Here is a 576,716-nt window from a genome sequence, read left to right on the forward strand (position 1 = left end):
TATAGAACCAACCATTAATCGTAATTTTGAAGACATTCCCGATGTTTCCTGGACCCAGGGACGTCAACCCGCGCACACATTCGTCCTCCATCAAAATTGCTTAAAATGTATCAATCGGCCTAAACAGGGGGCAGTTAAGTAAGTTGAGGTCTTTTGGAATAAACTGGGCTCTTTTGACCTCGTACTAGCGTAGCACAAGTAACAGGTAACAGGTCGTAATGCCTGGTCAGAAGTTGAGGGGGACCCCGGAGGAGCGAATTAATTTGACAATATTTGATTCTTTAGACATTCTGGCTTGTGAAGTTGTGAGTATATCGTCTAATACATGATGAAAGCCTTCGTCTGCTGGCAAACATCTACTAGAGGTGTGCGCCGATAAAAATATCAGGGAGGGCTGGCGTTATAAGTTTGATTTACGGACTAAGAATTTTTGTTTAGGTGGCAAGTTAAGCTCCGCGCCCCAATAATAATGTGCAATGACGAACGTTATAGTTTATTTCGCAGTCCGCATAAACGTGAACCATACCTACCCTTACGGAAAATGGTTAAAAATTAATATATATAAAAGCCCAGCGTCCCTCCGTTATGCACATAGACAATTGAAACAGACGCAGAAGTTAGGCCAAAGATCATAGATAACCGACCATAAAATAGTTTATATTTGAAGAAGCTAATTTCAAATAACAGACGCGTACATTAGGGTGCTTCATTCTGAAAAAAGTGATGAATTTCTGATGGGCCACCCTCCAGTTCGATTCATAGCCCCAAAATATGAACCTGTGCAAAAATTGGTAAAGATTGATGAAGGTTTAGAGGTCGCGCCAATGATTTGAAATTTGTATGGGAATTACTATGGAAGAATTTAAAAAATCGCTTATATCGCTATAACTTTGCTTCTACTTGTCCAAATGTCGAAAAAATTTAGTATGTTATTGCTATGGCAATAAACAAAAAGCCTACAGTTGCTACGCTCAGTTTTGCAGCGTATCAAGAATTATAAAAATGTGAAAAAATGGCAAAATAGGGTAAATTGACAGATGAATATGTACAAGGCAACAACGCCAATTTCATCGCAACAACAACAGGCTTGTTGATCATTGTCATGACAACCACATATTTTTTTTTTTCAACGTTTGGACAACTACAACCAAAGTTAGAGCAATGTAAACGAAAATCAATAATTTCCCATACTAATTCACCAAAATCTCCATACAAAATCCAAATCATTGGCGCGACCTCTAAACCTTCATCAATCTTTACCATTTTTTGCACAGGTTCATATTTTGGGGCTATGAATCGAACTGGAGGGTGGCCTATCAAAAATTCATCACTTTTTTCAAAATGAAACACCCTAGCGTACATCGTACGGGTTAGGCAAAAATGTGCGTCTATCTTTAAAAACTGCCGCATTAATGGCCCTTCGCTCATTTTCAACTTCTATTCAATTTTCATACTGCCGTACTCTAACGGAACTATCCACCTACTCTCTTCTAAAGATCATTCTCTAGCTAATAAATTATCACACTAAAGCTTCATGTTAGCATTTCCAACCAACTCAGACTAAAGTGGTAATTTTTATACGATAGATAGAGGAGATGAAAGTCTAGAGTTGATAGTTCCGTTAGAGTACGGCAGTGTGAAAATTGCATATAGAAAGTAGGATAGCGAGCTAGGACAACTTTTAAGGAAGGTACAAATCGGTTTTTTCATCTCTCTTTACCAAACTCTTCCTTTGGAGAGGGATGGTGAGGGGTGGGTGGGCTACTTTGGAGTAAAAATCTTAAAAATTCCTTTTCCTGGCCGTAGGAACGTTTTTTGTTTTTGATGCGAAGTATCATAGGCTTCATTCACAAATTAAATTACGTAACGCTTAAATTGGTTATTTTTATCTTCCGCCCCCCCCCCCCCCCTCTTCGAAACAATTTTTTTATTGGAAGTCTAAATTTTTTTTATGGATCACAACACTCGATGAACATTTCAAATGGTCCTATCTGCGTTGATCGATTCCCTTCATCGACTTTCTCTTTTGATAACCACTGCTATGCAGATAGATTTCGCGCTAATTTTACCGCATAGTTTGAAATAGAAGATTTTTATTTAGCGTCCAAAACATCAAATACAACAGGGAAAGGTTTTGAAGCTGCGTTATTAACGAAAGAGGAAGTTGATGAAGAGAATCGATCAACGCAGATAGGACCTTTTGAAATGTTTATCTAAAATGCGTGTTTCATGAACAGTAGACTGATGCAAAATTTGACTTTTTCGCTCCACAGTGCTTAAATGGTTTCAAATCGGATCCTGATTAGCCTCCCAAAGTTACAACTCATTTGGTTAGAAACAGACTTCGCACAAGCCATTTGAAGTTTACATGTAAAATTACTATGGGAAATCTCAACTTTTTGTTCATTGCCTTCTAGTCTTTTTCCATATTGAGCTGCGAAACAGTTGGATAGCCATTCTTATAGAAAATTTTCTCAGCTACAACTTTGCTGAGTTTCTATGTAAAACGAGACTGGAAAAAGTTATTAATTATTAAAGAGATTGGTAAACTTATGACATGATCAAGCAGCTGCTCTGTAGGCAACACTGTATTTTGCAGTGTGAGATAGTAGCCATGATTTTTGTGTCCTATTCAACGCCCCAGAAACACCAATGTTGCCTGCTGAGCCGTTGATTGAGCATGATCATAAGACATCAGCGTATTGAACCATCGATAACTTTCGATCCTTGCATTTAATCAAAAAGTAGTCTTCAGCAAAGTTGTAGCTACAAGTACAATTGAAAGTTTTTGAAGCAGACCGATATTGTGAATTATTAGATAGACATGAACAAAAATCTTGGTTTTATCATAGTAATTCCCATACAAACTTCAAATGGTTTGTGCCATCTCAGTTTCTCACCAAATGGGGTCAAATTTTGAGAGGTTAGTCAGGATCCGATTTGAAATCGTTTAAGTATTGTGGAGCGAAAATTTCAAATTTTGCATCACTCTAATGAACAGCTTGCGAGAGTTATGTCTGTTTGTCTGTGCCTGTACCATTTTTGCATTAGTATAATTGTATGGCAAGTACACACAGAGTATAGATTACCGAAGTCGGTAAAATTTTACTGGGTTTTTAAACAGCTGAGTTTTCAGCAATCAACTCAGCAGTTTTTGGTTTAACTGAAAACTCGGTAAATTGAAAAATCCCTGAAATGTCAAAATTTAGGTTCAGTTTTGGCCGATCTGGGTGGATTCTACCTAAATTTGGGTAGTTTTGAAATAGCGTGTTGACCGGACCGGGACTCGAATCCAGCCACCTCCAGCACGGACTTGCTTTGCAGCTGTACCTTTATCGACTGGGCTAAGCATTCTAATACTACCGTCAGACAGAGGCAATTTTCCCCTTCCCGATAGTTGTGCCAAATTGACGATCAAATGCATTGTTTACAAAAGCAGATACGTCCCTTCGAATACACGGTGAATGAGAACAACCCAAATTTGAGTTTAGTTCAGTCATAATCGCCAAAAGTGCAGGAACTCAGCGATGAGTAAAATTTGTCTCATGTTTTCCCAGGTTTTTCCAAGATATTCCCGGGAAAAATTTCCGAATTTAAGAAAAAAAAAGATTGGATTCACTCAGTCTACTGGTACTACTCCGAGTCTGAATAAAACTTTCGTCAATTCCCTCATTTTCCGGCAGTTTTTTTTTTAGGTTTTCCACAGGAAACCATGAGACAACTCATCGCTGAGTTCCTGCACTTTTGGCGATTATGAGTGAACTAAACTCAAATTTGGGTTGTTCTCATTCGCCGTGTAAGTAATCCAGATATTCTGATCAATTATTTTAACTATCACAATAACACCGAAAGTTATCGAACCCTGCATTTGGAAATGAAAAGTACGGTCTGATTATGTTGCAATTGATGAATCTACGCGAAACTGCAACAGTGCATGCGACACCTTGGTTTGAAATCCAAAACCACAAAAGTGATGATGTACTAAAAAATATTCCATACGATTTGACAGCTAGCAAAACGTCATTATCATTTTCACATCATTTCCATCTGCTGGCCGACCGTAACGTAGATTCATCAATCGATCAAGCGGGATACAGACGATGCACCTTGTTTCAGCCACAATTTGCAGCTGCAATAGTTTTAAGAATTTTCAATATAGAACTCCACCCTATTGTGCGTCAGGTGAGGTGACAATAGTTACCTCATGTGAGGTGGATCTTCGTACAAATCAAATGGAGAGTCACCTCACCTCACTCGTAGCACAGAATAGGCCTCACAATGTGTAAGTGATAACATGGGAAAATTTGGGGTCAGCCACATTAGATCCGTTTGTGTTACGTTGGCGTAAATATGACAGTTAGACAATTGAGTTAGCTGTCACATTGCCACAACGCAACAGTTCCATGCTGAAAATTCACGATAACAGTTGCATAGAAAATTGTCTCTGAAGCAAATCGGTTCGTCTGTCTTCCACTGCAATGTTAGAAACATAATACACTTTCAATCAAGGTGACTACATATAGGTGTTCCAATGTGTCAAATTCATGATTCAGCCATGTTGGATTTTTGTATGGGACAGCGACCGAGATTGTTTACAAATTTACTCTAAAACCGCACTTTTCTCCCCCGCGATCTCTTCGCCCGTATAATGACAAAGCTGTAACACCATGCTATACCCACCATGCTTTCAATATAGTTAGTTCAGACACTAACCTTGTCTAGATAAATTGCGGAAGGGGAAGATATTGCTTTAACTTTTTCAAATACAGATGGCAGTTCCTTACCAAATTTCAGCGATAAACACGCTATTACAAACGAACCAAATTTGGGTAGCATCTAGCCAGATCGGTCAGAACTGAACCTTTCCAAAAATGGGTAAACTATGTTGGTAGTGACAGGATGGCAAATGGACAACATTGACATGAATCCGATCGACGTTGCTCGTTTGTCAAGTTGTCATTCCCAACATAGTTTACCCATTTTTTGGGTAGGTTCAGTTTTGACCGATCTGGATGGATGCCACCCAAATTTGGGTAGTTTTGAAATATCGTGTATTTATACATGTTAGTTGATTAAACCAAATTTTCAGTTACAGAAGTCGCAAGTTTAAAAAAAATACTGCATTTTATTGAAGAACCAAAGTGACGATTGACTTACAGATGGCGAGTGGATGAAAATGGTAATGATGCTATAATATCTGTCAAATTGCATGACTTTTTTTTAGTACATCATCATTTTTGTAATTGCGAATATTAAAACTAGGTGTTGCATGACCAATTTTGGCTTTGCTTTGATTCGCCAATTGTTTATGCAGTAAACCAGAAAATCTTGATATTTACAAATTTAGAGTGTTTTGGTACATATTGCTACATAATGCGTCTTCCAAATATTTTGATTTTTTTTGCATCCCAAATCGTTATTTAAAAAAAAATAAGTTGAGATGTTAATATATTTTATCCATAGGAAAGTGGCGTCATGTTGACAGTAGTTGTTGGCGCAAAACTGACACGGTAATCCATACATATGCTTAGAATTCCTAGGGGAAATGACGACTTCGGCAGACAGTGACTCTTATCGGCAGCCAAAATTGAAACGCTAATCTGGCTAGATTTTCGCACCACAACATTCTACTGATTCCTTAGTCGTTCAGCTTCTATGGAATAAGATTTTTTTCGGCAGAGCAAACGCATTTTACCAGATTTTTCTACATATGCACTAAATAATGCTGTTGATTTTGAATTGCCTGTAATAGGTCTAACACGCAGTTTAAAATTAAACAGGTTGCAGGCAATAAGCAGGAGTTTGAAACTGTATAAAGCACCCCAAAATAGTTATGGACCATTCTATCGATTGGAATGAATGCAGATAAATGTAATCAAACAAACATTGCACTGCCTAAAATTGCATATCAGTCCCATGTGGAAAAAGAAGGCAGTGAGAAAATGGCAGTCGTAGTTGCGAAGTGCAATTCCCATATATATATTTGAAAAATAATTCACGCAACGAAAACTAATTGTTTTATGATTTTTTGCCAGAAAATCAATTCAATACCTTCAATTGGAGAACCTACATACATCCTATATGAACACACCAACGTCTGTTTTATCATTTACCATCAAAAGCAAGGAGTAGCGCTTAAACCCAGCGTTGATGAATTGCGTTAGTTTTGAAAATCTTCATTGTTACGTACGAGCGAAATGTACAAATGAATTCAATATTCATCAACGAATACGCGTTTGTTGATATTTGCCAGTGGATTATCCAAGCCAAAATTGTCAAAATTAGGATCGCAGCAAAAATCAAATTCATTTTGAGCAAAATGATTTTTTTTGTATACTGTCGATCCCAGTGCCTAAAACCTAGATACCTATTATCATCATTTCAGCATGAGGCAATAATTTGCAATCGGTCTGTGTGTAAAGATCAACACAACACGTTCTTCAGAGCTATAGGGGGAATGGATGTAATGTCGACCTAAATGCCCCTAATTTGGGCCCATACATAAATTCAGCAACCGACTAAATTTTCAATAGCGACCAAAAATATCCATTAGTAGCGTCCCAATGACGCGTTCAACTAGATAAAATTGATAAATAGCACATTTTTAGCGATGGGCCCAATAGTAGATCCATAGGCCGAGGGGCACGCAATAGCCTTCTTGACTGCGTTGGATTTAAAGTACAAGGTGTTTAACTATGTAATTAAGTAATTAAAAATGAAAATTAAGTATTTCATGTAATTAAATTTAATTTCGCGTAATCAAAGCAGTGCCAGTGTAATTACTGTAATTAAAACACGTACTTCAATTTGATTACGTAATTAATGTAATTAAAATTAATTTTCTGTAATTAATGTAATTAAAGTTACACAAATGTAATTAAAAATTTACCAAAATCCTTATTCTTGAAGTATTTAAAAAAAAAATTAAGAAAACCATACTCGAATGAATTTATCTCTTAACTCTTCTTACACCCTGAAATACGCATATTAATGTTTTACTAGACTGCAAATATGACCAATTCTGCGAATACTTATACTAAATTTCTTGGAGCACCATGCTAGAGTTAGAAACTGAAATAATCCACTCGCGACAATCGATTTCACTTTCGTTTTGTACGTTCAACATAATGTCGTATCTTGAGCACTGTATTCGTTGAATAATGCGCTTTAATGCAGAACTAGAATAAAATCGATTGTCACGAGTGGGTTATATCGGTTTACAACTCTAGCGACAATATATAGTGAAAAGGAAGTGATACTCATAATGAGGGCCGTGATTGCCATACAAATGAAATGGGAATCTCTTAGTTGTGACGACAAGTCTTCAAATTTTACATTTCCTTAAATTCAAGCAATTCCTCGAGCAAATTTCCTCCCGATCAAAAAATGTGCGAATTTTAAGCCATGCTCGCAGCACAGTTCGACAGATGATGATATTAGCTTGTGCCTGAATTAACAGATTCAATGGAAGATGTATATGCATTTGCATTAATTTTCTGATGTTACGCGTGAATTCTTCGATTATTTCAATATTTCTTTCAAACTTAATATTATTATACTAATAATAATTAACAGATTTAAGGCAGAGTTCATTAACAAAAAAAAATTATAATCAGGTTTTGGTTGCAGACACTAAGATGATTCAAACCAATTGTGTGCTTTTATTTGTATTATCGCCATCATATGATCACATCCGTATTCAGAATTGACGCGATAGCATTTATGAAATTCGCCTCCCCATTGTTCGTCTTTCCATGGGTCAACTAAACAATACTATGGGCAGAACTCCAAACCGATAGGAAACGATGAGTCCAATGTGCACAGGACACGAAATGATCGTTACCGATCAACTTGACACACTCAAGTTATCCGTGCTAGGAAGACAATTGCATACCAGCTGCGATTTTTTCCCGGAAGTAGCTCAGCGTGTGAATGTCCAAAGTATTCACCAGCTCCAGTGTCCGTTCAACTGGGATAGCAAATTTGAACTCTTAATATGGTCATTACCGACGGAGTTTCGTAAAATAATGAAGTTTGATATGTCACACGAGGGGTTCCGGTTCTTATTGGGAGTTGGATATTTTACCGGGGGGGGGGGGGGGGTAGGGGGACAGTTAAATGGGACTGTGGACTGTCTAAGACCATTATTAGCCGTGCAGAATCATGAAGTTTGATATGTCGCACGAAGGATTTTGGTTCTTGTCGATAATTGAAAATATACCCGGGAACACCGGAACATGCCAGGGAGGGCCAATGGGATCGTGGGCTCTCAAAAAGACCATTACTGGCCGAGTTCAGCAGAATCATAAAGTTTGATATGTCGCATGACGTGTTTTGGTTCTTGTGGAGAATCGGTCACTTGCCCGGGGACACAGGAACATGCCCGAGAGGGCTAGTGTGACCGTCGAGTCTCATTAAGGCCATTACCAGCCAAACTTTGGAAAATCATGAATTTTGATATGTCGCACGATGGGTTTCGTTCTTGTTGAGAATTGACCACTTCCCCGGGGGCACCGGAACATTCCCGGAAGGGCTAGTGTGACCATGGACTTTCAATAAGGCCATTACTGGCCAAGATTTGTAAAATCATGTTGTTTGATATGCCACATGATGGGTTTTGGTTCTTGTTGAGAATTGGCCACTTCCCCGGGGGCACCGGAACATGTCTGGGAGGGCTAGTGTGACCATGAACTCTCAATAAGGCCATTACTGGCCAAGATTTGTAAAATCATGAAGTTTGATATATCGCATGATGGGTTTTGGTTCTTGTTGAGAATTGGTCACTTCCCCGGGGCACCGGAACATTTTCGGGATGCCCAATGTGATTGTGAACCATCGAAATAGCTGCCACTGGTCCAATTACATCGTTTGAGAGAAAAAAACATGATGTTCATCGTGTGTATACTTATTACAGAACAATAAAGCCGAATGCCGACCAAAAGCGACCCCAACGGGAACCGAAATAACTCCTGAACCATGAATTGATCAAAATATTTTCAGATGTATTCAGAAACTTCAATAAATTCAAGACAAAATTCAATTTGTTGTAAAGACAAATATTGAGAAATTATGTTTTTATAGCTAATTTAATTTTGAAATCTATGCTAATTTAGACGTTAGGCACGCAAAGGTTAACATAATTTTCTATTGTAATTCTGTTTTCGTTCGCATCCTCCAAATTAAATTCGTTATTTCTTAGGTTGAACCAGGTAGCACAAACAAACATTCCTTTCATTGTCGCATTCTCCGGTGCTTTTACAGGGGCGTGATCCAGGATATAGTTCATTGCCCTGCCAACACCTCGGCAGTATTGAAATCCGACTACATTTCCAACCACGAACCGATCGTTGTATGTGAATTGGCACCAATCACCAACTGAAATTATCCTTAACGTAGCAAAAGGGCCTGTGAAATTTTTGTTTCACGGGCCAATAACGAAAGGGTCTAACGGTACGCTGGGGGAAATTTAAGTACATTTCTCGTTGTACATTAATGGAGTTAATGTACTTAATTTATGCGACTTGTAATTAAAGCTGAAATTTGTACTTAAAAGTAATTAAATCAAAAAATTTCCGACACTCGTAATTAAAGTAATTAATCATGTAGTTAACTGTAATTATTGTACTTAAAAAAGGCTTGCGTAGGAGTTAAAGGTTATTGCGTGCCCCTCGCCATAGGCCAACATTAGAGCTATTTCCCCTATTTGTGTAAAATGAAAATAATCATTTTTCTATTGATCTTCAACAGTGTTCACTCGGCTGTCGACATAAACAGACCACTCTCGATGTGTGTTTTCGGTCGCTGCGTCGTCAACTTTGGAAAGCAACCGTTTCGTGATGAGTGTGTGAGTGCTGATCACGTTTTGCGTCAATTTCTGCAGTGGATGCGCTTTGCCCCCCGTTGGTGATACTGCCATACAATGAAACCACTCGAAGCGACTCCCGTTGTGATGGAGAAGGCTTATTGAATGGCGGAAGATAAAATGTTTATTGTGTTGTGCCGTTTAACTATATTTTTAAGATTTTATGTTCGAGTTAATTCGACTAATTTCTCGCTAAGCTCGCAGCACAGTTTGACATAAGATGATGTTAGCTTGCGCCTGAATCAACACACTGAATGGGAAATTCATGTGCAGTCGGGTTATTCGCGAAAGAGAAAATCGAGGAAGCGAATCGATCAACAAAGGCCCTTTTCTCGTGTTACGCGAGAAATGTTGACTTCGATACTCAGAGGTAGAAATACTCAGAGGGAGAGATAGGCGGAGAGAATGTTTTGAGCCAAACGAGCTGTCAAAATCTGAGCCAATCGAACATTCATATTAGAATTTTTCCGATGATTTATTATTCTTACTAGATTAATATTGAGAGTATTGCAATGGAACAGAAATTCAATCACTTTTATGTTTCGTGTGCTTCTGAAATTCAACTAGTTTTTTTTTAATCAAAAACAATATTCTAACTCTATTGATTAATTGATCTTAGTTGGTTAACTAATAGCACCAAAGATGTGCAAAATATTGTGATGCACTCAATTATTATTTTGCACGTAAATCAAATCAAAAGTAATAGTCATGTAAAATGCTAGCTTCTAGCAAGGGTTGCAAGATAATTTAGATACAAATCCCTGCTGCCGAATTGTATTTTGTTTTTTCCACCTATCTCTCCCTCTGAGTATTTCTACTAAGAGGTTACCTACACGGAGATGAAAAACTACCCAAAATTAAGTACTTTTCCCTCAATTCTGGGGTTCAGCCCAATAACCCAAATTTGAGTAAATCGCATATAGTAGTTTCCATTTAACACCAGCAAAAAAATTACCTACTCCTAAGTATAGTCTACCCAAAATTAAGATTAATTCACGTAAATTTGAGAATATGCAATTTACTCAAAAGTAACTTATTGGGCTGAACTATATCGTTGGGTCGAATCTCTCGTTCCTTTTTTGACAACAATAACGAGTGCAAGTGAGAGGCTGAAGTCAATATTAAGTAAAATGAACTCAAATTTTGGGTAGTATTTTTTCTCCATGTAGATCAAGAGAATGCTGTTATGTCAAAATTCAAATTAATGGAGGTAGTTGGTCTATCTGTTAAGGTTGTCTTCATTTTCAGCTAAGTTAGTGACCAAAAGAAAGTGTTAGAATTCTTATAGGTCTTATCGCAACCGGTGGAAACTAACGATTTTAAATTGGCTCACTATTTGACTATCCAACAAACAATTGCCTATTGAAGAAACGATTTTTTGACGATTTTATTCCACTTCATGCTTAATTATACTTGTACTATTTTTAAAAATAACTTCTGTTCAGGCTTTGTTCACACAAATCTGGAGAATTTATTCAACCACAACATCGAAATATTTGGTGTTGAATTAGGAAGGTATGTCGAGAAGCTTTTATTCGACTTACAAAAGTTGTAACAGAGCTTATTCGATCAAATTTTTGTATATAGATGCTTAATTCTCATGTGAAATAATGTGTAATTAGATACTATTATACATTTATTAAACGATTATTCAACTACGGGATAATTAATCCGAAAATAAGAACGGGACAGAGCATGGTTGTTCTCGTCAGTGATTGTTGTGTCATTTTATTTCTGTCGAAGCACGCACCCTCCACACATAGATCATAGAAAATCTATTATATACATACATACATCATAAACACACACATGTCGTTAGATGAGATTCGAACCATGACCTTCCGATCACCAAACCAACCGCTTGCCTTGCCATATGAGCTATCTTAGAATACATGGCCTGGGATTGACTCTCAACCCCAAAATATGAGTCTCTGCCAAAAATGGCACAGATTGATGGTCAACAAGCCTGTTGTTGTTACAGTCAGTTTGGAAGCAATTCAAGAAAGATAAAAATGTAAATATGGCTAAAAATTTTAAATTGATATTTGAATATGTGCCAGACAACAACACTAATTTCATCAGAACACCAACAGGCTTGCAATTCATTGTCATGGCACCATATTATGTTTTTTCAACGTTTGAAAACTAGTACCAAACTTTGAGCGATGTAAGTGAAATTCAATAATTTCCCATATTACCGCTATTCGCGTAACAGTCCCATGTCCTGATTGTTTTGCGGAAAACGACAGCATAGTAATTCGCCAAAATTTTATCATGAACTTCAAACCATTTGCACCTTCATCAATCTTTACCATTTTTTGCACAGACTCATATTTTGGGGTTATGAATCAAACTGAAGGGTGGCCTATAATAAATGTAACGCTTTCTTCAAAATGAAATACCACTGACCATTAGACTGATGTAAATTTTGACATTTTCGCTCCACAGTGCTCAAACCGTTCCAAATTGGGTCCTGATTAGTCTCCCAACATTTGTACTCCTTTGATAAGAAACTGACTTGGCACAAACCATTTGAAGTTTATATGGAAATTACTATGGCAAATCCAAACTTTTTGTTCATTGCCTTCTTACTTTTTTCCACATTGCACTGTTCCAAAATTCAGAAGCTATACTTATGGAAAATTTTCTCAGCTACAACTTAGCAGAATATAGTTGTTAGGGCAAACGTCCAATAAAATAGTTAATAATTGTTTAAGAGATTGATAATCTTATGGCATGATCAAGCAGCTGTGTGAGCAACACTGTATCTTGCAGTGTGACATGGTAGCCATGATTTTTGTACTCTATTCTATATATAAGCACTAGAAACACTAATGTTGCCTGCTGAACAGATGATTGAGCATAATCGTAAGACATTATTGGCTTGAATTATTGATAACTTTTGATGCTTACATTATATTGAAAAGTGGCTACATGGACAAAGTTGTAGCTGAGAAAATTTGCTACGAGCTCAGTTATCTTTTTTTAAAGCAGAGCGATATGGTAAATTGTTAGATGGATATAAACAAAACATTTGGTTTTCCTATAGTAATTTCCATATAAACTTCAAATGGTTTGTGCCAAGTCAGTGAGTTTAAATTTCGGGAGGCTAGTCAGGACCCGATTTTGAACCGTATGCGCACTGTGGAGCGAAAATGTCAAAATTTGCATCAGTCTACTGACCATTAATACAGTTCATTTGACACACTCTACATTAACTTTCTTGCATGGCTTTTGCTTATTAGTTGACTTGTGAATATTATTAATAATCAACAATAGAAATTTTCCAAAGAGTATAAGGGAATTTCTATCCTTGTAGTAAATTTATTGATAAGTTTTTCAAGTTAAAATTCGTTTCAATGAAGCTTGCATGTTTTGCTAAATATGACAAATAAAAAAAAAAGCATTAACTTGAGCTCTGAACGATTGAATTTTAGGATGGGACTGATATGCAACTACCGTGTACTGCCCGATCCTCGATCGACATCCATTCACCGCTAATTTTATCAAAATTTCCCAAAATCAGTTCTAAGCATGTGTTTATCCGACTAATTCACTCGTTCAAGATGCCTGCTGATTAGGGTGTCCCAAAATTGCACTATGTCTGGAAATCTGGGGGCTCACCCTCCAAATGATAGCTAAGGGTGTTACAAACAAAGTTTTGTATGACGGCAACTCTGGGAAATGTTGTTTAGAGGTCGCCCGACGATATTTTTGAAAAAAGTTCATTTTTCATGGCTATTATCCAATAAATATTTTTAGTTCTTTAAATTTCACTGAAATCTCACCCTTTTATATTTTTCGCAGATTACCAAGCGTCAAAACTATAAGAGAAAAAATGCTACGGCATGTTCTGTGTCCAATTTGTTAGTTACAATTTTTCAAATTCTCTAAAATGATGTTTTGTGTTGTACATCACTGCATTCAATCATCAAAAGTGGGTATCAAACATAGCGTTATTATCAATCAAATGCAGTAGAAATATGGGAAATTTTATTAGCAAAAACTTTGCCGAAAACACTTTAACCTCATTTTTAACCGTTAAAAAGTTATTCGTATTTTACTGTGGAAAGAAAAGTTCAGAATTTCAATACTTGCAGTATGTCCTCCACCAGCAAATCAAACTATCATTGAAATCGATAAATACAAATCACCTACTTTGTTGCAAATCACTTGGGCCCTTATTACCGATGTCACTTCACGGTGAAGTGACAACTTGTCACTCACGGTGAAGTGATTCCCATTTGATTTACACGGCAATCACTTCACCGTGAGTGACAACTGGTCACTTCACTTCGTTTTCACTCAGGGTTATTCTGCGTGGCGTATGAGGTGAGACGACAATTGTCACCTCGCAGTCACATGACTCTTCTCACTCTATTCCGACAGTCGACTCGGGTGAGGTGAGAGGTTCATTCTTGGGTGAGTTGCAAAGTGACTCGGTGTTCATTCGCCGAAATGTCAGTTTGCTTTGTTTTCCGAAGAAGGCCCATGCAGTTTTTGAAGGTTCATTTGTCAGTTTAATCGCAGGTTTTTATTTTTTACTATGAACATGCGTTTCGAGTCGTATTTCATGTCAAACAAGGTAGATTAAATATTTTATTATTTTCTTAAACATAATCCGCATTCACATGTTCGAAATCATGCATAAAAACATCATTTAAATGGATTGAAAATGTTCGGCCTGTGCTAGACCCTTTCAGTTTTGGCTGTTTGTTGTTTTCGGTTGCGGACGAAGATTTTTTTTTTCAATCGTGGTTTTTTTTTAATTACGTTCCTTGTTCCAGTGTATTCCTCCATTTACGAACCACACCGGCGGTTCGTTAATCGAAATAGACGTAAAAAACATTATTTGCGATTTATTTCCTAAAAAGTTTTTGGAAAATTTTGTCGAATACCGCACAAAATGGGTATTTTTTGGTATCTGGGTGACGTACGGGGACCGGAAATCAACGCCTGACGTTATGTTTTATTTCAATATGGCGGCTTCCGGTTAGAGAAAAGCTGGGAAGTACTGCAAAATAACCAACAACATGGGTATTTTTGGAATCCTGGTGACGTGTAGGGACTGGAAAACCATGGCTGACGTCCTTCTGAAACTCAATATGGCGGCTTCCGGTTAGTGAAAAACTGGGAAATACTGCCAAATTACCCACAATTTTGTTATTTTTGGAATCTTGGTGAAATGTTGTACCGGATATCAAACACCCCACAATATTGGTATTTTTGGAGGGACCGGACAGCGATGTACGAGGCCGTTTTGAAATTGAAGATGGTGGCTTCCGGTTAGAGAAAAACTTGGAAATACTGCCAAATTACCCACAATTTTGTTATTTTTTGAATCTTGGTGAAATGTTGTACCGGATATCGATGTCTGACGGCATTTTGACATTCAAGATGGCGGCTTCTGCTTGTTAAAAAAACTTGGAAATTCTGTCAAACACCCCACAATATTGGTATTTTTGCAGGGACCGGACATCGATGTACGAGGCCGTTTTGAAATTGAAGATGGTGGCCTCCGGTTAGATAAAAACTTGGAAAAAAATACCTCACCATATAGGTATTTTTGGAGACGGGGTGCTGTATACGGCTCCTAAATCGATGTCTGAGGCCATTTTGAAATTCAATATGGCGGCTTCCGGTGCGAGAAAAACTTGGAAATTCTGTGAAATACCTCTCAATATGAGTATTTTTGGAGTCTTGATGACGTGTAGGGACCGGAAATCGATGTCTAAAGCTTTTTTGAAATCCAATATGGCGGCTTCCGGTTAGAGAAAAACTGGGCAATACTGCCAAATTACCCACAATATGGGTATTTTGGAATCGGGGTGACGTGTAGGGATCGGAAATCGAAGTCTAAAGCTTTTTTGAAATCCAATATGGCGGCTTCCGGTTAGAGAAAAACTGGGCAATACTGCGAAATTACCCACAATATGGGTATTTTTGGAATCGGGGCGACGTGTAGGGACCGGAAATCGATGTCTAACGCTTTTTTGAAATCCAATATGGCAGCTTCCGGTCAGAGAAAAACTGGGCAATACTGCAAAATTACCCACAATATTGGGTATTTTTGAAATCTTGGTGATGTGTAGGGACCAAAAAACCATGTCTGACGCCTTTTTGAAATTCAAGATGGTGGCTTCCGGTTAGAGAAAAACTTGGAAAAACTACCAAATTACCCACAATATGGGTATTTTTGAAATCGGGGTGACGTGTAGGGACCGAAAATCGATGTCTAACGCTTTTTTGAAATCCAATATGGCGGCTTCCGGTTAGAGAAAAACTGGGCAATACTGCGAAATTACCCACAATATGGGTATTTTTGGTAACGGGGTGACGTGTAGGGACCGGAAATCGATGTCTAACGCTTTTTTGAAATCCAATATGGCGGCTTCCGGTTAGAGAAAAACTGGGCAATACTGCAAAATTACCCACAATATTGGGTATTTTTGAAATCTTGGTGATGTGTAGGGACCAAAAAACCATGTCTGACGCCTTTTTGAAATTCAAGATGGTGGCTTCCGGTTAGAGAAAAACTTGGAAATACTACCAAATTACCCACAATATGGGTATTTTTGGAATCTGAAAGACGTGTAGGGACCGGAAATCGATGTCTTAAGCCATTTTGAATTCAAGATGATTGCTTCCGGTTAGAGAAAAACTTAGAAATTTTCTCAAATATCGCACCATATGGGTATTTTTGGAGTTGGGGTTACGTGTAAGGGCCGGAAATCGATGTCTGCGGCCATTGTGAAATTAAACATAGCGGATTCCGGCTGGAGAAAAACTTGAAAATTAAGTCAAATTCCTCTCAATGTGTGTATTTTTGGAATCTTAGTGAAGTGTAAGGACTGGAAACCCATGTCTGATACCATTTTGAATTCCATATGCCAGCTTTCGGTTGGAGAAAAGCTGGGAACTACTGCCAAATAATCCACATTATGGGTATTTTTGGAGTCTTGATGACGTGTAGGGACCGAACATCGATGTCTGGCGTTTTGAAATTCAAGATGGCTGCTTACGGCAAGAGAAAAACTTGTAAATTCTTTCAAATACCTCACAATATTTGTATTTTTAGAGTCGGATTGACGTGTAAGGACCTAAAATCGATGTCTGCGGCCGTTTTAAAATTAAAGATGGCGGCTTCCAGTTAGAGAAAAAATTGGAAATTTTGTCAAATACCCCTTATCTAGGGGTATTTTTGGAATCGGGGTGACGACCAGAAATCCATGCCTGGCGCCATTTTGATATCCAAGATAACGGCTTCCGTTTAAATTAAACTGGGATATTGTCAAATACACCACATTATGAGTATTTTAGGAATCTTGGTGACGTGTAGGAACCGTAAACTAATGCCTTTTTACCCTTCTTACAAAGAAGGGTATAGATATCACTTGAAAAACCGACTATCGATCCGAGGCCCGGAGGGCCGAGTGTCATATACCATTCGACTCAGCTCGACGAGATCGGAACATGTGTGTGTGTGTGTGTGTGTGTGTGTGTGTGTGTGTGTGTGTGTGTGTGTGTGTGTGTGTGTGTGTGTGTGTGTGTGTGTGTGTGTGTGTGTGTGTGTGTGTGTGTGTGTGTGTGTGTGTGTGTGTGTGTGTGTGTGTGTGTGTGTGTGTGTGTGTGTGTGTGTGTGTGTGTGTGTGTGTGTGTGTGTGTATGTGTGTATGTGTGTGTGTATGTAACGAAATGAATGCGCTCACGTTTCTCAGCAACCGCTCAACCGATTTGGACAAACTCGGCGCCAAATGATAGGTCTTGGGGTCCCATTGAACGCTATTGAACGGTTTTGGAATCGATGAACCGGTTCCGGAGATATGGCCGGAATAAGATCCGGTGAATATGGGCCTTCACGCTGGATTTAACGGAAAACGTATTAAAACCATCATGCGACACATCAAATTACTACAGAATTCAAAAATAAGATCAATGCAAGTCGTGTTAAGTGTTCCAGACCACATTGGACACACTTGGACATGTTCCGGGTACCCCGGGGAAGTTGCTTGAATATGAATTGAATTAAAACCCATTAAATCACATTAAAATACGATGATAAGGTGATTGGTAGCCTCACCAAATAGACTACACCCGGATATATTCCGGGTACCCCCAGGCAGTGGCATAGCGGATGACACGGGGGTGGGGGGCTTGGTCACTGATAATGACAATAAAATAAATAAACTTGAATAAGTAAGAAGGGTCTGATCACACCATAGGTGGATAAATTCGGGTTTTTATATTCAAGATGGTGGCTTCCAGTTACAGGCAAATTGAAATGCATGGCTGACGACATTTTGAATTCAATATGGTGGCTTTCTGTTAGCAAAAAACTTTAAAATTCTGTCCAATATAGGTATTTTTGGGATTGGAGTGACGTGTATGGACGGAAAACCCGCCTGTATTTTTCTATTTTTCTGTAACCGGAAGCCACCATATTGAATTTCAAAATAGCATCAGACATGGATTTCTGGACCCTACATGTCACCCGATTCCAAAAATGTTCATATTGTGGTGTATTTGACAATGTTTCCAAGTTTGTCTTCTATCGGAAGCCACCAGATTGAATTCAAAATGGCCTCAGACATCGATTTCCGGTCGCTACACATCACCCCAATTCTTAAAATACCCATATTGAGGGGTATTTGACAGAATTGTCAAGTTTTTCTCCAACTGGAAACCACCATCTTGAATTTCAAAATGGTCCCAGCCATCTTTTTCCGAACCCTACAAGTCACCAAGATTCCAAAAATACCATAATGTGTGAATTGAAGATGTCCTCAGACATCGATTTCTGGTCCCTACACGTCACCTCAATTCTAAAAATACCCATATTGAGGGGTATTTGACAAAATTTCCAAGTTTTTTCTCTAACCGGAAGCCGCCATATCGAATTTAAAAATGGCCTCAGACATCGATTTCCTGTCCCTACACGTCATCCCGACTGCAAAAATACCAGTTTTGTGGGGTATTGGCAGAATTTCCCAATTTTGACGTAGGACTACGTCTTTGATTTCTATATGGGGGTACACTTTATGAAAACCGAAAATGGAACATGTAACAAATTAAGAAAGATTTTGAACGTTAATAACTCAGCTGCCCCTGGTCCAATTTCAATAATTTTATCACCAATCGATTAGAAATATGGCTACGCATCGATCACAATGCTTCCGAATGTTGATTTTTAACAAGAAACTATCGAAAAACTGGTAAATGTCCAGAATTGTCCAAAGGCGTCGAATTAAGTAACAAATCCACCAATTACCTACATGCACATACTGCTTCCCCAGCACGGTCGTCAGAGAGTAGTAAGTAGACGAAACAAGTCAAAGTGGCATTCGCCTACGATCCTCGGACGCGTGCGAATAGGGAGGATGGAATTGCGTAATATTTTGCACACTCATCGCCATATTCAGTACCATCCGTCGTCTGGCTCGCCGTTTCTAGAGATGAACTAGCCTAAGGCTAAAAATCTCTTTAATAAAGAATTAAAAAAAAAGTCTGGCTCGCCGTGGCGGTGTCTGACGTATCTCCGGTCTGATTTACGAGGTGTGCTGAAGGTGTTCCAGAAAAATGAGATCCGTGATGCTGTCACATATACTAAACACGCCAAGCGTAAGCGGCCATGGATGTCATCTACGTTTTTGAAGTGACAGAGACGCACTCTGTTTGGTTTCGGAGGTTAAATCATCACTAACATTGGAAACAAAACGGCTCTTTTCAGGGCCACCAAGCTTATTACAGAAAATAGTAGGAATAGAATTCATCTGCCTGCTTGTCCATATTCAGAACCACCGACCACACAAAATGCTCATGTAATCAAACTGGAAGCAGGGATACAAATTATTTTGATCAACCTTGATCAACTTTGAATAGCCACGGCCGGATATTTTCGATGGAAGAAGCAACAATCTAGCATCTAATTCGACGAAGACGTCAGGAAACATTTCTGGATCAACAATAGAATAGGGCCCATCAGCATTTGTAAATAAACCATTCCAAAGCCTAACAAATCGAAGGCCGCTCACACAAACCAACACCAACATCTTGTAGGTAGAAATTTCCCCTATCCGATGATGGTGTTGGTTTGTGTGGGTGGCCTTTGCTTTGTGAGTAAAGGGCTTTGGAACGGTTTGTTTACAAATGTTGATGGGCTCTTTTCTATTGTTGATCCAGATTTGTGAAGCCGAGTTATTTACGAAAGAGAGTGTCGATGAAGAGAATCGATCAATGTAGATAGGACCTATTGATAAGTGACGCGATATTTGTTTTCCGTACTGAGATCCAATGCTACTGACGCCAGGGAGGCAGCTCCCAGAGATGTTATGCCTTAGAACAAGCCGGTGGCGCCGACTGAGATTGGACCCAGGCCTGCTGGGGTGAGAGGTAATCACGCTAACCACAGGCGCCGATATCTATCACGGCGAATGAGAACGACCCAAATTTGAGTTTAGTTATCTCAGAAATAAGAAATAAAGTGCAGGAACTCAGCGATGAGTAAATTTGCCTCATGTTTTCCCAGATTTTTCCAGGGAAAAATTCCCGAATTTGAGAAAAGTAAAGATTGGATTCACTCAGTCTATTGGTACTACTCCGAGACTGAATAAAATGTTCGTCAATTTCCTCATTTTTTGGCAGATTTTTTAGGTTTTCCACACGAAATCATGAGACAAATTTAATCATCGCTGAGTTGCTACACTTTTGGCGATTATGAGTGAAATAAACTCAAATTTGGGTCGTTCTCATTCGCCGTGTACTCAAAAAGAAAATAGCCAGTGTCGCTACTTGATAGCAAACTACTCATAATGGGAGGAGTCTTCGTAGCTTTTATACCACTTGGTTGCACATCATTCTGCTTTAACCTAAAAAAAATATAAAGCAGCGCTGCTGTCTGGTATCAGCTCAGATCATTAGCTGCTTGAACGTCAAGCAGTAGAGTTCGGTCTTTGCTCGCTCTGTCGAGTTGTTCGATTAACCTATAGTTTGTTACAAACGTTCGCAGATATACTGCACGTCGCGTCGTCAGTAGTGTCGGTCGCATAGCGTGATGGGAAGACAGCGCTCTCGGAGCAGACTTCGTGACCAAGCGGAGAAGAAGAACAGTGGTGAGGGTAGCTCGGTACCTACCTCAAATAGGTACGCTACCCTGCCCACCGATGTTGGAAATACCAACCCAGTCCCGGTGAAGCGGACGAAAAAGAGGAAGAAGAACCAAGGACAGTCCGATGGTACGAGCGGACGCGACGATGTTACCGCGACGAACGCCAGCGACATCGGTGATTTCGGCGACGCCGTCGAAACCGAGAATTCTGCCGGCCCGAGTGCGGTGAAAATCAAGCTTCCTCCACTGGTGGTGAAGCAAGTACCACTCAACACGCTGATTGGCGATCTCTCATCGCTGGGCGTTGCCGCTGAGTTTAAGCTCGGCAGGATCGGCACCAAGGTGATGCTGCGAACAAAAGCGGAGTACGAAGTGGCCGTGAAATATCTGAAGGATTCCAAGGCGGAATTCTTCACGCACGACATCCCCGGTGAGAAGCCCTTCAAGGTAGTCATCAGGGGTCTACCAAATTTCGACCCCAAGATGGTCGAAGCTGAAATCAACCGGTACAAGCTAGCCCCAATCGCTGTATTCCGAATGACAAGGAGAGACGAAAACGTGAAGACGTACCCGGATTGCCTCTTCCTGGTGCACTTCCAGAAAGGGACGGTGACTCTCAATGCGCTGCAAGCCATCCGATCGATCTACTCCATCATCGTACGATGGGAGCCATACCGTGGCGGCCATCGTGACGTAACGCAGTGCCAGCGGTGCCTCAATTTTGGTCACGGTACCCGCAACTGCAACATCAAGCCCCGCTGCAGCAACTGCGCTCAAGAACACGCCACTTCCAACTGCCCTGCGGATGGAGCCGCGGCGTTAAAATGCGCCAACTGTGGTGGTGCACATCAAGGTTCCGACAGACAGTGCTCCAAACGCGAGGACTTCAAACGCATCCGAAAGCAGGCGTCAAGCAACAATCAACCAGGACGCAAGAAGGACAAAACCCCAGCATTCAGGACGGAGGATTTTCCGCCTCTTCGTGCTCCCCAGCAAAGGCAAGCGAATTCGCGGGTGCAACCCGCCCCTCCTCAAGAAGCTTCCGGTGATTCTGCTGGCCAAAGCTCTCCATCCCCCCCTGGATTCTGGAGACAACCAACAACGCAAAACAACAACCCCGATCTGTTCTCAGCGGATGAACTGATGGAAATTTTCGTCAACATGTCCGGTGCTCTTCGTAAGTGCCGCAATAAGCCCGAACAGATCCAAGTGCTCGGTAAGTTCATCATCCAGTATGGCGTCTAAACCGCTAACTATCGTCACCTGGAACGCTTGCTCCGTAAGAGCAAAAAGGATTGAGCTTGCCGACTTCCTCCGCAAGCACAGCATCGACGTGGGCCTTCTAACCGAGACCCATCTAAAGTCCGGTGACAGCTTCTGGTTGCCTGACCACAACATTATCCGGCTTGATCGCACCAGCTCCAGGGGGGGTGGTGTTGCGGTCGTCGTCAAGAAAGGAATAAAATACCACACTCTGTCCCATATCCGCACCACTATCATCGAGGCCCTTGGTGTGGAGGTGGAGTCGTCGACTGGATACGTCCAGTTCATCGCCGTCTACTGCCCTCGACAGTGTGCCGCCAGCAGTGGACTAGCGGCTAAATTTAAGAAGGACCTGTCCACCATCACCCGTACCGGTTCCCGCTTCGTAGTTGGAGGAGATCTGAATGCTCGCCATGAGGCCTGGCGGAACTACCAGCAGAACCAGAACGGTCGTCTCCTGTTCGACCACTCACAGCATGGGCTGTATTCCGTTTGGTTTTCGGATGAACCAACATTCATCTCACCGGCGGGTAACCCATCGACGCTAGACCTGTTCCTGACAAATATCGGCTTGTCCAAGCCGGTAGCCTTGAACGAACTCAGCTCCGACCACCAACCGGTGGTGTCTGAGCTGGGCTGCAACGTGGCTCCTGCTTCAAGCCTGCGCAAGAACTATCATCACGTAAACTGGGCCCAGTTTGGACGCGTGGTAGACAGGCACATCATCGACAACCCGCCGCTTGACACCGTGGAGGACATCGACCGAGCGTTGGAGGGACTCCACCAAGCCATAACCGTGGCTGACGAGACGTGCGTCCGACGAGTTCCTGTGAGGGGTAAGTTTATTGCTATTGATTCCCACACCCAACTCTTAATTCGCCTGAGAAATGTTCGTAGACGCCAGTTTCAGAGGACTGGAGATCAAGCGAGGAAACGTGAAATGGCCGATCTGAACAAGGAGATTGCTTCCAAAATGGTCTCACTCCGGAACGAAAGTTTCGGGCGGCTTGTCCAGAATCTGGACGACCGCTCCAGACCATTCTGGAAAATTGCCAAGGTCTTAAAGACGCACCCTAAACCCATTCCGCCACTAAAAGATGAAAATGATGACGATCGGCTCATAATCACCCCTCAGGAGAAAGCAAATGCGATTGGTGAGCATATTGCCAAATCGCACATGCTTGGCTCCAACATCCAAAGTCCGCTTGAAGTTCAGGTTGAGCAATGCGTACTCAACCTTGATTCCTCCCCTTGTGCCATCCCTCCGGAGGATAGAATCACAGTGGAACAGATTTGCTCAGCGCTGAAATGCACCAAAAACATGAAGGCCCCCGGGTTTGACGGAATATTCAACCTAGTGTTGAAAAATCTCAGCATGAAGGTTCACTCTCTGCTGGCTGCTGTCTTCAACAGATGCTTGGAACTGCACTACTTTCCAAGTATCTGGAAGACAGCGAAAATCATACCTATCCGCAAACCCGGGAAGGACCCAACGCTAGCTTCAAGCTACAGACCAATCAGCCTCCTTTCAGCGCTGAGCAAATTGTTCGAGAAACTCATTCTCAATCGTTTGCTCAAGTTTGTCGAGGAAAATAACATTCTCCTTCCGGAACAGTTTGGGTTCAGAAAGGGGCACTCCACCAATCACCAGCTAGTGCGGGTGATGAATAACATCCGAAGTAACAAAGCTGTATCCAAGTCCACAGCCATGGCCTTGTTAGACGTTGAGAAAGCGTTTGATAATGTCTGGCACAATGGGCTTGTATACAAGCTTTGTAACTTCAACTTTCCATTACATCTGGTTAAAATCACCCGTAGCTACCTCCAGCAAAGGTCGTTTAAGGTATCGTTGAATGGTTGTTTTTCAGACACGTTTTCCATCCCAGCAGGAGTCCCGCAAGGCAGTCTGCTGGGCCCCTTGCTTTACAGCATTTACACTTCCGACATTCCTCCTCTTGGAGACGGTTGCGTGTTTTTCCTGTTCGCAGATGATACCGCAATAGCCGTCAAAGGAAGGATGCCTCGCGAAATAACGAACAAACTTCAACGATGCCTTAACGCCTTTGCTGATTATGCCACCACGTGGAAAATTAAAATAAATCCCTCCAAAACACAAGCGATCATGTTCCTCCATCGACAATCACCCAAACTAAAACCGGCTCCCTCTTGTACTGTAATCATGGATGGCACAAGGGTTGAGTGGTCCACCGAAGTAACCTATCTCGGGATGTTGTTTGACGAAAAGCTCCTATTCCGCTCGCATGTGGAGAAAACCGTAGTCAAGTGTTCCGCCTTGGTTAGGTGTCTGTATCCGCTGATTTGCCGCAGATCCCGCCTCTCAAGGGTGAACAAACTGGCCGTCTACAAACAAATCATAGCACCTGCGATCCTCTACGCAGCTCCGGTGTGGGAATCATGTGCAAAGACTCACAGGAACAAAATTCAGGTAGCTCAGAATAGAGTGCTGAGGATGGTTCTTGATCGTCCTTTCGACACTAGAATAACAAATTTACATGAAGAGGCAGGCATTGCCAAAATAGATTCCAAAATTAACGAAATTAAGACTAAATTTGCACAAAAATGTAATTTATCAGAACATGCTTTGATAAGCAATTTGTATATAGTAGGTTAGGTGTATATAGTAGTTGTAGGTTAGTTGTAGTTGTAAATAGTAGTTATAAGTAGTCTCCTTTTTCCAATTCAAATTAAACCAATCCCACCAAGGTGGTCATACTTTAAAATAGGCCTGATAGGACTAGGAACTGTAAATAATAATTAAAATCTCAAATGTACTAAAGTTGAAAAGACGCATCTGTGTCACTTGAAAATTCATACATGTAAACCACACAATCACAAGAAATAAAGATCATTTAAATGGTAAAAATGGTATCAGCTCATTTTCGCTTCGGACGGCGTGGTCAGCAATAACAGCAGTAGGTCGTGGCTGGTCGTAGCAAAGGAGGTGCCAATCGTCATCGCAAATTCTTCGAGATAACCACCATCCGTCGTCTGGCTTGCCGTGGCAGTGTCTGACGTATCTCCGGTCTGATCTACGAGGTGTGCTGAAGATGTTCGTGGAAAATGAGGTCCGTGATGCTGTCACCTACTCTAAACACGCCAAGCGTAAGTGGCCATGGATGTCCTCTTCAATAAAACGGCCCTTTTCAGGGCCATCAAGCTTACATCAGTAAAGAGTTGGAATAGAATTTATCTGTGCTTGTTTGTCCATATTCAGAACCACAAGCCCCCAACGACCACACAAACTTGGAAGCAGGGGTGCAAGTGATTTTGATTGATTCTCGTAATCAACTTTCTTTTTGAAAAAGATTACTACAAATTTGGATCGCCTACAATTCAAAAACGGAAAGAGTTGAGATAATAGATATTTCAGGCATAACATTTGATAACGGCACAAAAGCATTTGTAAGCAACCCTTCTAAGGCCCTTTACACGCAAACCAAAGTACGCCCACGCAAACCAACAACATCTTCGCATAGGGGCAACTATCACCATTCCGTAAGTGGTATTGGTTTGCGTGGGCGTACTTTAGTTCGCGTGTAAAGGGCCTTAGAATGTTTGTTTACAAATGCTTTTGTGCCGTTATCAAATGTTATGCCTGATTTGATCAATTAAAAGAACTTAATGCTCTTCACATTTATTCCGTCCACTAGCGGTCCTACGTCAAGCTTCCGTTCGTGCACCTAGGCACAGACCCTTCTACTTTTTCTCCAACCGGAAGCCGCCATATTGAATTTCAAAATATCTTCAGACATCGATTTCCGGACCCTGCAGGTCACCAAGATTCCAAAAATGCTGATACAGGTCGGACTCGATTATCCGGAGACTTGATTATCCGGAGTCTCGATTATCCGGGGTTCGATTATCCGGAATTTTAGACTCGATTATCCGGAGTATTTTTTTTTGCGTTTTTTTTTAGGTTTTATCAGACATTTGAAATAATTTAGTATCATAATATACAAAACAGGTTGAACTTGATTATCTGGGACTCGATTATGCGGAGACTCAATTATCCGGGATTCGATAATCCGGAATTTTAGACTCGATGATCCGGAGTATTTTTTTTAGTTAAAATCTAATAAAATAATAATAATAATATAATAAAATGCAGACATTTGAAATAATTTTGATTATTTTAACAATCGTTAAGAGGAGGGGCAGATTTTTATTTTTTTTTTTCTTGTGATTCGATTATCCGGAGGATTTGATTATCCGGAGGATTTGATTATCCGGAGTGAAAAAAAAATCGATACTCCGGATAATCGAGTCTGACCTGTACTGTGGGTAATTTGGCAGTAATTTCCAGTTTTTCTCGCACCGAAAGCCACCATATTGAATTCAAAATGGCGTCAGACATCGATTTCTGGTCCCTACACGTCACCCCAATTCTAAAAATACCCATACCGAGGGGTATTTGACAGAATTTACAAATTTTTTTTCAAACCGGAAGCCGCCATCTTGAATTTCAAAATGGCCTCAGACATCTATTTCAGGACCCTACACGTCACCAAGATTCCAAAAATACTCATACTTTGGGTAATTTGGTAGTAATTCCCAGTTTTTCTCGCACCGGAAGCCGCCATATTGAATTCAAAATGGCGTCAGACATCGATTTCAGGTCCCTACACGTCACCCCAATTTTGAAAGTACCCATATTGAGAGATATTTGACAGAATTTCCAAGTTTTTTTCGAACCGGAAGCCACCAGCTTGAATTTCAAAATGGCCTCAGACATCGATTCTAGACCCTACACGTCACCAAGATTCCAAAAATACTCACACTTTGGGTAATTTGGCAGTAATTACCAGTTTTTCTCGCACCGGAAGCCGCCATATTGAATTCAAAATGGCGTCAGACATCGATTTCCGGTCCATACACGTCACCCCAATTCCAAAAATACCCATATTAAGGGATATTTGACAGAATTTTCAAGTTTTTCTCCAACCGGAAGCCACCATCTTGAATTTCAAAACGGCCTCAGGCATCGATTTCTGGACCCTACACGTTACCAAGACTCCAAAAATACTCATACTGTGCGTAATTTGGCGGTAATTCCCAATTTTACTACAACCGGAAGCAGCCATATTGAAGTCAAAATAGCGTCAGACATCGATTTCCAGTCCCTACACGTCACCAAGATTCCAAAAATACTCATACTGTGGGTAATTTGGCAATAATTCTCAGTTTTTCTCCCACCGGAAGCCACCATCTTGAAATTCCGAATGGCCTCAATATCGATTTCTTGTCCCTACACGTCACCCCGACTCCAAAAATACCAGTTTTGTGGGGTATTTGGTGAAATTTCTAAGTTTTTCACTAGCCGGAAGCCACCATCTTGAATTCAAAATAGCGTCAGACATGGGTTTCCGGTCACTACACGTCACCCGAATTCCAAAAATACCCATATTGAGGGATATTTGACAGAATTTTCAAGTTTTTCTCCAACCGGAAGCCACCATCTTGAATTTCAAAATGGCCTCAGACATCGATTTCCGAACCCCACACGTCACCAAGATTCCAAAAATACTCATACTGTGGGTAATTTGGCAATAATTCCCAGTTTTTCTCCCACCGGAAGCCGCCATCTTGAATTCAAAATGGCGTCAGACATCTATTTCCGGACCCTACACGTCACCCCAATTCTAAAAATACCCATATTGAGGGGTATTAGACATAATTTTCAAGTTTTTCTCCAACCGGAAGCCACCATCTTGAATTTCAAAACGGCCTCAGACATCGATTTCTGGACCCTACACGTTACCAAGACTCCAAAAATACTCATACTGTGGGTAATTTGGCAATAATTCCCAGTTTTTCTCCCACCGGAAGCCGCCATCTTGAATTCAAAATGGCCTCAGACATCGATTTTCGAACCCTACACGTCACCAAGATTCCAAAAATACTCCTACTGTGGGTAATTTGGCAATAATTCCCAGTTTTTCTCCGACCGGAAGCCGCAATCTTGAATTCAAAATGGCGTCAGACATCTATTTCCGGACCCTATACGTCACCCCAATTCTAAAAATACCCATATTGAGGGGTATTAGACATAATTTTCAAGTTTTTCTCCAACCGGAAGCCACCATCTTGAATTTCAAAACGGCCTCAGACATCGATTTCTGGACCCTACACGTTACCAAGACTCCAAAAATACTCATACTGTGGGTAATTTGGCAATAATTCCCAATTTTTCTCCCACCGGAAGCCGCCATCTTGAATTTCAAAATGGCCTCAGACATCGATTTCCGAACCCTACACGTCACCAAGATTCCAAAAATACTCCTACTGTGGGTAATTTGGCAATAATTCCCAGTTTTTCTCGCACCGGAAGCCGCCATCTTGAATTTCAAAATGGCCTCAGACATCGATTTCCGAACCCTACACGTCACCAAGATTCCAAAAATACTTCTACTGTGGGTAATTTGGCAATAATTCCCAGTTTTTCTCGCACCGGAAGCCGCCATCTTGAATTCAAAATGGCGCCAGACATCTATTTCCGGACCCTATTCGTCACCCCAATTCTAAAAATACCCATATTGAGGGGTATTAGACATAATTTACAAGTTTTTCTCCCACCGGAAGCCGCCATCTTGAATTTCAAAATAGCCTCAGACATCGATTTCCGAACCCTACACGTCACCAAGACTCCAAAAATGCTCCTACTGTGGGTAATTTGGCAATAATTCCCAGTTTTTCTCCCACCGGAAGCCGCCATCTTGAATTCAAAATGGCGTCAGACATCTATTTCCGGACCCTATACGTCACCCCAATTCTAAAAATACCCATATTGAGGGGTATTAGACATAATTTTCAAGTTTTTCTCCAACCGGAAGCCACCATCTTGAATTTCAAAACGGCCTCAGACATCGATTTCTGGACCCTACACGTTACCAAGACTCCAAAAATACTCATACTGTGGGTAATTTGGCAATAATTCCCAATTTTTCTCCCACCGGAAGCCGCCATCTTGAATTTCAAAATGGCCTCAGACATCGATTTCCGAACCCTACACGTCACCAAGATTCCAAAAATACTCCTACTGTGGGTAATTTGGCAATAATTCCCAGTTTTTCTCGCACCGGAAGCCGCCATCTTGAATTTCAAAATGGCCTCAGACATCGATTTCCGAACCCTACACGTCACCAAGATTCCAAAAATACTTCTACTGTGGGTAATTTGGCAATAATTCCCAGTTTTTCTCGCACCGGAAGCCGCCATCTTGAATTCAAAATGGCGCCAGACATCTATTTCCGGACCCTATTCGTCACCCCAATTCTAAAAATACCCATATTGAGGGGTATTAGACATAATTTACAAGTTTTTCTCCCACCGGAAGCCGCCATCTTGAATTTCAAAATAGCCTCAGACATCGATTTCCGAACCCTACACGTCACCAAGACTCCAAAAATGCTCCTACTGTGGGTAATTTGGCAATAATTCCCAGTTTTTCTCCCACCGGAAGCCGCCATCTTGAATTCAAAATGGCCTCAGACATCGATTTCCGAACCCTACACGTACCAAGATTCCAAAAATACTCCTACTGTGGGTAATTTGGCAATAATTCCCAGTTTTTCTCCAACCGGAAGCCGCCATCTTGAATTCAAAATGGCCTCAGACATCGATTTCCGAACCCTACACGTCACCAAGATTCCAAAAATACTCCTACTGTGGGTAATTTGGCAATAATTCCCAGTTTTTCTCCGACCGGAAGCCGCCATCTTGAATTCAAAATGGCGTCAGACATCTATTTCCGGACCCTATACGTCACCCCAATTCTAAAAATACCCATATTGAGGGGTATTAGACATAATTTTCAAGTTTTTCTCCAACCGGAAGCCGCCATCTTGAATTCAAAATGGCCTCAGACATCGATTTCCGAACCCTACACGTCACCAAGATTCCAAAAATACTCCTACTGTGGGTAATTTGGCAATAATTCCCAGTGTTTCTCCCACCGGAAGCCGCCATCTTGAATTCAAAATGGCGTCAGACATCTATTTCCGGACCCTATACGTCACCCCAATTCTAAAAATACCCATATTGAGGGGTATTTGACAGAATTTTCAAGTTTTTCTCCAACCGGAAGCCGCCATCTTGAATTCAAAATGGCCTCAGACATCGATTTCCGAACCCTACACGTCACCAAGATTCCAAAAATACTCATACTGTGGGTAATTTGGCAATAATTCCCAGTTTTTCTCCCACCGGAAGCAGCCATCTTGAATTCAAAATGGCGTCAGACATCGATTAAGGGTTCTTACACAGCACCCCGTCTACAAAAATACCAATATTGTGGGTAATTTGGCATTAATTCCCAGTTTTTCACTAACCGGAAGCCGCCATATTGAGTTTCAGAAGGACGTCAGACATGGTTTTCCGGTCTCTACACGTCACCCGGATTCCAAAAATACCCATATTGAGGGGTATTTGACAGAAATTACAATTATTTCTCGCACCGGAAGCAGCCATATTGAATTTCAAAAAGGCTTCAGACATCGATTTCCAGTCCCTACACGTCACCAAGATTCCAAAAATACCCATGTTGTTGGTTATTTTGCAGTACTTCCCAGCTTTTCTCTAACCGGAAGCCGCCATATTGAAATAAAACATAACGTCAGGCGTTGATTTCCGGTCCCCGTACGTCACCCAGATACCAAAAAATACCCATTTTGTGCGGTATTCGACAAAATTTTCCAAAAACTTTTTAGGAAATAAATCGCAAATAATGTTTTTTACGTCTATTTCGATTAACGAACCGCCGGTGTGGTTCGTAAATGGAGGAATACACTGGAACAAGGAACGTAATTAAAAAAAAACCACGATTGAAAAAAAAAATCTTCGTCCGCAACCGAAAACAACAAACAGCCAAAACTGAAAGGGTCTAGCACAGGCCGAACATTTTCAATCCATTTAAATGATGTTTTTATGCATGATTTCGAACATGTGAACGCGGATTATGTTTAAGAAAATAATAAAATATTTAATCTATCTTGTTTGACATGAAATACGACTCGAACGCATGTTCATAGTAAAAAATAAAAACCTGCGATTAAACTGACAAATGAACCTACAAAAACTGCATGGGCCTTCTTCGGAAAACAAAGCAAACTGACATTTCGGCAAATGAACACCGAGTCACTTTGCAACTCACCTAAGAATGAACCTCTCACCTCACCCGAGTCGACTGTCGGAATAGAGTGAGAAGAGTCATGTGACTGCGAGGTGACAATTGTCGTCTCACCTCATACGCCACGCAGAATAACCCTGCATGTCATTGAAAACCAAGCTCAAGTCGGATCTCATAACCGGGATTGCGAGGAAGCATTTGCCCAGAAACCGTTTGTCGTCGGAGTTGGACATCATCAGGTACTTTTGAATCAAGCATGAAACCCAACAACTTTCAATCGGACAAAGCATTCAAGTTGTGGCTAACGAAGCTGTTTGCATAGCAATAGTACACTGCTTGAGAAGCTTTTCGGAAACTCAACTTTTGCCAGTGGTGGGGGGGGGGGGAGGCGGGGATAACCCTCACCATCCCTCTCCAAAGGGGGAGTTTGGTAAAGAGAGATGAAAAAACCGATTTGTACCTTCTTTAAAAGTTGTCCTAGCTCGCTATTCTAATATCTATATGCAATCTTCACACTGCCGTACTCTAACGGAACTATCAACTCTATGCTTTCATCTACTCCATCTACGAATCGAAATTAATTTAAGAGCATTGTTTTTGATGTTTTATATTTTATCCACAATCTTATGATTCTGACCTCCAAGCTGTGCAAAAATATGCTCAATAAGTTTTGGAAAAGTAATTTTACTAACGATCTGAACTTGCTTTTGCTCAAAAGTGAGCGGGGAACGGGTACCACACGGTACTTTGCTTAATAGAACAAACTGTCATGATGTTATTTTTTCATTATCACACATTGAGATACTAATTGAGAGTGGATAGCGTTGTTATCTCAAACCTGACGAAAATCCATAGGTAGTGCATATGTGTTTGTTACGCCGTAAAAAAAAGCCAAAAGCGGACGCTGCATAGATTGACGAGAATATGTAAATTCCCGTAGATTGTACAACACCTCCTACATTTTTATTGGAAATCGAGCTTAACTTTATAGGAAAGCGCGATGCATTGTGAATGATAAATAAAGACTACTAGGAGATTCGGCACACACACACTTTCAACAAATAGATATACATTAAAATTATTTTTGGTTTATATTTAAATGTTACTGTTTTAAAACATGTCAACAATTACATAGCTACGATTATCAATATTATATGTATAGTCGGAAAAACTAATAAAAAAAAAAATAATAATAAGCCAAATGTCCTAAGAAGGAAATGCTTCGATGCGCACATTAATGGTTCAGTAAGTGGTTAAGTTTCTGATTGAATAATGTTTTTGCTAGATATGGTTCAAGCATTGAATTGAAGTTTTTTTTTCCCGTCCGACTAGTCAGGTATTACTAACAAAGGTTAATTATAATAACAATTAAAAACCTAGACCATGGTTTGAATCAACCCAAGTAAGGCAATTAATTTCATATTCGAATGTTTACACTTATAACGAGTACCTTCTGGCTGTGAATGTTTTAAACATACGCAAAACGGTGCTCTATGAGGAAAAATAAAAATTTTATCACGGTCGTGACGGTGGCGGGTAAAGGCGCTGACTATAACTACTTTCCATCCAATTAAATGACCGATTATTGACAAATCACATTCTGTCACTCTAATGAATGTGACATAATAGTGCTACAAACATTCGTTATTTTATGCTTTCGTTTTGCCTAAGCCATTTACTGAATAATGTAGCTATATAGATGTGGCAGAGATTCAACCAGTAGTGTGGAATTCGACCATCCGTCGTTTATCGCCGATGCCGTCCGAGATAGGCCTTGCAGTGCGGGCAGGTATGATGTACGTCCATACATTCGTCGATGCAGCACGGAATCAGACAGCAACCAAGCCAGCAGCTGAAAAAGGTAGATAAGTCAGCGGTGTAATTCTTAAGCATCGCGTGATGAAGTTCTAAATCAACTTACCCGAAGAGTGCGATAAGAAAACCGGAAACGTATGCAATCAGACCCGGCGAGGTTGTGGTCTGGGAATTGATTTCGGCATGGCAGCTGGGACAGATCATGTGTGTGGATGCCGGTCCGACCGGGACGACGGTGGTAATAATTGTTGGCCCATTCTGCTGTGGAGCGTTCGGTATGAAGGGACTGGCAGGTGGAACGCCTCCCACGGCTTGTGCGTAGCTGGGTGGAGCCGATGGTGGTGGCACCACAAAACCGTAGGATGGCGGTGGAGCTTGTTGCTTGCTCATTCTGGAAGAGAAGTGGGAAAAAAGGTATATTACGTTTATCATCGCCAATTTTGATGTACTAAAGGCCGAACACGAAAAAAAATCCGGACGAGAAAATCTTGTTGAGGTTTGAATATGCGTTTTATTTTACATATGTATTTGTAGGACCATTGTCGCAGTCTTCCTTCTTACCATAGACAATTGATGTTACTGCTGGAACCATGAACCAGCAAATCTATCAGGAGGAGTGGCTACGGAAGAGACTACTGTCTTTTCTGGTGCAACATGAGGTGGATTGCCTATTCTGGCCTGACTTGACAAGCTACCACTATTTACTCAAATTCCACCAAACAGTGATACAGCAAAAATGGCGTCACAGTCACAGGTTCCCAAACAGATGAATCCGGCCAATACCCGGGAACTAAGGCCAATTGATGAATACTGGTCAATTGTGAAGCACATACTGAAGAAAAAGGTTAGAACTGCAATTGACCTGTAGGATTTCAAGTAGAATTGGAATTTGGCAGCCAAACAAATGGGAAAACCATCCAGATTGGATAACAGCGTGGATATATTCGTACTTGTGCGATCGTACCGCATAAGCTACGGTCAACGAGACTCGATCCCGCACTATCAACATCACGTATGGTGTACCCCAAGGAAACGTTCTGGGACAACACATATTCAACATTCTGTGTTTGCTACTTTCCTCGTTCAGACCATCATTCGCAGATGACCTCAAAATCTATTGTGTCAAATCTTCTCTACTGGAATGTACTGCCCATGGTGGGTATATAAATGGTGATACAGCTTTGCCACTATATAGGCGAGGAGGTCGCGGGGGGGAAAAGTGCGGTTTTAGTGCAAATTGTAAACAAACTCGGTCGCTGTCCCATACAAAAACCCAACATGGCTGAATCATGAATTGGACACATTAGAACACCTATATGTAGTCACCTTGGTACTGCCCTACAAGAAGATATTGATACTATGCTTCTTGGTCGCACTGCACTCTAAAAAAAAAACTGAAAATTACACGAACTTGAATTGACGTCATGTAATTCGATAAACGACTTAATTTTATGTGCACATAGACGCACTTCAAAAAAAATAAAGGTCGAAATTTAGTAAAAAACACATCTAGATGTGAAATAGCATCTTATGACTGAATATCACATCAACTTCTGAAAAATATGTCATGCTTTTAAAATTAGGTGTCAAAAAACCTAAAATTACATGACCGAAAACTGAAAAGAAAATTCGTGACAGATTTTTATGTCCGAATAGGTGTAAAATTACAACCTCGGTGACAACGCACCTGAAAGCAGTAAGTAAAGCTTCGATCTCAAATTCAGGAGTTTTTCCCTGGAAAATCCTGGGAAAACATGAGGCAAATTTACTCATCGCTGAGTTCCTGCACTTTTGGCGATTATGAGTGAACTAAACTCAAATTTGGGTTGTTCTCATTCGCCGTGTAATTATCTTAAAAATGTCATGGATACCTACACTGAAAAAAGTTTTCACTTAGTTTCTATTAGGAACGCACATAGTATTTTTCCAAAAACAAAAACGATGATTTTTACCTGAATATCACATAGCATTAAAAATTCTATATGAGAAATCATATAGATTTCATTTGACACATAACGTTCATGTGATTTAGTGGTGCAATTTCCAATTATGGGATCACATGAAAGTTATGTGAAATTCACATGGATATTTTCCACTGGTTATGTGATTTATTTTATAAGTGTACGTCCTTCATCAATTCGATTGAAATAATGATTTCAGGCTATTTTTCATTACACCGAAAATAGTTTTCATGTAGCTTCCCAGGTAGCTTCCATTGAAAACGCAAATGATTTTCATCCATAAACAAAATTAATGGAATTCATCTGAATTTCACATAACATTTATGCGACCACGTTATTTTATATGATTTTTCATATGAATTTCATCGGCCTCATAATATTCATGTGATTTTGTGGTGGGATTTTTAGCTATGTGATTACATGAAAGCCATGTGAAATTCACATGGTTTTCATCCATTAGATAGGGGAAATGCAGGTAATGTCGGCCTAAGTGTCCCTAATTTGGGCCCATACATAAATTCAGCAATCAACTAAATTTTCAATAGCAACCAAAAATATCCATTAGTAACGTCCCAATAACGCGTTCATCTAGATAAAATTGATAAATAGCAGACTTTTAGCGATGGGCCCAAATTAGGGACATGTAGGCCGACATTACCTACATTTCCCCTATGTGATAATTTGCTTGAGTGTACCAGGTAATGGAAATTTGCACCTACCTGGTGGTAATGGTAGTTCTCCAAAACTTGCTCACTTTATGTTCCGCTGGTCTTTCAACCCTAAACCACAGACGTAAACTATTCTTAGTTCGACTTTAATCGAATTTCCACTGAATCTACGGAATCTACTGATGCTGAATAAGAATATTATTATTCAGCGGGACAATAATAATATTATTCAGCACGGCAGTAAAATTTAAAAACTTATTATTCGGCTACTTTCTACTATTTCAACAACGTCAAAATTCCTCTTGCGATGCTACAAAAACAACTTTAGACGATCTCCGGCGCGACTTCTAATAATCGATATTTCGAGAAGAACATTTCAAAAAGTCCTATCTGCTTTGATTGATTCTCTACATCGACTTTCTCTTTTAATAAATCTCTTTGTGTCACATAGTTTGATAAACGAGGTGCTTATCTCGCATCCAATGCGTCAAACACAACAGAAAAGTTTTTTCAGCTATTTAAGAAACGAAACGATTTAAACGAAAGAGAAAGTCGATGTGGAGTATCAATCAAAGCAGACAGGAAATTTTGAAATGTTCAGCTGTAAAACCTTTCCCTGCACGCTATTTTAAACTAATTTAATTAATTTAGCTTTATTTAGGAGGCTTTCAGCCTTAGGCTGGTTCGCCTCCGAAAATTTAAAAAAAAAAAAAAAAAAAAAAAAAAAAAAAACTACCCAAATTTGGGTAGAATCCACCCAGATCTGTCAAAACTGAACCTACACAAAAATGGGTAAACTGTGTTGAGAGTGACAAGTTGACAAATGAACAACATTGATATGAATCCGATCGACGTTGTTCATTTGTCAACTTGTCAATCCCAACACAGTTTTCCCATTTTTGGGATAGGTTCAGTTTTGACGGATCTGGGTGGATTCTACCCAAATTTGGGTAGTTTTAAATAGCGTGTACCAAACAAGCAAAGTAAATCAAGAGCAAATTTTCATTATGTCGAATGTAACAAAGGTAAACAAAGTCGAGCTATCAGTGTCAATCGATTCTCCTGCTATTACACTATATACTGTCCGAATATAGGATCAAATCCCATTTTTAAATTTATTTACTAGTCAAATTGCTTTTTGACGTAATCACCTTCCGATCAAAATAGTTTTCGATGTTACTTAAGTCACCCGATTTCTATGGAGATGCCGTTTTCCTTAAGTAACAGCACTGAGAAACCCGTGAAAAGTGTACGTTCGTCGTTTCGCTTTCTCATTATTAAAGTGAATAAATCAAACTGTTTGTTGCTAAGATGATTTCGGTGGTCCTAAAATGATGAATGGGCTGCACGTTAGGAGACGTAATTGATAATTCTCCCGAATATCCTGGTAAATACACTTTGACTTAAGTAACAATAGGGGCCACCAAACGACGTATAATAACTTTTGACTCAAAAACCTGTATTTTTTAGCATGAAAGCTAGCGATTTGCATTTGTATGATTAAAACCCTGCTAAATATGTTAAACATTGCTATCACTATGAGATTATATGTGTTTACTTGGAAATAGGAATAACTTTTCGGTCATCAAAACAAAACTTTATTTTTCTCGGATTGGTGCGAATGTTACTTACGACATAATGAAAATTTGCTCTTGTAAATAAACATTATTGCGAGCATTATTGTTCCTAAATAACAAATTTAAGAAAACAAAACTGTATTCTAATAGGTATGTACTAGTCTACGTTGGTTGACGAAATAAATTAATAAATAAATAAATAAATAAAAAAGCCAGTGAACTACAGTATTGCATTCATTACTGACAAGTAAGTAATTTTAGATGAAAAACATTTCTTCGCTTTACTTACTACACGGTAAGAAAAAAGTACCCAACGGAAATTTCTCATTTACCTACTTTTGACTAGCTTGTCTCCTTTTCTCCTTCTAATGTTGTCAAAAACGGAGAAGCAAAACCACCCAACAGGCAAATTTACTCATCGCTGAGTTCCTGCACTTTTGGCGATTATGAGTGAACTAAACTCAAATTTGGGTTGTTCTCATTCGCCGTGAACACTGCCTTCAGGTGCATCTTCAGCAGATCATGCTCAATGATATCTAGCATGGCCATTAGCAAGAATGCAGATCGCCTGTATGATTTTGAGACCCATATCATCCCACAGGGAAAGTTGGTGATAAATGCACATTGATGTTCACCGGTATTTAAAAGTTCGGTATCGTCCTGGGTAATTGCAATTTATTGATGTGAAGATTTGATGGGTGTGAAGAGATGCTCGAGGAAATCCTTGTGCTTGAGTTTGCGATCCTTGAGAGCTGAATTAGCGTGGCAACAACAGGTCGATACGATTCACTGATACTGAGTCGATCGACGTAAACTTGGTCTACTTTGATTCTCCGTCATCTGCTGCCACAGGACTCGGCAGAGGATCGTTGAATTACAAGCAGATTTTGATATTGGCATGCGTGGCACGAAACCGCTGGGTACGGGCATGTTTGCCGAGGGGGGCGACACATCTAAATCTCAAGTTTAGATGCTCAACAAATCTCACACAAGCGAATCAATCTTCGAAAAATCTTCTTTCATTTGTCGCATCTACTTGCACCACTCATCATCTTTTTGCAGGAAATCTTCAGAATCGTCATCAATCTTCTTTCTATCTACTCAGCGTGCGCGCAGCTAGCCACAGCAAAACACAATCTTTTTTGCATCGTAGATAGAGTCGTCCCCCTCGATGTTTGCGACTAGTTTCTTTGTTTTCGTTGTGGATATCTTGGGCCGTTGGAGCATCCGAGATAACTGATGCTGGCCTGCCGGGGCCTCGAAAAGCATTAGGCGTGATCAGCGATGAACATCCCGGCAAAAGCGACAATTCGACAGTGAGCATACATAAGGGCCTATACGCGATGATCGATTCTCTTCATCGATTTTCTCTTTGCATTGCTACAGCTAAGCGAAACAATTTTGTAGAATTAATTCAATGTAGAGTTGTAACAGGTTGCATTGGCTATCAAAAGCAACAGCAAACGCACCGACAAACGTTAAATCTAGCGAGTTATTAACAAAAGAGAAAATCGATTAAGAGAATCGATCATCGCGTATACGCCCTTATGAATGCTCACTGTCGAATTGGTTGCTCAGTCTCGGATAATGCTTAGCTGAATCTCAGCAAACAAATGAAATGTTTGCTGAGATCTCAGTATAACTTTTTTTGCCCAGATTTGCACAGCCGAGCTCGGTTGGAAAAAAAAGATTAAGATTTTCCACATAACTGAACTGATGTGCACTAGAGTCGGTGTATAATGAGTCATGCCAAGAGAAAAACAGTTGAACTCGTATCACGGTTTTCGAAAGATTCCCTTTTTTCACTTGGCAACAGACGACTTCTACACTCAAAAGATTTTCAAATCTAAATAGATTAAAAGTTACGCTAAATCGCAACTCTCCTGACCGACGCATAGGTCGGTATAAAGAGAGAGAATACAAGCTTAGTATAAAATTGGTTTATTCAATGTATAGTGTAAAGTAACAGTATCCATAAAATGTATACAGTCCACTAATTCGTCAGAATGTGTTTTTAATTGCTGAGATATGACGTATTTAGAAAAAAGTAAACAAAAGATTCGGGAATAATATCGGAAATAATGGAATTATGATTTTATTGAGTTGAACGTTTAACCGACATCAGGTACCAATTGCATTGCCTTCCAGTAGAGTTCAGAATCTTGCAAATATAAAGCTCGTGTCTGATGTTCGATCGAAAATTTCTCCTTATAACTGACAACCAGAGCCACTACCACCGGGGACATCCTTGATCTGTTCTTGCTGCTTGCTTACAAAACTTTTCCTCCTGTCCGAGTGACTTGAAGAAAAACAAACACATACCTGTGAAGTGTGCACTGGACTTATCGAATCTCACCAAATACGTTCTCGAACTGTAAACTTTCTGAAAGATATCGTCCGCATTGCTTACTATCGGATAGGGAGTCTTCCTAGCTGGGGGATTAACTACTGTGTCGCGGTGCCTTAGTAGGATCGAAGACCATATTTGGTACCGTGCGTTGTAGGTAAACTTCATGTTCTACCTGCTTGAATATTTCTTCCTGATGTAAAGAAAGATCCAATCAAGGCTATTTGCATTATTTGTGGAATATTTTATTAAGTCGAAGATCGTTTAAGGTTAGGTTATATTTTCTTTAATGAGGCTTTCAACCTGGGGCTTGTTTGCCTCCAGCTGATCGTTTTAATTAATTTACAATAATTTAATGACCTTATCGAATGGAACAATTGCTACCACTTTCAAAAAACTAATCCAGAATGATGAAGCGCGTGCCAATATTTATATACTATTGAGGAATTTTCGTTTCAAATTCAATGTTATGATTAATTTGAAATCTAAGATAGATTTATTTTTATACTAAGCGATGTTTACATCGCATTTATCGAAAAAAATAATACTTTTTAATCTAACAATGTTTTGAATTATTTTTGAGTGTACATCAACTTCAAATGACTTCTACACTGAAACAAATCGACATGTACCGTTTACTGGATCCATCTTATAACATAGCAATGTCAGCAGATTTATTCATTCTATGTGATGATTGATAGATTCCAATGTATTATCACTTTAAAACTATGACTGCGATATGGAATGATTTCTATCGTAATTTCACATACTTTGTACTTGATAATACTTTGCTTCGAACGTGGTTAGCGATAGGTAAAAAGTATATGAATATTGTCTGATTATATTTCATGGTGAAAAATTGTTGATATGTCATATTGATATATGTGGGAACAGACATCTAGAAAGTAATGGAAAATCATATAAGTTTGCATTATTAGATAATTCAGTACAATATACCTGTTTTCATGATGAATATTGCTCACTAAAAGATATATCTTATAAGATAAATCATGTATATTTTATTGAAGTTGCTTTTAACGATTTTTGACGTTTGTTGATATGTCGCGTGTAAACAGACATGTAGAAACTATTGGACTGTCATTTAACTTTGCAGTAAAGGGTGATACGGTCAAAATTTGGTCAATATCAACTTGACGTATTTCTTTCAATTTTGCATTAAAAAAACCTGAACACCCCTCATTTTGAAGGTGTGTGTGTGTAGAATGTTGCTCCTATTTTGATTTTGGAATTCACTCTTCAGTTGTCAAAATGCCGTCCAAGCAAGAAGAGCAGCGTATCAAAATTTTGCTCGCGCATCGCGAAAATCCGAGCTACTCGCACGCAAAGTTGGCAAAATCGCTAAAAGTTGCCAAATCAACCGTTACAAATGTAATTAAAGTGTTTGGGGAACGTTTGTCGACAGCCAGGAAGTCTGGATCGGGGGGAAATCAAAAACCGGAAGCCGCTGAGACGACAAAGAGAGTTGCCGGTAGTTTCAAGCGAAACCCTAACCTCTCTCTCCGAGATGCCGCAAATAAGCTGGGTGTATCGTCTACAACCGTGCATCGAGCCAAAAAACGAGCCGGACTATCGACTTACAAGAAGGTAGTGACTCCAAATCGCGATGATAAACAAAATACGACGGCCAAAGCGCGATCCCGGAGGCTGTACACGACGATGCTGAAGAAGTTTGACTGCGTGGTAATGGACGACGAAACCTACGTCAAAGCCGACTACAAGCAGCTTCCGGGACAGGAGTTTTATACGGCAAAAGGAAGGGGAAAGGTAGCAGATGTTTTCAAGCACATGAAACTGTCAAAGTTCGCAAAGAAATATCTGGTTTGGCAAGCCATCTGTACCTGTGGCTTGAAAATCAGCATTTTCATAGCTTCCGGGACTGTCAACCAAGAAATTTACGTGAAAGAGTGTTTGAATAAACGTCTGCTGCCTTTCCTGAAGAAACACGGTTGTTCCGTACTGTTTTGGCCGGATTTGGCATCTTGCCATTACGGTAAAAAGGCCATGGAGTGGTACGCCGCCAACAACGTGCAGGTGGTTCCCAAGGACAAGAACCCTCCCAACACGCCAGAGCTCCGCCCAATTGAGAAATACTGGGCTATTGTCAAGCGGAACCTAAAGAAGACCAAAAAAACTGCTAAGGGCGAGCGGCAGTTCAAGGCAAACTGGCTTTCTGCGGCGAAGAAGGTGGACAAGGTGGCTGTACAAAATCTGATGGCAGGGGTCAAGCGTAAGGCCCAGCAATTCGGATTTGGAAAAGCGGAAGCCTAACTGAATATTTTTCCTGAATTTTATACTAATTGAACTTGAAAAAGAAATTTCATTTGATTTTTTAAATAAACGATTTCACCGATTTACACGCGTTTTCCCTTGACCAAATTTTGACCGTATCACCCTTTATAGGAAAACATGTATATCTCATATCTCATTGGAATAGCTTGCTTTGATTTTTGAGGTTTAAAGATTGTAAACAGATTTATCCCAATCTTTATATAGTCATATAGATTTGCCTTTTAAGAAATCCAACAGCAAACATTTGTTTTGGCATGTTTTTCTGGGATGAATATCGCTCAAAATAAAATACATCTTACATGATTGCTCTTCATAAATTATTGAAACAATTTTCAACGATGTTATCGTACACTCATTAAAATGATTAGTTGATATTGTTGATATTGTAAATATTGCTAACAACAATGATACTGTATTGAATAATCTTTGTTTGTTATTGTTTCATAAGATAAGGGGTTCCGGAAAAGAATGTATTGAGATTGAAAAAAAAAAGAATCTACTGCAATATTTACTTTGCTGTGATTCTAATTGTAAGCCTTCTACACAGCTAATTCAGATTCCAGCCCTAGTACTCGAACTTCATGAACCAGTTCCATCAACTCATATAATTTAGTCGTTGTTTTATTGCACACAGGCGCATTAAGAAAGATTTGAACAAACGACACCACCGAAACGGAACATAAACATGTCAGTGCTATTTGTCTTCACTCTAGCAAAACGAGCATAAAGTTGCACTACATTCCATGTCGGGAGAGCTGTTCTTACTTCATGCTAATTGAACGAGCTCAATCTTGAAGTCAGCCGTGGCCCAGTGGAATCGAGCGCAGAAACCGAAAGCATCACACCTCAACAGTTCTGGATCGAATCCCAAATCAGCTACAATAAAAAAAAAGACACAACTGTGAAAGCTCTCTGCCTGATGTTTATTTTTCGATTTATTTTTAGAAATCGATTAAATATATGTGTCAAAAGAAGAAGTAAATTTCATGTGATTTTCACATAAACTTTACTTCGATTGATTTATGACACATATATTATATTGTGGTGAAACGTAAAGCTTATGCTTATGGGTTTCAAATCCATTTCAGTTAATTATTATAATTTGACTGATTTTCATTTATCATATGACGATCACATAAAAGTTACCAAATTATCAGCATTGTAAATGTATCAGATATTCATATAGAATTTACCTGACACATTTTCAATCATATCATTTTCATTGGATTATCTTATAGCGCAAATTTATTTGACTTCCACATAACAGGAATATGTCAAATTGGTTCAGTGTAGCGAGAAAAAAAAATAGCGACTGTAGTAAATCATTTTATTAGTGATTTTGTCAAATTACCTTAACAAAAAATGGTAGAAATTTTCATTACTGATCATTACAAAACGTATCCCATGTCAATTTAGTGCTCACTGCGTGTTTATGATCATTTCTTCGATTATATTTTATAAATATATATTTTTTATGCTATACCATCGCAACGTTTGTTTACTTTGCACGATAGGTAGCCGGTTTGACAGTTCAATAGGTAGAGTTGGCTTCACTCTTGGCGTAACTCATTATACGCCGACTCTAATGTGCACCTACAATATTTACAGGCAAAAATCCGGAAGATCATAACCACTAAGGTACTATTCTAATTTTCGATTTTTCTCAAAAAAAATATTCGTGAACACCAGCAGGATCCTTGCAAAAACGATACAGAATTAAATTTTACAACTGTACATAAAGTTTTGGAGCATCTAAGATTAATCAATTTATCAGGAAAAGGTAAAAAGTGTTCCATTTCCTATGTATCACGGCAAAAATTACTGCTCAAAACATTCTTTTTGATGTTCTCTTATTTACCACCAGAGGTTGAATCGATCGTTTAATTTCTATTCAAAAGGCGTATAAACTCTACCTGTAGGAAAAAAAAATTAATAAAATATTAATCCCTTCGACTCATTCTCTCGGATAATAACAGACTATCACAAACTACGAACAATGCATGTAAATGATCATGAAAACACTTCATTACAGCTAACAGGTGCATCTAATTGATAGGTTCAAGACGTTCAAGACACAAACCTACGCGAAGTATGATTTCTTATAAAATTCTTCATCAACTGCTTCAATCAATAACATACCAATAACCTGCCTTTTGACCGATTTTACTTTTCCTCACAGCAACCGAACTACAACGGTACAGACCTGTTGATTGACGCAATGTTGTCCAATAAACTGAGCAAGCACGTATCTAAATTGCAACACACAATTATTGCCGGAGTGAGTAAGCAGCTATCGATTTTCCCATAGTCAATTCACTCTGTTTTCCCACTTTCTCGACGATTAGCTGACTGAATATGAGTGACCTTCGCATGGAGCAGCACCACAACACATGTGTCCAACGACACTTGACCAACCACACTATTTTCCGAGCATGGCGGGCGTCCCCTGGGCTAGATCACATAATGCGAGGGCGAGCCATGGAAAATGGAGTGAGGTGGCATTTCCATGTCACATTATAAGCTCTAGTCGCTCACAACCTTCAATCTTTGGATAGATATAATAATCATTCATTATTGTACAAAAGGAAGATACCGCCGCTTATTGAGATACTATTAATAGACATTCGTATTCGGTTTCCGAATCAAGCCTTGAAGTGAAATTTCAAGATCGTTCAAGTTGGAAAATTCAGTCAGCTTCACCGTGCCTTTGAGCTTCTTACACTGAACCACAGAAGGGTTGTTTTATCGGCTCATTGAAAGAAATAAATATTCACGCGCCAGACAAAAACCTGAGCGGGAAATCTCCGGCAGAGGCAGGAATGCAGTAAGACATACATATTTAGCAAGCATTGACCGGCACACAGAGGACTAACTAAGACAAAAACCTGGCCAAAATTATTTAATACTGTGTTGAGTGATATTAGACATTGAAGCAATGTAAAAAGTATTAATAACTGATATTGAGTTAAATTATATTTGTTTGATAAATATTTGCCTAAAATTGTAGAAAACAAGAAAGTTTTCAAAAGGCTTGCAAATGCCGATCCGGCGAGTCCGGATGAGTTTCCTAATAAACAAATACCATAAACGAACTGTATCCCGGATGGCGAAACTATCCCACAAATGGTTTGGATGATACCCCGAACACGTCGTTAAGCTCTCTTTTATGGTTATTTCTTGAAAGCACACGTGTTTCAGTGGTGGAAGTTTAGTCTCTATACGTGCAGTATTAAAACAGTTGTAGCATAGAGGTAACTCTAAGACTAGAAGGTCCCGAAATAACGTGCTCAACTTTTTGGCTCAGCTCTGGTACTCTCTTCGGTCTCAAGCTAATCGATTCACCCCTCGAAACATAGGAAAAACCAATAACCCCTCATTTTAGCTGTCAAACTTTCATAGCGAATCAAAACAAACATTGCGTAGTACTAGAATTTCGACTGGAATGGGGTACGTTAATCGTTTGCTTGGGACCAATAGGCTAGTCAAGTAGTGAGCCAATTTAAAATCGTTAGTTTCGTATTGATTGTTGGTTGTAGGGTAATGCATTTTTGATGGACTTATAGGCGAATCCAATAGAAACTAAGCGATTTTTTCAACCCCTGACGGTGAATAGGGGAACCCAAAAAAGAGTGATGAGGGTGGAATTTTTCACCGTGAAGCATAGGAAGTGGAAAATATCTTCACTAGAGTCGGTGTATCATGAGTCACGCCAAGAGAAAAACAGTTAAACTCACATCACGGTTTTCGAAAGATTCCCTTTTTTCACTTGGCAACAGGGGACTTCTACATCAACTTCAAATGACTTCTAGCGAGAAAAAAATAGCGACTGCAGTAAATCATTATATCAGTGATTTTGTCAAATAACCTTAACAAAAAATGGTAGAAATTCTCATTACTGATCATTACAAAACGTATCCCATGACAATTTAGTGCTCACTGCGTGTTTATGATCATTTCTTCGATTATATTTTATAAATATATATTTTTTATGCTATACCATCGTAATGTTTGTTTACTTTGCACGATAGGTAGTCGGTTTGACAGTTCAATAGGTAGAGTTGACTTCATTCTTGGCGTTACTCATTATACACCGACTCTATTTTCACCTTTCTTGATTAATTTATCCACCGCATGTGCTTGAAATCATAATCCACGTGGAATATTTTATTTTCTGTATCAGGCAAGGGGCAAGACCGCTCCTAATCATGAGCAATTTCAGAGTTGCTTTTGAGGCACCTCGAGTAACTCACATTGCTTAGTGAGCAAGATCGCTGTCATTTGATTTCTTACTTTTCGCATCACAGCAACATTTGAAGGTGCACCTTCATGTGAAGCCAAAAAGCTGCTGTCAAATAAAACAACAATAAAAGCGGAACTCGGAGACACTTAAATCATCTCAGTTTAAAAACCTTCGTTCGAGCCTTACCAACCGTGAACGTGAAAGAAACCTGTTGCAACCTTACACTTACGACGGTCGAATGCTTATCTGGTTGATGTGGTAGAAAAACCCGAACTGCCTGACCAAATACTCAAAATCGATACTCGTCGAAGTAATCCCGTGCTATCGCTTAACAAACTGCCGTTGGATGGAACTGCGAACCGAGCTTTGAATTACCACGGCGCCGTTCTGCTGACGGGGGACATCCATCCTCGCTTTTGGTGCTTTTGCTGAGCCTTCCGGATGGCCGTGATTCGGTCCCGTACACCACCGAGATTTTACTGCGGCCGTCGACCGAAGTCTCCAAGAAAAAGTCGACGAAGAGAATCTGTCAGCTTGATTTGTGTTTCGTCTTCCTGACGGGTTTTCACTTCGGTTTCGTCCGGTAGATCGTTAATGGAGGGGCCATAGTTGAAATATTACTCAGTACTCTATGTTTGCCATGGTGCCAACGGGAATGTTAGTCGAAAAGGGATCGGAGTTAGTTATTATCACATTGACTGGTAATGCCTTTTCCAATAGGGCTGCTGTTACGACTGGGAAAATCTAAGATGATTCGATCACTGCATTATAGGTGGAATTTCAGATGTTTAGAAGAATATTTGAGAGCGTTTTTGATCAGAAATGATCCTTTCGGAGTGACGACTGGGACTGGTTGCTGAGGAGGAAGCACAACCCTTGACGCTGGTTGGAAGTGTAGGTTGTTATTGGTAGTAAGCAGGCACCGGCACAGGTTCTTCCAAAATATTCCAGTTATTCGAAAGGCTCAGAATACACTTGGGATTACTTTATTTACTAACAAAACTGACGTCTAATATGAGACGTGTATGCTTAAAAAGAGTAAACGGAGTAGGCAGAGAAAATATTAAGGTACATTGAGTTACTCGCTGCAAAAAAGCAACTAAGAGTAAACCTGTCTCACCCCTTGGTATCAGGTTTGCAGATCCGGCTGGTGCTTCCATATATTTTTTTTATGAGAAAAATTAAGATATATAAAATTGTCCCAGTGGATATGATCTTCCAGATTTTTAATGTGTGGTTATTTCAGCTGTAAATCAGTTCAGATCTGTAGATAATCGAAAAATAAGACCACTCCCGATGGAAGTTTGCAAGTTGTGCAATAAAATAAACATTATTTTGAGTTTTGAAAATCGTCATTATGATGTAAACAAATGGATTGGATGACATTTCCTCGCAAAGTTGGCTAGCGCACTCTACATTGATGGTGCATGAAAGGAGCCTATCCAAAAATGAATCATGGTTCGACCTATTTTTACAAGCACTAATTTGGTCCATATTTTCTAAGAAACTTGAGCTTTTTTAATGCATTCAAAGTGTTTTTATGTTACTTCATTCGTGTAGCAATTTTCAGAGTTGGTTGGTCCCTTTTTAATTGATTAACATATATTTTATAAGAATTTTTCAAATAATTTCGGTGCAATACTAATAAAAGTTGTAAACTTCATGTTAGCAGACTATAAGTAGTATGGTATCATCACAGAGGTAACTCTAAGACCAGAAGGTCCCGAAAAAACGGGCTCAACTTTTTGGGTCAGCTCTGGTACTATCTTCGGTCCCAAGCAAATCGATGCACCCCTCGAAACAAAGGAAAATCCACGAACCCCTTTTTTTTATCTGTTAAACTTTCATAGCGAATCAAAACAAACTTAGTGTAGTTCTAGAATTTCGACTAAAATGGGGTATTAATCGATTTGCTTGGGACCAATAGGCTAGTCAAGTAGCGAGCAAATTTAAAATCGTTAGTTTCGTATTGATTTTTGGTAAGACCAAGTTGTTGCGTGATTTCCTACGCGCAAAGCAGATTTCAGTTGGTGTTATCTCGTCGCGTTAGCCGTTAGCTCAGAACAAAACTACAAAATTAAAAAAAAAAAACATTATTTTCTGTTTACTCTCCTAGCCATAACTTTCTTAACTTAGGGCATAGAAAAAATAGATTATGTTTCATGTGATTTGAGGCATCGCATGATGGATTTTTATCCAAGTCTGAAAGTAACCACTTTGATCCCGGATATTGACTGGATGTGGCCAGCGTGATCCTATTCCTATTAACTTCCACCTGTTGAATTTTATTGTGATTAAAGGTATCACATGATGGTTTTTGATCATAGTCAGACACTGGTTACTTCTCCGGGTGGTATCGAAGCATGGCCAGGTGTGGACAATGTGGCCCTGGACTTCTAAATGCCACTGAATTAGTTTATGAATTCTAATGTGATTTGAGGTGTCACATGATGAGTTTTATTGTCCATCCATATGTTATATCCATTGAAAAGACACGGCAGTGTGGAAATGACATATATAGGCCCAAACGATTTAACTATTTCTATACAGAGCTGGAAAAAGGGCCTATCTGCTTTGATCGATTCTCTTCATCGACTTTCTCTTTCGTTAATAGCTCACTTGCTATCAAAAGAGAAAGTCGATGAAGAGAATCGATCAAAGCAGATAGGCCCTTTTTCCAGCTCTGAATAGATTTCGACAGTGAGCATGCATAAGGGCGTAAACGCGATAATCGATTCTCTTCATCGATTTTCTCTTTTGTTAATAACTCGCTAGAATTAACGTTTCTCGGTGCGTTTGCTGTTGCTTTTGATAGCCAAATTAACCTGTTACAACTCTGCATTGAATAAATTCTAGAAAATTGTTTCGCTTAGTTGTAGCAATGCAAAGACAAAACCGATGAAGAATCGATCATCACGTTAACGCCCTTATGCATGCTCACTGTCGATTTATATTTATGCGATGAAGCAAGTGACAGCTTTGCGCTGCACACTAAAAATGATATCAGTATAAACTGGCATAATTTCGACATATCCAAGATTATCGATTAAAAGTGAATGAAATTGGATGTTATTTGCTAGCGCCTGTTATTGTTCATTATCGTGTTTATCCGTCATTTATCTTACTTAAGAGACAAATTTAACGAAATAAATGAAATGAAATGTAAGATGGATTAGTTTCGTTACCGGCGCATAGAAATCCTACAAACAAGTATTTTCTTATTTTGGTCAGGTTTTTGATCCAGTTACTCCTGTGTGCGGCGGCTGGAGAGGATTGGAAAACAAACAAACACTTCCATTGGAGAAAGAAATTGCATCAACGTCAACAGGCCCGACTCCGACTGGCTGCCGTCATATTGAAACAGCAAACGCGAACAAATTTGCCGTAATTAGATAATTGAAAACAAGCCATACGTGTTGGTACAAGATGAGCGGCGACGGCTGGGACTGAATCGTTGCATGATTTTAAACAAACCCGAGCACGGCAACAACAAACCCTAATAAAAATTGTATGGTTAATTTCAAAACAGTCCTCAGAAGATGCATGCATCTTAGGAACCGTCGGTTGCATTACAATGTGATTTGTTTTGTAGAAATGTAATCAACTAATCTATAACAATCGATTGGGAAAATCTGTACTTTATGTTTGCGATTAGCCACTTCATAGTGCAAATGACGTATTCGACACCCAGTGAATGTTTTCAGCAACCAAAATTTAAACATTAATTTCACTGTATTTTTTCACCAAAACATTTCGTTGAACGGTCATGCTGCACTCAAAAAATTGCACACGTCATCATCATGTGTCTCACACTTAATTTTGCGCTTATTGTGGAACACATCCATTTTATGTGTGAATCTTATGCTATGAACCATGCCTGAACACTATGGATTTGAATTGTGACACACTCGGATTCTATGTGCCTCATATGGTGATATCAATAGCTTTGCACATCATAGTTCAATATTCTACAATATTCTACTTTATCGACTTCTACTTTACCGACTCTAAAAATGAATCGACAAATATATAAACAAATTTCAGAGGCCAGAGCTTTCACATATCTTTTTAATGGGTCTGTTTGGGATTCGATCATGGACTGTTGGGGTGTGCTGCTGTCGGAGTCTTCGTTCGATCTCACTGTGCCACGGTTGTTGTTCTCATATATGAGGCGGGTTGATAGGATAAAGTCACCACGATGTTTACCTTTTTGAGCAAGCAATTCACATCGTATTGAAATGCAAAACACTTTAAATCCATCTGTTTTGAACAGTAGTGTGATTCAATGTGCAATACACTTGAATAGATAGTGAAAGATTTTCAACTTTTCAAAGTTTGAAACACTAGAAATGAACGTGTATAACACATTGAACTAAGGTGTACGATTAACGTACCCTATTCTATTGATTGTTGGTAATACCAACAATCAATACGAAACTAACGATTTTAAATTGGCTCACCACTTTAGTAGCCTATTGGTCCCAAGCAAACGATTAACGTACCCTATTCTAGTTGAAATTCTATTACTACACTATGTTTGTTTTGATTCGCTATGAAAGTTTGACAGATAACATCAGGGGTGTGTGGATTCATGCAGAACATGCAGGGGTGAGTGAAATAGCTTGGGACTGCTTGGGACCGTTGTTTTGGTACTGAGTGAGCCAAAAATAATAATGATTTTCTTCGGGACCCAGTGGTCTTAGAGTTACCACAGACAAACAGACATAACACATTGAATATTTCTCACTGTAAAACATCGTCGCTAAAACATTACCGCCATCTGTTGAGTACACTGTGGTGGGTAGTACGCTGAACAGATGGCGGTAGTGTGTAAACGTCAAACGCAAGGGAATTGAATATGCGCGCTACAGGTGGCGGTACTACCAACTACGATACTTTTAAATTGACCGTTAAATGCTTGTTCGATGAACAACTTGCGAGAGTTATGTCTGTTTGTCTGTGGAGTTACCTCTATGCTTCAATCATGTCGAAAATATCATGTAATTTTCTATGGCCAAAAAATAAGCAAATGCAGTAAAACCAGCGTAATGTAAGTTCATGCACTGTATTAATGGTAATTTTGTAATTTTTGGCAAGTAATGTTACACCACATTTTCAACACGATTGAAGTGCATCCACTTTGATGTGATGTTAAAATTTATTTTTATGCTGTGTACGTTCAGGAAACATGTGTCGAAAGTTTTGATGTTTGAGCTATTTTCGGCATGCAGTAGAAACGGAATCGGTTGCTTGGTTCTATCTCTTCTGGTAATAGGTAGGATTGAAACATCCGATCCAGTATCGATCTTGAAACGAACGTTTTTAGTTCTGCCGGAAACGGATAAGCGGCGGCTTTTCTTATTCGTGCCCACCCCCGCCGTGAAAGATGGACTGCTGTCTAGTCTTTTGGCGATTTTTTAAGACACATGGCTCACGACACTGGCGAGCATTACACCGTACTTTTTGTGATACCCGCAAATTGGGTCATTGGTACTCTGTCGTACGCGAGACGACGGTCGGATTCTTTCGTTCTTGTCTCTTCCAGATGCCTTGAATTTCTGGATTTTCACCGTGAGATAGACGATTTGGCGATAGGCGATAGGCGAACTTGGCCAGTGTGCCGTCTTGGATCGTCAACACCGCCACTGCACAAACAACATTTCCATTAGTCAATCATCAACATTGAGCCCAGCCGCCAGATCCTCTATCCGGGCTAATAGGTGCGTCGGCTTCATGTCACCAAGATCGCAGGAGTTTAACAATTTCTCCATTTTTGCTTGTGCTGATCGGTACTTGTCGTTTTCCGGTGGATTAGCAACCAAATCCAATTTGTGGCACAACACGCTCTGGTCCATTTTGGCGATTATGTAGTAAAATTTGGGTTTCAGCTAGAGCGAACCACAAACACGGATAGAAATCTCCTTCTACCTTTTGGCAAATTTATATTGCTGATTATTCATAAAATGTATAAGTCAACTAATAAGCAGACGCCTTGCAAAAAGTTAATGAAGATCATGTGTCCAATGAAATGTATAAGCGGTCACACATACTCTTTATGCATTCTTATATGACTTATGTGGTTTGTCTTATGGAATGTATAAGGCTGATTTTTTGGCAAAAATGCATAAGTGAAACACATGAATAAAATAATTGATTTTCGTTTCGTGTAGCCAGATTGCTCTTATTTCAGGGTGGCTCTTTACTGCCTATATTACTCTCTCATAAACGTATTTGAGGCACCAAGCTCTAGACCCCTTCAAACGATATATCCACCTTATGATGTGGTTCTCAAAACACTGTTATTTTCTGTTAAACGGCGTGAAGGCTGAGCAATTGCGAAGTCACACTAATTCAATGTTAGTGGGTTATCTAATTTTCTCTCGCAGATTGGGCCTGTGACTGATCATCTATCATCTCTTATCATTATTGCTTATGAATTCATATTTTTGCAGCCATCGGTATTCTCTATGGATGGGTTTTAAACCTGTACATCGTTTGTTATCAATGTATTTTTTTGACCAACTCATTAAGTTTTTTTTATATGATTTTGTCTATGTCTCCCAGTATCAAAAATTTGGAATGGAAGCAAGTATTGTAATCAGATTTGAGCAAAACTCACACCTATACCTTTGTCGGAAACAGGAAAAATGGTTGGTAAATCCATACCTAAAGATTGCACAGTTCTAAACACATATAGCTGAAAATTGAAAATAAGTTTAACTCAAAAGAACCATAATCTGGATCAATTAAACAATAACATAAATTATGAAACCATTTAATAAAGCACTACAGGTCGGACTTGATTATCCGCCGTTTCTTTCTTCACTTCCATGGGTTATTTATCGCAAATAATAGCTCAATCATTTGAATCAACATTACCAAAATATTGGGAATTGTCTTATTTGTCAGATGGTGCTGTTACTCTGTGTGAATCAATAGACGTTTGCCAGAAATCGCCGATCGAAGTGAAAAAGTGCCGGCAATAGAGTCCAAATCTGACAAACAGAGTTGATGGTCACCTTTTTTGAAGCAGATGTACTGTTGACAAATTAATCTTACTGTGATGAGATATCCCATTTACATACAAACAGCAGCAATGTCACGGACACTTCTCTAAATTACCAATGCATATTTTCAAATATTTTAGTCACTTGATAAATAGGAGTTTCACCCGATAAGAATCCGTATTATCGTCACCTTTTCAACAGTGGAATGAAAAATTTTGTGGGAAATTTATGGATTCCGGTTATTCTGAGGCTGTGTAGCTGGGCTGGTTTCACGCCGATTCAGTTTATTTTGATTCTCATTTTTCATCAGTTTCACTAACAACACTTACAATCTGCTCCATACTCGTAACTAGACACCTCTAAAAAAGCAATTGCCAAGCAAAGAGTAATGAGCACCAACCCAAACATTGTACAGCGACCAGATGTTTCATGGCTATTCTTGCGATTTAAGCCAAACGATGCTGCTAGTGTATTTATTCGCAATCATCCTCACCCACTCGCATAAACATCGCTCGCACATCAAACAGAAACGTAGAAGAGGCAACTGAAAATTTGCACATAGATGCGATTGACGTAATTTTTTCCGATTCGAAACGCAGGCAAGGAATTTTAAACGGGTCATCCCTCTACTTTACGGTCACTCCGTATTGATTAGCCTTTTGTCATCCTAATTACAGTCATGATCCATCTTCATCCACCATTTCACAACAAATGGAAAAGTTACACTACTCACATAAAATTTGTCCCCTCTCTACGTTGGCGTCGAACGAATCAGGCTCTTTTCCAATGGCGAATTATCCTACCCGGATGTGCACTACACGATGATGGCAAAATCTCTATCAGAAAGTTTCTTCACGTCCAAACTCTGCAAACGGGGATTCCCACGAATCGCTGTGCGAAAAACTTTGCCACTCCAAAACACCACACTCAACAGCAAAAGTTCATATGAATATTTTTTTTTTTGCTCACAATTTGAACTTGGCGTTCTTCTGATTTCTCCTGTACGCGTTTGTGTATGACTTCATCTGATTATATTTTTAGCTTGCCTGTCTCACGACCACAGCAACTCTAGCGCCGTCAGTGATATTGTTCTATCGCTTTGGTAGAATCCTTCCTTGTCGTTTGTGGTTGATTCGTCTACCCACTCTGTCACTCGATTTGAATTACTGAGTGTCAGCTGTCAGTAGAAGATGACGTTTTGCAAAATGCGGGTGTATTGGCGTCTTGCCGTGAAACTTTAGCGAGCTTTCGCCACCTACATTTCGAAGTGAGAACTATTAGACGGACGAGGGATGCCAAATTATCCAAGTAAAACAGGCGAATTTCGGGGAAAATCTCTCCATAATGAAAACATGAACGAAAAATAGTTTTTTTTATTTAGGTCTATGTCTGGTTTTTGCGCTCAGGTCAGTATAGCATAGCATAGAGTTGTAGCATATGCGCTAATGGAATTACGTCCACCTTTATAATTTTTTTTAACCTGAATTTGAATGCGTTGCGAGGTGGAAGTTTGTAACGTAAATTAGGAGAGAGTGAAGTTGATAAATGCAGGAAGGAATCTTGTTGTTAAATGTTGTCTCATTCTCACCTACACTTTAAATGAGGAAATTTTACTACTTAAGGATCATTTTTACACTCAAAACATTCCACACGTCATCATCATGTGTCTCACACTTAGTTTTGCGCTTATTGTGAAACACATTCATTTCATGTGTGAATCTTATGCTATGAATCGTGCCTGAACACTATGGATTTGAATTGTTGGTGTTGGTGTATTGCCAAAATTTCAATCGCATGAAAAGCCCAGCTAAAATGAAAGAAATCCATCAGAACATTCTATCTTCTTCTTTTCAAATAATTCTTGGAACTGAAACAAGCTGGGACGAAAGACGCTTTCTGACGCAGAAGCGAAGAAATTTTTGGAAACAATTTTAATGTATTCCGGCACGACAGGAATTTTCAACTCTGTAATAAAAAGTCTGGTGGTGGAGTGCTCATTGCCATCAATGCTGACTTTACTTCTGAAGAAATCATAACAAATAAGCACAAGGAATTCGAAAATGTCTGGGTCAAAGCACTTATTGCCGGTGAAATACACATTTTTTCTTCTGTGTATTTTCCACCTAAACATGCCCACAAGCAGTCTTTTGAACTATTTTTTCAAATTGTTGAAACTATAATGTCAAATATGGAACCAGAAGTAAAACTGCATATTTATGGCGACTTCAATCAACGAAACGCAGACTTTATTACAGACATTGAAAATGAATCATTTTTACTCCCGGTCGTAGGTGAAGACGAAGCATTACAATCATTATTCGACAAAATATCTTATTTTGGTCTTAATCAAATACACCATGTAAAAATCAACAAAACTCATATTTAGACCTTTTATTTACAAATTGTACTGAAGACTTCTGTGTGGATACATCATTAGCACCTTTATGGAAAAATGAAGTGTTTCACACAGCAATTGAATACTCAATCTTCGTACAAAATTCTTCCTCCACCAGCGACTGGGAATACGAGGAAGTGCCGGAATACCACAAAGCAAATTACGAAGAAGCCAAACGTAGACTATGTACAATAAATTGGCAAAATTTAATAAGTATTGAAGGAAATGTCGATACTGAAGTAGAAAAATTTCACTTAATTCTACAAAACCTAATCTTAGAAACTGTACCATCAAAAAAAAAGAAGACGAACACAAAACAATAAACTACCCGCATGGTTCAATCCACAACTGAAAAATTTGAAGAATAAAAAACAGAAAGCTCATAAACTATACTAAAAAGAAAAAACTGAAACCAATTTGCGAAACTATCACAACTTATGCAACCAATTACATACAGCCACCAACTCTGCATATGAGGACTATAACCGCAAAGTCGAAAATGAAGTCAAATCATGTCCTAAGAACTTTTTTAATTATGTAAACACGAAATTAAAAAGCAGCAATTTTCCTTCGCGAATGAATTTGGATGCAAATGTAGGGGAGAATTCTTCTGAAATTTGCAGTCTCTTTGCAAATTTCTTCCAAGAAGTATACACCACATTTTCCGAAGAAGATCGTGACCGCGATTTCTTTGCATTCATTCCTGAAATTTCTAAAAACATCTCTGTCAACCAACTTTCTCAACATGAAGACCTCAATGCACTAAAAAACTTAAACGCGTCGAAAGGGTCTGGACCTGACGGCATCGCACCCATATTTTTGAAAAACCTTTCTGAAGAACTCGCATTTCCTCTAGAGCGTCTTTTCGACATGTCTCTGAAAAATGGAAAATTCCCTGAAATTTGGAAATCATCTTATTTGGTACCTATTTTCAAATCAGGTGCAAAATCAGACATTCGAAATTATCGTGGAATTGCTATTATTTCTTGCATTCCAAAACTTTTTGAATCAATCGTAAACGGCAATATTTTTCAGCAGGTGAAAAATCTAATTACAAGTTGTAACAATTGGGGTACTCCCTGCCCAGCATCAATGAGACCCCCCTCTACACTGCCTCAGGGTCGGCATACACGTGTGACTATCGCGGCCAAGGAAACACTCAAATACTCTTTACACACCCCGATGAACTCTCACACACAGGTCTCGTTTATTTCCCTACTTTCCCACTTTCTTATCGGTTATCTCCTACCTTAACCTTCGGTAGTTCTTCCTTCGTCTTCCGTTGTCGATGGGGGCCCCCTTCTCCTCCGTTCCGCTACACCTTCACCTTCACTTTCTCCTTTCCTTTGCTTCTGTTCTTCGTCCCTCGGTTTCGACTGTGGGTTGCCCAGTCGATTCACCTCTTAACCCTTCACTCTCCTCTTCTCCTACGGGTGCTCCCACGGTACCGTTTGCCGAGCCGTTCGCGAACTGTATAACGTGTCCACGACGCTCAAGGCCGATCCACAATGGCGATGAACACGGACTAGTAAACGCGGCTGGTTCGCGCCGTAGATAATGATAACGGTAAACGGTAAACTACGGGGTCCTGTGGGCACAATAGGATACCATGATGGCGGTTAATGATGAGGGCAATTCGGGTTTTGGCTTGAAGGGGTTTTTACCTGGATATTTCAGTAGGTTGGCTCCTCCTCCACTACTGATCGAGTTTCGCGCCTCAAGACTCGTGCAGGCTACTAACTTTAACTCGAATAACAATCATTCACTTTGATGTATATCACATTCGATTTGGATTTGTCTAGCTTGGTTTTCGACTACCACTTTTAACTTTTGCCAGGCAATTAGCTAGCAACGATGGCGGGTGATTTCCTTGCGCTCTCGATCGTTAATCCATTTTTCTTCAGCCCAATTTCGCCCCATCATGGCCCCTTTTACACCACCTCCCGATGGCCTCCCAATCCTGCTGTCAGCGGCATCTGGCTGTGAGTAGCGGAACTTCGTGGAGTGGTTGCGTGCTGTCCAGTGGGTGGTGGGCGGTGTTGGCACTAATATTTGAATCCTTTCCTGGCATTCATAACATTTAAATCGAAACACAATCGAATCGCGACAATCTCAACAATCTTAGACAGATAGACACACCACTGGTTACAAAGTAAACAGCACGGCTTTTTTAAAGGTCGTTCAACTACCTCTAATCTTCTAGAATATGTATCTTTCATTATTAAAGCGTTGGACAGTGGCAAGCACGTTGAAGCGCTATACACCGACTTCAGTAAAGCATTTGACCGCATCGACATACAATTATTAATCCTCAAATTGCAGAAAATAGGAATGGAGCCTGGACTTTTGAATTGGCTTCAATCATACCTAACACATCGTAAACAAATAGTTCGCTTTCAAAATAAACTTTCAGAACCAATTTCAGTCACCTCTGGGGTACCCCAGGGTTCTCATTTAGGCCCACTTCTTTTTATTTTGTACATAAACGACATTTCCTACATACTTAAAAAAATAAAATTGCTTGTATATGCAGACGACATGAAGCTCTTTATGGAAATAAGTAATTCTAGCGATGCAGAAGAATTCCAGAATGAAATCAATATATTCCACACCTGGTGTAGTAAAAGTCTACTTAAACTGAACGTAAAAAAATGTACTGCAATAGCATTTAGCAGAAAAATTGAAACACCGCGTATTGAAATATCATTAGGCAACCAAATAGTAGAAAAAAGCAAAATTGTAAGAGATCTAGGAGTAATCCTAGACTCCAAACTAACTTTTATAGAACATTATAATACTATCATTAGTAAAGCAAACAGAATGCTAGGCTTCATCAAAAGGTTCAGTCATAATTTCGAAGACCCATACACTATTAAGCTATTATATACCACATATGTAAGGCCAATTCTGGAATACTGCCACCTAGTATGGAATCCATACATTTCCATACACGAAGAACGCATAGAATCTGTCCAAAAACAATTCCTTTTATATGCTTTACGTAAATTGAATTGGACTGCATTTCCATTACCATCTTATGAAGCGCGCTGCATGCTCATCAATATACAAACACTTAAGGAGCGCCGCCAATTTGCAATGCTTTTCTTCATCAACGACATTATTTCAATGCGCATAGATTCGGCAGAAATTCTCGCACAATTAAATTTTTACACACCTTGTCGATATCTTAGAACACGGAATTTATTTTCAGAAACATCGTACAGAACAAACTATGCAAAAAATAGCCCAATCAATCGAATGATGCACCTATATAATTTGCATTGCGGAACTATTGACATCACTATGTCCAAGCAGCAAATACAAACTAAGCTAAAACAGAATAGAATTAATGCATAGTATGTAAGTAAACATTGCAATAATCATTGTATGTAGTTTACACTGGCTTGACGAAATGGAAATAAATAATTGTTACACACTTGGATTCTATGTGCCTCATTTGGTGATATCAATAGCTTTGCACATCATAGTTCAATATTCTACAATATTATAGTTTATCGACTTCTATTTGCCGACTCTAAAAATGAATCAACAAATATATGAACAAAACTGCCAGAGGCCAGAGCTTTCACATATCTTTTTAATGGGTCTGATTTGGGATTCGATCATGGACTGTTGGGGTGTGTTGCTGCCGGAGTCTTCGTTCGATCTCACTGTGCCACGGTTGTTGTTCTCACACACTAAGATTTTGTTTCTGTGTTCGGTAAAAATACCGAAATCAGAACAGCTAAACGTTCGGTAAAACTTTGACCTTCATTTTAAAGGCTATTGAATTTGAAAATATTATCAAAACATGTTCAACCTTGTTTAAATGATCACATCTTGTCATTTTAGTGGATATTTAGTTTCAAAGTAGCTGAAAAGCAATTGAATTGAATTGCATAAATTTAACCGAAAAGTTCAGCTGTTCAGATTTCGGTAAAAATTACCGAAGTCGGCGATAATTTCTAAGTGTGCATATATGAGGCGGGTTGATAGGATATTGTAACAAGTCTTGTTTTCGTCAGAAGGGTAAATTCTGAGCAAGCAATAATTCATATCGCATTGAAATGCAAAACACTTTAAATCCATCTGTTTTGAACAGTAGTGTGATTCAATGTGCAATACACTTGAATAGATAATGAAAGATTTTCAACATTTCAAAATATGAAACACTATAAATTAACGTGTATAACACATTGAACCAAGGTGAAATACACTTAGAGTAAATTTGATTGTGCATTTAAAAAAAAATCAAGTGTTCAAACACTTCGATCAAACGTGTAGAATTTTTTTAATTGTAGTATAGAATTTCGCTATATAAGGAAAATGTATTGTAGAATAAAATTATTTGCAGGAGGCCCACTACAACATCCTGTGTCCAGACACTCCCACCCGGTTGAGTCGATCCGGAGCTCATGCCACCATCGACATCTTCATCAGCAACATTGGCGATAACATCTCTCAACCTAACGCCTATCATGATCTGAGCTCGGACCACTACTCGATGGTGGCTGAAGTAGGTTCCTCGGCCAATAGGTTTCAAGTTTCCCGGCGAAATTACCATCGGCAGCAGTACCAGCACTGTGTGGACACAGCAATCGACTACGACGTCCTACCGGAGTCGTTCGAAGAAGTCTGCAAACCATCGAAGAGGCGATATCCCGTACCAGGGAGCAACACATACCAGTATCCAGACAGATGAGTCATACTCAGAACCTTGACAGCCCAACCAAAGACCTTATCAGGCTCCGTAGCACCATTCTGTGAGTGTCAGCCACCTCAGTCAGGAGCACTTCCGAGACTCCCTGCCCTGACTCCAATGGTCTCAGCGTCGGCACGCTTACCAATTGCAATTACGCGGGGCAGGGAAACATCGCACGTGACACACAGAAAAAACTCCACAAGCACTTCACTACTCAAGATTAAAGATTTATTTTACTTTCCTGACAACTTTTATTCTCCCTCTTTACTACCTTATTCTCCCACTTTCTTACAATATATCTGACCTGTTTTCTTCGTCGGGGCCCCTCGTAACACCTCCACCACGTGTCTTCGATCGTCGACCGCTTGTCTTCGGTCGACGTCCGCTTCCTCTCCACTTCCTCGTCGTGTACCACCTTCGCGCGCTTGATGTACGGGGTGGCAATGACGAGCACCAGGTTACACTTCCTGGGCCTATGAGTTGGTGACGAACTCGGGCCAGCAGGCAATGACGGTGTAACCTTCCGGTACGTCTACCGGAACTTCACTGCGTACAGGTGATCTGTACTAAATACTGCGGGGTCCTAATGGTCAAATACATTTGGCATTAGGACCATTTTAACCAAAATGGTAATTATTGCGGTTTATCTGCTGTCCTTGACTCTCTCCTCACACTTTTTCACTGTTTCCACTCTTACTTGCGTAAATTTAGCTGGCTTGCTTTCTTGATGAACCGTTTTCGCTGGTGGTCTTACGATCATTGCTTATGGATTTCAAAGTTGAGTGAGTCATTGGGTCACTGCTCCAGGCTGTCGGCCAGTGACCCGGGCCATTCGTCGTTCATCGCCAGTTTGTCGTGCCCGTTATCCTCCATTCAAAATGGCCATCTCTATCGCCACCCCCCATGGCCTCCCAACAGGCAGTTGTTTGTCCATCTGGTGGCGGGTTTTTGCAATTTTCGGTGAGGTGGATTGTTGCGTTCTACAGTAAGCTGTCCTACCTCTGCCTACTAGGGAGTTTGACAACGGAGAAAACTGCACAACACTCACGAACATTACCTGCCATTATTTTTTACACTTTAACGCAACTAAACAAAAAACGATAATCTAAAACATACTCGAAACAAAGAAACTAGCACTTACAATTCGTTGGTAGTTCCAGCGTTCTGAGCTGCCGCACTTGAAGACCAATGTCAATAGGCTAACGAAAATTATCCATGCCAGGATGGTGGAACTCAGAAATAACGATTTTGCCAACATTATTCGCTCTCTCCCAGATTGTGCAAAACCATTTTGGAAGTTGACCAAAATTTTGAAAAATAAATCGAGACCGATCTCTCCGCTTTCCTCTGTTGACCAGAACTTGGACCCATCATAACCCCAGTTGAAAAAGACAATGCTCTTGGCCAACATTTTGTGATTTCACATAATCTTGGCCAAACTATGGTGAGCCCCCATGGGCCTGTCGTACTGGAGGCAATGTCTAGAGTCGCTGACACCCCCGTAAAGTTCTGTCCAGTTAGAATCCGGAATCACTTATTGTGTTGCAGCGGCACCGCTGCAAGAATTATTTTACAGCGGTTTGTTTACCTAGGCACCCACTTTCTGTGGTATACATTTCACGGTGTTTCGTGCAGTGAGTCAAAAATTATTCCAGATGGAAGCCAAGAGGAGAGAAAAAAATCTGCACACCCACGTTGATAATACAACGTGGTCCGCAATAAAAATCGCAAAAACGTTGAAAATCGCCAAATCAACCGTGTATGATGTGCTCAAACGTTTCAGGGAGCGAAAGAGCGTGGATCGAGTGCCTCAAGGTAAGCGTCGTAGTGGAACATATGACCGCAAGCTGAACCAGAAGGTGTTGAGAACCGTCAGAGCAAACCCTGGACTGTCAGATAATGAAATCGCACAAAAATACGCTGCTGCTCGCAATACCGTTCGAAGACTTCGTTTCCGAGCAGGATATCGTTCTTATCGAGCCAGCAAGCAGAACGTTGTGTAGCCAGCCCGGGCGATCCGTCTCTAAAAACGTGTGGCTTAAGCGCCACTCCACAAGGGAGACCACACGCCCAATGTAAATTTGTCCGGTTGAGACTCTCCTAAGGGCGAGTCCATTAAATTTCCTAGAAAGGATTTACGGATCAGGCAAGCCGGCTTTCAACTAAACGTCCAAAACGGGAAAACCCTATTATCTCCATGAAACCACAAACACGATAGTCACTCAGAGAGTCGGTGAGAGCTCACCCCGATGTGCGGTATAAGAGGTGAGGAGAAAGGAAACTAGTGGACTCTTTCATTCTGACGGTGTTCTTATGCAACAGCAGACGTGACGTCACGTCTGTTGCTGCATAAGAAGACGCGAGAACGAAAGAGTCCACTAGTTTCCTTTCTCCTCACCTCTTTTACCGCACATCGAGCTCACCCATACCTAAAAACCTCTACAAAAGAGAATTTATCTTCATCGGCAGTCTCGTCACTTGCCACTAGACGTCGCCCTGATCTGGAAGTGGATTACTCTCCCGAACATTCAAACTCTCAACATGAGGACGGGACACGAAAACTACAACGGAGAACGCGAAGTGATGTCGAATACATTCAATTAATTAAAGCTAGGGAGATGGTCATTTTACGAAAACATTTATTATTACGGAACTATTCAGGCGGTATATTTAGTGCATAACGGGTGTTCCAATATTAATTATCCTACCTATATTTATTTACATGTTCCAATTCATTTCGGCTTACTTGTGTGTGTTCGCTCCTATCTCCTATGTGTGTGCGATTTCTCTCTCCCTAACTAACGTGCTCATGTGCTCTACTGGTGTGACGTCACTTTATCGGCAACTCAGCTCCAAACGAGTCTGCGCTCCTGGTGACAACGACGTTGGCGTTGGAAAACGTTACTTTTTAAAGGCGGGAATGCCACATCACGAGTTCCGGAAAAGCGTGTCACGGAAACTCGGCGCTACTCGCTCATCAGTCTTAGACTGGCAAAAAATCACTCCGTGGCACCCTCGCCGGACGCCACACTCCAAAAATAGAAAAGGCTTGGCTCACCAGATGATGTTGATTTACGTGATGGTCACAGTCGATGACCTATCAACGGGTTCGACGCACTCCTTAGTGATCGTCGATGGTGATCCGATGAATGGAGGTGCTTCGCTGATAATGGCGTTTCACACGCCGATGCGATGGCGGTTACTCTGCCGTGCCGGTAGGTTGACAAACCGGCGGGTGGACCGTATCCACGTGGAGATCCCCTGAGTCTCCTCGGACCGATTACGTAACGGATCCGTCCGCTTTCGGCCGGTTGGCGATTGCCGGGAAATTCCGTCCGTTGGGGAGAAGTTGCTGCGTTTGGGCACGGTGAATTGCTGCGAACGATTTAACAACACGACTACACCAGAACAATGAGCACAAGCACGAGCACGGACATAGACAGCACATATGGAGCACATAAAAAATTACCTGTATTTCTCTAGCCTTTCTCCTGATCGCACACAATTTTCTACACGCACACTTATTCTACTAGCTAAAGGAACGATCAAAAATCTTTAATTAATTTTAAACACTAGACATCACTTTAAATTACATACTTTAACTAGGAAAAACGACCACGAACAAACGCGCACACTTCAAGAACGTTGGGAAGTCACGGACGAAATGATCGAGACCGTGAATCCTCAGATAAAAGAAAGTAAAACTCGGACGAACCGGAAGTCCATCATTTCCCGAAACCCTTCGTGTCCTATCGTGAATCTAAAGACACGAAAGATAACTTGACTCGTTTAATTGTGCGACTGTCCCTTTCCTACCTTATCCATAAATTAAATGGACCCGTCTTAGGAAAGATTTCAGCAAAAATGCTTGTGTCTTCCTACTGCCTACCCTAAGGAATTTAATTCAAACAATTTAACCTTATCAAAATTTATACAAATTTATACTAAATTCCTGATCGTTACAGTTGAAGCAAAGTTTCGTCGCCAAAACTCGAGCTCGGAAATTTTACCAGCAGGTTTTGACGAAGTACCAAGGATGCCTGCTCATCGATGATGAAACCTACGTCAAAATGGATTTCGGACAGCTTCCTGGTCAAAAATTCTACATGGCGACGGCACAAGGAGATGTTCCTGCGAAGTTTAAGTTTGCTTTTATGGACAAATTTGCCAAAAAAAAACTGATGATTTGGCAAGGGACATGCAGCTGCGAAGCAAAGACCAAAGTGTTCGTGACGAATAAGACGATGGACTCGAAGCTGTACAAGGAAGAATGACTCAAAAACCGCGTATTACCTTTCATCAAAGCCAATAAAGGTCCCGTGAAGTTTTTAGCCAGATTAGACGAGTTGCCATTACAGCCGGGAAGTCATCCAGTGGTACCGTGATAATAACGTAGATTTCATCGATAAAAACATAAATCCACCCAACTGCCCACAGTTCCGGCCCATCGAGAGATTTTGGGTAAGAAAAGTGAAAAAACGCCTCGGGACGCGATTCAGATGACCAAAATGTGGAACAAATGTGCCAAGGAAGTTGACTCCGGAGGTGTGCAGCGTTTGATGGGAGGAATAAAAAAGAAAGTGCGAATTTTCATTAGAAACGAAGAGAAATGATCTGTATTGATATTTTTTCCTAAAAGTACAATGAATTACATTTGTTTTGATGTATTAATCTTATTTGTACGTCAATCCGTTACCGAGATACAGATGATTTTATTATTCCGGATTCTAAATGGACATAGCTTTAGTAGTGCATGATGATAGTAGAATATCGGCTGATGAGGTGATAGCAGCTATTTGAAGCACTAGAAACATGAAGGCTGCGGGTATGGATGGTGTAGTCAACCTCGAGTTGAAAAACTTGAGTATTGACTTCTTCAACCATCTTACCCTTATCTTCAACAAATGTTTGGAGCTTGGCTACTTCCGAGGCTACTTTCCTGCATGCTGGAAGTTAGCCAAAGTGATTCCAATGCACAAGCCTGGCAAAGATCCTACCAGTGCCAAAAGCTATCGCCCCATCAGCCTCTTGTCCTCCATCTCAAAGCTATTCGAAAAGTTGAAACTCAGCCGTCTGCTGGTGTTTTCAAATGATAATAGCATCTTTTTCAAAGAGCAATTCGGGTTTAGGAAAGGCTACTCTACCATCCACCAACTCGCACGGGTTACTAACATCATCAAGCGGAATAAGTCCGTTTCCAATACATCTGCCATGGCATTGTTGGACGTCGAGAAGGCGTTCGACAATGTCTGGCATGATGGTCTAGTGTACAAGCTGCATCGATACAACTTTCCGATCTACCTCGTGAAGATCATCAAAAACTACTTGTCGGGCAGATCATTCCAGGTCTTCTTGAACAATGTCCCCTCTGATACGTTCAACGTTGATGCAGGGGTCCCTCAGGGTAGCCTGCTTGGGCCTATCCTATTCAACATTTTCACGTCAGACGTTCCTCCCCTGCCGGGTGGTTGTATCCTGTCACTGTTCGCAGATGACACCTCGATCATCTATAAGGGTCGAGTGATCCGTGCTCTGGTGAGTAAACTACAATCAGGCATGGATGTTCTCTGTCCGACTATTTCAAGAGCTGGAAGATTTGTATCAATGCAGCTAAAACACAAACCATTCTGTTTCCACAGTCGAATTCACCTTGGCTTGTTCCGCCTGCTAACGTTAAGATCCATCTTGATAGCACTCCCATTGAATGGTCGAGTGAAGTAGTCCCCAACAAACAATTGCCTATTGAAGAAACGACTTCTTGACGATTTTATTCCACTTCATGCTTAATAATACTTGTACTATTTTTAATATTAACTTCTATTCAGGCTTTGTTCACACAAATCTGGAGAATTTATTCAACCACAACATCGAAATATTTGGTGTTGAATAAGGTATGTCGAGAAGCTTTTAAACGACTTACAAAAGTTGTAACAGAGCTTCGATCAAATTTTTGATTATTCAGCGTTTATTAGACATAATTACTTCCTTAAACAGCGATGGTATAAAGGTGTATATATATAGACGCTTGATTTTCATGTGAAATAATGTTTAATTAGACACTATTATACATTTATCAAACGATTATTCAACTACTGGATAATTAATCCGAAAATAAGAACGGGACAGAGCAGGGTTATTCTCGTTAGTGATTGTTGTGTTATTACTTCTGTCGTAGCACGCACACACCACGCACCTATAGAACATTTATACACATATCCCAAGTAACAATTTTGGTTTTATGAGGGTTCTGTAGACCATGATTTAGGCTTGTAGAATGCTTTAAAAAACCTTAATAAAACTTGCAATGTTACTTGGGATCGTTGGATAGGATTCGAACCATGACCTCTTGATCACCAGGCGCTTGCCTTGCCATCTGAGCTATCATAGAATACATCATATGAGCAGCTAAATAAGCAATAAAAACTTGAATCTGAAAAAGTATCAGCACTCCTAGCCGTAACTCTAGCTAATTCAAGGAGATGTGAGAATGATTAATTCATTCATAGTTGTTTAACATGAGACCAATGTTACCTCGCCATCTCTTTTATTTCGATGGAAAGGATGCTATTCTTTTCAATAGATCTATGAATTGGTTGTCGTGAGTGATACGATCTATGATTATGATTTAAATTAATTAGCCGTAGAAAATAAATAAAAAAAGGGTTGCGGTTGAGATTGAACTTCCGACCTTCTACTTGGAAAGCGGAAACGGTAACCAGTATGCTACCAATTTCGATTTGTTGTTAGCTTGAAGCAGTGTTGTGGAATAATGAATGAATACGCCGTTTGTAAAGCATTTACAAAGCATGATATTAAAACATGGACGCATAGTGGTATAAGAGCTATTTTGCTGACTGTATTCACCTTTAGCAATACAATGGACTCTAATAAAGGAGCTAGAAAACATTTATAAGACGTCTAATAAAGCATTTTATTAAATCAATTGAATTAAAGCTACAATGTATGTGCAAATTACACTTATTCAGTTTGTTACTAAATCAAACTTCTGGTTCTGAATCAGGAAGACAGTCAACGTTTATGCAGCTTTTAATAAGTAAATTAATCATATCAGAGCAAGCAGCTTTTTTCAGCACATAATTCGACATCCTGTTTTATTCAGCATTGTACACTGTAATACAGCATTTATTCATTGTGTATGCTTATTTGTGACTTTGCATTGTTTGTTGGGTCTACCTTGGTCTCACCCTCGATAACAAATTGCTATTCCGATCCCATGTGGACAAGACATCCACCAAGTGTAACATCTTGATCAGGTCGCTCTACCCTCTGATACACAGGAAGAACACCCTGTCCCTCAAAAACAAGCTTGCTGTCCACAAGCAGACCATTCTCCCGGCTATTGAGTATGGTATGCCAATCTGGGAGAGTTGCGCTAAGTGCCACCACCTAAAGCTTCAGAGGATCCAAAACAAGATCCTCAGAATGATCCTTAATAGTCCACCGCGAACTCGTAATTCTGAGATTCACCAGCTGGCCGATTTTCAAACACTCGAGAAGCGAAAGACGTCCACGCTGGAAAGGTTCAGAGTCGCCTGTCTGCCATCGAACCACCAGATCATTCGTGATTCATCCGACAAATAAAATAATTGTTAACAAGCTATTGGCGTTGACGACACCGTCGATAAATCGTCTCTTCCTGCAAATATAGACAGATTTTAATGGGAATTTTCGGTGCAGTGAAAGGATAGTACGAAGTCCGTCATGTTTCACACACAGTCTGACGTTTGCTTATGGATTTTCTCATAGGAGTAAAGAGCAACAGAGTCGCTGTCAACGCCAATAACGTTCCTTCGCACGTGTAAATCGATTGCGTCGTTAACAAATGTGTACTCACAGGGAGAGGTTAGAGTCGGTGTATAATGAGTCACGCCAAGAGAAAAACAGTTAAACTCGCATCACGGTTTTCGGAAGATTCCCATTCTTTTCACTTGGCAACAGAGGAATTCTACAACAACTTCAAATGACTTCTAGCAAGAGAAAAAAATATTGCGGTTGTAGTAAATCATTATATCAGTGATTTTGTCAAATTATCTTAACAAAAAATAGTAGAAATTCTCATTACTAATCATTACCGAGCGTATCCCATGACAATTTAACGCTCACTGCGTGTTTATGCTCATTTCTTCGATTATATTTTATATTTTATTGCAATACCTTTCGTGGACCTTTCATAGCATCGTAATGTTTATTTATTTTGCACGATAGGTAGCCGGTTTGACAGTTCAATAGGTAGACTTGGCTTCACTCTTGGCGTGACTCATTATACACCGACTCTAGGAGAGGTTACTTCCTGTGCAGCTGCATTTTTGTGGTCATGTTTAAAGTGTCAAAAGAATAACAAACTGTTAGTACGAATGAATAATCGAAATTCAGCTGCTCCGAAATTAACTATAGTTTTAGTTAAAAATTTGAAAGAAACAAAAATCTGTGTATAATAGACAAATCAAATGAGCAGTTGATGAGTGCCTTGGAATGCAATGATATAATATTGATTACGTTAAGGTGGCATACACATAATTCAATTGATTCTTCCAGCTCCTTTATCGGTAAGCCACCATTATCAATCAGGAGTGAAAAGTCGGAAAAGAAATCAAAATTACAATATGAAGATCTTGATTGCTGATACATCAAAAACCCATAATACACAATGAAAGTCAGATTTTTGATTTACTATCGAGGATTCACAATACTTCATCCATAGACAAACAGAAATAACACATTGAATATTAATCACCGTAAAACATTACTGCCATCTGTTGAGTACACTGTGGTGTATAGTACGCTAAACAGATGGCGGTAGTGTTTAAACGTCAAATGCAAGGAAATTAACTTTGTGCGCCACATTCGATACTTTTAAATTGACCGTTAAATGCTTGTTCCATGAACAGCTTGTGAGTATTATGTCTGTTTGTCTGTGCTTCATCCATTAGTTCCAAAGTATATCATACAATTTGTACTACATATCGTGTAGGTATTAAGTCATGGTTCACTCAGTAAATGCTTTTAGTTGCAGAACGGCTTGAACGGAGAAAAATGGGATTGTGCTTCTTATTTTAGCCTTTATAAGCTGATCTGCAGCTTAAATTTTTCGTTGGATAGTAATAAAGTTTATTATTTGTATTATAACGGGTGTTCAATAAAAAAATGAGAATGATTTCAGTGCCGTCCAGCGCTCTTGTGAGAGCATCGCGACTAAGTTGCGTCGTATGGCTGACCAGGGCCCCTTCTCCAATATTCAATGACGTTTTTTTGAAGAATAAACATTATGTTTTTAATAAAAAATACTTAATTCGTTGAAAACAATTTTTTATACTAGCTATATGACTGAAAAAATTCTCATTTTTTATTGAACACCCGTTTATCAAGAACCCGATAATTTATCACAACTTGTTGTTATTTTCCACTGAAATCTTTAAAGATCCTGACGATTATTTTAAGACCACTTAGACCAACTTTGAGTAATATTGAGTATGTCTATATTACTCGGAGTAAATATATTTTCTCTGAGCACAGCCTGTTTTCCCCTGCCTAGGAAAACTTTTAACATGCTGGTGATTATGGGGAAATGGTTGTATATTCAATAAATGTTCATTTTGACCTTTTTTTCCCTTGATTTGTTTTCCGTGCTGAGCACCAATGCTACCGACGCCAGAGAGGCAGCTTCCACACCTATCGACTCATCAACTCATGAACCGGGGACTAACGGCTTTACTTCCCTTCCGAAGGAAGGCGTGATCAGAGATGTGATGCCTCAGAACATCCTGGCGGTGCCGACTGGGATTGAATCCAGGCCTGCTGGGGTGAGAAGTTATCACGCTTACCGCGTGTTTTCCTCGACCGAACCGGGAATCGAACCCACTGGCTTGGTAATTCCGGACCATTACTGATTAGTGCACCGAACAGTACAATGATAACTGATATTCGGCCATTTCCCATCTAAGAAGTGGCTGACAAGATAGTTGAGCGAAATTTTGTGTTTGAAATGCTTGATATTTGAGACCCGCGAAACTAGTCTCACTGGGGTTTATTTATTGTCATCATCAAATAACTTGTATCCCGTAGCTCTGTTTAATCGTTTGACTTTATTGATTCATTGCATATTTACATTATCAATATATTATTAGCCTATTCAACCAGTTTAGATCCAACCAATTATTCGGTAGAAGTGACTTGCCACTCGATGAATTGTCCAATAAGAACAGGATCAGTTCCTGTCGCAAATTGATCCAAAACGCATCTGAAAGTTTGTTTAGGCGAGACTGATTTCGCAAACAAACTGTCAAATCTGGCTGAACTTTAACAACTGGTGCTCATTCTATCGATGGATGCGTTTTGCTACACTGCTCTATATTCGTTTCAAACAGCTAACATTAAAGTCGAGTTAGATTTTTTTTTACAATATTTTAAAGAAAAAAAAAAACAAATATCATCTATAAATCAGTCCTATTCAACCCTAACACGAACTTAGGGAATGTATTTAAGTACGTACTTACAAACTGCACTAAGGAGTGTACTGTATGGTCACCAACAAAGATCTTATATATTGTATGTATTCAATAGGAAGAGAGAGTTGAAGTACCTTTAAAAAATACGTTGATACTAGATTCGCTTTTAGGTTCCAGTTTGATTTTAATAAATAAGTTTGGCCTTTCCCGCAACTACCACGGTCCTATATGATACATATGTTCACTAATTTTCCTATAACTGCATAGAGGCATAGCAGGATGAAATTCTAAGCTCGTCGCTTTTTAAACTAATATTTACAAAAAAAAAAAAAATCAACAAATTGCTTTTTCTCAAATTAAGACCCGAAGAGAAAAGTCTAGCTAAAAATTCGGTTCACTGTGTTTAAAGCTCTGTAGAATATTCTTCGGAGTTGACAGAAAATTTGCGCCAACAGATATGATCCGGTTGACCATTGCTGATGTAGATATCACGGTTGTATCCCTCCTCCGGGTAGGGGTTCTTTGAATGGCCATTTTGGTTCAGGTTCTGTGGCTTCGTTGCCTGTTGGTTCGTCTTAGGGACGATGTGATGCACCGGCACCGGTGGAGCCAGGTGGTTATGGTTGTTTTTGAAATTTTGAGCTGCATCCGCCTTGGCCAGTGGATTGCGTACGATTGCACCTCGGTAGGCATGGTCATCGGCCATAATTTCGATTCGAGACGTGAAGCTATTGTCGGAGGTTTTCCTGGAGCTGATCAGCCCAGCTTGGCTTCGTTCGCTTGGTGTTCGTTTGTCAGTAGTGTGGGAAGATTTCCGCGAACTGGAGGAAGTGTGCGGCGACTTGTCATTGTTGGAATCGACGCTGTATACCGAGTGTTGTTGCTTGTACTGTGGGAATTTGTCTACACTGATGTCCTCTTCGATGGCAGAGTCCCCGAAGACGGACCCACTGTAGTTGGGTGAGTTGCTACCGGCGGTTGAAAGATTCTTATTGGATGATCCATACTTGTTAGAGTGAGAATACTGGCCCTTTTTTATGGAGTTGGTGTAGTCCTTGGTACCGCGCCGCCTCAGTGTGAAGTCTCGTTCTCCGGTATCTTCACAGACCGACTTCCATTGTTTCCAAGCATGCCGAACCAACGGATCAGCAGGTCCCCAATCTTTCGAGGGCTTTGTAGCCCCATGGATCATGCTGAGTATGTTGTAATCTACCTGTTTGCTGATCTCCACGCATGCCAGGAGCATAATGACACCCAAACTGAATACCACCGGCAACCACTTGGGGAAGTAATCGATCAACAGGTCGTTATCGAAGTATGTAATGGTCCACCAGGACAGGATCGCTATCAATAGCACCGGAATGATCCCCCAGATAAACAGCCATGCTTTTAGCACGGGTCGCCCAAGCGAGAACTCCAGATCCGTGTACAAATTTTTCGATCCATACACCCATATTATCAGAATGATTTCGAAAATCATCGCACAAACGATCAACGATCCAATGATTCGTGTGTCGAGTATCCGCGGGAAGATGTAGTTCGGGCACAATAGTCCAGCTATTGCGACAACTAGGCCAGCTAGACACACGGTATAGTTTGGATGTTTCCGAATCATGCGAGTCGAGGTGTAGATGTAGATCGTTACGGACACGATCGAGGAGATGAACAGTAGCCCATAAGCTAGGGCGGGGATCACTCGCTGAATGAGCTGATCCAGTTCGTGAACCGTTACGGCCCTGTCGTAAATGGCTGTCAGCGGTGTCAGCTCCGGATACAGCAGATGGGGGTCATTCGCAGTGTTGTGGAATTGAAATACGTAGAAGACCACGGCGATCGTAGTGATGAGGATGTTGAAGAATATGTAGACGAAAGATGTTCTGAAAATGAATGGAGCATATTTGTTAGGTAGATTCTTAAAAAGACTAGAGATCAATTACTTTATGGCATCTCCTTTGTACAGAAACTTCCCGGTAATGACCGGTATGGCTCCGATGCCAATGTTTAGCGAGTAGATGACTTGCACTAGTGCGTTGAACCACAGTGTGCTATCAGCGAATGATTCCGGATAAAATGGCCACAGCCCAGGTAGGTACTCGTCGTTGATGGCTTTCGTTACTTCCCAGCCCGTTTCAAAGATCAGCAATATCAACGCCAAAAATCCAAATAGATATATTGATCGTCGGTTGATTTTCGCACTGTGTGTGCTGAAATGACATTTGATTGAAAATTCAAACTAGCAGGAGAAAGTGATTCCACACTTACCACACCATCGAAATGACCCATAAAAGAATCAAACTCAACGCTAGCAGTCCGAAGTAGAGGGAACTTCGCCACACTGGACGTAGAAATGTTAGTCTGCAAGAAAGGAAATATTTTCGAAATCATGCATACGTACTGGCATCGAATATTAATTACACACTTACTTCAAACACTCCTGTCCGCTATTGGGTTCCACATCGTAGCCGTCCTGCGGGGCAAAAACCACGAAGAAAAAAAAAACGTAAATAAATGACAAATCGGACATGGGAGATAAAAAACTGAAATTCATGAGCCAACAAAACAAAGACTCAAACTTCGAATGACTCACATGAATGGACTGCTGGTTGATCGTTACGGCCTTATTACACTCTCTAAATGGCACAGATTTGAATGACAACATTCCGACGTACAGTAGCGCAATCACCGAATGCATCGAGGTCCAGATCGCCGCCAGCCAAGAGGCGATTCGTCCGACCAAGCTGGCACCTGTGGGAGGAGAAGAATGAGGGAGGAATATTTTAGAGCAGCGTTTATCAATCTATGGGTCATTCGTGACCCACTGCACAGTGGTTCAGAATGCAGATTTAGGTGGAATGATATGTTTTGAGCCTGAAATTGAAACTTTAGACTTAAAGTCTCTTTTACAAAATTGTTCCTTATAATTAGGCCCTCATTTTTATGACAATGAATTCTAGGGTTATCATTAAAATCAGAAGTCTAACTTTTTGTTTGAATAAATTTTGGTATATATTCTTCGGCAAAGTTATAGCTGAGCTAATTTTAAGCAATTTGTTGCAAATAACTTTTTTGTATCTCATAAATTGGCCGATTTAGAGCTATTTTCTGGAATTGAGTTAGGGTGGCTCTTAAAAAACTAGTTGTTTTGCTCTAGTTTTCTTATTTAGAATTTCTCAGCAACAGGGTTACTTCCACTCACTTGCTATAAAAAAATGTTTTTCAGAATTATGAAATCATGAGATGGTATAGTGATAATTAGTACTTGTAAGTTACAAGATGAGGACGTGAAGTATGTGTTTGACACATAAAATTTGTCAATGCTGCTTTCAATGCGTCATAATCAGCGATTTTACGACTCGTGAGTGCTCACTCTGAGTGAACGCTCACGAATCATAAGATCGCTTATTGTGACGCTCTGAAAGCGAAATTGACAGGTTTTATGAGTCAAACACATACTTTACACCCTCTTCTCGTTACTTACTAGTACAACATATCATTATATCATCTAATGTTTGCATAATTCCGAAAAATATGTTTTTATAGCAAGTGAGTAGAAGCAACCCTGCTCAGCAAAGGTGTCTTCAAATTACTTTTAGATCTTAAAAAGGCGCAAATTTTTGCTGCACAAAGCTTGTCAATATCATTCGCCGATCAAGAGTTATTGACGTTTTTATACTAAAAATATGCACTTTTCAAATGTTAATATCTCTGGTTAGGACAAACAAAAAAAAAAAGTTATTTTACGGCGTATGTTATTCTCAATAATCAGGGTTACTTCCACTCACTTGCTATAAAAAAAAATGTTTATCCAAATTATGAAAACAGTAGATGTTCTAATGATAATTAGTACTTGTAAGTTACAAGAAAAGGTCGTGTAGTATGTATTTGACGCATAAAACCTGTCAATATTGCTTTCAGTGCGTCACAAGCAGCGATTTAACGATTTGTGAGCGCTCACTCTGAGTGAACGCTCGCGAATCATAAGAACGCTGATTGTGACGCTCTGAAAGCGAAATTAACAGGTTTTATGAGTCAAACACATACTTTACACCCTCTTCTTGTTACTTACGAGTACAACATATCATTATATCATCTGATGATTTCATAATTCCGATAAAAATTGTTTTATAGCAAGTGAGTGGAAGCAACCCTGTACAATAATTTGAAAAAAAATTGAGGTATATTATTTTTTTTTTTAACTCGTATAAAATCAATTTAAAATTATTCAAATTTCTAATCAAAGTCATCTTCTAGAGACTTTTAAAACTCTTTAAGATGAATGTTTTATAGCTGAATTTGTTGCCTGTATCTCTTCTAATAAAAAAGATATGGCCAAATATAGTAAAAATATTAATAAATTCAAATTGATTTAATACGAGTTTAAAAAATAACATACCTCCAATTTTTTCATATTATTGAGAATAATATACGCTCTTTCAAATGCCGTAAAAAAAATTTTTTTTTGTTTCCCCCAACCAGAGATATTAACATTTGAAAAGTGCATATTATTAGTATAAAAACGTCAATAACTCTTCATCGGCGAAAGATATTGACAAGCTTTGTGCAGCAAAAATTTGCGCCTTTTTAAGATCTAAAAGTAATTTAAAGACACCTTTGCTGAGAAATGCGAAATAAGAAAACTAAAGCAAAACAACTGTTTTTTTTAAGAGCCACCCTAACTCAATTCAAGAACATAGCTCTAAATTGGCCAATTTAAGGGATACAAAAAAATTATTTCCAACAAAGTTGTTTGAAATTAGCTCAGCTATAACTTTTCCCAAGAATGTATACCTTAATTTATTCAAACAAAAAAGTTAGATTTTTGATTTTAATGATAATAGGAACCAACCACCCTAGAATTCATTGTCATAAAAATGAGGGCCTAACTATAAGGAACAACTTTGTACAAGAGACTTTTAGTCTTAAGTTTCAATTTTAGGCTCAAAACATATCATTCCACCTAAATCTGCATTCTGGACCACTGTGCACTGGTAGTCGCAGGTATGCAGACAACTTAACCATATTCTCGATTACTTTTTCGAATGGGCGTATCAGCTTTTGTAAACAATGCATTTGATCGTCGGTTTGGCGTAACTGGTATGTAGCTCGTCCACGCATACCACGCACCACTATCAGATAGGGGAACATTTCCGTTATCTGATGGAAGTGTTAGCATGTGTAGGGGAGCTACCAGTTACGTCAAATCGACGATCAAATACATGTTTACAAAATCTGATACGTCCCTGCGAAAAAATAATCAAAATATGCATTTTTTTTATAAAATTTATGCAACATTAAATCTTCTCGGAATAATGAAAATTTAGCTTGATTTGAGTTACTGTTTTAATTTGCTTCTAAATTAAATATTATTAAATCGTTTATAAATTTTTATGAAATTGAAAGAAAGCATTTTAATGCTTTTATATTACCATTGGCGGGGGAGGACACACCCCTCACCATGCCTCTCTAAAGGGGGAGTTTGGTAAAGAGAGATGAAAAAACCGATTTGTACCTTCCTTTAAATTTGTCCTAGCTCGCTATCTACTATCTATATGCAATTTTCACACTGCCGTACTATAACGGAACTATCAAATCTAGACTTTCATCTCCTCCATCTATCGTATAAAAATCACTTTAGCCTGTTATTTGAAATTAGCATCTTCAACTATGTAAATCGTTGACTTCACGCAGAAGTAATACTAATCATATAGTCAAAGTGGCATATACTGTCAAATATACTTCAATATGAGTATTTTTGGAATTGGGATGACCGGAAATCAATGTCTGACGCCATTCTGAAATCCAAGATGGTGGCTTTCGGTTGTAGGAAAACTGGGAAATACTATCAAACAGGCGATCAAGACTAACCGACGTCAACCTGGTTAACGTGTTGTTTGTAAAATTGAATGCTTATCTTTTCAACTAGAGTAATGAGATAAGATCGATGACAACGGATATTTGACCACTAATATTTGATATATAATAAAGACGACAATTAACAATACATCCACAAATAGAGAACTTTCAGTCAATATGACACTCCAATTCCGAAAATACCCATGTCAAAGGATGTTGCACAGTATTTCTTTATATTTCCGGTCTCTACGTCGTTCCGATTCCAAAAATACATCTTTCTATATATCCGGTCTCTACGTCGTTCAGATTCTATAAATACCCATACTGAAGGGCATTTGACAGAATTTCCTAGTTTTTTTGCAACCGGAAGCCGCCACATTGGATTTCAAGATGGCATCTGACATTGATTTCCGGTCTCTAGACGTCATCCCGATTCCAAAAATACCATCATTGAAGGGTATTTGACAGTATTTCCCAGTTTTTTTTTAATCCTGAAACCGCCATATTGGATTTCAAGATGTCGTCTGCCAATGATATCAGGTCTGTATAAGTCTTCCAGATTCCGAAAATACCCATGTTGAAGGGTATTTACTAGTATTTCCCAGTTTTTTTTTAATAACCGGAAGCCGCCATCTTGGATTTCAATATGGCGTCAGAAATTGATATCCGGTATATATACGTCATCCTGATTCCAAATATTCCCATATTGAAGGATATTTGATAGTATTTCCCAGTTTTCCAAATGGAGTCAGAAATTGACTTTATCCTGATTCCGAAAATACCCATATTGAAAGGTATTTGACAGTGTTTCAATTTTTTCTATAACCGGAAGCCGCCATCTTGGATTTCAAGATGGCGTTGGTTGACGATTTCCGGTCTCCACGTCACCCCGATTCTGGAAATACCCACATTGCGTAATACATTTGAATTCACAGTTTTTCTGTATTCAAAAATCGCTATTTAGACTTGACACCACCGACAAACCGACATGAAACTGAAACTTAACTCTTGATCGAGAATCCACAGCGGCCAATTCAAATGTACAGCGATCCCATCTGTCAAAACCATAGAAATGTTTTATCTAGATAAAAATAATTTGTCCAAAAATAGATTAGACACGAACCAACTCGTAAATTTTGTAGGCGTGTTCGTGGCTAGGATAAATAATTTCCGCGAATACTGCGGCAGATGTCAGTTTTGAGCTTTGATCAGAAATTTCTTTGTAATTTGTATGATCATTCATGTCGGTTTGTCGGTGTTGACACTGTATAATGTTATTCATAAAATACAAATTCTGTTAAGCTATCTGCCATCACTGGCAAATCTGAATAATGCGCACCACGCACATAAACATACAACAGTACCGGATCGGTTCTTGAATTCAAAACATCATCCTGGTGAACACGAATACCGGTACTGGAAAATCAGAACCACACCGTGTGCAGCGAACTGGTGAACACGGTGCGGTGTTGCTTGCAACTACCAAACCGAACCGACAGCAGCACTAAACACTCGGTACAACGGATCAGCACATTGGTTATGATTTAGAAATCCGTACCGGTGTTTTTCCCATCACTGAAGTTTAGTAACTGACAACATTTGGTTGTCCAACTAATCATGGCACTCACTTTGTTTGTGAGAAATTTTAAATAGATATTGTTTAGTAAAATTATTATTATTATTATTTATCTTTATTAGGGAGGCTTTCAGCCTTGGGCTGGTTCGCCTCCATTGTTTAGTAAAACTACTATGGCATGAATAATTATATTCTCGTGCAACATGCCTTCGATCCGTCATAAAGAAGTTTTGTAAGCAACAATGCGTACATTTAATTATCAGAGTGTTATTTAAAAGTATTTCAACTAGTTATAAGACATCCTGCACCTTTTCAGTTGCATTAATTTGTGAGATGTCATAACAAAGTGTTTTCAACTTTCTTTATAACAAACCTTCGAAAACCTCATAAGAAACTGTCAATCAGTGCATGAAGAGACAGTCCGGTTCAATATGGCGCCGTGAATGTCCACGTTAATCTGGAAAGTACAGAATCTCTTCAAAAGCATTATAATTTCAACTAAGATTGATTTTGCATACGACAAGTTTTACAGTGGTATTAAAGCAGTAAGATGCACGTTTAAATAACATTAAAAGATAAAAGCAGAAGAAAACTATTTTGGAACATGTTGAACTCTAGGAAGTATGAAGATAACATCTATAAACCTCAAATAAAGCATGGGGTGTTTTCTGCATCACTTATAATACATTTATACAACATGTCACTCTAATTCTTTTTCAGAAAGATGTTTTGTGTGTTACTTGGGTATAGTAATTAACTCACTGCAAACGGTATCAATTTTTGTGTGCTACACTGTATCTTCGATTCGAGACTTTCTCTTTACTTGTGTGAGTTAGAGTCGATGTATAGAGATTGCTAAAGTATGATTGTGTCAGTGATTTGTTTTCATCGGGAAAATTTTCTGCTATGAAGTTTTTTTTTCCCGATGAAAACATTTTGCGTATACGTATACGTGACGTAGTGTGCGTACGATAAACGTCAGCAATCTCTATAATGAGTCACGCCAAGAGTGAAGCCTAGTCTACCTATTGAGCTGTCAAACCGGCTACCTATCGTGCAAAGTAAACAAACATTACGATGCTATGAAAGGTCCACGTAAAATAGTAAAATATAAAATATAATCGAAGAAATCAGGCATAACATTTGATAACGGCACAAAAGCATTTGTAAACAAACTTTCTAAGGTCTTTTACACGTGAACCAAAGCACGCCGACGCAAACCAACAACATCATCGGATAGGGACAACTATGACCTTTCCGAAAGTGGTATTGGTTGGCGTGGGCGTACTTTGGTTCACGTGTAGAGGGCCTTAGAATGTTTGTTTACAAATGCTTTTGTGCTGTTATCAAATGTTATGCCTGAAATGATCATAAACACGCAGTGAGCAATAAATTGTCATGGGATACGTTTGGCAACGATCACTTATGAGAATTTCTACTATTTTTGATTGAGATAATTTGACTAAATCACAAATGATTGATGATTTACTACAGCCGCTATTTTTTCTCGCTAGAAGTCATTTGAAGTTGATGTAGAAGTTCTCTGTTGCCAAGTGAAAAGAAAGGGAATCTTTCGAAAACCGTGATTCGAGTTCAACTGTTTTTCTCTTGGCGTGACTCATTATACACCGACTCTAGTGTGAGTATGTTCCATTGCATGTGTGTTAGTGTGATGTTTTTTTACAGTTTTTTTTCTCTGAAAATTTCCGTTTCCTACACTCGAAAAATTCAACACATTTTTATTGATGAGTTTCCATGTGAAATTCCACATGATTTTCATGTGACCACACATAAACAGAATCCACTCAAAAGTACACATGAAATTTATGCGTCAAATCAATAGTATGTGTGGTCACACAGTATTAAGTATGTGTCCGACACATAGATATTATTTATTGATCACAATGCAAAAAATCGTGTGTGGGACACATAAAAACAATCTTTGAAATTTTCTTAGTGTACAACTAAGTTCCACACAACATTTAGATTAGATGAGCCTTCGTGCTATAAAACCTAAGCGGGAGTCCAAATGGCCCAATTTCGGCACAAACACTAGCGAACAATTGTGCGAAGTTTGATGGAATTCTGAGATGTAGAATTTGAAATTCGTTTTTTTCCGCTATTTGGCGTGGATTAGCTTATTACAGAAAGTTGTCGCAACATACAGCAAAAGCAAAAATGCAAGTAGCTCAAAATAAATTATTTTCATACTCGATCTTATCCGATTTGCATGAAACTTTGCAATATTGTGTATTATGGTCAATCATTCACATTTGAGCTGAAACTCGGCCATTTTGAATATCGTATGGCGTATTCGATATATTCTAACAAATCATTACTCAAACACATCACTTCCAATCGATATGATGTCCTAGACAAAGTTATAAGAAAACTTAATAAATTTCTGAAAAAATATACGCATATTTTATTTTAGTAATCTTGCGTCAAAAATACAAAAAGTGTTTGAAACTTAAATAAACTTTTATTTATACCAAACTCAGGCCAAATATATAGCATATTCGATAGTTTTCAATAGACCATAGCACAAAAACGGCTTATGTTATCGAAATGACGCCTAAGAGTTATAGGAAACTGGATTGCATTAAAAAAAAAAAAAGCATTATGAAAAATTCACAACTTTTTGTCAAACAATGAAGAAAATGGGTCAAAACTTCAATAGCAATTAAGTAAATTTATTTATCTTATGCGCAAGCTTTCAAAAATGCTAAATTTTCTATAATGGACACAATGGACTCTTCAAAATATACCTTAAATATACAACATAAACTTTTAGTAAAAATTTGAACTGTTTTTACGCAATAATCATCATATTCTGGACAAAAAATTAAAATTATTTGTGAAAAACCGTTTGTCCGTTGTGTCCATTTTTGATAAGCTTCCCAAAAACATAAAATAAAAATCTTAAAAATGTACCTTTTTTGTGATTGATTTGTATTATTTTTTATGTTTTTATTTTTTATGCGATATTTTTTTCAGTGTGTATTTTGTTTTCTGAAAAGGTAATCCAGTTTCCTTCCAAGCATCAGAGTTGATAATAGAAGAGTAACGCAGAGTAAAACTGGCAACACTGATGCTGATCAATGAGCAGTTTTTTTTTGTTTTGGCAACCTTTGTTTTTGTTAACATTTCCGATGACTTCACTTGGGTTGTGGAAAATCCTCTAGTTTCGATAACAATACTTCCCACGCAACAGGTTTGACAGTTCGATAGGTAGATTTTGGTTTTCGTCTGCGTAACTCTTCTATAGACCTTTTTGACGTTTGATAGTCTTTCTCTATCCAGCACACATGAATGAATGAACGGTTTGTTTCACCACTAATCTGTTTCCCTCTTGCTTGCACTCGTTCGATTTAAATGGTGCAGTAGTGTGCGCTGGCCGATTAAATAAGCTCTATTATCAACTCTACTAAGCATGGCGTTTCATTTTGCATTTACTACTCACTCACACGCAAACAACATCAGAAACGAGCATTAGCTTGTGCTAGCCGCACTGATTTGGTTCTTATTCTCATTGCTTCTATTTTCTTCCATGAACGTTGAATTGAGTAAAACAGACAGCTGAGCGTTGTAGTAGATAGGGTTAGTGTGGAATAAAGAATGAGTAGAATCTAGTGAGCGTGAAGCGTGATAGACTGTATGGAAATGGCGCAAGCAACACAGAAAACATTGTAAATTTCTTGGGTTTTTATTTAAGTTGCCCAGAATTCTTTTAAATGGTACGAGAAATACATCTTGATACTAAACTGTTTCAAGTTTGTTGCTTGATTTACTTCAGGTCTCAATAATGAAACTCAATTGTTTCAACATACTGCTCGGATCTTGGATGACCTCTCAAATCATGCATCAAATGGGAGGTGCAAACATGTTACACTCAAATTGGTGTGAAGTTATATGCTACGTGATATTGTAAATATGAAACACTTGAGCAACAAATCTAGCTTGTGTTGTATTTGTTGAATGAGAGTTCCGTAAAACATTATGTTTCTTGAAACTTGGTTACAACAGAGTGTGAATGATATGTTTTTGTAGCTGTTGAGCAACTGTTTCGAGATGTTACTAATAAGTCGACAAACCAATATGTGATGAAGAACCTATTTGCAAAATTTGTATGAATCTAAAAGTTTCCGAACTTCGTTTTGCAACCAACTGGATCAAGTTGTTACTGTAAATGTTTGTTGCGAACATCTAGTATCTCTTATGGCTCAAATGTGTCATGTCACTGTGATGTTGCAAAACACCTTTGGACTACATTGACAAGAGCTGATAAATCGTAATGCATGTGCCAACATCTGTGTAGGAAAAGGAACTAACAAATAACCATGGTGAGGAAGACCACGTCGAGGACAATAGGAATACGAACGGCGTAAAATGATGGTGATTTCCGAAAATGCGGACTAAGTCAAAAACGATAGCCACAGAAGCAAAAAAAAAATTTATTTGAGCCCCGAAAATCCAAATTTTTTTCAATCGTCTCAGAAAAAAGTTTGTTTATACAAATAATACAATTGGAAAATACACCGCGGGCCATCCGGGATTGCCCGAGGGATACATTTCACCACCTCCAGTTCCTAAGTCAAATATCAGCGGCCCGTTGGGAATTGCAAAGGGATCCTCGACTGCAGCTATTATGTATGTAGGTCTCCCACTAGCAGCATTCCAACCAACGGAAAAGTTGAACGCCGGTGGAGGTGACGTTGCAACAGCTCCGAAAATTCTTCGACCAACAGCGGCTGGCGTGACCGTAGTGAGAAGCCTGAGATGACGTTGGATCGATTGTTGCTGGAGCTGGGGGCACCAATATGTTGTCAGTTTCTGAAGCTGATGTTGAATGTTGTTAAAGCAGATTTTTCAATGTTTATTGTGTTGTACCTTTTGATCCTCGTTTTACAATATTTTGTATAGTGAACAAAAATCCTCGGCTTTGTAAAGTTAATTCCATTGAGCATTATCAAATAAATCAATATAAAAAATTAGTGCTTTGGGATAAGCGTGCAGCAGAAGTCAACAGAAGCTACCGTGGAAACCAAAACGACTGCTGGAAGAAGCTTTCGATGAAATCAGCTGATGAATTTGCTTCTGGGTAAAAAAAACGAAAAATCCAGAAAATGTCAAAAGAAAAATTAGGAGCAGCTCACAATTTGTTTTCCAATGGTGGTAAAAATATTAAAATTAAGTGGTTACGCTATTCTCTACTTTAGAAATCGTTCTACAGAAATTAAAAAAATATTCATGAAACCAACCTTTATGGACTTTTAACAAATATATTTCCTGAAACAAAAGCCAAGCTCGTGTAAGAGCGTCAATGCGAGGAAGTGGAGATGGGTCTCTTTAAAAAAGACAACCAACCAACAAAAAGTTGAAAAGAATGGAAATATTGAGTGTGTGAGGTATGCTATGCCATGAATCATTTGAAACAACTCCACTTTTTCAATCATCAAGTGTCGCTGTAAAGACCTCAAACCTTTTGTATCGAAACTCGATGTTAATTCCAATATTGTAAACACAAAAGATTAAGCTTAAACTGGTTCCGGTACTTACCCTTAAGAAAGGGCGCCGCACGCCACATATGCGCCGACCCCTGGCCGAGGAACTGCCCCAGCGAGATCTCCAGCAGGACGACCGGCAGCCCAACCAGGAGCAGTAGTATGACGTAGGGCACGAGGAAGGCCGACCCATGATGTTGCAGTTCGCGAGGGAAGCGGGCCACATTGGCGTAGGTCAGGTTCAGACAGAGACATAGTATAACGCCGCGGAATATTGATGATCTTGACTGGAAAGAAACAAAAAACAAAGGTAGGAACATTAAATTGCTGCTATTAATAATAGGATCATCATCATCGTTATGATACCATGGAGAGGAAAAAGTGATGCATTTTTCTGCTCATTGGAAGGCAAGCAGCTTTTTCTTCATTATGTAATTACTGGTAGCGAAGCTTATGCTGCAATCCAGAACTCAGGTGCACTGGACCGGTATGAAAAGTAGGTCTGGCGATTGCACACCAGAGTCCAGTGATGCTGAGCTTGGTGTGCCCGGACCAGCCAGGGAACAGAAGGGAAGCCTGGTAGAATGAATGTTTTCGTGTATTGGGCTGGTCTTTCTCCCCCTGGAGGATGAACGCGAAATGTAGATTTATTAAGTACCGCGAGTAGCGTGCAGCATTATTTACTGTTAACCGTTCAGGAACTGGTCATAGGTACATGACCAGAATTACCTATCCTGCTGGCCTACTGACTCACTCCGGGCAAATCCGTGTGATGTTGATAACCTAGTTTTTCTTAATTTTATGAACCTTGAATTTCAACGATCGCTGCTTGATAGCAACTCTGCAATTACCCTTCTGAGGAATGGTTTGACCTTAAGATTGGCAACAATTCTCTTGACTGGTTACTCGATGGCGAGACACGACGGTAATTGAGAAAGTAGGTCAAACCTATCGAAAAGCAAAACTTGGTATTAGGTTACATTACAAAGGTACGTCACACGCCAGTTGAAATTTGACTCCAGGAAGAAACTCGTTGTCGTTGCATATCTGGATTCATGAGCAAGTGCTCATAGGCTTTATTTTCAAGCGATGCATCGTCTTCTTCTTGTCTGTTAAATCTGCATAAATGGCACTATTTGCATGCGTGCTCAAAACGTGAGAGTGTGCATCGCCGGCCCAGTACCAACTGACTCGGCATTTCCTTGTCCCCTGTTGCGAGTCTGCATAGATGTAATATTTTCTTTCTTGACACAAGTTTTCCTTCGTTGGCTCTAATGGCTGGAGTGGTGCGCTAAAATAAATGACGTGAAACGGTTTGACGGCAGCTAGACGGCATTATGAATGGGGTGTTAACAATGAAGTTATCATAATTGTAGCCTTCGCAACACCAGATTGTGGTGCAACTTGTCGGTTTCAACATATGGAATGATGAAGAGGAATAAATTAGAGAAAATTGAGCCATTAGAATATCTTAAAACGGCATGGAGTGACTCGATCAGCTATTGGAATGAATTTGTTTAATTGGTTGTTTGAGCAATAATTATCACTAGCTGAACAAATGCTGATAATTTAGTTTCAAAACCATTCAAAAGGAGGCCTCAGATAGCCTAGCCATTAGGAATTAACAAAAGCCTAGAAGAAGAAGACCACATTGGCCGCATCCGATCATGTTCCAAGGACCCCAGGAAAGTGACCAGTTTCTGACTTTTTGGACCAAAACCCATCAACAGGTCGAAGAAACAAAAAGGCGAAGACACAAAAAGTCGAAGAGACAAAAGGTTGAATTAATTCTGGTGGGACAAAAGTTTGAAGGCGAAAAAGGTTGAAGGATCAAAAAATCGAAGGAACAAAAGGTTGAAAAATCAAAAAGTCGAAGGGGCTAAAGGTCAAAATAGCAATATGATGAGTAAAATATTTAGATCAAACTAAGACGCAATTTGAGTACTCAAACTGGAATGATCAAAAGTAATATCTTTTTCTTGGTGTTGACTTCTTCTTTATAACGAGAGCAGTGAATTCAAAGACATAAAGCAATAAACGAAAAAGCCAAAACGCTTGCTACTACTATCACGATAAACTATATCTGTAATATAGCTTGATATGAGATAGAAGGACAAGGATACATTGCTTGTCTACTTTGTAACAATATACAGATTGAGGACATAGCTTGATTGGAATCGAGAAAAGACATAACAAAAAAATCCCATTAACACACGTGTATCATCTTCGGCGTTCCTTCGTGAAGCAGCTTGCCAACAATTTGGTTGTTTCCTCCAACCGACCAGAGCGAGCTATATTAGCGAAGTCCGTTTGTCATGAAAAAAGAAAGAAAATTATATCTTTATTGCTCGCCATTGCTGACATATCGTTATCATTCGGCTCGTTGATCGCATGTCATTTTGTCATTATGAGATATATTTTTTTCGTCGCCACTTTGAAAACTTTTGCGCACCTCATGAAATCAGCTCATATAGTGTGAACAATACACATTAAAGTATGTCTACGAAAAATTTCAATTAATTTTACCTAACGTTTCAAAAATTTGAGCTATTTGAGTGTGTGTTGATTTTTAACGGTACACCCTTTAGTTTTGGTTTTCGCAAGTTCCTACCTCACCTACCTTTCCGAGTCAAATCATAACAAAAGGCTACCAGTTGAGACATATACAAAGCTAGGTGGCGTAGCCTGGGCAATGTTGTCAGTCCGGCAATAGCAAAGTGATAAGGTGCGACGCGAACACTGGGGCGGTAAACATAGTACGGTGATAGAGGAAATGCTCCACCAAACCCGAGCGCCGAGCTCACCATTGAGGTGCGGAGATAAACTAGCCTACGGCTAAAAATCTCCTAAATAAAGCAAAAAAAATATGGAGGTGCGACTCAAAACGGCGTCTTTTCTCCATGTTAGGAGCGGCTGATCACCGTCCTAGTGCCCGCGTGGGATATAAACAGAGATATACATACCGAAGAAAGAAATACGGAACGGAACAATCGGTACAGACCTATGCGACGAAATAAGGAGTACGATTTGAAACTCGGAACATGGGACTGAAAATCGCTTCACGGGTTGCGATATGTTAATCTAGGTGACCAGTGGCCCCTTTGCATACTACGAGCTTGAAAACGTGTGGCCATGGATCGATTAGAGTGGAGACGACTTCTTCGGTCACATGCAAATTTATTCTTTGAATGAGAATTTATAAAGATTTTCCGAATACTAATCCTAGGTATACCATATGATTACTACTGAACTTTTTTTTATCTTAATTTTCTGCCGTAGTACTACGTCTGCGATTTCTATATGGGGGTACACTTTGTGAAAACCGGAAATGGAACATGTAACAAAATTATGAAAGATTTTGAACATTAATAACTCAGCTGCCCCTGGACCAATTTTAATAATTTTATCACCAATTGATCAGAAATATTTCTATGCATCCATAGCAATACTGCCGACTAAAGACACAAGAAACGATTGAAAAAGTGGTATTATCAAGCATTGTTCAATGTACCGTATGCGTGATAATGTTTGCACCATTGAGCAAAGTCAAAACTAAAAAAAAATTCTCAAAAATTTCGTTTTCGACTTTTTTTTATTTATTCAAAGGGGGGATGTTTCTCAGAGTCTCAAACTTTGTTAATTATTGATCGAGTTACCATTTGCTGCAATTATGGCCTCCACACGCTTCCGGAATGCACGGCAGGTTCTAATAATGTAGTCTGGATCCATTTCTCTCCAGGTACGGGTCAATGTTTGTCTGAGGCTTGCTGTACTCGGGTGGCGTTTAGAACAGGCCTTGGCTTTCATGACGCGCCATATTGAGTAATCCAGCGGATTAAGATCGGGCTGCATGGCGGCCACATATCCTTTGCCAGAACGGAAGATGTTCCTGCAACCACTTCTGAGTGCGGTTTGAGGTTTGGCACAGAGCCCCATCTTGTTGAAATACAACATTTGGCTTCGGACCGTACTGTTATTTGAGCCACGGAAGAACATAGTTACTTAAAATCCTGATGTAGACCTCCGTGTTGACCTAGTCGCCTTCTGGAATGAACACCAGGTCCATTTTTTGCCATCGGAAGCCACCAATTCAAACACCATAACGCTAGCAGGATGTTTGGTGAGATACACGTTCTTGTGCTCGTCGGCCACGTCTTTTACCGGAAGAGAACTAATATACCGGTCGGTTCTGGAATTTGATATGCCTTTGACTTCGCCTCGCAATCTTCCTTTACGTACTTCCGTGCCGTAAAGTCACTGATCCCGTGTTCTTTTGCCATTTTTCTTATTGAACGCACTAGATTCACCCGAATCTTCCTTTTGATAGAAACGATAACCCTCGCTCGACCTGTGGCCACCTTCGCGGATAGTTGTCCTTTCTTTTCTCGGTCTAAAACCCTTTAACAAATAAAAAGTGATAATTTTATCACTGTTTTCATGAAATAAACGTTCTTCCCAAACCCAGTCGTCATAATAGAGTACCACTTGGTTGCACATCATTCTGCTCAACTCATTTTCGACGGCGTGGTGAGCAGGCAGCAGAAGGTAATCTATTCTTCTACCCAACAGGCAACAATGAATGGTCGTGGCAAATGAGAGAAAAGTCTTGGTAAAGGAGGCGCCAAGCTTCATCGCAAGGTTCTTCGTGATAACCGCGATACGTCGCCTGGCTCTCCGTGGCGGTGTCAAACGTTTCTCCGGTCTGATCTACAAGAAAACACGAGGTTTGCTGAAGGTATTCCTGGAAAATGTGATCCGTGATACTGTCACCTACTCTGAACACGACAAGCGTTAGCGGCTATGGATGCCGCCTACGTTTTGAAGCGACAGACGCACTCTGTACGGTTACGGAGGTTAAATCATCACAAACTTTGACAACAAATCGGCCTTTTTCAGGGCCAACAGGCTTATTACAGTAAAGAGTTGGAATATAATTTATCTGTGCCTACGCGTCATTGGGACGGTACTAATGGATATTTTTGGTCACTATTGAAAATTTGGTCGATTGCTGAATTTATGTATAGGCCCAAATTAGAAGCATTTAGGCCGACATTACATCCATTTCCCCTATATAAAAATTAATTTCTGTCTGTCTGGCTGTCTGTCTGTCTAACCCTTATAGACTCGCAAACTACAGAACCGATCGGCGTGAAAATGTGTATGCAGAGGTTTTTGGTGCCGGGAAAGGTTCTTATGATGGTTCGAGACTACTCCCCCTCTGTAAGGGGGCTTCCATACAAAAAACAGAAATGTCTGCATTACTCGAGAACTAATCAAGCAAATGGAACCAAATTTGACATGTGGAGGTATAAGGAGATGGTCGTAGAGGGTAACCCCTTAGATAAGAGTTGAGGAGGGGCTACGTACAATATAACATGCTTCTTTTTTTAATCGGTGCATAAACTCAAGCTAATATTGAATCCCGAGCAAGGCCGGGCACACTCAGCTAGTATAATATAAAACGGCATAACTGTTTAGTGTTGATGTTTAGCCAATCGTTGCTTTCACCAAAAGTCACCCACTGGAGGCTTTATTCCAGAAAATGCTTCTTAGTTTTGGACAAAATATTACATATATACTGTCGTGGGTAACTGATCTCGTAGCGTACCTTACACTGAAAATGTATTTTCGTTATTTCTGTGAAAACCGTTTCGTAAAAATTAATAACATAAAATAATAGAGAGCTAATTTGATTAGGGGCTGTTCATAAACTACGTAGACAGGGGGGGGGGGGGCTGCCAATTATCCACGGCCTATACAAATTTTAAAATTTTTGTATGGACAATTGTCTACACTGAATATAAAATTTCGTTTATACAACTAAATCGCTCGTTTGTTCTACGAAGTTATTCGTTGTTATCTGCAACGAAATTGATTTGTACATTGTATGAAGCTAGTTTTCGTTAGAACTTTCACACTCGCTATCGCTACACCCAACTAGCGGGCAACAAGTGTTGATTGTGGAAACCGAAAAATGTGGTGTGTGTTAGTGAGGATGGGTAAAAATAACTTCATCATTAGAAGGAATGAACATGACAAAAAGATAAAAGTAGGCTTCAGACCGGACTCGAATTATGAACCTTGCGATCGTCAGATCTGTGCTTTTTCCATCGCTCTATCTGTGCTACGAGAATTGTTGAAGCTAATGGCAAATTAGAAGCACTCATGGAACGGTAATTCGATTTCGTTTACTTTTTCTGCTGCTTGTATGTATTTTTTTTTTCTCTGACATAAAACCAGCGCGACCAGTAATTTCATTTATTGTGGTAGCTTACATGTATTGGTGAAACCGACAATATTAAAAAAAAGAAGTATACCATCTCCAACACACAATCAGCACTTTAGGAGACAATAAGCGCAGTTGTTGGTTTGATTGTACGAAGATTAATTTGTATATTATACGAATAAGGCGTAATATTGGCATTGCGCCAGATGACAGGAAAAGCGAATGTTTCGTACCATTTATGAAAGATATTAATTTTTACGAAACGGTTTTCACAGAAATAACGAAAATACATTTTCAGTGTACGCAAGGGGGGGGGGGTCAAGGATCCCAAAAAAACTGTCTACGTAGTTTATGAACAACCCCTTATATCTTCCACACAGAGTCCATGTCTAGACAGTTTTGAATAGGGATTGTGTGGTAGCAAGGTTTGAATAGGTTATGTTGTTAATTACTGTTTATTAGAAATCAGAATTCATCAGTGCTCTGTCGTCTCTGGCTCGCTAACCTTATACACGCCTGTAGGTATGCGCATAGAACTTGATTCATAATTATTCTACTTAATTGGTTAGTTAAATTTTTGCACAGTAGTTGAATTGATTTGCATTGTTCAAAACAGTTACTCTGCATGAGTAGCCCAATCTTAATCTCAAACATATCCGATATTGAGAAGAATGTGAATTTGTGACAAGCAAATTTATATTTTGATTCCATTTCCCTTTATGTTCACAGACTCTCTTAAAAATCCTGGTGCAATTTCAGATCACATCTAGATTCCTAGAATATTTGAGAGCTGCCCTTATACCCAGCACTCCAAATAGGGTGACGGTCTTACTTCAATAGAGCCATTTTTTCAAAATCGTAATTAACAACATATTATTGATCAGTATTCACTCGGCTGTCGACAGAAGCAGACCACTCTCAATCAAGGTTGCAAATACTCATTTCAGCTAAAACAATGTGTTTTTTTTTTAAATTATCAACTGGTGGTACATATATGGCAGCGCACGCTCTTGCCAGCGGAAAGCTGGAAACCAACAGAGTCAGCCCATCTGACCACCGAGGAGACTGCCGCTTGCGCTCTCAGGTTCGTCCTCTGCAGGGTGGGACCCACCGTTACAATGAGGACGTCATCCGCGTAGACGAAGATGTAAACGTTTTTGGGTAGTTGGTCAAAGACCCCATTTATGGCCACCAGGAAGAGGGTGACCGCGATCACCGAACCCTGTGGCACTCCGGTTTCCTCACTGAAACTTCCGGATTGCACGTTTCCAACCGAAACCCGAAAAGATCGGTCGGTCAGAAAGTTCCGGACGAAGTGAAGGATATGTCCTTTCAGGCCCCAATCAGCAAGCTTCTTCAATAAAGCCGGTGTCCATGTTCGGTTGAACGCCTTGGAGATGTCCAGCGAGACGCGCCTCTTTCAGGACTTCCCCAAGAGTGGCGAAGTAGGTGGAGGTGCCATACCCTTGCCTGAAGGCGTGCTGCCGATGGTCAAGCAGCCCCTTGGCCTCAAGATATTGCTTCAACCTCCTGTTGACTATCCGTTCCAGGACTTTCGCCATGCAGCAGGTCAGTGCAATGGGACGGAACCCAGTGATGTCTTTGGTCCCGAAATTGGTTTTCGGGAACGGTTATTACGAGGCTTTCTCTCCAGTTTCCCGGGTATCCTTCAGCGGTCCAGAGTTGGTTGTAGAGGTCGAGAAGTTTCGTTTTGCCTTCGGGTGGAAGGTGCTTTAGCACCGGGTAGCCGATTTCGTCCAGTACAGCCGAGTTCCCGTTGCTCCGACTGAGAGAGAACACGAGTTCTTCCCAGGAGAGTGGGCTGTTGATCGGTAGGTCGTCGTTGTCTGGAGGAATTCCGAAGGTAGACACAGAGGAGAGAGAGGGGCGGACTCGCTGTCGGAAGCTTTCGCTGTACTCTGAGATGCCGGATAGTTTGGCGAAGTATTTGCCCAGTTCGTCTGCTACGACAGTTGGATAAGTGATGGTGACGGTGTCTGATCGAATCTGAAGCGGAGATGATCGCCGCTTACGGCTAAGGGTGTTGATGCGACTCCATAACTCCGCTGACGTTTGCTCGGCGTTGATACTCTCCAGAAAGTCCGACCAGCAATTTTGTTTCGCCGTCCGGATCTCCTGTCGGCATTTGTTATGCTGCTGGCGATAGTTCAAGAGGACCTCTTCTCTTGCTGGATCGTTTGAGCTTCCGGAGTGCTTTTCGCCTGGCTTTTACTGCCCTTTTGGTTTCGTCGTTCCACCAGCCTTCCGCCCGGGGACACAGCCAGTTTTTGGTATACTGGTGCTAGCGGCTTTATAGATGATTTCCGGGATGGTCGTGGGTTCCTGGTTCTGTGCGAGGGCTCGGTACGTGTGCTGAAAACCCTCCCAATCAGCTTGCCCGTAGCGCCACCGCGGTCTTCGGGTGTTTTCTGGGGGCGATGCGGCGGATAATCGAATCTGTACTGGATAGTGGTCGCTACCGCACAGATCCGGGTTAATCGACCAGGGCACTTTGCCCGCCAGAGAACGACCGTTGAAAAACGTTGGGCCACCATCATTTAAAATGACCAGATCTTCCTGCTTGAAAATATCGCAGAGGGTGACGCCTCTAGGGTCCGCTCGTGGGCAACCCCAGGCCGGGTGGTGGCCGTTCAGGTCCCCTATAAACACCTTGGGTTCCGGTAGCTGATCAAGTATTCTGCGAACCTGGTTGTCCAGGCTGGGCAGCCTTTTGCAGGGCAGATAGGCACAGGCGATGGAGATGCTAATTGGATTCTGGATCTGAATGCCGACGATTGGGAGGTCGGTATCCAGATCAACGATTCGGTGAGGGATTTCCTTACGAACTTCTATAGCAACGGATTTTTGGAGGTTGGACCCTTTTTTGATGGACCAGGTATATTGGCCGTCTAGTGTTCTGTTCATCTGGTCCACCGTCACGTTGTTGACCTCTTGCAGGGCAAGCACCGAAGGGGACGCGCCGCTGCAGAGGAGTACCAACTCAGCCAGGTGGAGAAAGAAACCGCTAATGTTCAAAATGATTGATTAAATCGGTGAATCGATTATTTTAAAAAAAATGAATCGATTCACTAAGATCGATTTTTGCCTCAAGATCGCCCAATGCTAGATAAGACACATATTGATCGCTAATTTAAAATCGCATCCGGTATGTAGCGTACCAAGTTGTTAAAAGACAGATTCTCTTTAAAGTAGGGGAAATGCAGGTATTGTCGGCCTAAGTGTCCCTAATTTGGGCCCATACATAAATTCAGCAATCGATTAAATGTTCAATAGCAACCAAAAATATCCATTATTAACGACCCAATGACGCGTTCATCTAGATAAAATTGATAAATAGCAGATTTTTAGCGATGAGCCCATCTTAGATCCATAGGCCAACATTAGAGACATTTCCCCTACATACTCTAATTTCCCAAAGTGTTGATCCAAAGGCGGCAAAATCATTCCTCATCTCATCAAAATCGTGCAATTTGTACACCATGATTTAGCTCTAACTGTTTGGCATTATTACGTAGCACAACTTTTGCTTCTATTGTCTAGAACTCCTTGCATAAACGATAAATGTAGACCAAAAACAACACCAGGAAGGGTTTTTGTTTTGCTGCTCACAGAACCAAAACATCCGTTACACAGTGCTGAGCTTTACAGCAGCAGACAGTCTCTGTTCAGCGCGATTTACCGTAGTGAGTGAGTGGTACGAACTAGAACTTACCTTCTTATAAAAACGAAACTGCTCATCGTCTCGGGTGTAGTAAAGGTAGTCCAAGAGGTATTTGGCATTGGTGGCATCAATTTTCCTCATCGTGTCCGGGAAGGGTGACGGGAGGAAAAATTGAAGTTTTGCGCCGGTCGAGCTTCGGGCACTTTCGCTCTGCTCCCGCAATTTGAAGCAAACGTGAAATTTACCGGCTGATTTCACTGAACCTATCTCTTCTCTTATCTGCTATTACTCATGGTTCACGTTGGCGGTGGGACCAACTGGGAAATTACTAGTTCCAAGCTTTCGGTTCACTTTCCCAGGAGACCTCGGCGGTAGTTTATTACAGTTCAGGTTTTATGGCTTTCCGTTCGATCCGTTGCACATTGTCACATGGTTAGTCACACTTTCGGAAGCCGGTACATTCTTCCCTGCGGTAGGTGGCTTATCCAAACTCGTAAATTTCGTCATGGCCAAGTCGGGGCCCACAGTCCGTCACAGTCGTCCACTGAGATGTGGCTTTGTTGAACCAGATCCCCAGAGCCCAAGCTCCGCCGCTTCGTTTCACTGTTCTTTCACCACTGATACCACTATTTCTGCTACTGCTGCTGTGGCCAATAATTGTGCAACCGGGAAGGCAATGCATAATTATCGATTTTAATGCATAATGACAGACCTTAGATGCCGTCCATTCCGCATCATCTTCAGATTTTTCTATGCACTTCACCTCAAAGGTTTCTTGCCAGCTTCCCTGCCAGCTAATCACTTATTCACACACTGTTGATAATCTTCAATCCTCTATGGTTGCACCAACAAACCTTCAACATTGAAATGGGTTTCGGTTTGAATTTTCACTTTTTCTCAACTGGGTGGCGGTAACCGGCAACCAGCAGGCGGAGGAAAGATGGCAAAGATAAGTTGTTTCGTACTATTCGTTCAAAGGGCTTTTCCTTTTTAGCATTCAGAGGTCTGCGGGATTCGATGAAGCGTGCAATGCGCGCAGAATTCGTTAGCAAAAAATTGCGCAACATAATTAGAAGCGCTTCGGAGAGCCACATAGTGCGAGAAAGAGTGAGAGAGAGGAGTGTCGATGAACGGGTAAGTGAAAAATTATGAGCAAACCGAAAAAAAAGCAAACACTGCATTTGTGCAAGGGTGACGAAGGAGGTTTTTTGAGGCAAAGAAAGTGGAATTCGACGGTTTGCAGCAAGGTGTTGAGCTACCGGGTCACGCAATGGCGAATGAAAGGGAAATCTGGAGAAGTTTGTTCATGTTTGTTCACCGCGTAAGGTGATAATTTATTGCATGCGACGATTATTGTGATTATGAAAGTTTGATTAAATTCCGAACGGCTTCAAGCAGACACCAGTGCGCATAGGTTGAAAGGGAACGTCGGCCCGCCTAACTACCGAGTGTATTAGTACAGTGGCTACGAACAGATGACCTGGCGATTTAATTTTAGGATAAATTATCAAATTGGGTCACAAACGGCAATTCATCAAAATTGATAAAAAAAAAAGAGAGAAGTCATTTCAGACCACGACGAACAGATTAGGTAACTGGTAGGTGGTGTTATTTTAGTAGTTGTTTTCAGTTGTTGTTTTAGTTGAACTGATGACTTGATTATTGAACCTTCAAACTCCTAGCCGCTTGGAACAGCCACATACTGCCAGATGGAGCAATCACCCACATGAATTGATACACACAAATATCCAGCTGATAGAATATTTAAATAGTAACTGTTTGTTGATACCGGAACAATCGGGATACCGGGAAGGTCATTCTTGTGAAATTGCGTTAAACTTAGTGTTAGCTAAATGGAAAGAAAATTTGGAGCATAAGATACGATTATTGCTGTGTTTTTGGATCTAAAACGCATTTTTGAGACAATTTCTAGGCCCTTATTGTTGAGAACAATCAAGCGCTTTGGAATTTCGGGTTCTGCATACAAATGGTTTGAAAGCTATTTATCTGACAGAACACAAAGGACTGTTTTTAATGATTTTGTATCTTGTCCCGTTGACAATGATCTTGAAGTGCCTCAGGGAAGTGTAGTTAAATTTTTATGAATGGATAAATCATGTATCTTGACAAAGTTATCTCTAACGGATTATTTTGTATGGAGACTGTCATAAAGACATGCTAGTAATTTGTGTAGCATATACAAAAAACTACATTGTTTGCCTCGATGGTGATGATGGATTTTTAGTTTTTTGATTTTGTAGTAGTTATAGTAAAAATAGCTTTGAATACAGGTATAAATGACTAAAACGTGGAAATTGTGGCAAAAGCCTTGAATTAGTAAAGGGTTCGCTGGAAGTCGTTTCCTTGGATATAGTCCTGGCACTGCGGAAGCTTAAACGTGTAAATCCAAGGTCACGTATAAATGGAAGTATTGTCGAGGACTATACTTGGACTTTTGATAACTAGTTACACCTTTGAAAGTTTTTGGTTGATGAAGATAGCATATTTAACAGGACATTTATTTATGTGATTGTAACCAGCTCGATTTTGTTTGCAAACCCTATTAAAATATTTATATTTAATTATCTTAAAGATAACTCGTCCAGCTCAAACCTTTGTAGGGGTAAGAGGTGGGACCATCATCATCATCACTTCATTAAAAAAAATAGATTTGTGTGATTGGCTAAGCTAATGCTCAAACCCCATTTGGCATTGCAAGCTTTATCGTGATTTAAAAGCATTTCTCAAGTCTACATATTGGTCTAGAAGACCATGATACATTTAAATTGTTACGTTTCAAAACTTACACTCTAATAGGTAAATGCTCTTTCTCGCCTTAAGAGATTCTCACAACCGGTTGTATTGGTGCGCTGTGTGACATAACAAACTGCAGTCAATCTAATTTTGACAGATCGAATTCCATAAATTTTGAGGATAGTACCCGACTAAAACCCAAAAATAATTTTACACAGCGATACACTTGTAAATGTGTCAGTGCGTTCACGCGAGCAGGAACGAATATCTCGATACCTTAAATTGGTATAGATGAGCATAACATAAAAGGTAAAACACCAAAGAATCCCACAATATCATAAGCAACCAAATTAAGCAAATACATACATTACAAAAATGATACTACAATACTAAAGCTCAGGTACCCGAGCAGAGAATGAAAGCAAAATGAAAACAAAATTGATATTTTGATACAAGCGTTCTTGATAATATGCTTTGTCAACAGTGTGGTCGAGTTAAAAGTAATGATAACAAAAATGGGATCTAAATGGTATATGAATGATATTACAGAGATAACAAATCTAGCTTTCATGATAGAAAATCTAGCTTTATTGATAACAAATCAATGTATACGTTTTGATATTGGTATTCTCATTAATTTTTAATAAACAAAATAATAATCAATATTGTTTTATTACTATGGCAAAAATACAAAAAAAAATATGTTATTATTTTAAAATTTCTATATTAAATATTAAAATATGTACAAAATTCAATTCTAAAATATTTTAACAGGCATTAATGATGATATTTGGCGCAGCTGAATCACAGACGAACCGACTTGACAGCTCATACAAGCTCCATTCAAATTCTTGCCCAAGACGCCATATTTAAAATACGCAGAATTTATACTGCCTTGGTTTGTGTCTCACCTTGTTTGAAAGTTCTGATCACCCGTTTGACAGTTCGAATCGCTAGTTTGATAAATCGAATTGTGGTTAAACTGAACGCTCCTGTGGCATGTTGGTTCGTAGATGGTTGAGTCGTAATTTACACAGTACATTTTAAACGATTTTTCGATAACGATAACGATACAACTTGATATGATTTACACTATCCATTTCAGGCCATTAGGTAATCAAAAGGCATATTAAAAAAAAACGATTTTGGTGAAAATAAAAACATTTCTAAAACATTACTCATCCCGAAAAAAAAATAACAACAAAAATACAATAAAAAACAATGTAACAATAAGACGAAAATTATTGTCTTAACAATGATTTATATTGTTACGTCTACAATAAATTTACCTTGATTTATGTTGTACAAAACAGCAAATTTCATGGTAAATGGAAAATTTACAATAAAAAAATGGGGTTGTTAAGTATCTTAACAATGAAATTTTCGTGATTTCCCCATATACTTTTTTTTTCAATAACATTATATATTATTGTTATTTTACTGTTGGTTGACGAATTTATTGATTTAAAAAAATAACAGCGTACTTTAGAGTGTATGTGTTGGCTTGACAGATCTACTTTATCGACTTTAAAAATAAATCGAAAAAATAAAACATCGCCCCGGGAAGGGAAGGGGGGGGGGGGGGGTATGTCTGTTACGGGTGAGTCCTTTTTTTACTGGTTATGGATTGAGATTCGATCCGGAACTTGTGAGAAATGGAGGCCAACTCCCCTGCACTCGATATCCCTAGGTCACGTCTCCTTGGTGGTTGAGCGTCGTTGATAAGTTAATGAATTCGACTGGAGAGAATCGCCCATGAAATATGCTTCCACCTGAGAGTTCCTTCCTGACATCTTCAAGTGGTGGAATTTTTTTATTATTATTGACTGCACGGAAAAGGTCTGCATTAAGCGGGATTTAGGATAAGAGATGAGCGGACGCGGACTGGCTGGTTTTGAGCCAAACGAATTGTCAAAGCAAGAGCCATACGAGCAGCGCCTATCTTGATTACATTGGCAGTGTTGCTGACCCTCTCATAGTCTGCATGCTTCAATCAGATTTACTTTTATTGTTCGTGAAGTAACCCACAATGAAAACACACCAATATTTAATGTAACAACAATTTTTATTGTAATAGAGTTGTTCATTATTGTTCATGATCGAATCATGTTAACAATAAAATAAATGAAAAATAAGATAAAAATCATTGTAACAATATTTTATTATGTACATTCATTGTACAGCTAGGTAGCAGTTTTGCCGTTTTCGGAAGGGTACAACATTATAACAATAATTTTTATTGTCGACAATAAATATTAATGTTAGAGCATTGTTTCCACTGAAAATTTCACTGTAATTTTTTTTTTCGGGATATTACTTTAAACAATCGTCACGTCGGTCATAGCTTGTTATAATTGCCTGAACAATGCGTAAAGAGCAAATCGAAAGATTTAACGTCACGTGATAGTGGAATTTAATCAAGGCCTAAATACTTTTTCGTAGCCTTTTGTTTTTGGATTTGAAAGATCGTCGGTTGCAGTGGCTTGCTTACTGAGCAAAAAGACGCGGTCCCAGGTCCTTTCATATTTAAAATGTATGGTAAGATCGCTTGTTTATCGAGTATTTTGCTAAACCTTTCGTTGTCGTCAGTGCCGGGTTTGAGAATGAGGGGCTCGGTGGCCTTAAAGCAACCGTTTTTGCTTACTGAGCAGAACATCCTGAGTCTAATCTCAAGCCCATCCACATCAAGATTCGTCAATCGTTTTATTTGTTAATATGACTACATGGTAATAACAGCAAATTGATGATTAAAAAGGAGCTCGTTTGCCTAGTAGCAAACGTTTTCGCTTACTGAGCAGAAGACCGTGGGTTCAATCCCAAGCTCCTTCGCGTTATATGATCGTTAGGACATCAATTCAGCTTACCGTTTACCAAAACGAACCCTGCTGCAAACCCAACCCTCTTACCCAACATCCCTTTGATTCCTCGTGGAAGTGCAGAGGACTCTCGACAAAATAATTAATGATATACATAAGCACTGAAATCGTTTATGTCCAATGTGAGAATTAACCTCAGGATATTTGATTCAATGATGACCACCAACTTCTCAGGATACAGTCAGTTTCAAAATTAAAATCAGTGTTGAATTATTTGAGGTATACTATAAATCAGAGTTAAGTTATTATTTATCACGAAATATTGATGTAAAATCGTAACAAATACCCAAGCATGATATTTGGTCAAACCGTTAAGTAGAGCTGGAGTTATGTAGAAGCGATGACATGATATTATGTCATGACAGATAACCAGAATCCGTTTAAAAAAAAACAACCAAGATTTTGATTTTTCACATGCCAAAATATGTTTAAAGAAATTGCCTTTGATGCCATTCGTAATTATAACTGCTATGGCCCATATAGATATGTTTTATAAATGTTTTTATTTTGAGCATGAGCATGATTGACCGCCCACGGTTGCTACTATGTTATTGCCAGATCAGCTGTAATTACACAGAGAACCAATTGACGATGCATGGGACTAGCAATCATCCTCAATGTGTAAAAACTGGTGATCTCGAATTAGGCAATACCAGCGCCAGCCGCGCCTGAACGCAGGTCAAGAAAGGATTGTGTTGACATGACACTCGCTTTGATGAAAGCCGAGAACACCTCTTCACTTCCACGAGGAATCACTGGGATGTTGGATAAGAGGGTTGGGTTTGCAGCAGGGTTCGTTTTGGTAAACGATAAGCTGAATTGATGTCCTAATGATCATATAACGTGAAGGAGCTTGGGACTAAACGCACGGTCTTCTGCTCAGTAAGCAAAAACGTTTGCCACTAGGCAGACGAGCACCTTTTTAATCACCAAGTTGCTGTTATTACCATGTAGTCATATTAACAAATAAAACTATTGACGAATCTTGAATGTGGATGGGCCTGAGATTAGACTCATGATGTTCTGCTCAGTAAGCAAAAACGGTTGCTCTAAGGCCACCGAGCCCCTCATATCACATAATACCGTTGCTCAAATTTGTGTATCCATTCAAACCCGGAACCAACGACAACAACGAGTTTCGCAAAATACACGATACACAAGCGATTTTACCATCAATTTCTTTGATATGTAAGGACCTGGGACTGCGTTTTTCTGCTCAGTAAGCAGGCCACTGTAACCGACGATCTTTCAAATCCGAAAACTAAAAACTACGAAAAAGTACTTAGGCCTTCATTAAGTTCCACTTTCACGCGACGTTCAATGACAAGGTCCTATCCAGGATTACATCTGAAAAATCCAAATCTGGCCAACGCCCACCTAAACCTGTTCTAATCCACCTGAAATGACTAACGAATAGAAGACTTTGACTACCCAGCCATGCAATAGTCTCATTCCGTGCCTTATGGCAACTTGATGATTCTATTGCGCTCATCTTTTGGCACCACCCAGGGGAGACTTGGTCCTGTACCCAATGCTTAACTTATCTCCATTCCACTCAGCTACTCGCAATTTCTTGTGATATAGTGGGCGGAATATTATTATATGAGACAATTCAATGCAGACGTCTTTCCAAATTTGGCAGATCGACAGGTAATCGGTGAGTTACCACGATAGTTGCTATTCAACAACTCGACAACGTCCCATCGTCAACGCCTGCTATGAGAATTTCCCATTGCAGACGTCAACGAAATGACGTCATCGAGCTATCGATCAACTACCCTGGTTATCGCCTGATACCTTATAGCACGATGCTAGGAGGCGAACCGGAAGAATCGATGAGCTACCTCTCCCCCCGATCTGATCATGTTATAAAGAAGGCGTTAACTCAAAGAGAGAGAAGTAACTTTCATGTATTGTCATTAGAGTTAGTGCTGCATTACACAGCAAAATATAAATTTTAATATTGCATCCAAGAGGATGCACTTCACTCATGTCGAAAACTTCATGTAATTTTTATGGCCCCAAAAATAAACAAATGCAGTAAAAGCAGCGTAATGTCAGCTCATGCTCATTAATGATAATTTTGTTCTTTTTGGCAAGTAATATTACACCATATTTTTGATATGATTGAAGTGCATCCACTTTGATGTGATATCAAAATAATTTTTGCTGTGTATAGACCACACACAGTGATATTGACAAATCAGCTTTCGTCACTCACTTGAGCGGAAGATCATCTTCAAGGGAACTAATTTTATTTATCAGTGACAATGTAGTCAGAGACGAACCTGTGTTGTTCTCATCTTAATTTGTAACGAAATTAAATTAATTAAGCAAAATAAATTCATGGAGCCGTCAAAGTGAACTAATGTCTACGTTTGTAACTGCTTAGATATCAATAATGTGAAAGAGATTGCATGAAATAACAATTTTTGTTACCAGGTGAATCGTTGTCATTGACAAAAAAATCGAGTTTTATGCTTTATGTAAGAGTTAGTTCTTCCAGTGATTATGTCGAGTAACCTTTGTTATGTTAATCAGCTAAAACAGATTGGTTCTTAACGGCTATGCGACCCTCTCTTGAATTTAAACTGAACGTCTGAAAAAAATTGCATTGCATTCCAAAGCCAAAATCCTTATCCACTGAAAGCTTCTCTCAGCTCAACGCATTAGTATAAAACACATAAAATAAATTGCAATACAACTCTACTTGCACCGGCATCCGAAAGGATGTACCGTAAAGCGGGGATGAATTGATGATTTACTGTCGTTACTTCAATCGATATGAGTTCATCATTTTCGCTTGGAGTGAAATTTACTATTGTGTGTGACAGGATAATTTCTCAAAATGGGATTATAGCATCTATTTTCTGTTTATGGCCGTACGACTGCGCCCATTGATTTAACACACAGCTGCTCTTTAGCCATGATTTGCTCCTCAAGCCTCTGCCATAAAATACTATCTATCCCAAGTAACACACAAAACATCTTTTTGAAAAATAATGAGAACGGCTTGTTATATAAATGTATTAGAAGTGATGCAGAAAACATCCCACGTTATAAATGAGGTTTATAGATATTTTTTTTTCATACTTCCTAGATTCAAAATTTTCCAAAATAGTTTTCTTTTGCTTTTATCTTTATATGTTATTTAAACGTGTATCTTACTGTTTTAATACCACTATAAAACTTGTCGTATACAAAATCAATCTTAGTTGAATTTATACAATTCTTGAAGAGATTCTGAACTTTCATGATTGACGTAAACATTGACGGCGCCATTGAGCCGGACTGTCTCTTCACGCACCTCTGTATAATCCTTATAGGCGGGGTTGCAGCGCGCTTATGAGCGGCGTGCTTCGACCGGCACCAAATGAGAATTTAACATAAGCGCGACAATATGGTCCCTAAGCCCTCATTTTGGTGTGGTGCTTATTATCATTGAAATTAATAATTTTGCTTTCATATTTGCATAAATAAAGGTAACTCTTGAATTGATCGATTTAGAGCAATTTTTCTCATTAGACTTAGGGTGTTTCTAAAAAATAATGCAGTTTTTTTTGCTCTCAGCACAGTATACTTCAGTTTACTTTTAGAAATTTCGAGGACGTAATTTTTGCTATGCACAACATTTCAATACCTTTTTCAATCGAGAATTATTTATATGTTTATTATAAAAATAAAGTGGCGCCGGTGGTGTAGGGGTAAACGCGATTACATCTCACTCCAGCAGGCCTGGGTTCAATCCCAGTCGGCACCACCGGGATGTTCTGAGGCATAATATCTCTGATCACGCCTTCCTTCGGAAGGGAAGTAAACCTGTTGGTCCCCGGTTCATGAGTTGATGGGTCGATATGTAGGGTCCAGGTACAGGAACTGCCTCCCTGGCGTCGGTAGCATTGGTGCTCAGTATGGAAAACAAGATTGAACGAAAACAAATCAAGGAAAAAAATATTTTACACGCTATACCGTCCGCTTATCAAGGATTTCCAACACTGACCTACTGCAATCGAAGATGCTCTATCAATAAAATTCAAGGCATTGTCCTAGCCTTGAAACGGTTAGTAGCAACCATCCCACTCCTTTTGTTCGGTTTTTTTTCCTTTGGTTTGTTTTTTTGCGTCGATCTTGTTTTCCGTGCTGAGCACCAATGCTACCGACGTGCCAGGAAGGCAGCTCCCACACTTGGACCCTACCTATTGACCCATCAACTCATGAACCGGGGACCAACGGCTTTACTTCCCATCCGAAGGAAGGCGTGATCAGAGATGTTATGCCTCAGAACATCCCGGCGGCGCCGACTGGGATTGAACCCAGGCCTGCTGGGGTGAGAAGTAATCACGCTTACCACTACACCACCGGCGCCGTTCTTTTGTTCGGTTCTACCGGGTCCTTTTTGTGTGTATTCCATCTAGAACCGCCATTTTACTACATCGTTTTCCAACCGCACCGCCATGAACGAACAACGGATGTTGCAGCTTGTTTTCGGTTTATTAAATTTTTGATTTGGCTGTTGAATCAAACTGGATGCTTTAAGTTGCCCTGACGCCTTCTTCTCTTCAATGATTTTATGGTTTTGCAACAAGTGTGTTGCTAGGATAGTGTAGTACTAGAATTTCGACTAGAATGAGGTACGTTTATCGATGTACTTGGGACCGATAGGCTAGTCCAGTGTGAGCCAATTTAAAATCGATAGCTTCCATCGGTTGGTGGTAAGCCGTCAACACAGTGCAGGTGGTACCCAAGGACAAGAATTCTCCCAACATGCCAGAGCTCCACCCAATCGAAAAATATTGGGCCATCGTCAAGCGGAACCTGAAGAAGACCCAAAAATAAAAAGCTGTTGGAAGCGATAAGCACCACCATCGACATCTTCGTCAGTAACATGGGAGACAACATCTCGCAACCTGTGACCCACCAGGAGCTGAGTTCGGACCACTATCCGGTGGTGGCCGATGTGGGCTCATCCGTCAACCGATTCCAAGCTTCCCGATGCAACTACCATCGCGTCAGCTGGGATCAGTTGCAGCACTGTGTCGACTCCATTGTCGACTACGGTGTCCTTCCGGAGACGTCCAAAGACGTTGACCGGTGTCTGCATTCCATCGAGGAGGCGACATCCCGGGCCAGGGAACAACACGTGCAGACAGGTGAGCAATACTCTGAACCTTGACAGATCTACCAAAGACCTTATAAGATTCCGTAACACCATCCGAAAGGCAGTACCAACGAGTGTACCCCATTAGGCATAAGTACGTTAGGCATACTGACGTTAGGCATACGGACGTTAGGCATAATGGACGTTAGGCATAAAGTCATTAGGCATAATGGACGCTAGGCATAATATACGTTAGGCATAATGGATGTTAGGCATAAACGTAGCTACATATTTACTTAGATCCAAGATTAGTAGCGATAGTGGTTAAGTAATCTGGCAATGAATATTCAGCATAATTTTAAACTATATCTAGAAATCAATCGCATCTAGAAATAAAAAAAATCACACCTTTGTTCTAATATATTCTTACACACATATTGCAACTGTCAAAGAAGAAAAGATTTTCCTCAAAGAACAGCTCATGAAATAAAGAATGGTGAATTCTGTGATTTTTCATTCAATAACAAAAAAACAGCTAAGGTTGAATAAAATATGATGCCAAAGAACAGCTCATGAAATGTAGAATGGTGAATTCTGTGGTTTTTCATTCAATACCAAAAAAAAACATACCTGCTGCTTCCAGGATTTCCTGCTATACTTTTTGATACAACGATTCTGTTTTTGTTGTCATCAGAATGAAAACTAGTGGAACCGTCTGCTGATATGAGGGAGCGATACTTCCATGAACAGTGACGAGTTGCCGAAAGAAACAAGGTACAGTGGCAAACGTACCATCTGTAACCCAATACTTTGGCTGTCCAAGACGTCACAAGTTTTCATGAGTCCCAAAAATTAAGGCTCTTTCATTAATGCCACCGAAGTCAGCAATCAATAGAAGGTCCCAATTATCATCGTTATGGAGTTCATCGGGTAGATTATGCCAAACATCCATTATGCCTAACGTCATTTATGCCAAACGTCCATTATGCCTATCTTACATTATGCCTAACGTCCGTATGCCTAACGACCATATGCCTAAAGTCCGTATGCCTAACGTCCGTATGCCTAACGTCGTGTACCCAGTACCAACGCTCTTATCTGCCTGTCCTTAAGACCCACTGTAATCGCCTAACAAAAACCATCAGAAATCAGGACTTTGCTAACAGGATCCGCTCTCCCCCAGATTGTGCAAAGCTCTTTTAGAAACTTACCAAAATTCTTAAAAATAAGCCAAGACCCATTCCACTACTGACCCCACTGGATAGTCCCGGCGACCCAGTGGTTCATCTGATAACTCCTGAAGAGAAGGCTACCGCGATAGGTCAACACTTCGTCAGCTCTCATAATCTCGGACAAAATATCGTCAGCCCTCACGAAGCTGAGGTTGCTGAAAACGCAACCAACCGCCAACAGATTCGCAATATTTTTCCAAGGAATCCGATATTACGGCTGACGAACTGTTGGTCTATATCAAATCATCTAAAAACATGAAAGCCCCCGGTTTCGACAGCATGTTGAATCTGGAACTCAAACACTTGAGTTCAAGATTCTACAACCATCTAGCACTGATTATTAATCTGTGTTGGAAATCATCTAAAGTTATACCAATCCGGAAACCTGGGAAGGATCCGTCCTCTCCTTCAAGTTATCGACCAATCAGCCTTCTCTCAGGGTTTTAAAAACTGCAGTCTACCACGGACTCCTAACATCTGCCGAAGAAAACAACTTGTTACTCGAGGAACAGTTTGGTTTTCGGAAACGTCGTTCGACCGTCCACCAGCTGACTCGTGTAAAAAATATTCTCAGACGGAACAAGTCTGTGTCGAAAACATCTGCCATGGCGTTATTGGACGTTGCAAAAGCGTTCGACAATGTCTGGCATGATGGCTTGGTGTTCAAATTGCAGCACTACGGTCTTCCAATCTTCCTAGTGAAGATAATTAACAGCTACCTATCGAACAGGACGTTCCGAGTCTCTCTGAGTGGCATCACTTCGGATGCTTTCAACATCGGTGCCGGAGTTCCACAAGGAAGCATCCTTGACCCCATTTTATTTAACCTGTTCACCTCCGATACACCGGCTCTCCATCAGGGGGATCGTTGTCTTTGTTCACAGATGACACATCCATCGTCTACAAGGGTAGGATCATCGGAGCTCTGACTGCCAAACTTCATTGAGGCCTGGACGTCCTGTCTGAATATTTCAACAGCTGGAAAGACCCAGGTCATCGTCTTTCCACACTCTAAATCTCCCAGACTTGTTCCGTCGGAGAATAATAAGATCTGCCTGAACGGTACAGTGGTGGAATGGTCGAAAGAGGTAGTCTACCTCGGCTTAAGGTTCAAACTTTTTTTTTTAAATTCAAAAGCTGTTTTTTTCAACGCATTATTTTAGATTGCAAAAAGTTCACGTCATTTTGTGTAAAATATCAAAAGGAATCGAATAGTGCGAACTTTTTGCAATCTAAAATAATGCGTCGGAAAAAAACTGCTTTTGAAATTTTCCAAAAAGCATCAAAGTAAATTGAACCTTAACACTGATTTTCAGGGAGCACGTTGACAAAACCAAACCCAAGTCTAACATCTTGATAAGATCACTGTATCCACTCATCAACAGGAGGTCTACTCTATCAATGAAAAATAAGCTTGCTGTCTAAAAACAAATCTTCCTTCCCGTTGTATACTACGGGATGCCAATCTGGGAGAGTTGCGCCAAATGCCATCACCTTAAACTCCAAAGGATCCAGAACAAGATCCTTAGGATGGTCCTAAACAATCCTCCGTGGACTAGAAATTCTGAGGTCCACCTCCTGGTTGGAATTCAGACTTTAGAAGAACGGAGAGTATTCATCCTGGAAAGGTTCAGAGACACCTGTCTAAGATCAAATCATCAGATCATTCGTGATCTAGCACGTTAGGTTAAGTTATACTCGTAGTTAGGTAGGTTATCACTTTTTTCAAATCAAACAAAACACACCCCCAAAGCGGTATTCTTTAAACTTGTCGAAAAACGCAAATATTAAATAAGAGTATCAAATTAAACAAAGATGAAGAGCCAGGTAGGCTAATCAATTAAAATGTTAAATCAATGTACTATCATAATCAATAGAAATAAACATAATTTTACAACTACTAAGAAGCAGTTTAAGGCAAACAGGCATTCTGTGGCAAACAACGCGGACGAGGTGGCTGTACATAATCTGATGGAAGGAGTTAAACGGATGGCCCGGCAATACGGATTCGGTCAACCGGAAGCTTAGTATTGATTTTTTAATAAAAAATTAATCAATTTACACGCATTCTTGTTTGACAAAATTTTGATCGTAGCACTAATGTTTAAATGTCAGGCTCTAAATGCATCTGTCCTTCCCATTCTGAACCACTGTACATTTGATGGTACATTACGTCTTTACAACCAAAACCAGTTATATAAAGGTTATATAAACTGTAATAGAACTTGTGTGTTGCTTGTCGATTGCTCACGAATCACAACACGCCCACGCAAACTAACTACACCATCTGAAGAGCAGACTTCCTCTACCAGATGGTGGAGAAATCGACGATCAAAGTCCATGTTGGAATTTGGCACAAATGCCGTTTTCACATGTTGCTCTAGAACTTGCTCCGAGTTCAGGAAAGTTTAGAATTTTTTCAAACTGAAAAGAGTGAACTGAGAGAGTTGAAAACAAATCCATCGCCTCTAGATTGGTGTGCTTCATGATCACTATACTTTAGTGGCTAAACGACAAGAAATGACTTATTTCTTGGATTCCAAGCTACCTCTAGTACACGGTACCACTACAAGATTGCAATCCGGTATGCGTTACAGCTTACATACTTCACCTGATGGAGATCATAGCCATCGAAGCAAGAAAAATGTTACATGTGGCTGCTGCTGCTGTGGTACTAATGCCACCAATCGGCATTCTTCGCAGCTGGCGCAACCATATAGGTAAGGTACCAACATCGCTCGAGCAGAAAAATGTAAAATTGTAAGCCATGCAACAGATTTATCTCCCTGCATACCACCCACCATGAAGGTACCAAAAAAAAAATGCATCCCACTAACAAACTTTGCTCCAGATTAATATCAATTTGCCAGAACACGGGGGAACACTCAGACGTGTGTGCCAAAGCTTTCGATCAATTTCAGATGGAATTCCAGAAAAAAAAACTGTTTGTATACCGGCGATAAAGTAGCGCTCTTTGTTACAGCTGCAGCATCACAGAGATCTAAAAAATTTGGCTGACGGTGCAAACATTGTAAGCTGACAGAATCGATTCCAGATGGAAGCTGTGTGAATTCAATCTATCGATGCATATGCATGCATGCATTCGTGGGAGGATTTGTTTTGATGAATAATCGCATTGCATTCTTGGAAGGACGTTTTATGTAAAAAGAAAGTTTCTGTCGGATTTCTATGGCTTGCAACGGCAACACGCTTTTTATTTGTAAATCGGAACAATTTGGGCGATCGAATTCAGGGAAATGCAAAGGAGAAATTCTGGTTTAATTAATCTGAATTAATTTCCCACTAACCTAAACAAAAAAAGCCAACATTGTAATCGAAGGTTTTTAAACGACAGGTACACCATGGTTTTGCGGAAAATGGGGCGCAATAATGCTCTGTTCCCGAAAAATAAAACCAGCTCCAATGGGTAGTGCTTGGTTCCGATAATAGCCGTAATAAACCATTTTCGCAATGACGACATTACAAGCTTACCGAAAATTAATTTCATATCCCAACCTGCAACCGAACAATGGAGGGATTCCCACATTGGATCCAAAAGGCAGGAGGAAACAGGGCCGCAACAGTCGAACAATTTTCCACACAATTACCCACACCAACAACATCAGCAACAACTCCACGGCTGTACCAGACGTCTATGGCGATAATTAAATTTAATAAATTTATTTTGAGAAACGGTATGGCCTCACGACCACGCTGCACTTGGCTGTTTTCAGTTCCAGCTGTGTGAATGGGATGCCAGTCAGATAAAGGCGGGCAATCACGGTCGGGTCTGCCAATTTTACTGCGTGCTGTTAAGTTATTGTTTCCGACGCGTCCAAGGTGAAATGCAACCCCACGTCTATTTATAGTCCACGGAGTTGGTGACAACCTGCTTCTCCATGTTTCAAAATTAGGCACTATTACATATTGAATAGTGATGCTGGCAAATGTTTACCAATCCGGGGTGCTAGGTTCAATTATCGAACAAATCTTACTTTCAACTGCCATAACTACACGGAACTGACCACTCATAAGAAGAAGAATCTACCAGCCATCCAAAGCAGAGAAAAGGTGCGAACTTCCCACGGTTTCATCACCCGAAGAAGGCGCCAAACGCGTTCTGCACAATTTCTGTTTGCCGTTGTAGCATTTGCTCTGAACAATCCACAACTCTCCGGTCTACGGGAGGCAATGATTTACCACATTCGGAAAGCAATCGTAAAATTCGACATAGGTAGCGTCTCAGTTTTTTTTTACACGGTAGGCAGAGTGAAATAGGAAATGTTGCCCAAAATTGGGTTGTTCGTTGTTGGTTAGTATGGCAGGTTTCGTGGCCTTGGAAGAAAACAAAAAAAGTTTCACGCCACCAAATTGACAATCGATTCCGCGACCGAACGCCTATTTCGCACGCACTGAGACACGGTCGATACCACTACGGTTGGGACCTACTACCCATCAATGAGTTGTTAAATTCAACTTCAGGTCGAATAGGATTTCACGCAGCCAAGCGACGGGCGGAAAATGTTCAAAGTGGATAAAAGTGAGAGTGTATGCTGATGATGACCTTAATGGCGGATGCTTAGGAATTATCACTGGCACTGAAATCGATACCGGCGGGGTTACTAGGGGTCGATGGTTGGTTGATCAATTACGCAGGGGAAATTTAAAGAGCCATAAGCGCTGTTGATTACAGCTCAGCGTAGACTTTGTCGATTTGCTTCAATTAATTTTCAATTAAAATTTGGTTTGTTATGTGTGAAGCAATATCACGACTGTTTTAAAAGAAATTTAATCAAATGGACGAAAAATGATACTCTCTGGTGGTTATACAGATTTATGGAACGGGGTGCATGGTTTAGCCCTGTTTGAATTTTAGATGAGGTACACCCAGTCCAGTGACAGGCGCGTAGGCTACATGTTATACCGTGATAGCGGGCCCAGCACAGCAAAATAAACGATTTGAGTATAGGCTGACCTGGGTACACCGGTGGAAGTTGAAACGCGCGGGGAAGTATAAACGGTAAGTGTAATTTCTTAGCGGAAGTGAATATTCACTGTAATTATTTTTGAAAGGCCGCAAACTAATAGATTATAAATAATCTCAGTGATCATTCACTCCCACTAAGAGATACACCAACCGTTTAAACTTTTCCACGTATTTCAACTTGCCCCGGTGTATACGAATTCAAAAATAAGGTACTGACTTGCAACGCCTTCAAAAGACAATTTTGGTGTTCAAAAATAATTAATTAAGATGGGACGTTTAGATCCTAAATTAATTTATCTTTGGTATATTTCATAAAGATTTAAATAAATATATTGGTCAACATCTTCAGCTATGCTGTACACACTGACAGAAAAACTGAACTTAATTATAAAAAATCCGTTTAAAACGAATTTTTGGTAACAGTATAGCCAACAATCAACACGAACTAACGATTTCAAATTGGCTCACTACTTGACTAGCCTATTGGTCCCAAGCAAACGATTAACGTACCCCATTCTAATCGAAATTCTACTACTACACAATGTTTGTTTTGATTCGCTATGAAAGTTTGACAGATAAAATGAGGGGTTAGTGGATTTTCCTATGTTTCGAGGGGTGAATCGATTAGCTTGGGACCGAAGAGAGTACCAGAGGTGAGCCAAAAAGTTGAGCACGTTATTTCGGGACCTTCTAGCATTAGAGTTACCTCTATGGTATAGTCATACATTGGCGTAAATATGGCGATCTATATATAGATCTGTCGTCAGTATGAATTAGTGATGGAGGCCCTGCGGGATCCCCTAGAAAATTCCGAACATCCGTAAAAATAGTAAATTCATAAAATTAGGTTCAGCACTTCTAAGAAGCTTCTGTTACCGGCATTATAAGTAAGATGATCAAGGCATTCCAAATGGTGATGGTGCACAAGTAAATTAGGAATTCCCTCACTACACGGCGCTAGTGTACATGTAAACTTTTTGTATCTAGGTATAAGCTAGATCTTGAAATCTTCACCATCTAAGAAATTAGGACATCTACGTGAAGTCCACACGTAGACTAATGCCACGTAGTGATAGAATTCTGAACTAACTAACCCACAAATTTGAAGACATTGATCACCTGAACAACTTTCTCGAAGACGGAAACGCAGAGGCGTTCTCGTGCCTCATTTTTTTTACCTGTGCACCAAACTGTATTTGTTACAATTTACTATTACATTTTAGTTTTTGTTTAATTGTTCAATGCTCTATGAATTCGAGGCATGTGTTCTCAATTCGGGATTATATTGTGATTAGGGTGAAACTAGCAAAATTTAAACAAATGGAGAAAAACCGAGCAACTTTGAACGTAATTAATTAACTTTTAGATAGAGGTTTAGTAATATTTTTACCAATTGAATTAAACTTATCATCGTAAAGTTGATCCATCTTCATTTGTGTTGAGTATAAAATCCCCTTTTTATTCATTTTCTCTTGAAAACTTGTCATTTTTATAGTTTCGCCCGTAAATGTGGAACGTTAAATATACGCCCGCATCAAATCGCCTTAAACATGTATGACTACATAAATTCGCCCAATACTATGCGCCTTGTTTTGATTTACGTTTCAGTTACGTGTTTACGTTTCAGTTAAAGAGCCTTTATTTACTATTTTCGCTTTTGTTGATTTCGCCCGTTCATTGAAATGATTCAAAATTGCGCCCTGTATTATCATAAACAAAAAAAGCGCAATCAATTTTTAAGTTTGTTTAGAAATACTTTCTTTTACTTTGCACAGATTGCTTTTTGTTTAGAATAAATAATTTGTTTATTATGTTACAACATCATAAATTATACCGGCGCCGGTGGTGTAGTGGTAAGCGTGACTGCTTGCTCACCCCCATGGGTCTAGATTCAATCCCAACCGAGGTCGGTAGGATTCCCAAGTAACCAAAAGTTCCGCATTCAACGATAAAACTAACTTCCAAGTTCCATATAGTTCACATAAAGTTCTAACGGCGCCGGTGGTGTAGTGGTAAGCGTGATTACTTCTCACCCCAGCAGGCCTGGGTTCAATCCCAGTCGGCGCCGCCGGGATGTTCTGAGGCATAACATCTCTGATCACGCCTTCCTTCGGATGGGAAGTAAAGCCGTTGGTCCCCGGTTCATGAGTTGATGGGTCGATAGGTAGGGTCCAGGTGTGGGAGCTGCCTTCCTGGCACGTCGGTAGCATTGGTGCTCAGCACGGAAAACAAGATCGACGGAAAAAACAAACCAAAGGAAAAAAAAAAAAAAAAATAAAGTTCCAACAGAATCATCAAGTTCCATAAAGTTCAAATACAGTTCCAATAGAACTTTAAAGTTCCATAAAGTTCAAATAAAGTTCCGAAAGAACTTTAAAGTTCCATAAAGATCAAATAAAGTTCCGACAGAACTTTCTTCCCAAGCAACAAAAGTTCCGCATTCAACGATAAAACACACTTTCCAAAAAGTGCATATCAAGTTCCAACACAACATTCTACTACATACATTCTACTACTAATGGCTACTTTAGAAGCTATAGAAATCATACGAAGAACTTCTGGCTCCAAAAAGATCCGATGCGTACGCCTAGCAACTTGAAGTTCAAACAAAGTTCCAAAAAGCATCCTTAAGCCCTTCTTAGGAACTTCAGGCAAGGCTGAAAACATGGCCACAACAAAGTACTGAACAAAATCCCAGCAGAACTTCTTAACAGCTTTAAAGTATCTTAAAAGTTCCCTGCGGAACTTCTTAGGAACTTGAAAGTTTCTAAAAAGGTCCATCGTAGCCGAAGGGGACAACTTTAGCTACGATGCAGGAAATATTGTGTTTTGCTGTGGCTAGCTGCACGTATGCTGAGTATATAGAAATAAGATTTATCACGATTCTGAAGATTTCCTGCAAAAAGATGATGCGCGATGCAAGTAGATGCGAGAAATGAAAGAAGATTTTTGAAGATTTATTCGCTAGTGTGAGCATCTAGAATTGAGATTTAGATGTGTCGCCCCCCTCGATCATAACCCACATGAAGCAATCTGCACAAGTCTTTATTATTAAAATAATGAATGTACGTAAATATTTAATAACTCAAATAAATCGTAATTCTATTATCTTTGCAATGCATCACTATTCTATCAAAATATAAAAAAATAGAGCAATTTCCTGGATTCGAACCTGCATATTCGGCATGTGATCTACGAATGCTAACCACTGCGTCACAAGTGTGTTGGAATACCATGCGGGCAAGTACCAATTTAAAATTCATCAATGCTTCAATACTACTGCTAATACTGATAAACCAATACACGTTCATACCTGCCTTTCGAAATAACTTTCATAAGTGTATGAACTAAATATAGAATTAGTGTAGAGTACATAAACCTTTTTTAATTTATTTTCTAAAAGTGCCGTCCAAGGTCCGCCAGAAGCTGCTTAGAATGCTCTACAATTATGGTACCGGAACTTTCATGTTCTTATATCGACTTAGAATTCTATAGACCACCTTCAACCAAGCTGCTTAAGCCACAAATAGCCTTTTATCAGAACTTTTGGTTATTTGGCTTTTTCTGAGGCATACAAATCTCTGGTCACGTCTTCCTTCGGAAGGGAAGTAGAATCGTTGGTCCCGGCCCATGTGTATTTGAATGGGTGCGATATCCTACGCAGGTGTGGAAGCTGCCTTCCTGCACATTTGATTGCCGTCAATGGATGGAAATCGATGTCCGTCGGTGATTGGCACTAGATTGCGGAACAGAGACCGACGTTAAATAAAGGAAAGAAGAAGAAGAAGAAGAAGAAATCTAGAGAAAATTCATGAAGTCCCCTGGGTAGCAAACTCGAATTAATCAGCACTTCATTGATCAGAACAACACTATTTGAATGAAGTTCAGAAAGCTCCGACGGTAATTAATCCTGTTTTGTTGTTTTTGACATCATCCACATCCAGAGGGCCAGTCAAGTGCACAGCGAGAAGTGCACGCATTAGAAACCCATACATTACCAATGTTCTTCTAATTTAAACTCACACATTCAAGCCGGTCTGCTAGTATGATACACGTCCAAAGTGAACACGGAGATGAAAAACTACCAAAAATTAAGTACTTTTCCTTCAATTCCCGGGTTCAGCCCAATAACCCAAATTTGAGTAAATGGCATATAGTAGTTTCCATTTAACACCAGCAAAAATAAACTTACTCTTAAGTTTATTCTACCCAAAATTAGATTTAATTCACGTAAATTTGAGAATATGCAATAGAGTGATGCAAAATTTAAAATTTTCGCTCCACAGTACTTAAACGATTCCAAATCGGATTCTGACTAACCTCTCAAAATTTGAACCCATTTGGTGAGAAACTGAGATGGCACAAACCATTTGAAGTTTGTATGGGAATTACTATGGTAAAACCAAGATTTTTGTTTATGTGTATCTAATAATTCACCTTATCGATCTGCTTCAAAAACTGATAACAGTACTTGTAGGAAATTTTCCAGCTACAACTTTGCTGAAGACCACTTTCTGATTAAATGCATGGATCGAAAGTTATCAATGGTTCAATGCGCTGATGTCTTATGATCATGCTCAATCAACTGCTCAGCAGGCAACATTGGTGTTTCTGGGGCATTGAATAGGACACACACATCATGGCTACTATGTCACACTGCAAAATACAGTGTTGCCTACAGAGCAGCTGCTTGATCATGTCATAAGTTTACCAATCGCTTAAATAATTAATAACTTTTGCATGTCTCGTTTTACATAGAAACAATCTTCGGCAAAGTTGTAGCCGAGAAAATTTTCTATAAGAATGGCTATCGAACTGTTTCGCAGCTTAATATGGAAAAATACTAGAAGGCAATGAACTAAAAGTTGAGATTTCCCATAAACTTCAAATGGCTTGTGCGAAGTCTGTTTCCAACCAAACGAGTTGTAACTTTGGGAGGCTAATCAGGACCCGATTTGAAACCATTTAAGCACTGTGGAGCGAAAAAGTCAAATTTTGCATCAGTCTAATATGCAATTTACTCAAACGTAACTTATTGGGCTACACTATACCATTAGGTCGAATCTCTAGTTCCTTTTTGACAACAATAACGAGTGCAAGTGAGACGTACAACTCAAAATTAAATAAAAAGAACTCAAATGTTGGGTAGTATTTTTTCTCCGTGTACCAGACTGCTATTTCCGTGTTGCTCCCGTTTAGGTGGTGTGTACATCTGTACTAGTTTACTAGAACTGTACTAAAAAGAAGCCAGCATAATGTAAACAGGGCGTCAGCATCTACCAGCAAGAGATTTAAGGAACAACTGAAATTCACGCTAGTGGGTTGAGCTGGTTGAAATAGCATAAGTGTAAACACACACTTAGAAAAAGTCTTGTAAATTTAGGTGCTCTGAGAGTGACATATACGAGCGTCGATTGCTGAATTTATGTATGGGTCCAAATTAGGGGCACTTACGCCGACATTACATCCATTTTCCGTATTGCGGTCAGCGGTGCCGGTTGTGTAGTGGTAACCGTGACTACCTCTCAGTCCAAAGGGCCTGAGTTCAATCCCAGTCGGCACCGTTGGCATTTTCGGAGGAACACAATCTCTGATCTCTGGAAGTGAAGCCGTTGGTCCTCGGTCTGAATTATGAAATAATTAGATGCTATGATCATATTTGGTATTGACAAGATACAAGAAGAGGTTGCAAAGAATGTGTTTGACATATTAAATCGGTTTATTTCACTTCATGAGAGTCACAATCAGCGATTTTTCACTCACTCACTCAATCACTCAGCATTTAGCAAATCGCTGATTGTGACTCATAGAAAGCAAAATTTACAGGTTTTATGTGTCAAACACATACTTTGTAAACTCTTCTTGTAACTTACTAGTGAAACAAGTGATCACATCATCTTTTAGCATTATCATTCCGAAAAAAAAAATTGCAAATTTTTCGGCTGAAATGAGTATTTGCAACTTTGGATAAAAGTCTACTAGGGGGAAAAAAGTGACCACCCAACTAAAAATTTGGGTTTTATGTGGCTTCTGAAGACCATAATTGACCATGACTTTTAGAATGCTTTAAAGCCTCGATAAAACTTGTAATGGTGGTGAACCGGGAAATCTGGAAAAACCTAGAATTCCATGCCACCAGGAAAAAAACGGGGAAACACTTCTGGATAAGCCAAAGTTTATGCAAAGCGTCTAGTGCATGTTCAACTACCCTATTATTTGTAGTAACGTTTGTAGCCACGCACAGGTGTCGTTAGTGGTATTTGTGTCTTGCTCTGTATACAAAATACTGTTTTGTATTGTAATGAATGATGAACGACAATAAATAAATGATATAGGTCGTATGCCTTCGCCATGGCAGGACGGCTAGACAATCGTTCGTATTTTATTTCTTTGATTGTAAAGGTAGGAAAAGGTCCTGCCCGTGTGCGATCAGCCAATCATGACTTAAAAGGAGTTAAAGTGAACCAAAATAAGAATCCCGAGATTAAAAAGTTTATTTTTTGCGATTCGGGAATTACGTAAAATGTCAAAATTCTGCAATTTATCATTCCGGGACATGCCGGGATTGAATTTTTAAGTTTAACCACTTTCAAGTCATCATATTTTAACTTTGACTTCGCCAATTCGATTACTTTACTATACTAATAAGATGATTGCTACGACTTTCTTCTTCTTTTTCGCATTTCAAGCTTATTTATTATCGCATATTAGCTTATTGCGTGCTCTCAACTTAGAGTTCTATAGATGCTCTTCCACAGTTACTAATTGAGAGCTTTCGATGCCTATTTCATTTTTGCATTGAATAGTATAATTGTGTGGCAAGCACAATCATACTCTATGCCCTGGAAAGTCGGACAAATTTCACACCCGAAAAATTCCGAGACCGGACCGGAAATCGAAGGCCCCTCCAGCACGGTCTTGCTTTGTAGCTGCGCCTTTACCAACTAAGCTTATAGAGGCCCCATGAATGCTACGACAGTTAACCTGAAAGATGACAAATTGAATTATGTTGATCAGGTTTACAGATCTGATTTACAAAGAAAGTGTTACAAATTTCCATGTCCCGCCATCCCATAATGCTAATAACAGCTCCTAATGAATTCACCCGCTAATTGGCAGTAATCGCATAATCAAGAGGGCGTATTACATATTTCTCACGTTCCGCTCAGGTAAAGTCTAACAGGTTTACCTCGATTTGCATATCCAAACTCTGACGCAACTATTTACTGGCAAAAACGGAATGGTTGATTGGCAACGAACGAAACCCGCACTACACGGACTGCTCTCATTACCATATCACTCCGGACACGATTGCCGTATGCATCGAACATCCCAGTCCCGCATAAACCGGCTTCTCCTTCCCCGCGCGAAGGAGACAAATATCGAAATCTAAGCCCGTTTCTTTTCCATTCGTGTTATCTGTGGCTTTCGTAAAAAAAAAATATCACCTATAAAGATCGCGTGAAATCTCATGTGCCTATAGTGTCTAGTATATTGACTTTTGTGTGTTTGCAGTCACCAGCTAGAAAGTTAAAATGCCACCCCCTCAACAGCAACAGCAGCCATAGCCATATCCATTCTCATTTTCTGCTGCTGGCTGCTATGTTGGCTTCCGTATCACTGATAAGTAGGTACAGCTTCAGAGCGGGATAATTATAGCAGCACGCTCACTTTTCACATAAATGTACAGATTCGGCGAAATTTCCCACATGAAACCGTAGAGCAGCTCAACGATGGTACAGTGCTGCGTGGCTGTTCTGGTGGTTTTTCGATAATTACCGAATTTTCTACCCATTACACCCGCACATAGAGATTCCTGCTCTCGCTCAGGCTTACTTTTTCAGGCACGTTTCGCTATTGATTTTAGCGTAAACTTTTGATTATTCGATTGCAGGATAAAAGTTTTTTCGGCGCTTCGAAAATTGTTGAGAAAAGCATCGATATTCGCCTTTTAAAGTTTCTTTTTCCGAAGCCAATTTGATAACATTTATATTAGGATTGGTTTTATTCTGGTTGGATTTCCGAACGGGTTTCGAGCTCAAAATTCTGTATCGAAGTATTTCAAAATAGGGGCTGTCCATTAATTACGTAGACATTCTAGGGAGGTTCTACTTCTTTTTCTTCTTTCACATTTCAAGCTTATTGCTTATCGCATATTAGCTATTGCGTGCTCTGAAGTTAGTGTTCTAGATGCACTTCCACAGATATTACTTGAGAGCTTTCGATGCCTGTGCCATTTTTGCATTAGTATAATTGTGTGGCAAGTACCATTCCCATGGAAGTCGAGAGGTTTTCCAACCTGGAAAATTCCTACACCGGACCGGAAATCAAACCCAGCCACCTCCAGCATGATTTTGATTACCGACTGAGCTAAGAGAGGTTATTGAGTGTATATTATGCTATTTATCAGAAAAACACAGTAAAATGACTCTGAGAGAACGAATCTTCATATTTTTTTTTCCTAAAAAGTCTGAACTTCTGGGCTCTCCAAGCCGTCCTGATGTTTTGACTATGTGATTTACTCTATCCAACTAACAATTTTAGCTGTAGATTAGCTTATGCAGCCAAAAATTTGCTTATACAGCTAATATTTGGCTGCGTAAGCTAGTCTGCAGCAGTGCTGTATTAACTCTCCGAACACGATGCCTTCGGTAAAATGTGTAACGGCAAACATTGCAAATGTTTAAAAAATCATTGCTCAGCCATTTATTAAAGAATTTCATATCTATTGCCACCACTTAAAACTACAGTCTTTAGCAATTTATTTGGTATCAATTTAAAATTAATCGATAAATTTTTGAGCAACGACTTACACGTTACACATTTTACCGGAGGCATCGTTTGAATTTGGAGAGGCCCCCGGCTCAGAGACATCAATTATATCCTTCTCAATAATATGTTTCAAGAAATTAATCGTTGGCTGGTTTTGTATTTGTGGAAATAAAATGAAAATAAAAACAAAAACTCTCACATAAACTGTCAGATTATAGAACAACAATAAGGCCAGTTAGGCCAGAAGTGCAACCAAAATTTGTAGAGCCGTGGACATATTTTCTACGGCTCTCCGGTCTTCAACATAGTTGCTTGGTTTACAAAACACCAATTTTTTAAGGTTTCTATTTATTTCTTGTTCCCACCGCCTAGAACAGTGGTGTTCATCCAATGGCCCGCGGGACAAATGCAGCCCACCGAGTGAATTTGGGCGGCCCGCAGAATGCTTTCAGTCGGTGGAATGTTTGAAACTTTTATTAAATTAAGATTTCATAGGATTTCATATCAAAGTTCTTTTGTAACTGTTTTTGAAACTATTCTCTGAATCGTTTTCAAAATTCCGTCTTAATTTTTTTAAATTTATCTTGAATTTTCCATAAAATGTCGTTTTAATTTGCCTCCGTTGGAATTTTCCCAAAACTTTGTTATATATATTTTTAAATTCTGTTGGACTCTTCTCAATACTCCCATGACACCATCCTCAGATGTTATGCGTTTGAACTTCCAAGAAATGTATCTCAAAACTTCTGCTAAATAACCTCTCCTTAACGCTGTCTAAAATATTAAAATCCATAAGATTCGATTTGAATTTAATCATCTTCAGATTCAGATTCCTTTCGAAGTCTTATTACGTTTCTTTGGAAATTTATGTCAGAACTCCCAAGAAGTTCTTATCAGTATTACTTCAGTACTCTTGTCAGAATTTATTTGAAGTTGTGAAGTTTGGATATTTTTTGGAATTATACTCTGAATGAATTTGAGTTGAGTTCTTCTCAGAGATTCTCTGAAATTCTTCTGGGCATTTCCTCAGAATTGCCGTGTAATTCGACCTTTAAATTGCTCAAGTATTTTCCTGATGCTTTCCTCACAAACGCTTTCAAACTCTTTTCAGAATTACTTTATAGTCTCGTCGGAATTCCTTAAGAATTCATCCCAGGTTTCTCTGGAAGTGCTCTTCGGAATAACCTCTAATTTTTTTTTCTATAAATTTATTCAAGCTTAAGGTTTCTAAAAGAATGTCTTACTACAATTTTTCACTTTCCAAAATTCAACCGTGACGATCAGCATAGAAACCTTCGGAAAATATAGCTCGGAAAACATCTTAAGTCTTAATAAGGCCTTGGAAATCTTTCGAGATATCCAACTTCAAAATATTAACTTAAGCTCTAAAACTCATTAAATCTGTTACAGTTTCATAGAAACAATATTTAATGATTCGTGATTTAAATTTGTTACTGATTCAATGAATTATGAGGATAGTCGCTACATAAACAATCTTTTAATTGCCCCTTTAGATTGTCTCCTTTGGTCGTTTTCATCATCTCCTTACTATGGTGCTGCATGTGGCCCGTTTTTTACGTAGACACTTGCATTATGGCCCACCATATGCCTTCAGTTGAGCGCCACTGGCCTAGAATGCCCTCGATTTTATCTTTTAAATAAAGCGTTCAAACTTTGCTTGGGTAAAGTTGTGCATTTCATAATATTGAGAAATGCTGCCCAAAACGCCAAAGACCTATGATTTACAAAAAGCAGGCCTGCATAAAAAAAATTCCGCATGAAAGGCGTTTCCACAATTTTTTACAAGATGAGAGTCTAAGGATTGCGATACTTTAGGGTTGGGATAAGATGGAGCAACCTAGTGGATGAAAAACTACCGAGCATTTCGCAATAATATATTGGTAATCAGTTTCTTGTAGCTCTTGAATCACGAACCACTCCCGTTGGAGAGGATTGTGGTATGCATTGAATTGTTTTCGATAATGTTTACGTTCGGTGAATTTTCAAACAAAGTGTGTGTTTTTTTTTTTCAATGTAGTATGACTAGTATGTAGAGCTGGTAAATATTACGGGCGTCATGTGACAATGAGAAAACAGGTCCTCTCACTATCACGAGACGATACTAGCTATCATTGGATTTTTTGTCACTTTACAATGTTCAAACACTCATGAGAATAATTCTTATGCGGTTTTGACATCAAAATTTCAAACTGATTTAGATGAATTTAAGCAAGCAACCGTATGTAATCGGTAGAGTGAATGTATTATTAAGATTTCTTCGGTACTAGTAATATTAAAAGCATAGCTAGTAATTTCGATGATCACATTACAGTCATGTTCTGTCATGACATTAAATTCGATGAAATTTTGAAGAAAATCTCTGTCCTCGTTTTCTAATCCGATTATAGTGTCAGTGCGATCTTTCATTTGTCAGCCCTGCTAATAAGTCAACTCGTTTGTTTTTAGTAAGCCGGAACTGGAAATCAGAAGAAGATGAGATGTACAATATAATTATTGACATATAAACTTAACCCAATTGCCAGTTTTATCGAGGTTTTTAAGCATTCATTGTCCAAATCATGGGCAAAAAGGGTATAATAAAACCAAAATTGCTACTTGAGAAAAAGGTTTCCCAAATATAGAAATAATCCTCAGGATATTTATTTCAATGATTAATACCAACTGCTTAAAATAGATTAAAATGAGTGAAAAACAAATTGAGGGATGCTATAAACCAGACTTAATTAGTTACTGATAGTGCGTGCGACATATTGATGAAAATTGAAATCAACACTTCTGTTATCTGATCAAATTCGTTATCAAATTCGCAAGTAATGGAGTTATGAACAGATTTAGTTTGTTCAGTAAAAAATTGTGTTAAAATAGAAGCAGGTTACGAAAAAGGATTGTCGCAAGTACCTATTTCTATTTCATGTGAACTAGAATTTGAAAATTGATATCAAATCATAGAGGGTCCCTTAATAAAAAATAGACCAGGGGCTCCAAAGCTGGGTTTAGACTAGGTAAGTCAAATGATCAACTCATTTGAATTCAATTGGCTTGAAAAGTTGAACCTTGTTCAACTTTTCTCAATTCAAGTGAGTTGATCAAGTCAGTTGAATGACAGGGTTTACACGTTCAATTTTCGCTACTACAACGGCACCGGTGGTGTAGTGGTAAGCGTGATTGCCTCTCACCCCAGCAGGTCTGGGTTCAATCCCAGTCGGCGCCGCCGGGATGTTCTGAGGCATAACATCTCTGATCACGCCTTCCTTCGGATGGGAAGTAAAGCCGTTGGTCCCCGGTTCATGAGTTGATGGGTCGATAGGTAGGGTCCAGGTGTGGGAGCTGCCTTCCTGGCACGTCGGTAGCATTGGTGCTCAGCACGGAAAACAAAATCGACGGAAAAAAACAAACCAAATGAAAAAAAAAAAAAAAAAAAATTTGCGCTACTAAACTAAGCGTAACAAATATAGTCTTTTTGATCATTGCCGTAGCAACCACAATAGTGATTGGTCAACTAGAACTAAATTTAAAACGATGTTTGTAAAATTTAAACTGCTTCCATAGTAATCCCCATACAAACTTCAAACTATTTGCACGATCTTTAAACCTTAATAAAGCTTTACCATTTGTTGCACAGACTCATATTGTTGGGTTATGAATCAAACTGGAGGGTGGTCTTAATGATTGTAACTACTTTTTTACGGAATGAAGAGCCCTAGGGCACATGCACGGTCGTTCAATCTCACTCAGAGAGAGTAACTTCTACTGAAAAGAAAGAGAAATTTCTCAGTGCTGAGTGACCATCGTATTTAGAAATTTCTTTTTCGTCTAAGTAGAAGTTAATCTCCCGCTGTCTGAGTGAGATTGAACGACCGTGTGTGCTCTATCTAAAGGTTGTTTTGATGTACCTTCAACTATAGCTATAAACTATAACTATAATGTTTATTTTATTGCATATCTTGCATATTTCTTTTTATGATTATCTAGATATCTCAACTGATTTACAGCCCAAATTACCACACATTAATAATCCAGAAGATCAAAACCGCTGGGACAGTTTTATAAATCTTCATTTTTATCAACAAAAATATGTGAAATCACCAGTCGGATCATTGCAAAATCGATACAGAAAACGCGGATTACGGTTAATCAGGAAAGGTGAAAATATGATCGGCGTCCTATGCTTTACGGCGAATATCTCCGCCCTCATCATTATTTTGAGGGTTTCCATATTCGCCACCAAAGGCTGAATCGATCGCTTAGTTTCTATTGGGTTCGCCTATTGTGATCAGTCATGATGCTATTTACAAGATTGACAAACATTCAAGGGCGTAGCCAGGTTTCGAAACCCTCCCCCTGATCATGGAGAATTAGACCAAATGTGAATAGGCTGCCGAATGTGATAAGGTCAAAGAGGTCACTTGGTCAAATTAGTCACTTTATCGAAGCTGAAACTTCTGTCGAATTGCATAAGTAGGGGAAATGGCTCTAATGTTGGCCTATGGATCTAAGATTGGGCCCATCGCTAAAAATCTGCTATTTATCAATTTTATCTGCAGTGATTCGTTGCATTCTTCAGTACTGCGTTTGAAAAAATTCAACCCCTGTCCAGCAGCAGACGGGCCGAGACTCTTGCGAGTTAACAAATACAATTTATTAAGTAAGACCACGTAGTCCTACGTCACCATTGCGAAGAACCCCATAGGGCCGTCCCTTGTAGTAAATTATATATGTTGAAGATAAAGGGTGATACGGTCAAAATTTGGTCAATATCAACTTGACGTATTTCTTTCAATTTTGCATTTAAAAAACCTGAACACCCCTCATTTTGAAGGTGTGTGTGTGTGTAGAATGTTGCTCCTATTTTGATTTTGGAATTCACTCTTCAGTTGTCAAAATGCCGTCCAAGCAAGAATAGCAGCGTATCAAAATTTTGCTCGCGCATCGCGAAAATCCGAGCTACTCGCACGCAAAGTTGGCAAAATCGCTAAAAGTTGCCAAATCAACCGTTACAAATGTAATTAAAGTGTTTGGGGAACGTTTGTCGACAGCCAGGAAGTCTGGATCGGGGGGAAATCGAAAACCGGAAGCCGCTGAGACGACAAAGAGAGTTGCCGGTAGTTTCAAGCGAAACCCTAACCTCTCTCTCCGAGATGCCGCAAATAAGCTGGGTGTATCGTCTACAACCGTGCATCGAGCCAAAAAACGAGCCGGACTATCGACTTACAAGAAGGTAGTGACTCCAAATCGCGATGATAAACAAAATACGACGGCCAAAGCGCGATCCCGGAGGCTGTACACGACGATGCTGACGAAGTTTGACTGCGTGGTAATGGACGACGAAACCTACGTCAAAGCCGACTACAAGCAGCTTCCGGGACAGGAGTTTTATACGGCAAAAGGAAGGGGAAAGGTAGCAGATGTTTTCAAGCACATGAAACTGTCAAAATTCGCAAAGAAATATCTGGTTTGGCAAGCCATCTGTACCTGTGGCTTGAAAAGCAGCATTTTCATAGCTTCCGGGACTGTCAACCAAGAAATTTACGTGAAAGAGTGTTTGAATAAACGTCTGCTGCCTTTCCTGAAGAAACACGGTTGTTCCGTACTGTTTTGGCCGGATTTGGCATCTTGCCATTACGGTAAAAAGGCCATGGAGTGGTACGCCGCCAACAACGTGCAGGTGGTTCCCAAGGACAAGAACCCTCCCAACACGCCAGAGCTCCGCCCAATTGAGAAATACTGGGCTATTGTCAAGCGGAACCTAAAGAAGACCAAAAAAAAAATTGCTAAGGGCGAGCAGCAGTTCAAGGCAAACTGGCTTTCTGCGGCGAAGAAGGTGGACAAGGTGGCTGTACAAAATCTGATGGCAGGGGTCAAGCGTAAGGCCCGGCAATTCGGATTTGGAAAAGCGGAAGCCTAACTGAATATTTTTCCTGAATTTTATACTAATTGAACTTGAAAAAGAAATTTAATTTGATTTTTTAAATAAACGATTTCACCGATTTACACGCATTTTCCCTTGACCAAATTTTGACAGTATCACCCTTTATACTTTTAGAGGTATTTCAGTTTTAATTTTTTTTTTCTCCAATTTACTTTAAATAAAAATGAATATTTTCCCAGAAATTCAATTATTTTCTTGACAACTTTGTCTCAGACGTCATTTTGATCAGAAGTGGCATTTTCGTTATACAATTTATTTAAAAATGACAGAGACGCCATTTAAATAAAAAATCGAGGTTCAAAATGATTGGATTTTGGAAAAAAAAGTGAATGATTGCCCATAACACATAATTATGCAAAGTTTTATGCAAATTGGAAAAGTTCGAGTCAATATTTTTATCGTATCTGGCCTGAACTGGTCAAACACTAGTCGAAAGAATATCAAGCTTAAGAAATGTTTAAAGATGAATATTTTTTTTTGTAATTTTTTTTTCATCAAATTTGACAAATTGAAGCTGAAATTATCATACAATCCTTTTCTCACAATGTAAAAGGTACTGTCAACTTTATTAAGCAAAACATTGATACACAGCAAAAACTTTTTAATTTGACTAGTGATGTAAATTTTGATGCGTGTAAATTTATAAATCATTTCACGCAAACCAACAAATGTTGCTTACAGAGATGGAAAGTTGCAAACAATATTTGCAACATTTCATGAAATGTATCAGAATTTTTGCAACTTGTATGATATGTGACGCTCCATTTATATGCATCATATCTTACAAAAATTTTAAACTACTTTTTCGAGCTGTGTAATTCTTTCCTCGCCAACCGAACGCAAATTAACAGCATAATCGGATAAGGAAAACATTCTCCAACCCAATTATGGCGTTGGTTCGGTAGGCGAGTTTTGAGTCACGATAAAAGGGTTTCAGAAGTTTTATACGCCAAAGCTGTCGTGCTATTTTCTGTTCTTGGCCATGATATGTTCGATTGGTTCCCGAGATTCTGTCCATCAGACTATAAATAGAACAAACACAAACTTTGTAACTTCTTCTTCTTCTTACTCACAAATACAAAATATCATCATAATCAACCCTATTAGGTATTCTATTAAATACGGATTTCCCATACATATAAAAAATATGGAAAATCCGTTTTGAACGGAACCCATGATTCCATTATCCCATAACATACTTGTTTATGCGACCAGACTAGCCAAAGCAGCGTTACGATAAGATGCATGACCGCAAAGATTGCACCACAAAGTTAGACTGAGTGTTTAGTTGGTTCTTTTTTTTTTAACGTAGGCTTAATTTGGTTCAGCTTAATCAGCTGGCTTTTGACATTGGTGAGAACATACCCGAGGCATGCATCTCATTGCTATATGGGTCATACCAGCTCAAGTGGGTACACTACCTGTGGTGAATGTTACCGATTTGAGGCAAACTTGGCCAAAACGCTTATTTTAGCATTCTGAACAAATGCCTTTTTTAATTGTGCTCTAAAGTGAAGGAATTCAAGAAAAAAATATAAACAATATTAATTAGTATTGGTTTTTCCACCAGAAAAGCTCAAAACTACCACTCACTCATTTGGTCATATCTCAAAAACTGTTGGTTCAATTCATTCGCCCTTGGAAACACATCAAGTAGAAGAGTTTTCCAAAGTGTGGTGAAAATTTGAGCCCAAAATATTAAGAAATAAAAAATTCCACCCATGGTGAAAATAGATACCTGCCGGTAATCAGCCTGTTTACTGTAGTTACTACAACAAAAACAAAATGTAGGTAATTCTATTAGAAACAACATTAAAAACCTTCAAATTGACGTTCTAACATCACGAATAGCTTATTTGGTTGTGGAGTAATCTCTTCTGAAAGATGAAATTTAAAAAAAAACACCGAAAATCCAGGTTTGTAGCTGAGAGGGACCTAGGCACTTCAGAGCAAAATCAAAAAAGGCGATTGTTCAGAATGCCATAATAAGCGTTATGGCCAAGTTTGGCTCAAATAGGTGACATCGACCACAGGTGGTGTGCTCACTTAAGCTGGAATGACCCATATGGAATTTTAATCTTACCTTTAAACAAAGGCAACACATCCCATCGGGGGAAGTGGCCAATTTCGAACATGACCGAAGCCATTTTAAAGTGGATGTCGAATTTCAAGGTTTCACAAGTCATCACCAACGGCAGTTAAATCAGGCAAACAACTTGTCATGGTTATCCTAGAACAGGTACTGGATGCCCCGAGGGAAGTGACCAATTTGAGACACATCCGGAAGCATATCAATATGTATGTCAAACTTCATCTTTTAAATTTTACAAGTCATCATACGGGGCATTCAGAATCTTTGGCTTTAAATAAAGTTTAAATTTGATGGCATGAAGAATTTAATTTACACAATAAGTTTTTTCTACCGAGCTTGGTTGTGCAAATCTCGGCAAATAGTTTTAATGAGATCTCAGCAAAAATTTAATTTGTTTGTTGAGATTCAGCTAAACATTATGCAATACCCAGCAATCAAATGCCACTTTTGCTGAGATCTCAGTGAAACTTATTTTTGCCGAGATTTGCACAGCCGAGCTCGGTTGAAAAAACTAAGTATGTTCTATTGGTTGCAACTTTAATGTTACTTTACCATATATCAAGTTTAAGTGAAGCACTACGAAAAACTAACGGGTGTTCAATAAAAAATGAGAATTTTTTCGGTCATATAGCTAATAAAAAAAAATTTCAACTTATTCAGTATTTTTTTTATTAAAAACATAATGTTTATTCTTAAAAAAAAAACATCAATGAATATTGGAGAAGGGGCCCTGATCAGCCGTACGACGCAACTTAGTCGCGATGCTCTCAGAAGAGCGCTGGACTTCACTGAAATCATTCTCATTTTTTATTGAACACATATTATTAGAAGCTTGTCGGAGCACTGTCTCTTGGAATTAATTTCAATGTTGATATTCTTATTAAATTTCACAAAAAAAATCAAAGAAGTAGGGCCAAGTGGTCCGCCAATTGGTCCTACCTTAAATATCACATTTTCCATTTTTTACAAAATCAATTTAGATGCTAATATAGGCCATAACATACCCTATGCCTGGATAATTTTGATTTCTCAATAAAATACTCAAAGGATATTCCTAAGAATTCTCTTGGTACACTCTTCAGAATATCCTTGAAACATTTTTTAGAAATTCACTTCCAAATTGCGTTTGCAGATTGCACTGAATTTCTGAACTTTCTTCAAATTTTCCAAAAAAAATTCTAACATTCTCCAAAGCTTTCTGAGCATTGTTCCAATTTAATTTGAAATTCTTTTCAGATATCCCTTTGACCTAATCTCAGCAATTTCTGGAAATTTTGCTCAGAATTTCTATGAGTTTGTAACTCACTTTTAAAACTGTTTTCTAAATACTTCTTTAATCCTTCTCAAACTCTCTAGCAATGCTCCCAGACATTTTCATCAATTGTTTACCAGAAATTCTTTCAAACATTCCATGCTATAGTGAAATTTCGATTGTATCACGGTTCGTTTTTTTCACAATCCAAGCAGTGTCTGTCTCAAAACTGTATCTCTTATGCATGACAAACTAGAGCGGGCAGAATTTGTTAATGTTTTTCAGTGAATATAATTTACGTTTACTGAAAAACAATGGTGTGTTCTGTTCTCACTGGTTCATCATGCATAAAAGATACAGATTTGAGTTTTTGACAAAAGTTGTAGTTAATATCAAAACCGACAAAAGCTTCATACATCATTTTAAGGAATTTTGTTAGTAAAAAAGGTAGACACAAATGAATGTAAATGATTGATCGAATCTAATGTTAATGATTATCCATGCCTGGCGATGTATTTTTGCCAATGATACCGTATAGTTGATAGCTAATCATTCAGAAGATGTAACTTTGTGTAATGTTAAATGTCCCTCAATACAGTAATAAGGATTTTGATTTGATTATATGTGATTGGTGGGAATGCTTACAAATATATGTGGTTGACACCGAAGGCCTTTTCACACTTATCTGTGAAGTAATTGATTAATTACAACGGTATTCATATTTGTATCAGCTCGTCTTTTTGTAAATCTGGTTCATATTGTGTATTTAATTATCTGATAGATATAACATCAAACTCAACTTTATGTAGGTGTAAGCGACGGAACCATTATCATCGACACATTTTGAATTTCATACTACCACAGGCATTTTAGCCTGTTTATTGTTTCTAATATTGGTGCTTCACCCTTACATTTCTAATTGCACTGCTTTTGAATGTTGTCTACTAAAGATAAAGCGGATAGTGTATCTGAGTAATTGTAAAAAATCATTTTATTTAGACTGAACCAAGGAAAAATGGAAAGCACGATGTGTGTATGTATAAATTTACATATGGAATTTTAATCTTACCTTTAAACGTATACAACACATCAAGAAGACTGGCAGCTCTTAAGGTGAAATTAGGATTGCATCCAAAATTCAATAACAGTTTTTTTTCTTCCGATCATTTTTGATTGCATAAAGCTGTCGTCATGTTATTCCTCTTGCCACTTTACATTAGATGAATACTTCTTTTTGCAATCTAAAATGATTCGAAGGCAAAAAAACTGGGGTTGTTTTTTTAGAAAACGCATCAATGCAAATTGCATCGCTTTCTTCCCTGATCCCCACTGCTTTTTCAAATTGTATTGAGGTCCCCAAAAATTGTGTCAAATGTGATCGGATTTGGTTCCAATCTGGATTCGCGGAACTACTTAAAAGTTTGTATGGGAAATGTATGGCATACGGATCGAAATTATTCAGTTGCCTGCCAAAAATTCCTAAAATGTTATATTTTGAGATCCTATAACGGATGTCCACATCCACTCCTATCGCTCTGACATAAGCTCAACAGTCAGCTAAGGCCTGTCCCCAAGGCTGAAAATCTCTCTAATAAAGCAAAAAAAAAAGTCAGCTAAGGCACGGTATTACCAAGCCGGAGGCGGTAGACTGGGTTCCCGGACCGGTATAGAAAATCTTTCGGGTGGAAAATTCTCTCAACTTTCCTGGACATAGGGTATAATTGTGCTTGTAACACAATATACAACTTCTTGCAATGGTTGGCACTTAAACCTCTCATTTAAAAATCGCAGAAATGCTGTAAAAAAAATTAACTAGAGAGCAAGAATAAGCTCGTGTTAAAGCGCCAAAGCCAGGAAGAACATTATTTAAGATTAATGCCAGTTTTCAGATCATTCTGCGTTTTTTCAAACGTCCAGCAATTTTTCCGCCGTTCTTCTTTACTGTCAATGCAATCATCATTTACATGCTTGTTCAATGTTCTTCCAAGCAATATTTCCCGGTGTGCAACGCTTCAGTTCCCAGCCGTGAAAGCTTACTCGCCGATAAATTATTCAATTTTAATTCAACAATTCTCCTCAAAACTTAAAACAGACAAGGCTGAGCCAAACCGGCATGAGCATTTGCTTAATTAGCATGTTTCAATTGTACTGCTACTGTTTTTCGTATATTCTTCGCCTTCCTCCATGCACTTCGGTTGCTTTCCTCCACCTTCTCGGCATGTTTGTCCAGTCGGGGAAATAAAACTCAAACAGAAATTAACCATTAATTTGCCAAAATAGCCATCATTATGCACGCCAGCACAAATATACACTCACACAGCGGAACGCACTTTTGCACTTATTATTTCTGGCTCCGTTCGATCTGATGCCGAAAGCTTCCTTCTTCCGAGTCGCTTGGATCTCGATGCTAACGTTTCGCAATTTCATTCTAGTTACATCCCCGATTTAGTTTTCCGCTTCAAAAAGCTCACCATTAACCGTATTCGGCTCATAGAGCTCATTTCCTTGAACCACTCTCACTTTTCAAAGCTGTTCCGCCAGCCACCCCAAAGCACACCTCGCTCGATCGGTTGGCCTTTTGGCAGTCCTTACACAATCTGAACACACGCATTTCTGCTGCAAATTTTCTCTTTTTTCGACATTGTGACACAAAACTTCATGGTAGATTTCGATTGATCACCGTAGTCACTGAGCTGGAATGATGCTTGCTCGTATTCAGCTCTCAACCACTCCGAATCGAAATTAATCCGTCCTGGTGATGACAACCCATCAAACCGACGAAACCGATCACCGATCAAAACAAACGTCGAGCGTGATCGCGAAAGTACAAAAAAAAAAACGGTTACTCCGAGTACGCTCACGACGGCGACGTCGACACCACTTCTTGATACCGCAAGTTTCAACTCAAGACTGAATCGGCTGTGGTAGCGGAAAGAAACAAGTTGAGCGCGCGGACCGACCGGTTGCTTTTGGTTGTTGATGCATTTCGACGAGAGCTTAAGCGCCGGTGTGTGCCGCTCAGCTCAAGATTACAGACGGTGACTGTGATGGCAGAGCTACCAGATTGGTGAGGAATTTAGTTGAGCAAGGTTGAGTCATTCGAATGATGCGGAAAGCAATTTAAAAATTTCTTGCATCTGATGTGATTGGGTACCTGTTTGTCAGGTGTGTTGACTCAGATGATAATTCTTTGGATGTAATTGAGATCATAGTTATAGTTGATCGTATCTAACTCCGTCCAGGGAAAAGTAAGAAATTGCATTTTTGCGAAACAAACATTTGTCTGATTTACAAATGTAGTTGGTAGATGAGATTTTCATCCATTTGGGTAATTCTAAAACGATTTTTGTAAAGTATAAGTCAACAAACATAACGTAACAAAAATGTATTGAACTGTTAGGACTCTTGGAAGGGTAGTAAGTCATTCAGCCACTGGAACAGCGAACCCGGTAGCGTTACCAAAACATCTTGCGCTGTGGGTTTTCTTCTTCTATGCTTTTTACGCTTCTGTAGCGAGAATTTGGCCAGCTCTCAACGTAGTGTTCTAGATGCACTTTCACAGTTATTAATTGAGAGCTTTCTATGCCAAACATATGCATGAATTTGCATATTGTGTGGCATGTCCAGGGAAGTTGAGAAAATTTCCTCGACCGGACCGGGACTAGAACCGACCGCCTCTAGTTTGGTAATACCGAGCTTTTACTGAGTAGGCTATCTGAGGTCACTGTATTTAAAGTATGCTTCCTACTGAACTGAACTAGCAATGTCATGGTAAATGTAGAGCTGATTACTAACATTTTTTTCATATATGCGTCCCAACCCATCCCAAATCTGTGCACCCCTTTAAGGAGCGCCCAGAGCCTACGATGTATTATGACCAAATTTTGGTAATTGGACTTAACTTTCTTCATAGTAAAGTTGTACCTTCAATCGTTCAGTACAAAAAGCGGGATCGAAACGTTGGCGATGATAAAACTATAATCTCCACCTTTTTTTTTACGTAGGATGACGTTTTTCAGCAACATATTTGGGGTGCAATTTCAAAAAAACAAAATCGATCGCGTTACGAAAAGTAGTCTGATTTTGACCACTTGTAACTCTGTCAATAGCGGATGGTTTTTGATTCTAAACAAGCCAATTTATTGGAAATATTTCAACGAATCTGTGAAAATGAACACTATCGATTTTCAAAAGGTCACTTTTGAAAATTACACATATGTCCAACTGTTGCAATGGTGATCATCATCACCAATTGCCTGAAAAAAAAAACGCTTTCCCTAAAACAGATTTCAAAATCGAATTCCATCCGTTCTCGCCGAATGGTGTCCGGTCGCTCGTCATAAGCAGCAGCTGCAGTGCGTTCGGCGCGTGAAAGAAGCCACGCCGCTACTGATCGGGTTCAGCAGCTCTTCGTGAGTCGCTGTGGGCCATCCATGCCAAGCGCGTCACCTTCGTTCCAAACAACATACTGCTCGTTAGCCTGTTCTGTGTTGAACACCCTATTTAATAGTTCAGAATTACTCCACCATCACGACAAATTAGTCCTTTTCAGGACCACCATAAATTGTTGTTGTTTTAGAGTTAATTCCCATTGAACTTTCGCTCGCCTTGCTGCCAGCTACATCACCCCCAAAGCTCTTTGAGAATGTAGCCAGCAACAAACCGTTTGTGATCAAATGCGTAACAGTATTTAAGTGATACATACAAATTCTCGCAATGACCGAAAACCACATGACCTTGTCAATTAACCAGAAATACTTCGAATTAAGGTAAGGTTTTCTCCAGGACGCAAAAAAAGGCAAATCAAAAATCGAATTTATATGACTGATTGTGAATATTTCGCGGTGCAGAGACGAACCAACCCACGGCTGAAAGTCTCTCTAATAATGAAAAAAAAAAAAGAATATCTCGCGAATAGAAAATTTAAAAAGAATTCCTCCAATACAATTTTCGATTTTTTTTTACTATCTATTGAATAAACCAAAAATTCCGTGCATTGTGTGCACAAAAATGCGCAATTTTGACATCAGAAAACGAGGCGTTTCCGTGATGGGAAAAAGTAGAGCACAGTCGTCGAATATTGATACTGAACACGTAATCCTACGTCAAATCTACGGTCGTGTCTTGGATTCAACCTCTTACTTTTTTAAGACGATACAAAATTCTTCTTTTACGGTACCATGGAGTCAGTAAAAGTGATAGAAGAGCTACAAAATGCAGCACATGCGATAAGGCAATGTCTATTTTCCGCACTGGTGTTACGGTTGTATAAGACACAATTAGGAACTCAAGATCATCATACTGGACATAATGGATGTCAAAATGTCGTAGAACACATCTTAAATAGCATGGGAGACTTTCGAGAGACTAGTATCGACTAGCAGTGATGCAGAGAAGGACAACGAGTTCGCAAAAATTGGACAGAAGGGTGAAAAAAAAACGACAGTTGATGAGATCGTTATTAATTTAATAAATTTATTATTGCTTATATTTAAATAAAAAACAATTCTGGGATTGGGAGGGACCATCAGGGCACCCAACTAAAGCGATTTGGACGGGGAGAGTGGGAATGCCAACTTCCTCTTGATAACATTTCGTGGATAAAGGGTGGGTTCTTCTCCCCACTAATTGGGGCATCTTCCTGTTTGGGGGTTCATGTTGCTGGTAGGAGATTCTTTACTGTCTCGTAGATAGGTGACATTGCCTATCGATCCACCCGATCCGTTTTTGGCTAGCCATACAGCGACGTGTTGAGGACAATCAGACGTTATTAAGCTTGATCAAGACAAACAGAGAAGAGAGCCCACTGCTGTCGGATTTGCTACAATGGGTTGTAGAAAACAATCATGCATCATAGTACAAAATTCTTCATGGATGAAGCTAATTCTTCAAGATCCCCGAAAGCAAAGACTTTTCTGAAGTTTTCAGAGCTTCCCTGAATTTATTCGAACTGCCCTAAAGATCTCTGAACTTTATTAAACATCTCTGGACTTCCTTGAACTTCTCAGAGCTTTTTAAAAATTCTTCCAATTTTCTTAAAGTTAGATGAACTGAAATAACTTCAACTTTGATCTGCCCTGAAGTTCCCGTTATTTCCCTTAAGTTTTTGAAACAATATTTTTATTTAGTTTTATTCTTTATTTGAGAGATTCTTAGCCATCTGCTAGTGTACATCCCCTTGAAGCTCATACAAGTTCTCTTAAAATCTCTAAACTTTTTAGAACTTCACTGTGCGTACCTAAAGTTGTCGTTCCTCTATGAAGTTCCCTAAATATTCAAGCAATTCCGTGAGAACCTGGACATTTTCCTAAAATTTTTGGAACATTCTTTAAATTCCTGAAATATTCCATGATTCCTCTGAGGCTCCAAGTCGGAGCTTCTTGAAAGATCCTGCAATTATTTAATGGAACTACTCTGAAGTTCTTTGATCTTGCTCGAAGTACTTTTAACATTCCCGAAAAATGAACTGAATGCAACTGCCTAGTAACACCTAAATTTATTTGAAGTTATTTGGACTTCCCTGAAGATTTTGGGATCTCCTTGAGATTCCCGGAACTTCTTTAAAGTTAGTGCATTTGACCTGAGGTTCTTTGGTCATCTCTGATGTTCTTGAAGCTACCCTTAAGTTTTCGCAACTCTCCCTGCTGTAAAATTTCTAAAATATTTTTGGAACTTTTCAGCAGTTCTCTTGTCTGAAATTCCCGGAACATTCTTTCATCTTTCGAACGATTCTCGAAACTTTCCTGAAGTTTATGAAGCTGACTTAAATTTATCGAAACTAACCTTTACAGACCATTAAACTTCCCAGAAATTCTGGACTTCTCAGAATTAATTGAGATTCACAAGACCAGAATTTCTCTGAAATTTTCTCGACTTCCTAGAGCCTCGTAAAAAATTCTGCAGTTTTCCTGAAGCTTATGAACCCGCCTCTATGCTTCCATGAATTGCTCGACATTTTGCAGAATTTCTCAATTCATGTCAATGTCAATTCATGAAACTTCCACTAAACCCTTTTCATTTCCTCACACTCATCAGAACTTTTTGTTAAAGTTCCTACATTTTTGTGGACCACCCTGAAGTTCTCACTACTCTTCTGATTATGTGCCTTGAAATGCCCTGGACGGTGATAGTTGTTAAGTAATATCCATAGACTCAATTGATCAGCTTGCACTTGTTTCGTTGCTAAGGGACATGAAGCCAATCCTGCTTGATCTAAAAGATCGTTTGATCTGAACTCTAAGACAATTTGGAGGGCCTAGAACCTCTAATGTACATTGTGAATGATGCGCATAAGCTTTATAAATCTGCTTGATAATTTTTCTTTGCTAAGGGTATTGTATCAGGCATGGCTGATCCTGTAGATAATTTTATATGTTGTGGTGAAGGAAACGTGTCCCAAATTATGAATGTTGGCTTAATGAACACGGCAGTACACACGTTACTAAAGATAGTTTCTCATTCCAAGTTAAAGTCCTTGATCTGTAAAGCCTTCATAAGGCTTGAGAGTCCTTGTCAGGCATACCAAAAGTACCGCATCATGACAGTATTCCAACGGTGTCGCTTTCTTTTTCCTACGACAGTCTTGAGATTGAGCTATAAACGACAGTCCACAGTGAGGCTGTCATACGATATGAAACGTTGCCGTCTTGTGCAGTACACGACAGCTCGTTCTTATTCATGTATTTTGTTCGTTCGGCTAAGACAGTCTCGGATGGTCATTCGTAACGTTCCTCGTACATACAACAAGCAGTCCGTCAAACTGCCGATTCGTTGTTGCTGTCTTTGAAATTGTGTTCGTATGTCGTGAGACTGCAACTGAACCGCCACTGTGACGTTTTCGGTTGCTATGACGTTCGTGCTGCCCATTGCAAAATTTTCATCCGATATTTTTTTTTTAAACGCCCGGTCTTGAGCAGATCAGACACTCCGGCATTCCGGCGAAAAATATAAGCCTACGCGACACCAACCTGACTTCTACCAAACCCCGACCCGATGTAGGCTCGATATAGACCCGGCATAATCACAGAATTTACCCGACATTAGGCGGACTTCGATCATAAATTGACCTTACATTGATCCGACATCGGGTCGACATGTCTGTTCGGGATCATTTTTCTGGGTTTCTTCCGTACACCACTGATGTATATCAATTGTATATAATGTCTGCACGAAACGAAAATCAACTATTTTATTTATGTGTTTCACTTATACATTTTTGCCAAAACATCAGCCTTATACATTCCATAAGACAAACCACATAGGTCCTATAACCCAGACAACCAGAATGCACGTATATTCAAAGTTGTTTTCGTGATATACAAACATATATACAAACAAACAAGTCTTATAGAATGCAAAGAAATGGCTTATATGTACAAAAGTGGAGGCCATATACGTGCATATTTTCGTTTAATTTTAAACGAGTTGATTTAACATCATATGCGATTTGATCTGTAATAACAAATCCATTTTGAAAAGTCTTAAGATGTAATCCGATTAAATTTGTGATACAGTACGACGGAAAAATGAGTCATCGCATATAAGTCGGAAATTTGCATTCTATACGATTTAACTTAAACATAATGCGAGGTATGCCATTCTAATATGCGATTTTGACTTAAACTGTAGCAATTTACGATACTGTCTGTACATTGTTATACGACTTCTGGTTGTCTGGGAAGAATGCATAAAAGGTATATGTGACCGCTTATACATTTCATTTGGCACATGATCTTCATTAGCTTTTTGCAAGGCGTCTGCTTATTAGTTGACTTATACATTTTATGAATAATCAGCAATAGAAATTTGCCAAAAGGTATAAGGAGATTTCTATCCGTGTGGTGACAGCCACTTGGGTACACGGATAGAAATCCTTTTATACCTTTTGACAAATTTCTATTGCTGGTTATTAATAAAAAGTATATGTCAACTAATAACCAGACGCCTTGCAAAAAGTTAATGAAGATCATGTTTATGCATTCTTATTTTTGGCAAAAATGTATAAGTGAAACACATGAATAAAATAATTAATTTTGGTTTCGTGTAAGCTGAGGGATGTCTTCGGTTTGTGAAAGCTGTCATGACGACAGAAACATTGAAAACCTGGTCATAAAACAATGTATAAATAGAGCCCATTCGGTTCACTCCGTTTCTTAGCAGCTATTAGAAGTACTAAAAACATGAAGGCTGCGGGTATGGATGGTGTAGTCAACCTCGAGTTGAAAAACTTGAGTATTGACTTCTTCAACCATCTTACCGTTATCTTCAACAAATGTTTAGAGCTTGGCTACTTCCCTGCATGCTGAAAGTTAGCTAGCCAAAGTGATTCCAATACACAAGCCTGGCAAAGATCCTACCAGTGCCAAAAGCTATCGTCCCATCAGCCTCTTGTCCTCCATCTCGAAGCTATTCGAAAAATTGATACTCAGCCGTCTGCTGGTGTATTCAAATGATAATAACATCTTTCTCAAAGAGCAATTCGGGTTTAGGAAGGCCGCTCTACTATCCACCAACTCGCACGGGTTACTAACATCATCAAGCGGAACAAGTCCGTTTCCAGCACATCTGCCATGGCATTGTTGGACGTCGAGAAGGCGTTCGACAATGTCTGGCATGATGGTCTAGTGTACAAGCTGCATCGATACAACTTTCCGATCTACCTCGTGAAGATCATCAAAAACTACTTGTCGGGCAGATCATTCCAGGTCTACTTGAACAATGTCCCCTCTGATACGTTCAACGTTGATGCAGGGGCCCCTCAGGGTAGCCTGCTCGGGCCTATCCTATTCAACATTTTCACGTCAGACGTTCCTCTCCTGCCGGGTGGTGGTATCCTGTCTATGTTCGCAGATGACACCTCCATAAGGGTCGAGTGATCCGTGCTCTGGCGAGTAAACTACAATCAGGTCTGAATGTTTTGTCCAACTATTTTAAGAGCTGGAAGATTTGTATCACTGCAGCTAAAACACAAACCATTCTGTTTCCACACTCGTATTCACCTCGGCTTGTTCGAAGAGATGAACTAGCCTTAGGCTAAAAATCTCTCTAATAAAGGAAAAAAAAAAAAAAAAACCTCGGCTTGTTCCGCCTTCTAACGTCAAGATCCATCTTGATAGCACTCCCATTGAATGGTCGAGTGAAGTAGTCTACCTTTGTCTCACCCTCGATAGCAAATTGCTATTCCGATCCCATGTGGACAAGACATCCACCAAGTGTAACATCTTGATCAGGTCGCTCTACCCTCTGATAAACAGGAAGTCCACCCTGTCCCTCAAAAACAAGCTTGCTGTCCACAAGCAAATCGACGGCCTATGCCCAATACCAACTATCGTAACCAACTGTTTCTGGTCCACTTCATGAAGGGCTCCACCACCCTTGCTGCGCTGAAGTGCAACATACGTGACCTGTTTCAGGTCATTATCGACTGGGAATACTACAAGCCGCAACACCGTGATGTGACCCAAGGCACAAGCTGCCTCTCCTTCGACCATGGCACGAAAAACTGTCATATGAAACCACGCTGCGACAAGTGTGCTATGGCCCACTCGACAGTGACCTGTGTTCAAGCTGATGACACCGAGCCTAAGTGCGTGAATTGCGGCGGTACTCACCATGCCACTTCTCGGGACTGCCCCAAGCGAACGGAATTCATCAACATCAGGAAGAAGGTGGCAACTAGCAACCAGCCAGGCCGACATCGAAACAAACACACACCACCAGCCATCACGGATGAACAATACCCGGCAATCCAGCCTCGTAGCCTGGTCCCAAATCTCCCACCGCTACCCATCAACAATCAACGAGCCGCTCCCTCAGCTCAGCATCGCCTCACTGCCGCAGCGGCCCTGCCAGATCATGTTTCTGCCTCGGCGCCTGGACTATCGTATGCCCGTGTTGCCTCAAGCGATTCAGTTGACGAATCTCCTTTCACATCGGAAGAACTAGTAACGCTGGTTGCAGAGGTGATCGTCATCCTGTGAACCTGCAAGACTCGAGCTGAACAGATACATGCTGCCTTTTCACTCGTCACCAAGTATGGACCGTGAAGCTATAACAATTGCAAATTGGAACGCTTGCTCGCTGACGAACAAGCATAGAGAGTTACTCGATTTTCTCAACACCAAGGAGGTCGACATTGCTATTATCACCGAGACGCACTTGAAGCCCGAACTGAACGTATTCCTTCCCGACTTCCGGTTTGTGGCCATCGCTGCAAGGCGGAACATCAGTTGTCGGCTACCAGGGATGGAAAATCATTTACATTCATTTCGTGCATTCATTTACATTCATTTTCCTCTAACTTTTTCATCAACAAAATTCCGTAAAATAATGTTTGAAGCTTTTGTAGGCTTTTATGTTAGCTACATCTTTTGTAAACAACTCCAATCTGTATCTCTTATGCATGATGAATCAGAGTGATTAGAACCCACCATTGTTTTTCAGTGAATGTAAATTGCATTCACTGAAAAACAATAACATGTTCTGCCAGCTCTATTTCATCATGCATAGGTGATGCATATTTTAGTTATTAACAAAAGTTGTAGTTAATATCAAAATCTACAAAAGCTTCATACATCATTTAACGGTATTCTGTTGATGAAAAAAGTTAGAGGCAAATGAATGTAAATGAATGCACGAAATGAATGTAAATGATTTTCCATCCCTGTCGGCTACTGCCAAGCTTCCAGCTCAAAACAATTGAAGCCATCGGAGTGGAGGTGAGCACATCACTTGACCCAATCACCATCATCGCGGCCTACTGCCACCAAGCAAACCAACATCAGGGACGGTCATGGCCCTCCGGAAAGACATAATCAAACTCACCCGGAGGAGCGGGAACGCTGGCGATCTGAACGCAAAAGATCAAGCTTGGGGCAACGGTCGGAGCAATCGAAACGACACCATCCTGAATGAATACCTGTAAGAGAGCCACTATACCATCTTGGTCCCGGACACTCCCACCCGGTTGAGTCGGTCTGGTGCTCATGTGATCAAGGACATCTTCGTAAGCAACATGGGACATAACATCTCGCATTCCAGGAGTTGAGCTTGGATCACTACCCGGTGGTGGCCGAGAAGGCTTCTTGGCTAATAGATTTCAAGCATCCCGTCGAAACTACCATCGTGTTGAATGGGATCGGTTCCAGCACTGTGTCTACACCGCCGTCGACTACGAAGTACATCCGGACGCCCCCGAAGATATAGACCGATGCCTGCGTTCCTTGGAGGAGGTGATATCCCGAGCCAGGGAACAACACATGCCAGTATCCAGACAGGTGAGCAAAACTCTGAACCTTGATAGTCCCACTAAAAACCTTATCAGACACCGTAACACCATGTACCAACGCACTGGACTGCCTGCCTTAAAGACTAATTGCAACCGTCTAATAAAAATTATCCAAGCCAGGATGGTGGACCTCAGAAATGAGGACTTCAGTAACAAGATGAGCTCTCTCCCAGATTGTGCTAAGCCCTTCTGGAAGCTAACCTAAATCCTCAAAAATAGGCCAAGACCCATTCAACCACATGTGCCGTTGAATCAATCCAATGATTCAGTCGCCCATCTGATAATCCCTGAAGAGAAAGCTGATGCTGTAGGTCAACATTTCGTCAACTCGCATAATCTCGGCCTGAACATGCCTAGTCCATACGATACTACTGTTGCGGTAAATGCTACCAACCTCCATCGAATTCCTAACAACTTTCCTGTAGAATGCGAGACAAGGCTGACGAACTATTGGCCTACTATTGGTATATCAAATCATCTAAAAATATGAAGGCCCCAGGTTTCGAGCAAATCCTAAATCTGGAACTCAAACACCTGAGTTCCAGATTCTTCAACCATCTACTCAGACTTGGCTACTTCCCCTCGTGCTGGAAGTCAGCTCAAGTCATACCCATCCGGAAACCTGGGAAAGATCCATCCTCTCCTTCAAGTTACCGACCCATCAGCTTTCTCTCGGGGTTATCCAAGCTGTTCGAAAGAACAGTCTACCATCGACTTCTGGCATCTGCCGAGGAAAACAACATATTGCTCGAGGAGCAGTTTGGCTTCCGTAAAGGACGCTCGACTGTTCACCAGCTCACTCGAGTAACAAACATTCTCAGACGGAACAAGTCTGTATCTAAAACATCTGCCATGGCATTGTTGGACGTTGAAAAAGCGTTCGACAATGTTTGGCATGATGGCCTGGTGTATAAATTGCAGCAGTACGGTCTTCCAATCTTCCTAGTGAAGATCATAAACAACTTTCTATCAGACAGGACGTTCAGAGTCTCTCTGAATGGCATCTCACCGGATGCTTTCAACATCGGTGCCGGGGTTCCACAAGGAAGCAATTTTAGCCCCATCCTATTCAACCTGTTCACCTCCGATATGCCGGCTCTCCCTGATGGTGGATCGTTGTCTCTGTTCGCAGATGACACATCCATCGTCTACAAGGGTAGGGTCATCGGAGCTCTGACTGCCAAACTTCAGAGAGGCCTGGACGTTCTGTCTGAATATTTCAACAGCTGGAAGATCCGTATCAACGCGGCAAAGACCCAGGTCATTATCTTTCCACACTCTAAATCTCCTAGACTTGTTCCGTCGGAGAATAACAAGATCTGCCTGAACGGCACAGTGGTGGAATGGTCCAAAGAGGTCGTGTACCTCGGGCTAACACTAGACAGCAAGCTTCTTTTCAGGGAGCACGTTGACAAAACAAAAACCAAGTGCAACATCTTGATAACATATCCACTTATCAACAGGAAGTCAACCCTGTCCCTGAAAAATAAGCTTGCTGTCTACAAACAAATCATCCTTCCTGTAATCGAGTACGGTATGCCAATCTGGGAGAGTTGCGCAAAATGCCATCACCTTAAACTCCAAAGGATCCAGAAAAAGATCCTTAGGATGGTCCTAAACAGTCCCCCGCGGACTAGAAATTCTGAGATCCACTTCCTGGCTGGAATTCAAACATTAGAAGAACGGAGAGTATTCATCCTGGAAAGGTTCAGAGACACCTGTCTGAGATCAAATCATCAGATCATACGTGATCTAGCACGTTAGGTTTAGTTATACTCGTAGTCAGGGTGCCTTCCATTCATTTTGACTAAAAAAATGTTTTAGAATATTATGGAATAATAAGATATAATGGAGGTTTTTTGTATGTGTAAGGAACAAGAAAAGATTTTAAAGTTTATGTTTGACACATAAAACCTGCAAATTTAGCTTTGACAGAGCCACAATGAGCGATTTTCTGATCGCCTCTTCGCGAAGAGTGAAGAGCGAAGAGTGGGTGAGATAAATGACAAAATCGCTTATTGCCACTCTCATGCAGCAACATTGGCTGGTATTATGTGTCAAACACAAACTCCACAATCTTTTCTTGTTGCTTACACATACAAAATATTATAATAATATCTTATTATTCCATAATTTCATAAAACATTTTTATAGCCAAAATGAATGGAAGGAACCCTGCTCGTAGTTAGGTAGGTTATCACTTTTTTTCAATTCAAATAAAACACATCCCCAAAGGGATATTCTGTAAACTAGTTGAAAAACGCAAATATTAAATTAGAATATCAAATTAAACAAAGATGAAGAGCCAAGTAGGCTTATCAATTAAAATGATAAATCAATGTACTACCATAATCAACAGAAATAAACATAATTTTACTACTACTACGGACTCATTGTCATTTGTAATCGTACCATCAAAGTGAATACATTGAAGAGGAACAGAAGATAAAGTGTTTTTTTTTATTTCCCGAACCCGAAGACGATCCCGCTGGTGTTTCCTGAGGAGTCTGCTGCTGTGACGCTTTCGCCCGCCATCTTCGCAATTCGCTCGGCACGCTCGGCGCAGGCTAATTCCTGCTAGTGACTATTTGTTTCTCTCGACATTGCAACCCGCTTGCTTCCGGAAAGAGTTATAGAATTTTCTTCAAAAGAGTTAATCAATGCAAGTCGGGTGCAGGTTGAGAGGGCAAACAGCGATCGTAGGTAGCCTTTGGCTGCACATCGTCCTCCGTATGTGGCATGGCTGGATCCGCCATTTTGCTGCGGCACAGTTCAGAGTCAAGGTTTAAGAAGTTGATGCTGCTGGCGCTCATCTTTCCAACCCATGCGGTTGATAGGTTGGCTGCTGCCAACAACAAGTTTTTGAGAATGATCCTCAACAGTCCTCCACGAATGAAGAACTTTGAGGTCCATCGCCTGGCTGGTCTTCAGACGCTGGAGCTACGGAGAAGGTTTAAAAATTTCTGTAGGCAATCCGATCAGCTGATCATTAGGAAACTGGCACGTTAGGTTAAGCTGTAGATTAAGTAGGTAGCTATCAAATTTTTAAATTCAATCAAAACACACCCCCAAGGGGTATTGTGTAAACTAGTTCAAAACGCAAATATTAAATTAGAACAGCACATGAAACAAAGATGAAAATGTTAAATCAATGTACTATCATAATCAACAGAAATAAACCTAATTTTACTACTACTACTCACTCCGTTTCAAGCACGATGATTTTAGCAAAGCGAGTATAGATGCGACTATTCTAATACAACTTTCATTCGTTCGTGCGTGCGCTGTTTGCCAATACACTTCGAATTCAGATCTGAACGTACGGTAGCAAGCGGTAGTAAAGCACACAAAGCAACAGTCAATTCAGGTATAAACCAACTGTCGCGAGAAGGCTGTACTATTTGGAAGCCTGGTCCTTGTCCATCCTAAGGTAAATGTCAAACCTAGATCATTTTTAAGGGCCACCTACATTAGATCCGTTTTCGTTGCGTAGACATGAATTTGTCAGTTAGACAATAGATTTAGCTGTCACTTTTCCGCAACGCGTTTGGTCCCAAGTACATCTTTAAGCGTACCCCATTCTAGTCGAAATTATAGCACTACAGTATGTTTGTTTTGATTCGCTGTAAAAGTTTGACAGATAAAATGAGGGTTCGTGGATTTTCCTATGTGTCGAGGGGTGCAACGATTAGCTTGGGACCGAAGATAGTACCAGAGCTGCCAAAAAATTGAGCACGTCCCTTCTGGTCTTAGAGTACATGAGTACATGCATATGCAATTATGATGTTATACATTTTTCGTATGCTGCAGTAAGCCTAGGATCTATATAGGGTATACGTCCCTAACCTCGGTCTAATATGCAGCCATCGATTACGTTTTTAATCATAACTCATCAATGAATTTACCTGCAAACGATATTCTACTGCTAAATGGTATGCTTAGATATGCTTATCATGTCGTTTGCTATCAGAAACCACGAAAAGTTGAAAAACTTACTTTTTTTAAGACAATAACTCACGAGGGAAATGTATGTAATATGGGTCTATTGTCCCCAAATTGGGTCTATTTATGGATGCAACTTCGTCCTATCTTGTTTGATCCTCAAAAAAACGCTCTTGGTAACGTTTTCTGATGTATTTTTTTTTATCACTATCACTGTTAACTTAATGCTCTTCATTCCTCAAAACATTTCTTAGAGAAAATTTTACGAAAACTACATTAAATCACTCAATTTAAAAATTAAAAATTAAAAATTTCGCTTATCGTCTTTTGACCGCAGAATATCTAAATCAGAACATTGTGATGTTCATTATACAGGTTTGGCAGAAAAAATCTCCCTTCCTGTTCGTTCCTTATCATCCAAATGCAAAACAACATTGTTGACGTTACTCTTATTGCTATATGCTGTCAAATGAATTTCATGGGCCATAGTTAGGAACATAGAAAAGAAATGTGTCCCTAAAGTTGGGTCCATGTTTTACTTGTGAAAACGTTGTTAAACAATTAAAATAAACATAAAATATTCAAACAGCAACTGTAAGTTTTACGTCTAGTGTGTATTATCAGGTAATTCCAATCAATAAATGCCATAATCAGGCCATTTGATGATCGTCAGTCAACCTTCCCATCTTAACCTTATAAGTCATGGCGGCTAAAAACTCCGAACATTGTGATATTCTCAACCAGTTTTATTACTTACGAGAGCTGAAAATGTATTGAAATGTTGTGATATAAATTGATTTGTGTGTGGTACACATTTATCAACCATCAGTGATCAATATTTTCCTTATTTTTTGTGTAATATTCCTTAATTAATTATTTATTTGCGTGATAGGCCGAATGAAAGGACTAGACCCACATTACATACCGTAACCCTAGGAAATCAATGATTTTCATAACTTCACACATTACTTTTGTTAAATATATTTCATTGCTTTCACGCTACGATTAAATAAAAATAAAAAGAAGTAGGGGAAATGACGGCTTCGGCATGACAGACTATTTTCGGCATCCCAAATTGAAACACTACTTTCACTGGACTTTCTTACGAAAACACTTCACTGAATGCATGCAAACGATTCTTTATGCTTTCAGCTTCAATTTGACTATATTTTTACCACTGAGAAAAAGCAATCTAGCAAGGTTTTCTTGAAATGCAACACACGCACTACAAATTGTAGCTGATTTCGAGTTGCCGATAATAGAACAGCAGATTTACATGCAGTTCAAATGGAACGGTTGCCGAAGAAAAACTGGTTGCCGACAATACTCGCTCTCACTAGAGAAGATTGGAGCTTTGTGAAAGCGTTTCAAAACAGTTTTTGACAATTCTTTCGACTGAAATTGTTAGAGCAGCTGGCAGCAAAAGATTGTAAACAATCCAATACTGCATATGTGTGCGTTCCATAGAGAAAAAGGCTATAGAAAGAAGGTCGCTGCTTAGGTTGCCGAGAATACGTAAATTCCCCTATTTGATTTGTTTTATTTAGAGCATTTTTTAAAAATGTAACTTTTAGAACGTTTAGTCACGAGATTCCTCTGTTCAAATTACCTTTCAAATTTCCTCTGAATATTTATTAGAAATAGATCTGCAATACTCTACACAATCTTCATGGAATTTTCCACAGAACTATCTTAAACACCTACCCAGGACTCACATACTTGATTTGGAGTTTTTCGTTGAAATACCTTGTTGTTATTCCTCGAATTTATTCTGAAATCTCCTCAAAATTCCTTTGGGAATTTCATAAAAATTCACTTAATAGTTATTCAAAGTGACCTATCCTGAAAATCTCAACCAGCCCAACGGTATCGACCCTTTTCAAAAGTCCTGAATATTATTTTTCCGAACAGAGGACGAGGCATACTTTTCCCGATTTGTCATCAAAATTCACGGGCTTTGGGCTTTTCCCGGTGACTTCAACTTCCTAGCATTTTCTCGGTGTTCCTGATTTCCAAATTCACTGATCACCTTGTTATCAACTTACGATCACTGAGAAGAAACCATTAGAGCTTACCTGTAATGAGAAAAAAAAAAGAAAATATTTACATTTAATATAAAAAAAGATCTTACGGGGTTCAATAATAATATGTTCAGCATCAATATTTAAAACGCTTTATTTGGCATCCCTTCTCAGTATGCAGGGAAACATGCTGCTGCTCTCGCTTGCGTGCCAGCAGTTGTGGTCTCAAGTCACTGCGCGGCACGCTCTCTCACCTGGAGCGCGAGTCGAAGCGAGCTTGAGTTTAGTGCAGCTTGTTTTGGTTTTCATATTCCCAGGTATACCTACAGCTTTCATTCAGAATGCATGGCACTTCAAGCATGCAGAGTAGCACATTTGTGGAATGCATCCAGTTAAGGTACACCCAGGGTGATTTTGAGCACACAATGCCAAGCTTGATGAAGGAACAATCAAGACAAAGTCGCTACTGCTGTATTCGCAAAGTATGGTGATTTTGGGAAACTACGCGAATTTCGGTAGCTGTGCGTGTTTGAATTCAATGTAAATTTGAGCGAGTTCTTGACTAAGCTAATCGAAAAATCCTTACCGAAGGTTAATTGCAAAAAATGCATTCGATGCGTGTTTGGATAACATTGGTTTACAGAACCCTCATAAAACCGAAATTGTTACTTGAATGTTGCAATTCTAAATACAACACATCTTCGAGTACCACATTCAGATGATCCTACGGCAAGATCCAATCAACCGTATTAGTTACGCTGATATTTGTAACACTACTCGCCTTACACAATTATTTATTTTCTCAATCCTGCTTTCGTCTGACGTAGGTCAGTTAGAATCGAATCGGATCGTGTTTCGTCTTATCTTACTGCTTCCACACACACAGACCGTATAAACTAACAAACCATATCTTATGATCGATATTGCTTCTCTTTCGACGGTTTCGTGATTTCCCGCTTCCCCAAGTGTAATTTACAACTGCCCACTTGCACCTACTGGGTGGGTGTACCCAAGATCGGTAAAACTTAAGGTTAATCAAACTGTACGATCCAGTCAAGCGGAACTACCAAGGAACTAGTCGAGTTGTGTCTCTTTAGATTGGCTTCCACGAGATTTTCTGCCTTCCTCCACCCCGCGCTGCTTTGCCCACACACTGACGATTCTGGTTAACCTTCTAACTGGCATAATCTTGGGTTTACCTATGGGAAGGCACGGTGGGCGGTTGCGTTGGGTGGGCGAATGGAAAGAAACCCAAACAAATCTTGCCGCATATGCAAATGATTTCTGACTGGTGAGCTCCATGCCTACCAACTCTTGCATGGTTGGTTGAACTTCGTACTTCAACACTTCTTGGCTGGCAAGTTTCGTTGCGGAATGCGGAGGAATGGATGCTCGTGAGATATATGCATGTACGCTAACAGTGGAGCAGTTTGTAGTGAGATTTTTTCTTTGCCTAAACAACTATCTTTCACGCTTTTTTCTGTGGTCGGATGGTGTGTTGGGACTCGTATTGAAATTAATTAATGTTTCATTTTGCTTTTTTAAATCGTTAATAAATTAGGTATAAATTGAGAGTGTGATAACGGTACAATGTGTGAACGGTAATAATTGAATGATGCACTGTGAGAAAAGACTGTACCACCTAACTGTTGAATTATTAATATCGTGATCTAGGGGCGGTTTTTCAACACCAGCTTAAGAATCCCTGAAAAACTACGCCAAGAACTACAAAACCTTTAATAAGGTAAACAAAAGATATCTTTTTTTCAGCACTCTGAACCACACCAATCATGAAGGTCTGAGCTCACGCGTCCTACTTGTTTGATGGGTTCCTTCTGACAATCGTCAACCCACGTAGACTAGACTATTATACTAAAGTATATGCTGAAATATTCTCAAAATTCACAGAACTTTACAAATTTGAAAAAAAAAGTACTTTCTTACCAGTTTTACAAAAATATTTTAATGACTTTCTACCTTTCTCTCAATGTTTTTGATGTCCAGCGAAAGAAGGTATAAAATTCCTTCAGACAAGGGTTTAATATTTTCCGAAGGATACTATTAAAAATGTGTGTTTGCTTTAGTTTTTGAGTAAATGTCACCTGAGGCTGAAAAATGTTTCTTCTAAGCTACATAACTCGCGGTAAGCTCCATCGAGGATAATACGTGGCAATCCAAACTTTAATACCCCATTTGGTGAGCAAAAAGTTACACTCATAAATCACATAACCAGTGGAAAATATCCATGTGAATTTCACATAACTTTCATGTGATCCCATTATTGGAAATTGCACCACTAAAACACATGAACGTTATGTGTCCAATGAAATCTATATGATTTCTCATATAGAATTTCTAATGCTATGTGATATTCAGGTAAAAAGCATTGTTTTTGTTTTTGGAAAAATACTATGTGCGTTCCTAATAGAAACTAAGTGAAAACTTTTTTCAGTGTAGGATACAGATTTGAAAGTACGCAGTCATCCTCTCTCGCATAGTAGAGGATGTCAAAGTGTGAGTGAATTCAGTTACGCAGGCGGATGAAGAATATTATCTTCTGCTCATTGCTGCTTTAGGATCTGCTGTCAAGGTTGGAAGCCATCTTCGAATACGTACTTCTATTTTGTTCAACGAATCCAGTTAAATTAAAAAAAAAACATACACAATGCATTCCAGTACGATAAATCTATCAAGGAAACATAAAAATCTGGAGTGATTGGTGACGGTCCGGCAGGCGTGATTAACTTTGACAATGCCGATATATTTTAGGTTGCTGAGTGAAGTATGCGACAAGACATTTTTTAAGGATATTGTAACGTCGTTTAAGAAGATTATTTCAATGATGCAGTACTACGGATTAATCAAGAATCACGCTTCTCATCATTTGGATAATCCGATGAATCGTGAATATAATTGAGGGTGAGTATTGTGGACTGGTCGGCAAATCGCTGGGTCTCGTGGAGGAGTAAAAAACACATTTGACACCGTCTTCCACCAGAGGATACACAGACTGAAAACTTAACACTGGACAAGGAACAACGCACAAAACCCAGTTGACCAGTAAGAAAATCTTCGGGTTGCGAAAAGTTCCACCGGCTGCAGCGCGAATCGAACCCTCACTTCGTGGGACTCACTATACGGCTGAACGACGGATGATGCCGCTAACCACACAACTACGAAGCCCACCCTTGCACCCTGTTTCTGACTGGTTTTACAAGCTTTTGAGTACTCTTACCAATTTCCTGTAAACTTCAGAGAGGCAATGCATAGTGTCTGGCCTATTCTGCGTGGTGTGAGATGTGAGGTCATCTCAACCTTAGACATGATTTTGACGTAGACTACGTCTTACGGGAAGATACTAGGGGTAAATCGAAAATCTAAAATTGTGACCGTCACGAAAAGGTGTAAGATTTTGAACGTTTATAACTTTGTCATTTATAGATGAAATTAAAATCCGAATACACCAATCGATAGGAAATAACTCTCGTAAGCAGCTACAATAAACGCCTTTTGAATTTTTCATAAAAACTGTTTTAAAAATGTGCAAATAAAAAGTGATATTTTAATCACTGTTTTCATGAAATAAACGATCTCCCCAAACCCAGTCGTGATAATCGAGTACCATTTGGTTGCACATCGTGCTGCTTGAATCAGAAAAGTTATCAAACAGCGCTGCTAATGTGCCTCAACTCATTTTCGCTTCGGACTGCGGGTAAGCAGGTAGCAGCAGCAACAGCAGCAGCAGCAGCAGCAGCAGTAGGAAGGCGGTTCCTGTCAAGCGCGCAGCGTTCGAGTTTTGCACCTCGAACTTTGCGCATCGTTCCCGTCGAGATCACTGGCTGCTGGTATCGGCGTCGCCTCGATGGCGCAAGCACTCCTTGCCTGAATGATAACTACAAATCTCTTCGAAAGGACATATCAGTTTTTGCAAACAACGCATTTTATCGTCGGTTTGGCATAACTGGTAGGTCGCCTCACATACTAACATCACTATGTCAGGTAGGGGAAAATTTCCTCTATCTGATGGTAGTGTTAGCATGCGTGGATGAGCTACCAGTTATGCCAAATCGACGATCAAATGCGTTGTTTACAAAAGCTGATACGTCTCTTCGAAAAAGTAATCGAGCAATATTTCTAGGGTTGTGGCTTTGTTATTCTAGTGTCGAAAGGACGATCAAAGCACTCTATTCTGAGCGACCTGAATTTTGTTCCTGTGAGTCTGTGCACATGATTCCCACACCAAAGCTGCGTAGAGGATCGCAGGTGCTATGATTTGTTTGTAGACAGCCAGTTTGTTCACCCTCGAGAGGCGGGATCTGCGGCAAATCAGCGGATACAGACACCTAACCAAGGCAGAACACTTAACTACAGTTTTCTCTACATGCGAACGGAAGAGGAGCTTTTCAACCCTTGTGCCATCCATGATTACAGTACAAGATGGAGCCGGTTTCAGTTTGGGCGATTGCCGATGTAGGAACATGATCGCTTGTGTTTTGGAGGGATTGATTTTAATTTTCCACGTGGTGGCATAATCAGCAAAGGCGTTAAGGCATCGTTGAATTTTGTTCGTTATTTCGCGAGGCATCCTTCCTTTGATGGCTATTGCGGTATCATCTGCGAACAGGAAAAACACGCAACCGTCTCCGAGGCAGTGTTGGAAAAGTTCGCGATATTTGACGAAGTTCTCCAAGGGAAAAGTTCGCGAGTCATAGTGATTTTTTGCGAACTTTTCCATCAATGCTCCGAGGGGAGGAAGTGTAAATGCTGTAAAGCAAGGGGCCCAGCAGACTGCCTTGCGGGACTCCTGCTGAGATGGAAAACGTGTCTGAAAGACAACCATTCAACGATACATTAAATGACCTTTGCTGGAGGTAGTTACGGGTGATTTTAACCAGATGTAAAGGAAAGTTGAAGTTACAAAGCTTGTACACAAGTCCGTCATGCCAAACATTGTCAAACGCCTTTTGAACATCTAACAAGGCCATGGCTGTGGACTTGGATACAGCTTTGTTACTGCGGATGTTATTCATCACCCGTACTAGCTGGTGATTGGTGGAGTGCCCCTTTCTGAATTCAAACTGTTCCGGAAGGAGAACGTTATTTTCCTCGACAAACTTGAGCAAATGATTGAGAATGAGTTTCTCGAACAATTTGCTCAGCGCTGAAAGGAGGCTGATTGGTCTGTAGCTTGAAGGCAATGTTGGATCCTTACCGGGCTTGCGGATTGGTATGATTTTTGCTACTTTCTAGATGTTTGGAATGTAGTGCAGTTCCAAGCATCTGTTGACTTTCATGCTGAGTCTCTTCAAGATCAAGTTGAATATTCCGTCAAACCCGGGAGCCTTCATGTTCTTGGTACATTTCAGCGCTGAGCAAATCTGTTGTACTGTAATCATATCCGCCGGAGGCAAGACACAAAGGGAGGCATCTAGGTTTTGAACGCATTGCGCAACCTGATCTTCGAGCGGACTTTGGATATTCGAACCGGTCGCATTTGCTTTCTCCTGTGGGGTGATTAAAAGCCGATCGTCATCTTTTTCGACTCTGAGAGGTGAAACGGGTTTGGGATGAGTTTTCAAGACCTTGGCTACCTTCCAGAATGGTCTGGAGCGGTCGTCCAGATTCTGGACAACACGCCCGAAACGTTCATTTCGGAGTGAGTCCATTCTGGAAGCAATCTGCCTGTTCAGATCGTCCATTTCACATTTTTTGGCCAGATCTCCAGTCCTCTGAAACTGGCGTCTACGAACATTTCTCAGGCGAATCAAGAGTTGGGTGTGGGAATCAATATCAATAAACTTACCCCTCACAGGAACTCGTCAGACGCACGCCTCGTCAGCCACGGTTATGGCTTGGTGGAGTCCCTCCAACGCTCGGTCGATGTCATCCACGGTGTCAAGCGGCGGGTTGTCGATGATGTGGCTGTCTACCACGCGTCCAAACTCGGCCCAGTTTACGCAGTGGTAGCCCTTGTGCAGACTTGGAGCAGGGGCCACGTTGTAGCCCAGTTCAGCCACCACCGGTTGGTGGTCGGAGCTGAGTTCGTTTAAGGCTACCGGCTTGGACAAGCTGGTATTTGTCAGGAACAGGTCTAGCGTCGATGGGTTGCCCGCCGGTGAGATGAATGTTGGCTTATTCGAAAACCAAACGGAGTACAGCCCATGCTGTGAGTGGTTGAACAGCAGACGACCGTTCTGGTTATGCTGGTAGTTCCGGCAGGCCTCATGGCGAGTATTTAGATCTCCTCCAACTGCGAAGCGGGAACCGGTACGGGTGTTGGTGGACAGGTCTTTCTTGAATTTAGCCGCTAGTCCACTGCTGGCGGCACACTGTCGAGGGCAGTAGACGGCGATGAACTGGACGTATCCAGTCGACGACTCCACCTCCACCACCAAGGGCCTCGATGATAGAGGTACGGATATGGGACAGAGTGTGGTATTTTATTCCTTTCTTGACGACGACCGCAACACCACCCCCCCTGGAGCTGGTGCGATCAAGCCGGATAATGTTGTGGTCAGGCAACCAGAAGCTGTCGCCGGACTTTAGATGAGTCTCGGTTAGAAGGCCCACGTCGATGCTGTGCTTGCGGAGGAAGTCGGCAAGCTCAATCTGTTTAGCTCTTACAGAGCAAGCATTCCAGGTGATGGTAGTTAGCGGTTTAGACGCCATACTGGATGATGAATTTACCGAGGACTTGAATCTGCTCGGACTTATTGCGGCACTGACGAAGAGCACCGGTCATGTTGACGAAAATTTCAATCAGTTCATCCGCTGAGAACAGATCCGGGTTGTTGTTTTGCACTGTTGGTTGTCTCCAGAATCTAGGGGGGATGGAGAGCTTTGGCCAGCAGAATCACCAGAAGTTGCTTGAGCGGAATGCACCTGCGAATTCACTTGCCTCTGCTGAGGAGCACGAAGAGGCGGGAAATCCTCCGTCCGAAATGCCGGGAATTTGTCCTTCTTGCGTCCTAGTTGGTTGTTAGTTGTCGACTGCGTTTGAAGTCCTCGCGTTTGGAGCACTGTCTGTCCAAACCTTGATGAGCACCACCACAGTTGGGCCATTTTAACGCCATGGCTCCATCCACATGGCAGTTGGAAGTGGCGTGTTCTTGAGCGCAGTTGCTACAGCGTGGCTTAATATTGCAATTGCGAGTGCCGTGTCCAAAGTTCAGACATCGTTGGCACTGGGTCACATCGTGATTGCCTCCACGGTAGGGCTCCCATCGTATGATTATGGAGTAGATTGAGCGGATAGCCTGCAGCGCATTCAGCGTCACCGTTCCCTTCTGAGAACCAGGCAAAGACAATCCGGGTACGACTGTACCAAGCACAAAAAATATCAGACGGTACCTCTATTTATGCTTTTAGATTAGCTATGAAAGTCCATCCTACTTGGAAAATTATGCCATAGAACGGTTTATAAAATCCTAGATTTTTTGCTGATGGGGGCGAGGCATAGCAAGCCGTTCGATTGCATAATTTTCCAAGTAGGAGGGACTTACAATGCTTATCTCTTAGCAGTACCGTTGAGTTTTGTTTTTCGGTGCTAGGTACTGACATTCCACAGTGAGCGTTCAAAAGGGCCGACTTGTAGTGGTCGATTCTCTTCATCGATTTTCTCTTTACATTGCTACAGCTAAGTGAAGCAATTCAAGCTGAATATTGCATTAGGTCCTAAGTAACATTGACAAGATTCTTTTCGTCGACTTTCTCCTTGAATCCACTCGGCCCAGGTATTTTCAGCACACATATCAATAAAAGAAGTTTTTATCTAGCATCTAATACGACAAATACAAGAAACGGTTATGTGCTCAAGTTATTAACGGAAGATAAAGTCGACGAAGAGATTCGATCAATTCGATCAGCTTGAATATTATCTGAAATTTGTTCATTGTAGTGCTGTTACAGATTATCAAAAGCAATAGCAAACGCACCGAGAAATGTTAATCCAAGCGAATTATTAACAAAAGAGAAAATCGATCGCGGTTACGTCCTTATGTATGCTCACTGTCAAATTTGTAATCTGTGATAGATATGAAAGTCACTTTTTTTCCACCACAGAAACGCCCCGTGTTCTTATGACAAATAATACATGTGCGTCTACAAAACGCGAACGAAATCTTTGAAGAACAGCAATATTTAGTAATTTTTTTTTGCTCAATCGGTATATAAAAGATGTACCGTAAAACGGAGTATCTTTGATAATGCGGGTAACTTTGATAGTATAATATAAAGAATAAATTTACTCGCTGTGCTCTTTCCAAATAAGAAACATTGGTTCCATATTGTAGCTTAGGGTATTTCCGTTGATATCGTATGTAGTTTTTTTATAGTATGTGCTACATATTTTACAAAAATATTAAAAACCATTTTCGTGTTTTTCGCCTTTTTGTAAAAGCACTCAAACCATCACTTATGAAATGTATTTCCGATACAGCCATCACAAATTGAATGTTGTATTCTTATTGCAAATGAAGTCTTCTGATTATATACCCATTCATAGTTTCATATTTAATGAACTAAATTTTTTGAGTTTCACTCATTTTTTTCTACATTCATCGAGCATTATCAAAGTAACCCCAAATCAAAATACTGAAGTTCGGCCACAAAACTAAAAAAATAGTGCAAATAATTTTCGTTCAACATATTACTAACGAATTAACTCTTGGATCCTCAGTACTTGTTTTAAAAATATAAATTTTAAAAACATTAATTGCTGCAAAAAATATTTAGAATATACTTTAAAAAACTATCAATGTTACCCCCTTTTACGGTACCGAGAACTTATTGGAGGGATTTATGCCTAATCACACAGAAAAAAATCTGAATTTTAACTATCGTTTAAAATCTCCCTTCGTTTAATTTTGAGCTACACTTGGCATAAACAGTGAAATCGTTTACAAGCTTGCATACAATATTGCTAATTTATGCGATATTGCGCTTAAATTTACACGAAATATCGCGTAAATTTATATCAAATCTAGCGTTAATTTTATGTGCGCTATATTTCGCAGAAATTTGCATGAATTTTTCAAACGGTGCAAGATCATCCCTATCAACAACTACGAAATGTTGCATAACATTGGTGCAAAATTGTGCACTCCGTTTTGTGTGTGCATTCTTTTTTTTAGCGTTTAAAAGTTGAATCGCTGAGGAAACCTTATTTCTGATCAATCTCAGTACCACATAAACATTTCAAGAGCACAAATATAAGCTCTCACGAAACTTATAACAAAGAAACTGAAACTTCACGTTTGCTGCAGTGTAGTACACAAGGAGTTTCAATTTCATGAGTGTAGTCACAACCGTCCAAGATTTATGCCCTAGATATCTTGAAGTGATAGGGAATATCAGCCACCATGACGATCATTTTTGGACGCTTCAATGAGTCACCTAAAGTAAGCCTTAGGTGGCGGCCAGGGTAGACGCGACAAGGGACGCGATGCGACTCACGCAATAAATAATAATAAATAATAAGATTCCTTTGAATTGGTTGCGTCGCATCACGGATCTCGTCTACCGAAATCAAAGGTTAATTCTACTGTATTTTAAATCAATACCTAAAAAAAAGTAAACGAGAATTTCACAACACAGCTTAACGTAGTCTACGTCAACCATGCGGTCGTGTCTTGAACACAACCCCACCAATTTTTTTTCCATGATTTTCCGTCGATCTTGTTTTCCGTGCTGAGCACCAATGCTACCGACGCCAGGGAGGCAGCTCCCACACCTGGACCCTACCTATCGACCCATCTGCTCATGAACCGGGCACCAACGGCTTTACTTCCCTTCCGAAGTAAGGCGTGATCAGAGATGTTATGCCTCAAAACATCCCGGCCGCGCCGACTGGGATTGAACCCAGGCCTGCTGGGGTGAGAGGTAAACACGCCTACTATTACACCACCGGCGCCGCTCGAGACATGATATTTGAATATCACTAGATTAAACTTGAAATTCGGAAAAGTTCTCAGAAATTTTTGACATTCGAATAAAGTTTCTAAAGTTCACAAAACAACTCTAAAGTGCGCTAAACTTCCTCCGAAGGAGCTTTGAAGAGTTTCTATGAAACTTAAAGCGAAGTTCTCTGAAGCTCAGGTGAAATTTATTGAACTTCTGGCGAAATCCTCTGAACTCCAGGCGACATTCTCTGAACAGCAGGAAATAATTTTGGCCAGATTTTTGCCCAAGTTAGTCCTCTGTGCGTTGTCGAAAATATTAGATTCTCCCTAAGATTCCTTTGCAATCAAATCAACATCAGATTCAAATTTCATACGAATTCTTATCACAATTCTCTTGAGATTTATGTCATAATTCAGAGTTAGAGGGTCCCTCTAGAGGGGTTGCAGGATAGGATCAGGGGAGGAGCTTGGGGTGGGGTTTCGTTGTCTGAAGTAGGGCAGGGTAGGTTGATAATTCTGTTAGAGTACGGCATTATGAAAATGAAATATAAGTTGAAATTGACCGAAGGGCCATAAATGCGACAGTACTAGTCAAACGCAGTTGTCCAATGATCAAAACGCAGAAAATTCGCGGAATGATTTGCCTTTGAGCTACATTCCGCTTCGCCATTTCCTCCACAACCATTCAAACTGGACGGCATAGCACTATAAAATCAACAAACAACGACCATTCGCTACACTGTTGAAAAACGATAAAGAATTGAAAATATGAATGGGACCAGTATAAAGAACGGAACTGAAATGAAACCAAAAACATAAGAAAAAACGTGGTCAACAAGCAAGAAGAACCACACGGCAAAGAAACAATAACAAACGTTGAAAAGTGCCAACTGTTGCAAAAATCCCTGTTAGAATGAAAACAAATTGCGACTAGTCAGATGCAATGTGCAAGTGAGTGCAGTAAGTGACCCAAACGAAATTACTTGTGTCGTTGTAAGTTCGTTCGTTCTTTTCGGGTGCATATGTGTCCGGAGAGTCCAAGTCAGAATATCAATAAGCCAGCTGATTGGGGTTTGTCCGGATCGGGGTTGGTGTCTTCAAGGTGGATCTGGGTCACACCGTTCGTTGTTGGCTGTACGTTCCTACCAGAAGAATTTACAGCTGTAGAATGTAGTTAGCAAGGGAAGTTGCCAAGGGAATACTGATGAGATGATTGGTAGTCGTTGCTTGTTGCTTGCCTTCGGGATGGTGTCATATACTTCTTTTGGTTCTTTTTTTTATTTCGTGATATATGCAGATTTATGTTTTCTTGATTGGAAAGTTGAAGAATGGCATTAATACGCATCAACCAACATTGATTTTTGTTCGTTAATGACATCATCTTTCATTGGGAAGGTAAGATTGTCACTACCGGTTGTGATTAAGCATTTCGACGACTAGTGATGCTGCAGTCCTCTTGGTGGTGAATCAACAGGTTATTTTTAAATGTATTAGCGTTTTTGTTAGCAGCCCTGAAATATGCATCCCACCATAATAAAAGTAGACATTTTTCATATCCGTATGACATAACATCGCATTAGCATAAATTACCTCATAATCTTACTCGCCTACAAGTGGGAAGTCAATGACCTAAGCATTCCAAACACAAATTTTGAGCGCGTCGTTAGTCGTAAATTACAGCCACCAAGGGAAAACGATGCAATCCAAGCTCATCCGTAGCTTGAACTGCCTAAGAGACTCTTCCAAGATCTCTTATCAATCAATGAAGCAGTGATCCTCTGCGCCATCACTGTTGAAGTCAGCTATAACGGCAGAGTCGGAATTGGTCATCAAATTTCCTCTGCACCGATTGCTTTTCCGTGCAGTGGGGTTTCCGTGCAGTGCCATCCACGAGGCTCGGCCCCTAATTTGAATAATCATCACACACATACACACACACTCTCACAAACCATCAGCCATTGCAACGCCCAAAGTTCGAATCCGAAGATGGTCAGTCAGCTGTCTGCTGGCCGGGGTCGACATTATTGGCCAGCTAAAGTGGGAAGAACGATGATCATGCGAGCCCATACAAATGATATTACAAAAGAGCGTGTATTGAGGAAATAACCTTCGAACGCTATGACGGTTTCCATGCCTATTTTTCCATTAAAGCATTGAGTCAAACAGGTGAGAATTCCGGAGCGGATGATTTGTTTGCATAATAAATATCGGAGATTGAGTATTTGGTTGAATTGATGGTCAATTTTTCTTTCCGTTGAATGGCGCTCGGTCTCACCGAGGAAATGTATATCGTCAGTAATATTGTGCTCGTGATGGTCGTTTGATTTGATTGCTATGCCGATTATGCCAAAATTCCAATCATCGATAAGGCTATTTAATCGATCTTACTTCTCAAGCGCTACAGTATATCAATGCTAAAGTGAATTGAAGAAAGTTTCTAGCAAACATGTTTAAATTAGGGTTATAATCTGGTACAGATTTTTTTACATACACACTACCAAAAAGTCATGTAAATTTCCGTGCCCTAAGACCGAAACATACAAGCGGCCTAAACGACATAAGAATCAGTTGAAAGAAACGAGAAAATAAATTCAATCAATCGTACTTTTCGTCGAGTTGCGTATGTTTCGGTTTGGGAACACTTAATTTTACATGACATGTTTGTTTACGTTCCATAATTTACGTCAAAGATGAGTTACGTCTCATGTAAAAATAGTTATTTTTAAGTGTGTATTGTAACTTGATCGAACCAACTTTTAACCGGTTCGGACCATCATAAAATTAAAGTTTTAGAAATCGTTATGAGCTTCTTTTTATAATATTCTAATGGTATTTTCAGACAAGCTTTATAGAAAATATCAACAGATGGTAGATGCACCAGTCAATTTCCCGGGAAACAAATTTAGAAGAAGTGTTGGGCTAAAGCTACAAGAAATTTCTCAGAGGAGCCGAAATAAGCTTGGATTAACTTCCAGAGAAAGTTGAAGATCATCTATGGTAAATCACAACAATGTTCCACAGAAGTCGGAAGAATTTTCCAGGTTAAGCCTAGAAATTTTTTCGATGAAATCAGGAGCAGTGCTGCAAAATCTCGACAATACACGGCGATATTCAAAATTCTGCTTTGGTCACTCATTTGAGCTAACAGTCATCGTCAAGGCAAACCATGTCAATTGTCAGTGACAATGCTATCAGTGACGAACATGTGCAGATGTTTTAATTAGTTAAATTTGAAACTGCTTGGATAACAATGATGTGACTCAGAATGCATGAAATTACACTTTTTTTGTTACCAGGTCAATCTTTGTCAATAACGAAAAAATGAATAAGATTTTGACAAAGGTTTTTTTGAGGATCTAGTCTATCAGTGACAATGTGAAATACAATTTTGTCAATATCACGCAAAAGTCTGTCAATCACAATGACAAATCTGAGCACTGATCAGGAGTCATTTCCATGTGAAGCCAAAAAGACTAACTGAAGAAGTTGGAAGAAACTGCCGGGTATGATGAAAAAATTCTGGGATAGTTTAAAACGATTGAATAGCAACTTATGATGAAAGTTTTAAGAAACTTTCTGAAGAAGTTCTTTGAAGGTATCGTAGAAGCTTTCGATGAACTCAGATTCATATTTCAAGGAAAGCTAGAAAATACTTATGGGAGAATTCAGATGTACCTTCTGGGTCAAAAGACATTCCCGAGGGCAGTCGTAACTAAAAATTACGGAAGCAGTCAGAAGAAAAATTAAAGGCAACTCGGAAATGGTTTCCAATGGAAGCAAATAGGGAAAATGGATGTAATGTTGGCCTAAATGCCCCTAATTTGGACCCATACTGAAATGCAGTAAACGACTTAATTTTCAATAGCGACCAAAAATATTCATTGGTACCGTCTCAATGACGCGTTCATCTAGATAAAATTGATAAATAGCAGATTTTTGGCGATGGGCCCAATCTTAGATCCATAGGCAAACACTAGAGCCATGTCCCCTTTATTAAAATTATGTTGTTAAACTATTCCACGCGTCATAAATCGTTCTACAGAAGTGAAAAGACATAAATTATTATGAGTAACTGCCACTGAACTAAAATACTTCCTGATTCCCGGAAATTTCCGGGAGGAGCCATCATCTGTTTCCCGTTTCCGGGAAATGGAAACACTAACCAGAATCAATCCATCTCGCCTGGCGGATAAGTTCGTTAGACGGAATCAAGTTCCGTGTGGTTATTTTAAAGTTACATCCCTGAATTTCTATAAGTTTCTTTGAAGTTCTCTTAAGCTCCATAATTTTCCAATGAGGTTCTCATGAGTTTCTCATTGAAATTATCATAAAAATCTTGAAAACCAATAGGAATTCAGTGAACTTTTCGGACATATCGTAAACTTGTCCAAAATTTATTAAATTTTTCGAAAATGTCTTGAATTTCACGGAACTTTGGAAGAACTTTCGAAAATTTATCCAAAATTGTATTAAAGTTCCTGACATAATTTCAGGGGAGTACCGATGAAGTTTCAGAGAAGTTTCGAACTCGCCTCGGAACTTGTCTAAAGTGAAATCGGAACTTCTCTGAAGAACCCTGAAAACTTGCTTGAAGTTTTTTCCTGAAAATCCGTTGAAAAATTCTTTAAATATGTACCCTTGCAACTCCTCTAAAGTTCTTTTGGGTGGTCTGTGGAGTTTTCTAAGAACTTTCACAAAACTATCGGGAAATACTTGACATTCACCTCAGCATTTTTCGGAAGTACCCTGTAAAGTATCTATAATCGGACATCAGTCCCATAGGGAGCATGCATTCAGTATGTTACGCGAAATTTTGAGAAAACCAACCCACCCTCCACGATTCGTCACTTTATCATTTACACATTTGTAAACTCACTCCCACCCTTAGAGCTTGACGTAATTAATGGGTGCCTCCCTATGTATTTTCACCAATTTTGAGATAGTAACACTATCCACATCAATTGGCACCTACTTTCACATTCATTAATACAACTACGGGCTTTGAACATGACAAATGTGAAAACAACATTTAGTCAAGCAAAGTAAAGGGTGTCCACGATGAAATTGCCACACACAAAATTGATTCGCAAAATTCGAGTTTTCATCCGATTGCCATCAAATTTTCAGGGATTGAGAAATAACTATTAAACTTCATTTTACCATTTACTCGTATTTTATTTACAGTCCATACGCAAATGCCCGCACCTTGGCCTTAACCCCGGCCATAAGATTCTGCACAACCTGTCAATCCACTGTTTTTTGCATGTAAACCCATACTTTCTTCAGTTCCTCGACTGTCTTCACTACCTTAGGTCGTTTAAGAAGGTGCTGCTTCATAATCGCCCAGTACTTCTCGATGGGGCGGAGCTCCGGAGTTTTGGGAGAGTTGAAAATTTTCGGCACGAAATTTACCTTATTGTCCGCATACCACTTCTGCACGTCCTTGGAGTAGTGGCATGAGGCCAAATCCGGCCAGAAGATTCTTGTGACGTTGTGGGCCTTCAGGAGAGGAAGCAGCCGCTTCTGGAGGCACTCTTTTATGTACACCTGTCCGTTCATCGTGTCCTGGGTCACGAAAGGTGCACTCCGCTTCCCGCACGTGCAGATGGCTTGCCAAACCAGGAATTTCTTCGCAAATTTGGACATCTTCTGAGTGCGGACATGCTCTGGAACGCTTGGCCGTGAAAAACAGGTTGCCGGGGATCTGTTTGAAGTCGGCCTTCACATATGTTTCGTCGTCCATGATGCAGCATTCAACTTTCGTCAGCATGTTGAGGTACAACTTCCTGGCACGGGTTTTGGCGGACTTGTTCTGCTTCTCGTCGCGATTAGGGGCCTTTTGTACCTTGAACGTTCGAAGCCCAGCCTTAGTTTTGGCCTTCTGGACAAAACTTCGGCTTAGGTGCAGCTTCTTAGCCACATCCCTAACGGAGGCGTTCGGATTTCGGTTGAAGGCCCCAACTACGCGGTTGTGATTTTTGGTGTTGTACGGAATACTTTTTCCTTCACTTCTGGGCTTCCGATCGGTGGTCAACCGTTCCTCGAACCGCTTAATCACTCGCGACACCGTGGAATTCGCGATTCCCAACGTTTTAGCGATGGAACGATGCGAGAGATCCTTGTTCTCGTGATGAATGCGCAAGATTTTATCACGCATGAGCTGTTCTTTCGACTCCATTTCCGCGAGTTTTGATCACAGGACTTTAAAACTTGCAGGATGTAAATAATGCACTATGAACTAAATCCACCCAAATTTTCATTAAATTCTACCCAACGGTTAAAAAGTTAGAGCAATTTCATAGTGTGGCAATTTCATCGTGGACACCCTTTAATCGCATTTCAGAGAGTGACGTTTATTGGACGTTTACTGAGGCCTCCCTTAGCTCAGTCGGTAAAGGCGCAGCTACAAAGCAAGACCATGCTGGAGGTGGCTGAATTCAATTCCCAGTCCGGTCTAGGAATTTTTCGGGTTGGAAAATTTCTCGACTTCCCTGGGCATAGAAGTATGATTGGACTTGCCACGCAATTATCCAATGCAAAAATGGTACTGGCATCGAAAGCTCTCAATTAATAACTGTGGAAGTGCATCTAGAATACTAAGTTGAGAGCACGCTATAAGCTAATATGCGATATGCAATAAGCTTGAAATGCGAAGAAGAAGAAGAAGACGTTTATTGGATCCGTTTCTTTGCACGGGTGTGTCTTTTGTAACCAGCGATGTATAAGTGTGCTTGTGATTTTCATTACCTACCGGGAGGCCGGTTCACGGTGTTCGGATGTTACGCTTTCGGCGTATAGTTCTATCGAGAGTCTCGTCACCGTGTGTAAGTTTGAACACGGTCCGGTTGGTGAATTAGCTGGGGAAAGTGCTGATAATGTGTCCGCTGCGAGTTTTGGTGATGATTCGGTGGCCGACGTTGCCGTGAATCAGCGAGTTTACGGTTTGCAAAAGTGCTCGTCTGCTGATCTCTCACCAGTGTCGGAGATTTTGAGAAAGCTGAAGGATGCCTCGCTGGATACGCCCAAGACTGGACGGGCGGCAGCTGGTGGCCGTGGACGGTTCCTGGGGAAAGCACTAGACGTGAACCTCCTCCCAGATGACCATGGCAATGCAGGAAGTATTACAACAATGGTAATTGCTATTAGATATTTTTGCAAACAGTGACAGATAGCAGACATGAAGCTCAAGTGGAGGTGCCGGGCAAAGGTGTTATATCCTAGACAAATGGTAAGTTACAAATTCCCTGCTGTCTTTGTCGTAGGCGCCGTCGTATTCGCTGTCGTAATCACCGTCGTAGTCGCCGTAGGCAGTACCGTTAGTATATTTAAAATTAACCAGCAACCGCTGAAACTATATGAATTATAGCGTATTTCTGCTGTTCATTACATACCAAGTGAAATTCAAGACCGTAATTTCATTTGAATAAATTGTTTAACCAGGGTTTGAACAATCGTCACGTCGGTCATAGCTTGTTATGATTGCCTGAACCATGCGTAAAGAGCAAATCGAAACATTGCACGTCGCGTGAAAGTGGAACTTAATGAAGGCCTAAGTACACTTTAGTAGCTTTTAGTTTTAGGATTTGAAAGATCGTCGGTTGCAGTGGATTGTTTACTGAGCAGAAAAACCGCAGTCCCAGGTCCTTTCATATTAAAAATGTATGGTTAGATCGCTTGTTTATCGTGTATTTTGTAAAACTTTTCGTTGTCGTCGATGCCGGGTTTGAATAGTTATAACAACTTGAGTAACGGTAAAATGTAACATGAGGGGCTCGGTGGCCTTAAAGCAACCGTTTTTGCTTACTGAGCAGAACATCATGAGTCTAATCTCAAGCCCATCCACATTAAAGATTCGTCAATCGTTTTATTTGTTAACAAGTCTACTTGATAATAACAGCAACTCGATGATTAAAAAGGAGCTTGTCTGCCTAGTGGCAAACGTTTTTGCTTACTGAGCAGAAAACCGTGGGTTTAATCCCAAGCTCCTTCGCGTTATCGTTAACCAAAACGAACCCTGCTGCAATCCCAACTCTTTTAGCATATATCCCAGTGATTCCTCGTGGAAGTGCAGATGTGTTCTCGGCTTCCATCAAAGCGAGTGTCACGTCAACACATTCCTACCCCTTCTTTTCTTGACCTGTGTTCGGGCGCTAGTTTGAAATCACCAGTGTTTACACATTGAGGATGATTGCTAGTCCCAAGCATCGTCTATTGGTTCTCTGTATAATTACCCAGGGGGGCGACTCTATCAACGATGCAGGAAAAATGGTGTTTTGCTGTGGTTTGCTGCGCGCACGCTGAGCAGATAGATTGAAGATTGTTCACGATTCTGAAAATTTCCTGTAAAAAGATGATGCGCGATGCAAGTAGATGCGAGAAATTAAAGAAGATTGTTCGAAGATTGATTCGCTAGTGTGAGATTTGTTGAGCATCTAGAATTTAGATGTAGATGTGTCGCTCCCCTCGGTATTTACAGCTGATCTGGCAATAACAGAGTAGCAACCGTGGGCGGTCAATAATGCTCATGCTCATGCTCAAGCAAAGTAATAGCATTTCATACCCATCCTTAAATCTAATCGTACGGAGCTCAAGTTACATTTCTTCTTTTTGAATTTACATATTTTTCGTTGATATAACAAAACATTCAAGTTTAATTGCAACTGGTTTAAACTTGAAAAAGTTTTCAATAACTATGATTTTTCATATGTAAACATGGGAATTGCACTTCGTAACTTCGACTGTCATTATTTTCACTTTTTCCATATGGGACTGATATGTAGTTCGCTCGGAATATCCCTAAGTTCTTTTCATTGAGCATCCCTGAAGTTCCCTCCGAACACCCCGGAAGATAACTCGGAACATATAAAATGTTCCCTCGGATCTATTCTGACTATCCCTTGGAACTTCCTTCAATTTCCCTCGATTCTTTTCCTATTTTCCCTTGTCTGAAATTCGAGAAATTCTTAAGCTCCCTGAGAACTTTTCTAAACTTCCAACATGTTACCTTGGAACTACCAACAAGTTCATTTGGAATTTCTGACAACAAGTTTCCCTAGGATCTTCTGACAAGTTCCCTAGGAACTTCCAACAAGTTCCCTAGGAACTTCCGACAAGTTCCCTAGGAATTTCCAACAAGTTCCCTAAGAACATCTAACGAGTTCCCTAGGAAGTTCCGACAAATTCCCTAGATACTTCCGACTAGTTCCCTAGGAGTTTCCTACAAGTTCCATTGGAACTTCCGACTAGTTCCGTTGGAGCTTCTGACAAGTTCCCTAGAAATCTTCAACAAGTTCCCTAAGAACAACCGATAATTTCCATAGCAACTTCTGACAAGCTCCCTAGGAACTTCTGACAAGCTCCCTAGGAACTTCTGACAAGTTCCCTAGGAACTTCTGACAAGTGCCCTAGGAACTTCTGACAAGTTCCCTAGGAACTTCTGACAAGTTTCCTAGGAACTTCTGACAAGTTCCCTAAGAACTTCTGACAAGTTCCCTAGGAACTTCTGACAAGTTCCCTAGAAATTTCCAACAAGTTCCCTAAGGACAACCGATAATTTCCATAGCAACTTCCGACAAGTTCCCTAGGAACTTCTGACAAGTTCCCTAGGAACTTCTGACAAGTTCCCTAGGAACTTCTGACAAGTTCCCTAGGAACTTCTGACAAGTTCCCTAGGAACTTCTGACAAGTTCCCTAGGAACTTCTGACAAGTTCCCTAGGAACTTCTGACAAGTTTCCTAGAAACTTCTGACAAGTTTCCTAGGAACTTTTGACAAGTTCCCAAGGAACTTCCGACAAGTTCCCAAGGAACTTCCGACAAGTTCCCAAGGAACTTCCGACAAGTTTCCTAGGAACTTCCGAAAAGTTCCCTAGGAACTTCCAGCAAGTTTCCTAGGAGCTTCCTATAATTTCCTTAGGAGCTTTTGACAAGTTCCCTAGGAACTTCCGACAAGTTCCCTAGGAACTTCCAACAAGTTCCTTAGGAACTTCCGACAAGTTCCCTAGGAACTTCTGACAAGTTCCTTAGGAATTTCCGGCAAGTTCCCTACAAACTTCCGACAAGTTTCCTAGAAACTTTCGACATGTTCCCTTGGAACTTCCGAAAAGTTCCCTAGGATCTACTGACAATTTTCCCTAGGAACTTCCGACAAGTTCCCAAGGAACTTCCAACAAGTTCTCTAGGAACTTCCAACAAGTTCCCTAAGAACATTTGACAATTTGACTAGGAACTTCCAACAACTTCCCTAGGAACTTCTGACAAGTTCCCTAGGAGCTTCCGACAAGTTTTCTATAAACTTCTGACAAGTTCCCTAGATACTTCCTACTAGTGCCCTAGGAACTTCCGACAAGTTCCCTAGAAGCTTCCGACAAGTTTAGTTTGAACTTCCGACAATTTCCGTTGGAACTTCCGACAAGTTCCGTTGGAACTTCCAAAAAGTTCCGTTTTAACTTCAGACAAGTTCCCTAGAAATTTCCAACCAGTTCTGTAGGAACCTCTAACAAGTTCCCTAGGAACTTCCGACAAATTCCCTAGGAACTTCTGACAAGTTCCCTAAGAAAAACCGACGATTTCCATATCAACTTCTGACAAATTCCCTAGGAACTTCTGAAAAGTTCCCTAGGAACTTCTGATAAGTTCCCTAGGAACTTCTGATAAGTTCCCTAGGAACTTCTGACAAGTTCCCTAGGAACTTATGACAAATTCCCTAGGAACTTCTGACAATGACTTCAAACGCCGGTCTCACAAACGAATTATACCAACCGATAGAAGAATCATTCCCCTGCCTGATTGTGTGTGATTGAAGTCATTGTTTATAAAAGCTGATGCACCCTAGTCTTGGATAAGCTTGCATTTCTTCATTTTAAGGTACACACTACTAAAAAGTCATGTAAATTACGGTTCCCTGAGACCGACACATGTAAGCGGGCCTTTTGACATAAGAATCAATTGAAAGAAACGTGAAAATCAGTTCAATCAAAAGTTCTCTTCGTCGACTAGCTGGTGTTTCGGCTTGAGAACACTTAATTTTACATGAAATGTTTGTTTACGTTCTATGATTTGCGTCCAATATGGATTGCGTCTCGTGTAAGTGTGTATACTGAAAAAAAAGTTTTCAACTAGTTTCTTTTAGGAGCACACATAATATTTTTCCAATAACAAAAATAAAGATTTTTATCTGAATATCACATAACACTAGAAATTCTACATGAGAAATCATATAGATTTCATTGAACACATAACGTTCATGTGATTTAGTGGTGCAATATCCAATTATTGGATCACATGAAAGTTTTGTGAAATTCAATTGGATATTTTCCTCTGGTTATGTGATTTGTTTTATGAGTGTAGGTTATTACGTTTTCAACACCGTATGGAAAAATAATGTAGATTTATGCGATATTTGACGCAATTTTACACGATACATTACGTAAATATTTATAAGCGCAATGTCGCATAAATATCCAATGTTGCATACAAGATTGGAAGTTATTTCGATGTTTACACACTTAGAAAAATTTATGTAAATTTAGGAGCTCTGAGACTGACATATATGAGTGTCAATTTTGACATAAAATTAAGTCATAATAGACGCGAACTTCAGCTCAATCAAACGTACTTTTCGTCGAGTACCAAACTTTTCAGTCTCGGACCACTTAATTTTACATAACATGTTTGTTTACGTCTCGTCCTTCATATCAAAAATGAATTCCGTCACGTGTAATATGAGGAATTGCTAAGTCTGCATGCCAACTGTAGCTCAAAATTAAACGAATAAATAAATAAATAGACTGTATTGGGAATTTAAGACATTTTGCACTCTGAAAAATACCACTGATATCGGTGAGAATTTTATCGAAATTTCAACTTCTGTACACTCGGCAATCATTTCGGTAATAGAAACGATTTGCCGAGCAATCTGTTAGTAGCACCTGAAAAAATAATTACCAAAGTTTCAGTAACCGAAAATTTGAACTGGGTTTAGTAACTGTGGTTCAAGAGCCAGTATTTGGTATTCATTGCCTACGAAAAGCTCAATCACGAGAATCTGTGGACGCAAGAGAGTCCCGGGTGAAATCTTCACTCTCGTCGAGGTGCAGTATGAGGCCTTCCAGTGAATGGGGTCTTGTCCCAAACAATCCGGGAGGTCGCTGACGTGAGGCAAAAACATATACTAACACTGCTACTGTTCTTCATCAAAAGCAGTAAGATTATGATAGGTGAAATTAACCGTGAACCAAATTGTGGGCTGCTTAGGAAATTACCCGGACTTACTCGAGATTTTCTGTCATAAATAACTGTCAAACCTATCTCGAGCGACTACGAGCCTGTTCAACCTTCTATAACAAATTTAAATTGGATTCTTTGAAATCCACGTGGTCAGAACTTATTCCCAGTAAATAGTGATAGCTGTTTCAACAACATCACTCGTGTTTTAGCTGAATAAACACCAGCACCAGCAATTCGAAGTAGGTTGGATCGGTTAGATGAACGCCATAATAGACCCACTACTGGGTCTGTGTCTGTGTTTGTGTGTGTTGACTATGCTACAACCGTCACAACAAATTACAACTTTATTGTGACTAAAATTAGTCACATAGAAGTTTGCTCAACCTATTTGTTACAACTGTGCTACTAGTGTAGATCGCTAATTATTGCGATCTAATTCAATCTAGCATTAAACAAAGCCAATACTTCAACAGCGTCAGATGATGGGGCCAAGGGCAACCTGGTCTATACAAGGTGTACAATTGTAGGCCTGAATGTATTGGTGCACTTCGTTTTTCACTCGGCTTTCATTGCGCTTCGCACGATTCGTTTCTTTCGTTCACTAAATCACCCTTGTAGTGACGTCATAGCGTTTGTTTCGATTCGCGCTTGCATAGGAAAATTAATATGGATTATAGAATGTATGTATGTTACCAAAATTTATGAATGGTCTGTCACTAAATGTTGAGATAATTTATTGATTATTGAATTATCACACTGTATACCATGAAAAAGTAGTCTGTTTGTGAGTTTTTGCCTGTTTTCAAGTAAGGAGTTATCATAAAATAAAAATTACCAGCTAATATTTCGCAGCGACTTTACAAAAGAATATAATCAAGCTAAATCATCATGCAAAAATAGCTAGGATTTGTTTTACTTCTTATTTCGCAAATTTCCTTTCGAGTGTTATGACGTCGTCACCATCGTCTCCCGCAAAGTTTACATTTTTCCCTCTACCAACACATACGTCAGGGCTAGATCTCCACACCTTGTATAGACCAGGTTGGGCCAAGGGTGCACGAATTAGGAAGGTGTATAATATAATTATTATATTATATAATATATTATAATTCTTTCTTTCTGACTTAACAACTGAATTTCGAATCCTGAGCTTCATGATCATCAAAAACATCGAAAGTTATTAGAAGTTAGTCAGTCACACACAGCAAAATCTGCTAGCAAGCATTGGATAGGAATTTAGCCAGTTTGGAGAAGAGTGAGAAAACAAAAATATTACGATTCTGTAATTTCTGCCCGTCAAATTATGCCACAAACAGTTTCCATCACCATCACCAACTTGTCCACCCGTTTATTGTGTCCCATTATCTAGACTCGTAACTCAAATAAACAAGTCACCCTTCATCTCCGAGAAAGGTGCCGACCCCCATCCATTAACCCTCTGACAGTGACACCTTTCCTTCTCAATTTCGCCTATTTCTCATTCATTCGAGGAAAGGTGACATATCAATTAACTTCGGTTCGCACCTTTATTTCACCCAACAGACATCTTCGGAGAAATTCCCTCTTGTCATTGTTATCATGTGCCACGCGCCACAGTGCTACTAATGCATTAACAAATGCCCAACTTCCCGGCACCTTCGCACACGTTTGCACGTGCACGTTTCTGTGAAATATGGCAGAAAAGCGAAAATTAACGGAACTGAGTGGATGCTGCCGAGGATGTTGCGAAGCGCACACTCTTTCTAAGAAAAGTGAAGTGTACAAACATCACAATTGCTTGCATGTGTGGTGTTTTCGGTGGATTTCGCTTTCTATCGACTGACTGCTGTACCCCGCGCACACAACCTCAGCCTTTAGACTTCTCCGATGGTGATCACCACTCTAAGCATCTTCCTGATGTGGTCGCTCAGCGCACGAGTGCACTCCTAAGGAGGAAAACCTTGACGAAGATCACTTAACGCTTTAAGTATCCGAACATTGTTTGTGCAGCGAGCCACAGACATATAGACATACATACATGTAGTTGATCCCGCAATTAACGCCATTTTTGAGCACAACCGGAGAGGATTGAAACAAATTTGAACGATGATTTACTTTGACGTGCTGGAATGCTACTACGAATTTGGAGTCGTTTAACCCTGTGCGGCTCACGGTGCATACTTATGTGTGGTGAACTGCATTAATTGTGATGGTAAGATTTGACTTTGTAGGCTAATTACTTTAGATGTTTCTATCTATCTGATTTGACACAAATATATTGTTAACAATACAAACACATATTTTGATGAAATGCAGTGATTTTGTTTAATGATATTCGTATGATAGTTAAGATTGATTGCAAACTTGTTAGTTAGAAAACCAATATGTCGGTCATGAAAGGGTTACGTCTACAGAAGTGCTCCGTATATCCGGAGCGAAAGAAACAAATTATCGTATTTTTTTCTGAGCTGGGATGTCGATTTTTAGCAGTCAATTACAGGTGGAAGGTTGCGTGTGTATGCATTGTTTTGTTTTGTTTTGAACTGTGGTGTAACTTTGGAGGGCTTTTGAGAAAGTAAAAAAGTAAAAAGTACATTGTACATCTGCAAGGGAGTTTGCAAATTATTGGCGCATTTGAAGGTGACAATCAGAGGTGGCATTGTGGGTTCCAATTTGAGTCGATCGAAATTGTGAATGGACTACTTATACAATTAGTTTTGAAGTGACAGCTAGCAATTGAAAAAGAAAGAACGAACTTATGATTTTTTTAGGTGGTCGAATTTAAATGTATTTGAGGTTAATCCTTAACACTTTGGATTGATGTGTAAGGAGCTCCGTGGCCAAGTAGCAATCGATGTTACGTATTGAGCAGAACTTCGTGGATTTTATCTCAGACTCAGGCACGTAACCATGGGGGGAAGGCTATGGGGCTGAAGCCCCCCCCCCTGAAATTATTATCATCATGTGAAAAACTACAATGGGCAGCCCTATGGGGTTGTACGCAATGGTGACGTAGGACTACGTGGTCTTATTGTAACTTATATAATAAATTATATTTGTTAACTGCAGCAGAAGCTTGTGTTTTTTGTAGGAATAGGAATTTTAGCGGGATTCTCTCTGATTATACTCTTTAGTATGACTATGATTGCCCTGAAAAGAACTTTTTGATATGAATTTTAGTTTGGACATTTTCAGAAATTTAACACTTTTGGAAAATCGTGGTGGCCCTGAAAAGGCTTTAAGCCTTTGGAAGATGATGATGACGTGTATCACGTGTATCGATCAGCAAATTGGACCGGACAATCCCATATTCTTCGCTTCATTGGTTGGGCACTCGCAAGAGTCTCGACCCGTCTGCTCCTGGACAGGGGTTGAACTGGTGTCTGCGACAGGTTGGAAGGCCGCAGTGTCCACCCAGCTAAAGCTCCTCCCCTTTTTAGTTTTTCTCGTTAAACTCCTTCTCTCAACAAGTTGGTAAATCTTAGCCTTTAGCAGAAAGACGCTTAACACTTTTTTCGGCGAATTTATGATCCTGTTTTGCGTCATGGCTCCATGATAGAAATAAGAAAGGATGTCGGTTATGCGCTCGAAAAATAGAAAATTCGATAAATATTTAATCGAATAGCTGGAAAATCTTTACGATTAATCGTTAATCGAATAATTGAACTTTTAGGCAATCCCTAGAAGTGTAATTTCATCTTTTTTGGTGGTCCTTCGAAAATGTCGAACAGCAGAATTGTAAGCAGCAAGTGTAATCCAAGAACCATGCGATGTAGGTTTTCATTGCTATGACGACGACTGAATTGAGGGACTTAGAAGCAGAGGGGTGAAAGTCAATTCTCTTCATTGATTTGCTCTTTTGAAAACCATGGCTTCACTAACCTATTTCGCACTCTTTCTGCTATGCTCTTCTGCAACCAGAACAAAAAACGTATCAATGAATGTGTTTGCCGTGGAGTGATTAAAGAAACAGAAAGTCGATGAAGAGAATCGATCAAAATCACTTGCATTTCTGCTTGCAAGTTTGGTTACAAGATTACAACTCTGGAGAAAGTGTTGTGTGATCGTGTGGTTCTGAATATGGCGATGAGTGTGCAAAATGCTACGCAATTGCATCGTCCCTATTTGGACACGCTCGACGATTGTAGGTGAATGCCACTTCGACTTGTTTAGTCTACTATCGATTGTCTGATGACAGTGTTGGGGAAGCACCAATGCTACATCGACATATTCCGTCTAGAAATGATTCTCTGATGACTGTGTTGGGGAAGCAGCATATGCATGCACGTAATTGGTGGATTTGTTAATTATTTCGACACTTTTGGACAATGCTTGACATTTAACACTTTTAAAAGTTTATTATAGAAAATCAGTCGAAATCGATGCGTAGAAATATTTCTGATCGATTGGCGATAACATTATTGAAATTGGTCCAGGGGCAGCTGAGTTATTAACGGTCAAAATCTTTCATAATTTCGTTACCTTTTCCATTTTCGGTTTTCACAAAGTGTACACCCATATAGAAATCGCAGACGTAGTCCTACGTCAAAAAAACCTGACCCAAGATGATGGATATCTGTTACCTGTACTGTACAGGTAATAGATATCCATTACCTGGATATGGTTTTTTTTTTTTAATTTTTCACATTATATTAAAATAATTTATGGACGAGATTTCAGCCATATAACCCCTCGGGCTATGGGACTCAGGCTGTACCTATATGTTGTGCATGAATAATTTATGTTTGCAGCAATTCTGTTAGTGATCATAAGACCATTGGGTTTTTTATGAAAGATCAACCTCGTTTCACTTCCGTAGGAAGTATGGTGTAGACTAGACTGATGCAAAATTTAAAATTTTCGCTCCACAGTGCTCAAACGGTTTCAAATCGGGTTCTGATTAGACTCCCAAAATTTGAACTTATCTAGTAAGAAACTGACTTGGCACAAACCATTTGAAATTCACCTAAATTCACCAGTTCACTCTACTTCAGAAAATAATAGCTGAGCTTGATGAAAATTTTCTCAGCTACAACTTTATTCAAGACCCCTATTCGATCAAATGTAAGGAACAAAAATTATTAAGGATTAAAGTCACTGATGTCTTATGATTATGCTCAATCAACTAATCAGCAGGCAACATTGGTGTTTATGGTGCGTAGAATAGAGGACAAAAATCATGGCTACTACGTCACACTGCAGAATACAGTGTTGCCTACAATACAGTTACTTAATCTTGCCATAAGATTATCAATCTCTTAAACAATTAATAACTATTTAATTTGACGTTTGGCTGAAAAACGATCTAGAGCAAAGTTGTAGCTGCGTAAATTAACTATAAGAATAGTTATCGAACTTTTTGACAGTGCAAAATGGGAAAAGGCTAGAAAACAATGAATGAAAAGTTTGTTTTTCCTATAGCAATTTCCATAGAAACTTCAAATGGTTTGTGCCTTGTCAGTTTCTTAAAAAATTAGTGAAAATTTTAAAAGGTCAATCAGCATTAGATTTGAAATCGTTTGAGCACTGTGGAGCGAAAATTTCAAATTTTGCATCAGTCTAGTGTAGACCCAATTCTACAACAAATTACTTCTTAATTTTTTTACCTTTCCATATGTACCATTCCCAGACAACCAGAATACTCGTATACTTAATGTTGCTTCTGTGATATACAAACATATATACAAACAATCAAATCGTATAGCAATTTTGCCAACTTGGCATGTGACAGCGTTGGATTCTCTTGCAGCGCGAGCATAATTTTGACACGCTGCTCCTCTTGCTTGGACGTCATTTTGAAAACTGGAGAGCAAACGGTGGAAACTTATCAAAGCAACCATTGTATATACATTCAACTTCCAAATGCAGCATTTCAGGTTTTTTTCATGCATTATTAACAGAAATACACCAATTTGAAGTTGACCAATTTTTGCGCGTTCCAGACTTTATATCTTATCTAAGATCTTAATTTGGGTGCCTGAGCTTTTCCACATTTATATCGCTGTGAAGCAACTGTAAATTCTAGAGGGAATTTATATCTGTAACTGAAACCAGGCATAATTTTCCCTAAAATTATTATTTATTTTGTTTGACATTTCTAGCTAGAGCTGGAGTTAGGGCGTAACAGCTTTTGTAAACAATGACTGCTCTCAATGATTTCTCGAAAGGCATGACTCTCCCTGGCAAATCAACATTACATCGAATAGGGGAAGACTTCGCCTACCCGATGCATATGTTGGTTTGTGCAGGCGTGCCTTGAGTTGCTAGAAATCAACGAGAGAAGTTATTGTTTACAAAAGCTGTTACGCCCTAATTCCAGCTCTATCTAGATTTGTTCTTAAGTCTCAACATTCAAATTTCTATGTATTTCGGTAGGAAGTTCTTTATTCCTGGTAGTGCAAGATCTTAGGCCTGTACTCAAAAAAAATGCACCAGACAAAAGTGCTCGCCAAAAATTTATTTTAAGTCGGATTTTCTTGAAACTTTCAGGGAATGAACTAATACATATAAATTATGATTCGGCATAACTACTTTATTCAATTTCCTTTCCATCGCTGAAAGCCCGCACCTTTCCCTTAAGACCCCTCATTACATTTTGTGCAATGGTGGAGCCAACCTTTTTGGTCATTTTCATCCATTCTTTCTTCAACTCCAGCTCGTTCTTAAACACTTTGGACAATTTTCGAACTTTGGCCTTCATTATGGCCCAAAATCTTTCCACCGGACGAATCTCTAGTGAATTTGGGGGGCTGGCGGTTTTTGGTACAAAAACAATGTTATTGTCTCTGTACCAATCCAACGTCAATCGCGCGTAATGGCATGATGCCAGGTCCGGCCAAAATAATGTCTCGCTTCCGTGGGACCGCAGGAAGGGCAACAGACGCTTTTGGAGGCACTCGGTGCGGTAAATTTCGCTGTTGATGGTACCCATTGTGATGTACGGTTTACTCAGTCTACCGCATTGGCATATGGCCTGCCAGAGCAAGTATTTTTTTGGTGACTTTGTCCACTTTCTTCTTCTTCATGTCTTCCGGAACATCAAACCATGATTTGGCTACGTAGAACTCCAGCCCCGGTATCTGCTTTGCGTCTACCTTGATGTAGGTTTCGTCATCCATAACCACACACATCGGTTTCGTTAACCAATCTCTATACAGCTTCCTTGCGCGGGATTTGGCCGCCGTGTTTTGTTGATCACGCCGGTTCGGTGCCTTCCGGACCTTGAATACACGAAGCCCAGCTCGTTTCATGGTTTGCTGAACGAACCAGGTGGAACACTCTGCCTTCAGAGCCACATCCGAAAGGTCTGGATTACGCTTGAAATAATCCAACGCCTTCACAGGGTCAGCTGTCTTCGATTTTCTTCCAGTTCCAGCCCACCGCTCGGTCATCTGGTCGAGACACAGTTGTATGGGTGATTCCCAGTTATCTTCCGATTCATCTCATGGTCGCAGTCGGATTTTCCAAGACGGCGCGCAAAAATCTCCGGCGATTTTCTTCTTGTTTCGATGACATCTCAATAACCACTGAACCGATTGTTATGAAATTTTGCACACGTAAACAATTCACTTCAAATTAGTTATACCCAGATTTTCATCAATTTTTATCCACGGATAAAAAAGTAGAAGGGTCTGTACCTAGGGGCACGAACGGAAGCTTGACGTAGGACCGCTAGTGGACGAAATAAATGTGAAGAGCATTTAGTCCTTTTAATTGATCAATTATCTATTATCTCAACTCTTTCCGTTTTTGAATCGTAGGCGTACCAAATTTGTAGTAATTTTTTTCACAGAGAAAGTTGAATAAGAGAATCAATCAAAATCACTTGCACCCCTGCTTCCAAGTTTGGTTACAAGATTACAAATCTGGAGAGCATTTTGTGTGGTCGTCGGGGCTTGTGGTTCTGAATATGGACAAACAGGCACAGATAAATTCTATTCCAACTCTTTACTGATGTAAGCTTGATGGCCCTGAAAAGAGCCGTTTTATTGAAGAGGACATCCATGGCCACTTACGCTTGGCGTGTTTAGTGTAGGTGACAGCATCACGAACTTCATTTTCCAGGAACACCTTCAGCACACCTCGTAGATCAGCCCGGAGATACGTTTGACCCCACCACGGCGAGCCAGACGACCGATGGCGGTTATCTCGAAGAACTTTGCGATGACGCTTGGCGCCTATTTTACCAGACCTTTTCCTCCTTTGTCACGACCAGTCAATTGCTGCTTGTTAGGTGTGAAGGAGTGGACTAGCCACCACCTTCCTACTGCTGCTATTGCTGTTCACCACGCCGTCCGAAGCGAAAATGAGCTAATGCCATACAGCAGCGCTCTTTTATATCTTTTCAGGTTAAAGCAGAATGATGTGCAACCAAGTGGTATACAAAGACTCCTCCCATTATGAGTAGTTTGCTATCAAGTAGCGACACTGGCTCTTTTCTTTTTGCGTACACGGTGAATTAGAACGACCCAAATTTGAGTTTAGTTCACTCATAATCACCAAAAGTGCTGGAACTCAGCGATGAGTAAATTTGTCTCATGGTTTCTTGTGGAAAACCTAAAAAATCTGCCAGAAAATGAGAAAATTGACGAAAATTTTATTCAGTCTCGGAATAGTACCAATAGACTGAGTGAATCCAATCTTTACGTTTCTCAAATTCGGGTATTTTCCCTGGAAAATCCTGGGAAAACATGAGGCAAATTTACTCATCGCTGAGTTCCTGCACTTTATTTCTTATTTCTGAGATAACTAAACTCAAATTTGGGTCCTTCTCATTCGTCGTGATATAACCTTGAATGATATCGGCGCCGGTGGTTAGCGTGATTACCTCTCACCCCAGCGGGCCGGCGCCACCGGCATATTCTAAGGCAAAACATCTCTGATCACGCCTTCCTTCGGGAAGTAAAGCCGTTGGTCCCCGGTTGAGTTGATGGGTCGATTGGTAGGGTCCAGGTGTGGGAGCTGCCTCCCTGGCGTCGGTAGCATTGGAGCTCAGTACGGAAAACAAATCTCGCGTCACATTTAAATAGATCCTATCTACATTGATCGATTCTCTTCATCGACAATCTCTTTCGTAAATAGCTCGGCTTCACATATGTTTCCTGCCGTCTTCGTCGAATTAGATGCTAGATTGTTGCTTCTTCCATCGAAAATATCCGGCCGTGGTGATTCAAAGTTGATCAAGGTTGATCAAAATAATCTGTACCCCTGCTTCCAGTTTGATTACATGAGCATTTTGTGTGGTCGCTGGTTCTGAATATGGACAAACAGGCAGATGAATTCTATTCCTAATCTTTACTGTAATAAGTTTGGTGGCCCTGAAAAGAGCCGTTTTGTTGCCAAAGTTAGTGATGATTTAACCTCCGAAACCAAACAGACTGCGTCTCTGTCACTTCAAAACGTAGATGACATCCATGGCCGCTTACGCTTGGCGTGTTTAGTGTAGTTGACAGCATCACGGATCTCATTTTTCAGGAACACCTTCAGCACACCTCGTAAATCAGACCGGAGATACGTCAGACACTGCCACGGCGAGCCAAACGACGGATGGCGATTATCTTGAGGAATTTGATTTGGCTCTGAATATAGCGATGAGTGTGCAAAATAATAGGTAATTCCATCCTCCCTATTCACACGTGCCCGAGGATCGGAGGCAAATGCCACTTCAACTTGTTTCGTCTACTTACTACTCTCTGACGACTGTGCTGGGGAAGCAGCATATGCATGTAGGTAATTGGTGGATTTGCTAGTTAATTCGACGCTTTTGGACAATACTGGAAATTTACCAGTTTTTCAATAGTTTCTTGTTGAAAATCAACATTCGCATTGTTATCGATGCGTAGCCATAATTCTGATCGATTGGTGATACAATTATTGAAATTGGACCAGGGGCAGCTGAGTTATTAACGTTCAAAATCTTTCTTAATTTGTTACATGTTCCATTTTCGGTTTTCACAAAGTGTACCCCCATATAGAAATCAAAGACGTAGTCCTACGTCAAAAGTTACACACGGATAAAAATGGTGCAGTTTTTTCGAGTGCAAGCCTTAGACCATATTGGCACAGCATAATGCAAGGCCGGTCTAAAAAATTATTTAAATATTAGAAGTTTATTCTTCAGGCAAAGTTTGGATTTTCTATTTACATTTTATATATTTGTTAAATTTGGCTTGAATGCCCTCTATGTGATCTTTAAACATTACCACTTTCAATAAGACTACAATCTAAATCTGTGGACCTCATATCGGCACTTAATTAGGCTGACGCTGAAGCAAAATTTGCTGAAATGCAGCCTCAAAGAGTCAAAGCTGAATATTTCTGTTTTCCGATTGCGCAATTACGACTCCAAGTGCATCCAAGCTAACAATACGTGCACATCAACTAGTAGAAACACCAGAGGAATACTATCCAATAGCAGTTTTCATTCCATGTCTCGATGGATTGATCCAAAACATGATGGAACGTTTCACACAAAATCGTGGCATCCTTCCGGTGTTCCAATTATTGTTGCCTGGTTTTACAGATATTGGAGAGTCATCCCAACTTGACAAACTTAAATGTTATTTGAATTATTTCAGCAGCGTGGTTGCAGTAAAGGTGGAATACGAGCTCTGGTGCCGGACATCCATAAATATTAACAAAAATTTTGAAGCATTCGGGGTGCTTGATAAATGTGACTCGACGCATTTTCCAACAATCAATCTTTTGTTGACGATTTTGGCGACACTCTCGGTCACTACAGCCAGTGTGGAGAGATCTTTCTCCACACAGAAACGAATTATAATTAATGGGAAACCAGCGACTTTCGGGCTTGACTATAACATCAATTAATTGGGATTATGCCATTGCGGTGTTTAATATACTACGATGTCGCCCTACGTTGTGTTTAATTTATTACTCAGATTTCTGGACAGCAGATCGGCAATTGATTCAAACGAAGTAAAATAATACATTTCACTTTCACTATTTATTACCTTCGTCAGGCAGCAGTGATCGGTGGTTATTTTAAAACTCAATCTAATTACATTAAATATTTGCACTTTGCACATTACATTAAATATTTGCAAAAGTTAGTCAACTTCAAGATGGTGAATTTTTGTTAAAAATCCATAAAAAAAAAACCTGAAATGCTGCATTTGGAAGTTGAGTGTATATGAATACAATGGTTGCTATGATGAGTTTTCATCGTTTGCTCTCCAGTTTTCAAAATGACATCCAAGCAAGAGGCGCAGCGTGTCAACATTTTGCTCGCGCAGCAAGAGAATCCGACGTTCTCACACGCCAAGTTGACAAAATTGCTGGATGTGGCCAAATCGACCGTGACAAACGTTTTAAAAGTGTTCGGGGAGCGTTTGTCGACCGCCATGAAGCCTGAAAGCGGCGGCAATCGTAATCCGGACGTAGCAGCGACGCCGAAGAAGGCGGTGAAATATAAGCGGAATCCCAACCTCTCCATCCGGGACGTCGCTGGCAAGCTCAATGTCTGCCATACTATTGTGCAGCGGGCCAAGAAACGAGCGACGTTTAAGAAGGTGAAGGTGGTGAAAAGAGATTACAAAAAAAAAACACGTCAGCAAAGCAGCGGTCCCGAATCTGCTTACAAAATTCGAGTGTGTCGTCATAGACGACGAAACTTATGTGAAGGCGGATTTTATACCGCATCAGGAAAAGGGAAGGTTGCTGAAATTTTCAAAACCATCAAACTATCGAAGTTCCCGAAAAAACATCTCGTCTGGCAGGCCATATGCACGTGTGGTCTAAAAAGCGGCATTTTCATTACTACGGGAACCATCAATCAAGAAATCTACATCCAGGAGTGCCTGGAAAAGCGGCTGCTACCATTCCTAAAGCAACATATTAGACCTGTGCTGTACTGGCCGGACTTGGCGAGCTGCCACTATGGGAAAAAGACAATCGAGTGGTGCGATGCAAACAACGTGGTTGTGGTACCCAAAGACGACAACCCTCCCAACGCCTAGAACTTCGCCCTATCGACCGGTATTGGGCCTTGGTCAAACGGAATCTCAAAACACTTATAAATCCATGGAAAACGAGCAGCAGTTTAAATCTAACTGGCGTTCGGCGGCGAATAAGGTCGATGAGACCACTGTGCAAAATTTAATGGAAGGGGTTAAGCGGAAGGCACGGCAGTCCGAATTTGGCAAATCAAAAGAATAAACGAACATTTTTTCCTTTAAATATATGAATTGAACTACCAAAAGAAAAATAAGCAAATTTTTGTGATATGAATTTTAACTGAAAGAAACGATTTTTTTGTCGACCAATTTTTGCGCATTACAGTCTTTAAAAAGCATACAGAATGATGAAGGCAACAGTAGCCGCTGTTCTCTTCGTGTGGATTACATTGCTACCACTGCAGCTAGGGACGTTCGTTTTTACCTCCTTCATAAATAAAAGATCCGGTGCTGATGGTGCGATTCAACTCCATTTAATATGATAAACCCTAAAATAATTATTTTTTTTCCGAAAATGTGCAACATATGTTTGTCCTTCTTAGCAGAATGCAAATCTTGATCATCATTACCAGCAGAAATCAAATAAAACTATAAATATTTTCCTAAAATTCATACGTATGTTTAACTTTTCTCATAACTGCTTATTAAAGGGTTTGAAAAATGATTATTTTACATTCTGATGGTTCATTGAAAACTCCGATCAAACATGTAAACGATTTAACAAAAAATAAATAATAATGATAATAATGACACATGAATTTGAAAGATTTTGGTGAAGATAAAAAAAAACAAGAAATTGACATATGTATCGTGACTCTGTACCATTAGATGTTCAGTTATGTGCACATTTTATAAAGCATCGGAGTTTTTATGTCATAAAATTAGCTCCCCCCGAAACCAAATCCTGGCTACGGGCCTGGATTAAAATATGGGAAAACTCCCATAAATGCAAAACTATCATTATACTTGCATGCGTAGCAGCAATCCACTAGATCAATGTCACTCCCATCAACGGTACGCTACCCCAGTTTTGCTTCAATTCGCCAATCGATGATTAATGACCACCCGTTTAGTGAAGCGGTCTTCCCGCCGAAACCGATGATGTGTGGTAACAAGATGAAATAATATTTCCAAGCAGCAACTGAATCCAAACCACCCAACAAAAGCGCATTATGTGTATTCACTTTCGTTCGGCCAATTTTCCACCATCAGACAGACCGTGCTCCGGTTTTGAGCAAACCCCATAGTGAGACGCTAATTGGATTAGTGAAATAGTCTCAGCCTCGTTAAAAAGAAGCTGAAGATGATTTTCGATGGAAAGCAACGGAAAGACCACAGCAAAATGGCATGTTCAGCGGGTTGGTTTTGCATTTATGGTATATTGATTTACCTGGTGTACCAAAATAAACGCATTGAGCAATTCGCACTCCACCATTGCACGAAGTGTTATTGATTTCTGCTGCGCTGGGAAAACCAATCCAAGCGTGAAACGATTTTGGCATCACTCAAAAACCTGACTGGTCGCGGTCAGATGGAAAGTGAAAACTTCTCATGTGTGTAAAAACAATTTCACGACTTTGGTCGTGAAAAAAAAGGTGAGCGTTGTCGTTAAACTAACTTTTACTACCCGCACTTGAGCTGTACAACGCAATATAAATTAAAGTTTTATTTTCATTCAAGAGTTTGCACACCAAGGTACACGCGACCTAGCAATTTGGATGTGGTTTCTAGCACCCAACTATATTGTGTACAACAACGTTAACGAGTTCGTCGTCGTTGTCGTAGGCGTCTGCCACTTGTTGCACGATCGACATATGTGAGTCGCTTTTCCTCCCTTAATGCCCAGTACTCAGTAGGTATCTACCATGCTTAACGAAGCAGTAATTGCCATGCAGAAATTTATCGCTTCACCTTAGATCTCTCCTCTCGACAGCAACGTTAACAACGGTAGGGTTGGTATAGAATGCAAGATCATGAAAACTGTAAACAAGGCTCATAAATGTCTGTTCCACCTCTCATTTTATGCAAAGAGATCACAACCAGGTAGGCGCACGGCAAGGTAGCGATGTTGTCATGATGGATTATAATTAATTCATTTCGACTAATTGATTAATATTAAATTCCTGCATTCATGACCCAGTAGGTAGGTACGAAGTGTCGCCCTTGTCGTCGTACGAACGATGATATGGTAGATGAGGAAAATCCACCTACAATTAGCATTACTCACATTCATAACATTTCAACACTATATGATTTGCTCGAACGATGCAACACTGATAAACGTCAAATTGATATTTTTCTCCTTCATTAGAAGTGGGTGAATAAAAATATGTATCTAAATTCAACACTGTAAGTCAGGATGATTTTTATTTCGAGGTGTAACCGATTTTTTTCACAATGTCGTTGGTTTTCCAGTCTCCTCAAACGGTCTAGCTGGTGATTCTACCACTATATCTCAACATTTTACATTCGGCGTGCGCTCCTTAATATCGGGATATTGCCAATTATCACCATCTGATTTCGGTTAACTTACTTAAGAACTGTTACCGCAACATTCTACTTACTAAATTTATTGCAACTGTACAACAATTACTTCAACCAGGTTCGGTTATTGTACCTGCAACAAAGAAAAAAAAATTATGTTAATCATCTATACCAAATTTTGGGCACATTTTCCAATAAATCGTCAACCGTTAATCCACGGTTTTAATGTTGTGTTAATGAATTATCGTTTCCGTTTAATATGAAACCCACGAACGAATTGATTATCAATCGTTAAATTGTGCCATGTGTGTTAAATATCGCTATTACTACGAAGAACAAAATGTAGAAATGGTCTCATTGGATGAAGCAATATTTGCAGAGAAATTCGATGATTTGTCCGGAAATCTCCAAAATACTAATTGTTTTTGCCACCACTAGCAGTACGACATCTGTGAACACTATTTTCAACATATTTTCGACGCGGTTGTAGTGCAGCTTCTTTGACGTGATATTAATTTTAGTTTTTTGCTCCGCAGGATCATTGACGGCCGAGCCGGATGCAGATACTTCGCGAGATCTCTTATTGCTATTTCTTGATATCCGCGATACACCCAGTACTGTAATCGTAAAATAATAACAGGTAAGTCGCAATTTTTCCCAAGGGACGACAGATAAGTTAGGGCGAAATTCAAAAGATGTGCATATCGAGAGCTTCACCAAACTGAAGCAATATAATTTCAAAATTATCAGTATGACAAAAATCCTCTGCAAGGGTGACATTGCATTAGATAAGAAAGTGAACTTCATGAGGACGGATTATAAGAATTTCAAAATTATCAACGATGTGGCAATGGTCCTCTGTTCAGATGACATTTCTAAAACAAAAATGTCGAAAGCTTCACGATGACGGAGCATAAGAATTATTATATTATCAATGAGGTGACAATGATATTCTGTAGTAACTTTATTTCAAAAAAATTGTCTATCGAGTACTTTATGAGGTCGAAGCATTAGAATTGCAAAAAATATCAACGATTTGGCTATGGTCCACTGGAAGGGTGACATTCCTGAAATAATATTTTCAAGAACATCAAGATGAAGCATTAGAATTTTATGGTTTCCAACTATTCCAAATATTCGCATATCGAGAACTTCAAGGATTAAAAGGGGGGGGGGGCGGTTTGGCGTGTTTTTATTATCCATGCAAATTTCCTAAAATGAGTATGTACGATTGCCCATGTGGAGGAGGGAGGTCGGTCTACGTAATTTATAAACAGTCCCTAAAGTCGATTGGATGCGTATGGGATCTACTAAAAAATGAGTCGGGTTTTTTTCAAATTCATAAAAAAAAATACAGGACTCCCGGACTGAATAAAAATTTGAGGAAAATCGAGAATAATTTTACACAGTCAATGAGTAACCTGCGATTTTGTGCATTTTTAGTAAGAACCGACTTAATGACCGAAGAAGTCATTGGCAACAGCTCAGTTCATAATTCAACCTCCACGTGCCACTTGCTTTCAAATTTCTTGCTTAACTTGACATCATAGCTAGATATATGGTTGCTGTCTCTCACAAAGTTTTTCAAGTGAATAAAACCTATTGTATCTAGTGTTGTAGATCACACTTAAAAAATTGCTCACTAGAAGGCGCTAGTCTGGAATCTACCTGTTTTTGCTTTAACTGCAGGGTTGTTAAAAAAAAATTCGAATTAAAATCCATGCCAAATCCGTGCAAATATTGCATCAAAATCGTGCCAAATCTGCGCCAAACGAATCCAATTAGCAAATCTGCAAAAAAATCGACAAGAACAAATATGTTAAGCAAATTTACACTAAATTCGCACCATAACAAATCTGCGTCAAATCCACGAAAATCACGAAAATCACGAAAACCTTGCGACCTAAACTAGATAAAAGGCTGCGGTCTTGGACAATGTCTTTCAGACGAATTAGACCTTTGTGATGGTGAACAGCTCAGTTCACAATTCACTAACCAGGTGCTAGTGTTTTTTTTTTCTTTTTTATTATAGTCACTTTAACACTCTTCGGTCATTCGTGACTTGTCCGGGGGTGAGATTTGAACTCGTGACTTTGGCTTGAGAGGTATGGATGTTAACCACTACGCCGGGGTTGCCCCCAGGTGCTAGTTTTAAATTTGCCATCTTATTGTTTGCTTTAATTTGATAGCACAACTAATGTCTTGAGTTAAGTTTTTCTCAATGGCCAGACCTGTCATTTGGTGGGTATCTCAGTTTAAAATTCATTCACCACTAGTGTCATTTGATCCTAATGACTTTCTTAGGTGAACGTCTCGACTAGATAAAAGGTTGCTGGCTTCAGTAAGGATGTGACCAAGACCTATAATTGCATAGTGGACACCTGAGTTCAGAATTTTCATACCAGGTGGCATGAGTGTACGATTGTAGAGTGTACCAAGTGACTAGCTGCCTTTGTCATAGTAGTATTGGATGGAGTACAGTTTGGATCAGAATTCTGTCACCAGGAATGTTAGTGCGCCTTTGATATAATAGTTTTTTTTATTAGTTCTTATTATTCTTCATAGTTATTACGTCCCAATTGGAACTTTGCGTTTGATTTCAACATTCATTTCCTCTGCCGTTTTGTGAATGCCTTCGTTACATGTGAAATGGTGACTACACAAAAGTAACATATTGGCTTGTCAGTATCTGACGATTTGCTATTTTCATCATATGTAATTTAAATATACATTAATTTGCGTGTAGTCATGACCAGGGGTTGAAACATACGGTCTTCGGCGACAGTGTCGTATGACAGAGCCTGTCATATGACATTTTAGTTTGGTACTGTACTATGATAGCTTGTTTTGCAAGTGTCAGAGGCAAAGGCAGTCAATTATCACAGAAAATGTATCGACTACCGTGACCGCTTACAAGACTGGTCATGACCTACCATTTGCCTTAAGGGGGTATTCCCGATCTTTTTTTTCAAAAAATCAAATTTTTTTTTTTCACGTTTTTTTGTACTTTAGACTATATACTTTCATCCCCCCAAGCCGTTTTCCGATCAGCGAATTCGGTGTCCAGGCATAGCTGACTAATGGTAAGAACCCCCAAATGGTTTTAACTAAAGTCAAAACTTTAAACGCGTTTTTCTCGAAACCACATTTTTTTTATCGGGCGAAGATTTTTCTCAGAAACTATAAGAGATATTGACTTGAATCTTTACGCATTTTGTTCCTTATTAAATTCTTTGGAGCTTCTCCCACTTTCAGCCAAAAATATTAACATTTAACATTGTTTGAAGCACCTTAAAGCTGCAAAAAAGCGGGCTAAAAATCGCCTGTTTTTTCATATGGCCGCCATTTTGTTAATTTGCAAGATTTTTTGCTGCCAACGGGAGAAGCTCCAGAGAATCTTATGCAGATTATAATTTCATCACAAAATCTGTTTCAGATGAAGCCGTTCCAGAGAAAAGTCTTCGCCCGTCCAGGCGTTTGCGGCGAACAGGGGTCTGTTTGCCACCATTTTGTGACGTAAATAATGTCTTTTTTTATGTCGAAAAAAATTTATTTGTAAACTTTAATGTTTAATAAACAAGAATCCCAAAGAGTTAGGCGCATTACTATTCATTTTCCTTGAAAAAAAATTAATTGAAAAACAGGCCGAAAAAAGGCAAAAGATTGGGAATACCCCCTTAAGGTGGATTTATCGCTGAAGGACATGCTCGGAATTCACGAGAAAAACGTTTTCTGGATGTGCGACTGCTGTACGGAACTAATTTCACTCAGTTATTAATGCTCTCAGTGTTAAGGTAGACTCAATTTCGAAGACTCCGGTTTCTACTTTCTTGTCCGGCCAGAATCGTCCTAACTGGAGTAAACATACATCGAACCAACGGTTCACGGGACTAAGTCATTGGTTGACTCAGTGAGAACGGTTAGTCGTGATGCAGAGCTAGTTTGGGTGTTTGGAGGCGAACCAGCCCAAGGCTGAAAGCCTCCCTAATAAAGATAAATAATAATAATAATAGTTTGGGTGTATCGAACGGCATTTGAAACTTGCACCACAGAAGACGACATTTCTTCTTAACTAGTTATTGTCTAGCACTGGACTCGAACTGCAAGCCAAAAGTGGTGAAGCTAGTGCCTAAGGGGAAGGATTTAGTAGCGTTCAATTCCGTCTCCTTCAAAATTGGAGTGCGAATGCACCTCAGAACTAACGGCGCCGGTGGTGTAGTGGTAAGCGGGATTACCTCTCACCCCAGCAGGCCTGGGTTCAATCCCAGTCGGCGCCGCCGGGATGTTCTGAGGCATAACATCTCTGATGGTCCCCGGTTCATGAGTTGGTGGGTCGATAGGTAGGGTCCAGGTGTGGGAGCTGCCTTCCTGGGACGTCGGTAGCATTGGTGCTCAGCACGGAAAACAAGATCGACGGAAAAAACAAACCAAAGGAAAAAAAAATGCACCTCAGAACTGCTGCGCTTTCGTGAAGAACATGGCCTAAAAGAATTCCATTCCGTGAATTTGAAAACCGTCGATTCACAACAATCGTGACCATGATCACCTCTAATTCTGAAGGTGATATAGGCGCTGGCCAAGGTTCTTCGGATCAGTCGGGTTTTTAGCATCTCCGGCATCAGGACACTAGATCAACGGGACGCATTTTAGAAAGCAGTTTGGAAGTGGCTTTGAGTTTCAGCTGCCTCTTACAATCTCATCAACCACACTTGCTTTTCCTTGGCCTTCGACATCGTCTAGTCCACATTTAAATTCTTCGTGGGAACCAGAACACGTGCAATTAGGCATTATGGAAGCATCTGATCCCTCTGAACCAGTCGAGCCTGAAGCTGATAATCGTTTTCATAGTAGTGGCCCTGAGTTCGGAGCTGGTGACGAGGTCTTCCAGCCTGCACTTACAGGCAAGTATTCGCATTACCGTTCCATTCCTGGCCCTGATGATTTTCCACCTTCCAGCATGGCCTCTTTGTAAAAGCAACAACCATCATGGAAACCATTCACTGCGCTCTTATGCTTCGTCACAGAGTAGTTCCGACGCAATCGCTTACTAGATAATGCTTAATGACTCTACCATGGTATCATTCCCGGGACGCACAGCCCTAGGCACTTTGGAAGCCCCTTTTCACAGTCACGCCGTATGTTGTTGGGGGCAGTCGAAGTCGTCTCGGACCTGTGTACGGAACTGAAGAAAGGGGTCTTCCAGCCTGCTATTCCAGGCAAGTACTCAAGCAGCAACAGTATTTCCATCCCTCATGCGCCTCTGGTTTGCCGCGATCCAGTACAACAAATATGGTCGCAGGTGAACGTCGACTAAATATCTACTACCAGAATGTTAAGGCTTACGCACTAAAATTGACAACTTCTTCCTTGCCGCTTCGGATTCCTGCTACGACGTCATCGTTCTCACTGAGACATGGCTTGATAATCGCAATTCATCTACGCAACTGTTTGACAGCACGTACACTGTTTTCCGAAATGATCGCAATCCGGTGAACAGCACCAAATCTCGGGGTGGTGGTGTGTTTATTTCCGTCTCCTCGTGCTTGAGATGCTGCTTAGATCCTTCATCTGTCTGTGATACACTTGAACAGCTAGGGATCAAGATTTAAAGTCCCACTGGTAACGCTACTAGCATCGGGGTGATTTACTTACCACCTGATGGAAGAGCAAATGTGGCAGACATTAATAATCACGTTAGCTCTATTGGAGTGATTCTTCGAGTTTGGAAGTTTCAGCCATCGCAAATCAGTTTGGAGACTATAATCAATCCAATCTGGTTTGGTCTTCTTCACGGAATGATCTTCCGGTCATAGATGTTCAGCAATTGTATCTCTCGGCACCTAGCGCAATTTTGTTGGACGGATCCAGTCTACATGGCTTAACGCAAATCAATTGAGTTTACTAGTATATCTGATTATGTGTTAGTTCATGACAATAAAGGGTGTCCAACATCAAATTGCATCACGGAAAAAAAAAACACTGTAGGAAAATTCCCATGGGGTATTTTCTCTTGAAAATTTGGGTAGAAGTAGTTTAGAGTGTATTGTTTACACTGTATTTTATCGCTGTCAGTTTTGCAAAAGTTGGAAAAAATGGCGTCACCCGAAAAGCAACGTCGTGAATTGATTTTGCGCAAGCACTTGGAAAATCCTCAACTCTCTCATCGGAACATCGGAAAACAACTCGGAATCGTGCAGTCAACGGTGAGTCGTGTGATTAAACGTTACTACAAAACTCTGAACGGAAGGAAAAATGCGGTCAGAATGGATGTTCTCATAGTGATCAGGATCACAAGCGTGCCGTGAAAGCGTTTGGGCGGAATCCCAATGTTTCGGTCAGGGATGTGGCCAAAAAGTTGAATCTGTCCAAGTCTTTCGTCCAGAGAGCATACGTACAAAGTGCAGAAGACTCCAAATCGTGACGAACGGCAAAATATGGTGGGAAAGTCACGGACCCGGAAACTGTACACCCAGATGCTGAAGAAGCCTCATTGTCCAATCATGGATGATGAGACTTACGTCAAGGCGGACTTCCAGCAGCTTCCGGGGCTATTGTTCTTCTCCGCCCAGCACAAGTTTGATATTCCGAAGGATGTAAGGAAGCAGAATCTTTCAAATTTTGCCAAGAAATACATGATTTGGCAAGCGATCTGCTCATGTGGCAAACGTAGAGCGCCGTTCGTGACTACCGGGACTGTAAACGGGGAGATCTACCTAAAGGAGTGTGTACAGAAGCGCCTGCTTCCTCTGTTGATGCAACACGAGAGCCTTTCGATCTTCTGGCCGGATCTAGCTTCGTGCCACTATTCAAATGTTGTCCTGGAGTGGTACGAAGCCAACGGGGCCCCTTTTGTACTCAAGGACATAGACGGCTCTTGTCTATCCATTGACTGTTTTATACAATGCTTGCTTGGCGCAACGTAAATTTCCTTCTTATTGGAAATTTTCTGTCATGTTCCCTGTATACAAGAAAGGTTATAGGCTAATATTGAAAACTAAAGGGGTATTACATAGCTCTGTGCTAGTTCGAAGGTGTTCGAGATTATTGTAAGTGATGCTTTGTTTGCCAGCTATCACCTAGTTCAATTCCTTTCCACATGCCTACGAAGCATGGATTCTGATGCCAAGTCGACGCTGTTTATACAGAGCCACGTTCGATCATGTTGACAATGGAATACTACTAGATAGACTGAAAAAAATTGGGATGTCTCTTGCTTTGGTCAGTTGGTTCAGATCTTATCTATCTAGTCGCACGGTGTTTGTCAAAATCGGATCTGAGCTATCTGAGACATTTAGCCGTAGTAGCTCCGGATGAAGTTTCTGGTTCCGAGACCTCGCAGCCTGCTTCAGACCGTATAAACTTTTCTTGAGACGCAGCACCTTGTGCTATTGTCCATGAACACTTTACCCAGGAGGCTGTCTGAGGTAATTCTCCTCCTCAAGAGTGCCGTCAGTGGAAGGCAGTCTTGTTGTTATATTGTCGCACCATCATACCTTGCTTCACTGCAACCACCAAAAAAGTTCGGAATGTTGTCTGTCGCACCACAGGAGCAAACACTTGGTCATAGTCAGTGCCGTACAGCTGGCTGAATCCCATGTATGAGACCATAGTAAAAATGTGATATTTTTTCGGGAGAAATGCTATAACTCAGTTATTACTATTCCTATCTTTACAATCTTTTCACCAAACGATGCAAAAGTAATTTTTGTGATTTTTCACTTGGTTCATGTGATATAAAAGGTAAAAATTCTCAACTTGGTCTCGAGTACCCTAATACATGGCCTTTAAAATATCCCCTTAGAGCCAATAAATAGCGAGCTAAAACTCTGGCTGTGGGCGTACAAACTATCTGGAAATAAAACCCTATCATTAGATCAAAAGGTAGAAAATTTTATATTTTTGAGTGAGGTCCGGCTCCATAACTCCTGTTATGGAAACATTTTATACAAATACACTTTGAGAACAAATTCTTGAGTTTGTTGATTTATTTCCTTTTGGCCGGAGATGAACCAGCCTGCGGCTGAAAATCTCCTAAATAGAGAAAATTAATTAATTATTTCCTTTTAATTACGTTATAATTGCTTAACTTTTGAAAGATACACGTATTTTGTCTCCTACTTGTAGACTTCATCAGTGCCAAGTACTCAACATCACTGAAGAATCCATCTTTTATCTATGACTTATACACTAATCATTATGTACTATTAATCAGCAGGTATCTAACTGCCATGTCACATTTACTTAAGCAGTTTGGTTGGTACCTAAATTTAGTTTCTAACATGTTGAGTGATACTGAGTACTTGGCACTGATGAAGTCTACAAGTAGTAGACGAAATACGCCTATTTGTCAAAAGATAAGCAATTATAACGGAATTAAAAGTAAATAAATCAACACACTCAAAAAGCTCTTCATAAAAGCATTCTGTTAAGAGGTTTGACAAAATTAAAAGATTCAAATACACTATTCAATATGTAATTAGCTTTTATATTGAAGCTCTGAATACGTCAAGTCATCCCAAGACTCTATGGACCACCAAAAGTAAGAAAAACTTCCTTCAAAGTTACTACTGATCACGTAAAAGGCTATTACTCCAGAACGATAAAAGAATATTGTTGCACCTTTCGACGAGTACATAATTTTCCATAATTACCGTACAATACATCGAGAATGGGAAAAAACGTTTTGGCCAACACACGCGACTTGTTGAAAGACAATACAGAATTATGTAGAATTTGTGAAAAAATTCCACATTCCTATAAAATATTACACGCGACACAAATGCAAGCAATGTTCTCGCACAGCAGAGAGTAGACTGGCTGTATAACCATCGAGGTATATGAACCATGCTTAGAGAGGAGCGAGCTTTTCCGCCGTTAGGTGAACGGCCTCGCCGGTTTTAGAGCCAATGAGCGACTAATGAGGTACATAAATCATACATAGGGTACAAGCGGTTGGAGGAATGTCATAAGCAAAAGTTTTGACGCAAGTAGTTTATTAACTCTTGAACATGCTTGATGTTGGGGTGTAATGTTGAATGAAATCTACCGCTAGTCATGGGAAGCTTGGTTCTATTAAATCCTCAGAAAAAAGCTTGAACTTTCCCGAAAAGTCTTTCTGAGAAGTTCAAGTTTTACCTTCCAGTTTAACAACATACAGGCGTTCAGCGGCGCCGGTGGTGTAGTGGTAAGCGTGATTACCTCTCACCCCAGCAGGCCTGGGTTCAATCCCAGTCGGCGCCGCCGGGATGTTCTGAGGCATAACATTTCTGATCACGTCTTCCTTCGGAAGGGAAGTAAAGCCGTTGGTCCCCGGTTCATGAGTTGATGGGTCGATATGTAGGGTCCAGGTGTGGGAGCTGCCTCCTAGGTGTCGGTAGCATTGGTGCTCAGCACGGAAAACAAACCAAAGGAAAAAAATACAGGCGTTTGTATTGGCACAGGGCTCGGTCTATTTTGGCTTGTTTTATTTCACTTTGGCTAGTCTATAAATTTGGATTAAAAAGGACCACTAATTAAGGGTGGTACAAAACATTTCAAGATGCCATATGAGTTGTCAAGCTGACTCCCCAACTTATATAAGTTGTTTATCATTATAATATGAAAGTATGGAAGCATGATCGAAACCCTCGTCGGATTCCACAGGGAAATCAAAAGACATAGTCAGAAATCTATCACAGTTTCAGCTCGTAGCTAAAGCTGATAATGTACTATGTAAAATTCCACGTTGTCCACGTCAGTCCTATTTACTCAACACATCTCAGTTATCCTGGACACCAGTAGTTTGGCTAATTTTATAAATGATCATTCAGTCACGTCATGTAAAAAATGCTTTGGATAAAAATCAGTTGGACACCCCTCACCATCACTCTCCAAAGGGAGAGTTTGGTAAAGAGAGATGTAAAAACCGATTTGTACCTTCCTCTATCTATGCTTTCATCTACTCCATCTATCGTATAAAAATTACCACTACAGTCTGTTATTTGAAATTAGCATCTACAACTAAGGAATCTGCAGTTGTGGCCTTAAAACCAAGGTTTTCATCACATCTCACACAATGACGTCGAAGGTTTACATTAAAGTGTGTTTGAAAAAGCGGATTTTACCCTTCATTCAGCAACACAAGACCAACGTTATGTTTTGGCCGGATCTAGCCAGCAGCCACTACACAGAAAAAATCTGAATATTAACTATCGCGTAGAATCGCCCTTCGTTTAACTTTGAGCTATACTTGGCATAACAACGAAATCGTTTACAAGCTTGCATACAATATTGCTAATTTATGCGATATTGCGCTTACATTTACACGAAATATCAAGTAATTTATGCCAAATCTAGCGTTAATTTTATGTGCGCTATATCTCGCAGAAATTTACATGAATTTTTCGAACGGTGTACTCTAAGGAGGTACTATAATGGTATGCTGCAAACAATGTTAATTTCTTCGCCAAAGATATCAATCCTCCGAATTGCCCAAAGTTCAGACCGATTGAAAAATATTGGGCAATTGTCAAGCGAAAACTTCAAGGATGCGGTAAAGAAGTGACAAATGCACAACAAATGCGTAAGTGGAATAAGTTCACCGGTACAGTGTCACCAGCAGATCATGATGGCATCGATCACAAGTAAAGTGCGAAAGTTCGTTCGAAACGGTGAAATATAATAATTGGTTGTATATCGTTTGAAAGCTGAATAAATACCCTTTTGTATGACGTTTTTATCAACCGTGTATAATGTTTATTTCTTGAGTTATGATCACTTGAATGCGTCCAATTTTACTTTGAATCGGGCTTTAGCAATAGACACTGCTAACGTGTTAATTCAATAATGATTGTTTTTTCCAAGTAGTTACATGTAATACCTATTTCTACATTAATTTTGACTAATTAGCAAAAATCACACGCTTGTCTTCAAACCGTAAAAATATTTGCGACACATGTTGCCTTCTCATGCGTCGGTATCTCGTAAATTTATCCCCCCCGTTTAATAAGGCCATAATGTCAAGCAACAATGGCTCCTCTACGGGTAGCTTATTCGTAGCGGCTGTGAGAACCCACCGAAAATGAAACTGTCCTCCGACATGCAACTTTGAGCCTGTTCCCTCCCGCATATTATTTACCATTTTTTCCCCGCCAGCCACGCGACCTTCTGCAAAACTCTCGTGCATAAGGTCATACCGAATGCACTCCGGCTGAGACCACAGTGCGCTGCATTTCTCACCGATACAGGTTGGATTAAAAATCGCAGGTACACATCCGCTACAATTGATAGCACCCTGTTTGTATTACTGAAAGTTCAAGGGTGTGCTGCATTTTCTTCTGTTGGATGCTGGAATCTGGAACCGGCTGCCCGTGAAATTAATCGGTTTCAGTAATGTCACGCAGTGCTGCAGAGGAATCGATGGTGAGTATTTAAAGTATGGTCCTTTTTTCGGGGTTAGCAAAATCACGTGATGCTTCTCCAGTTCGACTTGCGAACAGAACCTTATTGACACACTTTCTTCAAACGAAGTCAATTTCCCCAGCTCCGCAGGACAAGCAGAGGAGAAAAGCCACAGCAAAACTAGGTCAACGTAATCTCAATCAACTTCTACGCTTGGGTTGAAGTTGGTCCACACGGATTTCAATACCGGTCGTCGTTGTCATCGGCGGTAATATCCATGGCAAGTTCCTCTCTTCGGTAACTTCAGGGCTGTCGATGTCTGTTCAAAATCCTCTCAAAGCTTTTTTTTTTTGCTTTGCTTTGCAGTCGTTTTATTACATTTTTATCTCAATATGCAAGCTTCGGATGCGGATAGTATCGTGGATGTTTCAAAAGGCAGACACCGCCAGGTTGGATTATGATTCCTGCGAGTTTTATAGACCACACCGTAGCAGCAGCGTCACCGTCATTGGTGTCTGCACTATCGAGCATTCTAGACTGATTTGAGATTTGGGCGTAACCGTTTTTGTAAACGATGGCTGCAATCACCGATTTCTCGGGAATAAAAGCTTTATTTCGCAAACAACCTACACTTAATGCTAGAGGAATCACTCCCTTGTGTTGATAGTTTGCGGCAGATTGAGTTTTTATTCGCGAGAAATCAAAAAGTTACGCCCAAATCTCAAATCTGTCCGGAATTGCCGCAGGGCTGAAGGAACAGGATAATTACGAAATAATGAGTGCGCTGCTGAACCTTTTTTTTTGCTTGCAACTAGGTTTGCAATCGCTTGTGAAATTTGCGATTCAACCGTAGGAACGTTGTGAAGTTATACAAATAAAACTAAAGTTTATATCCAACATTCATGAAACATATTGTACGAATGAAATTTTCATATGCTGTTCATGTTCAAGATCATGAGAGGCTGTGCGCTGCGGTTTGCATAACATTAAATCTAGATAGATCGTTGAGATAATTTATCTTTGACATTGTAGCTTGAAGTCTCTGAAGCTAAAACAGGCACTCGAAAGACAAGAAAGGTGGCACACGAGTAAAAGCAAACATCATAAACATCGCGTCGTTGAGAGACAAGATGCTGCTTCAGAAGCTTTTCCAGTGAAGTGGTATTCATGTCGAGCGTCTGATATTAAATGAAAAAAAGTGCAACATGTGCATTTCATGGGTAAATGAGAATGAAAATGGTTGTGACAAATTTCTTCGAGATTGTCTTCTAACATCAATGAGAAATTTTATATTTTCTTTATTTATTTAGCTTAAATTTGGCGAAAATATTTTCACTATTGCTTTCTTTCGGAATTTAATTTCCACGAGTCTTTTGAATCCTCCGATTTTAACATGCGTCAAATCAGTTCAGCAACCTTCTGAAACGTTTATCTCCAAATATTACTTTTCTCAAAATCCCTCCCATAAATTCACTTCTCAACACTCTCCTTTCGCTCAGGGAGCGATCGCAGCACCACCGTCGTCGTCGTCACCACCACCGATTCATAATCGGATTGTTCAACCTCCGCACTGAATTTGATTAAATCATACCCACACGCAGATGAATTACCTGCCGCCTCTGCTTCGGTTACAACGCAGCCCCTAACAGCTTATTGAGTGCCAGGGTAAGGTCCATCAGAGCGAGCGCAATGACAGAAGCTCAGCATATTCGGTATGCAATGTTGATGTAAGGTATTTTCTCTGTTTTCGAAAGAAATCGAAAGTGAATGAGTGAAACTCCTTAATAATGCAAACAAAAACAACACAAGGCAATACCATCAGCCGGCCACCGAAAAAGTGATCTGAAAGTTTCGTATTTTTGAATTGATGATGGCGTGGAAGCGTGGGCTTCTTATTCAAATTTTCCTTCGCCCGGACTGCTGGCCATACCTCAATGGTCGTATCCAAAGTAACATCTACATATATGTAGAGAGGTACACCTCCACCACCCGCTAATAACATTGATTTGGTCACACTGTCGTAGTCGTAGTCGTGCTTGGCGGTGCCGTTCGGCTCGACTGTCTAATTATATCATAATAAAATAATAATACAATCATCGTCTTCTTCATTTTGCTTCTACTATTTATTGGAGAATTGTTTGATCGGCTCTTTGTGTGTTGCATTCGACTGATGGTTTAGTTGGTGTGTTTTGGGTATGGGTTTTAAATTAATATACAGGAAAGTTCCATTAAGGTGAAAGGGAGAGAGCCGATTGGGTCCAAGAAATTCCGAGTTGGGGTTAATGAGGTCAAAACGGTCAATTTGATTGCATTTTGTTTATGATTTCCAAAATCAATATCAAATGTCAAGACTAAGACTTTTATTTGTATGATTTGTTGTTGTGTTGGAAAATTCACGTTTTTAGATTTAAGTCCGAAGGCACACACAGTAGCGCGAGGCCGGGTAAAGCAGGTGCATAAGAACGCCTATCAATGGTTGTTGGGTTCTGTCCTGACCAGCAATTTGCAACCTCTGTGCACCTGAACTCCGATTCTTACCTCCACGCGGTGCCCGGTGGGGTTGCTGGCGGTGATATTTGCCGTCAGTAATGCGAACAAGAACGTGGGATCATTGTTGTCACTAATGCACTATTGTTTATAAGTCGCTAGTGTCGGTGATGACGATGATAGAGCAAATAGGTTTTAGCCAACTCTAAGTAGCCCGTGATTATCGCTACCAGGGGATGCTAATCGGCTAGGTGCTGGTTGTGACTTGGCCGTCCTGAATGAACTTTTTTCACCTCTTCAAGGTGGTTCGTTTAAAAGGACGTTAATAAATGGAAGCACACAGTAGGGAGAGGGTTAGTACCGCTGCCAAACGAAACTGAAGGGAGGAAAATCGTAGCCTTAAGCTAAAAAGGATGCCAATATGCTGAAAAGAGAATTGGCGGAATTGATTGATGATAGCCATCTTAGATTTGGAAGATTAGGCAGAAGTAATAACATAGAGGTAACTCTAAGACCAGAAGGTCCCGAAATAACGTGCTCAACTTTTTGGCTCAGCTCTGGTACTCTCTTCGATCCCAAGCTAATCGATTCACCCCTCGAAACATAAGAAAATCCACTAACCCCTCATTTTATCTGTCAAACTTTCATAGCTAATCAAAACAAACATTGCAGAGTACTAGAATTTAGACTAGAATGGGGTACGTTAATCAATTTGCTTGGGACCAATAGGCTATTCAAGTAGTGAGCCAATTTCAAATCGTTAGTTTCGTATTGATTGTTGGTAATAAGGCGTCCATGTGACTAAGGCCAGAATCAATAGTAAAGTGCAGTGATTTTTTAACAACCCCCTTCCCCTGTTTAGGAGATCGGGATGGAAAGCCTGCCTCCGTTCAGGTAAAAGAAATAATTATTCTGGCCGAATATTCCCTGACCAAATGGTATGCAAATTCACATGACTTCGAATACCTCTAGTACATCTCGTACCGCTTTAACACTCTGAATACGGTGGGTAAAAAACTTTACGCCGACTACGAAGCCTCCGAAAAGCGTGTAACGGCAAGTTTTCAATGGCATAACTTAGCCATTTCTAGATGAATTTAAAAAAAATGTAGTACCTCTAGAATTCCTAGGGTCTGTAAATTATTTTTATCGTAAAATTATTGAAAATAGGGTTGTCTACTTTTTTTAAAAGTGAAAAGGGTCGTTACAGGTTTTTTTTTAAAGGTGTGTCTATGGGTTTTGCAAGTGGCTCAAGATCTATAATTCTATTATAATGTTCATAATTAGCCAGAGTATAGTCATGGTTCCTACATATGGATACAGGAGACAACGGAACAGGCCTCGAAAGATCCAGAACATCCGTAAAAGTAGTCAATCCACGAACCGGATCCTTTTTTTTTCGAAAACATTAGAAACTGTGGTAAGATAAGAAAGAATTTTGGTCATGACATAAACATGGACATGAATGGCCATGGAATCGTCCTCCGGAAGATCCGAAACATTCTTAAAAGTGGTCAATTCATGCAACTGATCCTAGAGCTCCGTGGTTTTTTTTTAACATTAGGAACTGTGATGATAGAGGAATTTGGGGTCGTGACATAAAAATGGACCCTGATGGCCATGAGAGTGTCCTCCGGAAGATACGGAACATCCGTAAAAGTAGACAATCCACGAAACTGATCCTAGAGCTCAGTGGTTTTTTTAAACATTAGGAACTGTGATATTAGATAGAATTTGGAGTCGTAACATAAACATGAACCCAGATGGTCATCGAACCGTTCTTTGGAAGATCCGGAACATCCGTAAAAGTAATCAATCTATGAAACTGATCCTAGAGCTCCACAGTTTTTTTTCGAAAGAATTCGGAACTGTGTTATAAGAAAGAATTTGGGGTCATGACATTATCATGGACCTGAATGGCCATATGACCGTCGCCTGGAAGATCTGGAACATCCACGGTTTTTTCCAAAAACATATGGAACTGTGTTAACGTTTGCATTAAAAAAAATTGAATTTTTTCGGATGGTGATAAAAAAAGCTAAGACAAATAATTTATTTTGATAAATTTCCCATGGAAGGTAATTATTTAAGCTTACTTGAAAAAAAATTCTACGCCCTTGCGAGCGGCCTTCCGGCAGTTAACCGGAACATTCGCCATGGCGGACGAAAACATGCGTGTAGGCATGTTTTTGAGTTCTTTCTTCGTTTTATTTATCAATTCCTCCTCAATTTTCACGACAAAATTGTTGGAGTAGATCTTACGCTTCAGTTGGGCGGGTTCACCGACTTGGGTACCACATCGATATTCAGCCGCTCCATCTCCTCCAACGATCGCTTCGAATAGTGGGCCGATGCCAGATCCGGCCAGAACACCGCGTCTTCGCTCTTATGGTATTTCTTGCTGAACGACGCAGCTTCCGGCAGGCATTTCGTACTATAAATTTCCCCGTTCACGGCCAGTCCGGAGCGAAAGAAGAGCGGCTGTGCCGAAAATGCATTTTTTTTCACTTCGGTTGAACCCCAAAAATGCATACTAAACGCATTCTGATCCCGTTATTGTCATTCTCCACACCCTCGGGACAAGACAATGCACCATCCTACAATGGTTAGGCTGCACAATTTCGACAATACACGGTGATACTCAAAATTCTGCTTTGGTCACTCGTTTGAGCTAACAGTCATCGTCAAGGCAAACGATGTCAATTGTCAGTGGTATTTTTGTCAGTGACGAACATGTGCTGATTTGTTTATTAGCTAAAATTAGCTTGAGGAAAACAATTACATGGAGCCATTAAAGTGAACAAGCATCTACGGCCTGAACAGCTTGGATAACAATAATGTGTCTCAGAATTCAAGAAATTACCCTTTCTGTTACCAGGTGAATCTTTGTCATTGACGAAAAAATGAATGAGATTTTGATGAAGATTTTTTTGAGGATCAAGTCTATCATTGACTATGTGAAAAACAAATGACAAATCTCAGCACTGGCTGTGACATCCCCTTCTCGCTGATTGTCAGCTACAGCAGCACCTTCTTGGGGAACTTGGTGTGTGAAATGAACTTCACCTCGGAGCACACTTCCTTCGTGGAGGAAGTAAAATACGAAGTAGCCTGCCAGTCGTTGCCATCCAGGGTGAGATAGGTCTCGTCGTCTATCACCACCGCCACGTTGCGATTCGCCGAGAAAAACGAGTTGACCATCTTATTCAGCCGCTGCCGCTGCGTCATTGCCTGCAGCTCCGAAACCAGTGGACGTGACTTCCGCTTCCTGAAATGTATTTTCATGTTCGCCAGGTACTTTTTCACTGTTGGGCCGGTTGCACCGACCTCCCGGCCAAGCGCACGCAGCGATGTAGCCACCTAGCCACTTTTCCCTCGGGCTTCCTCTTCTACATCCTTTGGAGCTTCTTGTCACTCAGGGTCGTCGGCCGTCCGGAACCGGGCTTTTTTTTTGATGCTCTGATTGTTGTCTAATAGTGCCAAGATGTTGTAGATGCCGGAACGGGCGTATCCGTGTTTACAGTTTTGTTTGATATTACAGATTTATCACCACTGGTGATCACGGAAGTTCATGGAAACTTAAAGAAAGTTTGTCAATCTTTAAAAAAAAAAATACAAAACTTCACTTCCCCTGGAATGCATATCATAAGAAAAATTCGCAGACTTCAAATAAATATACAAAACTTCAAAGAAAGTTTGTACATCTTCAGATAAATGTGCAGAACTTCAGAAAAATTCGTAGATCTTCAAAAACTTTGCAGAATTTCAAAGAGGTTCACAGAACTTCAAAAATATTGATAGATCATCAAAGATATTTGCAAAACATAATGGAAGCTCACATAACTTCAGAAAAGATCGTATATCATCAAAGAAATTCAAGTTGAAGATTGAAAAACATATCTTCCGAGCAATTTGAGAAAGTTCAAGGAAGTTCATAGAATATCAAGGAATTGTGTAGAACTTCAGAAAAATGTGCAGAACTTCATACCTGTGGCGTATTGAGCTGTTGAATATTTCCAGAAGAATGATCATACTGAAGTATTGGGTGTTTACGATAATTTCTGAGTATGCTGGTATCTTTTTAGATTTTTTCGAAGAACTTTGAACTCTCGGACAGTCTATTGAGTTCGCTCTTAGTATCCTTCCGATATTGCAGATGAATTATCACAGGAAAAAAAATAGTTCGGCTAAATGCTTCTCCGGAACACACCTTTGAATTCATTGGTCAAACTCTTAAAAAATTGAATAGAATTATTCTCAGAACTGAATTTATTTCTAAATCTCTTTGGAATTCAACTTACAGTTTCTAAATTCTCCTTATAAATAAATGTAGTTCTAATAACATATTCTTTAGATTTAGCATAGCATATGCAATTGTACAAATCGTGGGTGGTCAACTATCCTCACAAATACCTTAGATTTCTCCTCCGGAAGCTGAAGGGCAGTGAGTTTATAGCAGTTTACCGATCTTTGTACGAGTTGAACGAATTCCAAGTAGAGCAAGGAATTTTGTAGAAGTTCTTGGAACTACATAGAAGCTCCACTAGAATTTGGAAAATTTCGGGTGGATTCATGAAGTTTTATAGATGGGAGTATTGTAGAAATTCCAATGATAATCTAATATCTTGATCAAACTTCAGGGAGCAGTAAATTAAATTTACAAGTTTAGACATTTTTGAAAATAATAGTTTGATAAGGTTTCCGTTTTTGTCATTTTTTAACACCTGAAAATCACTTTCGGTACAAAAACCGCGCTTTTTCGGCGGCAAAATCGCTGCAAACAGCGAATCGAAAGCAAACGCAAAAAAAAACGCGTGAGCAGCGTCAACTTGCCGCGTTGGTTTGAGCGCTTCCGTAAGCCGCCACGCAGATTATTCGCTTCCGTCCCGTTAAAAACTGTATTCTGGCTAATTATGAACATGTGTGCCCATTAATCTAAATTATAGCCCTTAGGCCACTTGTGACGACTTAATCAAACGTGTAACGACTCTTTTCGCTTTAAAAAAAAAGTAGACGACCCTATTTTCAATATTTTTTTTTAGTTGAAGATGCTAATTTCAAATAACAGACTGTAGTGGTAATTTTTATACGATAGATGGAGTAGATGAAAGCATAGAGTTGATAGTTCCGTTAGAGTACGGCAGTGTGAAGATTGTATATAGATATTAGAATAGCGAACTAGGACAACTTTTAAGGAAGGTACAAATCGGTTTTTTCATCTCTCTTTACCAAACTCCCCCTTTGGAGAGGGATGGTGAGGGGTGTCCCCCCCCGCCACCACTGGCAAAAAGAGATGAAAACCGACCCGTTCAAGTACCAACTGTGTGTTTGAAACAGTTCTACCGATTTTTACCGCACTTCAATTGTTATTTGAAGGAAGGCATCCAGTCGTAGGTTTGGAAATTGCAACTATTGTTTACCCCTACCACGATATGTGCTCCTGTCATCGTCGACTTGACGATCTCGAGGGGACACGGGTGGGGTAGGTTAGAGCAGGCCCAACAAGCCACCCTGGAAAAAATATTAAGGCTTTTTTTACGGTTTAACTCAATTTTTGAAACTCTGTACGGATATTCAAACTTTTTGGACGCATTATTATTTTTTTATTCAATCTTTATTTGAGAGATTGTAGCCAAATGGATTATTTGGACGGATTATGAAAATTCTTTTCTTAACTTTTTTATGGTTATGGTACAATAAAATTTGATTCCACTAGCCTTATTGTCGCTACAGTTGAAAACTGGAATAACTTACGTTCACAGAAAATCGATTTTACTCTCCTTCTAAACGTTATACATAGCGTCGAAGTGCGCTTGAATCGCACAATGATTCGCTATAATGCGCACTACTTCCGATACTATCTATAACTTATAGATTGAGAGTAAAATTGATTTTCGCTGGTGTATTATTCCAGATTTCAATTGTAGCAACAATATTTTAAAATAGGATTTTTACCTAATTGTATGTTTCTGAGCATTCCAGATTTGTCCAGATTATATTTTCTAACTTGAACAGATTTTCTTGGTCGGGCCTGGCAACGCTGCTTGAGGGCAGCCTTGATAGCTTGCGTGGAGCCTTTCATTGTGCACTGGAGAAAAATGTACAACGCCACGCACCAAAAGTTGTGGCTGTGTTGACCTTTTGAAAATTGATAAAGTCTTAATTTTAACAGATTCGTAGAAAAATTTCGCATTGATTAGCGTATTAAGAAATAAAATCCATCATCTCTGGATCAAAATCAGACCACTTTCATGTGCGACCGACTTTCGTGGTTGAAATCGCACCCCCAATGTTGCCTTAAAATAAATATTATGTTAGATTTCAACTCATGGGAACTGACATCCGATTGATGACCTTGATAAATGTCCACAAAATACTCTACATCAAATTTATGGTGGTCCTGAAAAGGGCCATTATGTCGTGATGGATGAGTAATGCTGAGCTATTATGCTGGGTTTAGACTAGGCAAGTCAAATGATCAACTCAGTTGAATTCAATTGGCTTGCAAAGTTGAGCCTGGTTCAACTTTTTTCAATTCAAGTGAGTTGATCAAGTCAGTTGAATGGCATGGTTTACACGTTCAATTCGCGTTCAAGTCAGTTGAATTCAACTGACTTGATCAATTGACTTGCCCTGTTTAAACCCAGCTTTAGGGTATTCAACACCGATGAGGCTGATGAGCTGTATGTTGTTTGGAACGAGGGTGACGCGCTTGGCATAGTTGGTCCACAGCCGCTCACAAAGAGTTACTGAATTCAATCAGTAGCGATGCGCGGCTTCTTCCACCTTCTTCGGTGAATGGATGCTCATGTGGGCTGCAGCTCACAGCTTGCGGGCAGCCTTTCGTTGTATACTGGAGAACAATGTTCAAACGCCACGCGCCGTAAGCACTGCTGCTGCTGATGATGATGATGATGACGACCGACCGAACACCACCAAACACGGTGATTCAATAAGCATCGTTCGACAACACCGAATGGAATTCTAATTTTAAATCTCTGTTAGGGAAAGCGCTTTATGCAGTCAATTGGCGATAATTTTGGACACCATTGCAACAGTTGGATATTTGGGTAATTTTCAATAGTGACCTATTGCAAATTAATAAAGTGTTCATTTTAGAAGATTCTTAGAAAAAATTCCACTCGATTGGCTTGTTAAGAATTAAAATCCATTCATCCATTCATCCATCATTCATTATGCACAAGGCCTGTAAAGCTTTTTAACGTTCGACCATCTTTTTTTTTAGCAGCGACGGTGTTAAAGTGGTAAGCGTGATTACCTCACACCCCAAAAAGCATGGGTTCAATCCTAGATCGTCGGGGTTTTCTAAGGCATACAATCTCTGATCACAACTTCCTTCGGAAGGGAAGTAAAGCCGTTGGTCCCCGGTTCATGAGTTGATGCGTCGATAAGAAGGATCCAGGTATGGGAGCTGTCTCTCTGACGTCGGTAGCATTGATAATCTGTACGGAAAACAAGATCGACGGAAAACAAATCAAGGAAAAAAACATCTTTCATTATCTAGCACACGGAGATGAATGAATTGTATTGCTACTAATCGATTTGCCTCTTGCTCGCACTTGTTCGATTAAGATGGTGCAGTAAGTTCCTATATTCAGTGAAGTTATTCGGATGGACATGACCTATCGCATGACTGCCCTCTCAGTTCAAAATGCAGCGTTAGGCCTCTAAGTTCACCATGCAGCGCTACGTGTCATTTGATTCGAAAGGCTTGCGAAAGCAGTATAATTCACTGACACGAATATTACTCAGAGGGTGAGTCCCTTTTACTCATTCGTATGGAGAAATTGCGAAAAATGCGCCGAATGATCTATACACTTTAAGAAATGTCTCCATACGAATGAGTTAAAGTGTCTCACTTTCTGAGTTAGTTTCGTTTCCACACACTACGAAAATGTCATGTAAATTTAGGTTCCCTGAGACCGACACATGTAAGCGGCCCTTTTGATATAAGAATCAGTTGAAAGAAACAAGAAAATCAATTCAATGAAACGTTCTCTTCGTCGATTTGCTTATGTTTCGGTTTGAGAACACTTAATTTTACATGAAATGTTTGTTTACGTTCCATGATTTACGTCCAATATGGATTACGTCTCGTGTAAAATTAGTTATTTCTAAGTGTGCAGTGTTTTTACTAGATATGAGGTTGTTTTCTTTGGAAAAGTTATTCAGCTGAATCCAACAAATTCCTAATTTTATTGCTACGTTCTCATTCATTGACCCATATTCTTGTCTCCGTTCGAACCGTTCGAACCCACTTTAAAAAAATTTAATTATTAAATGTTCATTTTGGAGTTTAATTTCTTTACCATTTATTTTGTTATTAATATATTATTGAATAGAGCAGCAAACCCTTATATATTTTTGTAAAAGGGAATACAAATGAATCCTTCAGGAAAAAATTCATTGACAGGTTGAAAACCGTGGCTAAGGGCGTCGCGAGAGTGTTTAAGCAACGATTTGAATTCCAACAAAACAAAGAACTACGACTTTTTACCTACCTCTACTTATTCAACCCGTTCCAAAAAATCCCTATTATTGGGGTTTTTAGCAATATGTTGGTTTGAATTATAAGAATGTCACATGTACCACTTAAGTCGCTACCTTAGGCCATCATGATGTATTCCGAAAATCCTACCGGTGCCAATAAATTTTTCAGCAAATTTGCTTACACACACTTTTCTTACCGATGCACACTGGGCCAGGAATGCAATCTAGCGGAGCAAAATTAATAACTCCGAAACGAAGCATTTCCGCGACTTAATGTCTTGGGCAAAGTTTCTCATAATAATAAGGACCATCTATTGACATAAACAAATAGTTCAAAACTCTTCCGCAAAGATGACACCACAATCTAACTTCTTTATCTGACGTTTTGGAGACTTGATGTCTTGGGTAAAGTTGTTTATCTTGACAAAATAAACAACTCTTTTGCACACGTAAAATTTACACAGTCTACTGGTTTTGAGTTATATGGATTTAAAGAAAAAAATGTTGAAAATATGGTTTTTACCCTTCTTACAAAGAAGGGTATAGATATCACTTGAAAAACCGGCTATCGATCCGTGGTCCGGAGGGCCGAGTGTCATATACCATTTGACTCAGCTCGACGAGATCGGAACATGTCTGTGTGTGTGTGTGTGTGTGTGTGTGTGTGTGTGTGTGTGTGTCTGTGTGTGTGTGTGTGTGTGTGTGTACGTGTGTATGTGTGTATGTGTGTATGTGTGTGTGTATGTAACGAAATGAATGCGCTCACGTTTCTCAGCAACCACTCAACCGATTTGGACAAACTCGGCGCCAAATGATAGGTCTTGAGGTCCCATTGAACGCTATTGAACGGTTTTGGAATCGGTGAACCGGTTCCGGAGATATGGCCGGAATAAGATCCGGTGAATAGGGGCCTTCACGCTGGATTTAACGGAAAACGTATTAAAACCATCATCCGACACATCAAATTACTACATAATTCAAAAATAAGATCAATGCAAGTCGTGTTAAGTGTTCCAGGCCACATTGGACACACTTGGACATGTTCCAGGTACCCCGGGGAAGTTGCTTGAATATGAATTGAATTAAAACCTATTAAATCACCTTAAAATACGATGATAAGGTGATTGGTAGCCTCACCAAATAGAGTACACCCGGATATATTCCGAGTACCCCCAGGCAGTGGCGTAGCGTCACTGGATGACACGGGGGGGGGGCTTGGTCACTGATAATGACAATAAAATAAATAAACTTGAATAAGTAAGAAGGGTCTGATCACACCATAGGTGGATAAATTCGGGTTTTTTCTTTCTGTTTCCGGACACCAAGTCGCGGAAATGCTTTGTTTCGGAGTTATTAATTTTGCTCCGCTAGATTGCATTCCTGGCCCAGTTTGCGATGGTATGTACTGCTTACCTCACAGTATCGTCAACCGTATTAAATAAAATAGTGCGTAACATGTTACAACGTTACCAAAAAAACATTATTATCCTAATAAAAAAAAACTAAAAAATGACAAAAATGGCACCCTTAACGGTTCAATTCATCGACTAGCGCAACGCCACCCCTTCAAAATCCGTGTGTTCAGTGATCGATCTTTACCTTCTCCCTTGTTGGAATGCATTAGAAAATTACGACGATCACGTCGAATGTCGACGAAGCATAAAAGCACAGAGACCCCCAAAAGTATGCACCATATATACATACCCATGATCGAGCTTTATGAAGTTTAAAACCTAATACATGGTACACGGACGATCAGACAGACTCAAAATTGAGTTGAGTCGACTGAATTTCGTCAAAAGTGGATTTACTCGAAAGTGAGTTGAATTTTCCGGGTTTAACCAGTAAAAGCTTCTCGAATATGAGAAATTTTTTGGGAAATCGACAGAGGTTAACTCAACCTATTAGCATACTCCTAAACTGAAAAACACGAAAAATTCAACAGTGAGCATGGGCAGTATACGCGATGATCGCGATGATCGATTCTCTTCATCGATTTTCTCTTTGCTTTGCTGCAGCTAAACGAAACAATTTTCTAATTTTCTAGAATTTGTTCAATGCAGAGTTGTAACAGGTTGTATTGTCTATCAAAAGCAACAGCAAACGCACCAAGAAACGTTAAATCTAGTGAGTTATTAACAAAAGAGAAAATCGACGAAGAGAATCGATCAACGCGTTTACGCCCTTAGCATGCTCACTGTCGAATTGTACTCATTTTCTACTTTTGCTGAAATTGAGTCGACTCGACTCAATTTTGAACTGGTCTGAACGACCGTGATAACGATGAATAATGGAACGGAATGTGCAAAGTGCAAACACAACTTGTTTTGTAAGATAAACTTGGTACTTACTTGTTATTTGCAATTTAAAATTTGCATAATTTAGCTTGTTGAAATTATACCAGATGCTACATTCATAATAAATTGCAGAGTTATTAGGGAAATTGTGTAAAGTATTTGTTCGAAATCATTAACAACAAATCAAAAATTGTTGTTTCAAGGCAAAGGACGAGTGGTAGAAAAATAGTACTGTGAAATATAATACAGCTCGAATAATGTGATAAATCACATTATTCTCTTTTTAGCTTTGATAAAAATAAGATTCATTCAATAATGAACTCTCATCCGAAGAGCGAGCTTTCAAATGAGTATTAAAAAAGCTTTCGTCCCCAAAACTACTCAGCAGCAGTTGTGGACCTCTCTCTCTTGACTCTCGTTTTCCCACAGTCAGTCGAGCAGTTTTCTGTATTTTTATAGGCTCCAATCGAGAAACCGACCCGACTGCCGGTATGCAAGTGCAAAGAGAACATACCGGCATCAGGTCCGTCGTCATCATCGTCGTCGGCGTCGTCGTCGAGTGAATGATGGGGTGGGTGGCGATGGTGCGGTCGGTTTGTTTTTCGAGTTTGTTTTGATTTCTCATATTCGCTACGGTATGTTTATTCCTGTATTGCCACCGTCTCTCTATTTCGTGTTAATCAATGGGCTAAATCTGTGGGTCCCATTCAAGCGTATCAAAACTAACTGACGTCGGGTAAAAAGTCGCTGCTGAAGCGATTTTTTTTTAATCTGGCACTGTTTGCTATAGCTATATGTAAGGTGTTGCTAACTGGTTGATCGATGATCGATTGTGGTGGGATCAATTGCGCGATATGTGAACCTCGCTGAGATTGCTTAGTTCCAGCGGAGTCTACACTAATGTGCAATGACATAACGAGACGGACGTTGCTGATTTCACGATCGTCGATGACGTGCGCATCCGATCGGATAATCAGTGTTTTTGTTTCATTTTATGTTTTTATTCCTCTAACGCGATTGGCGGCAGGTTGGTGATTTTATTTATCATGCCGTATCGTGAGTCTCTTTCATTCACACACCTCACCGGAAAGGAATCTAAATGAGCAGCCAACGGAGGAATTAATCTCTGAATGACCCTTCCGCTGATGTCATCGAGGTATTAAAAGAGGATGAAGTGTGATAAACGCCTCTTGGTGCTTGGGTTGATTCCGCAAACGTCCGTTGAGTCAAATCGTGATCTCACTGAAACTTGTTTGGTTATGATTGTTCGCGAAATACCCATGAATAAGACGGGGTGTTGCAGAAATGCAGCATTCCAATTTACATATCAACGCAAAAACCATGACCAATCTGCATCGGAAAAAGGTAGACATGTACCATCAAATCATATCATACATTTGTTTAGTCTAATTAATTAATTTTTCTAACCGAACCGAGAAATTGAACCCCTTAGAATAATCAAAATGTGTCCAATTAAAACACACTTAGGAAAAGTTCATTCAACGATAAATCTTTGACAGTAGAATTCCATGCGCCACCTTTTTGCTGTATAGAAACACGACCAACAGCAACACCAGCAGAAGCAGCAGCAGCATCCGAGCTCGGTTTGTTTGAACGACACCTCCATTCCGGTGTGTACACAAAATCTGCCATTCATTCTACGGATAATTACACTAATTGGAAAAATCACGGCAGAATAAATTTGAATAAAACTTTGCTCCTGTTCGGGCGTGACTTTGAAATCGTCGGTGGTAAGTGTGAAGCGCTTTGTGCTGCTCGCCGGCTATGTGCGAAATGAAGAAACACAAAGTTGAGACCTACCGTGGAAGGTAAATGTACAGTGGTTAAAGTTAATATTGACGCAAGAAGTGGGGCTTAAATTTGATGACTTTCATAGTCTGCTAGATTGAAATGATTCGATTCATATGGCAGGTATAGAACTTTTATTATTATTGCTAAAGCGTCTAATCGATCTTCTCGTGCACGAAAGTCTTTTTTTTTTATTCTTTATTTGTTCCAAATTCACAATAAATTGTATTTCATTTTAACCTAGGTGCTCCAGTTACTACAGTAACTTACCAGCCTTAATTGTTATGATATAAATCGAAGTGTTTTTACATTGTTCCTGCCTTGAAAATTCAGTATTTTAAACAGGTTTTTTAAACAGTATAACAATTGAAATCTTAAAATTAAAAACTTAAGCTAAATCTTATCTATGTATAACGGGAATTAGTCGTCGCAATTGAGGATTGCAACGATTTTTGCTTGAAATTATTAATTATTTTGTTGGACATTTGTTCTAAAGTCTCAACATTCGAAATTCTATGTACTTCGGTAGTACTGTATCAGGGAGGCAACTTCAAAATCCTCTTCAGAACTTTGTTCTGAACCCTTTGAAGTGCTTCTTTCCTGATAGTGCAACAACTAGACCATATTGGCACAGCGTAAAGCATGGCCGGTCTAAAAACTTGTTTAAATATTAGAAGTTTATTCGTCAGGCAAAGTTTGGATTTCCTGTTTATAGAGGATACAAACATTTTATATATTTGTTACATTTGGCTTGAATGCCCTCAATGTGATCTTTAAAAGTTAATTTTTGGTCAAGTATTAATCCAAGATATTTCACTTGGTTTGACCTGGAAATTGGAACTCCGTTCATTGTGACTATGTGACTACTACTAGGTTTCAAAACGGAAGCTCTAGGCTTATGTGGAAATATTATAAGTTGAGTTTTGGAAGCGTTGGGAGAAATCTTCCATTTTTATAAATAAGAAGAGAACATATCTAAACTTTTCTGCAGTCTACTGCAAATAACACGAAGACTTCATGCCTGTGTCATCAGCGAATAAAGGTTTGTGGCAACCCTGTGGCAAATCAGGGAGGTCCGAAGTGAAAATGTTATACAATATAGGCCCAAGAATGCTACCCTGAGGAACTCCTGCTCTAACAGGTAGTCGATTAGATTTGGAATTTTGATAATTTACCTGCAGAGTTCTGTCAGTTATATAATTTTGAACTAATTTCATAATATAAAGTGGCAAATTAAACTTTTCAGTTTAGCAATCAAACCTTCATGCCAAGCACTGTCGAATGCTTTTTCTATGTCTAGAAGAGCAACTCCAGTTGAGTGGCCTTCAGATTTGTTTGAACGAATTAAATTTGTAGCTCTTAAGAGTTTATGAGTAATTGAATGCCCATGGCGAAATCCAAACTGCTCATCTGCAAAAATTAAGTTCGTATCGCTACATGATACCATCATTCTATTTAAAATTATCTTTTCAAAAAGTTTACTTATTGAAGAAAGCAAACTTATTGGACGGTAGCTAGAAGCTTCAGCTGGATTTTTATCCGGCTTCAAAATTGGAGCAACTTTTGCATTTTTCCATTTATCAGGAAAGTATGCCAAATGGAAACATCTGTTAAATAATTTTACCAAGAAAGACAAGGTACTCTCTGGGAGTTTTTTGATGAGGATTTAGAAAATTTCATCATCACCTGGAGCTTTCATATTATGAAACTTTTTAGTTATAGACCTTACTTCGTCCAAATCAGTCCCCCAGGAATCATCAAAAATATTTTCCCGAGAGACAATATTCCGAAAATCCCGAGCAACCTGATTCTCAATAGGACTAGTAAGACCCAAACTGAAATTATGAGAACTCTCAAATTGCTTAGCAAGTTTCTGAGCTTTTTTCCAAATTTGTGATCAAAATTTTACCACCTTCTTTAAGCGCTGGAATAGGCTTTTGAGGTTTTTTCAAAAATTTTGTGAGTTTCCTAAAGGGTTTGGAACTCGGGTCTAATTTATAAACACTATTTTCAAAAGTTTTGTTCCTCAGGGCAGAGAATCGCTTTTTAATTCGTTTTTGCAAATCCCGCCGGATAACTTTTATAGCAGGATCGCGTGTTCTTTGATATTGTCTCATACGGACATTTTTAAGACGGATCAAGAGCTGAAGATCGTCGTCTATTATAATTCAATCGAATTTAACCTCGCATTTTGGTGCTGAGGCAGCTCTTGCTTCAACTATCCAAGTAGTCAGAGATTCAAGAGCATAATTAACTTCATCTTTGGTTTGCAAAGGAATGTTTGGATCGAAGTTATATTCCATAAATGTTCGATATTGCTCCCAATCAGCTCTATGGTAATTGAAAGTAGAGCTGTTGGGATTAGACATTATTTCTTGGGATATTTCAAAAGTTAATGGAGGGTAATCAGAACCGAAGTCAGCATGGGTAACCAATTGGCTACAAAGTTGACATGAATCAGCTAAGACCAAACCAATAGTTGAGGGATTTCTTGCTGAAGAAAAGCATGTTGGGCTGTTTGGATATTGAATAGTGTAGAACAATCATCAAACAGAATATTACCATTGGAATTGCTTTTAACATTATTCCGTTAGTGGTGTTTTGCATTAAAATCACCAATAATGAAGAATTTAGACCTATGACGAGTAAGTTTCTGGAGGTCACCTTTGAGAAAATTCTTTTGCAGGCCTACGCATTGGAATGGCAAATAGGCAGCTATAAACGTAAGTTGTCCAAATTTTGTTTCAACAAAAACTCCCAAAGTTTCAAAAACTTTGTTTTCAAATGAAGAAAGAATTTTATGTTTGATTCGTCTATGAACAATGATGGCAACGCCACCACAGGGTCCATCAAGACGATCATTTCTATAAATGAAATAATTTGTGTCCTTCTTAACCTTATGGTCAGGTTTAAGGAACGTTTCAGTAATAACGGCAATATGCACGTTATGAACTCTCAAAAAGTGAAATAGCTCGTCTTCATTATCTTTAAGAGATCGAGCATTCCAATTTAAAATATTTAATGATTTAACTTCCACTATTGCATTTCAAAGTCGTAACAATATTGTTCGCAAATTTTACTCCAGTATGAATAGCATCGAACATGGACCTAGATTTAAGCATATTAGTAATCATTTCAATTAATGATTTCTGTAAAAAATCCATTTTAGGAGCAGTAATGCTTTATAAGTAAAAATTTTCAACATTTCCGTTAGAATTACGTTAGCTAGTATTTTGATTTGTACCAGCTGCAATAGCAGCAAAGGTAACTCCATTAACTCGCTGAGCATTGTTAGCAGCGAGGGGAGCAGGTATAGATGAATAATTTGAAGCAGAGGTGATACATACGGGTACGAATGTTGAATTTGTTCCTCGCTGACCGTTGTTAACAGCAGAGAAATTTATACCTGGTCGGAAACGTGGAGCGTTTCCTAACTGCAGCCTAGAACGAGATTGTAAGATCGCTTTGCGAGTCTAACATTCCCAAAATTGGATTTGTGGTTTTCACCACAATTTGAACTTTTAAATTTATTAGAATCTTCCTTCACAGGGTAGTCGTCCTTTGCGTGAGAGGAATCAACACAATTCATGCATTTAGCTAGTATGTAGCAATTTTTAGTTCCGTGACCCCATACCTGGCACTTACGGCACTGGGTGAGGTTTTGGAAATTTCCTCCAGTCTTCTTGAAGTGTTCCCACTTCACTCGGACATGGAGCATAAGGCTAGCTTTTTCCACGGCCTTAAGGTTGTTAAGTTCAGTAGACTTGAAGCGAACTAAAACAAAAATCATTAGAAATTTCGTTGCGCGAATCGCCAGGACGGGATTTCAGTTTCATTTTGATTACTTGGAGTGGGACAACTTCAATAAATTTTGCCAGTTCATCTTTGATCTGATCCAGCGATCACCACTGTGCAGTCCTGTCATGACAACCTTGAACACACGTTCAGTTTTGGTGTGCTGCTTCTCAGTAAGATGCTTGAGAAGACATTTGAATCCGTCCAAGGTTTCAGCCAATACACGGCATTCACCCCGACGGCCAATTTGCAGTGAAAACTTAAATTTCACAAAGTTCAAAAGTTCCATGCGAAGAGCATGGAAATCGGAAGTGGTATTCACAATAGGGGGAATCTTTTTCTTCTTGGCATTAAGCCGGGAAAGTTTACTGGAATTTTTCCTGAATGATGGATCATTCTCATCATCCGTGAGCAAATAAAATTGATTGCTCAAATTACTTTCATCAGAAGGGGGATCAAGATATTGCCCTTTTCTTTTGCGCTTAGGCGCCATGTCAGCAGATTTTTTTTTATCCAAATCGACTTCCAAGCAGATTAAAATAAGAATCTGAAGGATCGAAAAGGATTTTTCCAAATCGATATCCGAGAAGGTTTACCTCGGGTAGGGTCCGAACAAGGATCGAAGAGGAATAGTCAATCAAGATAGAAAATTTACAGGTATATTGAGCACTGAAAAGTGCTGTTTAAATTTATTGTCTCTTTAGGTAGTAGTTACACTTCCTTCAGAAAAAAAAAAGCAAATAGATCCGTACGGCAAGAGAGCACGGTGCGGACTGATGATCTATGATTCTATTACTCGATATTTCAAAGGTAGAGCTTCTGAATTATGTGATGGTGATGTTCAAAACAAAGGAACTTTAAAAACAAGATAACACACGAAGTTGCTCACCAAATCGTGTTGCATCGTGATGGATGACGAAACTTACGTCAAGGCCGACTTCCGTCAACTTCCTGGGCAAGAATATTTCATTGCAAAGTGTAAGTTCGAAGCTAGAAGTTCCTGATCTAGCAGGCGATTGGAGGATGTGATGAAATAAGCGCACCCTTCATCACTTCCGGAACAAACAACAGTGCGATTTACACGGGAGAGTGCTTTAAGAAGCGTCTTTTGCCATTCATAAAGAAGCACAAGAATCAACTCTGTTTTGGCCTGATCTAGCATCCTGCCACTACGCTCGAGTGTACGTGTTGGAATGATACCGAGTCAACGGAGTCAATTTTGTGCCAGAGGATGTGAACCCACCAAATTCACCGGAACATCGCACAAATGAAAAATTCTGGGCACATATGAAGACGGAACTTTGCAAACATCCCATAACTATTAAAACAGAGCTGGAGTTGAAGAAAATTTAAGTAAAAACTTCAAAAACACTAGGAAAATCGGTTGAACAAAATTTGAGGAAGGGAGATGGGAGATGGGAGACGAAATTGAATTAAACATTTTTTTGTAAATCATAACTCATTAGTAGTTTTTCATTTCCTGAAAATTTCGAGAAAATCCGATCATCTGTTTAATTTTGGTGAGTAAATATGTGTGTGCCCTTTTTATCGAATACACCCTTTATTATCTAAAAACTATCATATGTCAATGTGTTAATTCGTTTTTATTCGTAAATCTTGTGTAAATTAAATTAACAATTAATCTGATCCAAAATGTTGTTACTAGAACATCACAACATTAGCAGTTCTTATTATGAGAAAAACTAAAATACATAAATACGTGACTAGCTAACTCATTTTTCTTAGTTTCAAGATCAACCAAGGTGGACCAAACCGAGTCTTGTCACTATCAACAAGGCATAAAAAGTAACAAGGACTATGATGTGTTCCTTTGATTACTGAAAAATTCTGTTCCCTAGTTTGAAGTAGTCAGGACTAGGAATCGGTGGTAGATCTTACATCCCGTAACGTACCACGAAAAGGTGATCTACCCACGCTACGGGGCCTCCGTGGGCTTAGAGGTAAATTGGTACGCATAAAAAGACCTGTAATTCGTGATGCAATCAGTTTAAAAAGACCATTAATGGTTGATTTACAGTACTTTTATTAAAACTTCAAAGTTTCAGGCATTATTCGATGTAAACTTGGGATGTCATCGTCAAGGATGTAACGAATGGTTCAGGCCACAGCTGCAAATCGCTTGCGGAATCATGGCCTACTTCGCGAACTTGTCGGGAAACACGAACTTGAATCTTCCCGGCACATCCCCACGTCCAGTCGGGATGAAAAACTTTTGACCGGGAAGCTGCTTAAAATCGAGTTTGACGTATGTTTCGTCATCGATCAAAGTGCAGTCCTTGTGTTTCGTCAAAACACGGTCGTACAAGAGCCTTGCACGCTTTTTGGCCATGGAATTCTGCTTAAGATGTTTACTGGCTTTGTACGACTTGTATCCTTCCCTGTCAAGGATGTTCCGCACCGTTTGAAAGTTGGCGTTGTACCTTTTGGCTACATCTGGGATCGAAAGACCGGCGTTGGCTTTAACCAAAGAAAGGAACAGGAACTTCATGCAAACGCTGATCCAGAAAGTGCTTACTCTGACGATTGAAAAAACAACATCGACTTTTTCTTCTGCTAATCATTTTATATTTAGCGTGTTCGTTTATGCCAGTTCAATTTGGTATTATTTCTGACTACGTTTTGAAATGACCGTTAGCTTAACAGTTCGTCCTGCTTAATATGACCTGTGGTTTCAAAGCGCACAAAAATGTGTACAAACAAGCTTTTTTTCTGTTTATGCATATACTGGACATATCTAGATTAACAGATCTAGAGATACTGTCCGCGTTTATCGGCGAAGGAGGTTTACCACTATTTCAGTGGGAATTAAGAAGCTGCCAACGGAATTTCCAGAGAGCTTCGACAGAGTTGGAAAATCAGACTAGCAAAAAACGATGATGCATAATTTAGAGCACTATACCTTAGGTTTAACGTATAAAACAAATCTTATTTTTTTATTCACTTCACGAGTCATATTTTCCAGCTTCCAAGTGGATCGACAATACCGGTTGCTTTGTCCGAAGTTATGTTTTACATACATATCGAGAGTAAAATCAATTGGCCCGTGTCGTAATTTTCGGTTTTTTTACGTATACGTTATTATACGAATGAATTGTTTGGTATAAAAATATTTAATTTTTTATAAAACCGCTTTAAAACAGCCAAGCTGTTCTTGCATCTGTCATTAAAACTGGTATAATGCTACCAATATTTTCCGTGTAAAAAGCGTACTTTCGACCGCTAGGTGGCACTATAAAGAACATCGATTTTTTCACTTTTCGAATCAGAGATGAGCTTCCTTTCTTAGCTTTAACGCACCTCAACACCTTGGCGCGCAGCTGGCGATCCCTGGTTCCAGTTTTTTCGTAGGTCCGTTGATTCCTTTCCACACTCAGGGTTTCCTTGTTTTCGGCATCTTCAGCACTTCACACAGCTAGAAACCGGACTAATCTCGACTTTCCAGGTGTTTGGGCACAATATTTTTTCTTCCTTCGGGTTTCATTTGACGTTATTTCTGAACCCGATCGACTACTTTGATCAAACTTGCACCAGTTGTTCTCTATCGAAGTGTAAACAAACCACTGTCGAAGATTTTAGATTCCCAACACTAGAGGCGTGCTAGCGGTGCGCCAGGGACATACCAATTTACTTTTAGTCAACCGTTACTTTTCAGGTTCTATACGTAGATGTACCTGGAGGATTTCTTTATTCATAAAGAATATTGCAAAAGTCTGAAATTCTGGCCAACTTGTTCTTTAGGTTCTTCGGTCATAGCTTGCACTGTTTTTGATGTCCGCAAGCTTTATTCAACACATTCGTTCATCTTCCAGCCTCAATACGTGGCGATAGAAACAAGGACCCATGCAATATGTCCCTTCCCCCCCTATCATGATGTTTTTCCTATACCTAATGCATTGCTTGTTACAAAATCTTAGACCTCCCCTCCTCCTTAGAGCGTGGCATAATATATGCATCAACCCCAAGTGACAGCTTTGAGCAAATGTTCTTTTGATCACTACCGCAGTTGTCAGAGACTCTGAGCTTTCATTTAAACCAGAGCAGTGGAGCAAATTGTTCAACACCAAATAGCTTCATGAATTCAATTAATCTGAACCAGCTGCCTGAGCAAACTCACTCTGAGTGTGGTGAAAATTCAATCCACCTGCCGTCGTCATTGTCGAATTCGTTGTATTTGGTTTCAAGTCAAGAGTGAAGTACATCATCAAATTGATTTTTTTCAAGCTCAAACTTTTATGATTGTGGCACAACCTTGCAACTGAAGTTGTAATATCACATTTCATATTCCGAGTTTGCATAGGGTAGGTGCACCAGCTATGGGAATCCCAAAGGGCATAATTGGAACACACCATAATAGGAACGTATAGCTTAAAACGGAACACCTACCCGATATGTGATTCAGTTGCTGGAAGCTATTTGAAAATTTCGTTTCCTTGTTCCTCGAGAAAACTTTTTGGTTCGTTCTTCTCGCGGTGGCACCATCCAGCACCATTTGGATGGGAATACTAAAGAACAAGACTGACTAAAATGGGAATAAGGCACCGGTGCCTTGGGCTGTTTTACGATGTCTTCGACTACGAGGATGATGACAGTTTTAGCCCACCGACCGAGGGTAGGTGTTTATTGATTTCGTGGCACCTTTTATGATAGCGAAGCACCATTCCATGGTTTTAAGGCTGATGGAATTGCTTTCTGGTTTTGTGGGCCAACACAACTGGGTTATCGTCGAAGAATCTACAGTCATGTGATGAAAAGGCACAATAGAGGCAGTTCCACGCCAAATGACAAATCGATCTGAAGCGACCTTCTAAGATTTGCATGGGACTTTACATAATGGTTTGTTGTGATTCAGATTTGAGCTAAAATTCGGTCATTTTGAATCTCCAACTTCCAATCGAAACCAATGGCGTGCACAGGGTGGGGCAATTGCTCACCCTTTTAAAAATAAGATTTTCATTTCCACATTTACAAAACTATGATATAAAATAACATGATTTGAAGGTAAAATAACCTGAACTTGAACTTGTAAATGAAAACCCTTTATTGCGTCAATTCCTTTGAGATGGTGCCTGAAAATTGCGCCACAAAGGTGCATGAAGGGACAAACTTCAATGAAATTTTTTGGTCAAAAAATTGCACCGGGGCTTACAAAAAAAATTTGGTTTAATTTTTTTTTTCAATGTGGCTCATGGAGGGTTAAAACAAGAGGGCAAATTTAAGATTGAAAAAAATAATCTTCGTGGTGGTATATCAAAGAAAAAACTTTTAATTGAATATTCCTGGTGTAAAAATATCATTAAGGTGGTACATGGAGGGACTAATCAAACTGAATAACATGGAGGGGCTAATCAAAATGAATGACTAATCATAATGAATTAACTGAATCACGCTAAAAATCTGGAGCTGCAGCTGATGAATGTAAGCTTCATTGAAAATGTATGGTGGAAAATTTGCACCATTATGGTGCATGAAAAGGTAAAGCCTGAAAATTGACCCACAAAGGTGCATGGTGAAACAAACTTCTCTGACAATTTTTTGTGCACCGTTCTGATGAATGGAGGAGCATGATTTATTGAAAATTTCTGGTGGAAAACTTGCACTGGTCTGGTAAATGAAGGCACAAGCTTTATTTAAAATTAAGCTATATTCAATATATCTGGTGGAAAATCTGCACCACAACAATACATGGATGGGTAAGCTTTTCTGAAAATGTTTGGTCTTAAATTTGCATCCTTCTGCTAAATAGAGAAACATACTTTAATAATAATTTCTGGTGTAAAATTTGCACCATTCTGATGATTGAAGGGAACTGCTTTACTGAAAATTTATGATGTAAAATCTGAAAATAGGGGCAAGCTTAATTTGGTGGAAAACCTGCAACATCCTGATGATAGGAGAAGCAAGCTATATTGAAAATTACTGGTGGAAAATGAAAAAAAAGGAAATCTGCACCAATAAGAGATTTGAGAAGCATTTTTTATTAAACATAAACGGTGGAAAATTTGCATCGTTCAGGTCAAATGAAATTTTCTGGTGTAAAATTTTCTGGGGACAAGTTTGTTTTGAAAATTCCTGATGTAAAAATGTCACAGTTCTGGTGAATGGAATGGAAATTTCTGGTAGAAAAACTACAACGTTTTAGTGGATGGACGGACAACTTAAATTTCCGAAATTTTATTGAATTCTGAGGATTGTTCCAAAAGAAAAGATTTCTGGGGATGATTCCATGAAAATTCTGCGAATGAATTCTATTGAATCTTGCAGATAATTTCAAAATAATTTCGAAAAAAAAATACCAAGAGAATCAAATTTTGAATGAAATTACAAAGGTATGTTGGGGAAAATTTCAAGGAAATTCCGAGGATAATTTCAAGCTCATTTTGGGAAGAATTTCTGGGGAATACAGAGGAAATTCTACTGAAACTTTAGGAGAATTTCTGTTCCAAGGTGTTCTGAGAAAAAAAAAAGGTCTAAAATATTCCAAGAAGAACCTCAAGGATATTGAATTCTTAAGACAGTTCTAAAATATTTCTGGGTAGAGTTCAAAGAAAATTCTGCGAATAATTTGCAGTGCATCCTGCAGATAGTTCCAAGATAATTTTGAAAAGAATACTGAGAAAATCAAATTGGGAGTGAAATTCCAAAGGGATTTTACGCAAAATTTAAAGCGAATTACGAGGATAATCTCAAGCTTATTCCAAGAAAAATTTCTGAAATTCTAAACGAATTTCAGTTTTAAGGTGTTCTGAGAAAAAAACATGAAGAGTCATAAATATAATTCCAGTGGGCTTCTGAGAAGAATTTCAGGAGAGTTCTAAACAAATCCGAGAAGAACCTTAAGGATATTGAATTATGAGGACAGTTCCAAAGGATTTCTTGGGAGTATTCCAAGAAAATTCTGCGATTAATTTCTAGTGAAACCTGCAGATAGTTCCAAGATAATTCCGAAAAGAATACCGAGAAAAATTAGATTTTGAGTGAAATTCCAAAGGGATTTTGAGGAAAGTTTCAAGGTTCAGGGTTCAAGCTCATTCTGGGAATAATTTCTGGACAATACTGAGGAAATTCTTCTGAAACTCTAAAGGAATTTCAGTTCCAAGGTGTTCTGAGTAAAAGTCAAGAAGAGTTCTAAAAATATTTCCAGAGGACTTCTGAGAAGAATTTCAAAAGAGCTCATTGAGTTCAAAAAAAATTCGAAAAGAACCTCAAGGTATGGGCTTTTTCGTAACTGTACCAAGGTTGAAGATGCTTTTGGATACCCTAACTGAAAAGTGGGTATAGGTCTGCTATTTAATAATTTTATTTAGATGAATGCGTCATTGGAACGGTACTAATGGATATTTTTGGTCGCTATTGAAAATTTAGTCGATTGTTGAATTTATCTATGGGCCCAAATTAGGGGCATTTAGACCTACATTACATCCATTTCCCGTATATTGATAATGATCGGCCGACGGAAACATTCGTGGGTGTGAGACGGGTGTTGAAAACAGACGCGACGACCATCTTCGATAGCATTTCTGAGGTCCTGACAGCGAGGCAGATTTCTTGGGAGCAGTTGATGGCAGTATGTTTTGACAGTGCTAGCACAATGACTGGCAGCACTACTGGAGTACAAGCCAAGTGCAAGGACAAAAACAGCAATACACTTTTATGAAGAGCTTTGAGTGTGTTGGTTTATTTCCTTTTAATTCCGTTTTGACAGATACGCGTATTTCATCTACTTCTTGAAGACTTCATCAGTGCCAAGTACTCAACACCACCAATCAAGATTGGATTGATCAAGACCAATATACTGTTTGTTCACTGCTATGCGCACTGTTTGAACCTTGTACTTGTCGAAGCAGTGTGTATGCGAAAGGAGAATACGATTCTTATTGGGTATTCATGTCGGTTTGTCGGTGCTATCATCACCATCTGACGTGACTTCAGCTGAATCCAACCACCAAGGCAACAACATTGCAGCAAATGTATCATTTCGGTTAAAGCCCTAATATCGCAACCATTTGACGAACCGATCATCATCGACATCGTCGATAAGATTAAATTGCAAATTTACATAGGCTGAACGAAAGCACAACTTAACGAAAGCAGTTTGCGTTAAAGAGGATGAACCACCACCGGAGCAAAAAGTAAATAAAATTAGCTAAATTGAACAGTAAAGAAATAGTGGGAGGTGGACGTGCTGTCCATCCACCACATACTTTGGAGTACTCCCCATCCCCAGATTAAATGCACCATATAAAAAAATTGCCCCTCCTTAACAAGATTCCGGTGCACGCTAGTGATCGAAACGACATGTGAGACAGTTGTACACTGAAACAAATCGACATGTACCGTTTACTGGATCCATCTTATAACATAGCAATGTCAGCAGATTTATTCATTATATGTGATGATTGATAGATTCCATTGTATTATCACTTTAAAACTATGACTGCGATATGGAATGATTTCTATCGTAATTTCACATACTTTGTACTTGATAATACTTTGCTTCGAACGTGGTTAGCGATAGGTAAAAAGTATATGAATACTGTCTGATATATTTCATGGTGAAAAATTGTTGATATGTCATGTTGATATATGTGAGAACAGACATCTAGAAAGTAATGGAAAATCATATAAGTTTGCATTATTAGAAAATTCAGTACAATATAACAGGTATATTGTACTGAATTTTCTAATAATGCAAACTTATATGATTTTCCATTACTTTCTAGATGTCTGTTCTCACATATATCAACATGACATATCAACAATTTTTCACCATGATGAATATTGCTCACTAAAAGATATATCTTATAAGATAATCATGTATATTTTATTGAAGTTGCTTTTAACGATTTTTGACGTTTGTTGATATGTCGTGTGTAAACAGACATGTAGAAATTATTGGACTGGCATTTAACTTTACAGTATAGGAAAACATGTATATCTCATATCTCATTGGAATAGCTTCCTTTGATTTTTGAGGTTTAAAGATTGTAAACAGATTTATCCCAATCATTATATAGTCATATAGATTTGCCTTTTAAGAAATCCAACAGCAAACATTTGTTTTGGCATGTTTTTCTGGGATGAATATCGCTCAAAATAAAATACATCTTACATGATTGCTCTTCATAAATTATTGAGACAATTTTCAACGATGTTATCGTACACTCATTCAAATGATTAGTTGATATTGTTGATATTGTAAATATTGCTAACAACATTGTTTCATAAGATAAGGGGTTCCGGAAAAGAATGTATTGAGATTGAAAAAAAAAATGATTCTACTGCAATATTTACTTTGCTGTGATTCTAATTGTAAGCCTTCTACACAGCTAATTCAGATTCCAGCCCTAGTACTCGAACTTCATGAACCAGTTCCATCAACTCATATAATTCAGTCGTTGTTTTATTGTACACAGGCGCATAAAGAAAGATTTGAACAAACGACACCACCGAAACAGAACATAAACTTGTCAGTGCTATTTGTCTTCACTCTAGCAAAACGAGCATAAAGTTGCACTACATTCCATGTCGGGAGAGCTGTTCTTACTTCATGCTAATTGAACGAGCTCAATCTTGAAGTCAGCCGTGGCCCAGTGGAATCGAGCGCAGAAACCGAAAGCATCACATCTCAACAGTTCTTGATCGAATCCCAAATCAGCTACAATAAAAAAAGACACAACTGTGAAAGCTCCCACTGCCTGATGTTTATTTTTCGATTTATTTTTAGAAATCGATTAAATATATGTGTCAAAAGAAGAAGTAAATTTCATGTGATTTTCACATAAACTTTACTTCGATTGATTTATGACACATATATTATATTGTGGTGAAACGTAAAGCTTATGCTTATGGGTTTCAAATCCATTTCAGTTAATTATTATAATTTGACTGATTTTCATTTATCATATGACGATCACATAAAAGTTACCAAATTATCAGCATTGTAAATGTATCAGATATTCATATAGAATTTACCTGACACATTTTCAATCATATTATTTTCAATGGATTATCTTATAGCGCAAATTTATTAGATTTCCACATAACAGGAATATGTCAAATTGGTTCAGTGTAGGACAAATAAGTACCTTTTAAGGAACAAAAACATATATTACAAAAAACGAAACTTTACCAAATTTTCTAAAAGTGATTTAATAAAAAGCTTGTATAAAATGCTAAATCTTGTGAAAATTTAAAGTTGGACGCTTTAACATTAACTTAAATCTATGACAACAACTTTTAGACAAATTTTAAATCCAAAACGATTATGGAAGTTAAAAAAAAATGTTTGTTTTGCACAAGTGTTTCAAAAAAAAAATACTGCGAAAGCAAAAAGTTTAGAAATTTCTCCAAAATGTGTTGCTGAAGAATATTTTTGAAGAGACTTGAAATTTTCCCAGAAAGTAAGAAAAATATAATAAAGTAGTTTAAATATTTTGATATTTAAGTTTGTCTCAGACGCAGTTTCATGAAGTGAGGTTTTCAAGTTTTGATTTGTTGAAAAATCTCGAATACGCCTTTTTTTAAGTTTCTTGCGAGATTGAAAATGGGCAATTTTTAGCAAAAATGTGAATCGTTGACCAAAACAAGAGGTTTGCTATTTGGCCTGGAACTGCTCAATATAGTCTTCTCGAGTGAAAAGGATTATGTACCGGTACAATGATGACGGAGACGGGAAAATAGGTCGGTATAGTGTACATGGTGGAACAAAAGCGGTCCAATTTTTATGAAAGAAGGGTTCCATTGTCCAGATTGAAAATAAACCAATAAAGAAGCATTTCAGAATGCCTAACGTTTATTTGCCTATCGTCGTGAAGTGTGAAGGACAAATTGGAATGAGTACCTATGGATTTTTCAGCACAGGAAATTCAATTTGCCCGTCGCCAGAACTATGAAAATAGAGCTGACATGGATAACCAGCACCAGAAAGTTGCATCAGTTGGAGAACTAATGACAAACATCTACTTAGTGTCGCTCGGATATCCATCAAAGGAAAATCCAAACCTCGATTAGCGTGAAAAGTGCTCGCATTAGTCGACAACGGAAAATAGACGCCAGTGAGTCGGCGGCTAGGCCCTGGGCTTAAGACGCGAAATCGGATTACGGTGGAATTGTTGTCATTACAATTCACTTGGTGGACATAACTATCATGCTGTGGAGTGGACCTTTTAGCGGCAGGGTGTATCGCCATCTTCACACCTTCGCCCAAATATTATCCGCATTGTTTTGACTCTCCATTTTTCACTCCCTCGCAACGATGGAAAAAAATAATCACCCCGCCAGCAATGGAAATGTACGTAATTAAGTTTGAGCACTGACAGTGCCGCGCGCTAGAGAGAAATGGGTCTGCAGAGCTCTTATACCGCGGAACAGCATTGAAAAACATAAACGCTACTGGTACTCTTCGAAGGGGCCATTTTTTTCCTATCTGGGGCTACCTTTTTGTTCGATTGTCCTCCGTTGATGTTCCTCACTTTTGATGTAATAATTCATTTCAATAACGCTTTGGCGGGGCGATGTGGTTCATAGCCAGACTTACGTCTGCTGGGCAGCTGCGGTGGATTGGAGCATGGGCGCAAGTTTTTCGAAGGCACTTTTCCGTCTTTTATCGACCGCCGTCTACGATGATGTATTCGTGCATTATCGGAAGCTAACCTGGCTGAATAAAACATAAGGAAAAATTGACTCACCAGCATGGAGAAAAGGGGGTCAGCAGATGGAACGTTAAAGGTCAGCTGAGAAACGTATGTTTTAAGTTAATTTGTGAAAGTGACGATCGTGGTGGCAGTGGGATCCACCCACACTGTCAAGTGGTAGGGTTTTATTTTCAGTATCGAACGTTATTGTTCGAAGTAAAACATAATCAAAGCAGGTTTTAATCTTGGGAAGAAGCAAAGAACAATATTAAAGCCCCACTTGGAGCCGAGTAAATGTTGTTGCCAGTAACTTTCTAAATTTGACTTTATTGCAAATACCTTTGGTTGTTCGTGAATCAATTGTCCTGTGTGGATAAACCATGGTAGCATTACCAATAGCATACCTGAAAAAAGAAGAAAATAAAGATTTTTATTGATTTGATATACATTAAAGAAACATTTGAATTTGAATTTGAATTATTTCATTAAAAGTGATGCGTGGATTAATTCACTTTAAAATGTGAAATTTGAATGTGTTTTATTTAGTAAAAACAAAAAAAAATAAAAGAAAACTTTATGCTTTCAGCACTTTGCATCAGATTCAACCCATTAACGCCCAATTATCTATTTATAGGTCAGATACATTTTAGAGATCTGTCGAGAAACATGAGCTCAAAAGTTATGAATCAAAATTGTTCTATTGACCAATATCTTGGAACGGGAAAACAATGTAGTTCGAAATTGACTTACTAGGAGGTGTTAGTATCTGTAGAAAGCATCGTTTTATCAACTTTTATTGGTTAAAGTTCTAATGATATGTGTAAGATAGAATCCCACTAGCAATTTTCACAATTGTAAAAATTGTTAGTGGGATTCTATCTTACACATATCATGAGAATTTTAACCAATAAAAGTTGATGAAACGATGCTTTCTACAGATACTTTTATACATTAATACATTTATGTAAACGCCTTGGTCATTTTTTTTTTCCAAATTCAAAATAAATTACAGTGTTCACTCGGCTGTCGACAGAAACAGACCACTCTCAATGTGTGTCACGCGATCGTCTGTTTACTCGGCAGCAACCATTGTTTGGTTCTCCTCATTGTTCTTCATCAGCAGTTTTTTTCAGTCGATGCGTCGTCGACTTTGGAAAGCAACCGTTTCGTGATAGAGTGTGAGTAGTGACCACGTTTTGCGTCCATTGCTGCAATGGAAGCGCTCTGACCTCCATTGGCGAATCTGTCATACAATGAAACAACTGGAAGCGGCTCCCGTTCTGGGGGAGGAGGCTCATTGGATAGCGGAAGATAATATGTTTATTGTGCTGTACCTTTTGACTATTTGTATTTTATAGTGAACAAGAATCCTCGGCTCTGTAAAGTTAATTCGGTTGAGCCTTATCAAATATATTAATGAATAAAAAAAAATAAACTTCATTTTAACCTAAAGGCTCCAGTTACTACAGTAACTTACCAGCCTTAATTGTTATGATATATAGCTAAGTGTTTCTACATTGTTCCTGTCTTGGCAATTCATCTTCAGAACTTTGATCTGAATCCTTTGAAGTGCTTTTTTTCCTGGTAGTGCAACAACTAGACCATATTGGCACAGCGTAAAGCATAGCCGGTATAAAAACTTGTTTAAATATTAGAAGTTCATTCGTCAGGCAAAGCTTGGATTTCCTGTTTATAAGAGGATACAAACATTTTATATATTTGATACATTTGGCTTGAATGCCCTTAATGTGATCTTTAAAAGTTAATTTTTGGTCAAGTACTAATCCAAGATATTTCACTTGGTTTGACCAGGAAATTGGAACTCCGTTCATAGTGACTATGTGACTACTACTAGGTTTCAAAAAGGAAGCTCTAGGCTTATGTGGAAATATTATAAGTTGAGTTTTGGAAGCGTTGGGAGAAATCTTCCATTTTTGTAAATAAGAAGAGAAAATACTTAAATTTTCTGCAATCTGCTGCAAATAACACGAAGACTTCTTCCGTTAGCGGAAATGCCTGTGTCATCAGCGAACAAAGATTTGTGGCAGCCCTGAGGCAAATCAGGGAGGTCCGAAGTGAAAATGTTCTACAATATAGGCCCAAGAATGCTACCCCGAGGAACTCCTGCTCTAACAGGTAGTCGATTAGATTTGGATTTTTGATAATTTACCTGCAGAGTTCTGTCAGTTAAATTATTGTTTACTAATTTCATAATGTAAAGTGGAAAAATATTTTTTTTTTAATTTAGCAATCAAACCTTCATGCCAAACACTGTCGAATGCTTTTTCTATGTCTAAAAGAGCAACTCCAGTTGAGTGACCTTCAGATTTGTTTGAACGAATTAAATTGGTAACTCTTAAGAGTTAATGAGTAGTTGAATGCCCATGACGAAATCCAAACTGCTCATCTGCAAAAATTGAGTTCGTATTGATGTGAAGCATCATTCTATTTAAAATTATCTTTTCAAAAAGTTTACTTATTGAAGAAAGCAAACTTATTGGACGGTAGCTAGAAGCTTCAGCTGGATTTTTATCCGGCTTCAAAATTGGAACAATTTTTGCATTTTTCCATTTATCTGGAAAGTATGCCACATGGAAACATCTGTTAAATAATTTTACCAAGAAAGACAAGGTACTCTCTGGGAGTATTTTGATGAGAATATAGAAAATTCCATCATCACCTGGAGTTTTCATATTACAAAACTTTTCAGTTGTAAGGTTTTTTTTTAAGCTTTATTAAAGAGATTTTTAGCCTTAGGCTAGTTCATCTCTAGTTTTTAGTTGTAAGGTATATAACTAAAAAGTTTCATAATCAGTTCCCCATGAATCATCAAAAATATTTTCCCGAGAGAAAATATTCAGATAATCCCGAGCAACCTGATTCACAATAATAGGACTAGTAAGACCCAAACTGAAATTATGGGAACTCTCGAATTGCTTAGCAAGTTTCTGAGCTTTTTCCAAATTTGTGATCAAAATTTCACCACCTTCTTTAAGCGCTGGAATAGGCTTTTGAGGTTTTTTCAATTTTTTGTGAGTTTCCAAAAGGGTTTGGAACTCGGGTCTAATTTAGAAACATTATTTTCAAAAAATGTGTTCCTCAGGGCAGAGAATCGCTTTTTAATTTGTTTTTGCAAATCCCGCCAGATAACTTTCATGGCAGGATCGCGTGTTCTTTGATATTGTCTCCTAGGGACATTTTTAAGACGGATCAAGAGCTGAAGATCATCGTCTATTATAATTCAATCGAATTTAACCTAGCATTTTGGTACTGAGGCAGCTCTCGCTTCAACTATAGAAGTATTCAGAGATTCAAGAGCATAATTAATTTCATCTTTGGTTTGCAAAGGAATGTTTGGATCGAAGTTATGTTCCATAAATGTTCCATAAATGTTCGATATTTCTCCCAATCAGCTCTATGGTAATTGAAAGTAGAGCTGTTGGGATTAGAAATTATTTCTTGGGATATTTCAAAAGTTACTGCAAGGTTATCAGAACCGAAGTCAGCATGGGTAACCAATTGGCTACAAAGTTGACATGAGTCAGTTAAGACCAAATCAATAGTGGAGGGATTTCTTGCTGAAGAAAAGCATGTTGGGCTGTTTGGATATTGAATAGTGTAATATCCTGCAGAACAATCATCAACCAGAACCATTGGAATTGCTTTGAGCATTATTCCATGAGCGGTGTTTTGCATTAAAATCACCAATAATGAAGAATTTAGACCTATGACGGGTAAGTTTCTGAAGGTCACCCTTGAGAAAATTCTTTTGCTGGCCTACGCATTGGAATGGCAAATAGGCAGCTATAAACGTAAGTTGTCCAAATTTTGTTTCAACAGAAACTCCCAAAGTTTCAAAAATTTTGGTTTCAAATGAAGAAATAATGTTATGTTTGATTCGTCTATAAACAATGATGACAACGCCATCACAGGGTCCATCAAGACGATCATTTCTATAAATGAAATAATTTTTGTCCTTCTTAACCTTATGGTCAGGTTTAAGGAACGTTTCAGTTATAACGGCAATATGCACGTTATGAACTCTGAAAAAGTTAAATAGCTCGTCTTCATTATCTTTAAGAGATCGAGCATTCCAATTTAAAATATTTAATGCTTTAAAATCCAGTACTGAATTTTAAAGTCATGACAATATTGTTTGCAAATTTTACTTCAGTTTGAATAGCGTCAAACATGGAATTAGATTTAAGCATATCAGAAATCATGTCAATTAATGATTTCTGTAAAAAATCCATTTTAGGGGCAGTAATGCTTCCTAAGTCAAAATTGTCAAAATTTCCGTTAGAATTACGTTGGTTAGTATTTTGATTTCTACCCGCTGCAATAGCAGCGTAGGTAGCTCCGTTAACTCGCTGAACATTGTTAGCAGCGAGGGGAGTAGGTATAAATGAAAATTTTTAAGCAGAGGTGATATTTGTACCTACGGGTACGAATGTTGAATTTGTTTCTCGCTGACTGTTGTTAACAGCAGAGGAATTTCGCAGAAACCCGTATGGAAGCTCACAAAATATTGAAAAACCTTTAAAAGCCTATTCCACCGCATAAAGAAGGTGGTAAAGAATGGTTAAGTAAAAAATCTCAATTAACTTTTCTGAAACCCAAGAAATTTATTCGCGCCTCAGGATTTTTTCAGTGACAAAAGCCACCTTTGCCACTTGCTGAGTACGGTGCTGGCAATGACTACCAATCTATTGGTTAGGGTGGCTGTTCTGCCTTGACACTGAGTCGAGACTGAAAAACCATCCTAAACGAACATAATTTCCCAGTGATCAACAGCAATTACCAATCTATTCAGCAGCACCTGTCAATTGCATTTGTAACTTTCAATCCGAATTTGTTATCACTCAATAGATATGCGTTTCCCACCGGTGTGATTCCCGCATTCAGTAGCTGATGAGACCAGGCCGAAACTTCACACGAAAGTTCACTCTTTCAATTGATATCGTTTCGCCACAGCTACAGAGACAGGCCCACCCGGTCTGCAGTACACAAATGGGTATTTAAACGTCTACTGCCGATTCCAATTGAAACGTTCCAAATGAGGCCGCCGCGATAGGCTGATTAGTCGGAAACGCCAGTTGTGGCGAATATCTACCTGTGTTGTGCTACAGTTTCTCACAGATGAGCACTGCACAAAAGTAAAAACTATTTTTTCTCCAACAATTGCACACGCTAATGGATGTGTATGGACAAAATGGATCTGCAGGTGGGAAATAAATGGGTCGAAAGCGAGAGTGTGGCAAATCGAATGTGTGTTCGTTGGTTTCCTTTGGGCAAAAATGATGCCAAAGCGGGTGACAGAAAGTGTACTGTTGTAACCGTGAGCCAGTGAAACGTTTCAGGCGGAATACGAACACGGAAAGTAGAACAACTTTTAGCCACTAAAACCACATTTTGCATTGCTAGATGACATTTTCTTGCGTTTTTGCAATTTGTTCCAGCATCAACCCTGAAGGTGAAGTTCTGCTTCACATCGTTGCCTCCCAAAGCGTTTTGCAGACTTTGCAAAGATCTATATTCAACGAACGCCTTTCAATCAAATCCAGCAACCTGCATAATGAATAATTCATCCTGATGTCAAATGCAAACAATTCCATCAAGTTTAAAATTCCACCCAACAATCGGTTCGCATCATCTGAATCTAAAACTCCAAGCTTCCGAACAACTGCCAACTCTCTCAGCCAGCCATCAATCCATCCATCTGCTTACGTCTCGTTTCTCAAGGCCAGCTCAACATAATCAACGAAAATAAGTTTCTGCCAAAAAGTTTCCGACGAGCATCGATTCGAGCCATCCGATTCAATTGCTTTCGTCGAGCTCCAATTTACCTCTTAGTCATTTTATTTATATCACCATCGATGCCGCCGCCGCCGCCCGGTGAATTATTCGAGCCAGCTAGGGGCCGATCGACCGATCAACCGGAGGATGATTACTATCCCCATGTGTTCAACTACTTCCGACCCGACCCGACGGACAAGCCTCGGTTTAATCTCGGAATGAAGGGGGCAGCAAAATTCACGAAAATGTAATGAAGATGGATCTAATTTAATTTTGGTTTTTTGTTACTCTCAGCTACCGAATGACTAGGTAGGTATGAAGCGGATGAGGGGGGGGGGGGGGGAGGTAGGACGATTTCATAATAATGAGGAGATTATTTACATGAAGTGCATCGGAAAGGTAGCAAATCACCGAGCTACATTGGTGGAGGAGGAGGAGGAGAAGGTGGAGGAAGAGATGGTGAGGCAGATAGAGAAAGATGCGGAAGAATGTGACGACCTTGGGGCAGAGCTGCCACATTGTGGGAGGCCAGTTTTGTGTGAAAAGTCGTATTCATTCGAACGTATTGTATGGTTAGACGGAAAATTATGGAGGCAAATTAGTTGGCAGAAAAAGAGAATGGATGTGCTGTAGAATAATTTTACTTGAAACTGCTGGAACTGTGCTACGCAAGGGAACATTTACAAATCGTAGCCATTAGGTATGCTGGATAACTAGCAAATTAGACTTTGAATTGTCGGAAGGAAAGTGGCTCAATAAGTGTGGGAATTACAGAAATACTTTTTTGATGAATCTCAGTATTATTCTGCAGAATTAAAAAAAAAAAATGCAATTTCTTACTTAACCTTCGCGCCAACTTTTGTAACACGAGTACTCGCGTGTTGTACTTTGTACAACAGTGTGAGTTTTCCATTGCCATTTTGCTGCCGAGTTACCAATCGATCTGAAACCAACGTGTATTCTTCAAAAACCTTGTTTTGAACTTAACAAGCAAAACAAAAAATGCTGATAGTAGGGATAATATAAATGGAAACCACGTAAACGGTGTCCATACTATGTGGGATTTTACTTAATTGGTTACAACATGGAATATCTCGAGATCCTAGCCAGATAGAAAGTTACTGTCTTCGACAAAGTTGCTCAGAAGATCATAAACTTTTTGCTGGTAGACAGTAGTTCAGAATTTTCTCACTACGTAGCGCTACCATATGTGAAATTATCGCATGTGATATATCTCGAGATTCTGACCAGATAGAAAGTTACTGTGTTTGACAAAGTTGTTCAGATGACAAAGCCTATTGATTGATGGAAAATAGTTCAGATTTTTCACGTGAAATTCTCGCATATAAAATATCTCGAGATCCTGACCAGATAGAAAGTTACTGTCTTTGGATTTTTTTTAATGGCGAGGGATTACCATAAAATATAAACATAATTTGTGTCAGCTTATGTGGGATACGAAAAATATATTCTGGATTTCTATTACTAGTGGGGATTTTCATGCAGATTTGTGGATAATTAAATAAGGGTGTGCCGTTCCCCCTGTATAGTGGTAACACCGTATCATCACTATCTAAATAGATCAGTATCGCTGAAACTTCCATCAAATGAAAGCTTAGGGTCTCCCTTTAATTTTAGGCTAATTTCAAAATGTCCTATCGAGGGGTCCAGAACAAAAAAAAATCCGTGTATTCTCGTGTGCATGGACAATCAGAGAGTTAGTCACTTTTACACAGTTGTATGGACAAAATTCTAAAAACTTAAGTTACTCAGTGACCTACGCTTTTGGAAATTTCTCCAGGCAACTGAGGAAAGCAATGTAGAGATTTTCCAACTTTCATAGCGTTCGTAGTTGACCTACATAAACGTATGCGTGAATTTCTTGAGCTTGCGTGTATACTTATGTCATTCACTTACATTTCGGCGAAATGAATAATGAGCAATACGGAAATAATGCGTTATATATTTAATCACGTGTGGTAGATGCAAAGGATTTACATGTAAACAACACGCTACGGTTACAACGCTGTGCAGCAGTTTTTTTTCTCTTGATTTGTTTTCCGTCGATCTTGTGATCTTGCTGAGGACCAATGCTACCGACGCCAGGGAGGCAGCTCCCACACCTGGACCCTACTTATCGACCCATCAACTCATGAACCGGGGACCAACGGCTTTACTTCCCTGGTTGTAAATATCATATTTAGAGAAAATCTGTTTAAATATATGACGTTCTAGAAGAGAAAAATAATAAAAATGAATTTAAAAAAAAAATAAGTGGCTCAAAGTAAATAAGACAAAAATAGAAATAATATGATTCCATTGAACAATTTTCATTACTTCTAAACCTATATTGGATACCTGTATTGGGTATCTCGTTCCTTTTCATATTCAAACAATAAAGCTGCATTTGATTCCATGCATAGGGGAAATGTCGGCTTCGGCAATACCTTATCCTATTATAGTCAGGGTGGTAAACAAAGTCCTAGAGCACTGAAATTTTTCCAATAAATGTTCTTAAACACAATGTATCCACAGGCAAAAGTTGAGCTCTCAAGGAACTTTTATAACTCCTGACGATAATACTTTATGGTATTGCCGAAGCCGACATTTCCTCTATATAAAAATTCACATCAAAAGACTCGCCATCCAGAAGAACTGCCGTATGCACAACTTTGCCGATGACAATAACTTCCTGTATGGCATATTACAAATATTTTCTATGCACACTAGTGCCATATACCAAAAAGATTCTGAACTAATGTTCCTCAGCCAAAAAGCTTTGACCTAAACAACTTTGCTGACAGTAACTTTATAGCTGGTTGATCTACAGCATATGCGAGAATTACGCATGTATACTAGCGCTACGTATTGAGAAAATTCTGAATTATTGTCCACCAGCCAACAGGTCTTGAATCCCTTAACAACTTTGAAAATAAAGTAACTATCTAGCACCACGTAGTAAAAAAATCTGAACTATTGTGCACCAATATAACAAATATATAAAATGTTTGTTGTTGCGGCGCCAGTGGTGTAGTGGTAAGCGTGATTACCTCTCACCCCAGCAGGCCTGGGTTCAATCCCAGTCGGCGCCGCCGGGATGTTCTGAGGCATAACATCTCTGATCACGCCTTCCTTCGGATGGGAAGTAAAGCCGGTGGTCCCCGGTTCATGAGTTGATGGGTCGATAGGTAGGGTCCAGGTGTGGGAGCTGCCTCCCTGGCGTCGGTAGCATTGGTGCTCAGCACGGAAAATAAGATCGACGGAAAACAAATCGAGGGAAAAAAAATTAAATGTTTGTATCCTCTTATAAACAGGAAATCCAAACTTTGCCTGACGAATAAACTTCTAATATTTAAACAAGTTTTTAGACCGGCCATGCTTTACGCTGTGCCAATATGGTCTTGTTGTTGCACTACCAAAAAAGAAAAAAGCACTTCAAAGGATTCAGAACAAAATTCTGAAAATGATTTTGAAGTTGCCTCCCTGGTACAGTACTACCGAAGTACATAGAATTTCGAATGTTGAGACTTTAGAACAAATGTCCAACAAAATAATTAATAATTTTAGGCAAAAATCGTTGCAATCCTCAATTGCAACGATTAATTCCCTTTATACTTAGATAAGATCTAGTTTTAGTTTTAAGTTTTAAGATATCAATTGTTATACAGACATGCAGGTTAAAAAAAACCTGTTTAAAATACTAAATTGCCAAGACAGGAACAATGTAAAAACACTTAGCTATATATCATAACAATTAAGGCTGGTAAGTTACTGCAGTAACTGGAGCACCTAGGTTAAAAATGAAATGTAATTTATTTTGAATTTGAAACAAATAAAGAGTTAAAAAAAAAATTGTGCACTTGAACCGAAGACAGTAAATTTCTACCTATTCAGAATCTCCACCAGAATATGCACCACAAGTAAATTCTAAATACAAGTAAATAAATGAGCTAGTTATGATTTCATATAATTCATCTAATGAAAAGCCTGTCCAGATCAAGTGAAAAATAACATTAAAATGTTATTATGCTTTCGGCATGAAGGAATTCAAGAAGAAATACAAAAATATTAAATATCAGGGATGTTCTACCAGAAAAGCTTAAACTACCTGTCACTTGTCTTATCATAGCCTAAAAAATATTTGTTTGAATCATTTGCCCTTGAAAACACAGCAAGCAGAAGAGTTTTCCAGGGTTTGGAAAAAAAATTGAGCTCAACATTTCTCGAGTAACATTTGAAATGGGCCTATGTCAAAAACGTAAACAAATCGGGTTTTGATACCATTCTTTAGCACCGCTTGATAGCTACTAATCGTGTAGGAAAGTTCCGCATAATCGAGAAAAATCATTAAAAATAACTCGATTTTTGAAACGGCCGATCAACGAAATTTTCGATTCATTAATAGGCCCGCACGCTAAAACGGCCAACCATTCATTTATTTCATTTCATTGATAAGCCTAGTGACGTAGAAGGGCCGATGATTGAAAAAATTCAAACCAATGCTAGGCCCTACTGCTTGAGGCAGGGCGATGATTTGTTTTGAATTTATTTGACGTTGCGAAAAGGCATAGCAAAGGGCGTACCATTTCTGATGACAAGCACAACGGCTTAACAAAAAAGGCCTATCCATTGAAAGATTCACAAAAAGGCTTATTAATTTATGAAATTAAATAGTTATCGATTTTCATATATTTTTGAAAGCTTTTCGCATATTTTGGATGTTGTATACTGAGATACAGTTGCTATTGTTATTGTGAACAATAGAAATGCCTAAAATACTTCAATTTTCTTAAATATGAATTGAATAGTGGCGGAAAAATTTAAAATTCATTTCCTGGTTTGTTTACGTTTTGGACATAGGCCCATTTCAAATTTTACTCTAGATTTAACGAAATAAAGAATCCCGCCCCGTTTGAAAACAGCCTATTTTTTTTAAAATGTGAATGCTTTCCGGTAATCAGTCTGTTCACTGAAGTTACTGGAACGAAATAAAATTTCAGTGCACCTATAAAAATAAAAATTAAAATACCTTCAAAATGACGTGCCAAGATTAAAAATAACTTGCTTAGTTGTGGTACGATCTCTTTTAAAAGATAAAATTTCTGAAAATCTCGAAAATCCAGGCTTGTGCTTACACGGATCTAGGCTCTTAAGAGCAAACTCAACAAAAATCATTTGTTCAGAATACCAAAATAAGCTTTCAAGCCGGTGACATCGACGACAGGTTGTGTATACACTTGATCCACATGTATACTAGCGCCACGTGATGAGAAAAGTCTGAACTACTGTCCACCAACGATAAGATCTTGCCTTCCTGAACAACTTTGCCGAAGACATTTACATTCTATCTGGTCAGGATCTAGTGAAATTTTATATGCGAGAATTTCATATGTATACTAGCGCCACGCAGTGAAAAAACTCTGAATTGCTGTCCACCAGCCAAAAGGCCTTGATCTACTGAACAACTATGCCCAAGACAGTAACTTTCTATCTGGTCAGTATCTCGAGATATTTTGTATGTGAGATTTTTACGTGTGTACTAGCGCTGCGTAGTGAAAAAATTCTGAACTAATGTACATCAAACAGTATGCTTTGATTACCTCAACAACTATGTCGAAGACAGTTACTTCCTATCTGGTCAGAATCTCGAAATATATCACATGCGATAATTAATCATGTTTTGTTGTTTTTGACATCATCCACATCCAGAGGGCCAGTCATTTCGAATGTATGGGAATGATAGGAAACCATTTGGAAATGCATGAAAGTTTTCAGTTTTTATTCATTATCGTCTTTATGGGTAGGTTTAGATGCACACAAATTGCACGAGTACATTACTATGGTGATAAGGGAAACACTCGTTTATTTTTTTCCTTCTGTAAAAGCATGTTTAGTCACAAATCGTGGATTTTCTGATATTCTCCATACTGCAAAAATGATTTTCCTACCACTGAAGGGGCGACATCTCTCGGATCTACACTATAGCTACTACTCAAATCTTATAATTAATTTCACATGTATGCTAGCGCTACGTAGTAAAAAAATTCTGAACTACTGTCCACCAACAAAAAGGTTATGATCTCCCGAACAACTGTGCCGAAGACAGTAACTTTCTATCTGGTCAGGATCTGGAGATATTCCTAGTTGTATCCAATTTAGTTAAATCCAACATAGTATGAACACCGTTTACGCGGTTTTTCATTTACATTTTCCCTATTATCTGCATTTTTCGGGGGTTTACTGTTCAGCTTGTTTAGTTCAAAACGAGTTTTTTGAGGAATACACGTTGGTTTTATATCGCAATAAAATGTCATCGGAAAACTCATATGTGTTGTACAGAGTACAACCAACAATCAATACGAAACTAACGATTTTAAATTGGCTCACCACTTTAGTAGCCTATTGGTCCCAAGCAAACGATTAACGTACCCTATTCTAGTTGAAATTCTATTACTACACTATGTTTGTTTTGATTCGCTATGAAAGTTTGACAGATAACATCAGGGGTGTGTGGATTCATGCAGTACATGCAGGGGTGAGTGAAATAGCTTGGGACTGCTTGGGACCGTTGTTCTGGTACTGAGTGAGCCAAAAATAATAATGATTTTCTTCGGGACCCAGTGGTCTTAGAGTTACCTCTATGGTACAACAGCGCGAGTACCGGAGGGTTAATCAGTGCTATTGTGGTGTTTAACCGCGGGTAGTCAACGACTACTCAGATCCAAATAAAAAAACAATTTTTAATATTTGCACCTGTGAAAATGCAAACAAATAAGGGTTTCGTAATGTGGAGCGCAACGGTTAAGGATTTTGGAAATCAGAGTCATATTTTCATCTGAAAAGGCACAGCCATGAAGGATTACGAGAAGCGGAGTCATATTGTTACCTACCATAATGTTTGACTTAGGGTTACTAAGCGCCTCCCGTAGCTCAGTCAGTAAATGCGCAATAGAGCAGGACCAAGTGCCTGAGATCAATTCCCGGTCCGGTCTAGGAATGTTTCGGGTTGCATAAATTTCTTGACTTCCCTGGGCATTAGACTGATGAAAAATTTGAAATTTTCGCTCCACAGTACTTAAACGGTTCTAAATCAGGTCTTGACTGACATGACACAAACCATTTAAAGTTTATTTGGAAACTACTATGGGAAACCAAACTTTTTGTTCATAGTCTTCAAACAATTTTCCATATCGCACTGTTAAAAAGTTCTATAAGTATTCTTATGGGAAATTTTCACAGGTACAACTTTGCGGAATATTTTGATTCACCGATTTGTTTGCACTTCCCAATAGTACCCAAGCAACCAAAAGTTCCACATTCAACGATAAATACCACTCTCATGTTCCATAAAGTTCTGACAGAATTTTCAAGTTTATAGGAAAGTTTGAACATACTGAGAGGTAAGCACATATCATCGGTAAGAGACGTGTGTGAGAGAAAATTTGTGAAAAAATCTAAGGGCACCGGTGGGATTCGAACCCACAATTCCCATTCAGTACACGGGTGCATTGCACACATATCATTAACAAAATACATCCGTAGACCATAGGTCCACCGTTGTATAATTGGCAATGCACCCGTGTACTGAATGGGAATTGTGGGTTCGAATCCCACCGGTGCCCTTAGATTTTTTCGCAAATTTTCTCACACACACGTCTCTTACCGATGATATGTGCTTACCTCTCAGTATGTTCCAACTTTCCTATAAACAATTAAATTGACTGCAAAGTCGCTAAACCGTAAATCAAAAAGAATTTTCAAGTTCCATAAAGTTCTAATGAAGTTCCGACAAAATTTTCAAGTTCCATAAAGCTCAAATAAAGTTCCGACAGAACTTTCTTCCCAATTAATCAAAAGCTTCGCCTTCCGCCATAAAACCCACTTTCAAGTTCCATTAAGTGCATATAAAGTTCCAACAGAAATGTTTGGCTGCTTTAGAAACTATAGAAAGCACACGAGGTACTTCAGGCTCCAAAAAGTTCCGATGCGCACTTTTAGCAACTTGAAGTTCAAAAAAAGTTCCAAAAAGCATCCCTAAGCACTTCTTAGGAACTTAAAGCGAGGCTGAAAACATGGCCGCAACAAAGTTCCAAAGAAGTTCCCAGTGGAACTTCTTAGCAACTTTAAAATTTCTTAAAAGTTCCATGCTGAACTTCTTAGCAAGTTTCTAAAAAGGTCGACCAAAGCCCACGTGAAACAATCCCCACAAGTCTTTATTAGTAACAAAATTTTATGTGTACATAAATATGAAAGGATCAGTGGCTCAAATAAATCATAATTCTTATATTTAGGCAGTGCATCCAAACATTAAAAAATAAAATTAAAGAGGAATTTCCTGGCGATCTACGAACGCCACATGTGTGTTGCAATAACATACGGGCAAATACCAAATTAAAATTCATCAAGGTGTAGAAGGACTGGGTTTAATTCTTCAAACAGCTCGAATACTTCTACTAATGCTGATAAATCAATACACGTTCATACCTCACCTTAGAATTAACTTTCATAAAAGCGCGAACTAAATAATAAAATTTGTGTAGAGGGAAAAATCTTTTTTTTAACTTATTTTCTAAAAGTACCATTCAAGTTCTGCCAGAAGCTACTTAGAATGCTCTTCAATTTGGTACCGGAACTTTCTTGTTCTTATAATGACTTAAAAATGAGACTGATTAGAATTCTATAGATCACCTTCAACCAAGATGCCTCAAATAGCCTTTTATCTGAACTTTTGGTTACTTGGGAAATCTCCCGCCGAAAATTTTCTTTAAATATAGCTCAGAATTATCTTGCAGTTGTCCTCTAAATTCTACTGAAAATTGTATGAAATTCACATTAGAGTTTTTTATAAATTCCATTCGAAATTCGCTTGGAATTATCCTCGCAATTCCCTTATAGATCTTCGCAGAATTATTTTGAAATTTCCCTTCCCTTGGTATTTTTAACACTTCTTGGAATTCTCTTCACCCTTAGGAGTTCTAGTAAAAACTATTTTAGAGATTTTCCTAAAACTCCCAAGAAAATATGCTCTGAAATACCTTGATGTTATCTCTAGAATTCATTCTAAAATCTCCTCAAATTTGTTTTAGAAAAGAATTATAAAATTCTCTTAATAGTTCTTCAAAATGACTACATCCTGGAAGTCTAGTCTAATCCAAGGGTCTTGAAATCTTTTTATATTCGAAGAGAAGCCGAGGTATATTTTGCCAGATTTGTCATCTTTCGGTTTTTTCCCTGTGACCTTTCCAGATTTTTCCGGTTTTTCCGGTTCAGTGGTCACTATACTTGTTTTTAATCCCATTATATTTGTTTTGCCTTGAGGACATTTCGAGACCCAACTCCGCAAGAAAATTATTTCAGATAATACCCTTAACCAAAAGCTAATTCTCGGGTGGATTCTTCTAGTGGGAAATCGTAAAAACTGCACTTTCAGCTCCAAAATTCTGAAAGTTAAATCCATCTTAATTGCACTAGCAGCAACATTACAAAATGGGGCCTCCCTTAGCTTAGTCAGTAAAGGCGTAGCTACACAGCAAGATCATATGCTGGAGGTGGCTGGGTTTGATTCCCTGTCCGGTCTAGGAATTTTTCGGGTTGGAAAATGTCTCGACTTCCCTGGCCAATAGAGTATGATTATACTTACTACCAGTGTTGGCAAAATCAGAAATTAATTGATATTTTTCCGCTCTCATGCGCTCGCAATATCACGCGTGATATTTTAACAAAATATCATGCTTGATATTGATTTTACAAGCTCCTTTGATATTGCGAGACTATCCACAATGTGCAAAAATTAGCGGCGCCGGTGGTGTAGTGGTAAGCGTGATTACCTCTCACCCCAGCAGGTATGGGTTCAATCCCAGTCGGCGCCGTCGGGATGTTCTGAGGCATAACATCTCTGATCACGCCTTCCTTCGGAAGGGAAGTAAAGCCGTTGGTCCCCGGTTCATGAGTTGATGGGTCGATAGGTAGGGTCCAGGTGTGCGAGCTGCCTCCCTGGCGTCGGTAGCATTGGTGATCAGCACGGAAAACAAGGTCGACGGAAAACAAACCAAAGAAAAAAAAAAAAACGTGCAAAAATCAAGCTGAGAGTTGACTCGACACAAAAATGATTCCATTGCACATCGTTTTTTAGGAAGAGAAAGCATAGTTTGCTATCTCTTTTTAATCCGATGTCAGACGCAAAGGGACTGCTGCAAGCCGTTATGGAAGTCTCGGTTGCATTTGGGTGTAAAGCAAAAAATCATTAAACTCAATATCAGTTTGGTGAGATTTGCAGTTGGTTACTTTTGTTAGCTTAATATTCCAAACTGCTATATCACAGCATGCAAAATAAACCGCAGTAGTTTGCTTGTTGATTTTTGTCTACACTGAGATAATTATCCCTACAAACTTCATAAACTACTTCGTATGAACGCATGCAAATACAAGCCTGAATCAATTTCATAATTATCTTATGTTTTCATACTCCATCTATTGTATTCATTATTTTATACAACAAAAGGTATACGAAAAACATAAAAATTTCATAAACACATCGTATGAATTATTTTGGTTCAGCTTACGGCAACAAATCATACGATGATCGTATGAAATTTATTTAGACAGGGCAAATCAAAACAACAACAAAACACAAGAAGGCGGATCCAGCTTCAAAACGTGGCGCAAGGCTCCGTAAACCTGTAAGTAAATTTAATTCGTATTGTTTCATTGTAGTTTACAACTTTATTTACATTTGTAGACATTTAAGCAAGCTGCTGCAGCTGCTTCTGCTTTATCGATTTCTACAGCACGTCGGAAGAGACAACACTGAGGAAACTATCCCTTCTATTTTCATAAGCTGCATCGTATGAACACATTCAAATATGCGCTCTATCCAATTTCGTAGGTATCGTATGAATTCATACTCCATCTATAGCATTTATAGATCGATACAACAAAAGGTACACGAAAAATATTTGAATTCCATAAATCCTTCTTATGAATTGTTTTGACGCAACTTATGTCAAAAAAGTCATTAGACGATCGTATGAAAGGTAGTAGGTTAGTTCAAATCACAACAACAACAACAAAGATGGCGGATGCAGTTTCGTGACATTGTATAAGGCTTCGTAAACCTGTAAGATTAATAAAATTTAAGTTATTTATGATTTTAATTCTATAGTTTTACATTTGCAGATTAGCTTCTGGTTCTTCCGCATCCATCGCACATAGCTGCACCGACTGACCGAATAGCTTCCCCAATTACATCAAAGTCGAACACTAACGGAACGAGAAGTTTGTTGGATCCTTCGAACTTCTTTCCAGTTTTCGCACCAGCATAGTCGATTCTACACCGATTGCATCAGGATAAAAAACTCGTGAAATTTTCTAAAACATTAAGTTAATTGAATGAAATACGAGTAAATATATCCAATAAATTAAAAATGTACGACGTACGAAATCAATAGTTAAATTCCATGATATCCATCATTCGTTTGTATTCAAATTCATAGTTGTATACGTGTAAAATCATACGATGGCTGGTTGAAAACATCTGACAGTTTTTCATAGTCCGATCGTATGAAATCCAACATAAAATCTTGTCGCAAAAAACCATACGATATTTCTATGAAATCTGATGGAATAATAATCTCAGTGAACCAGATCGGGTAAGTGTCAGATTTATTTTTTGTTTTTGTTTTGATAATTTAATACAACAGTAAAATTTTTTGAACAGAAATCGGACACGAGTACAAGGACTGCGAGCCATCACAGTGAACGTTTCCGAGGGTTCAACAGATTCACTAGTCAACATAGCTGCCACAAAAGACAGAGTATCTGCAGCGGCTGATCGAGTAACATCCCCGACTGCGACAAATTTGGAGGGTTCCGAGGAACTTCCCCCAGTTTCCGCAGTTGTACCTGCCAATCTAGAACCCACACTGATTGCACCAGAATCAATATAATAAATATAATAAATAGTTGCTTAGTTTAACGGCTTGCTCAGTCTTAATCTCACTCTAAAGACTACGATTTAATCTGCACGACGCTTCGGTCATAGGTTTTAATTCATGGTCCATGGCCGAAACGTCGGGCAGATTAAATCGTTGTCGTTAGAGTGAGATAAAGACTTAGAAAGCTGTTAAACTAAGCAAATCACTCAATTACTAGTCGTCACCATCACTAATATAGTAATTAATCAACTCAAACTATATTTTTCATTCATATCCTTCATGAGTTTCATACGAAATGACAAATGAAATTGTTCGTAATATCCAATGATAGCTATCGTTCGTTTATATTGAGATTCATAGTTATATGCATGAACAATCATACGATGGCTGATTGACAAAAAACTGACAGTTCTTCATAGTTCGGTCGTATGAAATTCAACATAAAATCTTGTCGCAAAAAATCATACGATATTTCTATGAAATTCGTTTGATTAATAATCTCAGTGTACGAAAATCAAGCGTGATCTTGGGCGTTGGTGAGATTTGAATTTTTGATATTTTCCCAACACTGCTTACCACATAATTTTACTAATGCAAAAATGGCACAGGCATCGAATGTTCTTAATTATTAACTGTGGAAGTGCATCTAGAACACTAAGTGGAGAGCACGCAATAAGCTAATATTCAATAAACAATAAGCTTGAAAAGCTAACAATAAGAAGAAATCGAAGTAGCATCACTAAAATTCTTAAACTTCACTGAGAACATAATTTTACAAGCTAACCAGGTTTACAATGAAAACCTAGAATACTCAATAAAACCACTCAATGCTATCAAGGTAATGCTTGTCTACGTATATTTGAATCATTATTCAATCATTAAAGTGATCCTACAAGCAATCAAAAAGAAAACCCTCCCATCATCATCATTTAGTTAGTTCTCTGAGCCAATCAAGCTGTTGAGAACAAAATAACGAACAATAACTGGAAGTATTCAGAAAAAAAATCATCTGCTTAAAGCTGGGTTTAGACAAGGCAAATCAATTGATCAACTTAGTAGAAACCATGCTATTGAAGTGACTTGATCAACTCACTCGAATTGAAAAAAGTTGAAGCAGGCTCAATTCTTCAAGCCAATTGAATTCAACTGAGTTGACCAATGACTTGCCTTGTCTAAGCCCAGCTTAACTCTTTACCATTCTTGCATTTACTTAAAGGCGCTTCAATGCGCTCATTGGATTGATTTTTGTTGGACACAGCTGAATCGAGCAGACGCACCAATCTACTCGCACATATTTGAAACAAAATTGATTTTTATCTCAGTTATTCAGGAATGTGACAACTCCCAGTGGACGCTGAATTTATAATAGGCTCAAAATCATCAAAATACCTTTTTATTTGAGTAACTTTTGCTCAACTTGCAAAAATGCTTGATGATGCATTAAACCACTACAAGTTTGAAACTTTATTTGTAATTTTAAATGAAAAAAACTACCTCAAACTACACCGAGTAATTAAGTTGTTTGAAACGAGTGGAGCCAGTCCTACTTATTAATAAGCAAACTATGCTGTCTCTTTCTAAGAAAACGATGTACAACTGAATCATTTGTGCGGTGAGTCAACTCGTAGCATGTTGTGAATAGTCTTGCAATATCAAAGGTGCTTGTAAAATCAATATAATGTTTGATATTTTATTCCAATATAACACGAGATATTGGGAGCCCTTGAGACTGAAAAAAACATCCTTTGAGTGATGATTATGCTATCACTGATAGCAGTTCCAATATTTGTTAGCCAGCACACTAAACAGCACGACTTTTTTAAAGGTCGCTCAACTACCTCTTATCTTCCAGAATTTGCATCTTTCATTCTAAACGCGATGGACAATGGCAATTTCGTTGAAGCGCTATACACCGACTTCAGTAAAGCATTTGACGGCATCGACATACCATTATTAATCCTCACACTGTAGAAAATAGGAATGGAGCTTGGACTTTTGAATTGGGTTCAGTCATACCTAACACATCGTAAACAAATAGTTCACTTTCAAAATAAACTTTCAGAACCAATATCAGTCACCTCCGAGTAGAGTGGGGCTTATTTTTCAAAATCTTTCGGGGACACGTTTTCTCATGTGGAAAATGATTACTAGGGCCAAACGAACAACATATCCAAAAATGAGCGTTTTCCGTTAAGATTTAGAGGTGGCGCCAGAGGCCTAAGTCCAATATATCGAACGAAGCTGATTTTCGAACAAGTCTAGTGCGTCTTTAAGTAAACACGTGATTTCGTTGGTCTAGAGGGCAAAAATTTTGTCCGTTTGGCGATATCTTTAACCATTTTTGAGATATACGGTATAGCAGGTTTGGACTTACACCCACGAATATGATCTAGCGCAAACAGTATTCTTTTTTTTTTTCCTTTGGTTTGTTTTTTTCCGTCGATCTTGTTTTCCGTGCTGAGCACCAATGTTACCGACGTGCCAGGAAGGCAGCTCCCACACCTGGACCCTACCTATCGACCCATCAACTCATGAACCGGGGACCAACGGCTTTACTTCCTATCCGAAGGAAGGCGTGATCAGAGATGTTATGCCTCAGAACATCCCGGTGGCGCCGACTGGGATTGAACCCAGGCCTGCTGGGGTGAGAGGTAATCACGCTTACCACTACACCACCGGCGCCGTTGCATACAGTATTCTTGGCAGTGCTAGATACAGTGAGCGTATGAGTACGATACAGATCGAGCGAGAACGCGAGAGTGTGAGAGAGAGAGCGAGAGAAGAGAGAGAGAATGATTAAATCTCGATGAACATTTCAAATGGTCCTATCTGCTTTGATCGATTCTCTTCATCGACTATCCCTTTTGATAACCATTGCTATGCAAACAGATTATACGCTAATTATACAAAATAATTTGATAAAGGAGATTCTTTTCTAGCAGCCAAAACGTCAAATACAATAGGGAAAGCTTTTACAGCTAAGTTATTAACGGAAGAGAATCGATCAATGCATATAGGACATTTTGAAATGTTTATCTAGAAATGTGTTAAATTTTATTAATCCATAAAATCCAATTCTCGAATATGACCTCACTATGACGAATACTTAACAACAATAGTACTTTTCTTCAAGTCAGTTAGGTTTTTCTTGTGGTAGTTCACGTTTACAATAAGATTCTAGAAATTTTCGTTTTGAGTTACATTACGAATATAATCATGAATTTGACGGATAGCTCTTGTAGGGTGGGGCTTATTTTTCAAAATCTTTCGGGGACACGTTTTCTCATGTGGAAAATGATTACTAGACCCGTTAAGATTTAGAGGTGGCGCCAGAGGCCTAAGCCCCAAAAGAAATTTTTGTTGCACACTTCCCAAGTAACAATTTCGGTTTTATAAGGGTTCTGTAGACCATGATTTAGACTTGTAGCATGCTTCAAAACCTCCAGAAAACTTGCAATGTTACTTAGGTTGATATCTAAGCGAGGAACTAGTTGAGCTTGCTGTATTCGATGAAAGTCTTCCCGCCATGGAGCGACAGAATCTCGCACTGTCGATTCGATTGAAACCAGGAGGTAAGAAACCACAGAGAAAGCGGGATCTACCATCCACCTATCCTATCCGTCAAATTCATGATTATAATCGTAATGTAACTCAAAACGAAGAAAGTTTCCAGAATCTTATTGTAAACGTGAACTTCCACCTAACTGACTTGAAGAAAAGTAAAGTAAAAGTACTATGGTTGATAAGTATTCGTCATAGTGAGTTCATATTCGAGAATTGGATTTTATGGATTAATAAAATTTAACACAAATATAATGAACACATTTCTAGATAAATATTCCAAAATGTCCTATCTGCATTGATCGATTCTCTTCCGTTAATAACTCAGCTGTAAAAGCTTTCCCTATTGTATTTGACATTTTGGATGCTAGAAAAGAATCTCCTTTATCAAACTATTTTGTAAAATTAGCGCATAATCTGTTTGCATAGGACCATTTGAAATGTTCATCATTTTTATTCGTTTTATTTTGTACATAAACGACATTTCGTACATACTTAAAAAAAATAAAACTGCTTATACAAGCAGACGGCTCTTCGTGGAAATAAGTCATTCTAGTGATGCAGAAGAATTACAGAAAAATTGATACACCACATATTGAAATATCATTAGGCTACCAAAAAGTAGAAAAATGCAAAATTGAAAGAGATCTAGGTGTAATCCTAGACTCCAGACTAACTTTTGCAGAACATTATAATACTATCACAGATTTCTAGGCTTCATTAAAAGGTTCAGTCATAATTTCGAAGACCCAGAGAAGCTATTATGTACCACATATGTAAGACCAATTTTGGAATACTACCACCTAGTACGGAATCCATACATTTCCATACACGAAGAACACATAGAATCTGTCCAAAAACAATTCTCTTTATATGTTTACGTTAATTTAATTGAACTGCATTTCTATTACCATCTTATGAAGCGCGCTGCATCCTCATCAATATACAAACACTTAAGGAGCGCCGCCCATTTGCAATGCTTTTCTTCCTTCATCAACGACATTATTTCACTGAGCACAGATTCGGCAGAGATTTTCGCACAATTAAATTTTTACGCACCTTGTCGACATCTTAGAACACGGTACTTATTTTCTGAAAAATCTATGCAAAAAATAGCCCAATCAATCGAATGATGCGCCTGTATAATTTGCATTGTGGAATTATTGACATCACTCTGTCAAAGAAGCAAATAAAACTTAAGCTAAACTAATGCATAGTATGTAAGTAAACATTGTAATAATCATTGTATGTAGTCTACATTGGCGTGACGAAATGAATGTATAAATGAATTAAATTCCCATAATTTTAAAGTTGGTATTGCTTTCCTTTGCCCTCTAAAATTTCACTTTAAACTCTTTGATATGAACTTTCTCTCAACATTTAATGAACGTTTGGTAGAAACCGTCTAGAAAATAATATTTCAATTCTACTGAATTTCCTCGTTATGGAAATTATATGACGTTTAAGAATGATATTCTCCAGATTTAATTGAAATTACTCTTTATTTCTACTGAACTTATCCTCCATTGTATTTACACTCAAACTACCAGGGAATCAACTGAACTTATCCTTTTTTTAACTAGTTCATTTACTTACGGCTTACCCGAGGTCAGAGAGGTACATTGTCGAAGGATAGGATCAGGGAGGAGCTTGGGGGTAAGGTTTTCTTTGTCTCGTCAGAGCGTTGTCGCCAGTATGAACGGTAGTGCGGTTCTAGTTTCGTCTGGAGTTCAACCGGGTATGGTGACCAGTGAACGATCTTATCCTTAAAATCCGAAATCACCTCACAAACTCAAACCAGCGCATACATAGTAGATAATTTTTTTTTTGATGCTGAGTTTGAATTTCCTCACTACTTGTCAGCACATCCTTGAAGTTCTGTAATATTCCTTTCATGTACCATTAAATTCCTTTAATTTAAAGCTGACTCTTTCATGTTGGCAACCCCTGAAATTTATCTTCAAACGACTATCGAACTTTTCCTAAAGCACGCAGCACGTCTTCCACCACGTCTATCGATTGAACCCCTCATGCTGTGTGCATTTAAATAATCTTAAATGCCCTTCCATATTATATCAGTCCAATTTCAAACGTTGCGAAATACCTCAGTGCTCTACAATGCAAAACTAGTTCATCGAAAATTCATAGCCAAGGAAGTGAACAGACCCGACCACACCACCAAAACAAAGCCCCACATGTGCAATGTTTCACAAACAAAACGATTCAACCCATTTGTTGATACAGTAATCCACCCATTTATGCGGTGAGTGGTACCGCCCACCCATCGCTATTTCTCGGCTGTCCTTCAAGCAATTTAGCTGATTTTCTGTAGATAACCAGTTTATGGTTGGCGGTACAAAAACAAAAAAATCAACCTACTTGGATGAAGGACAGCCCAGAAACAGTGGTGGGTGGACGGTAGCACCTTCCGCATAAATGGAGGGTGCACTGTATCTACCCATCGAAAGAGAGGCGAGACCAAGGAAAGTAAAAGCCGAAATCGAAGATTACGAACCCAAGCAAACAAGCTCATGTGTATGCACACAGGCACGCATCCAATGTACTCTGCCCCAGTCCCAGCCTCGCGTTGAGCTTTCAATAAACAAAAATTGCTCAAACCAATCGCACCAATGCTTCAGAGTACCACAGCTGATAGCCTCTCAATCAGAGAAGTATAACACCAAACCGTGAGCAAAAAGAAAAATGCAAGAAAAGCTGAACATATTTTCGCGCCACTTGCTACGCGCTGCATACCGGAGTAAATTTTCTTTTAGCCATAATTTGATTATGTAAACAATCTTTGCCACCATTTTCAGCATTGCCCCCCCGCGCGAGAGCAGCCAGCCAGAAGAGGTCGCATCGTTTTGTATTGCGCACTTCGCACCAAAGTAGACTTCTGCGCTAAAAATAATTCATGAGAAACTTTTTCGCGCAGGTCTGCCATAATAACAATTTTCCATTTCGAATGTAATGTATCGCTACATTTTACATTGGAATATCATATCGACTTAAGGGCTAATGGCTAATAATCGATTTAAATTTACTGATTTTAAATTTTTCTTAGAACGATGCGTCAACTGGACAACACAAATCAGTGCTAACATTTCAAACAATGCTAGTTTGTAGAGGAAACATTTCTCTACCTGTTGGTGTCATTAATTTTCGTTGTGGGCTTTTATTAAAGAGAAATCGATGGCTAAAGCCATTATTTACAAAACCAATTACGCCCCTTTGAAATGTTGGCAGTGAAATGGATATTTTGGGACGCTAATTTAACAAAAAATGCTTTCCTTCAAAATGTAGGTATGGGCCCAATATTAGGGACACTTAGGCCGACATTAGTGACACCAACCCTATATACTGGCGGTGACAGAACTTTGAAAATATTTTTTTAGTTGTTTCGGCCTGAGTAAACAAAATTCTGAGGGATTATTTTCAGAGCACGAGTCTACTACATTGCGCAATACTGTGTCATTTTGAATTTTCTTTGCCCACCAAAAGCCATCGCAGTTTTGTGGATGGTAAGTGAAATCGGAATGTCCAAAACTTCAAGTGCCGTGTGCCAAAATTGGAAGGTACATTGTTTTATCTGATCTGTGGAATGAGAGTTTTTTACATAGGTTTTCCTCAGAAGCACTCATTCGATTACGCGGAATGAAGGAGCAAACTTTTGGATTGATGGCCCAATTCAATTTCAAAGGAATTACAAGTTTCATGTAATTGATCAATTCTCTGTCATCGTTTGCAGCTGTCGTAATAGTATAACAATTATGGCAACAGTAGTCTTCTTTTTTTAAACTAAATCTAATTAGGATGTAACACCAATTTGGCATATTTCACTTCGCTTCGGAATACCCCCATGAATTACGTTCTTCAGCCTTGTAGCATGTTTTATGCACAGTAGTCGTAGTTTAACTCGCAAGCAAAGAATTTGATGCACTAATGTTGATAGAGGATTGATTTAATTGTTTTCGGGTAGTTTGACGGAAATCGGGCCCATGTACCGAAGTAGTGATTCACACAATTTTTAAAAGACTAATAGCTTATTTTTACTGGTTTTACTCCACAGATATTTTGATATCTAAGGAAAAACTTATATTGATCATGATTTAGGCCGTATCGTAAAGCATCGTTGTCCAGACGCTTAGTCAACAAATCCAAATACTTTTAAATCTTGATTATCAATGGCTACCATGATCAAAATAGCACTTAAATATTTCCTTGGGTTCCTAGTATCGTTTTGATTCATCACACATATTGATTATGTTGCTAATGCCCACGTTTAACCAACCATCTTGTATTCGATGCATTACCGAATGGGCAATTTGAGGAGCGCTGTTATAACTGGTAAACACTCAATTCTGTTTTAACGCGATTTTTTCCGCCTCTATTTTTCATCGTGTGATCTCAAATTGCAACCAAATTCAATGCAACTTGTTTTAAGAAAGCACATAAAAATCAATGAAAAATCAGGTGGATCTAAAAATGACATACCCATTTGGTCTTGATATTTAGTTTTATTACGTCCCTACTGGGACATTACGCCAGTTCTCAACTTGTTACCAATTGTTAATTGAGAGCTTTCTAAGCCAGTATCATTTTTGAATTAGTAGGGAAGGAACCATTTCGGCCTAGTCACCCATTTTGGGCCTGTCGAGCAGAAAACATTCTATTTATCTATGATTTCGGCGTAAACGAGTCAATTATACGTTTGGTACGGTACTTTAGCTCAAAAGCTACCAAAAATAATCTATGAGAACGCATGGTATAAATGATTACACACCATTTTTCTCAAAAACAAAAGAAGTAGTGTTCGATCCGAATTCATTTTTCCATTCCATTTATATCTTCATCCGTAGGCCAAAGTGAATTCAATGGTGTTTCAATGTGTTCGTACAAACATAGAATCTGTAGGCCCAGTTTGGAGTCAAGAAAGAGTGTTAGATTTTTCAACAATATCTCAACATTGTGTGACTCTTTATCAAATCTAACGGTATGCATGGAAAGGTAAATAAAATTAAAAGTCATCGGTAGCGGAACCATTCCAGTTTTTGACAGAAAAATCCGCTTGAAATGAACAAACAAGATGTGGGTTGTGCTTAGTAGGTCCAAAATCAGATTGAAGCCCTATGTGGCAAGTACAATCATACTATATGTCCAGGGAAGTCGAGAAATTTTTCAACTCAACACATTCCTAGACCGCACCGGGAATTGAACCCAGCCGACTCCAGCATGGTCTTGCTTTATATTTAGCTGCGCCTTTACCTACTGAGCTTGTGGAGGCCCCATACAAGCATGGGAAAATTCATTCACTCGCGCGAACACCACAGAATCAAAAAAGACATCCTCACCTACAAACCGATAGATCAGTGCACGGTCCCTAACCTCACTTTTTGCTCCCTATCATTTTGCTTCTGAGTAAAAGAGATAGCAACGAATGGGAGCCAAAACAAACCACCCAAAACTGTCAAAACTTACGGGTGAGAGAAGAGTGCGGCAAATCTTCGTGAACTGATCAATTGCCGAACGAGTGTAAATTCTTCCAACCAAGTGACTCTGCAGGTCGACTCGGAACTGACAGCAGTAGAAGGAAAGAAGGATCCCAACAATTTTCTCTACCGAGGAGAATCAGGTTGAATGCGTAAAAACCAAATGCTAACGATTAAAATAGCCGAATTCGATAGAATTTGGCTCAGTGATTTGAATCCGTTGAACTGGTCGCAGCAGTTTTACAGTATTTGTATGTTACAGTGTGTTTATGTGTTACAGTATAGCAGTTTTCTCAATATTAATAGCAATTTGAATGCGTCAATTTATGTTTCAAGCTATAAAATAAAAAGTGATTCTTTCTGCAAAATTCGTATTTATCTCACTCAGTAGAATGCAATCGTAAAAGGCTCAGCATGGAAAAAAAATAATAAGAGAGGAATCATCCACACTACTACACTCAGAATCATTCATGTTACGCTCAGCTGTCTGTTTTGCTCAATTCTGCGTTCATCGAAGAAAATAGAAGCAATGCGAATACGAACGAGATCAGTGTAGTTCAATGAGCTACATAGCGAGGTGAAGCAGATCGTGAAATGTGGCTGTATTAGTAAACCAAAAAAAACCAACGTAATCGCAATTAGTTATGTCACTAATTGCATTTATCGTACAGTGGTTTCACTCACACAACTTAACCGATTACTTCACCTCAATAATCCAGCTCGTTGAGTGCGGCTCGCACAAGCTGCTGTTCGTTTTTGATGTTGTATGCGTGTGAGTGAGTAGTAAATGCAAAATGAAACGATTTTTCCCATGCTTGGCCCAAAAGCAAACATATAAAACTTTAAATTTGAACGGCTACAGCAGAGATTTACAAGCATTTTCACCTACTGAGCACTTCTAGATAATACAAAATCTTTGGTGAAGCTCTGTGTTCGGAAGACTAAAAGTACCGTAATCTGACCGTTTTTAATCTGAACACTTTTGACGTAGGATTACGCCTTTCGGCAACATATTAGGGGTGCAATTTAAAAAATTCCAAAATCGGCGGCATTACGAAAAGAGGTCAGGTTTTGACCACGTATAACTCTGTCAATAGCAGATGGCTTTTAATTCTAGCAAACCAAACGATTGGAAATTTATCTACACATTTGCTAAAATGAACACTTTATTAATTTCCAATAGGTCACTATTGAAAGATACACAAATGTCCAACTGTTGCAATGGTGATCAAAATTATCACCGATTGCATGCAAACAGCACATTCCCTAACACAGATTTAAAAATCGAATTCAATCCTGTCTCACTGAAAGGTGCTCATTCAATCACCATGTGTGGTGGTGTCCGGTCGTCGGTGTCAGCAGCAGCAGCAGCATAAGCAGCAGCAGCAGCATAAGCATCAGCAGCAGAAGCAGGAGCAGAAGCAGCAGTGCTTTCAGCGTGTGGCTTTAACATTGTTCTCCGGGACACAACGAAAGGCAGCCTGCAAGCAGCGAGCCCACATGAGCATTCATAGAAGGAGGAAGAAGCCGCACGGCTATGGATCTTAATCAGTTTCTTCGTGAGTCGCTGTGGGTCATCTATGTGCGTCATCCTTGCTCCAAACAACATACAGCTCGCCAGCCTCATCCGCGTTGAACACCCTAATAGCTCAACATTACTCAACCATCACGACAAAACGGTCCTTTTCAGGACTACCATAAATTTGCTAAAGAGTGCTTTGGATATTTGACAAGGTCAGTTCCCAATAACGGCGCCGGTGGTGTAGTGGTAAGCGTGATTACCTCTCACCCCAGCAGGCCTGGGTTCAATACCAGTCGGCGCCGCCGGGATGTTCTGAGGCATAACATCTCTGATCACGCCTTCCTTCGGATGGGAAGTAAAGCCATTGGTCCCCGGTTCATGAGTTGATGGGTCGATAGGTAGGGTCCAGGTGTGGGAGCTGCCTTCCTGGCACGTCGGTAGCATTGGTACTCAGCACGGAAAACAAGATCGACGGAAAAAACAAACCAAAGGAAAAAAAAAGGTCAGTTCCCGCAAGCAGCTAGCTATCAAGGCTCAACCTGTTCTGTAGAAGGTGTGGAATTGTAAGTCTAAATGTATTGGTGCAATCTGTGGGTCATCTATGCCAAGCGCGTCACTCTTTTTCCAAACAACATACAGCTCGCCAGCCTCATCCGTGTTGAACACCCAAATAGTTCAGCATCGCGACAAATCAGTCCTTTTTAGGATCACCATAAATTATTGTTGTTTTAGAGTTTATTTTCATTGAACGTTCGCTCGCCTTTCTGCCAGCCACATCACCCCCAAAGCTCTTTGATAATGCACCCTGCAACCAAACGTTTGTCGTCAAATGCGTAACAGTATTGAAGTGTTACATACAAATTCTCGCAATGACCGATACCACATGACCATGTCAATTTACTAGAGACACATCGTAAGGTTTTCTTCAGGACGATAGAAAATGCAAAAAAAATACAAGGGACAACCCTATGGGGTAGTACGCAATGGCGACGTAGGACTACGTGGTCTTATATAATAAATCTTATTTGTTAACTGCAGCAGAAGCTTGTGTTTTGTGTAGGAATAGTTATTTGGGTGGGGTTCTCTCTGTTTATACTCTTTGGTATGACGCGCTTGGCATAGATGGCCCACAGCAACTCACGAAGAGCTACTGATTCCGATCAATAGCGGTCCGGCTTCTTCCTCCTTCTAATCTATGGATGCTTATGTGGACTGCAGCTCGCTGCTTGCAGGCAGCCTTTCGTTGTGTACTAGAGAACACCACCACTCACCACGCGGTGATTGAATAAAAGCCGATTGGAGAGACCAGATGGAATTCAACTTTGAAATCTGTTTTAGGGAAATCGCTTTCCGCAGGCAATCGGTTATAATTTTAATTATCATAGCAACAGTTGCACATTCATGCAATTTTCAATAGTGACATTTGGTAAAAAAAATAATGATAAAGTCATAAATTTAGCAGATGCGTAGAAATATTTCAGATCGATTGGTGATAAAATTATTTAAATTGATCCAGGGGCAGCTGAGTTATTAACGTTCAAAATCTTTCATAATTTTGTTACATGTTCACTATTCGGTTTTCACAAAGTGTACCCCCATATAGAAATCACAGACGTAGTCCTACGTCGAAATCTCGAATTTATATGTTTGATCGCGATTGGAAAAATTTGAGCAAGAAATTCCTCCAATCAATATTTGCTGTTTTTATTATCTGTTTAATAAAACAAAAAATCCGTGCGTTATGCACGTAAATGCGTCATCAGAAAATGAGGCGTTTCCGTGATGGGAAAATTGGTTTCCCTATCACAGTCGCCGAATATTGATATCAAGCACTCAGCATGCCAGACGGTACCGATATTTATGCCTGTTGGTGCAAATTTCAAACCCCTCCTATTAAGAGCATTATGCCAAAAAATAACCTCGCCGAATTCTCAATAGAAGGGGACTAAAATTTGCATCAAAAAGTATAAACGTAGGTACCGTCCGGTAGGCTCATATTCTGTGATTGATGTGTTTTCCCTAATAGGGGAAATGGCTCTAATGTTGACCTATGGATCTAAGATTGTGCCCATCGCTAAAAATCTGCTATTTTAATTTTATCTAGATGAATGCGTCACTGGGACGGTACTAATGGATATTTTTGGTCGGCATTGAAAATTTATTCCATTGAAAATTTATTCGATTGCTGAATGTATGTATGGGCCCAAATAAGGGGCATTTAGGCCGACATTGCATCCATTTCCCCTACATATTTCATTTCCGAACCGCTATCATTTCCAAAAACATCGAGGAAAAATTTCCACAGTATTGTTCTTAACTATCTTCCAAGCTTCCAACCCATCGGTCCTTTTCAGGACCACAAATGACTAATAAAAGAGTAAACTAAAGAGTAAGAGCTTGAATCCAAGACATATCGTCCAGAATTGGACATCGACAGAGCATTTCACAAACAGAACCCTTAAATTGCTTCTGAATTTCAACATATCGAACTTTTTTTTCACTGCAAACGAGTTAAATCAATTTAATATTTACTTTACTTTTGCTATGCCATCATAACTACCTTTCGTAATCCTACGTCAAATCTACGGTCGTGTCTTGGATACAACCTCTTACTTTTTAGTTTGAACCCCGCTAAACTGCACGCCGTGCAAACTAAAAATTGCTCAGACGTCATTTAGCACATGGAATGGGAAAAAGCGAAATGGAGCAATGCGAAACGGAACGCCGAATAAAAACAAAACAGCAAATAAGGTTACCAGAAACTCACTTTTCTGATGGTCGAAGGGTAACTAGAAGTTCAAATTAATGCACGAAGTGTCGTTAAGATTAACGGGGGTCCACGGTATTAGAAACCGGGGGAAACTAAAGATTTTCAATTGGCTCAATACTTGACTAGCTAATTGGTCCCAAGTACATCTATAAACGTACCCCATTCTAGTCGAAATTCTAGTACTACACTATGTTTTTTATTATTTTTTTCTTTCTTTGGCGCAGACCTTTCGGTCCATTTCAGCCAAGTCTTGTTTTTTGCATTCTGACAGCTTTAGTTGTCATTTACGTACATTAATTGACGATCGACAGAAATTTGAAAAACCTCTTATTTAAGTAGCGGGAATAGTATCATAGAGATAACTTTAAGACAAGTAGGTCCCGAAGAAACGTGCTCAACTTTTTGGCTCACCTCTGGTACTATCTTCGGTCCCAAGCTTGTTGAATCACCCCTCGAAACATAGGAAAAACCAATAACCCCTCATTTTATCTGTCAAACTTTCATAGCGAATCAAAACAAACATTGCGTAGTACTAGATTTTCGACTAGAATAGGGTACGTTAATCGTTTGCTTGGGACCAATAGGCTACTAAAGTGGTGAGCCAATTTAAAATCGTTAGTTTCGTATTGATTGTTGATAGTATGTTGCTCAGCAAAGTTAAGTTTGTAAATATCATTTGTTGTTCTTGTTTATCGCGCGATTTTATTTCAAACATTGACCTTTATCTCCCTTATAAATTCAGCTATCTGTTTAATTTGATCAATATTATTTTCAGCCAGGATAGGAGTAATATCAGTACATTGAATCAAGATTGGATATTTTTGTCTTATTACTTGAAATTTGGTGCAATGGTGTAAGACGTGTGGTAGGTTTTCTGTGACATCACACTTTTCACATTTATCTGAATTAATCAACCTCCAACTGTATAGTCTGTCTTTAGTAGCAGTATGTCCTGTTCTAATCCTAGAAAGGATTATCGTCAGTTCTGTTGGTAAGTTCATGTTTTTGTACCATGGTTCCGATGTAGCATTTTGCTTTATTAGAAAGTGATATTTTTCTTTATCTTTTGATATGTTTTTGTAATCCTGATTCCATAAACAGTATGTTTCATTTTTTAAGCTTAATTGTAAGTCTCCTTTCGTTAAGTTTAGATCTTCTATTTTGGATCTTTTTGCACCTAATTTTGCTGCTAAGTCAGCCCTATCGTTCCATAAAAGTCCAATATGCCCCGGAATCCACTGAATTGTAATTTTTTCCTGTAACGAATTAATTTTATTAAATATTTCAAATACCAGGTAGTTTTCTTTTGAAGATATATTTTTTAGTAACTCTGTAGCCCTTTTTGAATCTGTAAATATAACTACCTTTTTTTATATTCTTTTCAATAATATAATCTATAGCTTTGAGTATTGCTGTTAGTTCTGCATTCATGATTGAAAATTGGCATTTTAATGTTCAACTATATGAGGTTTTTTCTTGACTATCATAAAATCCGTATCCCGTTCTTTCCTTCAACTTAGAACCATCTGTGTATATATGATAGTATTGTGAATATTGTGATCTAATCAAATCAAGAACTATTTGTTTCTGAGTGCTGGTAGAGAGATTTTTTTCTTAAGATTTTTAATCTCTGACCTTATTGTTAAATGAAAAGTTGATTCAAAAGAAGTAGGTTTCGCTAATTGTAATAAATGAAAATTATTTATGCTTGCCTTTCTTTCTAAGAAAGAGCTGTGTTTAGGTATATAATCAGAAAGTATGAATTTATAAAGAAAAGGTACTATTGGGCTATTTTCGTAGTAAACGTTTTTAGTAATTTCCTTAAAAGCTAAATATTCTGCTCTTGACTTTAGTGGTAGTTCGCCTGTTTCTGCTAGGATTACTTGATTTGTGGTGGATTTTAGATATCTCATAGCTGTTTTAATATATGATGCACTGTTTCTAGTTTGGCGAATGTCGTTTATGAAGTTCCTGCTGAAATGGTTAGTCCGTAATCTAGATGTGGTTGTACTATAGCCTTGGCTATTCTGAGAGCTGTTTCTGGGTGTGCTCCATTTTTTCTTTTTGCTATCATTTTTAGAATATTAAGTTTCAGTTTTGCTTTTGATGCAGTTAATTCAATGTGTTTATTATAGTTTAGTAAATTCCTAAAAAAATGTGAAATGGTTTTATTTCTAAGGGATGATTATTTATTGAAATATTTGTGGAAGGATGAAATTTATGAGTAAAGATTACTGTGGCACATTTATCTGGATTGATTACCATTTCTAAATCATTAAGAAATGAGACTGCTTGTATTAGGAAATCGTTCAATATTTCAGTTGCTTGTGTTAATGTTTTTGCTAAAGCTATTGCTGTGAAATCATCTGCAAATTGAAAAAAAAATTCTATAGTTTTTTGAAAGGCTATGTAAACCCATTGTATAAATATTGAAAAGGACTGGAGATAATGGACATCCTTGAGGTAGACCTTTATTAGCAAATCTTGTTATTTTAGTTCCATTTACTATTTCTAATGTAATTTTCCTTTTTTTTTAAGGTATTGGTAAATCCAATTATTTATTGCAGGAGGTGTATTAATGTTATCTAAAATAACTAGTAGTTTTTCAATATTTACTTTATCGAACGCTTTAGATAAATCTAAAAATGTAGCTATTACTACTTCTCCTTCCCTCCTAGCATGTATAATATGTGATATTAATGCATTAACACAGTTAATTGCAGATGTTTTACCCTTCTTACAAAGAAGGGTATAGATATCACTTGAAAAACTGACTATCGATCCGAGGCCCGGAGGGCCAAGTGTCATATACCATTCGACTCAGCTCGGCGAGATCGGAACATGTCTGTGTGTGTGTGCGTACGTGTGTATGTGTGTATGTGTGTGTGCATGTAACGAAATGAATGCGCTCACGTTTCTCAGCAACCGCTCAACCGATTTGGACAAACTCGGCGCCAAATGATAGATCTTGGGGTCCGCTATTGAACGGTTTTGGAATCGGTGAACCGGTTCCGGAGATATGGCCGTAATAAGATCCGGTGAATATGGACCTTCACGCTGGATTTAACGGAAAACGTATCAAAACCATCATGCGACACATTAAATTACTACAGAATTCAAAAATAAGATCAATGCAAGTCGTGTTAAGTGTTCCAGACCACATTGGACACACTTGGACATGTTTCGGGTACCCCGGGAAAGTTGCTTGAATATGAATTGAATTAAAACCCATTAAATCACTTTTTTTTTTTTCTTTATTAAAGAGACTTTCACATTAAAATACGATGATAAGGTGATTGGTAGCCTCACCAAATAGGTACCGGGTACCCCCAGGCAGTGGCGTAGCGTTACTGGATGACACGGGGGTGGGGGGCTTGGTCACTGATAATGACAATAAAATAAATAAACTTGAATAAGTAAGAAGGGTCTGATCACACCATAGGTGGATAAATTCGGGTTTTTTGTTTGAATCCGAAAGAATAACTTGGTAAAAGACGATGTAATTCCAAATATTCTGTTAAATGTTTTTTAACTATAAAATTAATGAGCTTTAATAAAACACAAAACATGGCTATTGGTCTATAGGAATTAGCAATCATAGGATTTTTATTTTGTTTTAGTAATGGTATTATTTTTATTTCCCTCCAATCGTCTGGAATTAAACCTGTATTAAAAACTGTATTCAAAATTTCTATTATTTTGCACATCATTGTTGGGTTTATATTTTTAAGTAAACAAAAAGAAAGACCATCTATTCCTGGTGAGGACGTATCTTTTTTTGAATGAATTAATTTGTTTATTTCTTGAAAGGTTATGTTAATAGTGTTGACATTTGATTTCCATTGATATTTTATTTCTTTTTCTATTTCAGGAAAATTCAAATCTACAAATTCGGAAGCAAGTTTTTGATCATTAAGCAGATGTATATTATTTTTAGAAGGTGTCCCTCCACTGATTATTTTTACAGTATTCCAAAGTTCTCTACAGTTCATATCTGGGTTAATTGTATTTATTAGATTATTCCAATCCTGTTTAGAAGCTTTTTTCATTAGCTGTCTTAGCTTTGCTTTTTCTTTTTTTAAATGCAGAAAATTTTCATGAGTTTGATTCCTAAAATATTTTATTAGATAATTATTTTTAACTTTTAATTGTACTTCAATTTCCTTGTTCCACCAAGATCTAGGCATGCGATTACTTTTTCCAATGTATTTTGAATTATCTATTTTTCTTTAATGATTGGAAGAATATCGAATTGATGATGTATTGTTTCTATTTTAAATTTGATTTATCTTTTCTATTGCTTTTTTCTTGTTCAAACATTCTATTTTGTGGTCATATTTCTTAGCTGTATTTTGAAATTCAAATGTTATTATTCTGTGATTACTGCATATTTCATCAAACATTATATTCCATTCTATTTTGTGTGAAATTGTTGACGATGCAAAAGTTAAATCTTTTGTAGAAGGTGTAGTCTCTGGGGTTTAATTAATATTGGAGAGCCGTCGTTTAAAATAACAAAAATTGCATTTTCTAATAATTTTTCGATGAGTTCACCTCAAGGACAATTATTTTGCTGTGGATTCCAAATCTGGTTATGAGCATTAAAATCTCCTGCAAATATTGTAGGTAAAGTGCTCTTTTCTATTATTTCAATAAGTTTTTTTAAAGGTTCTTTAATTTCCTGATTCCTGATTGAAAGGGGAGGTATATATATATTGAAATTATTAACAGTTTTTGTGCAGTGTTTAAAGTTTTAATGGCTATTATTTCTAATGGTGCTAGATTTGGTAAAGTAAATTTTGTATATGTAATTTGATTATGGATGAGTATTCCTACTCCCAAATAACCGTTCGGTCTTAGTGATTTAACAAAATTAAATCCTTTGAATTTGTATTCTTCATTAGGTTTTATCCAAATTTCCTGTTTAAGAGCAATATCTATTTTATTTTAATAAAGGAAGTTTTTAAGTGTTTTACGTGTGTCGGATGGTCTAATAATATCACTAGATTATGTTGCATAAATCTTAGATTTCTGAACCTATCTATGATGGACCGGGGTGGTTAAGAATTTCTATCATGACTTCCGGTTCAATAATCGATTTGATCTGATTCCTTATTTTAATTAGCAGTATGTCTGAGTCAATAGTATCTTTACTGTTCTTGGGGTTTTCTGTATGTTTGATTATTGTTTTTTGGATGGATGAAATCTTGTTCATGATTGTTGCTAGATCAAATTGTTTGATTAGTTGTTCTTTTACTTGCTTAACTATTTTTTGTATTGTATCGGGTTGCGTATTTGAATTCTGTGAAATTTGTGCATTTGGTCTGATTTTATTGTTGTTTCCTTTGTTAGCGTCATTAGAATGAAGAGGAGGAATATCTGTCAGTGAGTTTAGTCTGTTCTGAGCTTGATTTGGTCTTGGGAATTTGTTGGCAGCTTCTGTAAAAGTTAGCTTCTCATTAGCCATAACATAGCGGATTTTGTCTTGTCGTATTCTTTCAGGACAGTTTTTATCTGTAACCTTGTGTGCTTGGTTGCAATGTATACATTGTGTAGTGTTTGGACAGATTTGATCTTCATGTTCAAGCCCACAGTTTTCACATCTCACGTTCTTACTTGTACAAGCCGTTTTCCTGTGACCATATCTCCAGCATCTGTAACACATTTTAATAGGGAAAATACAATCTTCCACTTTTGCATTAACTCCGTAAATCGAAATAAATTCTGGAAGTTCCTGCCCGTTAACGTAAATTTTGATTGTGTATGTAGGAATCAGAATTCCATCTTTCATCCTGCTTATGCGTTCCACTTTTTCAACTTTCTTTTTACCTGCCTGAATGTTTTGTTCTATTTCCTCATATGTTAGCGAGGGAGGGATGTTTCTTACTACTCCTATGGATTGTTTTAACATGTTTGGAACGTATACCTTGTAGTGGAATTCATCAACGAGAAGATTTGAGTTAATCAAATCTTCCGCTTCTCTGGCTCGATTGAATGAAATTCGGTACCTTCCCTGTCCTGCAAACTTCAGTTCTTTGTAGTTTTTGATTCCGATATTGTGTAGTATCTTCGCAATTTCCATGACATGAATTGGTTTTTGATTTGGGTCCGTTCTTTCAATAAAAAACACAGTGTGTGTTGTGTTCTTAGTCCAGTTTTGTCTAGTTGAGTTCTTGTTCGTGTCACCTTTTTTCTTTTTGGATTCCTCATTATTTTGTGTAAGGTTATGTTCCATCTCGTCGTCCATGTTCATGTTTTCGTTTGACATGTCTGAACCTGTTTCTTTTTTGTGTCTCATCTCGGTGTCAACTTTTGATGTCTTTTTCACTTTACCCGAGTCGTCGTTGTCTTCTAACTTTCTCCTAGTTCCATAACGGTGATTGCGTAACTATGCCAAGCTTACCTGGAAGTGAGAATTGGTTTGGTACAAGCCAATCCTCAAATCCTCGAGATTCTGTTTCATTACCGCTCATTCACCAGAGTATACACACTTGTCTTACACCACTAAATAAAAAAAAACTTAATAATAAACCTAACCTAACTTAATAAATATTTCTTTTAGATGTTTGAATTTAAAGATTGAAAGAAGTCAACGGAAAAATACAAAAAATTAACGTATCGCGAAAACTTAACTTAACTATCTACACCATAAATATTTCCACCACTTTTACTTGAGAATTTTAAAATTTCAAATTTTCAAAACCGCGTGTTCACGAGCAAGCCAAAACAAGACGAGGAATTCACTTTCCGATGCGATTGCTTTGAACGATTGTGCGCGAATGTACACTATGTTTGTTTTGGTTCGCTATAAAAGTTTGACAGATAAAATGATTAAAACAGAGCTGAAGTTGAAGAAAATTTGGGTAAAAACAACAAACACACTGGGTAAATCGTTTTTACAAAATTTGATGGCTGGAGTGAAAAGGAAGGTGCGGTCATTCCGGGTGGGAGACGAAATTGAATAAAACAAATTTTGTAAATCGTCACTCATTAGTAGTTTTTCATTCCCTGAAAATTTCACGAAAATCCGATAATCGGTTTAATTTTGGTGAGCAAATATGTGTGTACCATTTTTATCGAATACACCCTTTCGAATCTTCTCTGAACAAGCTGTAACTCTAAATTCAGTTGTTTAGATGATATTCAAAAAGCGTACGAAAACGGCGAATGAAATTGAATAAGCTATCATCATCCATTACAGTAACTCCTTAGATCCAAAAAATATCATTTGAGCTTAATGAAAAAACTAATATTTCACTGATACATAAGTAGGGAAAGTGAAAAATTTAGGTTTCGCAGAAGCCACGAATTCCATAATTTGCAGAAAAGGCGGGAATTTTCGGAAGCTGTAGCAAATCAATCAAGATTTTATTTATTTTGTAGAAATATTTTTTTTGTGTTAATTACTTTATTTGTACAGGCTCAATCGAATAAACTTTACAGAGCCAAGTTATCATTTTATTTATACATTATAAATGTTTTAAATCTAAAATTAAAGGATTGGAACCGATTACTCGCGGTCTTCTCGAGGTTTTTGTAGAAATATGTAATAACACTATTTTTATAATCTACGAAAATTTTGAACCACAATTCAATAACATTTTGAGATTTTTTTTTAATATAAAACAACGAGTCAAGTTTTGGTCATGAATATAGTTATATTTTTATGTGATTGATATTAGGTCACATATATAATACTTCGCATTGCCCATCACATCTTTCGAGTAGATTATTAATCATTCATAACAAGACCTTTGAAATAAAATCAAAATATGTGATACATAAATGTAAAAATCATGTGATTTCGGTCCAGTTGTTGTCTTTCTTGGAAAATGGTTGTTTAACCTTTGCGTGCCTAACGTGTAAATTTGCATAGATTTCAAAATTTAATTAGCTCTAAAAACATAATTTCTCTAACTTTTTCTGCACAACAAGTTGCATTTTGTCTGAAATCTGTTCAAATTTTTTAATCCGTCAGGAAAAACTTGGATTTATACATGATTCCGGAGCTTTTCTGGTTTCTGTTGGGGTTGGTATTTTCACACTCAAACGATGTAATTGGACAAATGGTCCATTAACACATTGGCAAGCTGCCGGTAGTCAAATCCCACTAAACAGTGGTACAGCCAAAAAGTCGTCACAGCGGTTCCCAATTAGATAAATCCGGCCACTGAGGAATACTGGTCAATTGTGAAGCACATATTGAAAAAAATGGTAGAACTGCAATTGACCCGAAAGATTTCAAGCGGAAATGGAATTTAGCAGCCAAAAAAGTGGGAATAGGGCTCGTGAAAATACGATGGGCCTTGTATGAAGAAAAGTTCGAGAAGGAAGACTGAAACAATGGTCTTGAAAAAGCATAATACCCCGGGACGGGCCATGACCATCCAACTTCTCACTCTTCTTAATGTTTTTGATGAATGCCTATCGAAAATGAGTGCATGGTGTTTGACGGAGTTGACCAATGATGCCAGGATTGCAAAATGATTTTTCTATTTTAATTTTAATTTGATTCGGAGTTTCTACCGCAGTTTAGCACCTCGTACATCATTTTTGCTTAACACAATAAAAACAACCATAAACAATCAAGAATATCCATCTCTTAAAGCACGCCGTGGCCCCGCTTTTCCAACTTTCCTTTCGCAAATGTAACAACGTAATAGACGTCAACATTGATTCCGGCATCACTACCAGTCAGATTGATGTGATCCCTCTGTCCTTTTTATTCCACGATTGCTACTGTCAAATCTACCAATCAGCACCTGGCTCGGATTTGACAGCAAATTGGCTCAAAATCGCTACCCGATTGTCAAGTCCTGTCCCAGATAATACCTACTAATGTATATCTGTTGCATTGAACTATAAAAAATAAAACGCATTTTTAAACCCCAACAAGATTTTCATGTCGAGATTTTTTCGTGGTCAACTTTTAAATGCACGAAGCTGTGTTGCTTGAGCCAATCGAAAAATTCAAGTGGAAATTGAAGAAGACTTTAGGACAAATTGTGATGCAAACTGAAGTCTGAAGCATGTTCAGGTTGACCAGTAGAGTGTGCTAAAAGTTAGGTTAGGTTATTTTTATCAATGAGACTTTCAGCCATAGGCTGGTTCATCACTCATGAAGTGAGTAAAAAACAATAATTTGAATTCAAAATTTTTTTTTAAGAATAATGTTTTGATTTTTGTTATGAAATTGCAATAAAAAAGCTTTATTTTGACAACTTAAAATTTTTCTTGCGTCAAACCATTCTCGAGATAGAGGTGATTTAGATTTTTGCCAGCAAAATGGTAAATCATCACAATGACATCGTTCGTCTAATACTAAGTAAACACAAAACTGAAAACACTAGAATTGCAAATGCATAACCACAATCATAGCTATCAGTTCTCCTCAGCCCGAACCGTTCCTGTTCTAACTGTGAATGAGTAATTCCAGAAACTCGTAGAAAAGCGTAACTTTCCAGACGAAAAACGTACGACGGTCAGCCTGCGTTCGGTTCAAAATATAAATAACAATCCCACTGCCACAAAACCATAATCCACAACCTACACTCCCACGAACTACAATCGATGCATTTACTGTGCAAAAACAAACGGAAAAGGCACAACCACACTGGATTGTAACCGAAGATTCCCGTTGGCTGAGCTGCCGATTCGGCCAACCAACACACAGTTTCGCACTTTTCACTTCTGACTAGATTTACAGATTCTACCGCTGCTTCTGGACTAACCGTACCGTGCATGCATAGTAGTGTCTGAGTCTCGTCCAAGTTGAGGTACAAGAATTTTCGCTTTCCTGAGCACACATCGCACGCCTCGGGTCGAATGTCCGTTGCTCTCCGGAGATTGGCACGTACTACTAGTTCCTTACAGAGCTGAACCAGACCATAATCAGCAATGTGGAGCTGGTGGGCGGAAGGGCAAAGCATTCTCCGGTGCACGTTACATAAATAATATCATTGTTCTGCCTTTCTTTCCTGCTGTGTGCCGCCACGAATCGTTAACCACAAATGGTATATCATTTTTATGAACTCTATCATAAACTGCTGCCGTCTTCGGTGCGATGCTGACGGACGGTACGACGAAGGAATTTCTAGCATCGGACATTCGTCAACTCAATTACGATTCCAGAAACGAAGTGTCTCAAGCTTCATCCCGGATCGATCTTCACCAGCTCTGTAGAGCGGTAGGATGCATCTTAAACTTGTGGTTGAAGAGGTGATACTGAAAGGAGTGGTTGGTTGCAAATTTCTAACTAAAGTTTATTCGCGCTAAAATACAAGGGTAGGCTCTCCTATTGGGTAACGTCGCACACGAGAGAACATATACGTGTAAGTGGATGCCACTTTTCTCAGTGCTCGGCTGTTCGATCATTTTCAAGTAGTTTTCTCAAGGAGCACATTGGTTGTTTATTTTTGATACGCGCTTCAGTTTGTTTCGATTGGCGTTGCGCAGTTGGTGGCGCATGTTTGTGTTTGTTTTTTGCTTTGAAAAAATGTTTGCATTCATTTTCCTTTTCTTAAAGTTGCAAAAAATGCGTCTCGGATCGAAATGTGATCGTTAGTTAAAACCGATGCTGTTTATTTTTTTTTCTTCATTGCATCTGTGCTAATTGTTACGTGTGCCAAAGCAAAACATCAAGCAGATTACTGTTTAGGGGTTTTTCTTTTGTTTCAACGATAGAGTACAAGTTCTTTTTTGGCAGTAAATAATTTTTCAGATCCGATAATCTTTTATTGTTCCACAAAAAAAAAAAACTTAAATCGTTGCCTAAAATCCCATTTACCTAATTTTGCGCAAAACATAACGTAAAAATCTATTTTTTTACAATCTTGCATGCAATTTGCACAGTCACCCCAGTTGGAGTTGTGCGCCGATTCAAAAAAGGTCGGCGGCGGCGTGTGGGATAATTATGCTTGGTGGCGGCGGCGGCGTCATCGGCGTCACGCTAATAGCACTTTTAGGCGGCGGCGGCGTGAATCGGCGTGGTATTTTTTTGCGCCCATTAGTATTTTTTTACAAATTGAACAATGAATATGCACGGTCTATACAAAGATAAACATCGGATCCGCTGCCATCAATAATCATGAACACATGCATCAACCGTGACGTCTCATCATCTTATTTTTTTAGTTTTAATTTGTGAGATAAGAACATTGAAATTGAAATGAGTCTAATTCGATGAAAATCACAACATTTTAACATCAATGCAATTTGAAACATTTGTTCACTTCCAAAATGCACAGCTCACCTTAGCTCATTTGGTTAAAAATGGCTAAGTTGTAATTTTCCCGAGAATTCGACAATTTGAAATAAAAAAGAGGGAAGTTCCTTGAATTAATTGGAAACATTCGATATGCCTGGCATCTGGTGCAATGTTATTAGGGTTTAGAGCTAATGTTTGGCCTATTAAGCGCATTCCGCACTTTATCTTTTTTTTCAAACGGGTTCTTTTTTTCAAAATTGAATGTTTTCACTCATAGCGAATTTGTTTATTATCGGGGTTGGAACCAGTTCCAACCCAGTGCGAAACCGAACTTTTTGTCAGTGCGAACCTCAACCTGAGCTAGGTTTTAAATACAAACGATCAAGCTGACGTTTGCAAGAAAACAAGTAGACCCAATCTTGATACCCGATCCAGGTTGGAACTGAATAATAAACAAATTCACTATATGAGTAACAAATAAATGCATTCACCATTCCATACGTATAAGAGTCACAAATTGTTGAGATATTATTGAAAATGTAACACCCTTTCTTGGCAGTAAATTTAATTTTTAATGGCGCTGCACTTCGGCCTATCGAATAGAGAAAAAAATTCTATTGGAGTGCTTCTTTAGTTTTCGAGAATAATGAGTATAAACATTCATATCACGTATTCATACTGACTGCATTTGGTAGTTTTTGAACTAAAATTTCGTACCATTTGTGTAATTGTTTCGTTTATGGGGTAATCATAGAAATATTTGATGTTTTTGGGCGATTAGACCGAAGTAGTCCTCTCCCCTATTACGTGTTATTTGTATAATACACGAATTCAACTTCGTACTATCCAGCCAACAACATCGCCAACAACTGCTCTTCTTGATAAGACAAAGTCTGCAATACTTTACGGACATATTGATAGATGCTTATGGGGTTTTGCCATGAGAGTAAAGAGTTCAAATCGTCTAAATATAAAGTTAAAAAGCAATAGGCAGTGATCCATGTCAAGGACTTCGCCCGCCGTCTAATGGAAATGAAACTACGTTTTTAACGTCATACTCGCTGTTGCATGAGAACAGTAGGAGTATGAAAGAGACGACAAATTCACATCACCAGACCTGTTCTTTTTGACATGGGCCAGTGAGTCAAAGAGACGATTCGTCAAAAGTTATATATCAAGGTTTGTATGTAAGGTATGAAAAAAGAATACGCTATCCTCAGAATCGCATGCACTGTATAAAATTGACCGTCGGCGTGGAAATTGTAGACCGGTGGCGTGACGATTTCTGAACAATCAGAGCGCCGATAAAATTGTGTCAGCGACAGCGTGGCCCAAAAAGTGCCAGCGGCGTCGGCGTGGCGCGGCGGCGCACACCTCTAACCCCAGTAGTATGCACTCAAAATAATCGACACGTTATTGTTACGTGAAAAATCACGTGGAGTCCTCTTTTCACTTTTATGTTAAATTAACGTGACGCAAGTAGAGTCTACATGATACCCCATATGTATCAAGGGTAAGTCCCTTTAAAGTCACTAGGCTTTTTAATGGAGCGCACGTGATTTGCTCATACACAAATACTATGTGCATTTCACGTAAACCCTAAGTGATTTTCACATATGAAAAAAATAAATAAGTGCCTCACCCATAATAGTACACAATATGTAGGATTGAAAATTGCATGTTTACAGGCCAGTTCAAAATCTTGGGACTTATTTTCGTGCGACAATTTCGTGTTGTAAGTATAATGGCTGAACATTTTATCACAGACAAATTGTATGGTGAGAATAATTTGTAACATGTTTCTTTGTTTTAGTCTGACGACAAGAAGTACCATGGATTGAAATGCAAGTTAAATGCCCTTGTATCATATCTGTCCCATATCCTTCCTGAGTCCAGTTTCCCTCGAATTAATTTCTTCTTCTGTGTGTATATTTGTCACAATTAAGATACAATGGTCAAGGCATACTGTAGAATCTTTATTCATTTGAAATCAAGAAAAACATTTAATTTAAACCGGAATAAAAATCATTGAAAACCACCATGGGTTAGTCAGTTCTGTGTTTTAATCACGTAAAGTATCACGTTAGTATAACAAAAATTCAAAAAACAAAACACTGAATAAAAAATGGTCGATTGGACAAATGGTCGAAACTATGCAAATTCGAACTGATAAAGGGCCAAGAAGTCAAATGGAAAAAGGTTTTTTTTCCTTGATTTGTTTTCCGTCGATCTTATTTTCCGTGCTGGGCACCAATGCTACCGACGCCAGGGAGGCAGCTCCCACACGTGGACCCCACCCATCAACTCATGAACCGGGGACCAAAAGCTTTACTTCCCTTCCGAAAATGGGAAAAAAGGCTTAAAAGGGACAAAATTTTAACGAGTCTTTTGAAAATATCGGAGGAACAAAAGGTTGAATAAATTTTAGTCATACACGCAAACCAAAAATTTATTACAATGAATGTTAGTTCCATTTCCTATCATCCTCTGTTCATGAACATCGCAGCCAATGTTAGAAGTTGACCTTGCAGGCGATGTAATGGTTTTTTGCCTTTTTTATTTCGTGTTCTGTCTGTGCTTTCATCTACACAAGCAAGCATTTGCCTTGATTTTTATGTATAACATGGCAGAACGACGCACACACTTGCCTCGAATCTCTCCAGCAGAAAAAGCATACGAAGTCAAGTGTGAGAGGAAATGAGCGCTTCTTGTTTGCTTTTAGGCTATCCATATTCAGAAGCATGGAGAGAGCAGTGGAGAAAGCACAGGTCTGATAATCACAACGTTCGTGGTTCGAGTCCCAGTCGGCAACCTTTTTCCAATTTTTTTCGACATAATTCATTTCACTCACTAATACACTCCACATTTTCCGGTCTCCAATTCTCTTGCATTGGACCGCAGCTAGGTATATTGCATCCTCGGTTCATGCGGTCTCCACTTACATCCTCTGATGATAAATCACACATAATTGTAAGCGAATCTTACATCCACCGGTTGGGTGTACAAAAAAAAAAAGACTATTACCGAAGGACAAAAATCTCAAATTGACAAATGGCTGCATGAACAAAATGTTGAATCGATTCAATGTTTAAACAGTCAAGACAGGTTGAATGAGCAAATATTCAAACGAGCCCAATATGGAATCAGAATGATTATTGAAAGACTAAGAATATTCGGAGCAATTTATATTTCACAATAGGATTAAAATTTAATTTCCGTCCTACTAAGCACAACCTGCGGTTAACCTATCTTTTTGGAACGGATTTGAACAAACAATTGCACGATTCTACTAAAGATTACTTTTAAATTAATTTCCCTTTCCAAACGAACCGTTGGATTTGAAAAATTGTTTTAATTTTGTAAAAGAATATAACACTGCCTCCTAATTTCAATTTCGTCCTAATGTCTTGAAGCGCCATTGTATTTTCATCCTCATACCGATTAAAGCAGAACAATTAATTCGCTAAGAGTGCTTCTTTTGTCTTGACAACAATGGATGCAAATACTTTGTTCGGATGACTTTGTTTAGTTAACCCCATTTAATGATAAAAAATAAAATGACCGGGTTTTATTGAATTATGACGTGTAACGGTCATTCGCAATTTTAAAATACTTTTTCAGAGTTAGGAAAAAATGCTATACTAATATCAACATTAAGCTTTAGTGCAATTATTTAGCAGCTAGAGAATGTTCTGAAGAGGATATATTGATAGTTCTAGTAGAGTGTGGCAGTGTGAAAATTGAACACAAGCTCTTGAAATTGAGCGAAGGACCATTGATGCGAAAATAAGGGCTCTAAATCTTCGAAGCTCGAAAGTGAACTCGAGTTTTGTTTCTTTCATATATGTATACAACGTCTTTAACGCATCATTTCTATAACGCCTAGCTAGACTATCAGCACGAAACGAAAATGAAACGGAAGCACATTTAGAACGAAAGGCTGGCTATGGATCATCTCGTCCTTGCTTTGCTCATCGCTTTCTATGAAAGTATCATCGATTTCCAAGTGAAAAGAAACTTTGGCTTTCAATTCCTTTCCCTTGACACTTTTTCACACTTTCCAGTCACTTCTGTTTCAATTTGTTTAACATGCGATAATGCGACATGGATGGTAGATAAATTGAACATATTACGTGTAATGATCAAGTGTTTTCATGTGGGAAATGCTTTAAATATATGTTTTCATTTTCCGTCATATACGTCATGAAACCTCTGTTGATGTGTTTCATGAAAGACGAACCTATCAAAGCCGAGCGTCCAGTAACGCCTGGTAGATTATCTTTTCGTGGTGCGTTACGGGCATTAAGATCTACCACCGATTCCTAGTTTTAACTACTTCAAACTAGGGGAACAGGACTGTTTTTGTAATAAAAGGAACACATCTTAGTCCTTTTCACTTTTTATGCCTTGTTGATAGTGACAAGACTCGGCTTTGTCCACCGAGGATGATCTTGAAACAAGGAAAAAAACGAATTAATTAATTTTTCATCTAAGTGATTCCTAAACTTTAACCGCTGTTCTCTAGTTTGAAGTGGTTAAGACTGACAAAGGGACTGACTCTGAAGAGTATAAAGAGCACGACCTTACAATTAGAGTCGGATTATTGCGATAAAGGCAAGAATGGTAATTGAATTAAATCAGAATACAGTGCCTTCCCATTTTTGGCAATTCTTGCTTCAAATTTGTGCTAGCGCTTGCTGGGGAATTTTTCATGAAATTCCAAGTAGATCGGAACCTTAAAGAGGGGTCTAGTGATATCAGAAATGGAATTAAGCGTTCGATGGATTTTCTAGAAAGTGTAGAAGACAAAAATCATATGTTGCCAAAAACGGGAAGGCACTGAACTTCATCAATTCTCAATAGTGATGGATTAATACAACAAGCACTAAACTAAGGACACGGGGTATTTTTTTTTCCTCTGTTTGGGACCTAACACTACTGTGACCAGTAAAGTGATCTATTGTAGTATATCCCGTGTCCTTAGTTTAGTGCATGTCGTATTACTCCATCACTATTGAGAAATGATGAAGTATTCGATTTTTTTTACAGTTGTCACTCTTGCATTTATCGCAAGGATCCGACTCTAATTGAAAGGTCCCGCTATTTATACCCTTCGGAGTGTTGAAACACTCTCCAAAGGCGCGCCCCTTTGTCAATCAAAATTGGATTCCTTAGCAACAAAATTAAGGTATGACACCGATAATGACCATGCATCAGAGCCCTAGTCTTAATCACTTCAAACTAGGGAACACGAATAGAAGATTAGGAATCACAAAGATGAAGACTAACTAACTCACTTTTTCCTTGTTTCAAGATCATGCTCGGTAGACAAAACCGAGTCTTGTCACTATCAACAAGACATAAAAAGTGACAAGACTAAGATGTGTTCCTTGGGTTACTGAAAAATCCTGTTCCTCTAGTTTTAAGTAGTCAGGACTAGGAATCGGTGGTAGATCTTACATCCCGTAACGTACCACGAAAAGGTGATCTACCCACATTACGGGGTATACCACAATAGATCAAATTACTGGTCACTGTGGGTTAATGCGATTGACTGAGAAAAAGAAAGTAAGCAGCCTATTCATTGTATCAATTTGTTTGTCGATTGAAGTTGATATAGCCTGGCAAAAATACTAATCAAATGCGCACTCCTTTGCCTAGCTCACTTAATGGGTGAGGTGACTCGAGATATTTCCCAAATCCGCAGGCGTTTGACTTGCTCATATACTGTCTGCGGTTGGGGACAGTTCTAGCGATGTTAATCATACCTAAAGTTTACCGCAACTCTTCTTTACCTAACTATTGCTTGATTATCTCGTCATGACGAGGGTCATCTCAGAAAGAAACAGTAGGGTGGTGTTGCGTGCTGCACCATCATCAGTATTTCAACGGTTACTTCTGCCCTGAGTTATTACATTCAATCTAATTGTGTGTTACTTCATAGACTTTTTAAGCTGTTCTAAAATCCGATAAAATTTTACTGTGATTCTGAATTCAGTGTGTACAATTGAATTGATATTATTGTTTTTTTTTTCTACTCGAAGAACACTGTACCAAAACATCATCCTCTGTTCGAATGAAACCTCAGACCATTCAAATGGAAACATCAAAATCACTTTTTCGAATGAGAGTTGCAACCGGATGACGGTTGTTTTGTAATCAGATGATGCTCCTCTCGAATACAGGATGAAAATTGATACGAGAAGCGACCGGACCTCAGTTGAAATACGTAATGCTCTCTATGGAATGATTGTCACTCAAAATTGAAATACATATAGTATCGCAAATCATCCAAAACGATGATGCAAATAATTCTATCGACCGTCATTTGCTGTTCTAGTTGACAACGAGGTGGAAACATAGTCATCCCTATCAGAGGTGCTACGAACATTGGTAAAGGGTGGAAACCGAAGATTGTCTATTTCGGGGTGCAGGAAGTTTCCCCTACCAACAAGTGATTTTTGTATCCATGATAAATGGCTGTTCATGGCTATTCAATATGGAAATGTAAACAATCGTGAAGTTTTTTTTTTCTTGACTTGTTTTCCGTTGATATTGTTATCCGTGCTGAGCACCAATGCTTATCGACCCATCAACTCATGAACCGGGGACCAACGGCTTTACTTCCCTTCCGAAGGAAGACGCGATCAGAGATGTTATGCCTCAGAACATCCCGGCGGCGCCGACTGGGATTGATATGTTCTGCAACCTTGGATTTAAATTCACAATGAAGTCCTTTATCCATCTCTTTGTGATGTAAAACAAAAAATGTAAATGTAAAGGAACAATTTGTAAAAAAAATTAATGGGTTAGGTTTCACTAGTTTTGAAAGAATTACAAATATTTTTTTTGATATAAGTTAAGAAAAAGTGACTTTTTTTTCATAAAACTCAAATTAGCAATTAGAAGCAACATTTCCCAGAGTTGCCGTCATACAAAAGTTTGTTTCTGACACCCTAAGCTATCATGTGGAGGGTGAGCTCCCAGGTTTCCTGAAAAAATGCTATTTTGGGCCACTCTAGCCAGCAGCCATACAATCAGAAATCTAACTTTTCAAATTGTGTACGTGCAGTTGATTTTTTTTTAAATTTAGGGACTGCTGTACGCTCAATTTTTAGATAAGAAGTATCTTCACTAATTCAAAGATTTTTCTGAACAAGTGGTTCAAAGATAAATTGTCAAAAAGCCATCTGGTTTTGTAAACATTGATTCAAATGTCAGTTTTTCAAAGCTTCTAGCTTGTCTACGCAAACTAACACCACCATCAAGTTGAGAAAACGTTACCCTACCTGTGCGAGATGTGAATTGTTTGAGAAAATTAGCATTTTCGACTGATCATCTTGGTTTGAATCATTGTTTGTATAAGCATTTATGGTTATTTATCCTTGAATCGCACATTATTTAATAGCTATAAGAAGCTTCCATTGAGCATTAAATAGTATAACTAATTCAATACTAATATGAATATATTCGTATAAATTACTTCCAGACTCCCCTTGGAATATTATTACGATTTTTTCCAGAAGTTTCCTCCTGCTTTGCTCGGATGTTTTTTCTGACTTCCTCCATAATCTTGTCCTGACTTTTCCAGGTAAATTCTTCCGATTTCTCCTGAAAGTTTTAATCTACCAGAAACTGTCTTTGAAAAATAGTATCAACTTCCTCCGGTTGTTTTGAGTCACTTTAACACCCTTGGATCATTCATGACTTGTCTGGGATCATTCGTGACTTGTGAGATTTGAACATGTGACTTTGGCGTCCCTAGTAGCACGCTTGTCACAAATCAATTGTAGAAACTTATATACGACTTATTTCAGTCATAAACAAGTTGCTGTAACTTTGTGTGATGAAAGTGTGCTACTCGGGGTGACAGGGATGGATGATAGCCACTCCGCCAGGTCCATCCTCCTTTAGAAGGATTTTCCAACTTTCCCTAAAAGATTCTCCTATCATCTCATAAAAGTTGTTTTCCAACTTCCCTCAGACGTTGTTCTGACTTTCTGTGAAAGTTTTATTCTGACTTTTTCCGAGAGTTTTGTCTTCTCCCTGAAGCTTCTTTGCTAAGAAGCAGGGATGCCAGATTGCCAGAAACGAAGATATGTCTTCGTTTCGAAGACATTTCATGTTTTGTGAAGATTTTTGAAGACAAGTAAAAATTGAGACTTACAAAGACTAAATTTTTAGCAGACAAGTGAAGATTTTTGCTATACAAGCTCTTTCTTGGAAATTTTGATTTTGCATAATGTTAAAAATCAAAATCTGTTTGTTGAACAATCATACTTGATAAATCTTGATAATGCAGTGTTTGACAATTGGAGTCTTGGAGTATGCTATTGTCCACTTTGCATTCTATTCCAACAGTTTTAGGTCAATATAATTTTCAAATCAGAATATTACTTAATCTACCTGATTTCTTGAAAACTATTCAGAAAACTTCATTAAAATCTACGACCAGCTGGAAATTTTTAGAATAATTACTTATCAATATCAGGGAGAGTATTTGAGCTACAATATTTGAATTTTTGGTCAGTTACAGATCATCAGAATAATAATTGATCTACGTAAAGTTCTAGAAGACTTTATGGATACTAATCGTATAAACAATTCAACGTAAATCTCTAAAATTCGACGAAGTTGCCTGAAAAGAAGTTTCCTATACTTCCACAAAGATTTTGAATTTATTTTCAGTTCCATGAACTTCTTTCCAATCTCTTTAGCTTAGATTTCAGAGATTGTATGCCCCAGAAAATTCCAGCGGCGCCAACTGGGATTAAACCCAGGCCTTTTGGGGTGAGAGGTAATCACGCTTATCACTGCACAACCAGCGCCGCTTACTGTGAACTTCTTGCGGAAGGTCTATTATATCCTCCTATAAGCCATATGGACTTATTTTAGAATTCACTTATATTAAGTTCCTCTATATGTTCTATGGACTTCATCCAAAGCCCAACGGACTTTCAATACCTGAAAGCTTCCTCAAAGCCCCGTGGACACCTACTGGAAGTCCCGTGAACTTCTATCCGAAGTCATGTGGGCTTTCCCAAAGTATCGGAGATCTTCTGCCTGGAATCCTGTGGACATCTTTTCGAAATTCTGAAGACTTCTCCCCGAAACCCTGTCAATTTTCATCCGAAGTCTTGCAGAAATAAGTTCTTTAGGATGCCTCAGCGCAACAGTGCAAGCTGGTAAAAGTTTGGCAATACTTACCCTTAATTGTTTTTCTCGAAACGCAATCGGATTGAGTGGATGAAACACTTCTACTGCTATGTAAACATATCATGGGAATCGGTTGGGCTAGAGCACATGAACGGCAGACGACGGGAGATGTCCGTTTTGCCCAAATTTCCCTACATTTGTTGACGAAAACTAAACAATTTCGTATGATTTGCGAAAACATTAAAATGCTGAAATAATCTGCATTAAGTATCCATGTGCGGAAATTGAGGCAAAACAGGTCTTCAACATCGTCAGAGATCAAAACTACTTAGGTCAATTGATTCTTCGACATTTTTACAGAAGATTAGTATAGTTATTGTGTTTTACAGAAAATACTAAATTTATTGGTTCTACATCTACAATAGTACGGAAATTGGGGTAGAACGGAAATTTTTCATCGTCTAACGTCTATGAGATCTAGCCCAAACGATTCCCTGGATATTTTTACGTAGGAGTTAGCAGTGGTATTTCATCATGACGTCTTCAGTATTGTCAATGGTAACGAAATGTTCCATCTTTTGAAGGTATGAGGTTTGCGATTAACGCCCAAGTTAGATGCAAAATATATCTTATTCCAATTTTGGGCAAATATGTAGCAAAAATTATTACAAATAACTTTGTATGAGACATAAAAAAATGACTAGGTACAAATCGTGGTAGATATTTTGTTTTTATTTTGAGGTTGAACTCCTATAAACATTTTGACTATATCCTTTGGTTTGTTTTTTTCCGTCGATCTTGTTTTCCGTGCTGAGCACCAATGCTACCGACGTGCCAGGAAGGCAGCTCCCACACCCTACCTATCGACCCATCAACTCATGAACCGGGGACCAACGGCTTTACTTCCCATCCGAAGGAAGGCGTGATCAGAGATGTTATGCCTCAGAACATCCCGGCGGCGCCGACTGGGATTGAACCCAGGCCTGCTGGGGTGAGAGGTAATCACGCTTACCACTACACCACCGGTGCCGTTTACTTTGACTATATGTTTTGTATTACTTCTGCGTGAAGACAACGATTTACATAGTTGAAGATGCTAATTTCAAATAACAGACTAAAGTGGTAATTTTTATACGATAGATGAGGAGATGAAAATAAAGAAATGATAGTTCCGTTAGAGTACGACAGTGTGAAAAATTGCATATAGAGAGTAGAAAACGAGCAAGGACAACTTTTAGGAAGGTACAAATCGGTTTTACCATCTCGGGAGTTTGGTAAAGAGAGATGATCAAACCGCTTTCTACTCTCTATATGCAGATTTTCACACTGCCGTACTCTAACGGAACTATCAACTCTATACTTTCATCTCCTCATGTATCGTATAAAAATTACCACTTTAATCTGTTATTTTAAATTAGCATCTTCAAGTATCCTATAAACAGTTTTCAACAGCACCTTTTTCACAATTTACATACATCTACAATGTTTGTGTTTCAAATCAGGGTGCCTTCCATTCATTTTGACTAAAAAATGTTTTAGAAAATTATGGAATAATAAGATATTATGGTGGTATTTTGTATGTGTAAGGAACAAGAAAAGATTTTAAAGTTTGTGTTTGACACATAAAACCTGCAAATTTAGCATTGACCGAGCCACAATGAGCGATTTTCTGATCGCCTCTTCGCGAAGAGTGAAGAGCGAAGAGTGGGTGAGATAAATGACAAAATCGCTTATTGTCACTCTCATGCAGCAGCATTGGCTGGTATTATGTGTCAAACACAAACTCCACAATCTTTTCTTGTTGTTTACACAAACAAAATATTATAATAATATCTTATTATTCCATAATTTCATAAAACATTTTTATAGCCAAAATGAATGGAAGGAACCCTGTTTCAAATCACTGTGCGGATGTGTGGCCTTATTACTAAATCCAATCAAATTTGTATAATTTCATTGACATGTCATTCCTCTTACAATCAAGATACAGTTGTGCTACAAGTGTCATCCAACATGTTTCCACCAGTCCCCATAGTATAGACTCTAGCATTCTAATCTTGATTCCAAGAATACAACAAAGGCGAAATGATACGGACGCCAATTCAATCTTCTGTCAAAAAGTCAATCAATGAACGTAGACAAATCAAAGCCAAAACACATGCTACGTCGTGTTCCATTTTGATCACCATTTCTTCTTTCCACTTGTTTTCGCATTCGGCTATCATTCCAACAACGGTCATTCCAATAGGTATGTTTCATTTTGGCAAAGCACATCCACCCACTTATATCAGTCCCTTCTGTGTTGTTGGCAGGGTACGGTGGTGCAAAACGCACCGTTAATGAAAAATTGCGAATTTATTTAAATCAAAGAAAAAATATTTGAGTACTCCAAAACGATGATTTTTCATGAGTGGGAACTAAGTCTTATTGCTCGGTAATTACTAATGTGAATTGCACGGAACAACTAACAAATGAAAAGTATCATGATCCCATAGCCTCACCCATAGAACATTATTGAACTATATTCGTCTGCTGGAAATCTAATAAGAAGTATCAATGAAAGTAAAATTTAATGCTCAATGTACCACAGTAATTGAAAAAAATTTCAGCTATTGGACACTAATCTATCATTTCAAAACGTCAATTTAGGTGAACACGAAGATAAAAATTATTTTGACAGTTTGAATTTTAAAATCCATATCAGTTAACAAATGTCGTTCACTAAATGGAACGTAAGCAAATTGCAATTATCGCACGATAAGTGCAGTCACTTTAATACATTCGTAACGTTGGCGTATAAGGTTACCAAAACTGTATTTGTGAGTCAGGTAAATAATTTAATGAAGTTCAATTAAATAGGTAAATAATTTAATGAAGTTCATTTAAAGACCAACAAATGAAAAGGCCTCAACTCAATTCTGTAAACAAACCTTGTAGGGCCATTTTGTCGAGAACCGAAGTCCGCCAACGCAAACCAACAAAATGAACAGGTAGGGGAAATTCTGTTCTGCTCGATTGTGTTTTAGGTTTGCGAATGTAGGTTTCGGATCGCGAGAAAATGCCTTTACTAGGTTTGTTTACAAAATGGAGTTGAGGCCTTTTCAATTGTTGGTCTTGATTTGTCAAATAAAATGTATTAATAATTGCGCGACGGCCGCTCCTTAAATCCATCATATTTTATAATTCATCGAACGATGTCAAAGATATAATCACTATGCTACAGTGGAACTGCCGTAGTTTAGTGCCTAAACTAGACTCGTTAAAATGTTTACTTCACAATTCTGATTGTGATATGTTCGCATTCTGTGAAACATGGCTTTCTTCCTATAAAGAACTCAACTTTCACGATTTTAACATTATTCGCCAGGATAGAGACGATTCTTACTACCTTTGTATGGGTTGCCTCACATTGCTTAATCCCAGGCAATGAGAAGGCGGACTCTTTCGTGATGAATTTTACCATTTAGTGCGTCACAGTACCCTTTCGAGAAGGCAAACCGATTGGGACAATGGAAATCTTGGACGGTGGTTACATTCAATTATTTCAAATGTTTCTTCGAGAGCGTGGTTTAAAGGATTGGGCTTAAGTCGTGACTTAATTCGCGTGATGACTAGACGTATGTCCAACCACTACTCGCTAGATGCGCATCTCCATAGAATAAACCTCGTGGACAGCAACATCTGTCGGTGTGGAAACGCAGTTAGGCAATGTACAGATAATGACGCCGCCAGAGAGCAACTTTTGAATACCCTCGAGGCCCAAGGAAGACAACCCTATATCCCCATCAGCGACATGTTGGGTACCCGCGATCTCTGCTATATGCAGTCTATTTACCTGTTTCACTGTTGCTAAATTGTTATGGAACCGTTACTCGCTCACTGTAAGCCGTATATTAGAATCGACCAGCATGGTTTCATTGCTGGTCGCTCCACTGCCACTAACTTGCTGTGCCTTACTTCCTACATCTCTAACAGTATGTTGGATCGTGCTCAGACGGATGTCATTTATACTGACTTATCTGCTGCCTTCGATAAATTGAATCACCGCATATCAATCGCAACACTGGACAGGCTTGGTATCCACGGCTGTCTTTTGCAATGGTTGCAGTCCGGCATACCCCAGGGTAGTCAGCTGGGACCGCTGATTTTCCTGATTTACTTAAACGACGTGAATCTGGTAATTGAGGGACCTCGATTATCTTACGCATCTTACCTTAAACAGTTCCTTTGAATTCACTCAATTGAAGACTGTTGCTTCCTTTAACGTCAGCTGAATGTTTTTGCTGATTGGTGTATTCTGACTCAACTTAATTCCTAGAAATCAACGAGAGAAGCCATTGTCTACAAAAGCTGTTACACCCTAATTCCAGCTCTATCTAGAAATACAGTTTCTGACCTCGCACCTCCACCAGTCCAACACACCGGAGCCTATGAGTGATCACTAGGGAGCACCGTAGAGAGTTCGTTTGCTTCACCGGGGAGAATCACCCCGGTGAAGACTTTGGTTTATTTTAAAATTGGGTGAAATAATAATGTACACCTTTTGGAAATGCGAATACGGGAAGTGCATAAGCGCACCATTATTGAAATTTGCTTCAGTTTAGTCGAGACATACATGGGACAGAGATCGATTAGGATCACAGCGGGAGTTCCACAAGGCTCCATCCTTGGTTCAACACTCTGGACCGTGATGTACAATGGCGTGCTAACGCTGAAGATGCCCAAAGGAGTTGAGATCGTTGGCTTTGCGGACGTCGTCGTCTTGACGGTAACAGACGAGACGCTAGAAGAGGTGGAAGTGTTGGTGACCGAGGCGATCGACATGATTGGAAACTGGATGCAAGGAGCTGCAGATAGTCCATCACAAAATGGAAGTGCTATTGGTCAGTAACTGTAAAGCGGCACAGCGGGCAGATATCACCGTCGGGGGCATGCCATAACCTCAAAGTGGCATCACCCTGGTGGTGAACAGCGAGTGCTGCAGGCGGAGAGAAGCCGGAAGAGTACGCAAAGTTGTGAGAGCGGAGTCGTTGGAACACGGTGGAGAACGGTAGATGGACACGTAGACTAATACAGATTTTTTCGACCTGGGTGAACAGACTACACGGAGACGTCAACTTCCTCCTAATGCTGTTCTTGTCTGGCCACGGGTGCTTCAGTAAGTACCTGCATCGGTTCGGACACACAGTGTAGCCCTCTGTTCGGAGTGTGGCAACGTGGATAAAACGCCGGAGCATGAGGTCTTCGACTGACAAAGGTTCGAGGCGGTGCAAAGGGAGATGCCCGTCCTTAACGTGGAGAATGTCGTCCATAAAATGTGTCGAAAGGAAGGCACTTGGAATGCCGTCAGCAGCTGCAGTGATAATGGAGAGAGGAGCAGCGATCTAGCAACACCAGAGCACCCGATTAATATTGACGAGATGCCGCTTCAAGTTGAATATCGTGATCACTTTGAATGTTTTTCATTTGCCCTGCCAAGCACAACATTCACAACCACGTTTTCGGTACCGTCCTCAAACCGCAGATTTTACTTCATGACTCACTTTGTCCCCTTGTATACGTTTTTCAGTCATTTTTAATGATGTTTTCACTCCCTCACGTCAAGCTCTGCCGAAATCTTTGGAGAAACAATAACACATTTGCACTGCCAAGTGAGTGTATAAACCAGCTAGGTGGCAGCCTTATCTTGTTTGCCTTGCCTTGAAAAGAGCTAACATCGCTGCGGGCCCGCGAATCGTGGGCCCCACTGACAGCTCATAATTTGTAAACAAATAGAAGATTCAAACCAGAATTTCAAAAAAGGCGTGACTGATATTTGAGATATTCTTAGTATTTTTGCATGCATTTTGTGAAAAATAAACTTAGAACTCATAAAATATTATTTTCTGATTTTCTACCACGAAGTCAACCATTTATATGGCATAAAAGGGAAATAATTTAAAAAAAAATAAGACAATTCAGTCACGCCATTTTTGCAGTTCACACTTGAATTGTGACGTTTCAGATGTTGGTTTATATAACATGGCGGCATATCACCCAGCTGGTATAAACAGACAAACAGTGAATTGTCAACATTCTCACTCTCTCGTGCTGTGTTTAAAAATCTCTCCAGTGGTGCCAGGAAAAATCTCCGAGGAGACAAGCAGAGATTCACCCCAGAGAATGATATCTTTTGCACCCGGGTGATTCTCTTCAGAGAATTTTCAACACTGCTTGTTACTTACAAGTACAACATACCATTATATCATCTAATGATTTCATAGTTCCGAAAAACATAGTTTTATAGCAAGTGAGTGGAAGCAACGCTCTCTGCAGCCCTTCAGGAGGTAAATGCAGTAGGGAGCACAATAGAAACGAAGGACTATAGATGGCAAGTAATAGTTAATACGTAAAGGAGTAAAGGTAACATTGGGGGAAATAAGGAAACTAGGGAAGTCAGCCATTTCTACTACAGTCAAAGTTGGTTCGAAAATGCAACTTATTTTAGTAAACGTCCATGGACCGAATAAGAAAGCGTATAATTTGAAATGTAAAATGATTTTGTTAGGGGATTGGAATGCGCAGGTAGGGAAAGATTCTCTTGAAGTTGGTGATGAGAAGTTTGTAGGAAAGAAATTAGGTTTCGAGGAATGTAATCAGAATGGAGAAGAATTTAAAATATTTTTGCAGATTCATCAGTTACAAAATATATCATCTAAGATTGGAGTGAACACAGAAGTAACGTGGAGGAGCGGTAATAGAAAAAGTTAGATTGAAAAACTTAAATTTTAAATCATGTGGTAAAGCCGATTTCAAACAGGAATAAAATCAGGTTTATAAAAGGTTTCTGGACAACGGTGAATACTGATCATAAGCCCATTCTTATGGATGTTGTGCTTAAGGATGTACAAGTCGTGAAAACTAAGCAAAGAGGTTGTAAATGGTTGGATGCGAGTGCACTTAAATACGACGTGGTTAAGAAAAAGTACCAAAAAGAGCTTGAATCGGGTCGAATTAGAAAGAGATTAGAGAATAGAAATCTGGATGACTTTTACACTCTTGTTGCAAAAAATATGAAGAAAGCAGCTTTAGAGGCGCTGAAAATTTCAAAAGTACCATTAACTCCTAAAAGAAAAACGCGTTGAATAGATTAAATAAAGCGTTGTCTTTGTATAATAGGAGGCCATACATGAAACCGTACAAATGGAGAGTGAATAATAGAAAAGAAGAGTTTCAAGCAGCGGTCAGACAACATGAGGAAAAGGCTATCAGAAATTTCTATCAAAATCTGAACGATTTTGATGTTGCGGTGAGGATCAGGAAATCATATACTTTCTTGAAAAGTTATTTAAAGAAGAAAGCTTTCAAGAGAATCCACATACCAATCAAGTTGGAACGAGCAAAGTGCGGGACCGGAGATTTCGTTCGTGGATAAGCAGGACATGTGCCCGATTACGGAACCACCGACGGAAGATGAAATGTGGAGAATTGTACATTTTTCTTGCGATGGAAAGTCACCAGGTGCTGACGGAGTTAGAATGGAGTTTCTTAAATATGCTGATGAAGAGACATTTGGAAATTTGGTGCAAGTTTGGAGAAGAATATGGTTGGAAAACAAAATGCCTAAGGATATGACCACATCAATACAGGTGCCAATACCTAAAATAAGGAACCCCAAAACAGTTGATGATTTTCGCAGAATAAGTTTATGTAATGTTGTCTATAAACCATATGCTAAATGGTTAAGGAATAGGTTTAGGAATTTTACTGGTGATCCAGATCTGCATCAAGCTGCATTTACGGAAGGACGTTCGACAGATGATCAAATTTTTTTGACAAGAAGGTTGATGGAAGAATTTTGGAATGCAGGAGAAACGTTGTTTGTGGCGTCACTGGACATTAAGAAAGCATTCGACAATGTTAAACTGGATAAGTTGAAGGAAATTCTATTGGAGCTGGAAGTGCCAACGCATATTATTGACAGAGTTATACTGTGTGTTAAAGAGGATAGAACTAAGGTTAAATGGCAGAATCAGTTCTCAGATGAAATCAAACGAGGAAAGGGTGTAAAGCAAGGATGCCCTTTGTCACCATTCCTTTTTAATTTAGTGATTCAAAGTGTATTGAAGAAAGTAGCTATAAAAGTGCCACATATGAGATTGATTGAGATTGGATCTTTCATATTACCCATAATACTGGCATTTGCTGACGACCTTCTTATAATAGTCGACGATCAACAAGATCTGGAAAAGATTATAACAGCTTTGGAGGAATGCTTGGCAGAGGTGGGTTTAGAAATCAACACCAAAAAAAGTCAGATATTAATCAGGGTACCGAATGCCACGAGAAGTGCACCGAAGACGATAAAATTGAATGGAAAGGATTATGATACATGCGAGTCAATGAAATATCTCGGAGTGAATCTTACAAACACACTAAATCGTCCAGCAACAATTAGACAGAGATGTGTCAACGCAATGAAGTCAGCCAAATCGATTGTTCAATTTTGTAAAACCTTTAATCCGTCATGGGAAATCGGGAGACTAATTTACAACACAGTCATTTCTCCGGCAATTCAATATGGAACAAAAGTATCCACACTCACTAAGAGAAGCAGATTGCAATTAGCGAAATACGAAAAACTCATTGTGAAGGATATTTGGAATAATTGTAGAAAGGAAAATAGAAAGTTGAATGTTAGGGAAGAGTTAGCAGGAAAAACAATTAATAGAAGAATCAGGGTGGGCAGAATTTCTTATTATGGTCATATCATCAGGAGAAAGCAATTACATCCTCTTAAACTGGCATATAAATTTAAATTTGAATGGAAAAAAGAGGGCAGACCTAGTTTTACGTGGAAAGATTCACTGAAGCAAGACTTCTCAAGATATAAAGGGATGAATGAAAGAGATTGGAAGTTACTAGCCAGTGATAGGGAAAAACTGAAGAAAAAAGCAGAGGAAATATAGTGGAAGTGAAATTTCCGATGGAGAAAGTGATGAGGAGTGAAAAGAATTGCTGTAGAAGAAAGAAAATGTGTAACAACAACAAGGAAAATGAGTAGGACTTGGTAAAAATGATTAAGAAGCGTTTGAGAATGGAAAAAAAAATATTATAAAGGAAGCTCCAGAAAACTGTAAAATAAGTAAAGCAACAATTCATCGTAATCAAAGGTAATTACACTGGTACAGGTAAATTAACTGAACTCAAAATAACCCTTTTTTGAATACATTTCATCAATCAAACATTATTATATGCTGGGTTTGGTGGGGGGGGGGGGGGGCAGCCTAAGGGTTTCAAAGGATTTGTAGACTGGACAAGGGTTCGTGGATTTGCCAGTCCCTTGTCACGTGTTGATAGACGTACATCTTGTCGTTTGTCTTCCAAAGGTCTTCAATGAAGTTGATTCACCCTGCTGCAACAAAACATCAGGCAGTAATCCTTGCACTGATGGTGAGTTCTATTCACATCACATCACAAGTGAGTGGAAGCAACGCTATCTAGTAATGTTCCTTTTTTTACGAGATGACTATCTATGTACTTATTGATGTTTAGTTTTAGTACTTTTCATGTTAAGTATATCATTGGGGCCTATAACGCCTGTCGATGTTTAGTCAAAAATAAATAAATAAATAAATTTGCATTTGCAAATGTCTAGTATATGAATTTAATTCGTTTGTCTTGTGTATATCTTTATGACTTTTTGTTTGTCTTGTCCTCCGTCTCGATGAGTCTCATCGTCACCCACTGGTCACCAAAGTTGGTCAAACTCCAGATTAATCTAGAACCACCCTACACAGCAAAAAAATAATTTTGATATCACGTCAAAGTGGATGCACTACAATCATGTCGAAAATATGGTGTAATATTACTTGCTAAAAAGGACAAAATTATCATTAATACAATGCATGAACTGACATTACGCTGCTTCTACTGCATTTGTTTATTTATGTGGTCATAAAAATTACATGAAATTTTCGACATGATTGTAGTGCATCCACTTTGATGTGATATCAAAATTATTTTTTTGCTGTGTACTGTTCATACTAGTGACATCCTTCTGATGAGACAACTAAACCTCACCCCCAAGCTCCTCCCCTTATCCTATGCTTCGGAAATGTACCGCTCTAACCGCGAGTTTTCGGCCAACTCCTACTAGACATAGAATTAAGTGAACAAACAATGAACAATGAATTATCGACTCGGTGAAGCTAACGCTTCATCCAAAAGGATGCACTTCAATCATGTCGAAAATCTCATGTAATTTTTATGGCCATAACAATAAACAAATGCAGTAAAAGCAGCGTAATGTCCGTTCATGCACTGTATTAATGATAATTTTGTCCTTTTTGGCAAGTAATATTACACCATATTTTCGACACGATTGAAGTGCATCCACTTTGATGTGATATTAAAATTATTATTTTTTGCTGTGTTCCAGTTCTGGCTGAAAATCTTCTAAATAAATATAACTAATTATTCCTACAAATTTTAAGAGGTTAATGAAACGTTAATAGCGTAATGTTTACTCATACTATGACCCCTTTTGAACAATACTGCATGCAATTCAAATTCCACATCAGCATAAAATAAATCGATTAATCGATTCAAGATATGAGGACAACAATGCAACACCAGCAATACGTCTCACTCCAAATTAATTCTTGGCTTGCTTTCGAATTCCACATGAAGTGAAACAAAAACATGTTTTCTGATATGACAAAAGTTGTTCCACCAACGATGGCTGACCCCATTGTTTAAGCACGGTGGAGACATCTACAATTTGTAAGTGGGTACGTGAAACTAAAGTGTTCTGTTTAGATAATCGAGAGATGAGAGTACATAACATCGGGGAAATTACAGGTACCCTTACTTATAACCTTAGATTGGTTTTCCCGGGGCATGGGAAAACTTTAGAAAATGAGCACCCGTCATTCCAACCTGTACATTGGACTATTTTTAACCTATGATTATCTTAAATAAATAAAATTAAGTTTAGATGGGTGTTTTTTGTATCACATACAATGATAGAATAGCCAAAGTTTGTATCGATTAACTCGATTTGTTTACATTAGGACCTTTTAAAAAGTTCCACGAAAACTGTTGTGTTCATATGCAGTGATGCCGAATTTTTAGAAAGAATTTGAATCAAATAATTGCAATCATTTAAATGAAAGGTTCTCACCATGGTATTTGTTGAGTTTTCTTTGTTAGATCATTAAACCACAAGCTGGTAAAATGCGATGAATTTGAATATTCCAAAATGTCGTGATCACTGCAGATCGCAGAACTGGTTGCAAGATCTTGAGGCGTTCTCCAACAGAAGCTTTCACAATTCATGTAAGGCTTGTACTCGAAAAAAATGCACCATTTTTATCCGTGTGTAACTTTTTTATCCGTGGGTAAAAATTGATGAAAATCTGGGTATAACTAGTTTGGAGTGAATTGTTTACATGTGCAAAATTGCATAACAATCGGCTCAATGGTTATTGAGATGTCATCGAAACAAGAAGAAAATCGCCGGAGATTTTTGCGCGCCGTCATGGAAAATCCGACTGCGACCATGAGATGGATCGGAAGACAACTGTGTCTCGGGTGGTAAAATCGTTTAAGGAGTCCCAGACGACCGAGCGGCGGGCTGGAAGTGGAAGAAAGTCGAAGGCAGCTGACCTTGTGAAGGCCCGAAAGGTGTTGGATTATTTCAAGCGTAATCCGAACCTTTCGATTCGCGACGCGGCTCTGAAGGCAAAGTGATTCGCCTGGTTCGTTCAGCAAACCATGAAACGAGCTGGGCTTCGTGTATTCAAGGTCCGGAAGGCACCGAACCGGCGTGATCAACAAAATACGGCGGCCAAATCCTGTGCAAGGAAGCTGTATCGAGAGTGGTTAAAGAAACCGATGAGTGTGGTTATCGACGACGAAACCTACATCAAGGCAGACGCAAAGCAGATACCGTTCTACGTTGCCAAATCACGGTTTGATGTTCCGGAAGACATAAGGAAGAAGAAAGTGGACAAATTCGCCAAAAAATAATATATTAGTTTACTTTGGCCATATGCCAATGCGCTAAACTAAGTAAACCGTACATCACAATGGGTACCATCAATAGCGAAATTTACCGCACCGAGTGCCTCCTGAAGCGTCTGTTGCCCTTCCTGCGGTCCCACGGAGACGAGACATTATTTTGGCCGGACCTGGTATCATGCCATTACGCGCGATCGACGTTGGATTGGTACAGAGACAATAACGTTGTTTTTGTACCAAAAATCGGAAACCCCCGAAATTCACCAGAGATTCGTCCGGTGGAAAGATTTTGGGCCATAATGAAGGCCAAAGTTCGAAAATCGTCCAAGGTGTTTAAGAACGAGCTGAAGTTGAAGAAAAAATGGATGAAAATGACCAAAAAGGTTGGCTCCACCATTGCACAAAATGTAATGAGGGGTCTTAAGGGAAAGGTGCGGGCTTTCAGCGATGGAAAGGAAATTGAATAAAGTAATTATGCCGAAACATAATCCATATGTATTAGTTCATTCCCTGAAAGTTTCAAGGAAATCCGACTTGAAATAATTTTTTGGCGAACACTTTTGTCTGGTGCATTTTTTTTTTTTCGAGTAGTTATTATGACGTTCCACTGTAATCGGCAATATTTGAGAAACCTTCAGATGATAATAACGAGGTGAGCGACTCTCTATCGCACTCCACGGATAATAAACACAATTCGTTACTCGAGAAAAGCATCTGAGGAAAAGTTTTCGGGCATTTTATCCCATGGGTGCATTTTGGCCTGTTCTCCCCAACGTTGTACACACCGATTATTCCCGTTGCTTATTTTTGGAAGTGCAGAACATTCGACGAACATGGCAACCATGACGATTGACTTTCGTAGTGGAAGCTGGTCGTGTGCTTCCGGGAAATACTAATCAAATCAAAAGCTCGACCCTGTGTTTGTGTGGATGCGTGTGCTGTATGGAGGTTGTTGCTCTGGGAGAGTGATTAGTCGGAAGCTGCTTGTTGGATTCTGATGCTATGAGTTAGTTGTTTGGTATGACGTGGGAGTAATTTGCAACCTGTTGCGAATGGGAGTAATTTTAAATCAGTATAATATTTATATGAGTAGAATGAACTCAATCATTAATCAAAACAAACAACCGCAAATATCAGTTGGTGAAAAGAAATAAAATCCATAAAACTTAAATCTCTTTTCATTATGAAACATCCATGTACTATTAACCGTCGTATGAAGCAATGAAGTGACCAATTTAATCATCATAAGTGGAGAAAAAACTTGAGCAAGGAAGCGCAAAAAGTAGGGCTCCCGCTTTATACCACGGGAAAACAATTACAATTATTGTCGTTTCATCTCGTTTTCTTGCATCTTCATCATCATACACATTATCATAATCACTATCCAGGTCATATTTGACGTAACAGCTCGCAGAAAGAGACACAAACAAACCCGTACCTGGCAGCAAAAGCAGCGAAAGAAAGTGTTGAACGGTGGCTTTTGTGCAAATTAAATTCACATTATCACGTCGATTGCGGAAAACGACATCGACGGCGACGGCGTCGACGATAATAAAAGTAACGTTTATGACTCACCTGTTTGTTTGACTGATCATCGCTCTCAGCGGCTACGTTGGTCTGGGAGGTGACTTTGGTCGACAGGAGCTTCACGGTGGACCCATTGTGCATTACACTGACATTGTTGGCATTGGTCGGTGAGGACAGATACCGCAGATCACTGGCCGTGGGAATTCCAGCCGTGGTCGTAGTGGCGTTGTTATCGGTAATACTGCTACCGCTGTGATTGCTGTTGGAAATGGTGTTACTGGTATAGTTGTTGAATGCCGTATGGGTGGTCCAGATCGGAGTCGACGATGTGGGATTATAGGGTTGCTTTCGGTGGGTCGCTCGGTCGATGGTTAGAGTTTGGCCCGGTTTGCCGAGCCCATTGCCAAGGACACCCTCTGCGGACTTTTTCCGTTCCGTCGTGAACGAAATTGTGCCATCGGAAAAGCGGTGGAATGTCAGGTTTTCATCCGACAGGAAGGACATGGATGTGACGCTCGATATCTGTGGGTAGGGGAGTGAAGGAGATAAAACAAAGATTAATTATTCAATTAAATTGGTTTTAGGACAGAGATTACTGGGAAGCAGAGCAGTTCCACACTAACCGACGAATCGATTTTTTTTTTCACTCTCCGAATTTCATGACACTTCTGTTCACCAAGAAACCAAGTTTGTACTGAAATTCGGCCGTTGTGGCTCACGCCGGGGTTTTTTTTTTGCAAATGCCATACAGTTTCCTACAACTTTGTCTCTGACGTCATTTCACTAAGATGAGTCGTTTTCGTGCCATGATTTATTGGCAAATATAAAATACGCCATTTTGAACTATTGGAATGAGTCGAAATGGCCGATCTTCAGTGCAAACTTGGTACATTGCCCCTAGCGAACAATTATGCAAAGTTTCATGGATTTCTGAGAGGTAAAATTTAAAATAAGATCATTTCTTAGCTATTTGGTCTGGGACTGCTGAACTTGAAGTTATACTTATTCGAATGCCACTATGGATTTGAAGAAGATTTTGTCCACATTTAAATGCGTGTATATATGGTCTTCAACTTTACGTGAACACGGATAAGCTTTTTTTGTAGCAACGAGGCCAAAAGCAAAGGTTAAACTTTGTTTTAAACACTGCACTATGGGCCAGAAGTGCAATCCAGCGGTACAAAAATAATAACTCCGAAACTAAGCTTTTCCGTGTCTTCTTAAAAGTCTGTGGCGTCGCATAGCCTCACTTTTTGCCTATGCACATACTTTCAAAACCAGATTTAATGTCATGTTCATATTCGAATCGGTTTAAAGTACACTTAATCTTCTAGTTTATTTATTTATTTATTTAATAATTTATTTTTTTTATCTTTTTTATTTATTTATTTGCTTATTTATTCATTTATTTATTTATTTATTTATTAATTAATTTATTTATTTATTTCGTCATCCAACGTAAACTAGTACATATTCGAATAAAGTTTTGTATTCTTAAATTTATTTATTTATTTATTTCGTCAACTTTGGAAAAGAGGTTAATAGTATAATTTTGTCTTTAATAAAAATTAAGCAGTGTCAGCTTTCCTATTTTTTATGAGTTATAATGCCTTATGGAGTAAAAATATTGTTTTAGTTTATGCCGAGACATTGTAAAGTCAATGGTTTCGCAGTATTGATTGTAGGAGGCCCTCATGCGGTTTAATGGCCCATATTTTGCATAATTTGTGCGATGACGTTTTATGGCAAATAAATTTCGATTTTGGAGTTGTCGGGTAGGTGCATGGAAATTTAATTTTGATAATAGTTCTGTGGAGTCAATGCGCTGCGAAACGATATCGTTTACAAATAAAACCATTGCATATTCACGACGCTCTTTTACACTGAAAATGTATTTTCGTTATTTTTATGAAAACCGTTTCGTAAAAATGAATATCGTACATACAACACATCTTTCATAAATGGTACGAAACATTCATTTTTCCTGTCATCTGGCGCGATGTCAATATTACGCCTTTTTCGTATAATACACAAATACATCTTCGTGGGGGCGACCCCGGCGTAGTGGTTAACATCCATACCTCTCACGCCAAAGTCACGAGTTCAAATCTCACCCCCGGACAAGTCACGAATGATCCTAACACTCTTGGTGTGTGACTATAATAAAAAAAAAAAAAAATACATCTTCGTACAATCAAAAACCAACAACTGCGCTTATTGTCTCCTAAAATGCTGATTGTGTGTTGGAGATGGGATATTACATGCAAGCTACCACAATAAATCAAATTCCTGGTCGCGGTGGTTTTATGTTGGAGAAAAAAATACATGCAAGCAGCAGAAAAAGCAAGCGAAATCGAATTACCGTTCTATGAGTGCTTCTTATTTGCATTTAGCTATACCATTTCTCGTAGCACAGATAGAGCGATGGATAAAGCACAGACCTGACAATCGCAAGGGTCATGAGTCGAGTCCGGTCTGAAGCCTGACTTTTATTTTTTTGTCATGTTTATTCCTTCCAATGATGATGTTATTTTTACCCATCCTCACTAACACATACCACAACCAACACTTGTTTCCACAACCAACACTTGTGGGCCCGCTGGTTGGGTGTAGCGATAGCGAGTGTGGCAGTTCTAACGAAACTAGCTTCATACAATGTACAAATCCATTTCGTTGCAGAAAACAACGAATAAATTCGTTGTACAAACGAAATTTTATTTTCAGTGTAGTGTTTGTATGTTTATAAGCAGGGGTTGAAACAGTTGACGTTTTTTACTACACTCGCTTCGTTGTCGTGCGCGACAGTCTGTTTGTATTCGAACACTCATGCTCTACCGTCGTCTCTCTCACACAACACGAGCGGTAGAATAACATTCGAGCTAAAAGAAAATTATCAAAATAGCTATCATATGACATGTGTGATTTCGTTGTAATTCCTCAATTTGGTGTAAATCAAACCATTTCTTATCAGAAATATTATTACTAGGACATCATTGCTTGCTATTTTCAGAATTCGGTCTTCGGCGACAGTGTCGTATGACAGAGCCTGTCATACGACATTTTAGTTTGGTACTGTACTATGATAGCTTGCTTTGCAAGTGTCGGAGGCAAAGGCAGTCAATTATCACAGAAAATGTGTCGACTACCGTGACCGCTTACAAGACTGTTTATAAGCATTCATATGATGATGTCCAACCTAATTTACGAAGAGCGTATAATAGAAATTGTTTTTGTATGGATTCTAATCTTTCTTCGTGCGTGATTGAAAAAGGAGACCATACAATGCTGCAATATTCCAGTATTGACCTCAAATAGGCAATATATAGTGTTTTAATTGTGTAAGGGTCCTGAAAGTTATAGAAAAAGCGCATGATAAAGCCTAGCATGTTATTTGCACTGTGAATAATTGTGTTGTAATGGTCTATGAAAGTTAGTTGAAAGTCTAAGATAATTCCTAAATCCCAAACTCTTTCATATTTTTCTACATTTTGATTTCCTAGTGCAATTGAAATATTTGAAGTTGTTCTTTTCCTGCTAGATGATATTAAGTTGCATTTTTTTTTTCATTTATTTCTAATAGACTTTTTTTGCACCATATGTAGAATATGTGTATTTCATTCCGGAATATATTGATGTCTTCTTCATTTCTTATTTCCAAAAAGAGCTTCATGTCATCGGCATAATAAGCAATTTAAGTTTTTTGAGAATGAAAGAAATGTCGTTTACGAAGAGGTTCCAAATGAGAGCCTTGGGGGACGCTTGAAGTGACCTGAATTGGACTGGATTTCCTTCCGTTGAATTTAATTATTTGTTGGCGGTTAGTTAAATATGATTAAAGCCATTTTAGGAGCCCTGACTAAATTCCAATTTTTGCAATTTAAAAAGTAGCATTGGTACGTCTATGCGGTCAAATGCCTTGCTAAAGTCTATATAGAGAGCTTCTACGTGATTTCCATTATCCATTGCATTCGATGAATAGTCTTTAAATTCAAGTAAATTTGTCGAGGTCGAGCAATCCTTGAAAAAACCGTGCTGCATGTCAGTAAGTCTATTTTTGATTTGGAGAAATAATTTTTCGCTGCCAATTGCCTCGAAAAGTTTAGGAATGCAAGAGATAATGGCTATTCCACGATAATTACGTACGTCAGCTTTCCGGCTAGATTTCAGAATAGATACGAAAAATTAGTTTTTCCATATTTTTGGGAAGCTTCCGAATTCCAGCGACATATTAAAAAGCCAAAACAATGGAGCAGTCAGTTCCATTGCTAGACATTTAATAAATACTGGAGGAATTCCGTCAGGTCCAGGACCTTTTGAGAAAAAATCCTGCACTTGAAGTTAATTGAGGCCAATGTCCTTTGAAAATTCTGGAAAAAATGCAAAATAATCGCGATCTTCTTCAAAAAATGTCGTATAGATTTCTTGAAAAAATTTTGCAAATAGATTGCAGTTTTTTTCCGAGCTATCACCGACATTTTCGTCGAGTTGCATTATTGAAGGAAAATTGTCAGATTTTAATTTGGTTTTTAAGTAATTAAAGAAGTTCTTTGGACAGGACTTTATTTCATGTTCTGTTTTTGCATTATATTCTTCAAATGCAGTACTGATAGCTAAATTCAGTTGATCGCATGTATCCAAATAAATTAATAAATTATTACTACTATTGTGTTTATTGTAAATTTTATGTGCTTTTTGCTTTCGATTTTTCAAGTTTTTTTTATTTGTCTGTTTAACCAGACTGGATTTTGTGTGTTTCTGTTGCGTCTTTTTTTTTTCTTCAAGGGAATTTCTTCCGAAATTATTTCTGTTAAAATTTTGTAGAACACGTCTATACCAATTTCGACATTTCCTACATTCCTTAAAATTAAAATTTATTTTTTCGTAGTCTGCTAATTTGTATTCAAAGACTTCTTTGCAGTCGTTGGGTCTTTGGTTTTCATGCACAAATAAAGAATATTCAATTGCTGTGTGAAACGCTTCATTTTTCCGAGGTGGATTTGAAGATTCGGTCACACAGAAATCTTCATAAATATTTGTTAGTATAAAGTCCAAATAGCAATTTTGTTGGTTTTTGATGTGATTAATTTGGTTCAGTCCTAAATTAGCAGTTTTGTTAAAAATGAACTGAAATGTTTCATTATCCCCAACGACTGGGAGTAAGATACATTCATTTTCAGAGTCCAGAATAAAGTGATTCAGAATTTTCCAAAGTGATTCACTACTTTCCGAAGTGAATCCAAACCTTTCTGAAGTGATTCATTACTTTCAGAAGTGATTGTTATTTTTTTTGAGTGATTTCACGATGTCATTTTGAACATTTTTAAACGGATTCACCTGCAGAACAATCATCAAATAATATATTGCCATTGGAATTGCTTTGAGCCATGAGCGCCATGAGCGTTGTTTTGCATTAAAATCGCCAATAATGAAGAATTTAGACCTATGACGGGTAAGTTTCTGCAGGTCACCATTGAGAAAATCTCTGTCTGCCTACGCATTGGAATGGCAAATAGGCAGCTATAAACGAAAGTTGTCCAAATTTTGATTTGACAGTTTTAAAAACTTTGGTTTCAAACGATGATACGTCTATGAACAATGATGGCAATTCCTAGAACCGCACTACCGTTAATACTGGTGACAACGCTCTGATGAGACAACGAAACCTTACCCCCAAGCTCCTCCCCTGATCCTATCCTTCGACAATGTACCTCTCTAACCTCGAGTAAGCCGCGAGTATTCGGCCCAACTCCTACTAGACATAGAATTAAGTGAATTTTGTTACAAACAAAAAACAATTAACTATCGGCTCCGTAAAGCTAACGCGATTGATCCTTCCAAATAAACGAACTAGTTTAAAAAAAATGATGGCAATCCCACCACCGGCTCCATCAAGACGATCATTTCAATAAATGAAATAATGTGCATTTTAGAACGTTATAATTTTATCGGCGATATGCACGTTATGAACTCTCATAAAGTTAAATAACTCGTCTTCATTACCTTTAAGAGGCCGAGCTTCCAATTCAAAATATTTAATAATTTAAAATCCAGTACTGCATTTCAAAGTCATGACGATATTGTTCGTAAATTTTACTCCAGTTTGAATAGCATCAAACATGGGGATTTATCATCATATATATTCATCAGCAGTTCTTTCGGTCGATGCTTCGTCGACTTTGGAAATCAACCGTTTCGTGATGAGTGTGTGAGTGCTGACCACGTTTTGCGTCCATTGCTGCAATGGACGCGCTCTGACCCTCGTTGGCGTACAACAATTTGCCATACAATGAAACTACTAGAAGCGGCTCCAGTTCTGATCGAGGAGGCTTTTTGGATAGCGGAAGATAAAGTGTTTATTGTGTTGTACCTTTTGACTATAGTTTTAAGATGTATTGTATAGTGACCAAGAATCCTCGGCTCTGTAAAGTTAATTCGGTTGAGCCTTATCAAATAAATTAATAATAAACATGGGGATTTTTTCTCATGTCCCAAAAAAACTGGACCATTTTCCGGCCATATTTTCGGAACCAGTAAACCTATTCCAGAAATATTTAATAGAGTTCTACGAAACCTTTAATTTGGCGGTTGTTGCATCCAATTCGGTTCAGTGGTTGCCGACATTTGAAATTTATCTCGACATGAAAAAATTCTGTAATGTAATTTTTGTAATTTTTATGTAAGCTTATTTATCGAACACAGTTTGTTTCCCCAAATGCATTACCTCTAGAAAATCATCTGGAGAAACTTGCTTGTACGCTGTTGCAGTCTATTGCAAGAACTGCCATTACTTTTGTTGTATGAAATATAGTGTTGTAAATGGCTTTTCAGTGTCGACAAAATCAAAATACTGCCATTTTATTTTTTGTCCAATGTTTCGGTTCGTTTGGGACCTTCTTTAGGGACTCAACAATTACAGTAGTCAAAAATGTTTGTTACAGTTATAAATGGTTTAAGCTTTAAGTTCAACAATCCAATTTTCAGTAATCCAAGGACCACATCTTAGTCCTTGTTACTTTTTATGCCTTGTTGATAGTGACAAGACTCGACTTTGTCTACCAAGGATGATCTTGAAACAAGGAAAAAAATGACTTAGTTTGTCTTCATCTATGTGATTCCTAATCTTCTATTTGTTGTTCCCTAGATTGAAGTGGTTAAGACTAGGGTTCTGATGCATGGTCATTATCGGTGTCATGCCTTAATTTTGTTGCTAATGAATCCAATTTTGACTGACAAAGGGGCGCGCCTTTGGAGGGTGTTTCAACACTCCGAAGGGTATAAATAGCGGGACTTTTCAATTAGAGTCGGATCCTTGCGATAAATGCATGAGTGGCAACTGTAACAAAATCGAATACTTCATGATTTCTCAATAGTGATGGAGTAATACCATAGAGGTAACTCTAAGACTAGTAGGTCCAGAAAAAACGTGCTCAACTTTTTGGCTCAGCTCTGGTACTATCTTCGGTCCCAAGCTAATCGATTCACCCCTCGAAACATAGGAAAATCAAATCACCCCTCATTTTATCTGTCAAACTATCATAGCGAATCAAAACAAACATAGTGTAGTACTGGAATTTATACTAGAATGGGATACGTTAATCGATTTGCTTGGGACCAATAGGCTAGTCAAGTAGTGAGCCAATTTAAAATCGTTAGTTTCGTATTGATTGTTGGTAATACGACATGCACTAAACTAAGGACACGGGATATACTACAATAGATCAATTTACTGGTCGCAGTAGTGTTAGGTCCCGAACAGAGGAAAAAAATGGTTCAATAAATTATTAGTTTGAGATTCCATTGTACAGTTAAACAAGTTGCCTATTGAATAACTCTTGAAATCTTATCACTAACCAACTACTTCGTACCATTCCACCATAGCATCAAATTTCACATACCAACAAGAGATGACATGCTTCGAATACACTCTACAAGATCGTTAATAAACTCTGAGCACCATAACGTGCCATAGTTTCCTTGACTGCCAACAGCATACTTCCATCGCGGAAATGAAGTGAGACACGAGAGGGAAGCACTTGAATCAACATGTGTCGTCGGTATAACTCGTTATTACTATGTCGTATGTATAGATGTATATCCGATAGAAAAGCACAGAGCAAATGGAGACTCGGAAGGCAGCATGGAATTGCAATTTAATTGAAGTCACTCAAACAGAAAAAAAGGTACGTAACAAGAGTGAAATGTAAGGAAATTGCAAACAGAGTGATTTAATTACTGTTTTATAGAACTTTGCTTTGGAATTGTTTTCCAAAGTCAAACATGTTACTGACAACCTGCAAAACTTTAGAAATGAAACCTCACAAGAACAAAGCCGTGACTTTCAAAAGCTACAAATCTGGGTCATACCTGTCGAGCAGTCTCAACGTTCCGACTGACTAAAGCCGTGCGACAATTGCTCATTATCTCGGCAGGTCGCAGCGCCCGTTAAAGTACCAAGTTGCATAACAGTCTTCTCTCAAACACAATCATCTCACAACCAACTTTTAAAACCTCGACCGCTGACTGTGGGTCACGACGCCCAGGCGATTTAGCCTGAGTCTAATTTTCAAATCATCATATTCATCACCTTAGGACTACCGACAGACAGCTACTATACAAGGTAGGCAGGCAACCAAGCCGTTGCGGTTGCAGTAAAATTAGCACCTTTCAAGCGTTCCATCGATCGCCCCATGCATCAGAGCATAGCATGTTGACACCAGTACTTCCATCTCTCAGCTCTCATCTCTCATCTTTCATCAATCTTGCCCGAATCAATCGAACGATTGGGCGGTGAGACAACGACGTGACGATCAAAGAGGCAAAGAGGGTTTATTTTTGTTCGGTCCATTGCTGCGTTAATGATGCCGGAGATAAAAACTGACTTTCAATCATACCGCACCGGCCACCGACCCACCGGCCGTTCGTTGTCGTGCTGCAGACTGTTGGCAATGGAGGCGGGATGAAAAACCCTGGCTCTCAACATAAATGTGGTTTAGCTTTTTTTTTTGGCTTGGGAATGTTTACCTTGTGCGTATCGCGGACTTACCTACAGGGACTGGGTGATCATCACTGATCATGTAACGCAAAAAAAATACAGTCTAATCTATTATTACATCTTGGCCAGTAGGCTAACATCATGTACTTACGAGAAATTATAAGAGATGCATCTCGTCGTAAACGTGACGGAGATTAGTCATTTGGAAAATTGAAGGCTGGAAACATTAAATGATTTGGGAACGACTGTTCAAATGTTATGAATTACGAAATAGTGGTCGTGTTAAATATTGTGGAAGGCTGTTATTCAAATCAGCAAACAAGCAAAAACAGCAACGCTATGAACTCGTTCAGAGTTCTGCTTCGGTCGATGTGAAACTGCAGAATGCGAGTCCAGTTTTTGTCCATTTAAATGCAGTGGCGACCCGTAACCTCACTGTTTACCTGTGCACCAACTTTCATAACCAAATATAATGCCAAATTCATACTCGAATCGGTTGAAAAATAACTTAATCTTCTAGCTTACTCGATATCTATCCATTGCAAGCAATATTTTGATAATTGTTTATGTTTTAAGAATTGGTGCACAGGTAGATTGAGGTTAATAATCGCAACGTTCGTGGTTCGAGTCCATTCGGCAGTCTGTTTCCTATTTTTTTCGACATAACTAAGTTACCTCACTAATACACTCTACATTTTTCGGTCTCCAATTTTCTTGCATTGGACCGCAGCTAGTTACATTGCATCTTAGGTTCATGCGGTTTCCACTAACATCCTCTGATGATGAATCACACATAATTGTAAGCGAATCTTACATTCCCCGGTTGGGTGTAATCGCACAGCTGACAGGGTGCTGCTCCACCATTTTGAGAATTTCAAAATACCTTTCAAACTTCCAGCAAACATCCTCAATATGCTTCCTTCGTCATCATTCAGCGTCCCGGCTGGGCGTAACCAGCGTGACTACCGGGACTGTAAACGAGGAGATCTACCTCATGGATTGTCTACAGAAGCGTCTGCTTCCTCTGTTGAAGCAACACGAGGGCCCTACGATCTACTGGCCGGATCTAGCTTCGTGCCACTATTCAAATGTTGTCCTGGAGTGGTACGAAGCCAACGGGGTTACTTTCGTACCCAAGGACATGAACCCCCCCCCCCCCCCCCAACGAACCGGAATTAAGGCCCATCGAAAAATACTGGGTTATTATGAAGCAGGCACTACGGAAGCATCCTAAGGAGGTCAAATCTAAGGAAGACATGAAGAAAAAGTGGGCTTCCGTACAAAGGAAGCTGCAGCCAGATGTTGTACAGAACCTAATGAGTGGAGCTAAGCGTAAGGTGCGAGCGTACGGTTAAGGTATAGATGTTGAATGAAATAAATATGCCAAAAGCTTACTAATGGGTTATGTTGTATTGTCTGAAAGTTTGAAAAGGATCGGAACCTTCGAATATTAATCTAAATGCATGTATAGAGGTACTAGACATATTTTGCACTGCAGTGTCCTCTGTGAACAATTAACGGAAACAGATTTTGTGTAGTTTCCGATAAATGTCACCGCAAACAACAGCAGTGATATCTGATGGAACATGAATGCAGAAGCTTGACAAAATGATTTATTGCAATTGCGCATCAGATTATTATTTGTTTAATCGCTGTTAGGTTTTTAAGACTTCCCAATCTATATTTTCCAAAACATTCTATTTGACCTCCATCGCTACCTCTACAAAGCAGGTTCAAGGCTGCGAATGTCGCTCAAATCACCTCCTGGTCCAATTACTGATTGTTTTTACGTGACCCACGATTGCTCCATCTTTATTACACTGCACGAGTTGGCAAGCAAACAATCGTGCAAATCGTTCGTAAAAAGCAGGTGCGAAATTTATTAAGGCAGGCGTGAGGTAATAAAATAATCGAACACCGAAAATTAAAGGCCTGGCTTTACGAGTCCGGGATCATGAAAATTTGTTAGCATGAAAATGATGTAAAAGGTAGAAAGAGACGAAATATGCCGAAAAGAGAGAGGTGATAATCATGGGGCCTCTTTTGTTTTAGACGTTTGCAATACATGGCGTACTCCCGTGGGGAGAATTGAAGAAAAAGAAAAAAACAGTTCGCTTTTAGCATGTTGGCAGAGTTTTCCACCATCACAGGGAGAAAATCAATCGAAATATCTACATGCGATCCAACCAACTCGTTTTTTACGGAGGAAGGAACATATTGAAAAGCAAACCCATAAATCGATATCGGAAGCTTGGAAATATGGAAAACATTTGTAGACAAATATGGAAAATGCCCGGCTTCCGTTTGTAGTTCGACTGTTTGTTGTCGTGGTTTGATTCTGCAAATTGATTTTATTTTTAACATCAAATTAAAAAAATGCACTGCGGATGATTATTGGCTCTTATCAACACTCCCAAGCAGTGATTGAACATATTTAACTGTGTGCACTTGTAGGCACAAATGTCTAATTAGGTATTCACCATGAAAGTGAATCAGCCATGCGATGACACCGCCCACCGCAGGCGTGGGCAGCCAAACGAAAGCAAAGTCGATTGCGGCAAACAAGACTGCTCAGAAGTATGTAGTACAAAGTTTACCATCAGCGGCAAATATCGCTAAAAGTTAAGCGTAGTTGTGTGCTTTGGCAACACGTGTTACCCCCTGCCGCTGATACCCTCCACAGGTAGCAGACCACCGAAGAAGCATACTCACATACTACGCTGCACTGCATGCTGTAGGTACAAACGTGTAATAGAAACCGGTTTCGAAATAACATTAACATCTTTAAAATGTACATTTTTGCGTGTGAATGACTTTGGTGCAGCCGTATTTATGGACATGTACGACGCTGCAGCTTTACAATACTTTATGGAGGAGGAGGGTAGCTATAAATCTAAAAAATGACCATCATCGAACTGAATGGTTTTATGGCAAGCTGATGGCTGATTGTTCGTAGTTGCTCTAGTTGTAATAAACCATCTCAATGATACGGCCCAAGCTAGCAGAATAAGATTAATTTAGATGCATGTTTACATCGCTTCAAAAATGTGCATCATCAATTTTGTGTTAATTGCCTTTGTTTATTGAAATCTATCCGTGAGCAAATCAATAAATTAAAAATAAATCAATTTTAAAAGTACATAAATCAAATCACAGTGGGAGGTTTTCATTTATTTTTTTTCGCTAATTTCTTTCCAATCTCAACAGTCTACGTAAGATTATGATTTACTTCACAGTTCAGTTCTGCCAATCTTCAAAGTATTCAACGTTTTATGGGTCAATTATTTGAATAGTAAACAGGTGTTTTTAGCTTGAAATTATTAAGAAAATATTATGAAATGAGAAATTTGTCGAATTTTGCATTAAATTTCATGAGCATATTAAAGAGTTTTTTCAACAAGAAAGATTACATGTCATTTTCGAAAATTTAACGTGTGGTTCAGTTGCGTTGCGTTTGAAACGGAGTAATTCGTACGTTGCATTATGGCAACTGTCATGTATCTACTTTAACAGTTCTCCAATCAAAGTTCAGAACAGAAAGAGCATTACATTTACTATTGCCAGTCACGCCCATCTTCTCCGTTACGGAGGTAGGAAGGATATTATTGTTGTATCATCTATTCAACGGGAGGTCAGCGACTCATCGAAGTCCTCATAGATGCTACGTAGTTGGATAGTTGGGTAGGAGATGGGTAGAATGTGGCGATGCGACCATGGTATTTGTTTTCCCTAATAAAAAAATACCATAAACGAACGATAACCCAACTAATAGAACTATTCCACAAATGGTTTGGATGATACCTCAAACACGTCGTTAGGCAAAATAATAAAAACAATTTGATCAGGGTTGTTTTGCAGGAGCTTGGGAATTATCCCACAATATTCTACTCAGTAAGCAAAATCATAGCTGCTCAATTTAACTCCAAACCTGTTTAAAATAAAAGGAAAACAAACAAAAAGGAAGGAGGGTGATCGAATTTACTCCAGCCATGTGTAATAAAAACACTTGAAAGGATATGCACTTTGGGTTGCCACTTGGGTAGTTCTGAAGACTTCTCCAACGACACAAAATTTAAAGTGTGGTCCAGTAAGAAGCGCGAACTAAGAAATGACATTTATTAAGCTTTTTTATGGGGTTTTTGATAATATTGCGACTTTCTATGATATTTCAGCCATCATCTAAGCGACCAGTTTAATCCAACATCTGCATTATCCCAAGTCACCTTCCCAGTTTTCTTAACTTTCGTTTACAATATTTCTCCATTGGTTGGAATTGGGGGCAATTGGGGGGAATAATGTCCTTTTCGATGAAACCCACTCCGTCACGGTACCGCTAAAGTACCTCCTGCATGTAGTGGCAGGCTGGCTGGTCACTGGCAGTTCGAGTTCAACATCTTGGTGGTGGTAAACTTGATTCTTGAACTCCATAGAAAACAATAAATTCATCCTTGATTTCAGGTTTGGAAATGCCAACATAAGAAAAAAGTTCCAAAAGAGAAATCTACATCATCAGGGTTATTCTGCGTGGCGTATGAGGTGACACGGTGACTCGCAGTCACATGACTCTTCTCACTCTATTCCGACAGTCGACTCGGGTGACGTGAGAGGTTCATTCTTAGGTGAGTTGCAAAGTGACTCGGTGTTCATTCGCCGAAATGTCACTTTGCTTTGTTTTTCAAAAAGAGCCTACACAGTTTTTGCAGGTTCATTTATCAGTTTAATCGCAGGTTTTTATTTTTTACTATAAACATGCGTTTCGAGTCGTATTCCATGTCAAACAAGGTAGATTAAAGTATTTTAATTTTTTCTTAAACATAATCCGCGTTCACATGTTCGAAATCATGCATAAAAATATCATTAAAATGAATTGAACATGTTCGGTCTGTGCTAGACCCTTTCAGTTTTAGCTGTTTGTTGTTTTCGATTGCGAGCGAAAAATTTTTTTCCGATCGTGTTTTTTTTTTAATTATTAATACACTGGAACCTTCGTAAATCGAACCAGACGTAACAAAAACCCATTACTTGGGATTTATTTCATAAAGAAGATTTTTGAAAATATTATCAAATACCCCACAATATGGGTTTTTTTGGTATTGGGGTGACGTGCACGGACCGGACATCGATGTCTGGGGCCGTTTTGAAATTTAAGATGGCGGCTTCCGGTTAGGGAAATACTACCAAATCACTCACGATATTGGATATTTTTTTAAATCTTGGTGACGTGTAGGGACCGGAAAACCATGTCTGACGCCTTTTTCCAGCTTCCGGGTGGAGAAAAACCTTGGGAATTCTGTGAAAAACATCTCAATGTGGGAATTTTTGGAATCTTGATGACGTGTAGGGACCGGAAACCTATGTCTGACGCCTTTTTCAAATTCTATATGGCTTCCGGTTGGAGAAAAACTCGAAATTTTTGTCAAATATCCCAAAATATTGGTATTTTTGGAGTGGGGGTGACGTGTAAGGACCGTAAATCGATGTCTGAGGCATTTTTGAAATTCAATATGGCGACTTCCGGTTAGAGAAAAACTGGGAAAAACTGCCAAATTACCCACAATATGGGTATTTTTGGAATCTTGGTAACGTAAAGAGACTTGAAACCCGTGTCGCACACCATTTTGAATTCAATATGGCGGCTTCCAGTTGGAGAAAAACTGGTAAATACTGTAAAATTATCCACAATATGGGTATTTTTGGAATCAAGGTGACGTGTAGGGACCGGAAACCCATGTCTGACGCTATTTTAACTACATATGGCGGCTTGCGGTTAGAGAAAAACTGGGAAATTCTGCCAAATTACCCTCAATATGGGTATTTTTGGAATGGTGGTGACGTGTAGGGACCAAAAACCTTGTCTGACGCCATTTTTAAATTCAATATGGCGACTTCCAGTTAGAGAAAAACTGGGATATACTGCCAAATTAGCCACAATATGGGTATTTTTGGAATCTTGGTAACGTGTAGAGACCGGACATCGATGTCTGAGGCCGTTTTGAAATTCAATATGGCGGCTTCCGGTTGGAGAAAACTTGGAAAATCTGTCAAATACCCCTTACTATGGGTATTTTTGGAAACGGGTTGCCGTATATCGACCGGAAATCCAAGCCCGGCGCCATTTTGATATCCAAGATGGCGGCTTCCGGTTAAATAAAAACTGGGATATTCTGTTAAATACACTGCCTTATGAGTATTTCAGGAATCTTGGTGACGTATTGGGACCGGAAATCGATGTCTTACGCCTTTTTTGAAATTCCAGTTACAGAATAATTTAAAAAAATACTATCAAATACCCCTCAATATGGCTATTTTTGCTTGTGGTGATGTGTAGAGACATTTTGAATTCAATATGGTGGTTTCTGTTCGAGAAAAAACTTGGGATTTCTGTCCAATTGAGGGGTAAATATGGGTATTTTTGGAATCCGAGTGACATGTAAGGACGGAAAACCCATCCGTATTTTTCTGTATTTGGAAGCCACCAAATTGGATTTCAAAAAGGCGTCAGCCATTGCTTTTCGGGCTCTACACGTCACCTCGATTCCAAAAATACCTATATTGTGGTGTATTTGACAGTGTTTCCAAGTTTTTCTTCCACCGGAACCCACCATCATGGATTTCAACATAGCCTCAGACATGAATTTCTGGTCTCTACACATCAACAGAATTCCAAAAATAATCATATTGGGGACAGTATTTTTATATTTTACTCTAACTGGAAACTGCCATTTGGATTTCAAAAAGGCATCCGATATGGATTTACGGACTCTACACGTCACCCCGATTCCAAAAATACCCATATTGTAGAGTATTTGACAAAATTTTCAGTGTTTTCTCCAACCGGAAGCTGCCATCTTGAATTTCAAAACGGACTCAGACATCGATTTTCGGTTCTCACACGTCTACCCAACTCCAAAAATACATATATAGTGGGGTATTTGACAGAATTTCCTAGTTTTATAGTTCACCAACCGGAATCCGCCATTTTGGATGTCAGAAAGACATCAGACATGGTTTTCCGGTCCCTACACGTCACCCGGATTCCAAAAATACTCACATTGAGGATTTATTTAACAGAATTTACAAGTTTTTATCCAACCGGAAGCCGCCATATTGAATTTCAAAGAGGCGTCAGACATCTATTTCCGGTACAACACGTCACCAAAATTCCAAAAATACCAATATTGTGGGTAATTTACAGTATTTCCCAGTTTTTCTCTTACCGGAAGCCACCATATTGAATTTCAGAGAGACGTCAGACATGGTTTTTCGGTCCCCATACGTCACCCCAAATCCAAAAATACTAATATTGTGGGTAATTTGGCAGTATTTCCCAGTTTTTCTCTAGCCGGAAGCCGCCATATTGAATTCAAAATGGTGTCATACATGGGTTTCAGGGCCCTACATGTCACCCAGAGTTTAAAAATACCCATTTTGAGGTTTTTTTGGCAGAATTTCCATTTTTTTTCTCTAACCGAAGGCTGTCATATTGAATTCAAAATGGCGTCAGACATGGGTTTCCGGTCCCTATGCGTCACCCCAATTCCAAAAATACCCATATTGAGGGATACTTGACAGAATTTTCAAGTTTTTCTCCAACCGGAAGCCACCATCTTTAATTCCAAATGGCCTCAATATCGATTTCTTGTCCCTACACGTCACCCCGACTCCAAAAATACCAGTTTTGTGGAGTGTTTGGTAAAATTTCTAAGTTTTTCATTAGCCGGAAGCCACCATCTTGAATTCAAAATGGCGTTAGACATGGGTTTCCGGTCACTACATGTCACCCCAATTCAAAAAATACCCATATTGAGGGGTATTTGACAGAATTTTCAAGTTTTTCTCAACCGGAAGCCACCATCTTGAATTTCAAATTGACCTCAGACATCAATTTCCGGTCCCTACACGTCATCTCGACTCCAACAATACCAGTTTTGTGGGGTATTTGGCAGAATTTCCAAAGTTTTTCTCCAACCGGAAGCCGCCATATTGAATTTCAAAATGGCCTCAGACATGGGTTTCCGATTCCTACACGTCACTCCTATTTCAAAAATACCCATATTGAGGAAGCCGAAGAAACAAAAAAAAATGATTGAAACAAATTTAGAAGTAATAAATTACCGAAAACCCAAACCATCGCTTATAGAACTCTAAGGTTTTCCATCCAGTCGACTGCAGCGGAGGTTACGACTCTTGTCACTTAAAATCGTCACTTCAGTACGACTTTTGTCACCGAACGACGACTGTGAGAATAAGGTGAGAGTTCACCGGGTTCATCACAAGTGACTTTTCTCACCTCACTCGCCAGCTGGAATCGGGTGACACGAGTGACTCGAGTCACCTCACTTCATTCGCCACGCAGAATAACCCTGGATGTGTTACAACCAGACTTCGTTGGAATCGAACTGCGTACACTACTGGTAACACGGGGTAGGCCTTGCTATCCGGGAAGGTATACCTTTCGAGCGCGTGCATATCGATACACTAAAACCTTCATTTACGAACTAAACCGGGGTTCGTAAATCGAATTAGTGCGTAAAACAAAAACCTCGTTTTTGAAAATATTGTCAAATACCCCACAATATTGATATTTTTGGAATCGGAGTGACATATAGGAGCCGGAACTCCCTGTCTGACGCCATTTTGAAATCCAAGGTGGCGATATCCAGTAACAGAAAAACTTGGAAATTCTGTCAAATACCCCACAATATGGGTGTATTTTTAATCAGAGTGACGTGTAGGAACCTAAAATCCAAGTCTGACGCCATTTTAAAATCAAAGATGGTTACATCCGGTTACAGAAAAAAAAACAAAAAAATACTGTTAAATACCCTACAATTAGGGTATTTTCGGAATCCATGTATGTCCCCATTTTGAAATTCAAGATGGTGGCATCCGGCTACAGAAACACTGGAAAATACTGTTAAATACCCCACAATAAGGATATTTTTTTAAATCTGAGTGACATCCATCCACCATCGGATCAAAATGGCGTCAGACATTGATTTCCGGTCCCTAAAAGTCACTTCGATTCCAAAAATACCCATATTGTGGGGAACTTGACGGAATTTCCAAGTTTTTTTGTAACCGGAAGCCGTCGTCTTGGATATAAAAATGGCGACAGACAAGAATTTCCGGTCCCTACACGTCACTTCGATTCCAAAAATACCCATACTGTGGGGTATTTGACAGAATTTTTAAGTTTTTCTGTGACCGTAAGCCGCCATATTGGATTTCAAAATGGCGTTAGACATGGATTTCTAGTTCATGCACGTTACTCTGATTAAAAAAATACCCATATTGTGGAGTATTTGACAGAATTTGCAAGTTTTTCTGTAACCGGAAGCCGCCATCTGAGATTTCAAAATGGCGACAGACAGAGATTTCTGGTTCCTTCACGTCACTCCGATTCCAACAATACTTATATTGTGGGTATTTCACAGTATATCACAGTTTCCCAAAATCACAAAAAAAAACTCATGGGCTCTCATGCATTAAAAAAATTATCCCCCCCCTATCGTTACGTTTTTCCTATACCTAATGCATTGCTTGTCACATAATCTTAGAATCCTCCTCGCCCTTAGAGTGTGACATAATATATGCATCAACCCTTAATTGGAATTTACTTCGTACTCGTTAAATAATGTTCCCTATCTGATTGTAGTGTTAGTATGCGTGGGTGAGCTACCAGTTTTGCCAAAGAGACGATCAAATGCGTTGTTTACAAAAGCTGTCGCTTCAAAACGTAGATGACATTCATGGCCGCTTACGCTTGGCGTGTTCAGTGTAGGTGACAGCATCTCATTTTTCAGGCACACCTCGTAGATCATACCGGAGATACGTTTGACACCGCCACGGCGAACCAGACGACGGATGGCAGTTATCACGAAGAACCTTGCGATGACGCTTGGCGCCTTCTTTACTAAGACCTTTTCCTCCTTTGCCACGACCAGTCATTTTTGCCTGATGGGTAGAATAGTGGACTACCTAACCTGCCACCACCTTCCTACTGCTGCTATTGGTGCTTCATCTGCTGCCTGCTCACCACGCCGCACAGTGGGGCAGTAGACTGATGCAAATTTGAAATTTTCGCTCCACAGTGCTCAAATGGTTCCAAATTGAGTCCTGATTAGCCTCCCAAAATGTGAACTCATTTAGTAAGAAACTGACTTGGCACAAACCATTTGAATTTTATATGGAAATTACTATGGGAAAACCATTTTTTTTATCATATCTATATAACAATTCACCATATCTCTCTGCTTTAAAACAGAATAGTTGAGCATTTGGGAAATTTTCTCAGCTACAACTTTCTTCAAGATCACTTTTCGACAACATGTAAGGAAGAAAAGTTATTAATGATTCAAGTCGCTGATGTCTTATGATTATGCTCAATCAACTGTGCAACAAGCAACATTGGTGTTTCTGGCGCGTATAATAGAGCACAAAAATAATGGCTACTATGTCACACGGCAGAATTCAGTGTTGCCCACAAAACAGCTGCTTGATCATGCCATAAGATTATCAATCTCTTAAACAATTAATAACTATTTAATTTGACGTTTGGCAGAAAAACGATCTTGCGCTAAGTTGTAGCTGAGAAAATTTCCCGTTAGAATAGCAATAGAACTCTTTAACAGTTTAATATGGAAAAAAGCTAGAAGGCAATGAACAAAAAAATTGGTTTTCCCATAGTAATTTCCATATAAAATTCAAATGGTTTGTGCCAAGTCAGTTTCTTACTAAATGAGTTCACATTTTGGGAGGCTAATCAGGACTCAATTTGGAACCATTTGAGTACTGTGGAGCGAAAATTTCAAATTTGCATCAGTCTAGTGGGGCAGCAAAGCCATTCGCGTGGCCAAAACCTCTAGCGCCGTTGGTTTGCTTTCTACAGCAGTACAATGTTCTACAAAGTTACTCAATATTAAAAGCGCCATCTTTTGAAAGCTTCATATTAGTTCATTTTTACGCCACATAGGTGGTGCTGGAGTCTATCTTTTGAACGAAGCATCTAAGCCGAATGGTTTTCACAACAAAGTTATGTAATTTGAAGTGTTGAGAAATGTTGTCGAAGACATTGAAACTCTATGACTCACATGAAGCGAGATATCGGGAAAATAGGAAAACTAACCTCTAAAATTGTGTTTTTTTCCTATTTTTCACCTATATACGTATGGTAAATTCTTTCAAATTTGTTGAAATTTTGCTTTGTGTGTAAAACATGATAAGATGTTATTGATCTGAATAGATTACAAACAATCAGAAACACAAGCACATAAGCACGCAGATTCTTCACTAACGCAACCCAAACAAGTGCAATAACTGGTATAGAGGAATTAATTGACCGATGCGATACAATTTTTCGTACGTTGTCTTCCGGATTTTCGATCAACATAACAGCATTTCGAAATTTTGCTGAAGAAACTGCTCGTTTTTATGTTAGTCTTTATAAATGGTATACAATGCCAGCCTCTGTGCATAAGGATTTAATCCACGGATCGCAGGCAATCCAAATTGCATTGCTTCCAATTGGTATGTTATGCAAGGAGGCTCAGGAAGCCAGAAATAAAGACTTCAGAAAATTTCGGGAACGAACAGTCGCAAAACAAGTCGAAAGGACACTATGGAGGACGTTGAAGGATGGAAATTTTAAACCAGCAGTTTTAAGTCTCCTAGTAATCTATTTAGATCAATAACATCTTATCACGTTTTACACACAAAGCAAAATTTCAACAAATTTGAAAGAATTTACGATATGCAATATTCAAATGATCACTGTAAAAAAATTGGCTGCTACTTTTTGCTATATTTTGAGTAATTGACATTTTTATGCATCACTTTTTTGAGACATTTATGCTAATAACTTTATAATTAAGCATGATATATAAACTAATGGGTATTTATTGGATGAGTCAAACCATTTTGATAATTATCAGAGTATAAAATTTATACATTTGACGTTTATAGGTGAAAAAAAGGAAAAAACGCAATTTTAGAGGTTAGTTTTTCTAATTGCCTGATATCTCGCTTAATGTGAGTCATAGAGATTCAATGTCTTGGACAATATTTCTCAACACTTCAAATTACACAACTTTGCCATAAAAACCATTCGGCTAGGATGCTCCGTTCAAAAGATAGACTCGAGTGCCACCTATGTGGCGTTAAAATGAACTAATATGAGACTTTTAAAAGATGGCGCTTTTAATATTGAGCTGTAGAAAGCAAACCAACGGCGCTAGAGGTTTTGGCCACGCGAATGGCTTCGCTGCCCCACTGTGCACCGTCCAAAGCGAAAATGAGTTGAGGCTTTTTTTTACTTTAAATGATCTATGTTTCTTGAATTAGTGTGGTTTATATGTATAACTTATCAAGTGACACAACTTTAGTTATTTAAAAATTTCAATAATTATTAAATACAGTTCCTAGCCCTATCAGGCCTGTTTAGAGAATGACCACCTTGATTGGGTTGGATAAGTTGAGGCTAGACAGCAGCGCTCTTTTATATCTTTTCAGGTTAAAGCAGAATGATGTGCAACCAAGTGGTACTCGATTATGACGACTGGGTTTGGGAAGAACGTTTATTTCATGAAAACAGTGTTAAAATTATCATTTTTTATTTGTGCATTGGACAATGCTTGATATTACCACTTTTTCAATAGTTTATTGTTAAAAATCACCAGTCGGAAGCATTTTCATTGATGCGTAGAAATATTTCTGATCGATTGATAATAAAGTTATTGAAATTGGTCCAGGGGCAGCTGAGTTATCAATGTTAAAAATCTTTCATAATTCTGTTACATGTTCCATTTTCAGTTTTCACAAAGTGTACCCCTATATAGAAGTCACAGACGTAGTCCTACGTAAAAACTACGCAATGGTGACGTAGGACTACGTGGTCTTATATAATAAATGTAATTTGTTAACTACATGAGAAGCTTGTGTTTTGCGTAGGAATAAGAATTTGAGCGGGGTTCTCTCTGTTTATACTCTTTAGTATGACTATGATAGCCCTGAAAAGAACCTTTGGATATGAATTTTAGTTGGGAAATCTTCAGAAATTTAACACTTTTGGAAAATCCTGGTGGCCCTGAAAAGGGCCGATGATAGTACAGGCTTGAAGCCTTTGGAAGATGATGGTGACGTGTAGACAGCTGGATCAGCAAATCGGACCGGACAATTCCATATTCTTCGGTTCAATGATTGGGCACTCGCAAGAGCCTCGGCCCGTCTGCTGCTGAATAGGGGTTGAACTGGTGTCTGCGACATGTCGAAAGGCCGCAGAATATCAGTATCCATCGAGCTAAAGCTCCTCCTAGTTTTTCTCGTTAAACTCCTGCTCTCAACAAGTTGGTAAATCCAAGCCTTTAGCAGAAAAACGCTTAACACTTTTTTCGGCAAATTTATGATCCTGTTTCATGTGATGGTTCTTCTCTATGCCTGTTCAGATAAATTATTACGATTACGATTAATCGTTAATCGAATAATTGGACTTTTAGGCATCGCTAGAAAAAAGTGTAATTTCATGTTTTTTGGTGGTCCTTCGAAAATGTCGAACGGCAGAATATAAATCTCCTCCAAATGGGGTTCAAATCGAAAGAGGTCAATTACACCTTTGTTATTTTTTCTCGATCAATTGGTCGAATGAGGAAACCTTACCGGCATTCTATGACTCAAATTGAAAGGAAATTCTTTAAACTTTAATCGCTCTTCCGTTCACTGTCAACCATCATGCTGTCAAATTCGCAGATTGTCTTCCAATGTGATTACGGCCTACAGAGTTTTCTCTGTCCTTACTGTGTAATTAATCACCACATAGAAAGGCTTAAAAAGTCTGTCACAGTCCAAGAAAAAAACTGAAAAAATATTGACTGTCGACAGTCAAATTTGACTGTGACAGTCACTTATAAGCTGTAGGTGTGTGAACACGTTGCCAGACAAATTTTCAACAATCAAATATTGATAAGTCCTGCGATAGAGAAACTGTCTAGTCTGATCTTAGCTTTATAAATGTTTAGTCTGTGCATACTCTGGTTAAAGACGGTGTCAACTGTCTTTTAAATTTCTCATAACAGAACAGCTAAAGCCAGAGGCATAACGATTTTTTCCTTTCTACACTGGAACGAATAGTATTCCACAAACCATACATTCCACATGTAGACAATAAGCTCTCATAATGCCACTTACATCAATCCTTGACCTGTGAATGTTCTACCTCCAACTCGTACAATGACACATTCCGGTACCCCATATTTGTGATGCCCCATCGAACCTCGATATGAAAAACAAACGCCGCAATAAATATGACACTTCCTTTCGCCTAACTCCAAATTCTGCATCCTGTACAGCCATCAAAAACAACAACCACAAAGCATGACTAAATGTCTGATAGCTACGAACAACTGCCATACCATCATGTACCCTACTCAACGACTCGATTGCGATGGCGGTGAACGGCGATGACGACGATCGATTCGATCCTATCAGCAGGCGCGATAACCCAAAAACATCGCCTCGATTCCAGCAATGCAGAAAGGCGATAATTGCAAAAACGTGCTGCTCGAATTGCTCTGAGCTAGTCTGAGCTAGCATATCTGAATATCTGAAGCATTGAACTTGAAAACAACCCACCAACGAACGATGCATAGCGTATCCCTACAAATACCACCCTCACGGAAGCATGTTAAAAATGGTTGTGTTTTGCTTGCATGAAGGCATGTTTAAGTGTTCTGTCGTTGTTCCAGTTTCGATCAAACTAAATGCTATCACGGAAATGATGCATTGGAAATACCTCTCCCATAGATAGGTGCATCGAAAATTGTTTGAGGTCGATGAAAGCCCGCAGATAACAGGTAAACATTTGTTGTCCACTACGGGTGCTTTTGCGCACTTACCGATTGTTTTGGCTTCTTGTTCCACTTCATCGTGGTGGATATTTTGTGTTCAGGGCACTCCTGATGGAGGCTCAGAATTTTGTATTGACAGCTTTATCGCCCTGTACCAGCAGCAGCAGCAGCAGCTATTTTAAGTATTGCACTTTGTTTTCACTTTTTCTTCGTTTGCTTCTTGGGTTCACTTAAAATTATCACTTTGGTACCACTTCGACTTTGAAACTGGTGGCCACTGGGAACCGGCGATGGTTGGACGAGAAACCTCATTTGACTTTTCTTTTCCTCATGCTGACAAACAGTAATGGTGGACTACACTAACGCCCTCGGTTATGACCTGTTTGGAAGAAAAAGAAAGAAGAAATAATGGTAGAGATTTATGAGTGTGACTTATTTGAAAGGGCAACGTTGCCACGTTAAAGGGTATGAATGGAATAGGAAAATTATCTCATTCGCTCGATGAAATCACTCATTGCGATTGTCTCAATTTTTCTGTCATTCGTTTCGCTTTCGGTCGTAAACCGTTCGCTGACTTATGTTATTTATATGCTTTAGCTGGAAAACCATTTAGAAATGAATAAGTTTTACATGATTTCTGTTCATTTGGTTTATATTATGTTAAACAAACATGCGAACAAGCAGTTTATGGTGTGTTTTTAAGAAGATAATAGCAGTTCCTTAAATATTCCCTAAAAGCTTTGCTAACAGAATCTGTACATCGAATGCTGAGGTCCATCGTTCATATCATCAGAAGCTGATACATACAGAAATTCTAGAACCAATGTTCTGGTGTGGAATCCGACAGAACTTCGGAGCAGAGGCAGACTCAGGAGCTCATCGACAGCAAAGAAATAAAAAAGGTGACAGAAGGAGATTATTTTTTTTATCATCTGACAGTTTGGGCTGAACGGTCTCAGAATTTTATGAAATTTTGCCTACAGGTGTTTATGATTATATCACAGACAAACACACATCACACATTTTGTTGGTCGAACACGCATTTAACGATCGAACACGCATTTAATAGTCAATTCCCTTGCGTTTGCCGTTTACACACTATCACCATCTGTTGAGTGTACTACCCATGACAGTTTACTCAACAGATGGCGGTAGTGTTTTAGCGACAATGTTTTACAGTGAAAAATATTCAATGTATGTATGTCTGTGATTATATCACCGAAAACAACATTTCAAAAAGATCGGTGTGGTAAATTTCCCGGCAAATTTTTGTTAAAGTTTTTGATTTACATCACGTAATTTAAAAATCCATAACTCAAGAACCAAGCATCGTAGAACGAATTTTGTGAAGTAAAATGATGAGGAAATTATCTCAGCAATCAATAAAAAATAAAGGGTAGGTGAACCGGTTTTGACACTAGCTAGTAAGAAATTTAGTTTTTACATTTTATAAATCAGAAACCGCCATTTTTAATAGCAACTGAATTGAATTTAGAAGAAATCACAATAATTTTAAATTCGATTGATTACTTCTATCTCTAGCAACAGTTTTAACATCAGTTGCTCCTTTATTGGTAGTAAAGGGCGAACACGAAATTATTGCGACACCGAAAATGTCATGCCAATTTTCTTATAATGTTTAGAATCAAACCAAAATTTTAGGGTAGTTTTATACATATATTTACTTCAAAAATCAAAAGAAAGGTTAATCGATGGAGCCTTGAGTGTAAAATTGAACGCATTTTCGCTTGATGCCCTCCATCAAAGTCTTTACAGTTTCATCCGGTACCAGTTTCTCAGTTTTTTTTCCATTTTCTTAACATGTCCTTCTCGTCTTTGACTGTCTTCTTGCTCTTCCGAAGTTCCCGCTTCATTATTGCCCAGTACTGCTCCACCGGGCGCAGCTCCGGACAGTTTGGCGGATTCATGTCCTTTGGAACAAAATGGACAGAATTGGCCTCATACCACTCCAGGACACTTTTAGAATAGTGGCATGATGCCAAATCTGGCCAAAATAGCGGAGCTTCGTCGTGCTGCTGCAAGAACGGCAAAAGGCGCTTCTCGAGGCACTCAGATTTGTAGATCTCGCCATTTACTGTGCCCTTTGTCACGAAAGGCTCACTCCTCAGTCCGCAAGAGCAGATGGCCTGCCAAATGAGATATTTGGAGGCAAACTTCGACATTTTCTTCTTCTTAAATTTGTCGTCCACATCGAACTTGCTCTTGCCGGTGAAAAACTCCAACCCCGGAATTTGCTTAAAATCGGCTTTTATATACGTTTCGTCGTCCATCACACAGCAGCCATATTTTGTCAGCATCTTCTCGTAGGGCTTCCGTGCCCGAGTTTTAGCCGTCGATTGTTGCCGCTCATCGCGGTTTGGGAAGTTCTGTACCTTGTATGTATGTAGTCCAGCTCTCTTCTTTGCATTCTGGACGTAGCTCTGCGACATGCCGATCTTTTTAGCCAAATCACGGCTTGAGACGTTGGGATTTGCTTTAATCATCCGCTTCACCTTTCCCTCCGTCTTTTTGTTCTCCGGTCCCGGTTTTCTTCCAGCTCCTTTGCCGTAGTCCAACGTCAACCGCTCCTGGAACCGCTTCAACACTCTGGAGACGGTTGAATGGTGAATGTTCAACATTTTTCCCAACTGCCGGTGCGACAGGTCAGGAAATTCCAGGTGTTTGGAAAGAATTTGTTCTCTCAACTCGCGTTGGTTCACCTCCATTTTCGTTGAATTTGAAAAACACGACTTCGAGTTTGACAGCATGTACACAATACACATCAATGAGAAAGTGTGCAAAATATGGTTGATTTTTACCCAATGGTAAAAAAGTTATGCCCTGTTGAATGTGTCGCAATAATTTCGTGTTCGCCCTTTAGGGGTGTTGCAGTTTTTGGCCTCAGTGATTATTTCAACAGAGCATTCTTTCATTGCTAATAGGTTCAATTAAAATACGCGGATTTTTAAACAAATCCAACATTTTACTCAAACATTTATTGAATAACAAAAAAAATAGCTATAGCAAGGAGCTGTTTACAAATCTCTTGGGCAGTTTAGAGTGGGAATGGAGTTGATTAGTGTTCGTGATCCATACACATTTTTAAAAAATCGTTTGAATGGTTATTATACTGATACAAAATTTGAAATTTTCACTCCACAATGCTCAATCGGTTCCAAAACGGGGTTCTGATTAGCCTCCCAAAATTTAAGCTCATTCGGTATGAAACTGACTTAGCACAAACCATTTGAAGTTTATATGGAAATTACCATGGGAAAACCAAACTTTTTGTTCATGGACTTCTAGCCTTTTTCCATATTATTCTGTTAAAAAGTTCTATAACTATTTTTATAGGGAATTTTCTCAGGTACAACGCGAAGTTTGCGATTTTTAGAGTTGGTTGGAAATGCTTTCTAACATGAAGCTTTAGTGCGATAATTTATTAGCTAGATAATGGTCTTAGAACAGGATAGGTAGATAGTTCCGTCAGATCAGCTTTGGCAGATTATGCACGAGGACGGATTTCCGGATAAACTGATGCGATTCGTCAAGGTGACTATGGATCGAGTGATGTGCGTTGTTCGGCAAGGTGATGGACTTTCGTGTCTGCTATTCAACATCGCGTTAGAAGGTGTGATCAGAAGAGCTGGGATAGACACGAGTGGCACGATCTTCATGAAGTCCATCCAGCTTCTTGGCTTCGCCGATGACATTGTCATCATGACACGGAACTTTGAGATAATGGCGGAAACGTACATCAGACTGAAGGCTGTGAAGCTAGGCGGATTGGATTTGCCATTAACGCATCAAAGACAAAATATATGAAAGGAAGAGGTTCTAGGGAAAACAATGATAGCCTCCCACCCTGCGTTCCGATTGACGGTGGCAAAATCGAGGTGGTCGATGAGTTCGTGTATTTGAGCTCACTGGTGACCACCGAAAATGATACCAGCAGAGAAATTCAAAGACGCATTATGGCAGGGAATCGTGCCTGCTTTGGACTCCGGAGGACGCTCCGGTCGAATAAAATTCGCCACCGCACGAAGTTGACTGTCTACAAGACGCTGATTAGACCGGTGGTCCTCGACGGCCACGAGACCTGGACTATGCTCGTGGAGGACCAACGCGCCCTTGATTTTTTTCGAACGATAGGTGTTGCGTACCATCTACGGTGGATGACGGAACGTGGAGGAGGCGAATGAACCACGAATTGCACCAGCTGCTGGGAGAACCATTCATCGACATTGCAAAAATTAGGCGACTACGGTGGGCTGGGCACGTCGTAAGAATGCCACACGACGACCTAGTGAAGATGGTTCTAGAAAGTAACCCAACAGGAACAAGAAGAAGAGGCGCGCCGCAGGCAAGGCGGATCGACCAAGTAGAAGGCGACCCATGGACCCTTCGCAGACTACAAGGCTGGCGAAGTGTGGCCATGGATCGTGTAGAGTGGAGACGACTCCTTTTGACAGCAGAGGACAACAAGGCCTTAGCCTGCTTGTAAATAATGCCCTTTTAGTTTGAAGCGAACCCTCACCCGGGTTGCAACCTAAGAGCTGTCAAACTGATAGTTTCAACACCAGTTACCAACCTAGGTTCACCACCAGCAACCTGAAAAACGACTAGGTTCGAACTCGAATTTTTTTTTCGAGATTCATCAGTTTCACGCATACATTCAAAACTTATGGTATGGGTAAAAGTCAAAAGGGTAAACAACAAAAAACAGACAGAAAATATTGCATTGTAATGAACTTCTATACCAATTTTTATCTTGCGATGGTATTCGGGTCTTTTTCGGCCCAAATGCGGGCTGTATCTCTGAAGCCAAAGGCACGATGATCTTGAAATTTGGTAACTTTTCCAAACTTCTGGTAGAGTTTCAAAAGTTTTGGAGCACGTACAGTGTCTCAGAATAAAAAAGTCATACACCCGGCTTCTGGGTCTTTTAAGATCCAATATTGTTTCTGTAAATGTCGTTTTACTTTACTTGAATAGTTACATACGATGTGCAAAGATTATTTGGACCATCCATGGCCTCACGCTGGTCCTCCGGAAAATCCGGAACATCCGTTAACAGCCAGAAGCCCAAGACTGCAAACAGCGTATCGTTGTTGGTTCGTGGCATTGTGAATATTGTGATGATCTATTTTTTGTAATTTAGCCACCATTGATAGATATATGAATCTACTTTCAAATGAAACATAAAGTTACCTGATTGGACCTGCATTTGGTCAATCGGATCGAAAAAAAAACTGTGACTCCTGAGCATAATGCGTATCGATTCATGTTGGCATGGCTGGTTCTCAGCAATGCGTCCATCAAATTTTGAAATAGAGCCCTAATTTAAAAGGTATTGGCTTTTCAGTAAAACAGACAGGGAATTGATTGGACGTGTAGTAGACTTGTAATTTGCATAGAATATTGAGCATAGGTGAAATATGCAATCCTCATACCGATTCTGGTACTGGCATCACCGGGAAAACGGTCAATTTCTGAAAGTCGTCCTAGAAATACACGATTTTTTTTTTCTAAATTGCACAGAATCTTAAGCATCGCTATAACATGCAATCCTCAGACCGATTCTGTTACTGGGTGGTCAGAAAACGGTTCTATGAATATGCCGAATCACCGGAAGTAATGTCAATTTTTAGTTGTGGTACGAGATATATGCGGTTTTGTTGAACTGCATACAATTTTGAGCAAAGACGAAATATGCAATTTCAATACCGATTCTGCTTCTTACTGTCCTCATTCTTCAAGCATATGTTATCATCCTGTTGGATTATGTCTCTTGCATGATCATAAACTAGCTTGTTATTGATGGTATCCATTTGCTTGCGTTCAAATAAATTTTGGAAGATAAAAAATGGCCGCGAGCAAGGAAGTGCTCAGTGCATATTTAAACTGAAAACTGATGTTGAGGAATCGCTTGGCAGCTAGCTGTCATTGCCTTTTAGACTTTTCTATTTCAAGTCACACATACACATGTACACAACATTTAAGTTCACCCAGTTCACCGCGAGAGTGATAGTTTGAAGAAAGTAACGTTCAACCCAACATCCGTAAAGGTGGGTGAATTACTTAATCAGATTCTGATGCTGATAAGGATGGTTCTGATCTACTACAGAACCATCCACTAACTTCCTGAGCTCATATGCAGGTTAACACTCCAAATCAATCAAAGTGTTTTAAGTTACTTCATACGCGAAATTTGCGATTTTCAGAGTTGTTTGGAAATGCTATCAAACATGAAGCGTTAGTGTGATAATTTATTAGCTAGAGAATGGTCTTAGAAGAGGGTAAGTAGATAGTTCCGTTAGAGTACGGCAGTATGAAAATGGAATAGATGTTGAAAATGAGCGAAGGGCCATTAATGCGACACTGCAAGTCAAACGCACACTTCTTTGCCTAACTCGTATGACCATACTTCAAATCTCCGCGTACATCGTACGCGTTTGACTTGCACTGTCGCATTAAGGTGATTTGCTGTGACATCCTTATTCTCGGAACCACTTCGAAACATTAAGTGCACAAATATAAGCTTCTATGACATGTGCATCATTTAAATTGTTACTACGCGTTTGCTGCACTGTACAAATAAATTAATACAAAAAAAAAAGAAAATTCGATGTGGAAGTGAATGTACAGCCTACGTAGTGGCCATTTAGGGACTCTACAAGAAATCACCTTAATGGTCCTTCGTTCATTTTCAACTTCTATTCAATTTTCATACTTCCGTTACTCTAACGGAACTATCTTCCAACCCTCTACTAAGACCATTATCTAGCTAATAAATTATCACACTAAAGCTTCATGTAAGATAGCATTTCCAACCTACTCTGAGTTATTAACTGTTTAAGAGATCAAGCAGCTGTTTTGTGGGTAACACTGTATTTTGTAGTGTGACTAGTAGCCATGATTTTTTTGTTCTATTCTACGCGCCAAAAATGCCAATGTTGCCTGCTGAACAGTTGATTGAACGTTACCATAAGACATTAGTGACTCATGAATCATTAATATCTTTTGTTCCTTACATTTTATTGAAAAGTGGTTTTGGATGAAGTTGTAGCTGAGAAAATGAACTACAAATACAGCTATCATTTTTAAAGCAGAGTGATATGGTGAATTTTTAGATAGCTTTGAACAGAACCAATGGTTTTCCCAGAGTAATTTCCATATAAACCTCAAATGGTTTGTGCCAAGTCAGTTTCTTACTAAATGAGTTCAAATTTTGAGACGCTCATCAGGTCCCAATTTGGAACCATTTGTGTACTTTAGAGCAAAAATTTCAAATTTTTCATCAGTCTAATGGTTATCCACGGAAGGGGAGAGGGCGTCTTAAATCCTTCAATACTGCCTACGTGGTTTGTGGACAGCCCTTAAAGATCATTCTACTTGAAAACCCGCATTTTGTGCAGTCAATGAATTTTCTTTTATATGAGTCATAAGAAGCACAGAGCTAGAAGATGCATAGCCCATAGGCTTGTAAGCCTACACGGAGAAAAAACTTTACCCATAATTTTATTTATTTTTTTCCCTTGATTTTTTATCCGTCGATCTTGTTTTCCGTGCTGAGCACCAATGCTACCGACACCAGGGAGGCAGCTCCAACACCTGGACCCTACGTATCAACCCATCAACCCATGAACCGGGGACGAACGGCTTTGCTTCCCTTCCGAAGGAAGGCGTGATCAGAGATGTTATGCCTCAGAAAATCCCGGCGGCGCTGACTGGGATTGAACCCAGGCCTGCTGGGGTGAGAGGTAATCACGCTTACCACTACACCACCAACGCCGCTATGATCCAAAATAAACTGTTTTTTTTTTCGCTAAAAAATATTTATGACAAACAATTATGCAAAGTTTCATGCAAATCGGAGAACGACAGTCAAAAATGATTTAATGTTTTTTATGTTGCCTAGACCTGCTCCCCTCCTCACACATACGTATATACGGCATTACCTCTGGACAAAGAGCTTTTGGCTGCAGACAATAAACTAAAATTCATTACCTTCGAAAAACGGGAAGCTGTTCACCCTTATCGCGCTGAAAAGCCAACCGGACATGAACACCCTCCACTCCTGGACCCAATGCGTCCGCATATAGTCAGACTCACGGAACAGTATGCAACTGGCGACCGACGCTTTATGAAGGCACGTTCACGGGACCCAAAAATTATGGACATTGTATGGACCTATCTTTCATTCCTGCATGACCAGCCACCTGCCACCTGTATTCGAGGAATCACCCAAATCAGCGCAGCTTTAATGCTAGCAGCTGAGGGTAGGGTGGGGCTTATTTTTCAAAATCTTTCGGGGACACGTTTTCTCATGTGGAAAATGATTACTAGGGCCAAACGAACAACATATTCAAAAATGAGCGTTTTCCGTTAAGATTTAGAGGTGGCGCCAGAGGCCTAAGTCCAATATATTGAACGAAGCTGATTTTCGAACAAGTCTAGTGCGTCTTTAAGTAAACACGTAATTTTGTCCGTTTGGCGATTTCTTATCCATTTTCGAGATATACGGCATAGCAGGTTTGGACTTACACCTACGAATATGATCTAGCGCAAACAGTATTCTTGGCAGTGCTAGATACAGTGAGCGTATGAGTACGATACAGATCGAGCGAGAACGCGGGAGTGTGAGAGAGAGAGCGAGAGAAGAGAGAGAGAATGATTAAATCTCGATGAACATTTCAAATGGTCCTATCTGCTTTGATCGATTCTCTTCATCGACTATCTCTTTTGATAACCACGCTATGCAAACAGATTTCGCGCTAATTTTACAACATATCAAAGGAAATTCTTATCTAGCATCCAAAACGTCAAAAACAATAGGGAAAGCATTTACAGCTGAGTTATTAACGGAAGAGAATCGATCAATGCAGATAGAACATTTTGAAATGTTTATCTAGAAATGTGTTCATTATATTTGTGTTAAATTTTCTTAATCAATTAAATCCAATTCTCGAATATGTCCTCACTATGACGAATACTTATCAACAAAAGTACTTTTCTTCAAGTCAGTTAGGTTTTTCTTGTAGAAGTTCACGTTTACAATAAGATTCTGGAAATTTTCGTTACGATTATAATCATGAATTTTGACGGGTAGCCCTTTCAGTAGGGTGGATCTAATTTTTCAAAATCTTTCGGGGACACGTTTTCTCATGTGGACAATGATTACTAGGGCCAAATGAGGAACATATCCAAAAATGAGCGTTTTCGTTAGGATTTAGAGGTGGCGCCAGAGGCCTAAGGCCCAAAAGAAATTTTTGTTGCACACTTCCCAAGTAACAATGTCGGTTTTATAAGGGTTCTGTAGACCATGATTTAGAATTGTAGCATGCTTTAAAACCTCCATAAAACTTGCAATGTTACTTGGGTTGGTATCTAAGCGAGGAACTAGTTGGGCTTGCTGCACTGAAAATAAAATTTCGTTTATACAACGAAATCGCTCGTTTGTTTTACGAATTTATTCATTGTTTTCTGCAACAAAATGGATTTGTACATTGTATGAAGCTAGTTTCGTTAGAACTGTCACACTCGCTATCGCTACACCTAACCAGCGGGCCACAAGGGTTGGTTGTGGAAACCGAAAAATGTGGTGTGTGTTAGTGAGGATGGGTAAAAATAATTTCATCATTGGAAGGAATAAACATGACCAAAAAAAATAAAAATATGCTTCAAACCGGACTCGAATCATGAACCTTGCAATCGTCAGATCTGTGCTTTATCCATCACCCTATCTGTGCTACGGCAAATAAGAAGCACTCATGGAACGCTAATTCGATTTCGTTTGCTTTTTCTGCTGCTTGCATGTATTTTTTTTTTCTCTGACAGAAAACCACCGCGTTACTGGTTTTGATTTATTGTGGTAGCTTGCATGTATTGGTCGAACCGACAATTTAAAAAAAAAGTATACCATCTCCAACACACAATCAGCACTTTAGGAGACAAAATGCGCAGTTGATTGTACGAAGATGAATTTGTATATTATACGAATAAGGCGTTATATTGACATTGCACCAGATGACAGGAAAAACGAATGTTTCGTACCATTTATGAAAGATGTGTTGTATGTACGATATTAATTTTTACGAAACGGTTTTCAGAGAAATAACGAAAATACATTTTCAGTGTGTATTCTGTGAAAGTCAGCTTCGTTCGATATATTGGACTTAGGCCTCTGGCGCCACCTCTAAATCTTAATGCTCATTTTTGGATATGTTGTTCATTTGGCCCTAGTAATCATTTTCCACATGAGAAAACGTGTCCCCAAACGATTTTGAAAAATAACCCTTACCCTAAGCTGAGGGCCTACCAACAAACTTCAATTTCCTACGCAAAATTTTCACGAAATGATGTCTTAGAAGATGGTTACCGACGTCATACCGAACGTTCTTATCCAGCGAAGGCGCACAACGACTGCAGCAAACTAGGGAGGCCGCACGAAAATTCCGCGGTCCTCAAAATTTTCATTAACATTGACGAACTCTACGGAAGGAATGAAAGACGACTCTCTCCTCGCAGAAGAAAACTATAATGTAAGTAGAACTAGTCTTCCAGAAATCTCTTCGTCTTCTCATCAGAATGCGACTTAAATTTTGGTAAATAATAATAAAGAAATATTTTGTCAACCGACGCTCTTCGAACAATTGCTTAGCATAAACAGAATGCGACTGAAATGTTGATTTACTGTCAAAATTTGAATCGCATGAAAAACCCTGTCAAAATGAAGGATATACATAAAAAAATTGTGAGCTTCCAAAAGGGTTTGGAGCTCGGGTCTAATTTCGATACATTATTTAAAGTTTTTTTTTTTTGTTTTTGCAAATCCCGCCAGATAACTTTCATGGCAGGATCGCGTGTTCTTTGATATTGCCTCCTACGGACATTTTTCAGACGGATCAAGAGCTGAAGATCGTCGTCTATTATAATTGAATCGAATTTAACTTCGCATTTTGCTACTGAGGCAGCTCTTGCTTCAACTATAGAAGTAGTCAGAGATTCAAGAGCATAATTAATTTCATCTTTGGTTTGCAAAGGAATGTTTGGATCAAAGCTATATTCCATAAATGTTCGTTATTGCTCCCAATCAGCTCTATGGTAATGGAGAGTAGAGCTGTTGGGATTAGAAATTATTTCTTGGGATATTTAAAAAGCTACTGAAAGGTGATCAGAACCGAAGTCAGCATGGGTAATCAATTGGCTACAAAGTTGACATGAATCAGTTAAGACCAAATGGATAGTTGACGGAATTCTTGCTGAAGAAAAGCATGTTGAAAAGTGTAATAAACTGCAGAACAATCATCAAACAGAATATTATCGTTGAAATTGCTCTGAGCATTATTTCATGAGTGGTGTTTTGCATTAAAATCACTAATAATGAAGAATTTAGACCTATGACGGGTAAATTTCTGAACGTCACCCTTGAGAAAATTATTTTGCTGGGCTAGAATGGCAAATAGGCAGTTATAAACGTAAGTTGTCCAAATTTAGTTTCAACAGAAACTCCCAAAGTTTCAAAAACTTTGGTTTCAAATGAAGAAATAATTTTATGTTCGATTCGTCTATGAACAATTATGGCAAAGCCACCACCGGTTCCATCAAGATGATCATTTCTATAAATGAAATAATTTGCGTCCCTCCTAACATTATGGTCAGGTTTAAGGAACGTTTCAGTTATAACGGCAATAAGCACGTTATGAACTCTCAAAAGTTAAATAGCTGGTCTTCATTATCTTTAAGAGATCGAGCATTCCAATTTGAAATGTTTAATGATTTAAAATCCATTACTGAATTCCAAAGTCATGACGATATTTTTCGCAAACTTTACTCCAGTTTCAATAGCATCAAACATGGAGTTAGAATCATCAAAATTTCCGATAGAATTATTTTGGCTAGTATTTTGATTTCTACCAGCTGCAATAGCAGCATAGGTAGCTCCATTAACTCGCTGAACATTGTTAGCAGCGAGGGGAGTAGGTACAGATGAAACATTTGAAGCAGGGGTGATATTTGTACCTCCGGGTAAGAATGTAGAATTTGTTCCACGCTGACTGTTGTTAACAGCAGAGGAATTTGTACCTGGTAGAGAACGTGGAGCGTTTCCTACCTGTCACTTAGAACGAGATTGTAGGATCGCTTTGCGAGTCTTATATTCCCAAAAATTGGATTTGTGGTTTTCACCACAATTTGAACATTTAATTTTTTTTAGGATCTTCCTTCATAGAACAGTCGCCTTTTGTGTGAGATAAATCACCGCAATTCATGAATTTAGCTAGCATGTAACAGTTTTGGGTCTCATCACCCCATCCCTGGCACTTACGGCACTGGGTGAGGTTTTGGAAAATTCCACCAGTCTTCTTGAAGTATTCCCACTTCACTCGGACATGTAGCATAAGGCTAGCTTTTTCCACGGCCTTAGGGATGTTTAGTTCACTAGGCTTGAAGTGAATTAAAGAAAAATCATTAGAAATCCCGTTGCGTGAATCGTCAGGACGACATTTTATTTTCATTTTGATTACTTGGATAGGCTCAACTCCCAGTAATTTTCTCAATTCATCTTTGATCTGATCCAGGGATTCACCACTGGACTGACCTTTCAAGACAACCTTGAACAGACGTTCAGTTTTGGTGTCGTAAGTAAAAAGTGTGTTTTGCTTCTCAGTAAAATACTTGAGAAGACGTTTGAATCCGTCCAAGGATTCAGCCAATACACGGCATTCCCCCCGACGGCCAATTTGAAGTGAAAACTTAAATTAAACGAAGTTCAAAAGTTCAGTGTGAAGAGTAAATTGGAAGTGCCTACCACAATAGGGGGAACTATTTCCTTCTTGGCATTAAGCCGAGAATGTTTAATGGATGTTTGCCTGGATGATGGATCATCCGTGAGCATATCAAATGAATTTCATCAGAAGGGGGATCAAGAGATTGTCTTTTTCTTCCGTGTTAAGGTTCCATGGCGGCAGTAAACCGTTTCTTATAATCGACTTCCAAGCAGATTACTATAAGAATCCGAAGGATCGGAGATGAATTTTCCAAATCAATATCCAAGCAGGATTACCTCGGGTAGGGTCCAAACAAGGATCGAAGAGGATTAAGAGTCAAACAAGATAGACATTTTCCAGGTTTATTGAGCACTGAAAAGTTCTGTTTAAATTTGTTGTAGCTTTAGGTAGCAGTAACACTTCCTTCAGCAAAAAACAAATAGATCCGCACGGCAAGAGAGCACGATGCGGATTGATGGTAAATCGAATAATGTTGTCTTTAAATGCACTATATTCAGCTGAAATATAGTCGCCTGTATCTGAATTCATCTAAGTTATCTTATAATTAGCTAGAATTCCAACGAAGGCCACATGGTCGAGCTAGGCCTTAAACTGGATCACTTATCCTAATCTGGCTAATGTATTCCACGACAAATTTTAAGGTGGAGTTTCTTTTTTACTTTGGAGGTGAATTGCAAAGAAAATTTGTAAAAACCATCAAATTCTACAATTTTGCCGAAATTCAGATGCTTCGAAGATTTATAACTCATGAACCAAGTATCTTAGATTTTTTTAGTGGAATGGTAGGGAAATTATCTCAGCAATCCTTAAAAATATAAGCTGCAAAATTGTTTCTATGATAATTTTCACGGTTGCGGAAAATTGAAAATTAAAACAGGATCAACCATTTTCCGAGTGATGTTTTAAAGCACATCATGTTCGGGAAAATTAAAAAAACTTCAACTAAAATTTTCCGCAAAAATTAACCACCCTGAATTGTTTTAATGTTTTACGTTCATATAATCATTAACTCTACCTGTGGGAAAATTTTCATAAAATTCAGAGATCTTTCGGCCCATTGTGTACAACAAAAATCCAGAACACGCATACACATTTGCCCTCAAACTTGTTCTCTAAGTTCGTTGCATGATTTGAATTCAAGGGTCGTAGCAACATAGCATTAATCTTTCACAATGATCTAACTGCCACCAGAAGCCCCTCAAAATGACTCAAGCATTTTAGTCGTGAAGCTTTTTTCTTCTTTTTTTAAGTGCTTTTTCCTCAAAGGACAACACTTGTCCACCAACTATAACTAATGACATACAAAATTCTGTTCCATGTATGCTCGTTTTTTTTTCAATTCTTCATACCGGAACGATTCCCGGGAGGATTTTAGCAAGCATTCAAAAGTTGTCCCTATTAAAATTGAATTAAATTAAAGTTTAATTTTTTTATTCCGATAGCTGCTTGTGGCTTGCTTCCATGCGAAACCTGGACAGACCAACTTCTATGCACTGAAACTGAGTTGTGTAGGTATTCGGTTGTGTACTGCACAAATTGTTCTCCGAATTGCTTTTGCCTAACTTACTATTTAGCACTGAAATTACATTGTTTTACATCTGATTGCATCTTCTTTCATCACCTCACGATGCAAAATCTCTGAAATCTAGCTCGGCGACTAGTGGCCGCAAGTAAGACCGGCAATTCAGACCGAAATGCACTCCCCCCGAACGCAGCTGCTGCAATTCTAGAGAACAAATCATGTATGAATGCACTTCTGAAACGATTTTCTCTCACGAGTCACACTTATTGCAACCAAAATTCACACACGTGTGCCCGGAGCTACACGACAGCGTGGCCATGCTTAGGCTGGGGTTTCCCTGAAACATTTGATTTGCCGCAATTCCAAGCACACCTCTGGATCTCACATGGCAGAGGCAAGGGTGGCCACGGCTAGAGCAAGCAATAACTTCATTATGCTTATGCAGATAAATTGAGCTGAATGAGCGCTTGTTAGAGATTAATTAAACACTAAGCACTTGTCTTCGGAGATGATGGAATTCTTCGTGTTGTTCTTCGCCGCCTTTTCTCGGTCCGTTTCATTCATTTTCTTAGCGCTCTTGACGGCATCCCTTCTTCATTCCTTTCCCATCAGTGGCAAATTTATGCGACTATTTGTAGACAACGTGGTCTGTGGCTCGGCTCACGGTGCATTGTTCATCTTACACCGTCGACCTCTACGTAGGGCACACGTTTGCCTGAATCCTGAACCAGCGCAATATAAGTAGTAGTCGCTTCTTTCGGCACAATGATGATTCTGCAAAACTGCTGTAGCTTATTGGCTTACGTAGATAGCGTCAGTGGCGTCGGCGGATAGTGACCGCAAGTCACTATTTGCGTGCGAAGGTTGAGGGGGTTGCGACCAACAAATTGATGGGAACCGACTGCTCTTAGACGTGTCTGTGGAATTATGACGTAGATTTCGAGAGGGCGAGCGTTTCATCATTGCCCGGACCGTAATTCATACGCCGCCATCACCGCTCTGTCGCCTTTGACTGTATGGATGCTTTTGGTGTGATGATATCTGCAAAATTAAGAATAAGAAAGACACATAATTAATTGCGAGCTGAGCTTTTAGGAATGAATCGTAAAAAAGCGGCCAGTACCGACTACTGCCGAGAAATGATTGCGAAGCAAATGTCTCTAGTTGTGACTGTTTTAATTAGGTACGCATGTTTGCTTTTAAGTTGTTGGATGTTATGTGCAGTAAAAATCCTATTTAGCGGGAATTGGAGTTTATTTAATGGCAGACACTGATAAGAATGGTCATCGCCAGTTTCTATTCAAGAAGATCATTATCAAAATCTATTTTTAATTCAGTAAAAAATGACGTGCGATTGACTAAATCGTTTTATTATAATAAACGAGCAATACATGTTGAATATTCGAAAATCTCAATGAAAAAACGAGCATAGTTTTTAGATCACCTCTGACATGGAAAAGTTAACAATCCAAGAGCTTCATTTGATTGCAAGCAGCGTTGCCAATATTCCAAATTTATCTGCATTTTATTGCCTGATACACAGACTGAAAACGTTAATTTCTAGATTTTTTAAATGTGCTTCAGATGGTCCCAGATTTTTCGAACATCTTGCAATCAAATTATCACTGCAATTGATTCACCCTCTAATCTAAGAAAACATGCATAAACTGAAACTTTAATGATTTAAGATTTGATGGCTGCCCTGCAGTGCCACGTCTTAATTCCATAGATGAAATCTCGATTAATTTTTGAATAGGTCCTATGTCCTATCGCTCGAAAAATCGAATGACTCAATTTGCTTTCGACCAGTGCGGTATGTTCGCAATAACGGAACGTTCCATCTTGAATTCAATCAACTTTGTATTGTATGCATCAATATTGCAATCAACAACATCAATCAGAAAAAAGTTTCGACAGCGATTCACCTTAAAATGACTGCTTGGTGTATAAAAGAGCCAAACCTATGTTTTTAATCAAGTAATTATTAGAAAACTAACTTTAATATTATATACCTAAAATCTACTCGTGTGGTATGCATTATTAGTTACTGCTTTAAACGACATGAAATTAGCTCGAGATCATATCCCCATAATTTTTATTTTTTCTGTAAATTCATCTACCGTGAAAATATGTTAATCTCGAAGATGGCAACTAATTTTCCAAATCCCAGAACGGATAAAAATAATTTTAGCAAAACTGATAGGTAAAGTGCAGCTAGCATGTGTAAATATTACGTCATAGCCTCAAAGATCTAAGAATAATACCAACTTAGTCTTGTAAAACTAAAACAAAAGATTTAAGAGTTGTCTTGTAAGCTTAGATTTGAACAATGCCTTCGACAGAGTAGATCATGCATATCTTTGGAAAAAAAATGAACAAATTAGCATTTCCTTCTCAGCTAATAGTCTGCTTGATGGTATTGAATTAAAATTCTTAGTCGCGAATAATTATTAATTACATTTTATTTTTACCTGGGTGCTCCAGCTACTACTGTTTCTTACCACCCTAAATTGTTATAATACATATCTAAGTGTTTTTACATAGTTCCTGTCGTAATTCATTATTTTAATCAGGTTTTCTAAACCTGCATGTCAGTATAACAATTGATATCTTAAAATTTAAAACTAAATCTAAATCTTATCTAAGCATAAAGAGAATTAATCGTTACAATCAAGCTTGTAAATGCTCATTACAGCTAAAATGCTATTTTTCGGATTTATGAAGCTATGAAATATTTCAATGGTAATTCTTATTGACAAGATGCAAGAAGAGAAGGTAAAGTATTTGTTTGATACATAAAACATGTTAATTAAGCTATCAGAGGGTTACAATAGCGATAAGCTGTAACGATGAGCAACGTGATGAGCGAGCAATCAGAGAACATAAAATCGCTAGTTGTGACCTTCTGAAAGCAAAATTGATAAAATGTGTATGTCATACACAAACTTTACCACCCATTCTTACTTCTTACAAATAAAAATTATCATTATAGTATCTCATAGTTTCATAATTCCAAAAATTAGCATTTTAGCTGTAATGAGCAATTGCAAGCCTGGTTACAATTGAGGAGTACAACATTTTTTCCCTAAAACTATAAATTATTTTGTAGGACATTTGCTCTAACGTCTCAACATGCGAAATTCTATGTACCTCGGTAGTACTGTACCAGGGAGGCAACTTCAAAATCATCTTCAGTACTTTTTCTGCATCCTTTGAAGTGTTTTTTTCCTGGTAGTGCAACAACTAGACTATATTGGCCCTGCGTAAAGCATGGCCGGTCTTAAAAAAATTTTAAACATTAGAAGTTTATTCGTCAGGAAAAGTTTGGACTTCCTTTTTATAAGAGGATTCAAACATTTTATATATTTGTTATATTTGACTTGAATGCCCTTAACGTGATCTCTAAAAGTTAATTTTTGGTCAAGTACTAATGCAAGACATTTCACTTGACTTGACCAAGAAATTGGAACTCCGTTCATAGTGACTATGTGACTACTTCAAAATGGAAGCTCGAGGCTTATGTGGAAATATTTTAAGATAAGTTTTGGAAGCAATTGGACAAATCTTCCATTTTTGTTAATTAAGAAGAGAAAATATCTAAACGAACAAAGTCATCGGCAAACAAAGATTTGTGGTAACCCTGAGGCAAATCAGGGAGGTCCAAAGTAAATTTTTTATTCAATATAGGCCCAAGAATGATACCCTGAGGAACTCCTGATCTAACAGGTAGTCGATTGGATTTTGAATTTTGTTAATTTACCTGCGAAGTTCTGTCAGTTAAATAATTTTGAACAAATTTCATAATATAGAGTGTAAAATTAAATTTTTGTTTTCGATTTAGCAGTCAAACCTTCATGCCAAACAGTGCCGAATGCTTTTTCTATGTCTAGAAGAGCAACTCCAGTTGAGCAGCCTTCAGATTTTTTTGAACGAAATAAATTGGTAACTCTGAAGAGTTGATGAGTAGTTGAATGCCCATGGTGAAATCCAAACTGCTCATCTGAAAAAATTGAGTTCGTATTGATGTGAAGCATCATTCTATTTAAAATTATCTTTTCAAAAAGTTAACTTATCGAAGAAAGCAAACTAATTGGACGGTAGCTAGAAGCTTCAGCTGGATTTTTATCCAGCTTCAAAATTGGAACAACTTTTGAATTTTTTTCATTTATCAGGAAGGAAAGTATGCCAAAAGGAAACATCTGTTAAAAAATTCTACCAAGAAAGACAAGGTTATTGGGAGTATTTTGATGAGGATAAAGAAAACTCCATCGTCACCTGAAGCTTTCATATTATGAAACTTTTTAGTTATAGATCTTTCTTCGTCCAAACCAGTCCCCAAAATCATCAAAAATATTTTACCGAGAGAAAATATTCAGATAATCCCGAGCAACCTCATTCTCAATAGGACTAGAAAAACCCAAACTGAAATTATGGGAACTCTCGAATTGCTAAGTAAATATCTGAGCTTTTTACGAATATGTGATCAAAATTTCACCATCTTCTTTAAGAGCTGAAATAGGCTTTTAAGGTTTTTTTTCAAAAAATGTGTGAGCTTCCAAAAGGGTTTGGAACTTGGGTCTAATTTCGGAACATTATTTCCAAAAGCTTTGTTTCTCAGGACAGAGAATCACTTTTTAATTTGTCTTTGCAGATCCCGCCAGATAACTTTCATGGCAGGATCGCGTGTTCTTTGATATTATCTCATACGGACATTTTTAAGACGGATCAAGAGCTGAAGATCGTCGTCTATTATAATTGAATAGAATTCAACCTCGCATTTTGGTACTGAGGCAGATCTTGCTTCAACTATAGAACAGGTATTCAAGATCATAATTTATTTTGATCTGATTTTTTGGTTTGCAAAGGAATATTTGGAAAAAAAAGCTATATTCCATAAATGTTCGATATTGCTCCCAAACAGCTTATATGCTAATTGATAGTAGAGCTGTTGGGTTTAGAATTTATTTCATGGGATATTTCAAAAGTTACAGGAAGGTGATCAGAACCGAAGTCAATAATATGTAACCAATTGGCTACAAAGTTGACATTAATCAGTAAAGACCAAACCAATAGTTGAGGGATTTCTTGCTAAAGAAAAGCATGTTGGGCTGTTTGGATATTGAATAGTGTAATAGCCTGCAGAACAATCATCAAACAAAATATTGCCTTTGGAATTGCTTTGAACATTATAACATGAGCTGTGTTTTGTATTAAAATCACCAATAATGAAGAATTTGGACCTATGACGGGTAAGTTTCTGAAGGTCCACCTTGAAAAATTTCTTTTGCTGGCCTACGTATTGGCATGGCAAATAGGCAGCTATAAACAGAAGTACTCCCAAAGTTTCAAACGAAAAAAGAATTTGATGTTTGATACGCCTATGAACAATGATGGCAACGCCACCGTAGGCTCCATCAAGACGGTCATTTCGATAAATGAAATAATGTGCGTCCCTTTTAACCTTATTGTCAGGTAGAAAATGTGCTCTAATGTAGGCCTATGGATCTAAGATTGGGCCCATCGCTAAAAATCTGCTATTTATCAATTGTATCTAGATAAACGCGTCATTGGGACGTTATTTTTTTTAAACACATTTATTACATTTGTTTGAAACACAGTTTACACGTTTACATTTTCACAATTTAAAACAAAGTCTAGGGCTTGAACGGAAAAAAAAAAACATTTTCGGCATTTAACACAAAGTTTACGTAACATATAAACAATTTGAGAGCCTTCATCCTACAACTTCTTTGAACATTAATTAATTCAGGAATCAAGAAGTCCCTTAACCCTACTGTTTTATCTAAGATTGTCTCCAATTTCAGACGAAGAAAGATCCATAAATATCGAACACGAACACAACTGGAAAATTTATGTTCTAAATCCTCAGGATCGTTTGGACAGAACTGGCACATAGGACTGTCTTGTCGGTTAGTGCGGTGCAGTAAGTCTGCATGAGGTATTTTCCTGTTGACCAACAGGAAGAATGTTGTTCTTTCAACCGATGTAAGATGTTTGCTGTTGATATTATTCCATACTTTGCTCCAAATGATGCTTGGGTTTTCTTCAACAATTTTAGGGCGCTTCATCTTGTCGCGGATGAAATTGTGTAGTCCATCAGATGATGGGTTTCTTATTATCTGCTCTGGTATATAGGGCACTATTTTCCCTATATATTTTAAACAGGGATATAGCGCTGGTATGGCCGTAATGTTTGGTGGATTTGCTATGTGCACTGAAAGATCTCGTGCGAACGGTGTGTGCTCAAGACTACAGCAGAATCTGTTCACCAGAAGTGATTTGCTTTTGTGCATGGGCAGATGAAGATTTAAGCCACCACAATTTAGAGGCAATGTAAGTTGCTCCATAGGAACTCTTGTAGGGAAACGACTCCTTAAGAAGTATCCTATTTGCGATGTTATTCTTGTACACGGGAAAAAATCCGATCTCCGAAATTAGAAAAATGACTCATGATTTCATGAACACATCGTATTTTCATGTTATGAAAATACACCATGAATAATATTTATGATATCATGAGCAACTTTTGCGTAACGCAGCAAACATTCCCAAAATCACGAATCATCCGAGTTGAAATCATGAGCTAAATTCATGGCTTTAACTTTTAACCAAAAAATGTAAAAAGAATAAAATAGAGCAGCAGACTGGAATCGAACCAAGAACCTTGAGATCACTAAACCCATACTTTGACCACAAGACTCTCAGTACTTGTATAAGGAGGAATGCAAAAGGCGTATAACAGATACTTATGTAGTGCGGTTTATGAACACGGTTTGCCAAGTACGTGTAACGCTTTTAGCGGTCTTGATTCATCTGCATTATGAAATCATGAATTTCCATCCCGAAATCATGAATCATTGTTACGATTTCATGGGATGGCAAGTTTTTCCATTTCATGATTTTTTATTCATGAAAATGGAATCGGATTTGTTTCCGTGATAGTTGCTGAGTTAGGCATACTAAGAACTGAAGCCAAATACCACAAACGTGACGTGATAAACGTGTTTAAAACAATTACCTTCTGGTGCAGAGTCAGGTTTCTTGATTTGAACAACCACATGATGCGATGTTTTTCGAATGGCTTCTCCCCAGTTGAAAACCATACTTTTCTTTAACGAGTTAAAGTAGGTAACACCAAGAACCTTAACTGACTCCTTGCTGACCGGCCCCGCTGGTTGATGTTCTCCTCGTTGTCTTCCAATATTTACTGCTACCGTCTTGCTGCCGCTCAAAAGTGCTCCTGAGCGGGCTCCGAAATCCAAAAAAGTTTGTTTGACACAATCCAATTTGTTATCATCGACGATGATAATCGAAATGTCGTCCACATAGGCGACTACTAGTTCCATAGGGTCGTTGCAGATAGAAGATAGTTTTTCCAGGAGGGGATGTAGGTATAGTACAAAAAGGTGCATACTAAGGGGGTCACCTTGGCGTACGGACCGAAGGATAGGGAATTCAGGAGAGAGATTTCCGTTAATAAGTAATCGTGAACACGAGGTGGGCATAATCTTCCCGAGAAGTGAAATAAATGAGGGATTTAAACACATGCTCTGCATCACAACCAAGAGAAACCCGTGATCAACACGATCAAAAGCATGGTCTTGATCAAAGGATATTAGCTTGCCTGATTTCTTTTTGCAATTGAGTTCAACTATTCGGTCTTTGATGGAATGTACCGCTTCGAATATATTCCTTTTTGAATTTGAGCACTTTTGGTTTGGAGTTAACAAGCTGTTATCCTCCATTACTTTATTTAGTCTATGTTTCAAGATCCTTGCAAGAATTTTGTAATCGAAGTTTAATAGAGAGATTGGGCGATACGTTTTGATTGACTCCTCGGTAGTTTTTTTTTCTTACAAAGAACCACGACTCCTTGCACGAATTTTTCGTGCACGTTCTCTTGTAATGCTTCATTCAAAATCAAGTTCAATTGAGGGTGTATGATCTCGAAGGCCTTGAGGTAAAACTCCTATGGGAGGCCGTCACTTCCAGGTGATTTCTTCGATGCGCTTGACTTGATGGCAAAGAATATGTGGGATGTTGTAATTTCATCCATCAAATGGTTGTTCGATTCCGAGTCAGCAGGAATTGTCCGATTGCATGGGAAATCCGTAGAAGGCTGGACGATCACTGCGGAGTAGAGGTTCTTAAAATATTCAATAACATGATTCTCCACATCAGATGAATGAGTCAGCAATTGGTCTTGGTGTCGAATAGAGCTAATGGCGCTTTTCTTTTTTTTCGTGAATTCTGTCACTAAGTTGAAAGGTTGAAACTTTTTCGCCAGCAATAAACTTGTCATTTAACCGCTCAAACGCCTTTGAAAATTGACTTTGCAGCTGCAAAATTTTTGCTTTCACCTGGTTTACTTCGATTCTTCCGTTTAGATTTTGAAAACATTTGTCATAAGCAACTTTCAATTGACAATATAGTTACTCGTTTGTTGCATGAAACTCATGAAATTTTTCGTTAGATTGCCAGCGAAAAAAACCACGTATTTTCGGCTTTGCAAAGTCAATCCACCATATCATCCAGCTGTCATAGTTCTTTCTTTCGTGCAACCATCGATTCCATTTGCCTGAAAACTCCTCCAAGTTATTAATGGATATTTTTGGTCGCTATTGAAAAATAAGTGGATTGCTGAATTTATGTATGGGCCCAAATTGGGGGCATTTAGGCCGACATTACATACATCCATTTCCCCTATTTGATACTTCTGTTCGAAATGACGGAAATGGTCACTTATGCCGAAGTAGTGCTCTCAAATTTTTTCACAAATTTACTGCGTAGCTATTGATTGACCATTATCAATGCAACACATATATTGTAAACAAAATTTGGAGTTCAGTTTCTGCAAGTACCCACCCAAATTAATAAAATCCTATTTAGGTTTTGAGAATTTAGTTCGACTTTTTTATTTATACCAGCATCAATGTTTTGACTCGCGCTTTAATTTTGCTCGGTTATATCTCATAAACCATTTGGTATTTCTCAAAGCAGTCTTCTGATAAAATATTCTTCACATCTAAATACAAAACTTTTGTTATAATTTCAAAGCCAGAATTTAACTTTTTCGGGCTGTTTTAACTGCAGAAAGCTTGAAAAAATTCAATTTTTCTCACGTTTTTGACTAAACTTACAAATCAGCATGATTATCCTACATAAGCAAGAGTAACTTTGCTGAACACTGCAATATCCTAAGATCGACTCTTATAGTTGTTTTGGCGGTTGTAATTTTGTCAGTGCTGAGTTTTGGAAAGATGTCCTGTAAACAGTCATAAACTACTTCAACATCGTGGCCACTTGGATAAATTTTAAAGCAAATCCTAAATTTATATGCAGTGGTGGCAGCAATGTGTCATAGATATTATGAATTAAAGTTTTATTAAACATATTTAACATTTTTTCGTTGTCGGTTGTTCCTTTTATCCAACAGATAATGGTCGATTTTTCTTCCCGAATCCCAATTACGAAGAAAGCAAAGAATTTTGAAAAACCGCCCTTTGCTATCCCACCTTGCAATATGTTCACAGCTTTCAGGTCACAGTAAATCTTCCATTTATGTTCATCATATTTGATTTATTTCAATATTTTGCTCAATGTTTCATACTATTCCTTCATATTTGTGCCAAAAGTCAACGGAGTGAACGGTTATTTGTTTGTTTTGTGCAACAAAACAGCCTTCAAACTTGAAACTGAACCATCAATGAATAATCGCCAATCGCCAGCAATGTACAGTACTCCATTTCCAATATATTCACTAAACCTTTGATGTCGTCCCAACAAACATCGAATGTTAAACAAGCACTCTTAGATTATTTTACCGAAATCTGTAAAATTTTACCGAAATCTCAACAGCTGAACGTTCGGTAAACAATTTTACAGTTTTCCTGTAATTTTTTACAGATATCTGTGAAAAATTCACAGATATTTGTGAAAAATTACAGGAAATCTGCGAAACTGTTTACCGAACGTTCAGCTGTTGAGATTTCGGTAAAATTTTACAGATTTCTGTAAAATTTCTAAGTGTGAGAGCATATTCAGACAAAAATAAGCTTCTACAGCTTAAAAAATGGCTTATGCAGCTGTTGATCAGCTCAATTTATTTGTTGGGGTTGCAGTAAGTGAACGTATTTTCGTCGTTTACAGTATATAGTTGACTAGCCAACATTTATATGGTAGATTTTTTTTCATTTTTTTCAACGGGCCAACCCACAGATTTCTGCCATTAGGTGAGAAAACCACTTTCTGAAAATTTCAGTTCATTCGGATGTAACACGAGCTGGCGTTTTTGGCTTATTTTTTTAATGTATGGAGACGGAGAAATAATATCACTTCACTCTTCCGTGCATAAAACTGGTTCAGCAAACTCGTTTAAGCTCAGAATTTCAGCATTTAGTTTAATCTATAAGAAACAACTTTGCTGAAGACAGCATCATGATTCAAGTTAGTATTATGGAGATATTCATTCTTGAATATAGGGGTGAGTGGTTAGCATCCATACCTCTCACGCCAAAGTCACGAGCTCAAATCTCACCCCGGATAGGACACGATTGACCCAAGAGCTATATAGCGACTATAATAAAAAAATCTTGAATATTTAAGTGCATTTTGTTCGTATATTGTAACAAAATAAAGGTAGTTTACCCAACACTTTGAACTGATTAAAAGCTGAATAAGCTAAAAAATAATTGCTGAAGAAGCTAAATTTTGTATGAACAAGCTATTATTCAGCTTTCAATGTTTGTTGGGTATGCACATTTTCCACATACTCATGTCAGTAGGTGAGAAAACCACTCTCTGAATGTTTCAGCTGTTTGTGACGTAACATGGACTGGTACTTTTGGTTTAGAGTATATCATACATGAGGACATCATACGAATGAAGTCTCGACCCACATCCAACCCCTTGAACCAAGGACTCTTCGAAACCTTAGGGATGATCGAATATAGCCATCGTCCCAAACTTCCTTCGCTCCATTTATTTTGCCAGCTGACGAGCGACTGTTGACGATAAATGAAGAAAAATTCATCGTAGGCGATTTGTCGATCGTAAATATCGCCTTCCATAGCGCCCACCTTAGCAAGTGAGTCCGCCATCTCACTGCCCGGAATCGAGCAATGAGATGGGACCCATGCAAAGGTGATGACAAAGATCTTAAGGATAAAGCACTTAGAAACTCTCGTATTTTCATGAGAAAATACGAGGAGTGCTTTACCGGCCTCATGGAGCGAATAGCCTCGACAGAACTAAGACTATCCGTAAAAATAAAATAATGATCTGGTGCAAGTGAGGCGATCGTTTCTAGCGTATAGTATATAGCCGACAGCTCAGCAATATACACGGAACAGGGAGCTTGAAGCATTCGACAGGCGCTATGACATTCGTTATACAAACCAAAACCAGCGGACGCCTCTATTAATGATCCATCTGTAAAGAACGATCTTGCGGAATCAACTTGGCCAAACTTTGCAGCATAAATTGACGGAACAGTCATGGAACAATGATGTTCTGGGATGCCACGAATCTCCCACGTCATAATAAATCAAAACTAACTGAAAAAAAAAAATCGTCTCAGATACTCAATGTGGGATCTCAAGGTGCATTTTGAATCGAACCATACCCCAAGATATTTGAAGGACATAGAATGAGTGATCGGTTTACCCAAAAGTTGAAGCTTCGGTTGTGCTGGGCTATGCTTCCTAGAAAAAACGACCAACTCAGTTTTCTCCGTGGAGAATTCGATACCTAGCTGAATAGCCCAAGTAGACAAATTGTCTAAGGTATCCTGTAAGGGTCCTTGCAGGTCGACCCCTTTGGGTCCTGTCATAGACACTACGCCGTCATCTGCAAGTTGTCTCAACGTGCAGTTGTCACTAAGACAATTGTCAATTTCACTTACGTAGAAATTATACAAAAGGGGGCTTAAACATGAGCCCTGGGGGAGACCCATGTAACTAAATCGAGAAGCTGTAGAGTTTCCATGAGAAAAGCTCATATGTTTCTCTAACAGCAAATTGTACAAAAAGTTATTTATCAATGGAGAAAGGCCACAAGCGTGGAGTTTGTCTGAAAGGAATTCAACCGATATTGAATCAAAAGCCCCCTTGATATCCAAGAATACAGAAGCCATTTGCTCTTTTTTAGCAAAAGCCAACTGAATTTCTGTGGAAAGCAACGCGAGACAGTCGTTCGTTCCCTTGCCCATACGGAATCCAAATTGAGTATCTCAGAGTAGGTGGTTCGTCTCAACCCATTTTTCCAAGCGAAAAAGGATCATTTTCTCCAATAATTTTCGAATGCACGATAACATCGCGATGGGACGATACGAGTTATGATCTGACGCGGGTTTTCCAGGCTTTTTAATGGCTATAACTCTCACTTGCCTCCAATCATCCGGAACAATATTGAGCTCCAGGAACTGACAAAACAAGTTCAACATGCGCCTCTTAGCGACGTCTAGGAGGTTCTTCAACAAGTTGAACTTGATTCTATCAGCCCCCGGAGCCGAATTGCGACACGAAAGGAGCGCGAGTGAGAGTTTCAGCATTGAAAAAGGCTGGCTGATCTCGTCTACCGAATTCGTCGTTTCGCGAGGAATCATCTGTGCCGGCACGGAATCAGGACATACTTTTCGCGCGAACTTGAGAATCCAACGATCTGAGTACTCCTCGCTCTCGTTGTTCGAAGACCGGTTACGCATCCTTCGCGCCGCGTTCCAAAGCGTATTCATCGACGTTTCGCGCGATAATCCGTCCACGAATTGCCGCCAGTATCCGCGTTTCTTGGCTTTGATGAGGCTCTTGAGTTCGCGTTCAAGAGCCGAGTACGCTTCGAAATGTACGGGTGTTCCACGTTTCCGGAAAAGCTTAAACGCGTCGGACTTTTTACGATAAACCTCAGTGCATTGGTGGTCCCACCAAGGGGAAGGAGGTTTCCTACGGAAATACGTTCCTGGAACCGGCCGAGTTTGAGCTTGAAGCGCGCTGTCCAAGATCAGATTGGAGAGGAAGTTATATTCCTCCAACGGTGGAAGCCCTTCTACCGACGTTAGGGCATCTTCTATCACATTCTTGAACTTTGTCCAATCGATATTACGGGTAAGATCGTACGCGACGTTAACGGGTTCCGACGGATTGAACCCACTGGCAACTGAAACTTTGATCGGCAAGTGATCACTACCGTGGGGATCTTGGATCACATTCCACGTGCAATCCAACGATAATGAGTTAGAGCAAAGTGTGAGGTCTAATCTACTTCCATTCGAGGATGGGCCAGCCAAACGTGTTACTTCTCCATTGTTAAGAATTGTCATATTAAAGCTGTCGCAGAGGTCATATATCAAAGTAGAACGGTTGTCATCATACAGTTCCCCCCAGCCTGTACCGTGGGAATTAAAATCTCCCATAATCAACCGTGGAGCAGGAAGTACCGAACAGATATCTGAAAGTTGTTTGCGATTAACAACGGCTCTAGGAGGAATATAAACAGAAGCAATACAAACCCGAGCAAAGTCGGTTAACAAAATGAAAGCAAATCGATATTAAAGTGTGCAGTTCCTATCATAATGAAAACTCATTTTGATTTCAAATGTCGCGACATAACCCTAATAAAAAATAACCATAAACGAACGATAACCCAAATCATTGAACTATTCCACAAATTGTTTGGATTATACCCAGAACACGTCGTTAAGCAAATTAACCATACAATTTTTATTAGGGAAGTCTGACATCATATTGTGCTTTCATTATGCAGTCAAGACTTTGTAAATGAAAGCAACTTAACTTGAAGTTCTGCTGTTAACGTCTTGTTTAAAATTTAATTGAAGTTCATCATGATTATTGTTTATTTGTTTTGTTTAACACATTTTAGGTCATTTGTGACTTGCCCGGGGTGAGATTTGAGCCCAAGTCTTTCAGCGTGAGAAGCATGAATGCTAACCATTTACTCCAGGCCCGTATTCAGTTAAACATTATGAATGCAAAATCAGTAATCAAATTGATTTCATTGAAAGCATGATTAGTTTTCCGTTTGCTTCAACAGTGTAAAACTTTGCTCTCATTTTTGCTGTGTTAACCGTTAAGTCAACCAAAATGAGATCAACTGGAGTATTCAAAATAAGTTACATCATAACAGCAAATTTTGATTTCAATTTGATCTCCAGCTTTGCTCGGGAAGGCTCTTACCTTTAACACTCCGAATACGATGCCTCCGAAAAACGTGTAACGGCAAGTTTGCAATGGCACAACTTAGCCATTTCTTAATGAATTTCAAAAATTGTGGTACCTTTAGAATTCCTAGGGTTTCTAGATGATTTTGATTGCAAAAAACTTGAAAATAGAGTCGTCTACTTTTTTAAAAAGCAAAAAGAGTTGTTACACGTTTTTTTGAAAGGTGTGTTTGTAGGGTTTTGCAAGTGGTGCAAGATCTGTAATTTAGATTAATGGGCACAAATGTTCACAATTAGCCAGAATACAGTCATGGTTCCTATATATGGATCCTGGAGACAACGGAACGGTCCTCGAAAAATCCGGAACATCCGTAAAAATGGTCAATCCATGATCCTGATCCTAGAGCTCTGCGGTTTTTTTGAAAACATTAGGAACTGTGATATAAACAAATATTTGGGGTCGTGACATAAACATGTACCTGGATGGCCATGGGACCGTCCTCCGGAAAATCCGGAACATCCGTAAAAGTGATCAACCCATGAAACTGATCCTAGAGCTACGCGTTTTTTTAACATTAGGATCTGTGATATAAGAATGAATTTGGGTCATGGACCAAGATGGCCAGCGGACCACCAGCGGAAGATCCGGAACATCCGTAAAAGTAGTAAATCCACGATCCTGATCCTAGAGCTCCGCTTTTTTTTTATAAACATTAGGAACTGTGATGATAGAAAGAATTTGGGCTTGTGACATAAACATGAACCTGGATGTCCATAGGACCGTCCTCCGGAAGATCCGGAACATCCGTAAAAGTGATCAACCCATGAAATTGATCCTAGAACTCCGTGGTTTTCTTGAAAACATTAAGAACTGTGATGATAGAAAGAATTTAGGCTTGTGACATAAACATGAACCTGGATGTCCATGGGACCGTAATCCGAAAGATCCGGAACATTCGTGAAAGTGGAAAATTAACGAAACTGATCTTAGAGCTCCGTGGTTTTCTTGAAAACGTTAAGAACTGTGATATTAGAATGATTTTGGGATCGTGACATAAACATGGACCCAGATGGCCATCGGAACGTCCTCCGCAAGATCCGAAAAATTCCGCAGTTTTTGAAAAAAACACTAAGAACTGAGATGATAGAATGAATTTGGGGTCGTGACCTAAACATGGATCTTGTTGGCCATGAGACCGTCCTCTGGAAGATCCGGAACATCCGTGAAAGTGGAAAATTCACGAAACTGATCCGAGAGCTCCGTGGTTTTCTTGAAAACGTTAAGAACTGTGATATTAGAATGATTTTGGGATCGTGACATAAACATGGACCCAGATGGCCATCGGAACGTCCTCCGCAAGATCCGAAAAATTCCGCAGTTTTTGAAAAAAAAACACTAAGAACTGAGATGATAGAATGAATTTGGGGTCGTGACCTAAACATGGATCTTGTTGGCCATGAGACCGTCCTCCAAAAGATCCGGAACATCCGTGAAAGTGGAAAATTCACGAAACTGATCCGAGAGCTCCGTGGTTTTCTTGAAAACGTTAAGAACTGTGATATTAGAATGATTTTGGGATCGTGACATAAACATGGACCCAGATGGCCATCGGAACGTCCTCCGGAAGATCCGAAAAATCCGTAAAAGTGGTCAATGTATGGAACAGATCCTAGAGCTCCACGGTTTTTTTTTCGAAAACACTTGGAACTGTCATATATAAATTAATTTGCAGTCGTGACATAAACATGTACCCAGAAGGCCATGGGACCGTCCTCCGCAAGATCTAGAACATCTTTAAAAATGGGCAACCCTCGAAACTGATCCTAGAGTTCTACGGTTTTTTTCGAAAGCATGTGGAACTGCGATATAAGAAATATTTTGGAGTTATGACATAAACATGGACCCAAATGGCCATGGGGCCATCCTCTGGTAAGTCCAGAACATCCGTAAAAGAGGTTAATCAATGAAACTGATTCTAAACATTAGGAACTGTGATATAAGAATGAATTTGTGATCGTGACTTAAACATGTACCCAGATAGCCATGGGACCGTCGTCCGGAAGATCAACAACATCCGTAAAATGGTCACTCCATAAAATTGAGAGGTGGAAGCATTACTATGACGAGCACCTCAACGGTGATGCAGCAGAAAACGAAGGTGGCACGGCAACAGACCTTGGAGCACGTGCAGGAGACGACAGGCTACTGGCCCCTGATCTTCAATAAGTTGAGGAGGAGATCGGTCGACTGAAGAACAACAAAGCAACTGGTGTAGATCAACAACCAAGTGAGCTATTAAAATACGGTGGTGAAGCACTGGCCAGAGCGCTGCACTGGGTAATTGCCAAGATTTGGGAGGAGGGGATATTACCGGAGGATTGAAGCAAGGTGTTGTATGCCCAATCTACAAAAAGGGCTGCAATGCCCAATCTACAAGTTGGATTGCTGCAACTACCGCGCGATCACACTGCTGAGCGCCGCTTACAAGGTACTCTCCCAAATTATACGCCGCCTGTCACCATTTGCAAGAGATTTCTTGGGCAATACCAGCAGGAATTCATGGGTTCATATTCGCGATTTGGCAGGTTCTGCAGAAATGCCACAAATACAACTTGCTTACACATCATTTGTTCATCGATTTCAAATCCGCATACGGCACAATCGATCGTGATCAGCTATGGCAGATTATGCCCGAGTACGGATTTCCAGATAAACTGACGCGATTGGTCAAGGCAACGATGGATCGAGTGATGTGCGTTGTTCGAGTATCGGGGACACTCTCGAGTCCCTTTGAATCTCGAAGGGGGTTACGGCAAGGTGATGGACTTTCGTGTCTGCTATTCAACATCGCGTTAGAAGGTGTGATCAGAAGAGTTGGGATAGACACGAGTATCAAGACAGCTTCTTGGCTTCACCGATGACATCGACATCATGGCACGGAACTTTGAGACGAAGGCGGAAACGTACATCAGACTGAAGGCTGAAGCTAGGTGGATTGGACTTGCCATCAACACATTAAACACAAAATACATGAAAGGAAGAGGTTCTAGGGAAGACAATGTTAGCCTCCCACCCCGAGTTCAGATTGACGGTGACGAAATCGAGGTGGTCGATGAGTTCGTGTATTTGGGCTCACTGGTGACCGTCGAAAATGATACCAGCAGATAATTTCAAAGACGCATTATGGCAGGGAATCGTGCCTACTTTGGACTCCGGAGGACGCTCCGGTCGAATAAAATTCGCCACAAAGTTGACTATCTAAAAGACGCTGATTAGACCGGTGGCCGTCTACTGCCACGAGACCGTGACTATGCTCGTGGAGGACAAACGCGCCCTTGGATGACGGAACGTGGAGGAAGCGAATGAACCAAGAATTGCACCAGCTGTTGGGAGAACCATCCATCGTTCACATTGCAAAAATTGGGCGACTACGGTAGGCTGGGCATGTCGTAAGAATGTCGCACGACGACGCAGTGAAAATGGTTCTTGAAAGCGCCCCAACAGGAACAAGAAGAAGAGGCGCGCAGCGCGCAAGGTGGATCGACCAAGTAGAAGGTGATCTGCGGACCCTTCGCAGACTACAAGGCTGGCAAAGTCTGGCCATGGATCGAGTAGAGTTGAAACGACTTCTTCGGACAGCAGAGGACAACAAGGCCTTAGCTCGATTGCAAGCCATAAAATTGATCCAAGAACGAAAAACCGTGGAACTGTGATATTAGAATGAATTTGGAGTCTGAACATAAACATGGAACCGAATGACCATGGGACAGTCCTTGGGAAGATCCGTAAAAATGAACCTGGATGGCCATTGGAACGTCCTCCAGAAGATCCTGATCATCCGTAAAAGTGGATCATCGATGAAACTGTGAAAAAACCGTGGTTTTTTTTCGAAAACTCTTGGAACTGCGATTTAAGATAGAATTTAGGGTCGTGACATAAACATGGATCCGGATGGCCATGAGACTGTCCTCCAAAAGATCGGGAACATATCATACTGAGAAACTGATCCTAGAGCTCTGCAGTTCTTTTTTAAATACTGTGATATAAGAAACCTCTGGATCACTTTTACGGATGTTCCGTATCTTCCGGAGGACGGTCCTATGGCCATCCAGGTCCGTGTTTTTTTTTAACTTTATTAAGGAGACTTTCAGCCCTGGGCTGGTTCGTCTCCGGTACGTGTTTATGTCATGACCCCGAATTCTTTCTTATACCACATGCTTTTGAAAAAACCGTAGAACTCTAGGATCAGTTTCAAAGATTGACCATTTTTAAAGATGTTCTAGATCTTGCGGAGGACGGTCCCATGGCCTTCTAGGTACATGTTTATGTCACGACCGCAAATTAATTTATATATGAAAGTTCCAAGTGATTTCGAAAAAACCTTGGAGCTCTAGGGTCAGTTTCATACAATGACCACTTTTACGGAATTTTCGGATCTTGCGGAGGACGGTCCGATGGCCATCTGGGTCCATGTTTATGTCACGATCCCAAATTCATTCTAATATCGCAGTTCCTAACGTTTTCAAGAAAACCACGGAGCACTCGGATCAGTTTCGTGAATTTTCCACTTTCACGGGTGTTCCGGATCTTTTGGAGGACGGTCCCATGCCCATCAAGGTCCATGTTTATGTCACGACCCCAAATTCATTCTATCATCTCAGGTCTTAGTGTTTTTTTCAAAAACTGCGGAGCTCTAGGATCATTTTCATTGTTTGACCACTTTCACGGATGTTCCGGATCTTCCGGAGGATGGTACTATGGACATCCAGATTCATGTTTATGTCACAAGCCCAAATTCTTTCTATCATCACAGTTCCTAATGTATTCAAGAAAACCACGGAGCTCTAAGATCAGGATCGTGGATTTACTACTTTTACGGATGTTCCGGATCTTCCGCTGGCGGTCCGATGGCCATCTTGGTCCATGATCCAAATTCATTCTTATATCACAGATCCTAATTTTAAAAAAACGCGTAGCTCTAGGATCAGTTTCATGGGTTGATCACTTTTACGGATGTTCCGGATCTTTCGGAGGACGGTCCCATGGCCATCCAGGTACATGTTTATGTCACGACCCCAAATATTTGTTTATATCACAGTTCCTAATGTTTTCAAAAAAACCGCAGAGCTCTAGGATCAGGATCATGGATTGACCATTTTTACGGATGTTCCGGATTTTTCGAGGACCGTTCTGTTGTCTCCAGGATCCATATAATGGAATCATGACTGTATTCTGGCTAATTGTGAACATTTGTGCCCATTAATCTAAATTACAGATCTTGCGCCACTTGCAAAACCCTACAAACACACCTTTCAAAAAAACGTGTAACAACTCTTTTCGCTTTTTAAAAAAGTAGACGACTCTATTTTCAAGTTTTTTGCAATCAAAATCATCTAGAAACCCTAGGAATTCTAAAGGTACCACAATTTTTGAAATTCATTAAGAAATGGCTAAGTTGTGCCATTGCAAACTTGCCGTTACACGTTTTTCGGAGGCTTCGTAGTCGGCGTAAAGTTTTTTACCCACCGTATTCGGAGTGTTAATAATAGCCTGACATGCGACAACTTCAATACCTGGAAATTGTGGAAGATTCACTCTACAGAAGGAATGGCACTTTTTGATCCCCAAAAGTACCCCTCCTCCTCGCGAATCCTCACGATCCAGTCGAATAATGTTTAAATCATAAAAAGGAAGATCGATATCTAAAGAGAGCCAAGTTTCACATAGAGCAAATGCATCACAATCATTATTGTGAACTAAAAACTTAAAAGAGTCTAATTTTGGAATAAGGCTTCGGCAATTCCACTGTAGAACAGTGATCAAATCCCCGACCTCGTTTGGAAAATTATCCATCGAAGGAAATGATTACTCCAAATTTTGTTTATATTTAATGAGCTCGAAAATAAAGTTTGAACTCGTGCGTGGCCTGTGCCACATTACGTATTAATTTTATATTGCAAGAATCTTGTTATACCTTGTAATAAATATTCAACTTAAGTTTTAATGCCTGAGCTCAGATCAATCTTTAATGCTGAATTTATCTGGAGATTTTAGAAAGCAAAGCCTGTATCATATTTAACAGGGAATCTAAATCTGTAATTGTAACCAGCTCGATTTTGTTTGCAAACCCTATTAAAATATTTATCTTTAATTATCTTGAAGATAACTCGTCCAGCTCAACCCTTTATGGGAGTAAGAGGTGCGACCATCATCATCATCATCACCATCATCAACGCAAGACATGAATTTGAAAAGAAAGAATTCAATGCAGACATGTGTTCATCTGCTAATCACCCCCGAGAACAATTCACATACATATCAAATCGACCCCCTCCCCCCTCCTCCCCATTGAAGCTGTCATTCACTCTTAATTAACTGCCTACTACATTGAACATCATGTTTACAAACCAGTTCTGACCACCTGTCGGTTAATTACTGTATCACTTCGCCGAATGTAATTGCTAATCATAATCCGACTGCAATTTCCGGATATCTCACTATGGTCATTGTTGCTTGCTTTTCCTCTCTTCTTAAGCATTTGCTGACTCGAAACCAATCAATTCTACACACAAGTCCGGCACGGTCTGCACCGACATTGGTATTTGCAGAAAATCCAATCGTTTTGAACCCAAATCCCCTTTAGCCGATGAAACTATTCACTCATCACGTTCATTAATGGGCTCCATCAAAGACTTGCCGTGTTGTGGCTGAAAATTATTTCCACTCCATTCCACTTCACTTGCTGGCCGAAAATTTTACAAGTTGTGGTTTTATTCATTTTTTGCTCGATTCTCGGACCCGTGCTATTGCATTGCATTGTAAGTAAACAGCAAAAAAATCAATAGCTTTTTTCCTCGCATCCAAGTGGCATTAAACTTCGAGGCAATAAAAACAGACGGCCTCGTGAGGATAAACTGCTCAGCGCGTCTCCGCGAGTTCAAACTAGCAAAAGTTCTTCTTCCCTCACAGAGTAGCCCTACAAACATGCAAACTCATTCTTGCGAAAATTGCTGCTCACATTTTGACGATGATGACGGTCCAACGGTGTTCTGGGAGGGGTCGTTATAAATGTCGCGTTTTGTGCAAAAATAATTGAATTAACGCAAAGTTTATAATAACAAACTTTGGCTCACGGTCCCAACGAAAGCAGCCCACGAGTTCAGTGCGGAACAACCGTTGATTTTTCGAAGGACAAATAAACACACGAACCGTGAGGGTTTTGCAATGGCAGACTTTAAGCGATGATGAGGTGAGTGAATAATTTGATTTACATCCAAAAAGCCAACTTTGAACGCCGTGCCTAAACACTCGGAACGACATTGACTTTGACTCCCTCGGCTGCGGAACCCTTTGAATCGAGCGGTACTGCACACTTCCAAAAGCGTTCAGCCCACCACCGACCGCCAACTGTAAACGTATGCATAAACATCTGAATACGTTAGCCCCGATCTCGCCCCGTAATAACGATGGACCCATTAGCACGTCTATGTGTACTCTAGGTTGTTACTTTTGCTTTCGTACGCGTGCCAGTACCCAGCCGGATGATAATGAAGCCGCGCGGGACGAATCGAGTTGAACAGAAAATCACCCACTTCTGAATAGGCGAGAGAACTACCAGAAGGAGGCACCGTGAAGCTGGGTTAACGAGGCGAGTGCAGTACCTAATGAGTATAAAACATTACTTTTTTTCACTGGCTTGAACAACTTCTTGCGCTTCAGTGACGAACGAATAGCAAAGACTTGCTTTCAATGGGTTGTTGGATGTTACGCCGGTTGAACGCCGAAAATGTACCTACCTACCGCAGATGGACTGCTGCTGATACTGGTCGTTACAATTTATGTATGAAGGTTACGACGACGATCAATGTCAGAGAATGTACGGCTGTCAAGGTGAAGGTGTTTGGTGAAAATTGGTCATTTTAACCAGGTTAGGCTTTTAAGTGTATATTTTACAATGTTACAGTTTTAGAAATTCGTCTTCCATGTTCAGTGAACTACGTTGGCCTGAATCAGTCAATGCGGGACCTCACTGAATGGAGTTGACTTTTTTTTAATTCAAAGACAGCGATTTCTTGCTTGTAAAGATTGCTATATTAAACTATATAAACCCAACGTTGCAGAACCATCTGGAATAACCGCAATTAGAAGCCATGATCTATATCAACTTGGCGGCGCAGTACTATCTGGAATTATTTCATTTAGTAGCCAAGGTAAGACAATTGTTTGAAATTATTTCTTTTTTAAATGACCATACAAATTGTCCTTTCAGTTGTATGATTTATTGTTATACAATTAATGATTTCCCTTTGTTTTAAGAAACCATAATTGATGTCAAAACAACAATATGTTCCCAATCGGTCGGCAGCACTATTGAAAATGCACCTCCTAGCAACGACGATCAAATCATCCAGCAAATCGAAGAAAAATGAGAGGAGACTACTGATAGTATCGGATTCTTAATACTTTACCCGAAAGCTGATCAGCTTACAAAATAGCGCAGGAATGTCCAGTTTCTCGATTCATGGCTATCCGGGCAAAGGAGTTTCAAGATGAAAAAACGCATTATGACAACACCAGAGAAAAAAACCTATTCGACCTTGATTAGGAGACTACTAGTGCTAGACGTAATATGCAAGAAGCATATCCCAACAAACAATTTGAGCTGATTAAAAGCTGAACAAGCTATTTTTTAGCTGCAGAAGCATTATTTTGCCTTTACAAGCTCTTATTCAGCTTACAATGTTTGTTGGGATTCTAAGAAATATCCTGCAATAAAAATCGGGCACTGCATTCTGGCAAGTACGAGTGGTACGCGTACCGTATTTTCAAAACTCTTCAAAATAAACAATTTCATCTACCCGGTGTGAATCCATATCATGATTTATTTAAAAAAAAAATCTTTGCAATAGCCCTAACGAATAGTGTTCGTTGAGCAATGCCCAGGAATACATTATGTTTCTTCAGAACTCTTTACAATTCTTTGTGACGGTCGATTTGAATAATTACGGGTGCAACGAAGTCATCGTTCTTGTAGAGACTTTCCAGCCAAGCGTTCGGATTCGAATACGAGCTTTCCGCTGTGACTGAAATCCGAACAACAGTCGGAAATCTACTGGAGGTGTTGTTCTCGTGGCAGTTCGTTCCGGGTTAATGGGGTGTTTACATTTGAGCGGATTTGCTAGCGCTAGTGTAATAGCCAACTAGCTCGAATTTCAGATGCTCCTTCTCATGCTGGTAGACGCTGATGCCCTGTTTACATTATGTTTTGTGCTGCTTAGTGAGCTTTTTTGCTAACAGCTAGCTCATTAGCGCTAGTGAAATAGCATAAGTGTAAACACACCATAAAGGCGAGAGCTATTGAAAACGTCTTGTGGAACTGTGTGGAGCAAGTTTGGGTGGCCGTAGAACTGAGCGATTACCTATGTGCGGTGTGTATTGCACCTGACCGGGTTCGTGACAACGAACTTATCGATCCCTTGGTTGCCACTGTTTATGACAATCACGATCGGGACTTTGACGACATTTCCACGACCATATCATATGATTTTCGGTAAGCCGATCACCTTAGTATCGTCAACGTGCTATCTAGTATAGACTGGGAGAGCATCCTCGATCCTGATAACGCTGAAAGAGCTGCGCAAACATTGTCGCATGAATCCTTCAGTCGAGTATTAGTACAAGACACTGAAGAAGTCTGCACATTGTAGACGAAATACGCGTATCTGTCAAGGATAAGCAAATAAAGTAGTGGAATTAAATGGAAAATACTAATCCTTCTCTCTCTCTCTCATTATTGTCGCATGTCTTGGCTTATGTCATTGACAGACACGTTCCGAGTTCACCGTAAAATTTCTCATTCTACCTGACAGACGAGTGAGCTGCGTAGGTTTTATTCGACCAAGAGAGCCGCATTAAGAAAATTCAATAAGTATCGTTTGCTTTTGTTGAAACGTCACTACGTTAGGATCAATTATGAGTTCAAGCGGGTTGGTCGTCGATGGTATTCGAGATATAAACGAGGGATTCAGAGGAAACTCAAGTCACACCCGAAGTCATTCTGGAATTACGTAAATGAGCAGCGCAAGGAATCCAACCTACCTTTTTCAATGGTCTTGAATGGGGAATTTGCTTCCATTCCACAGCAGATCTGTCGCTTGTTTTCTGCGAAATTCGCCAGTGTTTTCTCGAATGATAGATTAACCGACGAACACGTTACCCTAACACCTAGTAATGTTCCACTCTACGGTCAAACACTGGGTGCAATGGATGTCAACGTCGAGATGATATCCCCTGCCGCACCATAACTCAAGTCGTCCTTCAATCCAGGACCCGATGGCGATCCGTCCATAATCCTAGACCGCCTATTCCTATTTTCCAAAATTGGACAACAAGCGGGATGTGGACAATTATCGTGGGATTATGTCATTGAGTGCAGTTTCAAAGTTATTCGAGTAAGTCATCATGGAGCTTCTGCTCTCTCATTGTAAGCAGTATCTAAGTGGTGGTCATTGTACTTCCACAAATCTGCTGTGTTTGACATCGTATCTTACGGAAAGCATGGCAGAGAGGACTCAAACAGACGTCATATATACCGATTTGTCAGCTGCCTTCAATAAAGTAATCCATGCAATTGCCAAGTTGCATAGACTTGGGGTCAGAGGCAACCTCTTGCGATGGTTTCGTTCATATCTCACTGATCGACAACTGATAGTTGCCATTGGTGACAACCGGTCCGATATTTGTCTATCTACGCCAGGAATACCTCAAGAAAGTCACCTGGGACCTTTGATTTTCTTACTCTACTCCAATGATGCAAACTTGATCATCGAAGGCGCACGACTATCGTATGCAGATGATCTTAATATCTACCTACGAATCCACTCGATTGATGACTGTCACTTTCTTCAACCTCAGTTCGAAGCCTTTGCCAGCTGGTGCAATTTGAACAGAGTGAGTGGTGGTTAACCTCTTGAACACTTGAACACTTTTACACTTTTACATCATCATCAGCATCATTTGACTACGAACTTATTGGAATTTTACTCGAACGTGTGAACCATGTGAAAGATCTGGGTGTTATTCTGGATTATCAACTTACGTACAAGCAGCACATCTTGTACGTTATCGACAAGGCGTCTAGGACATTGGGCTTCATCTTCAGGATAGTAAAGAATTTCTCCGACATACTGTCTAAAGTCACTGTACTGGTGCTATCCATTCTGGAATACTGTTCTGTGGTATGGAGTCCAAACCACAACAATGGTGCTGAGAGAGTTGAGTCCGTTCAACGCCATTTTCTTCGGTTCGCTCTGTGGAAGCTGCCTTGGAAAGACATATTTCATCTGACCAGCTTTGAAAGTCGTTGCTAGCTGATTGATCTGGATTCTCTCCGAGTTAGAAGAGATACCTTTAGGACCCTGTTCATCGCGGATACTTAACAAGGTAGAATTGATTGCAGTGCAATCCTGGAGCAAGTCAACATTAACGCTCAACTCCGTACGCTACGTAACAACGTTATGCTGAGATTGCAATTTCAGCGCAAAATCTATGGCATGAACTGTGCAATAAGTCGGCGGCAACGAGACTATCGAGTCTCGAGCATCTTCGATTTCCATCTACCTCGAGAGTTGGTACGACGATACTTCACATCGTTATTTTCTGGCACATTTAACCGTGAATTATCGCGCGTTTTATTTATGCATTAGGAGAAAGGCTCATATTTATTTATTTATTTATTTATTTGTTTAATAAATCATCTGACTGTTGTCTACATTAAATATCTTAAAAACTATACCATTCATGCGTTTCTAATACGAGTCAAAAAGCGAGCAGAAGGTTCCCCAAATTCAAACAATTCTTCAAAAGCCGTGAACGTACGCATCATAGTTGTTAGTGGTTCGTTGTAACCGAATGCTGTTCGATGGTATCGTGGTTGGAGTAGGGTACCACTTCGTAATGTTCTCGGCGGCACTCGGATATCTAACAGCGAAAGAAGACTCACGCAGTCAACATCCCCATTCAATAACTTGGCAACAAATGCTGCCTGTTGACGTTCCAGGGTTTCCGAACTCAGCAAATTGCAGCGATCAGAATACGGCGGGAGATTTCGCGGATCGCGGCACGGTAGGTTACGCAATGCCATTCTGATAAATTTTCGCTGAACATCTTCGATCCTCAAGTTCCAGGTCAACTGATGAGGAAACCAGGCGTTTTCCATGATAGGTCGAACAAGGGAGCAATAAAGCGCTTTCAAGCAGTGTGGGTCAGAGAAGTCTTTTGATATTTTCGACACGAATCCTAACTGACGGTTAGCCTTGGTGATCACAGCAGTACGGTGGAGGTTAAACGATAATTTATTATCTAGTAGAACGCCTAGATCGCTGAACTGGTCGGTTCTTTGCAGTATAACACCGTTGATGGCATAATCGAAAATAATCGGCTGCTTGATGCGGTAAAACGACATAACCATGCATTTTGGTATGCTCACGGTAAGCCTATTCCGATTGCACCAACTAACGAATAGATCCAATAGCGATTGAAGACGAATACAATCCTCAGTACATCGCACCACGAAATACATGTTGGCCTATGGATCTAAGATTGGGCCCACCACTAAAAATCTGTTATTTATCAATTTTATCTAGATGAACGCGTCATTGGGACGGGACTAATGGATATTTTTGGTCGCTATTGAAAATTTAGTCGATTGGTGAATTTATGTATGGGCCCAAATTAGGGGCATTTAGTCCGACATTACATCCATTTCCCCTATATTCTTAATTTTTATTCTTTTACCTACCTATGTAAGTTGCTTAAATCATCATTGGGGCTATACTCAGCCTGTTGATGCAGACAAATAAATAAATAAATTACATTTCAAGCAATGGAGTCAAGCAGATCGGTGTACGATGGATCAGGTGGAATTAGAAGCACAAGTATTTGTGGATAAATTTTTGAAAAAAATATACCATTTATTGCCACATAATTTCATCGCTGAAGAAAAATGAAACAATGTATTTGAAATACTTAAAAAACCACTTAAAGCCACAAGCATTGTAATTTGTGATTTTTCTGATAATTATTCCTTTTTGTACTGGATTTCAGTAGGTAAACACATAGTGCACTACTCTCCTTTTGTGATGTATTATAAGGATCAATCAGGATTTAAAGTTTACAAATTTTATAGCAATTTCTGAGTTCGCAGCGCAATCACGCTGCGTTAGATTATTAATAGTTAACTGCATAAACTTTTTAAAAGGCATATTGACTGGCCTGAAAAAGATCCAGTTTTTCTCAGATGGATCAGGCAGGCAGTACAAACATAAGATGACAGCTTTTAATTTGTGTCATATGGTAAGAGACTTCGGTCTTAATGCGGAGTGGAACTTTTTCGATCCATGCCATGGTAAAGGTCCAGTGATGGATGCTTGGGAGGAGTTTTGAAACGAAATGCTGCCAGATTCAAAAGTACACTACGAGTTTTTGTTTCAGAAGCAGATTATAAAGCAATAGATAGGAAAATCAAAACCTGTTATACTCATGTCAAACAAATTTCGGAACCCAATCGTATCATAGTTTTAAGCCAGAAAATGAAAATAATATGATCGCTAAACGATTTTCGATTTCGGAAGAAGAAACGTGTAAAACTTGAAAAGTATCTCTAGAAATGATAAAAATTACGGTTGTTTTGACGTAGGACTACGTCTTTAATTTCTATGCTGGGGGTCGCATTAAAAAATTCAGACATGTAACGAAAATCCCAAACACGGACAAAACGGTAGAACGCAAATCGAAAAAACGACACATTGCGCATGCTCACAAGAGCGAGCTCAATGCTCGGTTGATCGCTCACCATTTCACCAATGAAAGGAAAGGAGGAGAAAAGCAGCGATAATAAAAACGCTTGCCAAATCGTTTTCTTCATCAGCTCAGAATAGAGTGCTGAGGATGATACTTGATCGTCTTTTCGACACTAGAATAACAAATTTACACGAAATAGCAGGCATTCCCAATATGGATTCCAGAATTAACGAAATTAACACTTAATTTGAGCAAAAATGTATTTTATCAGAACATGTCTTGATAAGCAATTTTTATATAGTAGATTAGTTGTGTTGCAACATTATTTCCAATTTCAATCTGTATTTTCACCATAAAAAATCTGTTTAATCTGTTTCTTGCTGACAAATATCTGTAAAATAATCGGTATAAATAACTGAAAAATTCTGTTCCCCTAGTTTGAAGGTAGTCTAGACTAGGAATCGATGTTAGATCTTACATCCCGTAACGTACCACGAAAAGGTGATCTACCCACGTTACTGGGTTACCTTGCCAGAAGGCCTCTAATGTTCACAGAAATTTTCCTGAAATCTATGGAACTACCCTAAAGCTGACAGAACTTGCCCTTTATGGTCATTAAACGTCCCTGAAACTCTGGACGATATTGTATCCGTTATTTTACTTAAGATAGCTAAACCTCGTTGAAGTTTTCTTGAAGTTTTCATCTATATTCTAAGAACATCTGTAAAGTTCTCAGAATGTGTTTGATGTTCGTGGAACAGCCTTAAGATCCTAGAAGTGTTTCAAAGTTCTTTAGTCATTCCTTAAGATTTTTAAACATTCCTGAAGCAATCTTAATTTCCTTGAAGCTCTTGAAAACTTTTGTAAAGTTCCTGCAATTTACTTGAAGTTAATGGAATCTGGAGATCTCTGATCTTCATCTGAAGTTTACTAAACCACCCTGAAGATCTGAAGAGCTTTAATCTTGCCCTTAGCTCTGGAATTTTCTTATGTAGGACCAAGCGCCACGCCGTCCGAAGCAGTAATGAGCAGAGGCAGGAGAGCAGCGCTGATTTATATCTTTTCAGGTTCAAGCAGAATGATGTGCAACCAAGTGATGACTGGATTTGTGGAAAACGTTTAGTTCATAAAAACAGTGACCAAAATTATCATCTGCGCATTTTTCAAAAGTTGTTTGATTAAAAATTGGAATGTATTTTAGTTCAGAAGATTCGTTAAGTAATATCCTATCGATTGGCGTATTTGGATTTTAATTTTAATCTATAAATGACAAAGTTATTAGCGTTCAAAACCAACACTATTTCACAGCACATATATTTGATTTGTACCCCAGTCGACAAAGACGTTGTTCTACGTAAAAACAATATTTTTTTTAATTATATATTTAAAAAATTTCACACCATATTCCTCCTCATGCTCTAGCATGATCTTTTCGATGAAACATAAAGAAAAATAAAATTTGTAACGGCCCAAGTTGATGCATTTTTATCCCAAGTAACATTTTAAGTTTTATGAAATGCTACAAAGCTACTATAAAATAAAATTCATAAAACCCTGTGCGATCCAGTGTTCTTCCAGACGATTCACTCCCGATGGCTTGGAAGCAGTTACTCAGAAAGTGTGCGATGCTGTTTTACAACATTTCGCAATCCGCATGGCTGCAACATCAATAATTCCCGAAAAAATCCCCTTCTTCCGGATGGTTCTGGAAGTCCACCATCAAACGATGCAGGAATGCAATTTTTCGAAGAGATGGCCCTTTCGCCGAATAAAATCGCTGCTATGGATCGGAAACCAACTAGTGTCCGCTAAATGACAGTTTCAGTGGATTGCTGTCGGTACTGACGCAAGTTATTCCGATCGTCATCTATTTGCAAGGTCTGGAGAAGGCTGGTCTGTTTTCAGACTGTTTTGACAATGTTTTATGAATTTGAGGATCACGTTCACTTAACTCTGCTCCACCAGATGCTCAGTCGGTGATGGTACCCGTTCAGCCGGACGTGCTGGTTTACTAAATTTTACTGAAATTGACTTCCCTTCGGTCGTTATCATCGCTTGAATTGTTCATCCTACTTCGTTTATCCTTCGAAATATCCTTGTCATAAATTTGGCTTTTATTCACTATGAGAATACATCTCTAAAGTTCAATTTGTAAACAGATGAAATTTTATAATACACTTTAAAAAGCCTTAAAGGCAACAATATATGCTTTTTGCTCCCATATAAATCCTAATGGTTTTATGATTGCTTTTATAATGATAGAACACGTTTATCGAGTATTTTATCAAGATTAATAAAAAAAACGTTAATGAAGTTTATGATTGATTTATAGAACAGTTTTATGGTGGGATTGAGAGCTACTTTAAATTTAATTTTAAAGCAAGACAGTTTTTGACTTCTCGCTGGACTGTGAAAGGTTTTTAAAACAGCGAAAAGGTGAAATACTAAGCAGGAACGTTTTACACTGTGAAATTCTGTATTTAAACTAAATGGATTGTTCATTGCCGTTATCAAACCATCATAAATCAGAGTGGATGCCAAATGATTGCAGGATTGTTACTTGGGTAGTGTATCCGAAACACGTCTGAATGTGACCAATGGACACTCAATGACTACCATCGAACTTAAAATTAAATTCTCATTTGATGAGAGGTGTCGCAAGATGGGCTTGCACCATGTCATAAAATAGTAATTTCCCTGGGGGTGCCCATAGCATGTCCGAATGTGTCCAACGTAGTCCTGGGCACTTGATATAACTTCCATTGCTCTTGTTTTTGAATGCTCATGTGATTTGAGATATCGCATGGTGGGTTTTGGATCCAAGTTAGAAACTGACCATTTCGCCGGAGGTACCAGAACATGTTCGGATGTTGCAAATTTGGTACTGGACGCTCAACCAATTGGTTTTTTTTATTAAGAATTCCCATGTGATTTGAGATGTCAGGTTCAACACATTTCAGACCGATAGACTCAAGACCCGTATTCTCCGGAACCGGTTAACCGATTCCAAAAATATTCAAAAAGGTTATATGAATTAGCATAGAGTGTCTAGGGTGCCTGGCCCCCTCCGGAAAGATTGAGGCCCCTTCGGATTTTTTGTTGATTCAAATACCGACAATTTCAACTATATTGAACTTCTAAATATATCCTAGATCACTCTGGAGGGGATTCCAAGGTACCCCATTAAAGGGGGAGTACACTTTGATTTTTCAAAAAAATGCATTTTTTTTTTGGCATAAAATGTTCCTTGAGATGTATAATTAAATTAAGAAAAGACTCCAATTCCGCCAGAATATTCCTTACCGCTTTACGAAGCAATTTCCTAAAACATGCACCGTAATGGAATTGCGCTGAGAGAGCAATTTTATCTTTAAACGCGTTTATCTCGAAACGGGATTTTTTAAAATGGCGTGGGAAATAACTCTAACCAGTTATCGTCAAATTTGGATATAGCCTTGGTTTTCTTGTTCAGAATTAAATTCTGCTTAGAAATACGTATCCTCATTTTCGATTTTGTCAAACTGCAGGGTGAAAAAATGGACTTTTTCTTCCTAAGGCCACAACTTTTGAAAAAATTAATTTAAAAAAAATCGGAATACGTATTTCGAACCCAAATTTCATTAGAAATCAGGTTTTTTGTTCGATTTATGTTCCAGGATCACATGGAAAGAAGTATTTTCCCACGCCGTTTTCCGACTTCCGCGCGCGGTCGCCCACGCGACCTGGTGCACCGGCCGACGCCAATCGAGTTGAAAAAAATACAAATTGTAGTTCGAAGGATGACTAATAAATGGGTTATAACATATTTGCCCTCCCTGAGTGTTTTATTGCTTAAAAAATTAACGAAAATGCCTTACTTTTTGGACGTTCAAAGTGTACTACCCCCTTAACTACGCTAATGGTTATATCGGATCATAAATAATACCTCTCATTTGTCGGTTGTTGCGTCCAATTCGGTTCAGTGGTTGCTGAGAAACACGAACACACACATACACACGGACATACATTTTCTGATCTCGTCGAGCTGAGTCTTTCGACAATATGATATGGCGATACGATATGGCAATCGGCCCTCTGAGCTTCAGACAGAAAATCAGTTTTCCAAGCGATTTGTAATTTATTCAAAAGTGCGTTTCAGATCCAAAAAAAAAACAGCAGAAGTCGTTATCACCACAAGGTAATTCCACGAGCGGTAATCTATTTTTCAATCATTTATACCATAACAACAGCGCCAGTTAAAAACACTTTCCAATGTTTTCAAGTCGTCTAATAGCAATATAATTGAGCCTTCAATTGTATCACATTTCCCGCTTTACACCAGCAGTTGTCATCCTTCAGTAAATCTTTCATCATAATCTGAAACAAGTTCTAAGCAGCGCTACACCGTTAACCTTACAGTGCTGGTCGTCTCAGCAAGTGTGTGCCAATAACCCCTGTGATTTCTACGTATCGACTTACGACCGCAATTGAACCCTGAGCCGGGATCGGCGATGCGGCGGCGGCGTAGACATAGCAGAGTTCTAATATAGCAGCAACAGCAAACGCTCTCAACTCTATTTCCTGCAGTCAAGCCGATTCACAATAACAACCGTCAGCCAGCGTCGGCTCATCGCGCGCCAAACGTGGAATCATTCGGCATTCAATCAAACTCGTTCGTAAACATTTCAATTCTGTGAGCGTCATTAAATTGCGGTTAATCGCGCCCAGCCGAACACACTCGGGGAACCCTTTCTCACTTCCCTTCTTGCGAGATTCCCATCGCCGCCGTCCGCCCTGTGGAGGCTAGCTTAGCAACGATGATAGCTATATAATTAATTCGACGTACTTTTCCGGTTTTTTCATCTCTGATAATGACACACTGTTCGGTGAGAATGGATGGAGGAGGCAAAACTAGATGTAAAGTGATTTACCTGTTGGATAAATCTGCGTTGATCCGTGTGATGGGACACTTTGCTGCGGTGACGATTACCCATGATGGGACTTTTGCACTTGTAGCACTCTACAGACAGCTCTATGTGTGTGCTCAACTGATAGCCCATTGCTATGCACCACTTGTTGTTTCAAGAAAGTCAAGCACCGTGCGCGACTGTGCGGTCAATGATGCAGAAATTATTGTCCCTTGGCGGAAAGTCGACACGTTCGTATTGCTAGGAACCGTCAGATTTTGTTTAACGATAAAGTTGAATCATGGTCTGCGTATTTGCATGCAGGAGACGAACCGAAGCAATGGCTCATCGTCGTAATGGTGGAAACAACCTCGCCGACATTGGCCAAGGTAGGTCAAATGGTTCAATAAATTTAGAAATGAAGCACGACGATCAGCTTGCTGGATTTCGGGTGCTTGGTGGGGAGGATGCATAGAGCTAGATAATTTTGAACCAGGGGTGGGGAGGGAGGTGGTTTTGTGGGTGGTAAAAGTAGCAGAACTACATTGTTACAAAGAGTTCTTCTCGATGATTGGTGCGGGAATTTCTCTCGACAAATGACAACGCCCTGAACGGAGTGGAATCATTCAACGCCAATTGTAAAGTAAAGTGGAAAGTGGTGACAATGTACGATGTAAAGTCGTTGTGAATTATCGAAGGGATGGAAACCAAATGGCTTCATGAAACGGTGATTGGTTCCAACTGAGTTTAAGAGCAGTGTACTTATAGGGAAAATGGTTCTAATGTTGGCCTATGGATGTAAGATTGCAATTTTACCTAGATGATCGCGTCATTGGGACGGTACTGATGGATATTTTTGGTCGCTATTGAAAATCTAGTCGATTGCTGAAATTTTGTATGGGCCCACATTAGGGGTATTTACATCCATTTTCCCTATTTATACTTTCTCGAACAAAAGCTCATATTTTTTAAGTTAATATGGAAAACATTATTAAGGCGTTTCCAAAAAAGTTAAGGGTTCTGGCTAAAGCACGACCGCATTGTTGTCGTCGGACTTTGAGATATATTTTTTTTTTTGTTCCATATAATAATATATCAATAACAAAATAAATGGTTTAGATATTGAACACTAATTGTTCACCATTATTTAAATTTTTGAATTAGATCGGTTATTGAGTAAATGCTAAAATTAAGATTCAATTTTTGAACTAATGTTAGTCATGGCAAAACAATCGGGCCAAAAATGACTTTGCCCCTAGGGACAAGTCAGCTATACTCTTAGCTAATATATTTACATTGAGTAACTGTGAGTTACTCGTTTTTACTAAAAAAAACTAAGGAGCCTCAATTTTTTAATTTTTCATACTGTCATATTTACAAACACACTAACGTCAGCCATTATGAACAGATTTCAACCGCTCTCACTAGCCGAAGAAAATCATCGCATCGACTGAGGACTGAACTACCTAAAACGGTCGTGCGGTCACTGTATTGCACGGGCAGGAGACCCACGACGGCATTTTAATACGATACGTTGCTTATAGTTTAAGTCAAATACAAATTAGTGACAAACATCTTATTGCATGTTTTGTTGTGATAAATAAAGGGCTATGTATTATTTAACCGTCTCGAGTACTTAGTTAGTTGATGCGAAACAAACACCTCCTATTGAATTGTCTGATTGAAGTGCCAATGGACGTTGTGGTTGGTCCATGCATATAGCACCCTTTATTTGCCGTGAAACTGGAAGGTAAAGGCCCACCCCCGTTCAAACCTTTTGGTAAAACAATTTATTTCATGTATAGATACTGATGTAAGCTGAAAACGTTTGTCTATGTTCCAACATCGATCAAACGAACTTCATCAATATGGATATATAATATGGATTTAGAGAAATAATTATTACATTCGGTAGTCACGATAAGGAAAGTGCAATAACTTATATCGTCGATAAGTTGTTAATTTTTGCCTGAGCAGAACCACAAATATGTAAATACGAAGAGTAACCTGTTCAACTGAGTTGCTGCGATACAAATTTTCATTTTGACAACGATATTCATTTTTGAGCGACGCGAGTAACTCAGAGTAACTCAAGATTTGCTAAAAAATTACTCATGATTGAAAACTGTCTTATCCCTATGCTTGTGGATGAATTCTTCATTGTAAACTTGGGTTGTCATCGTCGAGAATGTAGCGAATGGTTCCGTTTTCAGGCCACAACTGCAAATCGCATTCCAAATCATGGCCTTCTTCTGGAACTCGTCGGCAAACACGAACTTGAATCTTCCCGGCACATGCCCACGTCCTGTCGCGATGTAACACTTATGACTGGAAAGCTGCTTAAAACCGAGTTTGACCTATGTTTCGTCATCGATCAAAGTGCAGCCCTTGTGTTTCGTCAAAACACGGTCGTACAAGAGCCTTGCACGCTTTTTGGCTACGAAATTGTGCTTCATGTGCCGGTTCGGATGTTTACTGGCTTTGTACGACTTGTATCCTTCCCTAGCAAGGATGTTCCGCACCGTTTGAAAGTTGGCGTTGTACCTTTTGGCCACATCTCAGATCGAAAGACCGGGGTTGGCTTTAACACACCTCAACACCTTGCTGTGCAGCTGACGATCCCTGGTTCCAGTTTTTTGTTAGTTCCGCTGATTCCTTTCCGCACACAGGGTTTCCTTGTAGGTTTTGAGCACACGACCAACTGTTGTTTTCGGCAACTTCAGCACTTTAGCCAGCGATCGACTACTTTGATCAAACTTGCACCAGTTGTTCTCTATAGAAGTGTAAACAAACCACTTTCAATGATTTTCGATTCCCAACACTAGAGGCGTGCTAAATATACAGCCATTCCATAGCAAAACGATATAGTGGTTATCAGAATTTCATAAAAATTTGTAGTTTTGTTCTTTATCGCAAAATAACTTCATAACATTTGAAGCACTGCAGTGCACTGGGACGATTTCAAAAATCAAAATATCAAGTGAATAGTAATTAAATGTTATTCTTAGGAAAAATATTATGGTATTAAACAGTTGGTATATTGTATTGCAAATATTCATTGCATTTTTTTTATTATCTACATGATTTTTAGACAGATGGCACATTTTTTTTTATATTTTACCTTGAAAATTTAGGTTTTTTTACACAACAATCAAAAAATATACTCCTATGCAATCATGTGATTATGTGATCATAATGATATAAATCATGGGTTTTGTTTTATTATTTTTGAAAATAATCGGCATTTTTGGACCATTATTGAAATAAACCCTAATGACAAATTAAAAAAAAAAACGTATCGGATGTTTTGCGATAAAAAACAACGCTACCATTTTTTTAACGAAATTCTGAGAATGGTTATCATAATTTGCATTATTCCACAGACAAACAGACATAACACATTGTATATTTCTCACTGTAAAACATCGTCGCTTAAACATTACCGCCATCTGTTGAGTACACTGTGGTGGGTAGTACGCTGAACAGATGGCGGTAGTGTGTAAACGTCAAACGCAAGGGAATTAACTATGCGCGCCACAGGTGGCGGTACTACCAACTACGATACTTTTAAATTGACCGTTAAATGCTTGTTCGATGAACAACTTGCGAGTGTTATGTCTGTTTGTCAGTGATTATTCGATTGTCCTCTTTTTTTTTCGAAAAAGTTTGCAAATCTTCGGTTTCGTTCAAAACTGGCACAACTCATAATTTGTGAATTTCCACAATCAACGTTTGAATATTTTTTTCAAAACTCCTTCTGCATTTCTGTGTTAAGTTTCAATTTTATTAATCTTTTCATTTACATTGGACTCAATCGAATGTGTTTTTTCATTCTATCTAATACCTGAAAAATGGGTTTACTTCTTTGAATTGCGACCATATTGCTTGAAAAAAACTACATGCTAAAGGATAACAAAAATGCATACTTATATGGGTAACATAGGCATAACTCAAAATGTGCGTTTGATGCTACTTAAATTTTCGGGTTTTTTTTAAAGTAGCCAAGGCATACTTTCGATTTTTCAGGAATTTCAAAATGGGTTTTTGTGGGTTGAAACTTCACACTATTTGCCGTCATTTGCCATCAAAATCTAAAAAATTCAAGTTTCGACTTGTGACAGTTTTGCATGAAACCAGACCCCCTTCACTCTTTGGAATTTATAGATACAGATAACAGCGCCAAACGGTTTGTGACGAGAAAGCGTTGAACTGCAGCTTTGGAAGAAAACACGCACACCAACATCTAGGCATATACGAACCCACACCACTGAGCAGACGGTACAGAGCAAATCAAAACACAAAGCGGTGTCATATTTCAGCAGCTTTCGATTACGTTTGCATTCGCCGACATTGACAAATAAATTCCTACGTTATACAAAAGGAAAGTATTCATTATTACAACGTAATTTTTGATTAGAATGCATGTTGCGTTTCCCAAGGAAGACAGCATATTTTATTACTGTTGTTTATCAATGATTTCGATACGTTGCATTTTCAGTGGCTGGTTGGAATAATGCTTTAGGGAGAGGGATTTTTTTTTTCCATGTTAACTTCTATGCTTATAAAATTATTTCGAGCAACAGCTTTGCAAACCATCAATTACTATTAGAGATTTGCATTTTACTGATACCGGTGGTGATATGGTAAACTCTTTCACTCGAAAGCAAAGTTGTAATGATTGAAAATCGGAGCAATCACAATAAATAATGATGATCATGAAGGATGATATCGTCGTCTTCCCTCTGTTGATCATCAACGTCTGCACTATGCCAATCTGCCATGCTGACACCTGACAGTTATTAAGCTCTGGTGGTGAAGTTGGTGGGGAACTCCCAACAGTTTAAATGTGCACTCACCAGATGGCGCTTCGATCACATAAGGGTGGTGTATCCATTGCCTTATTCGAGGAATTGATTAGTGGAATATCTTGTTAATTAGATATCTTTGATGAAACCGTTATATATGCGACACATCTAAATCTTAATTATAGATGCTCAACAAATCTCACAGTAGCGAATTAATCTTCGAAAAATCTTCTTTCATTCTCGAACTTACTTGCATCGTGCATCATCTTTTTGCAGGAATTCTTCAGAATCGTCAATAATCTTATTTCTATCTACACAGCGTGCGCGCAGCTAACCACAGCAAAACACAATTTTTCCTGCATCGTAAATAGAGTCACCCCCTCGAATATATGGCGAGATACTCACCCATATTCTTGTTTTTCTTCGAATCGGTCAAACTGTACAAACAATATTATTCATGGCAACTTGTGACATTTTCAAATCGTTTTCTTTCTCAAAATTAAGTTAGTTGTACCCAAAAGTAAGCGAATGTGATTATACTCAACGTTTGGTTCCCACACTTTACTACCCCTGGTGGGAGGTTTTGCTATTCCGTTTTTGGTGAAGGTTAAAGTGAAGTGGCCACTGGGTACTGTTTTCTCAAGGACTACTTATTTTAAAAGGCTTTTGACCTGCTTTTGATAATAACTTTATTTTGCCTCAAAGAATTCAAAAAATGGAAATTTTAGTATGTTCAGGCACAACAGAGCACGTCTGTAGTTTGATTGTCCTCCTTCTTCAAGTGACGCTTCATTATTGCCCAGTATCGTTCAATCGGACGAAGTTCTGGGCAATTTGGTGGATTGTCCTCTTTTTTGAAAAAATAGATGTTCAGTATTTGGAACAGCTTCAAGGTTGTGGACGCGTAATGAGCGGACGCCAAGTCAGGCCAGAACAAGGGCGGAGTGTCATGATGACGATAGAGCCTAGCCAGGCGCTTCTTAATGCATTATTCTCTGTAAACTTCTCCTGATATTGTGCTTCTAGTAAAAAAAAAAACGGCTGGCTTTTACGACCACACGTACAAATTGCTTGCCAAATAAGAACTTTTTCCCCGAACTTCTCAATTTGAATTGTATGGATGTTGTCAGGAACCTTCTTACCAACAACCAATAAAACTGCGGTCTTGGAAGCGCTCTTGTTTCCAATTTAATATAGGTTTCATAGCCTATAAGCACACAACCGAATTTCTTCTCAAACAACTGCATAAACAACCATCGGGAGCGTTTCTTGGCACGAATTTGTTGATGTTCTGTTCTCTTCGGCGCTGTCTGCCTCCGGTAGGCTCAAATGTTGTTCTTCCTCTTCATACTCTGAATCGTTAAAACTCTGACCCCTAGTTTTTGCACAACTTCCCGCACGGAGTACACCCATAGAGGTAACTCTAAGACTAGAAGGTCCCGAAATAACGTGCTCAATTTTTTGGCTCAGCTCTGGTACTCTCTTCGGTCCCAAGCTAATCGATTCACCTCTCGAAACATAGGAAAAACCAATAACCCCTCATTTTATCTGTCAAACTTTCATAGCTAATCAAAACAAACATTTTGTAGTACTAGAATTTCGACTAGAATGGGATACGTTAATCGTTTGCTTGGGACCAATAGGCTAGTCAAGTAGTGAGCCAATTTAAAATCGTTAGTTTCGTATTGATTGTTGGTACACCTCTTCTCTTCAAATCTAGATTAGATAGTCCTTGTCTGCGTCTAGCTTTAGGCAAATCCATAAAAGTGCTCTCTCTCCAAACTTCTTGATGATTTTGTACACTGCTGACTTCGAACATTTCACAATGCTCGCTATTTTTCTGTACGAGAGTCCTTCTGTGCACCATTTGTGCAAAATCAAACGTCTGGTTTCCAAATCAATACGTGAAATTTTGCAGATTTTAAAACAGGCGTTGAATTCAACTGTCACACTCAAGAATTTGTTACCTGAACTACACGTTAATCGAAGATAAGATAAAATTAGATAAAAAGCTTCATATATTGAAATAAAGGCGTCCACCTTATAATGAACAGTCCTTACCGTGTTGCATAGGCATTCGGCATAGGCATAGGCAAATTTTCTTTTCACCCCTCCCTAGCTCGAAACCTGGCTATGCTCTTTCCTTGTAGCCAAGATGGCAAGATACACTAAAAACGAATCTTACTCAGAGAGTGAGTGACAGTCGTATGGATAAATTTATAAAAGCGTAGTTTACTCGTGCGCTGAGAGTTACCTACGCTTTTAGAAATTTCTCCATACGAATCAGTAAAAATGAGTCACAACTGAGTAAAAGTAGCTCACTCTCTTAGTTAGTTTAGTTTTCCGTGTACAACGCAACGAACACCCCATAATAGCACTCGGAAGTCAAAAGATAAATGTAGTCCAATTTTCTACGTTTCCCTTACTTAAGCATTTAGATTAGAATTCTAAGCCCCACCGTTGTTCTGTATTTTGCTAATCAGTGAATAGAAAAAACAAAAAAAAAACTTGACATTGAGTATTGAGTGGTACCGGCTCGTCTCGCTGTTCTCTCGATAGTCATAGTGAGCTAGCACGTCCTTTGTTGATTAGGACTGAAAATTTGATTTTGATAAACTATTTAACATTGTTAAACGACCATCATCTTTATACCAAACAAATCTTACTTTCAATCCAGTGGCGTCACGTGAGAAAATTCACTAGTTGTGCACCTATTTTATTTATATTTTGTCTGTAACAGTAGAAGCCAATTTTGATGCATAATAAAAAAAATGGGATACAAATCTTTCGACGGGGGTACCTGCATAAAAAATAAACGAAATGATAATGGGAAACAGTTCTGTTACCAGTTTTGCTTACTCTTGCATAGAAACATTGATTTTCTTTTTAAGTCTCATGTTTATGATATTTGTCATCGTTACTCACCGTTTCCTAAGCAGTAGCGTAGAGTTGACGCCAATTGCGATTTCCTCGAAATGCTCCACTTCCCGCGCAATTTCCTCGAGCATGACACAACCAACAATTTCCCCTTGTCCATTTTCGGTAAAGTTCAGCGTTATGATTTTATCATTTCTTTTACATGTCGTTTTTAAGTTGTCCAACTTTGGTCGTGGGACGTCCATTCTCGCAATAAGCATTTATTCCTCCATGGATCTTCTGGCAAACGGTCTTTTCAGGAGGTCATCAACAATATCCTGTTCCATGATTCCTATTTAATTTTGCACTACGCTATGAACAATATTCCATCAATGCTCTGAGGCTACTGAATGAAATGCAGACATGATAGTGAGAAAATTTAAAAATTTAAAAATTCGATGCGTGATTCAGATTCAGATTGATTCAGAGAGAAACTCAAATGCAACGTAGCCTATACGCACAGGAGTGGAACTTTGGATCAGAAAGTGGCTCCACTTGTCATTTGCGAACACTAGCGCACCTAGCGGTAGAAGGCACCTTCTGCCTGCAGTTGAGATAGGCAGCATGCTATAATAATGTGAGTGCACATAGAAAGCCCGTGTGGAACGCTACCACAACACATCGCTTGTTGAGCAGAAAAACGAACACTTTTTGATTCACCGATTTGTTTGCACTTCTCCTTCTGTTCTGTGCTATACGTGCCAATTTATTCTCTTCTCTTTAAACTGTGCAAAGATAGAAGTGCACAAAATAAACACTAACACAGCAGCAATTATGCTTACGGAACTTCAATACATATACAACTGATCTGGTTGTAAATACGAGCGTTTCTGGTGCACAAGCATAAAGGGCCACCCACATTAGATCCGTTTGCGTTGCGTTGACGTAAATTTGACAGTTAGATAATAGATTTAGCTGTCACTTTGCCGCAACGCGTCCGATCCGGATCTAATGTGCGTGGGCCTTAAGTGCTCAGACTGGAAGAACTTAGCATGCGGTGGCTTTGGTACACGGAAAGAAATGGTGCAGTAGAATCTACCATATTGGTGGTTTAAATTAAACGTAACGTACCTATGTTTTTTTGCAGACTACATCATGTGTTCACAACGAGCACAAGTGTAGTCAAAAATACTGTTTAGTAAACATTCTCAGTTTATTGTATTTCCAACTGAGAATGCTCTCATTTTTAGTACGGGTTTGTGCATTGGCTTAGGTACATTCTGCTATAAAATAATTGTTGAATTTACTATGCTCTATGATGTTTTACTATGGCATGGTAATTATTGTTTTTTTTATTTTTCAATTTCACTTTTGATGGATGTTTTTAAATTTTATTTCCAAATCGAAAATCTAGATTTTATTCATTAAAATTACCTATCCATACAATATACTATAACACAAGCAACAATATTAGTTATAAAATTAAATTATAAACAATAATTCCTGCAACATTCATTAGGGTTGATCTTCCGGCTTTTCACTAAGAAAATTTCACTTTGCCGTGGTACAGTTCCCTGGTCCTAATTCCAGAGCAATTGGATTCATTGGCTTCAGCTTAAAAAAGTTCAAGCAGCCGAGAGCTGCTCCATCAGAGTTCGTGGGTGTTTGAAATGGTGCCGCTTATTGCGATATTGGTTTGTGCGATGAGCTGTAAATCGGGAGACGCTGTCGTCTGAATGCGTCATAATGGGCGGCAGATTCAGGTTACATTTTTGCTTCCAACTACAATATTCGAAAGAAAACAAATAAATTAAAATTGAAAATTCCAGCTAACAGACTTACCTAGCAAATCAACAATTTTTCACAATAATTTAGGTACCTGTTTAGGTAAATGTAACATGGCAGTGGATACCTGCTGATTTTTAGTACCTATTGATTGGTATATAACTCGTAAATAAAAGATGGATTCTTCAGTGGTGTTGATTACTCAGCACTGATAAAGTCTGCAAGTAGTAGACGAAATACGCGTATCTGTCAAAAGATAAGCAATTATAACGGAATTTAAAGGAAATAAACCAACACACTCAAAGCTCTTCATAAAGGGATTCCGTTAAGAGGTTCGACAAATTTAAAAGATTGTAAAATAATTGTTCACGGTTGTGTAATAATAAATAACAATAAAGCATCTAATCCTCTGATTTCAATTTGATGGACATAGGTGTTTCCTTCACTATGCGATATGTAGCGATCATCAGAGTAGGATACGATGCGGATGCCAGCGATTTTTCAAAATTCACAATTTCTTCAATTGATGGTTTCGCCGATCCATGTGGTAAGCTGAATCTTATCGTCAGTTTTATTTCCACTGACATGTTCACTCTTTGTTTACTTCCATATGGGTAACAAAAGCGCAAAAGCGAACGAACTTCCAACAATGAGCAAGCACCGAGTTGATATCGAAAAAAAAAACTTTCGCGTGACTCGTTCCGACAAAAACACACAGCTGCTTGTGTCAACAGCTACGAACGATCTGAGTTTAGCGAAGTTCGAAGATCTTTAGTGAAGTTCTAAGAACATCAGGAAAGCAAGATAAACATCAGGAAAGTCTAGAATTTTGGGGAAATTTTAAGATGTTGAAGAATTAATTTCAAAAATTAAGTAAGTTAGAATTAGTTTCGAAAACTTTTGTTTTGTTAAGGGTCTAAAAACTTTATTGAAAATCTCAGAACTAGATTAATTGTTTCGATTTTATTATAGGAAAATAGTGGGACCTTTGGAAAGTTCCAGAAATTTCAGGAAAGTCCAAATTACTCCAGGAAAGTTACTTCACAGAAGTCAAGAGCCAAGCCAGAGAACTTTTCAGAAATCCAGAGAACTTCACAGAAGTCCAGAGAGCTTTAAGAAAACTGCGAGAACTTCAGGAAAGTTTCATAAGCATTTAAAAAATACGGGCAATTTTTAAATGCCGTAAACTTCAGGGCATTGCTTCTTGATTTTAATTCCGTTATACGAGTTTCAATTCCGTTCTAACGCAATGAAATGCCACGAGATTTTCTACGCTCTACGGGTGAAGGTAGAAAAAGTAAATATTCAAACAATGCACTCTAATAAGCTTTGTGTTTTAGAGTATGAACTAAAAAAACGTATTATTGATTTGTGCTCGGTGATATCATTGATCTTTTCCTTTATTTAACGTCAGTCTCTGTTCCGCAATCTAGTGCCAATCACCGACGGACATCGATTGCCATCCATTGACGGCAACCGAATGTGCAGGAAGGCAGCTTCCACACCTGCGTAGGATATCGCACCCATTCACAACACACATGGGCCGGGACCAACGGCTTTACTTCCCTTCCGAAGGAAGATGTGACTAGAGATTTTTATGTCTCAGAAAAATCCCACCGACCTCGGCTGGGATTGAACCCAGACCCATTGGGGTGTTAGAAAGCAGTCACGCTTACCACTACACCACCGGCGCCGGCTATCATTGATGTTATTGTTGTTTTTTGCTGGATAGAACTGAAATGGGTGATTACGATGAAGAAACGCTCTATCCTTGTTCTTAAATATGTTTTAAGTGTAACTAAAATCCGTTCAGTTCAAAAACATGTTTTAACAATCTGATTTTTTGCTGTCCGAAAAATTTGGCAAGGTTATATTCTTCTGACCAACCAGGGTTCACAAAAATAAAGTAAATAAACTCTTCAAGTATTTAGCCTTGCCAACTTTTTCATGTTAAAAAAAATAAAATAAAAATAAAATCAAATTCATTGTACATTTTTAAATAGTTTATACCAAAGTTTTGATAAAAATGCTTAAACTTCTTATAGATGCAATCAATTACGCTCAAAATTAAACCGAAAAATATCGATAATTTTTTTTTAAACTAGCAGCTAACTTTTCGGAATATTTCATGGACATTATGACTCTTTGAACTTTTTCGCAGCGAAAAAAAAATCACAATGCTAGATAGAGTGAGTAAGGTACAGCAATCAAATCCAGTCAACAAACTCCACTTGAACACGCAACGCTGCAGTGGCTGGTGCGTCGTCAGGTCAGTATTTCTATTACAACACATTTCACGAAGGTACTGCTGCTATGAGCTAAGGCAAAACATTTAGTTTTAATTAGTCCCGCACGAGAAGGACATCGCCATCGCTGGTCACGCTGGCCGCTATCGGGCGGAAATTCATTTTCTATTTGTCACTGCACTATACTGCAATCAATGTACATATGCAGTGGTTGACGCAACCGTAAGTTTCTTTTGTCCGAGACGTTCGTTGCAGTTGGATATAAATAGACTCCACTGGAATTTCTAGATGACCAAGATGCTCCTTTCGATCGAGAGCATCGTGAGTAGGGATAATTGGCTTCTCAAACAGTTCGATTTCGATATAGGACAATGATGGTGTTGCTACAACAGGGTTACATGTATGATTGAAGACTTCCTCCACTGATCTCGTTTTCTCTTCGTGTACCCAGACGGTGTACTTTGATGCACATCAACGCACAGCTCACTCTCACTTGTAGTGGGCCATATCCTATTCGGTAGGTGAGCCGGATCGGAACCCGCTGCCGATAAATAGCATAATCGTCAGAAGCGCCATGTAAACTGCTCAAGTCAAGCCAGGTAACATAAACGGCATAGAATACTGACCCACATACTCACTTTTATATGGTTGACTAAAACCGGCCCCTGGCCAATGCAAGTGAGCAAATTGTATAGCATTTGTTTCACCGTCTTCATTTTCCCCTTCCTTTACTAGCTGCCACCTTTCCCTGATCGGGAACCTCGGGCAACTCTCCACGAAAGAGAAAGAGCTAACAGGGGGCATCATCAGCCTACACGAACCACAACCAATAAAATTGTAGTAATTACAGCGCCGCTCGATGTATGAAAAATGCAAATAAATCAGCAATCTAAAAACGATTGGCCGTTTTGAGTTGTGTCTTTGTCGATGTTAGTTGACCGTTGGATCGAGTTCACCATGTCAGGCTCATCTTCATTTTTCTTTCGCTTTCTTTTGCTTTGGGACACTTCAACATCCGTCACCACACATGGGAACAGTTATTCCCAATTTTCCCATTGTCCAAGGTTCTGACACCAAACAAGGAAAGTGAAATTTTTAAATTCCCCAAAAAGGCAGCCCCAATCATTCTAATAGGTTACCCTCACGCAAATTCCGCATTCGGGTTTGTTTTTATTGCCCCATTGTCTTTGACCGACCGTGACTTAATTCGTACTATCGACCACACACACTCTTGTGAACGCTCGCTTGTCATGCAATGTGCTAACCTATTTCAACGATTCACTTTCAAATATACCCCCTCGCACTTCCCTAAATGGAAAAAATAAAATTCAACCTTTCCCTAGAGCCTCAGACTGTCAAATCAGAACAAATTCCGAGCCCCAAACGACCTTGTCGATTTGTTTATATGCCCCAGAGTCACGATAGTCAAGTTCAACCATCAGAGTGTGGAGAGCACGTATAGGCGGATATTTCAGTGTCACTGAATGGCAAATCAGATTACGAAGCCGGCCATCCATAGGCCCAAGCGACTACGCAGAGCACCCCACATCGTCATCGTGTTTGCTTTTGATCGATATGACAGTTTTTGGCATTCGACGCGATAGACAGAGGAGGGTGTGATGATATTTCGGCTTTTCACTCCCGGCGGCGGCGACGACGGCGACGAAGACGGTGCGAAAAGCCGTTCAATCAAGTGGAAGGAAGATAGATTAGGGAAAACTCACGTACGCGGGACCGAGGGAGAAGAAGAAATTAGGGAGATGAGATGTGGTGTCATTGGAAAGTGCTTATGATCGATACTGTTGTTGGTGGGAATTTTTCACTCAACTTGTGAAGTTGATGCTCTTGAGTGGAGCTTTTCAATGCACCGGGGGATTGGCATTGTTATTTTGAAAGAGTGTACGATAAAGTTAGTGTTACATGAACTTAAACTTTTAACTTAGTAAACAGCGATGAAGACCAACAGTTTGTATTGAATATTGAGGAAGTTTTAGAAAGCAAAATGATTCCAATAAAACAGGTCCGAATTTTGTCACAAATTTGATCAACCACAGAAAAGTGATCAAATGAGACACTTTTACTCAGTAATTTTAAAAGTATGTTTATTGTGAAATTGTGCGCTTCAAGTTGAAAAGAATGAGTCAATAAATGCGTATTATCGATATGATTTTATATTTACAGTTACAGTACATGTGAAAAACTTCTTATAAATATTGCGCTTTTTACAACACTCCTGTGACTCCTGTGCAAAAAATAATTGCCCAATACTTTTTTCGTATAGGTCAAAAAATTGAAAACTGACAGATTTGAAGCCAGTAGCAGCTGTAGGACAGTATTGGCTAGAAACACGTATTAATTCTAGCTCTAGAAAACTTTAAGAAGCTAAATATTAAAATTCTATTGCCAGTGCAAAAATATTACTCTGTACTTATTTTTAGCGCAGGAGTCTAATCAGCAAAAAAATCACCATATAATTTGGATCTATCGGAGGATACGAAGCTGGGATGCTAAATAGAGATGGAAAAAAGTTTTGGTGATGGATCATTAGGTCGAATTCCGCAAGGTCGAATGTTTTTTGACCAAATGCTATTAGGCCGAGTGGGGTCACTACACACTTAGAAATAACTCATTTTACACAAGACGTAAATCATGGAACGTAAACAATCATTTAATGTAAAATTAAGTGTTCTAAAACCGAACCATAAGCAAGCTTACGAAAAGAATGTTTGATTGAATTTCAACTTAGTCATATGTAATAAAACAACAGTCTTCATCAGTGTCATTCCCACTAAAGACTTATCAAAAACCTAAACCTACCTAACTAATAATAACCAAAGATTTAGAGGAGAAAAATCTATTAAAATCTCTAATAAGGAAAAACTCCCAAAGCTATCATAATCTGGGTATGGCGAAGTCGAATCGCAGCCAGCTTCAGATACTATCCAAGACGCATTGCAGCAAGCTTTATTCTGTTCGAACGGTTGTCAAATTGATAAACAAAGCAAATGTGTGCAAGATTGTGAGTGACTCTCTGGAAATATCGATTGGTAGTTGTAGTCTGTTGTCGTTCGTTGTTAATGTCGGTCGCGTTGGACACCGGAAAACCCCACACCCGACTTTCGATTTTACTCTCGCTATTATATTCGGCATGTAAAAGAAGAAAAAGTGGATGTTAAAAAAGCTATGTTCTCCATACTCCTCCAAATTCCCATTAACTTGCCTAAATGCCATGATATTCAAGCAAAATTGATCCGTTCATTTTAAACATATCGTTTGAAAAACATGCAGAAGATGAAAGTGAAGAAGAGACGATTCAGTAGCAAATCTATGATGCTGTAAAATTTTCTTGCTTATTTTTTTGTACTCTATTTGTTTATATTTGTTTTAATAAATAAAAAAATAAAAAACAAAAATACGTTTGTTCATCAAAACTATGAATATGTTTCCAAAAATAATAACAACTACGTTTTACTCAGATAACAATACTCCCTATCTGTTTCTTCCATAAGAGCTCTTATAAGAACAGTAAAAAATGGTTCGATTTTGACAGTTCAAATTGGATCAAAAAATCATGCTTGATATTGATTTTACAAGCTCCTTTGATATTGCGAGACTATTCACAACGTGCAAAAATCAAGCTGAGAGTTTACTCGACACAAAAATGATTCCATTGCACATCGTTTTCTTAGAAAGAGAAAGCATAGTTTGCTATCTCTTTTTAATCTTTACCGATGGCAGATGCGAAGGGACTGCTGCAAGCCATTATGGAAGTTTCGGTTGCATTCGAGTGTAAAGCAAAAATCCTTAATCTCAATCTCACCACAGTTTGGTGAGATTTGCAGTTGGTGAGTTTTGTTAGCTTGATATTCCGAGCTGCTATATCACAGCTTGCAAAATCAACCGCAGTTGTTTGCTTGTTGATTTTTGTCTACGAAAATGAAACGTGATCTTGGGCGTTGGTGAGATTTGATTTTTTGATATTTTTCCAACTCTGATCATAATAAAGTAATGAAATTGGGTTGTTAGCGGAATGCTTAAATAAAACAGCAAAAAAGGTATATCTCAATTATTTGAACATCTACAGCTTTAATGTCTTCGGTAACTTTTCATAAAATTCTACGTTTCACAACTTTGCGCAATACAGAAAATTTCTATCTCACGGAATAAAAAAAAGTTTGTTTGCAGCCAAAAATTGAACTATTTTTATTGTCCAAATTGTAATACCAGTTAATCCAAGAAACTGAAAACGTCAACTCAATTGGATGCAATCCCAGTAATTCTGGTGGCAGCGTTTTCAATCGCCTCCTGCGTGACATCTTCAATTTCGTATAAGCAGACAATATTCTAATAGTCACCTCTGGCCGGACCCCGGCACGAACGAGAACTCGGGCTCAAGCAGCAGTCTTCAACGTAGGCAGGTGGGCTGACTCCCGTTAAGCAATACAGTGAAAGTGTTAGGGGTTACGAATGACCGATCGCTAATTTTCGACCAGCACCTTCAAGGGTCAACCAAAATTGACAAAAAATCAACAACCGGGATGCCCGTTTTCGGGTTGACCGAACCATTGTTGATAGCCGTCTCATGTAAGGGATGGAACTAACCTGTATCGCTACCAGTGTCCGGAAAATCATTCTCAAATCTCATGCATTGAGCGTCCTTGTGAGAATAAACTCGCGTGCGGATGCGGCAAACAAAATTCACGCTTGAGATTCTCATGCTTATTCACGCACTAACACTCATAACGCCGAAAAATCATTCCAGCTTTAAACTCACAAAAACCAATCAAACGTCAATTGATAGCATGCTTATGCATGTTGTGTTAGTTTTCCAACCCCTGATGCACAAACAATACTAATAACAAATAATGGTGCCGACATATAAAGAAATGAGTTTTTGAACCTGAAATCTCATCGGTGATTTTTGCGACGATGAATTTTGGATGGCAAAACTCATAGGCGCATAAGCTCATGCATGAGATTTTAGTTTTTGAGTTTTTCCAAACACTGATCGCTACAGATATAATTCTGCAGATACTTGCTCCTGTGTGCAATGTACGCATTATTTTCGGCCTGTAGCGCTACGGAGATCGGTAGCAGAGCTAAATGGATCTTACCCTGACTATATGCACTCCTACACCGACGGATCGTGATCTAGTGCTGAAGTCGGAAATGGAGATTACTAGCAGCATCTCTCCGACCAGTCTAAGTCTACCATCGCAATGCTCAGATTTTTCAGCAGAAGCAGCCATCATTTTCTACGGGATCGCAGCTTCCGAGGATCGACTAATCATCATTTTCTCAGATTCCCACAGTGCAGTTCAAGCCCTCGCATCGGAAGTTCCGGGGCACCCAAGGCGAGAAAGAGAGGTGCCACAGTCGGAAGAAGTGTGAGTTTGTTTACTTAAATGAACCATGCCCATTTTGTAATGGCAAGTTTGCTATAAGAAATGCTCCTCGTGTTTATTAGCGAAATTCACATCAAAGATTGATTAATTGCGTAGGAAATCAGTTTGGCACAGCATTTGTGACCAGCATACACCTTCCGGTCGTATGAAACAGGTCAAAAACTGTCCAAATCCGCAGATAAAAATTTTTGTTTTGAATTACTGTATAGCAAAATAGTGAACTTTTCGTGAACATTAACGGCAAAGAACTCACCAACACTGGGAGACCGTGAGTTCCTGCCCACCTGTCATCTCCCATCTCGGGGGCACCCCTGGTCAGTGCAACAAAATATCAATAGCAATACCTAAAAAAATGCTATATTTCACTAGCCACCTAATGAGTGCAGACCACTCTCGATGTGTGCCACGCGATCGTCTGTTTACTCGGCAGCAAACATTGTTCTTCATCAGCAGTTCTTTCGGTCGATGCGGCGTCGACTATGGAAAGCAACCGTTTCGTGATGAGTGTGTGAGTGATGACCACGTTTTGTGTCCATTGCTGCAATGGTTGCGCTCTGCCACCCCCCCCCCCCCCCCCCCGTTAGCGATGTTGCCATACAATGAAACCACTGGAAACGGCTCCCGTTGTGATGGAGAAGGCTTATTGGATAGCGGAAGATAAAGTATACCTTTTGACTATAGTTTTAATATGGTTTGTATAGTGAACAACAATCCTCGGCTCTGTAAAGTTCATTCGATTGATCCTTATCAAATAAATTAATAAACAACTAGCCACCTAACATCAGTATCAATTCACACAGTTAGAATAGCAATGTCATTCGTCTCAATTTCAGTGCGCAAATGGCATTGACATCTTAAAGGGACCACTGATATTAATAGTTCTGATGCAATGTTTCATATATACGCCAGCTAATCGAGTACCGATCTTTAGAAAACTCATTAGTAATATTATAAAATGCAACGGTTATACAAAAAAGATGATTCATTGATGAAGAGCTTTTTTGAGGGAGTTGATTTATTTCATTTTAAATCCATTACAATTACTTATCTTTGTCAAAAGATAAACGATTACAACGGAATTAAATGGAAATAAATCAACACACTCAAAAAAGCTCTTCATAAAGGGATTCCGTTAAGAGGCAAAATTAAAACATTGATTTATTGAGATAAAAGTAATATATTCAAATAATCTCTAGTGATATTTGTGTGGTGCACAATAAAAGTACAAAGTGTGCTGAACATTCGTGCTCTGAAACACATAGTTAAAGTCAGCATATGCGGAGACAAGTCGACACGAAGGTTGGCACTTGACGGACTGGACAACCGTTGGCTCGCACCTTATCTTCAATCATCGACGCTGCAAGAGGTAAGACGTGCTCCTACAGGAACGAACGATGGGTGATTCCCAAATCGATCTTGCGGAAACTCACAATATTCATATGGATAGAAATGTCAATGCCGTACCTGATATCATGCATACTACGAATATCAGTGTTAGAACTGAAATTCAGTGCTAGATCAATACCTTACGTCAATTGACATTGTTGACAGCTCGCAGCACTGCGGTCCTGAATCCGGACATTGTTAAACAGGCACCTCGAAACACAACCTACGCATGGATTCCCGGACACTGTGGGATCCCAACGGGAATAAAGTGGCCATCCGGCGGCATATATACGGACAGTATTCCATTACAGGACGTCAGGAGATGGATAACGAATACCATACGCAAAGCATCAAGGAAACACCGAACAATCAAAGGACTTCGAGAAGCTGCGCGACCAAAAAATCTTCCCGAGACTCAGGACGGGGCACTCCCTGATATCGCGGGACTTCAGTGGCGCACCGTTCCGGAAGACTTGCAACGTCCGCAGAATCCCATGGCCGGAGGAACATGTGCTATGTGTGTGCCCGAAGTATGAACTTCTTCGTGGCCTCTACGAACTATCAGCCAGCATACGGGATATGCTAACAGTGCTGCGTGCTGTCAACAATGTCAATTGACGCAAGATATTGGTCTAGCATTGAATTTCACTTCCGTAACTGATATTCGTAGGCGGGGCTTTGCTATTACTATTACATATGAATATCATATTACTGTTACATATGAATATCACTTGGGAAAAGTTGTAAATCTTACTTTTATCTCAATAAATCAACTTTTGTGTGTAACCGTTGCATTGTTTTAATATAAGCGATTAGTTTTCTAAAGATCGGTACATGATTACCTGGCGTATATAAGAATCATTTGAGTGAAAATCAATGGTCATTTACGATGTCAATGTCATTTGCGCACTGACATTGAGGCGAATGATATTGATATTCTAACTGAATGAACTGATACTGACATCAGGTGGCTAGTGAAATTCAGCATTTTGTAGGTATTGATATTGATGTTTTGCAGCACTGCGTGCTAGGGGATGAGCTCATCAATATTCCTTTGAAGGGCGCTTTTGCTCATAAGAATTCGATTGTTGAGCGTGAGCAATCAAAGAAGGACTTAATTTTGAACGAAAGTTTTCAGTGAGTTTTAAATCTCATAGCTACCCCATAACCGATCATCATAGCATGCGATTAGACTAATTTTAGCTCATGAGCTGAGCATTTTCAACGTCTGAGCTTAATGTGTAAATAGTAACATATATGGTATAATGGCGCTCGGTTTAGAGGAGTTCGGACATATCACATTCGACCTAATGACTCATTATCAAAAAAATGTATTGCCCGCTCTTATCTCGAAACCAGAGCACGCCGTTAATGCGTGTTAGAAGGGGTTAATACAAAGTAACATCTCAAAATACAAAACTCTGATGATTTCTCGATGCTACTGCTCAATGTAGGCTGCCTTCATCTATTCATGTAATGGGTATAACTGATGCCCCCTTAACTTAGCCTGTTAAGGCACAGCTTCTTCTTCTTCTTCTTCTTCTTCTTATTCGCATTTCAAGCTTATTGCTTAGTGCATATTGAGTTTATTGCGTGCTCTCAACTTAGTGTTCTACTAAATGCACTCCTACAGTTATTAATTGAGAGCTTTCGATGCCAATTACCAATGCATGAATTTGTATATTGTGTGGAAAATTTTCAACCCGAAAGATTCCCTCGACTGGACCGGGAATCGAACCCACCACCTCCGGCTTGGTAATACCGTGCCTTTACTGACTACACACTTGGAAATAACTAATTTTACACGTAACGGAATCTGTCTTTGACATAAAAGATGAGACGTAAACAAACATGTCATGTAATATTAAGTGTTCCAAGACTGAAAAGTTTGTTGCTCGACGAAAAGTACGTTTGATTGAGCTATATTTCGCGTCTGTTATGACACAAATTTATGTCAAAATTGACGATCGTATATGTCACTCTCAAAGCACCTAAATTTACATGATTTTTTCTAAGTGTGTAGGCTATGAGGCCCCTTCTACGCACAGTTTCTATGCAAGTTCAAATGGTAATGCTTTAGGCTTTCAGGCTCCTAATCAACAACTGTGGAAATTCTGAAAGAACACTAAGTTGAAAACAGGCGCATACATTCCAGATGGGACGTTGTAGTCAAAGAAGAAGATGAATAGAAAGAAACGACAGAAGACGGAGATGTTAAATTTTCCCAAGAGGCCGTACTTGAATGACGTAGCATAATTTAAACCAATTTCAGCCACCCTATCCCCCTTAAATGCTTCGTCATTTACACAAATATGTACATCTTTCACTTTGACAAAACGAATCAAATCTTCTTTTCCCCGCATTTTATCATCATCTCGTTGCTGACCTTCATAAAATTTTCGCGACCATCTATTTCACAACTCAACATCCCTCAACAAGGTTGGCCGTACTTTACACTTCAGATGGTCTTTTTTGCTCGCCGTGTACCGAAATTATCCTTAGAATATAAAAGTTCACCAGACTGGCCTCGTTCTTCATGTGAGCTCCCGCTCGATAATACGGTGGCAGTGTTGATGGTCTTATTTTGCTTTTTTACGAGCTTCTCGTTTAGACTGAGGAGGAACTGCTCATTCTTATACAGTGAGGTACCGTTGTTTGCGGATGGAATTTTAGCCGGTGTTCATTGCTCCCAATTAATCATATCGTCAGGCAACTTTTCACAGAGATGGCGCTGTTTCGCTGGTAGGAAGTAATAAAAATCCCCATATATGAATTGAGAGAAGTGGGAATAAATCACTTTTTATGCATATTCAGGTCTCAAGAAATCAGCTAGAGACTGTTCAACAAGCTACAACTGTATTTTCCCATACATTTTTTAACCGTTTTGCTATCAGTCCCAAGAGAGCCAAAACATTCGAATCCAAGATCGAAAATTTTATCGCAAGAGGTCAATCTCTCAACATGCCAGGTATAATAATGCTACACAGTTTGAAAAAGTAGTGCAAATTTCTGTTCAATATGATGCACATAAATGAAGCGTCACATATCATATACGTTTACATTATATATCATGTAAAGTTCTGACACATTTCATGCAATGTAGCAAATATTGTATACAAAAGACCATCTTTGTAAACAACATTGTTTGTAAGTTGCTCGGTTGCGTGAAATGAAATACAAGTCTACGTCTACGTGAATGAAATGATTACATCACAAATAAAATTCAGAATTTTTATCTATGTACACAATATGTAATTTCCTTTTCACACACTACAAAATATAGTACCTAGCCCTAAGAAAATGTCGGAATCCGTATATCCTTATATTAGGAATTATTCAGTACTATTCGAAATGATTCCAAGTTCTTTCGAAAATGATTCAGTTCTTGCGGAACTGATTCCAAAATTTCTAAAGTAATCCAGAATTTCTAAAGTGATTCCTAACTTTTCTGGAGTGATTCAGTACTTTTTTAAGTGATTCCAAACTTATATGAAGCGATTAAGTACTTTTCAAAGTGTTTCCGACTTTTCTGAAGAGATTAAGGACTTTATGAAATAATTACCAATTTTTCTGAAATGATTCAGTACTTTCTGAAGTGATTCAGTACTTGCAGAAATGATTCAGTACTAACAGAAGTGTTTTCAAACTTTTGTGATCTGATTAAGTACTTTCGAGAGTAGTTACGAAATTGTATGAAGTGATTTCAAGCTTGTGGGGTACATCCTAGCTTAGATGATAACTCACTGCGTCGTACCCCTCGTTCTGGTGTTTATTTATTTATTCTATATAATTCCATCTGACTTCAAGTCTAAATTAAATATGGGATGAAAAAAAAAAATCCTTTTTGAGATAGCACATTGCAGATGGCAGATGGCAATAACCAATGTCTTGTAGATGATGGCGAATCATGAGTAAAAAAAAACAACAAGTAGCACATTAATTTTCCTAGTTAATTATTTGACAGATGCTCACGAATTGCATTATTGTTCGATTCAATATCTTTGATAAGTTATAGGTTGGCGTTGCAGAGTGGTGGCAGAACTGTTGAAGTCAAATCTGCTGGCGATTTCGTTAAACCGAAGTTCTATGAATTTGATTGGATCATGTTGTCCATAACGAGTGTGACGGTTAGCTAAATGCCAGAAATTGCGTCGACTCAAAGGTCGTTCTGGAACATATATACACAGCAAAAAAATAATTTTGATATCACGTCAAAGTGGATGCACTACAATCATGTCGAAAATATGGTGTAATATTACTTGCTAAAAAGGACAAAATTATCATTAATACAATGCATGAACTGACATTACGTTGCTTTTACTGCATTTGTTTATTTATGTGGTCATAAAAATTACATGAAATTTTCGACATGATTGTAGTGCATCCACTTTGATGTGATATCAAAATTATTTTTTTGCTGTGTATTCAATTCTGGGACGTCAATATCGTTGCCTTAGCCACGAATACAGCTTGCATAGTCGATCTTCTTTGTTCCAGGGTATCAATTCCCAGCAGCATACAGCGATGTTCATATGGAGGGAGATTCAGTGCGTCGTGTCAGGGTAAGTGTCAGAGGGCTAAGCGCACAAACTTTTTCTGTACAGCCCCGAAGCGATCGATCCAGTTTATATTGTATGGACACCATACTACTACGGCAGATTCCAAAATAGAGAATACTAGGGCACAGTAGAGAGACTTCAGGCAGAGAGCGAAATCCATCAGCAAGCTTAAAGATGAACCCGAGCTGCTTGTTAGTTGTTGCTAACACATCTTCTTAATGCGGTCGGAAAGTGAGTTCACGGTCCGATATCACACCAAGATCCCTGACCTGATCCATGCGTTCGAGAGTTTACTCAGATAGCTTGTAGTTGAAATATAATGTTTGACGATTTCTACTAAATAAGATCGTGTTGCATTTGGTTATACACAAATCAAGATGATTACGCTTGCTCCAGTCCTCAAACAAATCCCATAACCGTTGCAGCTCCAAGCAGTCTTCAATACAAGTGTTAACCATAAATATCATAACGTCATCTGCATACAATATTCGCTGTCCACATAGCAGAACAAATGAAACATCATTTATGAATAACGAGAAGAGAATCGGGCCTAGATTATTTCCTTGCGGTACGCCGGAAGGAATGGAAAATTCATCTGAATTTGAAGAGCCGATCCTTACTTTCACAGACCTTCAAGTCAGGTAGGATCTAAAACAGTTTACTAGGTCGGAGGAGTCCAAGTCCACGTTTCTCAAGTTTTCCAAGTAGGATATCATGGTTCACTCGGTCGAATGCAGCTTTAAAATCTGTGTACACGGCATCTCCTTGTGTACCAGCATGCATCGAGCGTATGTAGAGTGAAATAAACTGTGTGAGATTTGTAGTGACGGATCTTGTCGGGAAGAATCCATGCTGAGAACAGGATATGTAGTTCTTGCTAGCCTCAAAGAGAATATATTTAACGATAATCTCAAAAAGTTTTGAGCAGGCACTCAAAGAAGTAATACCCCGGTAGTTGGCAACATTACATTGACTGGATTCTCTTCATCGACTTTCTCTTCTATTAATAACTCAACTTCAAAATCATTCCATGCTGTGTTCAACGTTCTAAGCACAAGATATGAACTACTGCTATCAACCTGTGTGGCAAAATTAGCACCAAATGCATTTGAGTTGCGTGGTTATCAAAAGAGAAAGTTGATTAAGAGAATCGATCAAAGCAGATAGGACCATTTGAAATGTTCATCGAGATTTGTCCCCCTTTTTGTAAATCGGAGACAGGAATCAAGTTTTCTATCCAGCAGGAAATGTTTTCCTTTGAAACGAGAAGTTGAATAGTTTTACTAATGGTTTCAGCAGAGCACTTGAACATTTTTTCAGTACGGTAGAAGGAATCCCATCATGACCAGGTGATACCGAATTTTTTTTAACTTAGTTAGAGCATTTTGGACGTGCTAATGGGTGATTTGAAAAATTCCAAGTTCAAAGCTGTGCGACGGAGTATTACTGAAAGTATTCGAAAAGGCATTCTTGAAACTATCGGCAAATAGCTCACATTTACTAGACGCTGAACTAGCAGAACGCTCATCAAAGTACATGGATGTAGGTAATCCATCTTCCTTAAGTTTAGTACGAACAAACGACCAGAATGTTTTCGGATGCACAAGCAAGTTCCTTTGCGTTCGATCATTGTACCGAGCATACAGAATTCGATTGTACCGAGCATACTTGTTACTAGCAAATACAAAGCAATGCTTCAACTGTTGAGACCTATTGCGACTATACTTACGATGCGCAGATCGTCTACGGCGCTTAAATTGGCGAAGGCTGGAGTTTGACCAAGGCGGCTTCAATGGAGGACGTTGAAGAGGCACGTTAGCTTCGATGACGTGACGTATTTCCGTATTGAAAACACCAACGATTTCATCCAGATCCAGCTCAGAATCCAGGAATTCCCAATCGATCGAGGACAGTGCATCGTTTAGCAGGTCGTAGTCTACCCGACGAAAATCAAACTGGTTAGAATTATGAAGTGGCTCGTGAATCCCCGGTAACGATATAGATACGGTGACATCAATAGCAAGTTGTGCGGTGTCAGTATCAACGAGTGATTTGGCTGCGTCGGAAAAACAACAGCTTTGTAACCCAGTATCATTAACGAGTACCAAATCGAGAATCCGTGAATTGGAATTCACAACCATTTACCTGTGTCAGGCTATGGAAGCAGAATGCATCGTACAACATACTACTAGCTGTCGTCAGTCGAGACCTGCTGGAATCTTCTTTGAGACCTCCATCTTCTGAAGGTATCCAATGCATTTGAGGGTGATTATAGTCACCGAGCTGGAAAGCGACATCACGAGGCTTCAAGCACTATAAAACGGAATCGATAGATGTAATATGCTGCTGGATGAGAAACAGATCATCTCTACGGTCTGGTGGCAGATAAAGCAGTCCAACGCTTACGGCACACATGGGAAGCATGATTTTAACCCAAAGCTGCTCAAGAGCATTACTAATCGGAGCCGGATCAATACAACAGCACAAACTAGATGATACGTCTATCAGCACTCCGCCGCCCCGAGTTTTTGGACTATTCAATGGGCTTCGATCTGCTCTGAATACCGTGTATGATCCGTTAAATAATTGAGTAGATAGGATGCAATCGTCAAGCCAAGTTTCAGTTAGTACGATAACATCATACTCTGAATCATCCGCAGCTTGAAAGAAGGAGTCGATCTTCGTCCGCAGTCCTCGTACATTTTGATAATAAATGCGCAAGTTCGAAGGGGTTCCAGTAGCATTTAGTCCGTCATATGGCAAAGATGCATTTTGAATGATTGAAATGAATGAACATCACTCAGTTCATTCAGCATGAACGCGCTTGAGTGGCAGTGGATTCGATCACAGAACGCTGCTGTTTAATGCTGAGCTTGATGATCCATCCTCTTTCCGCGGTTGTCCGTTGTCCGGACAAGACATACGGAGCTGCTGCTGATGTCGTCTTGTGTGCTGTGTTGCTGCGTTCCAGTGGCGCTGGGTGATTCTCACCCGGAGGATATATTCTCAAATCCCACAATGGCGATCCTCCCAGTTCAGTTTGGCAATAAAACAAACACGAGTCTTTCAAAAATATGATGAGAATCATTCAGCGTATGGTTTCCCATTAACTGGTAAGTAAGGGAAGAGAGTGTAGTGCAGCCATTTTGTTTACGCTGGCTTTATAGAAGACGCTAATGGATGCTGTAGCTAAAAATTGGATTTGCAGTGCACGAATGAGAGATTCAATGTGTAATGTAAGAGAGATTCAATGTGCTGGGACTGCCATTAATTGAAAATCTTGTCGTTGCGGTGTCAGACGCCCGCAGAAAGATTTAGCGGTATGCTGGGACGGCAACTGAAACAAATGCTGGCACTACAATGTGAGACGCCCTTACGAAGAATTCACAGTGAACTGGGATGGTCACTGATTAAGGTGATTCCATGTTGAGTCCACAAATGGCCGCTACGTAGGCTATACATGCACTTTAACTTCGAATTTTCAATTACACAAACCTCGGAAATCAGTGCCCCATTTCACCGGAAATTGCTACTTCATGTATGCTGTAGTGCAGCAAACGTGGAGCAACAATTTGAATGCTGCCCTTAATGTTTCGGAGTGGTTCCGAGAATAAGGATGTCACAGCGAATCATCTTAAATGTTCTATCATTGCGTTGCGAGACGCGTGCAGAAAGAATTGACAGTGTGCTTGTACAGCCACTGAGACATGGTGTTGCTATGGTATAAGACACCCGTTCGAAGAATTCACATTGTGCTGGGACGGCCATTGAGAGGAGAAAGTCTCTGGTATGAATCGCCCGATTTAAAATGTTGGTCATTGATAGATTGGTAATGTTCGAGATCAGCGGACATGTACCATCTCGTACAAAGAAAAATTATTCCAAAATCGAGACGTTGACTGCCACCGTGTTGTAATGTGTGCTCAAGCTCAAGTCCCTCAAAATATTTAACCGATTCAAAATATTCAACCCATGTGCTGGGACAGCCACTTAAATGAAAATTCATTGGATGCGGGTGCACTTTCTTTGAACTGCTAAATTGAAATTGGAATTTGGGAATTTTGGATTTTCTCCTAGAAAAAAGTGTTACGAAAACACCTACACGGACAGCCCCTCATGTTAAGTCAACGAAAAAGAAGTATTAGGCCAATAACTTGAGTCCTCGCCTGGACAATTTTGAACATCGAGCACTTTACGGAGTGAAGATGAATGGCATGAAACATCCATTCTTTATATAAACTCTTTCTGTGGGTTGGAACGAACGCATGATAAGAGCGACGAGATATCAACTGTAATATTCTTGGGACAGCGATACGAAACGATTGCTTAAATTGCGTGACTGGACATCCTCTTGGAAAGTTCGAGTGTGAATTGAAATGACAACCAAATGGATGAGATGGGACATCCATCCCTAAATTTATTTGGATTGAGTCGATTGTTTGCTAAGTGAGACTACTGAGGTCTACTCAGAGAATAATGAACCAGTAATTTGATATAACACTGAACTGGTATCCCTAATAAACAAATACCATAAACGAACTGTATCCCGGATGGGTAAACTTTCCCACAAATGGTTTGATACCCCGAACACGTCGATAAGCTCTCTTTTATGGTTATTTTTATTAGGGATGGCAGGATGTTCGATTAAGATTGTCAAGCTTACGTATAGAGCAAAACAGCTGAAGTAACCGGTCCTAGCCGAAGATCTTTTTTGTTTTGAACTTTTCTTGACTTTGTGCAATAATAAGTGCCATCTACTCCGTAAACTTTAAGACGACCGGTTTGAAGAATACATTTTCCAAACAGTGAATGTGAAAACTGTATTCGAGTAACTGCATCTCACTTCTGTGGATCTGAGTTTGATCTTAATTGAGGTCATTCGAATTTTCTGGCACGAAGCTCTTGGAAATGTAGTTTATCTGAAGGGAAGTAAAGCTAGAAATTCCAACCGTTGTTGTGTTAATGTACGGAACAGACACTAAATAAAATCCAAACTCCATACATTTCTAAAGAGATTAAGTACTTTCAGAAATGATTCAAAACTCTTCTGAAGTGAATCAGGGCTTTCCGAAATGATTAAAATCTTTTCTCAAGAGATTCAGTACTTTATGAAGTTATTCCAAACTATCTAGAAGTGATTCAGTACCTTCAGAAATGATTTAGTACATTCCGAAGCGATTCAGAACTTTCCTGATGTGATTCAGTTCTTTCCAATGGGGGTTTGAACTTTAATGAATTGGGTCATGCTAGCCTGTGTTGCAATACTTTTCTAAGCGATTCCATACTTATGACTGGTAAATAGTGTTTTCAAATGATTCCTAACTTTTCAAGTTAGGTCACATCATAATCAAGAGATTCCATACTTTTCAGTTCGAATTCACATCATATTCAAGAGATTCCATACTTTTCAGTTCGAATTCACATCATATTCAAGTGATTCCAAATGTTTCAGGTCTGATCCACTTCACATTCAAGTGGACCCTAATAAACGAGTACCATACACTGACGATATCATAAATGGTACGACCATACCAAACAAAATTGGGATGATATCTCGTATTGGTGGTTAAACGCTTCCTATGGTTTTTGTTTATGCGGTGATCTAAAGTGTTCAGATCTGGTTCACTCATGTTCAAGTGATTCCAAGCTTTTCAGGTCTGATTTACTATGTATTCAAGTGATTAAAACATGTTCAGGTCTGACGCACTGAAAATGTTTTGGACTGATTATCTTCATATTGAAGCGATTTCAAACTTCTCAGTTCCGATAGATTTCATATTTTTTCAAGCCGCTCAGCAATGACCTTCTAAACAACTTTGCTGAAGACTGGAACTTTCTAGGTGGTCGGGATCACAAGATAAAATAATTACAAAAATTCTCATAGTGAGCGAAATCCGAACTATACCAGGCATCTTCCGGACGCCCTTGGTCTTCAGAACAACTTTGCTGAAAACTCTAACTTTCTAGGTTGGAATTTTGGAATTTTTTTGATCACGAGATAAAATAAATTCCGAATCAAACTGTCCACTAGACTGATGCAAAATTTGAAATTTTCACTCCACAGTGTTCAAACGGTTTCAAATCGGGTCCTGATTAGCCTCCGAAAGTTAAAACTCATTTGATAAGCAACTGACTTGGCATAAACCATTTGAAGTTTATATGGAAACAGGGTTGCTTCCACTCACTTGCTAAAAAATAATGATTTTCTGAATTTTGAAATCATTTGATGTTATAATGATATTTTGGACTTGTTAGATACAAGAAGTGGATGAAAGGCAAGTGTTTGACTCATAAAACCTGTCAATTTCGCTACCAGAGTGTTACAATAAGCGATTTTATGATTCGTGAGCGTTCACTAAGAGTGAGCGCTCGCGAGTCGTAAAATCGCTGATTGTGACTATCTGAAAGCGAATTTGACAGGTTTCATGTGTCAAACACTTGCCTTTCATCCACTTCTTGTGTCTAACAAGTCCAAAATATCATTATAACATCTAATGATTTCAAAATTCAGATAATCATGTTTTTATAGCAAGTGAGTGGAAGCAAACCTATATGGAAATTACTATGGGAAAACCAAACTTTTTGTTCATTGTCTTCTAGCCTTTTTAAATATTGTACTGTTAACAAATTCTATTGCTATTCTTATGGGAATTTTTAACAGCTACAACTTTACAGAAATTCATTTTTCAGCCAAACGTCAAATTAAATAGTTAGTAATTGTTTAAGAGATTAATAATCTTATGGCAAGATTGAGCAACTGTATGGTTGGCAACACTGTATTCTGCAGTGTGACATAGTAGCCATGATTTTTGTCCTCTATTCTACGCGCCATAAATACCAATGTTGCCTGCTGAACAGTTGATTGAGCATAATCGTATGACATCAGTGATTTGAATCTTGGTCTTCAACAAAGTTGTGGCTGAGAAAATTTTCAACAAGCTCAGTTATCATTTTCTAAAGTAGAGTGAACTGGTGAATTTTGTGATAGATATGAACCGAAATTATGGTTTCTCCATTGTAATTCCCATATAAACTTCAACTGGTTTGTGCCAAGCAAGTTTCTCACTAAATGAGTTCAAATTTTGGGAGGCTAATCAGGGCCCAATTTGGAACCGTTTGAGCACTGTGGAGCGAAAATTTCAAATTTTGCATCAGTCTACTGTCCACCTTCAGGACAACTTTGCTGAAGACAGCACCTTTGCAGATAATCAGGATTTCGATAGATAGGTGATGCTATACTTTTCAGGGGTGATGCAATTATTTTCCAAGCGATTCCATACTTATGACTGATAGTGTACCTATGTTTATTTCATGTGTGTTAGAATTTGAAAATTGATATCAAATCGTAGGGAGGGGGCTCAATAAATAATAGACCAGGGGCCTCAAGGGTGGTTAAGACGGCCCTGGAAAGGAGGGACTCCGGATGTTAATCTGACTGTATATAAAGAGGTACCATTCAAGTTTTGACCTCACTGCCCTCTGTTAATAATTAACGGAACTAAGTGTATGCATAATTTCCGATATATGTCACACATTACGAACAGCAGCGACATCTGAATGGAAATGATCGCATCAGCATGGTAACATGATTAATTCCTAATCTGTGATTGCACCAAAATCCAGGTATCAAGGAATTCAGAAAAAAAAATACCGGCTGAAACTCCATCCGCAAATAACGGTACCTCTCTGTACCAAAGTTACGTAGGTATTGGAAAAGAGACAGAGAAGCCTACCGCAAACCAACGAAGACGTCGACCGCAGTGGAAAAAAGTGTAACTTCTGAAATGAAGTGAAATTAAAACCGCTTACTAGTGGCATCATGCCTTCCACGCTTGACCATAGCTGCACAGCCGTCGCCGTCGGTCGCAGTTTTGCTCTTTTTTTTTCTGGAGAAACTTAGTGAAGGAGGAGACCACCGAACGAAGTTCCAAAAGTGTACCCTCTGGCTGACTGGAGACTGGTTCAAGAACACTTTTTTCTTGCTCTGGTTATTATAAGACTCCTTCTCATACTTGTTTTCCATTCTTTGCGTCAGACTCTGGCCGTGGTCGGTGTGGTGTTAACGAGAAGAAAATAAAATGAAGAGGAAGGTGCTTTGTGCTTGGATGATTAATTAGTTTTAATTTATTCGATTAGAGCTCTCCCTACTTTCTGGCGGGGCGGGTCGAGCAGCAAAACACGATACGGTAGATAGATGGGAGACGTTTAGTGTATGTGTGCGTGTGCACCAGAGAAAGCATTTTTCGGGGCCATTCAAAGAACAATGAACATATAAGGCACACGCCGCCATAGACGCATGGGACCGACGACGGCGAAGGTGAAGGTGAAGATTATTCGGTTCTTCATTATTAGTTTAGGAGATAATGACGGGGCATTGAACGAGTTACGAAAGAGCTTCGGAACAAGCTAGTGAAGGTAGCGTGTTGAAAATGTGAGACTCGTACGAGCCACCAATCGATGACAATCATTGCTGATGTCCTGTTCTGTTCATCAGTTTTACGAATAAAAGAAATCTCAATCTCATAAAGCAAATCTTTGTTGATATTTGATAAAACAAAATGCCTTCATAATGCCCAACGAACGACATTATTCTCACTAAACAGAAAAAAAGCACAATTTAGTGCCCGTCGCATTTAGGGTGCTAAAAGCTACTCCAAATACCGCAATGTAGCAACATCATAGTCCGCACGGTCATCGCTAGCGTGTGCCCATTAAGAACCTCGTGTCAAGTCTTAACTACCAAAGGCTTATGGCAATAAAACCAGAAAAGCCCGTTACGACTGCAGCAGTTGATAGCACCAGAACGAAACGAACCGCAGCAGTGTGAATGGAAAACTTTTTTCCAAGTCTTCATGACAATGGTATAACTCAACCCTTTCTACCGTATCAACAGTATCAAACAGCAACACATTGTCGTCGTTCGTTGTTTTCATACAAACCGTAATCCTCCTCGGAAGCAAATAAATACATCCATTTTATTCAAACTGCTTTGGAGTTTCGAAGTCAAATCCTGTTCTTGTAAATACCGAGAATCTTCTTGCTGTAAATATCTTTTCACCGAATGTAACCCAACTGCTATGCACGAGGGTGTAGATAAATAAAGGATGGAAAATTAGAAGATTGTTGAACGTCTCCGTGTCGGTTTGCAGAGGTGTGGTGGTGTCGCAAAACGTGGTATGCGTGGGAATAAGCACAAAATCCAGTGGCATTTTCCGGTAAAACCCATCAGGGTGTTCTATTTTTAGCCTGAGAGAACACAATATCCGTCTGCTTAAAAATAGATCCATTCGGATGTCGTCTGGCTAGGTGGAAAATCGATGCGGACATAGATTACGGAGGGATTGCAAGTTTTATTTTGGACTCAATTGTTTGCCGCAAGTGTTGTCACCAGGGAGGCAAATAATCGTTTTTTTTTTTTGCAAAACCATCATTCAAAACGAAACAAAACAATATGGGTCATTCCAGCTCAGGTGGGTACAGAATTTAAAAAAGTTGTGGTCGATATCACCGATTTGAGCCAAATTTGGCCAAAACGCTTATTTTGGAATTCTGAATAAACGCCTTTTTTGATTTTGCTCTAAAGTGCCTAGATCCTTTTGGGCTACAACCCTGGATTTTCGAGATTTTAAAAAATTTCAACTTTCAGAAGAGATTACTCCACAACCAAATAAGCTATTCGTGATCTTAGAACATCAACTTGAAGGTTTTTTAATGTAAATTCTTATATGTGTAAAAACATTTTGTTTTTGTTATAGTAACTACAGTAAACAGACTGATTACCGTCAGGTATTGAAATTGTCAAAAATTTGCCTACACAGCAAAAAAATAATTTTGATATCACGTCAAAGTGGATGCACTACAATCATGTCGAAAATATGGTGTAATATTATTTGCTAAAAAGGACAAAATTATCATTAATACAATGCATGAACTGACATTACGCTGCTTTTACTGCATTTGTTTATTTATGTGGTCATAAAAATTACATGAAATTTTCGACATGATTGTAGTGCATCCACTTTGATGTGATATCAAAATTATTTTTTTGCTGTGTATTTTCACCATGGGCGGGATTTTTTGTTTCTTAATATTTTCACCACACTTTGGAAAACTCTTATACTTTATGTGTTTCCAAGGGGAAATTATTTGGACAAATAGTTTTTGAGATATGGCCAGATGAGTGAGAGGTAGTTTTGAGCTTTTCTGGTGAAAAATAAATGCTATTTAATATATTTTTATTTTTTCTTGAATTCCTTCACGCTGATGGCACAATAATATTTTTATATTATTTTTCACATGTTCTTGGCTGGATTCTCATTCTTTGAAATCATAACTACCTCATTTATTTACTTCTGTCCATAATTGAATTGTGGTCCTAAAAGTGAAAAATACGTTCCTATGGGATACAGCCAAAACGTGAAGTACGATGAAATCAGATAGATTAGCAGGTATACATAATTACAGTTGTGGATGACAGCTGCTACTTGTGTAATACCCTTATTTGGGTAATTAATTATTTTTTTGTACATACAATCTCACGAGTAAGAATGCTTTTTTTTTTATTATAGTTATAAAGAAAAATAAACGTTGAATCTTTATTTTTCATTTTTTGAAAACACACTTTCCATTCATGAACGTAACTGTCATGTTCTTCTTCTACAAATTTGAAGCTACGCATAGGAAACAGTTGCAGACTTATAATTAGTCTAAGTATTAGTATATATTTTTAGGCTTGCAAAAACAAAACAAGTAGTAAGTTGTGTTTGTGCTCAGAACACAAAATTTGCCTGGGACATAAGAAGAGGTATATTTTCAACATTGGGGGCACTTCAAAAATTATTTAATCTCACTTGGCTGATAGCAAACAGATATTTATGTAAAGGTGAATCGTTGTACCATTTTCCCATCGCTATTTCTCGGTTGTACTCTAACCAAATGAACAGATTAATAGTAGATGACTAATTTAGAGTACTATAGCACTGGTAAAAAAAATAGTTAGATTTTCAAAGAGACAGAAATAACGGTGGGTGGATAAAGATTGCAGTAAACACATGGTACATAATGGTTAACAAGCTGATTTTGAACTATGGGTTTGCTGACGATACATGACAGTTACGTTTATAGTTAACTCATGCATTGATTTTGGCATCGAAAGCTCTCAATCAATAACTGTGGAAGTGCAATTAGAACACTAAGTTGAGAGCACGTAATAAGCTAATATGCAATAAGCAATAAGCTTCAAATGCATAGAAGAAGAACATGACAGTTACGTTCATGAATGGAAAGTGTGTTTTCGAAAAATGAAAAATAAAGATTCAACGTTTATGTTTCTTTCATAACTATAATAAAAAAAAAGTATTCTTACTCGTGAGATTGTACATACAAAAAATGAATTAATTCCTCAAATAAGGGTATTACACAAGTAGCAGCTGTCATCCACAACTGTAATTATATATACCTGCTAATCTATCTGATTTCATCGTACTTCACGTTTTGGCTGTTTCCCATAGGAACGTATTTTTCACTTTAAGGACCACAATTCAATTATGGACAGAAGTAAATAAATGAGGTAGTTTTGATTTCATGGAATGAGAATCCAGCCAAGAACATGTGAAAAATAAGAAAAAATAAAAATATATTAAATAGCATTGATTTTTTACCAGAAAAGCTCAAAACTACCTCTCACTCATCTGGCCATAACTCAAAAACTATTTGTCCAAATTATCATCAATCATTTCATAAAGTAGAAGAGTTTTCCAAAGTGTGGTGAAAATTTGAGCCCAAAATATTAAGAAACAAAAAATCCCGCCCATGGTGAAAATAGGCCAATTTTTTACAATTTCGATACCTGCCGGTAATCAGTCTGTTAACTGTAGTTACTATAACAAAAACAAAATGTTTTTACACATATAAGAATCTACATTAAAAACAAACCTTCAAGTTGACGTTCTAAGATCACGAATAGCTTATTTGGTTGTGGAGTAATCTCTTCCGAAAGTTGAAATTTTTAAAAATCTCGAAAATCCAGGGTTGTAGCCCAGAAGGATCTAGGCACTTTAGAGAAAAAAAACGCAGTAGGCTCTGCCCACGAACGGTTGGTTTTGTTTTCGCTGGTGCTGATTTCATCTGTTTTTCGCATATTTTTTAATTGTATCAAATCAAACAAATATTAGTTTTCGCGTGTGGATAAGTGTAAATTAAGATCTATCACGTCTTAGAAGTGTTTTTTTAGTGATATTGTAATTAACGTGAAAAATTTGGGACAAGAATTTGTTTCGAGTAGCTGTGTTGCTGCGGTGTCGCGTCGGATGGTTTTTCATTTCGCTTATTTTTGGTGCTTTGCCTCCCTCCCAAGAAGAGTTTTACCGGATATTTTTTTTTCTTTTCTTGGTGCTGGCGTTCTGCCTTCCGGAGGATGCACGCGAATGAGGTGTCATATAAAAATTCGGTGCAAATAAAAAACTTCGAATGTCATTCAAAAAGTCTTGTTGGGTTGTAAAAACAACGCGGAAGATTTTTTTCGATTACCGCGAGTGAACAAACCGGTCCTTTTTCGGAGGCAGAATTTGGTGAGATCCATCTGATTTATAATCAATCATAAATGCATATTTCCAAATATTACTAAATACGCGCCAGATTTCGAAACATCACATTTCGAAATCTGAAAGTGTGTTTGCAGTACCATTATTCATATGATAACGGTAGTGTTTACATGCGGGACTTATTGTATGTGAAAGTAACCTCGGAATGGACGTGAATTACCAGGCATTCTGAAATGGGTTGCTGAATCTGCAGTAGAGCTATCACTTTCTAACTCCCGGACTAAACTTGCTTTAAATTATTACATCAAGGATTGTTGTAAGCAAATTTCTTCCATAATACCACTGCCGGCCAGTGGGGGTTAGATTGAATACACACACATGCACACACAGAAGGATCTAGGCACTTTAGAGCAAAATCAAAAAAGGCGTTTGTTCAGAATTCCAAAATAAGCATTTTGGCCAAGTTTGTCTCAAATCGGTGACATCGACCACAGGTGGTGTACCCACTTGAGATGGAATGACCCATATGTAAATTTAAAGCGAACGGCTGAGATAGAGAATAGAAAAAATGTTCAATTTTTACATAACACTAACCTAACATGTTTTTTTTTTTTACTTTAACCTTAAATTTTGGAAGTGCTCAAACAATTTCAAATCTGATTTCATGGTGTACTCGAATAGAATAACAACCACCAATAGACCACTTTAAAAGTATTTTTTTCTTTTTTTTTGTAACATCGTAGCTAAACATTATTGATAGTATGAGGTCACTTACCAAAATTGGTTTTTAGCCCTGAGTTTAAATTTGGGGGGTCTTAGAACAATTTCAAATGTGATTTCATATTGTATACAACTAGAGTAGAAACCTACAATAGGTCCCTTGAAAAGGTTTTTTTTTTGTACCACCGCACGCTACGTCTGGGACATTTTTTGAAACTTTCATGTACTTCAGTTTTTTTCTTCTCAGGAAGTTAGTATTGATCCTAACTAGCAAATCTGTGTAGGTTTTAAAATATTTCATCTTGGGTTTTTTGAGAAAAAGTGTTTTGAAGTTTACATAGCCGTTTATGAAGGCGTATAGGGATTAATGACGGTACAAAACTATTACGGATCGAAACACATTCAGCTAAAACTGATTCAAAATACTAAGTTTCAATGGTACTGTAAGATTCCCTCTTCGGTACCATAAGATAGCGTGACTGTACCATGCTATCATTTTTTTATTAACATAATAATTAAACAATGGTTTACTCTATAAATTTACTATTATTATCAACTCAATCTGTTTCATCCATTCTTATCAATCCTTACATAAATATCTAATGAGATTGTTAAAAAAAATACTTGGAGCTGCCATGAAAAGGAGATTACTTCATCCCAGATAAATATTTTCAGAACATTGTTCAAGACTTAATTTAAATTCATTTAAAACTCTGAATTCCACAATATTTAAGAGAGCAATAAATATTGTAACCATTCGATAATGTGCATGTTGACAGAAGGATCACATGAACATCACGAACTCAAAAAGACTTTCAGGACCATTGATGCATTTGAACGCGATCCATTTAAGATCTGATCAAGAGATCTGAACTTGCGCTCAAGTTGAATGAACACCCGTGCAGTTCATAAGAAAGAACTAGAGTAGGCTTTGCCAGAATGAAAAAGGAACGCTGGGTACCTATGTGTTGCTATGGTTCGATTCACTTATATTGTGTGTTTCCCTATGTCCACTCCTACTCTATGGATGGAGCTGCTTTGGTCATTTTTTGCCGGTGTGCTTGCTGGTGATATGTTCATTGATAATGCCTCCACTGCTGATTAATGCGCCGTTGGTGTGAATCTTGTGGATTAGGTTTCTCCATATTGTTAATTTTAAAATTGTGCTCAGCTTCACTATAACTGGAACCAGCGTTGCCAGATATACCGATTTATCGGTCTTTGTACCGATTTTCGAACTTAATACCGATATAAAGATAAGGTTACACAGAATATCGATTTTTGAGATTTTATGCCGATTTATACCGATTTTTATTAAGAATCCAAATGATCCTTACCTGCCCATGCTTACATGTCAGACAAAACTATAGTGATAGACTTTTATCTTTTGGAATATGTTAAAGTTCTTGAGCCATGCTTTAAAAATTTCTTATGCTTGATGCTCTTTCAACTAGTGTTTTCATTTCCTCTCTATTTTTGGTTACCCAGGAATAAAAAAAAACAGCTAATGGCTCATCCCGGTCATTCCTGGGAATCGGGAATTATTTTTACCTTTAATGTTACCAAAAAGGTCCATCAGAATGTTCATTTTTTAACTTTATGACGTTTATTTGATCTTCCCTTGGGAATACCCTAGCAGCACACTTGTCACCTGAACAGTTGTGGTTACTTATATGTAACGTATTCCAGTTACAATCAAGTTGCTGCAACTTATTGTGATGGTAGTGTGCTGCGTTGGTATCTTCTAACTGTTCCCTGTAATATTTTTCCAACTTATTTTGCAAGTACTTTCAACTTCCCTCAGAAGCTTTTTCCAGCTTCTCCAGCTACCGATTTGTACCAGAAATCCTTCGGAAACTTTTTCTTCCGGAATATTAAATTGAATTATACTTCTCCTAGAAGTTTCTTTCGACTGTCCCGAAAACCTCTGGCTACACCGGAAGAAGCTTTTGACTTTCTTAAGAAGTTTCTTCCAAACTATCTCAGGAAGTTTATTCCAGCGTCTCTTGGATGTTTCTTTCGTCTTCTCCAGAAAACTCATTTAAACTTCTACCAAAAGTATCTATCCAATTAAATTTCTTTCGTCTCCTTTTGGAATTTTCTCCATAAGAATCCTCCGGAGGTTTTATTTGCGAAAAAGGTTTTCCTGTGCTTCATCTAGCTTCCCTTGGAAACCGCTACCCCTGGAATTTTCTTCCGGTTTACGTAACCCTTCTACCTCTGGATGTGTCATCGGATTTTGCCGGATTTTCTTTAAATTTTCCCCAAAAGATTCTCCATTTTTTACTTAGAAGTTCCCCGGATGTTTTTTCGACTTTTATCAGAAGTTTCTTCAAACTTCCAGCAGCAGAGCTTCTTTTTTCTTTCTTTGGAAGTTTTTAGGCTTTTTTTAGAAGCTAATTGAAACATTCCCTGGAAATTTCTACCGAATTTCCTGGAAAGTCAAAAAGATTGAATGTCCGCTTTCGAAAACCGCAAAAATATAAAATTAATTAAAATAGTAAATACCGATAAATACCGATTTTTTGTTAAACCTTTGATACCGATTAGCTTTAAAACAATCTGGCAATGCTGACTGGAACACGCTGCTCCTTTGCTGATTTTTGTTGGAGACATTCTGCATTCATATGCTCCGTACTGTCACATTGGTCAAATCCAACCAACCACCAGCCACCACACGCTATGTCTGAAGGCACTTTTTTTACAACATTCATGTACCTCAGATTTTCCTTGACAGGATGTTAGTATTGATCCTAACAATCAAATCTGTGATGGTTTTAAAATATTTCATCTTGGGTTTTTTGAGAAAAAGTGTTTTGAAGTTTACAAAGTCGATTATGAAGGCGTATATGGACTATTGACGATACAAAACTATTACGAATTGAACAAATGCAGTTAAACAAGATTCAAATGATGATTGAATTAATCTAAATGGCATTAAAGAGTTATCTTTGACTCTCAAGTAAGATCCGTATTGATTATGTCGACTTTGACCAAAATCAATTAATAATTGTTGCTAGAACAACTTCTTAATTAATTTCTCTTCCCTCATAAGAGTAACAGAGAAAGGAACGATCAGGACAGTCTGAGGCAGCCACGTAATCATAGTAGGCATTGATTTTCGTCCTGTTTCGAATGTTTTTGTTTTTATTTGAGGTAGGGGAAATGACGGCTTCGGCATGACAGACTATTTTCGGCAACCCAAATTGAAACACTATTTTCACTGGATTTTCTTACGAAAACACTTCGCTGAATGCATGCAAACGATTCCTTATGCTTTCAGCTTCAATTTGACTATATTTTTACCACTGAGAAAAAGCAATCTAGCAGGGTTTTCTTGAAATCAAACACACGCACTGCAAATTGTAGCTGATTTCGAGTTGCCGATAATAGAACAGCAGATTTACATGCAGTTCAAATGGAACGGTTGCCGAAGAAAAACTGGTTGCCGACAATACTCGCTCTCACTAGAGAAGATTGGAGCTTTGTAAAAGCGTTTCAAAACAGTTTTTGACAATTCTTTCGACTGAAATTGTTAGAGCAGCTGGCAGCAAAAGATTGTAAACAAACCAATACTGCATATGTGTGCGTTCCATAGAGAAAAAGGCTATAGAAAGCAGGTCGCTGCTTAGGTTGCCGAGAATACGTAAATTCCCCTATCGTGCAAATCTGGAAAAATTAAAAAAAAAAAAACTTCATGAAGAAAATAGAGAGTTTGCTTGTTGTGCTTCGAAAAAGCGACTCTGTAAAAAAAAATCAAGCCACTTTAGCTGACGATGGTTGAAAGATTTTTACTCCATGGAGTTCAATAAAGGAGATTGTAGGTATCCGAAAGTGTTGTGTCCCGTACTCAGCAGGTGGTGAAGGTGGCATTTGCCACCAAAACATCCTGAGGGGTGGACAATTTGCTTGGATTTAAAAATAATAGATATGTTTGACTCAATGGCGAGATCGAAAATAAATTCTGGCAACCATGACGAATTGGTTTGAAAATCGTCTAACCGATAATACAGGAATGAAACTCACATGAGGTTAGTTACTCTTGCCCAGTGAGTTTAGGTAGTCCTAACCTTGAATTACTACATAATTGCTAGAGCTTCATTGCAATTCCCATATTTTGAATAAGAAAACAATTAGGAAGGTTCAGCGACTTTCTAGGAAAATCTGCGAACTATAGGGAACTGTACACAGCAAAAAAATAATTTTGATATCACATCAAAGTGGATGCACTACAATCATGTCGAAAATTTCATGTAATTTTTATGACCACATAAATAAACAAATGCAGTAAAAGCAGCGTAATGTCAGTTCATGCATTGTATTAATGATAATTTTGTCCTTTTTAGCAAGTAATATTACACCATATTTTCGACATGATTGTAGTGCATCCACTTTGACGTGATATCAAAATTATTTTTTTGCTGTGTAGTGAATTTTAGGAAAGTTTGGCAAACTATAAATAAGTTCCTCCAAAGAAGCAGAGAAATTCAACAACTTTCAGAGAAGTTCATTGAACTTCAGGAAAGACTTCAGGAAAATTCTTCAAACTTTAAAGGTGTGCTTCGCTCTCCAGATCTGCCAACTTCAGGGACATTTTGTGAGCTTCAGGGGAGTTCAATGCCCTCCTGGTAAGTTCTACGAACTTCAAGAGAGCTCTGTGAACTATAGCAACATTATATGAATTTCAATGATGTTCTGCAAACAGTTCTTTAAACGTGAGGAAGTTTTTGCAGCCTTTAGGATGGTCTGTGAACCACAGGAAAATTTAATAACATTAGGAAAGTACTATGAATTTTTAAAAAACATCTGAGAATTTCAAGAAAAAAAACACGAACATCAAAGAACATCATGAAAGTTAGAAGAATTTCATCTAAGTTCAACGAAATCAAGGACAAACATATGAACAGGGATTTGAATTTGAATGTATAATATCTTAGAAAACAGGTATAATATATAATATAAATGAGAGTTTACCACCAAAAAAAATCGTGAGTACGGCTCACGCATGTTACATTGCCGTTTACAGGTTTAGAAAAGGGAGCAGTTTATGAAAATTGAGCTTCATAAATATCCAGAAGACCAAACTCGACAGTCAAAGTTGTGCGGGTGTGTAGATGTTTGTAAGAAAAAAACACCACAGAAAAACAAAAAAAAATTCATAAAAAATTTCAAATTATGTCGAACGCAGGTTTCAGAATTCAGACTTCAGAATCTCTCCAAATTGGCAGATGAAAGTAAGCATCACTTTGTTGCCAAAAGCATTAGATAGTTAGCAGGTAAAAAACTAGTCTAGGTTAGTTTTTCAAACGTCGCAGGAAGACCAATGCGTTTAAATTTGAAACAGTTAGGAAAAAAATCAAAGATGTCTCACGAAGATTTACTCAGCTTTAAGAAAGATCTTAATCTGAGTGTTAATAAGGTCAGTATTTAACATTTATCTTTATAACTTTATATTTTACATGACTTTAAACTATACTTTTGTTATATTACAGACGCTAAAATTGGCTAAATTTATGAGACATACCGGCCGTCAAACTATCCAGCCCGGCCTCAAATCAGCTATGAGGAAAGACAACGCGGCCAAGAATGATCCCAATAACGCAATATGGCGGCTGCCGCAAATGCGACTCAGCATACGCAATTTGGATTCGCTGGTCACCATTGTAGGTGCTTGATAAACGCCATTGCCTGATGATCGTGCAGTTGTTGAAGGATGAAATTTTAATCATCAGCTAATGAAAAACAACACATCGCTGATTTTTCGATGCGTTGTGTAAAAAAGCCTAAATTTTTAAGGAAAAATATAAAAACACATTGCACCCTCTATCTACAAACCATGAAAACCATAATAAACGAATACAATCAATGTTTTCAAATGACGGATTTCACGCCAACTCATCCAGTGGTTGGCAGCACCCTCTCAGAACCTTATGGAACTTTGTGGGTGTGGAGACTTAGCAATTTTAAGCAACTTTGCGTACTTATTTTTTTCAAAATTTATCTCGCCTAACATTTGATAAGGGTCAAAGTTTTTTGTCGATTTTTTTTCAAATCGATATAGCTTAAAAATGACAAACCCTACAAAAAAGTGATGTATGGCGAACTTTTAGCAAATAATCTGAAATTTTATAAAAAAATTTAAATAAAATAAAAAATCGGTTTCTACACTCTAAAAAATATATTTAAAAATTAAAAGTCATTTTCCCAAAAATGGACCCCTCAGATTTGCTTGATATTTTTTCTCATGAAAGGCAATATAATTACCTAACTTTTCTTCATACATCGCAAAGTGGGCGCTTTTAAGGAAAAAAAGTTGTTCGAACAACAACTTTTTCATGTTAATTTTTTTTTAGCGTGTTTCACTCAAAGTCGAATAGTAATACGCGCACAACCTTATTAAAATTCGATTAAACTTTATGGGTATACTTTTCGATAATCTGGGCGAAATCTAGCCTAACATTTGAAAAGGGTACAGAGAAGTTACCTGCAAATCGTCCAATAAGAGTTCAGAACAAAACGTTCTAATGAGGAACAGCCATCTCAGCATGGTTTGCACTTTCCTGTGATGGATTGTATTATAATATATGCATACACTCTATCCAACTTCTATAAAACCACCCTCAAATTGTTCCAAATCAACAGGTAAACTAAGTAAAAATCACTTAGTATGTTTTATTCATGAAAAGATTTCAATTCATGTATTTGTGATTAATTTAATTAGAAAAATAATCATTCATTTATTTTTATGTATTAGGTGTGTCCATTAGTAAGCAATATGCATATATGTTTATACCTCATCTCTCAAGTGAATACATATAATAGCGCAGGTAACTTAACGATTATTTAAGGCATGCCTAAAATAATCGTTAAGTTACCTGCTATATAGCAGTTATATAACAACGCAGGTAGTCACATGAGAGATATAAGGTATAAACTTAAAGCACCGCAGTCTGTTTCTACCGACATAATCTAATATTTAAGTTTGGTGATATCACAACAATGCTCATAGTTGCTGTAGTGCAAAGTAGTTGCTGTAGTTGTTGAAATTGTAGTGCTGCATAGTTGTTGAAACGAAAAAGTGTTTATATATACAACAATGGAAAAATCTGCTGAATTGATTATCATAGTTTGCAATGGAATGGCTCAATAATAGTAAATTTAGAGACTAAACCATTGTTTAATTATTTTATTAATTAAACATTCTGATATCATGACATTGTTACGATATCTGACGGTACCGAAGAGGGAATCTTACTGTATCATTGAAACTCAGTGTTTTGACAACTTTAATCCCCTTTTGAATCATTTTCAGCTGAATTTGTTTCGATCCGTAACAGTTTTGTATCATCAATAGTCCGTATACGCCTTTGTTAACAGCTAAGTAAACTTCAAAATACTTTTTCTCAAAAAACCCAAGATGAAATATTTTAAAATCTTCGCAGATTTGATTGTTAGGATCAATACTAACTTCCTGTGAAAATAAAACTGAGGTACATGAATGTTGCAAAAAAAGTGCCTTCAGACATAGCGTGCACCAGTGGCGCTGTTGTGGTAGCGTTGATAAAAATGTAAAACATTTGTCAATTTTGCCTTGTTTTGTACGATTTTGGCGATCAAAAAGTTTGCAAAATTGTAGGAAAAGTAGCCTTCTTCAAAATGACAAATGACTTCAATGATATCACTGCTTGCAATCAGGAAAACAGTTCTAGATAGAGCTGGAATTAGGGCGTAACAGCCTTCGTAAACAATGACTTTTCTTGTTGATTTCTCGGAATTCAAGACACACGTACACAAAAGCATATCCATCGGGTAGGAGAAGTCATTCTCTACTCGATGGTGATGTCGATTTGCAAACATGACTTCCGAGAAATCATCGAGAGAAGTCATTGTTTACAAAAGCTGTTACGCCCTAATTCCAGCTCTATCTAGAGTTGATTTTTATAAAACGTTAAGCTCCACCAGTTAACATTTTCATTGCTGTTGCACAAAATTTCTACTTTTTCGGGTTCCGAAGTCGGGGAGCAACAAATTCGCGCAGTGGAGAAAGGTTGGCACTGTTTACAGGGACAGAACAAATATGCGCCATCATTTGGTTCAAGCAGACTTTGTTGAATATAAGTTCCAAAGTTTGTTGTCGTGGGGTGATTTGAGATTAATTTCAAGTGGCCGCTCCCCGGGATGGGAACTTTGCAGCACAAACCCATTCTACTGGTGTAACCCAGGCACACAATATGCTGGGGCTCGAAAACCACTAGTCCTTCCCGTATAGGTCGCACGGAGTCCCAACATAATCCAGTATACCCAGCAGATGTGGACGTCAATTTCGGGATGGTCATACAACACATAACCCAAATAATATCGGTGCATCAAAAAACGCATTTTCCTTAACTTTCAATTACAGTGCACAATAGTCCGAAAGCCGTATTTAGGAAGACAAAAATGTTTGCGCTAAAAACGTTAAACCATAAGAGATGGAAGTTTGGTGTCTTCAACAAAGGTGCCGTAAATTGATTGTTCTGCAACTTTTTAAAAAATTGCACTGGTCTATCTCACATAATATAAAAGTTCACATTTTCAATTCACCAATTTTATGGACCACCATTTCACTAACATAAAAAAAAATGGGCCAAAAAATATGAAGAAGCTTTCCGCAAGACAGCATATGCCTTAAACCAACGGTTTTAGCGCAAACAATTTTGTCTTCCTAAATACGGCTTTGGGACCATTGTGCAGTGCAATGAAAATTCACATAACATTGCATTCGACAACTTTCCTTCATGTATCATTCATAAAAATGATCGTATCTCACTATTTTGAACTTTTTTTTTTTCAATAGTTTATCATTCAAACTCTGGAATTTGAACCGACTGTACGCTTCTTTTTGTCTGATACAGCGCTCCTAGTGGTCGGTTCAGGAATGTTTTGACAGCAATTTTTTAATATTGTCATTATTTCTTGAGATCCTGTGCAGAAACTTTAATAAAAGTTTATGTTTTCTTGAATTGTCACGTGATGGAAGAAAAAAGAAGAGAATTTAATTCTGCACACAAGATATGAAAAACCGGCATGGTCGGATACGAGGATCCCAAAAGAGTTGTAAATGGCCAAAACCACCGTCTGTGCAGTGCTGAAATGTTTCAAGGAACGTTTATCTGTTTCCCGGAAGGTGCAATCAAGGCGTCGAAGCGGTACAGTGGACCGGAAACTGCATCAGAACGTCATGAAGGCTTTCAAAGAAAATCTAGGACTTTCAGACGTGGATGTGGACAACAAACTCGGCGCTATTCGCAGTACAGTTAGGAATACACGCATTCGGGGAGGTTTCTTCAAGTATCGGACTATTAAGCACCGAACCGTAAAGCAAAACATAACATTACAGCCAAAACGTTGACATGATGCTGACCAAATTCAACGGATGCATCCTTATGGACAATAAAACGTATGTCAAATTGGAAATCAAACAGCTTCGAGGACAGGAGTTTTATATTGCCAGGGGTCTCCTGTTCCCAAGAAATATAAATTTGTTTTTTGCGGACAAGTTTGCCGGTAAGTTGATGATCTGACAGTGAATCTGCAGCTGTGCCCAGAAGATTCCGCTTTTCATCACAACCAACAATATGAACGTACAGTTATACATCAACGAATGCCTGAAAAAAACGTGTACTGCCGTTCATTAGGTCCCACCGGGGCCGCGTCAAGTTTTGGCCAGATTTGGCGAGTTGCCACTACAGTAAGAATAGGCAACAGAGGTGGAGTCCAAAGCTCAAATCGCAAAACCCATATTGTACCATTAAACTACAATAAATACATAACATTTTCTTCTAATAACGTTTTACTTATTCTAAGCCAAACAGATTCTGAGATACATCCGATTGAAAGCGTACCTATTCTAAATTGGCAGGGCTTTACATACAGGAAATACGTAACGAGTTGGGTCAAGATTGAATTCATATATGGCAACCACATAAAGATAGCTCTAAGTTCCCATAATGTCTTGAAGCACTTCGCTCTTAAAGTCTGCAGAACGCTTGAAACAAAATACATAAAGGGTTTTCCAAAAGGGATTTTCTTATTATGACAGTTCATTGCGGCCATATTGTTGAAGCTGCAAGTGTAAAATTAGCTGTCATTTATTCAGTGTGTCTTGCCAAATTACCATGGAGAGTTATAGCGTCCAACAGCAAATGATAATATTGTTTTATCAAAGTAAGTGTTCTTTGCGAGTAACGTTCCGAGCGCTTCGCCCATTTTAAGGTCGCAATAATCGTCCTACCGAGAGGACTATTCACAATGTGGTGAACAAATTCGAGGAAACTGGTTCGGTGAACGCTCAACCACCACCCGTACGTCAACGGGATGCACGGTCTGCCGAGAATGTCGCCGCTGTACGCGAAAGTGTGCATGAGAACTCGCGGCAGTCGATTCCGCACCGCGCACAAGAGCTGGGCCCCTCGCAGGCTTCAATTTGGCGGATTCTGCGTTGAGACTTGGGTCTACACACATCCCAAGTAACATTTTAAGTTTTATGAAATACTACAAAGCAACTATAAAACAACATTCATAAAACCCTGGTCAAGGCTATTTTATCATTAATGCATCCACCAAAACCTCATTAAGACTAGAATATGTCTAGTTGGCCCACCCTGGAGAAGGTTATGAAGGTTGTATTCTCGAAGCTCTTCAAGATTGATTTACTTCAAAACGCTGTATGACGAACGCATTGAGAACCATTTGAAAGCTACAATAAAAGCTATTTAGCAACAATAAAAACCCTTTCCGAGCCATTTCCCCTAGCCGCATGCTGAATCCACTAGGAATGCATCAATCAAGATAGAAAAGGATTTATGAATCCGATCTTATCAAAATAATTAAAATAGAAAATGATGGTATAAAAATCTTGTTGAATATCCAAATTTATTATAATAGTTCTCATTAAGTGGCCTAGTTTTAAGTGCCATATTAAATTTTATGTGAAATGTACGTGAAAACATCGAAAAAATTAAGTCCACCCTCGTAAAACGTCGATTTGACCAATTATTTAACATTGAAAAAAAAAAAAATATTCTTCAGATCGAGCTTGGCCGAGATTTTTTTTATTATTTTCGCATTTAAATGTTTGCTCATTGCTAAATTTACCAAAATATAGTTATGTCTAAGGAAATATTGATTGAAAATCAAAGATTGTAAAAAACAAGCAAACTTATTGTAACATGGCGGTGGCATAAAAGTTGATTTTCATGGGTCAATGTGAAAAAGTTGTTTTGCTTTCAAGAATTCCTTAACAAATTAATACGGGTTTAAAATGGCTTTTATGAAGAAAACTTGCAGGCTGAATTTTATTTATCTAAAGCCATTTTACTGATCCTAACCCGTTCAGATTTATGGCTGCATTTATGGAGGCAAAGTTGCCTGCAAAAAGTTAAACGTCAAAGTTTGTTTATCTTTCGATAGTTGCGCTGTGGGATCCATCTTCCAGACGGTTTTCTCTCGATGGATTGGGAGCAGTTACTCAGATAGTTTGCGATACTGTTTTACAACATTTCGCATTTTGAACAGCTGGAAGCGCAATCGTTCCCGAAAAAGATCCCCTTCTTCCGGATGGTTATCGCTGCTTTGGAACGGAAACCAGTTGATCTCCGCTAACTAACAGTTTCAGTGGTTTGCTGTCGGTTGTTATTTCGATTGTCATCGCAAGATCTGGAGAAGGCTGGTATGTTTTTTAACTTTAGACAATGTTTTATGAGTTCGAGAGCCCCGCTCACTTTACTCTTCTCAGTCGTTGGTGGTGTGCTGGTTCTTCTAAAGAAGTAAATTTATCTGAAATTGAATTGATTTTTTCATCCTACTTCGTCTATCCTTCGAGATTTCCTTGTCATAAATTTGGCATTTTTTAACTATGAGGAACCATCTTTTCAGCTCAATTTGTAAACAAAGTAATTGGGGAGTTAATGATGCTTTTTAAAAAGGCTAAAAAGCAACAATAAATGCTTTTTTCTCTAATGCTAAACCTAATTGTTTTATGGTTGCTTTTATAATGATTGAACACATTTATAAAGTATTTTATCATGACATTAATAAACAATTGCTAATGACGTTTATGCTTGAATTACAGAACAGTTTTAAGGAGGGATTGATAACTGTTTTAAATTTATTTTTAAAACAAGACAGTTTTTGACTTTGTTGCCAGACTATAAAAGGTTTTTAAAACAGCAAAAAGCTGAATTACTAAGCAGGAATGTTTTACACTTTAAAATGCTAAATTTAAACTAAATGGATTGTTCATTGCCGTTATAAAACCATCATAAATCAGAGTGGATGCTAAATGGTAACTGAATTGTTACTTGGGATACAAGATCCAATTGATACAGGAGCTCAAGCTTTACGATCATAGACAGCGCCGTGTGTTCGCTGATTGGACTTTGGAGCAGTTGGAAACAGACCCCGATTTTCCCCGAAAAATCTTCTGGGACAAGGGCAAACCACACAAGGTCCACCAAGTGGTAATTCATCCCCAGAAAGTTACTGTTTGGTGTGCATTTTGGGCCGGAGGCGTCATCAGTCCGTACTTCTTCGAAATCGACGCTGACGAGGCCATCACCGTCAACGGAGAACGCTACAGGTCGATGATTATCGGCTTCTTCTGGCCTAAACTGGACGATATGGATGTGAACGATATGTGGTTCCAACAGGACGGTGCAACATGCCACACAGCGCAGGAAACAATCGATAATCTGCATGAGCGATTTCCGGGCATGGTTATTTCACGCGGAGGCGATGTCAACTGGTCATCAAGATCGTGTGATTTAACCCCGCTATACTTTTTCTTGTGGAGTTATGTTAAGTCACATGTCTATGCCAATAAGCAGCAAACCACGGATGCCCTCAAAACCAACATTACTCCAGCCATTATTCAGCCCTATTTGTGCGCCAGATTCATGGAAAATTGAACCTCTTGCATGCACGCCACCAAGCGAAGTTGAGGCGGCCATTTGAACGATGTCATATTCCATACATAATGGTGTTGATAGGGCTTCCAATCGAAAAATAAATCTCGTCAATATCTCACACACAGTTTGTTTAGTTCAACTTTAAAGATAGAACACGCTAAATTGAACACCCCTTAGAAACAGATAGCTGGATTTTAGTGAACTTACACTATATGCACTACTCTATAGTCAAAGTTTGAATGTGAAGTTTCAACTTTAAGTTATACTTCAAATAATACCAAAAATGGCTGTCAGTCTATTTTTTGAGCATGTAGATCTGCAGGATCTGATCGCCAGATTACTTTAGAGAGCATTAAATATCTTATTGAAACCATTCGATGATGTGCATGTTGACAGAAGGCACACTTGAACGTCCCAAACTCATTAAGGCCGGAACAAATATCAAATTTTTCTCTTGTCACCACCCTCCCTTCAAAATTTTGGAATATCACCAAGGGGGAAATATAATAAAACTTTCAGTGTATATTTATTTTTCGCAAATTCATTTGGGTATGGATAGGGTTAACTACCCCATTTCCGGCCTATTAAGCACAACTTGCACTTATTATTTCTTAATCTAGCGCAGTTTAGCACCGGAATGTTATTATTACTGATGGTTTCCAAATTTATTTACCTTTCCTTACGTACCTTAAGATTTGATAAAGACAAACCAATCGTTGAGATATTGTCAAAAGTCTAACACTGCTTCTTGACGCCAAACTCGGCCTACGGATTCTAAACTCGGCCTAACGCATTGAAATGCCATTGAAACGCATTTGAATTCACTTCGGCCTATCGGATGAAGATGAAAATTGATTCGGTCGGAGCGCTTCTTTTGTTTTTGGGAATTATGATTACTAACCTTCATATCACGCGTTCTCATTGACTTCGTTCGGTAGCTTATTTACTAAAGTATCGTACCAAACGCATAATTGACTTGTTAACTCTGAAGTCATGGATTTATTTGAAGTCTTCTGCTCGATAGGCCCAAAATGGGCGATTAGGCCGAAGTAGTTCTCTACCCTACTCGCTTTGCTTGATTTTATTATGTTCTTGTTGTTGTTGTATCACCTTGTTCTTTTAAAGAATTTTCACATAAATTGGTACTTGACCAGTACGGCATGAGAGGTCTTTGAAATCGGATCAGCCGGTTTCAGTTGTTGAAAACTGATTTCATCGAACATCATTCCTAATCTTGTTTGGCAACTCACTAGGTAAGCCTCCTTCAATCTGATCGATCCCTCTTGTTCGTTGCGCACATCTTCGTCTTGTTCCAGTCGGATCACTACCAAGAACCATTTTCATTGGGTCGTTATCCGACATTATTACGATGTGCCCAGCCCACCGTATTTTTGAATTCGATCTAAATTTCTTAAGTTACAAACCTTCTACAATGATACTTAATGATTCACTTCTTTTCTAGTGATTCAACAATTTCCGAGCTAAATCCAACCTTTTCAAAATTGGTTTAAAATTTTTAGAAGTGAGACCAAATCAGAAACGATTCAGGAAATTCCTAATTGAGGTGAAACTTTTCAAAGCAGATTCAAAACTGAGTCTGAAATTTTTTGAAGAGAGTTCAAACTTTCGAATAAGTCATCAATATTTTTCTAACTGAGCCTAAACTTTTCTGTTATGTTATTCAATCCTTTTTTAAGTTGTCAAAGCTTTCCTGAAGTGATTCAACATATAACGAATCCAAGCTTTAAATAATTAGTTTTGCTTTTTTCTGAAGTTAGGCAACATTAGCTGATTAATTATTTTCCTAAATAAATCCAAGGTTTCCTTTTTCCGAACTGAAACCAAACTTGTCAGAGCGGGTTTGACATTTTCCTAAGTGCGCTCCAGATTTTTGTTAACTGCTTTGGCATTTGGCAAGGACACAATCTTGCTTAGTGAAAGTGTAGAAAGTTTTCCGAAGTGAACCGACAATTTTTTTAGCCTTAATTTTCCAAATGGTGTCCAACCTTTTCTGAAGTGGTTCAATACCTTTCTTAGGGAGTCCAAACTTTTCTGTTGAGTGATTGAATTATATTGAATGTTAGTCTGAGATTTCCTGAAGTGATTTAACTAACTTTTATCGTAGATTCCGCTCCCTTAGATCCCTGCATCGTTCTTGTGAGATTCACATCCTTTGAAAATTAGGCTGAGATTTTAAAGAATGGACTTTCGTGTGTTCATATCTGATGGTAGATTTTTTTAAGTAAGCACCCAAATCCAAACGATCACTAACCAAAATAATAGACTTATCTTTTTTCAGCAGCACTACACCAGCCAGCAAAGTTCAACAATCCATCGTTACTTATGCCTTTGTTGTCGTTTGGAACCAGTTTTGCGAGGTAGGCGACGATTGTGCGTATTTCTCGCGTAACTTTTGAAAAGAGCCTATTTATAGCCTGAACAATACGTAAAGAGCAAATTGAAACATTGAACGTCGCGTGAAAGTGGAACTTAATGAAGGCCTAAGTACTTTTTCGTAGTTTTTAGTTTTCGGATTTGAAAGATCGTCGGTTACAGTGGCCTGCTTACTGAGCAGAAAAACGCGGTCTAAGGTTCTTACATATCAAAGAGATTTATGGTAAAATCGCTTGTGTATCGTGTATTTTGCGAAACTCGTTGTTGTCGTTGGTTCCGGGTTTGAATGGATACAAAATTTTGAGCAACGGTATTATGTGATATGAGGGGCTCGGTGGCCTTAGAGCAACCGTTTTTGCTTACTGAGCAGAACATCATGAGTCTAATCTCAGGCCCATCCACATTAAGGATTCGTCAATCGTTTTATTTGTTAATATGACTACATGGTAATAACAGCAACTCGTTGATTAAAAAGGTGCTCGTCTGCCTAGTGGCAAACGTTTTTGCTTACTGAGCAGAAGACCGTGGGTTTAGTCCCAAGCTCCTTCGCGTTATATGATCGTTAGGACATAAATTCAGCTTATCGTTTACCAAAACGAACCCTGCTGCAAACCCAACCCTCTTATCCAACATCCCAGTGATTCCTCGTGGAAGTGCAGAGGTGTTCTCGGCTTCCATCAAAGCGAGTGTCATGACAACACAATCCTTCCCATTCCTTTCTTGACCTGTGTTCGGGCGCGGCCGGCGCTGGTATTGCCTAATTTAAGATCACCAGTTTTTACACATTGAGGATGATTGCTAGTCCCAAGCATCGTCTATTGGTTCTCTGTGTAATTACAGCTGATCTGGCAATAACAGAGTAGCAACCGTGGGCGGTCAATCAAGCTCAAGCTCAAGCTCTGCCAAATTGCATTTTGGCTCATATCTTTGAAAAATATGCTTGTATTTTTAAGAATGGACCTGGCTGAATCCATACGTGAAAGTTGAACCGGGTTTGTAATTCGAAAAGTTTTTTTTTTGTTTTCCTTTTCTGCTAAGTTGGATTTTGATACTGTCCTTTGAAAGCTATGCTTAGATTTTAAAGAATTGACCGTGCTGAATTCATATGTGATGATTATTTTTTTAAGCACATACAAAGCCAGGATAAAATTGACAAACTACGTATTTTTGTTAAAATTTTGTTTTTATGTTCATCCAAGATGGATTTTGGCTCCTTCCTTTGAATATAACGCTTGGATTTTGTTGAATGGACCTTCCTGAATACATACGTCTAGTTTGATTTTTTATAGCACGAACAATTGTTGAGAAAACTGAGTTATATTTGTTTAGGGAGGAAGTATCGAAAACAGAACGTTTTTTTATATAAGAACTGTTACGTTTGTGGTATTCCACTTGATAGTTTATCCGGAATTTATCAATACCCAAAAATCAATTGTTTTGATCCTATTCATCTACATTATTGAAAACTACATCTACAAAAACTTATGCGCGAAATGTCTTGTTGATAACTCGAGTGTTACACATAATAAAGTCAACATTTGTGGCATTAGTGTAAAAAATCAAAGAAGTATAAGACTAAAGCGAAGGCTAAGAAAAAATATTAGCGTTTGAAATATGCGGTTTAGATATAATGTAAAACGAATTTCAAATGTTTTATTTTTTTTTTGGTTTATTTTTTATCCTTCCCCCCCCCCCTCGACTGGTGCGAGCCTCGAGTGCCAAAAGAAAAACTTGTGATTTGTTCCGGCCTAAGACTTTCAGAACATTGTGCAAGATTTCATTGGCTCTGTAGAACTTTAAGATCTCTCCCGAGTACTTTGGAGAGCAACAAATCTTATTGATTTCATTCCATGACGGGTATGTTGTCTATATAACTCCAAGATCTTAGCTTCAGAATGGTCTGGAGAGCATTGAATATCTTATGTCATCATATAGCTTCTTAGGGCTCTGATGATGTGTTGAATACGTCGGAAACGTGAGTTTCAAACCACATTGAGTAAATAGGACATCAAGATCAAACTCCAGGACAATTTAGAGAAACCAGAAAACGTTGGGATCTCAAAAAGACGATTAATGATTCATGTAGACACATAATAAAACAAAACATGCCAAACACTGCAGAATGAGCAAGAAAATATGTATGGCCACTTGTATGGAGATTCCCTTTAGTTCCCTCATTAGACTAAACCAGAATTAAATAAAACTAAATAAATGCATAACCTACATATAGACACGTGTCCCCCTGTCAACTTCAACTAGCTATTGCCAGTTTTTCCGATCACTTCCCAAAACTGTAGCGATGATGCCGCAAGTGACGAATTAATATAATTAAAAATAGTCCCTGAATGCTTCGCGTGGCAGTGTTTACTCTTCTGGGAAATGTTTTTTTATTTTTCCACGTGCAGCCACTTTGAATATCACGTGCTGCTGCCTGATACCCGGTCGGTTTTTGGATTATCATCTAGCTCATAATTAAACTCACTGCCATGACGACGCAAATTGTTACTAGCGCCGTATCGGTTGCCACCACTCTGGAAAGTACTTCCAATTAATGATTGGACTGGTGATTCAATATTGAACATCAATTGAAAATTGGCTGTTGGTACATCAATGCATTACAAAGAAACGATTCTAAGGCCAATTAGTTAGCAAAATCCTTCCTGGAATGCGTCTCAATTAAGAGCTCCGTTCTCCGCAGTGAAAGTGGTTGGAGATCAACCCATCATTTTTTTTTTTATTCGTTTGGACTGTGGTAGCTGCATTCGATGAACCATGAACCTTCCAAATAAAAACATCACAAACAGACCGACCAAAAGAAGATGTTTTCCTTTGGCCGTTGCTCCGATGTAATAGGATTACGTAAATGTTATTTATCAATGGGCGATTATTCCCAAATGGATCAGGAATATCTCGTTCCAAGAATTGGGATTGTGAATCCAACCTCCTCTTTAGTTGTTTCCAAAGGTAAAGGCTTTGAACAAACAAGTTCCTTTTCTTCATCCGTCAGTCGATAATTCATTGTGGCTTCGGACAGTAGGAAAGATTATGAGATACCTTTTTGTCAGTTTCCTCCGACGCTAATCGTCAAAAGGAAGGTTAACAGGCATCCCAGCTCAGGTGCTGGCATCATTTTCTCTGTTCAAAATTCCTAGTGATTATCAAATTAGTAACCCGTCGAGCTATCAGATGAAAAAAAAATGCTCCCTTCCCAGACGGTCGACGACGGTGGTGGTGTGACGTGTGATGTAACATGACGTTGAACCGCTCGACGGACGGACAGCAATTAGAATGGGTCCAAGGAGAAGGCGGTTATTTACTGCCACCTAACCATCGCTCTCGGTGGTGGCTTGGGCACTGTTTTTCAAGGGCAACAGTAATCCTAGCGTGACCGAGAGAAGTTGGTGCAGGGGCATAAAAAGAACGATCCAAGTTTCAAACATGGGATCCCCTCGATGCAAGGTATAATTCTTATTCAGTGCCTCTGGTGTATTTGTTAGTTTTTTTCTTCTTGCCTTCAAAGCAGCGCATCGTAGGAAGACTTCAAAGGTGGTGCTATAGCAAGAAGGAAGAATCTGACATCTTCAATGGCGCAGCAGTTGTACTGAAATTTTGGGTTTGATATCTGAAGGTCTCACGTCTACTTCTCGAGATTGAAAATATATGAGAAGTCCTACTTCCGCCAGGGGCTGTAAAGATCACGAATTGAAGAGAAAACGCTACAGGGCGCAGACAAGAAATAAAATGTACAATCATCGGACGGACTTCCTAAACTTCAAAATAAATATCCGCTTCGATACCTTCTTGTGTCTCGTGTATTCGTTTAGTTTATCTTCAATTTTGCTTCGTTCCTACTTACGTGGATATTGTGGGAGGAAAGCCGGTACTACAGCGACTCATGATGCACAATCGATTGCACTTGGGGCGCATTGTTTGGTCGTGTCGGTTTGCCGGGTTTGAATTATGGCCGCAGTGACACGTACTGGAATACCTATCTACAAGCAAAACGGATGAGGCTGAGGTGTGGAAGGAACAAGCCCCATTCAATTCAGATGTGGCCCTGCATAGTTAAAATAGAACGATTCATCATCCTGTTCTGCCCGATAGATAGGCAGTTGAATTTGAAGTCGTTTGATCAAAAAAAATCCACCGGTGTCTCTGCAGCGATGAATTGCACATTGGATTTATCGAGGAAATGCTTGCTGGTTCAAAAAAATTTGGGGCATACATTGATGCAGGGAACTTTGATCCTAGTTTTTCGTATTTTTGACTTGTTCGTCAGATAGACAATCTGCAACGTCGCACAGTGGGACGGAATCAAAAAAAGTTACGTGATGAAACTATTGAGTGTAGCATTTTGATGTGTTCTAGAATGTTTCTTGAATTTTTGAGTGGTAAACATTTTTGCTTAAGCGGGGTATACACTTAAATAAAAAAAAATGTTTTTTTATGTCTTGTTAAAATCGATGAACATCTATTGAAACATTATAGATGACATCATTTTATGAAAGTTTTTCAAAGATGAGAATTTTCTATCTTTCAACTGGACGAAGTTAAAGGATAAAAATGGAGTACAAACGGTAGTATCCCCTTGAAACGAAAAACCAATCGCTATCTCTTCTTTTTAACGATTTACGTCCGTGTTTTTTTTTTTTTTTTTTTTTTTTTTTTTTTTTTTTTTTTTTTTTTTTTTTTATAGTCACTTTAACACTCTTGGGTCATTCGTGACTTGTCCGGGGGTGAGATTTGAACTCGTGACTTTGGCGTGAGAGGTATGGATGTTAACCACTACGCCGGGGTCGCCCCCCACGTCCGTGTTTATATTTTTAACACTATCTTTAACTCTCCGTTACTCGCGCCAACTTTTGTAACACGAGTACTCGCGCGTTGTACTTTGTACAACAGTGTGAGTTTTCCATTGCCATTTTACAGCCGAGCTACCAATCGATATGAAACTAACGGGTATTCCTTAAAAAACTTGTTTTTAACTAAACAAGCTAAACTTTTATCACAGTTAACCACCAAAAAATGCGGAGAATAGAGATAATGTGTCCGTACTATGTGGAATTTGACTTAATTGGTTACAACATGGAAAATCTCGAGATCCTGACCAGATAGAAAGTTACTGTTATCGAAAAGTTATTCTAGAGATCATAACCTTTTCGCTGGTGGAGAGTAGTTCAGAGTTTTCTCACTACGTAGCGCTAGAATACATGTGAAATTATCGCATGTGATATAACTCGAGTTCATGACCAGATAGAAAGTTACTGTCCTCGACAAAGTTGTTGATGAGATCAAAGCCTATTTCTTGGTGCACCATAGTTCAACATTTTTGCAATACGCGGCGCTAGTATACACGTGAAATTCTCATATAAAATATCTCGAGATTCTGACCAGATAAAAAGTTACTGTCTTGGGCAAAGTTTTTCAGGAAGTCAAGATCTTTTCGTTGGTGAAGTAGTTCAGAAAATTCTCACTACGTGGCTCTAGTATATACATACGTGCAATTTTCGCATATACATTAGCTCGAGATACTGATCAGATATAAAGCTACTGTCTTCGGCAAACTTGTTCCGGGGGTCAAGTATTTTTGGCTGGTGGACAGTAGTTCAAAATTTTCTCACTACGCGGCGCTAGTACACACGTGAAATTCTCATATAAAATATCTCGAGATCCTGACCAGATAGAAAGCTACTGTCTTAGCGAAGCTGTTTATAAGATCATAGCATTTTTGCTGATGAACAGTAGTTCAGAATCTTCTCAATAGGTAGGTGCTCGTATACATGTTAAGTTCTTGCATGTGATATATCCCTAGATCCTGACCAAATAGAGAGTAAATATCTTTGGCAAAGTTGTTCAGGAAGTCAAGATCTTTTCATTGGTGGACAGTTGTTCAGAACTTTCTCACTACTTGGTGCTAGTATACACATGCAATTCTCGCATATAGAATAGCTCGAGATCCTGAGCAGATGAAAGTTCAGAATTTTCACACTACGTGGCGTTATTATACACGCAAAACACTCGCATATAAAATATCACGCGATCCTGACTAAATAGAATGTTACTGTCTTCTGCAAAGTTGTTCAGGGGACCAAGGCCTTTTGGCTGGTGGACAGAAATTCAATTTTTTTTCACATCATTGCGCTTGTATACACGTCCAATTCTCGCATTATATATATTTCGAGACCTGCTAAACTGTCATCGGCAAATGTCTAGGAGATCAAAACTTTTTCGTTGGTCGACAGTACAGAATTTTCTCACTACGCGGCGCTAAGATATACGTGAAATCTTCGCATATATAATATCTCGAACAGCTAGAAATTTACTGTTTTTGGCAAAGCTGTAAAGGAGATAAAGATATTTTGGCTGATGAACAGTAGTTCAGAAATGTCTCAAAACTTGGTGGAAAATTCTCGCATTTAAAATATCATAACATAAAAATACAACGTACATCAGCCTAAGCGGGACAAGACAAATATATTCTGGATTTCTTTAACTGGTGAAGATTTTCATGCAGATTTGAGGATACATAAATTGGGGTGAGTCGTTCCACTTGTATACCTCTGATAAATTAGTGGTAGCACGTATCTCAGATGAAAAACATTATCTTAAAAGATTAATATCGCTGAAACTTCCACCAAACTAATGTTTAGAGTCTCCCTTTCATTTTAATCTAATTTCAAAATGTCTTATCGAGGGGTCTAGAACAAAAAGAAATCCCTGTATTTACGTGTAAAGTGTGCACGGACAACGAGACTAACTCAGAGATTGCGGCACTTTTGCTTAGTTGAATGGAGAAATTTATAAAACCGTACACTCCCGATGATAAGTTTAAGGGCACCCCCTAAAAACGTCCAATTTTCGTTCTTTTTTGAACATTAGATTTTGAATGGAAATACGAAGAGGCAAATTGCTCAATATCATTTTCAAATTTTGTATACAAAAGGTTCTCCCAATGTTACACTATTTTTTTTTTAAATTTACTCTGAAGAATCATAATTGATTTTCTCATAATTGACTTGAAAAAAAAAATTTGAAATTAAAAATATTAGTAGAACCCTTATGCTACACCATTCATACCATTCAAATAACCTAAGGAGATCAAAAATGGGACGTAAAATGAGAGAGCTTTGAACAAAACACATTTGCATGTTCACCATCCTGAAGAACTTTGCCGCATGTACACCTTTGACGATGACAGTTACTTCCTGACCTTAAACTAGAGCATATACAAATATTTTACATGCACACTTGCTCCGCACACCGAAAATATTCTGAACTATTTACTGTTCACCAGCAAAACAGCTATGATCTTCTAAACAACTTTGCTGAATACAGTAATTTTCTAGCTGTTCTCGAGCTGTAGCATATATGAGGATTGCACGTGTATACTAGCGCAGTGCAGTGAGAAAATTCTGAACCAGCCAAAAAACCTTGACCTCCTGAACAACTTTGCCGAAGACAGTAACTTTCTATTTGGTCAGGATCTCGATATATTTTATACGTGAAAATTTCACGTGTATACAGCGCTGCGTAGTGAGAAAATTCTGAAGAATTGTGTACCAAAAAATAGACTTTAACCTCCTGAACAACTTTCTATCTCGTCAGGATCACGAGATATATCACCGGCGAGAATTTCACATTTCACTAGCGCTACGTAAATTTTCAACAACTGTCCACGAGCAAAAATTTGTGATATCCTGAACAACTTTGCCGACGACAGTAATTTTCTATCTGGTCAAAAACATGAGATATTGTATATGCAAGAATTTCACATGTATGCTAGCACCATGAAGTGAAAACATTCTGAACTACTGTCCACCAGCCAAAAGACCTTGACCTCCTGAACAACTTTGTCGTAGACAGTAACTTTCTATCTGATCAGGATCTCGAGATATAGCATATGCGAGAAGTGTACATGTATACTAACGCCACGTGGTGAGAAAATTATTAACTACTGTTTACCAGCCAAAAAGTCTTGACCCCCTAACAACTGTGCCGAAGACAGCAACTATCTAGCTGATCAAGATCTCGAATATGCGAGAAAGGCACGCATATACTAGCGCCGCATAGTGAGAAAATTTAAAACTATTGTCACCCAACAAAAAGCTCTTGACTTCCTGAAAAACTTTGCCCAATACATTTGCTTTCTATCTGGTCAGAATCAAGAAATATTTTATGTGCAAAAGTTTCACATGTATAGTAGCGCCGTAAAGTGAGAAAACTCTGAACTACATTCCACCTGCGAAAAAGCCTTGACCTCATGAACAACTATGCCGAAGACAGTACCTTTCCATCTGGTTGGGAACTCGAGATTTTTTATATGAGAATTTCACATATATACTAGCGCTATTTAGTGAGAAAATTCTGAACTTCTGTCCGCCAACGACTAGACTATGAGCTCTTGAACAACTTCGTCGGAGACAGTAACTTTCTATCTGGTCAGGACTTCGATATATTCCATGTTGTAATCAATGCAGTCAAATCCCACGGTCACAGTTTACGCGGTTTCCATTTAAATTTTCCCTATCATCCGCATTTTATAGGTGTTTACTGTAATCAAAGTTTAGTTTGTTTCGATCAAAACAAGTTTTTTGAAGAATACTCGTTGGTTTCAGATCGATTGGTAACTCAGCAACAAAATGGCAATGGAAAACCCATGTGTGTTGTACAAAGTACAACACCGCGAGTAACGGAGGGTTAAGGGGGTGTATCTTGTAGGTTGGCAGGTATTAGTAGCTAATCTCATCGTTAACAGCAAAACGTAACAAAAGATTGGGCTACTTTATTAAAAACGTTCATTAGGCATCCCCTTGGATCCCTCTATGAATTGTAAATGTAACAGTAGCGTATAAGTTGCAGAACAAAATATCGTTGAGTTTAGCTGCTAATACCTGCTAACCTGCAAGATACACCCTCTAAACGATAGTGTTAAAAAATTATAAATACTTATGTAAATCCTTTAAACAAAGAAATAGCGATTTGCTTCGTTGGACAAAAATGTGCATTCTTAGAGCACAACAATGAAAAAAATTGTAAAATTCAAACAAAAAAGTTATGGTAAAAAAACGGGTTTTAAGGGGGTACTACCGTTTGCACTACATTTTCACCCTATAACTTCGTCCACTTGAGATATATAAAATTGTTTAGTTTTAAGTTTCTAAAAATGACTTCATCTACAATGTTTTCATAGATGTTCTTCAATTTCAACAGGACATAACACAGTTATTTTTTTTTATCTGATTGTATATCTCCCTTAATCAAAAACTTTCACCACTCAAATAAAGTATTTAAAAAAGTGGAGTAACATTCTAAAAGTCATCAAAATGCTACACTCAATAGTTTCGTCGCAAATGACCATGTTCTCCTTTTTTAATTTCGTCCCACTGTGGCGCCGAGGTCTCTATCAAGCATCCCGTAATTCAATACTTCCATTCCATTGGGCCGCACTATTGCATCTGTACCTATGCACGTCCCTCGCTGAAGAAGCGAAGAAATTACAGCCAAAAACAAACCCAACAAAAGAAACCTTTCTGCCTAGCGTAAAGAAGAAATCCAAAACGGGCAATCAGCAGGTGACCAATGAATCGTCTTACGCAGTCACATTGCCGGACTGTCAGTCAGTCACATGTTTGCCCAACAAAAAGAACATCCGCAAAACATTGGTACCTACCTACCGAAGACGATCGACGGAAAGTGCATTCGAACATATCCCACAAAGGGGGAACACTAGGTAAAAGCGTAGCATCAGCCTATACTCAGAGCTTATAGAGTGGCCACCACACAATTACGGCACAGCGGTAAATTTGGGGTAAAACGTACCTTCCTCAAGCGTGGCCGTTGGGCCGTTTACTGGTCGCTAATAGAAGGGGCACATCCGACAGCAACCCGCAAATTGTAGTCGAGTACATTTTCAGCCATGTGGTGTTATTAAAAATTATGAATAATTCACAAGTCCCGGGAGTGCTGTTGAACGAAAACGTCTCCACTTTTGGCCAAGGATGGTGGAAAAGGGGAAGAAGCAAGGCCCGGACGGGAAGCCCCTCGGTCGAAACGCCCGCTGCTGTCGACCGACTGGGATCAAGAAAATTGGATTAACGCGGTAGAGCTTCTTGAACAGTGTGGTCGATTGTGTGTGCTTGCATTTTCGGTTTTGGAAGGCTTTACGAAATGCTACATCTTCTTCGATGCCAAGCAAGAGGCATATGTGGGAGAGCAAACGAAACTGAGAAGAGAAGCCTCTGTCTAACCCGGACAAAGTTTTGTGCAAAAGAAGCTCAAAATTAACTATGGAAGACAGAGGATATAATAACACGGTGTTCGGAAATGTGTAGTTTTTTTTTGTTCGTATGCCTTCTGGGAAAGGTAAATAGAGAAGAAACTGGAAAGTGGAACTGCAATTAGGATAGGTGACCACCGTTGCACAAAACCTGGTGACTGACGGTGGTGCTATTTTCGGGTGTCTCTAAAGAGGAGAAACGGTTCTATCGAACATACCGTGTAGGCTCGAAATCTGGATACTTTAAAAAGTTTATCTCCTCTGTGTACTTTTCTCAAAACAGCACGCAAATTTAATCATGGTCTTTGAGTGTTATTCAGAATCATCACACTAATTAATTATGTTACTAAGTACCTCGACGAAATATTCAATACAAAATAAAGTGTCCGAAATACCGAACCGTTCGATATGCGGAACGCCGTCCGGTACATGGTCCAGAATCATTAATGTGCTTCCCCTTCCATTGCTTCTCATTGGACAAGCATCAGCGACAAACCGAGGCAACGTATTATTATTTAAAAAAAATGAAAATGAAGTTAGTTTGATTTTGTCTTCTGTCACATTTAATAAGGGTTCATGTTACGCACACGATGATTAATTACCAATTTGCAATCGACGCTCGTCGGTGATGGACAGTCGATGGTGGAACGGAGACCGACGTTAATGGTGCGGAGCAAAATTTGGGTTGGCATGAGATAGGCAGCTAATATTTTTCTCCTTCTCGTACATAAACAAGCTGGTGGAGCCCCCCCCCCCTATGGTGCTACTTGGTGATTTTCAACAGTCCATACAAATTTCCAAAAAAATATACAGACGATTATCTACGAAAGGGGTGTACTTATGTAGTTTACCAGAAGTTCGCATCGATATCTAGCAGTAGCAAACCTCAAAAACCGAAAACTCACTGAAAGGAACCTCGAATTCACGTACGGAAAAGAAAGATAGGGATACGCCAAGAGAGGAAGAGGATCCAAAAAAAGTAAGAGGATGTATCCAAGATACGATACGACCATAGATTTGACGTAGGATTAGGTGCTCGGTATCAATATTCGGCGACTGTGCTAGGGAAACCACTTTTTCCCATCACGGAAACGCCTCGTTTTCTGATGACAAAATTACGCATTTTCGAAATTCAATAGACAAGAAAGCAAATTATTAGGCAAGAACATGTAGCAATATGACAAAACATAGTTGAAAAGTGCAATCAACTTAGATATTAAGGAGTTATACTTGGTTCTAAATTAAGCTTTGTTGAACATTATAATAACATTCTCTGTAAGGCAAGCAACATGCTAGGGTTTATTAGAAGGTTTAGTTTTCATTTCAATGATCCATACACAATCAAAACATAATACGTAGCATATGTTGAGTTCTGTAGTATAGTCGGGGCTCCATATCAAGATACTCAAATAAACCGCATTGAATCAGTTCAAAAACAGTTTCTATTATTTGCTCAAATAAAGTTAGGCTGGACGAGTTTACCCTTACTATCTTATGAGTCTCAATGTATTTTGATCAATTTGGATGCACTTGAAAGGCGAAGGCAGTTCGCAATGATAGCATTTACAAACAATGTTGTAACACAAAGAGTGAATGCCACAGAGCTTTAGAAAACCTAAATTTTTATGATCCCACTCGTTTCTTAAAAAAAAGAAATATGTTTTATATTTACAGCCAAAAAACAAACTATGCCAAGAGCACGCCTTTAATTAGAATAATGTCTTGGTGTAATGAGCATTATGAAACAATTGATTTTACAATGAACAAAAATGCTCTTAAAAACATTTCTTTTCGAGGTTAGTCAGACATTTAAAATTAAAATAGAGTTAAGTGTTTTTGTAACTTAAACTGGTCTACATTTGATTGACGACAAATAAATAAATAAATAAATGAAAAAGCAAAAATTTATTGGAGGAATTTCTTGCTAAACTGGTTATGTCCTGGAGAAAAACTTGCCTCAATTCAAAGTGTTTTTGGTTAATTGACAAGGTTTGTGGTATTCGGTCTTTGTGAGAATTTGTATTTACCACTTTAATACTATTACGCATTTGACCACAAACGTGTGGTTGCTGGGTACATTATCAAAAAGCTGTTGATGATGAACGAACGTTCAATGTAAATTAACTCGTAAACAACAATAATTTATGGTGCTCCTGGAACGAACCGTTTTGTCGTGATGGTTGAGTAATGCTGAGCTATTAGGGTGTTCAACACGGATGAGGCTGGAACGAGGGTGACGCGCTTGGCATAGATGGCCCACAGCAGCCCACGACGAGCAACTGAATACGATCAGTAGCGGTGCGGCATCTTCCTCCTCCTTCGGTGAATCGAGGGCTCTTGAGGGCAGCCTTGATAGCTAGCTACTTGCGGGGAGCCTTCGTTGTGTACTGGAGAAAAATGTACAACACCACGCGCCGAAAGCACTGCTGCTGCTGCGGATGATGACCGACACCACCACTCACAGCCAGATCGGATGGAATTTAATTTTGAAATCTGTGTTAGGGGAAGCGCTTTTCGTAGGTAATCGGTGATAATTTTAATTATCATAACAACAGTTGCGCATTCGTGCAATTTTCAATAGTAACTTTTTGAAAATTCATAAAGTCTTTATTTTATCAGCTTCGTAGAAAATGTTCCTATCGATTGGCATATTAAGAATTAAAATCCATCATCTATGGATCGCAATCAGACCACTTTCATGCCACGACCGACTTTGGTTTTTGAAATTGCACTTATGGGAACTGACATCCGATTGATGACCTTGACAAATGTCCACAAAATTCTTTTCAATTACAATTTTGAAATCTATGTTAGGGAAAGCGCTTTTTGCAGGTAATCGGTGATAATTTTGATCACCATAGCAACAGTTGGACATTTGTGTAATTTCCAATAGTGATCTATTGAAAATTGATAAAGTGTTCATACAGATTCGCACACAAATTTTCAATCGATTGGCTTGTTTAGAACAAACATCTATCCGCTATTGACAAAGTTATAAATGGTCAAAACCTAACCACTTTTTGTAACACGGTCGATTTTAGTTTTTTTTTTAATTGAACCCTAATATGTTGCAGAAAAACGTTATCCTACTTCAAAAAATGTAAGGATGATCAACAAGGCAACAAGTGGATGGCGTACTATCGGAAATCATAAAAAGAAGAATAACAACCGAAGAAGGGAGAGAAGAAAATGAAGGACACACACACGTATCGAAAAAGTAGTGTTTTAGATCATGTAAAGTTATGAAACATTTCATGAAATATTTTGAATATTGTATGCAACAATCCATTTAATTGAGCAATATTCCTTGCAAGTCAGTGGAATATTTTGTCGAACATTCAATTCGTTTGAGCTCAAGTTTGTCGGAAATAACCAAGACCAAACTGTTCCACAAGCATACCATTGAGCGTAACCTGTATAAGTTTTGGATTCGTAAATTGTGCAGCCATCACAATGATACATGCTGCGAATTTCCAAAATGGAAATTCACTAGACTGGTTCAGGATTGTACCCACTATCTGTAGCATGGTTTTGCTTCGCCTTTACTGCGAGAGATATATTTGACAGTCCCATGAATGTGTTCATTGTTTGAACAGTCATAACTAGGGTTTGTTGAAGTATGATTGTTGTGCCGATTGTGTGAGAAAATAAAAAAAATCTAAAGGATTTATTTTCGCTTCAGTTGTAAGAGAATTGTTGGAATCAAAATACAGATGAAAACATGATAAAATACAGTAACACTATACTTAAATAGTGAGATCCAACATTTCATAGTCTGAGCCACCTGTAATTTTTTTTTTCTTTAGAATAATTCGGAAGGTGTGCCATTACTTTTTTTTTAGAGGAAACCAACCACTTTAATCTGCACAAAACATTGTTGACAATACAAACGATAAGTGAAAACAACGTTCCAAAAACTGGTAAAGCATCTCAATTTCTTCATCAACACCTAAAACGAATTACCATGGCATTTGAACTATTTTTTGGTTTCAAAGAGGGGGGTTTTGATCTCATTTCCGCCTTACTGAGCACAATCTGCGCTTTACCTCTCTTTTCGAACGGATATGATCAAAAAATGGAACGATTCTACTATAGGTGACTTTTAAATGCATTTACCTTTTCAAACATATAGTTGGATTTGATAAAGATTAAAATCGTTAAGTTTATCAAAACACATTATTCCGAACTAAAGTGTTCATTAATCAAAAAATCTTGACCTCCTGAACAACATTGCAGAGAACAGCAACTTTGTATCTAGCAAAGATCGCGAGATATCGACCCAGATGTTACAATTCATAGAAAAAACTAGTGTCACCTAGCCAGAGAATTCGGAACTAAATTGTCCGCAATTCAAAAGGCCTTAGTCTTTTGAACGACAATGAAGGAAACAGCAACTTTGACCCAGAATTTTAACGAAATTCGTTGGAAAACTAGTGCCACCTAGCAAGAGAAGGTCGAACTAAACTGTCAACATTTCAAAAGGTGTTGGCCTCCTTAACAACATTGCAGAAAACAGCAACTTTGTATATACCAAGGATGTCGAGATGTCGACCCAGAATTTACACGGAATTCATAAAAACACTAGTGAGAGGATTCCGAACAAATCTCTCAACAATTCAAAAGGCCTTGGCTTCTTGAACAACATTGCAGAAAACAGCAACATTGTATCTAGCAAAAATCTCGAGATTTCGACCCAATATTTAAACGAAATTTATAAGAACATTTACATAGTGAAAGAATGTCGAACTAAACTGTCAACAATTCAAAACGTCTTGACCTCCTAAACAACATTAAAGAGAACACTTTGTACCTAGCAGGGATCTCGAGATGTCATTTTGATGGTCTTAGCCTTCTGAGCAACAAAGGAAAAAACAGCTACTTTGTATATAGCAAGGATCCATTTTTTTTTCCTCTATCCAGGACATAAAACCACTGCGACCAGTAATTTGATCTATTGTCTGTAGTAAATCCCGTGTCCTTAGTTTAGTACATGTCGTATTACTTAATCACTATTGAGAAATGATGAAGCATTCGGTTTTGATACAGTTGTCTTTCCCACCTTTATCGCAAGGAATCAATTATAATTGAATGGTCCCGCTTTTTATACCCTTCCAAGAGTGAGAACACACGGGGGCAACAATCAAGAATTCCGTCGTTGCTCACATCAATGTGATGAATATAGGGGTTAGGATGACTGAAACAGACTCTCGAACAGACTAATCTTTCTAGCATTGAGCACTGCGAAGCAAGTGTGAAAGAGTAAGCTGTTTTATTCTGTCGTATCTCCGTCGTACCGCTGTCAATATGCCTAAAAATGACAGATTTTCCAAAAATACAGTGCATCTATATGTGGTTGACAGGGATAGAGCCCCCCTGTGAGAACACCCTCCAAAAGCGCGCCCATTTGTCAGTCAAAATTGGATTCGTTAGCCATTGTTAGATAATGACCATGCATCAAAACCCTAGTCTTAACTACTTCAAACTAGAGAACAACGGATAGAAGATTAGGAATGATAACTAACAACTTCCCTTACCAATCTCGATAATTATTAACAGGTTAATATTCATTTCAGTATATGATGCTGTCATTACTGTTTATACTATAATTGTAACTAACTCATTTAGGCATATTCATTTGACCTGCATTGGATTATTATTTGACATGGAATGATATGAGAAAAGGATGGACTCACGATTCAGCATAGAGAGTGTATGGCAGCCGTTCTAGGGGTTGTTTGGGGCATGTTGTTCATCTTAGACACTATAGTTTGACGTGATCACATGATCACCTCACGTTCTGGAATGTAGCATTGAGACTTGAGATTTGGCCTTTATAAGACCCCCTTCTATCTCGAAAAATCAAAATCAAATTAACTAGGAAGATCATGGTCTTCTGACGTGCTCTATCATCTGCCCAGCAGGAAACATTGGTGTACTTGGCGTGAAGAATAGGGTCATCAAATCCAAACTCTCTAAACCAAGATCTATTTTCCCATAGTAGATCCCATTTAAACTTTAAATGACCAGTGCACTATGAGATTACAACCAAATCAAAGATTGAAATTCTCGGTCAGCTGCAAGATAAGCAACACAGTTCAAAAAAGTAGTGTAAATTTCAGTTCAGTATGATGCACATAAATGGAGCGTCACATATCATATAATTATCATGTAAAGTTCTGATACTTTTCATGAAATTTAGCAAATATTGTATGCAAAAGCCCATTGTTGTAAACAACATTGTTTACAAGTTGCGCGGTTGCGTGAAATGATTATTCATTATTCATATTTCAACGATTATTCATTATTCTCTCCCATCCAAACCGTGAAAATATCACTATCTCAAAATCGGTGAGAACACTTTTTAATCTCCTATTGGACACCGAAAATATTGGCTCCTATGTTGCTGTACTCCGAGCAAGAGTGTAGTAAATAAGCGTTTGAGCAGAATGTGATGTTAACAGGCAACGATGCTGCATTACCAGATTTTTGTACACGAAAAAAGATGGAACCTCTTGTTTATTATGATACGGTAAGGTTCTGTAACAAGTTAGTTAGTTAAATAAACACTACAATTTTCGATACTACACAGTTCGAAAAAGTAGTGTAAATTTCTGTTTAGTATGATGCACATAATTGGAGCGTCACATATCATGTAACATTATATATCATGTAAAGTTCTGAGATATTTCATGCAATGTAGTAAATATTGTATACAAAAGCCCATTTTTGTAATCAACATTGTTTACAAGTTGCTCGGTTGCGTGAAATAAAATACAATGTTTAAATTACTATTAAAATTCAGCATTTTTATCTGTGTATTTTTGGTGTAACAAACATTTTGAATTATCAAAATAAACTAGGGAGTCCCTACTTTTTTCGTGTATAAAAATCTGGCAGTGGCATCGCTGTTAACAGGTGAGGTGATATGAATTGGTCGGCTCTTTTGATCTCCTACTTTTTAACTGGATTAGTCAATCATTTAAACAGTGGGAAAATGAAAAAAAAAAAAAAACAAATTAACATCTCCTTACATGTTTACATCACATTGGTTTGAGCCAACTTAAGACCAACATAAAATAATACCTTAACTATTTGTTTGTACTACCTCTGCGCGAAGTTAACGATTTACACAGTTGAAGATGCTAATTTCAAATAACAGACTAAAGTGGTAATTTTTATACGATAGATGAGGAGATAAAAGTATAGATTTGATAGTTCCGTTAGAATATGGGAGTGTGAAAGTTTTCCTTGCTCGCTTTCTACTCTCTATATACAATTTTCACACTTCTGTACTCTAACGGAACTATTAACTCTATACTTACATCTCCTCATCTATCGTATAAAAATTACCACTGAGGCAAATAAAGTTAAGAGTTTCATAAGGCTCAACTTATGAACGAAACAAATGAATTTTATATGCCTGGCTTATGAATGATTTTCTTTCTAACATGAGGTAGCTCTTGTACGTGTTTAACCATTCCATTTCCCCAAGCGTTGAAAGACGAGTGGCCAACATAATCTCAACGTCCGAACCATGGACCAGTCTGTTCAGTTTTATTTTGACGTAGGATTACGTCTTTTGGCAACATATTGGGGGTGCAATTTAAAAAAAAAAAACAAATCGACCCACGTTACGAAAAGTAGTCAAGTTTTGTCAATAGCGGATGGATTTTTATTCTAAACAAGCCAATCTATTGGAAATTTTTCTACAAATCTGCTTAAATGAACACTTCATCAATTTTCAATAGGTCACTATTTAAAATTACACAAATGTCCAACTGTTGCAATGGTGATCAAAATTATCACCAATTGCCTGCAAAAAATATTTTCCCTAACACAGATTTCAAAATCGCATTCCATCCGGCTTATTCAATCACCGTGTGGTGGTGTCCGATCGGTCGTCATCAGCAGTAGCAGCAAAGATGAATACTAAGATGAAACTGTCGGAAGAAAAACTTTCTATTTTAGTGTCTTCTTTCACGGTCCCTTTCATCCAATGAGAACCCCCCGTATTCAAGGTAATTTTGTGTTTTTGCTGCCCCCTCGGAAGAGATGAAATTTTGCGCTCATTTTTATCAAAACAATCACACCAAAATCAGAGGTGTCCCATTTTTTAATTACTCGATTAACAACTAATCGATTATTTTTTGTTCGCTGTGCTGCCATTTTTCCACGAATGAGAGTGCAGCACATGTTTGAAACGATCGGTGATGATCCTGTGGAGATGTTAATGCGTATATCGGCATGATCTAACCGATTATAAATAGTTTACTTTTCGGTTCGTTAATCGATTAAACGATTATTCGAATGAAAATCGGACATCACTAGATGAATGTGAAACGTCATTTCAAATATAAGGCCGTTCATAAATAATGATACAATTTGAAAGGGACCGGGGCTAATCACAAATTACGTCTCCATGGTAACTGAAATAAACACGAGTGTTCACCGGTTGGTAGCAGCAGCAGTGCTTTCGACGTGTGGCGTTGAATATTGTTCTCTAGTACACAACATAAGGCTGCCCTCAAGCAGCGGGCTGCAGCCCACATAAGCGTCCATTCACCAAAGAAGGAGGAAGAAGCCGCACCGCTACTGATCGGATTCAGTAGCTCTTCGTGAGTCGCTGTGGGCCATCAATACCCAGCGCGTCTCTCGTTCTGCCTCATCTGTATTGAACACCCTATTAGCTAACCATTATTCAACCACCACGACAAAACGGTTCTTTTCAGGACAACCATACATTTGTTGAAAAGTATTTTCTGGACATTTGTAAAGGTCATCAATCGAACGTCAGTTCCCATAAGTTTAAATCTAACATAACATGTATGTTTAAGGCAACATTGATGGTGCAATTTCAAAAACCAAAGTCGGTCGTGGCATGAAAGTGGTCTGATTTTGATCCATAGATTATGGATTTTTATTCTTAATTGGAAAGGAAATTTTTCTACAAAGCTGTTAAAATTAACACTTTATGAACTTTCAAAAGGTCAGTATTGAAAATTTCACGAATGTACAACTGTTGTTATGATAATTAAAATTATCATCGATTGCGTGCGACAAGCACTTTCCCTAACACAGATTTCAAAATGGAATTCTATCCGGTCTCACCGAACGGTGTTTATTGAATTACCTCATGTGGTGAGTGGTGGTGTCCGGTTGTGATCAGCAGCAGCAGCAGGGCTATTATTTAGAACAATTTTACCTAGTAGCTCACATCCCGGCAGAATTCTCAAAAAGTTTAGCACTTCGTAATTGCAAAATTGAGCATATTTGTAATTCTGTGGCGGATATCTTAAACTTGAACATTTTGTATGGAAATCGGCATGCGCTGCTATATCGAACTGAATTGTACAAAAAATGTCTTTACATATTTCTCGAGCAACATATGCAAAGATCCTAATTTTCAAATATAAACATAACGTTTACCGATGATTGCTCATTAGACTGATGCAAAATTTGAAATGTTCACTCCAAAATGCTCAAACGGTTCCAAATGGCAAACATACTTTTGAATATAATGATCAATAAATGATCCATAAAATATTGGAAAACGTTCCATAAAAACATCCAAATGATCCATAAAACATCGGAGAAAATCCCTTAAAAAGTTTGGATGATCCATAAAAATCATTATCAATATTTTATGTGAAATTTAGCAACACAATTGTAAAAATGTACCGGTAAATTTCTAAAGAATAAGCATTGAAATTGTACGAATTACCCATAAACATATTGCAATTGATCCATAATACATTCAGCAGTGAACCTTAAACTAAAGAAAGTGATCCATAGAAAATAAAGTTTGCGCACCTAAAAATATAGACATGTTCGGATTAATGAAAGCAACTTCCTCAGAGCAGCCTCGTTTTGGACAGCTTGAAGCTGAAATATGTTTTATTATAAGCATTAAGATTGACATCGGATATAACCTCAATATGTCACCGTTGAATGAAGAACAGAACAGCGATCGAAACTGTACGCTTTGTGAAGGCCATGACCACGTAGATGATATAGTCCAGTGTGATGTCTGCGATTTCTGGACCCATTATAGTTGTGCTGGTAAGACAGCAGCTGTAAAGGAGGTTCCGTAGACGTGCTCGAAGTGCACTCATATGCTGAAGGTGCCGAAAGGAACCAAGAAGTCTGTCCCAAAGAAACCACCTAGCAGAAATAATAGTGCGAGGAGTAATGCCGGATTCGAATCTGGAAAAGGAAGTGCCAATGAGGTCAGCCTGGAGGAATCCCTAGACCAGTTTCAGCAGGAGAAAAGTGCAAAGGAGAAAGCGCTGGAGGAAGAAATATTCCTCCATGAAAAGCGATAGGAGGCTGAGCGGGAGATTTTTCAAACCTAGAGTTATTTTCCGTCACTCTTTCAACAAAGATTTGACTAGACTAAGGATTTAGGGATTCAATTATTATTTTAGTTAAGCACACAAACGATGTAGAATGAGCTACTTACTAGTTATTTAGGGTAAATCAAGTATATAGCGTTTAGGAACAAATTGTAGGTTACCAAATTTTAGGATCAAATTGAAGTATCTAGATTAAGCAAATATAGAGTTATTAAATTAAATATTTTCACGAACTCCTCCTTCAACTAACCTATTTTAGAAGCTAGTTCACTATAAATCACTAAAATTTAATTAAACGATAATCAATTAACTTAATTTAGCTGTAAAACGTGTTCAAGATAGTTTGGAAAAACTCACAGTTCCGTTGAATCAAACGTGACGTCTGTCATTGCTGACACCGACCGTTACCGTAGTTCTCCGAATCTTCCACAGGGTTGTCGCTGGGTTTGGCGGTACAGGGTTATCCTGATATTCCGAACAGTCATGATCCATAAATTAGACGTTGATTATTCACGTTTTGGACACTATATTATTAATTTTGATCCATAAACCTCTACCTAAAATACACGGGCAGGACAGTAAATCTAGAAAGATATGCAGTGGAGTAATTTTTCAAGGTTTATGGAGCAAAATTTAAAAAAATAGTGTCGTAAACATGAATATTATACGTCTAATTTATGGATCATGCCTATATTTTTAGGTGCGCAAACTTGATTTTCTTTGGATCACTTTCTTTAGTTTAAGGTTCTTTCTATATTTTATGGATCGTTTCATCAATTCTAAAGGTGCATACTTAGGGCTGCCGTTCCAAATAGTGTCTTGATTAGCCTCCCAAAATGTAAACTCATTTGTTAAGTAGCTGACTTGGCAAAAACCATTTGAAGTTTATATGGAAATTACTATAGGAAATCAAAACTATTTGATAAGATCAAATTTTTGGAGACTAATCAGGGCTCAATTTTGAACTGTTTGAGCACATTGGAGCGAAAATTTCAAATAATGCATCAGTCTATGCTCATACTCACGCAAACTAACTATACCATCTGGTAAAGCAAACATCCTCTACCAGATGCTACTGTTGGTTTGCTCAAGGCTCATTCACTTAATCCGCGAGAAATCAAAGTTTATAGTCATTGTTTACATTTGACACTTGGGCCCATATCACATGTTGATCAAGATTTTATGTTTGGCTGTAAAACTCAAGAATCTAAAACATTGGCCAGTTATAACTATAGATACTATAGATTCCATAGATAAGCGGAGGCGAAGTAGAGTGTAGCCAAATGAACTGTCAGTTAGTGTAGGCAAACGAGCATGACGTCAGCATGGTATTTTTGCGAGGATAGTATTGTAATATTATGGGCACAAAACGCTTTCCACACACCACATTTCGATTTATTTCGCATAAGAAATATTATGCAAACCGCTCCTCGATTCATTGTTGCAAATATTTGCTTTGCACTACATTTTGAACTTTTGTGGCTGTAACAAAACAAAACTGCACAACGAAGAGCTCTACACGGTTAGAAAAAAGTACCCAAAATTAAGTTCTTTTCACTCATCTCGGCACTATAGTGCAGGAACCCAAAAGTAGGTAAAGCGGGTCAAAGTAATTTTCATTTACTTGTGTGCAGTTCGTATGGAATTTTCCACTGGCTTTTTAACCAAAAGTAAGTTAGTTGTACCCAACAGTAGGTAAATATGATTATACTCAACGTTGGGTTCCCACACTTTACTACCCCTGTTGGGTGGTTTTGTTCCTCCGTTTTTGACAACATTAGTAGGAGAAAAGGAGACAAACTAGTCAATAGTAGGTAAAAGTGAACTGGCCGTTGGGTACTTTTTTCTTACCGTGTATGATGGAATGACAATTTTTCAAGGATGCCAGTAAGATCATTTATTTTTCATGGTTGCCAAAAAAAAACTTTTCGTGCCTTCGCTTATCTCTGAAAACTATAGTATCTATTACTGTAACATGTTATAAGCATACCTTGATGACATTTTTTCCGATAATTATTATAACATGTTAGGCATTAAGAAGATCATAAAATAAATTTCCACATCAAATACAGCGCTTAATTCAAATGTCCCCAATCGATGAGCCACAGAGAGAGTTAATATATAATTGCCTCGAGGCAGTTTGCTACATAATTAAACTAATTGGTGTACTTACCGTTTCGAGTAGCAATCGGCAACCGGCATTCACATTCGACTTAATTCGCTAGCGAGTTTCCCAATCAGCAATCCAAGAGAATACTCAGAATACCACACTTTGCCTTCGTCTGTCTTGTGAATCCATCGAGTGTATTCATCAGAAACTATTGGGTCTTGAAGTGTATCACGTTCCAATCAGTACGAAACTTGGCTTCGATTTGAAGTGCCACACATCGACCACATCTCATTCAAAGTTCAATAAATTACTCCGATATTGCGATGATGTTGATGATGATGATGTTGATGATGATGATGATGGCGACGATGGCGGCGGCGGCGGCACCCGATCAAGTGTGTGTATCAGGTCGTATGATACCGATGCCAATATAGTTGCTGCGTATATTTGTTGTTCTTGCGTTGTTGATTCAGATTGGAACTATATGAGCAAACAAAGCTGCAACCACTTGAAATCAAATTCTAAACACACTTGTTTTTTTTTCTCTTCACAATACTCCACCGACGTTGTCGCGACGTCGATGTGTGCTACTATATTTTATATAACACGGCAGCTTTTTTCCCACCTCCAACTCAGGCACAGCACGCGTCTCATCACCGAGGGCGATATTTAGTGTATGGTAAAGTAGTTACTATAGTAGTAAAGCAACCTCACAACCTGAACAATTATTTTATCATCATACGAACGCTTGCACTGCACTAGTCGGTAGATGCCCTGTTCTTTTAATCTAACATTAATTTTCGTTCGCATTTGTTATTAATTTCAGATTGTTCGTTTACACGTTTTCGTTTTAGGGCAGTTCCTCCGTTCTTTTGAGCACACATGTATTTTTTTTTTCTCAAACATTTCTTCGGCACGCCAACCACTTCAACTATCCATCCATTTATCTCTATAACTATAGGTTTCACACAAACATTTTGCAGTGGAAAGTTGAACAATACCATCCCAGCTATTCAACCTATTCAACCAACATTTGCCAGAGCTCTCCAGTTGTAGGTTGGTATTAGATTTTTCCCAACTTTCAGCTCGTCAGCTACCCGTCCTCACTCTCTCGTGTTTGTGTGCCATATCTCGAATGACCAGGCAAATAAACTATGTTCTATTTAAGCTCGCATTTTGTAATGATTTTTCCAGAACGTTTCAAACAATGCAAAATCGTTGCACCATGCACCCCCTCGACGATAGCAACTAGCTATTTTCATGTTCCATTAGTTTAGTTTTTTTTCGGATTAAATTTCGAATGTGTATGCATTGCACCCACACGGTGCACCAAACAACGACGACGATGACGGCGATGCAACATCTAATGGCGTGAGACAGATTATGGGAAATAAGTTTTTTAAACCCTTCTCGTTCGGAGAGCAGTGCCCACCGCGAGTGTGGTAATGTCCTCGGGAGATTAGTTACAGTTTTCAGTTTGGATGCACAAATGAGGTGGGTTCGTTGTTGTGATGTAAAGTGTATATTTTGGTGGAGCTTATGGCTGTAATGACTGTTAAATGACTGTATTTTGTTTGCCTGTTGGCGACAGGGCTGATGACGATAAGCGGCAAAGAGCTTGGAATGAATGCTTTTCCATGTTTTGTTTTGCTAAGAGGATAACACTAACCATTGTATTTTTGTTTTCTGTTTTGTCAAATTGTCCAATCGCGGGTCTCCCTTATCTCAGTCGGTAAAGGCACAGCTACTAAGCAAGACCATGCTGGAGGTGGCTGGGTTCATTTTCCGGTCTGGTCTAGGAATTTTTCGGGTTGGAAAATGTCTCGACTTCCCTGGGTATAGAAGTATGATTGTACTTGTCACACAATTATACTAATACAGGGCTGGTAGTGGGTATGCGATGTAATAGTAGTGACTTTAGTGACTAAAATTATGAAAATAGTGACCAAATAGTGACCTTTAAACAATTAAAAAGTGACCAATAGTGACATTTATTGATCGGAAAGATATTGTTCAGCTATTCCGATATTTTTCATGCTTTTTAAAAATAAAACAAATGATTTAAAGATCACATCAATTTGTTGTAAAAAAAAATAAGTATGAATTGAATAAGCAAAAGCACGGTCCAATTCTAACCTCCATTTCCTCACAACCTCCTTGTTATTAAATCGCGAAATTGAGGCACAGAGAAAAATGTTCAAAGTACTGATTTTAGACAATTTTAGGATAGCAATTTTTGAGGATCTAGGACATGTATGAAGCGATGCATTTAACAACATGAAGAACTGCAGTCCAGAATTAAATGTATATAGATCTAATTTAGCCATTAGTATATTAATAAAAGATCCCTCTCTTCTATGTAGTCGCTATATTACTAACTGGTCATCTTTTCAATTTGCTGTATTCCTTCCAAGAATAGAATCTTCTGTAACACCTCAAACATAGAAAAAGAATCATAACTCTGGGATCTAGACAGCTTTTCTAGATCGCAGTTTAAGAAAAAATCTCATTATTATGACCGAGATGGAATGATCCCGGACAAAATTGAATGCGTCTAGGACTTAAAATCTCGATAGTGAAAAATAGAGATTTAGGAAAACATTTTAGAGTTCTTTCATTTTTTTTCTAAGACCTGGACCTGGATTTTTTTGTATTACCGGAATATAAGTATGGAAAATACAATACAATTTAATGGACTTAAAAAGGAACTCAAGAGCCTGTGACATGGTTTATTTTTCTCGATGTTTGGACAAATACTAAAGCTACCGAAGGGTTACAGATTATTCAAATTTCTGGCTTTTGAACAAATGTTGAGAGCTTGAAAATTTTCCTAGACCATTTTTTTACATGGAACCAACGGGAAAGGTAATTTTTACCTGAAAATTCAGGTAACCTCTTCCAAATAGGAATTCAAGAGGGTTCACGTGCCGCACATCATCATCATCGAAAGAAGTCATTGTATACAAAAGCTGTTACGCCCTAATTCCCAGCTCTATCTTGAATTTTTTGTCGTATTCGTAATTCAAAGATGGCCATAGCAGAAAGTGCACTTTCGTCGTTGTTGGGCGAGTTGGAATTACCAGGATTCTTCATGTTTTCAAGTATAAGTTTTATATTTTTTATAAATTAACACCCATTTATAAATTAAAAATGAAATTGCAGAATACGGGAATTGATTATTCGAGGTGCTAAGAATCAACAATTGACGACCTATAAGGGTGTTACTATACGATTAATGTACTTCGAGATCATCAGTGCCAATTATTAAATAATTTAAATTAGTGTGTTTTTTCCTAGAATGCAATCATTTAATGACACAAATAAATCGAAATATATATCTATAGTATATCACCAGTTTACTTTATCATTACAACAAAATCTAGTAACTTTTACTTGCCAATTCCCGTACCGTAACTTTTAAGTGATACCAATTTGAGGATCATCGGAAAGCCCGAACAAATTTTCGTGTAAATCAATTGATTTCTATGTGAGAATATCTACGTGCCTTTTCAGGTGCATTTTAAGTAACTTTTTTTTGCAGTGTAGGTTTGGATAACTTTCAAGATCTCAATGTAAAATAGCCAGAATATTAAATTTAGAACATTTTTCGAAATCTCTGAACATTTATGTCATTTTTCAAGATAAAAAAAAATGCCAAATACAAGATAAAAAAAAAATCATTCCCAGGTATTTTCAGCACACAGATTGGTAAAAGAAGCTTTTATCTAGCATCTGATAAAACAAACATAGCAAAAAACGGCTATGTGCTCAAGCTTTTAACGAAAGAGAAAGTCGACGAAGAGAATCGATCAATGTTACTTAGGACCTAATGCAATGTTCAGCTTGATATGTTCGCAACTCTTCTTGTCAGATTTTACTTTGGGTTTTTAAAGTCAAATTCTTGACTCTCAACATTGGTCGTAAAAAGTGACTTTAGTGACTAAATTTGAAGGAATAGTGACTTTAGTGACTTTTTGGTGAAAAAAGTGACTTTTTAGTGACTGACTTGAAAATAGTGACCTAGTCACTAAAAAGTGACCTGCTACCAGCCCTGTACTAATGCAAAAATTGTACAGGCATCGAAAGCTCTCAATTAGTAGCTGTGGACGTACTTCTAGAACACTAAGTTGAGAGCACGCAATAAGCTATTATGTGATAAGCAATAAACTTGATATGCAAAGAAGAAGAAGAAGAAGAAAGAACCATAGATACATTTTATTCTGTTGGATCTTAGTTTGAAACTATGCCTAACAAAACTAATGTTTCGTGCTTTCTAAAAGACCGAATAGATTATGGAATCCATTCAATTTGCACTTACAGGTCTCCAACTCTCACAGGATTATCTTCTTTTGAAATTTAGCTTGAAATTATGTGACATCAAATCTGAAACTTTCGAAGTTTAAAAAATATATAAAGCTTTTAGGGTGATGGCCAATGATATATGGGGTGAGCCTAGATGTGTTAGGAGTTGAATACGCTTAGAATATCTCAATGGTCACCTTCAGAGGCTTTAACGGACTGAACTGCAAAAGGTTGCGTGAATGCTAGAGATTAGGACTGTGCAAAACATAGGTGAATCATTATCGCGATATAAGGGCTGTTCAAGTTATAAAACGGACATCAACAATTATCTGTAACTTTTTTCATTTTTCATTGTAAGTATATGATTGTTTATTCAGGATATATATAGATTATGATCCTAACAAAAACATACACCTCATCATTTTTTGAATTACTTTCAATTATGTGTTCAAACTAGAGTAAACACACTATAGTCTTTTTGCTATTTTTTTTTTTAATTATTTCAAAGTTTCACTCATGGAATACTGAAAAAGAAGAGTTTTACTTTTGCATTGAAAAAATTTGGTGGGGTTGTGTACGAGACACGACCGCATGGTTGACGTAGACTACGTTAAGCTGTAAAGTGAAATTCTAGTGCATTTTTCAAGATATTTAAAATTTAAAATACAGTAGAAGTAACCTAAGATTTCGCTCCAATGTACATATTTTGGATTTCCTACTTAGTAAAACTTGGTTAAATTCAGGACCTCATAAAAATGCAAATACATATTCTATTACATTTGATTCCTAAATTACAATCAGATATGAAGGTAAAAAAAACCAGGTGCACAATTTTGCACCAATGTTATGCAACATTTCGTAGCTGACCGGGAATATCTCGATTAGCCATAAATCCCTCCAATAAGTTCTCGGTACATCCAGGGTTGCTTCCACTCACTTGCTATAAAAAAATATTTTTCGGAATTATGCAATCATTAGATGTTATCATGGTATGTTGTACTTTTAAGTAACAGGAAGAGGGTGTAAAGTATGTGTTTGACTCATAAAACCTGTCAATTTCGCTTTCAGAGCGTCACAATCAGCGATCTTATGATTTGTGAGCGTTCACTCTGAGTGAGCGCTCACGAGTAGTGAAATCGCTGATTGTGACGCACTGAAAGCAATATTGACAGATTTTATGTGTCAAACATATACTTCATGACCTCTTCTTATAACTAACAAGTATTAATTAGTATTATACTATTTCATGATTTCATAATTCCGAAAAACATCAAGTGACTGGAAGTAACCCTGACATCTTTTTTAAAAATTTTGTTTGCGTTTTGTAGACGCACATGCATCATTTGGCATAAGAACACGGAGCGTTTCTGTGGTGGGAATAAAATTGACTTCCATATCCATCACAGATTACAAATTCAACAGTGAGCATACATAAGAGCGTAAACGCGATGATCGATTCCCTCTTTTGTTAATAACTCACTTGGATTAACATATCTCGGTGCGTTTGCTGTTGATTTTGATAGTCAATACAACCTGTTACAGGTCACAGAACTACATTAAACAAATATTCAAGCTGAACATTACATTAGGTCCTAAGTTTAACATTGATCGATTCTCTTCGTCGACTTTCTCTTTCGTTAATAACTTTGGTACATAACCATTTCTTATTGTGTTTGTCGTATTAGATGCTAGATAAAAGTTGGGAATGTCTTTACATGGCCGAGGGGATACTAGGAGAAAGTCGCCGAAGAGAATCTGTCAATGTTACTTAGGACCTAATACAATGTTCAGCTTGAATTGTTTCGCTTAGCTGTAGCAATGTAGAAAGAAAATCGATGAAGAGAATCGATTATTGCAAGTAGGCCCTTTTCAACGCTCACTGTCAAATTTCAGTACCTAGCACGAAAAAAAAGTTGACGGTACCTCTCTTTATGCTAAGAGATAAGCATTGTAAGTCCCTCCTACGTGAAGAATGATGCAATCGAACGGCTTGCTATGCCTCGCATAATTTTCCAAGTAGGATGGACTTTCATAGCTAATCTAAAAGCATAAATAGAGGTACCGTCTAAAAATTTCAGTGCTTGGTACAGAAATCTGTAATCTGTGCAGGGAAATCCCCACCACAGAAACACCCCGTTTTCTTATGCAAAATAATGGATGTGCGTTCACAAAACGCACGAAATTTCAAGCTAAATTTTCTGATCGCGAAATATTCACTATCAATACCGAAATTTTGCATAAATGTCCAACCCGTGTTTTGTGTTCTTTTTTTTTAGCATTCTGAAGAACCTCTACCTGAATAGGAACATTGTTGAAACATAGCACTGATTTTCACTGTTGCCCAATGCTTAGGGAGCTTTCATAAATAACGTAGTAGTTGCACTTTTTTTTATAACTTTTCAGATTCAAGCAGCACGATGTGCAACCAAATGGTACTCGATTATGACGACTGGGTTTGGGGAGGACGTTTATTTCATGAAAACATTGATAAAATTATCACTTTTTTTGTACATTTTTCTACAGTATTTTATGGAAAATTGGAAAAGTGTTTATTGTAGCAGATTTTGAGAGTTATTTCCTATCGATTGGTGTATTTGGATTTTGATTTCATCTATAAATGAAAAAGTTATAAGCGTTCAAAACCTTACACCTTTACGTGACGTTCGCAGTTTTAGATTTTAGATTTACCCCCAGTACCTTCCCGTAAGACGTAGTCTACGTCAAAATAACAGTGACAAGCCCTTTACTTTTTTTCATCCGTATTTTTGATCGTGTGATCTCAAATTGCAACCAAATTAAGTGCAACTTGTTTAAAAAAATCAGAAAAAAAATCTAATAAAAATATGATGCTGTTGAATATTATGTTCTCGTCCTAAATGAGGACAAAATTAAAAAAATATCATGAATAACAGAATTGACTGTATTGTAAAGCATGGATATTTTTGAACTATTTTAGCTGTAATGAGTAACCGCGATGAGTGAGTACTCGTCGGTAAAGCTAATCGCTAATTGTGACACTCTGGAAGCGAATTTGAAATAGTATGTGCAGGGCTGTTACAAGATTTTCCAAATTTGATCCGCGAAATCAAAAGAAATCCGTGACTTCAAATACTAATCCGCTACAAAAAAAAAATGTTTTCAGTGCTTAAAAATACCAGTTGTACACTATACTACATTGCATTTCAAGCTTATAGCTTATAGCATATTATATTTTAGCCTGCCCTCAACTTAGTGTTCTTTGAAGTACCTTCACATTTTAATTGAAAGCTTTCTATGCCTGTACCATCCTATGCCCAAGGAAGTAGAGAAATTTTCCCACCCGAAAAATTAATAGACCGGACGGGAATCGAACTCAGTCGCCTCCAGCATAGGCTTGCTTTGTAGCTGCGCCTTTACCGACTGAGCTAATGGAGTATCGCTTGTGACCTTTGAAAAAATAAAATAAAAAATAACAATGTATCATCTTCAGTTATTTATGTATAGTATAAATTCTGAGTAATTAGTGAACATAATAAAACACCCTTACATTATGAGATTCTATTGAATAAAACCGGCCTAGATTTGATGAAACATTATTAAAAAAATAATAATGCATTTTCATTTGAAATGCAAATTTTCTTGAAAATTAACCTTTGCGTCTCTGACGTACTTTGCTGTGCTAATTGTTGTAGTTAATTTGACTATAGTTTTCACAATTTTTGATCGATTCAAACCAAACACCCTGAACATAATCGAGAAATTACCAGAGTTTCATAAGTCACACCTGTTGGTCACGTCGCGGTTCTGTATTTGCACGGATATTCCTCCAATCCAATGGAGAGACATTTTCATGATATTTATTTTATTTCTAATATGAACCTTTTCGTTGTCACATCATAACCGAATCGTATATATGTGACTTTGTGGATCATGCACGACTTATTACTATGTATACTGGAAATTATATGGGGGAGAGGTAGCTCATCGATTCTTCCGGTTCGCCTCCTAGCATCGTGCTATAAGGTACCAGGCGATAACCAGGGTAGTGATCGATAGCTCGATGACGTCATTTCGTTGGCGTCTGCAATGGGAAATTCTCATAGCATGCGTTGACGATGGGACGTTGTCGAGTTGTTGAATAGCAACTATCGTGGTAACTCACCGGATACCTGTCGATCTGCCAAATTTGGAAAGACGTCTGCATTGAATTGTCTCATATAATAATATTCCGCCCACTATATCACAAGAAATTGCGAGTAGCTGAGTGGAATGGAGATAAGTTAAGCATTGGGTACAGGACCAAGTCTCCCCTGGGTGGTGCCAAAAGATGAGCGCAATAGAATCATCAAGTTGCCATAAGGCACGGAATGAGACTATTGCATGGCTGGGTAGTCAAAGTCTTCCATTCGTTAGTCATTTCAGGTGGATTAGAACAGGTTTACTGCCGCTATTCGCATAACAGTCCCATGTCCTATGGATTTCATATCTACATGGGACTGTTATGCGAATAGCGTTAGTTTAGGTGGGCGTTGGCCAGATTTGGATTTTTCAGATGTAATCCTGGATAGGACCCTGTCATTAAACGTCGCGTGAAAGTGGAACTTAATCAAGGCCTAAGTACTTTTTCGTAGTTTTTAGTTTTCGGATTTGAAAGATCGTCGGTTACAGGGGCCTGCTTACTGAGCAGAAAAACGCGGTCCCAGGTCCTTACATATCAGAGATTTATGGTAAAATCGCTTGTGTATCGTGTATTTTGCGAAACTCGTTGATGTCGTTGGTTCCGGGTTTGAATGGATACACAAATTTGAGCAACGGTATTATGTGATATGAGGGGCTCGGTGGCCTTAGAGCAACCGTTTTTGCTTACTGAGCAGAACATCATGAGTCTAATCTCAGGCCCATCCACATTCAAGATTCGTCAATCGTTTTATTTGTTAATATGACTACATGGTAATAACAGCAACTCGGTGATTAAAAAGGTGCTCGTCTGCCTAGTGGCAAACGTTTTTGCTTACTGAGCAGAAGACCGTGGGTTTAGTCCCAAGCTCCTTCGCGTTATATGATCGTTAGGAAATCAATTCAGCTTATCGTTTACCAAAACGAACCCTGCTGCAAACCCAACCCTCTTATCCAACATCCCAGTGATTCCTCGTGGAAGTGCAGAGGTGTTCTCGGCTTCCATCAAAGCAAGTGTCATGTCAACACAATCCTTCCCATTCCTTTCTTGACCTGTGTTCGGGCGCGGCCGGCGCTGGTATTGCCTAATTTAAGATCACCAGTTTTTACACATTGAGGATGATTGCTAGTCCCAAGCATCGTCTATTGGTTCTCTGTGTAATTACAGCTGATCTGGCAGTAACAGAGTAGCAACCGTGGGCGGTCAATCAAGCTCAAGCTCAAGCTGTATACTGGAAATTATAGGTTTTCCAAATCGTCCAGGACATCAGTTGATTTGTTCTACTAGATCAACCAAGACTGCAATAATGTCTGTAGTATCGAAAAATGTCCAATCAGATTGAAAGTGTCTATGTGGATCATGCATGATCTATTTCCGAGTAATCCAGATGTTGTAGGTTCTTAAAAATCGTCCTGGAGTTCACATAATTCAATCTACTAGATCAACCGAGATTGGGACAATGTCTTTAATATCGAAATATTTCCAGATAGATGTACAGTGTCTATGTGGATCATGCATGAACTATTGCCATGTATATCAGATGTTTTAAGTACTCCAAATCGTTTTGGAGTTCAGATAATTTAATCTACTAGATCAACCATGACTGGGATAAATTCTGTAGTATCGAAATATGTCCAAACAGGTTCATATTGTCTATATGGATAATGTTTAATTATTTCCACGTAAACCAGATGATCTAGGTTCTCCAAATTGTCCTGTAGTTCAGATGTTTTGTTTTACTAGATCAACAAAGACTGGGAGGATATCTGTAGTATCGAAATATCGATATGGAAATCCTAGAACATTTGGCATACACATTTGAATAAGTTTTGGGTGATCTAGTAGAAAAATAATCTGATCTTCAGAATGATTTCGGAACCTATAACATCTTGTATACGTAGCAATAGGAGATTTTCGCGACTGAAAGTTCAAATCCGCAAATGGTCGAATTTTAGTAAAAATGTGAATGACCTAAACCCACCTAAACAAACAATTTATGCAAAGCTTCATTCAATTCGAAGAAGGTCGAGTTTTATAGATTCGTAATTTGGCTCATCTTTCCAATTTTGCAAAATAGTTAAATTTGAGAGTGATCAAAGCAAACTTCAAATAGCGTAGCGAAAGCTGGTAGCGAAAGCTGGTAGCGATTCATGCCACCAACAAGGATCATCAGGTCAGCATCATTTGTTCTGTTAACCTTGCATAGCCCGAAGCACGCACCAAACATCAAAGACAAATTCGCTAACAATTTTGAAAAGTCAGTGCACCGATGCGTCGCCCGGTTGATGTTGTTGATGAGTGCTTTATGTGTGTTTTCAAATTGAACTACACACTTAGAAATCATTACCGACTTCGGTAATTTTTTACCGAACATTCGGTAAAACTTTGACCCTCATTTCAAAAGCTGTTTCACAAAATTTTAATTTCAAAATACTGTTAGCCTGGTTTAAATAATCAAGTATTTTCATTGCAGGGAAGTTTTCCTTGTTTTGAAACTTTATAACTAATGAATTAAAATGCCTGATTTTTACCGAACAGTTCAGCTGTTGAAAGCTTGGTAAAAATGACCGAAGTCGGTAAGAATTTCTAAGCGTGTACTCTGTAAGCATCAGGCTTGGAAATGCTCATTACAGCTAAAATGCTACTTTTCAAAATTATGAAACTATGAGATATTATTATAATAATGTTTATATGTAAGATCTAAGAATATGAGGTAAAGTTTGTGTAGGTATAAAACCTGAAGGTCTGTAATCATTTCTAAGCGTGTAAGATGAAGAAAGTAGGCCGATATTAATCCATGCACCTGTAATGTTTTCATCTGTCAATCGTAAGTTTTGGAATTGCTTATAGTGGCAATTTTTAACGAAATGGTAAGCGCGTATGTTGACACAGGCATTTTGTTAAATATTGCTGTTGTTGCAATATGACATCTACGTATGCGAATTTGTTTTCAAATTTGGTATACATCGTTCAACGCATTTTTACACAATCGATGGAATGACTTATGTGCAGCTGTTGCAATGCAAAATTCAACAAGTTTGCATCGTCTCATTTTTCACGACTCTTCCTTACTTGAAGTCTGTTAGGATCCACTACGCCCTACGGAAAATACCAAGCACCATCTTCCTTCAAATCCACTTTCCCTAAGGATCAACAATCCTTTGTTCCGCTGTGATGATGCAAACTAATAATTCTCTTACATGCACCCGAAAGTGAAACAAAATAGAACAGTGTAATTAACATACACTCAATTGGCGGAGAGCACAGCTCTGAAAACAAAAGGTTGACGACAATAACGTTTAAATCTTTTGTGTAAAACGCACAGTCGAGCCTCACACCAGCATGAACGCTGGCAGACGATGACAACACAACGAGCAGACCCACCACGCGGATGTAGCCACACGATGCGAATAAGACGAGACGAGCTTCCACAGATTCCGCACATAAAATGATATGTTTTTCCTCAATTCTTCTTTTAGCTCGCGCTTCTGCTGCCTTCTATTGTACACAGTTAATCATTGCTGTTGCATTTTTATTCTTTACACACACCTAAACGGCGATTTAAAAAAAAAAAAACGTAGATACAAACGAAAGCGAATGGGAGATAATTTCCATTTCCATATTCACGAGCCACCGTCGACGTTGTGTGTTGTAGGATTGTTGCTTGGTTAGTTGGTTGGTGGTTTGCTTGCACAACTGATAATAACGTGTTTCATATTTTTTTTTCTTCTGACTAAATAACTTCTCTCAAACAGACTCTAGGCATAGAATGAATTGTGTAAATACACTCACACTTGATAAACACACACGGTTAGCACGTTGCAATCTCACACTGGGCTAGCGAAAAGGACCGAGGATGAAACGGGAAAACCACACTAAATCTCGATCTCGATTTTTTTCAAACGGTCGCTTTTCACTCTCTTTCAGGTAAATCCACACGGGTGATGTTAAGTTATTGAAGAGTAACTTTTCACAAAACACTGGGATCGAGAAAACGGACGCGCACACGATACCGACACTATGTATGTTTCATGCAACACTCGTCTTCACAGAAGCATGTGAAGAGACTGTATAGTAATAGTGAACAGCCCGCGCGAATTTTCACATCCAACCAGGTGGATACAAACTATGTATGCAGAGAGCCCTTTTACACACGTCGCGATGACCCACGTCCAACGAGAAGCACGACTGAAGTAGTACTGAAGCACATGCGTTCGACACAAATCGAGCAGTCCAAGTCTCTTTCGTAAGCGGCTGCTACCTGTTCAGTTGGAGCGAGGTAGGCGGCAGCACACGCGAAGATGATGATTGCAGTGAACACCAATATGGAAGACGGAAACATTTTCGCTCTGAGTAAAAGCTCGAAAGCTAACGTACTCGACTGAAGAAGACTCTCGCTCTCGTTTGGAATCGAATGAATCTTATTGGGTTTCATTTGAGACAGGATTGATACTTTCGAGCACTATTCAAACGTTCATTGAATATTCACCAGCACGCGGTACCGACTTTTCCAGCCATGCAGTGTCGGGATGGAGTAAAACAGCACAGAATTTTATCTAAACTGAAGAGTCAGAGTCGTTTAAGCTAAGTATATAGCCATCGTGAAATGCTTCAATCCTAAGCGGAAGCTCGTTTTTGCTGTAATCTAGGCCCAGAACAATTTCCTATTGGCGAATCAAAGTAAAGCCAAAACTGGCTATGCGACAACTAGTTCTAAGATTTGCAATTACAAAAATGATGATGTAAAACAAAGAAAATGTCATATAATTTGACAGATATTAAAACGTCATTACCATTTTCACCCAGTGTGAGTCAATCGTCACTTTGATTCTTCAATAGACTTGTTTGATTTCTTTGTTATGGTTCCACCGCCATGAACCCCTGGGTCTCCCTTTACACACTTCATTCAAATCACCGAAGTCGATTGTATTTTAACGGGTTTTTTAACAGCAGAACAAGTCGGTAAAAGTTTAAAATGACCGTTACACGCAGTGTTGCCAGTATTACAGATTTATCTGGATTTTCCAGATTTTCAGTCATCTTGCCAGACACACAGACAGATCACGTTTATTTCCAGATTTTTTTTAATATGTTCCAGATTTTCCCAGATTTAAATGTGTTGCTGTAAAAATATCACTGCAATTCATGGACCCTCTTATCAATAAATAATAGGCCAAACTTACTACTTTAATCTTTTAAATTTGTCGAACCTCTTAACGGAATCCCTTTATGAAGAGCTTTGAGTGTGTTGGTTTATTTTCTTTAAATTCCGTTATAATTGCTTATCTTTTGACAGATACGCGTATTTCGTCTACTACTTGCAGACTTAATAAGTGCCAAGTGTCAAGTACTTGGTGTTGACGAAATACGCGTACCTGTCAAAATATAAGCAATTATAACGGAATTTAAAGGAAATAAACCAACACACTCGAAGCTCTTACTACTTAAATTATTAAAGGCCATCAACGTTGGACATTGTTGCAACATCATACATGGAATTGTTACAACATGTTTGCAATGGGTTGCAGAATCATGAAAATTGAGACATTCTCTAAAGAAATCTTCAAATTTTTAAAAATATCGAGCCAGGATTTTTATTTGGAGTTTTTGTTTAGATGTTCGCTATAATTATTTTTTTTGGAATCCTGGATATATCAAAATAAAAAAAAAAATCAATATGGAGGAATTTTCCTAATATTGAAACATAGAGGAATCGAAACCTGTTCAGGATTGAAAACAATGAATTGAGCTTTGAAAAATTAGCAAGGCTTTTTAATCTAGACAACCACCAGGACTTTGAAGTATGTTCGTGATGTTTTCGAGAATAATTGAGTAGATTTTTAAGGAGAATTTTAAAGGAATCTGATATTGTTTTGCTTTTTTTTATTAAAGTACCTGTGAATATTGAGTTACCTTAGCCGTCTGAAATACTTTAGAATTCTGAATTGCCCTAGATTTCAGAATTGTAAGGTAATTCTGAAAATAGTTTACAGTGAAGTGTGCGTATGCAGTCTGTGCAAGCTCTGGTTGAAAACGGTGTCAATTGTCTTTAACAAACTCAGATGACAATTGCATGGAGATTTTGTAAAGAAAGGAAATAGTTAGAATTTGGAAGAGAAATCATAGAAAATTCTTAAGATGAAACTTAAGGAGAATGCTGATACGAACCGGGTGAATAATTTTAATGGAATTCTGTCCAATGTTTCTATGGAGATTCATTTTTATCAAATTTTAAGAAATCTGGCAATTTCTGGGAGACTTTCAAGGCCATTTTGGCAAAGTACCTACTTGAGCACTTAGGAAATACTGAAGAGGATTTCAAAACAATTATGATCTTACCTACAAAGCAGTTCAAAGGATAAGCCAATTCTTGGACATTATAACCAGTTTGAGGGAATTGTGAAATGAGAGAGCGATTTATAAGAGATTACAAGAGATAATGCTAAGCACTCTTAGAATGTTACTGAAAAAAGTTTGGATATTATCAAGATTAGTTTAGGGGTATCCAGAAAAGAAGTATGTTGAAATTCTACGATTATTCAAACTGAACGCTGAAAAAAGGACGAAAATATTATGTGAAGAGTTCCAAGTAAATTCATACTAACAAATAATTTAATGATCTGGGACCCAGGAAAAATATAAATTCCAGAATTTAGAATCATTTCAAGACGCTTTCAGAATTTTATTTTAGTTATATCATAAAATTATTCTTTGGCATAAAAATATCTGTAATGGTCATGTGGAGTTACCCTAATTTAGGTAAACTGTATGTGAGTACCACGATGTTAGGCTTTGATTCTCACTTCAGGCAGGAGAATTTTAGTTTAAAATAAAATTTCCTATTGGTCTACCGGGTGTTGTGAGTTGTATGGTGTCAAGAATTAAATTGTAGGTCTGATCAACCTCAGGGTAATATTAGAATTATTTAGAACTAATAATAAAGGGTGTCCACGATGAAATTGCCACACACAAAATTGATTCGCAAAATTCGAGTTTTCATCCGATTGCCATCACATTTTCAGGGATTGAGAAATAACTATTAAACTTCATTTTACCATTTTACTCGTATTCTATTTACAGTCCATACGCAAATGCCCGCACCTTGGCCTTAACCCGAGGGGCACGCAGAACCTATACTTGGATGCGTTGTACTCAAATCGTTTGCAGGTTCATGGTTGTAATTATGGACTTAAAAATGTACTTATATGTAATTAACGTACTCAAAATAAGTACAGAAGTATTTAACTGTACTTTAAATACATTAATGTTATCAAAGCTGTACTTTAATTACTTCCAGGTATTTATACCGGACTTAAGTACTCAAGTGTTTTTAAGGTGTACTTAAAGTACTTCTGATTATAATTATTGTAATTAAAGTAATTAAAATGTAATAACGAATATGGTTATTGTGAATAGCAGTAGGAATAAATGACAAGCAAAATAATAGTAAAAGAGAAACAACAAATAAAAGTAAATTTTAAAAGCTTTTATCACGGAATCAAAATGGTCTGCATAGAAGAGGCGGCGGAAGTGGGTAGGACGGGTTCAAGACATAAAAATACTATCAGCTCATAATACACCCACATATTTAAGCTATTATGTGCCTTTGGTGTTCAGTTTGTGCATAAAGTTATTCTTAGGCTGATGCACATTTAAGCGTCAACATAAAATTGCGTGTAATAGATTTGCAAACAATGACTTACAAGACGGATTTTTAATTTCCAAGCAGTATAAAAAAGGGATGTCAACAGAATATTTTTGCGCTTACACCGCCTCGCTTGTAAGGGCCTGTTCATAAACTACGTAGACATTTCTTTGGGATTATTGACCCCCCCCTCCTCCCCCTGCGTAGACAATTGTCCATACAAAAAAATTAAAATTTGTATGGGCCGTGGATAATTATCACCCCCCCCCCCCCCCCCCTAAACTGTCTACGTAGTTTATGGACAGCCCCTAAACAGGCCTTATGCAAGGTAGGACAAGCACCTAATATGGGACAGATATGTGATTATGGGTAGTACCGAGTTTAAAGGCAGTTCGTAAGGTATATTGTAATCCCTCTATTTATGCGATGGGTGGTAATGTCCACCCACCGCTGTTTTTCGGATTTGTGATTAGTGTCAACCATAAACTAGATTTATAAAGAAAATCAGCTGAATAGGTTGAAGGAAAACAGAGAAATAGTAGTGGGCGGACGGTGCCACCCACTCCATAATCTTCCATACACATTTTTAGATATTTAAATGAACCATGGAGACTTGTCAAACCTCCCCCCTTTCATTATAACTTATTCCTACCCTAGGTAAGTCACCAAAGTAAAAGAGTTCCAGATTGCCACCGGGTTAGATAACATAGAGTAAAGAAACGTTAACATTTTCGAGCTGTCATTTCTTTGTAGATCTTAGCATGTATTAAACGATTATACGGTCTCGTAAACGATAACAAAGCAACATATTAAAATTTAATCAAACCTGCTTAGGAACATCTACATCTGGATGCGGATCCATTATTTCAATGGATGTTTGTACTTTGGCTGCAAAGCTATCCTCACCAAGCGAGTCATCAGGTTCTTTTACAAGTTCTGATTCATGATCCATGTTCTCGGTGTACTCAATCTCCTCGATCGCATCTTCGTCTTCAATGGCTCTGCTTGAAAAAACACCATCCTTTCCATCGACATCGAATGCGTAGATGATTTCCTTGTTACCTGGTACCAGTTTCGTTACTTTACTGATATGATCGACTGGAATCACCACCATCGAAATAGTCGTTGAAGTGGGAGCAAGAATCTGTGATGAAGGCGAGGACGCGGGCGAGGATGAAGGCTCTTTGTTTGGTCCGTAGAAGAAAGACGTTCGTATGTCTTGATTTCTGGTATACGGCTTCTTTACGCATGCATGCGCTCGGGAAAAATACTTATGAAAGTTTGACAAGGAGGGGTAAAACACGCCGGGCTTCACCTCGTTTAGCGAAACGCTGGATTCCTGCTTGCAAACGAAGCAGCCAAGACGAGCAGTAGGCGTTTTGCCGACATCCTTATGTACCGTTACGACAATTTCTGACGGATCGACAGAAACTCCAAGGTTACCCCGTTCGTTCAAGTGATTAGCTGTAAGCTCAGCTATCTTGCTCTCATACGGTGCTTTGTCGAAAGTAGCATCTGTTGTTGGTTCCGACTCGCCATGCAGGACACTTATGTGCTGCTGCTTTCCGCTGATGACTGAGGTTTTGCGCGCTGAGGCTTGTCCAGGTTTCAGAAACTCTTCCTTCTCCTGAATATGCCGAACTTGTTTGAAACGACCATTTAGGTCGTTATTCAGGACTGGAATCGTAATCTCATTGATACGATTTACAAGATATCTCAAGAATATCTTGTGACCTTCGGCTAGCCGGGATGAGTTGATATGGTCTTCTGTTAGATTTGCAAGAATAACAAGCCGGTCAAACTTGTTTTCTAGGAAAAACTACTTAATGTCGTCCGGAACTGCCTCAACGTGTTCTTTCAGCGTTATAAACAACGCTTGTTTGGTGCAGTACGTCGTCTTGCTGATCCTGTAAACACAGGCAAAGTTAACCAAGTATATAATTTGAAATTAATTTTTCTTACCATAATCACCAAGCTTAAGGAGAAATCTCCGAAGGAATAAAGTTTTCCGGACCGATCACCACTTATTTTTAGACTTTGACCACCAACAAAGTGAAGGTGAGTGCGACGATAGCAGATCGAAATTAAGAAAAACCTCGAGAAAAACGTAAACATCATTTGACAGCTTTTCTGCCCTGAGAGAAGGGGGCATCTGTAAACAGTGGTACGATTTTGTGAATTGTTATCTAAAACTCATGTATCTTTTTTATTGTTCGAGCCTTGGCTCGAGCATAAATATGCAAATTTAGCAAGGTACCGAATGGTACTCAAAGTAATTATTTTATTTCGTTGTGGAATCAATGTACTCAAAACCGTACTTTTAGTACTTCAGGGTTAATTACACGTAACGAATAAATTATTAACGTAATTTAATTACTTTCTTCGTACTTAAAGTAATTAACGTACTCAATGCGTATTTAAAGTAATAAAAAAAAGTATTCAATGTACTTAACGTACCTTTTTAAGTACGTTTGATTATGTTGAGCTGTATTTAAGTGTTCTTGCGTGCCCCTCGCCTTAACCCCGGCCATAAGATTCTGCACAACCTGTGAATCAACCGTTTTTTGCATGTAAACCCATACTTTCTTCAGTTCCTCGACTGTCTTCACTACCTTAGGTCGTTTAAGAAGGTGCTGCTTCATAATCGCCCAGTACTTCTCGATGGGGCGGAGCTCCGGAGTGTTGGGAGGGTTGAACATTTTCGGCACGAAATTGACCTTATTATCCGCATACCACTTCAGCACGACCTTGGAGTAGTGGCATGAGGCCAAATCCGGCCAGAAGATTGTTGGGACGTTGTGGGCCTTCAGGAGAGGAAGCAGCCGCTTCTGGAGGCACTCTTTTATGTACACCTGTCCGTTCATCGTGTCCTGGGTCACGAAAGGTGCACTCCGCTTCCCGCACGTGCAGATGGCTTGCCAAACCAGGAATTTCTTCGTAAATTTAGACATCTTCTGAGTGCGGACATGCTACGGAACGCTGAACTTATCTTTGGCCGTGAAAAACAGGTTGCCGGGGATCGCGATTCCCAACGTTTTAGCGATGGAACGATGCGAGAGATCCTTGTTCTGGTGATGAATGCGCAAGATTTTATCACGCACGAGCTGTTCTTTCGACTCCATTTCCGCGAGTTTTGATCACAGGACTTTAAAACTTGCAGGATGTAAATAATGCCCTATGAACTAAATCTACCCAAATTTTCATATTAAATTCTACCCAACGGTTAAAAAGTTAGAGCAATTTCATAGTGTGGCAATTTCATCGTGGACACCCTTTATCTTTAAGACATATTTTACTTAAATTGTGTTAGCGTGTACAATGTGACAGTTCTCTTTAATTGTTTACAATTTGAGACCGCTTCTGCTAATCACAGTGTAAATAACATACGGTTACATAAACAAATCGATAAAAATGCCCAAATGGAAGTGCCATTTCACCAAAGAACTACGCCGGAAGTATCCCTGCTTCATTCAGGAACGAAGCGATTTTGAGGCTAAATAGTGTGTGTGTGTGTGTGTGTGTGTGTGTGTGTGTGTGTGTGTGTGTGTGTGTGTGTGTGTGTGTGTGTGTGTGTGTGTGTGTGTGTGTGTGTGTGTGTGTGTGTGTGTGTGTGTGTGTGTGTGTGTGTGTGTGTGTGTGTGTGTGTGTGTGTGTGTGTGTGTGTGTGTGTGTGTGTGTGTGTGTGTGTGTGTGTGTGTGTGTGTGTGTGTGTGTGTGTGTGTGTGTGTGTGTGTGTGTGTGTGTGTGTGTTTTTTATATAGTAAGGTTTAGGAAAGCTTCAAGAATCCTAGCCTGTAGTAAAGGTGGCACGGTGTGGTATCCACTAGTTGCCTAGTGCAGCTCCACTAAAACCCATTCCTTACTCTCTCCTCTGCCTGGATCCCCCCGGGACCACTGTGAAGCGACTACTTCGGGGGGTGGCTGTGCTCATGCACTTGTCGTACTCTCAGCGCTAGCTGGCGTTGCTAGATCGCTGCTCTTCTCTCCATTTACGCTGCAGCTCTGACATAATCTGCGTGACTGCCCTGCTGACGGCGTTCCAAGAGTCCTCCTCTCGACACATTTCATCGACGACATTCTCCACGTTAAGGTCGGGCATCTCCGTTCGCACTGCCTCGAACCTTGGACAGTCGAAGACCACATGCTCCGGCGTTTCATCGACGTTGCCACACTCCGGACAGAGGGGTGACGCTGCGTGTCCGAACCGATGCAGGTATTTCCTGAAGCAGCCGTGGCCAGACAGGAACTGCGTTAGGTGGAAATTGACTTCTCCGTGTTTTCTGTTCACCCAGGTCGAAAGAATCGGTATTAGTCTATGTGTCCATCTACCGTTCTCCGTCGTGTTCCACTCCTGTTGCCACTTAGCCAATGACTCCACTCTCACAACTTTCCGTACTCTTCCGGCTTCTTTCTGCCTGCAGCACTCGCTGTCCTCCACCAGGGTGATGCCGATAGGGATCATACCGGTGATAACGCATACTGCTTCCGACGAGATGGTTCTGTACGCACTCACGACTGGCATGGCCATGAGCCGGAATGTACTGTTCAGTTTCCTTTGGTTTTGCTTCGTTTCCAGCGCTGGAACCCAGGCTGGAGCTCCATATCTCAGTATCGATGATGACACGCTGGCCAGAAGACGCCTCTTGCTACTGCTAAGACCAGCGTTGTTCGGCATGATTCTAGCTATCGCGTTGATGGCCTTCGAAGCCTTCTCATAGGCATATTCGACGTGGCTGTTGAAGTTTAGCCGGTCATCGATCATCACTCCCAGGTATTTTAACACACGCTTCGAGGCTATGGTGTGCTCCCCGACGGTGATTTCTGCCCGCTGTACCGCTTTACAGTTACTGACCAATAACACTTCCGTTTTGTGGTGGGCTATTTGCAGCTTCGCTCCTTTCATCCAGTTACCAATCATGTCGATTGCCTCGGTTGACAACACTTTCACCTCTTCCAGCGTCTCGCCTGTTACCGTCAAGACGACGTCGTCCGCAAAGCCAACGATCTCAACTCCTTTGGGCAGTTTCAGCGTTAGCACGCCGTTGTACATCCCGTTCCAGAGCGTTGGACCAAGGATGGAGCCTTGTGGAACTCCCGCTGTAATCCTAATCGATCTCTGTCCCATGTCTGTCTCGTAGACCAGAACCCGGTTCTGGAAATAACTCCTCAGGATCCTGCGATGGCCTCCCAGCTGGCGCTGTTGAACGCATTCTTGACGTCAATCGTTATCACGGCGCAATATCGATCTCCTCTCCGCTTCTGTTTGGACGCCTTTTCAGCTCTCTCGACCACTGTCCGAATTGCATCCACCGTCGATCTCCCTTTCCGGAATCCGAACAGCCTCTCCGACAATCCGTGCTCACTCTCCGTGTATTTCGTCAGCCTGTTTAGGATGATCCTCTCCAAGAGTTTTCCGAGTGTATCCAGCAGGCATATAGGCCTGTATGATGCTGGATCCCCCGGCGGTTTTCCTGGTTTTGGCAGGAACACTAGCTTCTGTATCTTCCACCTATCAAGGAAGTGACCCTCGTTCAAGCATTTCTGCAGCACCATCCTGAACATGTCCGGGGATGACTGGATCGCCGCTTTCAACGCTACGTTGGGGATTCCATCCGGACCGGGAGCTTTCTTCACCTTCAATCCTTTCGCCACTGCTACGAGCTCCTCGTTGGTGACTTCGACGTTATCTCCCTCTCCTTCTCCGTACGGTGTAGGTGGCCAGGTTGTTGGGTCGTGCTTCGGGAAAAGTCCTTCCACGATGACTTTCAGCTTCTCTGGGCACATTTCAGCGGGCATCGTTGGACCTCTGATCTTCGCCATCACGACTCGGTATGCGTCGCCCCAGGGGTTGGCATCAGCGTCTCGACACAGCTCCTTAAAACAGTTCGACTTGCTCTGCTTTATCACTCGTTTAAAAGCGGCCCTGGCCGCTCGAAACACTTCTCTTCGTTCCTCTCTGTCTGCTTCCGTTCTTGCTCTCTGAACACGTCTTCTGGCTCTGAGACAACTAGCGCGGAGAGTGCTAAGTGCCTCGTTCCACCAGTAGACTGGACGCCGTCTGTTATTCGGCTCCAGTTTCCTCGGCATGGTCGTGTCACATGCTTTCACTAACGTTTCTGTCAGCTTGTCCGCATTTAGATCTACGGGACTCCCGTTCACACGAAGTGCCTCAACGAACAAATCCTTCGCACACTCTCCAATCCATGCTTGCTATCAGCGACGGACTGCCGAAAGTAACGTCGATAATGGATTCTCGGCCATCTCTACGAAAAGTGCTGTTGGTGCCTTTATTGGCCAGGCTAACTTCCAGTTTTGCCAGAGCTTCCAGCAGACTGTGCCCCCTTACATTGGAACACCTGCTTCCCCACTCCACTGCCCAAGCATTGAAGTCTCCTCCGATGACTACAGGTTGTCGTCCGACCAGCTCTTCGTTAAGTCCATCCAGCATCTCGTGGAACTTCTCCATCGTCCATCTGGGGGGTGCGTAACAACTATACATGAAGATTCCGTTGATTTTGGCGATCCCGAAGCCTTCGTATGAGCTCGCAACCACTTCTTGAATGGGGTATCTGCCCATAACTTGTGTGTGTGTGTGTGTGTGTCTGTGTGTGCGTGTGTCTGCGCGTGCGTGCGTGTGTGTGTGTGTGTGTGAGTGTGTGTGTGTGTGAGTGTGTGTGTGTGTGTGTTTGTGTGTGTATTTGTGTGTGTGCGTGTATGTGTGTGTGTGTGCGTGTGTGTGTGTGTGTGTGTGTGTGTGTGTGTGTGTGTGTGTGTGTGTGTGTGTGTGTGTGTGTGTGTGTGTGTGTGTGTGTTTTTTTTTTTTTTTTTTTTTTTTTTTTTTTTTTTTTTTTTTTTTTTTTTTGGCAAGGAGGAAACCTTCAAAAAGGCCATCGTGCCACCGCTTGACGACTGGGCGCACAGTCGCGGTGACACGGTGTGTGGGATTCTTACCGCACTAAAACCTCCTTAGACGCCTTGCCCTTTTCCCCCGGAACCACTTGTCGTATTACTTCGGAGGGGGCCGTGCATTACGCACCTCACTTTACCTCAGCTAATTGGCGCTTCCAGTTCGCTGATCGTCTCTCCAATTTGTGAGCCATTTATCTCCCAGCGTCACGTTCTACTCGGTTATCCCTGGTGGTGGATACAGCCTACTCTGACGGAGAGTTCTCCCGGCTTCGGCTTTCAGTTCGCACTTGTGTGAGCACATTACTACTTTCTAGTTGGTCTTCCCGCCATTTTCGCTGCAGCGCTGACATGATCTGCGTTACTGCTCTGCTGACGGCGTTAAAGGTGCCCTCCTCTCGACACATTTCTTCGACGACATTCTCCGTGCTAAGGGCGAGCATATCCTCTCGCACATCATCAAATCTAGGACATTCGAAGACCACGTGCTCTGGTGATTCTTCCACATTCCCACACTCCGGACAGAAGGGTGACGTTGTGTGTCCGAACCGATGCAGGTACTTCCTGAAGCAGCCATGACCAGACAGGAACTGCGTCAAGTGGAAGTTGACTTCTCCATGCTTCCTGTTCACCCAGGTCGAAAGAGTCGGTATTAACCTGTGTGTCCATCTACCGTTCTCTGCTGCATCCCACTCCTGCTGCCACTTAGCCATCGACTCCGTTCTCACCATTTTTCGTACTCCTCTGGTTTCTCTCGTCATAAAGCACTCGTAGTCCTCCGCCAAGGTGATGCCGATTGGGATCATACCGGCGATAACGCATACTGCCTCCATCGAAATGGTTCTGTACGCACTCACGACTCGCATGGCCATGAGCCGGAACGTACTGCTCAATTTCCTTTGGTTCTGCTTCGTTTTCAGCGCTTCAATCCAGGCTGGACCTCCGTACCTTAGTATTGATGAGGAAACACTAGCCAGAAGACGTCTCTTGCTGCTGCTTGGACCAGAATTGTTCGGCATGATTCTGGCTATTGCGTTGATGACCTTCGTCGCCTTCTCGCAAGCATATTCGATGTGGCTATTAAAGTTTAGCCGGTCGTCGATCATCACTCCCAGATACTTAAGCATGCGCTTCGAAGCAATGGTGTGCTCTCCAACGGTAATTTCTGCCCGCTGCACTGCTTTGCAGTTACTGACCAACATCACTTCTGTTTTGTGGTGGGCTATCTGCAGCTTCGCTCCTTGCATCCAGTTACCAATCGTATCTATCGCCTCAGCCGCCAACATTTCCACTTCTTCCAGCGTCTCACCGGTTACCGTCAAGACGACATCGTCCGCAAAGCCAACGATCTCAACTCCTTTGGGCAGCTTGAGCGTCAGCACGCCATTGTACATTCCGTTCCACAGCGTGGGACCTAGAATGGAGCCTTGGGGAACCCCCGCCGTGATTCTAAGCGATTTCTGCCCCGTGTCTGTCACGTAGACAAGGACCCGGTTCTGGAAATAACTACTTAGAATCCTGCAGAGGTAGCCTGGAACCCTCATTCTATGGAGCGCCTTGGCGATGGCCTCCCAGCTGGCGCTATTGAATGCATTCTTGACATCGATCGTAATCACGGCGCAGTATCGATTTCCTCTCCGCTTCTGTTTGGAAGCTTTCTCGGCTCTGTCAATCACTGTCCGAATTGCATCCACCGTCGATCTCCCTTTCCGGAATCCAAACTGTCTCTCCGACAATCCGTGTTCACTCTCCGTGCATTTCGTCAGCCTGTTGAGGATGATCCTCTCTAAGAGCTTTCCTACAGTATCCAGCAAGCATATTGGCCTATACGATGCAGGATCCCCCGGCGGTTTTCCGGGCTTCGGCAACAGCACAAGCTTTTGTACCTTCCACCTATCAGGGAACTGACCATCGTCCAGACATTTCTGCAGTACCATCCTGAACATGTCCGGGAACGTCTGGATCGCCGCCTTCAACGCCACGTCGGGAATTCCATCCGGGCCGGGAGCTTTATTCGCTTTCAACCCTTTCGCTGCTGCTATGAGTTCCTCGTTGGAGACTTGTTCAACGTTGTCTTCATCTACCTCGCCATATGGTGTAGGTGGCCAGTTCGTTGGGTCATGCTGTGGGAAAAGTCCCTCCACGATGACTTTCAGCTTGTTGTGACACATTTCAACCGGCATCGTTGGGCCTCTGATCTTCGCCATCGCAACTCGGTATGCGTTGCCCCAGGGGTTGGCATCGGCATCGCGGCACAACTCCTTGAAACTATTTGACTTGCTCAGCTTTATCTTTCGTTTCAGTGCAGCCCTGGCCTCTCGGAACACCACCCTGCGCTCCTCTCTGTCTGCTTCTGTTCTTGCTCTCTGAGCACGCCTTCTGGCTAGAAGACAAGTAGCACGGAGGGTGCTAATTTCCTCGTTCCACCAGTAGGCTGGACGCCGCCTGTTCGTTGGCTCCAGTTTTCTCGGCATAGTTGTGTCACATGCCCTTGCTAATAATTCGGTCAACTCATTCGCGCTTAGGCCCAGGACGCTGTTGTCTACCCTTAGAGCTTCGATGAAGAGATCCTTATTGAATGCCTTCGTCTTCCACTTCCGCTCGCTTACTTTCGTCCTCCGCATTTCCACCGGTGTTCGTTCGCCGATACTGTACCGGATCGCCTGATGGTCACTATGGGTGTACTCCTCGCACACTGTCCAGTTCATATTTGCCATTAGCGACGTACTGCAGAAAGTAACGTCGATAATGGATTCCCTACCATCTTTGCGGAAGGTGCTGATGGTTCCTTCGTTGGCCAGACTGACGTTCAACTTTGCCAGAGCTTCCAGCAGGCTATACCCTCTTGCGTTGGTACATCTGCTCCCCCAATCCACTGCCCAAGCATTGAAGTCTCCTGCGATGACGACTGGTCTCCGTCCAATGAGCTCTTCGGTGAGCCCATCTAGCATCTGGTGGAACTGCTCAATTGTCCATCTCGGGGGTGCGTAGCAACTACATACAAAGATTCCATTGATTTTGGCGATCACGAAACCTTCATATGAGCTTGCCACCACTTGTTGTATGGGATACCTGCCCATGACTTGTATGGCCGCCATTCCTGCTCTATCCGCCACCCAGTTACCATTATCGAGAGGGACTCGGTATGGCTCTGCAATGATTGCAACGTCGCACTTTGTTTCCGTTGTTGACTGCCACAACAGTTGCTGTGCTGTGTTACAATGATTGAGATTTATTTGGGTTACCTTCATTATTGCTGGCCCACCATCGCCTGCTTGAACTCAGGGCACCTGAAACTTCCCGTCACATGGCCATTTCCGTCCTTCTTTTTGCAGAGCATGCACCTCGGTTGCTTTGTACAGTCTTTTGCAACGTGCCCCTTCTCTCCGCATTTCCTGCACAGATCAGATCTGTCAGGGCCTTTGCAGTGTCTCGCCTGGTGACCGAAGCCCATGCATTTGTAGCATCTCTCCATTTTCTTAGATACCCGAGGAATAGCTTTCAACGGGCACACTGACCACCCAACCTTGATTCGGCCAGTCTTCAGCAGCTCGTTAGCTGCGTCCGAAGAAAGTCGTATCAACGCCGTCTGCGTGCCACCATGTGTGTGTGTGTGTGCGTGTGTGTGTGTGTGTGTGTGTGTGTGTGTGTGTGTGTGTGTCTGTGTGTGTGTGTGTGTGTGTGTGTGTGCGTGTCTGTGTGTGTGTGTGTGTGTGTGAGTGTGTGTGTGAGTGTGTGTGTGTGTGTGTATGTGTGTGTGTGTGTATGTGTGTGTGTGTGTGTGTGTCTGTGTCTCTGAGTGTGTGTGTGTGTGTGTGTGTGTGTGTGTGTGTGTGTGTGTGTGTGTGTGTGTATGTGTGTGTGTGTGTGTGTGTGTGTGTGTGTGTGTGTGTGTGTGTGTGTGTCTGTGTGTGTGTGTTTAGTAAGTATCAGTGATGAACAGTGGTACAGCTTAAAGAGACTGAATTGGGTAAAGAGGCGACATCTTTTCCATTTGACAGGTCTTCTGCTCGATTGGAATAAATTTCATATGACTTTGACAGATAGTTGATTGTTCCAACTTTGACATGTCGTCTCTTTATAAATTCAGCCTCTCTACAGGCATACCACCGACAAACCGACATGGAACTTAAACTTAATATTTTTTGTTTCATATATCTGATGGTGTTATTACTTTTCTTGATTTAATGATTGTTAGCTAGAAATCAACGATGGAAGGCAAAAATGACAGTCACGTTATATCGATGTTTGCCTGTATGTACACTGGAGTCGCTTTTTATGCGGTTTTTTAACACGGTTTTTACGCGGATTTCAGAATTCACGCGTTTTTTTACGCGTCAAGTATCCCCCGCGTAAAAAGCGACTTCAGTGTACATGTACATATTTCCATTTAACAGGAATAATATACTCAAATAAATCATAAAACTCCTCGGATTAATTGGATTTGGAAAAGCAAAGCAATAAAATACTATGCAGTTTGACAGTTCTGTACCCGGTATTATTCAACATCGGAACAAGGGGAACACCAGCGCTATTCTTCCTCTACACACTACCAAAGGCAGCTTCCACACCTGCGTAGGATATCGCACCTATTCAACACACATGGGACCAACGGCCTTACTTCCCTTCCGAAGGAAGACGTGACCAGAGATTGTTATGCCTAAGAAAAATCCCAAGTACAGACGGTAACAACCACGGAAACATAAAGCTATTCCCTATCGTTGAGCAGCACTTCGATGCATCGAAAGATGGCATCCAAGTGAAAATTTTGGCTCTCCATGGAGTGGCTGGAGCAGCCTCCAAAAATCCTACACAATTTGTTCCACGATGAATCCACTTTTTAAGCACTCACTGATGACCGTTTTCAGGGAAAAAATCAAGTTTCTTGAAAAGGAGCAAATCGTTCTCGACTACCCAACAAACATTGAATGTTGAATACGTGCTTATTCAGGCAAAAATAAGCTTCTTCAGCTAAAAAATGGCTTATTCAGCTGTTGATCAACTCAGATTGTTTGTTGGGTACGCCATCAACGGTACTGTTCTTCAAAGAACCGACCAGTTTAGCGATCTAGGTGTTCTACTGGGGACCATAAATTAACGTTTAACCTTCACCGCTCTGCTCTGATAACAAAGCTACCCATGTTACAATTTGATGCTTAACAAGTGTTGTTCAATCAATTTTAATTCAGCCTTAGTATGAATAATTGTTGTACATAGACCACGTTAACGAAGACCGGTTTATATCTTATATATTATTATGCTACTGCTGGTGATGACTAACTAATTGGATTTACATATTTATATTGTTATTATAAGTTTAAAAATTACCTTTGCATTTCGGGATTCGAACCACCGACAAACCGACATGAATGATCATACAACTACAAAGAAATTTCTGATCAAACCACAAAACTACATCTGCCGTCGTATTCGCAGAAAATATGTATCCTAGCCACGAACACGCGTACAAAATTTATGAGTTGGTTCGTGTCTAATCTATTTCGGACACATTATTTTTATCTAGATAAAACATTTCTATGGATTAGACAGATGGGATCGCTGCACAGTTGAATCGGCCGTTATGGATTCTAGATCAAGAGTTAAGTTTAAGTTTCATGTCGGTTTGTCGGTATTCGAACTGGCAGTCACTTTAATTCGATAGTCATGTGGAAGCTGCTTTAGTACCATAATTGAGTTGTAATTTTGGAATTCTGTCTGAAAATTAAGTGCAATATAGCAATCAAAACATAGACACCTAAATTTTAATGCTTCCGACGTCGTCGCAGCCCACTTCTACCTGGAGCTATTCCTAAAAAGCTCCTTTATCTTGTCTCTACTGCTGCCACTGCTTGGGATTAGAAAGGTAGGCAGTGAATTTAGAAGAACTAAAATGCCGGAAATGCAACGAGTGACGCTGACTGCATTTAACAAATCAGGCTATCAAAATATTTGTAGTGAATTGCTGATTTGTGAAGTATTGTTAAGCTAAAATAAGACTTGTTCAATCTTTAGATCAGCTAGCTTATTGAGGTTGAATTATGGGGATACATTTAGCTTCACGCACTACTAATCAACTATCTATTCAGCCTGCTGTTAATCAGCTTTGTACACCTTAAATCAACCAATAATCAGCTTCTGTTCTTACTGTTATGCCTGAAGTATTACTTGGGTAATCGTCAGTTAGGTTCTGTGTCGAAAATATCGAGGGACTTTATTGACTCACACTGCCTGAGAGCTCTCTTTTGCTCACTTGTACGACCAATCCTGGAAAATGCCTCCTTGGTCTGGTTTCCTCATTGGTTGAGTTGGACCTTGAGGATCCAAAGTGTTCAGTAGACTGGCCCACATATAGGTGAGGGATTTTTTTTTTCATTTTTTCAACGGGCCAACCCTCAGATTTGTGCCATTAAAGGGCGAACACGAAATTATTGCGACACCGAAAATGTCATGCCAATTTTCTTATAATGTTTAGAATCAAACCAAAATTTTAGGGTAGTTTTATACATATATTTACTTCAAAAATCAAAAGAAAAGTTAATCGATGGAGCCTTGAGTGTAAAATTGAACGCATTTTCGCTTGATGCCCGCCATCAAAGTCTTTACAGTGTCATCCGGTACCAGTTTCTCAGTTTTTTTTTTTTCATTTTCTTAACATGTCCTTCTCGTCTTTGACTGTCTTCTTGCTCTTCCGAAGTTCCAGCTTCATTATTGCTCAGTACTGCTCAACCGGGCGCAGCTCCGGACAGTTTGGCGGATTCATGTCCTTTGGAACAAAATGGACAGAATTGGCCTCATACCACTCCAGGACACTTTTAGAATAGTGGCATGATGCCAAATCTGGCCAAAATAGCGGAGCTTCGTCGTGCTGCTGCAAGAACGGCAAAAGGCGCTTCTCGAGGCACTCAGATTTGTAGATCTCGCCATTTACTGTGCCCTTTGTCACGAAAGGCTCACTCCTCAGTCCGCAAGAGCAGATGGCCTGCCAAATGAGATACTTGGAGGCGAACTTCGACATTTTCTTCTTCTTAAATTTGTCGTCCACATCGAACTTGCTCTTGCCGGTGAAAAACTCCAACCCCGGAATTTGCTTAAAATCGGCTTTTATATACGTTTCGTCGTCCATCACACAGCAGCCATATTTTGTCAGCATCTTCTCGTAGAGCTTCCGTGTCCGAGTTTTAGCCGTCGATTGTTGCCGCTCATCGCGGTTTGGGAAGTTCTGTACCTTGTATGTATGTAGTCCAGCTCTCTTCTTTGCATTCTGGACGTAGCTCTGCGACATGCCGATCCTTTTAGCCAAATCACGGCTTGAGACGTTGGGATTTGCTTTAATCATCCGCTTCACCTTTCCCTCCGTCTTTTTGTTCTCCGGTCCCGGTTTTCTTCCAGCTCCTTTGCCGTGGTCCAACGTCAACCGCTCCTGGAACCGCTTCAACACTCTGGAGACGGTTGAATCACAAACGAAGTGACAAATGACTTACTGGCGAAGAAATCAATTAAAATAATGTGGTTCGCTGCAATAGAATTTTCTTAGAAGCTTGTGCCATCATCCACCAGATGGGATAGTATTTTTGTTTTGGTTTTGCACGAAGTTGATTTTGTGTACAATGATTCTTTGACAGTGTGCAAAGAGTGTATATCATTTTGTCATTTTTTTATGCATTCCAGTTTTGAGTAGAGTGAAAAAGATAGAACCAAAACATTCTAGTACATTTGGTGAAAATGCTAGTTCAATCCAGTAGTAGTGTTGCCATGTGGTACAATCCAGTGGTAGTGGTGTTGCCATGTGGTACACTGAAAAATTGCAATAGCAGGTTAGTCACCAAAGTTTTCGAGCCGCTCCGTCTGTCACTTCGTTTGTGGTTGAATGGTGAATGTTCAACATTTTTCCCAACTGCCGGTGCGACAGGTCAGGAAATTCCAGGTGTTTGGAAAGAATTTGTTCTCTCAACTCGCGTTGGTTCACCTCCATTTTCGTTGAATCGAAAAACACGACTTTGAGTTTGACAGCATGTACACAATACACATCAATGAGAAAGTGTGCAAAATTTGGTTGATTTTTACCCAATGGTAAAAAAGTTATGCCCTGTTGAATGTGTCGCAATAATTTCGTGTTCGCCCTTTAGGTGAGAAAACCACTCTCTGAAAATTTTAGCTCATTAGGACGTAACACGAGCTGGCGTTTTTGATTTAAATTGATATGGGGATGAAATGTATGGAGAAATAACAGTTCATCACTCTTTCGTGCATAGAACTGGTTCAGCAAACTCGATTAAACTCAGAATTTCAGCACACGTAACTATAAGGAACAACTTTGATTAAGACAGCATCACGATTTAAGTAAGTATTATGCAGATATTAATTAGTTATGTGCATTCTGTTTGTATATTGCAACAAAATACAGGCAGCTTATGCAATTGATACTAGATTACCACTAAAAATAAAAGCTCATATTGTCCATAGGCCAACATCCAGGCTCGTGTCTTTTGGTGCGATAACCACTCTTTGAATGTTTCAGCTCTTTTTGACGTCACACGGACTGCCGCTTTTTGTCTAATGTTCAATAGATCATACTGTCTCGTTGAATGAGATTAGTTGAACTTGATATGCGAACAAATAGTCATGTAGTTCTAGCCTAGTTTACGACTCAATATCTTACAAAACTTGACCAATCAATTCACAGAAGTACATACCGATCCCCTCATAAATCACCTCAGTATTAGTTTGCTTTAATAATCAATTGGAAAAACCATCTCATATAATCCACATCTGATCAAACAGTCATCAGCCGATATGTATGGCAAAGCACGAGCTGCAAAGAAAAACATAAACAGAATGATTTTATGTAACGCACGCGTGCATCGTCCGTCGTTTGTCCAGCCTCTGACGGCTGTTGACCACTTGCCATGTGATTCAGCTGGTGGTGGAACTGGATTTGCTTCTGAACTATTTCTGCTATCCCCGTTTTGTGCGTAAATATTGCGATGATTACAGTGTATTAGTCAGCTGCAGTAGGTGAGAGAAATGGAGAATCCTACCAAGTAGCACGCGTTATGATCATTTTCCGTTGAAACGACGATTTATCCGGGTTTCTTTCACTTTCCTCTGCGAGCTGCCCGTCATTACGGCAAAACAAGTTCTTTCCAGGTTGAAGAAATTATACTTAACTCGAGCTTTATTTTGTTTTCATACGGATCAGGATTGACAGCATTATACGTTTTACTTTCGTGTGGAAGTATCAAAGTTGATATTTATACTATAATTGATATGGCTTATGTAGGTCCTCCCTTGAGCTAAAACAAAACATGCAACATATCGACCATAAGATCTTACGCATGGCCCATTTAGAAATTAAACAAATTTGAGGTTAAAAGAGCAATCCTATAAAGGCCCGCTCAACGTTTTTAAACCGCAGGCAAATGCTACACACTTAGAAATAGATAATTTTACACGCGACGGAATCCATTTTTGACATAAAAGATGAGACGTAAACAAACATGTCATGTAATATTAAGTGTTCTGAGACTGAAAAGATCATTTATCAACGAAAAGTACATTTGGTTGAGCTGTTATGACTCAACTTGATGTAAAAATTGACACTCATATATGTATGTCACTTAAATTTACATGAATTTTGAACATGAAGCCATATAAACTGGTGGGCCGGAAATTTTCAATACATTATTTTTCCCACATTTATTTTTACAAAATCAGAAACTTTTGTGTAATTTAACAAACCATAAAAATTGCAAAACTAAATAAAGAAAACAATGGAACGATACTAAGTAATGTAATAAAATTAATCTTTTTATTTATGTCGGCTAGTTTTTCGAGACCTACCTATATTACCATAGAGGTAACTCTAAGACCAGAAGGTCCCGAAAAAACGAGATCAACTATCTTCGGTCCCAAGCTAATCGATGCACCCCTCGAAACATAGGAAAATCCACGAACCCCTCATGTTATCTGTCAAACATTCATAGCGAATCAAAACAAACATAGTGTAGTACTGGAATTTATACTAAAATGGGATACGTTAGTCGATTTGCCTGGGACCAATAGCCTAGTCAAGTAGTGAGCCAATTTAAAATCGTTTGTTTCGTATTGATTGTTGGTATTACCTTGGATATCGTACAATGTAATTAATTTTCGCCTGATTGAAAATTCACTCAAACAATCACTTACTAAATGTAAGTTCAGCTCAATCAAACGTCCTTTCGACCTTTCAGTCTCGGAGCACTTAATTTTACATGACATGTTTGTTTACGTCTTATCCTCTATGTCAAAGATGGATTCCGTAACGTGTATGATTAGGTATTTCTAAGTGTGTATGGTGTTTATGATTAAATACTCATTCAAAGTTTAATATTTCTTGAATTTAATTGTTTGAGGTTCAAGAATAAGATTCTCAATAGCTATTTTAAAAAAAATATTTGAAAAACATTAATTGTTGTTTAATGGAATTTAGAATTTACAGCAAAAAGAATCAATTTAGAATATACAGCAAAAAGAATCAAAGCTACCCCGTTTTACGGTACATTCATAATTATAATGAGCCAGAAATTATGTAAATAATGAATAGTAATGATAAAATCAAGCAAAAACGTATTTATTATTAAAATTTTATATTAAAACAAATTTAGCTCATTACCTTTTTCAGCTCTTTCTGAGGGGAGCGACTGTATCTGCGATGCAGAAAAGATTTTGTTTTGTTGTGGTTAGATACGCGCACACTGAGTAGATAGAAAGAAGATTGAAGGCTATTGTGAGATTGTTCGAGCATCTAGAATTGAGATTTAGGCTGTGAACCATTTGCCGAGTTAAATTTAACTCGTGGTTAAAACTGACATTTCGAAAGTTATTTTTTATGTTCCTGTGTTACCGATCGATCGGTTTTCGAGCAGAACTCAGCCACGGTTGTCAAAATTTAACTTCTTGTCGGTCAGAAATAACCACGCTTGGATAGCAGGGTTAATCGATAACTTTCCATCTGTCAAAATTTAACCAAAAGTTAAAAAATCCACAAAATGGTTCACAGCCTTAGATGTGTCGCCCCCTCTGCTCATCCAATATCGGGTCAGTACAGAAGTTTGACGTTTAGTCGCTATATTCATAGTCTGGCGGATAGAATTCTCGCGTCACTTTTCAAATAGACCAATGTAACAAATGTAAACAAATCGAGTTAAGCGATACAAGCTATTGCTCTTCTATCATTGTATGTGATACAAAAACACCCATCCAAATTTACTTTCATTTATTTAAAAAAATCATTGATCAAAAATTGTCCAATGTACAGTTTGAAATGATGGTTACTTGATTGTTACTTCGGTCATTCGGACTGCCTAACATGATTGGTGCTCATTTTCCAAAGGCGGGGCCAATCTAAAGTTAGGTAATATACTCTGAAATCTGTGAAAGGGAATCTAGTATCATGTAGACAAGACGTCCAATGTAACACTCATTGATTATGTCATTGAGAAAAATCGTCCAATGTAACATGTCCGATGTACAACTCGACTTGTCAAAGCGTCCTATGTGGTTTTTTCTATGTTGTAGCATGAAATTCAAAGTAAAATTGTGATTTTACCGTTTCTTCTGAATTTTCAACGTTATTATACACTGACTACATTAAAAATAGTATTGCAAAATGTATTGTTTTTAAACAGTTAAAATTGATCCCACTGCGACCTAGCAAGAAGTACAGTCGACTTGTTTCGCGCTCCGGTATTTCGGAAGTTTTCTCGGTATTCGGTTGGTTTAAATTATCAGTTTTTTCTCGCTTAGTGATTACTGGCATAGTACCCGGCTAAACAATTATCTGAAAGTGAGTTTTTCTGAGAAGAAAGTGGTTTTCGGCGCCATCGGAAAGAAAATTGTTCACTTGCAATTGCATATTCGCAAACCAATTTGCGCTTCATCGGTGCGTGATCACGCATACCTGCACACAGATCATCGTCATCGAGTGTCAGCATCTGCCTCCGCATTTATACCGGTCATCCATCATCGTGTGTCCAGCTGAGTGCCGAGCCTCATACAAGCACACCACTACAAAGATCGCCCGCACACGCGCATCGAAGGTCACCCACGCTGCGCGTCGCTCCGCTGCTGCTGTGTAATCACTCGGTGGTAGTAGTATAGCAGATAAGTTTTTTTTCCTGTTTCTTTCTCTCGCCCATCAGTTAAATTTAATTTTGTGTTTCTGTGTTTGTAGTTTTTTTCTGTTTATTGTGTCTGTGTGGTTTTAAGCATCGTTTCAGTGGTAGAGCGTTTACCGCTCCCACTAGTACGGCAAAATGGACGTCTCGTCAGAAGACGATATGGACATTTTGTCGGAAGATGACACCAGTTTGCCACTCGATGGCAAGAAAAGACGAAAACGTCCTGTCATTCATGGTTCGTCTCAGAAAAGCCCCCGATCGCGAGCCTATCCAGATGACTCGACTGGGCCATGGGTTGTCTACTTTCAGCCCAAAAACAAACCTTTGAACTTGATGCAAATTTCCACTGATCTGACGAAGCGATACTCAGCCGTGACCGAAATCACGAAGGTTAGGCACAATAAACTTCGTGTCTCCGTCTCTAACCTGAAGCAGGCTAACGAGATTGCTGCCTCCCAGCTCTTTACGATTGAGTACAGGGTTTACATACCAGCTCGTGATGTGGAGATCGAAGGTGTGGTCACCGAAGCGAGTCTGACCCCCGAGATCTTGGAGAAGCAGGCGGTTGGCCGTTTCAAGAACCCCTCGCTCCCCCCGGTGAAGATACTGGATGTCCAAAAACTGGGCTCAGTATCTGTCAGCGAGGGTAAAAAGAGTTTTACCCCCACAGACTCGTTCCGTGTGACCTTTTCTGGTTCAGCCCTTCCTCACTACATCGAGCTGGGAAAACTTCGACTACCTGTGCGCTTGTTCGTTCCCCGGGTCATGAACTGCCAAAACTGTAAGCAGTTGGGGCATACGGCGTCCCACTGTGGCAGCAAGGCACGCTGTTCCAAATGCGGGGAGAAGCACGAGGATGGCGCCTGCACAGTCACTGCACCAAAATGCGTGTACTGTAAGGGAACTCCTCATGGTCTCTCGTCATGCCCGGTGTACAAACAACGCGGGGAAAAACTAGAGCGCTCTCTTAAAGAACGTTCCAGGCGGTCTTTTGCAGAAATGCTTAAGACAGCCAAGCCATCGACCAACGAAACAAATCCCTTCGCTCTTTTGTCAGATGACGAGTCTGGCTCTGACTTGGCTGAGGAGGGAGTTTCTTTCAGTTTTCCGGAAGGTTCTGCCCGGAAACGAAAACGCATCCGTTCGCGGAAAGTTGCAGATCAAGAACCCCAAATCAGCTTGCCCAAATCAAGGAGTGGTGGAAAAAAGGAGACTTCTACTCCTCCTGGATTCCGCAGAACTGATTATACCCAGGATTTTCCACCTCTCCCGGGGACATCCAAAACCCCCGATGCCCCAATTTTCAGAACACAAGCCCCTTCTTCATCTGGGTTGTTCTCATTTGATAACATTGTGGACAGTATCCTCAATTACCTCGATATTTCTGATCCTCTGAAAAGCATTGTTCTGGCAATGCTTCCTACTGTGAAAACCCTCTTGAAGCAGTTGACATTGAAGTGGCCCCTCCTTGCAGCAATCATCTCCTTCGATGGATAATTTTCCAAACGAGGTCGGGGATTTGATCACTGTTCTACAGTGGAATTGTCGAAGTCTTATTCCTAAGATAGAATCGTTTAAGTTTTTGGTTCACAATAATGATTGTGATGCATTTGCTCTATGTGAAACTTGGCTCTCTTCAGATATCGATCTTCCTTTTCATGATTTTAACATTATTCGACTGGATCGTGAGGATTCGCGTGGAGGAGGAGTACTTTTGGGGATCAAAAAGTGCCATTCCTTCTATAGAGTGAATCTTCCACAATTTCCAGGTATTGAAGTTGTCGCATGTCAGGCTTTTGTTAAAGGCAAGAGCCTTTGTATTGCTTCTATGTATATTCCTCCCCGAGTTTCGATTAGTGAAAAACAACTTTCAGATATCTGTTCAGTTCTTCCTACTCCACGGTTGATTATGGGAGATTTTAATTCCCACGGTACAGGCTGGGGGGAACTGTATGATGACAACCGTTCTACTTTGATATATGACCTCTGTGATAACTTCAATATGACAATTCTTAACAATGGAGAAGTAACACGTCTGGCTGGTCCATCCTCAAATGGAAGTAGATTAGACCTCACACTTTGCTCTAATTCATTATCGTTGGATTGCACGTGGAATGTGATCCAGGATCCCCACGGTAGTGATCACTTGCCGATCAAAATTTCGATTGCCAGTGGGTTCAATTCGTCGGAATCCGTTAACGTCGCGTACGACCTCACCCGTAATATCGATTGGACAAAGTTCAAGACCGCGATAGATGAAGCCGTGTCGTCGGTAGAAGAGCTTCCACCGTTGGAGGAATATAACTTCCTCTCCAATCTGATCTTGGACAGCGCGCTTCGAGCTCAAACTCGGCCGGTTCCAGGAACGTCTTTTCGTAGGAAACCTCCTACCCCTTGGTGGGACCAGCAATGCACTGAGGTTTATCGTAAAAAGTCCGACGCGTTCAAGCTTTTCCGGAAACGCGGAACACCCGAGTATTTCGAAGCGTACTCGACTCTTGAACACGAACTCAAGAGCCTCATCAAAGCCAAGAAACGCGGATACTGGCGGCAATTCGTGGACGGTTTATCGCGCGAAACGTCGATGAATACGCTTTGGAACACGGCGCGAAGGATGCGTAACCGGTCTTCAAACAACGAGAGCGAGGAGTACTCGGATCGGTGGATTCTCAAGTTCGCGCGAAAAGTATGTCCTGATTCCGTGCCGGCACAGATGATTCCTCGCGAAACGACGAATTCGGTAGACGAGATCAGCCAGCCTTTTTCAATGCTAGAGCTCTCACTCGCGCTCCTTTCGTGTCGCAATTCGGCTCCGGGGGCTGATAGGATCAAGTTCGACTTGTTGAAGAACCTCCCAGACGTCGCTAAGAGGCGCATGTTGAACTTGTTTTGTCAGTTCCTGGAGTTTAATATTGTTCCAGATGATTGGAGGCGAGTGAGAGTTATAGCCATTAAAAAGCTTGGAAAACCCGCGTCAGATCATAACTCGTATCGTCCCATCGCGATGTTATCGTGCATTCGAAAATTGTTGGAGAAAATGATCCTTTTTCGCCTCGACAAATGGGTTGAGACGAACCACCTACTCTCAGATACTCAATTTGGTTTCCGTAGGGGTAAGGGAACGAACGACTGTCTCGCGTTGCTTTCCACAGAAATCCAGTTGGCTTTTGCTAAAAAAGAGCAAATGGCTTCTGTGTTCTTGGATATTAAGGGGGCTTTTGATTCAGTATCGGTTGAAGTCCTTTCAGACAAACTCCACGCTTGTGGCCTTTCCCCATTAATTAATAACTTTTTGTACAATTTGCTGTCAGAGAAACACATGAGCTTTTCTCATGGAAACTCTACAGCTTCTCGATTTAGTTACATGGGTCTCCCCCAGGGCTCATGTTTAAGCCCCCTTTTGTACAATTTCTATGTCAGAGAAATTGACAATTGTCTAAGTGACAACTGCACGTTGAGACAACTTGCAGATGATGGCGTAGTGTCTACGACAGGGCCCAAAGGGGTCAACCTGCAAGGACCCTTACAGGATACCTTAGACAATTTGTCTACTTGGGCTATCCAGCTAGGTATCGAATTCTCCACGGAGAAAACTGAGTTGGTCGTTTTTTCTAGGAAGCATAGCCCAGCACAACCGAAGCTTCAACTTTTGGGTAAGCCGATCACTCATTCCATGTCTTTCAAATATCTTGGGGTCTGGTTCGATTCCAAATGCACCTGGAGATCCCACATTGAGTATCTGAGACGAAAATGCCAACAAAGGATCAATTTTCTCCGAACAATTACCGGAACGTGGTGGGGAGCTCATCCGCAAGATCTTCTAACGTTGTACCGGACAACGATTTTATCGGTTTTAGAGTACGGTAGTTTTTGCTTCCAGTCGGCGGCTAAAACTCACATCATCAAACTGGAACGTATCCAGTATCGTTGTCTTCGTATCGCGTTAGGATGCATGCACTCGACTCATACGATGAGTCTCGAAGTGTTGGCGGGCATGTTGCCACTATCGGATCGGTTTTCGGAATTGTCCCTCAGGCTCCTCACCCGTTGTGAAGTTATGAACCCACTGGTAATCGAAAACTTTGAGAAGCTTCTTGAGCTAAACCCTCAAACTCGTTTTATGTCATTGTACTACGTGTACATAACACAGGATGTCAGCCCTTCACAGCATAATCCTCATCGTGTATGCTTCTCCGACTTCGGCAATTTAGTTAGTTTTGATTTATCCATGACGCGGGAGATTCGTGGGATCCCAGAACATCATCGTTCCATGATTGTTCCGTCAATTTACGCTGCAAAGTTTGGCCAAGTTGATTCCGCAAGATCGTTCTTCACAGATGGATCATTAATAGAGGCGTCCGCTGGTTTTGGTATTTATAACGAATTTCATAGCGCCTCTCGAATGCTTCAAGCTCCTTGTTCTGTATATGTTGCTGAGCTGGCGGCAATACATTATACGCTAGAAACTATCGCCTCACTTGCACCAGATCATTATTTTATTTTTACGGATAGTCTCAGTTCTGTCGAGGCTATTCGATCCATGAGGCCGGTAAAGCACTCCTCGTATTTTCTCATGAAAATACGAGAGCTTCTGAGTGCTTTATCTTTAAGATCTTTTGTCATCAACTTTGCATGGGTCCCATCTCATTGCTCGATTCCGGGCAATGAGAAGGCGGACTCACTTGCTAAGGTGGGCGCTATGCAAGGCGATATTTACGATCGACAAATCGCCTACAATGAATTTTTCTTCATTTATCGTCAACAGTCGCTCGCCAGCTGGCAAAATAAATGGAGTGAAGGAAGTTTGGGACGATGGCTATTCTCGATCATCCCTAAGGTGTCGAAGAGTCCTTGGTTCAAGGGGTTGGATGTGGGTCGAGACTTCATTCGTCTGATGTCTCGCCTCATGTCCAATCACTATTCGTTAAACGCTCACTTGTTTCGTGTTGGGCTGGGAGACAGCAATCTCTGTGAATGTGGACAAGGTTACCAAGACGCCGATCACATCCTTTGGTCTTGTGCTGAGCATCGTGGAGTCAGATCTGAGCTATGCGATTCCCTTCGGGCTCGAGGTAGACAACCTAATGTTCCAGTTCGGGATATTTTGGCTAGACGTGATCTGGAGTTTATGAAACTCATATATGTTTACTTTAAGAATACTAACCTTAGATTGTAAGTTTGATTAACCTTGTGTTTAGTTTGTGTATTGTGCGTGTAGTTTTTTTTTTTTTTTTATGTTTGTCTTCAAGATGAATAGAAATAAGTTCATGTTTTAGGATTAATTAAATATTTGTATAATAAATCATATTTCAAACCTCCTTCTCCCTTTCCCCATCCAAAAAAATTGTAAATCTCCACTAACCTCGAGACGACCGCGAGTAATCGGTTCAATTCCTTTAACTCTAGATTTAAGACATGAATCATGTATAATGCAAATGATAACTCGGCTCTGTAAAGTTTATTCGATTGAGCCTGTACAAATAAATTAATAAAAAAAAAAAAAAAAAAAAAAAAAAAAAAAAAAAAAAAGCAGTTAAAATAATAATCTGTCGAAATTCAACTTCGATTTTCTCAAAATGGTGGATATGTTACATTGGTCTATTTGAAAAGTGACGCGAGAATTTCGATGTACACGGAACCGTAAAATTACCCAAAATTAAGTTCTTTTCACTCATCTCCCATGTTCCGTTCAATAAGCTAATTTTCAGTAAATCGCTTATAGTAGTTTGCATTTGGCTACGGTAAAAATAATTACTTACTCGTATGTATTTTCTACCCAAAATTAAGTTCAATTGACTCAAATTTGAGAATATCTCATATACTCACTAGTAGCTTATTGAACGATAGTCATGAGAAAGTCGAATCTCTCGTTCCGTTTTTGACAACAGCAAAAGGTTAGAGTGGGATGCAAAACTCAAAATTACCCAAAATTAAGTAAAAAGAACTTAATTTTAGGGTAATTTTGTTTCTCTGTGTATCAAAAAGCGGAATTAATTCAATATATTTTAGACCAACAATTGAAAAGGTACTATCATTTTTTATAAGGAAAACGTTGATTATTCTTTCCTCGAATCGAACGCAAATTACCAACAGCATCGGTTAGGGGAAACTTTCTCCAACCCTAAGATGGTGTTAGTTTGCGTAGGCGAGCCTTGAGTCACGAGAAAAGTGTTTCCGAAGTTTTGTTCGCAATAGCTGATGTGCTCTGTTCTGTTGTTGGTCGTGATTTGCTCGATTGGTTCCGCTATTTGACAGCTCAATTTATTCCCTACACGCTACTTGAAAACAGCCCAAAAATGGGTAGAGTCTACCCAGTGCGGTAAAAACCTCGGTAAAAACTGAACCTACACCCAACCGGTGGATGTAAGATTCGCTTACAATTATGTGGGATTCATCATCAGAGGATGTAAGTGGAGACCGCATGAACCGAGGATGCGATATACCTAGCTGCGGTCCGATGTAAGAAAATTGGAGACCGAAAAATGTGGAGTTGTATTAGTGAGTGAAATTAATTATGTCGAAAAAAAGAGAAAAAAGGTTGCCGACTGGACTCGAACCACGGACGTTGCGACTATCAAACCTGTGCTTTCTCCACTGCTTTCTCCATGCTTCTGAATATGGTCAGCCTAAAAGCAAAGATGAAGCGCTCATTTTCTCGCATGCTCGACTTCGTATGCTTTTTCTGCTGGAGAGATTCGAGTTAAGTCTGTGCGTCGTTCTACAATGTTCTACAATGTGCGTCGTTCTACAAGCTTACTGGTATAGTCGAAAGCGTAGATGGAACACGAAATAAAAAAAGACAAAAAACCATTACATCGCCTGCATGGTCAATTGCTAACATTCGTTGCGATGTTCATGACAATTATCCACGACCCATACAAATTTTAAAATTTTTATATGGACAATTGTCTACGCATGGGGGGGGGGTCAATAATAACGAAAAGCTGTCTACGTAGTTAATGAATAGCCCCTAAAATAACACTGTTTTCAAATAAAAAGCAGCTCACGCGACCACCAACGATCGACCAAAACAATCTGTGGGCAGTGTTGCGATATACCGTTAAAAAAAGTCGATGCATTGTCCAATACTCATATTGTTCGTTTAACTCGTATAACTTAAATTATGCACTCATAACCCTAATAAAAATTGTATGGTTAATTTGCTTAACGACGTGTTCTGGGTATCATCCAAACCATTTGTGGAATAGTTCAATGATTTGGGTTATCGTTCGATTATGGTTATTTTTTATTAGGGAATGCTTAAAACAAACAAATAATGTTGAAAACATAAATGACCTATGTAACTGTGATTTTAACAAAACGTCCTATATAACATGTCCAATGTACACCTGACAAGAGCAAAATGTCCTATGTAACATTTTTCACGTTTTCATAGAAAAAAAAATGTATGAAACGGTTAGATTATAATTTCAATTTCAATTTTACTATCGCATTTTACTATTAAAGGTCTTAAAAATGTCAAAAGTTGATTTGGTTTAAAATAGTATCAAAAAAGATTTTGTCAATCTTCAACCTCGTTTTTCTCGAAAAGAGTAAAATGTTAGATAGGACCTTTTGAAAAGTTAGGCGAGAATTGTGCAAAGTTGCAGGCAAATCGGAGAATATGGAGTATTTTTTTTCTTTCGTTATTTGGCCTGGAACTGCCAATCGTTAGTTGGGATCTACGTGCTGCGGAGTCACTCGAAATGTGTGTCAAAAAAAAAATCCAACGTTCAGGACCAACACCAAGGCTTGCGTCCCTCAAATAGATTCGTTCGAAAGATAAAGTCGAGGGGCACGCAATAGCCTTTTTGACTGCGTTGGATTTAAAGTACAAGGTGTTTAACTATGTAATTAAGTAATTAAAAATGAAAATTAAGTATGTCATGTAATTAAAATTAATTTCGCGTATTCAAAGCAGTGCCAGTGTAATTACTGTAATTAAAACATGTAGTTCAATTTGATTACGTAATTAATGTAATTAAACATTAATTTTCTGTAATAAATGTAATTAAAGCTACACAAATGTAATTAAAAACGTATCCAAATCCTTATTCTTGAACTATTTAAAAAAAATGAAGAAAACCCTTAACACATACTCGAATGAATTAATTTATTCAAAAACTCTTCTTACACCCTGATATACGCATATTAATGTTTTACTAGACTACAAACATGACCAATTCTGCGAATACTTATACTAAATTTCTTGGAGCACCATGCTAGAGTTGGAAACTGAAATAATTTGAACTCTTAATATGGTTATTACCGACGGATTTTCGTAAAATAATGAAGTTTGATATGTCACACGAGGGGTTCTGGTTCTTATTGGGAGTTGGATATCTACCCGGGGGGGGGGACAATTAAATGGGACTGTGGACTGTCTAAGACCATTATTAGCCGTGCAGAATCATGAAGTTTGAAGTTTGCCCGGGGACACAGGAACATGCCCGAGAGGGCTAGTGTGACCGTCGAGTCACATTAAGGCCATTACCAGCCAAAGTTTGGAAAATCATGAATTTTGATATGTCGCACGATGGGTTTTTGGTTCTTGTTGAGAATTGGCCACTTCTCCGGGGGCACCGGAACATGTCTGGGAGGGCTAGTGTGACCATGGACTCTCAATAAGACCATTACTGGCGAAGATTTGTAAAATCATGAAGTTTGATATGTCGCACGATGGGTTTCGTTCTTGTTGAGAATTGGCCACTTCCCCGGGGGCACCGGAACATTCCCGGAAGGGCTAGTGTGACCATGGACTTTCAATAAGGCCATTACTGGCCAAGATTTGTAAAATCATGAAGTTTGATATGTCGCACGATAGGTTTCGTTCTTGTTGAGAATTGGCCACTTCCCCAGGAGCACCGGAACATTCCCGGAAGGGCTAGTGGGACCATGGACTTTCAATAAGGCCATTACTGGCCAAGATTTGTAAAATCATGAAGTTTGATATGTCGCATGATGGGTTTTGGTTCTTGTTGAGAATTGGCCACTTCCCCGGGGCACCGGAACATTTCCGGGATGCCCAATGTGATTGTGAACCATCGAAATAGCTGCCACTGGTCCAATTACATCGTTTGAGAGAAAAAAAACATGATGTTCTTCGTGTGTATACTTATTACAGAACAATAAAGCCGAATGCCGACCAAAAGTGACCCCAACGGGAACCGATATAACTGTAATTCTGTTTTCGTTCGCATCCACCAAATTAAATTCGTTATTTCTTAGGTTGAACCAGGTAGCACAAACAAACATTCCTTTCATTGTCGCATTCTCCGGTGCTTTGACAGGGGCGTGATCCAGGATATAGTTCATTGCCCTGCCAACACCTCGGCAGTATTGAAATCCGACTACATTTCCAATCACGAACCGATCGTTGCATGTGAATTGGCACCAATCACCAACGTAGATTTCCTCGTAGGTCCCAGGAGATGTATGTTTATAGGGTCTATTCTGAAGTCATAACAGCGGTAGCGATACAATTTATCAGAGCTGACATTATCCTTAACGTAGCAAAAGGGCCTGTGAAATTTTTGTTTCACGGGCCAATAACGAAAGGGTCTAACGGTACGCTGGGGGAAATTTAAGTACATTTCTCGTTGTACATTAATGGAGTTAATGTACTTAATTTATGCGACTTGTAATTAAAACTGAAATTCGTACTTAAAAGTAATTAAATCAAAACATTTCCGACGCTCGTAATTAAAGTAATTAATCATGTAGTTAACTGTAATTATTGTACTTAAAAAAGGCTTGCGTAGGAGTTAAAGGTTATTGCGTGCCCCTCGGATAAAGTATTAAAATCAACACTCAAAATATATATTATCCTTAAATTAAATTGAAAAGTAATACAACAAGTGTTTTTTAAAGGCTGTCCAAATTTATTCATTACAGTGAAAAAGAACGATTAATTCATTGCAATAATCACTAAACATCTTCAACAGAGAAAACACAGCAGCAAAAGCATATTCGATCGTTTGATTTGATATTGATTAGTTTTTTATTTGACAACAATTTTAAAGCTTATTTCGAACTTTACAAAATATTGGCTCATTCAAGCAATAGTCATCAAATAATGAGAAAGTCACGAACGAGTTCTCCTTTCTGCTCTGAAAAAAAGGCACCAATTTGTGAGCGGTGTAAAGGGAAAAAAAATCAAGCAAAATACACTGGAGTCGCTTTTTACGCGTTTTTTTTTACGCGGTTTTTTAAAAACGGTTTTTTTTACGCGGTTAGTGCCGCTGAGTCGCAATTTACGCGGTACGTTTTTAACGATTTCTCGACAACGATAAGACCTATCGACTTGATTCCAATCACATTATCCGTTTCAAACTATAGGTAATCGAATAGCAAACTTTTTAAAAAAAATCACAATTTTTGGTGTAAATACAGAAATTTTTAAATATGTCTATATGGACCATAGCATGCTATAATAACGAATGGCATCAAAATCCGATTTATAAAAAAATATTTAAGCATGTGAAAAATCAAAATCTTGGTAGTTTTTTTTACGCGGTTTTTTTTTACGTGGCACGTATCCCCCGCGTAAAAAGCGACTCCAGTGTAACATGAAAATCAGCGGCACCGGTGGTGTAATGGGAACTGCCTCGTTGGCGTCGGTAGCATTGGTGCTCAGCACGGAAAACAAGATCGACGGAAAACAAATCAAGGAAAAAAAACATGAAAATTGAATGTAATCGTCTCCGCACCACTCAGGTTGGAATAAAGGGTGGACCGGTCAAAAATTGGTCGACTCAAATTTGGAGATTTTTTTAACCATACATTCAAAAAACTTGAACACGCTGACGCTGAAATTGTCCTGTAAAAATTGCCTTCACGCCCAGCGTTGCCATAATGTTTTAAAGCTTATCGGTATCAAAGATTTTAAAAAATCGGTATTTATCGGTATTTACTATTTTAATTTATTTTATTTTTTGCCGTTTTTGAAAGCGAAACTTAATTTTTTGGACTATGATCGGAAAATTCCAGAAGAAAACTCCGGGAAATGTTTGAATTAGCTTCTGGAAGAAGCTGAAAACAGCATCCAGAGAAATAAGAAAGACGCTCTCTTGGAGGAAATTTGAGGAAGTTCTGAGAAAAGTCGGAAAAACATCCGCGGAGCTTCCAAAACATAAATTGAGAAACTTCCGGCAAAAATTTAAACCAGCTTTCAGAAAAAAAAAATCGGATTTCACATTCAAAGGAAGGCAGAAAAGTTTCAGAAATCAGAAGGAAATTCCAGAAGTAGCCATTTCCAGGGAAGCCAGAAAAAGCTCGGATAGAAGTAAAAAAAAAAACAACTGGGCAAAACTCCAGAACAAGACGGAAGAAATTTCTGGGAGAAGTTAAATTGAACTTCCTGGAGAAGACGGAAGAAACTTCCTGGAGACACTGGCAGAAACTTCCAAAAGTAGATTGAGAAAAAAAAACAGGAGGAAGTCGGAAGTCAGAGCGCTACTGGAACAGTCGAAAAAAACAAGGACATAATTCCGGAAGAAAGAGCTCTTGGAGGATGTTTTATATAATGAATTTTTAATGAGCGAAAATTTACTAAATGGTCATAAAACATCTCTGAAGACCCCGCAATGCCACTGAAGTTTTTGGAGCATTCCTGAAATGTAATTTTCCTTAAGTTAATAGGGCTGTCTTGGAGTAATCTGATCATTTTTGAAATACTTGGAACTTCCCTGATTATAATGAGACTACTGAAATATCTCTAATCAACTTTGAAGGTCTCTAGACTTTCTTGAAGATTACGAAATTTCATAAGGGCTCTCACAATTTTCTTTCTTTCTACGCATTTCACGCCAAATCGTATTCGGAGCTGGCAGCACCCTCTCAGATTTCAACGAAACTTTCTGGATGTGTAGACTTTGACTAAATAAGCACTTTTGCATACTCAGTTTTTCCAAAATTTATCTAGACTAACATTTGAGAAGGGCCAAACTTTTTCTGCCAATTTTTTTCAAAAAAATATTATGGAAAAATTACAACTCAAACAAAAATATGTTGTATGGATGACTTTTAGGAATTTAACCAAATTATCGATTTTCAAAATTTAAAGTCGATTTAAAAAAAATGGCCATGTTTGATTTGGATGAAACTTTGCCTCGAGATAGGTAGATTGCCCATCTTACAAAAACTTTTTCATGTCTGAACTGATTTTTTTAACGTACCATTTTTACACAAAACTAAACCAGTGAAGCTCAAAATCATCTCAGAACCCAATGAAGCTCGATTTCTGATTCAATTTTGTCTAATCAGCAACTAATCACTTGGATTAATCGAGAATTTCATATGAAAAGGGCTTTAGAAAATAATATAATTGATTATATTGTCTACTACTGAGGCAAAATCCGATACTCCTATAGCAACTTAGAATTCTTAGCTCAAATTATCCATAAAAATTAGGTATGAATAAAATTTAATCAGCATTGAAATTCTCTGATCTTTCCGATTTTTCTAATTTTTAAAAGCTATCAACACTGCTATTAATAAGCAAGGAGCTTCCCATAAAATGTTCTCACAATGTGCTAATGTTCATTTAACTTCTCTTAAGTTTCTTAAATTTGCATGAGCCTTTTGGAACATTGTTGAAGTTTTTGAAAATTGCCTGAATTTCTCGGAAGTCCTTTAAAATTTCAGCGATTTCCTTGAAATTTATTGATCTATCCTGATGTTCTCGGAGCTTCCTGAAATTCTCTCAATTCTCTTGAAACTGAACTGTCCTGAAAACCATTAAATTTTCCAGAAGTTCTTTGGACTTGTGAAGTATCCAAAATATGTATGATGTTTCCTTAAGTTCACTGGAGTTTCCTGGACCGTTTTTAGAATTTTAGCAGAAGTTATTAAAACATTCTTTAATATATCGAAACTTACTCAAAAGTCTGGATTTTTCTGAAGTTTCAGAACTTCTTCAAAGTTCCTGCAGCTAGTGTGGATCGGCAGTCAAAATCTGGAAGCATCCCTGATGTTCCGGGAAAGTTGAAGAAACTGGCAGGAGAAGATGGAAGAATCATTCGAGCGAAGGCTGAAGAAGCTTCCAAGAGAAGTCGAATTAAGTTTCCGAGAGGAATCGAAAAATAATTTACGATGTAAGGTGGATGAAAATTCCAGGGGAAAGTTAGAAGAGGGAAGTTAAATAATGTTTTAAAAGTATTTCCCGATTCCCCTGGAATTACCAGAACGAGCCATCGACAGTTTATCGATTCATGGGTAGCCAAAAATGGTGAGGAAATGGAAACATAAATCGTTAGATTAATCCATAAGACATTTTTTAGGATGATTTTTTTTTTAATTTTAAGGGCTCAAGAAAATTGAGATATTCAAAAAGATACAAGTCTCTCATAATAATTTTCTCCGAAATTCTGAGCGTGGGCAGGCAATATTCATTTTGAATATTTAAAAAAATCGGTATAAATCGGTATAAAACCTCAAAAATCGGTATTCTGAGGAACCTTTTCTGTATATCGGTATCTAGTTCGGAAATCGGTATAAATACCGATAAATCGGTATATCTGGCAACGCTGTTCACGCCATCGCCGACAAAACATGCGTCGGCCCTCAAGTCTACTATCAACTATGAGGCAAGAAGACTGTATAGCATGGACAAATGTCAAAGAAATAATCGTCAATAAGGATGCAAAAAATGCCTGGAGTCATATTAACTCGTGATGCAGCAATAGGATTAAGAATCGTAGAAAAAAGCGATGAGTTTTTCGGATACAAAATTTAATATCGTACGGAATAGTAACAAAAGGGTATTTTTTAATCCAAATATATATTGTCGTTTATCAAAGATGTAAATGTTATACGCATACAAATTGTAAAAATGTAACGTAGTGCTAAGCTCCTGCTATCGCTATTATTGTCATTATTATACTTATGTAAAAAATAAAATATCATTCAGCACCTAGATAATGATATTCACGATCTATCAATAATTTGTATTTGTATTTGCTTTTTTTGTGTTCATTGTTAATGTGGCATTACTGGTTATTAATAATATTTAAACAGATGTTTAAAACGAAAATAAAAATATTCGCAGTAGATAAACTTTAGGTGAGCAATATATAATAGCAATACTTGTCAAAAGATTCGGAATAGTTGTACTGGATCTACTAGTTAGGATAAAAACAGACACATGACAGCAGTAGTAGAACCTTTTCTAACAGTTTAAAGGCTTAATTCTCACTCACATATTGCTTGCGTATTTTTTGGTTAATTGTTGCATATCGGTATCTAGTTAGTACGTCACGTTAAGGTATTTTTGATATCCGAATTACTTTTGCGATGTTTCCCCAGCGGATGATACTTTGGATGAAGACTCATCGCTGTTAATACTGCTATCGTCATAGTCTCCATTCAAGGATAGGCCAACCTTGTCCATCAGTTCGGAAAGCCGCTTTGCCTTGCGTTCTTCATTGTGCGAAATAATGGTACACAAGTGTTCCGTTAACAACTCTTTCCGTTCGAGAGCCTGGTGAAGTTCAACTTTTGCCTTGAGGAATAGATTCTCTATGTTAAGGTAGTTCTTCCTGCAAATAGAAAATAATTCAAATTATTGAACGCAACTTCATTGATCAGCGCTGGCCTTACTCAACGTTGGAGAAATGCAAGCTGGCAGCATCAATCTGCTTTCTGAGGATGGCTACATCAGTGGCAAGCTCCGAGTCCAGTTTACCTAGTTCAGATTTGATTTCCTGTAATTTATTCGCTTCTGCCGCCGTCTTTTGTGTACTACAAATAAAAATTCCTATCAATTCAGTATTTCATTAAATCAACGGAATGTACTCACTGTTGTTCAATAACTTTTTGAAGCATATCACGCTTCTGCCGATTTTGTTCCTGCATAAGCTTCCGCTGTTGTTCGAAGTCTTTCAGTGACATACCTCTGAAGGGAGTGTTGGTTGAGTCCGGCATCGCTTTCGCCATCGGTGTGGAAGCAGACATACCTTCCAGTATGGAAATATTGGATACCAAAAATACGTTGGCGCCTTCGGATGAACCGGTCGGTGGTTTCTTCGGCAGTATCAGAATGGATTCATCCTCCGGTGCGTTCATCATGGTGGGAAGTGGTTTGAATGCAACAGCCTGTTGAATTGGGTAGTTTGGGTAGATGCTAGAATCAACGCAACTGGTGGCTGTGCTGCTGTCGGCGGCATTTGTTTGCACATGCTCCTTAGGGGGAACAGATTTCGGGGCGGGAGGTTTTGTCTCGCCAAGCCGCACTGGCTTCTGATGGGGTCGCGAAAGGTTCTTGGCTGGAAGCAGATAGACAAGTGGTATAAACCAAATACTTACAATTTATAATACTTCCATCTTACCAGTATCCTTGCCATTTGTTTGACGAGTAATTTTGTAGATGTCATCGTCAGAAAAACCAACAAATTGCTTCGACATCATTAAAAAATGCAAACAAAAAAGTATCACAAGTGGAAGAGTGTTTATTCTTCGGTCATCAGAATTAAATTTTGTTTACGCAAGCTGACGTTGACAGAATGGGAAATGTTACGGGTTGAACTATTTCAACGAAATACTTCACTAGCGATCACAGGCATCGCGGGATAACGATTGACGAAATGTTTCTCTGGTAGCGCCATCTGATCTTCACTAGCAGAAACGATATACACTGTGGGAAAAGTAACGACACAAACGAAGTGACAGACGGAGCGGCTCGAAAACTTTGGTGACTAACCTGCTATTGCAATTTTTCAGTGTACCACATGGCAACACCACTACTACTGGATTGTACCACATGGCAACACTACTACTAGATTGAACTAGCATTTTCACCAAATGTACTAGACTGTTTTGGTTCTATCTCTTTCACTCTACTCAAAACTGAAATGCATGAAAAAATGACAAAATGATACGCACTCTTTGCACACTCACAGCAAAAAAAGTTGTTGAATATTACATCGAAACTGATGCAACCAGGTCAATCCATCGGTTGTGTAATATCACATTGTACGATGTACATCGATTTTGCGAACAAAATTACATCCATTGATGTAATATTGTATCTGCTTTTTGCTATTACATCATTATTTCATACATCAGCTTGAATTACGTTGATCGATATTACATTTTTTTTTGCTGTGCTGTCAAAGAATCATTGTACACAAAATCAACTTTGTTCAAATCAAAACAAAAAAACTAATTCATCTGGTGGATGATGGCACAAGCTTCCAAGAAAATTCTATTACAGTGAACCACATTATTTTAATGGATTTCTTCGCCAGTAAGTCGTCTGTCACTTCGTTTGTGGTGCAAAGAGTGTATCATTTTGTCATGTTTTTATGCATTTCAGTTTTCAGTAGAGTGAAAGAGATAGAACCAAAACATTCTAATACATTTGGTGAAAATGCTAGTACAATCCAGTAGTAGTGTTGTCATGTGGTACAATCCAGTATTAGTGGTGTTGCCATGTGGTACACTGAAAAATTGAAATAGCAGGTTAGTCACCAAAGTTTTCGAGCCGCTCCGTCTGTCACTTCGTTTGTGATACTAGCCTATAGGCCTTTTTAATAAAAACTAAGCGATCGATTCAACCGCTGGTAATGAATAGGAGAACGTCAAAAAGAGTGTTGTGAGCAGAAATTTTTGCCGTGAGACATAGGAAGTGGAATACTTTTTCACTTTTCCTGATAAATTGTTTCATCTGAGATGCTTCAAAACTTAATCTACAGTTGAAAAAGTTAATTCTGTATCGTTTTTGCAAAGATCCTGCTAGTGTTGAGGAATATTTTTGTTGAGAAAAATTGAAAATTAAAAAAAAGTGCCTTAGTGGTTATAATCTTCCGGATATCTTGTGTGTGAATAGTTAAGGTACAAATCAGTTCATATCTGTGGAAAATCGTACAATAAGACAATATCTGATGGAAATTGGCAAGATTTTGAATAAAAAATGCTTTAATTTGCGTTGTGAAAAATAGTTATTCTGATGTAAATAAACGGTTTGGTTGTCGTTTCTTCTCGAACTCGCGTGGCGGCTATTGATTTTTTCGCCAGTTAGTCGTCTGTCACTTCGTTTGTGGTATAAGAGTGCAATCTAAAAATGATTTTATTTTGTAAATTGAGCATTTAATATAAATCTGGTTGCTGCTGGAAAAGCTGAAATCCATGTATACACCTAAAAATCTGAAAAGAAATTATTTTTTCTATATTATATGTCTATTGAGTAGTCATTGTTTTCTAATAACGTAGCATTAACCAGATTTAAATAAAATGCTCCATTTGCAAAATAAATGCATTTAAGGTGATTCCTTGTAGAGTCCACAAATGGTCACCACGTAGGCTATAAATGCACTTCCACCTCAAATTTTCAATTACACAAATCTTGGAAATTAGAGTTCCATTCACCTGAAATTGCTACTGCATGTATGCTGCAGCGCAGCAAACGTGGAGTAACAGTTTCATTGTAGCATGTGTCGTGGACGCTGATATTTGTGCACTTAAAGTTTCGAAGTGGTAGCAAGAATAAGGATCATCCGTAAGCATATCAAATTGATTGCTCAATTGAACTTCATCAGAAGAAGGATCACGCGATTGCCCTTTTCTTTTGCGCTTAGGCGCCATGGAGGCAGAACCAAGTTTCTCCAAATCGAAGCAGATAACTATAAGAATCTGAAGGATCGAAGAGGAATTTTCCAAATCGACATCCAAGCCGGATGAAAATAGCGAGGAACACGGGTAGGATCCAAACAAGGATCGAAGAGGAATAAGAGTAAAAAAGGTAGAAATATTACAGGTTTAAGTTTGTTGTTGCGTTAGGTAGCAGTAACACTTCCTTCAGCAAGAGAACACGATGCGGACTAGTCGATTGGAGTTGATGCTGCTTTCTTCAGATTTGAATTCCTAAGTGACACAGACGTGTCTTTACGTCTTTAGTTAATCTGAAATTTTTATAATTAATGTTTAAGTTCCTAGTTCACTCCTCACACGAATTCCCTTTACGTTGGTCTCGAATGATTCCGTTTACGCGAATGAATCGCGTAAATGGAGTACACGTAGCATATGGGATTTGACCTAATAGGCACCAACATTGAATATCTCGCGATCCTGGTTACTGTCTTGGGCAAAGATTTCAGTAGATAAGACCTAATAATTGGTGGACAGAAGATCGGAATTTTCACACTACGCGGCGCTAGTGTTCTTGAAATTATGATTTCCTTGTTTGTGTTATATTTTGAAATCCTTGCCACCTAGAAAGTTGCTATTTTGTGGGAAGTTGTTCAGTGGATCCATACCACAGAGAACAGACGTTGAGGCTTGAACAAAATTTCTCTAAAAACTTGTGTAACGATTCATATTCGACTTAAGCGCCACTAACGGCGACTTCCCAACTTATAAACCCTCTTTGACAACATGATGGCGCTAGCATTGCAAAACTTACAGTAGACACTAAGTGCTGGTAGCGCCATGTGGCAATTTTCAGCAGATAATTTATCGATACTAGCGCCAAATTGGTCGAAAGTGATACATTTATAGAGGAAATCAGGAGATGCTAGCGCTACGTAACGGCGACGTTTCCACTTAACTTTACACAAGTTTCTGACCGAACTTGGACGTCTGTTCTCTGTGTCCATACCTAACGATTGGTATGCAGAAGTTCGTAATTTTCTCAATACGCGCAGCTAGTGTGCTTGAATTTGTGATTTCCTTGTTTATGTGATATCTTGAAATCCTTGCCATCTAGAAAAATGCTGTCTTTGGCGAAGTTGTTCAGTGTATCAGTGTATTTGTGGTTCCCTAGTTTGTTATAACTTGAAATCCTTGCCATCTAGAAAAGTTGCTGTCTTGGGCGAAGTTGTTCATTGGATCAAGACCTAATGACGGTTATTAAAATTATCGACCCGTAATTAATGTAATTAAAAGTATTGAAAATGTAATTAATGTTCTTTAATTACGAAATTTCGGCTGTAATTAATGGAGTTAAAAAGTAGTTAATGTTCTACCATAGAGGTAACTCTAAGACCACTGGGTCCCGAAGAAAATCATTATTATTTTTGGCTCACTCAGTACCAGAACAACGGTCCCAAGCAGTCCCAAGCTATTTCACTCACCCCTGCATGTTCTGCATGAATCCACACACCCCTGATGTTATCTGTCAAACTTTCATAGCGAATCAAAACAAACATAGTGTAGTAATAGAATTTCAACTAGAATAGGGTACGTTAATCGTTTGCTTGGGACCAATAGGCTACTAAAGTGGTGAGCCAATTTAAAATCGTTAGTTTCGTATTGATTGTTGGTATCATTTTGTCATTTTTTTTATGCATTTCAGTTTTGAGTAGAGTGAAAGAGATAGAACAAAAACATTCTAATACATTTGGTGAAAATGCTAGTACAATCCAGTAGTAGTGTTGCCATGTGGTACAATCCAGTAGTAGTGGTGTTGCCATGTGGTACACTGAAAAATTGCAATAGAAGGTTTGTCACCAAAGTTTTCGAGCCGCTCCGTCTGTCACTTCGTTTGTGCTTTTACATTCTGTCAGTAATTCGAAAGCCTTAGTACGGCCAAAGATGAATACTAAGATGAAACTGTCGGAAGAAAAACTTTCTATTTTAGTGTCCTCTTTCACGGTCCCTTTCATCCAATGAATACCCCCCGTATTCAAGGTAATTTTGTGGTTTTGCTGCCCCCTCAGCAGACATGAAATTTTGCGTTCATTTTTATCAAAACAATCACAACAAAATCAGAGATGTCCCATTTTTTAATTAGTCGATTAACAACTAATCGATTATTTTTTTGTTCACTGTGCTGCCATTTTTACACCAATGAGAGTGCAGCACATGTTTGAAACGATCGGTGATGATCCTCTAGAGATGTTAATGCTTATATCAGCATGATATAACCGATTACAAATATTAAACTTTTCGGTTCGTTAATCGATTAATCGATTATTCGCATGAAAATCGGTCATCACTAGATGAATGTGAAACGTCATTTCAAATATAAGGGCCCATGCATTGATTATGTCACGCTAAATCGAGCAAAAAATTACCCCCTCCCCCCTATCGTGACGTTTTTCCTATACCTAATGCATTGCTGGTCATAAAATCTTAGACCCCCTCTCCTCCCTTATACCCCGGACAGACTATGGCTTATATCATGTAATATAGGCTGGCTTGCAATGAGCACTCATATATAGGATTTCCAGTGAAAACTAGATGTATGAGTGCTCATTGCAAGCCAGCCTATATTACATGATATATGCATCAACTCTATGGACCGTACATGAATAATGATACAATTTGAAAGGGACCGGGGCTAATCACAAATTACGTCCCCACGGTAACTGAAATAAACACGAGTGTTCACCGGTTGGTACGGCGCTCCTCGTTCGTGTCGAGACTGACAAAGCGCTGCAGCTCGGTTAGTTTTTGGTGTTGTTCCTTACATTCTTGAGCGTTTGGTGCTGGAATCTCAAGGCTATCATCCAAATCGTCAGAAGTTTCAAGATCTCCAAGTACTTCTTCAACCGGTGCTTCCTTTTCTGAAATCAGTTCATTAATCTCAGCATGCGTCATATCAACAACTCCCAGCGCCGGTCCCAGAGCTCGAATGTCTTGGGTGACGTCTGCCTTGTCGTTGCTGGTTTCATTGACATTTCCGCTGATTTCAGGTGGCAAAAGAGCATTCCAGCAGCTCTTGAGTCTAGAAGGTTTTATATCACGAACGGCTTTTTCCAGGTTGTCAAAGCTATCTTTGATAGTGAACTTCTTCCACGATTTAATCAAATCGTCCACTGTTTCATCCATTCGGTCCACAATCGTGCGGTAGCTATAATGGATGTAACGCAAATTAAAGTTTGCGATTATCCCTTGATCCTACGGCTGTAGTATGGAAGTCGTATTTGGAGGGAGGTAGTGAGAAAATTTCACCAACAATAAGGTTTTGATCCACTGAACAACTTCACCGAAGAAAGAAACTTCCTAGATGGCAAGGATTTCCAGAAATCACATGAACAAGGAAATCATTAATTCATGCAAACTAGCGCCGCGTAGTGAGAAAATTCTGAACTTCTGTCCACCAACAATAAGGTCTTGAGTTACTGAACAACTTCTCCGAAGAAAGCAACTTCCTAGATGATAAGAATATCAAGATATCACAAAAACAAGGGGATCATTAATTCATGCAAACCAGCGCCACGTAGTGAGAAAATTGCGAACTTATGTCCACCAACCTTTAGGTTTTGATCCACTGAACAACTTTGCTGAAGGCAATAACCTTCTATATGTCCAGAATCACGAGATTTTCCATGTTGGTCCCTATTAGGTCAAATCCCATATGCTACGTGTACTCCATTTACGCGAATTCGATTTACGCGGTACTTATTACTCGCGCTCTTCGGGGGAAGAGTGTACTATTAGCACCGACAAACCGACATGAATGGTCATACAAATTACAAAAAAAAAAATCTGATCAAAGCACAAAACTGACATCGGAAAATATTTATGCTAGTAAATCTCGCCAAACATAAGTTTCACTGAGATCTCAGCAAAAGTGACATTTGATTACTGAATCTCGAATAATGCTTAGCTAAATCTCAGCAAACAAGTGAAGTGTTTGCTGAGATCCCAGTAAAATTTTTTTTGCAGAGATTTGCACAGCCGAGCTCGGTAGAAAAATCTAAGTGTGTACAACTACTATACCCAAGTAAAGCCTGGTACGCAGCTGAAAAGAAAACGGAAAAGTAATTTTTGAGGATTTTTCCCAAAAGAAAATTTGACAGCTATAGTCTGCTAAATTTTGAGATTATAGGGAGATGTCGTCAAATTGTAAAATCAACACTTATTAGTGTTTATGTTGTTTAAATGCATCCAAAACATCATTTTTACAACAAACGTTAAAATTACCTAACGGAATAATTGGTCAGACCATTATTCCGCAAGGAAAGTGAAATTGCATTCAGAATGCGCCACCTTCATGTCGATCACAATACTAATGTAATCGATCTTTCCATTACCGATTTCTTTTGAACTGCGTACTGGGTCAAGAAATGCTGAGGAAAAGTAATTTCTTTTGCATTCCGTGTCCTATCCCGTAGCACGTAAAAACGTCATTACTTTTCAGCTGCGTACCAGGCTTTAAGCAGCTTGGTTGAAGGTGGTCTATAGAATTCTAAGCAACCTCATTTTTAAGACGTTATAAGAACTTGAAAGTTCCGGTACCAAAATTGAAGAGCATTCTAAGCAGCTTCTGGCGGAACTTGAACGGAACTTTTAGAAAAAAAAGTTAAAAACGGGTTTTTGTCCTCTACACAAAATTCTATACTTAGTTCGCGCTTTTACGAAAGTTAATTCTAAAGTCAGGTCTTTATGAAAGTTATTTCTAAAGGCTGCTATGAAAGTGTATTGATTTATCAGCATTAGTAGTAGTATTGGAGATGTTTGAAGAATTAAACCCAGTCCAGTCCTTCTGCGTGAGAGCCCTAGCATGAACCGCTACGGCATCTGAAATATATTAAAGTTACCTGTTACGCCTACTGTTGGAGTTTTCAGAGCCAGCTGACTGACTTGAATACACGCTAACCTCGGCTTACTCACCGGGTGAGTCGATCGTACTCACTTTCGTCCGATGTATCGATTTGTCAAAAACTGAGTAAACGAGAAATGTCAAACTGAGTCACTCAGTCAACAAAATCGTGGACTTAGAAAAAATGTCAACCATGTTGGAGGAAACGTTCTAGAAAACGGGCCAATGTTTCAGTCAACTCCGACGGAAATTCCTTCAGGTAAGTACGAATTGTTTGTGTTGGACCATTTTCTGCTCCGGTAGAATGAATCAGGAGCAGACAATTTTCATTTCGTAGAATAAAATCAAAACAAATACCCCCCCGCAACTGAAAATATCGCTGACTGGATTCGAATCAGTCTACGTGAGAACGTCGTTTACTCAAAAGTGAGTGATTTTGAGTAGCCCCACTTGTCGCTGAGATGAGTCCATTCGACTCAATTTTGAGTTGACCAGAATAAGCGTGTACGAAACACAACACCTACACGCTCGTCTGATTTTACTCTAAAGTGAGTAACTTTGACTCAATTTCGTATTTGTATGCTAAATGTCAAAAACTGAGTAACATTAATTTAACAAAGTGAGTAACATTTACTCTAATTAAATAAATATGGATCTTTACTGTTTTGAGTAAGATCAAATGTAATAAACGTCCGAAAATTTTGAAGTCCTGGGCTGAAAGCAATTTTCCCGAGAAATTCCCACAAAGCGTTCAAAGAGTGAAAGTTTCAGCGTTCTGTGAAACTTGTTTGGACTAGTAACTAGCGTGAGTAGCAGTTGGTGTTTTTTCCTTAGATAAACTTTATTTCAGCCCAAATTTACACAGGTTACGTGAACTTCTGCAACAACTTTTGGTTGTGAACTTCAGAATCCCAAGCTCAATCCAAAGGAAAGTTCACTATGAGAGAATTACAAGTAAGCTTTATGAGAAAATCGGGAAATAGCAATATATTCAAAAAGAAAATAATTTTCAGAAAAAAAATGCTGAGAAACTGATCCGTAAGTTGTGCCATGGAAGCCGCTCAGTCCATTTCGAGATGTTCAATATGTTACATCCCTGGTTACTTCTCGGAATGAAAATAGCACCTGGAGATGATAGCTGCAGTGGCCTTCGGAATCGCTTAATAAGCAGAATTATTATCAATTTGTTAATTAGAGTTTATAATTCTATTGTGATAAAATAAATCATTTTTATTATGCTTCAAAAAAAAATTCGATCAAATAATTTCCTGTCAAAATATAATATTTACAAAACTGAGTAACCTTTACTCAGTTGTGCTAATATTGCGAAAACCGAAACTGAGTAAGTGCTACTCAGATTTTGACAGATTCATACATTACTCAAAAGTGAGTAAACATGGGGTTACTCACTTTAGAGTAGTTCCACTTTTAACGAAAGTGAGTGGAATTTTACTCACTTTAGAGTAAATTTGAACGAGCGTGTAGTGATGTCCGATTTTCCCAGCTAATCGATTATTTACTAATCGATTACATTTTTTAATGATTGTAATCTACATCGATTAATCGACAAGAAATAATCGATTGATCGAAATAATCGATTAATTTTAATACTCTCTGATAATAAAGAAAACCAACGTCTTTAAGAAAGTGTTTTAGCCGACGCCGGTGGTGTAGTGGTAAGCGTGACTGCTTTCTAACACCCTGATGGGTCTGGGTTCAATCCCAGCCGAGGTCGGTGGGATTTTTCTGAGGCATAAAAATCTCTGGTCACGTCTTCCTTCGGAAGGGAAGTAAAGCCGTTGGTCCCGGCCCATGTGTGTTGCATGGGTGCGATATCCTACGCAGGTGTGGAAGCTGCCTTCCTGCACAATGGATGGCAATCGATGTCCGTCGGTGATTGGCACTAGATTGCGGAACAGAGACCGACGTTAAATAAAGGAAAGAAGAAGAAAGTGTTTTAACCAGATGTTGATTATTCATCCCTGGATCATGTGTAAATTATTGTTTTGAGATAGGGGAAATGGCTCTGATGTTGGCCTATGATGTCGGCCCATCACTAAGAATCAGCTATTTAACAATGTTATCTAGATGAACGCATCATTGGGACGGCTCTAATGGATATTTTTGGTCACTATTGAAAATTTAGACGATTGCTGAATTTATATATTGGCCCAAATTAGGGGAATTTAGGCCGAAATTACATCCATTTCTCCTATAACGTTTCAGTAAAATACACTTTAGCTCTTTAATTGTGTTTTAATTAATGGTGAGAGAAAAGACAATTGGGTTCTTTAAGGGTATTGAGGTAAATGCATATTCGTAATCTGCATTAAAAATGGAACCCAAACCCAAAATTTCATCAATTTTGGTACACTGGAACTATTTTAAATATGTACAATTACATTTGCAAAAATAACCTTATTAGCGCCCCTCGGTGTCACTTTATATGGGAGCGAGCTGTCAGTTGGTCAGTTTAGTGTCAAACAGTGAAATTATTATTTTTCTTTAAATCTTGATTTAAAAATCTAGATGGAAGTGTGTGGGTTCGAAAAAAATATCGCTGTGCTCAGAAAACAAAGCTCTTTCAGATGATATATAAAAACCGATATATTTTTCAAAATTAAAGAACCCAATTTGCATCTTTATAACGAATTGATTTTGACTTTCGACTGCAATCTCAATGCCTGAAAAAAACACTACTCAAAACAAACAATTTCTCCAATAGTATATCCAGAAATAGTATCATGTTCAGATGAGGGCCAGACAAACGGTTTCTCAACATTGTTATTGTCTGACCTGCTTTAGAAAATAGACGTTCAGAACTTAAAGTTGGGGTGGAACATAGTTTAATTGATGCTCTGTTGGCTTGGTGGCAAGTTCTACATACTTGGTTGAAGATGCAAAGCGTCAATTAAAAGACTTAAAGTGGTCATTTTTATACGATAGATGACGATGACAGGAGCACGTAAAGTGATAGAGGCAACAATAGCTGCAATTTTCAAAACTACGACTAGATGCCTCCCTTCAGATAACGACTAGAACTGTTTCCCCACATCGTAGGTACATGAGCAAATCAGCGATCAGCTCTTTTTGCCAGTGGTGGCGTGGGAGACATCCCTCACCATCCCTCTCCAACTGGGGAGTTTGGTAAAGAGAGATGATGAACCCGATTCGTGCCTTCCTCAAAGTTGACCTTGCTCGCTCGCTATACAATTTTCACACTGCCGTACTCTAACGGAATTATCAACTCTATACCTTCATCTCCTCATCTATTGTATAAAAATTACCACTTACTAACAGACTTATTATTTGACGGTTAGTATCTTCAAATATGTAAATAGTTAACTTCACGCATGTAGTAATACACACAAAATAGTTAAAGTGTATATACACTAAAATAAATTCAACTCCTACTTCCAATAAAAAAAAATCGTGCGTTAATCGAAGCCAATTAATCGATTAGCAGATAATCGAGGCATTAAATAATCGATTCAAAATTAATCGATTATTTTAACAGATAATGGATTAGCTCGATTAATCGAGTAGTAATCGGCCATCACTAAAACACCTTGATGAACTTTAAATTGATGTTTGCCCGCATGGTTTTCCAACACACTTGTGGCACAGTGGTTAGCGTTCGTAGTTCGCATGCCGAATACATGGGTTCGAATCCAGGAAATTGCTCTTTAATTTTTTTAGGATAGAACATTGATGCACTAGAAGTGGCGCCGGTGGTGTAGTGGTAAGCGTGATTACCTCTCACCCCAGCAGGCCTGGGTTCAATCCCAGTCGGCGTCGCCGGGATGTTCTGAGGCAAAACATCTCTGATCACGCCTTCCTTCGGGGAAGTAAAGCCGTTGGTCCCCGGTTCATGAGTTGATGGGTCGATAGGTAGGGTCCAGGTGTTGGAGCTGCCTCTCTGGCGTCGGTAACATTGGTGAAAAAAAAATGATGCACTGTTGTGTTGTTGTGAATGTTGTGTTAGAACTTTATATGCACTTTATGAAACTTGCAGGTGGGTTTTATCGTTGAATGCGGAACTTTTGGTTGCTTTGGAAGATAGTTCTGTCGGAAGTTTATTTGAACTTTATGGAACTTTAAAGTTCTTTCGGAACTTTATTTGAACTTTATTGAACTTTAAAGTTCTTTCTGAACTTTATGGAACTTGAAAGGTTTGTCGGAACTTTATTTGAACTTTATGGCACTTTATGGTGAAGATCGGAAACTCTTGTGTGGAAGGGACGATCAAGGACCATCTTCAGCACTCTATTTTGAGCAACCTGGATTTTGTTCCTATGATTTCATTCTGTAGTAATGTTACGTCCCAGTTGACTATAAATTCCATATAAGCCTTAACCGTTAAACTGCATAGTCTACACAGGAAACATAATATTTTTTTATGTTTTATGACAGGCTTGTTGCAGACAAGTGTTTCCTGTACCCTGATTTTGATTAGAGGGAACTATGTTATGGGCGCTTCTTAGAGGGATCGTATGTATTTAAGGCGTACATGGGAAGTCAGTGAGTAACCAGCACTGGTCTAGTATAATACTGAAAATTTAAACTCAAATACAAAGTAACATTGACAAAGAGCCAGCACTTGATAAGCATGACCAGAGCATATCGACTCATAAACGGATAATTATATATTGTGTTATCTTTCATTGCTTCAAGATCGAGACATGTTACTGTTAGTGAGTGATTATGATTAAGCCTCGATTATACCATATCGAAACGATTTTATGGCCGTTTAACACCTTATAATGACCGACCGGTAGTAGCGGGATTCTATTTTTTCGCCCTACACCGGGCAGTCACAACAAACGGCGAGCGATTAAACACTTATGCAAACGATCAAATTTCAATTCACGCGGGGTGCGTTAAGACAGATGCGAAAAAAAAACTCTGTGCAAGAGTAAGTAAGACCGACCGCAACCGGAGATAAAGTGCGCACACAAAAGTTGCAAATAATGAGATGAGACTCGCACGCCAACAAACTATAATCCCTGGCATAGCTTAAGCCCGACACGCACGCACTGCGCTTCCCAAACCCTCCCAATCGAAGTCACGTGGATGTTTTACACTAATTGTGTTATTAGTTCAGGAAGTTTGGCGTCGATCGTTCGCCGGCTACCCGATTGACTAGACAAGGGAAATTTCTTCGCCGTGAGGGGGTTTGATACGATTGTATTCTAATTGATTGTTCTCAGCTTGATGTGGATGGGCTATTTAGTATACACATTTCTCTTAATTGTTCTATGGGGGTGAGCAACTTTTTTTTTTGCTGCTCCTATAAAAAGGTGAATCAGCATTCGAATAAGCATCAGTGCCTCTAGGTAGTTTATTAGAACGGTTGAAAGCAAGTGAAACAAAGAAAACAATCAAAATGAAACTGACTCTGGTTTTCCTGCTGGTTGGACTTGTGTGCGCCGTGTACGCTCAGGATGCACCCAAGGACGTCAAAGGTGCTGCGGATAAGGCCAAGGCCGACCTTCCCGATGCTTCCAAGGTAGATAAGGATGCCACGACCACACCTGGCCCGAAGGATGCTCAGAAGAAGGTCGATGATGCCACCGCAAAGGCTAAGGACGCTGCGGCCAAAGCCAAGGACGACATCTCCGGAGTCGGCAAGAAGCTCCAGGACGGATTCAAGCTTTAAGTGAAATGCATTTTCAACTTGAAGGTTGAAGACCAGTATAGTTAATTTATTGCAATCAGCGTTAAAATAAAAGCGTCTTCATAAAATTTCATTCTATCAAGTGTGTTAAGAGTTTTTGGAAACCGTTATCCGAAATTTTCCATGGAAATCGTGCGTTGTGGTTGTGCGATATGTTTGCGGTTAGTATCGTATATACTATAAAAGCAAAGCTGTGACTCGCAGCTTAGTATGTCACAAACAGTTCATCTATCAAGTGTTCGAGAATTTCAGTGCTAGAATCATGACCGAGGCAAACAACTTACTCGCTCTTCTCCAACGTCCTCTGGAGCCCACCTTCCTGCCGAAGAACGACGGTAAGACGGTCATCGATGTTCCGGATGACTTCCTAACCGATCGTTACCGTCCGATTGGAGCGGAGCTTCAATCTCGCTTTTCTGGAGATGCCGAGCAACGGATTCCTGTACGCACTTCAGCCCCACCGGACCTGTCCTTTGCCGCTAGCATCGATCGGCGTGGAGGGTTTTCTCTGTTCGTTGAAAAACATCGAGAAGCAGCTGCGGCTTTGATTACTCTGTTCATCGCTCAGCCAGATATTCCTACACTGATGAGCGTGGCGACCTACAGCCGAGATCGACTGAACCCGGTTTTATTCCAGTACGCCCTAGCCGTTGCCATTCAACACCGCCCTGACACCAAAAATGTCAATATTCCTTCGATCGTTTCTCTGTTTCCGGATCAATTTGTTGATCCAGCTGTATTCCCGAAGCTGCGTGAGGAAGGCTCAGTCGTTCAACAGGCCAGTCGGGTACGAGAGATGTCAGTGAATACGGTTACAGAAAATCTATCACGGTTCTCCTTTTATGTATTTCCACAGATGGTGATTGACATCCCCCCGAATTACACTGCTTCCGACCGTGAAGAGGAACAACGTCTTGCCTACTTCCGCGAGGACATCGGTGTCAACATGCATCACTGGCATTGGCATTTGGTGTACCCTGGCGATGGTCCCGATGCGGTTGTCCGCAAAGATCGTCGAGGCGAACTGTTCTACTATATGCACAGTCAACTGATTGCCCGCTACAACAATGAAAGGTTCTGCAATCGGTTAGCAAGAGTTAGAGCATTGTCTAATCTTCGGGAACCAATCCCAGAAGCATACTTCCCTAAGATGATCCGCAGTTCAAATGCTCGATCTTACCCGGGTAGACACGCCAACATCGCCCTACAGGACGTTAATCGTGTAGATAACAGCACCATCGTGCAGGTTAACGATCTTGAGCGGTGGCGTGATCGCATTCTGGAGGCTATTGATCAAGGATTTGTTCTGGACACCAATGGAACCCGCATTCCACTTGATGAAACACGTGGCATTGATATCTTGGGAGACATTCTTGAGTCATCGAGCTTGACTCCAAATCGACGTCTATACGGTAGTCTCCACAACATGGGACATAACGTCATTGCGTACATCCATGACCCTGACTATCGCTACCTGGAAGATTACGGTGTCATGGGAGACGTGACGACGGCTATGCGTGACCCAATTTTCTACCGCTGGCATGGAATGATCGATCAGGTTTTCCGTCGTTTCAAAGACCAACTGACTCCGTACACCTCGTCGCAATTGTCATTCCCCGGCGTAACAGTCAGCTCTGTAGGAGTACAGTTGACCCGTGCCAACACTCCACCGAACACGCTTCTGAGCTACTGGCAACGATCGCAGGTGGATCTGGCATCCGGCCTGGACTTCGGACCCGAGGGTAACGTATTTGCTTCGTTCACCCATCTTCAACATGCACCGTTTATGTTCCGTGTCCAAGTGAACAATGATACCGGAGCCGTTCGGAAGGGAACCCTGCGTATTTGGTTGGCACCGAAGGTAGATGAGCGTGGAACACCGCTGTCATTCAAGGAGCAACGGTTGTACTTTATCGAAATGGATACCTCGACTGTGACGTGTAAGTATTGATATTATCATGCCATCTGTTTAGTCACTTTGAATTTTTTGCGGCACATGACTAACGATTCACTAAATATACGTAGTTGAAAGTGTTGTTGAAAAGCAAGCATCGTGTTAAATTTTCAGATGAACACGGCTTTTGCGTGGTGAGATTTGTGCTTCTGAAAACGTGAAGCACAGAACAGAAGTGGAAGTGTGAACAAGTCAGTGTATCAAAAAGAGGAAAATTTTATTTGTTCATCATGCGATGCGATTCACACGGGTTTTCTATGGCCACTCACATTATCAAAGCATGCTGCCCATATAAACTTCAGCCAAAGCTTGCCTTCCGCCACTAAGTGCGCTAGTGTTTACAAAAAGGATATGGAAAATTATATTGTTTAACACAGCTCAATCGAATCCAAATCTTGTCCTGACAATTCTCTTAAAAATTGAGTTCATTTGGTTGTGATCTCATAATGGCTGACCCCGTGAAAGTTGTTTGATTCTCCGCGTCCTAGACATTCGCCATGATGATTTATGGATAACTTCATTATCCGCACACGAATAGAAATCAGTACCTAATATTGAGTTCCTTTCACCCAGGTTGAAAGTTGTGTAGGCCAACTTAATTTTGAGTTAACACGCTTGAAGTTGTTTTCATTTACTTCAGTGCTAACATTTGAAAACGGCGCAAAAGCCATTTGTAAACAAATGGTTTGTGGGCCCTTTACTCGCTACCCGAAGAACGCCCACGCAAACCAACAGCATCGTCAGGAAGGGGAAAATTTCCCCTACCCGATGTTGCTGTTGTGTCGCGTGGGTGTACTTCAAGTAGTGAGTAAAGGGCCCACAAACCATTTGTTTACAAATGGCTTTTGTGCCGTTTTCAAATGTTAGCACTGACTTGAATGTAAACAGATCGACAGTGAGCATGCATAAGGGCGTATACGCGATGATCGATTCTCTTCATCGTTTTTCTCTTTGCATTGCTACAGCTAAGCGAAACAATTTTGTAGAATTTGTTCAATGTAGAGTTGTAATAGGTTGTATTGGCTTTCAAAAACAACAACAAACGCATCGACAAACGTTAAATCTAGCGAGTTATTAAGAAAAGAGAAAATCGATGAAGAGAATCGATCATCGCGTATACGCCCTTATGAATGCTCACTGTCGAGATTATGTACTTGTACACGGAATCGAAAAATTACCCAAAATTAAGTTCTTTTCACTCATCTCCGAGGGGAGCGACACATTTAATTCTCAATTCAAGGTGTTCAACAAATCTCACATTGGCGAATCGATCTTCGAAAAATCTTCTTTCATTTCTCGCATCTACTTGCATCGCGCATCATCTTTTTGCAGGAAATCTTCAGAATCGTCATCAATCTTCTCTCTATCTACTCAGCGTGCGTGCAGCTAACAACAGCAAAACACAATTTTCCTGCATTGTAGATAGAGTCGCCCCCCCCCCCCCCCCGCTCAGCTCCCATGTTCCGTTCAATAAGCTAATTTCCGGTAAACCGCTTATTTGACTACGGCAAAAATAATTAATTACTCGTGAGTATTTTCTACCCAGTTGGCTCCAATTTGAGAATATCTCATATACTCACTAATAGCTTATTGAACGATAGTCATGAGAAAATCGAATCTCTCGTTCCGTGTTTAACAACAACAAAAAGTGAGAGTGGGGTGCAAAACTCAAAATTACCCAAAATTAAGGAAAAACAATTTAAATTTAGGATACTTTTTTTTCTCTGTGTAGGTTGTTTTCACAAAACGTCAAGTTCAAACTGTTCAGTATTAAGTTGAACACCACTTACTCAACGTTAACTTGGTGCACTGAAGATCCCCATTAGGTTGTATTGTGCTTCCCGTTTTTGACAACAAACGTGAGGGCAAATGAAAGACACCAACACAATGTTTAGTTGAAACAGCTCAATCGTTGGGTTTTTTTTTGTTTAGCCGTGTAGACCACTTATTGATTATCGTAGAATTTTTTTTTCTCCTCGTCCTAACCTTTTTCCATGATGATTTACGGTGGAAACTAACGGTTTTAAATTGGCTCACTACTTGACTAGCCCATTGGTTCCAAGCAAATCGATTAACGTACCCCATTCTGGACTACACTATGTTTGTTTTGATTCGCTATGAAAGTTTGACAAATAAAATGGGGGGTTCATGGATTTTCTTATATTTTGAGGGGTGCATTGATTAGCTTGGGACCGAAGAGAGTCAAAAAGTTGAGCACGTTTCTTGGGAACTTTCTAGACTTAGAGTTACCTGTTAGTTTGAAAAGCTAAAATTGCAATTAAACAAAGCTTATTTAATCATTGTTAAACTGGTCCCAACAAACAATTGAGAGCTCTTATAAAACACCTGAGTTGATCAAACGTTGAATAATAGCTTCCAGAGTTGAACAAGAATGTAGTTGTATTGCCATTTGATTAAAAGTTTTAAAAGCTGTTGGAGCACTCTTAAATGATTGTTTACGTTCGGTTTAACTATATGCTTTATAAGACCTACGATAACTTTTATAGCACCTTAGTTAAACTGATTCACAAGAGCTATACAGAACGTGGAATAAACGCATCAAAACAAACAATTGGGAGCTCTTATAAAACACCTGAGTTGATCAAACGTTGAATAATAGCTCCCAGAGTTGTACAAGAATGTAGTTGTATTGCCTTTTTGGTTAAACGCTTCAAAAGATGCTTGGAGCACTCTTAAATGATTTTTTACGTTCGGTTTACCTATATGCTTTATAAGACCTACGAAAACTTTTATAGCACCTTAGTTAAACTGATTGACAAGAGCTATATAGAACGTGAAATAAACGCATCAAAACAAACCATTGGGAGCTCTTATACAACACCTGAGTTGATCAAACGTTGAATAATAGCTTCCAGAGTTGTACAAGAATGTAGTTGTATTGCCATTTGGTTAAAAGCTTCAAAAACTGCTTGGAGCACTCTTAAATGATTGTTTACGTTCGGTTAAACTGTTTGACAGGAGCCATATAGGATGTGGAATAAACGCATCAAAACAAACCATTGGGAGCTCTTATACAACACCTGAGTTGATCAAACGTTGAATAATAGCTTCCAGAGTTGTACAAGAATGTAGTTGTATTGCCATTTGGTTAAAAGCTTCAAAAACTGCTTGGAGCACTCTTAAATTATTGTTTACGTTCGGTTAAACTGTTTGACAGGAGCCATATAGGATGTGGAATAAACGCATCAAAACAAACCATTGGGAGCTCTTATACAACACCTGAGTTGATCAAACGTTGAATAATAGCTTCCAGAGTTGTACAAGAATGTAGTTGTATTGCCATTTGGTTAAAAGCTTCAAAAACTGCTTGGAGCACTCTTAAATGATTGTTTACGTTCGGTTAAACTGTTTGACAGGAGCCATATAGGATGTGGAATAAACGCATCAAAACAAACCATTGGGAGCTCTTATACAACACCTGAGTTGATCAAACGTTGAATAATAGCTTCCAGAGTTGTACAAGAATGTAGTTGTATTGCCATTTGGTTAAAAGCTTCAAAAACTGCTTGGAGCACTCTTAAATGATTGTTTACGTTCGGTTAAACTGTTTGACAGGAGCCATATAGGATGTGGAATAAACGCTTAAAAACAAACCATTGGGAGCTCTTATACAACACCTGAGTTCATCAAACGTTGAATAATAGCTTCCAGAGTTGTACAAGAATGTAGTTGTATTACCATTTGGTTAAAAGCTTCAAAAACTGCTTGGAGCACTCTTAAATGATTGTTTACGTTTGGTTAAACTGATTGACAAGAGCTATATAGAACGTGAAATAAACGCATCAAAACAAACCATTGGGAGCTCTTATACAACACCTGAGTTGATCAAACGTTGAATAATAGCTTCCAGAGTTGTACAAGAATGTAGTTGTATTGCCATTTGGTTAAAAGCTTCAAAAACTGCTTGGAGCACTCTTAAATGATTGTTTACGTTCGGTTAAACTGTTTGACAGGAGCCATATAGGATGTGGAATAAACGCATCAAAACAAACCATTGGGAGCTCTTATACAACACCTGAGTTGATCAAACGTTGAATAATAGCTTCCAGAGTTGTACAAGAATGTAGTTGTATTACCATTTGGTTAAAAGCTTCAAAAACTGCTTGGAGCACTCTTAAATGATTGTTTACGTTCGGTTAAACTGTTTGACAGGAGCCATATAGGATGTGGAATAAACGCATCAAAACAAACCATTGGGAGCTCTTATACAACACCTGAGTTGATCAAACGTTGAATAATAGCTTCCAGAGTTGTACAAGAATGTAGTTGTATTGCCATTTGGTTAAAAGCTTCAAAAACTGCTTGGAGCACTCTTAAATGATTGTTTACGTTCGGTTAAACTGTTTGACAGGAGCCATATAGGATGTGGAATAAACGCATCAAAACAAACCATTGGGAGCTCTTATACAACACCTGAGTTGATCAAACGTTGAATAATAGCTTCCAGAGTTGTACAAGAATGTAGTTGTATTGCCATTTGGTTAAAAGCTTCAAAAACTGCTTGGAGCACTCTTAAATGATTGTTTACGTTCGGTTAAACTGTTTGACAGGAGCCATATAGGATGTGGAATAAACGCATCAAAACAAACCATTGGGAGCTCTTATACAACACCTGAGTTGATCAAACGTTGAATAATAGCTTCCAGAGTTGTACAAGAATGTAGTTGTATTGCCATTTGGTTAAAAGCTTCAAAAACTGCTTGGAGCACTCTTAAATGATTGTTTACGTTCGGTTAAACTGTTTGACAGGAGCCATATAGGATGTGGAATAAACGCTTAAAAACAAACCATTGGGAGCTCTTATACAACACCTGAGTTGATCAAACGTTGAATAATAGCTTCCAGAGTTGTACAAGAATGTAGTTGTATTGCCATTTGGTTAAAAGCTTCAAAAACTGCTTGGAGCACTCTTAAATGATTGTTTACGTTTGGTTAAACTGATTGACAAGAGCTATATAGAACGTGAAATAAACGCATCAAAACAAACCATTGGGAGCTCTTATACAACACCTGAGTTGATCAAACGTTGAATAATAGCTTCCAGAGTTGTACAAGAATGTAGTTGTATTGCCATTTGGTTAAAAGCTTCAAAAACTGCTTGGAGCACTCTTAAATCATTGTTTACGTTCGACCAACCACAATTTTGTTGCTAAAAATAGCACAAGTGATAGGCATGTTTATATAATCATAAGGCAATGATTATTCGACTGCAAGAGAAGTTACTCAAGATGAGCTTGATATACTTCTCTCATATGATCAAAATATGTATTCAAGAATAGAGCAGATGGAAACAGAAGCGGCTGGCAATCCGGGATCATGAGTTCGAATCTTGCTTCGAGAAACCTTTGGTGGAGTAGAGGTAAATTATATATAGGTGTTATTAATAAATGCAAACATTAATTTAAGACATATATCATATAATCAACGATAACATTTCTAGATAAATTCTCTCAATTAATGATTAGAGAGATTAATTGAAAGAATATCAATCAAAGATTAAACAGATGCTTGTTACTACTTCCTCCATGATCACAAAATGTGAATTATGGCATAATTACAAAATTTTTTCAATGTGCACAAATAAATTAAATTAATAAAAACTGTACAAGCAATTATTTTGGCGTACCACGACAATTGTTAAACTAATTTTAATCTGTGAATATTGTGAGTACTTACACAACGGTTATTAAGGAGTCATTAAAAAGTGCTATAAACGCTTTTCACCGCTTGCTGTTCAATTAATATTTAGGAGTCATAAAAGAGTGTAACAAACGCCTCTCAGGTTCAATCTCTAATACATTTCGAAGCAGCTGTTAGGAGGTGTCTACAAACGTTGTATACGAGCTTTCACCAAAATAATAAAGCTTGAGTTTAAATATGTATCTATAAACGTTGTATAAAAGTTGCTTCTATCCGGTTGTTAAGGAGTCATTGAAAAGTGCTATAAACGCTTTTCACCGCTTGCTGTACAATGATTATTTAGGAGTCATAAAAGAGTGCAACAAACGCCTCTCAGGTTTACTCTCTACTAAATTTCAAAGCAGCTGTCAAGAAGTGTCTACAAACGTTGTATAAGAGCTTTCACCAAAATAATAAAGCTTGAGTATAATATGTATCTATAACCGTTGTATAAAAGTTGCTTCTACTCCTATACCGCGTATACATATAATGCTGTAGTTGAACAGGTTCTCCAAACCAGTGTAAACAAGAGTTTTACAGAAGTTGTAATAAACAAATTGTACAGTTATTATTCAGCATGCAGTTGAATAAAATCACAATGGAAGCGTTTCTTCAACAAGAAATTGATTTTGGATAAACGTTTTACTGAATACGTTAGACAACACCTTTGTGTTGCAGTTGTATAGGTTCTCCAAACCAGTGTAAACAAGGGTTTTATAAAAGTTGTGGTTAACACATTGTGCAATTATTATTCAACATGCAGCTGAACAAAATCAAAACGAAAGCGTTTCTTCAACTGGAAATTGTTACTTGGGGTACCCCTACACAGATGCTCAATGGCTTCACGCACATGTATGGGGTCACCAGTTAAATACACGGCTAGAAAAATCATGTAGATTTAGGTGCTCTGAGACTGACATATCCGAGCGTCAATTTTAACATAAAATTGAGTCATAACTGACCCCAAATTCAGCTCAATCAAAGGTGTTTTTCGCCGAGTAAAGAACTTTTTGGCCTAGGAGCACCTAATTTTATATGACATGTGTGTTTACGTTTCATCCTTTATGTCAAAGATGGATTCCATCTCGTGTAAAATAAGCTATGTCTAAAGGCCCACGCACATTAGATCTGGATCGGACGCGTTGCGGCAAAGTGAAAGAAATAGATTGTCTAACTGTCAAATTTACGTCAACGCAACGCAAACTGATCTATTGTGGGTGGCCCTTAAGTGTGAACATTCTAAATGAGTGCAATTTGATTTCTATTTTAGCTATTCAAACTAACGGGGTTATACGATAATTGAAAATCATCATGGCAAAAGGCTAGGACGAGGAGAACAAAAAGTTCTCTTTTTCCATAGTAATTCACATATATTAAAAACTTCAAAGGGCAAGATCGATCCACGAAAACGTTACTTCTAATCGAAATGTCTTCTGAGGCGAAGTTTTAGGGAAAAATAAAGTCTCTTAAGGCAATATTTACACGGTTAAAGTTGTCGTTGTTATCTTGATTAAAAAGTCATAATATAAACCGAGGAGAATAAAAGTCCCAGATTTATTCACATTTTTCCAAACATTACACTTAAGTTTGATTTATTGATTTATAGTCGAAGACATCCATTTTATCGGCAGCATCCGATTTACTCGAGCTTACACACTTTGATTTTTTGCCGAGATGGGTACCACCGAGCAACTCAGCTTTTTATTTTGCTGGATCTCAGCGAAAACCAGCGACAAGTTTTTCACTGAGACTCAGCAAAATAAAATGCCGAGTTGCTCCGTGGTGCCCATCTCGGCTAAATCTAAATCTAAATGTGTAAATCTCTAACAACGACTAGGGGAAATGTCTCTAATGTTGGCCTATGGATCTAAGATTGGGCCCATCGCTAAAAATCTGCTATTTATCAATTTTATCTATATGAACGCGTTATTGGGACGTTACTAATGGATATTTTTGGTTGCTTTTGAAAATTTAGTCGATTGCTGAATTTATGTATGGACCCAAATTAGGGACACTTACGCCGACATTACCTGCATTTCCCCTATATCGATTTTTATCGGTCACACCCAGGCCAGTGACAAGGTCTATACCAACAGCAGCTTTTGACAGTAGGCAGCATGTCCCGGGCTCAAATCATTTATTTTGCTGTGCTGGGCCCGCTGTCACGGTATGACATGTTGCCTACGCGCCTGCCACTTGACTTCTTGTCGCAGGATTTCACCAATACAACGTTGCTAGTGTAGCCGTGTAAAATCGATTTGTTTATTATTTTCAACCACGAAATCAGCTGTCAAAGTGTTCGACCTGACAGCGGTTTGTTTTTTATTTTCAACCAGTAAAACGCTTGTATTAGTGAAACTGCTCACTAATACTAACCGTGGTAGAGAACTCTCTGGGCTGGTCACACCGCTGATATCAGGTCACATCTTTATAATTATCATGACAGGTAACGGTGACAGCCGTTTGTTTAGAAGAAAGGAACGTACACGCTAACTTGAAAGTACTCATTAATGAGTAAAAAAAGAACCATTTTGAAGAAAAGTGGCTTAACTCATTAATGATTAAACAATTTTACCCATTAATGAGTATCTGTTACCCATTAATGATTAACAATTACTCATTAATGGGTAACAGATACTCATTAATGGGTAAATTTTTTACTCATTTAATGAGTTAAGCCACTTTTCTTCAAAATGGGTCTTTTTCAACCATTAATGCGTACTTTCAAGTTAGCGTGTAGCGAAATGTCAACTAACAATACAAAAGGGTGAATCAGCCTTGCTAATCAAATATTGTTATGCTCTTTTCTCACGAATCGAAGCTTACCTTGCCAAATCAGCAACACCGTCGGCTAGGGAAAATTCTCTTCTATTCTATAGTGGAATTGGTTTGCGTAGGTGAGCTTCAGTTTGCAATATAAGGTCATTACTAAAGAGCCTGAATTTATAAAGAGATGACATCTTATCCATTTGACAGATCTTCTGCTCGATTGGAATGACTTTTCCTATGATTTTGACATACAATCGATTGTTCCAATTTTGACATGTCACCTCTTTATAAATTTAGGCTCTTTAGTCATTACAAGTTTGCTGATCCATCCTTTAGTTGGTGGATAAATCTTCTCGAAAATAGTTTGTTCAAAAATCATTTAAGGTGATTCCTTGTAGAGTCCACAAATGGCCACCACGTAGGTTATAAATGCACTTCCACCTCGAATTTTCAATTACACAAATCTCGGAAATTAGTGCCCCATTTCTCCTGAAATTGCTACTGTATGTATGCTGCAGCGCAGCAAACGTGGAGTAACAGTTTCATTGTGGTGCGTGCCGTGGAAGCTGATATTTGTGCACTTAAAGTTTCGAAGTGGTAGCGAGAATAAGGATCTCACAGCGAAACACCTTAAGGTGATTCCTTGTAGAGTCCACAAATGGCCACCACGTAGGCTATACATGCACTTCCACTTCGAATTTTCAATTACACACATCTCGGAAATCAATACCTCATTTCACCTGATATTGATACTTCGTGTATACTGCAGTACAGCAAATGTGGAGTAACAGTTTCATTGTGGTACGTATCGTAGAAGCTGATATTTGTGCACTCAAAGTTTCTAAATGGTTTCGAGAATAAGGATCTCACAGCGAAACACCTTAAACCGTTTTGGTGTCTTTGGGGCACTTATTCCTTAATTTATATGTCACGAATGGGAATTATCGGATATGTCCTGCTAATTTCCTGCACCACATCACCAGACTTGTCCAATATCTTAGGCATCCAGTGAACATCTGCATCGATGGTATCTATCGTTTGGTCTTGGGTTTGGTCACGTTTGGTGGTCATCAATTTTGTTGCCAAATATCGGTGCAAAACTCGTTGCTTCCAGAGTTTGAACTTCAAACAATCACAAAAGCAAGTGCTCTGGAAAGTGACAGTTCACATAACGAAACACACTAAAAATAACATCAACATAATATTCGATAATTTTAACACAATATATTTCCGATGAATAGTGGATAAAATCGGGTAATATCGGCAGGTGCGTGTTATGATATTATATATTCATTACAAATCGAATTTATCAAAAAAAAAACATCTAAATTTTGAACCAAACTTTATAGAAATCCGTTATATGAAATGTAGAGCGGATTATTTCTGTCTCCCTCGTTATAAACATACATAAAGTTTGCATGTTTCATGTACCGCAACTATAGGAGCGCTTACCCTATACAAAATTAACGTGTAAATTTTTCCCAACAACTTTGCCTCAGACATCGTTTTGATTAGAAGTCATGCTTTCGTGCTACAATTTATAAAAGTCATTTTGAAAAAAAAATCTCGATTCATAATTTTAGTACAAAAATCAGAGTAGGTTAAGTATAAAGTGTTCAAGAATGGAATTGATTTTGTAAACAATAGATTTAGCTGTTGGTGACGAAATCCAGCTGATCAACCAGTTCGTATATTTGGGCTCACTGGTGACCACCGAAAATGATACCAACAGAGAAATTCAAATACGCATTATGGCAGGGTATCGTGTCAACTTTGGAATCCGAAGGCGATGGAAAATCGAGAAGCAAAATATTTCGCGCAAAGGCTACGTGCCGCAAGCCGATATGTACAAGGACTTGGACGGTAACATTCTCACGAACGAGTGTGAGGTGATTGACGAGCACCTGAATGGTTATGCAGCAGAAAACAAAGGTGGTACGGCAACCGACCTTGGAGTACGCGCAAATAACGACAGGCTACCGGCCCTTGATCTTCAAGAAGTTGAGGAGGAGAACGGTCGGCTGAAGCACACAAAAAATGCTCCCACAATACCATCCCAGGTATTTTTTGGTATCCAAATAGGGGGAATGGCTCTAATGTTGGCGTATGGATCGAAGATTGGGCTCATCGCTAAAAATCTGCTATTTATTGCTATTTTATATAGATGAACGCGTCATTGGGACGGTAATAATGGATATTTATGGTCGCTATTGAAAATCTAGCCGATTGCTGAATTTATGTATGGGCCCAAATTAGGTACAAAGTATATTGCATGCAACTTTTTGGTATTATTCTTTGGTATTTTACCTCTTATGTCATGCTGGTAAATACCAAATTTTAGTGTCAGGTCAGAATTAGCTATTCATTAGTAATTTTCTCCTACTCGGGATCAGCTGCAGCCACAGTCAATTTGTTCGGAATAATTCGCATCATGGTTAGAAGTATCATAACTCTTGATCAATCATCATAGATTCTAGCAAATCCATGCAACACGACCTCTAACAACACTCATTTTAGTGAACCCCGGTGGCAATACGATCGTCCGCCGTTCGGATCAATCTAGCGTGACGATCCCGTACGAGCGAACGTTCCGTGCCGTTGGAACGAGCTCCACGCCCACCAACGCCAACGCACTGGCTCAGTTCCGATTCTGCGGTTGCGGATGGCCACAGCACATGCTCATACCGAAGGGAGCCACTGGCGATGGCGTCCAGTTCGACATCTTTGCCATGGTTTCGGACTATACCATCGATGCGGTCAACCAAACCCAGGATCCGTAAGTTCTATTCAAATTTCTCGATCGATCAAACTCTAACGGTAGCATTTCACCCCACAGCAATGCCCCATGTGACGACGCTCATTCGTTCTGCGGTTTGCGCGATAAGCTCTATCCGGATACTCGAGCCATGGGCTACCCCTTCGATCGGAGCACCGAGGCAACGGTGGAAACTTTGCAGGACTTTGTCAGCCCCAATGCGAACATGGGGACTGGAACCATCCGGGTTAGATTCAGCAATACCGTCATCGCACGCACTTGAATTCTTTTCTAGTAAATGAAAAAGCCATAAAGGTTTGTAAGTTCAAAATCAAGTTTAAATAAATCGATTCAACTTCATCTATAACATGGTTCTCATTTTGTAATCAATCACTTTACTGTTTCACTTAGCACTTTTGATAATGCATTTGGATCAATCTCCCACTGTTCGTTGATGGGCAGCCAAGATGTGAAGGCCGATATGGGGTTTTGGTTTGGCTGATCCCGGTACGATGGAGCGTTGACAATTTTATTCAATGTGTTCACCAGTATGCCGATTGATTGTCCGGGTTGATAAGAGTTGTGTTTATCGTCGTATGTTGAGTCCGTCAGTAGAACGGACGGCACCCAAACTAGCCACAGCAACGTTTCGATAAGATGCATGACCGCAAAGATTGGATCACAAAGTTAGACTGAGTGTTTTGTTGGTTCTTTTTTTAACGTAGGCATAATTTGGTTCAGCTTAATCAGCTGTTGCTTTTAACACTGTTGAGAACATACCCGAGGCATGCATCTCGTTGCTATATGTTTTGTGGTAAATTGAGGAATATGCAGCAGAGCCTACTCTTACTGGGAACGGTGGCAACTGTTGTTGAACATTTTAGTTTCGTTACATTTGTTTGTTTAGTTTCAACGATTTCGAAGCTTCCTTTGAAAACAGATGTTCAAACAATTAACTTTCGGGTATCTGTGAAATATTTGTTTTTGAATGAGGGCAGTGTTCGAAAATCTCATTCGTTGAGCCCTCCTGTATCAATGTTTTGTTTATAAAAGTTGACAGTACCTTTTCAATTTTGAGAAAAAGATTGTATGATAATTTCATCATCAATACCTATGTTAGATTTTATGAAAAAAATGCATCTTTAAAAATTTATTTTGCTTGATATTCTCTCGACTAGTGTTTGACCAGTTCAAGGCCAAATGCGATAAAAAATAAAAATATTGACTTGAACTTGTCCGATTTGCATAAAACTTTCCATAATTGTGTGATGTGGGCAATCATTCACATTTTTACAAAAAATCAGCTATTTTGAATCTTATTTTTTTATACATGGCGTCTCTGTCATTTTTAAATAAATTGTAGCACGAAAATGCCACCCACATCTGATCGAAATGAAGTCTGAGGCAAAGTTGTTATGAGCAGTATTGATGAATCTACGCGAAACTGCACCAGTGCATGCGACACCTAGGTTTGAAATCTAAAACCACAAAAGTGATGATGTACTAAAAAATATTCCATACGATTTGACAGGTAGCAAAACGTCATTATCATTTTAACATCATTTCCATCTGCTGGACGACCGTAACGTAAATTCATCAATAGTATTTATGGGATAAATATATACAGTAATTGGCAATCTAGCGATAGCATAATGTGCCACTTGTGGAAAATAGAAGAACTAGAAAAATGATCATAGTACCACAGACAAACAGACATAATACATTGAATATTTCTCACTGTAAAACATCGTCACTAAAACATCTGTTGAGTACACTGTGGTGGGTAGTACGCTGAACAGATGGCGGTAGTGTGCAAACGTCAAACGCAAGGGCATTGACTATGCGCGCCACAGGTGGCGGTACTACCAACTATGATACTTACATATTGACCGTTAAATGCTTGTTCGATGGCGAGCTATGGCAGAATATTTGTAAAATGCTTTTATTTAACGAATAAAGTATTTTTATAAATTTGGTTGTGCAAACGAGGTAAGAAAAGTTTAAATGTATAGATCCAAATGAAAACTAAGGGAAACATTTAAAAATTTAAATTATACGTCTATCGGGTAACTTTTGAGGTTTCTTCCCCCGTAGCAGCTTTACAAAAAATGACAAATATTTCTTTCGGATAATAAATACTTTTCAAGATATCTTTCCTCAACGTGCAAAATTTTGAGATCATCATCATTTTTCTATTTCTCGCCACGAGCGCTATCGTTAGAACTCCAATAGTTTTTAGTAATTTGGAGAAAAAGTGTTAAAAACTGACATATCTCTTAAAGTATATCCGATATTTATAATTAATTTTCAAATCAAGCTCATGAATAATGCAAGCTTTTGGAGTATTTACAACCATGGACACTTGAAAATTGACAGAAATCGTACAACATCAAGTTTTGGTCATAATTTTAAACTTCTTGTTCTTGTTAACATGCTTTTATGTGTTATTGTTGCACAGATAACGATTTCATTCGCTGCTTGACCGTCTAGCAGTGCAGTTCGGTTTCTGCTCGCTCTGTCGAGTTGTTCGATAAGGGTGTTGGCGTGGAATTTTCGGTGCTTAATTGGTTTTGGGCGATTATTTTATTTGGAGGGATTTGTGCTTTTGTTTGACCCCCCCCCCCCTCCGGTTGCATAGGTGCTTGGTGTTTTCGTGCTTCTTTTTGTTGCCGGTGTGACTTGACCGCGCGGATATTGGCGTTGACGGCGATTCTGTAGCTCTTTACTCCTATGGAAAAAAAAATCCATTAGCAAACGTCAGACTGTGCGTGAAACATGGCGGACTTCGTACTATCCTTTCACTCCACCGAAAAATCCCATAAGAAACTGTCAATCTTTTCTAGAAAAGACGATTTTTCGACGGTGCCGTCAACGCCAATATTGTTGGGTTTTTGCGATGTGCATTGTTTTTGTGTGGGGAGTGAGTTGAGGGGGAGAAGTGATATTGGGTTATTGTGTGGTTGGAGTCACTGAAGTAGGAGTTTGGGGGTGACTAGAGGAGGAATCGAGGATGCGCTCCCGGATGTATTGATTTGGTGAGTACGTTCCAGTTGAAGATTGTTCTATCATTTATTAATTTATATAAAACAGCAAATAGTTGCGGAATTATTATAGTGGTAGCTGAATAATGTAAATAATGTCATCCAGAATCTCGAAAGACCATTAAGCAGTCTCCATGTAATGTACCGAGTAGAAATTATAAGTTGACACATCAATTTAGTTATTATATTCCTTTTAATGTTATATTTTTAATAAGCACATATATTCAGAAAGGAGAAAAGCCTGCCAGTTGTTAGCTACTTCAAGAAATGTTTAATCTTGGATGAGAAATTTTATTACAATGTCATGTTTAACTTACTGTTATTATTGTTGTTACTACAGTAATGACCCAATATTGTCAACCCCTCCCTGCATCAAGCATTTATCTATCAATAATTTAACATAACCTCAATTAACGGTGCCGGTGGTGTAGTGGTAAGCGTGATTACCTCTCACCCCAGCAGGCCTGGGCTCAATCCCAGTCGGCGCCGCCGGGATGTTCTGAGGCATAACATCGCTGATCACGCCTTCCTTCGGATGGGAAGTAAAGCCGTTGGTCCCCGGTTCATGAGTTGATGGGTCGATAGGTAGGGTCCAGGTGTGGGAGCTGCCTTCCTGGCACGTCGGTGGCATTGGTGCTCAGCACGGAAAACAAGATCGACGGAAAAAACAAACCAAAGGAAAAAAAAAACATAACCTCAATTCCAAATATTTCTTATTAATCTTCAAGGTTGATATTTAATGTATACTTTGGTACAATAAGACCACTGGAAAAGTGCAGAGGCTTCGTAGAACATTAGAAAAAAATATCAAAAGAGGGCTGACGAAATTGGGTTCATTACTGTATATTTTATTTAGGGTTTTGGACAATATTTTTTTAAATGCAAATATGACAATATTCAATTATTAGAATTTAAATTTTAAATCCAATGAATAATTATATTGAATTATATATACAACGACTACAGACAACGACTGGAAAATATGCAAGCAAAGTGAAACATAAATTTTGCAGCTTTTTTATAAACTAATTTAGAAGCATAGCTAAAATAACTATATTGTTATTATTCAATGTTAAACCAAACAGGATCAAAACACAACTGCGAGAATCAACGTAACATCATTTGATTTTCTCTAATGTGTGTTTAACGTTTATATGACAGTGCAATTAACCATTCCAGTTTTCCTTTCCAGGAGAGAAAATTACATTACTTGTTTTTTTTTTAAAACTAGCCTCAGTCGTGTGTGACACTTTGCGGAGCCAAACATCCGTAATTTTTTAATTAACATTTTAAACAACAGTAAATCTACACACTTATTTTTTTTCTACCGAGATCGGCTGTGTAAATCTCGGCAAAAATAACTTTCACTGAGATCTCAGCAAAAGTGCAATTTGATTCCTGAGTCTCGGTTAATGCTTAGCTGAATCAATTGAAATGTTTGCTGAGATCTCAGTAAAACTACGATTTTGCCGAGATTTGCACAGCCGAGCTCGGTAGAAAAAACTAAGTGTGTAGGTTAATATTGGATACCAATTACTCGTGGTGGGCTCGAGGATAATGGGTAACAATTTCGATTGATAGGAGCTAGGTAGGAAACAGGTTTCTGAAGCCTGACCAAATGCTGGCTGGGCACACATTACTTGTTGATATATTTATTTGTATACTTGTAAATACTTATTTAATCCGATACGGAATATAAGTGATGAGGGAATTTATTGTGTTCGCGAACCCTCCGTTTAGGCTTAATTTATTAATTTAAATCTTATAGTTTATTTCCAGCTCTTCGATGATGGAACATGTTTAGGTTAATATTTTAATGATTCAATTTGTTCAGCCTTTGTTCAGGAAAATACAAAAACATTGTAATGATTAGAATTGCAAGAAAACTGTTAACTGTCTGATGTTCAAAAACTTTGATTTTTCTGACTATTGACTCATTATTTAAGTTTACCAATATTTTTAAAGCATTACATATTGCGTCAAGCCATTCCATGGTGCAAAATAAAGTGTTTGTTTCAATTCCAATAAAGTATCAAAAGTTAAAATGAGTCAAATGTACTGAGGATAACTAAAATCGAGCTTTTTTGTATTTTGTAATACTTGTTTATTTTACATTCTTTATATTTTATATATTGCTTGACACATATTCAAAATCTAATTTTATTATTATACAACCATTCCATAGCAAAACGATTTAGTGGTTCTCAAAATTTCGTAACAAATGGTAGTTTTGTTCCTAATCGAAAAATATAAGACCGGTATTTTTTTATTTTTTTTTATAGGGTGACCATTTCCATGTTAGAGTGGACCAAAAATCGTTTTTTTTCTTTTTTTTCCAAAAATGGTATTTTTTTCAAATCATTACTTTTGAGCTATTGAACCGATTCGAATGATCAAAACATCAAATAAAAGTTTACTAAAAATACTTTCCAGGAAAAATATTTTTTTGTTTTTTTTTGAAAATTGGGGTTTTGTATTGAAGAATTTTGATTGTATTTGTTTTTTATCGGTTTCATGGTTTGTAGACAATGGACGTAACAAGTTTTTATATTTTTTTTTTTAATTTTGGCTTTTCTACACAACATATCAAAAAATCAGAGATGTATTTTTCTTCGTTTTTGGGTTACGATTTTTTGAAATTATCATGTTTAGAAATATTATGTGTAAATAATAATTACTACAGTGATTCGTAGCATAGGAATTCAAATTGAATATTTTTATATTAAATTTGGGTAGTACATCTTTCACGGACTGTTTGGAACTCCATATCTAGTTCATATTTGGACTAGAATCAATGCTTTGATAAGACAATCTTATGGTTTCCAACTATGCATATGGCTGGTTTGAAATAAAATTCATTAATTTTTTTTATTTTTTTTTTATTTGTAGATATAAAACATGCTTAAAAGATACTTTCAAAGTTTTACAGAATGTTCTTCTTCCGAGAACGAGAATCGATTCAAAATAATATAATTTTAATTTTCTGGCCCAAAAACTATGATATGACTGTGTTCCGGAAATTTGTTTGACACGATTACAACGGGTTTTAAGTTTTCTTTCCATCACTTTATGATCTGTGTCTGAAAAAAAAGCCAAAGTGCATTTTTCAATCGATTTTAGAAATTGCCCATGTATAAGCTATTTAGCAGTTGTAACAACAATCAATACGAAACTAACGATTTTAAATTGGCTCACTACTTGACTAGCCTATTGGTCCCAAGCAAATCGTCTAACGTACCCCATTCTAGTATAAATTCCAGTACTACACTATGTTTGTTTTGATTCGCTATGAAAATTTGACAGATAAAATGAGGGGTTAGTGGATTTTCCTTTGTTTCGAGGGGTGCAACGATTAACTTGGGACCGAAGATAGTACCAGAGCTGAGCCAAAAAGTTGAGCTCGTTCCATCGGGACCTTCTGGTCTTAGAGTTACCTCTATGGTTGTAATGTGATGTCCCTGCAAACTTGCTTTAGCATCATTTCGTTTCAAGACTCCTCCCAAAGCATCACATGGACCTTTACCGTGGCATGTGGCGAAAAAGTTCCACTCCGCATCTATACCAAAATCTTTTTTCATGTGGCATAAATTAAAAGCTGTCATCTTATTTTTGTAGCGGCGCCGGTGGTGTAGTGGTAAGCGTGATTACCTCTCACCCCAGCAGGCCTGGGTTCAATCCCAGTCGGCGCCGCCGGGATGTTCTGAGGCATAACATCTCTGATCACGCCTTCCTTCGGAAGGGAAGTAAAGCCGTTGGTCCCCGGTTCATGAGTTGGTGGGTCGATAGGTAGGGTCCAGGTGTGGGAGCTGCCTTCCTGGCGTCGGTAGCATTGGTGCTCAGCACGGAAAACAAGATCGACGGAAAACAAATCAAGGAAAAAAAAAAATCTTATTTTTGTACTGATTGCCTGATCCATTTGAGAAAAAGTGAATTTTCTTAAGCCTGGGTATCTTACTCTTGATGAAATTTATACAATTAATTACGAATAAATGAACTGAACATGGTTGTGCTTGGTAAACTCCGCGATTGCAGTAAAACTAGCAAACATTAAATCTTTGGTATGATCATCTCTATAATAAATAGCAAATGGATGTATAGTGCACTGTGCGTTTGCCCAATCCTTGTACAGCATCATGTACAACAAATGAAAAGTTTTCAGAAAAATCCATATTATTATGCATTCCGTTATTTTCATGTTACTTTTGACATATTTTTAGTATTTACCTTGTTGTTCAGCGATGAAATTATGTGGTGATAAATTGGATAACTTTTCCAAAAACATGTCTATAAACTCTTGAGTTTCCACTCCACTAAATCCATGATACAACGGTCAGCTTGACGCCATTGTTTAAATTTTAAGGATTCCACATTGCCATCGGTCAGAATAGTAACCATTTCTGAAGTTAAATTTTGTATACCTAGGCAATGTTCACACATTTTTAACCAACACTGTTCTTTGGAGTTGGTGCAAAGAATTAAAAAAAAAACAAGTCTTAGAATGATTTCACATCAGCTGGAAGTGACTTTCTATCTTGAAGAGTTTTAAAAATTAATTTAACATTTTGGTGGTAAACACACACACAAACGGTATGTGTGCCACTCGTTCCTGCCAGAATGCAATGCTTAGAGCGGTTACTTGCAAACATTGAAAACCCTATTTTAGTTGCGGGATATTGATCCTTGAAAATGGCATAAACTTCTTGCAAATTACACAATACTAATCTTCGTTGTATATAAACCTTACCATCAACATTTTTTGTAATCGCGTTTTCCTAGACAGGCTCGGCTTATTTCGTCACTGGTATAGAAATCACGCACGAGTGATAAAGTTTCTTCTGCTAATGATGCCCTGTTCAGCTTTCTTCCTGGTGTCGTCATTATCCCCTTGTCCTCCTGTAGTGTTTTGGTCAGATCCGCCATATAATGCGAACCACCGAATTCCTTCGTTATTTTATATACCGACCAGCTTCTAGGTAAAGTCAAGAGAATGCGATACTTCTCATTATTATCATGAGTTTCTAGAAACTGTTTCTTGAGTTGCTGAGTGATTTCATCATCGTTTTTAGTAGGCACACTGTCAGTACTTCTGATCGATTGTAAACTAGGTGCTTCTAGTGACTCTGAAAATGAAGTTAAAAAAAACATATTTGACATTACTGTAAACACTACACTACATTTAAGCCTAAAGTTACAAAGTTTTCAGAATGCTATAATGTGACGTCATGCTTGTTTGACTCATGGCTACCAATGTAAATACATTTTGAAATACAATATTCACCTTGGCTGTTGACAGCAGGAACTCCGGATCGTCCAGCGGTGGGCTCTTCGGCTGCGGGTTTATACAGTTTGAGGTAGCAATTTCTGCATATTGTTTATTGCTTATTGTTTATTGAAAAATTCAACTGACAATTATTGTCTAAATGAATAAAACTTAAACTAAATAGTTACGGTCAACGGTACCGAAACGGCCAAGTAGCCGATGACGAAGCACGTCAGCTGATACATTGAAGTCGAACATATAAAAAAAAGTTGTTGAATTGCCGGCTGATTGCTCGAATTGGCTCGTGTTATGTATAATTCCGGCTCCTTGGTTCCAAAAACAGAAAGTCGCGTTGACGAAGAGACCTCTCAGGGGCATACATATTTAGCTGTGACAGCAGTGTTGGACAGTCAATGTCACCTGTAAGCAGCTTTCCAGCGAACATAGCTTGAGCAATTGACCGTCTCACCTCTAATGGTTCGATTCCCAGGAGACGGCAACGCTGCTCGTACGGTGGCAAGTTTGTTGGGTCACGCCAGTTGAGGAAACGAAGAGCATAACTCACAAACTTGCGTTGAACGGATTCAATTCTAGTGATCCAGCTAGCATGGAAAGGGCATCAAACAACTGAACTTGACTCCAATAAGGATCGCACAAGCGAGCAGTAGAGTGACCTGAGGCATAGCAGGTCACGGAACTCGTCGACAATTTTGAAAATAAAGCCCAATTGTCGATTAGCTCTGGAGATGATGTCATTGTAGTGGATTCTGAAAGTGAGTCTGCAGTCCAAGGTAACTCCGAGATCCTTTATGTGCTCTACACGAACAAGACAGCTTCCGTAGAGAACATAGTCAAACATGATTGGTTCGATTTTTCGGTGATAGGAAATAATGTTACATTTTTCTATGCTTAGACTTATCAAATTTCTTGAGCACCAGCCATCAAAAATACCTAACGTATTATGGAGATCCCAGCAGTCCGAGAGGCTTTTAATAATTTTGTAGATTTTCGTATCGTCTGCATAGAAAACGCGGCATCCTGATGGTATCAGCAAGGCGACGTCGTTTAAAAAGATCGAAAATAGTAGCGGTCCTAGGTTACTGCCTTGCGGAATTCCCGAGTTGTTTGAGAAAACATCCGATTCCGACGCGCCAATCTTGACATGTACATAGCGATTCACCAAGTAAGATCTGAACCAATCCACAGCAGTTGACGAGATGCCAAGTATCTCCAGCTTGGCCGGCAAGATATTATGACAGGAGCACATATCGTGGTAGGGGTAAACAATAGTTGCAATTTACAAACCTACGACTGGATGCCTTCCTTCAAATAACAACTGAAGTGCGGTAAAAAATCGGTAGAACTGTTTCAAACACACAGTTGGTACATGAGCGGGTCGGTTATCATCTCTTTTTGCTAGTGGTGGCGGGGGGGGGGGGGACACCCCTCACCATCCCTCTCCAAAGGGGGAGTTTGGTAAAGAGAGATGAAAAAACCGATTTGTACCTTCCTTAAAAGTTGTCCTAGCTCGCTTGTCTAATATCTATATACAATCTTCACACTGCCGTACTCTAACGGAACTATCAACTCTATGCTTTCATCTACTCCATCTATCGTATAAAAATTACCGCTACAGTCTGTTATTTGAAATTAGCATCTTCAACTAAGATATTATGGTCCACCGTGTCAAATGCAGCTTTTAGATTCATATACGCAGCATCGACTTGTCATCCTGAATCCATGCATCGCAGACAGTTAGAAGTGAACTGCACCAGGTTTGTGGACACGGAGCGCTTCGGGTAGAAACCGTGTTGTTCTGTGTCGATATAATTTTTGCAGCGTGCGAGCAGAGCACCATTTATGATGATCTCGAACAGTTTTGAGCAGGCACACAGGGAGGTGATTCTACGATAATTTATGACATTCCGTTTATCTCCTATTTTGTGCACTGGGAACATATAAGAAAGTTTCCAGTGGCAGGGGAACTCACATTGCTGTGCGAGAGATTATAGAATGGAATATGCTGAATCCTTACGTGAAGGACGAACCTGGTTGATGTTGACAAAAGTAATTTTGTTTATAAAGTTTTGATTTTTCTGTTTTACCGAACTGAATTTTGGCTCTTTGAAAACAAGGCTTGGATTTTATAGAATATAACTTACTGAATCCATACGTGAAGGTTGATATTCTCAATTTTTGAGAAAATCGAGTTTAAATTCACAAAAGTACGTATTTTCATATAAACTTTGATTTTGTGTTCTGCCAAGTTAAATTTCGGCTCCGATCTTTGAAAAATAGACTTGGATTTTATAGAATGAACCCTGCTGAATCCAAACGTCAGGGTTGAATTTTTGAATTTTTGTGAAAACCGAGTTTAAATTCTCAAAAATACGTGTTTTGATGGAAGATCGGGTTTTCTGTTCAGCCCAGTTGGGTTTTTGCTTCGTCCTTTGAAAAATAGGCTTAGATTTTAAAGAAAAGAACATTGCTGAATTCATACGTGATGGTACATTTATTGAAGCATGCACATTTTTATATAAAGGAAACTGGATTTAAATTCACAAGTAGGTATTTTCATAGATTCTATAACATTCCCCAGAAAACCATTCCTCCGAAAACCATTCGCCAGAAAATCATTCCTCAGAATCTCATTCCCCAGAATGTACCATTCCCCAGAAAAAGTATGCCATGTATTAGATTGACTATTTTTGTTTATTATAGTCACTCTTTTCGCGTATATAAAAAATAGTAAAACTTCTTAATGGATCAAGGGGTTTTCTTTTTTTTTTTTGAAAATATAAAATTACGAGACGGTTCTCATAATGATTATAAAAAAAACTTTTATTGCACTAAACCATTTGATTACACTTCTCACTTAATGTTAAAACTGAACTGACTGAATTTTGCCTCAGCGGTCATACTTATGCCCTACTTCTGCTAGCACTGCATAATTCTAATTTCTGCTGACGCTTGATGCTCGATGAACTGGAGTGGTTGCGTGGTCCGATGTGTTGCTACGCGGTGCATTGATGACACCGCTAGTTTATATGGAAATGTGTTCCGTGATTCCTCCGGGGGGTGAAGAAAGGACGTCCTCGTCCTTGTTGTGTTTGTTGTCGGATGTGACTTCTGATGACTTCTGCCTTTTGTTCCTTGACTTTGATTGTTGAATCTTGATGGTGAACTTTCGTTTCCGAAAACACACATAGATAATTACTCCTGTTATAGCGACTGTTGAAATTGACAGCCCTCCTAGCATGCCGAAAATCCAATTTTGATGATTGTATTGCTTAAGGTTGATAAATTCCAATTGATGTCGGTTCTCCTTGGTTAAGATGCTGAGCGTTGGAATGTCATGATGTTCTACTATAGTTCGGTTGATTATTAAACTGGGAAATGCGCCTTGCAGTTCCTTGGTGCTACCAGATTCTTCTTGTGATGTGAAAATCTGGTCGTTTATTGTTATACTGCAATTGAAAAATTTTATCAAAAAATTTCCTGAAAGGGTCCTGTTGTGTGGTCCACAGCTTGAATGCATGTATAAACTTTTGGCGTTATTGATAAGAATGCTGTTGTCCGAAATCAGACTAGTAAACGTGTTAATTTCCTTCATTGCATTGCAATGGCTTATGATTCCCGTAATCATTGAGTGTGTGCAATTATCCTCCAATAATTGCATGTATGTTGTCCGTTGGATATATTCTTCTGGGTGTGAAGTGGTAAAGATGTCATGATTTGATTTAACTACAAATGTTGGTAGGTTGGTAATGATGGTATCGTCGACGATTAGCGGAAAGATTTGGATGATTTCTGATTGAGATTTCTGTAGTTCTGGTATCTCCAGAATGTATAGTAGTAAATCGTTTTGTATTGCGATTTTCGGGTTCACGTAGTCCAATGCTTGTTCTGGGTATCGTGTCTTAATTCCTTGCTCATGCAATAGTGATTCAATATGTAAAATTTCCTTTAAAGTAAGTAGTTTATTGTTGGGTAGAGAAATACGCGTTCTAAGTATTGTGTCCTGGATTTCCGTGATGATGCTATTAAGGGTGTCCATATACAGCAGTAATTTGATAGCTTCATATTCCTCGAGCAAGATTTTGCTTTCCAAGTTCTGCTGAGCAATAAGTTGATTGACTGTGTTGCTGATATCGGCAATTCTATTTGAAATCATTTGGTTAACTTGAATTTGTCGGTTATTCTCTTGGATGAGATCGTTTGTTGTTCTATTAATGATGCGGAGGTCATCTGCATCAGGGCTTCCGGCTAGCCACTTCCAAGCTGATCCTAGGGCATCCCAGCGCCTTTTCCTTTTCCGTTCCGCTGGTTTTATCTGCAGAAGGTTACTATGCAGCTCCCTACTCTTTCGTATGACCAACTGGGAAATTGGTAAATTATCGTCTAATTTCCTAGCTATTTTGTTAATTAGATTTACATTTGTTTCAATGACGGTAATATTTATTGGATGGACAATTTTTATCAAGCCTGTTTGAATTTTGCATTCCTTGTGTTGTACTAAAAGTATTGGGTCCTGATGAAGGTTCCGTATTTCCATTTTTGATTCTGTCGTTACTATAACAGCCAAGACAATGATGATAAGGTAGCGGCATAGGTATATTCCAGTGTTCTGTAATTTAGATTTCTAAAGTTAGGACGTTTTCTTCAGCCTTTTAATTTTGTTTTTATGTCTTTTAATGTTTCGTTCGTTTTTGAATGTTTTATGGGTAATATCGTGTGCCTTAGTTTCATTTGCCCTAGGTTGTCTTTTTGATCTGATATTAGGGATTACAAAGACTTCCTGATTTTCTTCGATTGTGGGGGGGTCTTCCTTATTCGTATTTTGTTTCCTTAGTTTGTTTTGTGACTTATACATGTTTATCCTAGCTTCTCGAAAAACTTTTTCGGCATTATTGACTATGTCGATTGGATTCATATTATTGTTATTGTTAAAGACTATCTCGTTTGGGGTGAAGGAAGTTGCAGAATGAACTGAATTATTATATAAGGCTACAGATAATTTTACTATAGATTTTGTTCCCATATTTTCAAATTTGTGTTTGTTACTGTTAAATATTTCAATTATAGTTGAATGTGTCCTTTCTATCTGGCCATTAGACTCAGACGACGATGCATAGGCTAAAGACGATCCTGCTTGTGAAATAAAGTTCCTGAATTGAATGGACTGGAATGTAGTTTCATGGTCTGTTATTATCAGTTTTGGTATGCCAAATGAAACGAAATACTTAGTTAAGGCTTTTTGAACATCAATGAGGTTTTTAGCTTTCATATAAAATAGTTGTACATGCTTGGAGAAAGAATCAATGAGAGATAGAAAATTACAATTGTCCATTATAAAAATGTCCATGTGTACGCGTTCCATGGGCTTGTCAGTGATAGGGCGCGGGGAGATTTTAATATTATACGGCTTGCGCTCGTATTTATGCTTGTTACAAATCTTACAGGAATTGATGTACATATTAACGAATTTATGCATTTTTGGAAAGTAATAAGAACGTTTTAACTGAGACATTACTTCTGCAATGCCTCTGTGGGCTCTCTCGTGTTCATTTACTATTAAACGATTTTGTCTTTCCTCGTTCTGCACGTCTTCGACAAGGTTACTTGCAAAAACAAAATGACCTTTCTTGTCAAAGTGTTGTTTGAATGATTCTTGAATAAGAAGCATGATAGGTTCGGACGCTAAAATAGCCGTTTGCTTACCATTATGATATAGTTTCAAAAATTGTGTTATGTCCTGCGTCGTGAAGTTGGGTTGTGTTACGATTGTCCTCTTATGGTTTCCAAATAACGTTTCCTGGATAACTGTGGCAAGCCCTGATGTCCGAAATATTAGTTGATTCTTGTAGTAGTTTATTGGTTTGTCTACAAAGTGGATATAAAAATCATTAGAATCTTCTCCAGAGTGAATTGTATCGTTATCGTCGGATGGTTCATCTTCTATAGATATGGTTGGTTGTATGTCTTCGTTGGTACCTAAAATGGAAGATTCTGCGTTATTATCAGTATAAATTTCGTTTAAATTAGCCTTGACTGGGCGCTCGGTAAGCGCGTCTTTTTTGCCTGCAGTGGAAGAATTTGTGTTACTTTCGATCTTTGTTTCGTTATTGTTAATCTCCAAAGGACGTCGACTTAAGGCATCGGCTACTACATTAGCTCGTCCTTCCTTATACTTTACATCATAGTCATAATTTTCAAGGTCCAATCTCCATCTAAGAATTTTGGGGTTTTTGTCAGATGTCTTGATAAATATCAATGGTTTATGATCGGTTACGAGGGTGAATTTGGCACCATAGAGGTAAGCTTTAAATTTGTTTACAGCCCATTTTATGGCTAATGCTTCTTTTTCATTGGTAGCATAACGGGACTCTGTGTCTGTCAGTGTTCTTGACGCGAATGCTATAGGCCTTTCAATACCTTTTTGCATTTGCGAAAGCACTGCACCCAATGCGTGGTCTGACGCATCCGTTGTTAAAATGAACGGTTTGTCAAATTGTGGGTATGCTAGTACCTGATCGGTTGAAATGATGTTTTTTAGTGAATTAAATGTATTTATGTATTGTGGATCTTGAAGGTTTAAGGTAGTATCCTTTTTTAAATACTTCGTCATATATCTAGTAATTTTTGAAAAATCTTTAATGAAACGACGGTAGTAGCTTGCTAATCCAAGAAACTGTTTTATCTCTTTTTCCGTTTTTGGAATGGGCCAATTTAAAATTTTTTCTATTTTCTCGGGGTTTGGCTTTACGCCATTTTCAGAGATAATATGACCAAGGAATTCAGCTTCCTTTCTTAAAAATTCACACTTGTCTAATTGAATTTTTAAGTTAAATTCTGAAAGGCTCGTCAAAATAAGAGCTAGATTTTTTAAGTGTTCATTCAAGTTTCGTCCAACGATAACAATATCGTCAAGATATACATAGCAAATTGTGCCTATGTAATCCCCAAGTATATTGTTCATTGCCCTCTGAAAGGTGGCGGGGGCATTTTTCAGACCAAAGGGCATTCGTGTGAATTCGAAATGGCCCTTATCAGTGGAGAATGCTGTCTTTTCCCTGTGTTTTGGATCCATTTCGATCTGGTGGAATCCAGATTTAAGGTCCAGCGTAGTGAAATAAACAGACTTTCCAAGGTGATCGAGGATGTCTTCTATTTGTGGCATTGGGTATTTATCGTCTACAGTCTTTTCGTTCAGTTTCCTGTAATCGATAACGACACGTATTTTACGTTTACCAGAGGCATCTGGCTTTTTTGGTACTACCCATATCGGCGAGGAGTATGGGCTAGTAGAATGGGAAATTATACCGTTATCTAACATTTCTCGGATCTGTTCTTCAACGTCCTTTCTAAAATGGTGTGGATAACGATAACTTTTGGTGTAAACCGGAGCATCATTGTCGGTTATAATTTTATGTTTTATAGCAGTGGTCGAAGATAATTTTTCTCCTTTGCGCAATAAAACTTGTTGGTTTTTTAAAATCAGATCAATTAGTTTTGATTTCTCTAATGAAGATAGATGATCAGTCCTGATGAGTTCGCCTATTTCCTCGTAATTCAATTTATGTGTTGATTCCATGGGGATAGGGTCAATTGTTTCGAAATTATTTATTGTGAGTTGGAGACTCGAAAATTCTGGTGGTTTCTGTTCAGTACTTAGAATGTTAATAGTAGTTTTAAAATTCTCTGCTCTGTATAAACCCGGTTTCACAAAGGAGTTGCTATTCAAATTTTGAAATTCGGGGACAAACCAGTCACCATTATTTAATGTTTTCAAAGTTACTGTGTGATGGTATTCAGGTGTTTTAGAGGGGAAGAATTTAAAAAATTTAATGTTTTCTCTTTTTAATAGTAGCGTTTCGGTTTCAAAATTAAGTTTTGACTTAAATCTTGCAAGTGTTTCTGCGCCTAATATACCGTCAAAAAATTCATGAAATTTAAATTCATAAAATGATAATGGAGGGAGGTGCTTAAAAATTTTTAGTTTTCCCTTATTTTCAATTGTATGATTTCCAGAAACATTTGTGATAGAAGTACTTATGGGTTTTGGACGAGTGAGTAAACCTGGGGAAATAATATTTTTATTTGCGCCTGAGTCGATCAAAAGTTTGATAATTTTGTTTGTTTCTGGGTGTTTTACTTCAAGATAAGGGAGAAAATTCATGTTTCGTTTTGTGTATTGATTTTCATTTGAAAATTTACTGCAACCTCTTGTTCTGATTCGTTTTCTGATTCTGAATCATGTTCAGAGTCCAATTCTTGGTTATTTATGAGTTTTTTATTGAGTGTCAATCGACTTCTGATTGAGGGGTCGATTTCCATAGGTGTTGTTGAAGATTTAAATTCCGGTTTTTCGGAATTTTCAGAATTCCTTTTAAAAGTCTTTTCTGAGAATGTTGAATTCTGTTGATTTTGGTTTTTAAATTTTTGTTGATTTTGGTAGCTGAGTTTTCTTGAAGGCAATTTATCAGACATACATGCTGCGGTTAGTTCTTTGGATTTGAATTTGCAGAGGAATGCGTAGGCATCCTCGATGTCGTTTGGCCGCGCGGCCTGAGCGTACCCAAAATAGGGTTCTCTTAAGCCGGCGATAAATGCAGCTAAGCAATCTTCATCGATAAACTCATTAATAGCTTGCCAGCTATTCTTGTAAATTTCCTTTTGCTTTGCCAGCGTTTTTATGTTTTGAACTAGGTCTTTCGTCCTTTGGTAATATTTTTGGACAGACATTCCGTCACTCATATGGTTCTGCCAAAGTTGACATTTGTACGTGGACAGCTCTTGTCTGTCCCCGAGTGCATTCGTCAGAATTTCTTTTATGGCATTAAAGTCTTGCGGGTTACCAGAAAGGCAAATAATGTCTTTCGCTTTCCCTTGAATTTTGTTTGTCACCGCGGTGACGTACATATTGAAAAGGGTATCATTAACGCGATCACTAAACAAATTTAAGGTATTTTCGGCTGTTGTCAGCCATGCCGACAACTGTTTCCTATTACCCTCAAACACAGGTAAGGATTTAATAGGGTCTGGAATTTTATATAGGTGCTCCAGATTCACACCAGTATGATTTTGCTGTTCTGCGGGTGCTACCGCAGGTGCTACGTTTTGCAAGTTGTCGATCACTCGCTGCTGACGGTTTTGATTTTCATTCAACTCTTTTAGCTGCTGCATAATGCTAGCGAGCTGGTGAGTTAATTGCTCCATTTCTGAAGATATTTCGAGGTTTTCAATTAAGGGTAATGGAAACCTAATTGGTATGTGAGAATGCTCTCCTGATTCGTGGGAAGAATCGCTCTCTTCTGAATCAGAAGATTCTGATCTGGAGAATAGTTTTCTTGCTCTTTTCAAAGCACTAATCTCACGTTTGAATTTTGGCATTCAGGGGGTGATTTATTATTTAGAATCAGACGTTCTCTTAGAACTCGTCTGAATCTTCCAAAATAGCAATTCTCTAAGAACTTTGCTAATTCTGGTTAGGAAAAAAGCTTCTCTAAGAACGGCCTTATTCCTTACGACAAGTTGAACTGACTTTTACGGTACACCTCTCTCTCAGAACGGGTATAACGTACAAATCGATTTTAATTTGTCGTGCGATGAGAACACAAAAGAGGTACTCACCTTGGTTGCTGTCGTGTGTCGCGGGTTCCTCTGTTGTCTGGTGACGTGCGGCGAAGCCTCTACTCCAACCACCACTCGGATGAAATCGGATGTTTTCACTTCTCACTGTGTTACTCGCGGGCCTACTTTAATTCGGATTTACGAATCCGTATTTTTGCACTGTTTTTCACGCACTTTTCAACAAAGACCGGACGGCTGCGCCAATTACGAGACGGTTCTCATAATGATTATAAAAAAAACTTTTATTGCACTAAACCATTTGATTACACTTCTCACTTAATGTTAAAACTGAACTGACTGAATTTTGCCTCAGCGGTCATACTTATGCCCTACTTCTGCTAGCACTGCATAATTCTAATTTCTGCTGACGCTTGATGCTCGATGAACTGGAGTGGTTGCGTGGTCCGATGTGTTGCTACGCGGTGCATTGATGACACCGCTAGTTTATATGGAAATGTGTTCCGTGATTATAAGAAAAGGAAATAATTAATTCTTTGGATGTACGATAAAAAGGGAATATTCCCTTCTTTTAATATAGAAGGAAAATATATAATCAATAGTTTTTCGCAAGGGATACGGGGGTGTCCACGTTGAAATTGCGACACACAAAATTGATTCGCAAAATTCGAGTTTTCATCCGATTGCCATCAAATTTCCAGGGATTGAGAAATAACTATTAAACTTCATTTTACCATTTTACTCGTATTTTATTTACAGTCCATACGCAAATGCCCGCACCTTGGCCTTAACCCCGGCTATAAGATTCTGCACAACCTGTGAATCAACCGTTTTTTGCATGTAAACCCATACTTTCTTCAGTTCCTCGACTGTCTTCACTACCTTAGGTCGTTTAATAAGGTGCTGCTTCATAATCGCCCAGTACTTCTCGATGGGGCGGAGCTCCGGAGTGTTGGGAGGGTTGAACATTTTCGGCACGAAATTGATCTTATTGTCCGCATACCACTTCAGCACGTCCTTGGAGTAGTGGCATGAGGCCAAATCCGGCCAGAAGATTGTTGGGACGTTGTGGGCCTTCAGGAGAGGAAGCAGCCGCTTCTGGAGGCACTCTTTTATGTACACCTGTCCGTTCATCGTGTCCTGGGTCACGAAAGGTGCACTCCGCTTCCCGCACGTGCAGATGGCTTGCCAAACCAGGAATTTCTTCGCAAATTTGGACATCTTCTGAGTGCGGACATGCTCCGGAACGCTGAACTTATCCTTGGCCGTGAAAAACAGGTTGCCGGGGATCTGTTTGAAGTCGGCCTTCACATATGTTTCGTCGTCCATGATGCAGCATTCAACTTTCGTCAGCATGCTGAGGTACAACTTCCTGGCACGGGTTTTGGCGGACTTATTCTGCTTCTCGTCGCGATTAGGGGCCTTTTGTACCTTGAACGTTCGAAGCCCAGCCTTAGTTTTGGCCTTCTGGACAAAACTTCGGCTTAGGTGCAGCTTCTTAGCCACATCCCTAACGGAGGCGTTCGGATTTCGGTTGAAGGCCCCAACTACGCGGTTGTGATTTTTGGTGTTGTACGGAATACTTTTTCCTTCACTTCTGGGCTTCCGATCGGTGGTCAACCGTTCCTCGAACCGCTTAATCACTCGCGACACCGTGGAATTCGCGATTCCCAACGTTTTAGCGATGGAACGATGCGAGAGATCCTTGTTCTCGTGATGAATGCGCAAGATTTTATCACGCACGAGCTGTTCTTTCGACTCCATTTCCGCGAGTTTTGATCACAGGACTTTAAAACTTGCAGGATGTAAATAATGCACTATGAACCAAATCCACCCAAATTTTCATTAAATTCTACCCAACGGTTAAAAAGTTAGAGCAATTTCATAGTGTGGCAATTTCATCGTGGACACCCTTTAATGCCCATTTTTGTCATAGAAAAAGGTTGTGTTAGATCATGTTCGTAAAACAAATTCATGAAAGAAGGATACATATGTGGTAATATAGTAACAGGTTTCCTAATGACTACTGACTACTGATATTAGGCAGAATATAACTTTACAACAAACACGTGTGGGTCGAATTAGGATTTATCCCAGGCTACTATTGTAGAAAAACGTAATTGATAGATATTGGGCGGAACGCGTCGGAATGTTTAGAAAAATAGGGCGCACGCTTGATCCGGTTTAAGATACATTGTTGACTGCTTTCGGGAACGTGATTTCATTTTAATAACTTGTTTACTTGTTTAACCATTGAACGTCGCGTGAAAGTGGAACTTAATGAAGGCATCAGTGCTTTTTCGTAACTTTTAGTTTTCGGATTAGAAAAATCATCGGTTGCAGGACAGTGTTACCGATTTATATTGGATAATCCAAAGCTATGTTGATCATTATAACATTAAATTTTGAATAACAAATGATAAGACAATCTTATTCAAATGTCGTAATAATACCTCTGACCAAGGAAAAATGATTTATATAGTTTTCATAAAAGTTGACGATACAAATACTAATGAGGAAAGGAATTCCGCATTTCCTTTTCCCAAGTCCTTTTCCTCTCCTTCCCTTCCCTTCTTCTCTTTTCAGAAAGCGAGTAATGGCGCTATAACCATATGCCATATAGGGCTAGGACAAGAGTTAGTGCTCAGGTCCCAACCGCTAGAAGAAAATGGTAGCGAGCAAGGGCGCTATAACCTAGGCGAATACAGCATTCCCTCCGTATAGGTTACGTCCGCACACCGCTCTCTGTTGTCCTTCGACTGAGGTCGGCTGGATCGATTGAGGGATGGCAGTGGGTTGGCGGTGCCGTCCACGCTTGTACGGAGGGAGGACTGTACGCTCGAACACAAGGGGTAAATACCTGTGTTCCATCCCAGGAGATCGGACAACCAAGGAGTGTACATTAACTTTCTTAGCTCTGTCACTCCCAACGATTTATATAGCCTATTTTCAAATCCTGCATACGGAGCGGTTGGTACGGTATGTCCCCGCTCTTTGATTACCTGTGGATTAAATGTTAACCACTGTCTATACTTATTAAGTAGACATGGTAAACATTCACTTCCACAAAAATTAACTAAACGCTACACAGTAGGCCTGGCCGCTTTATTGTTTGTTTCACATCCTTGATGTGCAGCAGGCATTAATAATGACAAGAAAAATGATAGATGTATCATTTTCCAGGATTCTTTCAAGTACTGGCTGTGTATGTGTAGACTAGACTAGACTAGACTAGACTAGGGATACGGGGTAATGCCCATTTGGGATAATAACGTGTGAAATAATGTTATAAATTTGTAATCGGTAGTTCAACGTTCCATGCACCGATATTTTTAATCCATCACGAGAAATTCTTCAACTCAGGTTGAACAATTCTTCGATAAGGTTTAACAGTTTCCGACTGGTTGAATTGGATTGCATAATAAACCCTTTGACTTTTAAAATCATGAACGAATGGCTCGAAAACTTGAAGGTTGTCTTTTTCTAAAGAGCTATAAAATGGTTTGGAAATACATAGTTCCATAAAAGTAATGAATAAGATATGCATATTAAGCTGTTCTGTAATATAAAACTGAAATATAATATCAAATAACAAAAAAAAAAAAAAAAATGTGGCAAATTACTAATTTTATCATCTTTTCTGGGGAATGGTACATTCTGGGGAATAGTATTCTGGGGAATGTTATAGAATCATTTTCATATCATTTTGGATTTCCTGTTCTGCCATGTTATATTTGAATTAGGAGGAACTATAGAAAACAGATTTTTTTTTATAAAAACTATTACGTTTGTGGTATTCCGCTTGATGGTTTACCCGGAATTTATCAAAAGTCAAGAATCTGTTGCTTTGATCCTTTTGATCAACATTAAATAAAACCAATGTTCTTCCTTGAAAGGATGAAAAAACTTATGAGCGAAATGTCTTGTTGATAACCCGAGTGTTACACAAAATAAAATCAATGTTTATTTCTCCTGTTATGCATTACTGTCAAAAATCACGGCTTCAAAGAAGTATAAAACTAAAACCTAAGAAGCAATGTAAACGTTTGAAATGTACGGTTTGGGTGCGATGTAAAACAAATTTAGAATATTTTTTTTGATTTACCCCCCCTCGACTGGTGGCGAGCATTGAGTGACAAATGAAAAACTTGTGATTTGTACCGGCCTTATTATTCAAAAACAAGCAGCTCGAATCAGGGACCACATTTCGCAGCTCAAAACGATCTTTGTTTGTACCAACGCTTGTATGAAAAAGTTTTCGCTTCGACCTACGCAATGTGGCCCCAGTTTGACAGACCATTTTTTGACATACAATCGCGACTAAGTCCGAAGAAAATCGAATGAGGTTGAGCTGCGTCATTGATCAGACCTGGTATGTTGATACAACAATTATGAAAATTGCCCAGGATGAGTTGCAGCCACAGACAATTTGTTCGGAATAATTCGCATAATGGTTAGAAGTATCATAACTCTTGATCAATCATCATAGGTTCTAGCACCTATTTTAGTGAACCCCGGTGCCAATACGATCGTCCGCCGTTCGGATCAATCCAGCGTGACGATCCCGTACGAGCGAACGTTCCGTGCCGTTGGAACGAGCTCCACGCCCACCAACGCCAACGCACTGGCTCAGTTCCGATTCTGCGGTTGCGGATGGCCACAGCACATGCTCATACCGAAGGGAGCCACTGGTGATGGCGTCCAGTTCGACATCTTTGCCATGGTTTCGGACTATACCATCGATGCGGTCAACCAAACCCAGGATCCGTAAGTTCTATTCAAATTTCTCGATCAATCAAACTCTAACGGAAGCATTTCACCCCACAGCGCTGCCCCATGTGACGACGCTCACTCGTTCTGCGGTTTGCGCGATAAGCTCTATCCGGATACTCGAGCCATGGGCTACCCCTTCGATCGGAGCACCGAGGCAACCGTGGAAACTTTGCAGGACTTTGTCAGCCCCAATGCGAACATGGGGACTGGAACCATCCGGGTTAGATTCAGCAATACCGTCATCGCACGCACTTGAATTCTTTTCTAGTAAATGAAAAAGCCATAAAGGTTTGTAAGCTCAAAATCAAGTTTAAATAAATCGATTCAACTTAATCTTTAACATGGTTCTCATTTTGTAATCAATCACTTTACTGTTTCACTTAGCACTTTTGATAAAGCATTTGGATCAATCTCCCACTGTTCGTTGATGGGCAGCCAGGATGTGAAGGCCGATATGGGGTTTTGGTTTGGCTGATCCCGGTACGATGGAGCGTTGACAATTTTATTCAATGTGTTCACCAGTATGCCGATTGATTGTCCGGGTTGATAAGAGTTGTGTTTATCGTCGTATGTTGAGTCCGTCAGTAGAACGGACGGCACCCAAACTAGCCACAGCAACGTTACGATAAGATGCATGACCGCAAAGATTGAACCACAAAGTTAGACTGAGTGTTTTGTTGGTTCTTTTTTTTAACGTAGGCTTAATTTGGTTCAGCTTAATCAGCTGTTGCTTTTAACACTATTGAGAACATACCCGAGGCATGCACCTCGTTGCTCTATGTTTTGTGGTAAATTGAGGAATATGCAGCAGAGTATACTCTTACTGGGAACGGTGACAACATTTGAATTTATTTACATTTGTTCGTTTAGTTTCAACGATTTCAAAGCTTCCTTTGAAAAAAAATGTTCAAACATTTATCAATTGTGAAATATTTGTTTTTGATTGAGGGCAGTGTTCGGAAAATTTCCTTCATTGAGCCCTCCTGAGAGAATTTACTCCCGTGTGAATTTACCATTGAGATTATCATGCATATCCACGCACTCATACTCATCACAATGCCAAAAAACTCGTTCCAGATTAAAACTTATAAATAACACCCAAACATCAATTGATAGCATGCTCAAGTATGTTTGGTTAGTTTTCCAATGTCAGAAAGTTTGTGATCCAGAAATCTCATCGGTAATTATTGCGCAGCTGAGGAGCAAGGCAAAGCTCATTGGTCAATAATCTCACATACGAGATTTGACTTTTTGAGATTTTCCGAACACTGATTGAGGAAAAATCTACTTAAAGAAACTGATTATTCTATTATATCGGGAGATTTTATTTCAAATTTAATAATTGACTATATCTTAAAAAGTTGGTAAATAAATCCCTGTTTTGCTAAAAAGTGCTTGGGTTTTTTTTTATAATAGGCAGTTTTATTTAATGTACACTGTACAATAGACTGATGTAAAATTTGAAATTTTTGCTCCACAGTGCTCAAACTGTTCCAAATTGGACCCTGATTAGCCTCCCAAAATTTGAACTCATTTAGTGAAAAACTGACTTGGCACAAACTATTTAAAGTTTATATGGGAATTACTATGGAGAAACAATAATTTCGGTTCATATCTATCTCAATATTCACCAGTTCACTCTACTTTAGAAAACGATAGCTGAGCTTATTGAAAATTTTCTCAGCTACAACTTTGTTAAAGATTACTTTTCGATCAAATGTAAGAAACAAAAATTAATAGTGATTCAAGTCACTGATGTCTTATGATAATGCTCAATCAACTGTTCAGCAGGCAACATTAGTGATTATGGCGCGTAGAATAGAGGACAAAAATCATGGCTACTATGTCACACTGCAGAATACAGTGTTGCCCACAATACAGTTGCTTAATCTTACCATAAGATTATCAATCTCTTAAACAATTTTTTTTTTTTTTTTCCTTGGATTTGTTTTCCGTCGATCTTGTTTTCCGTGCTGAGCACCAATGCTACCGACGCCAGGAAGGCAGCTCCCACACCTGGACCCTACCTATCGACCCACCAACTCATGAACCGGGGACCAACGGCTTTACTTCCCTTCCGAAGGAAGACGTGATCAGAGATGTTTTGCCTCAGAACATCCCGGCGGCGCCGACTGGGATTGAACCCAGGCCTGCTGGGGTGAGAGGCAATCACGCTTACCACTACACCACCGGCGCCGCTATTCTCTTAAACAATTAATAACTATTTAATTTGACGTTTGACTGAAAACGATTTTCTGCAAAGTTATAGCTGATAAAAACTCTCATAAGAATAGTAATATAATTTGTTAACAGTACAATATGTAAAAAGGCTAGAAGACAATGAACAAAAAGTGTTGTTTTTTCATAGTAATTTCCATATAAACTTCAAATGCTTTGTGCCAAGTCAGTTTATTATCAAATGAGTTTAAACTTTCGGAGGCTAATCAGGACCCGATTTGAAACCGTTTGAACACTGTAGAGCGAAAATTTCAAATTTTGCATCAGTCTACTGTACAACTTTGTATCAGACGTCATTTAGATTAGATTAGCCGTATATTGCTATGATTTATTGAAAAATCCTGGCATAAACTTGGTTCATTGTCCCTAGTGAACAATTTTGTGATGTTTCGTCAGTTGGCGTGGAACTGCTCCCTTACTGCTTACTGCTTCCGACGAGATGGTTCGAATGCACTCACAACTCGCATGGCCTTCCTGAACGTTCTGTTCAACTTCGCTTGATTCAATTTGGTTTCCGGCACTGAATTCCATGGTGGACCTCCAAACCTAAGTATTGACGAAGGTACGCTAGCCAGAAAATGTATATTGCTTGATTTAGAACTGTTGTAGCATTTTCTCTTTTTCCTACTGTTAAGACGAGGGTGTCAGCAATGACAACAATCTCGTCACCTTTGGCCATCTTAAGCGTCGGCACCCCGTCGTTCCATAGCGTTGGGCTATCACCTGAAGTGATGTGGCCAGAAACTGGCTTTAGTCAAATCTCATGATTCGATTTATAAAATCCTATCCTAATTTATAAGAAGGATTCAATCTTACCATAGGTGGATAAATTTTGGTGTTTTACAAGCAGACAAGTAGAGGCAAATTGCTGTTTTAGCAATAAGGTTCAATTTACTTTGATGCATTTTCGAAAAATTCAAATGCAGTTTTTTTTACGCATCATTTCAGATTGCAAAAAGCTCTGTTGCAATATATCTACTAGCATTAAATTGATCCATAACTTTTTGTGTTGACCATGAATAAGGCAATAACGATAAAATTAATAATTTTTCACTTCTTGCAGTGGATGCATTGGAAAACTTTTCCTTCATGTTTTCTAAAACTTCTTTGAGTTCATTCACTTCGTCAGCCTCAGACTCGAAGTTGAAAAGATTCTTTTTAATACCTTCGTTGATTTCACGGTGCTTCTTTTCGGGGTAGTGGATGTAGTTGAGTTTTCCCACGTCTATCGGTGATACATGGATTCCTGCAATGCCTCGGTTGAATATCTCGATGTTGACTGGTTGAGTGAATTCTATGAAGTAACTGATGTCATTGGTGGTACAGTTGTAAGGCTTTCATAGCTCGGTACGACAGGTACTATCACTGTAGTTGGCATCCTTGAGCTTCCGGCAACATGCTGTTCCTCGTTTGAGATGAAAAGAGCTTGTTTATCAACACGAAGACGGCAAGACGTGCAAATGCGAAAACCAGTATTCAATCATGATGCTTCAGAATATCCAATCGATTTTAATTTCTGGATGGTAATATTCGAAATATTCCTCAGCTCTTTCGAGCACTTGACTTCCTCGAACGGCCGAATGCACCTGATAAAACATGCTCGTTTACTCATGTTGCTTCTTGTATTAAAAATAAAATAAAAATTATAATCTTTAAAAATGATTTAATTGAAATACAACTGAAGGTTATGCTTACCTTTTAACCAAATGCTGTTACACTTATTTCCTATGATAACTTTTTAAGATGTATGCGGTAAAAAGCAATCTTTGTGATCAACTGCTTGTTTTCACCATTCAAACTCATTTAAGTATCAGATCGATAGGTACAATTTCTACATTAGGTACAGACAGATGTTTTTGGTGTTCACTACTGCAGTGTTGAGTATTTGACTTATTACCGTTAAGATCACTGATACAACTATGCAAAATTCAAGACAATGAATAAAAAAGAAAATTAAAAAATCGTCAATTTGAATGGAATTGCTTCTTCAGTAAGGGTCGCTAGTTTGAACTTTTTATCACTTTTATTTAGTTCCAGCTCAATATTCATCAAACGAATTTTTTAGTTTTGTTAGTAACGATAGCTTTTCATGGTATCAGATGTAATGAATCCTAACTTTTCAATAGGGCCTGTGTAGAAAAACACTAATGAAATAAACATACCTATATTGCAAAAACGGCTTGCTTGATTGCTATGGTGTCTTCGGGAAAGCTGTGCAAAATTAAAATGCAATTCTTGAAAAAACATACACGGTTGAAAAACATGTGTTTTAAATAAAAATGTAAAACCGTGAAATTTTCAAAAAAACAAAAAATTACTTTTTTGTTTTTCTGTTTACCATCACCAAACTTTGCCAGTTTATTGCAAACATTATGAACTTCAATGAGGCTTTTTTTATAACATATATATTTTTTTTCATTGAAACAAACGAATTTTTTGCAGTGTATATTTTTAACATTATTTCCAAAATACTATCTACAACTTTACTCAAGACACCAACAAACCGTTTCAGCAATATAAGTTTTTTGACGTAGGACTACGTCTTTGATTTTTATATGGGGGTACACTTTGTGAAAACCGAAAATGGAACATGTAACAAATTAAGAAAGATTTTGAACGATAATAACTCAGCTGCCCCTGGTCTAATTTCAATAATTTTATCACCAATCGATCAGAAATATGGCTACGCATCCGAATGTTGATTTTCAACAAGAAACTATTGAAAAACTGGGAAATTTCCAGCATTGTCTAAAAGCGTCGAATTAACTAACAAATCCACCAATTACCTACATGCATATGCTGCTTCCCCAGCACAGCCGTCAGAGAGTAGTAAGTAGACGAAACAAGTCGAAGTGGAATTCACCTCCGATTCTCGGGCGCGTGCGAATAGGGAGGATGGAATTGCGTAATATTTTGCACACTCATCGCCATACTCAGAACCACACGCTTCCAACGACCACACCACTGTGTGGTGGTGTTCGGTCGTCGAAATTAGTAGCAGAAGTAGCAGTGCTTTTGGCGTGTGGCGTTGAAAATTGTTCTCCAGTAACAACGAAAGGCTGTCTGCAAGCAGCGAGCTGCAGAGCCCACATAAGCAACCATCAAAGGAGGAAGAAGCTGCACTGCTATGCTATGGATCGGAATCAGTAGCTCTTCTTGAGTCGCTGCGGGTCGGTCATCTATGCCAAGCGTGTCACCCTCGCTCCAAACGACATACAGCTCGACAGCCTCATCCGTGTTGGACATCCAGCTCAGAATTACTCAACCATCATTTTTTTTTTACTTTTAATGTTCTATATTTCTTGAATTTGTGTGGTTTACATGTATTACTTATCAAGTGACACAGACGCGTCTTTTCAACTTTAATTCCTTTGAAATTTCAATTATTATTAATTACAGTTCCTAGTCCTATCAGGCCTGTTTTAAGAATGACCACCTTGGTGGGATTGGTTTGTTTTAAATTTGAAAAAGGAGACTACTTATAACTACTATTTACAACTATAACTAACCTACAACTACTATATACACCTAATCTACTATATACAAATTGCTTATCAAAGCATGTTCTGATAAATTACATTTTTGTGCAAATTTAGTCTTAATTTCGTTTATTCTGGAATCTATCTTGGCAATGCCTGCCTCTTCGTGTAAATTTGTTATTCTAGTGTCGAAAGGACGATCAAGAACCACCATCACACCGGAGCTGCGTAGAGGATCGCAGGTGCTCTGATTTGTTTGTAGACGGCCAGTTTGTTCACCCTTGAGAGGCGGGATCTGCGGTAAATCAGCGGATACAGACATCTAACCAAGGCAAAACACTTGACTATAGTTTTCTCTACATGCGCACGGAAAGGGAAGCTTTTCATCAAACAACATCCCGAGATAGGTTACTTCGGCGGACTACTCAACCCTTGTGCCATCCATGATTACAGTACAAGATGGAGCCGGTTTTAGTTTGGGCGATTGCCTATGGAGGAACATGATCGCTTGTGTTTTGGAGGCATTGATTTTGATTTTCCACGTGGTGGCATAATCAGCAAAGGCGTTAAGGCATCGTTGAAGTTTGTTCGTTATTTCACGAGGCATCCTTCCTTTGACGGCTATTGCGGTATCATCTGCGAACAGGAAAAACACGCAACCGTCTCCGAGGGGAGGAATGTCGGAAGTGTAAATGCTATAAAGCAAGGGGCCCAGCAGACTGCCTTGCGGGACTCCTGCTGGGATGGAAAACGTGTCTGAAAGACAACCATTCAACGATACCTTAAACGACCTTTGCTGGAGGTAGTTACGGGTGATTTTAACCAGGTGTAATGGGAAGTTGAAGTTACAAAGCTTGTACACAAGTCCGTCATGCCAAACATTGTCAAACGCCTTTTCAACTTCTAACAAGGCCATGGCTGTGGACTTGGATACAGCTTTGTTACTTCGGATGTTATTCATCACCCGTACTAGCTGATGATTGGTAGAGTGCCCCTTTCTGAATCCAAACTGTTCCGGAAGGAGATTGTTGCTTTCCTCCACAAACTTGGGCAAGCGATTGAGAATGAGTTTATCGAACAATTTGCTCAGCGCTGAAAGGAGGCTGATTGGTCTGTAGCTTGAAGACAATGTTGGATCCTTACCGGGTTTGCGGATTGGTATGATTTTTGCTACTTTCCAGATGCTTGGAAAGTAGTGCAGTTCCAAACATCTGTTGAAGATAGCGGTTAAGAGAGACTGCACTTTCATGCTGAGTCTCTTCAAGATCAAGTTGAATATACCGTCAAACCCGGGAGCCTTCATGTTCTTGGTGCATTTCAGCGCTGAGCAAATTTGTTTAACTGTAATCATATCCGCCGAAGGCACGACACAAGGGGAGGCATCTAGGTTTTGAACGCATTGCGCAACCTGATCTTCGAGCGGACTTTGGATAGTCGAGCCAAGCAAATACAATGAAGCGACATGCTTGCCGATCGCATTTGCTTTCTCCTGTGGGGTGATTAAAAGCCGATCGTCATCATTTTCGACTCTGAGAGGTGGAACGGGTTTGGGATGAGTTTTCAGGACCTTGGCTACCTTCCAGAATGGTCTGGAGCGGTCGTCCAGATTCTGGACAACACGCCCGAAACTTTCATTTCGGAGTGAGTCCATTCTGGAAGCAATCTGCCTGTTCAGATCGGCCATATCACGTTTTTTGCCCAGGTCTCCAGTCCTCTGAAACTGGCGTCTACGCACATTTCTCAATCGCATCAATAATTGGGTGTGGGAATCAATAGCAACAAACTTACCCCTCACAGGAACTTGTCGAACGCATGCCTCGTCAGCCTCGGATATGGCCTGTTGGAGTCCTTCCAACGCCCGGTCGATGTCATCTACGGTGTCGAGCAGTGGATTTTCATCGATGTTGCTGTCCACCATTCGTCCGTACTGCACCCAGTTGACATGGTGGTAGTCTTTACGCAGGCAGCTTCTAGCAGGAACCACGTTGACACCAACTTCAGTCACCACCGGTTGGTGGTCGGAGCTGAGATCGTTGTGCGCCTTCGGCTTGGATAGTCCGATGTTTGACAGGCGTGGAGGGATTTCCCGCCGGAGAGATGAAAGTTGGTTCATCCGGAAATTGCACAGTGTACAGTCCATGTTGTGCGTGGTCGAACAATAGACATCCGTTGCGGTTCCTCTAGTAGTTCCGCCAAGCTTCATGGCGGGCATTCAGGTCACCCCCAACGATGAATCGGGAGCTAGTACGGGTGATGGCGGTCAGGTCCTTCTTGAATTGGATTCCTAATTCGTTGCTTGCGGTACACTGGCGTTGGCAGTAAACAGCGATGAACCGGACGTTTCCAGTTGGTGATTCCACCTCCACACTAATGGCCTCGATGATAGAAGTGCGGATGTGGGGCAGAGTGCAAAACTTGATTCCCTTTCTGACGATGACCGCTACACCACCCACCTGGAGCTGGTGCGATCAAGCCGGATAATGTTGTGGTCAGGCAACCAGAAGCTGTCGCCGGACTTTAGATGGGTCTCGGTTAGAAGGCCCACGTCGATGCTGTGCTTGCGGAGGAAGTCGGCAAGCTCAATCTGTTTTGCTTTTACAGAGCAAGCGTTCCAGGTAGCGATGGTTAGCGGTTTAGACACCATACTGGATGATGAACTTACCGAGCACTTGGATCTGTTCGGGCTTATTGCGGCACTTACGTAGAGCACCGGTCAGGTTGACGAAAATTTCCATCAGTTCATCCGCTGAAAACAGATCGGGGTTGTTGTTTTGCGCTGGTTGTTGTCTCCAGAATCCAGGGGGTGATGGAGAGCTTTGGCCAGCAGAATCACCAGAAGTTGCTTGAGCGGAATGCACCGCGAATTCGCTTGCCTTTGCTGAGGAGCACGAAGAGGCGGGAAATCCTCCGTCCGAAATGCCGGGACTTTGTCCTTCTTGCGTCCTGGTTGGTTGTTAGTTGCCGCCTGTTTTCAGATGCGTTTGAAGTCCTCGCGTTTGGAGCACTGTCTGTCGGAACCTTGGTGAGCACCACCACAGTTGGCGCATTTTAACGCCACGGCTCCATCCGCAGGGCAGTCGGAAGTGGCGCGGTCTTGAGCGTAATTGCCACAGCGTGGCTTAATGTTGCAGTTGCGGGTGCCGTGTCCGAAGTACAGACACCGTTGGCACTGAGTCACATCACGATGGCCGCCACGGTATGGTTCCCAGCGGACGATGATGGAATTGATGGAGCGGATGGCTTTCAGCGCGTTGAGCGTCACCGTTCCCTTCTGGAAGTGTACCAGGAAAAGGCTATCCGGATACGCCGTCACATTTTCGTCCTTCCTTGTCATCCGATAGACGGCACTTGGGGCCAGCTTGTACCGGTCTCTGATTTCAGCTTCGATAAACTTCGGGTCGAAGTTTGGTAGGCCCCTAATGACGGCCTTGAATGGCTTCTCACCGGGAATGTCGTGGGTGAAGAATTCCACCTTGGGAGTCCTCAGGTGGGCGACGACCAAGTCATACTCCGCTTTGGTACGAAGCACACCTTGGTGCCGACTCTGCCCAACTTGTATTCGGCTTTAACGCCCAGCGTCGCTAGATCTGCGATGAGCTCATTAAGATGGGCATTTTTCACTACCAATGGAGGTAGTTTCACTTTTGCCGCACTCGGGCCGGCAGAATTTTTGTTACCGATGGCGTCGCTGAAATCACCGATGTCGCTGGCGTTTGTCGCAGTGACATCGGACTGGCCTCGATTCTTCTTCCTCTTTTTGCTGCGTTTTTCCAACACAGCTGGCTGGATATTCCCATCCATGGGGAGAACAGCAAACCTGTTCGAGGTAGGCACACCGGAGCTTCCTTCACCGGGGTTCTGGACCTTCGCCGGGCTTCGCGACCGATGCTTCCCCATTTCGGGGCACGCACACACGCACGACAAACCACGAAAGAGAGAGCGCGAAGACTATCGCCACGAACTTTTCAAACAACTCGAGAGACCGAGCTAACACCGAACTGAACTGCTTGCCGATCAAGCAGAGAATGTACTTAACCATCACCATAAAACGGTCTTTTTAAGGGCCACCAAAAATTTGTTAAGGTCATCAATTCCCGCAAACAGCTAGCTATCAAGGCTCAACCTGTCTATAGAAGGTGTGGAATTGTTTTTCCTCGGCTTTCATTCCGCACGATTCGTTTCTTTCGTTTAATCAATCACCTTTGTAGTGATGTCGAAAAGATTGTTTCAATCGGCGCTTACATATGAAATTTAATGTGGATTATAGATTTTTTTGTTTGTTACAGAACTAGCTAGGATTTGTTTTACTTCACAAAATTGCTTTCGAGTGTTAAGACATCGTCTCCCGCAAAGTTTACATTTTTCCCTCTACCAAAACATACATCAGGGCTAGATAGATCTCCACAGGATCTATAGAATACGCGCAATTTCCAAAAACCAAAATGCATTACGAAAAGAGGTCAGGTTTCGACCAATAGCAGATAGATTTTAATTCCAAACAAGCCAAACGATTGGAAATTTATATACCAATCTGCTAAAATGAACACTAGGACACTATTGAAAAAATACCAAATGTCCAACTGTTGCAATGGTGATCAAAATTATCACCAAATGTCTGAAAACAGCGCATTTCCTAACACAGACTTAGAAATCGAATTCGATGCGGTCCCACTGAACGGTGCTCATTCAATCACCGTAAGTGGTGGTGTCCAGTCCAGCAGCAGCAGTAGTAGCAGCAGCAGCAGCAGCATGAGTGCTTTCAACAACAACAACAATGAAAGGCTGCCTGCAAGCAGCGAGCTGCAGAGCTCATATTAGCAACCATAGAGAAGGAGGAAGAAGTCCCACCGCTAGGCTAGGATCGGAATCAGAAGCTCGTCGTGCTCAACTCAGATTACTCAACCATCACTACAAAACGGTCCTTTTCAGGACCACCATAAATTTGTTAAGAGTATTAATTGGACATTTGTCAAGGTCATCAGTTCTCGCAAGTAGTTAGCTATCAAGGCTCAACCTAGTCTCTATAGAAGGTGTGGAATTGTAGGCCCGAATGTATTGGTGAGATTAATCATAGTCCGACCATTTTCCAGAACACGCTGGTAGGAAGTGTTGAAAATCCATATATAATTTGAGAGAAGTGGGAATAATTCGCTTTGGGTGTATATTCAGTCCCCAGAAAGCCAATGAAATCAAATTTGTGAGAAAATTAGCTCTCACGAGTTCAATCTCTCGAAGTCCCTCCTTTTTTACATATTCTGCACAAACGATACTTTCCGCCCCACCCCATTCATATAATTCGGAAGGAAATCCTGTGAGGGGTGAATTGAATACACTTTAATACCAAAATGCACAAAACTTAAAAATTCATAATTAAAAAAATCAAAATACACCTTCTAAAGTCGGGTAGATGAATCGAAAATACTCAAGTTGACAAGTTCCTTTAATTCTTTGCATCAAATTTCGCTTTGAAATAAATACTACAAATATGATACGCTTACAAATAAAAAACGGAAAGAGTAAAGATAATTGATGATTGATCAATTAAAAGAACTAAATGTTCACATTTGTTCCGTCCACTAGCGGTCCTACGTCACGCTTCCGTTCGTGCCCCTAGGCACAGACCCTTCTATTTTTACCTCATTAGTACTATTTTCACACAGGCCCTGTTAGAAAAGTAGTCGTGATTCAATTTGAAGAACTGATAACACAAATTGGCATCTTTACTAAAAAAAAAAACAACTGTGCAAATTTTCATCAAAATCGGAGCCGACAAATTAAAAAAAAAAATAAAGATTCGTCAATCTGTAGAGAATTGCTCAATATGAAAATAGGCTTAAAGACAATGATCGAAAAGTTATGTTTTTCCGGTTTGTGTAAAGTCAGTCTCTTACCAAATGAGCTCAAATAGTGGGAGGCTAGCACTGTGAGCACTGTGGAGCGAGAATTTAAAATTTTGCATCAATCTAGTGTTTACGGGTAGCTTTCATTATACCTAGCGTCCGTATGCCAAACGTATTTAGTCCTAACGGGCTGCTCTACGTAGGAAGTCCTTTAATAAATACTAAATTTACTGACAAGCTTTTTTCACAACGATGGAATTTCAGCTTCTCAAAAATGGGTCTGTTCCCATACTTGCTTTCCTGAAAGAATCTGAACGACAACAATCAAAAGTGTGTTCCCGTACTTTTTGCAGCACATGATTCTCTTACAGAAACTAACACATTGCTAAAAATAATCCCTCAATATGATTTTTGCTCAGGCCACAAAAAAAAAATCATAATTTTCAAAGTTCTATCACCACTGTATAACCTTTAAAATGGTCAATCTGTATTTTGAGTGGCCTGAACGACGAAATTCTGAAGTCTACTTTGATGCAAAATGTGCAAAACCACTTAGCAAATGAAAAATGAGATAACAAATTGATTAACAGATCTCCAGAATATTAATTACGTTCATTTTGATGGTTATACAAACATCAACCAAAAATTTCTTGACTAAACCGCGAATGGAACTCGCCGTCTCCAGCAATATATGCCGTGCCTTTTCTGTGTAAGCTATAGAGAGACCTCATGAATATATCACCAGATTTTAAAAAGTTTGTTTTGCCAATCTATATAAACATAGCAAAAATCGATAATTGATTTTATAAAATAAAAATATGAAACTGATTAAGTGATTGATTGTACAGGAAGTAAATTGATTATTTTAAACAAGTGGCACGGCGTCTTTTCTAATCGCAACATCACATCAGCGTGAAGGCAGCAACACAAAAGTCATGCTATGTAGCAAAACATTGTATAATGTCACAGCACACAGCACATCTTCTTGAGAGTGCCTACATACTTTACATTGTGGAGATTGCGGTTTCCGTTGATCAACTTCTACTAGCCATATAAAAGACTGCCAAAATTTAATCTCAAGGCACAGTTCACATCGAGCCACAGTGTATTATCCATCGTTTAAAGAAACTCCTCGCAAGTAAAGATGACCGAAAATAGATCATTCCAAGCGCTTCTGCAGCGCCCCATTGAACCGACCTTTATGCCAAAGGACAATGGCAAAACGTCGTTGATCATCCCGGAAGAGTACTTGAGCGACCGGTATCGCCCACTGGCTGGCGAACTACAAACCCGATTTACCGGTGGGGCAGACGTTGAAATTCCCGTGCGGAATGTGGAAATTCCGGATATTACCTTTGCGGAGGTAATAGGCAGGCGTGCGGCATTTTCGCTATTTGTAGAGAAACATCGGGACATAGCTGGTCGTTTGATTGATTTGTTTGCTAAACTACCCGATGCAAGCACATTGATGGGGGTTGCCACCTACGCTAGGGATCGCTTGAATCCATACATGTTCCAGTATGCTCTGACGGTTGCACTTCAACATCGACCGGACACCAAGGACGTTCTGATTCCATCTATTTTGGAACTGTTTCCCGATCAGTTCGTGGATCCGTCGGTGTTCCCGAAGCTGCGTGAGGAAGGAAACGTTGTTCAAGATCAAGTTAAACGGGTATGTTGAAATCTTTAATTTGGAGAATGATTTAGTGTAAAATGTATAAGCTCTGTTCAGGATACGGTCAACATCGAACCGAATTACACCGCTTCGGATCGAGAACCAGAGCAGCGGATGGCATACTTCCGTGAGGATATCGGAGTAAACATGCACCACTGGCATTGGCATTTAGTGTATCCGGCTGGAGCGCCTCCAGAAATTGCCCGAAAGGATCGACGTGGAGAGCTGTTCTACTACATGCACAGTCAAATCATTGCCCGATACAATGCGGATAGATTTTGCAACCGACTGGCACGGGCTAAGCCGTTGACGAATTTGCGTGAACCGATCACGGAAGCATATTTCCCAAAGATGGTTCGTAGCTTGAACAATCGTGCCTATCCGGCTAGGCATGACAATCAAGTTATGAGGGATCTCAATCGAGTGGACAATGACACGATTATCACCGTGGATGAACTACAGCGCTGGAGAGATCGAATTATTCAAGCTATTGATCAAGGATTCGTTGTAGATGTAAGTTGATATTTGTTTGACTGTGGGAGTGGCCAGTAATGTAGGATTTAATTTTATAGTCAAGTGGTACAAACATTCCACTAGACGATACTCGAGGAATCGACATTTTGGGTGATCTGGTAGAAGCTTCGACGTTGTCTGTCAATAAAAGGTTGTACGGAAGTTTGCACAACTCTGGTCATGATTTCTTGGCGTACATCCACGATCCGGACTATCGTTACTTGGAGGATTTTGGCGTAATGGGTGACGTTACGACGGCAATGCGTGATCCAGTGTTCTATCGTTGGCATGGAATGATCGATGGATTATTCCGTAGATTCCTGGATACGTTGAATCCATACAATGCCACTCAGTTAGGCTATACTGGAATTAAAGTCAATGGTATCAGTGCACGTGTCAATCGACCAAACGCTCCGGCAAATATGTTGTTGACCTATTGGCAGAAAACGCAAGTCGACTTGGCAGCAGGGCTTGATTTTGGTCCTCAAGGAAATGTTTTTGCGAGCTTCACTCATCTACAGCATGCTCCGTTCACATATAAGATCAAAGTCACCAACTCAACAGGGTCTCTGAAGCGAGGAACAGCTCGTATCTTCCTTGCGCCCAAGGTAGATGAACGTGGCACCAACATGCAGTTCCGCGAGCAACGACAGTTATTTATTGAATTGGATAAATTTGGTGTAAATTGTAAGTTCAACAAATGTTAATTAACAAAGTACGCTTACTCTATACAGAGAATTTCGTTGCAGTGAAACCAGGAGAAAACACTCTCATACGAAAGTCGGACCAATCTAGTGTGACAGTACCGTATGAGAGGTCTTTTCGCCGAATTGGAACAGCGGAAACGCCAATGGATCAAAGACAACTGGCAGAGTTTCGATTCTGTGGATGTGGCTGGCCACATCATATGCTGTTGCCAAAAGGAGCTCCCGAAGGAGTACAGTTTGACCTATACGTGATGATATCGAACTTTGATGATGACACAGTTGGACAAGAATTCGACGAGTAAGACTTGATTTTGGATTTGTTGAAAAATTTACTTTAACTGATCGATTATATATCCTAGGACTGCCGACTGCAACGATGCCCACTCGTTCTGTGGCCTCAGGGATAAGCTATACCCAGACAAGCGCACTATGGGATTCCCATTTAATCGTGGCACAGCAGCCGCCGTTCAGACCTTAACTGATTTCATGAGACCTTACAGCAACATGGCCTCAACGAATATAAAAATTAAGTTTACAAATACTGTAATAAAATCATAAGAAACTAATACTTATGCCGCGGATACACTTGGATGACAAACTATGAGCATGATCATTATTTGTATAATAATTATGAACACTACAACAACTATACAATAACTATACAAGTGTGATCATGGATCTGCTCATAATTTATTGTGCAAATAATGCTCATGTTCATAGTTTGTCATCCAAGTGTGTCCGCGGCATTCAACTGATGGCAATATATGTAAACCTCAATATTTCTTCCGCATAGATATCCAATAAATATGACAGAAATCATAGTTTAACATATTTTTCCATACTCACAAAAAGACAAAACAAAGAAAGCTTAAAAAAGGTTATCTTCCATTTAATTCCACTTAATTAATTTTGGTATCCATGACAGATACGTATTTCGACTACAATGTGCAGTCTTCATCAGTGTCATTCCCACTAAAGAACTATTCAAAATCTAACCCCCTTAAGTACTCATCCCCTAGGTATAAAAGTCAAGATCACAGGTATAAAAATGAAACTACAATGTGTTGAATCGGAACCTACCTAACTAATTAAAACCAAAGATTTAAGTAAACTAAAGGAGAAAAATCTATTCAACTCTCTAATAAGGAAAATCCCAAAGCCTTGGTAGCCATCATAATAAAGTAATGAAATTGGGTTGTTAGCGGAATGCTTGAATAAAACAGCAAAAAAAAAGGTTATCTTCAATTTATTTCCTCTTAATTAATACGTGTTTGTATACGTGTCTGTTGGGGATACCAAAATTAATTAAGTGGAATTGAATGGAAGATAACCTTTTTTTCTGTTTTATTTAAGCATTCCGCTAAAAACCCAATTTCATTACTTTATAAAGAAAGCTTAATTTCGCACGGGGTGCAAAACAATTAAAGAAGAAACTATTTCGTTTGTATTACTTCTGGATGAAGTAAACGATTTACATATTTCTTAGATAGAGCTGGAATTAGGGCGTAACAGCTTTTGTAAACAATGATAGAAGACTAGACGATTTCTAGAAATCCAAGACTCGCCCAAGCAAACCAACATCTTCAACAGGTAGGGAAAGACTTTCCTTATCCGATGGTTATGTTTGTCTGCGGGGGCGTGCCGTGAGTTCCTAGAAATCATCGATAGCAGTCATTGTTTACAAAAGCTGTTACGCCCTAATTCCAGCTCTATCTAGATTTGAAGATGCTAAGCGTCAAATAACAGACTTAAAGTGGTAATTTTATACGATAGATGAGGAGATGAAAGTATAGAGTTGATTGTTCCGTTAGAGTACGACAAGAGATGATCAACCCGATTCGTACCTTCCCCAAATTTTTTCTTACTACAAACCATGGAAACCATAAAAAAGTACCTACAATTAATGGTTTTAAATATGAAATCCCAAATTGTCAAAATCATCATATTATTTTTAAAAGTATTTTTAATTACATTTCATTTGATATTTTGATCTTTTAAATTGGTCAAATTGAACCACACAAGTTGTAAATTTTAGAAAAAAGTAATTTTAAAACAAAAAATCGATTTTTTGAACCACCCTAAAATATAAATGGTCACCCTCATGACAAAATAATTAAAAAAATCGGGTCTAATATTTTGCAGTAATTAACCACTTCATTCGAGCAGATAAAATGACGTTTACTACCACTCGAACTTTGAAATGAAACATTATTTTGAGATTTTTTCTTCTAGAACCTCGAGGAAAGTAGCCAACATTTGTGCGTTTCATAAAAAAATAGAAATTAGTTGGTCCAATTTTGTGAAATCGCTGGTAGAAAGTCACGCCAAAACTGCTTGACAAAGTGGTCAATTATCAAAATTAAAAAAAAAATATGAAATTCTAAGAACCCGTATATTGTTTGGCTATGGAATGGCTGATGTATATAGGGGAAATGGCTCTAATATTGGTCTATGGATCTAACATTGGGCCCATCGCAAAAAACTGCTATTTATCAATTTTATCTAGATGAACACGTCATTGGGACGGTACTCATGGATATTTTTGGTTGCTATTAAAAATTTAATCGATTGCTGATTTTATGTATGGGCCCAAATCAGGGACATTTAGGCCGACATTACATGCATTTCCGCTATATTTTTAAACTAAGTAAAATTGTAAAATAGCACAAGGCAACTATTTTTAAACGGTTTACACTGATTGACGCCAGCTAAATAAATAAAAAGGTTAAAATTTGACCGCTTTGTGCCACCCCTCTAAATCAAGTGGGCTACAAAATGGTGAGTGACAATCTGGAAGGAGCGATATACCTAGCTCCGGTCCTCACAAGTTCCTACCTCACGCCTCCACGAGTCATATGATCACAAAAGACTGCCAGCTGAAACATGGACACAGCTGGTTGGCGTAGCCTGGGCAATGTTGTCAATCCGACAATAGCAGAGTGAGGAGGTGCGACGCGAACACTGGCGCGGTAACCATAGCACGGTGATAGAGGAAATGCTTCGCCATCCTGAGCGTCTGTTCACCATGGAGGTGCGGCTCAAACAGCGTCTGACTGGCATCCAGCGGCTGAATAAGAAATGCTCTTCCCCGGAAGCTACACCTAAGATGGCAGCGCCATCACGGCGGATAGGAGACCTTAGGCCAACCACCTACTGTCTCTGAAACCTTTACAATTGTTACAGAAACCAACAGAGAAAGACATCGAACTGATTTAACGGCAACGACTTTTAGCGCAAAACAACGGACACGAATTGGATCATGGAATGTATTGACGTTAGCCCAGCAGGGTTAATTGGCACAACTCGCCAACGAGGCGCGACGCATGAAGCTAGAAATCCTGGGACTGAGTGAAGTTCGTTGGCCAAACTTTGGAGAACACAAACTGCCGTCGGGACAGGTACTACTATACTCTGGTATTCGAGGTGAAAACGCTCCCCACCATCGTGGAGTTGGTCTCCTACTTAGCGTCCAGGCAAGTGCTGCGCTCATCAAGTGGGAGCCTGTTAATGAGAGGATAATCGTTGTCAAATTTAAAACGCGGGTTCGTAACCTTACCATAATCCAATGTTATGCGCCAACCGATGCTGCCGAGCTACAGGATAAGGAGAATTTTTATAGTCAACTGAATGCCGTCGTGGATAAGGTTTCAAAGGGTGACATCAAGATCTACATTGGCGACTTCAATGCGAAGATCGGCTCCGACAACACGGACTATGAGCGTGTCATAGGACGCCATGGTCTCGGCGAAATGAGCGAGAACGGAGAGCTGTTTGCAAAATTTTGTGGCAATAACGACACAGTGATCGGGGGCTCGCTCTTCCCCCATCGGCCAGTGCACAAAGTCACGTGGGTTTCCCGTGATGGACATACCGAAAATCAGATCGACCACATCTGCATCAGCCGAAAATGGAGACGGAGCCTCCTTGATGTCCGGAATAAACGCAGCGCCGACATCGCGTCTGACCATCACCTTCTAATCGGCGAAATCCGCGTACGCATGGCACGGATCCAGCGACGGGAGGAGAGACTCGGGCGGCGGTTCAACACACGCCGACTTGAAGATCCAGTGGCAAAAAGGTCTTTTGTTGAAGAACTTGAAACTCGAGCTGCGGACGTTCCAGAAGGTGGCAGCGTAGAAGAACAATGGACGGCCATCAGGAATGCCTTTATAAAAACAAGCGAGAACAACTTGGGTGAGCTGCGCACCCAGAGGAAAGAGTGGATCGCAGATGAAACCTGGCGGAAGATTGAGGAGCGTAGAGAAGCAAAAGCCGCGATAGAGCGGGCGAGAACCAGAGGAGCCAAGAACGAAGCCCGTCAACGGTACTCTATGCCCGTCAACGGTAGTCAAGCGCTCTTGCAGATGGGACAAGCGAGCGTGGGTGAACTCCCTGGCCGACGAAGGGGAGAAAGCCGCAAACACTGGCGATATACGCCTCCTCTACGATATTTCACGACGCCTGAGTGGAGCAGGGATGAACCCGAGGATGCCAGTGAAGGACACGACTGGACAATTGCTTACCGACCCCACCGACCAGCTGAAACGCTGGTTTGAGCACTTCGAACAACTTTTTCAAGTTTCGACGGCCAACCAGCCATCAACATCTCGGCATGATCCGCCTAGGGTGCGGCGCATCACTCGCGTCAATTCCGAGGCCCCATCACTGCAGGAGATTGAAGCAGCTATCCGAAGCATGAAATCCAACAAGGCTCCAAGGGTCGATCGCATATCAGCAGAGATGCTCAAAGCTGACCCCATGCTATCCGCACAAATGATGCATCAACTATTCTGTAATAACTGGGACACCGCGACTTTTCCGGCCGACTGGATGCAGGGCATCTTAGTGAAGGTCCCAAAGAAGGGGGATCTGACTGTGTGCGACAATTGGCGAGGTATCATGTTACTGTGTATTGTTCTCAAAGTTCTGTGCAAAATTATCCTGAATCGGATACAGGAGAAGATCGACGTGACTCTCCGACGGCAGCAGGCAGGATTCCGTGCCGGAAGATCTTGTGTGGACCATCCTGGAGCAGGTCAATGAATTCCAAGAGTCCCTTGACTACGAAAAAGCTTTCGACCGTCTCAATCACGAGAATCTGTGGGGTGCCCTGAGACGCAAAGGAGTCCCGGATGAAATCGTCAACCTCTTCGAAGTGCAGTATGAGGCTTTCACGTGCAGAGTTCTGCATAACGGAGCCTTGTCCGACCCTATCGTGGTAGTCGCTGGTGTGAGACAAGGATGTATACTATCACCGCTACTGTTTCTCATCGTAATCGACGAGATCATGGTAGGTGCAATTGACCGTGTACCGAACCGTTGGCTGCTTTGGCAGCCTATCACCATGGAGCATCTCAACGACTTCGATTTGGCTGATGATGTTGCTCTACTAGCACAACGGCGCTCTGATATACAGAGTAAGCTCAATGACCTAGCCGAACGCTCCTCTGCGGCGGGTCTCACTATCAACGTTAACAAGACCAAATCGTTGGATATCAACACGGGCAACCCTTCCAACTTTACGGTAGTGGGGCAAGCAGTGGAGAAGGTCGAAAGTTTCCAATATCTTGGCAAGCAAATAGCGTCGGACGGCAGGACCAAGAGCGACATAGGTGCACGAATCAAGAAGGCTAGGGCTGCCTTTGCGAGTTTACGAAACGTATGGAGATCCAACCAGATAAGTCAACGCACCAAAATCCAAATTTTCAACTCGAACGTGAAATCTGTGTTGTTATACGCCAGCGAGACGTGGTGTGTATCAGCGGAGAACACTCAAAAGCTGCAGGTCTTCATCAACCGATGCCTGCGGTATATAATTCGTGCCTGGTGACTCACAACTGGATCTCGAATGCCGAGCTCCATCGTCGATGCATAAGAAGCCGATAGCAACAGAAATTCGAGAGCGAAAGTGGAGCTGGGTCCCCGAGCAAAGTTAGAGATCAAATTGAAATCAGAATTTGCTGTTATGATGTAACTTATTTTGAATACTCCATTTGATCTCATTTTGGTTGACTTAACGGTTAACACATCAAAAATGAGAGCAACATTTTACACTGTTGAATCAAACGGAAAACTAATCCTGCTTTCAATGAAATCAATTTGATTACTGATTTTGCATTCATAATGTTTGACTGAATACGGGCCTGGTGTAAATGGTTAGCATCCAAGCTTCTCACGCTGAAAGACTTGAGCTCAAATGTCACCTCGGGTTGGTTACGAATGACCTAAAATGTGTTAAACAAAACAATTAAACAATAATCGTTAGTTCAACGACAGATAAGCTTAACTTAAATTTTAAACAAGACGTTAACAGCAGAACTTCAAGTTAAGTTGCTTTCATTTAAAATGTCTTAACTGCATAATGAAAGCACAATATGATATCAGACTAATGTCGTGACTATTGTAATCAAAATGAGTATTCATTATGATAGGAACTGCAATCTTTAATATCGATTTGCTTTCATTTTGTTAACCGACTTTGCTCGGGTCGGCCACACACTTCGACGGGGCGGAAACGAAATCTGCAAGCAAGCACTGGATTGGAATCCGGCAAGATATCGCAGCACAGGCAGACCCAGGGGCTCATGGCGGCGGAGCCTCAATAAGGAAATTAAGCAAGTCGATAGGAATCTGACCTGGGCCCAGGTCAAGGCAAAAGCGAGCAGCCGCCCAGGATGGAAGTCTTTCACGTTGGCCTTTTGCACCGCTGCACTATGGGGCATTTTCATACAACCAGGCGGTCAAAAATATTTCTATCATTTTTTCACAATTTCTGCTATTATTCTTGCTTTGTTTCATCAATATAAGGTAGGCGTTATCACTTTTCAACATTTTCACGACCAACTTTTGAAAAGGGCCTAACTTTTGATTAATTAAAATTTAATTTTTACGATTTTATAACGGTTACAGTTTCAAGCTTATTTTCAGAGAATAAAATCTATTGAACAAAGACAACCTACCATGGTTTTATTGAGGGGAACACCGTAAAAAATAAAAAAAAACCTTTTGTTTGGAAATATGTTTATTTTTTTCAACAAATCTTCTGTAAAAAAAATACAAAAAGCCATGATACAATAATCAAAATCAAATATGTTTCAACGAATTTCTTTTTATTCCTCTGTTACAATATCATCATGAACAAATTCTTCTTCATTTTCATCGACTGCTTTCATAAGTTCCTCCAAGGCATTGAAGTTATTAGTATCGACTACTGAATCACTTACAGAATTTTCAAATATCATGAAACTTTTCACGATGTCGGGATAATCCAGGGATACTTTTTTCTGTCGTCTTTTTGCCATCCAAATGGAACTGATCAGTGGCTCCGATTCATTAATGGCACGAATAAAGACATCATGTAAATTTTCTACTCTTGATCGTTTTCTTGCATGATGGGTTCGATATTTTTTCAATTGTTTATGTTGACTTTCTGCTGCCTCTTCCGCTAATGAACCAAGTGGTGCTGGTGAATGTATGATTATTTCTCCGGCATGAGCAAGAACTTTATGCACGGTTGCAGGAATTTTGTACCAATCATACAATTTAAGATAGAGCCTATATGTTTCCTTGCAATATGCATCAAATTTTTCCGGGTTTATTGGCTCTTGGCAGTTAATAGCAATTAATATATTCCGGAATCTGAAAATTAACTCTTCATCAATGTTCAGCACGGAGCTTAAAAGCTTGGGATTTCCAAATGCTCTTCGACAAACGTTTCCTGTAGTACTGGTACCTGCTCCACCCGATCGTGGTTGATCTACTCTTACTCCAAATTTTTCGTAAAGCTGTGTCGTCACATGTTTTTTTCTTTGTTCATATAGTTCTTTGAACGGTTTCGTTACCTTCCATTTTTTGATATCCATTCTGTATGCAATATGCAAAAGGCATTCGAAAAATCTTATCCAAGCATGAAGTGGAGATATGCCGTAATGCAAGGCTTCTTCGTTTGATATAAATCCTTCCTCGAATTTCTCTGCATCATTCATTACATTTGGTGTTGCCCCACATATGGGACAATTCTGCATCGACGAATTTCCAGTGATATAAGTTAAGACTTTTCCGTCTATCATACTGAGGACAAAATCAAAATCAACAAGTATAAACTTGTCGTTTGAGAGTTCAATTTTCACTGGCGTTAGTTCACTCATTTCTTTTTCTACATCCTGTTTTGTAGCCAGAATAACTTCTTTACTCTCTTTAATGAATTCAAGGATGAATGGCCTACAAAATCGAATACTTTGAGGCATGGGATTAAACCACATAATTTCCTTTCGATCATTGTACATGAACAACTGAATTGGTGTTAAAGTGGACGAAAATACATCTGAATCGTCCAGACATCCTTCTGGTAGCACTTGATGATATTGCGAATATCCAGTTGATCCGTCCATACCCCAGCTACATAGAAGAACCAGTTCCGTAGAAACTAGATCGTTGCTATCCATATACTCGTTGAGCTCTGCATCAATTATTTGGACGATTCGTTTCACTGTATTTTCCATCAGCGCCTGGAGTTTCACTCTTATTTTCAATGCACTTTCTTCGATGAATTCACTAGGAGGGGCGCATATTTTTTCACTGCTCCGATCATATAGTAAGGTGGAAATCTTGAAGGTGATTCACTATGTATTACTTCGTATTGAAATCTACTCAATCCAGCCTCGATAAGTACACTAAAAGCCTCTTCTGGTGACATCATTCCTCGTTGATCAATTAGTTGAGCCAGCATGGTTTTAGAGCTTTTTTGATTTTTTAAAATATGCCCAATAACTTTAACTAAATTAAAATCCTTTCGATTATAAGCGGTCCGTCTTGCAAATAACAAAGCTTTCTCACTGGTATCGAATTTTGGATCAACTGCTTCTTTATCGATGACGCGACGTTTTCCTCTTTCACTCAAATCCAAGAAACGTTTTGTTCCCGAGGCCGAGGTTGAGGCAACACATTGCTCCTGTTCGATGAATTCCTCGATGCCAAATTCTCCATCAAGCCAATTCCAAAAATACGACTCAAATCGCTCTTTCGTGCGATTAGCTTCATGCCATTTGTTGATGTATTTAGTAACGATTTTATGGATCTTTTCATCGAGACGTTTACGTTTTTCCACCGAGATGTTATAATTTTCACAAATGAATTCAATGGCTCTGTGAACATTGTCACTATGGATTAATTTTGCGTCTAATAGATTAATAATGGTTCTATTATCCATGCTCACACTTGGTCTCAACCGTAAATTTGAATTACACTGTAGTAGTTTAAATAAAAGCTACACAAAATACACTTTGGCTTCAAATTGACACTACAGTAGGTTAAGTACAGACTTAGGTATAAATTAAACTCATCCGCGCATATGCGTAGGTACATACTTACGCATATGCTTCTATAATCGTCATAATCCAGGTACTTAAATACTTTAGAATAAAGCATAAACGAATGTAGTTTTATGTTCATCTAACAGTGAACTTTATGATAATGATGACTTCTTTTTGTACAAAAGCTTAAGCCCTTTTTAAAAGTTGGTCATGAAATATTAGAAAATGTTCTTTAACAATATATTTCGACTATACCAACCGAATATAACTCCAAAAGTTGCAAAATAATTGTTGAAAAAGTTTGTACAATTTGAAATCTCCCATAATAACCGAAAATTTTCAAATCGCTTATATTTCCAATGGGGCAGGTTGGGGCAGGCAAACTCTTCAGTACTTGTTAGAGTATATTCAAAACTTCATCCAGAGCTGAGAATTGGCCTGGGAATGTGCGAGACTCGAAAGTTTTTTTTTTTTTTAATTCTTTATTTAAGAGATTTTTAGCCTTAGGCTAGTTCATCTCTAAAAGAGACTCGAAAGTTTGTGATCAATAAAGTTAAATTTTCATAAATTTTTAATTATTTTTTTTTCTATTTTTATTTTTAAATTTTTTTTGTCTCTATCAAATTTCCAAATGGATTTTATTTTCCAAAAGCTTATTAAATTACCTTTCCAACGATGTATAATAATGTGGTAGTTATATGATAAATAGTGGATGAAATTTGATTTGAGTGGTAGTGTATTTTGCGGCAAAATTTGTACTTTTCTTACTCTTTTTTGACTTCGACATCCGATATCTCAGAAACTAAAACTGCTAGAAGCTTGAAACTTTCAGATTCTCTTAGTTGAAATGTTTACTATCGACCAAAAATAACGAAATAAGGATTAGTGAAAGTCGATTTTTTGATTTTTGACCGCCTGATAGTGCGCTGGTGGTGCACAGGACCCTTAAGTAAGTAAGTAAGTCTAAATCAAGTCCGATTGAGCTAAACTTTTGCATAGGGTCGTTTTTGGAGACAATGATCTTTGTAGGGGGTATCTTTTTGAAATTTGAGATGACCATTTTATTGGCACCCTAACTCATGTATAAACGATACGATATAAATCGTGTTTATATGACCATGCGAGAAGGTACCACATTGACCACCCATGCTCCGTTTAACACCGGGAAAGTGGCCAAAATCTGACGTAAACTAAATCATATCAAATCACATAAAAAAACATGCGTGGTCTGTGGCAAGGTATGCTCCGATCATTAATAATCAGACGCAGACCCACATATCATAAATTATTTTTCTTTTCTTCCCTGAATACAGACATCAGCAAAATACGTAAGAAGGGTCAGATCTCAGGTCGATAAATTCAAGGATTTTTTTTTTGTGTGAGTCTTATTCAGCTTTTCAGGTTTTAACTAGGTGATGCAACTTCTAACACCTAATTGTTTTCTTCAGTGTACATTTTGCATAATCGAGTAGATCAATTTGCATTGTCACGCGAAAATTCCTATTGAATGACGAATCTGGGTTATTCACCTATCTTGCAAATGTTGAAGCATTTGCGATTGAATTGGAACGCATCTCAGATACCGTTTGCACTCTTTGCAAATTGTTTACCAATTAACCGTGACTTGGCAAAGCTTTTGGGTCAACTCAATTCAACAAATAAACCGGATCTTCGCTTTGAACGATATTCTCTAAACCGCTGCATTTCTGATTCGCGTTGAGTTTTTGTTCAAACAAAAACAGTTTGCATAGACATGGGTTTTGGGCAGAATCAAATGTGAATTGATTTGACTTGCTATAAAAATATTGCGAGGGAAATCACCAAATGATTCTGATCTGTCGAATTACCATTCAACAAAAGGTGCTACCGAAACAACGCAAATTAGGTTTCAAAGGTTTCTGATTGACTAGATTTATAACCGTTGGAGGTCAATGCCGACCGCAAGGACAATTTTAACGACCGTCACCGCCGAATTCATATCCCACGGAGGGTGGCTCCCCTCCAGAACCGGATCCAATTTAAAATGACCGCCGCTATTATTAATGGCTCAGGTTCAGGTTTTCTCAGCGCAGCTATCGTTCCCAGAACCTGATGGGTACGGCGGTACAGGTAGATAGCTCTAGGATGCTATTTCCTCATTTTGCAAAACACGAAGATCATTTATCAATAGCCATGACCGGTTAAGGATGCTATGAGCTGCAGATATTTGGAGAGGATTCTATATTGGGTGGGATGATGATACAAAGCGGTCATCAGTAGACCAATCCAATCAAGTACCTTAATGATTGAGTAGTATTTAGTATGCGGGATTTAATTAATTTACTCTCATGCATCGCTTTTTGATTCATTATTTGATTATCTAAGCTTTAAGTTCCGTCAAACACAGTATAATATTTTTATTTATTTCGGTTCGTTAACCGTTAACTAATGGCATACGGTTCATGTTTGCATAGTTTAAACAGATTCTTTTAGATTAGAATATAAATATTAGGCATAGTTCCACCTGATTCTTCGTTTTACTTTCGAATTAATTGGAAATGTTCTGGTAGAAACTAACACTAACTGTATTTTCCATTTTTATATCATGGAATGCTATCGACTAAGGAACTACAGCAGTCATCATGCAATCGAACGATTAGATAATATCCTTCATCCTTAATATAACATTAAAACAATTACATTTTGAATGAACATCATTCTTGATTTGTGAATGCTTACCTTGAAGCTATGTCCGTCAACGTGACAGACTTCTTCTTCGACTCTATGCTTTATTACGTCCTTACTAGGACTTCACACTGGTCCCCAACTAGGTGTTCGCTTTAGTCCCTTCACAGTTTTTAATTCAGAGCTTTCTAAACCTGTATAATGTTTGCAATAGTATTATCATAGAGGTAACTCGAAGACTAGTAGGTCCCGAAGTAACGTGCTCAACTTTTTGGCTCAGCTCGGGTACTATCTTCGGTCCCAAGCTAATCGATGCACCCCTCGAAACATAGGAAAATCCACGAACCCCTTATTTTATCTGTCACACTTTCATAGCAAATCAAAACAAACATTGTGTAGTACTAAAATTTCAACTAGAATTGGGTACGTTAATCGATTTGCTTGGGACCAATAGGCTAGTCAAGTAGTGAGCCAATTTAAAATGGATATGTTGGTATTGATTGTTGGTATTATTGTGTGGCAAGTACGTACTCTATACCCAGGGAAATCGAGAAATTTTCAAGAAAAATTTCAGGACCAAACCGGCAATCGAATCCAGCCGCCTTCAGCATGATATTGCTTTATAGCTGTGCATTTACCAACTGAGCTAAGAGGGACTCCTAACGTGACAGACGTTGATGTCATTAATGGCTGTTGCTGCTAGGGTGGGGTACCTACGGGGCTACCAGGACAAACACCTCGGCGGGCTTGGCTAAGCAACGGCCTACCAATGAGGGTGGGTCATTCAACGACCTCTTTTGATGGCTAGCTCGATCTGGAGGGCAATTCTTAGCCTCAAGGTCGGCTAGAGTGATTTACCGGGCTAATCAGGACTCGGATATAGCGTGATTGAAGGGAAAAAGCTACTGAATTACACTTTAGAGGTTTATTTCCCCACCAATTACATTCTGTGGGTGTGTGTGTGTGGCGTTTTATTCAGATACCTGGCCGGCCGGCGACTGCTGGGTCTTTTGTGCGGTGATGCTGCACGTGGTGGTGGTTGATACGGCGGTGGTGATGCTGTACAGGCTGGTGGTGGATTCGGCGTTGTTAACGTCCGTAGTGGCGGCGATTATGGCGGTGACGCTGGCCGTGGTTACACCGGAGACTACGGTGTTGGTGATGGTGACGGTGGTTGCTTAAGGGCGTTTGGTGGCGCCAGTAGGTATGCCAAGTCACAATGGTGGACTGTGGAGAGGTGTCTTCTTCGGTGGGAGGTTATGTCCCGGCACCTTACACGGGGTACTGGCGGGTCCCTCTCATGATTCTGTGGCTCTGCGGGAACAATCGGGGTATGAATCCGGTTGGAACTCGTTCGGAACGGAAAGGTCCAAAGTGGTCCTATCCTCCGGGCCGTCGAACGGAACTGGCTCTCCAGCGGTCAATCGCTTACGGAAGGCCTGTCGGCGTGATCTGGCCGAACCCCTCGATCGAGCGTTCTTAATAGGAAAACTTAACGGGTCCTGACTCTCTCGCTCCACTCCTGCTACTATGACACTCTTACTTTTCTTCTCTATAATTTTAACGGTTTTTTTAGATTGTTCAACTGCTCTCGTTTAAGGTTACTTGGCAAGTCGCGGAAGAAGTTTCCGTGCTACTCGCCGTTCCCTTTCTCTGTACTTCTCGTACCCATTCTCTTTTGTTCCACTGAACTCAAATTTTTGGCTCATCACCTATTCCAGCAGTTGGTAGTAAACTGTGGTACTCTATAGTGTACTAAAACTAGGGGTATCAAATTGGCAATTATTATTTAAATTCAAATGGACATGCAGAATACGATAAACATACAGAAATACATCAACAAATGTTACAAACGGTAACATGGCATGTTCTTAAGACCGTCTTAAAATTAAATGAATAAGCATGAGATGTTTCAGTCCGCATCGTGCTCTCTTGCCGTGCGGATCTATTTGCTTTTTGCTGAAGGAAGTGTTACTACTACCTAAAGCTACAACAAATTTAAACAGCACTTTTCAGTGCTCAACCTGTAAAAAAATTTCTACCTTGTTCAACTCTTATTCCTCTTCGATCCTTGTTTGGACCCTACCCGAGGTAATCCTTCTTGGATATCGATTTGGAAAATTCCTCTTCGATCCTTCAGATTCTTATAGTAATCTGCTTGGAAGTCGATTTGGATAAAAATTTACTGCCGCCATGGCGCCTAAAGAAAGGGGCAAACTCTTGACCCCCCCTTCTGATGAAATTAATTTGAGTAATCAATTTGATTTGCTCACGGATGATGAGAATGATCCATCATCCAAGAAAAATTCTAGTAAACTTTCCCGGCTTAATGCCAAGAAGGAAAAGATTCCCCCTATTGTGATAACCACTACCGATTTCCATGCTCTTCGCATGGAACTTTTGAATTTCGTGAAAGTTAAGTTTTCACTACAAATTGGACGTCGGGGTGAATGCCGTGTATTGGCTGAAACCTTGGACGGATTTAAATGTCTTCTCAAGTATCTTACTGAGAAGAAGCACAAATTTTTTACTTACGACACCAAAACTGAACGTGTGTTCAAGGTTGTCATGAAAGGACTGCCCAGTGGTGAATCCCTGGATCAGATCAAAGATGAACTGGCAAAATTACTTGGAGTTGTGCCACTCCAAGTAATCAAAATGAAAATGAAATCCCGTCCTGGCGATTCGCGCAACGGGATTTCTAATGATTTTTATTTAGTTCACTTCAAGTCTAGTGAACTAAACAACCTTAAGGCCTTAGAAAAAGCTAGCCTTATGCTCCATGTCCGAGTGAAGTGGGAACACTTCAGGAAGACTGGAGGAAATTTCCAAAACCTCACCCAGTGCCGTAAGTGCCAGGGATGGGGTCACGGAACTAAAAATTGCTACATGCCAGCTAAATGCATGAATTGTGGTGATTCCTCTCACGCAAAGGACGACTGTCCTGTGAAGGAAGATCCTAAGAAATTTAAATGTTCAAATTGTGGTGAAAACCACAAATCCAATTTTTGGGAATGTAAGACTCGCAAAGCGATCCTACAATCTCGTTCTAGCCGTCAGGTAGGAAACGCTCCACGTTTCCGACCAGGTACAAATTCCTCTGCTGTTAACAACGGTCAGCGAGGAACAAATTCTACATTCGTACCCGTAGGTACAAATATCTCCCCTGCTTCAAATGTTTCATCTGTACCTACTCCCCTCGCTGCTAACAATGTTCAGCGAGTTAATGGAGCTACCTATGCTGCTATTGCAGCGGGTAGAAATCAAAATACTAACCAACGTTCTAACAGAAATTTTGACAATTTTGACTTAGGAAGCATTACTGCCCCCAAAATGGAATTTTTACAGAATTCATTAATTGACATGATTTCTGATATGCTTAAATCTAACTCCATGTTTGATGCTATTCAAACTGGAGTAAAATTTGCAAATAATATTGTCATGACTTTAAAATTCAGTAATGGATTTTAAAGCATTAAATATTGTAAATTGGAATGCTCGATCTCTTAAAGATAATGAAGACGAGCTATTTAATTTTTTAAGAGTTCATAACGTGCATATTGCCGTTATAACTGAAACGTTCCTTAAACCTGACCATAAGGTTAAGAAGGACGCAAATTACTTGATTTATAGAAATGATCGTCTTGATGGACCCTGTGGTGGCGTTGCCATCATTATTCATAGACGAATCAAACATAAAATTCTTTCTTCATTTGAAACCAAACTTTTTGAAACTTTGGGAGTTTCTGTTGAAACAAAATTTGGACAACTTACGTTTATAGCTGCCTATTTGCCATTCCAATGCGTAGGCCAGCAAAAGAATTTTCTCAAGGGTGACCTTCAGAAACTTACCCGTCATAGGTCTAAATTCTTCATTATTGGTGATTTTAATGCAAAACACCGCTCATGGAATAATGCTCAAAGCAATTCCAATGGTAATATTCTGTTTGATGATTGTTCTGCAGGTTATTACACTATTCAATATCCAAACCGCCCAACATGCTTTTCTTCTGCAAGAAATCCCTCCACTATTGATTTGGTCTTAACTGATTCATGTCAACTTTGTAGCCAACTGGTTACCCATGCTGACTTCGGTTCTGATCACCTTCCAGTAACTTTTGAAATATCCCAAGAAATAATTTGTAATCCCAACAGCTCTACTTTCAATTACCATAGAGCTGATTGGGAGCAGTATCGAACATTTATGGAATATAACTTCGATCCAAACATTCCTTTGCAAACCAAAGATGAAATTAATTATGCTCTTGAATCTCTGACTACTTCTATAGTTGCAGCAAGAGCTGCCTCAGTACCAAAATGCGAGGTTAAATTCGATTCAATTATAATAGACGATGATCTTCAGCTCTTGATCCGTCTTAAAAATGTCCGTAGGAGACAATATCAAAGAACACGCGATCCTGCCATGAAAGTTATCTGGCGGGATTTGCAAAAACAAATTAAAAAGCGATTCTCTGCCCTGAGGAACAAAACTTTTGAAAATAATATTTCTAAATTAGACCCGAGTTCCAAACCCTTTTGGAAACTCACAAAAATTTTGAAAAAACCTCAAAAGCCAATTCCAGCGCTTAAAGAAGGTGGTAAAATTTTGATCACAAATTTGGAAAAAGCTCAGAAACTTGCTAGGCAATTCGAGAGTTCCCATAATTTCAGTTTGGGTCTTACTAGTCCTATTGAGAATCAGGTTGCTCGGGATTTTCTGAATATTTTCTCTCGGGAAAATATTTTTGATGATTCCTGGGGGACTGATTTGGACGAAGTAAGGTCTATAACTAAAAATTTTCAAAATATGAAAGCTCCAGGTGATGATGGAATTTTCTATATCCTCATCAAAAAACTCCCAGAGAGTACCTTGTCTTTCTTGGTAAAATTATTTAACAGATGTTTCCATTTGGCATACTTTCCTGATAAATGGAAAAATGCAAAAGTTGTTCCAATTTTGAAGCCGGATAAAAATCCAGCTGAAGCTTCTAGCTACCGTCCAATAAGTTTGCTTTCTTCAATAAGTAAACTTTTTGAAAAGATAATTTTGAATAGAATGATGCTTCACATCAATACGAACTCAATTTTTGCAGATGAGCAGTTTGGATTTCGCCATGGGCATTCAACTACTCATCAACTCTTAAGAGTTAACAATTTAATTCGTTCAAACAAATCTGAAGGCCACTCAACTGGAGTTGCTCTTCTAGACATAGAAAAAGCATTCGACAGTGTTTGGCATGAAGGTTTGATTGCTAAATTGAAAAAGTTTAATTTTCCACTTTATATTATGAAATTAGTTCAAAATTATTTAACTGACAGAACTCTTCAAGTAAATTATCAAAATTCCAAATCTAATCGACTACCTGTTAGAGCAGGAGTTCCTCAGGGTAGCATTCTTGGGCCTATATTGTATAACATTTTCACTTCGGACCTCCCTGATTTGCCTCAGGGTTGCCACAAATCTTTGTTCGCTGATGACACAGGCATTTCCGCTAAAGGAAGAAGTCTTCGTGTTATTTGCAGCAGACTGCAAAAAAGTTTAGATATTTTCTCTTCTTATTTACAAAAATGGAAGATTTCTCCCAACGCTTCCAAAACTCAACTTATAATATTTCCACATAAGCCTAGAGCTTCCGTTTTGAAACCTCGTAGTAGTCACATAGTCACAATGAACGGAGTTCCAATTTCCTGGTCAAACCAAGTGAAATATCTTGGATTAATACTTGACCAAAAATTAACTTTTAAAGATCACATTGAGGGCATTCAAGCCAAATGTAACAAATATATAAAATGTTTGTATCCTCTTATAAACAGGAAATCCAAACTTTGCCTGACGAATAAACTTCTAATATTTAAACAAGTTTTTAGACCGGCCATGCTTTACGCTGTGCCAATATGGTCTAGTTGCTGCACTACCAGGAAAAAAGCACTTCAAAGGATTCAGAACAAAATTCTGAAAATGATTTTGAAGTTGCCTCCCTGGTACAGTACAACCGAAGTACATAGAATTTCGAATGTTGAGACTTTAGCACAAATGTCCAACAAAATAATTAATAATTTCAGGCAAAAATCGTTGCAATCCTCAATTGCAACGATTAATTCCCTTTATACTTAGATAAGATTTAGTTTTAGTTTTTAGTTTAAAGATATCAATTGTTATACTGACATGCAGGTTAAAAAACCTGTTTAAAATACTGAATTGCCAAGACATGAACAATGTAAAAACACTTAGATATATATCATAACAATTAAGGCTGGTACGTTACTGCAGTAACTGGAGCACCTAGGTTAAAATGAAATGTAATTTATTTTGAATTTGGAACAAATAAAGAGTTAAAAAAAAAAAAAAAAAGCATGAGATGTTTCATAATATTTAAAAAATAGTATCAAGAATGAGTCATATGATGCAAAAATTAAAATCTGATTTCTCCAATAAAATTCAATCGTATTTTGCTGATATTTTTTCATTGCCTTAGTAAAGCATAAGAAAATAACTAATGAATAACTAATTCTGACCTGATACCAAAAAAGAATAATACCAAAAACTTACATGCAATATACTTTGTTAATAACAAAATTCGATATTTGGATACCACAAGAATACCTTTGTGATACCGTTTTGGTATTGCATTTGCTTAATTTGGTATTGAATTGATATTGTGGGAACCAGTGTCTGTTTTTTTCATGTACCCTCACACGCAATGACTATCGCTTCTACCCAGTGTAGATGAATTGCGGTTATTTGAAAATCTCCCTTATCAACGTACGAGTGAAATGAACGCTTGAGTTTCCAACCCAAAATTGTCAAAACCGGAAACGATCGTCAAAAGCAAAAAATCAAATTCATTTTGCCATAAATGATTATTTTGAATATTATCGATTGCAGAGCCTAAAACTTCGATATTATCATCAATTCTGCAAAAGGCACCCAAGTAACAATTCAGTAACGATTTAGCATCCACTCTGATTTATGATGGTTTTATAACGGCAATGAACAATCCATTTAGTTTAAATATAGCATTTCAACGTGTAAAACATTCGTGCTTAGTAATTCAGCTTTTTGCTGTTTTAAAAACCTTTTATAGTCGGGCAAGAAAGCCAAAAACTGTCTTGTTTTAAAAATAAATTTAAAACAGTTATCAATCCCTCCTTAAAACTGTCTGTAATTCAAGCATAAACGTCATTAGCATTTGTTTATTAATGTCTTGATAAAATACTTTATAAACGTGTTCTATCATTATAAAAGCAACCATAAAACCATTAGGTTTTGCATTAGAGCAAAATGCATTTATGGTTGCTTTTAAGGCTTTTTAAAGTGCATCATTAACTCCCCAATTACTCTGTTTACAAATTGAGCTTAAAAGATGGTTCCTCATAGTTAATATATGCCAAATTTATGACAAGGAAATCTCGAAGGATAGACGAAGTAGGATGAAAAGTTCAAGTCGATTTCAGATAAATTTCCTTCTTTAGAAGAACCAGCACACCATCAACGACTGGCCATCTGGCGGAGAAGAGCAAACTGAGTGGGGCCCTCGAATGCATAAAACATTTTCGAAAGTTTAAAACACATACCAGCCTTCTCCAGATCTTGCGAAATGATGACAACCGACAGCAAACCACTGAAACTGTTAGCTAGCGGAGATTAGCTGGTTTCCGATCCATAGCACCGATTTTATTCGGCGAAAGAATCAACTCTTTAAAAATTTCATTCAAGCGTACATCCCTGCATCGTTGGATGGTGCACTTCTGTAACCATCCGGAAGAAGGGGATCTTTTACGGGAACGATTGCGCTGTTTGAAATGCGAAATGTTGTAAAACAGTATCGCAAAATGTCTGAGTAACCAATCTCCCACTCTATCGGGAGAAAACCATCTGGAAGAACCCTGGATCCCACAGCGCAACTATCGAAAAATTAACAAACTTTGACGTTTAACTTCTTGCAGGCGACTTTGCCTCCATAAATGCTGCCATAAATCTGAACGGGTTAGGAGCAAGCAAAATGGCTTTAGATAAATACAATTCAGCCTGCAAGTTTTCTTCATAAAAGCCATTTTAAAACCTTATTAATTTGTTAAGGAATTCTTGAAAGCAAAACAACTTTTTCACAAATGACCCATGAAAATCAACTTTTATGCCACCGCCATGTTACAATTAGTTTGCTTGTTTTTTACAATCTACGATTTTCAATCTATATTTCCTTAGATATAACTATATTTTGGTAAATTTAGCAAAATATTCTTCAGTCTCGGGCAAGCTCGATCTGAAGAATATTTTTTTTTTTTCAATGTTAAATAATTAGTCAAATCGACGTTTTACGAGGGTGGACTTAATTTTTTCGATGTTTTCACGTACATTTCACATAAAATTTAATATGGCACTTAAAACTAGGCCACTTAATGAGAACTATTGCAATAAATTTGGATATTCAACAAGATTTTTATACCAACAGTTTCTATTTTAATTATTTTTATAAGATCGGATTCATAAATCCTTTTCTATCTCATACAACCCTGAGTGGTGCGAAGACGGACCTCAAAATCGAACCACTTTCGAGCTGTCAAATCGAACCACTTTTTTATCATTGTGGTTCGTTGAAATAGATAGAAGTATTGTTATCGTCCAAAATAAAAAATAAATATTTTTCAGTAATGTTTTTGATCTTTTTAAAAACGTGATTCGAAACGACTCAAACAATTAAAAATAACAGTATTATTGCGTATTTTGGACCAAAGTAGACTCCTGCGGTGAAAAAACCCCTCCGATTTTTTTTCGTTCAGGAACGACTGTGACTTCGGAGGTCCCAGGGAATTTCGACAGCACTTCCATAGATATCGTCGGCCACATTAAATTTGCATCTGATTTGCAACAATTTATACAAATAAAAATTACTATGTTTGATTGCAAGTCAGGCAGAGGATGTGTCAGGGTTTTATTCTTTCTTGACTTCCCTGAAATGAAAAGTATATTTTGCAGACAGAAGCAAAACAGGGATGAGATTAAATGAGGATGCATTATACAGACTTTTCTGTGGATATTTATTTAAACATCTTAAAAATTCCACTCCGTAAAAACTCCAGCTATGAACAATGTCAACAAACAATCACAAAGTCACGAATCGGCTCTGCACAAAAAGCCGTTTGACACTTCTCTCTACCAACCGACGGTGATGAAACGTTTATTTCAACACTACCAACATGAAGAAAATTTCACTTCGCACCACTCAGATACAACCTTTAGCAGTAAATCAATTTTGAAGAGCTTCGAGAATACACCCTTCAGAACCTTCTCCAGGGTGGGCCAACTAGACATATTCTAGTCTTAATGAGGTTTTGGTGGATGCATTAATGACAAAAAAGGGTTTTATGACTGTTGTTTTATAGTTGCTTTGTAGTATTTCATAAAACTTAAAATGTTACTTGGGGCAATAATCTTCCATCGATCTGAATGAAAAAAGGAACATGGAACGTTCCGCAACGGTATATTTGCGTAAAACAAAAATAATCATTTCGCATTTGATACTCAAAATCATCCCATTCAAGATGATTGTGAATATTGATATGACAACAGAACAGGCGATAATGATTACGCATCTTTGAAAGAACAAAAACAATTGTTGACTTCGAAACTCAGCGGTTGCCTTGATCAAGAGCATGTTATCATGTCAAAATTCAAATTCATGCAGGTAGTTGGTTTATCCTTGAAGGTTGCCCTCATTTTCAGTTTATTTCACCTCTTATGTCTGGCTCACCCATACCAATTCAAGGTATCGAGATATTCGTTCCTGCTCGGGAATTATATCAAGCTCGCCAATACAATATTTAGGTATCCAGTTATACCATAGAGGTAACTCTAAGACCAGAAGGTCCCGAAGAAACGTGTTCAATTTTTTGGCTCAGCTCCGGCACTCTCTTCGGTCCCAAGCTAATCGATGCACCCCTTAAAACATAGGAAAATCCACGAACCCCTTATTTTATCTGTCAAACTTATCATAGCGAATCAAAACAAACATAGTGTAGTACTAGAATTTTGACTAGAATGGGGTACGATTTGCTTGGGACCAATAAAGGGTGTCCACGATGAAATTGCCACACTATGAAATTGCTCTAACTTTTTAACCGTTGGGTAGAATGTAATGAAAATTTGGGTGGATTTAGTTCATAGTGCATTATTTACATCCTGCAAGTTTTAAAGTCCTGTGATCAAAACTCGCGGAAATGGAGTCGAAAGAACAGCTCGTGCGTGATAAAATCTTGCGCATTCATCACGAGAACAAGGATCTCTCGCATCGTTCCATCGCTAAAACGTTGGGAATCGCGAATTCCACGGTGTCGCGAGTGATTAAGCGGTTCGAGGAACGGTTGACCACCGATCGGAAGCCCAGAAGTGAAGGAAAAAGTATTCCGTACAACACCAAAAATCACAACCGCGTAGTTGGGGCCTTCAACCGAAATCCGAACGCCTCCGTTAGGGATGTGGCTAAGAAGCTGCACCTAAGCCGAAGTTTTGTCCAGAAGGCCAAAACTAAGGCTGGGCTTCGAACGTTCAAGGTACAAAAGGCCCCTAATCGCGACGAGAAGCAGAACAAGTCCGCCAAAACCCGTGCCAGGAAGTTGTACCTCAACATGCTGACGAAAGTTGAATGCTGCATCATGGACGACGAAACATATGTGAAGGCCGAATTCAAACAGATCCCCGGCAACCTGTTTTTCACGGTCAAGGATAAGTTCAGCGTTCCGGAGCATGTCCGCACTCAGAAGATGTCCAAATTTGCGAAGAAATTCCTGGTTTGGTAAGCCATCTGCACGTGCGGGAAGCGGAGTGCACCTTTCGTGACCCAGGACACGATGAACGGACAGGTGTACATAAAAGAGTGCCTCCAGAAGCGGCTGCTTCCTCTCCTGAAGGCCCACAACGTCCCAACAATCTTCTGGCTGGATTTGGCCTCATGCCACTACTCCAAGGACGTGCTGAAGTGGTATGCGGACAATACGGTCAATTTCGTGCCGAAAATGTTCAACCCTCCCAACACTCCGGAGCTCCGCCCCATCGAGAAGTACTGGGCGATTATGAAGCAGCACCTTCTTAAACGACCTAAGGTAGTGAAGACAGTCGAGGAACTGAAGAAAGTATGGGTTTACATGCAAAAACGGTTGATTCACAGGTTGTGCAGAATCTTATGGCCGGGGTTAAGGCCAAGGTGCGGGCATTTGCGTATGGACTGTAAATAAAATACGAGTAAAATGGCAAAATGAAGTTTAATAGTTATTTCTCAATCCCTGAAAATTTGATGGCAATCGGATGAAAACTCGAATTTTGCGAATCAATTTTGTGTGTGGCAATTTCATCGTGGACACCCTTTAGGCTAGTCAAGCAGTGAGCCAATTTAAAATCGTTAGTTGCTACCGGCGAGGGGGGCGACACATCTAAATCTTAAGTTTTTAAATCTCACACTAGCGAATCAATCTTCGAAAAATCTTCTTTCATTTGTCGCATCTACTTGCATCGTGCATCATCTTTTTGCAGGAAATCTTCAGAATCGTCATCAATCTTCTTACTATCTACTCAGCGTGCGTGCAGCTAGCCACAGCAAAACACAATCTTTTTTGCATCGTAGATAGAGTCGTCCCCCTCGGCTACCGGTTGGTTATACTGTAATCATAGCTGAATTTGGTATTCATAAGTTATTTCTCCTGCCCGGGAAATCTGCACCCCCATGATCACTATCATGTTAATTATCTTGTCAAATCAGTAAACGATGAGTCAAAATTGACCGATCGCTTGCAGCTTAAATGGTCACCAACCAGTTGCGACATCGTTCGTTTTGGTTTTATGTCTATAAACTATCACCGTTCGCTATGGAGAGATCTGCGTCCAATGATCTTGAATCAGTTAGGAATTTAAATAGCATCACACCAAACGAACTCAAATATCAATATCAGCCAAGTTCACCGGTGACCGACAACGACGATGACAACGACGTTGATGAATGAACCCTCCCAAAAGGCTAACAAACAGCGCGCTGCGTGTGACGACGTGTGACATTGAACATTTCTCACCCGGTTTTCATGGTGCCATCTCACCCCTGAAGTTTGATCACAGTGTGTAGAATATGATGATCACCGCTAATCAGCTAGCTGAGGTAAAAATTGCATATCTAAACTCTGCTTCTCAGGAAGTAAGGAAAGTCAATTTTTGATAAATCGTGATAAAGATTCGTCGGTCTTGAAGATGCTTTTGCTCGTCCCTGACACGCTTACTCCCCCACACTTGTTAGAGGTTATCTATATACCACGTGGCTCGTTTCGCGGAGAGAGAGCTGGCGGAAGTCTACTGTTCGTACATTTTTTTTTAATTATTAATCGATGATTGTTCACGCAAGGGCAGTGGAGATCTAACATCTCCCAAAGACTGTGCTCGTGGAACGTGGACAGCCCCGTGCTTGATTTATTCAAATAGTGTTGTACAGTAAAATTACACTGGTTGGGCTATCTTTAAGTGGGCTACGTTTTAGATGGGCTCCCGTTAGATTGGCTGTAGCCCACCTATATCGAAGTCAAACGTCATATCTGACAGTACTGATTCCTTTTGAGGGGCTCATGGATGGACAAATTTGATAGGTGCTAAACGATATGGATCATAATAAACAATCGGTGTATCCCCAAGTAATTTTCAACTTTAACAACTCAGCCCAACTAACGAAAGCCTTTCACAGCATGGAGCTTTCTTTTTTAAACCTAGAAGGGGAAACGCTCCTATAGTTGCGGTATGTTAGAAGCGTTAGGTTCCTATAGTTGTGCATGGAAACTCAATACACAACTAAAAGAACCTAACGCTTCTAACGTACCGCAACTATAGGAGCGTTTACCCTAGTAGTCACATAGTCACTATGAACGGAGTTCCAATTTCTTGGTCAAGTCAAGTGAAATATCTTAGATTAGTTCTTGAACAAAAATTCACTTTTAAAGATCACATTGAGAGCATTCAAGCCAAATGTAATAAATATATAAAATGTTTGTATCCTCTTATAAACAGGACACCCAAAGTTTGCCTGAAGAAAAAAAAAAAACTTCTAATACTTTGACTATATGTTTAGTATTACTTCTGCGTGAAGTCAACGATTTACATAGTTGAAGATGCTAATTTCAAATAACAGACTAAAGTGGTAATTTTTTTATACGATAGATGGAGGAGATGAAAGTCTAGAGTTGATAGTTCCGTTAGAGTACGGCAGTGTGAAAATTGCATATTGTCACTCGAGCCATAACAGCAATTTATAAAATAACGAATATTTTGGATGGCTCGAGTGACACTTGCCTTTGATAAAAAACACGTCTGCTGAGGATATATATGAAATATATTTTTTCTCGTAACTGACAGGAGCAAACGTAACGAAAGTCTCGCTTTTTCATGCATAATTTTTAGTAGGTGTTTTTTTTTTACGTCCATACGGAATTCAGTTCATATATTGTACGAATGATGTGTAATGTCGATATTGTGCCTGATCACATGCAATATAAATTTTTCGCACAATTAACGAAAAAACATTATATTTACCCTGATGAATGTGGGCGCCTTAGTGGAATACCTGTATAAAGAGAGAGAGAGAGAGAAGGGCTAGTAATTTCCATTTAATTCCACTACCTTATTTGCTTATCCTTGACAGATACGCGTATTTCATCTACAATGTGCAGACTTCTTCAGTGTCTTGTACTAATACTCGACTGATTTATTTCCGAAACTCATTTTTACGAAAAGAGCGTTTTGAGAGAGAGAAAAAGAGAAAATTGACGGAAAAATATTTGCAGTGTGATCGATGGACTAAATTTATTGTCAACTTATGGTCCTGTCTAAATAGTGGATAAAGACAATGATTTCCACTAAGCTTTATTTTTAAACAAAAATCAAGAATCCATCACGGGTAAGCATCCTATTACAGTCCTACTAAATACTTATACGGCTTCTTCTTTCCTGACAATTCCCGTTCATCGTTCAGACCGGCTTCTCTCTCCTTGCTTGACGCGTATTCAACCGCAAGGCTTCAGCAAGTGAATGGCGTTCTGAATGCAAACAACCGTTTGCTCGATCTGTGCTTTGTCGGGGAGGATTTGGGACAAAGCTGCTCTGTTACCCATGCTCCGGCACCGCTCGTCAAAAACTGCAGACATCATTCACCTCTACTGTTGACGCTTGCAATCGATCCTGAGAAACGCTTCCAAGACCACGCCGAAACCGTCTTCTACAACTTTCACAAAGGAGACTTCGAGCGAATGAATAACTTTCTCGCTAATGTGGATTGGAATGCGACACTAGACTCCGGGGATGCGAATCTGGCTGCCTCGACCATGTGTGGTATCATATTCTACGCTATCGATCAGTTTGTGCCTAAAAAACTACGGTGTAAACCTGCCAAACCCGCCTGGTCGAACTCTGATCTTAAGCATCTGAAAAAGGTGAAAAGGGCTGCACTGAGGAAACACAGTAAATATCACACAGATTCTACGAAGGCTAATTACGTCCGCGCCAACAACGAGTACAGAGATATCATTGCAAGCTTGTACAACGCACATCAGTCTCACTTGCAGAGTCGTCTCAAAGCTAATCCTAAGGAATTCTGGCGATATGTGAACGAGCAACGGAAAGAAACGGGATTGCCGTCCAATATGACTGATGGCGTTACTGATGCCAACTCCGTCGTAGATATCGCCAATATGTTTCGCACACAATTCAGCAGCGTTTTTTCAGACGAAGTTCTGGATGCTCAGGAAATTGCTGCTGCCACGAGTAATGTCCCTCGTACGTCGGTGTTTGGTTCTCCATTCACCATCCACAGCGACATGGTGATTTCAGCCGGGAAACAGATGAAAACATCAACAGGATCTGGTCCAGATGGCATTCCCTCATTAGTACTGAAACGTTGCTTAGACACTCTTTCAGAGCCCTTAGCTAAGGTCTTCAACTTGTCAATGACCTCCGGAGTTTTTCCAGAATGTTGGAAGGATTCGTTTGTTTTCCCTGTTCACAAAAAAGGATGCAAGCAGACTGTCGCCAATTACCGCGGAATAGCTGCATTGAGTGCTATCTCCAAACTTTTCGAGCTAATTGTCCTGGAAAAGTTGGTTCAAGACTGCTCGTACAGTATTTCTCAGGATCAACACGGCTTCATGCCTAAGCGCTCGACGACGACTAATCTAACTGTTTTTACATCGTTCATTATTCGTGAGATTGAACGTGGCCATCAAGTTGACGCCATATACACCGACCTCTCTGCAGCTTTCGATAGAGT

General features: G+C 39.1%; 6 protein-coding genes across 11 annotated transcripts; 3 read left to right on the plus strand and 3 right to left on the minus strand.

The window, feature by feature from the left end:
* Positions 1-33,097: 33,097 nt before the first annotated feature.
* On the minus strand, positions 33,098-54,429 carry LOC135699327 (LITAF domain-containing protein-like). Its single transcript, XM_065219577.1, has 3 exons — positions 54,033-54,429; positions 33,296-33,580; positions 33,098-33,226 (listed from the first exon to the last, which is right to left on the minus strand). The coding sequence occupies exons 2-3, from the start codon at positions 33,577-33,579 to the stop codon at positions 33,121-33,123; spliced, it is 390 nt and encodes a 129-aa protein (XP_065075649.1). The 5' UTR covers position 33,580; positions 54,033-54,429; the 3' UTR covers positions 33,098-33,120.
* A 16,060-nt stretch (positions 54,430-70,489) lies between these two features.
* On the minus strand, positions 70,490-448,473 carry LOC135699301 (sodium- and chloride-dependent neutral and basic amino acid transporter B(0+)-like). Of its 5 annotated transcripts, none has more exons than XM_065219540.1 (10): positions 448,083-448,473; positions 329,373-329,609; positions 314,304-314,634; positions 290,472-290,945; positions 83,851-84,082; positions 73,450-73,607; positions 73,286-73,329; positions 73,125-73,217; positions 72,800-73,066; positions 70,490-72,739 (listed from the first exon to the last, which is right to left on the minus strand). In XM_065219540.1, exons 3-10 carry the CDS (start codon positions 314,331-314,333, stop codon positions 71,266-71,268), a joined length of 2,772 nt encoding a protein of 923 aa, XP_065075612.1. In that variant the 5' UTR covers positions 314,334-314,634; positions 329,373-329,609; positions 448,083-448,473; the 3' UTR covers positions 70,490-71,265. The 5 variants fall into 5 exon arrangements, with proteins under 5 accessions (XP_065075612.1, XP_065075611.1, XP_065075610.1 ...); XM_065219539.1 differs by lacking the exon at positions 448,083-448,473 and adding an exon at positions 435,896-436,163; XM_065219538.1 differs by lacking the exon at positions 329,373-329,609.
* A 36,476-nt stretch (positions 448,474-484,949) lies between these two features.
* Positions 484,950-486,441, minus strand: LOC135699263 (RAB6-interacting golgin-like). The gene is made up of 4 exons (XM_065219464.1): positions 486,326-486,441; positions 485,797-486,262; positions 485,598-485,738; positions 484,950-485,536 (listed from the first exon to the last, which is right to left on the minus strand). The coding sequence occupies exons 1-4, from the start codon at positions 486,402-486,404 to the stop codon at positions 485,281-485,283; spliced, it is 942 nt and encodes a 313-aa protein (XP_065075536.1). The 5' UTR covers positions 486,405-486,441; the 3' UTR covers positions 484,950-485,280.
* A 12,390-nt stretch (positions 486,442-498,831) lies between these two features.
* Positions 498,832-499,207, plus strand: LOC135699328 (uncharacterized). Its single transcript, XM_065219578.1, has one exon. The coding sequence runs from the start codon at positions 498,869-498,871 to the stop codon at positions 499,139-499,141; it is 273 nt and encodes a 90-aa protein (XP_065075650.1). The 5' UTR covers positions 498,832-498,868; the 3' UTR covers positions 499,142-499,207.
* A 168-nt stretch (positions 499,208-499,375) lies between these two features.
* On the plus strand, positions 499,376-535,309 carry LOC135699305 (phenoloxidase 8-like). 2 transcript variants are annotated; one of them, XM_065219549.1, is made up of 4 exons: positions 499,376-499,946; positions 500,016-501,099; positions 534,738-534,996; positions 535,057-535,309. In XM_065219549.1, exons 1-4 carry the CDS (start codon positions 499,422-499,424, stop codon positions 535,256-535,258), a joined length of 2,070 nt encoding a protein of 689 aa, XP_065075621.1. In that variant the 5' UTR covers positions 499,376-499,421; the 3' UTR covers positions 535,259-535,309. The 2 variants fall into 2 exon arrangements, with proteins under 2 accessions (XP_065075621.1, XP_065075620.1); XM_065219548.1 differs by lacking the exons at positions 534,738-534,996; positions 535,057-535,309 and adding exons at positions 512,100-512,358; positions 512,419-512,658.
* A 12,370-nt stretch (positions 535,310-547,679) lies between these two features.
* Positions 547,680-550,026, plus strand: LOC135699306 (phenoloxidase 8-like). Its single transcript, XM_065219552.1, has 5 exons — positions 547,680-548,231; positions 548,292-548,747; positions 548,807-549,434; positions 549,497-549,752; positions 549,814-550,026. Exons 1-5 carry the CDS (start codon positions 547,704-547,706, stop codon positions 550,010-550,012), a joined length of 2,067 nt encoding a protein of 688 aa, XP_065075624.1. The 5' UTR covers positions 547,680-547,703; the 3' UTR covers positions 550,013-550,026.
* Positions 550,027-576,716: the final 26,690 nt, after the last annotated feature.

Source organism: Ochlerotatus camptorhynchus, unplaced genomic scaffold (genome assembly GCF_037179485.1).
Source record: "Ochlerotatus camptorhynchus isolate MF236.1 unplaced genomic scaffold, CSIRO-AGI_Acam_v1.1 ptg000105l, whole genome shotgun sequence".
Taxonomy (NCBI): Eukaryota; Metazoa; Arthropoda; class Insecta; order Diptera; family Culicidae; genus Ochlerotatus; species Ochlerotatus camptorhynchus.

Coding starts and splice junctions, on each gene's coding strand:
- LOC135699306 (XM_065219552.1), top strand. CDS start 547,704: ATGACCGAAAATAGATCATTCCAAGCGCTTCTGCAGCGCCCCATTGAA. Junction 548,232..548,291: donor TTCAAGATCAAGTTAAACGG/GTATGTTGAAAT, acceptor AGCTCTGTTCAG/GATACGGTCAACATCGAACC. Junction 549,435..549,496: donor GGATAAATTTGGTGTAAATT/GTAAGTTCAACA, acceptor ATTTCGTTGCAG/TGAAACCAGGAGAAAACACT.
- LOC135699305 (XM_065219549.1), top strand. CDS start 499,422: ATGACCGAGGCAAACAACTTACTCGCTCTTCTCCAACGTCCTCTGGAG. Junction 499,947..500,015: donor TCGTTCAACAGGCCAGTCGG/GTACGAGAGATG, acceptor GTATTTCCACAG/ATGGTGATTGACATCCCCCC. Junction 534,997..535,056: donor GTCAACCAAACCCAGGATCC/GTAAGTTCTATT, acceptor TTCACCCCACAG/CGCTGCCCCATGTGACGACG.
- LOC135699301 (XM_065219538.1), bottom strand. CDS start 314,333: ATGAAGTGGAACAAGAAGCCAAAACAATCG. Junction 73,330..73,449: donor TCAACCAGCAGTCCATTCAT/GTGAGTCATTCG, acceptor TTTGCCCCGCAG/GACGGCTACGATGTGGAACC. Junction 73,067..73,124: donor TGGGTCATTTCGATGGTGTG/GTAAGTGTGGAA, acceptor ATGTCATTTCAG/CACACACAGTGCGAAAATCA.
- LOC135699263 (XM_065219464.1), bottom strand. CDS start 486,404: ATGATGTCGAAGCAATTTGTTGGTTTTTCTGACGATGACATCTACAAA. Junction 486,263..486,325: donor AACAAATGGCAAGGATACTG/GTAAGATGGAAG, acceptor ATCTGCTTCCAG/CCAAGAACCTTTCGCGACCC. Junction 485,537..485,597: donor TTGCATTTCTCCAACGTTGA/GTAAGGCCAGCG, acceptor TTCTATTTGCAG/GAAGAACTACCTTAACATAG.
- LOC135699327 (XM_065219577.1), bottom strand. CDS start 33,579: ATGAGCAAGCAACAAGCTCCACCGCCATCCTACGGTTTTGTGGTGCCA. Junction 33,227..33,295: donor TTTCTTATCGCACTCTTCGG/GTAAGTTGATTT, acceptor TACCTTTTTCAG/CTGCTGGCTTGGTTGCTGTC.
- LOC135699328 (XM_065219578.1), top strand. CDS start 498,869: ATGAAACTGACTCTGGTTTTCCTGCTGGTTGGACTTGTGTGCGCCGTG.